Genomic DNA, 576,716 nt, shown 5'->3' on the forward strand with positions numbered 1-576,716 from the left:
GGTATTTTTTATAACTTTTTTATTGCTGTATAATATACATTAGAAAAGTACATATATCTTAAGTTAATAATCCACTGGATTGTCACATACTGAACACACCCATTTAATCAAGATCAAGAAGTAGAACGTTAATAGCATCCTCAAAATCCCCTTGTGCCCCCTGTCAGTCACTACCCTCTAGGGTTAAGCACTGACCCAACTCTTTCTAACCCATCTAGATACCAGTCTATGCCACCTGTTTCTGAAATTCATTTAAATGAAATCATATAGGGTTTACTCTTTGAGGTCTGGCTTCTTCACTCAGCATTATACTTGTGAGATGTATTCACATTGTTATGTGTAATTGTAGCTCATTTATTCTCATTGCAGCATTGTGTGAATATACTACAATTCATTTATCCATTCTCCTGTTCATGAGCATCCCGTAGTTTCTAGTTTGGGCCTACTATGAATGGTGTGGTTAAAAACATTCTGATACATGTCTTTTGGAAATGTATTCTGGAGTGGAATTGCCAAATCATAGAGTAGCTGTATGTTCAACTTTAGGAGATTCTGCCTAACAATTTTCCAAAGTGATTTTACCAACCTACATTCCCACTAGCAATGTAAGAGGGTTCTGGGTGGTCCCCGCCCTTGCTACTAATTGATATTTTGTCTTTTCTCATTTTAAAATTCTGGTAGGAGTGACGTTGTATCTCATTGTATGTTAGTTTTGAATGACTTTATTGAGATACAATTTACATACAATAAAGTTCATCTAGCAGCCGCTCTCGCCTCTGAGACAGACGGCATTTTGCATTCTGCCTATGGAATGTGTGTCTCTCTAAATAAACTTGCTTTCACTTAAAAAAATAAATAAAGTCATCTATTTCAAGTGTACAATTCAATGGTTTTTAGTCTGTTTTTTAGAGTTTTGCACCTATCACCATATAATCTAATTTCAGAACATTTTCATCATCCCCAAAAGAAATTTTGTGCCCTTTACCACTTACTCTCTAATCTCCCTCCACTTCCTGTCCCTCCTACCTCAGTCCTAGGCAGTACTGATCTACTTTTTTCCCTAAAAATCTGCTTATTCTGGACATTCCATATAAGTGGAATCCGAAAATATGTAGTCAATTATGACTAGCTTCTTTCACTTAGCATAATGTTTGCAGTGTTCATCCATGCTGTAGTATATGTCAGTACTCTGTTCCTTTTTATTGCCAAGTAATAGTCCATTGTATGGACATACTAAGTTTAATTTATCCATTTATCAGTTGATGAACATATGGGATTTTCCCCCCACTTTTTGGCTGTTATTAATAATGCTGCTATGAACATCCATGTACAAGTTTTGTGTGCATATATGTTTTCATTTCTCTTGGATAGATATCTAGGAGTAAAATTGCTGAATCATAGGGTAACTACTTGGGAACTGCCAGACATTTTTTTGCATGATTGCTGTTTCATTTTCATTTTACATTCCCACCAGCAGTGTTGGAGAGTCCCAGTACTTTTTATTGTCTATTTTTATTTTTTTAATTTTTAAAATTATTATTCTGGTGTGTGTGAAGTTGTATCTCATTGTGATTTCAATTTGCATTTCCCAAATAACTAATGATGTTGAACATCTTTTCCTGTGCTTATTGGCGATTTATATATCTTCCTTGGAGAAATGTCTGTTTAAATCCTTTGCTCACTTTTAATTGGGCTATTTGTCTTTATTATTATTAATGAGTTGTGAGTTCTTTATATATTCTGGATATAAGTCCTTTATTAGATTTATGATTTTCAAAAATTTACTCCCATTCTGAGAATTATCTTTTACCTTCTTGATGGTGTCCTTTGAAACACAAAGTTTTTAATCTTGGTAAAGCACAATTTAGCCTTCTCTTTTATCACCTCTAAGAAATCATTTTTTGACTCAGGTCATGAAGATTTATGCCCATGTTTTCTTCTAAGAGTTTTATAGTTTTAACTTACACTTAGATCTGTGATTTATTTTGAGTTTATTTTTGTGTATGGGTGAAGTAGCAGTCCAAATTTATTCTCATTATGGTTTTAATTTGCATTTCTCTTGACTAATGAAGTTGAGCAGCTTTTCATGTATTGATTGGTGATTTGGATTCCTCTTTCTAAAGTTTCTGTTCACCAAGTATTTTGTCCATTTATTAAGATTTTTGTCTTTATCTTAATGATTTATAGGAGTTTTGTCTATATTCTGAGTATGAGTACTTTGTGGGCTAACTCACTTTGTGGATTTCATTTTCACTTTCCTGATGGTACCTTTGGATGAACAAAATTTCTAATGTTAACATGGTTTGATTTATCATTTTTCCTTTATAGTTAGTGCTGTTTGTGTACTATTTAAGAGACCATTGCCTACTCCAAGGTCATGAAAGTGTTCTCGAATGTTTTCTTCTTCTTCTTCTTTACTTTTTTGCTTTTCACTTTTAGATTTGTAATCCTTCTGGATTTGATTTGTGTGTGTGGGCTAGTGGAGCAAATACATTTTTTTACCCGGGGATAACCAATCAACCTAACAACATTTATTGAAAAAAAGGGCTGTTCGTATACTATGTTATAGTGTTGCCTTTATCATAAATCAGGTGACAGAATATTTGTGGATCAGTAAATAGACTCTCTAATCTGTCCCATTAATCTGCTTGTGTATCAACCATGCTGTTTTAACCACTATGGCTTTTTGATTGGTCTTGTTACCTGGTAGGGAAAGTCTTCCAGCTTAGTTTTTCTTGGTATTATTTTAAATATTTTAGATTTTTTGCATTTCTGTATGAATTTTAGAATCAACTTCCCTATGTTCACCAAATATACAAATGCACACACACATACACGCATACAGATTTTGACACATTATGATGAATTTATAGATTAATTTGGGGAAATTGACATTTTTGTAATATTAAATCTTTCAATCCATGAACATGGTATATTCCTCCCTCTTTTTTGTACTTTAACATTTTTCTCAGTATTATTTTATACTTTTCACCATAGAAACCTTGCACATATATTGTGAGATTTATTCGTAGGTACTGATATTTCTTACAGTTTACTATTGTAAATTGTCTTTTAAAATTCCATTTTCTAAAAAAAAAGAATTCCATTTCCTACTTTTTTCTGGTACATAAAAATAAAGTAGATTTTTACTATTAACTTTGTATACAATGACATAGCTAAATTCACTTATTAATTCTAGCAGGTTGTCTATAGGTTATTTTTGGATTATCTAGGCACACATTCATCTCATTTGTGAATAAAGAAAGTTTCATTTCTTCCATTCCAGTTCTTATGCCTTTCATTTCTTTTTCTTGCCTCATTGCACTTGGTAGAACCTCCAGTACAATGTTGAAGAGACGTGATAGCAGACATCCTTGTCTTGTTCGTAATCTCAGGCAGAAAGTTTTCAAAATGTTATATTGATAATATAATATCAGTAATAACAGTTTAGTAAACAATTCTATAATAGCAACATTTAAGCATGATGTTTGCTGGAGATTTTTTTTTGTAGATATTCCTTAACAGTTTAATTATGTTCCCTTCTGTTTATAGTTTCATATGAGATTTTTATCATAAATGAATGTTGAATTTTGTCAAATGCATTTTCTGAATCTATCAAGATGATCATATGATTTTTCCCTCTTTTTTATTTTATTTTACATCTTTATTGGAGTATAATTGGACCTTGCTGCTTATGCATCCTATATATACTGATTGCATCTGCTAATCCCAAACTCCCAATCTTTCCCTCCCCTCCCCCCTCCCCCTTGGCAACCACAAGTCTGTTCTCTATGTCTGTGAGTCTGTTTCTCTTTCATAGCTATGTTCATTTGTGTCATATTTTAGATTCCACATATAAATGATATCATATGGTATTTGTCTTTCTCTTTCTGAGTTACTTCGCTTAGTATGATAATCTCTAGGTCCATCCATGTTGCTGAACGTTCTAATTGATTTGAATAAAGTTGTCCATAATATCTTCTTATATTTTAAGATCTATAGTGGTGTCTAGATTTTCATTTCTGATGTTGGAATTTATGTTTTCTCTCTTTCTTTCTTGATCAGTCTTGCTAGGGAGTTATCAGTTTACTAATCTTTTCAAAGAACAAGTTTTGGGGTTTTTTTTTCACATTGTAATTTATTTTCTATTACATTAATTTCTGCCTTTACCTTTATTCTTTCTATCTGCTCTCTTTGGCATTTTTCTGCTGATCTCTTTAATAATTGTGTTAGAAGAGTATATTAAATTTTAGTCTTTTCTCTTTTCTAAGGAACTAATTTAGAGCTAGAAATTATGAATCAACTTTTTAGAAAAAAGTCCCTACAAGTTTTTATACATAATAGTTTCACTATTGTTCAGTTATAAGTATTTTATTTCCATTCTGATTTCTTTGTTGACCCATGAATTGTTTAGTAACATGGTATATTTAATTTTTTTAATACATGGGTTTTCTTCTAATAATCTTTTGGGTTTTTTTCTAACTCCATTGCATTGTGTTTAGAGAATATGACCTGTATGATACCAGTTCTTTGAAACTTTTGGAGATGAGTTTTGTAACCTGATATATGGTCAGTTTTCATAAATGCTTCCCATATATGCTTGAAAGTTTCTGTGTTCTTTAATCATTGGTTACAGTGTTGTATATATGCTCATTAGATCAAAATTTGTATACTGTGCTTACTGATTTTTAAAAAAATTTATTAGAGGAAGTGTTGACTAGAAGTGTTTTTAAAATCTTTCACTACAGGGTGTATTTGTCTATTTTTCACTGTAGCTCTATGAATTTCTGCTTTATATGTTTTGAGGATATGTTATATGCATACAGATGTAGAATTTCATATTTACTTGGTAGTTTTCTTCTATCATTATATACTGTACCTCTTTAACTCTACAATTACTTTTGATCTTAAAGTTCTTTTTTGTCTTTTATTAACACAAACATTTCAGGTTTAGTTTGTTAGTATTTGTCTAGCATATCTTTTTCCATGCTGAGACTTTTGATCTTTCTTTATTCTTTGTTATAAATACACCTGTGGTAAACAGCATATGATTGCCATATTCCTTTTTAATCTAGTCTGACAGGTTTTTTCTTTTGAGTTTTGTCTATTTACATTTATTGTATTTACTGAAATATTTAGATTTACTCCTAATATCTTATTGTGTACTATTTCTTTTTCCTGCTTTTTTGTCTCTTTTCCCCACTGCTTTCTTGCTTTCTTTCACATTGAGAGTTTTTTCCTTTTCCCCTTTACTTTATTAGAAGCTGTATGTTCTTTGTCTATTTGTTGAGTGATTGTGGAAGTTATCTGTATATGCATATTGAACTTAGCACTTGCTAAAGATGTTTCCTGCCTTCCTACCAGATAATATAAATATCTTAGAATTCTTTAACTCCAGTTACCTCTTTCCAATTCATTTGCTATTTTTGTTCAATATTCTATTTTATCTTGTTTCTTCTCCATATTATTGACATTTTATGCAGTCCATATTATTCATATTTTAAACAGACAGTTATTTTCTATTTGCCTACATATTTACAAATATCTTTACCCATCATTCCTTCTTGAATCTTAAACCTTCCATCTAGAACTATTTTTTTCCATCTGGAGTACATACCTTATAATTTCCTTTAGTGAAGATTTTTGATAATAAACTTAGTTTTTGTTTGTAAAGAAATGTCTAACTTTACCCTAATTCTTGAAGGGTAGTTTCACTATGTATAGAATTCTACATTGGTAGTTATTTTCTCTCAACCTTTTTTTTTTTCTTCTGTTAAACATCAGCTGCCAAACTGTCTTTTCCTCTCTGGCTGCTTTTGCAATAGTTACTGTCTGTCTCGGTGGGGTGTGCGTGTGTGTGTGTGTGTTTATTTTTTGGAATTCATTAGGTTTTCTGGATATAAAGAATAGAAGCTTTCAACAATTCTGTAAAATTATTAGTATTTATCTCTTCAAACTTTATCTCTTCCCCATTTTCTCTATTACCTCTTTCTGTAAATAAATTCAAAATATATTAAAATGTGTCACTCTGAAGTTAAGTCAGAAAGAGAAAAACAAATATAGTATATTAACACATATATGTGGAATCTAGAAAAATGGTACAGATGAACTGGTTTGCAAGGCAGAAATAGAGACACAGATACAGAGAACAAACGTGTGGACACCGAGGGGAGAAAGCCAGGGTGGTGGTGGTGGTGTGATGAATTGGGAGATGGGATTGACATATATACACTAATATGTATAAAACAGATAACTAATAAGAACCTGCTATATAAAAATAAAATTAAAAAAAAAAACTTCTCACTCTGTCTTCCACGTCTCTTGACACCTCCCTCTCTTTCATATTTTTTAGCTCTTTGTGTTAGTAGACTACACTTGGCTATTCTTTGAAACTATTTTCCAATTTACAAATTCTCTCTTCAGCGTCTAATCTGCTCATTAACCAATTCACTTGGGTTTGTAGTTTCAGTTTTTACATTTTTCAGTTCTCAATCTGCTTGATTCTGTTTCAGACCTGTTTGTTTCTTGCTCATATTTATAATACTTTAAAATTTCTTCAAATGTATTAAACCTAGTTTTTCTGTCTGCTAATTCCAGAATATGAAGTCTTTATAGATCTGTCCCTGCTGTGTGATTTTTCTGCTGACCCTACATTTTGGTACCTTATTTCCTTGTGTGTTTTGTTTTATCTTGTCTTTACTGAGGCAAAAGTTGCTCATTTTCCTTGGAAGAGAGTTGCTTATTTTCCTTGGAAGTTTATTTGTGGGAATTCTTTGAGGGCTGAGTTTAAAGAGTTCCTCCAGAGAGTGTTTGTATTTGCTCCTTCCATTGTAAGACCACTTAAAATTAAATTCTCCATTTGAGGTTTTTGAACCATGCTGAGTATGAATTTGGGTGGCAAAGTCATTTAAAGTTCACTTTATAATTTTGAATTTTTAGAGTTTTTTCCTCTTTATCCACAATCAAGGTTTTTCTTTAAAGGCTACTTTCCATGCTCAAGCCTCTTTGCAGAGTTCACTTCTTATTCATTTACACTGCAGGTAAAGTTTTTTAGGGATGTCCTAGCTTTATGCAAAGAGATCTCCCATTATATCGGGTGACCCCTAGGCTTTCTGTTCTATTCCCTTCTTCTGTAAAGCCATGAAACAGAAGCTGAAGATCCCCAAATTTTGACAGACGTCCACAATTCAAAAGAGAGCTTTGGCACCAATTTACATCCAGTGAGTTCTGGTTTCATCTCATTTGTGATTCCTTACTTTTATGCCAGCTTAGTGGTGCAATTAAAAATATTTTTTCTAACCAGAGGGCAGACAGGAGAAGCAAGAAGAACTACAATCCTGCAGCCTGTGGAACAAAAACCACATTCACAGAAAGATACACAAGATGAAAAGGCAGAGGGCTATGTACCAGATGAAGGAACAAGATAAAACCTCAGAGAAACAACTAAATGAAGTGGAGATAGGCAACCTTCCAGAAAAATAATTCAGAATAATGATAGTGAAGATGATCCAGGACCTCGGAAAAAGAACGGAGGCAAAGATCGAGAAGATGCAAGAAATGTTTAACAAAGATCTAGAAGAATTAAAGAACAAACAAACAGAGATGAACAATACAATAACTGAAATGAAAAATACACTAGAAGGAATCAATAGCAGAATAACTGAGGCAGAAAAACGGATAAGTGACCTGGAAGACAGAATGGTGGAATTCACTGCTGTGGAACAGAATAAAGAAAAAAGAATGAAAAGAAATGAAGACAGCCTAAGAGACCTCTGGGACAACATTAAACACAACAACATTCGCAGTATAGGGGCCCCAGAAGGAGAAGAGAGAGAGAAAGGACCTGAGAAAATATTTGAAGAGATTATAGTCGAAAATTTGCCTAACGTGGGAAAGGAAGTAGTCACCCAAGTCCAGGAAGTGCAGAGAGTCCCATACAGGATAAACCCAAGGAGAAACATGTCGAGATACATAGCAATCAAATTGGCACAAATTAAAGACAAAGAAAAATTATTGAAAGCAGCAAGGGAAAAACGACAAATAACATACAAGGGAACTCCCATAAGGTTAACAGCTGATTTCTCAGCAGAAACTCTACAAGCCAGAAGGGAGTGACATGATACACTTAAAGTGATGAAAGGGAAGAACCTACAACCAAGATTACTCTACATGGCAAGGATCTCATTCAGATTCGATGGAGAAATCAAAAGCTTTACAGACAAGCAAAAGCTACGAGAATTCAGCACCACCAAACCAGCTCTACAACAAATGCTAAAAGAACTTCTCTAAGTGGGAAACACAAGAGAAGAAAAGGACCTACAAAACCAAACCCCCAAAAATTAAGAAGATGGCAATAGGAACATACATATCGATAATTACCTTAAACGTGAATGGATTAAATGCTCCAACCAAAAGACACAGGCTTGCTGAATGGATACAAAAACAAGACCCATATATATGCTGTCTACAAGAGACCCACTTCAGACCTAGGGACACATACAGACTAAAAGTGAGGGGATAGAAAAAGCTATTCCATGCAAATGGAAACCAAAAGAAAGCTGGAGTAGCACTACTCATATCAGATAAAATAGACTTTAAAATAAAGAATGTTACAAGAGACAAGGAAGGACACTACATAATGATCAAGGGATCAATCTAAGAAGAAGATATAACAATTATAAACATATATGCACCCAACCTAGGAGCGCCTCAATACATAAGGCAACTGCTAACAGCTATAAAAGAGGAAATCGACAGTAACACAATAATAGTGGGGGACTTTTTTGTTTTTCTAGTTGGTTTTTGTTGTTGTTGTTGTTGTTTTGTTTTTTAATTTATTATTTATTTTTGGCTGTGTTGGGTCTTTATTTCTGTGCGAGGGCTTTCTCTAGTTGCGGCAAGCAGGGGCCACTCTTCATTGCGATTCACGGGCTTCTCACTATCGCGGCCTCTCTTGTTGCAGAGCACAGGCTCCAGATGCACAGGCTCAGTAGTTGTGGCTCATGGGCCTAGTAGCTCCGCAGCATGTGGGATCTTCCCAGACCAGGGCTCGAACCCGTGTCCCCTGCATTGGCAGGCAGATTCTCAACCACTGCGCCACCAGGGAAGCCCAGTGGGGGACTTTAACAACTCACTTACACCAATGGACAGATCATCCAAACAGCAAATTAATAAGGAAACACAAGCTTTATATAACACAGTAGACCAGATAGATTTAATTGATATTTATGTCCAAAAACAGAAGATTACACTTTCTTCTCAAGTGCACACGGAACATTCTCCAGGATAGATCACATCCTGGGTCACAAATCGAGCCTCAGTAAATTTAAGAAAATTGAACTCATATCAAGCATCTTTTCTGACCATAACGCTATGAGACTAGAAATCAATTACAGGGGAAAAAAAACGTAAAAAAAAAAAAAAAAAAATGGAGGCTAAACAATACATTACTAAGTAACCAAGAGATCACTGAAGAAATCAAAGAGGAAATGAAAAAATACCTAGAGACAAATGACAATGAAAACACGATGATCCAAAACCTATGGGATGCGGCAAAAACAGTTCTAAGAGGAAAGTTTATAGCTATACAAGCCTACCTCAAGAAACAAGAAAAATCTCAAATAAACAATCTAACCTTACACCTAAAGGAACTAGAGAAAGAAGAACAAACAAAACCGAAAATTAGCAGAATGGAAGAAATAAAGATCAGAGCAGAAATAAATGAAATGGAAACAAAGAAGGCAACAGCAAGGATCAATAAAACTAAAAGCTGGTTCTTTGAGAAGATAAATAAAATTGATAAACCATTAGCCAGACTTATCAAGAAAAAGAGGGAGAGAACTCAAACCAATAAAATTAGAAATGAAAAAGGAGAAGTTACAACAGACACCGCAGAAATACAAAGCTTCCTCAGATACTACTATAAGCAGCTCTATGCCAATAAAATGGACGACCTGGAAGAAATGGACAAATTCTTAGAAAGGTATAACCTTCCAAGACTGAACCAGGAAGAAACACAAAATATGAACAGACCAATCACAAGTAATGAAATTGAAACTGTGATTAAAAATCTTCCAACAAACATAAGTCCAGGACCAGATGGCTTCACAGATGAATTCTATCAAACATGTAGAGAAGAGCTAACACCTATCCTTCTCAAACTCTTCCAAAAACTGCAGAGGAAGGAACACTCCTAAACTCATTCTATGAGGCCACCATCACCCTGATACCAAAACCAGACAAAGATACTACAAAAAAAGAAAATTACAGACCAATAACACTGATGAATATAGATGCAAAAATCCTCAACAAAATACTAGCAAACGGAATCCAACAACACATTAAAAGGATAATACACCATGATCAAGTGGGATTTATCCCAGGGATGCAAGGATTCTTCAATATACACAAATCAATGTGATACACCATATTAACAAACTGAAGAATAAAAACCATATGATCGGGGCTTCCCTGGTAGCGCAGTGGCTGGGAGTCCGCCTGCCGATGCAGGGGGCGCGGGTTCGTGCTCCAGTCCGGGAGGATCCCACAGGCCGTGGAGCGGCTGGGCCCGTGAACCATGGCCACTGAGCCTGTGCGTCCGGAGCCTGTGCTCCGCAACGGGAGGGGCCACAACAGTGAGAGGCCTGCGTACCGCCAAAAAAAAAAAGAAAAAGATAAAAACCATATGATCATCTCAATAGATGCAGAAAAAGCTTTTGACAAAATTCAATACCCATTTATGATAAAAACTCTCCAGAAAGTGGGCATAGAGGGAACCTACCTCAACATAATAAAGGCCATATATGACAAACCCACAGCAGATGTCATTCTCAGTGGTGAAAAACTGAAAGCACTTCCTCTAAGATCAGGAAGAAGACAAGGATGTCCACTCTCACCACTATTATTCAACATAGTTTTGGAAGTCCTAGCCACGGCAATCAGAGAAGAAAAAGAAATAAAAGGACTACAAGTTGGAAAAGAAGAAGTAAAACTGTCACTGTTTGCAGATGACATGATACTATACATAGAGAATCCTAAAGATGCCACCAGAAAACTACTAGAGCTAATCAGTGATTTTGGTAAAGTTGCAGGGTACAAAATTAATGCACAGAAATCTCTTGCATTCCTATACACTAATGATGAAAAATCTGAAAGAGAAATTAAGGAAACACTCCCACTTACCATTGCAACAAAAAGAATAAAATACCTAGGAATAAACCTACCGAGGGAGATGAAATACCTGTATGCAGAAAACTATAAGACACTGATGGAAGAAATTAAAGATGATACCAACAGATGGAGAGATATACCATGTTCTTGGATTAGAAGAATCAATATTGTGAAAATGACTATACTCTTCAAAGCAATCTACAGATTCAATGCAATCCCTAGCAAGTTACCAGTGGCATTTTTTACAGAACTAGAACAAAAACTCTTAAAATTTGTATGGAGACACAAAAGACCATGAATAGCCAAAGCAGTCTTGAGGGAAAAAAACGGAGCTGGAGGAATCAGACTCCCTGACTTCAGACTATACTACAAAGCTACAGTCATCAAGACAATATGGTACTGGCACAAAAACAGAAATATAGATCAATGGAACAAGATAGAAAGCCCAGAGATAAACCCACGCACCTATGGTCAACCAACCTATGACAAAGGAGGCAAGAATATACAATGGAGCAAAGACAGCCTCTTCAATAAGTGGTGCTGGGAAAAGTGGACAGCTACATGTAAAAGAATGAAATTAGAACACTCCCTAACACCATACACAAAAATAAACTCAAAATGGATTAGAGACCTAAATATAAGACCGGACACTATAAAACTCTAGAGGAAAACATAGGAAGACCGCTCTTTGACATAAATCACAGCAAGGTCCTTTTTGATCCACCTCCTAGAGTAATGGAAATAAAAACAAAAATAAACAAATGGGACCTAATGAAACTTCAAAGCTTTTGCACAGCAAAGGAAACCATAAACAAGACGAAAAGACAATCCTCAAAATGGGAAAAAATATTTTCAAACAAATCAACAGACAAAGGATTAATCTCCAAAATATATAAACAGCTCATGCAGCTCAATACTAAAAAAACAAACAACCCAAACCAAAAATGGACAGAAGACCTAAATAGACATTTCTCCAAAGAAGACATACAGATGGCCAAGAGGCACATGATAAGCTGCTCAACATCACTAATTATTAGAGAAATGCAAATCAAAACTACAATGAGGTATCACCTCACACCAGTTAGAATGGGCATCATCAGAAAACAACAAATGCTGGAGAGGGTGTGGAGAAAAGGGAACCCTCTTGCAGTGCTGGTGGGAATGTAAATTGAAACAGCCACTATGGAGAACAGTATGGAGGTTCCTTAAACTAAAAATAGAGCTACCATATGACCCAGCAATCCCACTACTGGGCATATACCCAGAGAAAACCATAATTCAGAGAGACACATGCACCCCAGTGTTCATTGCAGCACTGTTTACAATAGCCAGGTCATGGAAGCAACCTAAGTGTCCATCGGCAGATGAATGGATAAAGAAGATGTGGCACATATATACAATGGAATATTACTCAGCCATAAAAAGGAACAAAATTGAGTCATTTGTAGAGACATGGGTGGATCTAGAGACTGTCACAGAGAGTGAAGTAAGTCAGAAAGAGAAGAACAGATATCGTATTTTAACACATATATGTGGAACTAGAAAAATGGTACAGATAATATGGTTTGCAGGGCAGAAATTGAGACACAGATGTAGAGAACAAAAATGTGGACACCAAGGGGGGAAAGCGGTGGGGGCCAGGGGTGGTGGTGTGATGAATTAGGAGATTAGGATTGACATGTATACACTGATGTGTATAAAATGGATGACTAATAAGAACCTGCTGTATAAAATAAATAAAATTCAAAAAAATTTTTTTCTTTATACAGCATTGTCCATTATTTCACTTGGTAGAGTCATTCACGTTCTCTCATCTGCCATCATGCAGGAAAAAGAAGTCTTACCATTTTGCAAAAGAGGATTCCAAGGATGAGGGAGAAGAAACCAGCTCCCAGGCACACAGATGCTGACACTGTCACAGCAGTTAAATGAGTCCACCGAGAGCACTGCTCATAGAAGCATCCCCAGGGCCAGGCCTCACCTAGCAGGTTGTTTACCATGGCCACCGTTGGCAGGGTGGCCAGGAGAAGTCTCTGATTTATGGTCAAGGAGGGTGAAGTATCCCCAACACCCTTCTATCCTTCCAAGTCTGCTCTTTCCCTACCAAACTTCTGTCCCACTGTGCGTACCATCACTTTCCAGTTCTCAAGAGGATGGCTTGGGACTCAGCAGGAGGACAAGGCCGGTCTAACTGGAGGCAGAACCATGAGCTTCTTTGCAATTATGCTCCACTCCAGAAGATGGCCTTTGCCCCTTCTCCTCGCATCCATCGGCACTTGCTGAGTTTCAGCTGGCCTCTCCTGGTTCCTGGCCTCCCACTTAGCAGCAGCCACCTAAGGTCTAGCCTCTGGCCCTCCTGACATTGGCCTGGGTGCCTGGGGAGGAAATCCCAGCCTGGGGAAGTGAAGAGCCACCTTTGGCTCCTGATCACTTCACTGTACTTGCTTTCAGGTCTCTGCCCAAGGAAGAGCAATAGATGAAGTTGAGCTGAGCCCTCAGACTCACTGCCTTCATCGTCTCGAGAGCTCATAACTTATTTCCTGAATGCTGACTTTACAGTAGGCCCTGTGCCACACTCTTAACATGCAGTAATTCATCTAATTCTCAAGCCAACTCTGGAGTTAGGCGAGGTTAACTCACTTACCCAAGGTCCTCTATTGGTAAGTGGTGCTGGGATTCACACTGGATCCGTCTGATTCTAGAGACCATGATCCTAACCCCCTTATGGTACTTTATAACCTGAAGTGACCATTTGAATAATCTAATTTAATACTCTCCTTTTGCAAAGAAGGAAACTGAGACTCAGAGAGGTAAAGCAGTTGGCCCAGGGTCACACGGCTTATCGGTGGCAGTGCCAAGCTTGCATGATTTTCCCCTTGATGCCCCAGGAGCAATAGGCAGGTGTGGAAGCCCTCCCTGTATCTTCCAAGGGTCTGGCTCTTGATGAACCACATTCTTTTGTCTGGACAGTTTGAAATCTTTTTCAACCACCCGCCTTGTAGGAACCTGAGTGCTTTCATTGATGAAAAGAACCCGTTTCTCCTCCAGAGAGAAGGAGAGCACAGGCTGGGGGAGAGTCCCACAATATTGCCCCTATGAAGCCCTGACGCCAGCCAGATTCTAGGCACACAGGATCAAGAGAGCCCAGACCCAGGCCCTCTCCTTCACGTCTCCTACACACCCAGTGGGAAGAGGAAGCAAATTCCCTGCCTCCTTCTCTGGATCCTCCCGCAGCTGCCTGCCTGCCGCCTACCCACAGGGCTGTGGTCAGGCCAGCCTGGGAAGTATCAGATGCTGCTGGATTTCCATCTTCCTGTCCAGCATTGGAAGGTCCCCTCCCAGATCTTTGGGCAACAAGCGAATTTGGAGAAAATTGCAAAATTTGGCTCTCCTTTCTGAAATCCTGTGGAGTACCAAGCATGGAGTAAAAAATAGACCTGAGCTGCCAGGCTGTGGCACAGTCTGATTGAAAGATGAGAGCTCCATTTGGGGAAAAGTCAAGCTGTCCAAAATGAATGAAGCATGCCAACCTCCAAAGACAGACAAAGGGGCAAGCAACGGCCTTTTCTTTCTGCTGGCTTTTGTTGTTTGTGTTGCTGTTGTTTCATTATTACTTTCCTCCTGGATGCAATTGTTTGAAGAAGTTGGTCCCTGCCCAGAGGAGTGTGTAGTATAGACTAGAAGGATGTGGGTAGTGTTTATATGGGGTGGGGGAGGGCAAACAGGGGCCAGTTCAGGGAACAGCAGTGGTTCCATAGAGGAGGGATCTCATGAGACAAGGTGTTTAAAAACATAACTTCAGGGCGAGCTGGAGGGACCCTACCAGACCACCTAGCCCAGTGTCCTTATTCTACAAGTAAAGAAACTTGTAGAGACCAGCGAGGAGAGGGACCTGCCTGAGATCACATCACCAGTGAGTGGCAGCTACAGTGTAGGAGCCAGAAAGAGTCTCCTGCTCAGGGAAAGTCTTGGTTTATTCAAAGTCTGACAATTGTCAGCCAGGAACCCCAGTGGGAAATTCCTCTCCAGTGTGAACACAGGGGTCATCAGCCCCAACTGTCGACAGGGAGGGAACTGGAGATGTTTCAGTGGGCTGATTTGGGCATATTCCCAGGGTCTTAACGGCCCACATCCCACCTCTAGGGGTTCTTCCCTTGGTTTGTCCTGGGCTCTGACCTCTTGTGGTACAGCATCCATCACACTGTGCTGCACTCCTGTCATGTCTGTCTCCCCCATCAGACTGCGAGCTTCTAAAGGCCATCTTCATGGTGCTGGCACCAAGCGACGTGGTGACACTCAGTAAATGTTTGTTGAATGAATGAACAGATAAGTGGATAGATGCATGTGTGTTAAGATGGATGAATGGATAAGCAAACCAGTACTTCCCCAGTGAACAAAATCTCAGGTCAATTGTAGAAAGTTCCCAGCATCTGGAAACAAAAGGTGGATGTTTAAATCTGAGCTCACTGTTTAGCAGCCATAGGACCGTATGCAGGTCTCTCAGCCCATGCCTGGCACGTGGCGATGGCTGCACTCATGTGCCAGTCCCTTTATCAAATGCCTCACCCACATTGCCTCATTCGAAACTCACAAATAACGAATAAATTAAGCGCTATTGTCCCTATTCTACAGATAAAAAAACAAAGGTGCAACAAGGTTAAGAAACAGTGAAGTACTCCCTGAAATTAAGGTTCAATATTATGTACTGTCTCAGTGTCTGGTGAAATTAAGAGGGCCCCAGGTGTCCAAACAGCAAGCTTCCCTCTCCACTCTGCTCTTGGGGGTAAGGTTCTCTAGTCTATGGGAAGGTCTATCAGATGTGCAATTCTGGCTTATCCCCAGATAGCAGGTTCCAGTTCCCTGCCAGCTCGCAGAATTATTCACACAAGCCCGTCACATTGTCCCGTAGGAACCTGGAGAACCACACCCTGCTGACACTGCAAAGCCTGTCTCCCACAGCCCCCAGTTGTTCACCCTGCTCCCGAGTGGAACCCCCATGTGGCCCGGATGGTGTAGGGTGTCCTCCCCAGGCTGTCAGTAAAGGTGACTTGAAAATGACTGTTGATCTCATGCACCTTGTGTTGGGTATTATGTGTTCCTTCTATCCCCATAACCCTAGGATGGTAATCCTCACCGATGGGGTGAAGAGGAGGTGATTAAAACGGAAACTTGCCCATGGTCACACAGCTAGTGAGCCACAATGCTGGGACTTGAACCCTAGCATCTGGTGCCAGAGCCTTACAGCCTTTACTTTTGTGCCACACTGCTCACCGTGAGCATTTGATCATTACGATCCCACTAGTCTGTAAGCGTCATAGGGTCAAGGGCAGTGTCTTGTTCAGAACAGCATCCTTAGAGTCTAGCATAGTGCCAGGAGTATTAAGGGACTCGATAAAGTTTTGTTAAGTAAGTGGATAAACGAACCTAACATTTCTGAACTTCCACTTCCTCACCTGAAATATCAGAATAATCATCTCCATTTACCTTGCTAAAGGCAGTTTTTATCAAAGAGAATAAAATCATTAGTTTGGGAACCAGACGTCCTGGGTTTAAATCCAGGTTCCACCAACCACATAACCTTGGGTAAGGTCCTCAACACGCTGTGACTCAGTTCTGCCATTATAAAATAGGATCTACTTCGTGGGGCTTCCATAAGGTCGAAATGAATTCACATATATGAACACTGAATAATATTAGTCATTGCTGTTAGTTTATGGAATAGAATGTATATGGAAAAGACTCCAGAGGAACTGTGGAATGGATGGTTTGTCTTTGGTGACCTCCTCCCTCTACTACCAACTCCCTGTGGTGAGCACTGCTGGCCGTCTGTCCAGCATCCATTCTGTTCCTTCTTTCTTTCTTCCTTCCTAACAGAACCCCACTTTTGTCGAGGAATTTACCTCTCCCCTGCATGACCCAAGGGAAGATGGCCCCATTCCCAGCCAGGAACAGATTGTGACTAGTATTGTCCATTGTGGTAATTTTATTTCCTTTGCCAGTGATTGATATAGGAGAGGGCATCTGACCCAGTTCTGCCCAGTGAAAAATGAGGAGAGGTGCTCAGGGGGTTCCTGTTTTTACTCTGGATGTTTCCATGGCTGGATGAGACAAGTGGAGCTTCAGCTGCCACCTTGTACCAGCCTGAGGACAACGAGGGAAGAGGCAGGGGAGCAGCTGAGTCCTCAAGACCTCTGTCTGATGTTCCTCCACCTCTAGGCTTAGTATTTTGTGATGGGTAGTTCATTCCGTCATTATTTAAGTCCATTTGGGTCTGGTTTCCTGGTGCTTGCAGACGAGGTGTCACCATTGATGTAATTCTTCTTATACTTGGCACCCTCCTGCTCTTCCTATTTCAATCAATTGTTCTCAATTTTCTTCTCAATCTCGCATCACTTTTTAGTGCAGCTATTTTTTAATTTCCCTTTTTCTCTCTCTCTCCTCTCTCTCTCTCTCTCTGTTTCTCCCACTCTCTTTTTCTACACCTTAAACTTTGGGAGAGAAGGGAAGGTGTCTGCTCTACTTGCCATTATATCTCCAGGGCCTAGATCAGTGTCCTGGACAGAGCAAACACTCAATAGATATTTGTTGAATAAATGAATGAACTAATCTCTCAGTCTTCTCGTTGTTATTAGATAAGACTGGATAAAATCACCATTCCAGGGGAACTTGCTTTTGAATAGGAAATTCTAGGAGGTTCACCAGAAAATTCTTGTTAAGTTTTATGAGATGTTGTTAAAGGTCATCTTGAGGAAATGACATTGTCATATTTTGGATTATACTTCCAATTTTGGCAGGTTGAGTAATGTAGAAAAATTTTCCCTCTGAGGAGAATTCAAAAAACTGGACAAAATATTTTCCAAAAATCAGCTTGAAAATATGGGAAAGCTATTAAAGTAGTAAAAAAATGACCAGACTGAGGTGTGAAAGGGGAAGGAGTTCCAGAAAAGAGAGCTTGGCATTTGGGGCATTTGCAAATGATGCAGCTGAGAAACTGGGAAACATTTTTGACAATGTTTGTGGGTGGGGGAAAAGTTGTAGTTCAGGGTCTGCAGAAGTAGGGATCATGGTGAACCTCTAACACATTTAAACCCTAAAGGGCTGTACCCTAAGAGTAAGGGGGAATTATCAGTAAACCAGCCTTCCCATAGACTACAGCCCAGCTCCTAGACATCGGGGTACCCAAGAAAGTCTCGATCCCAAAACATTGCTTACAGTATTAACAGTGTTCATGTGACTGAATGGCCTTGGGAGCCTAGCAGAAGCAAATCATGCTTTTTGGAAGATAAAATTTAAGTTCTCAATCTATTTTTACAAACAGTTTTCAAGTACGATGACCTATGTACAATCAAAGATAACCAGTCCCATGAGCAGACAAGACGTTATGTGTGAGGATCAGGAGAAACAATGAACAGTAGAAACAGACTATAATGACTCTGGTTGAGCAAACCCAGACTTCAAGATGATGATTCTTCTGGTGTTTGAGGAGATAAAAGACAAGATTTAAAATTTTAACAGAGAACTCTAAAGAACCAAATAGGAATTCTGAAAATAAATAACTGAAAGTAAGAACTTAAAGGATAGGTCTTGAGTCAGCTAGGGAAAGACTTATAAACTGGAATATAAGGCAGAAAAAAATCCAGAATGAACCAAAAGGAGAAAAAATGATTGAAAAATGCAAAGAGAAGATAAGAGATATGAAGAAAACTATCTTAGTCCCTCAGGCTGCTATAACAAAAATACCATAGACCGAGTAGCTTAAACAACAAACATTTATTTCTCACAGTTCTGGAAGCTGGGAAGTCTGAGATCAAGGCACCAGGAGGTTTGGTGTCTGGTGAGGACCTGCTTCCTGTTTCATAGATGGTACCTTCTTACTCTGTACTCACATGGCAGAAGGAGCAAGAGAACTCTCTGAGGTCTCTTTCATAAAGGCACTAATCCCATTCATGAGGGCTCCACAGTTGACCTAATCACCTCCCAAAGGCCCCACCTCCTAATACCATCACATTGTGGGTTAGGATCTCAACAAATGAATTTTGAGAGGGCACAACATTCAGTCTATAAGAGATAAAGTGATAAATTCTAATACATGTTTATTGGAGTCCCCGTGGTAAAGGAGAGATAAAATGGGATGGACACAATGTTTGAAGAAGTAATGGCTTATGTTTCCTCACACTGATGAATGGCTTAAATTCATAGGTAAAAGAAGCCAAATTAATCTCAGGAGGACAAATAAAAATAAATCTACACTGTAGCAAAACTTCTTAAAGCCAAAATGAAAAGGAAACGTCTTAAAGGCAGCTATAGGAAAATTAGACATTTTAGCCTTCAAAGAAGAAATGATTAAACTGAAACTGACTTCTCATCAGAAACAGCAAGAATCAGAAGACAATGGCATCATAATTTCAATGTGATGGAAGAAAAAAATAATGCCCAGAGAAAACATCCTTTAGGAATAAAAATGAAATAATGTTACTTTCATACAAACAAGAACGGACAGAATTTGACACCAGAAAATCCACTCCTAAAGGAAATACTAAATGGTATTCTTCTGGCAGAAGGAAAACGATTCCATGTGGAAAGAAAAAGCAACAAAGATGGTAAATATGTGGATAAATCTAAATAATGACTGGCTGTAAGAAAATAAAGTCTCATGGTGTTTAAAATATAAAAAGAATTAAAATAAAATCAACTGTATATAAATCAGGAGTAGAGCAGCTGCAGTGCAAATGTTCTGAGGCCCTTGCGTTGTCTGAGAGAGGATAAAAGCACTTCTTAATGTTAGACTTTCATAAATCAAAGATGCATGCTGGAATCTCTAGGGAATTATTAACAAATAGCAAATGACGTTACTTCCCACCTAACAGAGGGGGGAATAGAATCATTACAAATAACGTATCCAAAAGAAATCAAGCAATAAAAAAGAAAAAGGAATGTAAATCAGACAGGACAAATAGAAGGAAAATACTAAGATAGCAGATTTAAACTCAAGGATAGTGACAATTAAATGTAAATGGACCAAGTGCTCTAATTAAAAAACAGTTTAACGGATTAAACTTAAAAACAACTTAATGCTGCTGACATGAGATAGGTCTAAAACATCAAGATACAGAAAGGTTGAAAGCGAAAGAATGGAAAATGATATTCCATGCAAACACTAACCAAAAGAAAACCTGTGTAGCTATGTTAATATCAGACAAAGTAGATATTAAGGGAAAAAGCACTCCTAAAGATAAAGACACGGGCTTCCCTGGTGGCGCAGTGGTTGGGAGTCCGCCTGCCGATGCAGGGGGCGCGGGTTCGTGCCTCGGTCCGGGAGGGTCCCACGTGCCGCGGGGCGGCTGGGCCCGTGAGCCATGGCCGCTGAGCCTGTGCTCCGCAACGGGAGAGGCCACAACGGGAGAGGCCCGCTTACCGCAAAAAAAAAAAAAAAAAAAAAAGATAAAGACACATGAAAGGTTCAAGTCATTAAGAAAATATGACAGTTCTAAGCTTGTATGGACCTGATGATTTAGCCTCAAAATCTATAAATCAAAAACTGACAGTTACAAGGAGGGGTACATGATTGTGCAATCATTGTGGGAGATTATTTTTGTTTTTATTTTTATAAAAGCAAATAGCACTTACTATATACCAGGGACTTTTCCAAACACTTTACATGTCACTGAACTACTAAATGTCAGGGCTGAGATTTGAAACCAAGCATTCCAGCTCTGGAGTCTTACTGAAACGTAGTGGGAGGCATTAACACTGCTCTTTCAGTAACTGACAGAACATGCAGGCAAAACTCAACAAGAGTAGAAGATTTGAGTAGAGTCACATGATTCTCTGTTACTGTAGCTCTTCTCAGCCCAAGTTTTATGGCACAATTATGAAGCTGTTGCTATCTGGTAGTGGCTTGTTGGGAGGTTGAAATGAGATCGCACATGTTTATAAACTGGAAAACGCTGTACAAATATTAGTTCTATTGTTTGACTCTTGGTCTTCTATGTCTATTTTTTTATTTTTTGGCAATTTTATGGGTTTTTCGTATCTACTTTTTATTGTAATCTCTTCAGATCCCTATTATAAAAAGGTAGAGTATAAACAGTTAAATTATTGTTGTATCACTGTTTATACAGTTGGGTATAAAAATGTTTGACTATATAGAATCTGAATTAAACTTAATAAAAGGCCATTTGCTGATGGTTCTTTGGCATTTTGGGCATTTTTTTTTTGCAGCCCGCACATGTGTGATTCAGGCTCTGGTATATCACTTCAGGCTTGCTGAAGGATGGTATGACAAGAGAGCTAGTGTGGGGCCTCATGCAAGTCACTGACCTTTGGGCCTCGTGTCCTCGTTCATCCAATAATCGTTGCCACTCTAAATGGCCCCCTGCCCTCACAGGGCATCAGGAAGGGTTAGAGGGGACATAATTGGGAAAGCTCTTTGAATTATACACAGGGCTAAACAAATGTCAGGCATTGTGAAGAATCTCAAATGGTGCGGATAGCTCAACTAGTCTGTTTTAATGCCATTTCATATGTTGTTAATAATAAAAGCTAACATTTATTGAGAGCTTGCCATGTGGCAGGCACTGCGCCAAGCTGTTTATAGGCTGCATTCCATCCAGTCCTCACAGCAACCCAAGAGGCAGAGTGGTCCAGGGCGCTGCAGCCAGACTGCCTGAGGCCATCTCCAGGCTCCACCACTTATCAGCTGAGTGTCCTTGAGACAGTTTATGACCCTCCTTTGTGCCTCAGTTTCCTCATCTGTAAAATGAGGAATAATGAGAGCAACAACTTCATAGAGCTGTCGTGATGATTCAGTGAGTTAAAAAATGTCAAGTGCTTAGAAGTGTGTCTGGCACTTGGTAAGTGATCTCCAGGAGCTTTTTTTATCATTTGCATTTTTTAAAATTAATTTATTTTTAAAATTTATTTATTTATTTATTTATTTTGGGTACGCGGGCCTCTCACTGCTGTGGCCTCTCCCGTTGCGGAGCACAGGCTCCGGAAGCGCAGGCTCAGCGGCCATGGCTCATGGGCCCAGCCGCTCCGCGGCACGTGGGATCTTCCCGGACCGGGGCACGAACCCGCGTCCCCTGCATCGGCAGGCGGACTCTCAACCACTGCGCCCCCAGGGAAGCCCTTAAATTTATTTTTTAAACATCTTTATTGGAGTATAATTGCTTTACAATGGTGTGTTAGTTTCTGCTTTATAACAAAGTGAATCAGCGATACATATATCCCCATATCTCTTCCCTCTTGTGTCTCCCTCCCACCCTCCCTATCCCACCCCTCTAGGTGGTCACAAAGCACGGAGCTGATCTCCCTGTGCTGTGTGGCTGCTTCCCACTAGCTACCTATTTTACATTTGGTAGTGTATATATGTCCACGCCACTCCCTCACTTCGTCCCAGCTTACCCTTCCCCCTCCCGGTGTCCTCAAGTCCATTCTCTATGTCTGCATCTTTATTCCTGTCCTGCCCCTAGGTTCTTCAGAACCATCTTTTTTTTTTTTTTTTTAGATTCCATATATATGTGTTAGCATACGGTATTTGTTTTTCTTTTTCTGACTGACTTCGCTCTGTATGACAGACTCTAGGTCCATCCAGCTCACTACAAATAACTCAATTTTGTTTCTTTTTATGGCTGAGTAATATTCCATTGTATATATGTGCCACATCTTCTTTATCCATTTCATTTGCATTTTATAGGCGGTGAAATGGTTGTAAGAAGCAAGTAACCCAGCTGATGAAGGGCCAGATAGGGATTCTAACCCAGGTTTCTCTGAGCCCAGAACCCACGTGTCTAACCACTACATTTCCTACCCCCACAGTCCCATGAGCAACTGCAGGGGTCACCAGCCATTTGCAAAGCCTGGTTTGAAGCTCTGCAAAGACCAAGGATGCGGCTTTCTCCATTTTCCTTGCAACAATCCTCTGCATAATGCTTAATCGTTGGCCTTCACTGAGGGGGAAGTTCTTAAGAGGGCTTAAGCCCAGCACTTGCATCCATATTTTTCTCACTAATGCTCAGCGGTAGAAAAAAAAAAAAAGTGCTCACGGAGGCATTTGTTACCCAAACATCAACGAAAACGTCCACACTCGCCATACCTATCTCCCCATCCCCAAACACCACCACCTGGCCTGCGCCTGTGGCTGCAGATTGCCTGGGAAATGTTTATTTCTGGTACATGCCTGACGATGAGCAGCAGCTGGAACAGTCTGGGGAAAACTTCCCCTGGCAAAGCGGGAGGTCGATCCTCTTTGTAGAAATAAGCATAGACAAGCAGAGTCTCCAGGCAAGCACCCACTGGTGGATGCCCCAGCCTGGCTGGCATTGGATCATGGGGACAAGGGCAACCACTCAAGCCTGTGGCAGAAGAGGAGGGAGAGGGAGGGAGCATCCTTTTAACATTCTAGTCACTGGGTTGAGTGAGACTGGCTGGAGATAGAGATTAGATAGTGGGTTTTGTCAGTGGTCACGTTGTCATGAATGTGTTTTGTGGTTTGTCTTGGGCTGTGCTCCCCTGTCTCTCCTCTTTTAACTTTCAAGAGCAGTTATGCAACTTGTTAGGTTCAAGGCTGAGGACGTCAGCCCAGAGGGCTAGAACTGGCTCTCCGCTAAATGGGGAAACAGGATGCACTCATTTTTATCACCCTCTCAGCTGCCTTTCTGAGGGTCTGCCTTCTCCTCCTGGGCCCTCCAGCAGTATGAAAGCTAGCGCTCCTTACCTACATTCCCTACAAAATCATACTCCTTTCTCTTTCCTATTGAAGCTCCTATCCTGTTCAGCGACCTTGGGGAGGAAAATGATATGGTAAGTTCATACTGTGGGTGAATGGCTGAATTAGCTAATAGGTTTATTTACTTCCCAAGGGGAACTTTCTTTTTCAATGAGTATACCTGGAGCCAGAAATTCAAGTGGCAGCACTTTCGGCATTCCCACGCATTCCAGATGCTTGGACAGGTGTGAGACAGTCTGGAGGCAGTATAATTAGAGTGGTTTGGAGGCACTATCTGTGTTCCACCCGTGTCCCCAGGTTCAAATCCTAATGCTGCCACTTTCTAGCTATGAAACTTGGGGCAAGTTGCTTCACCTGTCTAAACCATCTGCTTTATGTTGGGATCTGCGGAAGTAGACCGTGATGCAAGGATTTAAGTGCAAATGTTCGGGGGGTGGAAAAGGTAGGTGATCCCAGGAATGAGGGATCAAGGGAATGTCAAGGGAATGAGGAAGTAAGACAGGGATGGGAAGGATGTCTATACCGGGTGCAGTAGTGTGCAAGTGGCTACTGTGGGTGACAAGGGCTCAATTCCCCTGGGCTCCCCTGGGAGGCTGTAGAACATCTCAGAGTTGCCCCTCAGGATGGATGCCTTATTCCATTTGGGTTGCTCTAACAAAAATGCCACAGATTGGGTGGCTTTTTTTTTTTTTTCAAAAAAAAATTTAAAATTCTTTTTATCGAAGTATAGTTGATTTACAATGTTGTGTTAATCTCCACTGTACAGCAAAGTGATTCAGTTATACATACATACACATTCTTTTTCATCTTCTTTTCCATCATGGTTTATCACAGGATATTGCATATAGTTCCCTGGACTGGGTGGCTTTTAAACAACAGAAATGTATTTCTCACAGTTCCGGGGGCTGGGAAGTCCAGGAACAAGGTGCTGGCAGATTCAGGGTCTGGTGAGGGCCTGCTTTCTGGTCCATAGATGGTGGCTTCTAGCTGTAACCTTACATGGTGAGAAAAGGTAAGGGAGCTCTCTGGGCTCACTTCCATAAGGACACCAATCCCATTCATGAGGGCTCTGTCCTCTTGACCTAATCACTTCCAAAAGGCTCCATCTCCTAATACTATCAGCTTGGGGGTTAGGATTCAACATGAATTTGGTGTGGGGGACACAAATTTCAGCCCACAGCAGGGGTGTGGGAGCTGTGGTATTCATCCACCAGCTCCTATCAGTCATTGGTTGAGGACTGCTCCCACTAATTCTGAAGCACGCCCAGCCTGCTGTAAGAGCTCCAGGGGCCAGAGGACACCTCTGGGCTTGCAGGTGGAAGCAGTCACAGGAATGGTACGTGCTAAGCCCACACATTAGCGTATCGACAGTGACTGTAACAGCATCCATTCAGTGGGAATAGAGGGACCCCCGAATGCTGAGGGATTGGCTGAGATCGTGTCAGCACTCAGCACAGTGCCTAGTCCACGGTTAGTGATGGCCAGTGATGGCTTTTGGTCCTGTTCGCGTGCTGGGCATGCTGAGTACTAGCCACCAGATGGGAGAAACTGGTTTGTTTGGGAGAGAGGTAGGAGACAAAGTAAGGAAAGCAGGAGTAAGGCTTTGAAGGGCAGGCAGGGCATGGATTTGACACAGTGGGCAACAGGGCCAGGGGGTGTGGGGCTCCTTGGTGAGCAGAACGCCTGCCAAGGCCAAGGTGGGAAAAAGTATCTTTATGGAAGCTCAAGGAATGCACATAGAAGCACATAACATCTTGGGGGGCCGTGAGGAGGTGTCTGAAAGATGATCTGTGAGGCAGTGGCACCTCCTTCACAGAACCTTCCTGAACTGGTCAAAGGGCCACAGGCGTCTGTCCTCCTGACTAGTTTGGATACAGACTTCCCTTCCCCTCCCCTATCTTACTCAAAAACCTCTGAAGTCTTCTCATGACCTATCAAATGAAGACCAATTAAAAGTCTCCCACATGGGCTTCCCTGGTGGCGCAATAGTTGAGAGTCCACCTGCCAATGCAGGGGACACGGGTTCGTGCCCCGGTCTGGGAAGATCCCACGTGCCGCGGAGCAGCTGGGCCCGTGAGCCATGGTCGCTGAGCCTGCGCGTCCGGAGCCTGTGCTCCGCAACGGGAGAGGCCACAACAGTGAGAGGCCCGCGTACCACAAAAAAAAATCCCCCACAATGTGCCCCCAGCCTATTTTTCCACCCTTGTCTCTTAACTACCCCTTCCCCCCGAAAAAATTTAGGATTTACCCCTTTGGAATTTGACCAAAGGAAAGAAAGGATGAAAATGTAGAAGCTTTATCTGGGTCTTTTTCTAACCAAAGAGTGTCCTTCAGGGGCTCTGTACCTGGCGTTTAAGACATGGATGCAATGACTTATAACACTTAAGCTTCATTTGAAAGTGGGAGAAAGAACCATGAGAACCAACACTGCTCTGAGAAATAATGGAAAGTGGTCTCCAGAATCCACTGGGTAATCTGTACATCTGAGATTTACTTAGAGAGAGACGGTTCTCTTCCTTAATGTGGATTTGGATTGTGCTAAATAACGGGAAGAGTGTTATTCATTGTTGGTGTCTGTGTGCATGGCCCAGTCACACCCACTGGAAGCCCACAGAGAGGGTGCATATCTTCACATCGCCGACCCGGCTGAAGGACACATTTGAAGTTAACCAGACTCAGACCAAAGAAGTGGTTCCCCCAGGCTAACTCAGGAGCAGACGTGAGGCAAACTCCCTCTCCCCAAATACACCAGAGAGAGCTGACCCTTGAAGGGATAGAAACTCAAAACTGGGGTTTCCTCTGTTCTTACACTTTCAGCTGCTCACCAGTCCCTGGGCACAGCTTGAATTCCCACTCTCTTGCACAGACCAGGTATGTTTGCTGCTTCCCCTACTCAGAATGCCATTCCTCACTTCCCTTCTGAAAAACTCCTACTTCCAAGGCCAGCTCAGACGTTACCTCCTTCCCTGACCCTCCTCTGGCATTTGGTCACACTTCTATTATAACACTTGTCACAGTGCCATCTACCATCCAGTGCCGAAAACCAATGAAACCAAGGGATTAGGAGCTCAGAATCTAGGATCAGTCAAGACCAGGTTCAGATCCTAGGTCTACCTTTTACAAATTCTGGGACTTCCCCTCTCTGAGCCTCAAGTTCTTTCTCTGTAAAAGGCAGATTGTAATTATACCACTTCGTAGGATTGTCATGAAGATTAAAGGAAATGATGTGTCCAGTGCAATAAGTGGTCGCTGATTATTACTGTACATGTTTGCCTCTGCTCCTAGATTAGGAGCTTCATGGAGAGGCAAGAACCACATCTGGTTTGTCATTCCATCCCCAGCGTGGTGCTCAGTAAAATACTTCTTCAAGGGCTCAGCGTCTGATCTCTTGCCCCTGGTCCATGTGCTGTGGGAATTCCTTTCTCCGCTGCCTGTCTTGGTTTAATGTCATGACTCTGCTTCCCAGGACCCGTCTGTAAGCCCATCTTAACCCTTATGCATTCCGTCCAGACCCCTAACTCTCATAGCTTCTCCCTGCCATCTCAGCCCAGCCAGGGCCAGGATGAAAGTTCTGGACAACCACCTGGACCATGCTGGTAACTAAAGGCAATGATGGAGAAGTGGCATTTAGCCCATATTAAGTGCTCAGTGGAAGGCAGTTATTCTTCATACGGTTGTCGCTGGGATGGTTGTTTCTGATGTGGCTCTACAGTCTGGTCCAATGTCAAGGGTTTGCTCATCTAGCTTCATCAGAAATGGCCTCTCAGCTAGCATATTGTCTGCTACCTCTAGACTTTGAAGAAGATTTGTATTCTCCCATACACTTTCACATACTTTTTCTTCAAAAGGATGTTTGCTTATCCATTCTGCGTGTCTGTTTGTGCTGTGGCCATATTCCTTCCCTTTGATATCTTTACTGCAAATGCTGTTCATACTTGTGGCTTGAGGAATGGAGATCAGAAAATAACTTCCTGGATTTGGTATAGGTCAGATACAGGGCTTGATCTAGTAGAAATCCCAGTCACTGACTCTCTCAACGGGACTGAGATTGGGGCTCAGGCGCAGCGTTTGGAAGAAGGCGGCATCTACCCACTCCAATGTCTTGGATCGGACTTTGCACTTCAAGTGGAAAGTGCCTGAGGCAAACGTAAGCTACTGTTGTAAACACATTTGTTCAAAGCTAACATCCTCTACTCTGTTGGCAGAGATGAGACCTGGCATGACAAACAGAAACCAAGGGATGCCCTGTAAGCCTCTATGTACGTGACAAATGCAGTCACCTCCCCATCATCCACGTTATTGGCCCAGAACATTGACACGTGTCATTCAAACAGCAGATAACGAAAGCAATCCTGTAGCTTTCTTTTCTACATCTTTTTGTCCTTTCTTTTTGGCTTTGGAATTTATTATATCATTTTTTTGGCAGAAGATGTGCCTTCCCAGTAACTTTAAGTTTACTTAAGTTTATCTTAAAAAAAAAAAAAAAGAGTTTGCATTTTCTAAGCGCAAACCGACAGACAAGGCATAGAGAAGAGGCCGTTTCTTTGCGGGAGGTTTGCGGGACCAGGGAGGAGCCGGGGAGCCAGGGTGTGCCTCAAGGTGGACCCCACACATGTTCACATGGATAGTGGCTGCATTGAAGGCACGTGGGAGCAGAGAAGGCAGAAAGAAATAACCAGAGAATGGGAGGGACAGATACCTAAGGGGGAGGGGGTGGAAAGGGAAGTGTTGGAGAAAAAAATGGAGGAAAATGAGGCAGAGGTCCAAGACAGACAGAAATAGGGGGACCAATCTGTCCCAGGTGGCCAGGGATTGTCCTAGTTTTGACTCTGAAAGTCCAGCAACCCCAGAAACCCCTCAGTCCTAGGCAAACCAGGACAGTTGATTACCCTCGAGGTGAAAACACAGAGAACGGGCAAAAAGAGAGTGGTGCCCTCCAAAATGAAAGCAGGTTGGGCTGCCCCAAGTACTTGCCTGGAAGAAGAGTGTGTGAGTCCGAACTGAACCCGGCCTCTCATCAGTGCCCAGGAGCTGCTGGGTTCCTTGGAAGGGAATGGCATCTCCCCTACCTTTCCTTCCTAGAGAAGCCAGGACATCCCCAGAGGAGGGTGCTCAGACTGAGAGCATGAGAGTCAGAGGACCTGCCCACAGGGCTCTCTGGACTAACATTGCACGTGCACTCCTGGCCTGAAATACCTGCTTCCCCCATCCAGCTGTGATGCTATGATGAATTCTGAATATGCTACCAGAACACCTGGATTCTAATCCCAGTTCTGTCATGTGTGTGCTGTGGGATCTTGGGTGACTCCCTTGCTGCTTTGAGCTTAGATTTCTAAAGCGGACTTAGTAACTACAAATTTTGTCTGTCCAGTATACTTTGTTATCCCCTTTTTTCTTTTTCCTTTAGGGAACTCCTCTCCTATAATATGTGGTCTTGGTGGGGCTGTCAGTCATACTGCCCTTCTCTTCCCAACTCCTCATGGTTGGGTGTGTGCCCCAGATGGGGCCAATTATAATACCATAGTCTCTAGACACTGATTGGTTCAGTGGTGGGCATGAACCAAAACCCTGAACTTTTCTGCTGGATCTAGTGGGGAAGGCTGTCTCTCTCCCTTTAGAATCTACAAAGTATAAGCTTGGGTCTGCTGGCTACATTTTTCTAGTAGACAGAGAAATCCTGTATGCTGCAGGAAAGGAGACCAGAGTGAAGCAAAACTAAGAGAAGACAGAGAGAAAAAGGCAAGTGTCTCATTTGGGACTCTTGATCCAGCCATACCTGCAGCAGTCACCTTTGTACTTCCTATTTACATGAACTTATACATTCCCGTTTCTGCTTCAGTCAGTTTGTGTAGAGTTTCTGTTACTTGCAACTGAAAGAATCTTCACCAATATAATCTCTTTATCTATAAAAATGAATATAATTCCTTGCAGGACACATCTGACCCTCTTTATTATTATTGTTGTTGTTACTATTTTGTTATTATTAAATGAGATCACAGGTGTGAAAGAGATTTCAAAATTAGTAAAATATCATATACAGCCCTCATGCATTGCCGGTGGGAATGTAAAATGGTGCAGCCACTGTGGAAATAGTTTGGCAGTTCCTCAAATGATTAAACATAGAGTTACCATATGACCCAGAAATCCTACTCCTAGGGAACTATACCTGACATCTTGTAATAATCTGTAAGGGAAAATAATCTGAAAAAGGATAGATATATCTATATCTGTAGATAGATAGATGTAGATATAGCTGAATCACTTTGCTGTACACCTGAAACTAACACAACATTGTAAACCAACCATACTTCAATTTTAAAAAAAGAAAACATATGTCACACAAAAAGTAATACACAAATGTTCATAGCAGCATCATTCGTGATAGCCAAAAAGTGGAAACAACCAAATATCCATCACCTGATGAGTGGATAAACAAAATGCGATAGAGCCATACAATGGAATGTTATTTGGCAATAAAAAGGAATGAAATACTGATATGCAACAATACGGATGAACCTTGAAAACATTATGCTAAGTGGTAGAAGCCGGACACAAAAGGCCACATATTGTATGATTCCGTTTACATGAACTGTCCAGAATAGACAAATCCATCCGGACAGAAAGTAGATTAGTGGTTGCCAGGGGCTTGAGTGAAGGAGTGGAGAGTGGCTACTAATGATTAGTTTCTTTTTAGGGTGATGAAAATGTTCTGAAATTAGTAGTAAGAGGGGCACAACCTTGGGAATATCCTAAAAAATGCTTAATTGCATGGTGAGTTATGGTACGTAAATTACATCTCAACAAAAAAATAAATAGGCTATGTACATATAAAGGATGATTTTTATTATTATTATTCAACTCAAAGCCCAGCTTCCATAGAGCCCTTCATCCAATTCTCTGAACTTCTCCAGACTGAATCTGCATTTTGCATGTGTTCCTCACACACTGCTGCCTTGTGTTATTTAAATAACGTTCAATAATCATTAAATAATAAATGATTTAAATGAATGATTAAATAACAAGGATTATGTCAATAAATACGAGGTTATATCTTTTTTGATTCATTATTGTAGAAAATTAATTTCTTTTTAAAAAATTTTATATTGAAGTATAGTTGATTAACAATGTGTTAGTTTCAGGTGTACATCAAAGTGATTGTTATACTATATACATGTATCTATTCTTTTTCAAGCTCTTTCCCCATTTAGGTTATTACAGAATATTGAGCAGAGTTTCCTGTGCTATACAGCAGGTCCTTGTTGGGACGAGGTTTTGTCTTCTCAGCTTCTCTTGTGTGACTTGCAGAGCACAGGGGCACGGTAGGCACTTAAGTCTGGGTTGAAAGAATAAGTGAGGGCACACTTCTCCCCCTCCCCACCTTCCCGGATTATCCAAAGGCACCCATCATGTACTGAGGAGCCCCATGCCCCCGATGAGTACAATGTGAGTTAATGAATGGCAGAATTGCTACCTGAGGACCAGCACGCCCACTGCAGAGAGCCCCTTCAGCAAGGAGCATGCAGTCTCAGAGTGAGGTCCTCAGCCCACCTCCACAGCAGAGTGACCACAGTGCCCATCAGGACTCCCTGATCTTGGAGAAAATTCTTTGCAAGTGTTCCAGGCAATTCCCATACACTTGGACTTTGAGAACACTACGGAAAGTGTGAATTTGTATGAGGCGGCGAAGTGGTTTGCAGCCTGCTGGATAGCTGTTATCAGAATGCTCGAAGTTCAAAGCATCCTGACTCAAACTGGCTTAAACAATAAAGGGGACTCATTGGTCACGTAACTAGAAAGTCCTTGGGGGAGTGGACTGAGGGGGTGGCTTGATTCAGGGGACCAGCAAGACCCTCTCGGACTTGGTTTCTCCATTCTGTCATCCAGCATCTGCCTCATCCCAAGGCCAGATCTCCCTTCCCCACCCAGACCCCTATCAACTTCCAGACATACGTGATTCTTTGTCCCAGCCAGGGAAGGGACGTGGGGGTAAGAGAGGAGACACTTAGTTCGTTAGTTAATTCTAGTGGCTCTTTTAGAAGAGGAAGAATGCTTATTCCCAGAAAAACTTCTTCCTTGGTCATGTTGCCCTTTCTTAAACTATGGCCCGGGGATGGCAATACAGTGATTCATTTCAGCCTAAACCACATGCCTCCCCCAACACACGTGCGCGCGCGCACACACACACACACACACACACACACACACACACCAGAGATAGAATCAGCTTCCTCCAAAGACTGTGGCTGAATGGGAGAGGTGAGGATACCAGAATAAAAACCAGGGTAGCTAGCAAGAGGACAGAGATATCGGGGAGCCAGGCACAATGCCCACTGCTATTCCTGCGTGAACCTGGGCCTTCTCAAAACCCACTCCCCTCCTCTGGGAAACCTTCCAATCCCTCCCCCACTCTGTGCACCCACACACCACCTGCCCTCATCCACCTATCCATCCACCCACTTACTATGTTCCTGGGGTGTTGGGGGCTAAGTGCTCAGTGTGAGCCAGAGATTTCTACCCCAGTGGTGTTTTCAATCTGGGCAAGGAGAGAAAAGTTAATCAAATGATTACACTAGTTAATGTCTGGTTTCTTGAGTAAGTACAAGGAAAAAAAATGAGAGTTGTGGGGGAGAGAATGAGCTTGTGTCTGGGCACCTGACCTGCTAAGGATGCGGGGCTGGGGAGGGGGGCTTCATGGAAGGTTTTCCCGAGAAAGTGATGTGGGACTTCTGCTCTAGTTTTCACCACACAGGCCATCCTACCCTCTGCCTCAGCTGTCTCCCTTGCTAGAAAGGCCAGCCTCCACACCCATGGGTTTTGGTCCAGGGCCTGATTTAAAGCTTATGCAACAAATGTGCATTGAATTTAATTGTCAGTGGTTAGAAGCGCTGGGAAGGAAGGTGGCTAGGTTCCAAAGAAGAGCTTCACTGTTATGGTAACAGTGGGCACAGGGTCCTCCTGCATGCTTTGGAATGCCTCAGGGGTGGGGGGTGGACAGCGTAGAGGGGGAAGGGGGATCTGCATTTATTCCAGGGCCAGGAGAAGCACTGTGGCCTTTACATTCCGAGCCCCAGGGTGCAGGAGAGCAGGGGGTTGTCTCAGAATGCAAGCTGGACGGACATCCACTCCCCTTGGCCAAGGGAGACCCGAGTCATGGCCCGTGTCCCTGAGTCACCTTAGGTACCCCTCTGAGCTCTCGGAAGCTCCTTCCTCTGGGACATGAGAATAGAAGCCACTCTTCCTGAACAGACTCTGAATTTGGTGGTAGTGGTGGTGTGGAGGCAGGCGCTCCACTGGTGAGGTGGTTCCCAGGAGCGGTTCTCTGGAATCTTCTCCTAAGGCAGAGGTGGGGTGGAGGCAGAAGGAGACATCCGGAGCGGCGTCGAGGCCGCAGCCCGCCGCCTGCCCAGGTGGCAGAGGGGCCGCGACTGGCCCGCAGCCAGAGCCCAGCGGTGTCCGGGCGCCCCTCCCCGCCGCTCGAGCCCTCCCACTTCCTCTGAAGGAGCCGCGGCTGTCAGGGAGCCGGGCGCCGCGCGCAGTGCAGGCTCGGGGCGCCTCGCAGAGGAGGCTGTCGCTCTGGCCCGCCGCCCCCCGCCGCTGCTCCGCACCGCGCCCCGCCGCCGCGCCGCGGACCATGTACCTGACCAGGGGCCTCCTGGTGGCGTGGGCCCTCAGCCTGTGGCCAGGTACGTGCCCCCTTATACCCCCCCCACCCCTCCGCCTCCGGGAGCCCCTCCCTGACCCGCCGAGGCCTGGGATACAGCTGCCAGGAGCCGGTCGCGGTGAGCTCCCAGGGTCCGACCTCGGCGGCTCTCGGGGACGTGGGTCCCCCGGGAACTGGCTGCAGTCGAGCGACTCCGCCAAGTTCCGCGCTAGAGGGAGGCGCGCGGAGGCGGCCAGAGGCCGGGACTTTGGTGGAGTTGAAGAGACTCGAGTTGAAAAGCGCCGAGGGCTGGTGGCCCCGCCGGGCGCCCTGCTTACCTCCAAGCGCCCCGCCGAGCTTTCCGCGCCGCCGCGGGGGTCACTCGCGGTCCCGGGAGCGCCGAGGGCGCGCGTCCTGAGCGAGGGAAGGGGTCAGGGAGCCTGGAGAAAGCATCCCTAAGAGTGGAGAGCCTGCTGCGGCGGTCCCAGGGAAGGGGGTGTGCTGGGGGAGAGCCGTGAGCCAAGAGCCGCCCAGGGTCCCTCGGGCCGGAACGGAGCGCAGCCTTGAGGCGGTCGGCGCCCAGGCTCTGGTGAGCCGTCGCGGGCCTAGCGGAAGGCTGCGGAGAGCAGCTTGGCAGTCCAGGGCTCCCGAAAACATTACCTGACCCTCGAGATAGGGACGGGGCATCGCCCCCCAGCCCGCGCTCAGAACTGTGCGCTCATTCAATAATGCGGGGGATTCCGCCATCGCTGAGACGTGCGCCGCCGCCTAATGCACTCCAGGTGTCGCGGCGCGGCGGGGACCCCGGGCCGGCGGGGCGGGCGGCCCGGAGCGAGAGGCCAGCCCTGGGCTATCCTCACTGGGGCACCCGGCCCGGGAGTCGCCATACTCCGAGTTCCGGCGGGACCCGCCACTTGGTGGCGGCGGCCAGAGGCGCTGTTCTACGGATCGGGAAAGCTTGCGGGACCCCTCCTTGCCGTGGCCGAGTGCTCTGGCGGGGACCAGCACCTCGGAAACTGGCCGAAGGGCCTAGCCTCCCCTTCTGCGTGGGTTCCAGGACTGGGCTGGGGCCAGTAGTAGGAGTCAGATGCGGTGGCAGGGGGAGAGGCGCCCTCAAAGAGCACAGGTGGAGAACCCCCAGCCCAAGCAAGCTCACCCAGTCCAGGGGTACTACGGGAAACAAGTGCACCCAGCGTCGGTCTGTAGTGGAGCTTCTGGGAGGGCCTGTAGTTGAAAGGGGCTGTGCTGGTGGGGTTCAGTTCAGATCGTAGAGTCACAACTGAAAACAAACATTGATGCTTTAAGTTGGGGAGGAGAGAGCGTTGGGGACAGTGGGGGAAGAGCTGCGACCAGGCCAGCATATATCTAGAAACCGGCTGCCGGAGGAGGTGATGAAGCCCTCTCTAGGTCATGTAGGCAAGAGGGGGAACTCTAGGAACTGCCTTCAAATCACTAGGAGACCCAGCCATAGAAAAAGGGAATGCACTCCTGTGTGACCCCAGATATGTGGCCCCACCATAACTTGAGTTGAAGTGGCTGCTTTAGGGGCTAGAGACAGTCCAGACCTCAAGGGGCAAAAGCTTTGAAATCAGACCTGGCTTCCCGTTCTGGCTTTGCTGCCCACTAGCCGTACAGCCGTAGGCGTGTTATGCAATCTCTACAACAGGTATCCTCATCTGTGAATGGAAATAGATATTCTGAGACCATAAAGCTGTTGGCATGATTAAGTCAGGCTGGCCCTGTAAGAAAAGTTCTTAACACAGGGCTTGGTACACAGTAGGGCTGAATCGGTGGTTGACAATGATAAAGCAGGGATGGAGGGGGGTAAGGGCGTGCAGTGAAGGACAGGGACAGGATTTGTGACTCAGAGCTCCCTTCATATGGAGAAAACCACTCCTGAGTTATGTCTGGTCAGTCTGAGCTCTTGAAATATGGGATTCATTAAACATATCAATCAGTGTTGGAACAACATCTGCCTGCAAGGAACTGGGGGTGGGGCCCAAGCACGTATGCAGTCAGGGCCCTGCCTGTAGCTGAGAACAAGGTGAGACCAGGGAAAGCTAAACAGAAGCGCTGGGGAGTGAATGGCACAGAGAAGCTAAGGGCTGCAATTCGAACAGGAGAAGTTCAGTTCCGCTTGAATAAGGCTTCCTGCAGGAGGAGATAGCATTTGGACTGGGCCTTAAAGGAGTGTGTAGAGTGTGGCTAGACCTTAAAGTGGGACTGTTTGTACATTAGAGTGTTATTTCCTGGAACTACAGTAGTTAAAGAACAAAAAGATGAATATTTGAAAACCACAAAGATGACTGTGGTCAGTAGTGACTCTGGAGATTAGAAGGGTCACAGAGGTCATTGGGTCCATTCCCCCAGCTCCAGAGCAGGACTGATGTTGATGTCTCATCTGTGCATCACACGGATTCAACGTGAGGATTATCAGGAAGCTTGCCTACTGGTGATGGCACAGTTTGGCTGGGCAGGGACTTGTCACAGGCCACGTTGGTGGGGGAGTCCTCATTAAGGCCATTATGAGTTCAGTGCCTTGATCTTTCCAGAGCTTCTGCTGCAGGCTGTGAAGGGTGATGAGATGGGCAGAACTATCAAGAAAGCCAGAAAAAAAGTAGACAGGTCCAAAAACTTTTATAGCTGACGTTCAGAGAGAACAGACCCATTGATCAGAACTTGCCTATTGTAATGCATATGATTAGGAAAAAGAATATATATATGTATAACTGAGTCACTTTGCTGTACAGCAGAAATTAAACACAGCATTGTAAATCAACTATACTTCAATAAAATTTTTAAAAATAAAATAAAAGTGAAATCCTCCCAGTTTGGAAGCAGAAAAAAAAACTCAGTCTTTACTGAGCACTTGTTACCTGACAGGTGACATAAAGACACATAGGGAGATCAGACAGAGCGTGGTTGTGAAGGCCCTGGGGTTTCACTGCCTGGGATGGGTCTGGCCTCTGCTAATTGGGACTCTGTTTCCTTGGCAAGTTACCAACCAGCTCTGTGCCTCAGTTTTCTCATCTGCAAAATGGGGATGATAACAATAGAACTTAAAGAGTATCCAAAGATTTATGATGTATATAAAGTACTTGGAAAATTGCAGGCACATATTGAGCATTTAGGAGTTTGTCTTTCTTCTCCATCATCATCATCATCATTGCTCATTACTGGCCATTGAGTAAGGGATCTAAGTAAGGATGCAGAGATGTAACCTTCATACTTCATACTCATAAATAAACCTAAACTTTCCTAACCCCTTCTCCCAAAGGCCTGGCCCAAAATCTTGGTCATAATGGGAACTCAGGGTTTTTTGTTTTTGTTTTTGTTTTTGCCATTGAGGCTGTCTTGAAGTCAGTATGATCCTGGCATGAGTGTTTTGTGTCGTTGGAGAGAAGAACCATACCACTCCCTTGTGTGTCCTTGTGGGTGGGGGTCTTATTCAGCAGAAAAACCTTGTATGGAAAAGGCACAGTACTGGGCACCACAGGTGTGCAAAGACTAAAAAGATCCAAGTCCTGCTCTCCAGCTTGGGAAGAGCAGGGAAGGAGATAAAGTTTGTCACTTTGCCTCCCCAGTGCCCGCCCTGCTGGGAGCTTGTCAGCCAAGCCTGTCAGCCACCATCAGCCGTGGAGCTTCTGGACCCTTGCACAGGCAGACCCTGGGGGCCCTAACGAGATGAAAGTGGAATATGACCCTCTTTCTTCTTATTCACCATGCCCCTATCTCTACCCTGCAGTGGATCCCCCAGAGATGGGATGTCTATCCCCTCAGCTAGACATCCTCATTGTTCCCAGCCCACCCACAGGGCTGTGGGTCCTTGAGAAACTCAGACAGCAGCTCACCTTCATTTTGCCCTCTGTGAACCTCTTTGTCTCCCCTCCTGCAGTGACAGCTTCCTCCAGCAGCAGGGACTTCCCGTCCATCCTCTCCCCTCATTGCTTAGGACGGAACTATGGTCTTAGCTGGCCTAGCTTGGCTCTTGCTGTATAGAAGGGAGTTTTTGGAGAATTAAAAAGCCCTCTTTTCTCTCCTTAATGCCTGACTTTGGAGATTCTTGTCTCACTACAGGCTTCCAGATCTTACTTACATTGTTCTATTGCAGTTGCAAAGAGAAAGGATCCATCACAATCCTCCCCAGGTAGTGACAGCCTCTGGCCGGCTCAGGGAGGGTCAGCTACAAAACAAGCTTTAAACATGCACTAACACATTCCGAAAACGGTGTCTCGTCTGGCCCTCATAGCTTAATGCCCCTATCCCAACACCACCAAACCGTGGGCTACCCTCAGGAATTCATAGCCATTTGAAACTATTTTTCCAAAACGATTATGAGCTCCGAAGTCACCCACACGCCCTCAGTGTGGAGTGCTTGCTCTAGAGAGCTGTGGTCCAGGAAGGAGGGTCTCCATCCCCCAACATGTAAATCCTGAGTGTACCAGTTCTTAGTTGAGAGCCCAGAAGGTTACCAGCCAGGGGAGAAGGGGAGGAGACTGGAGTCAGTCATCTCATAAGCCAAAAATAAATAAGCTCCCCCAAAATTCCATGAAGGGTTTTCATACTCTGTACTTATGACCTTCACGAGATGAATAAAATTCCTCCTGGAGGAAGACGTCAGTGTGGTCAAACATGCCCCCATCTCTACCCCCACCGCCTCTATCCCAAACTTCCTCCACCTTCGAGCTTACTGAGCTGGAGTGATGATCATTACGTGTGTGGCCTGGGAGCCCAACTGGATTCAAATCCTTTCTGCTTGGGTGACCCTGGATAAGTCCCTCTGGGCCTGCCTCATTTCCTCATCTGTAAAATGGGTAGAATAACGACTTCACAGGCTGATGTGTGCTTTAGATGATCTCTACGTGGTTCACTCATATCAAGTGTTTGGAACAGCATCTGGCACCCAGTAAGCCCTCAGTGCCTGATACCAGGCACTGCGTCAAGCATTTTCTCACATCTCAGCTAGGCCTCGCTATGGAAGTCACTACAGCAATCACCAGGTTACACGTGAGAAGTTAAATGGTTCATCCAGGGTCATGCTGACTGAGTAAGAGGCGATGTTTGGTGTTTGCCCTTAATCCACGCATAATGTCTCTTCAGGAGGGCACAGAAAGATGAATAAGATGCCCCTGCTAGAAGATACTGTCTTCAGGGAAAATGAGATCTGTACGCAAATGGCCATCCTCACGTGGGCACGGGTCCAGGAGAAGCAGCTCTCTCCTTCAGACTCAGCTAGACAGCTATTTCCCACTCAAGGTGCTGGCTTGGTGAGAAGTGGTCCTCACACCCTGCCTTTTAATACGGGAGCCTCTCTCCCTCACTTGCCTCCCTGCTCGGGGCCGAGTGGGGCTCTACCATCTGCCCCCAAGTCCCAATATTCTGGGCCACTCTGACTGTCTCTCCAACCTCCTCAGGGTCTAGGCTGGGCATTGCTCTCCTCCCTTCCCTGCCTCTGCTTCCCCTAATCAAAACCTGCTCTGAGCTCCAGGCCTAACGAGTTAATTCATGCTGCACAGCACTAATGAGTGATGACAGCTTCATGTGTCCTTCAGAGTGATTTGCATTTTAACTGGGCTGTGCCTTGAGCCAAAGGATCGAGGGGCTAATGATGGAATTTCAGGTGCCAGGACCTGAAATGGGTGAGACCAAAAAGTTGAGGCAAGGGACCTGCCTGGCCTGGTTCGGCCCCTTACCCCACTACTCCATCGCCGATCAGATGGGTTCCACCTGGGCCCTTGTGATGATGGACGGCATCCTGTAACATAGAAGAAGCCAGTCTGTGGCTTGGGTGATGCTGCCCTAAAGCGGGCAGAGGTTTTTCCACGTGGCATGTGGGGTGAGTTAGGCAAGTTGCTATAGCAGTGTGCTCCAGGATTCCAAACAGGATGACACAGAGAAGGGGCTCCTGCCTCCGTAGCTGGGGCTGACAGCTTTCTTCCCCCAGCGGCATCACCCAGCTGGGCCAGGCTACAGGAATCCTGACCCTGCAGATTTCCAGGACCTGTTTCTTTGCAGACTGGGCCTCAAGAAGGCCATGGAAAAACCATGAAACGAGTAAGTGGATGCAGCTCCCAACAGTCTGCAAAGAGCGCTCCCGGGTATTTGTTCTGTCAGTCAGAATAGGCCAGGTGAGGTCAGAGGTCCTGTCGAGGCTGGTAGGTCCATTAGATAGAGGGGGAAACTGAGGCTTTTCAAAGTGAAATGATTTCCTGTGATTTCCCCAAGATCACATAGGAATTCAGGGACAGATCTTCTGGCCAAAGATGAGATTAGAAACCTAGTTTGCTACACTCGTCAGAGGAACTTAAGGAGCAAGCGGTGCTTCGGCCAAAGGAATGAAGTTCTAATGGTAGGTTTTCTACATCTGTGGCAGGCAGGTAGGACAAGATCATTGAAATCATTCTCTGTAGACCCCTGGGGGTGTCTGCAGTCTCCACCGCCTGTCCTTTCTGTCTTGCCCATTCCCAGGCCCTCAGACTACTGCTTTCTCCTACTGCCAGGAAGAAGACCACAAAGTGAGGTCCATCTCCTCTCCTTCTACTGGAATTGCTCTTTTCCTGGAGCTCATAGCCTCTCATATTTGGTGACTGGTGGCAACCATAAGGTCCCATAAATAGTATGTAGACAGAGCTCTTCTCTGAGTTTATTCCCACCACTTACCACATATGCAGGATCAGCTACATAATCTGTGGGGCCCAGTGTGAAATGAAAATACAGGGCTCCTTGTTTAAAGACTATTAAGAATTTCACGGTGGCCATGGCAGAGCATTAAACCAAGCGGGGGCCCTTCTGAGTGTGGGGCTGAGCAACTGCTCACAGAGTTCTCCCTGCAGGCTTGTGAGTTGGCAAGGAAGGCGCCAGGATCCCTCTTGACACATGAAGAAACTGTGTGGCTCGTCCATTTGGCCAGTATGTACTGAGCACCCACTAAATCTCAGGCATCTCCAGGTTCTGGAAATTCCAAATCAGATGAGGCTCAGCCTCTGTGAGGGCAGGAAGGCACAGATCACACATGGACTGCAGGGCCCATGCAAAGTGCTGGTGTCCGTAGATGCCGGGGTGCCCATAGAGCAGTTCTGAAGGCACACAGCCAGGGCTGTGGAATGATTTTTAAGCCATGGAATTCAGAAGATGCTTCTGTCTCCAGTTACTGCCTCAAGACCCCTTTGAGAACCTTTGGGGGCGACCTTCAAGCATTTGATGCTGGGCTCTGGAATAGCCCTCTTGGCGAAAGCAAGAAGCCAGAACTTGCAATGCTGGCCTTTCCACAGCCACGGGTATTGGTGCCGCCGTGGTCCTGCTGGGCTAATCCTTCTAAATAGGGGGTCACTCCTCGGGTTCTTTACCTGCCCACTTCAGCCTCCCCTCCTGGTCTGCAGACAATCAGCAAGTCCAGTGGTCCTCATTCATGGGTGAACAAGAGAATTATGGTATAAAACAAAACTCTTCACTGACCCCACCAGAGCACACCATCACTCTCCATGATGGAGCCTGGCCTTGGCTTTTTGTGTGTGTGTGTGGTACGCAGACCTCTCACTGCTGTGGCCTCTCCCGTTGTGGAGCACAGGCTCCGGACGCGCAGGCTCAGCGGCCATGGCTCACGGGCCCAGCCGCTCCGCGGCACGTGGGATCCTCCCGGACCGGGGCACGAACCCGTGTCCCCTGCATCGGCAGGCGGACTCTCAACCACTGCGCCACCAGGGAAGCCCAGCCTTGGCATTTTTTAAAGCTCCCCAGTAATTCTAATGGGCAGCCAAGGCTGAGACTCACCGGTGTCATCTAAACCCAATCCCCAGTCAAGCAGAAGAGAAAACACTGTCCAGGGAAGGGAAATGACTTTCTCAGGGTCACAAACAGTCAGTGGTGAAACCAAGATGTAACCACTTGTCCTGCTTCCCAGGTTTCCAGCCCACCTCTCCAGCCTGCAGTTTCACAGGATTCATAGCCAGGCTGGGCTGGAGACACAGCGTGGAATCAGAGTTTGAGAGGCTGAGGCACAAGGGGGAATTTGAGATGGGAGTTGGTATTTGGAGGGTTATTAATTTAGTGACCTTGTCTGTGTCCCCCACAAGGCCATAAGCTGTTGATCACTGTGTGGCCCCAGGTGGGACAGAGGAAAGCCAGAGAGGGGCTATGGGGACACCAGTTTAGCTGAGGATCCTGGTCAGAACTGCTCACAGACAGATGGACTGGCATGGCAGGAGGTGTCCAGCAGGGGTTAAACAGAGCCGATCAGGGTCATTCCAACCCTGCGATTCTGGGCCCCACTGAAGCTGTTGTGAGTGTTCAGGTGAAGGAAGCACCTGACTCAGGACGGGGACTGTTAAAGAGAAGCCCAGGTCGGGTGGGGAAGGGATGCTCCATCAGGAAAAAGAGGACAGGCTTGCCTGGGAGAGGCAGAGCAGGAAGCCCCTGGGACCAGCCTGAGGCCCAAACTCCCTCCTGCCCCCTTCCACCCAGACCTTCCTCTATAGCAGACGAAGTGAGGCTAAAACACAAACTGAGTGTGTAGTCACTTCCCCTGCTTAAAACCCTCAGTGGCTCCCTATTGCCTTAGGTTGAGTCCAGCCTCTTTAATAGAGCTCACCAGACCCTGAATAGCCTGCACTCAGGACTCCCCTCTAGCAGCACCATGTGCATGGGCACGTCTACACCCCTATGGCAGCTCCACTAAACTGAGCTTCTTAGTGTCTCAAACGCACCAGCTGTCTCTGTCCTTCACTCACATTGTTCCCTATATCCCATTCGACCCCCTCCTTTCTCCTGGCTGTCTCTCACTTATTCTTCAGGTCTTCCTCCCGAAAGCCTCACCTGACTCAGTCAGACCTTGGATCAGTTACTTTTGTGATCTCAAGATGCCTATACTTCTTACAGTGTTATACCCCATACACAACACGGTATTATAATAGCCTGGACAGCTTTGCCCACTGGACTGGAGCAGGGACCACATCTCCTATCAGTCTCTGTATTGCCAGCTCTCCCACAGTGCCAGACGTAGTACTGCTCAAATAATATGTGTTGAATGAATGTAAGAACTGTCTAAGTCAACAGAAAGGTATTTAAGGGCAAGATAGATGTCTCATGTTTCTTTGCAGATGCACCGCCAAGAGGTCCCAACACAGTGGCCTGTATTAGGTGCTGTGCTAGGGGCTCTGAGGGATAAAAGTCAAGAGAGTTTATGGTCTAGTAGGAGAGAGATCTTTGGATAAATAACTAATACAGGGCTTCCCTGGTGGCGCAGTGGTTGAGAATCCACCTGCCAATGCAGGGGACACGGGTTCGAGCCCTGGGCCGGGAAGATCCCACATGCCGCGGAGCAACTAAGCCCGTGTGCCACAACTACTGAGCCTGCGCTCTAGAGCCTGTGAGCCACAACTACTGAGCCTGCGCTCTAGAGCCCGTGAGCCACAACTACTGAGCCCACGTGCCACACCTACTGAAGCCCGTGCACCTAGAGCCTGTGCTCCGCAACAAGAGAAGCCACCGCAATGAGAAGCCCGCACACCGCAACGAAGAATAGCCCCCGCTCGCCACAGCTAGAGAAAGCCCGCGCACAGCAACGAAGACCCAATGCAGCCAAAAAAAATAAAATAAAATAAAATAACTAATACAAGGGAGGAAGTAATAAAAGCTGTAAGAGAGCTACAGATAAAAGACTCTGGAATTTGAGAGGTGAAAAAGAGATGATTTGTAACTGCAAGAAGAGCAGAGAATATATCTGGAGAACAGCCTGATGTTTGGTTGGCAGGATGCTGGAGTATGTGCAGAACTGCAAGAATGGAACATGGGCTGAGGCCACCGAGAGAGGACCGAATGCCAACTAAGGCATTTGGATATAGCAGATGGGAGCCACTGAAGGTTTTTGAGGGAGGGTAGAGCATGTTCTAATGTATGTTTTGAGAAGCTCCTTGGTGGGGCGGGGAGGGGGATATGGGTGTAGGTTGAATGTGACAGGACAACAACTAGAAGCAAGTGGATTGCTCAGATGGCTACTGCAGCAACCCAGGCAGGAGGATGCCAGAGCCTGATGTAAAGGTGGTGAGAGGAGAGAGGAAGAGGGAACCTGTGAGGGGCAGAATGGAACATCCTTGGTCAGGGAAGGAAAAGGAGAGAATATGGAGGAGGCGGGGTGTTAAGGACCAGGAAGGTGAGTGGATCCTGGACATGTCGACTTTGCGGGGCTCTTGGGCAGGTGGAAATGTTGGCTGGGAGCTTGGAAGCGAGTCTGACTTGGAATGTTTTGACTGGGAGCCTGTCACGTATACATGCTTAGTGGCACGCCAGGCCTGAGAGAGAGGGAGAACCCGTGGCATGGGCCCTCCTGTCCCTCTATCCCCTTTCCAGGCCCAGAAGCAGTGATTCATGCCCCAAACTTAAAGAGAACCCAGATTCTGATTTTAAAAGCCTTTCAGAGCAGAAGAAACCAACGAGAAGGCCAGGCCAGACCACAAGCCAAACATCAACTGTGGAATGTGCTTGCTAATGACGGTGAGGCCAGCCAGGGGCAGACATGCTGGCCGGCTTGCCAAGAGGCCCCTCCGGTTGTCCGGAATATGTCAAAATGGTCACCGAGATGATCCCTGCTCTTCCCTCTCTCTTCCGTGTGCATCTCTGCATTTGAGCACATCTTAAAACTAGCCCCTCCCCCCACCCCCAGTCTGTAAGTTGCACTGGTCCCCATGATCCTTGCTGTGAAAGCTCTGGTCTGCCATCCGTCTTCCCACCTCTGCTCAGCCCGGAGGACTAGGACCAGGAGACAGGCAGGGGTCTGGGGGCTGCTCTGGGGGTGCCCAGAAAGGCTCCCGTGGCTTGTGGCAACCAACTGGTCTCCCTGCATCCGCCCTGTCCCTTGAGCTCCTGCACCCAGTAGCCAGAGGGATGCTGCTTGAATGTGGATGGGATCATGTCCTATCCCTCTGCCACGAACTCTCCGGGGCTCCCCTTCTTCTCTGGGTGAGAGACTTGTGTGATCTGACTCCCCTGCCTTTTCCACCTCATCCTCTACTCCTCCCCCACTTGCTGCTTCGGCTCCACCCACACAGTTTCTGGAATGTTCTTCAAACATACCTGGCGCCTTGGGCTTCACACTTGCTATTCCTTCTGCCTGGATGCTCTTCACCAAAGAGCCTCTCTCGCTTCCTTCAGGTCTTAACTCCAACACCCGCCTCTCATGGAGGCCTTTCCTACACCCCTAACTAAAATGTCAGCCTCCCCTGCATGCACCCCCTTATATAAACCCCCGTGCCTGCTTTAGTCCCGCTGGGGTATTTCTCACTAGCGAGCATTATTACCAGTTTTCTTTATTAACCTTGTTTATTGTCTGTCTCCTCCAACGGAGTGTCATCATGAGAGCAAGAATTTCTATATGTTGTTTTACGTGTGTATCCCAGGGTCCAGAGCAGTGCCCAGCCAGAGGAGGCAAGTAATAAGTAGTCGTGGAATGAATGAATCAATGGAGACCTCCCCGCAGCCTGCAGCAGGCCTGAAATCCCATTAGTTAATCCCCTTTGAGATAAGTAGCACCCTCTCCCCAGTCACCTTTCTTAGGATACCAGTCCCCTAGGCGTTCAGTCCTGACACTTCGCAGGCCTTTGGTTAGTAAAGCCTTTCTTTCCGGACAAGAGTGTGGTGGTAGTTGCTGGCGGGCTGCTGAGGCGGAGGAGGGGATCTTGAAGGGAGAAGGGCCTTGAAAGGGGCAAAGTGTTCAGAGCAGGCAGCCCAGGCCAGCCCAGCTGGCCCCATGCTGTTCAGTGTTATTTACTGTGACTCAGAGAGGACACAAGGAGACATGGGACAGACCTTGTTTTGACACAGAAAAAACCTAGGTATGTAATGGACTTCCCAGGGAACAGCGGGGTGGAGCAGAAGTTTAAAATGCCTCGTTTCCCACAGAAGGGTAGTGATTCAGACATCCTCCATGGACCGCAGAATGTGGATGTGTCCTCCGGTACCCCAGAAGGAGCTGGGAGTGCCCAGAGAAGATGGCAGGGGCTGAACAGTAGACCCCAATAGTGGACCAGGTTATGGTCCAATCCCTGGGAACCACCAGACCAGATTCTACCCTGGTGACTGGGGAGATGACAATAAACCCATTGTACATGGGGAGACTGAGTCTGAGCCCAGTGAGGTTCATATTTGGGGCATGTAACCACTGACTTGAGGTTTGAATACCGGCCCTGGCACTTACTGTGTGACCTTGGGCAGCTCACATCCTCTCTTTAGAATGTATAATGGGAATTATAACGCCTACCTTGTAGGATTAGTATGAATAAATAGAAATAATACTGATTACCAAACAACATGTCTGGCAGGGATGACGTGCTCAATAAACGTGTACTACTTGCTAACAGTCATTGGGGGCTTCCATGAATCAGGCTTTGTTCTTTTTTTTTTTAATAAATTTATTTATCTATTTATTTTTGGCTGCATTGGGTCTTCGTTGCTGTGTGCGGGCTTTCTCTAGTTGCAGTGAGCGGGCTTCTCATTGCGGTGGCTTCTCTTTGTTGCGGAGCACAGGCTCTAGGCGCGCGGGCTTCAGTAGTTGTGGCACGTGGGCTCAGTAATTGTGGCTCACGGGCTCTAGAGCACAGGCTCAGTAGTTGTGGCATACAGACTTAGTTGCTCCGCGGCATGTGGGATCTTCCCGGACCAGGGCTGGAACCCGTGTCCCCCTGCATTGGCAGGCAGTTTCTTAACCACTGCACCACCAGGGAAGCCCCAGACTTTGTTCTGAGCACTCGTCTTCTCAATAATCCTAAAAGAGGGGTGCTGTTATCTCCTCCATTTTAGAGATGAGGAAACGGATGCATGTCGTTAAGTAACTTACCCAAGGTCACCAGGGTCATAAAGTCACAGCCTGGAATTGGAACCCAAGAGGTCTGACTCCAGAAACTGCAATTCCCAGAGGTCACGTGACTTGACTGAGGTCTTGCAGCTGCCGATAAAAATGAGATCCAGACTCCAAATTCAGGTTTGATCATCTCCAAAGCCCATCTTCTTTCCTGCTTTCCCTGTACTGCTCACACAGCTCTGGCCATATCTGTGTAACATCTGGAATACTTTCACTTAATAATTTTCATTCAACTGACTTTAAATCAACTCAGTCTTTTCACTTACCTTCATCGTAAGCAATAATTGCTGTGAAACCTAAGTTTTGATTTGCTTGTAATTTTTTAATATCCATTAAACGTGAGTTGTCAAGTTTTAATGTTCACCCTTGTCCCACGTAAACTCTTCTCACCCATTATGCCCTAGGAGACACTAGGTCACCCTGTGCGGCCCTCAGCAAGGACAGGTGACCCCTAGTCCCTACTCATCCAGAACTGAAGTGCGACGGAGCTCAGGTTTGCCTGGGGGACGTTTTGACGAGACACACCTAGACTCCATTCATCTGTGGCATGATTTCTCAGCTGCCCTGGCTCTGTCTTCTTGGAGGTTTAGTCAAGGCCCCCTCCAGGGCTAGTATCCCCTTGGCACACACCGGGAAGAGTCCAGAGAAGTTGGCAGGTGTGGCCATTTTCTGTCGTGCTCAGCCCACCCCAGGGTGAGGCCTAGGAGGGCACTTTCACACCACCTGGTAGCCAGGTCCCTTAGTGTTTCTGCAGCGCTGTTTGGCTTGGCAGTGGCCCCACTGGACTGGTGCCCACTGCTGATGGAGACGGGCCAGGGAAGAGGGGTCTGCCCAGGGTGCCCCACTCATGAGGGCGGAGGGAGCTTTTATGTGGAAGCAGAGGCCAAAAGCCCCAGATCAAAGCTTTGCTGAGCATTGCACTGGCCTGGAGTTGGGAAGGGGGCAGGGAGGGATGTGTTAGGGGGAGAGCAAGGAACCACTGGGGAGGGTAGTCCAAATAAGTCTGTTGTCTCCATGAAAGAAGAGGAAACCCCCAATCCTCTCAGTAACAAATGTCCTTAGAGGATGTAGGTTAAAGTGGAGAGGAGGTTGCTGCTTTCTCTGGGCCCTAGCAGCTCCAGAAAGGCCTCCTCTTCCAAGAAGCCCTCCTGGATCACTGTCAAAGTGATGATCATATTTCTGTGAGCTTCTCTATCACATCAGCTGCATTTCATCAGCTATCATCTTATCAGCTCCACCCTCCCTCTCCACAAGGCTGCCTGTCCCTCGGGCAGTGGGCACTGTTCACTACCTTCCCTCTTACCTTCTCCTCCCCTGTATAGCGTCCCACCATCCTGCCCTACCTCCAACTCTTAGGGTCTTGACACTGCCTCAGGCAGTTCATGCCAGCCCGTGCCCCTCTTCTTTAAACCTTGACTCCGCTCAGCCTGCTGGGCAGTAAAGCAGCTGCAGACTAATTCACGCGGAGGAGTTCGTGGCTAACTGAATATTAGACCTACCCTGCCTCTTCCTGATGTTATAGGAAAGGCTGTTTGAAATCAGCCATGACTTAGCCCAGATGGACCAATCTGGGCCAACCCTGAATGGAGCAGAAGTGGAAACCAAAGCCTGGGACTGGATTACCTCTCTCACTAACTGGACCCTCCAAGCCTAGGGTAATGAAAAAGCCCTAGACTGTGGATGAGGACCTCTGGGTCAAGTTCAGGCTCCAGTTCTAAACTTAAGTGAGCCATGTGCCCTCTTGAGATGTCCATTCAGTCCCTTCCAAAATAAATATTTGGCCTTCATGTTTCTAAAAGGTCTTCAGCGGCTGTGCTTCCATGCTTCTGTGAACATTTCCTGAGCCAGAACCTTGACTCTGGGTATAAAGCCACGTGTAACACAAGAAAGAAGTTGACAACAGGAGTTCTATTTTATTTTATTTTAAATTTATTTTATTAAAGCATAGTTGATTTGCAGTGTTGTGTTAATTTCTGCTGTACAGCAAAGTGATTCAGTTACACATATGTATACATTCTTTTTCATATTCTTTTCTATTATGGTTTGTCACAGGATATTGAATACAATTCCCTGTGCTATACAGTAGGACCTTCTTGTTTATCCATTCTATATATAATAGTTTGCATCTGCTAATTCTAAACTCCCGATCCATCACTCCCACAACCCCCTCTCCCCCTTGACGACCATAAGTCTGTTCTCTATGGCTGTGAGTCTGTTTCTGTTTCGTAGATAAGTTCATTTGTGTCATATTTTAGATTCCATATATAAGTGATATCAGATATTTGTCTTTCTCTGTCTGACTTATTTCACTTAGTATGATAATCTCTAGGTCCATCCATGTTGCTGCAAATGGCATTATTTCATTCTCTCTTATGGCTGAGTAGTATTCCATTGTATATATGTACCACATCTTCTTTATCTGTTCGTCTGTCAATGGACATTTAGGCTGCTTTCATGTCTTGGCTATTGTAAATAGTGCTCCTGTGAACATAGGGGTGCATGTATCTTTTTGAATTATAGTTTTGTCTGGATATATGCCCAGGAGTGGGATTGCTGGGTCACATGGCAACTCTATTTTTAGCTTTTTGAGGAACCTCCACACTGTTTTCCATAGTGACTGCACCAGTTTACACAGGAATTCTATTTTAAAACAACTTCATCTAGAGCATGGGTGGCCCCAGTGCATGGTTGGCCGTTCATCATCCACAGGTTCATGAGGATTCCTGGGCTTCAGAGGCCTCTTGAGGGGCCTCAGCGTCATGTCTGCCTGGGGGGGGGACGTGGAACCTGAACATCCCAGATAAATAGCTCTCCTTGGCTTGCATCCCTCCAGTGACAATTGGCTCACCACCTCACAAGGCAGGACTTTGTTTTCTAGCAAAGGCAGAGGGAATCATGAGCCCTTAACTCTCCTAAGGACCTAAAAGTAGGAGTGAACATTTGGGATAGTTTTGAAAGCATGAGTAACTGACATATACCAAAAACCAAAGGGTTCTGCGTAACCCTCAGAGAACCAAAGCACTTCCACTCCCCAGCATCCTCCATCCCCACCAAGCCTAGCCAATAGCATCCAGCTTAGCTTGTGTTCTGGTGGATCTATGTTGAGCTCTGTGCAGAGGGAGAACTTTTCAAATGGGTAGGGTGTATCCACTGTAGGGCGGGCCCTGCAGGCTTGGAAGGCATGGGCCCTCGCAATTCCTTTTTTTAGTTTGTATTCAAAGACCAGGGACAGACAGGCCCAGCAGTTCTCTGGGTCCTCGCTGCCCTACTTCCTCTTCTTCAAGGGAAAGCCTTGCCACAAATTGCATATCCTGAGCTTTGTCTTTTTCTTACTTTGTCCAAACACCCCCTGGGCTGGAGCTAACCCCAGATGCCCAAGGCTCTTGATCCACACACTCATGACAAGCAGGAGACAATCTTAGGAGGTGGAAAACCAAAACCAAACTGTCTGAGCTCTTTGAGCTGGTTAGTATGTCAGGAAAGGGAGGGACTCACTGTCTAATTCGTCTCCCCTAGAAATGGCCAATGGCCAGGAACAGAGTGGGCAGGGCCGCCACGTACAGCTGTGCAGGCTGTGCACTTCAGAACTCAGTCAACTACAATGTAAACAGCCCCCTCTACAGTTGTGTAGTGAAGTGCAGTGACCTGGGAGTGGGTGGTACAGAAATTGGTAACCGAGTACATAAATGGGCTTCATTAAATCCAACACAGGGACTTAGAGATACAGCATCTAGTCCAGTGTGTGCTTTTTACAGATAAAGAAACTGAGGGCCAGAAAGAAGAAGAAATTGGCCCAAAGTCATAAAACAAGTTAGAAGCTGTGCTGGGATTAAAACTAGGGCTTCTGAAGCCAAATTCAGTGCTCTGAGTTCCCTCCCTCCCTGAGGCTCTGAGTATCACATTCCCTGTCTGCTCCTTGTTAGCAGGTTAGTGTGTGAGGTTAGTGAGGTTCTTGGAGGCCTGAATATTTCTATTCTTTCTCTCTCTTTTTGGTCTCATATTGTCTTATATGTCAGGAGGTGCATATTGAGCCTCTTTCGTGTGCTAGGCATTGTTCTAGATCCCGAGGATAAAGATACAGTCCCTTCCAGTGTAGTGCTGGTAAATGGTTAACAACCGATTCTGGCTCTTGGAGAGAGTCCTTCTTTGTAGCCATTGGCCAGTTACTGTGGTGTAAATCCTCCCACCATGGTCAGCTTTAAGTGACCAACAGGCATCACTGAACGGGAAGATTGCACACAATTGTCTCTTGTGAGCAGGGACCAGCACACCACTCGTTCCTTCCCTTGTAGAACTTAAACTCTAGGGGGAGAATAAGCAAATAGCTCTTGTAGCCATCTGTTACTATGTTTACATAATAAAAGAAACAAAGAAGCTGCTTTGAGGGAGAGGAATGGATTCTCCATAGCATGGTCAGGGAAGATTTCTCCCAGGCTGTGACATTAAAACTGGAGGTGGAGAAGGAGCTGCCTAAGCAAAGATCGGGGGGAGACTGTTCCACACAAAGGGAAAGGCCTTGAGGTGGAAAGAGCTTGGTTTGAGGAGCAAAGAGGAAGGCAGTGTGGCTGGAAGCAGGAAGTGGTGAAGTTCATGGCACAGGAGCAGACTGGTCCTGCAGGGCCTGGTGGGCCCTGAGGAAGGGTCTGGAATCTACCCTACATACAATGCGAGGAACCTGGAGGGTTTGAAGCAGGAAAGTTCCAGGATCTGATTGGCATTTTTAAAAGATCACTGTGGCTGCTGTGAAGAGCATAGCTTGCAGCTGAGCAAAATTAGAATTGAGGGACCAGTTAGAAGGCTCTTGCCAAAGTCCAGGCAGAAAAGGATGAGAATGACTTGGGCTGGGTGATGTCAGAGGAAAGAGAGAAGAGTGGACGCACTTGAGAGGGATGGAGAGGGTAGAACCTGCACGGTTTGCTGATGGGAAGTGACAGAAAATCCTGAGGAAGGACCTCCAAGCTTCTGACTTGAGCAATCAGGGTGGTACTGCCAAGTGCATCGATGGGGAGACTTTGGGGAAAAACCAGTGTGGAAGGGAAAATCTAGGGCACCTCTTTGGTCATGTGAAGTGAGGGATGCTAGAAGACATCCAAGTGAAAATGTTCTGTGGGCAGCTGGACGTTGACTGTGAGACTCAGAAGGCAAGACTGGGCTGGGGTATGACTGGAGGTTCTTGGGAGCCTGGGCCACTTTGAGGTGAGTGGAGGAAGGCAGCAGCCCAAGGCCCCAAATACTCAGCCGGATCCTAAAGTGGATGCTGGGGTCACATCTCTTGACTCCAGTTTTTCCACGCAGCTTGGGTGTGTGTGTGTGTGTGTGTGTGTGTGTGTGTGTGTGTGTGTGTGTGTGTGTGTGTGTGTGTGTGTGTGTTAATCAAGCCTTCATTGCACTTTAAATGAACTTACAACACAGATTCATAATATCACTGTTGGTGTGTTTTAAAATCCATCATGGTAGCTCCTGAAAGCTTAAAGAAAGAGCTCCATTTTGATCAATGTCTCTACCTAGAGAGAAAGAAAAATGATGTAAGGCAGAAAATACACTGGCTTTCATCACCAAGACATCCGTCTTGTTCCTGACGGAGGTGATCCACGCGTTATTCCTGAGGGAGGTGATCCCTGGGATGGCTGTCCAAGGCTGGGAGTGAAGATAATGTTAATTACAGTAAATTTCAGCCTGGTGTTTCCCTTTTCAATTTTTAGGCCTGTTTTCCACGAACCTGACATCTGCTTAAACAGCATATTGGCAAACTCCTGATTTCTTTAAAAAATAATAAAAAGGGCAGATTTTTGCTCTCACCAGCACTTGCTGTCTTTCCATCCCCCCCCTCTGGATGCTTACGCAGTGTCTCTATTTCAGTCCACATCCACCTGCCCCTGCAAGCGTTTGGTCTCCACCACAGATCTTAGAGATGGGGCCCTCTCCACTGCAGGAGGCTGCCCAGCCTGTGTCTGATGGTTTCTGATTTAGAGAATTCTTCCTTCTGTAGGGCGGCACATGCTTTGGAGAGTTGAAGCATGTCGTGATAAGTCACACATCAGCAAGCATGTGTTTATCTAGCACAAAATAGGACACCAGAACCGGTTTTTGATGAGACAAGGTTACTGAAGTAGGGGAGAGAGGTTGGCAGGCCAGGGAAGAGGGTGGGACTGTCAGCACCCAGCATGTATCATGAGGGCACCATGGAGCCTGGCTGGGGTGCAGAGGGTGAATTGACAGAGGGCCGAGGGTAAAGGGAGGGCTGCCCTGTGTCCCATCTGCTCATGTTCTACTCAGATGAATATTGAGTTAATTTGATAAGCTTGTCCATGGTCATTCATTCACTTGTTCATTCATGAATTTGTTCTGTCCACTTTGTTGAGAGCCTGTTGTATTCCAGACACTGTGCAGGGAGCAGAGGTGAGGAGGGACAGAACCCCCTCAGCTTGGTTAAAGTAGCCTCCCTTTTGGCACTAAATGTAAGGTTAGCATAGGGTCTTCAATGCTTCAACTCAAATGAAAGCTTCTCAGAGAGGGCTATCACTGGTCCAGCTGGAAGGGTGTCATTTTCAGGTGTGAGTAGGGGGGTCTTATCTGACCCCACCAAGGAGAGCTCTCAGCTGCCCTCCCTGCCCTCTCACAGACACAGCCAGCTTTGATGAGGATGCTCAAAAGCACTAAAAGATGTGTAGCCTGGGAAGCAGACAGGATGAGACCTCGGCACCAGCACCTGGGCCCCAGGCAAGTCAGTCTTGGACCTTTAGTTTCCTCACCTGTTCAATGGGGAAGAAATCCCAAATCACTTGTTAGAATTAAATGAAATACTCTTCTAAGGCACCTGGCCCATCCTGGCACTTGGTAGGTGCTCTGAGAGTGGCAGCTGAATCCCGCTGGGAGATTCGGGGAAGGAGTGGAACAAGAACCCTGCCCAGGGACTGGGGAGGGCTGGATCCCCACTCTACATGTGCCCCACCGGCTAGAAGACTGGGTCCCGGCAGGTAACCTTCCTTAGCCTCCATTTCCCATTGGGGAAAGAGGCCCCAAGCCCACGCTTTGTGTGTGTTGACTTCATATTTGTCCATTGCTTCCCCTAGTGTTTGTAACTCTAGGCCCCAAGGGGATGCAGGTGCAGTCCATGGCGTGGTTCTGTCCCCTGGACTCTCCGCCCCAGGTGGGGAGGGTTGGCTCAGGAGGCCGGACAGTCAGAGAAGGGCACAGGGTGCATAGATGGAAAGGGTGAGTGGGACATGCCCTGGGCCCCCTGACAGGCAGGTGCAGGATGGGGCTGACAATATGAGAAGGCATTCGGGGGTAGGGAACTGAGAGCAAAACCTTGGAGGGGAGAGGGGCAGCCAGCACTCCCTCTGCTGTGTGGACTGCTTGTTAAGAGGCCGCCTGCAGGGACCTGATGAACTGGTGAATATGCGAGCTCTCTCCCAGCTGACACCTCTGTGCACACGTGAGGGCTTCCTCCAGACTCGGCTCTAGTGGGACCCAGAACTCTCCAGCCACGGTGGTCCCCCGCCTCATCTCACACACGAGGAAGCTTTCTGATTCTTACGTGTTCTTTTTCACACATTTAACATTCAGGGGACACCAAAGTACCACCTTCCCTGGAAGGTGGACATGTGGCCACAGAAGCCCACGGCACAGCCGCTGGCAAGCTCAGAGCTGCTCGTGGCCAGAAGCAGCAGTGGGTGTGGACCAGGGATGCTCTGGCTCCCAGATGAGATCACTTCCCTGAGATTCCCCTAAGAAACAAGTGCTGTGCTCATTCCGTGGGGAGGGACGACGCCTTTCCACGAAGTCACTCTCCAGTTCCCTCTGCCTTCTCTCTCTGTCCAGTCTGGGCAACGAGCTGGCCCTTCAGACTGAAGGCACCTCCCTCCCCTAAACCCGCCCCTCTCTCTGGACTCCAGTGGGGAGAAATCGTTGCCACCTGTCATTACCCCTCCCCACCCTGTCCTCTCTGGCTAATCCCTTGGCCACATGTGCACACGCATGCACACACAGCACACACCAGTTGCTGCCAGCGAGCCGTGTTCTGACCTGCATGAAGCTAGGGGAGCCAAGGATAGGACACCCCATCCAGAGATCAGGTTCTCTCCTGCTTCTTCAACAGAGGGAAGGAGAAGGAAGAACGGTGGTGCTGGTGATATTAGCGGTTGGAGGAGTATGAAGCAGGGTAGACTCCATAGCGTTTCCTTCTGAGGAAAAAGGCAGTGTGATAATGACCAGTTAGCAGAGACATGAAGCCACACCCAGAAGGCAGTCATTGTGTAAAAGAGTCAGATGCTGATTAAGCTGCTAGAGAAGCTAGGAAACAGGGTGGTCTTTGCCAAGAGTAGGGAGGACGCATTTGTCTCTCTCCTGGGGAGACCCAAGTGTGGGCAGGTTTGCTCTAAAGCACCAGGGGGGCAGCAGGGCCTGGTGGTAAGAACTGGCTTGATATCACCAGACCAGCCCCCACCCGATCATGGCCCCCAGTTCTAGCAGCAGGGCAGTGGCAGCTCAGGGCTAAGCCACTGGGGGGCAGCCGGGAGGGTGTTACAGCTCACTTTCATAAGTGGCTTGAAGCTGAGGGGCACTTGTGTTGGACCCAAGTGCTAGAGAGGAGGGAGGGAATGGCCCCGCTCCTGACAGCCAACCTGATAGAGACCTGCAGGGGCAATGGCCATCTGCTTGCCCCCTTGGGGTGTCCCAGTGCTCAACTGCCTACTCCTCCCCTCCGAAGGGAGATGAATTTGGAAATGAATCCAGAGGAGAAGGGTGACACAGACTCAGAACATCCTGACTGTTAAGGTTTTCAGACCACCTGGTCTAGCTTCCTCCTTTTCTATATTGGAGACTAAGGCGTGGGGAGAAGTAACTTGTTCAAGGTTCAGCCAGCCAGTGACAGAACCCAGGGGAGGACCCAGGTCTCCTGGTGCCCAACCTAGTTCTACTCATCACAGCAGCACTAGCTCTCAGGAGGTGGGCATTGTATTCCCATGTCCCCCTTTCTGAGTCCTAGAATCAGCTGTCCTAAAGTCAGGAGTCCATCCTCTGGCCTTTGACCTTGGCAGTGGTCCTCCAGCCATGTCTCCCTCCTGAGGGATCATGGCTTCCATGCCTAGAAGATCCCAGGGAGAGAGAAGCTTTGGTCGCTCCAAGGCCATATAGCCACGTACTCAAGGATTCAGTGCATACCACTGGCATCCTCAATTTTTGAAATAAGACGAGTCTGGAAGGGAACTGTGGTACCCCCTGCCCACTAGCTCTGAATTTCCTCGCTGAGGTTTTAGCAGCGCAGTCCAGCTCCAGGACGAGGCTGGGCTTTCTTGGAAAGGTGATCACATTGCCTGGACCCCCACCAAGGCCTTCGTCCCTTTGACATCTGGGTGTGCCCAGAAGCCACATCCAGGGAAGTAGGGCCCTGAGGCCAGGTCTCCACGGTTCAGGCAAGGGGAGAGGCAGCTGGGGCCTGGATAATACAGAGCATTAGATGACAGTTTTCTTTTTGGCTTGGGAATGCAAAATATGATCATTTTTGCCTGGAGAATTCCCCTTCCTAAGTGTGTTTGGCTTCAACTGACATTAAGATGAGCTTGCATTCCTCCATACCACCTGGCCTCCAATTCTAAATTGTTTGTGGAGACTCAAGACAGATGCTCGTGTGCCAACAACTGGAAGCTGGCTGTGTGTTTGCTCTAGAGAACTTCCCTGACATGTGCCAGGGCTGGGCCTTAGTAGCAGAGAGCTCAACCCTCTCATTTGACAGATGGGGACACTGAGGCCCAGAAAGCCATAGTGACTCTCCATGGACACTCGGCCAATTTAGTGACAAAGCTGAGATTAGAACGCAGGTCCCCCTGCCCTGGGCCAGCCTTCTCTGGGCTTCACTTTGGGTTCTGGTGACATGCAAACATGTCTGTTGGCTCACGCATGTGGCTGCAGACTCTGAAGACCACAAGTCATGACCCTACTACCCAGCATGGAACCTGGAGCGTCGTAGCCCCAAATAGACATTCGTGGAAGTGAAGGATTATAGAGCAGGGGTATAGAGGCAGTGGTGGTAAATAAAGATGGGCATGGTGACCTTGGACAAATCCCCACCCCTCTCTCAGCCTGAGTTCTCTCATTCACAAGGGTCTTAAACCCAATCAAGTGGTTCTCAAACTATGTTCCAGGACACCCTAGGGTTCCAAAGAAATGTCTTAGGCTTGTCACTGCAGGTAGGGAGTTTCCTTGCCCCCATCCTTAACCCCAACCTCAGCTTCCTGTGTCTGCTTTTCATTGTATAGATTTTGTTTCCAAAAGGTGGGATTCACTGCAGAAAAACAAAGTGTTGAGACCACTAGGTTATTGGATCTATAAGATCCCTGTTTGCTCTTGAAAATAAAATCCTAATAAGTTACCCTTCCCTGATAACATATTTGCTGCACACCATTTTTGACCCTGTGTTAAATTGTCCAGGGTTCACGTCCCCTGGCCATGGGGCAGAGAGAAAATGAGGTACGGGAGGGCCCTTGAGCCCAGCATTGATGCTAGGGGTCTGTCTGTATGTCTGTTGTTCCTGTGTCTGCCATTCCTATGTCCCGATGAGGCAGGACAGCCCAGCTCTAAGGCTCTTGGTGCAGGCTCAGGCAGGAGAGGTCATGACCTGCCTGCTAGGCCACTCTGCTCCCTGACACGCTAGGTCCAGGCCTCCCCATGAGCTCTTGAGAAGGGAATGACTGGGTTACCACCCCAGAAACCATGAGTTCCCATTGTGTAATTATTCCTCCCCTTCCCTGATTGTCCATCATTTAAGACAGGGGTCCCCAACCCCCAGGCCAAGGACCGGTACTGGTCCTTAGCCTGTTAGGAAGCAGACCACACAGCAGGAGGTGAGCGGTGGGCGAGTGAGCAAAGCTTCATCAGCCACTCCCCGTCGCTTGCATTACCGCCTGAACCCCTCCCCATCGTCCGTGGAAAAATTGTCTTCCATGAAACTGGTGCCAAAAAGGGGCCACATGGAGCCTTCGGACTTTCTCCCCAGATCCTTGGGAAGCTAATGGCCGCAGTGTGGGGTGTGACTGGTCGAGGGTGGAGCAGCCCATCATGGGTGCTCAGCTGAGTCTCCTTGAGCTCTAGCGAGCACTCCCTGTGGAGCTGCTGGGTCCACAGGAGCTCCAGACACGTGTTGGCCAGTGTGCCTCAGCATTTGGGACTGTCACCACCCTGCCTGCTGATAGCACAGTAGCCTCCACCTCAGCCTGGAGTGGTGGGTTTGAGATCAAGCGATGCTCAAACATCATGCTGTGGTTTCAGTGCTTTCTTGGGACTGGCTGATGCTTTTTTAAAAGATAAGGTTCTGAGAAAGGGAGCAGCAGCTGATGTAACTTTGGCCATAGTCCACAGGAGAACAGGCCAGGAACTGTGGGTTTTTTCCCCCTCTGTCATCAGTATCAAGGGCAGTAAAGTGGCAAGCTGCCCAACCAGGCTCCCACTGTCTCTGCAGTCGGCCTGTTGACTCCCATCAAAAACAACTTTGTTTTCTTTTATTGGGATTTGGGGTTCATAAATCTCTGAGGAGAGTACATTCTCCAAGCATGAAAGCCACCTGCCATCAGGGGAACGGGCCAGAGATCTTGTCGGGGGCCAAGGTCAGGGTGTCAGACTTGACATCACCTTTAGGAAATCCATTCTCTGGTTGGTTCGGTTTGGTCAGAAGCAAATGCCGACTCGGGGAAGAAACCAGCACTTTGTAACTTAATGCCCCGTCCCTGAGAGCTTTTGTCCTCTTCCCTGTGGCCAGATTTCACTAATCCTGTCCAGGGGGTTGGGGGGTGGGGACTGGGGGAGACAGGACTAGTCCTAGACAAAGCCCCCTGGGGGAGGGAAGGAGCACAGGGCTGCCGGCCTCCTCTCCCATCTACTGCCCCCAACCAAACCCAAAGACAGAGGAGGTGTGGGACCTGAGGGCAAGAGGAAAGACCGTTTCTCTGAAAAGAATTTTCCCTGCCTCCAGTGGGTCCTTCTCTGAAAAGCTGCTCTCCCAGGGGTAGCACATCACCCCAGTGCCCTAAGCTACCTGATCATGGGCTTGCTCTAACCTCCTCCCAGCTGAGTGATTTGGGGCAAATTACTTCACCTCCCAGAGGTATGATAATATCTACTTCACAGGGTTGGTGTGCGATTTAACTAAGTAATATAAAATTACTGCTGAGATACCTAGGATAGTGCCTGGAACATATCAGTGCTCAGTGAATATTTTTTCCCCTGTTACTCGTTGAGGGGAGAGAGTGTCCCAGCCAAATGTGGGTCCTGGTCTCTAACCGTTCAGTATCTATTGACTGCTGACTCTGAGCTAGATCTTTATTCAAGGCGGTAAGGATACAGCAGTGAGCAGCATCTCTCGGCACTTAGAAGACATAAGAATATTATAGAATATCAGCCACGTGACAATAAACAGATAAATATGTAACATGTTAGTGATAAGTGCTATGAGGGCAAATGAAGGAGAATAAGGGGGATAAGAGTGACAGGGTGTCCTGCTAAGGGACAATATGGCATTGAAACAGAGACCCGAATGACTTGAGAGAGTGAGCCCCGCGGGTGACCCAGGGAGGAGCTTTCCAGGCAGAGGGAACAGCCAGGGCAAAGATGCTAAGTGGGGACGGGTCTGACACATTCTAAGAACGGCAAAGGGGACAGAGTGGCTGCAGCAGAGGGATGGAGGGGGAGGACAGGAAATGAGGGGCAGAGGGAACCGGGTGGGATCATGCAGGGCCTTGCAGGTAAGGATTTTGGCTTTGACTGTGAGTTGGTGGGAAAATGATGAGGCATATGGAGCTGAGGAGTGATTGGATCTGACGGGTCTTGGAAGGATCCTTCTGGCCATGTTTGCCCAAGAAGCACTGATGGTAGAGAAGGCCCTGAAGGCACAATTTATGGCCTTAGCTTCACTGGCCCTCACCCCCTTGTTGGCCTGGGAGTGGCGGGTGGGTCTGGATTTCTTGACTGCCCAACATGCCTTCCTCTTGTCAAGGTCACCTCCCTTTGCTGGGCTCAGATGCAGGAAAGGGAGGACCAAGGATCACCAGGGGACATCTCCAGGGGGCACCAGGGAGCCAGATAAAGTGTTGCCCCCCAGTCAGGGAATGTGCGTGGCCTGTGCATGTGTGTGCATGGATGTGTGTCTGTGTGTGGGCATGTGTGCATGCACATGTGTGCCTCTCTGTGTGTACATATGTGCGTGTGCATGTGTGTGTGTCCATTCCTAGGACAGAGTTGGAGAGTTCCTCGTCTGCAACTCCACTTCTTCTTTGACCTCTCTCTGTCCACCTCCCAGCTGTACACAGGTGACACTAGTATCTCTCTCTGCTCTGTGACATGCCGTCATTGGCCAAGGACTGTGCCCCTTCATCCATCTGTGCTCACCCGACCAGGACCCTCTTCCCCAAGGCTGCCTGCTTCTAACCAGGCTGATAAGTCCATTCGTGGGCTGGGCTTTGTACATAAGAGTATGTAAATAACATACGCTTCTTCCCCCACCCCCACTTAGGGCTATGACACTAAGTTCATGTGGCAGATTAGCAGTCATGAAGACAGGGTTGGCAGCTACGTAGCCACTCGCTGTCACTGTCTGCTCCTGTATCCCCAGTAGGTACTGCTCACTGATCACACTAGTCTTGCCCACTGAGCCCAGACTTGACCTCAGAATCCTTCTTAACTCAGTGCTCCAGGCAATAGTAATAATCAATTGACATGGATGAGTGAGAACACATGTCTAACATCCCTAATCTAAGGTATTCTAGCGTTACCTCAGGGGACTCTAATTCTGGGACTCTAATGATGGAATTTTTGGCCACTGTATCCATTTGCTGAGCAGAAAAGAAAGCGTAGCAGAAACCTCTTGTTCCTGCCTGTACAGTAGGCCTTATTCAAGTACATACTCCAGGGCATCCCTCTTGAACACTCAGACTCAGGGGGTCCGTGCCAAGGGAAGGACAGAGGGACGCTCAAGGGTACTAGCCTCAGATTCAGAGTCCCTATCCAGCAGGTTTTGGGACCTTGGGCAGGTCAGTTCACCTCTCTGACCCTCGGCTTTCCTGTTGCTGCCCACATCACAGGGTTGTAGTGGAGATCAGATGATAGCAGGTATGTGAGTGTTCTGTGAAATTTATAAAGTGCCCTACACATGAAAGGAACGACAATGATATTCTGTCGACTGTTTTGTTCTGCTGATTGGTTTTCACTTATCTGAGAGTTTTGGCTCATGGTAGGATCCCACCCCTTAAATCCCATGGGTCCCAAGTTTGGTGGTCCGGTAGGTACTGATACGTAACGAGGCCAGACGTGCCTGAAAATGCCTCATGGAGGGAAGGAGTAGCAGAGCAGGTACCTGGGGTCCTGGCTCTGCTGCTGCTGCTGACCCACTGTGTACCCCTGGACAGCCTCTTAACCTCTCTGGGTCTGAACCCCCCTCTGCCAAATGTGGATGATGCTTCCCATTCCCCCCAAGTCCTGTGAGGGTAAATGGTGGCAAATGTGAGGAGACCCAGAGCCCTAAGCAGCGTACAAGTGCGAATTGCTGTTTCTTGTGATTCAGCACAAGAATGCCAAAGGGGTAAAGCTCTTTGCCCCAAGGCTTTCCACTAGGTGGAATCGGTTAATTGACCGATTAGGGGCCAAGGTGAAAGGGTTACGGGAATTTCTCTCTGCTTTGCCTCAGCTGCTCCAGCTGAGCAATATGCCAGGCGGAGCTTTGCATATGGATTCAGAAGGAGGTGGTCAGCCAGCAGCGCTGGAGCCATGGCCACTAGGACCCCAGGCTTGGTGGGGCGGTGGGGGGAGGCGAGAGAGGTGGGAAATCAGCTCCGTGACTCTTTAGCAGGCAGAGGTGAGAGAAGGGAGAAAGAGAGGGAGCAGTGGGGAGTGAAGGAGGAGAAAGGAGGGAAGAGGAAAAAAAAACCGGAAGAGGAGACCAGCAGAAGCTAGAAGAAGCAGGGTTGGAGGAAGGAGTGATGGAGGGGGACGGGGACTGTCTCTTCCTTATGGGAGCAGGAATTCTTTCGGGAAGGGACTGGGTCTTCCCTTTCAGACCCGCCTGGTCTCTCTAAGAGTAGGTTTTATGCCTATGCCTCCCCTATCAGATTGGCTCCCCCAGGGCAGTGGCTGGGCCTTTCCCATCAGACTGTTGGCTCCCCAAACAGGAACTGGGGCTCCCCAGGGATAGGGGAACATACTCCATCCACAGCCAAGACGCTGGACCTCCACCTGCCTGACTCCTCTCCTCCCCACCCAGGGTTCACGGACACCTTCAACATGGACATCAAGAAGCCCCGAGTCATCCCCGGCTCCAGAGCCGCCTTCTTTGGCTACACGGTGCAGCAGCATGACATCAGCGGCAAGAAGTGGTGAGTGAGAGCTGCCGCCTCCACCGTAGCCCTGCACTGCCCCGCACCCAGCCCCTCCATCGGCTGGCCGCACCGGCCCTCATGTGTAGACGCCCCCCTTGCCGGGGACTTGACTTCTTGTTGTGGCAGGTCAGGGGCTGCCTAGGATCTGCCCCTGTCCATGAAATCATGAGCATCCCATTTCACAGGCTTTGATCTTCTCATTTGAGAAATGGGAATGAGCACCCCTCCTTCTCCGGGTTATGGGACAGCACAAGTAGCAGGCACCTAGAACCAATAATGAGCCCCTCCCATACCCTCTCAGGGTCTCATCAGTGGGGGCAGTGCCTCTGGTCCTGGCGGCTGGGAGAGCTGTTGGGGAGCGGGATGTCTCTGAGCGGACAGAGGTGAGTGTGCTCAAAGCTAAAATACAGGAACAGTGGGGCAAAGGGAAGTGAGAGCAAGGCCGAGTGGCGGGGAGAGAGCCAGAGAGATCCCAAGGACCCCTCTGGGACGGGGGCATCAAGAGGCGGGAAGGGTCCGCGTCTGATTTTTAATATAACTTTGTTGGATTATATTTTACATATTATATAATTTACTCATTTCAAGTGTCGATTCGGTGATTTTTTTTAAAGTAAATTTACCAAGTTTTGCAGTTCATCAGTTGTAGAACAATTTCATCGCCCCGGTAAGATCCCTCATGCACGTGTACTGTTCATTGCCATTCTCCTTCTGCTGATTGGTTTTCAGCTGTCAGAAGGCAAGGCTTTCCTTCCTTCCCGAGATGGAAAGGACTAGCCCTTTGATCTGCCCTCTTAGAAGCCCTTGCCGAGTCAAGGGACCATGTGAACACTGACGATAAATATCCTACCTGCCCTCTTCCCAATCTGGCCTCTGCCTACCCTCCCACCCTCTTCTCCTTCTGCTTCCGCCACCTCCTTTCCTGCGCTCCACACTCCACCACATTGCATTATTTCCATTTTTCCAGTTCTCCAGAGCTTCTTTGCACATGCTGTTCCTTCCTCCCGTGATGTCCTCTCCTACCTTCCCGACTCACCCTACCCTACCACTCAGATCTGACAAATTCTCTCATACATTTTTTTGTGAAGGAGTATCTTATTATCTTTCGACTGAGGTATAACTTAGATACAGTAAAGCATAGGCACCTTAAGTGTCCAAACCGGTGAACTTTTACACATGTATATGGCCATTGTGATCACCTCCCAGAACATGATAGAGAACATTTCCAGCTCCCTGGAAAGCTCCTTGTGCCTCCCACCGCTCCAGGTAACCACTGTTCTGACTCCTATCACCATAGATTGATTTTGCCTGTGTTTGAACTTCATATAGATGATATCACACATTAAGTACGCATTTGTACCTGACCTGTTTTACTCAACATTATGTCTATTACTGTTGAATGTTTCATACTTGATGTTTCTTCACTGATGTGTAATATTCTACGGTAGCAATGCACCACGTTTTATTTATTTATTCTACTATTGATGGATCTTTGGATTGTTTCCATTTTGGGCTATTTCAAGTAGAGATACTATTAACATTCTCTTTTTTTTTTTTTTTTTTTTTTTGCGGTACACGGGCCTCTCACTGTTGTGGCCTCTGCCGTTGCGGAGCACAGGCTCCGGACGCGCAGGCTCGGCGGCCATGGCTCACAGGCCCAGCCGCTCCGCGGCATGTGGGATCTTCCCGGACCGGGGCACGAACCCGTGTTCCCTGCATCGGCAGGCGGACTCTCAACCACTGCGCCACCAGGGAAGCCCTATTAACATTCTTATACATGTCTTCTGGTGAACATATGCACTCATTTTTTATCTGGTATATACTCAGGAATAGAATCACTGAGTTAAAGGGAAGGTATATGTTTGTGGGACCTGCCAAGCATTTTTTCCCCAAATGGTTCACCAATTTAAATTCTTCTAGTAACATGAGAGTTCTAGTTGCTTCCCATCCTCGCTTACACTTGGTATTATCAATCGTTAATTTTAGCCATTCTGATGGTGTGTAGTGCTATCTAATTGTGGGGTTAATTGGCATTTTTCTAATGACTAATGATGTTGAGTAACCTTTGGTAAATATATTGGCCATTTTGGTATCCTATTTTGTGAAATGTCCAGTTGAGTCTTTTGCCCATTTTTTAAATTGTGTTGTATGTCTTTTTCTTATTGATTTATAGGACTTTAAAAAATATATTCTAAATACAAATCCTTTGTCAGAGAAAAGCATTGCAAAGAACTTCTCCCAGTCTATATCTTGCCTTTTCATCCTTTTAATGGTATCTTCTTATGAATAGAGTTCTTAATTTTAGTGAAGTCTGATTTATCTGTCTTTTTTATGGTTAGTGTTTCTTGTGTGTCCCATTTAAGAAATTTTTGCTTCTCCCAAGATCATGAAGATATTTTCCTCTGTTTTCTTCCAGAAGTTTGATGATTTTGCTTTCTCATTTAAGTCAGTGATTCATCTCAAATTAAGTTTTGTATGAGATGTGAGATAAAGATCTAAGGTTTTTTTTTTAATATGGATATCCAATTGATCTGGCACCATTTGTTGAAAGACTATTTCCCCACTAAATTGTAGTGTCATCTTTGTTGAAAATCAGGTGACCCTATATGTATGGGTCTATTTCTAGCCTCTATTCTACTCCATAGAATAGAAAGCTGCCTTGGTTACTGTAGCTTCAAAGCAAGTCTTGAAGTTAGTGTGAGTTCTCCATCTTTGTTCTTCTTTGACAAGATTGTTTTAGCTATACTAGGTCCTCTCTATTTCCTTATGAATTTTAGAATAGGCTTGTCAATTTCCCCTAATCAAACTTGCTGAGATTTTGATTGGGATTGCATTAAATTTGTAGATCAACTTGGGGAGAAATGAAATCTTGATAATACTGAGTCTTCCAAACCATGAACATGTATATCCCTCCATTTATTTAGTTTTAAAAAATTTTTCTCTCAACAGTGCTTTGAAATTTTCAGTGTAAAACTCTTGCATACCTTTTATTATATTAATTCCTAGGTACTCAATATTTTATGCTAATTAAAAATAGAATATTCTTTTTATTTTTTATTTATTTATTTGGTTGCGCCAGGTCTTAGTTGAAACAGGCAGCTTCCTTAGTTGCGGCTCGTGGGGCTCCTTAGTTGCAGGTCGCCGGCTCCTTAGTTGCGGCACGTGGGCTCCTTAGTTGTGGCTCACGGGCTCCTTTAGTTGTGGCTTGCCAGCTCCTTAGTTGCGGCACATGGGCTCCTTAGTTGTGGCATGCAAACTCTTGGTTGCAGCATGCATGTGGGATCTAGTTCCCTGACCAGGGATCGAACCTGGACCCCCTGTATTGGGAGCATGGAGTCTTAACCACTGCACCACCAGGGAAGTCCCTAAAATAGAATATTCTTATTTCATTTTCCAATCTTTTGCTAGTATAGAAAAATACAATTGACTTTTTTATATTTACATTATATCCAGCAACTTTACTAAATTCATTTATTATTTCTAATAGTTTGCTTGTAGATCCTTTTGAATTCTCTATGTATACAAGCAGATCATCTGAAGTAATTACTTTATTTCTTCTTTTCCAACCTTCATAGCTTTTATTTCTGTTTCTCTTGCCTAATTGCAACAGCCAGGACCTTCAGTACATGATTGAATAGAAGTTGTGATCCCAAACATGATTTTCTTACTTCCCTTATTAGAGGGAAAACTTTCAATATTTCATAATTAAATAAGATGTTAACTGTAGTTTATTGATTTGTTTGTTGTAGATACCGTCATATTAAGAAAGTTTTCTTCTGTTCCTACTTTTCTGAGGTTTATTTGTGTGTGTTTGTCTCTGTGTGTGTGTATGTAATAGGTGTTGAATTTTATCAGATGCTTTTTCTGCAAAGATTGAGATATTATATGGTTCTCCTTTATTCTGTTAATATTAATTATATTCATTGATTTTTTTGAATATTAAGCCCAATTTGTATTCCTGGGATAAACTTGATCACCACATATTCATATATATATATATATATATATATATATACACGTATATATGTGTGTGTATATATGTATATATATATATAAGTTGCTTCTATTTATTAATATATTCTCAGGAACTTTATTTCTATGTACATGAGGTATATTGTGCAGCTAAATGCATCCAATATATTCTTAATTACAAATATTTTGTTTTGCAATTCCTGAATTTCCACTTGATTCTTTTTATAGACTCTAATTCTATTAAAGTAATCTATCTTTCGCCCATTTGCCCATCTTTGACTCCATTTTTTTAAACATATTAATCACAGTTATTTTGAAGTCCTTCTTGGCTAAGGCTAACTCCAATATCTGGATCATCTCTGGGTCTGCTTCTAGTGACTGTTTTACCTTATGGTTATCAGTCACTTTTTCCTGATTCTTTGCCTGTTTAATATATATATATATTTATTCTATGCTGAACATTGTGGATTGTACACAGTAGAGGCTATAGATTGTGTTACCTTCCTTTAAATACATTTTGTTCTGATGAGCAATTAAAATACTGGTGAAACCACCTAGAACTTACCACAGCTTGGTTTGGGCCTCGGTTAGGGCAGGTATCTGGTTTTGCCCTTACTTCTACGGTGCAGCCTTTACTCCTAGGGCATAGATTTCCTGAGGTCTCAACTGAAAGCCCACAGCAGTCATTAAAATGTCTCTATTCTGACTGAGCATGAACCCCAACATCTCCTAAGCACTGGGCAGCCTCTAAAATCTCTGCTCCCTGTGGCTCTTCTCTGATAGATTTTCCAGAAGCTCACACTACGCATGCACAGCTTAGGGGTCAGCCAAGACCCTAAGGGGAAATGTTAGCAGAGTTTTGGGGGTCCTTTCTCTGAGGTGCTCTCCTCTCTGCCTGCTTCCACCAAATCCTAGTTATTTTTGCAGCCTCAGCCCCAATCACTGTTTCCTCTACCCAGCAAGACTGCTGCTATCTGACTGGACTCTATTTCCCTGCTGCAATAGGAAAACACCCTCAGAGAGAAAACTGGGTAAATGTGGGTTTAGTGCCTGTACTTACCTTTGCTCAAGTATTGAGCTCTCTAGTGCTATTTAATGCCTGAAAATAGTTGTTTCATGTATTTTATCTAGCTTTCATAGTTGTTTATGGCTGGAATTAAAAGTCCTCTTTCTTTTTTTTAAAAAAAATTATTTATTTATTTGTTTATTTATTTTGCTGCACCGGGTCTTAGTTGTGGCATGCAGGACCTTCATTATGGCATGTGGGATCTTCAGTTGTGGCACACGGGATCTAGGTCCCTGACTAGGGGTTGAACCTGGGCCCTCTGCATTAGGAGCACAGAGTCTTAGCCACTGGACCACCAGGGAAGTCCCAAAGCCCTCTTTCATGTTCTTTAATCAACTTAAGTATCACTTCCTCTGAGAAACCTCCTCTGACCATCCTTTTCCATCACTAGATTAGCTGTACCCATAGAATTCTGGATTTTCCTTTTCATAACATTTATCAAAATGGATAGTAATTGCCTATTTCATTGTCTTTCTTCCTGAAATCAGGCGTATGCTCCCGGGAAATTAGTAGATGCTCAAAAGAACATACTTTGAGAGACTGAATTAATGGTATGAGTCTCTCTCAACCAGCCCAGACATCAGATGCACAGCATCTGTATTCTATACATGATATGAATGGTCAAAGATTAAATGGGACTGACTTTCCCAAGACTGAATTTGTTGTGACCAATGTTTATTAAGCTTCTGTTAATAAATTTTACTAGACTCTGCAAAATTTTGGTATGGTTTCACTCTCAAATAACTCACCGACCAGTTGAGGAGTCGACACTAATATCCTTGAAATAATTTAAAAATAATGCAAGACAAAATACAACCTGGTGTTAATTATGTTTGTCTTTGTAAGACCACTTTCTCCATGAAGGCTTTCTGGATCCTTTTCCTAGCCTAAAATGGCCTTACCCTTCCTAAGTCCTCCCTCTGATGGCCCATATCATTTCCTACCTTGTGTTGGAGTCACTTATGCCCATGGCTCACCTCCCTTATCGGACACTAGCCTCATATCCCCGTGCATGAGAGCAGCCAGCAAGTTGTCTCACTCACAGCAGAAGCTCAGCCAGAGTTTGAAGGGAGAAATTTCTGTGGCTGAGGTCTCTGGGAGAGCTTCATAGAAGAGTTGCATTTGAGTGGGGTCTTGGAGGTTGGGCTTAGATGAGCAGACTGGTACAACAGAATTGACTCATGGCCACTCTTGCTGATCTGAGCACAGCCAGAAACATCATGGGAGCCGCTGGACCAGAGCGTGTTTTCTGGCTGAGAGAAACAGAGAGGCCTTGGAGACCCAGGGAGCTGCACCTCCTGCAGAATACATGGGAGCACACAGGACCTTTCAGGAATCCCTGTCCTCACTTGCATAGACCCCACTGCATACCCTACTTATTGCTTCCCCTCTCTGCTTTCTCTCCAGGCCCCCATTTTTTCTCATCCCATAGGCAGCGTTCCAAGAGTTTTATCCAGACCTAAGACCCGTGGATGTGGATCAGGGGAAAAGACAGGTCGATGTCAATGTCATTTGGGGGACACCACCTGGCAGTTATGCACAGGGGTGACTCCAGTGGTACATGTTGTTTGAAGTCCATGCCAGGAGGTACCTCAAAGGAAGGACAAGAGCAAGGGTTTAAAGTCCAAAGACTGCCACTTGGAGGAAGACCTTGGAAGAAGCTCTCTCATCCTCTCCACACCTCTCTTTGCTCATGCACAAAATGGATATGAAATTACCTATCTCAGGGTGCTAGGAAAGATCAACAAATACCTAAAACTTGAATGTTATAATCAGTAAAGCAGGAAATGGAGGGTTGGGTTGCTTTCACCCAGCAAGAAGCCAAGTCTGAAATCAGACCCCTGGTGACTTGGTCAAGAGGCTCACTTTGACCCAGGGTCTTCTGTCTCCTGGGTGTGGACCCAGCTTCCAACCCTTAAGGTAGAGCTGGCACACCTTGGTCTGCATCTCCTGGGCCGGCAGTGGGGCCAGGGAATCTGTGTTTTAAAGAATTCCCCAGGACTCTAGCAGGGAGACTGGGGCCTCCTGAGGATCACCATTTTCACTGAGGATCGGGAGATGCCAGTGGGAAACAACATCACCCCCAGCCCCTGCCCAAAAATCCAGGTCCCAACATTGCCGCAGAGAAGGACCCACCAGGTGTCTCCAACCACAGGCACCAATGAGGTCGGGCCCTCATTTATCAGGCCGTGAGCCTCCTTGAACATCAAGGGCACCAGACCCTGATGTAAATGGGTTGGAGGACAAGGGGACAGACCTAGTGGGGCTGCCACTTTATTCTCTTAACCCTCATCTCCTGCCCACCACATTCCCAACTCAGAATTCAAACTCGGCAAAACTAACTGTGCTTCAGACATCTTGAACGGTTCTCCACATGCCTTGCTTTCAGCAACAATAACAACACTCACAGACACACAAAAATGAAAAGAGAAGACAAATTCTTCTTGGGCTGAGTATTCTCTGCCCCTGCTTTTTAAGCCCTTGTGTATTTTCAGAGAAATTTAATCCACATGACTCTAATGTATGTACATTGAAATCATTAAGTCAGTTGGTTTTCAAGACCATTTGATGTCCCAGAAACTCCAGTGTAGGGTTTGCAGAGGGCCTCACCAAGGCTTTGGTCCACTGGAGCAGGAAGCCTCCTGGTGCTGAGAAAAAACAGAGCTGGGCCCCACAAATTTCCAGTATCTCACTGAAGCTTTCACCCCAGAGAAAGAAGCCTCAGCTCTCAGGGAGGTGGCGCATTTCACCCTCTCCCCTCGAAGGTGCTGGGAAGCAGGAACCTGGTAGCCCCAGTGGGCTCCACAAGGGGAACCCTTTGGAACTCAGTGGGCTTTAAGAACAAAAGGGCATGTGAATTCCCTGGGCCACAGGTTCGGGGATGTGAGCAACTTGTAAGAGAAATAGGCTTGTCCCCACTTTACAGATGAGGCAACTGAGACTCCAAGAGAGATAACATAGTAAGTGTCTGAGCTACATCTGGAGCCCAGGTCTTGTTAGGCCCGAGACAGCACAGGGCAGAAGCAGCCCCAGCCCAGAGACCGACTGGGAAACTACAGTCAGACCGCAGTGGTGCCCCTCCTGCCCAGCTACACTGCTGGCCCCGTAAGAGTCGAGGCTGCGACGACCCAAGACCCAGCACTAGCAGATTCACATAAAAATGCTGAGTCCAGTCAGAAAGAGAGGGTGTATATTCACAGAACCCCAAGCCCAGATGATAAATACCAAGAGAGGACACACAGAAAGGATCGCAGGAGTTCACGAGAGGGAGGGAATTTCTAATTCAGCAGGACTAGGTGGGGGAGGGAATCGGGAGAGGGTTGTGGAGGAGGGGGCTTCCACCTGGGTAGGATTTCTATGTGTAGAATAGACAGGGATGAGAAGAGTATAACAGATGGAAGGAACAGCATGGGTAAGAGTACAGGGCTGGAAAAGAAGAGGTCACGTTTAGAGAAAGGACACTGTCCCATGTGTCTGGAAGAGAAGGTATGGAAAGCAGAGCAGTAGACCAGACCAGAGGCTGGGAGAGGGAGGGGAGTACCACAGAGCTTCTGAAATACCAGAGTGCGGGGATTATATCTGGGAGGCAGTGGGGAGCCATTGGAGGTTTTAGAGCAGGAGGGTGGTTCACTAGAGTTCTGATTTTTAGGGTGATCACTTATGCTACCATATGGGAGGAGATCCTGGAGGTGAGGAGTCTGGTGGGAAGGCTATAGAAGTCTAGGTGGGTGGAGGACCTAAGGGCTGGGGCTTGGAGGAAGGGGCCTGCTGTATGAGTGTCAATAGTTCATTCATTCATTCTTGAGAACCTGTGCTAGGTCCTGGGAATTCAACGGTGAACAAAACTTCAAAGTCCCTGTCCTGATGGGACTTTTCTTCTGGTGGGGCAAGACACATTATGAAGTTGCCCATCATCTGTCAGATGGTGATGTGTGCAGTGGAGAAGCATTAGGCAGGACAAGGGGGCTTGGGAGCAGCGGGTGGGGGGAGGGCTGCTCCCTTATACAGGCCATCAGGCAGGGCCTCAGTGCTAGGGTGACAGCAGTCAGAGACCTAAAGAAAACAGAGAATCTGAGACAATCATGGATATCTGAGAAAAGAGTATTCCAGGCGGAGGGAATGGCAAGGGCAAAGGTCCTGAGGTGGGAAGATGCTTGGGATGTTCCAGGAACAGTGTGTGTGGCTGGAGCAGAGTGAGCCGGGCAAGAATGGAGGGGGGCGGGGTCAGAGATGAACCAGGATGAAGGATGACTGAGGACTTGTTTTGCTGACTGAGAAGATAGTGAAAAAGCAAAATCCAGCAACAGGAGACAGACTTTGGGGGAACGGGTGAGCTAATCTTTGGTCCCGTTGGTTTGAAGTATCCAAGGGTCAAAAGAGTGCAGCTGGACAGCTGGCAGCAGGGGACAGGGGCCTTCAGGTTCCCTGTTCCCAGACAGGGAGGTTGGGGTGCAGTGCTGTGAGGGCTTATCTGTGTGTGCCTCTCCCAGAAGCCGCCGAAGGGGCCTAGCTTGGGAGCTTGCAACTCTGGGCAGATGCTTACAGGACCAGCCCTTGAGATGTACGAAAGACTCATGACGCACACTCATGCGCACAGAATAAGTCTAGAGCTCCTGCCAAGACTCATTGCAACGTACGCGAAACGTCTGAAGTACCACTCTAGAGCGCTGGTCCTCAAGCCTCGGTGTGCATCAGAATCCCCCGGGGGGCTTGTTAAATCGGATCACTGGGCCCCGCCTCCAGAGTTCTGATTCCATAGGTCTAGGGTGGGACCTGCGAATTTGCTTCTAACAAGTTCCCAGGTGGCACTGGTGCTGCTGGGGCCCACACTCTGAGAACCACAGCCCTAGAGATTTCTATCCCCGGTTTCTTAAGTTGGTGACCCAGAGACACCTGGGAAGGGACTGGAGCTGGGGTTGGGAGGACAGAGAGGAGGCTGTTTTTGCAAAGAGCTGCTCACACCTCATTCTTGTCATCCACCTGAAGCCGCTCCCGTCTCTCTTAGCCCTGCCTCTGCTTTCTCCTGCTTTTCAATTTTCTTTTTTCTTCTCTTGGCCCATTTCCTTGTCCTGATTTCTGCATTTCTTTCGCCGCTCCTTACTTGCTCAACTTTTCTTCCCCTCTGCCCCTTCAGCCCCCTTCCCTTCCCAATCCCTTCTCCCCTCCTCCCTCCTCACTTCTTCCACTCCCCTCTTGGCTCCTGCACCAGAATCTCTGATGGAAATGGGCAAGATAGGGGTTTAGAGGGTAACCAAAGCCAAGGGAGGCCACCCTGTCCCTGTACCCCGCTGCCCGCCCTGCTTCTGCGCGTAGCCACCAATGTTATTAGTTTCACGGGCCTGACTGCACCCTTGAGGGAAGGGGAAGGAGCCCAGCCCAGGCTTCCTGGCACCTGTCCACCTGACCTGAGGCACCATCCGCAGGGCACTACCTGGCGGCAACCCTGGCTGGGGCCGAGAGAGTTTGCATACAGAGAGGGACAGGGCAGTGAGAGGGTGGGTCCTGGAAGCCAAGAGAAAACGGAGAAAGGCGATCTGGTGGAGGGGAGACTGAGAAGGAAGTTAGGTACGCTGGCTCTTGGGGAATGACACCACAGCCTTGGTCTCCCCGATTCTGGGGTGTCATGATGGGAAACAGAGGCTTCTCTTGGGCAAAAGGGAGCCTCTTAAACATAACTGTCCTCACCCTCTGCAATGGAAGGACAGACTTGGTGGCTTGGCTCATCCAAAGTCGCGAGGGGTCCTAGACAGCCTCCTGCCGCTTTGAAGGATCCTTTTGGATTCTTCTGCAATAATTGAACTCAGAGTTGGTGAAGTCAGGTGCTGAAGGGCCTGTGTGATTGGGTGCCCTGCGGACGGATCTTGAGGCGGTAGGGAGGGAGATCCAGAGACCTGCCGGGCTCGGGCTCGGAAGCAAACCCTCCCCCTAGGGCAGCTCCTGCCAGCACCCCGCCCCACCTCCACCTCCACCCCTACCTCCTCCCAGAGGCCTGGCGCCACACAGGATGGGCACCCTCAGCCCCTAAGGTGGATAAGCTTGGAATGCACCTGCCCGACACAGGTTCACGCCCCATCTCTCCCCAGAGACCTCACTGAAGACATGGTATCTTCACACACAGGGCTATCTCCTTAGCCTGAAAACAGGGTCACCATTGCTGGGGTCTTCAGGGAACCCTGATTCTCAGAGGCAGAGATGGGTTGAGAAGGGACAGGGTGGCTAGGAGCAGGCCCACGAGGTACAGGTGGACACACAGTGAACATGGGTGGGCTTGGCCTTCAGGACTGCTCCCCCTGCTGAGAGGGGTCTTAGAAATTATTTAGCCCCAATTCCTTATTTTACAAGCAAAGAAGGCAAAGGCCCAGAGCTAGAAAGAGCCTACACCAAGGTCACCCTTGAGACCCAAGTCTCCTAAAGCCCAGTCCAGCATTGCTTCTACTTCCTGTAGTACTTCCACCTGCTACATGTGCGAAAACTGCCCAAGCATTAGTCCACCCACCATCCTGGGTCCCTTGTCTCAAGATCACTAGGTGATATCTACTTAAACTAAATACTAGTAGAATTTGGGTAAGGCATTAATTCTTCTACCATACCTTCATCTACTGACCGTCCCAGATAACAAGTTTGCATTTTCACTAGGCTCTTTCATGTCTAAAACCCACTGATGATGGAATTTAGGGTTGACCGGAAAGGAAATCCGTGAGGAATAAATCCACAAAAATTGGCTGGCAAGCCTAGGCCCAGGGGGTGATGCCCTTGGGCCCTGTCATTTCCTCCTTACCAACCCCAAGGTTTCCCAGCCTCTCATCTGTGGCCCTTTTCTGCAGGGTTATAGCAATGTCACAAAATGGGCACAGATCTTCAGCAGATAAGTGAAGGCACACTAGGGTGGCCCTTACTGCAGGAAAAGCCTAGGCTTCAGAACCACACAAACCTGGGCTCAGCCACTTTCCAAGCCATGGTAACTTGAGCACATCACATCCACGTACTGGACCACAGTTTCCTTATCTGTAAAATGGGCACAATGATGCAAACCCCCAAGAGTACTTTCAAGAAGAAATAGGAGATGGTGTGTGAAGTGTCTACCATGGGCAGATGCTGGGTATTCCCGTTGCGGGCCTGTTCCTCAAGAAAGGATATGGTGTCCAGGAGGGGTTTCCAGGAAAAGGGCCCCTGGGGCCAGTTTTCTGGGCAGAATGACAGATCTTATCCAAGTCGTCCCCCCTCCTCGGTGACAGTTGTCAGGGCTGGGGCAGCCTCAGACTTGGTTGCTGTGGAAATCTCACTAAGGAACCTCCTAAGCTCTTTTCCTGGCTTGGGCCCCCAGAGCGGGCTCCCAACACCACAGTGCATAAATGCCCTCTGCTATTTTCTCTTGGAACAAATAAAATCCGGCACCATGACTCATGCTGGTTAACAGATAAATCACTACAGAAGCAAAGCCCAGGATAGGATGAAACCACCTAACACACAAGAGAGAGGAAGAAAGACAGACAAACTGTAGTCATTGGGGACATGTTGGCCCAGGGCCCGGAGCCAAGCCACCCAGCAGACCCTGGCAGGCAGGCAGCACATGGACAAGAAGAGAGTGAGCACAGAGGGCTGGACAGTTATGCAGACAGTCACCCTCACAGGCAGGAGCTGGGGGCTCCTTCAAGCCCTCAACAACACAAAGCAGCATTGAGAGCAGCCAAGGAAAGCGTGTTGGCCCCAGAACGAGCCAGAATTCTCGGGGCAGTGTTAGTATTTAAGATGCAGCCTGCAAATGACCCCCCATCTCCAGGAGATTTGTTTTCTCTTCTCTGCTAGCTCTCTCTCATGCTCTCTCCTTTTTTTTTTTTTTTTTAATACCAAACCAACACGGGAAAGTCCTAGACTTGAGGAGTATGTCAGCGAGGGCCCAGGTAACCTCTGACACACTCCCAACCTGGTCAACCAGAGTCAGAGCCAAGGCCAGTCCTCAGGGCCCTAGAATGACCCTAGTGCTGTGCTGATCCAGGTGGGGCAGAGAGACAACTTCTATGTGCTTTGGGGGTAAGAGGCACAATCTCGGTAGTGGAAGCATAGAAAGCAAAGTCTCCTGGTTTCTAACCTCTAAGAAAGAAAATAAATCTAATTTGGGCAGTTCGGGGAAGCCAGAGGGATTTGCCAGCTCAGCATCTCCTCCACCTGCCATCCCCGCCATCCCCCCACTCCCCCCCCCCCTTCAGCAGCCTGTGGCTCTTCTACCTCCCTCCCTCCTCTGCCACCAACACTGTTCCTTCTGTGACCCCAATGTCCTTCCTAAGACCAGAACAGGAGAGGGAAGGCGAGCTCCTCACATGAGGTGGAAAATAAACTAATGCTGAAATTCACTCCATCTTGAGAATAGCTTTATAATTTCACAGGCTTGAATTTTTACGACTGGTATTCAGTTTTTAATCGCTCCTTGGCACTTTATCTGCAGTCATCATAGCTGACACTAGGGGGAGCAAGGCTGCCTGGTAACAGCTCTTCTCTCCAGTCATCTAAGCTTCCCATGGATGCCACTAAGAACCACACCTGCTTCCATTCGGTTAGGCTACAAAATGTGAAAAACTAAATTCCTTATTGAAAACCACAAAGAAATAAACATGTTTTAAAGTTATATACAATTAGAAAATCAAATCAGCGTGCTATACGTGCTTTTTCCTCACTAATGTTAACTGTGATCCATCCCTAACCTAACCCTTGTTTTCTCCAGGCTTGGATAGAATGCCTTCTTCTAACTTTCCCTGACTGTTTTGTGAAGAACCAAGAGCCCCTCGGGATTTCAAACTCTTGCAGGTGTTTTTTTCTTCTCTTTCAGCAACTTCTCTTCCACAAAGCAGCAAGACTCAGATACACAGCCAATGGCAAAGGCTTCTTATTGATTTGAGACCATCTTGACAAGGTTTCTGTCATTTTCTGTTGAGTTCCTAAATCCTCCCCACTTTCTCTCTTGAATCACTTCTTCCTGATTGAGCTGTGATGAGTCACCCTGAGCCAATAATGCAGACAGACAGAGAGAGAGAGAGAGAGAGAAATAGAAAAAGCCAGTTAAGAGAAATGGAAAATGAAATGGGGAAGAGGGAAGAGGAGAGAAGACGGGATGGGGAGTAAAAAGCTCAGGAAGTAAGGAGAGAAAGGGGGCTGTGGGCCCCAAGGATAGGGCTTGCTTTTACTCGTCTCTGCATCTTTGGTGCTAGGTGCAGGCCCACAGGAGGAGGAGAGAATGGTTCCAGGAGTCTGCAATCTAAATCTCAGGGAAGCCCAAAGCTGGACATTGTTGTTATAAAGAGTCTGGGGACGATGGCCGCACGTGGGAGAGGTGGAGATTTCCTGTCTTTTTCTTTCCCCTGCAAACCTTAGAAGGGCCCAGCTGAAACGAAGTCGAGCAGAGGGCAGGAGGGTGGTGGACAGTGGCTTGGCCCACCTGGGTTGGCTCTACCTGCGAGAGCAGCTCCCCTCTGTGCTCTCCCCTCCGCCTCTCCCCAACCTCTGAGCCAAGGATTTTTTTTTTTTAACATCTTTACTGGAGTATAATTGCTTTACAATGCTGTGTTAGTTTCTGCTTTATAACAAAGTGAATCAGGTATACATATACATACATCCCCATATCTCCTCCCTCTTGGGTCTCCCTCCCTACCCCACCCCTCTAGGTGGTCACAAAGCACCCAGCTGATCTCCCTGTGCTATGCGGCTGCTTCCCACTAGCTATCTGTTTTACATTTGGTAGTGTATATATGTCCATGCCACTCTCTCACTTCATCCCAACTTACCCTTCCCCCTCCCCATGTCCTCAAGTACATTCTCTATGTCTGCATCTTTATTCCTGTCCTGCCCCTAGGTTTTTCAGAACCTTTTTTTTTTTTTTAGATTCCATATATATGTGTTAGCATACGGTATTTGTTTTTCTCTTTCTGACTTACTTCACTCTGTATGACAGACTCTAGGTCCATCCAGCTCACTACAAATAACTCAATTTCATTTCTTTTTATGGCTGAGTAATATTCCCTTGTATTTATGTGCCACATCTTCTTTACCCATTCATCTGTCGATGGACACTTAGGTTGCTTCCATGTCCTGGCTATTGTATATAGAGCTGCAATGAACATTGTGGTACATGACTCTTTCTGAACTATGGCTTTCTCAGGATATATGCCCAGTAGTGGGATTGATGGGACGTATGGTAGTTCTATTTTTAGTTTTTTAAGGAACCTCCATACTGTTCTCCATAGTGGCTGTATCGATTTACATTCCCACCAACAGTGCAGGAGGGTACCCTTTTCTCCACACCCTCTCCAGCATTTATTGTTTGTAGATTTTTTGATGATGACCATTCTGACTGGTGTGAGGTGATACCTCATTGTAGTTTTGATTTGCATTTCTCTAATGATTAGTGATGTTGAGCATCCTTTCATGTGTGTGTTGGCAATCTATATATCTTCTTTGGAGAAATGTCTATTTAGGTCTTCTGCCCATTTTTGGATTGGGTTGTTTGTTTTTTTGATAGTGAGCTGCATGAGCTGCTTGTAAATTTTGGAGATTAATCCTTTGTCAGTTGTTTCATTTGCAAATATTTTCTCCCATTCTGAGGGTTGTCTTTTCCTCTTGCTTATGTTTTCCTTTGCTGTGCCAAATCTTTTAAGTTTCATTAGGTCCCATCTGTTTATTTTTGTTTTTATTTCCATTACTCTAGGAGGTAGATCAAAAAGGATCTTGCTGTGATTTATGTCATAGAGTGTTCTGCCTATGTTTTCCTCTAAGAGTTGCATAGTGTCTGGCCTTACATTTAGATGTTTAATCCATTTGGAGTTTATTTTTGTGTATGGTGTTAGGGAGTGTTCTAATTTCATTTTTTTACATGTAACTGTCCAGTTTTCCCAGCAACAATTATTGAAGAGGCTGTCTTTTCTCCACTGTATATTCTTGCCTTCTTTATCAAAAATAAGGTGACCATAGGTTTGTGGGTTTATCTCTGGGTTTTCTGTCCTGTTCCATGGATCTATATTTCTGTTTTTGTGCCAGTACCATAGTGTCTTGATTACTGTAGCTTTGTAGTATAGTCTGAAGTCCAGGAGCCTGATTCCTCCAGCTCCATTTTTCTTTCCCAATATTGTGTTGGCTGTTCAGGGTCTTTTGTGTTTCCATACAAATTGTGAAATTTTTTGTTTTAGTTCTTTGAAAAATGCCATTGGTAGTTTGATAGGGGTTGCATTGAATCTGCAGATTGCTTTGGGTAGTATAGTCATTTTCACAATGTTGATTCTTCCAATCCAAGAATATGGTATATCTCTCCAGCTGCTTGTATCATCTTTAATTTCTTTCATCAGTGTCTTATAGTTTTCTGCATACAGGTCTTTTGTCTCCTTAGGTAGGTTTATTCCCAGGTATTTGATTCTTTTTGTTGCAGTGGTAAATGGGAGTATTTCCTTAATTTCTCTTTCAGATTTTTCATCATTAGTGTATAGGAATGCAAGAGATTTCTGTGCATTAATTTTGTATCCTGCAACTTTACCAAATTCATTGATTAGCTCTAATAGTTTTCTGGTAGCATCTTTAGGATTCTCTATGTATAGTATTATGTCATCTGCAAACAGTGACAGCTTTACTTCTTTTCCAATTTGGATTCCTTTTATTTCTTTTTCTTCTCTGATTGCTGTGGCTAAAACTTCCAAAACTATGTTGAGTAATAGTGGTGAAAGTGGGCAACCTTGTCTTGTTCCTGATCTTAGTGGAAATGGTTTCAGTTTTTCACCATTGAGAACGATGTTGGCTGTGGGTTTGTCATATATGGCCTTTATTATGTTGAGGGAAGTTCCCTCTATGCCTACTTTCTGGAGAGTTTTTATCATAAATGGGTGTTGAATTTTGTCAAAAGCTTTCTCTGCGTCTATTGAGATGATCATATGGTTTTTCTCCTTCAATTTGTTAATATGGTTTCTCACATTGATTGATTTGCATATATTGAAGAATCCTTGAATTCGTGTGCTAAATCCCACTTGATCATGGTATATGATACTTTTAATGTGCTGTTGGATTCTGTTTGCTAGTATTTTGTTGAGGATTTTTGCATCTATGTTCATCAGTGATACTGGCCTGTAGTTTTCTTTCTTTGTGACATCTTTGTCTGGTTTTGGTTTCAGGGTGATGGCGGCCTCGTAGAATGAGTTTGGGAGTGTTCCTCCCTCTGCTATATTTTGGAAGAGTTTGAGAAGGATAGATATTAGCTCTTCTCTAAATGTTTGATAGAATTCGCCTGTGAAGCCATCTGGTCCTGGGCTTTTGTTTGTTGGAAGATTTTTAATCACAGTCTCAATTTCAGTGCTTGTGATTGGTCTGTTTATATTTTCTGTTTCTTCCTGGTTCAGTCTCAGAAGGTTATGCTTTCTAAGAATTTGTCCATTTCTTCCAGGTTGTCCATTTTATTGGCATGGAGTTGCTTGTAGTAATCTCTCATGATCCTTTGTATTTCTGCAGGGTCAGTTGTTACGTCCCCTTTTTCATTTCTAATTCTGTTGATTTGAGTCTTCTCCCTTTTTGTCTTGATGAGTCTGGCTAATGGTTTATCAATTTTGTTTATCTTCTCAAAGAACCAGCTTTTAGTTTTATTGATCTTTGCTATTGTTTCCTTTATTTATTTTTCATTTATTTCTGATCTAGTCTTTATGATTTCTTTCCTTCTGCTGACTTTGGGGGGGGGGTTGTTCTTCTTTCTCTAATTGCTCTAGGTGTAAGGTTAGGTTGTTTATTTGAGATGTTTCTTGTTTCCTGAGGTAGGATTGTATTGCTATAAACTTCCCTCTTAGAACTGCTTTTGCTGCATCCCATAGGTTTTGGGTCATTGTGTTTTCATTGTCATCTGTTTCTAGATATTTTTTTATTTCCTCCTTGATTTCTTCAGTGATCTCTTGGTTATTTAGTAGTGTATTGTTTAGCCTCCATGTATTTGTATTTTTTACAGACTTTTTTCCTGTAATTGATATTTAGTCTCATAGCGTTGTGGTCGGAAAAGATACTTGATATGATTTCAATGTTTTTAAATTTACCAAGACTTGATTTGTGACCCAAGATATGATCTACCCTGGAGAATGTTCCATGAACACTTGAGAAGAAAGTGTATTTTGTTGTTTTTTGGATGGAATGTCTTATAAATATCAATTAAGTCCATTTTGTTTAATGTATCATATAAAGCTTATGTTTCCTTATTTACTTTCATTTGTATGATCTGTCCATTGGTGAAAGTGGGGTATTAAAGTCCCCTACTATGAAATCTGTCAATTTCCCCTTTTATGGCTGTTAGCATTTGCCTTATGTATTGAGGAATTCCTATGTTGGGTGCATAAATATTTACAATTGTTATATCTTCTTCTTGGATTGATCCCTTGATCATTATGTAGTGTCCTTCTTTGTCTCTTGTAATAGTCTTTACTTTAAAGTCTATTTTGTCTGATATGAGAATTGCTACTCCAGCTTTCTTTTGATTTCCATTTGCATGGAATATCTTTTTCCATCCCCTCACTTTCAGTCTGTATGTGTCCTTAGGTCTGAAGTGGGTCTCTTGCAGACAGCATATATATGGGTATTGTTTTTGTATCCATTCAGCCAGTCTATGTCTTTTGGTTGGAACATTTAATCCATTTACATTTAACGTAGTTATCGATATGTATGTTCCTATTACCATTTTCTTAACTGTTTTGAGTGTGCTATTGTAGGCCTTTTCCTTCTCTTGTGTATCTTGCCTAGAGAAATTCCTTTAGCATTTGTTGTAAAGCTGGTTTGGTGGTGCTGAATTCTCTTAGCTTTTCCTTGTCTATAAAGGTTTTAATTTCTCCACAAATCTGTATGAGATCCTTGCTGGGTAGAGTAATCTCGGTTATAGGTTTTTCCCTTTCATCACTTTAAATATGTCCTGCCATATATGTCCTCAACTCTCCCTTCTGGCTTGCAGAGTTTCTGCTGAAAGATCAGCTGTTAACCTTATGGGGATTCCTTTGTATGCTATTTGTTGTTTTTCCCTTGCTGCTTTAATATTTTTTCTTGGTATTTAATTTTTGATAGTTTGATTAATATGTGTCTTGGCATGTTTCTCCTTGGATTTATTCTGTTTGGGACTCTCTGTGCTTCCTGGACTTGATTGACAATCTCCTTTCCCATATTAGGGAAGTTTTAAACTAATCTCTTCAAATATTTTCTCAGTCCCTTTCTTTTTCTCTTCTTTTTCTGGAACCCCTATAATTCTAATGTTGGTGTGTTTAATGTTGTCCCAGAGGTCTCTCTGAGTGTGCTCAATTCTTTTCATTCTTTTTTCTTTATTCTGCTCTGAGGTAGTTATTTCCACTATTTTATCTTCCAGATAACTTATCTGTTCTTCTGCCTCAGTTATTCTGCTATTGATTCCTTCTAGAGAATTTTTAATTTTAGTTATTGTGTTGTTCATCATTGTTTGTTTGCTCTTTAGTTCTTCTTGTTAAATGTTTCTTGTATTTTCTCCATTCTATTTCCAAGATTTTGGATCATCTTTACTCTCATTACCCTGAATCCTTTTTCAGGTAGACTGCCTGTTTACTCTTCATTTGTTTGGTCTGATGGGTTTTTACCTTGCTCCTTCATCTGCTGTGTTTCTCTGTCTTCTCATTTTGCTTAACTTACTGTGTTTGGGGTCTCCTTTTTGCAGGTAGCAGGTTCGGAGTTCCTGTTGTTTTTGTTCCTGTTGTCTTCCCCCAGTGGCTAAGTTTGGTTCAGTGGGTTGTGTAGGCTTCCTGGTGGAGGGGACTGGTGCCTGTGTTCTGATGGATGAGGCTGGATCTTGTCTTTCTGGTGGGCTGGACCACGTCCGGTAGTATATTTTGGGGTGTCTGTGACCTTATTATGATTTTAGGCAGCCTCTCTGCTAATGGGTGGTGTTGTGTTCCTGTCTTGCTAGTTGTTTGGCATAAGGTGTCCAGCACTGTAGCTTGCTGGTCATTGAGTGGAGCCGGGTCTTAGCGTTGAGATGGAGATCTCTGGGAGAGCTTTTGCCGTTTGATATTATGTAGAGCTGGGAGGACTCTGGTGGACCAATGTCCTGAACTCAGCTCTCCCACCTCAGAAGCACAGGCCTGACACCTGGCCAGAGCACCAAGACCCTGTCAGCCACACGTGAGCCAAGGATTTTGTAACCCAAGGAGGAGGACATTTCCAAAAATGTCATGACAGGCTTCGCTCTCCAGTGGTTCAAATGAGTCCTCAGCCTTTGCTTCTTCATGGCTTCTCAGAATGAGAGTAATGCTGTCAGAGTAGACGTTACTCACGGTTCGGGAGGGGGAGGAGGGAAAGCAATCTGAGCTTTAACCCGACTGAAGAAAGTACTTTGAAGGATTCGGCAGAGTCAGTGATTCCCCGAGGCAGCTCAGGGCTCCCTGATGGAACACAGGGCTGGCTTCTGTGTACTCTGTTCTCCTGCACCCCATCCACTCCCCAGAGATGGGGAGAGGACCAGGAGGGAGAGAGAGGCCAGGGAGCTGCCCCTTAGCCAGCTGTGTGACCTGGGTGAGTTACCTAGCTTCTCTGGGCTACAGTTTCCTCAGTTTCAACACAAGACTGCTGTCTCTCTCTCACAGGACTCTTGTGAGGATTAAGTAAGTTAATGTCAGGGGAAGCGCCTAGCACGATCCCTGACACATACTAACCACAGCCCCCCAGACATTTGTTCTTGCATGCTTTCATTTATTTACTTCTTTGTATAAAGTGCTTTGAAAGTAGATGAACACATGACCCACTTTTGTCAGCTCTTCTTATTGGGGCACCCTGTCCCCAGTTCCATTATTTCAAAGCCCGATGATCACGTGATAATATAATCTAGGGACTCCCAAAGCTGGCAGAATAGAATTGCCTGTGAAAGTTAAAAAAAGAATACAGATTCCTCAGCCCAATCCAAGACAACAAAATCAGACTCTCTAGAGGTAGGAATCTATTCTTTTAAAAACCCCCAGGCAAGTCTAAAGCCCAGCCAGATTCTGGAACCAGTAAATCCTTTTTTAAGAGTCTGTGAGGGCTTCCCTGGTGGCGCAGTGGTTGAGAATCTGCCTGCCAACGCAGGGGACACGGGTTCGAGCCCTGGTCTGGGAAGATCCCACATGCCGCGGAGCAACTAGGCCCGTGAGCCACAAACTACTGAGACTGCGCGTCTGGAGCCTGTGCTCCACAGCAAGAGAGGCCGCGATAGTGAGAGGCCCGCGCACCGCGATGAAGAGTGGCCCCCGCTTGCCGCAACTAGAGAAAGCCCTCGCACAGAATTGAAGACCCAACACAGCAAAAATTAATTAATTAATTAATAAACTCCTATCCCCAACATCTTCTAAAAAAAAAAAACATCTGTGAGTTCCCATGCATTCAGAGGTTAGCTCCTTTCCAGGCTCATGTGGGGAGTGACCCTCACTGCCTGAATCCAAAGGAGTGACCAATGGCAGGAATATAGAGACCAGAAAGCAGGCGGGGATGACCTGATGAGGGGGGACAACGTGATGCTTCTCAACCAGGTAGGCATCTAACCGTCTGTCTAGACTTCAGGCCACTTATGTAGAGTCCTCTGGGCGAGTGAGGGGAGAATGGAGCAGATTTGGTATGTCAGGGAGGTGTGGGTGGCGAGGAAGACAAGGAATGAGTGATGCGAGCCTGGGTTGACAATGACTCCACCGCAAGCTCTGTGAAGACAGGGACTTGTCTGTCCCTCCCAGGCCTAGCCTTCACCACGGAAGACACGTTAGATAACGCACCTAAGCGCTGGCACCATCAGGACCCAGCTATCAGTCCTCCCTGCAGGGCTCAGCCCCTTCTTCACCTGAATGACATCTATGCACCCGGGAGCCTTCATCCAGGAGTTGCCTGCTCCAGGAAGCCTTCCCAGATGTCTGAGCGAGGGCTCCTCCTCTATGCCCCGCCCCCACCCCGTCTCGCAGCAATGTTCTCCACACTCTCAGCCCCACCACACCACTAAGGGTGTAAACTATGCCTCGTTCACCTTCAGTCCATAGTGCCTGGCACACAGCAAGGGCTCAATGACTATTTCTTTGGATTGAAATTGTCCAAGCATCTCTTCTTACAGACGAGGAAACTGATGCCCGGAGAGGGCAGGTAGATCACCCCAGGTCACTTAGCCCATCCGGGAATAGATCAGAGCTCACCACAGACAGATCAAGAGGTCCAGGACCGAAAAAGAGTATTTGTCCTTTCGCCTCCAGGCCCTCTCCTCTTGTTTGACCTCATCTGAGTCCACGTGGCTGGTGGAAAGAGCCGTGGACACAATCAGAATAACGGGTGTCCCAGTCGTGCCTCAGCCTCTACCCAGAGAATCTGGAAATTCTCTGGGCCTTGCTTTCTTCTGCAGTCTGATGGGACTACCTCTCCTTGTCTGGCTCCCTCCCCTGGCTGTGGGTAGGATGAAACAAGCTGTTCGGCCTGTACACTGGTCACATACAAACTATTACTATCCTAATTATGAGCCAAAGGAAACAGGCCCGCCCAGGATGCAGAAGAGGCACATACCAAGAAATTAAAGCTATACATTCCACTGAGAAACGTCTGCCCACACTATTGCTATGTTTATGTTTCATTTCCAGAGGAAAGAGTTGTGATAAAACTGGGGGGGACGGGGGGAGGGGAGACTCAGCATGACTTGGAAAAACAAGCAAGAGTTTATCAGACATTTTGAAAACAAGGGATTTTTACACTGTGGACACAGCCTCTCTGGAGGGACATCAGACCACAGCCACTTTCCTGGGGAGAGCTGGGCCAAGGGCACCCCAAGGTTGGTGGTCCATCTGCAGATGGCACCCAGAAGAGCTCAGCCCAGCTCTGCTCCCAGCTACACCCCAAGCAGAGTGAAGATTCAGCTTGTCTTTGAAAAATGGGCAGCCTCCTCATTTTCACTCAACAAACAGTTATTGAGCCTTGACTGTGTTCAAGGTACTTTGACCAGCACTGAGGGGGAAATTTAAAGATGGATCACGGTCTCTCTCTGCTATCTAGAGGCAGATTATCGAAAGGAGAGAAAAAAACAGACAAGAGAAGTACAAAGCATCATGGGAACTGAGGGAAAGCTTTCAGCTGAGAGATCAAGGGGTGCTTCCTGGAGGAAGAGGCACTGAAGCCAGTTCAGTGGAACTGGACTGGAATGGAGCCAGTTCAGCGGTTTGGGACGAGGGGACCGCACGCACAGAGGCAGGAATGAGAATGCCAGGTGTGGTGAAAAAAGGACAGCGGCCCTGTGAGACTTGGCATCAGGCTGTGAGGAGGGGAGGGCATTGAGCTAGAGGGCACAAACTGGCCACTCTCCTTTTGACGGTCCGTGGGTCAGGATCTCATTTTCCCATCAAATGGGTTGAAAATGTGCTTTGCAGTCACCTTCCCTCCCTCTTTGCTCTTCTGTTCTAAGTACTTCTGCACATCAGGGGAAAAATGCTGTCTGGATGTAAGCTGAGGTGGACCCAGAATTTTCCAGGAACAAGGCAGAGAGCCAAGCTTGTGAAATCAACAGCTGAGATGATGCTTGTCAGCGGGCTCTGTGCCCAAGATGACAGGGCGGCTCCGGGGCCAGCCTGCACGGTGACAGGCACGCCCTTTGTACCCACTCCTGGAACTGCTATGCATCGCCACTGGTGCGCAGGGGGTTTTTTATTCATTCGTATTGATAAAGGCCTTGTGCAATGGGAAAAAAATTTTTAAAGCACCTAAACAGTTATCAGTAGGAAAAGGGATGAAACTATTTAAATATCCATCAATAGGAGAATGATTAAAAAGAAAAAAATAACACTGTACAAACGGTATAGAGGATGAGGCAGAGCTATACTGTCCATCTATACCAGGGCCGCCTCTCACATCCAAGGGGCCTGAGTCAAGAAAACAAACGGGGGCTCCAGCCCACAGCCCACCATCTTTTTTTCCCACCTATAGTTCCCTCTTGGAGATCAAGGGGCCTCACACGTTTGGACACCCCACCCTATATATCCAAGCTCTGTCCACACCCCCAGCAAGCAGCCGCTCCTTGGCTAGTCCCATCAGTGGTATGATTCGCCATCACAAAGACAGATCCAGGGAAGAAGCCTGTCCTGAGCAGGAGACGCTGGCATCCCAGTGACCCAGAGTGGGGGGATGTGGGCTCTAGGTGCCTGTCCCCTTGACCCCTAGGACTCCTCACCCCATAGAAAGAGGAACAGCCAGAGAAGGGTCAGTGCAGGACCCAGGGCAGGGGCCCCAGTGGCCAGGTCTAAGTGTGGAATTGATATATACTGACATGGAAAGTATAAAACAATTAAGGGAAAAAAGCACACTGCAGAAAGAACCATGTGTGTAGAATGGTTTCATTTTTTTTAATTTCCTACATAAACACTTAGAAGCTTTTTTGCATCCCTGCTGCTAATGGTAGTGATCTAGAGAGGGCTGGGTTAAGAAGGGAAGTGAAAAGCCTTGCATATTATACTTTGCACAGTTCTGTGCTATGAACATTATACAAGCATGTATTATTTTTATAATCTAAAAAAAGTTTTAAAGAATACTTTTTAAATGTTACTACTTTTTGTACCAGTTAACGTATTTCTTATGTGTTTTCTTGTGACCAAAAGAAACAAAACAAAATTTTTTGAAAATCCAATCCTGGATCATTCCTAGACAGTCAAGGAGGTTGCTGTGGTCATGACCCCCAGATGTAGTAAAAATTCCCCAGACACACACATTTCTCCACATGTCCAAAGGGCGTCCTAGCTGCTTCTTCAGCAGATCTTTCATACAAGGGCTCCCAATCCTGCCTACAAATAGATTCCCAGGTCTCATCCCCCAACTGGCTGAATTAGAATCTTCTGGAGGTTGTGCCCAGAAATCTGCATTTGTAACTCCCCAGGTGATTCTGATGACCCTCGAAACCCTGGGTGGCAAGTAGCCCAGGCAACGGTTCAGTCCCATTTGGTGGATGAGAACACTGAGGCCCAGGGCAGTTAACAGCCTTGTCTCAGGGCAGGATGGGCAGTCTGTTGGTTCTTCTGCTGGAGCTGGTTCTTCTTCTCTCCCAGCTGAGTTAATAGCTACTGGAAGACAAAAGGGGGCCTGCTGTCAGCGGTCCCAATTTGCAGGCTATCAGATTGCAGCGGTCCCACTATGCCAGGTGATTAGCTAATTTGTTCAACAACTGTATTTGGAGGACCTACTCTGTGCCAGGCACTGTTCTGGGTATTTAGAGCTGCAAACCCGACCAACAAGGTCCTAGCTCCCTTGCGTATCAAATTCTGAGAGCTAAGGATGATTAAAAGGCATATGAAGAAGCCAGCATCCGAGAATGCAAAGTGCTGTGAGGAAGATAAGACAGGGTGGGGAGGTGGGGAGTGACAGGTGGTCCGGAAAGGCCTCTTTGGGGAGGTGACATTGGAGCTGAGCCCTAAATGATGACCTGCCTGTGCCCAGCATTCATAGCAGCCTTGGTAAAAGCGGGGACAGACAGGTGAGCAGCAGTGAAATAATAGAGAGCCTCAGAAGACATGATGAAGGGGATGGATTACACTGAAATGGATTTGGGGCTTTGAGCCCAGCGAGGGTTGTGGTCGCCATGCCTCTGCTTCCCCTACACGGTGCTTCTCAAACATGAGCGAGTATCTGCATCCCCTGGAGGGCTTGTCAACACGCAGATGCTGGGCCCCACCTCCAGTTTCTGATTCCCTTCCTTGTTGGTCTCAGGTAGGGCCGAAGACGCTACATTTCTAATAAGCTCCCAGGGGAGGTGGGTGCTGCTGGGCTGGGAACCACTCTGAGAACCACTGCTGTGTTGTAACGGCCTGTCGACCTGCCTGTCTCCTCTATGAGGCTGGAGGTCTCCCGAAGGCAGAGACCACATCATGGTCACCATTGTGCCCCCTGTGCTTGGTGCATTCGTAGGAGCTCAGTAGATGCTTAAGATTCAGTGAATGAATGAGGGTGTGGGTTATCAGCGACAGAAATAATATCTGTAAAGGCCTTAGAACATACGAGCACTATGTAACTGTGTCAGGGTTCCTCAGAGAAACAGAACTGATAGATGATAGACACACAGATAGATAGATAGATAGATAATAGATAGAAAAAGAAAGAGGTTGTAAGGAGTTGGCTCATAGGATTATGGAGGCTGGCAAGTCCCCAGATCTGCAGTTTGAGTCAGCAAATTGAAGACCCAAGGGAGCTGATAGTGTAGTTCCAGTCTGAAAGCAAACAGGCTGGAGACCTAGGAAGAGCCAGCACTTGAGTTTGAGCCAAGGTAAGAAAAAGCCAGTGCCTCAGCTCGGAGGCAGTCAGTTAGAAAGGATTCTCTCTTATCCAGGGGAGGGTCAGGCTTTTTGTTCTATTCGGGCCTTCAACTGATTGGACAAAGCTCACCGTCATTGGGGAGGACAGTCTACTTTACTCAGTCTACAGATTTAAATGGTAATCTCATCCAAAAGCACCCTCACAGACACACCTAGCAGAGTATTTGACCGAATATCTGGGCAGCCCTTGGCCCAGTCCGGTTGACACATGCAGTGAACCGTCACAGTACACATAGTTGTTTAAATACACCCAGTGGAGTCTCATCCCTGGTGAGGGATTTATGGAGGCAGGGAGAGTAAGGAATGTGCTGGCAAACAGAGGGGTTCTCATTTTCCTGGACTCGTCCTCCTCAGGAGTCCAGCCCTGCCAGGCATCTGAGCCACAGTGAACCACAAGCCCCTCCAACCAGCCCAGGGAGACCTGGAGGTGCCAACCCCCCTCGACAGGTCCCGGGTCAGGGGCTCTCCCTCCACACCCCGCCCCCAGCTAGGACCAGGGTTTGCTGCACTCAGCACTTCTCCAGCCCCATCTTGAACACATTAGGCACCATACTCAGCTGGCTGAAAGAGGTTACATTTTCCGTGGAGAGAGGAGAGAAACAGCCTCGCTAGAGGAATAGTCTCTCTTTGTTCCCTTGAGCTCTCTGCTCCTCAAGTGGGAGCCCCTCCCTGATGCCCCGATCTGATTTCAGGGAAGGAAATGAAGCCAGGAGAGAAATGGAACAAAGGGCCTGGAGTGGGTTTGAGTGGAGGAGGGGTGCTGGGAGAGGGGAACAGGTGAGAAAGGGAAGAGGCTCCTGGGGAGCAGGCCCGGCAGGCTCTAGGGAGGGTGGCCCTCTCTCCGTGCTGGGTGCTGCCCAGCCCCCGGAGCTGGGCTTTCTCAACTTCCCAGTCCTTTACAATGGGGGACAAAGCACTGGACTTGCAGTGCCAGCTCCGAAACTGACCAGTGTCTCCCCACAGGCTTGCTACATCCACCTTCTGAGCCTCAGATACAATCTGCCCTTCCAGCTCCAAAGCTGTCCTGGTGATCGAAATCAAATGCAGGTCAATCACATCAAAAGGGATTCACTAAAATGAAAAGAATTGTTGGTAATAATTGGATTTCCTGGGATGCAAGGTCCAGGTCTTGAGGAGAGGAGCAAAGAGGCTGACCAGGGAGGGGATGCAACCCACATCTTGCCTTTCCTAGGCAGTCCGTGCTGGTCCCTGGGCTCAGGACCTTCTCCAGGGGCAGGCCCATCAGTTGCAAATATCCTCTTTCCTTCCCCAACAGCTGATGGCCTTTTTGTTCCCATGGCTTCTGCCCGCCCCATCTGCTGGGGAGCTAAACTGTTCACACCTGCCTTCCCAGACACAGCCAATAAAAGGCCGAGCAGAGCCAGCCTCTGCCTCCAGGCTTTCCAGCCTCCACGGCTTGGGTGAGGGCACTGCCCTGGGAGTCAGGACACCCTGCACGAGTCCTGTTCTGCCACCATCTCGTCTGAGTCCTCACGCACAATACTTCCTATGCCTCGTTGATATGTGACAAGCCTAGACAGAGTAGCCTCCACGTTTCCTCCCAGCTCTGATGGTCTGCAAGGCCAGTTACCAGGTAACTAGAAACATCTGGAGTGCAGGGCTCCCTGTCCAAGGGGCTGTTTTAAGTGGGATGCACACAGAACAAAAGGATATCTGTTCCCACAAGGCTGGACCAGGGGACAGTTTTATGCATTCAGTTAAACAACCAGAGAAAAATAATATACGTGGTGTCAGCAAGTCTGCCCACCACTCACACAGTAAGTATATACCCCAGATGGAACGTGAGCAGGGGGTTATGAATCTGCTCCTCTCTCATTGGTCGTGGATACTGTGTTCCTCTTATAGCATGGTAATATATGGAATTTCTAGGGGTAATTTTAACTATGTGCTTCTTTTTTTTTTTTTTTTTTTGCCTTGCTCATTCTAGTTAGGATGTTTTCAGTTATAAATACCTGAAAACTTAACTCAGATTTATACAGTAAAAAGGAGTTATTGCTTATATATCTGAAAAGTCCAGCAGCAGTCACACTTCAGGTATAGTTTGATCCAGGGGTTCACAGTATCGGTGGGACTTCAGCTTTTTCTCTTGATGCTTCTCGCAGTCCTCCTTCTCTCGTACCCCTCATCATTACAAGGTGGCTGCTAGCAGTTCCACGCCCTACATCTGTACACGATGGCATCCAGAGAAAAGGGACCACTTTGGTCCCTAAAGCCCAAGAGGAGGTCCTGAGATTGGGGTGACTTACGTCATTGGCCTACTCAGTCCCTTCAGTCCAAGGATAACACTGGCCTGGCCTGCAGTGTATGCTCAGTCCCTACAACTGGGCAGGAAGCCAGATTTCCTAGATCCCCAAACAGAAGTGAGGACTGTTGGGAAGAGGGAAATGGAAAATCAAGCAACAGTGACTTTAAACAGGAGCTGGGTCACTGCATTGAACCTCTGCGCAGAGAAACTATTCAATGTCTCAGCAACCTTTTTGCCAGGCGCTGAATCTGGAGGCTCCTCCTAGGCCTGAGGCAAAGCTAAAAGCTCTGGAAGCTGCTGCTGCTGTAGACTGTCAGACAGAAGGTCAGAACAGTCCCCGGGGACCTTTTACCCTGGGCATTAGTGAGGCAGGGCAGATGAGGGCATCTTGGCCCTCAAGGAATTATGACACTAAAGCACTGGCCACAGCAGTCAGCGGGGATCACAGACTGGTTTATGTGGGAAAGCCTGGGCTAATCATTGAGGGTTTCCTGGAGCAGGTGGGACTTGGTGTGCTGGGTCTTACAGGGTGGGATCTGCACACCATAGTGGATGCACAGGACAGTATACTGGAGCACAGAAATAAAACGACTCAAGTTCTATCTAGGTTTATCTTTTATCTGAAAAAAAATAGGATTACTGATATTCAATGCACAGATTGCCAGCTGTACACTGGTATAACTTATATACAAATGTACATATATTGGGAGTACACATTACCTTTTTTCCTTATAGGAGTGTGCAGTTTAAAAGGTTTGGAGATTAAATTGCCTTGAAGGATGGAACCAGGGCTAAGGTCCCCACTGGGCCTTGTTGGAGAGGGTGTGAGGTAGGGATGCAGGGGCCCCTTCTCTTACGCTATGTCATACTGGGATCTCAGGAGCCCAGCGTGCAGAGGGGCCACATCCGGCCATCCTCAGGTGGCCGTCCCCACAGTGAGCCTCCTCCCTTGGCAAGGCCCTGCTTAGAAAGCAACTGCTAGAGAAGGGTCCTCCAGGGCTATGGCTGAAGCCTGCCACCAATTCTCCCATCCGCAGCAGCCCTGCTCCCCGCCTCTGTAGGAGGAAGGCCGGGAGCCCACAGCCAGTGAGTCACGGCGCGCAGCCCATGGAGAGGGCCCGATGCTCACCACGACCTTTGGGGTTTGCCATCTGGTTCCCGTGCCAGAGGGTATAGGGTGTCCAGCCCCTGAGAAGCACAGCGGGCCCTGAGACTGCAGATGGCTATATAAGGCTGAGGCCGCGGGAGTGACAGGGGTGCCAGACCCCAGGAGCAATTTGGCTGGTCTCAGTGGTGACACAGACATTTTCCCTGTGCTTCGCCATCATCCCCCAACAGCAAGACTGAATCATATCCTCAAAACCTCAAGCCCGACGGGCAGACGTAATGCCAAGAGTCAAGAACAGCAAAGAGGGCTAACCCAGGCCCTCCCTTCATGGCAAAAAAATATTTGGGACAACACAAAGAAAGCTGCCCCAGGAGAACTAGTGCCAGCTCTGCCACAAACTGTGGGGCCCGGGTCAGCTCACCTCTCCAGGCCTCAGTTTCTGCATCTGTACTATGGGAACAGTAAGCCCTGTCCTGCTGCCTCATGAAGTGCCAAGGATCCCCAGAGGAATCAGGTTTGGGAGGATGGGGGTAGGACGTAGGGGGTGGCCCTTGTTCTTTGAAAAGGACACAGCCTGGTCTTGAGGCAAATTTGGGGTCACGACAACTTGGTGTATTTACTGCCAGATTGTCACATGTCGGCCACTTCAAGGACAGATGACTTCTAGGAAGGCTCCAGTCTTTGTGGACTTTTTGTGGACTCTCCTATATCTAGGAGCTTACCTAGATATACCCCTTTCTGGTTGTCAGTGCCCTGTGGCATCTGTGGCTCCCCAGACGACCCTAGGTGACCTCCTAGGTGACCCTAGGAGGTAGGCCGTAGTGGAATTGTTAACCCTATTTCATGACCAAGAAAACCAAGGTCAATGAACTTCTCCAGGCCACACGGCAAGCTGGTGACAGAATGAGGATGAAGAAACACCCAGCTCTGGAATCTCAGCCCAAAGATCTTGCCCTGTAATTGGGACTCCACCAAGTTGTCTGTGGGGCCTCAAGAGTTCCACTCTGTAAAATGGGGAGAGTTGTGAGGAGTCTGCCTTGTCAGGCAGCAGGAGTGTTTTCTAGAAGATACACGGGGATCGCTTTTCTAGAAGATGGCCAGGTTTTGTTTTTTCTAATCTAGAACTTGCTGTGCCTGATTGTTCCGGAGGCACCCTGCGAGGTGTTCCTCGAAGGCATGCTTTCCAGAAAGCACTCACCATCAGGCAATGGTGTCCTAGAAGGAACATCGCTCTGGGACACTTGGTCACACACCAGGTTGACCTTGAAAATGGGAGCACCCAGAAAAGCAACCTTGAAGCCCAAACTTTCCTTACTGACCTCTCTCCCATCTCCTTCTCTCTCTCTCTTTTTTTTTTTTGGCTGGAAAAAATGGAGCAGCCTTGACCACACAATCACTCGCAGAATTAAGTAGCCAAAACTCACATTGTCTAGACAAATAGATTTTATGAGTCCAGTTAATTCCTGCCAGTCAAAAATAGACATGCTTAATAAGTGGATATATTTAGAATCTGTCATTATCTGGTCCCCAGGGGAGAAACCTCAGCTCTTATTACATAGACTCTAATTTCAAACAGAGCTCTATTAACTCCCACGCCGGACCTTAGTTCTTCCTGACGGCACAGAGAGGTGGGTGGGAGCGGGGCAGGGAGATATTTGACCACAAGAAGCTACTTAAGTCCTGTGTTGCCTGAACCTCCGGGTCCGTCCCTCTCAACCATCTTAAACCAGAAAACAAGCAATTGCTTCTTCTTTGGGTCATGTTTCCAGGGGGTGGCAAGTTGTCGTGAGAGCCGGGCTATGGAAAGGTCTGCACGCTCCCGATGTGTCACATGTCCCTGTGCCCCTCGGGGTCTGGGAGACCTCCAGGGCTGTGTGAGCCATGGCATCTCCTGCCATGACAGTGCAGCTGTGCCTGGGAGAGTGGTTCCTGACTCGCTGTTAGCACCAGGGCCTGAGCCAAGCAGGCGGATGGTGGCTGAGAGCAGAACTGACACCCAAAGCCTAGAGGGGTCCAGGTATGCCAGAGGCAGGTGACACTGAAGGGACACGGTGCCCAATTTCAGGATTTTACTTCACGTCAGCACTGGGATTCCAGCTGCCTGGCTGGGCCACTCTGGGTCACCTCCATTGGTGCTGCCCGCTGGTGGGCCAGGGATAAGACAGAGGGGGCTTTGGGGCACTCTAAGGAGAGGGCCTGGGGGCTGTCCAGGTTGTGGTGGGATTCTCCCTGGCCCCGAGGGAGGTGGCACTGCCGGGGCTTGGCCAGGTCAGGAGAGAGTGGCCGCTCTTTCTCTAGAAATATGTGTATGTAAGCAACATGCGTTAATTTCCAGTGGGTGCATAACAAATTAGCACAAAGTATTGATAGATGGCTTCCCAAAACAGAAGTTTATCCTCTCACAGGTCTGGAGGCCAGACCTCCAAAATCAGGTCGTCAGCAGGGCTGTGCTTCCTCTAAAGGATCTAGGAGAAATCTTCCTTGCTTCTTCCAGCTTCCAATGGTCCCAGACATTCTTTGGCTTGTGGCAACTTCACTCCTAGCTCTGCTTCCATCTTCACATGGCTTCCTCTTCTCTCTGGGTCTCTCCTTTGTGTGTCTCCTTAAGGACACATCATTGAATTTAGGGCCCACCTAGGTAATCCAGGATGACCTCATCTTGAGATCCTTAACTACAATCGCAAAAACCCCTTTTCCAAATAAGGTCACAAAGGCATAGGCTCAAGGCAGAAGGCCCAGCTGGGTGGTTGCCCCTTGCCATTCTTTAGCCCGGCTGGCTGCCTTGCCCACCCTGAGCAAAGACTTAGTGCCTCAGGGGACAGCCACGAACACTGTGCAACATGCCCCAGCCCCCGGGTCACCAGCTGAAAGACTCATGTAAGATGAGGAATGAGGCTACCCACGGGTAGTGGCAGATGGCCAACACTCCAAAATCATCCTTCCTCTGCCTGAATGACCCCTGTTACCACAGTCCCACCATCTAGCAAACTCATATTCATCTGTTAAGACCCAGCTCAAGAACACCTCCTCCATGATGTCTGCCCTGCCCTCTTCTCACAGGGATGGCCTCCATCCCATTTGTTGCCAGACCCATGTGGTCTTCATCTCTGTGTCTCCAGATCCTGGCAAGGGCCTGGATAGGCCACAGCATCCCTCTTCCAGGGAGACGAAGGTCTGAGTGTGAGGGTATGTGTGGGCTGCCCCTCCAGGATTCCCTCCCGCCCTCCCTACCCTACTCTCCCCTCAGAACTGCCCCGCAGGTTCCATCCTTTGCCAGGAAGGAGAACCTCCCCCAGCATCTTGACTTGTCTTCTTTTCCTTCCCAGGTTGGTCATCGGCGCTCCACTGGAAACCAACGGCCACCAGAAGACAGGAGACGTGTACAAGTGTCCAGTGACCCAAGGGAACTGCACCAAGCTCAACCTGGGTAACTTGGGCCACTGGTCTCTCCACAAGGAGGCCAGCCATTGTCCAGGGTGGGGCAGGTGCTGAATCACGTCCCTGCCCACAGTCACACTGTGAGGTTACCTAGATGGTGTTGCTGTCCCCATTTTACAGATGAGGAAGCTGAGGCCAGAGAGAGGAAGTGACTTTCCCACAGTCACACAGCTTGTCAGGGGCTGGCCAGGATTCACACCCAGGTCTCCAGTGTCCCAGGCCATGGCTCTTTCTGCCTCATCCACGGCCCCTCAGCACAGGGGAGCCAGGAGCATTTCCTATCTTTTTTTTCTGACTTGGAAATAATAACAATAGCCAACATTCATATGTCTTATATACTGTTCACTACGTGCCAGGCACTGGTTTAAGCACTTTTAGGTATTTTTTGACTCATTGAATCCCCACAACAGCCGTATGAGATTTAATCATTAACGACAGCCTGTGGAGGTGAGGGGACCTGCCCGGGGTCACCCAGCTAATAAGCAGCAAGGCCAGGATTCCAACCCAGGCCATCTGCGGCCACCCTTTAACCACTGCGCAGCACTGCCTTTCTGAAATGATGACTCTGTTCTTCGCTGAAGCACTCTGGGGCACAGGGGAGACGCTTTGAGCAGCCTCAAGGCCTTCCAAGTCCTTGTAAATCTACGTGCACACGTGCGCACGTGTGCGCACAGCCTGCGTCTACTAAAGCACACGCACCACTCCTCTAAAGCACTTCTGCTTTGTCCTAAAGGTCAGACAGTGGCCAGGCCATCACTTTGCTTTCAAAAGGGAGCAAATATCCCATTTGGGCTGAGAAGCTGCGATTCCAGGACTGGCCTTCCCCAGGGCAGGACCCTCAGCCTCCCACTCTTCCAGGAGGGGAGCCTCCAACCTAGACCAGTGGAGTGGGGTCCCCTGGGGAGGCTTTGGGGAAAGAGGTCCTGGGGCGGTGGGGGGTGGGGGGGAGATGGCAGAGCTTTAAGAGATAAGCTGGATGAAAAGGCCACATCAAAGAGAAGGCATGTGAAACCAGATCCCCAGGGCAGCCAGCTGTCCCAGCACATAGTGCTGGATGCTCCCGCTGGCCACATCTGTGTCAGAGCCGTGGATAGGAAGTTCAAACCCCAGCACAGCCGGGGGCCCAGGCTTCAGTGAGGAAACGGTCCAGGGCGTGCGGGAGTCCGGCTGGCGGCTTACGGATCCCGGCCGTCACCGCCCTGAGAGCACGGGCTCCCAAACAAGCCAAGCTGGATTCTCCTTCCAGCTGTACAGTTTCCTCACTGTGTGTCCAGGGGGAGCTCACATCCTCTCTCTGAGCCTAGGTTCACTTATGTGTGACCCTAGGATCCATCCCAGGTCTAATATGTCCCCCAGCCTTTCATGAGCACCTAGTATGTGCCAAGCACGATGCTAGTTACTGGGGATACAGCAGGGAACAAGGAGCCAAGGGCTCTGCTGGGAGGGCACAGTAAGCGAGGAGACACACTACAGTAGAAAGCAGGATCATCTCAGGTGGGGAGAGATGCTGTGCGATAAACCAAGTGTTATGATAAGAGAGGCTGGGTGGGGAGGAGGTAGGGGGCGGGTACTATCTTAGCAAGGTGATCAGGGAAGGTTTCCCTGAGCAGGTAACTTTTGAGCAAAGGTCTGATGGTGAGATGGAATCAAGTGGGACCACAGCATTCCAGGCAGAGGAGAAGCAAGTGCAAAGGTCCTGAGGTAGGAATGAACTTGCTCCATTGGAGGACAGAAAGAAGGCTGGGGCAGAGGGAGCAAGGGGGTGGTGGTAGACATGCGCACTGAGCTTGGGGCCTGAGCCACTGAGAAAAGCCCCTGGTCCAGGTGGGGACCAAGACCACGAACGCATCATTTAGGTTCCTCTATCGCTCTGGTTTCCAATGTGGACCTAATTTCCCTCCGAAGGAGGAGGAGCCCCTGCTGACAATGGGAGACATGATGCCATCAGACTCTGAAACTGGGGCTTAAGCTGGGAGGCGGTGGGCAGCAAAGTGCATGGAGGCCGAGGAAGAGTACTGGTCAGGAAGCACCTCATTTGAGGAGAGTTTCTTTCCCTCCCACTGAGGAGGCAGGAGGACCATCTGTCAGTTTATCCCCACAGTGGAAAACGCAAGGCAAGGAAACCTGAGTCCTAGTTTTTCCTATGGCCTCTCCAGGCTCTGAGCCCCACTCAGCCAGGAATGTTCTTTCCTTTCTCTCCAGGGAAGTGGGTGTCAGTTATTCACACCTCAGTATTGAAGGGTCTACCTACCTCTGGTGCTTTTTTTCCCAGTACCTGTTTGAAGTCAGGATTTTCATTGAGCGGCAGGGGCTCAGGGGGAGGGGATGTGATTCTGGAAGGCAAGCCCTGTGTGAGGAGGGGCTTATGCCCCAGCCCTCACACAGACCCACTGAGAAAGGTGTAAGTCTCTCCTGGTCACAGAGGGGAGGTTAGTGACCGCTCCAAATCCACGAGCAGCTGGACTTGAACCTGAATCTTTCTTACTCCAATGCAAGGGTCTTGCCCACCATGCCATCTGCTTCCTGGCCCACAGTTTCACTTAGGACCTCAGTCATTGAGACAAGGCCGGAAGAGAGGGGGTGGGGTGAGGTGGGGGACGCACCCTTTAAATAAATGGGGGGCAGAATTCTCCAAGCCGCTGAGGGGAGGAAGTTGCCGAGGTGGGGCTTGGAGCTTCCTCTCCAGACTTCTCACCACATCCCTCTGCAGCCACGGCCCTGCTGTCAGATGGGGAAAGTCGGGATGTAACGTTGGCTCTGCTGGGTTCAAGTCCCCACGCTGTCATTTATCAGTGATCGGCCTTATAGAGGTCACTAACCCTCTGTGCACCTTGACTCTCTCCTCTGTAAAATGAAAATGGTGACCCCTGGGTCTTCTGGGACCAAGAGGGGGTCCTGAGAGGGCAGGTGGGCGCAGCACTTTGTAAATGATAAGGCACCGTGAAAGCACCAGGGTTATTACTATTATCTTCTTTCCGGTTGTTTGGACAGACAAAACAGAAAGCAATCCCAGGCCCTCGTAGAACAGCCAAGAGAGGCTGGACGTCAAAAGGAACCTTACTACAGACTGAAGGAAACCAAGGGACAGCAAACAACAAACACAGCCGCCCCACCCTAGCCCACAGTACAGTCGGGGGTCTGGATTTCTGGCCTCTGCCCATGCCCGGCCCCAGGTCTTGCTGGCCTGGGCCCCAGAGGGTTGGCCAACTCTTCACACTTCCAATCGCCAACAAAGCTAAATGCTTCTGAGCCCTTAGAGATCACTCCCCTCCCCTGAAGCAGAGAACACATCTAGATCCTGCGCACAGCAGATCAGGACTGCTCGCTCCAGCCTAACAAAATACCCAACTCACTTCCCTCTAAACTCTCCCCGGCAAGTGTCTGCACATGTGTGCGCACGCATACACCACACACACACACACACACACACACACACACACACACACACACACACACACACACACACACACTCTCTCTCTCTCTCTCTCTCTCTCTCTCTCTCTCTCTCTCTCTCTCTCTCTCTCTTCTGGGGAATCCAAGCTCATTTCTTTCCTTTCAGGGGCCTGACAGAATGATCTAGTAAAACCTTCCCCAATATAATCTGCTTAGTAAATTTAATCTCCACAACCCCTCCCTCCACCCAGTTGGCTGCCCCTGAACACTCCTCTGGGGACCGGCCACACAATGGCATTCTTGGGCAAGACCTTGTGCCTCTAGAAGGTTCTTGTCAAGTTGGCGATTTGCTCCCTGTGAGAAAGAATCAGCTATCATGTGTCAGTTTATCAGCTGAGCGGAGAACCGGACCCTGAGAGTTGGGCAGGGGACTGCTACGTGTGATGGCAGGTTGCCTTAAAGAAAAACGTGGAGGAGGCACGGTATAGAGGAACCAGCCTCGGGGGAGCCCTGGTTTGTGTGGGGTGGGGCACAGGGGGATGGCTGGAGGAGGGAAAGCTCTGGACGAGGAGATGGAAGGCTCTGCCATCTGCCTCCTGTGTGACTTTGGGCAGTTTGCGTGACCTCTCTGAGACTCGCAGTCCTCATCTCACAGAGAGTTGAGAGGAGGTAATTAGACCATATCTGGGCAAGGCCTTAGTAAACTGGGAAAGGCTGCCCTGACCTGCAGGCGAGTGAGACATCCAGAGGGGCAGGGAGAATGGGGGAGGACCCTGCCTGGTACCGACTCGACCTCGGGCCCCTCTGGTGGCCAGTGGCAGCAGCAGAGTCCGGGCAGAGGACAGGCAGAAGGGGCTGCAGGCTGAGTTTCTCCCTCCCACCCCAGGAAGGGTCACCCTATCCAACGTGTCCGAGAGGAAAGACAACATGCGTCTTGGCCTGAGCCTGGCCACCAACCCCAAGGACAACAGCTTCCTGGTAAGAGCCACCCACCCACCCACCCTCCCTCCGAGCCCTTCCTGCCCCACAGGCCCTCTGCTTGGGGCCGCGAGGGGCGTGTGGTGGCTGAGCATGGCCACCCACCGGGCTACCTGTCCGCGTGCGCTCGGGGAGCAGCCCCTCCTCTGGCTTCCTGCCTGTGCCATTCTGCCTGCTGCGCCCTAAACTTCAGGGGGGTACAGTTCAGGCAGGAAAAAGGATTGAGCCCTTTCGTGTACCTTCCCTTTGGGGCTGGGGGGAGTGCAAAGCAGATAGCCTGCAAAGGAATAAGAATAAATAAAGATATTCAACAGTCCAGTGGTAGGGGCGTCTGTCCTTTCCTTTGGTAGAGGCTGAATTTGCAAGGCAGAGGCTGAATCTCTGCTCCAGAATTGATGAAAGAAACAGGACACACCACACACCCTGAGAAGACTTTGAGGGGAAGCCGTAAATGAGCGAACTCAGATTTACTACAGCGGAGGGAAGGATACAGAGGGATGGGCCACCTGGACTGCATAGGATCAGATGGGAAAGCTTCCCAGAGGAGGTTTCTGTTTTGTTTTTAAAGAAGAGGCTAGTCTTAGCAAGGAAGAAGGAGGAGGGGGTACTTGGGCTGAGGTGGTAGAGACATTCATTGATTTAAACTATTTTTTGAGCACTTACAATGAACGGAGCCTGATGCCAAGCACTGGGGATTCAGCAGTCAGCAGAGCTCCTGCCCTCCTGGAGCTTACATTCTGGCTGGGGTAGAGACGATAAGCAAATGAGTAATGTGAACATGATGTTGGGACAGAAAGGCAGCAGCGGGCTGTGCTGGGAGATCTCTGCACCCTGCCCAGGCAAGCACATGCAAGCTTTGCACACAGTGGGAGAGTACGGGTGGCGAGAGTACGGATTGGCACCGCCTGCCCCTTGCCATCACATTCGGGTGAACCACCACGAATGTGGGTGAGGCTGGGACTGATAGTTCCTAGAGTAGCTGCAAGAAGATTTCCGAGAAAAATTACCCAGAACGCCCAGTAAAATGCACTTGCTCATTTTAAGATGGGAGGGCTTGTGTCATTCTCTGTTCTCACCCATCAGTTCATTTCTGTTGACACATGAGACATCTTGGGTGTGAAGCATCAGACATCAGGGCAGTGAGATGACTGGGATGCTCAGAGACTTGACAAGAGCGTAGTGGCTCTGCCAGGGAAAGTCCTGAGGTGCCTCGATGTATGGTTGGCCCACAGCCCCCATCATCCCCAACCGAGGGCAACAGGACCCCTGGCCCTGTCCACGCGTACTTGTCAGGGGCTTTGGTCTGACCCTATTCTCCCTCTGAGGCTCCTTGTCATACGCCTACTAACTTGATTTCACCTACTTCATAAGGTGGGATGAAGGTCCACGAGGGATGGTGTGATACAACCCCTGGGGCCTCTGTGGGTAGGTTAAGACCCTAGTTTATAAATAGCAACTTTTGTTAACTCATTCACTCATCCATTCACTCATCAGCCCATCCCCCAACCAAATGTCCTTCCCTCTATTCATCTATCCATTCATTCATCCACCCATCTGTCTACATGTCCATCCACCCCCTCATCCTCCCATCTAATCATCCGTCCTTGCATCCATCCCCTCCCACATCCATCCATCATCCATTCATCTATCCATCATCCATCCATCCATCCATCATCCTTCTAGCCCTCCAGCCATTATCCGTTACCTACTCTCCCATGATTCATTCTCCCCCGCTTCCAAAAATAATTTACCAGAGCTTCAACAAAGGACACAGATAATACAAAACCTTTAAAATCTGAGTTTAAAAAAAGAAAGCTAATTAAAGAAAGGGATTGGAAAGTGGAATAATTATTCTTCCAAACCAAGGGAAATTAGAGCACAAAATTTAGTCCTGAGTTTTCCAGCAGAAGGACAAAAATGGAGGCAGAACCTGGGCTTTCTTTTTTTTTTTTTTTTCGGTACATGGGCCTCTCACTGTTGTGGCCTCTCCTGTTGCGGAGCACAGGCTCCGGACGTGCAGGCTCAGTGGCCATGGCTCACGGGCCCAGCCGCTCCATGGCATGTGGGATCTTCCTGGACCGGAGCGTGAACCCATGTCCCCTGCATCGGCAGGCAGACTCTCAACCATTGTGCCACCAGGGAAGCCCTGGGCTTTCATTTTTAATGACCCTTACTCTGAGAGGGACTCATCACTCAGTCTGTAAATGAGGGGCTGACATCAATGTTTTTGGTAGCAAATTTCAGAGAAAGAGCAGAGACGTTCTTTTTCCTTTCCTTAGTAAGAGCCATGGGCATGTTTTGGGTACCCTGTCCTGGAAGTCTGCCCAGAAATGACCTTCAGGCGACCTCTTCAGAAAGACCCTTGAAGGGTCCACTCCCATGGATGACAATGCTTTCCCGCATCCTGTGTGGTGGGCAGGGGGAAGGAGAGTCACAACCTGATGATGGGGTGGAGAATGGGACCCTTGAAAAGACAACAAAGGAGGACTCTAAGGTTAGTTTTTCTCCATTTCACCTGAAACCAAGGGAACTAGTACATATTACAGCAAGAGAGATTTCAGTTAGACTCAAAGAAGACCCTCTAAATCCTAAGGATAACAGCACTCAGATGGAGGATTCTGTCTTGGGTCTTGGAGGTTGGGACTGGGCCGAAGGCTATTGGGCCCGGACCCTCCCTGAGGCCCCCCGCTGATTGGGGGGGTCCATGCTGTGCTTCACAGGCTTGCAGCCCCCTCTGGTCTCATGAGTGTGGGAGTTCCTACTACACCACAGGGATGTGTTCACGGGTCAACTCCAACTTCAGGTTCTCCAAGACCGTGGCCCCAGCTCTCCAAAGTAAGTGGCTTCAAATCTGCAGACCTGGGCTGAGCGACCGACAGTCCATGGGAGGCTCCGAGCTCCGGTCACCACTATCCCATGGCTACAAAGCAGAACTTGGACCCTAGCCCCGCCCTGCTCCGGCTCTCTGGGTAACCTGTGGGGTCATAATCTTGGCCCACCCTCCCGGGGCAAATGAGCTAAGGTTATGAAGACCATCCTGGCAGCCAGAGAGGCTCACTGCAAACCCACCCTGAGCAAGGAAGAGATTCCTGGCCCACCATGTCCATCAGGCAAGCTGCGTACTGCCGAAGTCTGGGGACATCGTTCCCTTAGACTATAGTGTGCGTGGTGCCCTCTGATGTTATGGGATGTGGCTGCCCTGTAGGTGGAGGGCCAAGGAGGACAGAACTACCCCTGGTGATAGTCCCATCTAATCAGTGTTCCTGGACATGAGGAAGCGCTGCCCAGCTTTCCCAGAGCCTCATGGAACACAAAACCTCCCAGTCTCTCCCCACCTGCCAGGAAAGTCTGGGGAAATAACGCTCAGACCTTGCTTCCTGCAAGCCCAGACTGCTTGGCTGCGAGCCTCACTATTTCCTGTGGGCTCACCACCAGCACCCAAGCAGCTGCTGCCCGTTTCATTGAGGGTGAGGGGATTCGCACTTCTGGCTAGAGGCAGCCTCCCTCCAAGCACCAGGGCCCAGTCGGAGACGGGAGGGTGGTGCTCGGGGGGGAGGGAGGAGGAAGGTCAGTCCAGCAGGGGCTGGAAAATGGTCCCCTCAGGGGCCACGAGGAGGCGTCGATTCTATTCTTACAAAACGTCAGCGGGAGAGGCAGAGGCAGTGCCGGGGCTGGGAGGAGGCTCGCAGCCAGTCACGGGAGGTGTGTCACCCCCTAGAGAGGTTCTTTCCTCTGGGCCAAGGTGTGACCATCTCAGCCTCCCAGAATCTCCTGTGGCAGAGACCTCCTCACCCCGCTGACCAGCAGCCGTGCCCTGGGAACTCAGCAGATCCAGATCCCAGGGCACCCCCCCCGCCACCCCTGCCAACACCACGGAGGATCTAATTCAGTAGGTCTAGGATCAGCCGCAGGGCGTGTGCACGTGCGCACGTGCGTGTGTTTCAAAGGCGTGTTCTGCCATGTTTAGCAACCACAGAGGTTCTTCCCAATGTGTCTTAAAATGAAAAATTTGAAATCGTAAGAAAGAAATCAGTAATAATAAATGCGTTCTAATAAAATTGGCTTTAAAATAAAAGAAACCTGGCCCCTACCAGTAGATGAGAAACCCCTCCTAGTCAAGGAGTTACTGTCTCGTGTCCTTGTGGCTGCCGGCACCACACGGCGCTCCAGCACATGGCGCTGCAGCCCATGGCGGGTGCTCGGTCCACAGGTGTGGGGCGAAAGCACACTGGAGAAGGACAAAGCTATCAGGCACCGTTAGCCTGGAGGTATAGGGCCATCACATGCTGCGTGCGGCGTGTGCAGACGAGACCAGAGTGTACACACAGCTTCTCCTGAAGCGGAGGTGGTTCTGAGCATCCAAACGCTTCTAAAGTGCTCTTCCCAGACACAGAACCTGTGCCAGGCGCCTAGGCTCAAAGCCACCACCTTCCCCTCCTGGTGAGCTCTGCAATCGACATACTGCACCTTCCCAATGCAGGAGTTACTGGAATGGTTAACTCACAAAGGCCCCTGCTGTATTGCTGTAAAGTAGATTTGAAAGCAGTGTGAAATTCTCCAGTAAAAATAAGAAGAAAAATAAGCAGAAAGCAAAAATAAGTAAAAATATGCCCAATATTTCAATGTGGCACAGTATAGTGTATATCGTATCAGATTGTATCATCTCTTATTCAAGGTAAGTCCTGCTGTTTCACAAACAGAAATAAATTACTTAGATGTAAAGAAGTTTTTTAATTTGTTAGGTTACCAATGTTTCATGTTTTCTTTGTTGCTTTCTATTATTCATTTTAATTTGGTATTAATATTACAAGAATATAACCTTCAGGCTCAAAGCAGCAAGATAATGACCTGATAATGTCATTGTTACATTAACAAAGTGGTTTGGTTAAAAAAAATAATAAAAAGAGGATAAGCTAAGATTCTTGAGCATTTACTTGTGCTCAGCCCTAGAAGCATCACCTTGTTAATTCCTCGTGGCAATCCTCTACTATCATTATGCCTCTTTTACAGAAGAGAAAACCGGTGCCAGGATGTTAAGTAACTTGCCCAGGGTCAAAGCGGGGGGTCAAACAGTCTGACGCCAGATTCCACATTCCTAGCTATTACACCGTGCCTCCCTCCTAAGAAGTGAAACCCATTCATTTGGGCTGAAAGTGGTAATGCCAGCCTACCCATTACAGTAAAATATACAATAATGAGGTACTGATTTGGGCACTGTTGGCTGCCTACCAAACACTGGCCAGCTAACGGCGGTCAGTCCCTGTTGAGGAGCAGAGGCAGTAGGGCTCCATTCATGCTTTGCTCAGACAGCCAGTGCAGAACGGTGGGGCAGAGCCAGGAATTCCTGGGCTCCTCACTCACATTACCCAAATAAATGTTCAGCCCAAGGACAGCTCCCAGGCCAGGCTTCCCTGGACAGTCATCCAGGGGATCAGAGATTTGCAGACACTGGCTCCTTGGGTAGCTGTGACCATGTTCCCACTTCCCAGGGTGCCAGACCTACATGGACATCATCATTGTCCTGGATGGTTCAAACAGCATCTACCCCTGGGTGGAGGTTCAGCACTTCCTCATCAACATCCTGAAGAAGTTTTACATCGGCCCTGGGCAGATCCAGGTGAGTGTGGTTGGGACTCTTTCCTCCTCCAAATAAGGCCCCCCCAAAACCCATGGCAGATGCTGCCTTGGGGTGGGGGGGAGCATCTGTACATGTGCTAGAAAGGTGTTGGTGAAAGGGCCAGCCTCAGGGCCCTGCAGCCCAGGACACCCATCTCTGCTGGCACATCAGGGGACGGCGTAGGGGAGGCATCACTGAGTGGGTCAAACACTGTCCTCTGGGATAGACACCACATATTAACAAAAACTTTGATCAGCCAGAGAGCGAGAAGACACTAGCACCCTGCTGGGTGAGGCACAGGGGAGAACTAGACACTTTGATCTTGGAGAAGAGACAGGGGAAGAGGTCAGCGCTGCCGGCACATATTTGAAATGCTGCCTGGCTAACGAGGGGGTAGATTTATTCCGTATTGTTTTGGCAGGCCAAAGGAGGACCGATGACTAGAACTGACAAGGTGGCAGATTTCAGGTCAATCTAAGAAATTATTTTGTAACAATTAGAGCCATTAAAAGGGGAGTGGGCTTTCTCATGAAGTAATGAGTTCCCCACCACTGGGAGATCATCTTTTAGGGTACGGTGGATGAAAGTCCAGCATTGGAAATGCACTTGTACCAAATAAACTCTGTGGGCCCATCCGACAGTGACATTTTTTCATTCTAGTCCTACTATAGGTAGGTTTTTGCTTATTCTTTAAGGTTTTTATTTTGAGGCTATTAATATTTGAGTCTTATTAATATTTCAAACTTCTCTTCCAAATTTGAAAGAACCTTAGTTCCAGAGTTTGGTGAACAATGCCATGGCCCTCCACCCACACTGCTCCTAAGATTTTAGACTTCAATTCTATGCTCCACTTTTGTCTTTTTAAGTAAGAAACTCAATCTGCTGGGCCTTTCTTTAAATCACAGTCTCCTCTCTCAATATGCACCTCCCACCTGCCTCACCAAGCCAGCCATTCATTCCTGGAACTGTGCAGAACCTGCTTCCCTTCTGCTTAGTTCCTCTCCCTTGGGAAGGTCCCCAGCCCTCCTCACTCCTGAACCGTCCCAGAGAGATGACTCCAGGAAACCTCATCACCAAAGGGCCAGCCTTCAGGGGTCAAGATGTCCTGTTTCCCTCTCCTCTAACTTGCAGGTTGGAGTCGTTCAGTACGGAGAAGACGTGGTACATGAATTTCACCTCAATGACTACAGGTCTGTAAAAGATGTGGTGGAAGCTGCCAGTCACATTGAACAGAGAGGAGGAACAGAGACCCGGACGGCATTTGGCATTGAATTTGCTCGGTAAAAAAAATAATAATTTTCTAAATCTCAGATACTGTTACAGTTATCTTTTGCTGCCCCACAAAATCTAGTATCTGGAGAGACAATAATTAATCCCTCAAAGTTCTGGGCATTGGCTGGGCTCAACTGATCAGTTCTCCCTTGGGTTCTCTCGTGTGGTTGAAGGCTGGTGTCAGCTGGGGCTGTTGTCATCTGAAGTTTCGACTGGGCTGGACATCCAGCATGGCACACTCATGTGGCTGACAGCGGATGTTGGCTGTTGGCTGGGAGCTCACCTAGGCTGGTGATCTGAGCACCCACACGTAGTCATGTGGCTTGGCTCTCTCACCGTGTGGCAGCCAGGCTTTGAGAGGAAGCATCCCAAGAGTGAGTTTTCCAGGAGATCCACACAGGAACTCTGAGACTGCCTATGATCTAGCTGCAGAAGCCCCAGAATATAACTTCTGCTCTAGTCTTCTGATTGAGCAAGTCACTGAAGCCAGCCCAGGTTCAAGGGGAAGAGAATTTAATTTCCCCTCTTGATGGAGGAATGGCAAGGTCACATTACAGAAGAGCATTTTGGGGCTGGGATTTCCAGTCAACTTCAGGAAATATGTTCTGCCACAGAGACCCTATGAAAAGTGTGTGGGTTGTATGAGGGCAGAATCTTCTTGTGGGGTGTTGGTCATCAGTAGAATGCGAAGAACATAGTTAAATCTAACATCTGAGATTGTAGAGCAATGAGGCTGTTCCCTTAAGCATCACAGCAGAGCTCACAATAATAATGAATGCTATCTCTAGTCATCCAGACAGGTAGCTACATGCTTATTCTAGTAACTCTGCCATGGCTCAGAACACTGTACTCACCCCCACTGGAATCAGTGAATGATTTTTAAAGTCAATTCCCCCAGATCTTTCCAGCTGTGGCCTAAACTCCTACGGTAACTATGTCCAAGACATTTAGATTTTAAATGTATAAATTTTACACCTACGAATATGAGCTCTGCTGTGTTCATTGAGACCACCGTCCCATTACCTTATAATCCCACCTCACGTAGGGTTAGTCGAATGTAGCATTAAGCAGAATGCTACAATGTGAAAGCTATTTAGTAGTAACATGATTTCATGTGGTCAAAAGATTAACTCTTTTTTTTTTAATATTTATTTATTTGGTTGCACCAGGTCTTAGTTGTGGCAGGCAGGCTCCTTAGTTGTGGCTTATGGGCTTCTTAGTTCTGGCATGAGAACTCTTAGTTGCGGCACGCATGTGGGATCTAGTTTCCTGACCAGGGATCGAACCCGGGCCCCCTGCATTGGAAGCGCAGAGTCTTAACCACTGCACTACCAGGAAAGTCACCCAACTTCACTACTCTTTATGATTAAGTTACTGCTCCACCAGTGTATTTCTGTTCACTGATAAAACCTGCTCAAGCATTTTTCCTAAATGAGCATCGCTCTGTGTAAAGATGGCTCTTACTCACCCTCATGAGAAATGGGCCCTCATGGGGGTGAGTCCCTGAGACCCCAAGCAAGCTCTTGTGAAGTGGCCAGGGCAACGGAGGAAGCCCACGCCCACTGAGCTATCAGTGAGAAGCTAACTGAGTCCCACCGGGATGGAGCACACTGCTTCCATCTCATTTCGCAGCCCCTCTCCCCCAGGTCAAGTGCGTGTGACTCACCTAGTAGTTTGAACCATCATGACTCACGAGCACTGCTGGGGTGTGCGATCTACACCTCAAGTGAACTTTGAAATCTAATCTTCCCGGCCAAGTCTGGGTCCCAAATTACAGCTGGTGCCTTTTCAGGTAAAAGGTTTTCTCTCCTCGCTCAGCTATTCATAATGCATTTTTTTTCTGTGTACCTACTAAAGTACAAAGATCCAGGCCATGGACTTGAGGGGTTATAAAGAGGGTAACCCGTGACCCCTGGTAAGCGTCACCCTAACTCAGTGAGGATGAGAGAGGAGGGCTCCAAGGGAGGGATCAGAGAGGACTGCCAAGATGGGGGATATCTGACAGACCCCAGGATTACAGCAGGGAGAGATGGAGAGAAGACATTCCACGGAAGACATCCTGCCCCAATAACGGCAGAGGAGAGGGAGAGCTGAGGAACGTTTACGTTCAGAGCCTTGCTCTGAGCATGGTTCGTGTTGGGGAGTAGTAAGCCCTGCAGCTGCAAAGATGGTTTGGAGTCAGATTGTGAGAGTTATAACGTTGTAGCTAAAACAAGCATGATTGGCCCCTGAAGGTTCTTGAATGTCATCATCAAATGTGCGCGTGAAGGTGAGTCTGGCAGCCATGTGTGGCTTTGAGGGGAGGGGGCAGGACAGCGCTGCAATGCCACCTTCATTCACTCAACACTTTTTATTGAGCATCTACTATGTGCCTCACACTGTTTTAGACACTTGGGATAGATCAGTGAACAAAGCAGATAAATATCCTGCCCTTGTGAAGCTGATATTCTAGAGGGTGAGGCAGACAATAAGCAAAAAAACAAAAAACAAATAAATAGCTAGTATGCTAGAGGGAGATACAAGCTATGGGGGAAAAATAGAGTCTGGTAAAGGCAGTCAGGCAGGTTGGGGAGGGCAGGTATTTAATCAGCATTAACCAAGTAGTCGGGGAAGGCTTCACCAAGAACTGACATTTGAGTGGAGACTTAAAGGAGGTGAGGAAGTTGGCCAAGCAGGTGCCTGGCAGGGGAGGTTCCAGAAAAGGGAGCAGCTCAGATAAAGGCCCTAAAACAGGAGCATGCCTGGTGGTTCCAGGATCAGTGAAGATTCCAGCAGGAGGAGGAGCTCAGAGGGATTACCAGGGGTTTCACAGGCCATTATCAGGACCTGGGAGAAATGGGAGCCAGGACAGGTTTTGAGCAGAAAGGAGACGTGATATGACCTTTCTCCACGGGGTCACATTGGCTTCCAGGTTCATGGAAACTGTCGTGAGTATAAAGCTTTCACTGCATTCCAGGAAGTTATAGTCTGATTTACAAAGCAACAAATCCAAGTCTTTTACACAATACAAATTCACAATTTTAAATCTGATGATTCATGCCAATATTTATGCTATTACAGATTCTTGCAGATATTCACACCATTCCACTCTATGGAAATATGATCCTGAAATTTCCTTGGCTCCATATGTAATAAAGCCTGCTCTTCCCCTGCCATATTTTTTCTTCTGGAGTTTTGTTCCTGGACCTGGCCCTCCAATGAAGTCACGGAAGCATCTCGAGCGTCCTTTGAAGGACTAGCAGCATTCTCCCTCCACTGAGTCAGGCTTAAGCCCAAAATATTCTCTGTATTTTGTCATGTCAAGTGTGCCTCTGCCCCCCTTCAGTCCACGCCTCACACTAAATTTAGAGGAGTTTTTAAAGCCAGCATATCCAGAATATCATAGAATTGCTAAGAGAATGGCAGATGGTCTGTTTCTCTTAACTGGTAGCTTGAAGATGCTCTGAACTAGTTTATTCCAAGTTTTGTGAATTCCTTAACATCTAAATCACGCACACCAGCTCATCAGCTTGCTGTGTAACAAAAGATACCCCTGGTAACCAAAGCCTTAGAGTGATGGGATTTAACCTGACGTCATGGTGCTTGAACCTGTGGGTCAGACCTTTGAGGACTCACTGCGGCGTCTAAAGGTAACATTTATTTTTAGGTCCTTATTGAAAACTTCAGAACCTCATGGTCTGAAGGAGAGTTGGCCTCACACAGGCACCAAGAGCCAGTGATGGTTCAGGAGCCAATTTTTCCTTCTTCGTAGTCACCAGCTCCAAGAGTCCATAGAGCGCCAGCCCCCCGGCTCCTGGTTGGACTGCCCGGCAGGCAGGCCAAGCACCTGCTCCAGCCACTGAAAACAAAAGAAAAAGCAAGAAAGAGAAATATTTGTCATAGAATTTTATATTTAACAGTCCCCAAAGTAGAATCAAAGTGGTTCTCCTGGGAAACGTCGGAACTTTGTCAGGCTTCGTCACACACGTTTTATGGAACGGCATGGTTTAGCTGTTGAGTTGCTCTGGCACGTCACCTTTTCAGAACTGAGGGAAGTGGTTCTCAACTCCGATGTTCATTAGAACTTTTGAAAAATGCTGGTGCCCAGGCCACACTCCAGAAATTCTGATTTCATGAGTCCAGGTGGGGCCTGGGCATCCCTTTTTTTTTTTTTAACTCCCCAGATGATTCTAATGTGTGGCTGGGTTTTTGAACCGTGGAATTAGGGCTTCTAAAGGTCTCCACCTGACCCTGAACTCCCCTCCCAGACCCACCCCGTCCCCCTGCTTCCCCAAAACAGCAAGATCAGGACTTGAGAGGGGCTTTTCAAAGTCACTCTTTAAAGACAAGCAGATTTAAGACGCATCTGAGCAGCTGGCGAACGAGTAGTTTGGGCATCTCAATCCAGCTTCTTTGGTTCGAGGTCCCAACACCGTGTAGGGTTGCCCAGGGGCTTAGCCCTGGCTTCGAGGCAGTAGGAGCGCCAGGCCTGCCCCATCCCCACCTTCCTCTGTGACCCTCCCCCTGTGCTTGGGTTCCAGCTCAGAGGCTTTCCAGAAGGGTGGAAGGAAAGGGGCCAAGAAGGTGATGATTGTCATCACGGATGGGGAGTCCCACGACAGCCCAGACCTGGAGGAGGTGATCCAGCAAAGCGAGAGGGACAACGTGACCAGATACGCTGTGGCCGTGAGTCCTGTCCTGCCTGTCCTGCCCCTGCCCACCCTCTAGAGGCTTCGCCATCAACCCCTTGGGGACTCTGGGGTGGGGGGTGGTTCTGGGCAGTGAACCAGCCATCCAGGCCCTCAGATGGGCCTCTCCTTGTTACACCTTCTCCTAAAGAGCGGTTGAGAATCTCCTTTCTGTCCTGCCCAGGTTTATCTGCAACAGCTGTGGGGTGTTTTTTCTCCATTGCCAGGGAGGTTCTGAAACCTCCGAAAACTAGAAAACACTCCCAAGCCCCAGAACCCTGTCTTAGAACAGGGTCCGAGTGTGGGGCCATGGGTGTGTGGGGAGGTCTGTGCCATGTCCCGGTTTGTCGCCCCTGCCCCTGTTCCCTGGCAGGTCCTGGGCTACTACAACCGCAGGGGGATCAATCCAGAAGCTTTTCTAAACGAAATCAAATACATCGCCAGTGACCCCGATGACAAGCACTTCTTCAACGTCACTGATGAGGCGGCCCTGAAGGACATTGTCGACGCCCTGGGGGACAGGATCTTCAGCTTGGAAGGTGAGCGCTGCTTCTCGAGAGGGGTCCAGGCTCCTGGGCTCACGGCTCCTGGGCTCACAGCAGGTGAAGCCCACAGAGCGAAATCCAGCCGCCCCCGCCCCCCGGGATGGGAGGGTTTAGCGAGAGTCCTCCCTTTGTGATGACCACTAACACTGGAGCGCTCCTGTGCTGGATGTGAGGCTCTGCACTTTCCAAACAGCCCCTCCTTTTACTGTGGAGGAAACTGCAGCTCGAAGGGACCAAATGACTTGCCAGAGCTCCGACAGCTCAGGAAGGAATTGGGGTTTGAACGAGCATTGCCAGACTTAGCAAATATAAAATACAACATTTGTGGCCGACTTGTACTAAAAAACCATTAGTTGTTTGTCTGAAATTCGAATTTAACTGAGCGTCTCGTATTTTATCTTGGCAACTCGAGTTGAGCCCAGCTGAGCCAGGCTCCACCGCCTGAAACGCTCGCCCCCCAAGTCCCACTGCTCCCACTCCACCTTTTTGCGGGGTTTCCTCAGATTGCCTCCCTCCTTAATAATTCAAACTCCAGTTTTGATTGGCGTGGGTCTCGTTTGCACCATATATTGCTGTAGAGGGGCCCTTGCCATATTGGGCTCTACCATATGGGAGGATTTTCAAAAGAGATAGAGGGCAGCATCCCAGAGCCCAAGCAGTCTGCTCTGCACTGGAAATGGCGAGCCACAGACACAGGGAAAGAGAAGAAAAGCCCTCATAACCCATGATAAAGGAATAGAAAGTATGAACCTGTTTGACCCTCACCTTAGAATTAAACGTCCAAATCAGTGAGTTTATTCTCGAAATGGTCGCCTTGCGTGACGAGAACATTGGCTCCAATGACACATCAGGAGGCCCTGTGCAGGGAGGACCTTTCAGCACGCATGGGATTCCTTTGCAAATCTGTGGTGGTGACAGGTCTTCCTCCTAAGGGTCAATTTGATATTTGGGAACCATCCAGAAGCATCTGGAACCAAATCTGGTGAACAGTAGGAATGAACAAAGTGGGAAATTCCATTTCTTGCCAACAATGCAGATTATTTCTTTCCGTGCACTTTTCTGGATCTTTCCCCTTCGTTGATATCCCTATAGTATGCGTGCCCTGTAATATAAATCGTTTCAAGTCCTTTTCAGCAGGGAGTGAGCTGCTAATAATAAACCTACACGGCCACCTGGAAGGTGCCTGCTGCTGGGGCAGATGAGCTGGTTCAGGCCCAGGGCCCCCTCTCACCTCCCTGCAAGTGCTTCCGGGTCACAGGTGCTGGGGACTGAGCTGCAGGCATGTCTGGTGCTAAGAAATCAGGTGCGGAGCTCACATCTTTCTGTCCCTCTGTTTCAGGCACCAACAAGAATGAAACCTCCTTCGGGCTGGAGATGTCACAGACGGGCTTTTCCTCTCACATAGTGGAGGTAAGGACGGGTTTAGAGCTGCCCTCCTGCCCTCTCACTCTTCCCAGTTCTCTGGGTCATCCTCTCCCTGTTCTTGGGCTGTCTCTCATCCCCCTTTCTTGGGGTCTCTCTGCCTCTCGTCTTCTGCGGGTGGAAGAGGGATGTCAAGGTCATCAACTTATAATAAGCTGTCTCAAGCCCCCCCATGCATGGGGACGTGTCCCACCAGGACCAAGGGTCCCATTCAGTCCATAGAACTTCATGCAAAAACTAGGTCAACATGGCGAAACCACTTGCCTGGGCTCTAATAGTGCCCTGCATGCCCCAGGTGGCCTGTGTGTGCAGGGGCACGGCCCTGCAACGATGTTGGGAGGGTGTCCAGATGTGCCAGGTGTGCTCTGGAAGGCAGCCCACGTGGGCTTCTCTCTTTGCGGACTCAGCATCGTGTTGCAGAGGTCCCAAGCAGACATATGGTGTCACAAGGGTCATGTTCTGTCTGGGGCATGTGCTTCACCTGGTTCTGATTCTCAAGATGAGGCTGAAACCTCATAGGATTGCCAGAGGGGCAGAGGAGTCTGTGGCTGCATGCTTTATAAGCTGTTTGGGGTATAGCCCCGCCTGGGAGTACCATGCAGGGAAAGCCTGTGTTGTCAGTATCAGCACATGCCCCCGTGGCATGCTTTGGACAGACAGGTGTCCTGGGTTTGCGTGCATAAGCTCTGCCCAGGCTGGCCCCCATGGGAGTGGACTTGCGCCTCCTAATTTGCCAGAAAATGCCTATCAGTCCATCCCACTTATATATCACTTTCAGTAACCCACCGAATTCTCCCAACTCCTCTGTGAGGTGGACAGGGCAGGATTCCTTGTTCCCAGTTTCCAGATAAAGAAGCCAAGTCCCAGGAAGGTTGAGTGACCTGCTGAAGTGAGAGAAATATTAGTCTCATGCTCTCTCCCCAACAACGAGCAGCTGCTCCGTGAGAGCATTTGGAATCTAAGGGGGCCTCAGTCATAGATCTCAAGACGGAGGGAGGGGGACAGATGCACAGCAGACAGCAGGCAGATGGATGGAAACGCGACTCACACTCAGCATTTCCTGAGCTGCATCTGGACTGTCTCGTGCCTGCTTGAATACAGCAAAATATAAATATAACTGCCCTATATTGATAACAGTCATGTAATATGTGCCGAGCACTTTAATTTTTCCAGAAAATTTCTGTGCCTCATTCATGCTCAGAAACAGCCCTGCAAAGTAGGCAGATGGTAATAGTTGTCCCATTTTAAGTGGTTATGTCAGCAAATCTTTTCACTGCCTTTTCTGTGCTGGGCCCTGTGCTGGATGCCAGGAGGTTCAGAGGTGAGAGCCCTGCCCTCAAGGAGCTCCCAGTCTGAGGGTAAGGGGCCGAGTCCCAGGAGGGATGAGGGCATCCATTTGTACAGGTCAGGCGGCCAGTCCTGTGCTCCAGCTGGACTAGCCCTGGTCTCCTGACTCTAGGGTCAGGGCTGATTGGAAAATGCAGCAAGGAAAATCAATTTCATTAAATCCAACAAGCATTTGTCAAATGCAACTAAGGTATCAAAAGGAAGCGGAAATTATTCTTGCCAAACAGGAGTCAGTTTGCAAACAATGCAGAACCGCAGTCCTGAGCTTGGTGAGTAAGGTAACAGAAACTACAGACTTCTCCTGGGTACAGGCATTCAACTTCAGGAGGCCCCCCCTATCCACGGAGCCCCTGTGGAGACCCCCTGCTCAATGGGGAACCACCTGGACTCATCTAACAGTAATTAAAGCAACATGTGATCAGGATCTTACAGAAGGAAAGGTCCAGGCTAGGGGAGAGGGGTGTCAGGGAAGGATCGGGGGAGGCTGGCACTCGGGCAGGCCCCTGAGGACAAGGATTTCAGCAGCCATGGGTGGCAGCAAGCAGAAGAGAGGAAGCTGTGTGCACAGGCCTGGGGGAAGTCTGAGCACAGACGGGCTTGGGGAGCGGGTCTCAGAGCAGCCCTGATGTTGGGGACAGCCAGAGAGAGTGAATGTCCCACGTCTCCATCTTCCATTCCGAGGTCATTTTTTGAGCATCTCCCCGTGTGCCCAGCTCTGTGCGAGGCACTGGGGATGTATTGGGTTGGCCAAAAAGGTCGTTCGGGTTTTTCCGTAACATCGTAGGGAAAAACCCGAACAAACTTTTTGGCCAACCCAATATATAGAGAGACGAAGGTAACATTTCAGCTGACAGCAGCTCACAGTCTAGTTAGGGAGAAAGACTCTTAAATGGTAAGTTCAGTCTCCTGCTTCTAATACTGTGATCTGTGTGTGCCCAGGAATCAGGGAACCTAAAGAGAAGGGAGGTTAAGACAAGCTTCAGGGATTCAGGGGAGTTCACCTGAACCCTGACAGTGGCCCAAGCAGCAGATTGTGTCAACAAGTTGAGTCCTTGCAGGATCAATGAGTTCCCCAGCTGCAGGGGAGAGACCAGGAGCTCAGAGCCCCAGCTTGTTATTGAGGTCAAGGTCATGTGCTGCCCTGTGCAGCTTCTTCCACGTGCTCAACTCTTGTTCTCTTCTCCTAATCAGAGAAACCAGGGTGCCTCTCCCCACCCTGTAGATACAGACCCCAGTTCTTCTATCACCCCATGTCTTGTTTTCAAGTGACAGACATCTGGAAGTTTTTATCTGGTAGGACTTTGAAAGAGACAGTGATTACATTTGAATCTGAGACTCTTCTATACTTTTTTTAAAAATTTTCTAAATGAATAAAATCCTTCCAAATCCAAAGGAATTGTGCAATGATGGTGGGCTGTCTGGAGCTCTGACTGACCATTGGGTTGCTATTTTAGAGCACAGAGGTTTTTCAGTTCCAGGCTGCTGATGCCATCATAATTGGCCACAGGGGCTTCCCTGGTGGCGCAGTGGTTAAGAATCCGCCTGCCAATGCAGGGGGCACGGGTTCGAGCCCCAGTCCGGGAAGATCCCACATGCTGCGGAGCAACTAAGCCCGTGTGCCACAACTACTGAGCCTGTGCTCTAGAGCCCGTGAACCACAACTGCTGAGCCCACGTGCCACAACTACTGAAGCCCGCATGCCTAGAGTCCGTGTTCCACAACGAGAAGCCACCGCAATGAGAAGCCCGTGTACCGCAATGAAAAGTAGCCCCCGCTCGCCACAACTAGAGAAAGCCTGTGCACAGCAACAAAGACCCAACGCAGCCAAAAATTAATAAATAAATAAATTTATTTTAAAAATAAAATAAAAATAATTGGCCACAGCTGTCCTGTCCCTCGGAGTCCAACCCTGCAGCTCTCAGGGTCAGTCGGACCTCTCTGGGAAATGGAGACAGGAAGGTCTGGCCTTTCAGCTTTGCCCAGAACTGGTCCTGAGCCCGAGTGGGTCCATCTCCTGTGTGAACCCCTGGGCTCCATCTCCCCTGGAAATGCTCCACAGACAGCCTCAGGCAGCTGTTTCCTACAAATATGCTGAAAGGGTTTTCAACTGCCATGGGCCGGTTGAGCTCTGTCAGAAGGAAAGATCCCTAGTCCCAGGGGAAGGACCCAGTAGAATGTTCACAAATGGCAGAGGAAAGGCCCAGGGTCTGATAACCTGGTCTGCTGCCATCTTACCTAGCAATGAAAGAAGCCTTCAAGTTAGGAAGGGTGAAAGCAACAAGAGGAAGGAAGGACCAGAGCCCAGGTTAGGAGAGGAGGCCCCAAGACCTTCCCTGGCCTCCGGATGCACTAAAGCTCCAGGCCACAGGCATTGCATTCCAGGCTGATGGCCAAAGTTCAGAGCTGCTGGGAAAACCCAGGGACCTGGAGCCCCAGGAAACTCTAGTCCTGATTAGCAAAAAGGGGAAAGAGAATATTCCAGAAATTACCTTCAGGAAAATTAGCTATGGATCCCTGGCCACATTTCAGAATGGATTTGTAAGCCAATGGTTCCATTAGCATTTGGAAATGAATGCAAAGGCCGCTAAGTGCCGGCTGCTTGCTGAGGTGATGAACTCCCTGTGAAGCTGGGTAACCAAGAAAAAGCTGCATGAATCTGCCAGAAAGCTTGCAGAAGGGATCCATACCTCTAAGTCTGTCATCCCCATGGGCCACAAGGTGTGAAGGAAGGAAGAGGACCATATATAATTGATGCCTGTGGTGATGGATGGAGCTGCAGGGGAGCCCCCTTCCGTGATGGACTCTCCTACACTGCACTCCATAAATCTCTCCAACACCAAAATTTTACAGAAGGAAGCAGTTTTATTAGGGTGGGTCTTGTCTACACAAAAGACTTGACCACTCACCCAAGATGGGAACAGATGATTTTTCCTTTAAACTACACACTGATGGTCCGGCAGGCCCGGCCCCAGTTACATTTGAAACAAGCCAAGGGGACGGGTTGGGGGTGAGTCTTATTCCCAGACCAACAGCCCCAGCCACCCGCTGCCTCTTCAGCCTGTGCCCTTTTCAGCAGCCCTCCTGGGGCTGTGGACTGGCTATTATGTAAGGTTCTCAGCTGTTGAAGCCTTAAAGTTGCCATCTCTCCTAAGAGTTTTGCATTTGAATTCGCTTTGCAGATCTGATTCAATCAAAAATAAAAGAAACTCATCCATAATGGTGAAATGAGGGGTTGACACCTAAAGGCTGTAAAGCCCTTCTGAGTCCTCTTAGCACTAGGCGGTGGACTCTTGCCCCTGCCAGCTCTGGGGCAGGCAGTCAGGGCTGCCCCCATATGAGGCCAGGACATGGTAGCCGAAGTCTGCCACCATGCTGGTCTGGATTGTTTACAAGTTGACTCCTGGTGGCAGGAATCATTTCTGGTTCATTGAGGTCCTCCGAAGCCCAGCCCCATGTCCTCAGGCTGTGCCCTGGTGCCCAGCGCCTCACTCCTGGGCCTTGTTCCAGGACCTCTGAGTAGAAATAACCCACCCTCTGATCTGGAATGAGTAGTCAAGTAATGGCGTGCCCTTTGCTCCCCACACCCGCTTCTCGACGCCCCCTCCTCGTGCCCTGACCACTGTCTTCCAGCACCACGAATGGTGCAGGACCCCTCTCCACAGAAACGTTGCAGGCCTGTTTCTGAGTCTTTCCTGCCCAACCTCATCTAAGCCTCCGGGCACTCATCCTTTCCTCAGGCTCCACTTGAGGCTTGTTGGAAACATCTTCTACTGAGAGAATCTGAGCAGCTAGTTAAAGCATAACCCACCCTCTTAATGATGCATGTGCCTTAGAAGGGGCTCTTGGGAACAGAGTCCTGCCCGCCCCGTGGCCACTCTGGTGATGGACATGCAGGCAAGGGAGGCTGGGGGAGGAGGCCAGCCCTCGGTGCCCTCTAGGTGGTCTCCCTGTGAACAGAACCACCAGGGGCCACCTCCACCTGCCTCCACAGTCCTGCCTCTCCAATGCCAAGAACTACTAGCATCTGGTGTTCTCATTCCATTACTACCAGGCCGGAGGAAAGCACTGCCTGGCCGTGTGGCCTCAGACAGATCATTTAACCTCTGTGAACCTCAGTCTTTGAGCAGATGTCTGAAAAGTATGTGTGGAATTGAATCTTGAGGCTTGGAATTGGAAGTGTGCATTTCGAGACTTCCTAATAAGTCAAGTAAGGTTTTCTTAAAATCCTTTCCTAACTCCACCATGCACCCACCCACCCCCTCGGCTGGTCACCCCCCTCCAGTGGGTCCTCAGAATAAGTCGTCCTTGCCTCTATCAGATCATTCCTCACAGGCGGCTGTACTGACTCATATGTAGGTCCAACGCGACTGTGAGATCTGATTCTTTGACTCCTGCCTCCCTGGAAGCGCTTTATGGGTGAATTAATGAATGAGAAGAACTACTATGTACCCAGTCCTTATTGGCTGCCAGGTGCCCTGCCAAGGATTCAAAATGCTAGCTCTCACCACAAAACTATTTACAGCTGAGGACCCTTAGGCTAGGCGAGAGTGAGGAACTTTCCCAAGGTCACACAGCTAGAAGTTTTGGAGCTAAGTGGAACTCAGGAACGTCTGACACCAGAGATCATGCTCTAACCCCCAGGCCAGGGATTCTCAACCTCTCGACCCCCTGGGCTGGTTACTTCTTTGCTGCGGGGCTGTCCTGCCTCTACCCACCAGAGGCCATAGTAACCTCAACACCACCCCCAGCTGGGACAGCCAGAGCTGTTTGCAGGCACCGCTAAATACTGCCTGGAGGGCTAAACCACCCCCAGCTGGGAAGCACTGCTTCCTGTGCTGGGGATGTGACCCGACCCTGGCTGGGGACAGGGACTAGCTGGAACATGGAGTTTGGGGAGATATGGCCACACACCAGGGAGCACTCAGCTCAGCTGGGAAGGTAACACTGCTGCAGGGCTGGTCAGAGGGCAGCTGAGAGCTGAGCTGGCAGGATCTGATGGGGAGTGCCAGGCTCAGGCAAATACAGGTACAGGTCGTCCTCAGGGAGGGCACAGACTTGGCCTTCGACCTCCTGAGGGCCACCAAGCTTGCGTCCTCATTTCTTCACAGAGCACCAGGAAAGTCAGCTGGTGCCAAGAGTCCATCTGTGCAAGGCCACCCAGCTACACCCTGGTAATATCTGGTGGGGGCCCCAGAGGCCTCATAGGAAAGGAGGTCGTAAGTCAGGAAGCCGGTGCCAGGCCTGGGGCATGGGACACGGCTCTTCCCCAGATGCCCTGCTGTTTGTTTTCCAGCTTGGCTTGTATGCCTGGCTTCTTCTGTCAAAGCTTTTGTCCTTTTTTTCAGCTCCACCCTTCCAGATTTTTTCCCAACTCAAAATGTCTGGGCTCCCCCAACTGGAAAAAGATTGTGACAACCTGAGGTTTGCCTTGGTGGCCGTGGCTTGCCCTCTCAGCCCGCCCACTCCTCAGTGCGCCCTCTCCACGCACAGCAGGGCCCCCAGGAGACCCTCCTCAGGAAATGGCCTCCCACTAGAGCGCAGGCCTAGAGTCACTGCCGGGTAGAATGGCACAAGGTGAGAGCCTGGGACCCTCACCCTTGTCCAGTGCTGTCAAATGCAGAAATCCCGATGGAATTCCCCAGCCCCACATGTGGTGAGTCAGCATGAGGTCTCCCCAGCTGAATCCCAGGCACCCAGGTTGAGTCAGCCCTTCTCAGTACATTGCAAAGGCTTCCGGTCATCTACAAAGCCAGACATTCATCTTCAAAGGCCTCCCCGTGAAGCAGAGACTGGTCTGCTGTTGCATCAGAAGCAGAATCTAGGGGCTTCTGGCGAAGCAGATAGTCATTTTCTCCTCTGACCAACCCCATCCCAGCCCTGCTTCTGACTTGCTGTGTGACCTTGGGCAACTCCCTTTCCCTCTCTGAACCTCGGGTGCTCATTAGTGCAGATAATGAATATCTGTCCCACTTGTCTCTCATAAATGAGTGACTGGATGAGAAAGGGTCCCTCAAAGAATGGAGCACACCCCAAGTGCAAGGAATGTTGGCGCGAGTCCCTGAGGCCCTGGCCCGGATCCTGGACCCCGCAGATTGTCAGACTCTCCCAGGCTGAGGCACACAGAGTGGGAGGGAGAAAGCTAATGAGAAAGTGAGACTTTAAACACGACCCAGCACATCGGACTCACCCAAGAGCAGCTTATTTATAGCTGTAAAAACATTCTGTCTGAACAGTCAGTTCTACCTCTAGAATATTAGGACTTTTTAAATCCTTATATATGATCAACTTTACTCTTTAAAGTGACACCTTGGAAATGAGAAAAGGAAGCTTAGCTTATTATGGTTCACAATCTTGCCCTCTCCACTGCCAGTAATGAAATAGTGCCTGGGGATTCCGCCTGTGTGTTTAGTTATGGCTCTGATTGTCCCAAGGCCAGAGTCACATTTTTCTATTGTCACCATTGCTTTGGGGGCAAGGAGAAACTGAGTGCCTTGGACCACAAGTGGTGGGGAAACCGCAAATCCCACCGACCAGCTGGGTTGAAGGAGGGCTCAGTGGGAGAGAGGTGACCTCACCAGCTTGTGCTTTAACAGCCCAAAGCTGGGAGGCAAAGCTGGATGCCCCTGGCACATGATCACCAAGGTGACCCAGGAAGGCAGCCCCTCCCTGCTTCCACGCCGCCTCCTCAGCCCTTCATTGTCCCTAGTCACTTCTCTTCCTCTTCTGAGTGCTTGCTGTTTGTCTTCCTATACCCACTAGTTATGTGGATGGTTTGGGGGGGTGGGGGTGGGGATAGGGTGCAGGGGAAACCCAGGGAGTGAGTGGACCCAGTCCTTGGAAATGACCCTGGAGGCTTCCCCTCAAGGAGCCAGAGCTCTCTATCTTCCTGCCCAGGCATCGTAGCATCCTCTTACCCTGCCACTAAAGACCAGCTCCTGTCCTTGGAGTGCTGGCTGTCACAAATGTGGACCTGGCTTATCTGTCTAGCCTCATATTGAGCCACCTTGCCCTCTTACTCAAGGCTCCAGCCCCATCAAACAGCTTTCAGTTCCTCAAGCCAAAGGCTCTGAACTCTCTCCAGCCTCAGGACATTTGCACAATGCTGTACGTTTGGTGGCAGGACCTCTGGAGCTTTTGCTGTCTGCCTAAACTTGTCCAAACACACAAATCACAGAATGAAGACTTACGTCATAATAGTTTTCCATTTTCTTAGTTAAGATGAAGCAACCATTTCCGAGAAGGTAGAAGTATGTGATGTTTGTATTAAATTAAACTTAAATATCGCTAAAAAGAAATAAGTAAATCCCATCCCTCCGGGTGTCGGGGTAAGCATCACTTGCTCCAAACGCTTTTCCTGAGCCCCCTCCCAATCTAAATTCAACCTCACCATGACTTTTATCATATCCCTCATTGTGTGGCATTTACCACAGTTTGCAAGTATTATGTTTATTTGTATATTTATTTAGTATCTGGGAGCTCTGTGAGGGCAGGAACAGTATCCCCAGCACCAAGCAAGTGTCTGACACAAGATAGACACACAGGGGCTTTTTACTGAAGAAATGAAGAAGCAGGATTTACACACTCAGGAAAGCAGCTCAGACACTACAAAGAAATGGGAAGGAGGAAAAGCATAGGGACACCACTTAAAGGAGTGTCAGAAGGAAGGGATGGCGACAAGAGATTTCCTAGAGGGGTTCTGAAGCCCAAAATGGAATGGAGCTTTGGTCCTGGATTTGGAGTTTGTTTCTAGAACATTCCTTCAAAGTTCCTAGGCACCTTCAAAAGCCAAGAATCCTGGCTGGAAGTTGAGCTATTAAATAACAAACCCAGGAGAAGGTGCCAGAGGGGACGGGCAGATGGATGCTTCGTGGTTGCGGCTGTGGTGCAGCTTCCCGGCGAGGGGCACCTGGGGGACACGAGCTGATGTGCATCCCCTTCCCAATGTCAGGACGGGATTCTGCTGGGAGCCGTTGGTGCCTATGACTGGAATGGAGCTGTGCTAAAGGAAACCAGCGGCGGGAAGGTCATTCCCCTCCGAGAGTCCTACCTGAAGGAGTTCCCCGAGGAGCTCAAGAACCACGGCGCGTACCTGGGTAAGAGCCGGAGCTGAAGGGTGGCTGGCGGGCGGTGGGCGAGGAGGGGACCTGAGGGATCCAGAACCTGCCCACACCTGAGGCCAGGGGCCTGGCAGTGCATATTCTGTGCTGACTCAGGCACAGTCAGGGGCCATTGCCTCTCCAGCCTGGCATCCACCACGTCCAGCGCCATACCTGGCACGTCACAAGCTCTCGATAAGCAGGCGGAATAAATGACAAGCAATGCACCCCAACCTGAAATGTGTTTCGGTTGATGCTTCTAGACTCTAGGGCAGCTGTTGTTGTGTTTTCAGGTTGGAGTGCAGGAAGCCTGTCTCCCCAAGGCAAAATGCAAGTCGAGAATGTGTTAAGGTTTACAATCAAGGCAGAAGTCAGTTCCCATTAAGTACCTTAGAGTGGTCATAAAAAGAAAAGCATGAATCGTTGACCTGATGGTGATAGGTCCCAGCTGTGAGACCTTTACCTGACAAATCCCAGTCACCTCTAGCTCTGCAGGAGCAGGGCCTCCAGCATCCATGCTGAGGCCCTTCTGCCATGGCCTTTCTGAAAGGGCTGAACCAGAACGAAGGGAGCAGGGGGCGAATGCCCAGGGCTCCCGTTGTCTGTGAGTCCTTCTGGGTTTCTGAACGGAACCCACCAGCTGTGAAGTTACTCATCACTAATGCAGCCTCGGACTCCACTTCTCCGTGAACTTGGGCCATCCAGAGTTGGCAGTGGGTCTCTCTGCGGTGGGAAGATTCACTCCTCCCAGAAGATCCTGGGGGCGCAGAGCCAGGATGAAGGGCCTTCATGAGGCCCAACTGTCTCGCCTTAACTATAGTCACCACCTTGGGTGTGAGTCCTGAGGGAGTGCCTTTCTCTTCTTCCTCTTTCCTCTGGGGGTTCATCCAGTGAGGGCAGTGTCTGGGGTCTCTGGAAGATTCCTCCCGATGTGCCCCAGGGGAGAGGGGGAGTTTGGGGAAGGAGACAGGCCGGCCAGGCTCTCCGCCTCCACACTGGGGAAGCTTATGGACTTCGGGCCACGGGTCCTCCTGTCAGCCCTTCAGGGAGGCTGTCCAGCTTTCGGGGGGGCCCCGCCTGCTGGTCAGGGAGCCACATGGGAACTGAAACCACTGCCAGCAGACGGCTGGGAAGCAGGAAGCTCTCTCTCAGCACAGCTTGGAGCTTTGAGAGTCAGCCCACGCCTGCCCCCAGGACACTCAGCCCCCAAGACCTTCCCACCACCACTGTCCCTCCTTCTGAGGAAGCCCAAATGCCCAGGGCCAACTGAGAACATTTCCAGTAGTGCCACTGAGCGCTCAACTCAGAAGAAACCTTTGCTGCGCACCACAAGCCTAACCCCGCCCTACCCTCAATACACGGCCACGTTAGCCACCCGCCATGGGATATCTTGGTCTCACCTACCTTTCAAGCTCCACTTCCCAGCATACATTTCCAAGAGTCAAACACGGTGTGTCTGGAACCAGAGTAGCCCACCCTACTGCACCCACCCTCCCGGCCACTGCCTCGGCTCCTCTGTGCATCCCGCGGCCAGACTGGAAGCAACCGGTGACCCGAGAGACAGTGTTACCCACAAACACACAGGCGCACGCACGTGCATGGGCGCGAGTGCACACACAGACACACACACACACACGCAGGCATGCACACATGGCAGAAGGAGACATGCATCCCCCAGAAACTGCCCAGGAACTGCCAACAAGGCCTGACACCCATCTAAAAACTGGGATCCGTGATCCAGTTGCCTGGCAGAAAGTGGGACTCTCAGCTTTGCACACCTTCTGGGGCCCCACTTTCAGGAGAGCTGCCTGAAGATGCTGCACAGTCACTCCCCAGACCTGGGCGCTCGACTGGAAAGTCACAGTGATCAGGCACAGATCCTAAGGACACAGATTGGTGGCCTTTCCCAAAGAGCCTCTGGGTTTCCATCTCTTTCTCTTTTGAGTGCACTGAAAGAAGCCTAGTCACTCCCTCTTTTGAGTTTGCAAAGCTTTGGGGCTGCAGGAGTCCGTGAGACTCCACCTAAATGCCCCGAGCGGAGCAGTTCCTCGCCTCTGCACAGCCAGCTCTTCAGTTTTTGGTGGACCACTTAGCAGGGGGTTCCAGTAATGGAGAGGACACTGATTGATCCCCAGAGAGACTATTGGTGGGGATCAAAAACAAAGCCTGCCCAGTATAAAAAGAAATGTGGCTAGGGTTTGCCTTTCTCTTGCCTCCCTGTTCCATCATGCACTCACCTGTGAGGCAGGTGAAGCATGGGATGTGCGTGTTCCAGGTCAGCAATGCCTATTAGTGGCCCCACCTGGCTTCCTCGATGCCTTCAAGCAGAGGGTGGGCGCAGTGAGTTCTCCCCACCCTTCACCGGCCCTGCCTCTTCCAGGCCTCCTCAGCTGCGCCTGGGAACTACCGCCCTGTGGTATCACATCTGCTCGGCCTGGTCTGAATGCTCTCCGTTCAGCGGCCAGTCCTGTGGCACAGCTGAGCCACACACAGGGCCCTGGTGAGGTCTGCCAGGCCACAGGGCCAGAGACCAGCCTGTTTTCTCCCATGGCAGGATACACAGTCACATCGGTCGTGTCCTCCAGGCAGGGGCGGGTGTATGTGGCCGGAGCCCCCCGGTTCAACCACACAGGCAAAGTCATCCTGTTCACTATGCACAACAACCGAAGTCTCACCATCCACCAGGCCCTGCAGGGCGAGCAGGTAACGCAGGGGAGGCTGGGGGCAGGGCAGACGGGTGGGACTGCAGCTCAGCTCTTCCCTCTCAGGACTGTCCCCAGACCCACAAACGTCCTTCCTGGTTGGGGGCATATGCCTCCTTCACCACCCGCCTTACACACCCGCCTTAGAGCTGATGCTCCTTCCCCAGGAAGCCAGGCCTGGTCCCTGCCACAGCAAGAGAACCCAGGAGAATTTGCTACCCCGCACTTCATGGAGCCCTCGTCTCTGGTGCCTTGGCCCGACCTCTGCCCCCAACTACCAGTCTCTTTCTGGTCATGTCTAGAGTTCAGGGCCAGAGGCAGCATCCAGGCTATAGCCTCCCAGCTTGGGCTGCCAGGGCCCGTAGACATCCTGAAGGGGCACTCGTGTTCCTCAAGCCACCTTGGCGCTACCAGAAGTGAGAGGAGTCCTGCCTCCACCCATAGCACGGCCCCACGGGTTCACCAATATGCCAGCTTCTTTCCTTTCCCGGAATGGGCACAATGCAGAACTGTACGGCTGCCAGTGTCACTGCCCCGGATGTGGTGGGCAACCAGGCTGTGCTGCTAAGAGTCTTGTGTTGGATGGTCATGAATGCAAGCTGGAAAGCTATGATAAGAGGCAATGATGGTGAAAAGATCAGAAAACAGGGTTCTGATCCAAGTCATTTCAATAGCCCAGGAAAACTGTGGTCCTGAGAAGGAACATAGCTTTTCCAAGGTTATAGGGTAGATTCACGGCTGGGTCAAGTTCAGAATCCAGGACTCTTGGTGGGGCTGTCTACATTGTGCTACCTCCTGACCCCCAACCATCCCTAGACCAGGCCACGGCCCCTCCTGCCCGGCAGCATCCGGCATCCATAGTGCCCTGGGCCTGAGCTGAGCCCTGTCCAGGCCCTTATTGTTATTCTGGGCTCACCCCCGGCCCTCCAGAGCCTGGGAACTGCCCTGTCTCCTGCGTTTTCTACTGCCCTTGGCCTGTCACCATGAGGACATGTTCTTCACCGGGTCAAACCTAAATCCCTCTAGCTACAGGGAGCCATCCTTCCACCATTCCTCTTCCCATCCCAGGGCACTGGCGGACCTGGGCACTGCTCTGGCCCCAGCTTCCACCCTGCCCGCCCACACTCTACCCAGGGCTGGCTCTGTCGGGAACCCTAGGCTAGACCTTGAGAGCTGAAGGGAATTCACTGATGAATTTATGACATTTATACTGCCTGGTTCCATCTCCAACATCCGAATGAGAAACCGCAGCGCTGAAGGCAGCTAAGTTAAGTGGATTCCAAATCACTGTGACCCACATAGCTGAGGCCACATGTTGAGACAGGGTCTCCCTCTGCCTCCCTCTTTGCTCTCTGTCTGCCTCTTAATTATTTCATGTGGGCGCATCTCTTCCCCCCCACCCCGTGTTTATGATTTCCTTTTTCCCTCTTCTGTATTTTTATCGTTCTCCTCGGTTAAAAGCTCTTAATGCTTGAGGATAAATTTCTTCTGAAAACACCCTAAGCCAGGGAGGGAGAATCATTGGCTTGAGGGTCAGATAGATCAGAGTTCCAACCCAGTTTGGCTGTGACCAGCCTTCTGACCTTGGGCAAGTGACTTGAACTCTCTGAGCTTCAATTCCTTCCCTGTAAAATAAGGACGATAATCTCTCCCAAGACAACGTGAGGCTCACACAAGCTAACCTGAGGCTGTAAAGCGTCTCACGCAGGGCCTGTCCTTGGGAAGGGCTCCTCTTCTTTCCTGAGCGACCCCTTGCTCCTATAAACATTTACTGAGTACCTCCTGCGTGCCAGGCACGGCACCCATGCCTGGAGGGAACAGGACAGGCACAGCTCCCACTGTCCAGAGGCGCTGGTGGAGGGAGCCGGGGCTGGGGGAGCATGGAGGAGGGACCATTGCAGGGAGTGGAGTAGGGAAGGGCAGGGGTGCTTCTAACAGGCACTGACCTGAAGGACGATAGACGTTACCGGGAGAGAGAGGAGGGGAGAGGGTACAGGCCAGAGAAAAGTATGTGCAGGGGGAAGCTGGGAAGCCAGCTGGAGCCGGGGGGCTTTTGGAGAGGAGAAATCACTTGGTATGTCTAGAGGGGATGTGGGAGCCAGAGGGTAGGGGACAGAGGCTGGTCTAGGAAGGTCACACTGATGAGTTTGGACATTTTCCCCCAAAGCAAGGAAGCGGCATGGTCAGCTGCTGGAGGCCACTCTAGCTCCCCGCAGTGGTGGGCTGGAGGGGCCATCCTGGAGGGGGTGGGGATTTGGAAGGTGCCCCACATGGGGGAGAAGCATCGGAGGAGGCGGGAAGTAGATGGATTCGGGACATGTTTGGCATCCACCAGGTGGACTTGCGGGGAGACTGCAGGCGGGAGAGGTGGAGGGTGGAGCCAGGGAGGACCCTTAGGTTTCTAACCGAGTGGTCAGATGGTGCCCTCACTGAAGGGGGGAACACGGCACCCATGGTGGGAGAGGAACACAGTAAGTGCTCAAATACTGAAAAGAAATCATAAGTTATCACCCAAGGTGCTAAGCCCAGAGTATTTGGAATATAAAAAATTGAAAGTGAGCTAAATGTCCAGCAACAGAGGATTGATTAAATACATTTGGCGCACGTGTAATTCGGAATATTAGAGAATCACCAATGATCATGTTGTAGGAAAAAAATATAACACGTCGGAGAAAATACTCATGATCCATTGTTTTATTTAAAAAATGAGAATATATAAACTATACATCCAGTCCGATCCCAGATTGTAAAAATAAAACCATACACATACACACACACCCCCTAGAGAAAACAGTCCAGAGGAAAAATATACTGAAACATCCATGGTACAGTTGGTTGTTGGGACCGTGGGTGACTTTTATTTTCTTCTTCATCTGTTGCTTTTATTTTGCTCACTTTTTGCCATTATAATGTATCACTTACAGAATAAATGGCAATCAATAAAATTAAATAATGGAAAGCCAAGTGGGGGCGGGATGGATAACAGAAGGAGAAAAGAGGGAGGGACCTTCTCATCTGTGCGGCAAAAATTCCGAGTCAAAGGCTGTCCTCAGTTTCCATCCACTGGCGAGCAGAGGCCTCCCAGTAGCCCAGCCCCACGCCCCTCTCCCCATCCCTGTGCCGCAGATAGGCTCTTACTACGGGAGCGAGATCACCTCAGTGGACGTCGATGGAGACGGTGTGACTGATGTCCTGCTGGTGGGCGCACCCATGTACTTCAGCGAGGGCGGAGAGCGGGGCAGGGTGTACATCTACAACCTGAGACAGGTACGGAGCGTGGAGGCTGGCCAGCTTTCCAGGGGCACCTGATCCCGGTCTTGATCAGGTGTCCACACCTGTGGAGTGGGGGAGGATGGGAACCTCTTCTGTCATTGGGCTTATATAGCAGGAGAGAAATGGGGAAACGCAGAGGGGATGCTGCAGGCCAGAGCGGGTCACGACCCAGAGAGCCCTTGCCAAGTCCCCCTGAGCCTCTTCCTGACACTGGTTTCGCAGAACCGGTTTGTTTACGATGGAACACTGAAGGATTCCCACAGTTACCAGAATGCCCGATTCGGCTCCTCCATCGCCTCGGTTCAGGACCTCAATCAAGATTCCTACAACGACGTGGTGGTGGGAGCCCCTCTGGAGGACAACCACAGAGGAGTCATCTATATCTTCCACGGCTTCCAGGGCAACATCCTCAAGACACCGAAGCAGGTAACGCCCCCCTCCCTGGTAGACGGATGGAGCTAGGACTTGGAGTCCTGGTAGCTCACGCCCCGTCCTCACACAGGAGAAGGGAACTTGCCTCAAATCGAAATTTTGAAATGGGTGCATTTGTCTTCAAGCCCTTCCCATCACCCCTTTGGATACCCTCTCCCTGCTTAACTTTATCTCCCCAGCAACAGCAACACAATCCCAAGGACCCGAACCTCACTGGCCCTCATATGTATTCATGCAATTGACTACACGTGGAGAACGCCTGTTTGGGCTCCTCTTCTCTGGAAGTGCCTCAGGCTGGAAACAGTACTCTCTTCCCAAAAGTGACCCATCCCAAGTCCCCTCAGGTCATCACTTTTGCCTACCTATTTTATTAGTAAGATATACCACAGTTAGAGATAATGGTGGGTTACCTGCCAGGTGATGTGTATTTACACCCAGTGGGGAATTCTTTTTTTTTTAATTGAAGTGTAGTTGATGTACGATATAAGTTACAACACAGTGGTTCACAATTTTTAAAGGTTATACTCCATGTATAGTTATTATAAAACATTGGCTATATTCCCTGTGTTGTACGATATATCCTCATAGCTTATTTATTGTATACATAATAGTTTGTACCTCTTTATCCCCTACCCCTATCTTGCCCCTCCCCCTTCCCTCTTCAGTGGGGAACACTTTTATGACACACTATTTTAATCTAAAAGAATGACTTAATGGCAGGAATTTCAGGTGCCATAATGGACCAGGAGAGGAGATAGCTTTGGACCGGGGAAGCTTCCTGATGATTTCAAACAGGCTGTCTCCAGGGCTCCCAACTGCATCTACCCCTTAGGGTGCCCATGCCCAGCTCTTTCCTTCCACTCCCTGCAGAGAATCGCTGCCTCAGAGCTGGCTCCAGGCCTCCAGTATTTTGGCTGCAGCATCCATGGGCAATTGGACCTCGACGAGGACGGGCTTGTGGACCTGACTGTGGGCGCCCTTGGCAACGCCGTGATTCTCTGGTTGGTTCCCCGTTTTTCTTGACTCTTGGGCTCTCCTGAGGGTCATGATGGATACAGGGTTTAAAAGATACACTTTAGGATCTCTGTCTCTTGTCTTTAATCGCTGTGAGCCAAATGCACCCTGTTCTTATCCCGTTGCGACTACAAATTTCCTTTTCATGGAATCACTGTAAGTTATTTTGAAGTCCAAATCCCTCTTCTCAGTGGACTGCTAAGATTTTAGAGCAATTCAGTGGCAAAAAGCCCCTCTTAGAATTTTTCCTAAAAGTTCTGGCTACTTGGTCATTTCTTCCACTCAGCTTCTAAAGCTACTTTAAAGGACAGACTGAGAATATTCTCATCAGCTGGGAGGCTCTCCCTTCTACCCCAGTGTGAGAGAGGATTTCTTTCCTCCAAACCCCATCTGACCCCTGGTTTCCTTTTTCAGGGCCTCATTTCTGCACCATTCCATCAGATATTTGTCATACATTTGCACTTAGGGTCTCTACTTAGCAATGGTCTACAGCTTTTAAAAAAAGGGGGGCGGGGCGCTTTCTAAAAGTCCATCTAAATATTTTACCATGCGATGTGTCAGACACTTTTTGAACCAAAAAAAATTTTAATTTGAGCTAGTTTTTTATATGTTGATACTTTTCATTATAAATACAATAACTTAAAGAAAATTTGTAAAATAAATCACTCAGGGTTTCATCACCTTAACATTACCACTATTAACATTTTGGTATATTTCCCTACCAGCCTATTTCCCCCTGCATATAATTTTATATAAACGCAATCACATTTTTCATACAACTTAAGAAAGACGTTAAACAGAGATATCCTGTGACTTCACAGGGAGAATCTTCATGTTCTTGGTCCTCAAGAATATCACGATCCAGTCGGGAAATGTCTTAGTCCAAGTTCCCAAGAAAACAGAGCCTGAGGCTAAAGCTTCTGCGCCTGCGCCCTGGAAGGGGCTTCAGCCCCAGGGACGGAAGTGAGGGTCAAGGGAAACTGAAACAGGAAAGGAGGAGAGAGATATGAGAGGTCTTTAGTTACTGAACGAGCTGCAGCCTCACGCCTGGGGCAGCTCCCTGCTCCAGCATCTCCAGAGAGGAGGAAGGAATACAGCCTCTGCTTCCTGCAACGGTCCCTTAGGGGAGCAATGGGGAGCAGCGTATCTGCGGGCTCCTCATGTCCCCCTGTGTCATGGCCAAAGCATCAGCTGCCCCACGCCTCCAGGTGGTGTCCCCTGGCCCTCTAGGCAAGCAGGGTCTCTGCGGGTCCAGCACCGGCTCCACGGCCTCTCCCTGAAGGTCTGCTCTGCAGGTCTTTGGTAGCAACAGCAGCTTGGGCTAAATGTATTCACTGCGTTGCAGTTCCGGTGAACAAGACCCAGGGTAGAGGGTAGACATGGCCTCTGGGGTCTGTAGGGTGACACATAAACTAAGTCCTTTACAGGAAGCAAGGTATATGCACACATACATCAAAAGAATCAGTCTCACAGAAAGGACTCAGTCAAGCCCTAGCGTGTGAGGTCTAAACCTAAATGCTACCTGAGTAGTGCCGAAACTGTGGGCTGGAGCCCTCTGGGAAGACTTCATAGTCAAACTCCATGGATCTCAAACATGACTGCCCTTAGGATCACCTGGGAGCTTTTAAAACTCTCATTGCCCAGGTTTTACCCAGACCACTGAAAGCAGAATTTCTAGGGCAGGGGCCCAGGCAGCAGTAATTTTTAAAGCCTCTCAGGTGTGTGTTTCCAAACAGAAGGCGTTCTCACTTACCTGCTTTGGTTCTCACAATTCCGCATCAGAGAGATCGTGGGACCTGCCCAGTTGCAGCCAGGACTCAAACCCGTCCTTCTCACTCCACAGTACAGAGGAGGCGCCATCCCTCTTCCACTACGAAGAGCAGAGTATTAGCACAGATAATCAGGCTAAAAGTCTGAAGCATCTAAAACACACTACACTTATTTCTTTTTACATAAATGCATAGTTTGGAGAGGCAATATTTCCCTTCCCTAACTCTGATTGACTTAGACAATAGAAGTGTAAATTGGCATTTCCTTGGCTGTCTGGATGGGGCAGTGTTGGGATGGATGGCTGGGGGCAGGTCTCTGGAACAATGAGTTATTCTCTACTTTGGGTGCACATTGGAATCACCTGGGGTGCTTTAACACCCACGCTCTCCAAAGTGTGGTCCAGAGACCAACAGCACTAGCATCAACAGAGAGCTTGCTAGAAATGCTGGATCAGCATTTTAACCAGAGCCCCAGGAAATGCACAAATGTATTAAAATCTGAGAAGCACTGCTTTAAGACATGGTGATGCCTATTCTTGTTGGATCTGACCTGGAGAGCAACTTGGGCATCAGGATGTTTTTAATTTAATTTTTATTTTATATTGGAGTATAGTTGATTTACAATGTTATACAGGTGTACAGCAATTGATTCCATTATATATATACATATATCTATTCTTTTTCAGATTCTTTTCCCATGTAGGTTACTACAGAATATTGAGTAGAGTTCCCTGTGCTACACAGTAGGTCCTTGTTGATTATCTATTTTATATGTAGTAGTGTGTATATGTTAATCCCAAACTCCTCTAATTTATCCCTCCCACCACCTTTCCCCTTTGGTAACCATAAATTCTTTTTCAAAGTCTGTGAGTCTGTTTCCGTTTTGTAAATAAGTTCCTTTGTATCACTTTTTAAGATTCCACATATAAGTGATATCATATGATATTTATCTTTCTCTGACTGACTTCACTTAGTATGATCATCTCCAGGTCCATCCATGTTGCTGCAAATGACATTATTTCATTCTTTTTTATGGATGAGTAATATTCCATTGTATATATGTACCACTTCTTCTTTATCCATTCATCAGTCAATGGACATTTAGGTTGCTTCCATAGCTTGGCTATTGTAAATAGTGCTGCAGTGAATATTGGGGTGCATGTATCTTTTCAAATCATTGTTTTCTCTGGATATATGCCCAGGAGTGGGATTGCTGGATCATATGATAATTCTATTTTTAGTTTTTTAAGGAACCTCCATACTGTTCTCCATAGTGACTGTACCAATTTACATTCCCACCAGTAGTGTAGGAGGGTTCCCTTTTCTCCATACCCTTTCCATCATTTATTGTTTGCAGACTTTTTGATCATGGCCATTCTGACTGTTGTGAGGTGATACCTCATTGTAGTTTTGATTTGCACTTCTCTAATAATTAGCAATGTTGAACATCTTTCTGGCCATCCATATGTCTTCTTTGGAGAAATGTCTATTTAGGTCTTCTGCCCCTTTTTTGATTGGGTTGTTTGTTTTTTTGATATTGAGCTGCATGAGCTGTTTGTATATTTTGGAGATTAATCCCTTGTCGGTTGCTTCTTTTGCAAATATTTTCTCCCATTCTGTGGGTTGTCTTTTTGTTTTGTTTATGGTTTCCTTTGCTGTGCAAAAGCTTTTAATTTTAATTAGGTCCCATTTGTTTATTTTTGTTTCTATTTTCATTACTCTAGGAGGTGGATCCAGAAAGATATTGCTGCAATTTATGTCAAAGAGTGTTCTGTCTATGTTTTCCTCTAAGAGTTTTATAGTGTCTGGTCTTACATTTAGGTCTTTAATCCATTTCGAATTTATTTTTGTGTATGGTGTTAGAGAATGTTCTGGTTTCATTCTTTTGCATGCAGCTGTCCAGTTTTCCCAGCACCACTTATTGAAGAGACTGTCTTTTCTCCATTGTATATTCTTGCCTCCTTTGTCATAGATTAATTGACCATAGGTGTGTGAGTTTATTTCTGGGCTTTCTTTCCTGTTCCATTGATCTATATTTCTGTTTTTGTGCCAGTCCCATACTGTTTTGATTACTGTAGCTTTGTAGTATAGTCTGAAGTCAGGGAGCCTGATTCCTCCAGCTCTGTTTTTCTTTCTCAGGATTGCTTTGGCTTTTGGGGGTCTTTTGTTTTTCCATACAAATTTTAAAATGTTTTGTTCTAGTTTGGGCATCAGGATTTTTTAAAGCTCTCCAGATTACTCTGATGTACATGCAGGGTTGAAGTGATGAGAAGGCAAAAGGATGTCAGTATGGTCTGCAGCAAGCACAGCCCCTAGGAAAATGATGAAGGGCTGCCTCAAGGGGCTGTGAGGTTGCTTAGCCTGCCCTTCATCCACCTGTACACTTTTTTTGCCCAATCCTGTGACACCTGGACCCCCTCCCTGCATGCCCCACCACTGCCTCACTCCCAGTGGGGGTTTTACAGATCCCATTCCATCTGGCTCTCCACCTTTCCCTGGGTCCCAGCAGAGCAGTCTTGTACCCCACCCAACCCCTGCTTCTCTCCCTCCTCCTGAAGGTCCCGCCCTGTGGTTCAGATCAATGCCAGCCTCCACTTTGAGCCGTCCAAGATCAACATCTTTCACAGGGATTGCAAACGCAGCGGCAGAGACGCCACCTGCCTGGCCGCCTTCCTCTGCTTCACACCCGTCTTCCTGGCACCTCATTACCAAACTTCAACAGTCGGTAAATCTACCCCCTCCCCACTTCCCCAGCTCCAATCTCTCCCCCATGGGCTTTGCATTCGCTCTGTTTCTAAACCTGGGCTTTTGCTGAAATGGGTTTTAAGTGCCAGGTCACACCTAGAGCCACATTTGATGACTTCTAGATGCCCATTCAATGCTCTGATTCCAGGGGGCAGGGAGGGCATCTCATTGCCACAGCGAGGATGGCAGTGAGCAGTGGTGACCAACGTGGGAGAGGTTGGGGAAGCAGGAAATAGTCAGAGAGAGTGTGTGGATCAGAACAGGGGACTGGAAGCAGTGGAACAGTCTGGGGTGTGGAAGCTGTGAAGTCAGATTCAGAGAAAGAGTCAGACGCAGGAGGGGGAGCTAGTAACCAGGGGGTCAGGCAGATGAAGACCCGAGTAGCAGTGGTCATTGCTCAGAGTAGGTGTGAGTCCACAGCAGGGCAGTTTCCTTCTGAGGGTCCATCGCTCCCAGCCAAGGCTGGGATCAGACACCTGCTTATGACAGCCCTGGGCCCAGGCAGCCCCAGCAAGTGGCAGCTACAGGTTCCAGCACCAGGTTAGACCTGTGCAGGAATTTGGGACCACAGAGAGCGTCTCAGCCAAGGAGCAGGACCGACCAGATGATTAAAAAACGGGTGTCCCAGAAGGACGATGAGAACAAAGGCAGGCCTGGGTGGTTGTGTCCTTCTTTCAGCTTCTTTCTATGATAGGAGAATGATGCCAAGAACCTGTGCACCCAGAGTGCTGCTGGGGTACTGGAGAAGGGGCTGAACCTTTCCAGCATTTAGCAAAAGATCAGCCTAGTTGAAGGGGAGGAGGCTGCAGGCCTTAAACCCCAGAACAGCCTTAGGTTTGAGGAGCTGGTGGGCGGGACCTGGCCAGCCCTCCCTAGTGTGATGGGAACTGCCACCTGCAGAGGCTCGGACCCAGACCTGACGGGATCCTAGAGCCGAGGGCGAGGCCCGGGTAGGTGATGGGAGAGGTGGAGAGGTGTGTTGATGCCAGGAGTGGCTCAAATGGAAGCATCATCCTGACCCCTCATCCTGTCTCCCCTCCTCTTCCACTGCATTCACTCTCCCCTCCATCTTTTCCTCTTTCTTTATGCCTTACTGTCAACTCCATCTTCTTTTCTCCTCCTTCTGCCTCCCTCTTCCTTTAGTTCCTTCCTTTACCCTTTCTCACTGTATCGCTCGCTCTCTGTGTGGGAGTTTCCTGCCTACACTGAGCCTTGTGAGGGGAGAGGAGCAGCACTTCCCCTGGCCAGCCTGGAGGGCTTCCTGGAGGAGGATGACTTTCCAAAGGCTATTTTTAAAGAGAGGCAAACAGTCTTCAATGGAAATGTGGCTCCACCTCCATGGCTTGCCCTCTCCTTCCTCTAGGCATCAGGTATAACGCCACCATGGATGAGAGGCGGTATACGCCGCGGGCCCACCTGGACGAGGGCGGGGACCGGTACACCAACAGAGCTGCCCTGCTCTCCTCCAGCCAGGAACACTGTGAGCGGATCAATTTCCATGTCCTGGTGAGCCAGATGCCCAGCAGCCCCACCCACAGAGCCCAAGCTTCTCCAGGAAGGGGACGGAGCTGGGCGAGGTGCTGCCGTGGGAGAGGCAGAGAGCTCAGCTGGTGCCAGGCTGGTTCTGAGCCCCCAGCAGACCTCAGGAGGCCAGGAAGGGGGCAGTGTCCTGGACCTTGGCCATCCCATACTCATGCCCCAGAGCAAAGGCCACTGGGACACACTACTTCCCACCTCACTCTACCCTCCTCTGAAACCTCTTCTTTGCCAGCTCTCAGATGCCCACCATTTCTTAAGCAGGGGGTGAAATTCAAGGAGGGAGGTGGGCTCAATGACGTCTAGCAGAGAGGACGGCGGTCAGCCAGCCGGGGCCATGGCTCAGAAGGAAGGGATAAGTAGGCATCAGCTAATAATGAAGACCAGGTAAGGTGGACCAGTGGCATAGACAGGCTTGGGGGGAGGAAGAGAGAGATGCCAGACTGCAGAGCGGGAGAACCAGTGGGGGCCTGGTGCATCCACCTGGAAACTGCAGACACCCAGCCACAGCTCCAGCCTCGGAGACACAGGCAGGGGACACTCGGAGCCCACCTGACCCCCATAGTCACTGGGCAAAGGTCAGAGAAACAAGAAGTCCTGGTGTCTGTTAATAGTGTTGCCCCTCTGATGTGTTTACGGGCTGGTTCTCAAAGTGTGGTCCCCAGACCAGCGGCATCTTCATTACCCAGGAACTTTTTAGAATTGCACGTTCTCAAGCTCCATTCCAGACCTAGTGAATCAGAAACTCTCGGGATGGGACTCAGTGTTTTAACCCCCGCCCCCTCCCAGGGTGGGGTTCTGATGCAAGCTCAAGTTTGAAAGTCATTGCCTTAACACAAGGAAGCCACTGGTGTCTAGATTTGGGTTCCATGGCGGGGGCGGGGGGGATTGGGGGATTTTTTAGGCAGCTCTAAGCATCCCCTGGATTGCCGCTATTTTGTTCAACTTTGTTCATTCATTGATTTATTAAGCCTTGTCACAGCGCTAGGACTGTGCTCAGAGGCTTCAGAGAGAGGAGGATTGACACACCATCAGGTAGTTTGGATGCCACGTAAGTGTGTCAGTAACAGGTCTGAACAGAGTGTGGGGATGAGGTGCTGCCTGGCTTCCTAGAGGCCGGCGTGTTGGGGACACAGGTTCCCAACCTTGAAGGACGAGCAGGAGGTGGTGAAACATGCAGGCAGAGGGGTTGGCATATGCTGAGCCAAGGGCCCTTTCCAGGAGCAACACTCTCCTGCTACGGACCCATCTGGGAACCTCCGTGCACTCACGGACGCTAAGCTCCATGGACTCACGCTCAGGGCTGAGGAGGCAGCTACCCTCCCAGCTTCGGGAGGTAGAAGTTCTCTCAGTGGTCCTGGCTATGACACAGATGTTCCCTCTGTCCTCACCCCGTTCTCGTCTCCCACACAGGACACTGCTGACTACGTGAAGCCAGTGACCTTCTCCGTCGAGTACTCCCTGGAGGACCCCGACTATGGCCCCATGCTGGATGACGGCTGGCCCACGACCCTCAGAGTCTCGGTACGTCCTGGTGTCCAGGGCAGCAGCTCTGACACACACCCCACCCCCTCCCCTCGCCTCCTCTCAGAAGCCCAGGCTTTGTGACAGGCACAAAGGAGTTCTTCCCCTGCCCCACCTTCCCACCTCCTGCCCCGCAAATTCCCAACAGGCTCCTCCCCTCCTTCCTCATGACTCGTGCTGAGCAATTTCTTGAAGGTAAGGACCTGGCCTTCTCCTGTGCAAGGCTCCCGTATCCCCAGCAGAGAGTGAGCCCGGAGTGGGTCCTGAGATTCACAGGACCCGAAGGGACCTTAGTTCTCAATCGCCCACTTCCCTCATTGACAGACGAGGACACTGGAGGCCAGAGAGAATGATTCGACCACTAGAGCCTAGTCTGCCCTTGTTGAGTGATCGACTAATCAACAAACAGTCCGCCTAGCCTGCTCCAAGTATTCCAAAAATAAGTAGTTTTAGCCTCATCATTGCCTCTGCACCCCCCAAACCCACCTTTTCTAATCCCTGGCTCTAAGGGCATCAGACTTCTCTGGTAATCTAATATTCAGATGCTCCCTGCATCTGCAACTCCATATAAATCCCACACAAAGAAAACGTCAGACAGTTATCCATTCTGCCTGAGCCGTGCTAGGAGAGCAGGCAAAATAAACGCCAGGGATTGAGGAACAACTTTCAAATATACCACAGTGCTCTTAAGGCCGTGACCTACGAGGCCCAGCCTCTGAGCAGTGTCTCTGAGAATTATTGGGTTGGCCAAAAAGTTCATTCGGTTAATGACTACATTGTTCAATAAAGTTCTTCGTGAAAGTGAAAAATGTGTCTTTTATTTTTACTTAAAACCAAACAAACTGTTTGGCCAACCCACTATATAGAATCCAGCCAGCAAACAACAATTTCAGAATTACTCACGTACTTGCCTGTATTTCTCCTACACAAAAGAACTGTATAGTCAAGAGCAAGGCTTATGAAAATCCCCTCTCTGCTCTCATTCTCCCCCATCAGCCCCCTCAGCTCCTCCCTCTTCCCAGAGCTCCCACATCCTACCACCCACCCCTCAACCTTCACACCTTCCCTCTTCTCCTGATTCTGCATCACAGATGTGTAAGAGAGGCTGTCTGAAAACGCAGTTCAGGAGAGGGGGAGATACTGACCTGGCAAAGCTGGAATCCTCGTTAGTGAGCCACGAGAGGGGGAAAGCTGGGTGCCCTGAATCTTAATATTTTTCCCATCACAGTCATCACAAGGCCACTATAGCAAATGAGTGAGTCCATGTCACTCATTCTATAAGCGTGTTGAAGCCCATGATGCAGAGGAACGTGCAGGGCACTCTCTGCTCTGATGCTGATGATACGGATGCAAGGTGGTGATAAGAGTCATAGGTCAAGTCAAAGAGGGGAGTAAGCTCAGAGGAAGTGTCATCAAGCGGTCAGATGATAGGTCAGGGGGGACTTTCTGGAGGAGGTAGCTTTCCCCTGGACCTTTAGAATAGACGTGAGATGGGGACGATGGGCTTACTCCAGGAAAGCTGACAGCATAGCCAAGGTGTGGACGTGGGAACAAGCAGGGTGAAGGGAAGCGTAAAGAAAGGATGAGAAATAGAGCTGAAAAAGTCAGTCTGGGCATATTACCAAGGGCTTTGGATAGCAGCTAAATGTCTAAAAATCTTGTTAAAATAGATTTCTAGCCCCCAGAAAATTAGAAACATTCTTCCCATCTCTCTGCTACAAATTCTTATTTAGCTTCTCCTCGATGCCCAGCACTGTTCTAGTACCATTAAATCTTGCCTCTTGGGAGAATGAGCCATTCCATACAGTTGAGTGTAACAGTTACTTATCATGTTAAATTATCCCTTTTAATCAAGTGGATAGAAATTTTTCTGAAGGTTATTGTATAGTTTTCACACTTGAACAGTGTGCTGGGCGGGCTGGGGTGTATTTCCTCAGAGACTTGAAATCACTAAGATGAACATAAGTGCTAGAATACAGTGAAGCCCCCGAGGGCTTCCAGAGTGTCTAGAGCTATGTCCTGGCATTGAATGCCTCGCTTTGCCCTCCTTTATATGGCTCTGCTGTCTTCCTTGCTGGCTGCTTCGAGCTGCAAATCCACCATGTGATGGGGAAGCCAAGGGGCAGGCTTGATAGAAACGTGTCTGAAATAAGAGCACATGGATCTGAGTGAGGGCCAGGGAGCTCCCCTCTGAGAAGTTAGTGAATATAAGGTACGCCTGGCCTCTCCTGTCTCCCCTCCCCTGGTTCAGGCTGTGCTCCTGGTGGGGACAGTTCTACTCCTCAGCTCCAGACTTGAACACCCGCCTACCTGCTGAGCCCTTCTCCCTGGATGGGCCACAGGCACTTCAAACTCAGTGTGCCCCAAACTGATCCCCTCCACTGAACCCCTCCATTTATAAATGAATGGTGCGGCCACCCTTCCAGACACTCAAAAGGAAACTTGGCCAACATCCAGGACCCTTTCCTCCCTTTTAGTCCTGATGAACTCCAGGTCCTGCTGCTCTCACCTCTGGGGTTCCTAACCTGTTTACACACACACACACACACACACACACACACACACACACACACACACACACACACACACACACACACACACACACACACACACACACTACCACACCAACACCGTCGTCATCTCTTGCATGAACATTGCAGCAGCGTCCTTAGTGGTCTCTCTGCCTCTACTCTTGACCCTTCCAGTCCATCCACCCACAGCAGCCAGAGGGAGCCTTCGATATGTGGGTCTGGGAGGACACGACCCCAAGACCCTGTTAAGACATGACCCCGCCCATCTCGGCATCTCCTGTACCCCTTACTACAGCAACACTAAACAGCCGTCATTCCCCAAGCTTGCCATGCTGCTTCATGCCTCAGGCCCTTTGCACAGACTCGTCCTTCCTCCCAGACTTCCCTCTCCCTCTGGTCCATCCAGCTAACTCAGTCATCCTTTGGAACTCTGACCTACTGTCATTTCTCTGAAGCCTTCTCATCTGTGGGCCAAAATAACTGTTTCCTCCCCTCTGCCTCTTCTATTCCTCATACAGATTTTTTTTTTTTTTTGCACATTTCACACTATAATTATTTGTTCACACACTCATCTTCCCCATGAGCTGAGAACAGAAGCTGTGTCTTCCTCATCCTATATACCCAGTAACAGAGAGCTTGCTCCCCGCAATAAATGATCAATCAGTGTTGACTGGCACTGGGTAAGTGGGTGTTCTGTGCTAACAGCTCAGCTAGGGACTGAAAGGGACCTGGGAGGAGTTGAGTTTTGAGCCACGTTCTAAAGAAGGGACTGTCTATGCCAAAGCATGAGAAATAGCAGCATGGTGCTGTGAAAAAGGCAGAAAAAACAAAGCCAGTGTCTAGTGCCGCAGAAAGAGGAGCTGGCGTGCTGTGGAGATAAGGGATGGCCCACAGCAGAGATGGGGGCTGGAAGCTCAGGGTGCCCTACCCAGCCACCCATACCTGCCTCTCTCTGGCCCAGGTACCCTTCTGGAATGGCTGCAATGAGGATGAGCACTGTGTCCCTGACCTCCTGCTGGACGCCCGCAGTGACCTGCCCACAGCCATGTGAGTAGGCTTCTCCCCACCCCCACACTGACTCCTTTCCCTTCCCTGCTGGTGGATCTAGCCTCCCAGGGCCCTGGATGACAGTCCTGCACATGCTTCTCCTAGGCAGCGAGGACCAAACACTGAACTTGGAGCATGGTTCTAGCTCAGGCTCTGCCTCTAACTCCTGTGTGACCTCAGGCAAATACCTTGCCCTCTCTGGGCCTCAATGACCTCCTCTGTAAAATGAATACTGTTAGTCTAATCCAACCTCCTCAAACTTTTGTTTAGAAAAGGAATCCTTTCTTTGGAGCCTGCACTATAAAACAGATAAAAGGTAGAGACTGAGGACCTAGAGTTCTTGGTGTTCATTGTCTAACCCCCAGACTAGATGACTTCTAAGGTCCATGGACTGACCACTTGGGCTCAGTACTAAGGAGATTAGCAGAGGATGAGTAGGGTGCTCACAATCCCCTGGAGGAAATAAACTGACAGGGCTTCCCTGGTGGCGCAGTGGTTAAGAATCCGCCTGCCAAGGCAGGGGACACGGGTTCGAGCCCTGGTCCAGGGAGGTCCCACATGCCGTGAAGCAACCAAGCCCGTGCACCACAACTACTGAGCCTGCGCTGTAGAGCCCATATGCCACAACTACTGAAGCCCGCGTGCCTAGGGCCCATGCTCCGCAACAAGAGAAGCCACCACAATGAGAAGCCCATGCACTGCCACGAAGAGTAGTTCCCGCTCACTGCAACTAGAGAAAGCCCACGTGCGGCAACAAAGACCCAACGCGGCCAAAAATAAATTAAAATAAAATAAATTTATAAAAAAAAAAGAAACTGGCAGACAAGGAAAAATACTGATCCTATTTCAAATTTATGTAATATATTTTAAAATAATTTATGCTCAGCTTTTATTCAACTATGAAATGATTAGATAGAAGATACATATACAATAAATGGAAATAATACAACACTACTGTATATAAAAATAGATAAAAAACAAGGATCTACTGTACAGCACAGGGAACTATATTCAATATCTTATAATAACCTATAAGGGAAAAGAATCTGAGAGAATATATGTGTGTGTGTATGTGTGTGTGTGTGTGTGTGTGTGTGTGTGTGTGTGTGTGTGTGTGTATACATATATATATATGTCTGAATCACTTTGCTGTACCTGAAACTAACACAACATTGTAAATCAACTATACTTCAATAAAAATATAAATAATAGAATAAATAAAAAATAGAAATAGTACATCCAAACCTTGTAGAAGGATGAAGAAGCAAAGATTCTAACCATCTAGGCTAATAATCAGGCTTGTCTCCATATTGAGCTCTGAGCTTCCTGGCAGCCAAAGCCAAAAGGAAAACATGCTGATTGGAGAGGTGATACATGCCCAGTGAGGTCTACCCCTGCATTCCCCATTCCATGTGCCTGATTCCTGCTGGTCTCTTTCCCACAGGGAGTACTGCCAGAGGGTGCTGAGGAAGCCTGCCCAGGACTGCTCTGCGTACACACTGTCCTTTGACACCACGGTTTTCATCATAGAGAGCACACGGCGGCGGGTGGCAGTGGAGGCCCTGCTGGAGAACAAGGGCGAGAACGCCTACAGCACAGTCCTAAATATTTCACAGTCAGCAAACCTGCAGTTTGCCAGCTTGATCCAGAAGGTAAGACCTCGGTGGCCTGCCTGGCCTGCCTCAGGGGAGGGGCTGAGGCGGGAAAGGAGGGGTCCAGGTAGGGGGCCCGGCTGCACGTTAGAATCACCTGGGAGCTTAAAGATACCTGTGTTCAGACTTCTCCAGGACTTTCTAATTGATGTGGTCTGGGTGGGGCCTGGGTCAGTCCACTTCTAAAGCTGCCCAGGTGATGTCACTATGCAGTCCGGGCTGAGAAACATGGGGAGAGGGTGGTCTGAGCCTTTCAGACCATGGAGAGGAATATCCTTCAGCCTGCGCCCTTGGCCCTTGTTAGGGGCACACACACACATACACACACCCGCACATGTGCACACTAGTGCATACACACCCTCTGCCTACAGTTCATCCTCCAGGCTTTTCCACAACAGTCCTTCTAACAAGAATCAGAACCGATTTCTCCCCACTTTAAAACCTCCCATCATCCCCAGTTGCTTTCACAACAGATCCCGAACTCCTTGTGGTTGCACTCAAGGCCCTTCCTGCTTCCCCAGCCACACCTGCCACTTCTGCCCTCACCCCAACACCGGTAGTCCCACTGGCCCCCACTGTTTCCCAGCGCACCTGCCCTTTCACACCAAGGCCCTACCGACCACAGACCCCTGCCTGAGACCCCCTCCATCATTTCCTGAGAAGCTCCTGCTTCCTCGTGGTAACCCCTTACAACGCCTGCTTACATTTCACCCTCACAACAACTCCAGGAGGTGATGGTGGTCATCGTATCCCCCTTTACAGAGGAGGAAACTGAGGCACAGAGAGGGGTTAAGTGGCCTGAACAGGACCACACAGCCAGCAAGTGGCAAAGCGGGATTCCCACCCAGCAGCTGGCTCCGGAGCCCACGTTTCACAAGAGAGCATGGTCCCCATGCCACGCTCTCTGGGGTGGCTTCCTGAAGCCCCAAAAGGCCACACAGGGCCCCTCGGCCCTCACAGCTCCCTGGCGCAGCCCTATGTGTGCTCTGTGGAAATCATCAGTGTCGAGCGCGAGCACTGCCCTGTTATAACCCTGAACTCCCAGAGGGTGAGTGCCCTGTCTCAGCCACATCTGTCCCCAGGGCTGGGCACAGAGAAGTCCCTCAAGACATGTCTGTTGAATCATCCTAGGACATCGTTGTCATGTGCGTGTACTGGGGTTCCCACGTCCCCTCAAACACAGTCTGTCCTCACAGATCTCCGTGTCCACCTGGAGCCTGGGGTGCAGCATAGGAGAGCCAGCAGTGCCCTTCTGTCCTCACCTCCACCACCCCTTCCTCACTGGACTGGAGAGAGGCAGGACGGGCCCCTCCTCAGCCACACACACACACACACACACGCACGCACACACACGCACACACACATACACGCGAGCTGTTTTATAGCCAGAAGGGGAAGCTGAGTGGAGTGAGGCCCCCGAGAAAAGAGGGGGCTGCCTGCGGTGTCCTCCCTTTCCCCTCGGTGGGCCCCCAGTGTCCTCAGACAGACTTCAACTTCAGTGCAAAGGACCTGAAGGAGGGGCTGTCAGTGCAAAGTCAGTCCCTCTGTCAGGCCCAGGTCCTGTTCCAGGGCCCAGAGTGAAGACGACCAGCCCACCTGATGGTCTTTCAAAGTCCTCTCCTCCCAGAGGTTTTGTGTCTGTTTGGCTTTAGGGTATTTAGGGGAGACTGAGCCCCAAACCTGCATCCATCTCTTCCTGCTTCCCTGGCCCTGAACTTTCCAAGACCCATCTCATGCCTGTTCATAACCCTAGGGGGGAGGAATCATGGAATTTTGCTTCTGTGACGCGGAAGGGCTTTGGAAACGTGTTCTGTGAAACGCCGTGTCTGTACACACACAGGCGCGTGAGCACACACACTTGGCAGGTGGTGTGTGTAGGGCTAGCCTGCAGCCTGGCTCCTTCACCTCCCCAGCGTCCATCCCCAGCCCGGGAGATGCTCACAGCTGGAGCTCAGCAGGGACCTCGAGTGGAGGAAGCCACTTGCTGGTGGTCTGCGCTAGTTACCTCCCGTCTCTGGGGCTCAGTGACCCCACCTGTAAGCTGGATGATAAGTCCCGCCTCTGGGCTTGATCCAGAGAGAATGACAAATCATATACGTGAGCGCCTGCCCACTCTCTCCACGACCCGTCACAGCGGAGCCAGTCCTCCGCCCCCGCACCGGCCTCCCACCATGCTTTGCGCTTTCCGCACCCAGAGCCAAGCCGCACCCGAGCCTCCAGGGCCCCTGTGGTCCCAGGATCTGTAGCCTGTGCTGCAGCTTCAGCCTGGGCAGTTGGGGGGCCAGGGGCAAGGGTGGCCCCCCCACCCGGGTCTCGGGCCCCACCTAACTGGTGCCCGTGATTCCCCCATCGCCCCAGGACGACTCGGACGGCAGCATCGAGTGTGTGAACGAGGAGAAGAGGCTCCACAAGAAAGTCTGCAATGTCAGCTACCCCTTCTTCCGGGCCAAGGCCAAGGTTGGCGCTGGGGTGGTGTGGGGAGGGAACGGGGCGGGTCGGGGAGGCACAGGGGAGGCAAGAGAAGTGGAAGGGAACAGCGCGGAGGACTGGGGAGGGACAGAGAGGCCTGAGGACGCCTTTTAAGTAGGTTGGTTTTTTCTCCCATGAAATGGCCTTCAAGTGACCTAATTACCCAGCCATCCCCAGGGCTGACAGCACACCCCAGGAGAGCATCAGGACCCTCACCTCAGGGGGAATCCTACCACTCCCACCCACCACTCTCCCACCTCCTCTTGGCCATTTACCCCACTGTCCTGAATCCTAACCCGTTTTTAGAATGTCCAGCCTCTGTCATGGTGCTGTGCCTGGGGAGAGATGGGAAGAAAAACGAACGTTTCTTGAGCGCCTACCATGTGCTTAAAAGTACATGTGAAAAGAGTGTAGGGATGGGAGAGGTAGACTCCAAACCGTGGGGATGTTTGCCCATCACCCCCGGGCAGTAGGCAGGCCCTGAAGGTTCTAGAGCAAGAGGAGACCTGACTGAGGCTGAGCTGCTTGTAGAGTGGAAACCAGACAGAGGGGAGCTTGAGGTAGGGGCCACCTAGAGAGCAGCAGTGTGTTCCCAAGAGCAAGGTCTGCAAGGCTGGGGGAAAGGGAGGAGAAGGGGGAGGGAGATTAGGGCTCCTGGCAAAAGAACCTCCCCAGTGCGACAAAAGTCAAGATTGTGGTTTTTGAGGTGAGGCGCTGACGCACCCAGGAGCTCTTGGGTGAAGACCCAGGGGGAGCAGCGCACAGCCCAAGCTTCCCCACCCGATCCTGCAGCGCTCAAGGAGTAGCCATCCCCGCACCCCACCCCTGCCACCAGGTCTCCTTGGGAAACCCTGTGAGGGTCAGACCTGGGAAGAGCACGAGAGGTCTGTGCAAAGCCCCAGTAGCGCCACCAGGTGGGGCAGAAGGTAGCAAAGAGGGTCAGATGTCAAAGGGCACAATCAGGGGACCCAGGCCCTACTCCTGGGTGAAGGCCAAGGGAAGCACCAGGACCTGGGCAGTCAGAGCGGTGGGAGGGCCGCTGGACAAGGAGACAGGTGTGTGACTAGCCTCTGGGTAGCCTGGGACAGCCTTCACCCTTCTCAGCCTCACACCTGTTCACACGCAAGAACAGGGGGTGCATGAGGGGGTCTTATCACTAGATTCTGGCCCCCACTTCCTGCGATGCATGTTGATGGCCATCTCCCCTTCCTACCATCAAGTGCCCCCCAGAACTTCCTGCAGAAAGAGTCTGAAGTTGGATTTGCAGTCTTCTGGTTGCCTGTAGTTAAAAACAAAAAGGGAGAGGGTGGAGGGCTGGCCTCACAGCCAAGAAGCCCCAGCAGGGGAGCTGTTGACCTCGGCTGCTTCCCCGCCATGGCCCCTGAGCTCAGCTCACACTACTCCAGCACCTGGTCCTCCCTCCCCCAGCCCACTCCCTGCCAGCAGGGCCCACCAAAAGGGCAGGGGTTGGGAGGGGCGGGCCAGGGCTGGTATGGGCAGTGCTCAGACAGGCAGTTCCCAGCCAGTCCGGCTCCAGCGACTTCTTCCTTGTAGGTGGCTTTCCGTCTCGATTTCGAGTTCAGCAAATCGGTCTTCCTGCACCACATGGAGATCCAGCTCACAGCGGGCAGGTCAGGGCTTGTCTGCTCCTTCTCCCTCCCTGCTCACTACTCCTGGGCCCTGTTCTGCTGCTGGGAACTGCCCCTCCCCACACCAAATCCCCCACCAAGCCTTGTCCATCGCTGCCCTGCCTGGGAGGGCCCTGGGTCAGTCCCCAGGTGCGGGCCAACCTGCTGCCTGCTGTGCTGCTGCCATTCTTCGTTCCTGGGCAGCTTGGATATAAATAATAATACCCTCAGCTTTCTACAGCATTTTATATAGCAATTATTTAAAAGCCCTACAGTTATAAAGTACTATGCACGTAATATCTCAGTCAGTCCTCACAGCAGCGCCTTAAGACAAGCAAAGCAGGGCTTATTCCCCACCCCACCCCACCTCCCAAGTTACAGGTAAGAAAAGGAAAGCTCAGAGAGGTTGAGTGAATTTCCCAACAACACACAGCATGTAAATAGCACAGTTGGGAGCTAACTAGTTTTCCTACTCCTTATCCAGTGCTCTTTATGTCCTGGTCACTTCTCTCCCCTTGGAAACTTCCAATTTTAAAAGACCTTTCATTACTCTATGTGGGTCTGTCTGTCTGTCTGTCTCCCAGGCCTCCCTGAGGCAGCTTGCTGTAGGTTGACCCCGTGAATCGCCCACGTCAGTAATAAACACACGGAGGTGAGGAGGAATTCTGGCTGGAGCCTTATAAACCCTCCTGAGAACTTCTCCACACTGAGAAATAAACACTGCAGGCAAACCGAGCACCAACATTCCAACACACACACCCATGCACAAACCAGTCAGCAGTCACAGGAGTGCTGGGGGTCAACACAGCAGCACGTGCGTGTATCCAGGTATAGTTAGCCAAACTGTGCACTCTGGTGGAATCCTCACTTGACGTGAGGAGAAGTTTGTAAGATGTGTTGATATCTTAAGGCCTCCCTCTTAGAAAGCAGTTTGTTCTCACAGGGCCATGAACGCCCTTGCCTGCAGTGTCCTTGGCAGTGTGGGTGCTGGCGGGTGTTTGTGAGTTAGGCATATATAGGCAGGGGACACTGGGCATCTGTGTGTGTCAGATCTCCCTTTTCTAACTAAGCACCTATCTGGGGTAAGGTTTCCGAAGGAAATCAAACAGTGTATGTCATGAGCAGAAATCACACCTTTTTTATGTCTAAATGATCTGCTCTGGTAGTTCACGGTGCTCAGAAGCGAAGGGAAGCATATTCAACAAAACTTCCTCTAATGCCTCTGAATTTCACTCTCCAGCCTTTTCAAGGCAGCATAGCCCCCATGGGAGCTGGCGCACCCCTAGTCAGCTCACGGGGGGTCGGCTCAAGGGTCAGTAAACGCTCTGCTGTGAATTCCTCATGCTCTTCCCCTCTCTTGGGCAGACCCTTGCCCTGGAGGCATCATCTCCCGGGGCGGGGGGCGGGGGGTAGGTAGCATAGGATTTGCCCATCTGACAGATGAGGAGGGCACACAGGCCGCTGTGACCAAGCTGGCGCCGTCCTCCCAGCCTCCAGCCCAGATGTGCTACACCCAGAAAGAGGGCAGGGAAAGCTGAGGTCTCCAGGTCCCCTGCCTCCCCGGCCCTTCCCCTCCCGGAAGACCCCTCTGATGACCCTGCTGGCTGGCTGCTCTGGTGCAGCAGACCTAGACGCACGGGGATGCTGCTTCTCAGCCCGACTTGGAACCCCCCTGCTGCCCTGAGCTGGGTGGAGGGAGGGCTGTCCCTTCCTGACCACAGGCGCTGCCGGCTCTCCTTGCAGTGACAGTGACGAAGAAGAGAGCACCAAGGAAGACAACACGGCCCTCCTACGCTTGCACCTCAAGTATGAGGCTGACGTGCTCTTCACCAGGTGGGCCGCGGCCCCAGGGCCCTCGTGCTGAGGGACTATGGGAAGCAGCCGGGTATGCCCCTTGAGAGTGCACCCGCCTTGTCCATGGAGGGGAGGTGGCATCAACATGGAGGAAGAAGAGATACAGACCTGGTCCCCAGGGAGCTCCCCGCAGTGGGGGAGGGGGAGGGCTGGAGCAGCAGGCAGTAGCCACCCCAGGTGCAGGCTATAAGCGGAGGAATGGTCTGCAGAGAATTTTAAAATAGTCAAACCTGCTAAAAAGTCCATCTGCATTTCATTACCACTTTGCACTAGCAATTCTAAATAGCATCAGTGAGAAAATGCTTCTCCCTGCAGGGCAGACTGCTCCCACCGCCCACCCACCTCAGTCTGCCAGTGGTCCCCAGTGTGCCCCCTGAGAGCTCCCAGGAGGGCAGAGAAGTCAGAAGGTAACCACAAACAGACAGAAAGTTCAGGCCCTCCCATGGCCACCACTAGAGGCTGGAACGCTGCACAGTGGGCAAGTTCATGATCAAAAGAGGCCGTGCCCCTGGGCAGGAGGCAAGGGCAGGGGTGGCAAATAACTTGCTCTTCTGGTTCATGGCCATCCCACACACGAGGCAGACATTGCTAATTGATCTCAGAGTTTATTCCTGCTGAGCCTCAGAATCCTTCCCAACACAGCACTCCCAGTGGACACAAGAGGAAACGTATTTGCTGTGGTCTAGGGGGAGGTGGGTGCATGCCCACACCCTCTTCCATTCGTTTATCCATCTAGCCTACACTGACTGAGCTCATGGCGACCCTGTCCTCTGTCCCTGCAGGAGCAGCAGCCTGAGCCACTACGAGGTCAAGCCCAACAGCTCGCTGGAGAGATACCATGGCATTGGGCCTCCCTTCAACTGTGTTTTCAAGGTTAGTCTGGAAGGGAGTCAAGCAGACAGCGAAAGACAGGAGCTGAGGATCCCCCATCTGGGAGGGGAGGAATCTGGAATCATTGCTAGCGCCTGGGGTTCAGCCTCAACCCTGCCACCCATTCACTGTGTGACTTTAGGCAAGTCCCTTCCCCTCTCTGGGGCTCTCAGTCCTCATCTGGAAAATTATAGGGCTGAACTGGGAGGACGTGTCAGTGAAGATTAGGTGTAGCTGCTTATAATTTTTTAAAGTATGAGAAAAAAAACAGTGGTCTAAATGCCCTGGGGTTTATTCTCTCCCATAAAAGAAGTCCAGAGTTGGCAGCTTTACAGAGTCATCCGGGATTGGGTCTCCTTGTGTCTGTTCCACCATCCTCAACATGCAATCATCAGCCTATCAAGTTCACCTCATAGTCCAAGGTGGCTGCAGCTCCAGCCATCACGTTCTCATTCCAGGAAGAAGGAAGGGGAGAAGAGCAGACCAGACCCCTGCCTACTAAGAAACCTCCTTGGCAGTTCCTTGCACTTCCAATTAGTTCTCTTTGTCCAAAACGGTGTGATTCAGCTGTACGGGAGGCTAGGAAATATGCCTTTTTGTCTTGCTTTCTGTCACTAAGGAAGGAGGGAGAAGGAGAATTAGGAAGCAGTTTAGAGTCTCTGCCACAGTGTGCCCCAAGATCTCCCCAGCCCTGAACTGCTGAGTGAGAATTGGGAGCAGGCAGACAGCTGGAAACATGCAGGTGCCTCAGTGGCTCATCCAAGAGAGATTTAGTAACCTGCCCAAGGCCACACGGCTCATCTGTGGCGGCAGCCCCATGTTATGTGCTCAGACTTTCTGATTCCAAAGCCCTATTTGTGATCACTGTGACTCTGACACCAAATGTGTCACGGCTAGAATGTGAACCAACACACGCTCACTATTTACATCCTGCATCAGTTACTGATTATTTCTCACAATAAAGGAATTGTTGTCACCACCTCCACCCCGACCTCTGTCGAGGGAGGCCACCAGCACCACAGCCAAGAGAGGGTGAAAAGGGAAGTAACCCTTGCTGTCAGCCTCGTGGCCCCCGAGTGACCCATCCTCAGCCTCCAGGAGCCCATCCCTTTCAGCTTTCATGCAGTTTCATCCTGTAGCCCCCCGCTGAGATCTGGAAGAGCTTTGGAGCATCTACAGTGAAAAAGCCAGGGGGCTTGAAGGGGCCTGGCTGGGGGGGATCGCCCCGTGAGCCTCGTCCTCCACCCCCCAACTGCTGCTGGGTGTACTGACACCTCCCCCCACTCCGGCCACAGATCCAAAACTTGGGCTTGTTCCCCATCCACGGGGTGATGATGAAGTTCACTGTTCCCATCGCAACCAGGGGTGGCAACCGGCTGCTGCTGCTGAAGGGCTTCCTCGCTGACCAGGTACCCATGCCCCGGGGGGCCAGCACAGGGGAGGGGACAAACATATCCCTAGGTGTGCCCCCAAGTCCCCAGACCACAGCTCCTTCTCCCGAGCCCAGGGCCAGCCGGGCCTTCTCTGGGCAGAGGAGGAGAGAGGACCGTGTCCGGGACGCCGAGTCTGCCAGTGCTGGTGGCGAGGCTGGTTGCGTGTGTCCTCGTGCAGGCAAACACGTCCTGTAACATCTGGGGGAACAGCACTGAGTACCGGCACGCCCCGACGGAGGAGGACCTGAGTCGTGCCCCACAGCTGGTGAGTGTCCCCTGCACCAAGAGCCCCGGGGGACGAGGAGAGGGGGCTGCCTGAGCTCCTTGTCCAGTAGTTGGTCCAGAAGAGCTTGTCGAGCACCTCTATGTCCCAACCTCAAACTGAAAGGACACAGAATAAGGAAAAGATACTTCTTGCCCTTAGTGAGCTCACCATCTCACAGGAGACATGGGATTGAGTGTAAAGAAGCCAAGTAGCGAGGCTGGGATACGTGTCAAGTGAGGGGCAGTGGAGCAGACAACCTCGAGTAGAGAAGCAGGGGTCGTGGACTTGCCCCTGTGCCTAAAAGGGCCGGTAGGATATGGACAAGCAGAGGGAGGAGGAAGGAGCAAGACCACACGGGGCTTGTATTGGAGACACTGACCACATCACCTGGGGCCTCCCTGCCCCCAGAGATGGAAGGCAGCCCAGCTCCCACTCCTGAGGCCCTCCCCAAGACATCTGCTAGTGTCCAGGTTTCTGTTCCCAGGGCTGCCTCTGTCCCCACATACCAATTTCTGAGCGTGCCTTCACTATTCCTTACCCAAATAAAAATCTTAGCTATTTTCATTTTGTTCATTTTCAAATGCCTCATACAAAGCATCTTTGGCGTGTAGTGCGCTTTACTGAAGACTTGAACTTGGGTGGGGTGAGGTGGCTGCGAGGGAGCAACACAAGTAAGTTTGACCTGATAAATCTTCATTATTTGATGATTTGTTTGGGTTTTCTATTAGGACGGTGGTATCTGCAAGTAATGATAGTTTTAGTTTTACCACTCAATCCTTTTAAATTGTTTTTCCTGTCTTATTGCTCTGGCTATAAGGGCAATGGTAAACAGAAATGATGACCGTCTTGTCTTGATCCTGCTTTTAAAGGGATTATTTTTAATTTTTCATTATTAAATGTGATACTTGCCACAGACTTTTTAAAATAAGCACCCTTATTCAGATTCAGGACATTCCCTGGGAGTTTTTATCATAAACAGAAGTTGGATTTCATAAAAGGCTTTTTTCTGCATCTGTTGCAGTAATACTATCATTTTCCCTTTAATGCGTTTGTATGGTGGTGACATTTATAGGCGCCCTAACGTTGACCCAAAGTTCTGTTCCTGAAATACACCCAGTTATGCACAACTTCAAGTGGAGCATCGGATATACCGTCCTTACCTTGTCCTCCACCCCCATCCCCTTCCTTCTTCCTTGTCCTCTGCCCCTCCTACCTCAGGAACAAAACCCCACTTGGTCAAGCTGGGCAGCTGAGCCATCTCTCTGGTGGCCAAGCCCCTGCTCACCCTAAGACCCACCTTCTCTTTCAGAATCACAGCAACGCTGATGTAGTTTCCATCAACTGCAATGTGAGGCTGGCCCCCAACCAGGAAATCAGTTTCCATCTGCTGGGGAACCTGTGGTTGAGGTCCCTAAAAGCAGTAAGTAGAGCCCCGGGGGCCAGGCTGGAGGAGGCAGGTGCTGGGGAGTCTCCCCCCGGAGAGGGGCCAGAACCTGACAAGGCCTCTGATTACACAGCTCAAGTACAAGTTGATGAGAATCACAGTCCATGCAGCCTTGCAGAGGCAGTTCCACAGCCCTTTCATCTTCCGCGAGGAGGATCCCAGCCGCCAGGTGAGCACTGGGAACCCTGCAGACCTGGGCCTGGGCCAGGCCAGCTTGGGGAAGGGTAGCCCCTTCCCCGAGAGTTTTCCTACGCCCCCTGCAGGAGAGAGATGGACAGGCCTGCCAGCAGTTAGTGCAGCATCAGAGGTGAGGGAAAATCAAGACAAACAGGCTGTTAGGGGCAAAACTGGGGAGAACAGGGCCAGAAATAGGCATTGGCGCTGTCCCTCGGGGGCACCAAGCGCTGCACCTCAACAGCCCCCGGAGGCGAAGAAGGAGGGACACCTGCGTGTTTTGCACTAGAGGAAGCGGAAGTACAACCCAGGCCTGCCTGCCTGCCCACCTGCTTCAGGGCGGCGAGGCTGGGTCTCGGCAGGCTGGCAGCTTAGAACGGCCAGCCAACCCTCCCCTCCTCATGCATCCGCGCCTCAAATCTAATGAATGAAGTCTGCTGCGAAGTGAAGTTGTGAAGATCGAGGGACTCGAGCTATCTCTGAACTGGAACTCTTTCTGAATTGAGTAAAACTGGACTGTCTCCGCTCAGACTGGCTTGAATCAGGGTCTAGGAAAGGGGTGAGGCTCCCTGTGGTGCTCTCTGGGAAAATGAGAAATTGGGTCTTGAAAAAAAGGCGGGTCCTCTGGAAGGAGCCGGGCGTCTCGGGCGTGGGACGCTGCTGCCCTCCACTGGCCACATCCCCAGCCCTGGCCTGGGCTCCGGGTGAGCGTCCTGTACCAGATGCGCAGTCACCCACCAGCCCCACCCCAGGAGACACTGGAGAGCAAAATGGGCCTGGTCAGGAAGCCAGACCTCCATAAAACACACACGTCGATCCCAAACAGCGTGTGGGTGTGCCAGGCGGAGGGGGAGCCGGCACAGAAGCCCGAGGCAGCATTCAGCAGATCTACCCGAGGAGCTGTTTTATTTGTTCCTTCTTCAGCATTTGTCAGGTGTTCATCCTGTGACTCAGGCTCACCCCCCAGATGAATTAGGCAGACAAGGGGGCGAGGACAACGAAGTGTGGGTGCAGTCTGGGGGAGAGCACAGGCGCTGGCATGGGGGTTGGTCAGAGCAAGCCATGTCCAGGGAAGGCTTTCTGGAGGAGACGGTCCACTTGACCTGAATCTTGAGAGACATGTGGGAATTTTCCAGGCAATCACGCGAGAAGAGGCATGGTACAGACACCCCACGCACACACAGACCACCCCTTTCTCTGCACTAGTCCATTTGTCATTTACTAGTTTAAGTGATTTCTCCTTCCACTCCCACTTCCCGCCCCCAAAAACCCCTCTTATACGCTCTGGATGCCTCACTTCTCTTAGAAAGCCAGCAACCCAAAATTTAAGCCCCTGTTGCCTTGGCTCTGTGCGAGGTGCTGGTGTGGGAAGGCAGGGCCAGCTCCCAGCCTTCAGGGATGGAAAGAGCACAGAAGGGACCTGCTCTTGGTGGAGCCCTACCTATGTGCCGGGCACCGCAACAGACACTTGCCGTGTTACCCTGCTTACTCCTCACAGCAGTGTGAGGGGCGTCCCCACGTCCATTTTTCAGATATGGAAACGGAGGCTGTGTGAGGTAAGGCGGAAGGGGAGCAGGCTTGCCTCAAGGTGAATAGAGGGTCGCTGGCCAAGCCGGGCTCCGCCACGCTGTCGTGGGTACGTTCGTTCAGGCTTTCAGCGCGTTGACTGAGCTCCTGCTCTGTCCCAGGCACCGTTCCAGGCACTGAGGATAGAGCAGTGAGCAAAATAGATAAAGCCCCTGCTCTCCCTGGAGCTGACACTCTAGATGGGGGTGGGGGGAAGAGTCAACGAACATAAATACATACAATGTCAGTGGTGATAAGGTCTGCCCAGAAAAACACAGGTGCGTAAGGGTGGAGACGAGGGGTGTTATTTTATACAGGGAGACTGGGGAAAGCCTATAAGGGGACAGCAGACAGAGACTAGAAGAAATACAGTGGTGTCATGCAGCGAAGCGGGTTGGGGGAGCCCCACCAGCAGAAGGAACAGCAATGCAAAGCCCCAGCAGCAGGCGTGTGCTGGGCGTGTTGGCAGCCGGCTGGCTGAGGGCTGGAGTAGAGAGAGCAAGGGGCAGAGGAGGAGATGAGGCCGGCGAGATAAGCAGGGCCGGAGGGTGTAGGGCCTTGCAGGCCAGGACAAGGACTCTGTTTTTCACTCTGAGGAAGATGGGAAAACCTGGAGGACAGAGCAGAGCAGAGAATAAATCCCCTGCCTCTGGCTACTATTCCAAGAACAGACTGTAGGGGGCGATACACAAGCAGAAGGGGCAGCTAGGTGGCTGCTGCGGTCTCCAGGTGGGAGATGAGGGTGCTCAGTCCAAAGAGGTAGCCTTGGTGGTGGCAGGAGTGGCCACATTCTGGGTGTTTCAAAGGTAGAGCAGATAGACTTTGCCGGAGTCCACGTGGGTGTGAAAGTGAGAGTCAGCGACCAATACAAGAAGCAAGAGCAAGGAAGGACAAGGCTGCCATTTGCTTTGAGGGGAAAGATGTTGAAGGAACAGGTTTGAGGGTGAGGAGTGAGATCAGGAGTTTACTTGGGGACCTGTTAAAGATGCCAGGCAGGCCGAGTAGACAGTTGGATATGAGTCTGGAATGCAGTGGAGAGTCCAGGTAGCAGGTAGCAATGTGAAAGCATCAGCAGGCATAAAGATGGTTACGGCCCTAGGACTGAGTGAGCTTCCCCGGGGCTGCGTTAGGGCTCTCACGGCCCTGGGCACTTTTGCTTTCAGGGCCTTACTCCATAACCAAGATTTTTTTAAAAAGCATTATTTTCTGACTTGGTCTGTATAAAGACAAATATAATCCAGACAAGATTATCTTTTTTTATTCTAACTTTAAAAGAAACTAGAACACTTCTGTGGACCCCTAAAAGCACCATGGACCCTGGGCGCCGTGCCCACGGTACCTACTCCATAAGTCAGCCCCGAGCTCACCAGAGCCATGGGACACACCAACACTTAGGAAGCAGCAAAGAGAGCAAGAAAGAGTGTCCCATGTGGTAGAAGGAGAAAGCAGGGAGAGTGGAGTGGCCCCAGGCCCAAGGCAGAAAGCGTCTCAAAGAGGAGGTGGAATCACTTGGTCACTTAAGTCAGATGCCTGCTGCACCAGGGCTGGGAGCTCTGAGGCCTCTCAGCAGGCTGGTGCAACCCATCCCTTCAGCATCTCCCTGAGGAAGGGGATGCAGCTCTCCCACCAGGTGCCTGCTGTCTCCTACCCTCCTGCCCCTCCCCAGGCTACCACCTGGGCCCCAGAACAGTAGCGCTGTTGACCTGGCCTCACCCCTCACCTTGCAGATCACATTTGAGATCTCCAAGCAAGAGGACTCACAGATCCCCATCTGGATCATCGTGGGCAGCTCCCTGGGGGGCCTCCTGCTGCTGGCGCTGCTGGTCCTGGCACTGTGGAAGGTGAGGGCCCCCGCAGGGTGCAGGTGGGGGGCAGCATCCTGGCTGTCCGGGCCTGGGGCCTCCGCCTCTGAGCTCTGTGGCCAGTCCCCATGTTCTCCTCCGCGTGGGAGCTGGGGCCCACCCAGCCTCCTCCCCAGAACTTGCCGACTCCTCACCACAGCAGGCAGATGGGCTAGGGCCACCAAAGGGTACTCAGCCTACAGCTCCAACCCTTTTGTGGGTCCCTCTGAGAACCTAATGAAAGCTAGGCTTCCTCTGATCAGAAAAAAAGCAAGCACACGCAGCCACAAAATGTCTCCAACCATGTCAGACTGTTAAGTCCCCCAAAAGCCCTGCTCCGTCTCTGAGCCTCAGGCTAAGAACCCCTGGTCTCAGCCTCTTCCTGTTATAGATGAGGTGAAGGAGGCCCAGAGAGGGGTGTTGACTAGGGCAGCGTCAAAGAGCATGACTGCTTGCCTCTTGACACAGGCTCCGTCCACTTGGTTCCAGCCTCCCTGTCACCAATTAAGTGGCCCGTTGTGCAGCCTGGCGGTGGTAGGGGAGATATGCAGCATGAGCTGGGGCGTTTGGGGAAGGCTTCTCAGGAAAGAAGCCTTAAGAGAGTGAGTGAAGGGAGAGCAGGAAGGGGAGACAGGCCCTGGCCACCCTGCCCACCCCTGAGATTTCTCCCTTTGCCTTCCCACAGCTCGGCTTCTTTAAAAGTGCCAAGCGCAGGAGGGAGCCCGGCCTGGACCCCACCCCCAAAGTGCTGGAGTGAGGCTCCGGGGGAGGCTGAGAGTTGATGGGGGCCAGGACACGGGCCCAGGCAGTGTGCAGGCCCGTGGCCCACCGAGCTGGGGTGGAGAGGACGCCGGCTCGCTTTGCACTTGACCTCATCTCCTGAGAGACCAAGTCTGCTCCCTCTGAAAAGAACTCAAGTCAGTTTTAAGAGGGACTGTCCTACTGGGAGCCATGGTACCTCCAACACAGATCCCTAGGGATTTAAAGGGACCCCCCTCCCAAGGTACACCCCAAAGCCGCCCCCAGGCTCTGTGGGGGCATTTGCTGCCCCCATCACTAAGGTGCTAGAAATTCGTCGTCACCCCATGCTCAGAAGAAACCCAGAGGGGAAGACTACAAATGCAAACCCACTCTGCCCTCTCCAGGCCTCTAGTTCCAGTGGGACCTAAGGGGACAGCAGATCTGCACTCTGCGCTGTCCTCCCACCCCAACGCTGTCCATGGCTCCCGAGTCTCCTCACCCCTTCCCCAGGCCGGAGATAGGTCCCCGGAGCGCCCCCTGCCTGAGGGGCCCAGCGGTGACAGCTACTGGCCTGGATGAAGACAGACTCTGGGATGCAGAGACTGTGATGGACGGGCAGCTGGGACCTAGGAGACTGGGCACCCACCAAGATGCGGAGGTGGGCGGGCTCTCCCGCATCCCCACCGTGCGTTCACACTGACCACCACCCACATCCCCTCCCAACATGCTCTCAGCAGCTGCAGGCCTGCAGCTGCCACCCCTCTTGCTGCTTTTGTTCCTGGGAGCCTGGCGGAAGTGTGGATGACGCAATCCCCAGGCTCCACGGTCCCACTTCGTCTTCCACTGCAGCCTGTCCCGATGCGATGGCAAGGCTGCAGGCCGTGGGCAGGGGTAGAGGTGGGGGGCCTCCCCTCCCGGCATCACCCCCTCCCGACACACACACACACACACACACACACACACACACACACACACACACAGCCTCTCACAGCCTCCCATCCCTCCCTTCCGACCACCCATCACCCATCACCCATGGGGGAGAAGGGCTGGACCAGTGCTGAGGGGTCCTCCCTGGAATGCACTGGATAAAGCTGGTGCAGGAACCCCCGGAGCCTGTGCAACCTTGGTGGCAAATGTCTGATCTGCCAGCCCATGGGACAAGTGGTACTACCAATGACAGCGCCCCGAGGACAAGAGGCATGCCTGGTGCCCAGCCGAGTAATTTATGCCTTAACTTTGTTGTGAGGTAGGAATGAAGGGGGGATACATCAAAGGCATCTGTCCCCTGTCACATAGTACGACCTTTACTGTCGTAAATATTTTAAAGAAATTTTTAAAAATACAGTGTTTAAAAACAACTAAGAGGCTGCCATCCCTTTTGTGGGCAGAGCGTGTCCTAGTGAGCCACACTCTTTGAGGACAGGAGGTGGATGAGGGGCTCCCTGCTTCTTTCCCATTGTCTCTAGATGTTTGGAAGGGACTTGTCCACCCTTTGCTCCCCACAACATCCCCTCCCAGTGGCTGCCTGGTCTGGGATGGACATCTCCAGTGATGGAGCACTCCCTCCCCCTTTCCCTCCCTCCCAAGCCCACCTGTTCCATCTTTGGCCAGTTTAGATGGTTGAAACCCACATGTCACTGTAGCTTCTACCCCTTCGTTCCTGCTCTTTCCTCTAAGGCCTCCCAGATTTCTCTAGGCTGGCATCTCAGTGCTAACTTTCAGACCCTGACTTCTAGTTTCTTCACCTTTACCCACAGACTACTCTTAAAATTAGTTGTCTCCGTTCTATTCTCATGCCTTTGGAATCTCAAGAAGCCAGTAGAATCTTAGAAATTATTTGGTCCTGTTCCCCCATAGATGAGGACGCTCAGAACCAGAGAAGTTAAGAGAGCCCCAGGTCACAGCAAAATGCAGACTAATCCCAGGACTGCTGTCTCTCAAGCCAGACTGTCGTTCTAGCCCAGCCTTAGAAGGGCTTCGTGAAGGATTAGAAGGAATTGACATGAAGTCACTCGTCACTCTTTATGGGAATATTTTTTCTCAAATGGTGAAACCAAAATCAGAAGGTAACATTTTAAAATCGTATTTCATTTGCGTCACTACCCTCATGAATGGAGTAGTCTGGCTAAAGGAGAACCGATGACCCCGCACCCAAAAGTGCATTGTTTGGTCTGGCACCAAGTCTTTCTGTCAAACGCCGTCAACGCTGAGAACGCTTTCATGTGAAACCAGACTTTCGGAGATTGGCATTCACATTTTTAAAATCTGCCATGTGCAGCCACAGTGCAGGCCAAACAAAATGCATCTGCAGGTCAGATGCAGCCCAGAGGTCACCGAATTGCAACCCCTGGACTCAGAGGCAGCCTTTATCCCCAGAAGGTCATAGTCCCTCCATGTCCTCCCCTACCCTAGGCCAAGAACAACGAAATGGTCAAAAGGTGGAAAACACGGGAGGCTTGTTTGTATCTTCAAGGCCTTCAGCCCTTGCACTGTGTCGCTCTCCTCTCTCTCTTATCAATTCTCCCTTTCTGAAATTATTTGCTCTGGGGTATAAATGTCCATGGCTGGCCTTAAATGGGCTGGTAGGGCAAGCAGAGAAGATACATTTTACATGGAGCAAAGCCTCGTGCTAGAGCAGCGTTTCTCAGGCCTGGCTGCACATTAGAATCACCTGGAAGCCTTAAACGCTACCTATACAAGGCCCCACCCCCGAGAGGCAGACTTGATTGGTTGGGAGAGGGGCCAGGGCATCGTTTGTGTTTCAGAGTTCCCCTGGCGACTCCAGTGTGCTGAGCGTTGAGGTCAACAGGCAAGTGAATATGTAGGCTAGAAAGCGAACAACAAAAAAGGGGTTTACGTGCACAAGTGACCTTCTGTGCTGAGTAATGGGAACTGTGTTGTCATCGTAATGCTGTTCAGGTTGACTTGGCTCCCGCCTGCAGTTTAGAAGACTTTCTCGTTGCAGCAAGTCTCCAGAGTGGAATTTGCTACAGGAGATCACCCAGTTCTTGAGTTGGGGGCACATTTGCTAATGTCCGGGCGGGCACAGCCTCTGAAGCATTTTTAGCATTTTTAGCATTTGGTGGCAAGCTGTCCAAAACGGAACCTCAAATCAACATGAAAATTCATAGTATGGTTCATAGATGGGAGTTCTTAGCAATGCTGTCTGGTAGTTAAGTGTAATTATTTATGATGGAGCTAAGGAGTGAACTCAAGAGTGTTAACATGAAGCATAACCAACTTAAAAAGTCTTTTAGAAGCCTTATCGGCCCATCCTAGACACTACTTCAAAACAGCTGCGCTGATTTCCAGATGGCCTCGTGATACTAAAGCAATTCCACGGCAGGTGAGCGCGCAGGAGGAAAACGTGCCTGGGGCAGGGCCTGACTGCAAACCAAACTACCAGCAGAAGGCGGTTTTAGAATCTGCTCCGTGGACTGTCAGAATTTTTTAAATTCTAGGCTCACTGTCTAGTAGAGGGAAAGGACCTCCAACAGGGAGTTGTGAACTGAGATGTGCAAGATGTTCCGGGGCGTCCCATGTTGATTCTGACATGGTGACATGGTTAGACCCCATGCGCAAGGGGCGCCGGCCCTCAGAGAAGATACAAGAGCTGAGGGGCAGACCTTGGGTAGCTTTGAGAGAGGCCTCAGGCCCTTGCGCCATCATCCGGTGTTCTGCAGGGAAGTGGACATCAATTGTGCTGTCCCTCAGTTCCGGCCAGCTAAGAGTTGAAAAGGAGAAATTCAGGTAAGAGTGCGGCTTCTTTCTGGTGTCAGATGGTGTGGGCGTGTAAGCTCGGAGGGCAGGGTGTGCCTCTTAAAGTGGAGTATCTATCCAGAGCTGAGCGTCTCAGAGTGGGGTCCTGGGGCCACCTAAATCAGAACCTCAGATGACATTCTACCCCAGACCTCACAGATCCAGTTCCTGTGAGGTAATTTTAAGCACATTAAAATTATAGAACCAGAAATCTAGAGCCGTAAGATTTTGTTATTCTCTAGACTTCAACATCAGTTTCTTACAGCATGGCCTTTCTCAGCTGCCCTTTAGCCTATCTTGGTGGCAGCAGTCATCGGTAAAACCCCCCAAGGGGTGTCCTTCCAGTGCCAACAGTGGAGTTTCTGGGCCTTCCTTTTGTTAAGAGAGGCGGTACTTCTTAACAAGATGGGTATCAGGTGAAGGGGGCTAATACAAACACAACAGAGAGAGAGAGGAGAATAATTCTTTCCCAGGAAATGCGGGAGAGCTTCTCTGAGACCTTTCCTGGAGGTCTATAAAAGACAAGTTGCTGTCTCCATCAGTATTCAAGAGCTTTTAGCATCCATACTCTCCCAAAATAAGACACGAGACTCTTGGCTTTAAGCCCTAAGATGCCGGGCAGCCTGTAATCGAAGAAGCTGGCTTAATCATGCTTCTTTTCTGGCATATGACTCACTGCAACCACACCTCACCCCAAACATGAAGTGGCCAGGTTTCTCCACCAGATATGCCTTGGGTGATTGACTTAATACAGCCATTAGTAGTGAATGGTCCTGTCTTCACCACACTGACCTTTGTTTTTACCTTTAGCTAATGTCACGTTGCCCTTTATTCTGCACTACTTCTTACCTTTAAAAAAAAAAAATCCCCCCAAATTATCCTTATATTACTATTAATGTCAACTAGATCCCTATCAGAGGACAGTCAAGCTTAATCGCCCACATTAAATCTGCAGAGTGCTTCTGTGTCACTGTCTGTTCCATTAGCTTTGACATCACACTAAAGTAGGACAGCATGTTCCAAACAAAAACTGAAACCGGAACGTAGGAGCTTTGCTGGTGTAGCTTGAAGGGAGGGTTACAAGCCTGGCACCTGGCCTCTGAAACTTCAATAAGATATAGGCTAAAATGTACCTAGCAGACTCACAAGGCTCAAAGTAGGGTATGAGCAGAAAAATATTTTTTTTAAGCAGATGGGGGCACCATTCCTTAAGGACTCATCCTTTCTAATCAGTTGTGCATGTTCTTTGTTCCTGTCTCCCTGGTACTATATTAAAAATGATGATGGTAAAGTTTTCTGAAACGTTTTCAGAAGATGGCCCAAGCCAGCGTTCAAAAGTAACATCTTAAACTTTCAAAATTAAAATTTGAGGAAAAAATAGAAAATCAGATTTCAGATAGAGACATCTAGCTGGACAACAAGCTTATCAAGGACAGGGACCATGATTCTTATTTTTTGTATTCACATCCCTGATATAGTGCCCGACACACAGTAGGTGCTCGATAAACAGGAATTTCCAACTCTTTCTTCCTACTGGTTGAGGCCAGAGCAAACCCCAGTTCTGTTCTCCGGATGAACTGAGCAAACCAAATTTACAAATCACAGGCAAATTAGAATATATAATTTTGTCTAAGCTTGCCAAAAAGCTAAGATTTTGTGAGCTACCTGAAATTTGCATCTCATACTGAAATTTTCTAGATCAGGTATCTGATGAAATATATTACTGCCAGCATTTTCTTTTGTCTGGATATCTGTTACTTTAATACAGCAGACATTACTTGAAATACAGAAAAAAAAAAAAAGATGATTTACAATTTGGATGATTTCTGCAGTCCAGTCAGATATTTTTGCCAGGCACAGATCTGGCAGAAATGCTAAGATGAGCTTCTCTGGTACTGGTGTGAGAGTCTTACAGTGAAAGAGCACTGTTCAGCGGGTCAGTAAACTCAGAGCCTACCTCGGGCTCTGACACTTGGTCCTTGTGCAACCTTGGATGGCCAAGTCGCTTCTTTGTGAGCCTGTGTCCTCAACTATGAAGTGACAGAGTTGCCCTAAATGATTTTTTCAGATCTCTACAAAGGGACTCACTAAATCTAAATTTGAATGCAAACACGTGCGGAGGATGTGCTCCAGTACCACCCTTTAATACCCTTCTGGTAATCTTAACTATTGTAATTAGGTAAAAGAAAGAAATATGAGGTATGAATACTGGAAATGAGAAGGCAAAAGCATCATTACCTGTAAACGATGATTAGTGTATTTGGGACATCCAAATGAAGCAAATGAAAAAAAATTTTTTTTTAAAAGGGAGGGCTTCCCTGGTGGCGCAGTGGTTGAGAATCCGCCTGCCCATGCAGGGGACACGGGTTCGTACCCCGGTCCGGGAAGATCCCACATGCCGCGGAGTGGCTGGGCCCGTGAGCCATGGCCGCTGAGCCTGCGCGTCCGGAGCCTGTGCTCCGCAACGGGAGAGGCCACAGCAGTGAGAGGCCCGCGCACCAAAAAAAAAAAAAAAAAAAAAAAAAAAAAGGGAAATCCATTAAAATGCCTATATCAAAACATTAACATTTAGAAGTATATACAGTGGAAGAAAGGCTCCTCTCTACAATATAAACAAACAAACTAATGATAAAAAAAAAAGGAAGATATTTGCAAGACCTTTATTAAAAATAAACTTTCTGGTTAGAGAAAAAAGACAAATGAAACATCAGCCCCACTTTTATTAATACTTAACATTTAGCAGGCACTTCACTGTTTTAAGCACTACATTAAGCGTTTTAATTCTCTCACTTGCTCATCACAACTTAGGTAATATTATTGTCCCAAAGTACAGAAACTGCGACTTGGATCGAGGTCACAGAGCTAGTAAGTGATGGAAAGAACCCAGACAGTATTCCTCAGGGTTCCACCACACTGCCAGGTCTACAGAATAGAAGAGAGAACCCAGAAACAGATCCAATTACTTTATGGGAATTTACTTTATGATTCATATCAGTGGAAAATAAGAGAGTTCTTGGCTAGCTGGATCCTTAATCAAAATAAATTCCAGGTAGATAAAAGATTTAAACCAAAGAAGACGAGAAGGAAAGAATGTGGAGAAGGAAGAGGAAAAAAAAGGGGGGGAGGGGAGAGAGAAGGGGGAGGGAAAAGCCATAAAAGCACTAGAAGAGAACATGGGTAAAAAAGATATATGAACTTGGAATGGAGACAACTTGACAAGATACAAAATTCAATAGATATAAAAACTACTAAAAGTCAAAAAACAAACTACAAACTGTGACACGACAGAAAATTTCCTTAAATTTGCAAGGAATTTCTAACACGTAGCAAGAAAAAGACCACAACCCAAAAGCAAACAAAAGAAAAAAGGTCAGTAAATATATGTCAACCTCATTCATAATAAAGGAACACAAATCAGAACCATGAAATATTTTCCATTTCCATCATCTTGGCAAAAACTAAATGATTAGATAATATTTGATGTCAATAAGGATGTAGGGAGATGGAAGGCAACTGGATCACCTCTGTCAAGATTTTAAACACTCAGTCACTAAACCAGAAGTTCCAGAGCTAGAAATGAATTTGTTCTCTGAATACAGTATATAAGGATGTTCACTGAAGCAGTATTTGGAATATCAGTAAACTGAAAACCTAAAAATCCAACACTAAGGCCTGGTTAAATAAATTTTAAGTCCATCCATAGAATTAAATGCTATAAAATTGTTTTTTAAAAAATCTATACATACCAAAATAAAAAGTCCAAGATATATTAAATGAAAACAAGATGCAGAATAGCATAGGAAAGTTAAAAGTCCATTTGCATTAAAGAAAAAAAACAAAAAGGAGAAAATACACATATATACACATAAAATTCTGGGAAGCTACTCAAAAAACTAGTGAGTACCCTCTGAAGAGTCCAAATGGCAGGCAGAGAGAGATGAAAAAGTAACTTTTTTTTTTACTATTTGAATTTTTCTTAACTCTCTGAATTTTTTTCCCCATGCACATGTATGTAACTTTCACAACTTTTTAAAAATGAATTCAACAAAAGATCATCTCAACACTGAACAATAAAGACACACACTTCAAGGCAGTTTTTTTTTTTTCAAACATTTACTGAACACAAACACCATTTTTTCCTATTACACAGCAATTTTGTTAGTTTCAAATTAGCTGGGCTATTAGGACTGTCAGTTACCACGAAATTAAAAATGATTCTACATGTCAAACTCAAATAGAAAATGTCATGCAATATATAAATCACTAACAGGCCTCTGGTGCAGTCAGCAAGTTCACTATGTTTATTAAAGTCATGTAAATGGTTTGACAAAAGTGCACAATAGAATGACATCACTGGTTTGTTATAAATCACAGTGAATTACTAGAATACAACAATGTAATTCCTCTACGTGGAAGATTGCAGGATGGGGTGACTATTATAAAGGATAGGATCTTTCAACACGTTAAGCCAGTCAGAGTTTACTCCCCAGCTATATACTTGATTGGTTAGCAAAGCTGAGGTTATTTTCCCTCATCTTTTCTCCTCTACCAGTTACTAAGCAACAACAACAAAAAAAGGCCATGCACAAATTTTACAACACCTGATTAAAAAAAAGTTACAAAACCTTGTGCATTGCTTGGATGAAGCTTACATCTTTGCTCCTTCATTTTTCTGATTAGGCCACTCACCACATGACTCACCCCTAAATGAAAAGCCGTTAACAATTTAGCACTTCTCACCCCTGCACACACATCAAGGTACACTCCCCATAACCATCAAGTCGGTGTCCCTTTCCTATATGTTAACACAAATGAACACACCACAAACCTAGGACTAGAGACCACATTTACTTCACAGTTTTGAAAATTAATATATCACCACTATCCATGTAGTATTTGTTTCAGATCCCATATTTGGAGAAGGTACTGTACAACCCAGCCCATCTGAAGATTTGGGCAAGTCTGCCAGGAATGTATGAGAGAGCTCGGCAATGTACCATACACAGTAGGAGCTCTCTACTTTCCAGAGAAGGTATCCAGAGCAGGGCTGTGCATTTTCAGAGTCAGAGTCAACACACAGCTTAGAATCTTATGGACTAATAACTTTTCATAGAGCAAAAGGCAGAGGTCTGTTTTCTTTAACCCATTTTAATGTTATAGTATAGTCAGTGAGGGAAACGGAATAGTCATCTGTACACTGATACATCTGGCTAGCCTGAAAAGGAGCATTGAAAACATCTTACCATAAAAGCACAGAAAACCTACCACAAAAGCAAGTCCTTTATACTTTTATCCATCTACTCTCTAGTTCCATCACTGGCTGCTTCTAAAACCAGCAAACTAATCCAAGGTCCAGCAACTCATTCCTCACCCTGCCCCATTCCCCCAGAAAGAAATGCTTCTGCTTGAATAACCTAAAGTGGCCTTATTCCTCAAGTAGCTGCCTCAACTGAGATGGAGACTGGTGACAGGGTACTGTTCCCTTGGGATTCTGATTTTCAAAACCACTTGCCAAATGCAGAGCTGACACTCACGGAGCTGCTGCCCCCACATCACATTTTACTTCAAACAGTGCTATCGTGCCTAAGTTTCTCATGATTACAGTTATTAATCAATGATCAGGGTAATGCAGTAAAACCCTTCCCAGAAACAAGCAAGACCAAAGTTTGCTTTTTGGTTTGTTTGTTTGAACCTGAAGGTAGCTGGACTGTGGCCTACTAGAGAGCAATCCGGGGTAGACTGAAAACAATGTTGTGTCAGAGTTCTTATGTCAAAATTTCCTGTCTGATCAGTTGAAGGATGGATTTGCTGCCCATTCCTTGACCTAAATAGTTACCTAAACTCAAGAGTTCAATTTTACCAACTCTTGAGTGCAAAACCCACCCAAGGGTTCACATGGTTTGCCCAGGCATTCATCCACTTGGGCCTCTAGTTAACTAAATTTATATGACAATTACTGAGCAAGACCAAGGAGTTTTGATGGAATTTGTAATGTTATCAAGGAAGACATACAATCTAAAGCATAATTCTACCAATAATAAACACAAAATGACAAAAGTGGCTAAAAAAATGGCAACAGCCCAGAGTTCTCAGCTGAGATACAGAACTATCACCTTTCTTATTTATTTTCTTAAAAAAAAAAAAAACAAAACAAAACTTAAGTTTGGGAAGGGTTTGGCTAAACAGATTTTAAAATAATTCTACCAAAAAAAAAAGAAACAGGCATGTAATCACTTGTTTCAAGAATGGTTTTATACAGGTGTTTCACAATACATATTTGGATTCGTTTCACAAGACAGAATTAGATCCTTAGCAATATAGTGCACAATGTACCGCTATACCATAGTTTAAAAAAAAAAAATCTCGGTTACCATTAGCAAAGTTCATAGTCTATTCCACTGTCTTCAGATTTTTTCTCCAGCTTTGTCAGCATTTCAATCAGCAGTTTTACTCTCTCCAGCATTTAGTCCTCCCTTCTCAAAAACACTGAGTGTCATTAAATTTTGATGTCTGAATATGTACAGATAATCATTATCCTCGTTTTATAAGTAAGTAATATCTAAAATAGTTCTCGTCCTGGGTAGCCAAAGGGATGAAATGGTTTTTAAAACATGCAACATTATCTGATATTTTAAGTTTTGATGTTTAAAAATCATATGCATTAATAATGGAACCAAGGGCTTCCCTGGTGGCGCAGTGGTTGAGAGTTCGCCTGCCAATGCAGGGGACACGGGTTCGTGCTCCGGTCCGGGAGGATCCCACATGCCGCGGAGCGCCTGGGCCCGTGAGCCATGGCCGCTGAGCCTGCGCGTCCGGAGCCTGTGCTCCGCAACGGGAGAGGCCACAACAGTGAGAGGCCCGCGTACCGCAAAAAAAAAAAAAAAAAAAAAAAAAATGGAACCAAGTAAATACCAAGTATCATAGCTATTCCTCAGACTGTCAAATAAACAGGCCTTGAAGTCTGAAAAATACAGGGTCTGATCTGAGCTGTGAAAAAGGCGTGATTCACTCACCTGGAGGATGAGCATTTTCTCTTTCATGAGAGTTGCCAAGAGCAAGGTATAGTAGCTCCCTGATTCACACCAGGAAGATCAAGGCCAGTAATTTTCAAATTAGGGCTCATTCAAATACCTCCCTTTAGACCATCCTAAAAAACCTTCCTTGTAAAAATCTCAGGTTAGGAAAACAGAAATATATTACTATGACAGAATTTACCATCAAAACATTCCTAACTGAAGCAAGAAGACACGTGAAGTATAACTACAGCACAGTAAAATTATCTCGCGTTCTTGGGGGAAGAAGTTTTTAAAGTACCCCCATCCATTCCCTCCTATCCTTCAGAGTGTTTCATTTCATGGGGTACCTATTTTATTTAAGGTCCTAGGTGCTGATTTTGGCTTAGTCGTTATGTTTTATACTGATCCGGCTGCAACCTTTTTCTTACACTTCACAAAGCAATATCCATACATAAAATGTTAACTGAAACCTTACCAGTGGTTTTTGCTGTTGTTTTTTTTTAGTTTATATCTGATGTTGCTGCATCATTATAATGCTTTTCATTAAAGAAAAAAAGCTGCAGGTCTTCACTTACAGTACCATGCACTATGAGTAGCTAAGGCATTCACTTGGCACTAGAGAGAAAAATACAGATATAGCTAATTTTATTTTCTTTATCATTTTTAACATTGAAAGAAATAGGTGTGTACCCTTTACTTGAATTTCTGTGATGCTTAAAAGATAATCACAGAATATTCTTTTGACAGTTTACAATGTTGCCATTAAAACAAAACAAACAAACAAACAAAACCCATAAAGACCTCTGTACAGCCTGTCGGAATAAGCGACATTTTGTGGTTCCAAAATTTGCTGCCCTCAGGCAGAAATATCTTTCCAAATGGCATTGAGAATTATTTTTATTATCAAAAACATTTAATTTCCTATACCACACTAGTGATTTTTCTACTTGTCACAGACTGAATAAAGTGAAAAAATTAAAAATATCCCAGTTCCTTTTCATCTGTCATAAAAACCTTCTTAGGGAGGCACAGATAATGCCCTCTGGAAAAGTAGTTTCCAATTTTAAAAGATACCGCACAAGAGGAAAGGGAGAAGGGGACAAAAGAAGAACATATAACTATATTGTGACAATTTGTTTCCTAAGAGAGAACACAGCATTCATAATTTTTACATGTCTGTGAGCTGAGTCAAATGCAGACTGCTGCAATTTAGATTAATTACATTAAAACAGAGACTTCCACACATTTTAGAGTCCAAGCTCAAAGGCAAATAGTCCATCAATATTCTCTGAAAAGTTGCTTTAAGATTTACTGCTGTATATGTACCACCCAGCATAATTCAACAATTTCAATGGATTTAACTTTATAAATTTGTAATTATTATTAAGTTAGCACATTTTTCAGATTAATCTGCAGTTATATTTTTAAAAATCCTCCTGACGTTATAATGCGTTGATCTCTTCACATAAATAATGGAAGAGTGAAAACTACCTAGAGCAGTTTGGCATGTGCAGAACATCTAGATATTCCATTACTGTTAATGTTCCTTTTCGTTGTTTTTCTTCATGATCCTCAAAACTGCTGCAGAGAATAACATGCTGACACAGGCTTAACAGAAATACTTTTCTAGGCAGTTTTTTTTTTAAACATTATCAACTTCAAATCATAAGGGCCCTTGTTACATAAACAAAATATTTTATATTCATTCCTTAAAAAAAAGAAAAATAGTTAAGTGACCAATATCCAAACACCTTAGATTATAGTTACACCTAAACAATGTGGTTTTGTTTAAAGTGTATTTGAAATCAGTAACCATGTGAGGCAAGAAGACCAAATACAAAACTAAGGAAGGATGAGTAGGGAGGAAGGGTAGTGGAAAGAAAAGCACATTTTATGAACACATAATTCTATTGTCTGTGATTAAAGTCCTTTACTTTTTAGCACCACATTAAATGATTTTACATATCCAGTCACTTAATGAAATCCAACAAACTCTTCAAGAGTTCTGGGGATCTGGTCTTGGTAGTTAATGTCATTAGCCCGAACTGCCCGGGCGGCCAGGCACTTGAGACTCATCTTCATTTGAGTTTTAAGTAGTATTTCTGATACCCCAGTTGTACTTTTGTCTAGCGGAGTCTTATTCTGTTTATTTGTCATGTCGGTGTGAGCGCCAGCTTCAACTAGGCTAATGATGATAGAGTGCAAGGTCAAAAAATCACTGATGGGCCTGTTGTACTGAACGATAATGTGAAGGGCACTGTTCCCTTCATTGTCCACAGCATTCACCTCAGCACCACAGTCCAGCAGGAGCTTTGTGACAAGCGCGTTTGGAAAGCTGCAGACATCATTGGTGTGGAAATCATCAACTGGGGTATTCGAGTTGACAGCTAGATGCAGCAAGGTGAAACCTTCACGAGTTCTGGGATCAAGGTGAATCAGGTTGTAGATCTGCTTGTTAATTTTGCACTGATCTTCTTCACTGCACTGCGTTTTGGTGGAAATGCACACTAAATACAAAAAAGTATAGAGATTACATTCATAATTGTCCATAGCACTGTGGACGTCAGCATCTGGAATATTTTTTACTCTGTTCATACTTTGTTCTATTTCCAAAACACTGCATCTCAAAACACATTCTATGTCTGGGGCCTTCACAGTTTCATTCAAATGTATCATCTGTGAAAAAACTTGGGCAAATCGAAGAAGATCCTTATGGGTGTTCCTGTTACCTTTCTGTCTGAGGTGCAGGGCATGAAGCCACAACTTGATACACTGTTCAAACTCCATGTTATCTGCGTAAACGGCTCCCCTGTAAATGATGGGATGGGAAACATCAATGTTGTCGGCACCTAAAATCCGTTCCCGAACTATAAGGCCTTCCATATGAAGAGCATCTCTGTCTTGCCGAATGGATTCCAGTTCCTGAGGATTTCTACATTCAGTTCTATTCCCATAGGCATGGATTGGTGGGAGAACCTCTTTCTCAAGAATGTTATCACCATCTTGAAACCTCTCCAACATAGCTAAATATAAATAGTGGTATGTCTTCATGATGTCATAGTTCTCACGGTCATTTGCAAAGGAGGCACCCAAGAGCTCCAAAGCTTCAATCCGACTTTTTCGGTCACAATCAGCATGAGAGAGCAACAGTTCGACAACATCAGCTTTACAGCTTTCAGCAGCTACTTTTAATGGCGTCATCCCATGGCCATTCACTACTATAGCAGCACGCCATTTTATCAGCTCCTTCACAATATCTATGTGCCCAGCTTCAGCTGCAAAGTGCAGTGCTGTGGCTCCACAATGTGCTTTAGCATTTGGATCAGCACGTTGTTCTAAAAGGTATCTGACCACATCAGTGTGTCCTTTATAGGCTGCAATCATTAGGCAGGTGTTGTCATACTTGTTGGCAATGCTGATGTTGGCATTATTTTCAACCAAGTATTTCACAATGTCCAATCTGCCATCAAAGCATGCTGCCCGTAGCGGGGTTGAGTTAGTTACTGTGGTATGGTTCACGTTGGCTCCATGACTGACTAGAAGCTTAACAACTTCAAAATGTCCTGCCCCTGCTGCACACCAAAGAGCGGTGGCACCATCAATGACATACCTATTCATGAAAAGAACGAACAGTTAGAAAATGGAGGTTACCTGCCCTAACGTAAATTTAAAGGATGTATTCATTTACACTGACCCGAAACCTCAATCTTCAGAGCGTTAGTAAAACATTAGTTTGGCTGAAAATAAAATCAGGTAATTTAAGTAAAGCACTTTGCATGGTACTTGTACCTAGTATGAGCTCAATAAATGTTAGCGACTGTTGTTATTACCAAAGTATAAAAACTAAAAAAAGAAGAAAAAACGAATCACTGACTTGCTACTAGCAAAAGTAAATAAATTTCAGAAAACAAAGAGGAAATGTATGGAGTTTTGTAACTTCTTGACCGCCAAGCTGATTCACTGGCTCTTAGGAGCACAGCATGTTCCTCCCAGCACCCCCTAGGTACCACAGTTTCATTGAGTACATCAGTGAGAAAGGCACCCCAATCTCTGCATTAACATTGTGTTAGAAACTGCTTTAGGAAGAAAAGTATTTAAGCAGATAATTTTTCCCTAAGATTATCTAAGCTAGTAAGTATTATACTCTACTACAGCAGTGAGAAAGAAACAATTACTGCCGCAACATGCATGGTACAACCTTATAACACAGGTCAAATTCTATCTCCCTTGAAGTGAAAAAGAGTACAATCCACCTGGATTAATATAAATACCATAGTTTAACCACAATTATCAATACCATCTATCACTTCTGCTGAAAATAAAAGACGCACTTTATAAACATGCAAGCAATTACTTCTTCAGTTTCAAATAATGACGCAAAATGTTTATAAGCAAAAGCATTCCCGGTAACAGTGACCTATGGGGTGACCTATGGGGGAGGGTGTAGGATTCACTCGGATGAGGCTTAAAGCTACTAGAAATGTACTATATTTTGATCTGGGTAGTGGCTACATGGGTGGACATTTAGGGGAAAAACTCATCAAACTGTACATGAAAGATTTGTACATTTTACTGTATGAAAGACATACCTCAAAATAAATTTGAGACTTCTGAAGTTTCTTTTTAAAATTTCATCTTTTTAATGTCATTTAATCGTTAATTGATTTTCTAAACTAAAGAATGAATCAAGAAAATAAGACATTACATCAGTTGAAATGTTTTAGTGGTTGCCAACTGTACCTTTTGCAAACAATTCAGTTTAATGAAAATTCACTTACTACATTTTTTATTGTCATGATTATAAACACAAAGTTCAAAAAAGTTTTCTTTCACTGTCAAAAAAATAAAATTTTCAACAGCATCAGAAAATACCAATATCTGATACTAAATCTAATGAAAAATGTACAAGACTTCTACATTGAAAATTACAAAACATTCCTGAGATAAAGACCTAAAGAAATGGAGAAATATTCCATGTTTATTGTTTAGCAGATTCAATAATGTTAAGATGTCAGTTCTCCCCCAAAATAATCTACAGATTCAATGCAATCCGAAACAAAATCCCAGCAGGGATGTGTGTGTGTGCACATGCACAAATGTGTGCATGCATCCACATATGTGTAGATATTGACAAGCCAATTCTAAAATTTATATAGAAATGCAAAGGGGGACTTCCCTGGTGGCACAGCAGTTAAGAACCCTCCCACCAGTGCAGGGGACACGGGTTCGAGCCCTGGTCCGGGAAGATCCCACATGCCGCGGAGCACCTAAGCCCATGCACCACAACAACTGAGCCTGCGCTCTAGAGCCTGCAAGCCACAACTGCTGAGCCCACACGCCACAACTACTGAAGCCTGTGTGCCTAGAGCCTGTGCTCCGCAATAAGAGAAGCCACCGCAATAAGAAGCCCGCGTGCCGCAACCAAGAGTAGCCCCTGCTCGCCGCAACTAAAGAAAGCCCACACGCAGCAACAAAGACGCAACACAGCCAAAAATAAATTAATTAATTTAAAAAAAAATGCATGGCTTCCCTGGTAGCGCAGTGGTTGAGAGTCTGCCTGCCGATGCAGGGGACACGGGTTCGAGCCCCAGTCCGGGAAGATCCCACATGCCGCGGAGCGGCTGGGCCCGTGAGCCATGGCCGCTAAGCCTGCGTGTCCAGAGCCTGTGCTCCGCAACGGGAGAGGCCACAACACTGAGAGGCCCGCATACCACAAAAAAAAGAAAAAAAAAAGAGGCACTACATTACTACTATAATTTAACTTCTAAATCAATTTAAAGAAAAAGTTTAAATAAACACAAATAGCTAATAAATAATTTCCATGTGCCAAGCACTGTATTAAGTGCTTAATATATAGTATATCTTATTTAATTCTCATAATAACCTTCTCCCAATAATCCTATAAGGTAAATACTATTATTACGCCCATTTTAAAGACATATAACTAAAAGGCTTACATGAGATTAAAAATACAAAAGTACTTTGTAAACTATATAATGCATCAAATGTAAGGAAACAATACATGTCATTGTTCAAACATGTTTCAATTTTAAAAGCTTTTTTTTAAAAACTTCTTAATATAATCTATCCAAAAAATCAATACATAGTTAACATATAGTTATATTTACATAGTTACAAAGTTTCCTTGCACGCCTTAAGAATATTATTTGCCAAGAACATGAACATAAACTAAGTAAAAACTCAAGAAATGTTACATTAAAATAGGCATTCACATACATTATCTTTAACTCTTGCAATAACCATATAAGATAAATAGGACCCCCATTTTAAAGATGGAAAAAAAAGAGACAAAAGTAATTAAAAAATTTTTTTTCTGGCCTCAAATTCCCCAGAACTAATGACATGAGTAAAAATTAAATTACAAGTATATACTTCACTTGGTTTTTATAATCGTTTAATACTTTTCCTGGTGTAATCTAATAATTTCCATTTTCCCTATGGTGATGTGACAGGAGCCTAAAAAAAGTTTCAATTATCTATTTTTATTGAGACAAGTAAAATTTTTTAAATAGTTTATGACAAAATATTCACTGTAGAATGTTACAGAATGACTAATCCCTCAGAAACATTAGCCTTAGTGATTTTTACATTTCTACAGCTAAATAAAAACATTAAACAGATTAAAGGGAATTATAATCCTAACATCTATGACATTTTTTGTCCATAAAATACAGCTAAAATTATAGCCATATACTGCCTCAAAACAAAATGCCAAACACATTTATAACAAAATGAACAGAAAATAAATAAAAATATAATCAAATTAATGCAATATTTACTTAATGCCTATGGGAGAAGCACTATAAAACGATCTTTCTAGATTGAGTCTAAAATTGCAATGCAAACTAGCTATTATGTATTTCATCTTAAAAATGAAGAAACTTGGGACTTCCCTGGTGGCTCAGTGGATAAGAATCCACCCGCCAATGCAGGGGGCACCGGTTCGATCCCTGGTCCAGGGAAGATCCCACATGCTGCAGAGCAACTAAGCCCGTGCACCACAAATACTGAGCCTGCGCTCTAGAGCCTGCAAGCTACAACTACGGAGCCCATGTACTGCAACTACTGAAGCCTGTGCACCTAGAGCCCACGCTCTGCAACAAGAAGCCACCGCAATGAGAAGCACACGCGCTGCAACGAAGAGTAGCCCGGGCTCACCGCAACTAGAGAAAGCCCGTGCACAGCAACAAAGACTCAACGCAGCCAAAAAAAAAAAAAAAAAAAAAATCAAACTTTAATCTGATATTCACCTTTTATACAAAATGTATGCATCAGATGATGGAAACATTTCACAATAAAAGATAACATTTCTGATCACAAAACTAAACTCATGTATTTCCTGGTTCGATCTGAAATAAAAATGTCTAGTTCAAGCATTTGAAATAGAAATAAAAATTCATTAAATGTAACTGACAGCACTTTATTTTAAACAAAGTCCTTAAAATCATTTATCAGATCTTATGTAGTTCCTTGAAATATACACTGGAAATGACTTTCCAAATGAAGCCAAATGACGATGTGCCCCTTACACCTTTCTTCTACCTGGACATGTATTAGAAGTATTAGTACTAGAACTGACTTTAAAAGAGTACTCAACAAAAAGCCTCAGAATTCCCAGAGGTCCTGTTCTCCTTCCCATCCATGTCAGCAAACTTCTTCTAGGACAAGAGTTCCCCACAAACTCTGGCACACAGCAGTCAGGCCCTCAGAACTCAAACCAGCACAGAACTCCAAGGTCACATGACACCTCCCCTTTGTTATGTTCCATTTCTATAACATTCTTAACAGCTTCCCATACTCCAACTAAAGGTTCTTCTTTCATTCCCGTTCATGTAATTTTTCTTTTTTTTTAAATTTATTTATTATTATTTTTGGCTGCGTTGGGTCTTCACTACTGCGCGCAGGCTTTCTCTAGTTGTGGTGAGAGGGGGCTATTCTTGTTGCGGTGCGTGGGCGTCTCATTGCGGTGGCTTCTCGTTGCGGAGCTCTAGGTGCGCGGGCTTCAGTAGTTGTGGCTCAAGGGCACTAGAGCGCAGGCTCAGTAGCTGTGGCGCACGGTCTTAATTGCTGCGCGGCATGTGAGTTCTTCCCAGACCAGGGATCAAACCTGTGTCCCCCTGCATTGGCAGGCGGGTTCTTAACCACTGCGCCACCAGGGAATTTTTCTTCTTATCCACTCATCTATGTCAATTGTGGTCGTTACACAGTAAGCCATAAATAAAATAATCTCAAATGTTACTCCTAAAAATATGTACAAGGACTCAAATATCAGCATCGGGCTTAATCTAGGTGGGTGGCACCGTCCCCCTTTTGAGGCTCTATTATGAATATACTTTAGTTTTCTAAGGTATTCTAGATGTTTTTAGGCAGAGTATAGGCTTATTTAAATAAGTTATTTTAATGTCTATGTGTCTCTCTATCCCTCTCTCTCTTTCTCTCTCTCTCTCTCTCTCTCTCTCTCTCTCTCTCACTCACACACACACACGCAGAGTACCATATCAAACCCCATAATTACACAGATACTGTTGCTTAGGATGAAGCTAAGAAGTGAGACTTTTTTTTAATATTAGGCAAATAACAGGATAGGTGGTGAACGATTTGGCAAAAAATTGTGAAGATGGTACATAAATTACTGAAAATTAGGAAACACTAATCTACTTCAGCCCACAAAGAACCTGTTTGTCCCTATCTGGCCATGGGTCTCAAGTACCAGTGGAATCTAAAGAAGGGGGGTTGGCTAAGTACCTCTCAAAAGCCAGTCCCTGAGGGGTGAGTGAGCTTCATATTATTAACACCTCACTCAGACTAACATTTTCACACTGTCTGGAATGAATGTAAAGTGAAATCATGACATTTGCAAGTAACACCCTCTTCATCTATTTCTGAAATGCCTAAATGACTGGAACAAACTGCAAAATAATCTCACAGAGTGGTGTGAGTGGGCAGAAAGGTGGCCATGAATTTCAATTCTTCTCTTTTGTTAATCTGTAAGCTCCTCGAAAGTAGAAACTTTACATTTTCTTCTACATCTTCCACATTATCTGTGTGGCACAGGGCTAGGCCCATCATAGGCATTTAATAAGTTAAAAAACAAAACTACTTTGACAGAGCAGCTAATAAATCCATAACTGTAATAATCCATAAACAAAAAAAGACAGATTGAAGAAGCCTCACACAAAATCTCAAATGATAGAAATCTTTGCAATTCCAGTCTCACCAATCTGACTCTTGAAATTTTACACAAGGATCATCAAAATCTGGCCTCCACCTCACTCTAGTCTCCCACAATCTCTCTTAATTTCCCAGGCTTGAACCCCTTACTGAAACTGCACTGAAACATTTGTCATTGCAAGAGCACCATGCCGCCGTCCCTCTTCTTCACTCTCTACTATCCTTTAAGACTGAGCTCAAATATCACCTCGGCTGTGAAGTCTTCCCTGATTCTCCCAGGCAAAGCTGAGCACTTCCTCTCCCTGTGTTCCCTCAGTAGTCCAAAAGATTTCTATAACCCTAAATGGCATGGCATCTACACTTACTCATTTTCATCAATTTCTTACCTCTGCCACACACCACGCCCCACCTCCAGCCCCCGCCCAGGGCAACAGACTGTCTTCCTCTGCAGTGGGAACAGTATGGCATTCATCTCTGCACACCCAATCCCTACTACAGAGCCTGGCACACAGTAGGTGTTCAAAATATGTTTGCTTATTGAACCCTTTAATTTCACTGGCCAGTGCAAAATACTGGGCAAGGTAAGCCACTACACAGGCTCAATGCTACATTCCTAGCCATTTCAGGTTCTCTTAATTGCCACCTCAAAACACCTTTCTCTTTGATGGTTAAGAAAGATAAGCAAAGCCTTTCCAAATGCTTTAGAAAACTATATTTTCTCGCCACTATTCTCTCCTAATCAAAACAGGCCTCAGCAAGCTCCTTAGCAGCAGTGTAACCAGCAGCTGTTACTGCAGAGATTCCTATCTCAATGGATGCTTGTGCCTATACAACTGGAATGGTGCTAGAAGTTCAGGGGTCACCCTACTTCACTCCTCTGCGTAGAGAAAAGGCTGTGGGAATGCAGGGAGTTACAGAAAGCACACAGAAGCTAGTAAAAGAAAACGAACAAGAATCAGGTTGCCATCTTTGATTAATATGAAAAAGACCATCTCCTTAACGTCTAGAGAGGTGGTACCAGAGGTTAACCACCACCCGTGGGCTATCATTTCAGTAAAATGTAATACCCTGAAATATTTTCCTGTCATCTAAAACAGAAGAAAAAGCTCTTATTATTTCAACCTACAAAAAGAATCAACCAAAATTCAACAATGCCCTAGTCATCTTCAAGAGGAATTGTTTTTTCCATCAGGTTTTAACCAAGCAGTTTTCAATCACCAAAACTAAAGATACGTATCTTTATGCTAGGACCACATCTATCTCAAAAGAAGAAAATGCTAGAATAGCTTATGTACTGGCACAAGTCAACAAAAACAATTAATGCATCTTCATGCAGTTGTAATCTGTAAAACAGGTTATAACCATCCAGCACAGAAAAGATAACGTCAAACCTGACAATTCTGCATTCAACTCTATCATACCCAAAAATATGTACAATTAAACCTAAAGGGCAAGTTTTAACTCTGACAATATGAATTTTTGAACTCCCCACCTGGAATAACAGTATATCATCAAGCTTCCCCACAACATCACAGAATAACATGTAATTTAACAATGGCATCACCTCATCCTACACCAGGTCCGGTGCCATTTTCACAGCCAACACATCTACCCCAAGCAATGTGTAAGAGTCAGAATCATGTCTTGGGAAGCCTGGCTGCGTGACCACCCCTCAAGAGGCTGCAACTGCTGCTGGTTCTAGGGGCTTATTTTGACATTAAGGTCCCACAACCTACTAAGGGGCTTTATCGGACACTCACGTGAAGGGGTAAACATTGGGTGGCCAAATAACTCATCAAACAAAGGTCTTCAACGTTAATTGCTGACCTCGTTAATTTCTGATCTCGGTTACAACCCCAGTACTGATACAGTGAAAACCTGAAAAGGCTGCTACCTCCTCCATACTGCTTCTTCACAAACTATCTAGTAAAGAATACGGAATACCTATTAGGTATCAAGACAGAGGGTGTGGCTATTTACCTATAGAGGGAATAAGGGGTAGGGGCCAATGAGGATGAGCAGCAAAACATGGGATGGAGTATTCGCCCTAGAAGATGAAGTGGGCATTAATGAGGCAGGTCAGGAGGTACAAAATGGGAGAAGTGATACCTCCATGAAGCGAGAGAGAGGGAGGGGAAGACCCATAAAGTGGTGGGTCCGCGCGCGTTAGAGAGGAGGCTGGAGTTGGGATGTACCTACCCGTCGAAGCGGACAGTGCCAGTCTGCTGAGTCTGCACCCGGTAATGTTCTAACAGCAAGCGCACCACCTTGGCGTGCCCATTGCGGGCTGCGATGATGAGGGGCGTGGAGCGCTGCCCTCCCTGCTGGCTGACATAGCCAAGCAGATAGCGGATGTCGCTTTCAGACCGGTTGAGAAGCAAGGCGGCCAGAGTCAGCACCTTGCCCTCGCTGGCCGCCTTGTATACATAGCCAGCCAGGCCCTCCATGGCCGCTGCCAACTCCAACACCCGTTTGGTCGCCACCGCTGCTGCTGCCTTGCGCCCCTGGAGGCCGCGTTCGCCAGCGCTTCAAACCTGGGCCCTCACAGCCCATTCAACAGGGCGCCGCCGCCGCCGCCGCCGCCGCCGCCGCGCCCAGGCAGCAGCGCGGCCAGGGGAGGGCGGAGACGCAGAGGTGGCCGAATGCCGCGGGGGGCAGGTCAGCGATCCAGGCCGGGCAGGGAGGAGGGCGGTCAGGGCCGCCCCCAAGGCCCCAGACGCCAGCCCTGGGCCGAGGGGATCTCCATGGTGGCCGGGCCTCAGGCTGGACCCCCTCCTTCCTGCGGGCTGCGACAGGCGCGCGCCCGAGCTACGGGTCGCCGGCGAGGTCCCAAGAGGGCCGCGCGCGCCCTGGATGGCGAATGATGGACGCGCTTCACCCGACCCAGCCCGCCGGGCCTAGGGCCTGAAAGTGCTTCTGCCTCCGCCTCCGCTCTGCGTCCTCCCCAGCTGGAAGAAACCTGCAGGCCCTCGCCCACTGGAGCTCAGAAGAGCCAGACGCTGTCTGTCGGTAGCTTCAGAGGTCCACGCCTGGGGAGGCCCCCAGAGAGAGGCGGAACGCTGCGGCCACAGCAACCCCTGGGCTCTGGACAGGGAGGAAGGCGGGCCTCTGCAGACAGGGCTGAGACGGGGAGGGTGCGAGCGGGGGACGGTTAAGTGGGGTGTCTCTTCCAAAGCAGACCGGCCGGCGAACGAGGCCCGATGAAGAAAGGTTCTGCTGCGCGAAGGCGGCCCATCCCCACTTCGGCCCGGGATGTCCTCATTGCCCTTGATGCCTGGAGCTTCCAACTCGCCCCCACTAGGCCCTGGGGGTCCCTAGCCAGGGAGTGGGACAGAGTGAAGGCGCTGAACCGTTACTGCCGGTGGGTTTTGGGGCCCGCCCCGTTTTACCGTAGACATTGTGGGGCTCTTCTCAGCCCCTGTTTGGGGGCCCGGGGAGGGGGGTGCGTGCACCCGGCGGGGTCCGTTTTGAGAACAGGGCGGCATCTCTGAGCCCCCGAAATGTGGGAGGACTTTGAGGGTCTGCACGAGGCTCTGAGAAGGAACTGGAAGTCCGACCTGCCCTCCCTGGAGAGGAGGATTAAGTGTGTGAGAAAGGTCGGAGAGATGGGGAACTGTGGAAAGGGGCGAGGTACCCTGGGAAGGAAGACGAAGTCTGTGTTCGGACAGACCAGGACTCTAATCCTGAATCTGACGGGACCATCGGTTTTCTCACAGACCTCACCAGATTGTTAGGGTTTGAAAAGATCATTCATCCAACGAATATTAGAGATCTACTATGTGCCAGGCTCTGCTTGGCCCTAGGGATTCAGTGATAGACCAGATAGACACAGTGCCCCTTCAGGGACTGTGTTGTTGCGGGGAAAACAGACAATAAGCAAGTAAACAAATAATAGACAAGACTGGCTGAGTTTGTATCATTACCATTTGCTATGAAGCAAATGAAATAGAGTGATGGGGGGTGGGAGGCGGAGCTAATTTAGTTTGGGCGGTCAGACAAGACCTCCATGACAAGTAAGCAGAACAGGTGGTATTCTAGGCGGAGGGAATAGTTAGTACAAAAGCCCTGAGGAGGGAACAGTCTTGGTGAGTTCAGAAACAAAGGTCAGGGTGGCTGCAGCAAAGTGGGCCATAGGAAGAGTGATAGGAGAGGAAATCAGCAGGGTGCAGGTCATCTTAGGGCCCAGTTACCCATGGTAAAGTGTTTAAATTCTACTCAAGTGTAGTGGGGGCATTTGAAGAGTTTTAAACAGAAAAGTGACAAGATACAATTTATATTTTTTAAAAGATCACTCTTGCTACTGTGTAAAGAATAAACTGTAGTAGGCAGGAGTCAAAGCAGGAAGGCCATTTAGGAGGAAAGGTTGGGACTAGGATGGTAGGAGTGGAGGTGATGAATCTCACGGGGCAGTCACAGAAGGTATAAGTTCAATATGGAGGTCACTCCCTCCATACACACACAAAGGACAGTATCTACCATAGAGAAAGAGCAAATACATTTATTTGGTCCCAAGGGACCAGGCTGAGCTCAATGAGTTCACATAAATTATTTCATTTGAACCCCACCCTTCCAATCCTAGTTGGTGAAGGCGTCATCTTAGCTGCAGAGCTATTGGTGAGGGTTTGGGCCACTTCTCAGATTTTTCTCTTCCACTCTACAGTACAACTTTACCTATTTTCAGATCTCTATACTTTTTCACCCATGTTAAACAAAAACAACACTGGAAATCAGAGCTGAAGGTGGGGTTCTACCAGTAGAGTCTCTGAAATAACTGGTGGAAAAGAAGGAGAAGCTGGTTGTTCTCATTCTGGGGCTTCAGGGTTGGAAAAAATTCCAGTTCTAGACAGACTGAGCCAGGCTTTTTGGCCTCTGGGCACTTGGCAGTGACACATTCGGATGTGGGACCTGGGGGCTCCCTTCCAACTGATTTCATTCCTAGGCTCTACAGAGCAACTAGGCTCATCCTATTCTCTCCCCCTCTCTCCCTCTCTCTCCCTCTCCCTCCTTTCCTCCCTCTCCTTGCGGCCCTTTGCCCTGCATCATTCTTTTCACACCCAACTTTTCAAAGGTGATCCAGACACAGGCCCCTTTCACACCCAGCTTTTGAAGGTGATCCAGACACAGGCCCCTTCTTCCCTTTGGTTTCATTTTCTGAAAGAGACCTGATTCATCCAGCTATTCATTACTGGGTAAGAAACTTTCTTCTGGGACTTTCCTGGTGGTCCAGTGGTTAAGACTTCACCTTCCAATGCAGAGGGTGCGGGTGTGATCCCTGGTAGGGGAGCTTAGATCCCACATGCCTCTGGGCCAAAAAACCAAAACATAAAACAGAAGCAGTATTATAACAAATTCAATAAAGACTTTAGAAACGGTCCACATCAAAAAAAAAAAAGAAAAAAACTTTCTTCTGCCTTCTCTTGCCCTTTGGAGATGAACTAGGGTTCATCCTGGTGCTGACACCCCAATTTAGTTGTGTAACTGGATGAGTGCTAGAAAGGGTGACTAAACCAAGAGTCATGCCAGAGAGGGGCTCAGAACTTGCACTTCGGGGCCTCCTCCCCCAGATGGGAATATACATCTGCTCCAGCAGCCCAAGGTCAAGAACCTTCTTTATTTATCACAGTTGCCTAGTATAGGTTTCTGGGCTCCTTGGGTTGCTTAATAGCCATTGACTGGGGAGTATTTGGTAGCCTGTATTTACCTGGGCTTGGAGGATGATGTTTCTGTGGTCAGGCTGGGCAAATTAGAGACAGGATGTATAAACAGGACAAGGCTGCTTTCCCAAAGGCCAGAGCCCAGAAATAGCTCCTTGTGCTTCTGACCTATTCCCTTCCCCTTTGACAGAAAGCCACTGAGCCAAGGATCAGTAGTAAAATGTAACTGAAAATAGTTGTATCCAGATGGAGATTGATTTGCTGATGACAGCAAACTGCAACCTTCTACCTGGACAAAAGACAGGACCAACATCCAGCACTTTTCTGGGGATTGGAGGTGACCTATGAGCAGAATTAGCTGTACCTTCCATAGAATATTCCTTTTTCCAAGCCAGGTCAGCCCAGCCTACAGCTCTTGAATCAATGGAGTTGCTCAGATTTTGTATAAAATGTCATTCAAAATGTCATTTTTCAAGCACCAGTAAAGATACTTGTTTTAGTCCTGTAAGCCTCCCACAGACTCTAATGGAAGAGGATGACTTTTCGTGTTGAATAGATCTGGGTTGGACTCCCTTCTCTGTGGGTTAACTGTGGCCTTGGGCAAGTTTCTTCATGTGTACAATGGGGGTAATAAATACTTTCCTTGCAGGGCTGGTGTGATGGTGACAGGCAAGCTCCTTCACCCAGCCTTCTCCTGCGTCCTGCGAAGGAGTGCCTATCAGTACACATTAGTTTCCCTTCTTCCTAGCTCCCACCCCAGGCATACTTCCATTGTGCCGTTAACCTGTTCAAGAAAGGACTTCCCACCCCATCTGCATTCTCCCTGCAGGATGTGTCTGCCTCTGGACACATATGGAAAGTAAATCCATAGTATGCAAGGGGCTGGGGAGGTTAACTGACAAGAGCTGGGAAATTCCAACAGAACCTCCGAAGGAAGATGTCAAAAATCAGACTGACCACCAGTCTCTCTATTAGCCCAGTTTCAGGGGACTGGCAGCCCACTAGCCTTTGTCTCCTCCTCCTCTCTCTCCTAGACTTGCCCTGAAAAGCAGATGTAATCATTGTCAAAGACAAAACCTAAGGTGGAGGAGAGAGGGCAGCTGGTCTGTGTTATTTCCCAAGCCAGTTCACCCCTGCCAGGTTTAGGTTTACCAGGAAAGTAGACTGAAGTCAACATGTGCCTTCTTTCTTCTGACCCCATTCCTCCCTGAATCATGGTACCAGTCAGGTACCCTGGGATTACAATAACAGAACTAACAATAGCGAGCTCATACTGAGTGCTTACCGTGTGCCAGGCATCATAGTAAACACTGTATACAGATTAGCATGTTAAATTTGCGCAAGCCTCTGAGGGACATGCCATTATTATCATTCCCAGTCTTCAGATGAAGAAACTGAGATAGAAGTGTTGTGTAACCAGATGTAGAGAACAAACGTATGGACACCAAGGGGGAAAGCAGCGGCGGGTGGGGGTGGTGGTGTGATGAATTGGGAGATTGGGATGGACATGTATTCACTGATGTGTATTAAACTGATGACTAATAAGAAAAAAAATAGCACAAAGGACATACAAAAACAAAAAAAAGAAAATGCACTGGAGAGCAGGGAAAGATTTTTTGAAAAAAGAAAAAAGAAAAAGAAAGAAATGTGTAACTTGCTCATGGCCTCACAACTAGAGTGTGTTAGAATGTCAGGATTTGGATGCTGGGTGTCTGACCCTCATGCCCTGACCCTGCTACCAGCTTTCTGTTCCCTCTTTATCCCCCTCTGAGTGGCCCCCACCCAACATGCTCTCTGCAGCTAGGATCTCGGCTGGAGGTCCCCAAGGCTTTCTATGGTCCTGATCACTTCTCCTGGGCTTAGGTGCTAGTTAGCTAATCTGATCATCCATCCTTTGTTAATGGGAGAGGGCTAGAGGAAATTCTTCCCCACCTGGCAATCCCACACACACCCTGGACGTTCCTCATTCCTACCCAGGAACACAGGTCCAAATCCAAAGCAAACGCTGTCTCATCCTAGAGATCTTCCTTGTTTTGTCCTGAGCTCTGTACCACTTTATACCTCTCTTGGAACCCTTACCTCTTTCTTTTTTTTTTAATATTTGTTTATTTATTTGGCTGCGCTGGGTCTTAGTTACAGCACACGGGATCTTTGTTGCCGTATGCGGAATCTTCGTTACGGCATGCAGGATCTTTAGTTGCGGCATGCAAACTCTTAGTTGTGGCATGTGGGATCTAGTTCCCTGACCAGGGATCAAACCCGGGCCCCCTGCATTGGGAGCACAGAGTCTTAGCCATTGGACCACCAGGGGAGTCCCTTACCTCTTTCTAATAATAACTCATGTCTGTATAGCACTTTGTGGTCTACAACACTTTCCCATCCACCCAATCCAGCCCCCACCTCCTAGGCTTCTTAACCACCTTCTGTAACTGGGGTGGCAGAGAGCATGGTGGTTCAGCACCCAAGGTCTGGAATCTACTCTGCCAGCATCCCAGCTCCACCATTTGCTAACTGTGTGACGCTGGACAAGTTGCCTATTTAGCTTCTTCCCTCCGTTTTCTTATCTATGAAATGGGATAATAACAGTGCTTCTACCTGGTCATTGTGAGGGTTAAATGAGATAAACACACACAGAGACACAGAAAAACACACACACAACAACACACGTACACACACAGCAAGCAACTCATTAAGTGTTGGCTATTGTTATCATTATATCATTGAATCCCCAAACCCTGTGGGAAAAAACAAAGCAAGTCAGTTCTTGTCATCAGTAAACACAAGTTTAAACCAGATAATCTCTAAGCTCTCTGCCAGCTCCATCAAACTCTGATTCTACCGTGAATCACGGTTATTTATGGACACATCTTAGTTCTTCTTTGCTGTAGCAACCCCTGAAGGCCCAGCCCTTAATAGAGGGCCTTGTATATAGCAGACTGTCCTGCCAGGTCAGGGTTAGCATGTAACAATAGTCCCTCCCTCATCCAGGCGGTGGGAGGAACTAACGAGAAATTCCTATATAGCCTTTAGCACAGTGCCTGGTACTAAGTAAGCTCCTAATAAATCATAATTACTATCGTTCCATCGTACAGTGAGCCTCCCAAACATGTCCTTAAAAACATAGACTCTAGAACCGTACTGCTGGGGTTCATCTTAGTGCTGATCCTGTGAGGCTTTGAGTAAGTTAATTAACCACCCTGGGCCTCAGTTTCCTCATCTGTAAGATGAACACGATGATAACAGCATGTGACTAAATAAGGTTGTTGCACAGATCAGATGAGTTAATATAAGAAAGGCACATAGGTTTGCGCTTGGCATAGGCTTGGTGTATGTAAGTGCTTTTTGTCATCGTTTACAAATGAGGAGACCCAGGCTCAGAGACATCAAGTGACATCCCCAAGCAGTAGTGGAGCTGGGATCCAAATCTAACTGAGTCTGTCTGATTCCAGAGCCTCAGCCTTTTTTTTTTAATTAATTAATTAATTTAGTTTTGGCTGCGTTGGGTCTTTGTTGCTGCATGCGGGCTTTCTCTAGTTGCGGCGAGCAGGGGCTACTCTTCGTTGCGGTGCACGGGCTTCTCATTGTGGTGGCTTCTCTTGTTGCAAAGCACGGGCTCTAGGCGACCGGGCTCCAGTAGTTGTGGCACGCAGGCTCAGTAGTTGTGGCTCACGGGCTCTAGAGTGCAGGCTCAGTAGTTGCGGTGCATGGGCTTAGTTGCTCCACGGCATGTGGGATCTTCCCGGACGAGGGCTTGAACCTGTGTCCCCCGCATTGGCAGGCGGATTCTTAACCACTGTGCCACCAGGGAAGCCCCAGCGCCTGTCTTAGTATTAGGATATGTTGCTGCCCCAGGTGATCCATGTATATTTTATAACAGGAGCCTTCTCCTATGGTGGAGATCTCAAGAGTGGAGGAGAGTGAGTTGGCACCAGAGACCTCTGGGGTAAGGATGCCCTCAAATCATGCCACAGAAGTGGCTTTTTCCTCACCTTTGTCTGGCCATATGGTTTTAGCGTTCCATCAGGGCTCAGGCCCAGAAGCCCAGAAACATGGCACACACACAGGCCTCTAACCTGGAATCTGCAGTAAAACTCTCATTATGCACATTGATGGCACAGGCCCTGGCCTTGAGGCTTTTTCCATTTCTGAGGCATGATTCAGCCCAGGAGACAAGACCAGACAGACTTGAACCGGAGGAAGGAGGGCTTGGTGGTGGATGGAGGCGGAGAAGAAAAACAAACAGAGGTTAGAGCAGGGGAGTCTCTCAGCTGCTGGGCTGCAGGGGGAGGGGGCAGGAGCGAGCAGAGGGAGCCCGCCTGCTGGAGGAGCTGCACAAAACTGGGCCACCCACTGACCAATGTATCTTCCTTGCAGTCAAATTTATTGATTTAAACATGAATCCAACCATGCTTCTGAAGCCCCAGAAAAACACTAATAACATTTCACAATTGTGTAGCACAGTATGATTTCCATAGCATTGCACATAAATAAGCTCAATTTTGAGCTGCTTTTGAAAATAATTGGCTTCTCTTATTACAAAGCATCACATGCTTATTGAGGGATACTGGGAAATGTTTTTAAATGTAAATTTTAAAATGTCAAATATGTATATATTATACCACTAGCAGTAACGTTTTCAGTAAATTTCTAACTAGGCTTTTTTTCTGAGCCTATATACATATATAGGGCACTTAAACAAAATTGGAGGCATACTACATAAAGAGTTTTAGATTTTTTTTCCACTTAACATAAAATCATAGGCATTTTCTAATGGTGCCAAACATTGAGCTATAAAAATCCATAATGACTGCATTTATCAGTATAGAAGTGCCACAATTTCTGTAGCCATGCCCTAATTGTTGGACATTCCAGATATTTACAGAAGTGTAGTATATACCTATAAATAATACTGCCGTGAACATCTTTTTACTTACATTTCTGTCTATATATCTGATCATGTCCTAATAGTAAATTTCTAGTAATGGAACTACTAGCTCGAAGGATTTGAATATTTTTGAGTACATAGAGCCGAATTACTCTCCAGAAAAGGTATTCAATTTACACTCCCACCAGCAACGTGTGACAATGTACCTCTCTACGTTTTGAGCCAGTGAGTTAGGTAACAAGCATCTCATGTTACAGATAAGGAAAATTGGGGTTCATACAACTAAAAGTCAAACTCTAGTGCCCTGGATTTGGTGCCAGGGCCCTTCCCACTCTGCCTTCTAGACAAGAAGAGCTCTGAAAAGGTTTTCCCGAGTAATGGAGTTGTATAAAATTTTATTTTTATATCCACACTTATTGGTGAAAATATTTTTGAAAATCTTCAGTTTCTTGACCTTATTTGTGCCATGGGCCCCTTTGGCAGCCTGGTTAAGCTTACCAACCCCGTCTCAGAGTAATGTATTTGTATGCATACAATAAAATACATAGGATTATAAAGGAAATGAATTATATTAAAATATAAAAACAAAATGATGACAGAGTAATACATCTGCTCCTTTATAAATGCATTAATGACAGGATCTAGTACTTCATGTAGGAGAGGCAGTCCACCAGGGGTCCTGGACATCCTTGCTGAGTTTACCCTTGTGATATTGAGCGGTTTCAGTAGGTAGTCACTTAGGCAACAGACTAGCTTATTTGCTGCTTACTCAAACAAGTGCTGGGCCCTCGGCTCTACATTCTTCTTATGTAACATAATCTACTACATGTGCTCGAGTCACCTGGCCCTCCACATTGCCCGATGGGAATTAGAGCTCAGGGAAACAGCGCAAATATGCTGACACTCTAGCTACCCCTTTCGCTGTGAGTAATAACGTCTTACATTTGGGATCCAGGAGTTTTGTGTCTTCTGTCCTTATCCAGGAAACTGTGGCAAGCTGACTTGTTAGCTTGCAGGGAGGGCAAAATCTCAGCGCCTTCACAATTCTGACCCTATCATTCATTTCAAAGTACTGTTAGGCGTAAATGATATTTTGAGATGTACGCAACAGCTATAACGCAGACTGAAAATACCAGTAATTTTTACTTGTGCAAAAGTCACTGTGGTTTGTTGTGCACATTCGTAGTTGAAGGAAATGCTCACTTTCAGTTAAACGTTTCTGAAAATAAATGGCAGGTTTTTTTCTCGTTCAAGTTCACAGATTTTAGGAGAACTCTTGGCTACTGCCACCTCCTCAAAAGAAGACCAGAAAAACCTGTTGATCAAGCAAAGTAAGTCTAAGTTAATTCAGTATTTACTGCAGAAAGGGAGAATAACACCTTGAAAGAGACTTGGTGTAGTTTCTAAGAAGGAGGATTTCAAGAAAGGGTGTTTATAGGATTTGGAGGCCTGGGCTCCAGTGGTTTAAGGTGGTTTTTCAAAGCAAGAAATTGATGGGGAGTGGGCACAGTTTGTGACATTTAAGACAGTTTAAGATCCGTAGACACAGGAAAGCAGGGGTCTTGAAGCAAGTCTCGTTAAATAAACTTGGTCATACGTGTGAGCTCTTTGTCTGTGTGAGCAGTCTGTGGTCCTGAGAGACACCTGTCCTGTCCCAGATGAGCAAACGATTTGCCCAGATAAATTAATTTCTTGAAACAAACAATTAATCTATTTATCCTCCTGGACTAGAATTTCCTAGAGCAGTTGTGTCATGTTGACATGGGTGGTCTCAGTTCTTATTTAACAAGACCAACTTCTTAGCTTGAAATCCCCTTTCTCACAAAAGTGGAAGCCTGCCTATTTTTACCTGTTTTTGCTCTGTCCTTTCCATACTGTGAGTTCACCGTGTGTGGGGGCTAAATGTTATACTCCTAGATGTGGGGTTCATTTGTTTTCTATATATGTTTACCCAAAAGACCCAGTAAAATAACTTTTTTAATATATGGGGGTAGGTATTTATTTGGTGAGGATTCCTTGTGCAGTACACTTTTCCATACATATGTAATACTTGAATAATTAAGGTGTTGGTTTTTTTTTTGTAATACCCTTCTGTTGACCCAATAGCTGTTGCTTTTTTTTTCCTTTTTGCATCAAAATTCCCAAAAAGAGCCATCTGTACTCATTGTTTCTGATTACCCTTTCATTGTCTTTTTTTTTTTTAATGAGCTTCTTTATTTGGAAAAATCACAAACATAAACAAAAGTAGAGAGAATTATAGAGTACGAATCACCTGGATTCAATAATCATAAGCTCATAGTCAGTCATGGTTCATCCATACCCCATCCCACACACATTCCCATTGTATTATTTCAAAGCAAATCTCAGACATTGTATCATTTCATCAATAATTATTTTAGTATATATCTTTAAAAGATAAGATTTTTTTAACCTAACTATAATATCATAAATCTGAAAAATAGTACCATATTATCTAAAATATAATATTATAAAATAGCATAATACCGTAATATCTTAAGATCAACAATTAATTCCTTAATATCATTAAATATCCAATCAGGGTTCACATTCCTAAATGTCTCATAAATGATAGCACATGTTTTTTCATTTGAATCAGGATCTAAATAAGACCCATATATTACACTTGGATGCTATGTACCTTAAATTTAATTTAGAGATTCCCTATCCCTCCCCCCCCCTTTTTTTTCCTTCTTCTTTTTTAATTTATTTATTGAAGAAACTAGGTCACTTGTCCTGTAGAGTTTCCTACAGTCTGAATTTTGCTGATTGCATCCCCTTGATTTGTTGTTTAGCATGTTCTTCTCATCCCTATATTTTCTGTAACTTGTTGGCAGTTAGACCTGGTGACTCAGATTCAGGTTGGAGTGTTTAGGCAAGAACAGTTGAGAGGTAGCACAGTGGTCTCCTATTACGAAGCATAGAATGGATGTCTACTCATCTTTCTCACTTTATCTCGGTCTCTCTTTGCAACCATTGATGATCATTGCCTACATCCATCATTTCCTTAGTGGTTGCATTATTTCTTCTTTAATAATGAGAATACTTTTATAAAGAGAAACTTCCTCTTGTGAACTATTTAGCTATCCTGACATACAGTTTACATAGAAAAGGCAGGTCATACTTGATTCTTTCTTTTTGTTTTTGTTTGTTTCAAAATAATGAATTGTTTCCCTAGCATCCTCCAAAAATGAACATTACAGATTGCTGGGGAAGTTTACTGTATTACTACAAACTCATGGACTTAAACGTATTTCACATGTTTCTGTTCATTCTTATTGACAGAAATACCATTTTTAATCTAGCATATTGTCAAAGATCAAAAAGTTTGAAAACATACAGCACTGGGGTGGCTGTGTAAAATGGTTCAACATCTGTGGACAGCAATTTGGCAATATTTAACAAATTATAAAATGCACATTTCCTTTGACCCAACAATTTTACTTTTAGGAATTTATCCTAGAAATGGACTTACAAGCATGCAAAGTGATGTATGTACAAAGGTATTAATTGCAGTCTTGTTTATTTTAGCAAAAACAATGGAAAGAGATATTTATACACACACATTTATAGCAGCATTATGCACAATAGCCAAAAAGTGGAAGCAACCCAAATGCCCATGGCTGGATGAATGGATAAAATGTGGTATATACGTACAATGGAATATTATTCAGTCTTAACAAGGAAAGAAATTCTGACATGACTGCAACATGGAGGTGTTGGTTGCACAGCAATGTAAATACTTGATGGTACTGAGCTGTACAATTAAAATGATTAATTAAGATGGTAAATTTTACATAAAGAAAATTAAAACTGTAATTACTAACATGAATTTTACCATTGATCTTTCTATTGTGCAACGCCAATTTTAAATGCAACTATCATAGTATTTCACTTACACACGGAATCACACAATACAGAAATTACATAATTTGTGAGTTACGGTTTGTCCCCAGGGGTGCCTTGAGCTGTCCATAAGAGACAAACACAAGAAAGACGGAGGAAGGTCGTTAGGAGGAAAAGAGCCCTCCCAATCCTCCTCCAAGCTCGGAGCCAGAGTAGGGCGCGCTTCCGGAACACGCGGACACTCTCTAGCTAGAGCGGTCCCCCAGGGTGCATCCCTCCTGCAGGGTTGCAGCGAGCGCAGGCCTGCGTGCTGCTGGGTCCGGCTCCTGCCAGCAGATGACCGCCCTAGCCTGGCGGAGTCTGGAGAGGTCAGGCCAGGTGTCTCTCCTGCCCCAGGGCCCCCTGCCCAAACCGGGGCAGACAGGCGACTCCCAACGGTACTGAGACCTCTGCGCCGGTGAAACTCTCGCCCCGGGATTGGGGTGGGCGAGAGACCCTGCGCAGCCAGCCCGGGGAAGGGATGGGCACCATCACACCCCTGACCCTTCCCATAGCCGCGCCCAGAACCCTGCCGGGGACGGAAGGGGGCAGCAGTCGCCGGACAGGGCCAGGGACACCGGGAGGCGGGGGGAGGCGGGATGGTGCACGAGCCAAGGCTTCCAGCCCCTGGCGCATGCTCCATTGTTCTAGGCGACTTCCTTCTGAAACGCAAATTCAAAGATACAATTAAGGATTTCGAGGCAGTAACAGCACTTCAGAACATGGGACCCCCTGTACGACTGCACCGGCCACACACCCATGCAGCCGGCCCTGGTAGGTAGGGATCGCAAGTCTTGGTGATAACATCTAGAGCTGTGCTGTCCAGTAGAGATAAAATGTGAGCCCCACAGGCGAGTCACGTATGTAATTTGAAATGTTCTAGTGTCTAATTAAAAAGGTGAGATTAATTTTAATATATTTTATTTACCCTAACATATCCAAAAATATTATCATCTCAACATGTAATCAATATTAAAATTACTGAGACATTTTACTTTTTTTTTTTTTCATACTAAGTCCTCAAAATCCAGTGTGTATTTTACACTTAGGTCACATCTCGTTCCAAGACCTCAATTGCCACATGGGGCTAGTGGCTGATCAAGTGGACAGGGCAGGTCTAGAGCATGAAAAAGGAAGTGGGTGGCTGGAGGACCGTTTGTGCTGTTGCCACTTGGTGGCATAACATTGGCTGCTAAAACAGAAATACCTACCAACGTTTGTCAGTCACTTCCTGTGACTGGTGCAATTTGGCACCAGAATTCCTGTGAGTAATTTTGATGACTATTGTGAATATTGTGCTGCTATTTTAACACTGTTACTGATTTTTAAATATTCCTGTATGTAACAGTGTCATCCAGACATTCATTAAGGCAGTGGTTCTAATGCTAATGCTACAAAACCACCCCTAATCAATAAACGTTAGAAGAGGAAGTTAGATGTGTCAATTGCCAAGAGGGAAACCAAGTAACCAACGGTATGCTCCATGTTGTTAATTTAGAAATGAAACCTTGGGAAATACTGGAAAGTTCTGAAAAATAAAAATCAACATTTAAGCAGATACACTTTTTTTTTTTTAAGCAGATACACTTTTAAATTTTCAAAAATGGTTACATAAGGCAAAAAGAAAGGAAAAACAAAACCTGACAACAGAGCTGCAAGATCCAGGTCAGAGTAATGTGCACCAGAGCTGCCCTGGTTGTGCATGTAAACACTCAGAACAAAAAGCCCTGTTTTACATTTTGCATGTGTTCCTACAGGGGAAATTGAGTGCTTACTAGAACACTGTCGTTAGGTACAGTTTCATCTTCACCAGCCTTTCCCATTCAGGAGTCACTTTACTGGCGGACTAGCCTGCCATGTAGTGGTGAAAATAGGAAACGACAGGCCACTGTTTAAACATTTTATGCATAGTATTTGAAACATCAAAATAATAAATGCAATATAAAATAAACACCTGGAAGTGCACCATCCATCTTAAGAACTAGAACATTACCTATTAATGCATCCACCTGTATGCCTTTTTCCTAATTTATCCTGCCTCCTCATTAGAGATAATTCTGGCTTGAATTTTATGTTGACCATTTTCTTGATTTTAAAAAATAGGTTGTTTTATCATTTGTATATGCATCCCTAAATGAAATATTGTTTAATTTACTCATTTTAGCTTTAGAAAAGTGCTGTCATGATTTTATGCAGTTTTCTGCGACTTGCCTTTTTCATACATTATATTTGACCATGTTATGTGTATAGCTGGAGTTGATTCCCTGTAGGAATAGATAGCTATTTATTTATCCATTCTCCTATCAATGGACATTTGGTAGCCTCCAATTTTTTGCCATTTTTTAACAGTATGGCAATGAATATTCTTATGCATGTGCAAGAACTTCTTTATAACATATCTAGTTCAATTTTACAAAATACATATAGCCAAAGTGTCTTTCAAAGTTGTACCAATTTACACTCCATTTGTAGTATATAAAAGGTCCCAGTGATCTTCATCTCCATCAGTACTCGGTGTTACTAAATTTCTTAGTTGTTGCCAATGGAGTTGGAAAACCGGATCTTATTGTGGCATTGACTTGTAGAATGTTTCCCTGGCCATCAATGAGGTCGAGTGTATTTTAATTTTTATTGGAGATTTGTTTCCTTTTTTGTAAAGTGCCTATTCATGTCTTTTGCCCATTTTTAACTGGTTTATCTCTTTGTAATTTTAAGATTAAGATCTTAATCTAAGGAGATATATATCAGTTTCTGTATTTAGCAACCTTGGTGAATTGTATTTAACAACCTTGGTAAGCTCTCTCATTAATTCTAATAATTTGTCTGTAGATTCTTTTGGGGTTTTCTACATAAACAATTATATTAGCTACAAATAATGACAGTATTGTTTCCTTCTCTCTCCTTATATCTGTCTTATCCTTGCCTTGTGGAGCAGAAGAGGTGATGGCAGACTCCTTTGCCTCGTTCTGCTCTTAAAGGAACAATGCTTTCAATGATTCATCATTAAGAATGATGACTACTGTAGGCTTTTTTTTAAAAAGATGATGTCTTAATGTTAGGATGTTTTTTTTATTCCTGCTTTACTAAGAGTTTTTACCGAGAATGAATGTTGATTTTTACTGACTGCCTTTACTAGATCTATTTAGATAATCATACAACTTCTCCTTTAACCCATTAATGCAATGAATTAAAGTCATGGGCTTTTATGTTAAATGATCCAAATATTCTAGGGATAAATCCAGCTTAGTCATGATGAATAGCCTTTAATATATGCTGTTGGATTTGATTTGCTAGTATTTTGTTTATAGTATTTCCATCTAATATGTTCATGAGGGATTCTGGTCTGTTATTTTCTTTCTCATACTTTTTCATACTTGACTGATTTTATTTCAAAGTTATACTAACCTCATATGAGTTGAGGAGCATTGCTTCTTTGGATAGTCTTTGTTCGTGTGAAATTAGAATCATTTGTTCCATGAAAATCTGCTAGGAATTGCCTGAAAACCAGCAAGGCTTGATTTTTTTTTAAGCCACTGATTCAATTTCTTTAATAACTGTTGGGAGCTCAAGCTTTCTTGTTACAGCTTCGATAAGTTATATGTTTCTAGAAATGTGTCCCTTTCTAGTAAGTTTTTTAATTCATTGATTAATTCATGTTTTATTCTTTATGGCATGCTCATCTTATCTTTTTAATCTCTTCTGGATTTTCAACTTTCTTCTGTTCTCCATTCCTATTATTGCTTGTTTATGCATGCTACCTACTACTCTCTTATTTAATGAATCTTACCAAAAGTTTGTCTGTTTTATCTGGCCTGGGCTTGTTGATCATCTCTATTGTATATTCATTTCATTTCATTACTTTTTGCTCTTATCTTTATATCTTTTCTTAAACTTTCTTTGTGTTTATTCTACTGGGGTTATTTTTCCTCTTAGAGCGAAAGCTAGCTCATTAATTTTCAGCCTTTTTTCTTTTTTAATGTAAGCATCTAAAGCTATAAATTTCCCTGTAATTACCATTTTTGCTGCATCCACCAGTTTTGATATGTACAATTTTCATCACATATCATATAGTTGTTTCTATACAACTTTCAATTTCTATTATAATATCTTGCTTGACTCCTATATTATATAGAAATGTACTTTCTGGGACTTCCCTGGTGGCGCAGTGGTTAAGAATCCTCCTGCCGACGCAGGGCACACAGGTTCGATCCCTGGTCCGGGAAGATCCCACATGCCGCGGAGCAACTAAGCCTGGGTGCCACAACTCCTGAAGCCCGCGGGCTCTAGGGCCCGCGTGCCACAACTACTGAAGCCCACGCACCTAGAGCCCATGCTCCGCAACAAGAGAAGCCACTGCAATGAGAAGCCTGCACACCGCAATGAAGAGTAGCCCCCGCTCGCCGCAACTAGAGAAAGTCCGCACATAGCAACAAAAACCCAGTGCAGCCAAAAGTTAATTAATTAATTAATTTTTAAAAAAGAAATGTACTTTCTAATTTTCAAAACTCAGGAGGGGGGTGTCATTTATCTTTCTGTTAAAGACTTAATTTAATTGCATAAGTTATAACTATGATCGTAGGTCATAAAATGTGATTTATGTGAATCAGATTCTTTGAAATTTGTTGAAACCGGCTATAAGGCCTTTTATATGGTCAACTTTTGGAAGTGCTCCATGTGCACTTGGAAAGAATGTCTATTCCTTGATTGTTGGATATAGAGTGACTTATAAATATCCACTAAATCAAGCTGGTTAATTGTGTTATTCAAATCTTTTTTGACCCATTAATAATTGAGATCATTGTATTGAAATCTCCCACTATGTTAGTGGGTTATCAATTTCTTTTTTTTTTTAATATTTATTTATGTATTTAGTTTTGGCTGTGTTGGGTCTTTTTCTTTTCTTTTTTTTGGTTGCACCAGGTCTTAGTTGTGGCCAGTGGGCTCCTTAGTTGTGGGAGGCAGGCTCCTTAGTTGCAGCACTTGGGCTCCTTAGTTGTGGCATGCAAACTCTTAGTTGCGGCATGCATGTGGGATCTAGTTCCCTGAGCAGGGATCAAACCCGGGCCCCCTGCATTGGGAGTGCGGAGTCTTAACCACACTTAACCACTGCACCACCAGGGGAGTCCTTGCATTGGGTCTTAGTCGCAGCACGCGGGATCTTTTCTTTTCATTGCAGCATGTGGGCTCTTCATTGCGGTGTGTGGGCTTCTCTCTAGTTGTGGGTGTGGGCTCCAGGGCGTGTGGGCTCAGTAGTTGTGGTGCGTGGGCTCTCTAGTTGTGATGCATGGGCTCAGTAGTTGCGGTGCACGTGCTCCAGAACACGTGGGCTCTGTAGTTATGACGCACGGGCTCCAGAGTGTGTGGGCTCTGTAGTTGCAGCACACAGGCTTAGTTACCCCGTGGCATGTGGGATCTTAGTTCCCCAACCAGGGATCGAACATGCATCCCATGCATTGGAAGGCAGATTCTTAACCACTGGACCACCAGGGAAGTCCCAGATTAGTCAATTTCTATCCATAGTTCTATACATTTCATTTTATGTATTTGGATACTATTTTAGTAGGTGCCCACAACTTTTGGACTATTATATCTGGTGGATCAAACCTTTTATCATGAAAATGATGAAAGGCCCTAATAATACATTTTGCCTTATAGTCTATTTTGTCTAATACCAATATATTGCACCAGCTTTCTTTTAATTAGCATTTTACTTTTGTTCATCATTTTACTTTCATCTTTTCTGTGTCCTTTTATATTAGGTTTGTCTAGTTTTTAGGGGCTTTTTTTAAATCTAGGTCTGAGAATCTGTCTTTTGTTTATCCCATTTATACTTATTGTGATTACTGATAATATTTCTACATCTTAATTTTTATTTTCTATTTGTTCTCTTTTCGAAACTTCTTTCAACTTTTTTTTTTCTAAACTGACTTTTTTTTTTTTTTTTTTTTTTGCGGTATGCGGGCCTCTCACTGTTGTGGCCTCTCCCGTTGCGGAGCACAGGCTCCGGATGCACAGACTCAGAGACCATGGCTCACGGGCCCAGCCGCTCTGCGGCATGTGGGATCTTCCCGGACCGGGGCACGAACCCGTGTCCCCTGCATCAGCAGGCGGACTCTCAACCACTGCACCACCAGGGAAGCCCTAAACCGACTTTTTGTTTTTGTTTTCTTACTCTATTTTCTGCTCTACTGGTGTGGAAGTTATACTTTCTGTGTTTTTAGTAATTACCCTTGAAATTTTACCAGGCACATTTAACAAAGTCTAAAGTCAACAGTACTTGAACCTTCTCAAGAAGAACTCAGAACACTCTACCTCCTCTCACCAGCCTCACTCTCCTTCCCCCACCTATAAATTATTATTGTCCAGTATTTGTGCCTGTCATTTTTCAACCCCACAAATTACATGCCATCACCATCTTTCATTACTTGTTTTTTGCAGACAGTGTGTTTGGAATTATCTACATATTTACTGATTTCTTTGCTCACCATTTCGTCTTGCATTCCAGGCCTTCCTTCTGGGCTCATTTTCCTTCTTCCTGAAGTGCATCTTCTAGAAGTTGTTTTAGTGAAGGTCTGTTAGTGGTAAAATCTCTGTTTTTTTTTCTAAAAATGTCCCTATTTTACCTTCATGTTTCTATCTTACATTTATTCTTGAAAGATAGTTTTGCTGGGTACACAATTCTGGGTTAACAGTTATTTTCCCTCAGTACTTTGAAGATATTTTTCTATCTTTTAGATTCACTGTTGTGGGGACTATATTCAATATCCTGTGATAAACCATAATGGAAAAGAATATATAAAAAAAGAATGTATAGATTCACTGTTGCTGTCACTGTCCAATTGTTTCTCTGCAGACAATCTTTCTTTTCTCTCTAGCTGCTTTTAACATTTTTGCCTTTAGTGCTCTGTGGTTTCCCTACAATATGTCCAGGTGTATGTCTTTTTTAACCTGCTCGATGCATGTTCTGTTTCTCCTATCCATATGTTGGTGTCTTTTATCAGATCTGGAAATTTTTAGCTGTTAGCTTTTCAAATATTGCTTCTCCTTTAGTCTCTCTATTCTCTGCTTCTGGGATTCCGACTGGATATTTTTTAGACCTCATTCCATCTTCCCTTCTCTTAACCTCTCAGTCATATTTCTCATCTCCTTGACTCCCTGTGCCTCATTCTGGGTAGTTTTCTCAGATCTATCTCCTGTTCACTAATTCCCTATCCAGCTGTGGTTAATTAATGTGTTGTTTAGCCTGTCCATTGAGGTTTTTTAAAATAAATTTATTTATTTTATTTATTTATTTTTCTGTATTGGGTCTTCATTGCTGCCCGCGGGCTTTCTCTAGTTGAAGCAAGTGGGGGCTACTCTTTTTTTTTTCTTTTTTTGGCTGTGTTGAGTCTTTGTTGCTGCGTGCGGCCTTTTTCTAGTTGCGTCAAACTGGGGCTACTCTTCGTTGTGGTGCGTGGGCTTCTCATTGCAGAGGCTTCTCTTTGTTTCAGATCATGCGCTCTAGGCATGCGGGCTTCAGTAGTTGTGGCATGTGGGCTCAGTAGTTGTGGCACACAGGCTCTAGAGTGCAGGCTCAGTAGTTGTGGTGCACGGGCTTAGTTGCTCTGCAGCGTGTGAGATCTTCCCAGACCAGGGCTCGAACCCGTGTCCCCTGCATTGGCAGGCGGATTCTTAACCACTTCACCACCAGGGAAGTCCCCATTGAGTTTTTAATCTCAAGAGTTAAATTGTTAAGTTCTATTTGCTTCCTTTTCAGATGTGTCTGGTCATTTGCAGTTGTCTCTTTGCCTTGCTTATTTTTTAAAAGTAACAGCTCTATTGAGATATAATTTGCAAATAATAAGATTCACCCTTTGAAAGTGTACAGTTCATTGGTTTTTAGCATATTCACAGAAGTTGTGAAACAATTATCATGAATTCTAGAACAATTCTGTCACCCTCAAAAGAAACTCTATACTCGTTAGCAGTTACTACAAATTCCCTTCTGCCTCTGTCTCCCAAAAGCCACTAATCTATTTTCTGTCTCTATGGATTTGCCTGTTCTGGACAATTCATATGAATGGAGTCATACAATATATGGCCTTCTGTAACTGGCTTCTTTCATCTAGCAAAATATTTCCAAGATTCATCCATATTGTAGGAAATAGCAGTACTTTGTTCCTTCTTATGGCTGAATAAAATTCCATTGTATGGGTCTACCATATTTTATTTATTTACCAGTTGATGGACATTCAGGTTGTTCTTACTTTGGGGCTATTATGAATAATGCTGCCACGAACATTCATGTACTAGTTGTTTTGTTTTTGTTTTTGTTTTTGTTTTTGCGGTACGCGGGCCTCTCACTGTTGTGGCCTCTCCCGTTGCGGAGCACAGGCTCCGGACGCGCAGGCTCAATGGCCATGGCTCACGGGCCCAGCCGCTCCGCGGCATGTGGGATCTTCCCAGACTGGGGCACGAACCCGTGTCCACTGCATCGGCAGGCGGACTCTCAACCACTGCGCCACCAGGGAAGCCCTGTTTTGTTTTTTTTTAATTTAATTATTTAATTTTTTATACAGCAGGTTCTTATTCATTATCTATTTTGTACATATTAGTGTATACATGTCAATCCCAATCTCCCAATTCATCACACCACCACCCCACCCCGCTGCCACTTTCCCCCCTTGGTGTCCATATGTTTGTCCTCTACGCAGTGTCTCTATTTCTGCCTTGCAAACCAGTTCATCTGTACCATTTTTCTAGATTCCACATATATGCATTAATATACGATACTTGTTTTTCTCTTTCTGACTTACTTCACTCTGTATGCCAGTCTCTAGGTCCATCCACGTCTCTACAAATGACCCAATTTCGTTCCTTTTTATGGCTGAGTAATATTCCATTGTATATATGTGCCACATCTTCTTTATCCATTCATCTGTAGATGGACAGTTTGGTTGCTTCCATGACCTGGCTACTGTAAATAGTCATGTACTTTTTGTGTGTGGATGTATATTTTCTTTTCTCTTGGTCATATACCTGTATATCTAGGTTACATGATAACTCAGTATTTAACAGTTTGAGGAATTGCCAGAAGGTTTTCCAAAGGGGATGCACCATTTTACAATCCCACTAGCAATGTATAAGGGTTCCAATTTCTCCACATCTTCCCCAACACTTGTTATTGTTTGTCTTTTTGATCCCTTGCTTATTCCTGTGATCCCATCTTTTATTTCTTTAAACATTTTGTATCTAGTTATTTTACATCTTCTTCTGTCTGATAATTGCAATAACTGAAAACCATAGGGATGTAAATGTGTTAACATTTTGTCTTCTCTTCATGGTAGCTCATTTCCTTTTGTATTTGATGATATATTTCTGTGAAAATATAAGGTAGGGTTTTTCTTGTGTTCATTGCTATATCCCCATCATCTAGAACAGTGACTGATATGTAACAGGTGCTCAACAAATTGTTGTTGAATGAACAAATGAGTCCTAAGGACCTAAGCAGGAAAGGAAACCCCAGAGACGATGTGCATTTGCTTCTGCTTAGTGCCAAGATGCCTATAGACCTACGGCTATGTTAGCCTCTATCAGTCACAGTCTCCTTGGGGAAAACAGAAGCCATATGTATTCCAAGTGTATCCACCTGTGTCCAATCAGGAAACAAACCACACAGTGATTTATTTTTTTTGTTTTTGTTTGTTTTTGTTTTTGCTGTACGCGGGCCTCTCACTGTTATAGCCTCTCCCATTGCGGAGCACAGGCTCCGGATGTGCAGGCTCAGCGGCCATGGCTCACGGGTTCAGCCGCTCCGCGGCATTTGGGATCTTCCCGGACCGGGGCACGAACCCGTGTCCCCTGCATTGGCAGGCGGACTCTCAACCACTGCGCCACCAGGGAAGCCCAGTCCAGCTTTTATAAAGAGCCCAAAGCAGTTGGTATTTTTCTCACAATGCTTTTCTAAACATTAATAAAAGCATTTCTAATTAAATGTTCACTGTTTACTGTTTCTAGCATATTAGTTTTAAATCATATTAAAGACATAGTAAAGTTTTTCATGTTTCATAAAAAATTTTGCAGTGGAAGAGGGCCCCTTGTGTAATTAATGTCTACAATGACTCCATGCCTGTTTCATAAGGACTGAGCATGGCTTTACTAACAAGTTATTATAAGGGTTTGTTTATAATAACTTTACTTGTAAGACATTTTCATCATTTAATTTATGTCAAATCAGGAACAAACTCCCAACTCAAACAATGTTCTTATGGGGAAGACAGAGTTTTATGCAATGGTCAATTCAAGAATGCCCTGGGGAAAAAACTAGATTGTCTCGTTTCGGGTATTTTAGCCCTGTCCTCCACCCGACCCCAAACCCGGCTACCTTACATGTTTCCCCAGGGAAGGGACCGCAGAGCAGGAAGACCTGGGAGTCCCTCCTGGCTTCTGCTGGGTAACCTTGGCCTCACATCTCCAAGTGTCCGTTTAATCATCTGTCAAGGAGCAATGACAATACCACGGAGTGGGTGGGCAAGGACAGTAAGGTTACAAGAAATATTGGTTCCACGTGTGCTCTCCTGGTGCAGCTCAACAAATGCTTATTGACTGACTAGGTAACTGGGAAACAGGCTCTGGCTAGTTGTCCAACTAGGAAAAGGGATCCCGCTTTGCCTGCTGGGTCTATTCAGAGTTATGACTCGCCCATTGTTCGATGGGGGATCCTGTAGCCAAACAAATGAATAGTTAATTTAAAGTCAGGCAGCGAGGGCTTTTGGCTTTGGGTGGAAACTTAATTCCCAGATAATACATACATTATGTATAGACTGCCTACACCTGCCTCTGCGCTTGGCACTCGGGCCAGAGCCCCGCACAGGAAAGGCAGGGGAGGACGAGACGTAGGATGGTGGTGAATGACCCAGTCTAGAACTCCCCGCTCACATCGCAGGGTGAGGACTCTCCAGGCCGTGGGAGTGAAATGTACAACTTGATGTGTCAGCAGGGGATACTGCCATGGTTACCTCTGCTGTCATTCAGAAGGTAATCTTTTTTGCAAGGCAGGGCATCTAAAGTTTTTAAGATTAAAGATCACTTGAAATGGTATTGCTACTTCGGAAAATAGTTCGCAGTTTCTTATAAAGTTAAATGTATAGTTACCATAGAAGCCAACAATCCCATTCCTAGGTGTTTACCTAAGAGAAATAAGACACCTGTCCACACAAAGACTTGTACATGAATGTTCCTAGCAACTTTATCAAACTGGAAACAACTCAGGTATCCTTCAAATGGATTAACAAACCGTGGTACATCCAGACAATAGAATTCTACTCGGTAATAAAAAGAACTGAACTCTTGAAATGTACAAAAATGCGAATGAATCTCAAAGGCATCATACTAAGTGGAAAAATCCAGATGGAAAAAGCTAGATGATTCCATTTATATGAAATTTAAGAAAAGACAAAACTATAATGACATAAAGAAAATCAGTGGTTGTCAAGGGTTGACGATGGTAGAAGGGAGGGACTGCAAAGGGACAGGAGGGAATTTTTGGAAGTGATGGAATTATTCTGTATCATGACTGTGGTGGTGGTTACATGAGTCTATACATTTGTCAAAATTCATTGACTTATACTTAAAAATTAAAGAATTTTATCGTGTGTAAGTTATACCGCAATATAGCTAATTTTTTTAAAACGGTGACTTAAAGCTATCATGTTTATCTCTCAATTAAACCTGAAACTAGCAAAGTTTACTTAAGTTTGATCTTAGACTCATTTTCCAGGCAGGTCAATGGGCCTCAGAAAAATTCCTAAGGACTCACTTCTGAGCTGGTGGTGGGAAAGGCTGATACAGGCTTCTAAAGCCAGAAGTTATGTAATGTTTTCTGCTTCGGGAGCCCATGGGCTCAAAGCCCAGAAAGGAATTCAGGGGCACCCTTACAACGTGGAGCAGGATACAGACTACCTGGTAGGATTCGAGGGGATCCAGAAAGTTCTCCTTCAGATGGCCCCCACGTTGGTGCTAAACTTCTGATGCTTCCTCTGGATTGAGCATTGCCTTCCCCGAGCTTCCTACCCAGGAAAACACATTCTTGCCACCCGGACAATGACCATGAGTTTTCAGGCTTCTACCACCTTCTTAGAGCTTCCCAATAACCTTGGAAGGGGGCTGTTGTGAGCATCCTGATCTTGGGTGGCTGTGTGGTGGCTGCAGTGTGCGGCAGCTTGAAGCGAGATCTCAGTTCCCTGGCCAGGGATTGAACCCAGGCCATAGCGGTGAAAGCACTGAATCCTAACCATTAGACCACCAGGGGTTAGTGGAGCAGGACCCTGGCTCTTGTCTGCTTTGAAGAAAGACTTCATCAAAGAGATGAAAAGTAGCGAGGCAAGTAAAGGGTTTATTAGGAGAGAAGATAAGTTCAGAGAAAGCATGGGTGGGCTGAGATAGAGAGAGAGAGCCATGCTTTTGGGGTGGTTTAAATCACTTATATGGGGGCAGTTCTTCCAGGTTTCCTCTGGCCAGTCCTCTTGCTTTGCCTGTCTTTGAGTCCATGTTTGGTCTGGCTCAGGGCCCTCCCCTCTGTGCGAGCACATCTTTTACCCAAGATGGTTTCCAGCACGAGGGTCTCTAGGAGGTTAGCAGAACATATTATAGTCCAGTGCCCCCTCCCCTGAGGATCTTTTCTGTCCACGGGTAGCTTGAGGGGGTCTCCTTGACCTCAAGAATGAGAAATATGTGACCTCCCTATCTTTTATCTAAGCAGGGCTTAGCCCGTATTTGTTTTTCTCATTCCCATCATCTTGAAGTGTCCACAGGAGACAAAGTCCAGCTGCTTAGCATGTTCCTGTTATTATCTTTATTTTCAAAGTGTAAACAGGAGGCTAGTTGTAAATGTCTAACCTGGGGCCCACCTGTCTCCTACCTCAATCCCATTTTACAGGTAAAGAAACCAAGAGCAGAGAGCCTGGGTGGCTTTTCCCAGAGCACACAGCCCTGAGTCAACCTCAGTGGGGCCAGAGCCTATCTAAGGCTTATCTTTTCAAAGCCCTCTCTTTCTGCAGCATGGCTGTCCACTCACATGAATGACTTTTCTACTTTTTAAAGATCAGACCTATGAAGATGCCTCTGGGAAAAGCCTAGATTTTCTAACACTAACAGCTCTGGGTCTCTTGAATAGATGATTAATTTCAAAGTCCAGTCACACAGAGTTCAGGCTTAACAATTCTTAAATAGTTTTTAAAAGCAGATATTACTCCTTGCTCGCCATGGCCATGAAGAAACCTCCCTCAAGTCTGCATGGCCTGTCTGGTCAGGCAGCTTGTGTGGTGGTTTCTGAAGAGTACGGGCGCCAGAGGCAGGCTGCCCAGTTCATTGATGGCCACACCACTGACAGGAGAGGCTGTGGGATCTTGGGCGGGTGACTCAGCCTCTCTGTGCCTGAGTTTCCTCATCTGTAAGCAAGGCAAAATTTATTCCTACCCCTAAGGGCTATTGTGAGAATTAAATGAGGGCAGACACGTAAAGCACTGAGACCAGGGCCTAGCACATAGCAGTTGTACAATAAATGTTAGCTGTTAAGAGTGAAAGAAAAGGGGGGACTTCCCTGGTGATCCAGTGGTTAAGAATCCACCTTCCAATGCAGGGGACGCAGGTTCGATCCCTGGTCGGGGAACTAAGATGCCACATGCCGTGGGGCAACTAAGCCCGTGAGCCACAACTACTGAGCCTGCGTGCTCTAGAGCCCACGTGCTCTAGAGCCCACGCACCACAACTAGAGAGCCCGCGTGCTGCAACTAAGACCCGATGCAGCCAAATAAATAAATTAATTTTTTAATAAAAGTGAAAGAAAAGGACCCTGAATTCCATTCTGGGCTTTGAACCCATGGACTCCCAAAGCAGGAAACACCACATAAGTTCTGGTTTTAGAAGCTCACATCAGCCTTTTCCACCACAGGCTCAGGAGCAGGTGCTTAGAAATTCATTTGAAGCAGTAATTTTGAGGCCCACTGACCTTTTTTTAAAAATGAGTCTAAGATTAAACTTAAGTAAACCTCACTAATGTTCACGTAAGAGCTAAGGATGTGGCATCAGGGCAGTGGCAGGCCCTGGGACCCTGTTAGCAGCAGGTGGGAAGGAGAGGGGGCTAGCTGAGAACAATTCAGTGGGGGAGGCAGACTTCCAGACAAGGTTTATAACACACGTAGTAAAGAGTGATCTCTTCCATTAAGGCATGGGGAAAGAGCACAGAATCTCCTGTCTTAGGGCTTTTGTTGAAGCCTAAGGTAGTGAACCGTCCCCTTCTTCCCTGGCCTATCTGGCCAGAGAGGGAGCAGCTGTGACTGTACAGCACCTGGCCTCACTGACTGGCCCAGGGTGGGCACCTGCCTCAAGCTGAGCCAATCGTAATCCCTACACAAGAACTTAGAATTGGGCCCAGAAGAGTCCAGGCTCATTCTGCTTAACTCCTGGATGAAAGCGAGGTAAACTTGGAAGCTGTCAGCTGAGGCCGTTTGCTGCCAATGCTCCCTAGGACACAGGGCAAGCCAGTTTCAGAGACAGAGAGAAGGATGGAACAGAAGCAGAGTTGGAGGGAGGTGGCTTTCGGGTTTCTCTAAGTCCAGGCCCTGGTTCTCAACTGTTCCCCAAGGGCCAGCTGCATCCTCGTACTTAGATTCCTTTAAAATCGCTTTTTGCCATTAACCTGGCCCCAGCTGTTTCTAGCAGTCACAACCACAAGACCCTTTTTTTTTTTAAATAAATTTATTTATTTATTTTTGGCTGCATTGCGTTTTCGTTGCTGCACACGGGCTTTCTCTAGTGGCAATGAGCGGGGGCTACTCTTCGTGTGGTGCGCGGGCTTCTCATTGCGGTGGCTTCTCTTGTTGCGGAGCACGGGCTCTAGAGCAGGGCTCAGTAGTTGTGGCTCGTGGGTTCTAGAGTGCAGGCTCAGTAGTTGTGGCACGCAGGCTCAGTAGTTGTGGCTCGTGGGCTCTAGAGTGCAGGCTCAGTAGCTGTGGCGCATGGGCTTAGTTGCTCCGCAGCATGTGGGATCTTCCTGAACCAGGGCTCGAGCCCATGTCCCCTGCATTGGCAGGCTGATTCTTAACCACTGCGCCACTAGGGGAGCCCCCACAAGACTCTTAATGAAAGCAATTTGAGGCAAACACCTCCTTCTGTTTCTTTCCCCCACAGTGTGGTCACCCTCCAAGTGTGTGGCTTCCTTAAGGATGACGTCAGCCTGGAGGAGGGTGTCCTACAGGCAACACCAGCTGATAGGGGAAGCCAGTCTCCATCTCCTTCTATGGTCCCTCCCTCTTCCCCTAGGCCTATCCTCTCTTCTCTGAGGTCTGACCATGTGTAACCCCTGTTTCCCACAAGCAGAGGTCCCTAAATCAGGCCTTTCCTGACTGCCTTTCTCCCAGCATAACTGCCCCTTCCCTGTCCTGTTTCTTCTTTGTCTGCCCTCCTTAGTCCCAGCTTCTGAGTTCAGAGGGCTGTGTGTCATGCCTCCCAGGTGGTGGCTACAGCCTAACAGGGGACTTCAAAGCCTTCCAGAGAGATGATGGATATTAGCTGAACCTACTGTAATCATTTCATAATATACGTAAATCAAACCATGATGCCGTTTGCCTTAAACTCGTGCAGTGATGTATGACAGTTATTTCTCAACAAAACTGCGGGCGGGTGGGGGAAAGCCTTCCTGGGGCAGACCAGCGTGGGAAGATGTTTTGGGAAAAGAAAAATTTTCAAAAGTTCTTATGTAAACTTGATAGAAAGATGAGTGTTCGTCTCACCAGATTAGGAGTGAGGAGATTGGAGTCTAGCCCTGGCTTTGCTTCTAACTCACTGTATGACTTCAGGCTTCAGTTTCCTCAGCAGCAGAATGGCAGAGTTGAATGAGATCAAAGGCTTTTGGGAGCCTTATAAGGAGGCCTTGGTCATCGCCTTGGAAACGGTAGGGGGCAAAGAGAGATGGTACCTGGGCCCCTGGTTCTCTTCACTCAGAGCGGCCCCACTTGTATCTGTTTTATGCACGGAGCCTCCTTCTCAGATGTTACCTTATCCCAGGTTTCGGAAGAAGCAGATCTTGAGGCAGAAGTGTATGTGCTAGCACTTTATGATGGAGTACGATGCTAGGGAAGCTGAGGTGAGAGAGAGAAAAGGAGGGAGAGGGCACAGAGGACTTTGCTGAGCTGGCTGCTATACACCTCCCCTGATGCTAAATCTTGTGGGACCTTCTTTAATGAGGCTGTATGAAGCTTAGGACAGTCCACCCAGAAAGAGGAAGAGAAAGGAATTTATCTGCCAATCCCTGTCTCTTACTGGTCAAAGGTTCACCCCATGGAGTGTCTGACACTCCTGCACTCTCAGGCCAGAAATTTGGGGGATCGGGGGGGTGCCATTGGCTTGTGCTGGTGAAACAAGTGGCAAGACCTGGAAGACAGGTGTAGCTGAGAGGATCTTAGGTGGACATTAAAAAGGAGCTCATACAGCTCTAGTTGGAAAAGAGTGAGAACTTCTGCTAAAATAAAAGTTGAGGGCTTCCCTGGTGGTGCAGTGGTTGAGAGTCCACCTGCCGATGCAGGGGACACGGGTTCGTGCCCCGGTCCGGGAAGATCCCACATGCCGCGGAGCGGCTGGGCCCGTGAGCCATGGCCGCTGAGCCTGCGCGTCCGGAGCCTGTGCTCCGCAACGGGAGAGGCCACAACAGTGAGAGGCCCACGTACCGCAAAAAAAATGAATAAATAAAAATAAATAAATAAAATAAAAGTTGAAACCACTGGTCTGTGTAATCCCAAAGGACCTTCCCAGCTGCAAAGTCCCTTGATGCTGTTCACTGAAATTGCAGCTGAGACCATTTGCCTTTCTGGTGGGCAGGAACCATGTCCCCAGAGAGTTGGAAGCCAGATTCCTGGAAATGTGTATTCCTCAGTGCCCAAGAGTTGGAGCCAACTTTGCTCTATCCCCCACCCCTGGCCCTGCTCCCCTCAATTTCCATGCAATTTGAGAGCTAACACAGATCGTATTTTTAAAGAGGTCTGATGGGACAGGAAAAAGGGGGGGCTGATAATCCCACCAGGCTGGGGGAGCTTTCATCTTGTTCATTCCGAAAGTCCCAGCCTCCCTGCCAGCCTGGACTCCCCTCCACTCAGGAGCAGCTGTCGGCTCCAGACAGGAGGCAGATTTGATGGTATTTAAGGGATTGGAGGATTAAGTGAGCCAGAGAGGCCCCCACTGCACAGCCTCATCCTCTAATGGCTGGAAGCCCACTCCTGGGTATTATTAAATCGATGATTACATCACAGGTATGGCATACCCCTACCTTTGGAGCCCAGCAGGCTTGCAAAGCCAGCAGAGAATGAGAGATTAGGGTCAGAGTGGGCAGCCTCAATCTTTCTTCTCTGGTGTATGCATAGATCAATCTGTAGATGGAAGATCAGACTCACCAAAATTAAATCTGGGATCCAGTCTGAGCATTGTCATTGGCTGACCTTGGGTACACTACTTCAGCTCAGGACATTGGCTTTCCCTGATGCAAAACAGGAACATCCCCTGCTTGCTGAAAGCAAACGTGCCCTTTAGTGGGGCTGGGGTGGGCATTGGGGGTGTGACCTGTGGGCTGCTGGAGCCCAGGATGATCCTGATGGAAAATGGTCCTGATGCAGGCGCCAGCCACAGTCAAGATGGGACATTACGGGCTCTGATCAAAAGGAGAAGGAATAAACCCAATAAAAGTCTCTCAAGTGAAAAGACAGGAAAGAAAATAGAATGGAAGTAGGCATAGCTCAAACCCCTCACATCATGGAGGGAAACCTCAGGTCCAAGGACAGACTGTTGTCAATAACAAACCCACCAGTGCCAGGCTCTGTGCTAAGCGCTTCACGTGCATTATTTCACTGAATCATCACAACCCCAATGCAGTAGATGCAACAAGCTTCTCCCTGTTACAGATGAGTAAAGTGAGGCTGAGAGGGGTTGAGCAATTTACCCAAGTGTCACAGCTAGTTAGCAACGGTATCAGGATTGAAATCCAGGCAGTCTGCCTTGCAGATTGTTCTCCGGCTTCTTCTTTTTTTTTTTTTTTAATTGAAGTATAGATGATTTACAATGTTGTGTTAGTTTCTGGTGTACAGCAGAGTGATTCAGATATATATATATATATATATATATATTCCTTTCCATTATGGTTTATTACAGGTTGCTTATTCTTTTATATTTTATATTCTTTTCCATTATGGTTAATATAGTTCCCTGTGCTATACAGTAGGACTCTGTTGTTTGTTCTCAGGCTTTGCCCATTGTTCTCTTCTCTCACAGGGAAGCTGTCTCCCCAGGTAACCTCTAAGGTTCTAATTGTCATCTATATTCCTGTGACTCCCAAGTCTGTCTGCCCAACTCCCAAGTCTGGCCTAAGTTTCAGATCCATGGGTCCATCAGCCTTCCTGACCCACCTCAAGCTTAATGTGTCCAAGGATGAATTCTCATTTAGCTCCAACCCGCTTCCCAAGGGGTACCTCCACCATCCACCCAGCTGCAGAAACTGGCCACTGCCTGAACTCTTCTCTCACCCCTGACATCCAAGGCACAGCCTTGGTACCTCCCACACAACTCTTGATGTCATCAATTCTCTCCTTTCCACTGTCACTGTAACCAGTCCAGGACCCTCACTAGAAGAACTGGGCCCCAGTCTCTAGTCCTGCCTCCTTTTATCCACCTCCCCGAACCCCCATGCTGTGGAGGGAAGGGTCTAAAATGCAAATATGTTGGTGCCACTCCCCTGCCCAACAGCCTTGAACTACTTCCCATTTGTTCTCTGGATAAAGGCTCTCCTCCTTTGCGCTGGTTCCTTCCCCAGGTCAACTCCTGTTGCTCTCCCTCCCTGCCCTCTGCTGCTCTCAGTGAACTTCTTTCTGTTCCTCCAAACATCAGGGTCTCTCTGGATGCCAAGCCCCCTGGCTGGCTGTCCCCTCTGACTGGAACACTCTTCCCCACTCCTCATGTGTTTGGTGGACTTCTGCTCAGACTTCATTGTCAGCTCAGAAGTCCAAAGTCACAGCTAGGATGTCCATCTGAAGCCCAGTCCCCCTAAACTGAATTCATGATTAATCTCTCCAAAACTTTATTCCCTTTCTTGTCCCCTCTGACCTCAATCTTGTGCTAACTGAACACTAATCAGCCAGAGTCAGGTGACTAAAACTGTTGTTGTTAACATCATTAATGTACTAAAATTGCTACTATAGATACCATCATTAACATACAAACCCAGGTTGTTTCTCCAGGGCAAGATGAGCTAACAGACCCCCCCAGCCATGGACCACCTGGTTGGAGAATCATAACCAGAGATATCTGGACTCCTGAAACAAAAAATAACAAATGTCACAAGACAATGATTAATCCCAGCCTCTTTGTTCTTCCCCTTAAAAAAAACTCCTAACTCAAAGACTAAATTGGAGTGGATCTGAGGCTTGTCTCCCACTCCCTTGCTTGGCACCCTGCAATAAACACTGTACTTTCCTTCACCAAGTGGACAAAAAAAAAGTTGTCCACCATCAAGCCATCAGCCACTGCAGCTGCCCCCACTGTGCACCCTGAGGGGAATTCAGGATGGAGAAAAACAGGATTCTGGCCTTAGATAGTTAAGATGCAGATCAAAGATCAGTAAGCCCAGACTCTTGCATCTTCCCATACACTAAAATCATTAACTTGAGATGTCTGTTTTTTGTGATTAGCGGTAATCTTTTGACGTTCGACTACATTTTTTTTTTTTCTCAGCAAAAACTCCTGTGTATCCTGGCTCCTCCCTTACCTCTTTGGAACAGTTCCTCAAAGCTATCTGAGCTATCTGGCCTACAGTTCTCAGTAATGTCCCCGAATAAAACATAATTCTCAACTTTTAGGTTGTGCATTTTTTTTCAGCGGACAACCACAGCTCATTGTCAGTAAATTGGCTTTGCTCCACGTTTGCAAACGGAGTTCAGTTTCCTAAGGCCTCCTCCAGAAGCCTTGTCTGACCCCACCCCCTCCAAGTTTCCGCCGTCACAATACTCAGTACCTTCCCCAGCACACCATTTACCAATCCGCACCCCGAACACCCCATGTAAGCCTACTAGGGTAGGGCTTATCCATTCTCATATGGGATGGGGCGCTGCTCAGGAGTTAATACATGTTTGAATGGAAGAGAAGGGAAGTAACTTTTACAAAACCACAGAGTCCAAGAAAGTGACAAAGCCGGAAATGGATTCTGCATCACCCTCCTCCCCAACCTGGAAAGAATTCGCTCTTCTTTGCGTCCTACCCTCCTATCCCACCGATTTTTGATTCCCAGCGTCAAGGGCCATAGAGTTGACATTTTAAGGAGTGCTATCTTCCATCTGAGGAAGGAAAGTGCATAACACAGTGGGGAAGGGCATTGAACCCGTCCCCCCAAGGCTTCCCGTCCCCAAGGACAAGGGAAATCCAGTCTCGTCTCCTCCCCCGGGGAGCATTTGGGTCGAATTAGTCTTTCCCCACGTCCCTAGCCCACCCTAGACTAATATCTAATATGCGGGTCTCGGGCAGCCTAGGCAAAGCTTCCCGCCACCGGCCACGCAGGGGACACCAGCAGATCCCAGCCCCATTAGGCTACACGTTGTGCCCTCCTGCATCGGTCCCCACCCACTGCCTGGGACGCCACAGTCATCGGGCCCCTCCTTCCCCGCGCGGAGCCGGCCCCGCCTCCCGCGCTCCCGCGGCGCGTCTCTTGCCCCGCCCCCCGCCGGCCCCTCCTCTGGCCCGCGCCTCTGGGGCCGAGCGCTCTCCCGCCGGTCCGGACCGGCGCTGGGTGTTTGCTTTCGCGGCAGTCAGGCCAGCCAAGCCCGTTTCCAGCTCGGGGCAGCGGGGCGGAGGGCCCGGCCGGCGGGGCAGCCATGGAGGCGGCGGCACGGAGGCGGCAGCACCCGGGAGCGGCGGGTGGCCCGGGCGCGCAGCCGGGCGCCTCCTTCCTGCAGGCCAGGTGGGCGCGCGTCGGCGGGCGGAGCTGAACCACAGCCCCGCCACGTGACGGGGAGGGCGGGGGACCGGGGCCACGGAGCCCGGGTGGGTAGTCCACGCGCTATCCCTGCAGCTGCTTCTTGCTCACTCCCCTGAGCCCCGCCTCCGCGCTCCTTTCTCTTCCTGGGGGAACCCCGTGCCCAGGGAGGCTCAGCGGCGGGGTTCAACTGCCCAGCGGCCCGGCCGGCTCTAGGACAGTCGCTCAGCTGGGGTCCAGGAAACTCGGGGTGGGGACGTCGGCGGCGGGCCCAGAGGACATCTCTGCTCACTAGGGACCCCAACGCGCCTGCAAGCCCCGGGCGCCAACCCGAGTTCTCGGGGTGCCTCTAAACTTGACTTGGGTTCTGATATTAACAGGAGACTCACTCCTTGCCCCGAGGAACCAAAGAATGTGGAATGTAAATGGAACAGACAGCGAAATGTGGAAGCTCCCCTCCAGAGAAAGAATTAGGAAGGGCTTTTTCCACATGGTTGCTGTTCCCTTCTCTCAGTAAGGGGAAGTTATTGGTTTATGTAGCTGAGACCAGGTGATTGGGGCAGAGGAAAAGGTACAGAAGCCACCTTTTAATCTTTCCCTCCACTCTACTTTCATACCATTTTACAAATTATAGACATTCATTGCACATAGTAGGCATTCATTAAGTATCTCTGCTGTGTCCAGCGCTGTGCCAGGCACTAAAACGGTGGGTAAGGTGCAGCTAGGAGGGTCCCACAATCCGGTAGGGCGGGCCTGGGAGGAACAGTCCAGGGGCTGAGAGGTCGTCTTGGAGGGCTGCCTGGAGGAAGTGGAGCTTGAGCTGCATCTCAAGGAACTCAGTAGGTGACAGGGGAAGAAAGGCTGTTTCAACCAGGGGAAAGCTTGGGAAAGGCAAGGACTGCAGTGGTGCTGGAGCTTTCTTTGTGTACAGTGGCAGGAGGATGCAGACTGATTGTGAAGGGCCTTGAATGGCAGCAGAGCTGTGACCAGAGTGAGAGCCTTGAGTGCAGAAATTAAGGAGATGCTCTTGGGGCACTAGTGTTCAAAAACCTTCCATGGCTCCCCTATGCCTACTTAAATGTTGGGCCCTGTGTGCCTCACTTGCCTCACCCTAGTTCCTGCCCTAAATGTCAGGTTAAGGATGCAGCTTTTGTTCTGTGGGGCACGGGGGAGCCATGGAAGGTTTTTGAGCACTAGTGTGCTCAGTTTTAGGAAGTTTGTGGTATGATTTGGGATGAAGTCTGAGAAGAAGTCTGAGAGACTTGGGTGAGAATAGCTCTTTTTCATGCTACTAAGGACATCTCTGTTCCGGATCACCTATAAGTTGGGAGTCTTTGCCTTGAACTGTGGTAGTCCAATTAGAACAGTGTGTGAGTAGTGGATATGGTCACCACTTTATCTCATATGCAGGGTTTCCACATACAGCATCTTACTCAGTCTTTTTGTATTTTGTATATGTGGAAACTGAGGTCTAAGGAGGTTTACATCATTTGCCGGCAAGAACCAGGGCCTAAACCCAGGGCTTCTGTTTTCTGTTCTTACTGCTCCACTCTGGCTATTCCTCTTTACTCCTACATGAGCTCCCCACCATCCAGGTTGCTCGTGGGGATGGCATGAGAGGCTGGCTGTCTTCCAGGGTGTCTCTGCCCCCCCTCATTGGGTGCCTGTAGGCCGGTTCTCAATAGCATTGCTGCACAAGACAGTAGGCAGAATCATCCTGTCTGACTCCTAGGATGCTTGGATTTCCTCTGCTACATTCATGCTTTGCTTACATACCTCTAATGACAAGGTGCTCACTACCTTTCAAGGGACTCTATTCCAGCTTCGCCTGCTCTGTTGACAGTTTTTTGTATTGTAATCAAAGTGATACATGCCCATGATTAAATACAACTGCACAGACAGGCTTAGAGTAAAAAGCAGTGGCCCTTTTTCCACCTCTCCCTAGTACCAGAGACAACCATGTTAGCTTCCTTTAACTGTTTCTACCAGAATTAAATTCATATTTCTAAATAATAATAACAAATACTACGTACATACCACTTTCTGTGGGCCAGGCCCTGCTCTTAAGTTTTTGCATTTAAAAAAAAGAAAAAGTTTTTGCATAATTTAATTCAGCCACAACTCTTGACGTAAGATCTAGTATTATCCCCCATTTTACAGATGAGAACATTGAGGCCCGGGAGGTAACTTGCTCAAGATTTGGTTAGTGCTAGAGCTGGGATATGAACCCAGGCAATCTCCAAAGTCCACACTCAAAAGCTATGCTCAGGGCTTCCCCGGTGGCGCAGTGGTTAAGAATCCGCCTGCCAATGCAGGGGACACGGGTTCAATCCCTGGTCTGGGAAGATCCCACATGCCGCGGAGCAACTAAGCCTGTGCGCCACAACTACTGAGTCTGCACTCTAGAGCTCGTGAACCACAACTACTGAAGTCCGCATGCCTAGAGCTCGTGCTCTGCAACAAGAGAAGCCACTGCAATGAGAAGCCCGCACACCACAATGAAGAGTAGCCCCCGCTCACTGCAACTAGAGAAAGCCCACAAGCAGCAACAAAGACCCAACACAGCCAAAACTAAATAAATAAATTTATTTAAAAAAAAAAAAGCTATGCTCAACTGCTATTTCTTGGTTTATCAGTTGCCTCTAAGCTAATGTTTACCCACTAATTTCCTGTTATGATTTGGTTCACTTATGCCGCTCCTGTCTTCACAAGATGGTTTTGTATCACCATTTTTAGTTTTGCTCTTTGTTACCTTTGTAGCCTTAAGGAATATGTATATACCATTATTTCTTTTATGGTCAACTGTAAAGCAATATCTTTTTTTTTTCCGAAGTTTACCTATTTATTTATTTATTGAAGTATAGTTGATTTACAATAAGGGCAGTATCTCTTGATTCCTTTTTAAAAGAATATTAGTCTCCTACCCTAATCTCTAGCATTCTTTACCGTTTCCCCAACTCCTGTCATCTATAGTTTTACTTTCAAGTTGTCAAGGTTCACAGTAGTATTTACCTGCTGTTTTTTAACCATAATTGCCTTCCATGTTTTGTCTGTGGATTGATTCTGAACTTTGGAAATCAGTATACAATGTTTTTATTAGTTAAGCCATGTAAATATTGTTCCCTACAGAGTCCAGTAAGTTTAACAGTTACATTTGCTTTCTTATATTGCTTTTGTTTTTCCTGGAGTTTCTAATTGCCTTTCCCTTTTTTCTCTTATTTTTTGCCTTCATTTTCTCATTTTTTGTTCAAACTTGTCATCATGTCAGGTATTTCCCCATCGTGTATATAGAACCAAAATCAGTCCCTCTATAGTCCCCATTCGTAGGTCCCTGCTTGACTCCACCATGCCTGAGGCTGCTGACCGCTTTGAATATTTCATCTATACGTTATGTGCTTTATAGCAGGGGTCCCCAATACCCGGTACCAGTCCACAGCCTGTTAGGAACTGGGCTGCACAGCAGGAGGTGAGCAAGTGAGCAATCGTTCATCTGCCACTCCCCATCCCTCCCCATCACCACCTGAACCATCCCCCTTATTGCTCGCATTACTGCCTGAACCATCCCCCATCTCCTCCCCCCACACCGCCGCCCCCCCCCCACCCCCGTCCATGGAAAAATTGTCTTCCACAAAACTGGTCCCTGGTGCCAGAAAGGTTGGGGACCGCTGCTGTATGGTATGCGCTCCCCAACTGTCGTGGTATCAGTTTTCCCAGATGGTAGACTTGTAAAGCCGTGGAGGAGGTTAAAGGCCATCCTTGTCTTGGGTTACCTGCCATTGTGCTTTCACTGTTGTTCTCAGCAGGAGTTTCTGATGATTGAGGCCTAGAGCTGGCATGGCTGGAGGCTAGGTGTGTGAAGTCTGTGAAGTCAGAAAGTTGGGTTAGGTTTGAGGATGCTCATCCCCAAGAGAGGGGCTGGGGGAGAGGATGCCTTCACCCTTCATGATCTGCCCCCTGTGCTCAGAGTCCCAACAGGAGAAAACCAGTCAGATGCTCACGAATCTTGATTCCCAAGTTAGGTGTCTGCCCTGCACCTGCCCTTTTTCTTCCTGCTCTGCTCAGCCAGGCTGGACTCCTGATGGGGGTCCCCCTTGACTGAGTGCCTCCTGAGGTGGAAGAGGAAATAGTCCCTGAGCCCCTAGTGTGTGCTTCGTATCCACAGCTTCCAGAGACCCACACTTAAGTGCTTCCCAGGCTTTCAAAACGCCTTTATTTCCTGTACCAAACATCCTGCTCTTTGCCCAGTTTGAAGGTTTCCAGAATAAAACACTGAGGACTGTCATTCTCCTTCCCCATCCAAGTTCTTCAGGCCCGGAGGTTGCCACCATCTGCTTTTTGAGGCCTTTCCCTGATGGTCACAAAGGGGAAGGGGCACTGTGGGGCCTCTATACCAGTCACTTGTCTCAGACAATGACTGAATGTCTGCCCCCGTCCGAAGGCCCAGCAGCCCCTCCTCTTCCTTCCACCAATAAGCCAGGCATCTGAGCTCCCTTCAGCACCTTTCTCACTTCCACCTCCAGGCCTTTGATCCTGCTCTCCTGCTGCTTTTCTGCCTACTGGAATCCACCCATCCATGCTTCCAGGCTCCCTTTCTTCCTGCAGGTGTTGCATACTGCTTCAGGCTACACCGATCCCTCTCTATCTTGATCTCCTGATACGCCACAAAGCTTATAATAATCAGCAACAAAATTGCAAGCTACTTAGAGCACAGGTCTTGAATCCTTAGAGACCCAGGTTTGAATTCTCTGCCTTTCAGGACTCCTGGATTACGAGTGACAGAAAGCCAGTGTGAACTACAGCACCCTTAGCAAAAGGGAATGTATTGGCTCTTGTGGCCAAACCATTGCCTTGGGAACGCCTGGAACTGGGAATGTGAACCCTCTCAGGCCTTCTTCTCCTCTTTCCCTGCTCCTCTCTGCAGGGCTGCTTCATTCTCACCTGGCTGTCCCTTGAGGCTGGAACCTTGGCCACAGGCAGCCCCGCGCTCTCATCTTTAGCGTCCCAGCACCAGAAAGGAAGATGCTCTTTTCAACTCTGGTTAGAAAAGTCCCACTGCTCCGGCCTGGGTCACTGGCCCTCCCTGTGGCTCAGGATACATCATCTCTCACCAGAAGAAGGAGGGAGTAGGAAGGCTGACAAAAGGAATAGTTGATGCAGCTCCTTTTTTTTTTTTTTTACATATGTCCACTCTTTTTTATTCTTTTCCTTATGATGCAGCTTCTTATTAGCGGGGGTAACCTTGGTTAAGCCTCAGTATCCCTATCTGTAAAATGGGAGGGTAACAGCCTCCTGTTCTGGCTGTGGGGATTAGATGAGGTGGTGCTGGTGAAGCTCCTAGCACAGCACACAGTCGGCACTCAGTAAGTGGTGGGCACTGAGTAGAGGGGACAGGAAGACTCAGTTGACCTAGGAAAGGCCCACTCCACCTGCCTTGCCTGCCGCTAGAGGATGATGAGATCCTCCAAGAGCTTGCCTCTCTGTGTCTGGGTTGCTCTAGCAGCCCAGTGTGGACCATACTTGGAATTGGCTAAAAAGGATCCCAGAAAGTTATGGAAGCAATAGCAGTGTTGACAGAGTAAAATTTTCATGGTGCCTCTAAGCTATTGTTTGCCACTAAAACGAATGAGTAACTGGTAACGGAGATTGTTTTATATCAGCCAGTAATGACTGAGCATAAATCAGGTACGGAGCTGAAAACTCTGGAGAATATGGACTCACATCACACAGCTCCTGGTCTTGGCACTAATGGGGCAGTACAACTTACACCTCAGTCGTCTTAGGAGGGGTGAGCTGCTTGTCACTGGAAGTATGCAAGTAGTGGCAGGGACACTGTAAAGAGGATTTGTACTCTGATGGGGAGGTTGGTGAGCTGAGAGAACCTTAAAATCACCCTTCTTCTTGAGGGTCTAGATACGAGCAAAACTCCAGCCCTGTGATGTCATGGCCTGAGTGGGAGTTAGGGATGATGCACTCCCTGTAGTGGGCTTTGGGAAAAGCTTCATCAGGGAAGCCTTCTTGGAGGAGGTGGCACATGCACTGGCCCTTTAGCTTCAGCTCATTTGTGAAGAGCAGGTGGCTGACTGCTTTGCAGGAGAGACAGGCGTCCAAAGTTGTGTCATCAGATGGTTTTCCTCTTCTTGCCACGTCTCTCACATCACCTTGTCCCTGCTGCCTTCCTTCTTAGGTTTCACTGTGGATTGGTGAGAAGAAGGACACCTGCAGCCCCTTTCCTACCTCCTCATGGTTCAGAAACCAAGGGAAAGGGAGATCCCCTGTTCATCTCAGTGTATAGTCTGTAAGGCACATCTCACCAGAGGGCTCTGATTGATCCAGCTCAGGTCACATGCCCATTCCGTGGACCAATCACTGTGGATACAATGATGGGTTAGAGGTTAAAAACATAAGCTCTGGAATCTAATCATTTAGGTTCAGATATTTAGCTATGTAACTTTGGGCAAGTTGCTTAACATCTTGGGCCTCAGTTTTTTCACTTGTGTAATGGGGGTAATATTCTAACCTCAGATGGTTTCTGTGAGAATTAAGAGAGTTAAATGAGATGGTACTTGCAAAGAGCTATAGTGGTGCCTGGAATATAGAAAGTGTTCAATAAAGGTTAGCTGTCATCATCCATCACCATGTTTCATGCTTTTCAGCCACATTTGTATCCTTTGCCCCATCTGATTTCCCCATCATCCTATAGGTAAGAAAACCCAACAGTTATTATACCCTTTGGGCATTTTCCTGCCTGAATCATAGAGGAGCAAAGGTCAGGGCAGATGGAATCTACTCCCAGGATACCTCCCCATGGACCACAGTATTTCCAGCAAAACCTTTTCCTAGAACTTAATCATGTGTGTTTCCTCCTGCTCTCAAATCTCTGTGGCTCATCTTCATGGGGAAGCTTCCCATGGGAGGAGAGAAGAGCTGACCCCTTTTGTTTGCCCCTTTCCCAGGCACAGCTCCGTCAAGGCTGATGAGGCTGCCAGCACGGCTCCCTTCCACCTTGATCTCTGGTTCTACTTCACCCTGCAGAACTGGATTCTAGACTTTGGCCGCCCCATTGCCATGGTGAGTGTGAAGCTGTGGACAGAGCCCTGACCAGCAGTGAGGAGACAGGGTGACTTCAATTGTCAGAGTGACCTCAGACAAGTCATTGCCTCTACCAGTACACTGTGAGAATAGGTCTGGATGCTTTCATGTCCTTTAGTTCTACGACTGTGACCAGTGCGGCAGCTGCCAGCGAGCGGGGGATCCGGGGGGGCCTGACTAGTCATACTGCGCCTCCCCCCATATCTCACACCCAGGTTTAACCAAAGCACCAATTCAGACAGTGGGGTATGAGAAAGGATCCCACCTGCTTTCCCCACAGCCTTGGGATAGTATTGTTTTTCTGGAGGTGAAGAGTATAGGCCGAATTTGCCTATCATGTATGACTTGAGCCTTGGGTAATTTTTAGTGTCATCTGGTGAAACTGTCCCCTTCCCTCCAAGGCTACTTCATGCATCAGTGTCCAGTGGGAGCCTCTACGGAGATTAATACTGGAAGAGCACCAAATCCCCTCACTGGTCACGAATAAGATAGATAAGACAGACAGACAGGTAACAGAAGGTGAAAAAATTGAGTGAGTTCCCACCAAGAACTAAGGTGTTAATTTTTGCATGTGGGTGGTAAAAATAACAATATCCAGCACTGAAACTGACACCTCATACATGCTAGTGCTAATGCAAATTAGCAAAGCCCTTTGGGAAAGCAGTTTGTCAAGGCAATAACTAGTACCTAGAATAGTGCCTAGCAAGATATGTGCTCAGTATACTTGTACTGAATGAATAATAACAGCTAGAAATAGCGGTTAACATACATGGAGCGCTTGCTCTGTTCTAAGCTCTTCATGTGTTTACACTTATTTAGTTCTCCCACCAATGCTATCATGAATCTCAATTTTATAGATGAGAAGAGTCGAGGATAGAGAGGGCAAATAACCGGCTCAAGGTCACCCAGCCAGCAAGTGGAGGAGCCAGCACCTGCCCCCAGGCACTCTGGCCCCAGAACCCACCCCCTTCCATCATGATTTTATCCAGAACCCTAATATGTTCATCCCTCCCGACTCAGTACGACCCCTGCCGAGCATCTGCCCTGAAGATATAATCAGCAAGAAGACAGCCTCTGTACCGAAGGTGTTCATTGCAGTGTTGTTACAATAGCCAAAACTTGGAAGGGACTTGAGTGTCCGGCAGTAGGGACTGGGTAAATCAGCTTTGCTGTACGCAGGCTAGAGGATGCTACCTGGGCATTAGACAGGAATTACGAATACTCTAGAGCAACCTGGAACGTTTAAGGAGAAAAAACATGCCTAAGTGTCATGCATATTGACTGCCTGCCAATTAGTAACGGCCCTAACAGTCTTGTATACATGGGATCAAAGACTTGAAGGGGATGAAGAAAAGCTTCCTGGCAATGGTGTCGGGGAGGAGGTATGGTGGCTCCTGATTCTTCTTTCTTCAGGCTTGCCATAAGGTTTACATGTTTTTTAAATGTAGGTGAAAGTAAAGGGACTGAGCCAGGAGTCAGGGCACCCAGTCAGGTTCATAAGTGACTTTGGGCAAGTCAGTGTCATCTGGGCTTTGGTTCTCTCATCTGTAAGAAGACTGGTTGGACTAGCTGCTCTGAGCCCCCGTGCAGCATGAAGGTTTCACATACTGGGGGACAAAGGAGCTGCCCATCAAACTGGTGTTACAGGGAGAGGGGAGATGAGGCCAGGGGCAGGCTCATGGCTCTTCTCATTCATTAGGACTCAGCCTCATCAGGTCTAATAGGGGTCTCCTGCAGGGCAAATCACTTCCCCCATCCTGCTCAGAGTTGCTGTGGCCACTATAACCCTAAGTGGGCTTATCAGGAATATACATTTGAAAAACTCGTGTATACACTGGAGCTTTTCAAATGTACCCATGATAGTCCCAAATTTGTAATAACTACAAAATAAAACCTTTTACAAGTTATAAAAGTAATATATCATAGTTATAACAAGTCAGTTCATACCCAGGGGTATAAAGAAGTGTGAGACTTTCCGTTTCCAGTTCCACCCCTGACAGTTTGAGGCTCATCCTTCCACTCCTTTCTCTACTCATGCAAACATATGTATACATCCTTTTTTTTTTCTCTAACCAAAATGAGATTTTACTTTATACTTTATTTTACAACTTGCTTGTTTTACTTTAGAATATATCATGGATATCTCCCTGTCAGTACACATGAGGTGTCATTTCTGTTAATGGCTGCTTAACCTATAGAAAAGATGTACTGTAGTGTATTCAAGTAGCCAGCCTATTTCTGGTATTTTGCTATCAAAGAGTATTTCAGCCAACATATATATCTTGCTATAGGTAAAGATACAGAGATACATGCACCCAGCAAGTAAAGAGAAAGAGATTGAGATTCTTATATCCTGAGAGTTTTATTTCTGCAGGGTGAATTTTTGATAGAAATTTATGGTCATTACACGTGTTCTCAATCAACAGATAGTGGGTGTACGGTGTGGCAGGGCGGAGGTTGTGAAGTGTTTTGACCTCGAATAGAGGTTTTCCCACTGACACCGACAAGGCTGGGACTCACAGCCTAGAGCAGTAGGAGGAACAAGGGCATTCTAGACAGAGGAACAGCCCTGGCCTGCCTGCCTTTCTCAGGGAAGGTAGAAAAGGAAGAATTGAATCTTTGTAGAACTCACTTATTTTCTCCTTTGTTTCATAAGGTATAGTTTCGACCTGATTTGGAAGTGGTCCATCTGCTCAGTGGACAGAGTGTTTTTCCATACCTGGGTGGCCAGGAGATCTTGTCATCATCCTAGGACCTGGAGTGCCAGATCCTTAAGGGTCCATGTAGATCACCTGGGCCACATTTCGTGTTACAGATGGGGGAACTGAGGCCTGAAGAGGGGAAGAACTTGCCCAGGGTCACCCAGAACGTTGGTGCACAACTGAGTCCCAAAGGAGCCTCCCAACTCTCAGGCCGGTACCCAGGGACCTTTATTTAGTACCCACAGGGAGAGGGACACAGGGGCAGGCCCTGGATTTGTGTCTACTGTGTGCTTACCTTCTCTGGGACTCAGTTTGTCTGTCTGAAAACACCTTGACTTCAGTGCTGCTGAGAGGATCCCAAGAGATCACAGAAAGAATGAAGTGTGTGCAGAAGAGGTTCTGAGGGTCTCATGGGGCTGTGCCTAGTAAAAATCATTCCTCCCCTTGCTCCCCAGCTGGTGTTTCCTCTCGAGTGGTTTCCGCTTAACAAGCCCAGCGTGGGGGACTACTTCCACATGGCCTACAACATCATCACGCCCTTTCTCCTGCTCAAGGTACAGTCCAAGGCTCCCTGCCCTCCCTTCCCACCCTCATGTCTTCCTCCACCCGGCAGGGAGCTGGTGCCAAGCCCTGGGAGTGCCCTGAATCAGACTGTCCCCTGCCTAACTCTGGGGGACGAAGGCTGTGATAGAGGGACCTGTCAAGCCCCAGGAGAGGCAGGACTGCCTCTGGCCAGGAGGGATGGAGAAGGCCTCCCCAAGGAGGGGCGTTTGATTTGGGCTTCTGCCTGGTGTGTTTGGGGTTGAACTGGGAGAGGCCTTCAGGCAGGAGCACCTGAAGACAAGGCCGTGCTAGAGGAGCTATAAGACATCTGGGGAGGCTGAGGTGGAAGGAGTGGCTGGATCGCCCAGGGCGAGGTCAGGGACCCGTTGGGAAGGCAGGTGAGGGCCAGGTGGCAGGAAGGGCAGCAAAGGAGGGTGAACTCTCTCCTCTGGCCTGGAGATCCCTGACTTTGAGCTACCACTGGGAACACAGAGCTATCTCCTAGATAGCTGCGGGAGATAGATATCTGGGTGATGGCTATCTCCAAGGTAGCTCTCGGCAATGCTGGCTTTGCATTGTGCCACATAAGGGCTCTTAAAACTATTGCTGTTTACGGTCCCCATCATTTTGTTTTTAGAGGGACATTTCAGATCTCCGAAAAATAGGGAAGGTGTAATCTCAGAATTCAGAGGGTCTTTAGTAAAAGAACTTAGTTTCAGAAGCACCTGCCGCATCCCTGTCGTTTTCATTTTTGTTTGCTTGGATTGCTCAGTTGCTCAGAAACAGGAGGGTCTCCTCAACAGGCCAGCCCGGTGACCCAGGAGCAGAACTGGGGGTGGTGGGAGGGCAGGACCTGGCGCCTGGATGCCTGTGTCACCTCCAGCACAGCCCGTGGGTGTGTGTGACCTTGGGCAGAGCTGGCCCTGCTGAGTGTGTTTCCTCTCCAGCACAAGAGGGTGCTGATCCCTGGCCCCTGCTGGGTTCACAGGGATCTTGTGAGACTGGAGGCTGGACTGGCCCCACTAAAGGGACCCACCAATTTGAGAGTGACGTTCCAGCTGGTGGCATCCATCCCACTCTGGGTGTGAGGGAGGGAAGCAGAGGGCGGCTCCTATCGTGGTGGAGGCGGGGGTCATGCTGTCGGGCCTCCCTCTGACCTCAGCTCATCGAGCGGTCCCCACGCACCCTGCCGCGCTCCATGATCTATGTCAGCATCATCACCTTCATCATGGGCGCCAGCATCCACCTGGTGGGTGACTCTGTAAACCACCGCCTGATCTTCAGCGGCTACCAGAACCACCTGTCAGTCCGCGAGAACCCCATCATCAAGAATCTCAAGCCGGAGACGCTGGTGAGCCTCCACCCCGGCAGTGCGATCCGTCCTGGGGCCCAAAGAGGCTGCCCGACCTATCACGATGCCCTAGATGAGGGCAGCCCCCCCCCCCCCGCCCCCGCCAAGCTAGGATGCTCCTGTGTTGCTAGGAAGTGGCACGTAGGCTCCCACCAGGGCCCCCTCCTCCGGGTAGGGAGGGACTGAGGGCAGCTGGGGGAGGCCTGGCCATTGGAGGGAGGGGGGCCGCCGGGTTGCGTGGGTCCCGCACCTCCCCTGAAGCCCCTCCCACTCTGCCCCTGACTCGCCTCTGCCGCCCCCAGATCGACTCCTTTGAGCTGCTCTACTACTACGACGAGTACCTGGGCCACTCCATGTGGTGAGTAATGGGGCCCGTGGCCCCAGCCAGCTCTGCCGCCGGCCTTGGTGACACTGAACAAGGGCCTGGGGTCTCCAGGTGTCGAGCGCAGCGGCTGGAATGGCGTGCTCTTCCCGGCGGGAGCGCTGTCACTCAGCTCTGGCTCCCGCCGCGCCGCCTTCCGCTCCCGCCAGCCCGCGGTGCCCGCGGCGGCCACTAGAGGGCAGCGAGTGGCTGTCCTCCCTGGGCCGAGGCTGCAGCGCTGATAAACATTCTCCCCCACCCTGGGGATGGGGATGGGGACCCCGCCGGGTCGGGCTGCGGTCTTGGGCATGGAGGCGGGGAGGAAGATGAGCAGGTCCGGCTGGACTGGAGCGGGGGTGGGGCGGGGGCAGGGTGCTGTCTGTGCCCCCGCTCCTCCTAACTCCCAGGGGAGCGCCTCCCTCCCACCCCTCCACCCACAGTGGAGGAAACCTCACGAATGCGGGCTCAGCCACAGCAGATGCAGGGCCCAAGCTGGGGGCAGTCATCTGTTCCAGGCCCACACCTTACACAGGATAAGCTGGGGCCGGTGGGAGGGGGTTTGGCCCTGGGTTGACAGCTAGTGACGGAGCCAGCCCTGGGCCTGGGTGGCTCCACTCCCGAGCGAGGTGGGCTTTACTCTTGTTGCACTTGCCCTACGCTGTGTTCCTAGGTTCTGTTTGGGGACCTGGAAGGTCAGGGGCTTCCTGGACAGGCAGGCCTCTTGCCAGTTCTCCCTGGCCTGTGCCAGAAGACCCTTCCGGTGGGAGGCTGGGGACGGGAGGAGGAGAGAGGAAGAGAGGCTGGAGAAACGAAGGAGCAGGAGAGGACTGGGCACATGAGGGGCAGGAGGGAAGGTGGAGAAGGAGACAAGGTGGTGTGCGGGAAGAGAAGGGGGGGTGTGATGGCACAGGTGCGTGGGGAGAGCAGCCTGTGTGTGGAGAGGAGAGAGGGCGGTACCTTTGGGGTGAAATGGTGTGTGTGTGGAAAGGGGGTGAGGCTGTGGGCTGAGTGTGGGTGAAGGGGCTTCACAGAGCTCCTTGGAGTCCTCTGGCAGGTGCTGTCCCCCCCACCTTATTTTAAACTGGGACCTCGGGCCTCTCCCTCCTCGACCCTGCTGGGTACACCCCTTTCCAGGGCAGTGAGGAGCTGGGACTGCTGGTATTTGGGTGCGTACACGAGGCAGATACACACACACACACACACACACACACACACACACACGGAGTGAGTGGGGTGGCCAGCGCCGCGTGGGAGGGAGCTGCCCCTCCCCGCACCCCCCAGCCTGCGGGGCTCTGACCGGCATGTGCTCAGGGAGCAGACCTCATCTTCCTGCTTCCCTCCTGGACCCCCTGCTCGGGAAAGGCTGCCAGGGAAGAGTGCCACCCGAACCAGGCATTTTTGTAAACCATGAAGTGAGTGCATAGGATGGTTCAGGGAACCAGTACAAGGACGAGCGGGGAAGAGGCCCTGGGTGGAGGCAGCTGGACGGGGCAGCGGGCGGCTCAGCACTGGTTTCCTTGCTGCAGGTACATCCCCTTCTTCCTCATCCTCTTCATGTACTTCAGTGGCTGCTTCACTCCCACCAAAGCTGAGAGCTCAATGCCAGGGCCAGCCGTGCCCCTGGTGGTGCCCAGCGGCCTGTACTACTGGTGAGTGGACGCTGGACCTGGGGTGCGGGGAGGCTGGGAGCCCTTAGTGAGCCAGGGAGTGAAAATGTGCTCTTGACCACAGGGCTGCTGTGTGACCCCAGGTGAGACTCTCCCTGTTGAGGTCCCTTCTTCCTCCTCTTTCAGTGGGGATTGTGACTGCCTTATGGTGGCCGCTCTGTGACCAGGAAGCCAGGCCTGAGTGTGACCTCTTCACATTCAGAGTGCAACCTCGGGGCCAATAGAATCCATCTCCGACACCAGGCCCTGTAAAGGCCTTGGGACCTCAATTTACTCCTCTGTGAAATGGGAATAATACCCACCTGTCTCCCTTTTAGGACATGGTGAGAATCCAGGGGGAGAGAAAGGGGCTTTGTAAACTATGGAGCATCATGGAGATGACAAGGACAGATATGTGGGGAATTCCATGGCCTCAGGGGCTCCCTGCCTGGTTTCCTTTTCCCTCCAGCTCTCTCTTCCCATTCCAGGGGCTCCAGGCCTCAGCCAGACTCCTACCCCTCCTCTGTCACTTCCGCTCTGGAGAAAGGCTCCCCTGGGGATTGTGGGTGTCCTGGAAACAACTAGCCCTTCTCTGGTGGGAAGCCTCCAGCCAAATGAAAAGGGCCTCCGCTCCTGGGGCCAGCTCCGGCCCACCTCCAGGGGCTGCCCGTGGCCAGCAGTGGGGGTCCACCAGGGCAAATCCGCATGCCCGCTGAGGGCAGGATTAACAGGAATGGGTGGAGGGAAAGAGGTGAGACGTGGGAAGGAGCTTCGGCCCGTTCTTACCCATAGCACTAATAGGAGGCCATTTATTGAACAATATGCTTTTCCAAGTATGTAGTTCTTGAGAGATAGGGCCATTTATGCCCCCTTTATTAGCAAGAAAACAGAGGCTCCAAGATGTCATGGAAAGTCCCCAAGGTGACACAGCCACCAAGTTGCAGAGCTATGTAGTTCCTTGAGTGGGATGGGTCAACATCTATAGGCAGGGGAGTGGACGAGATAACCTCTCAGAAGCCCTCTAGCCAGTGTTACTGAGTTCCTGGCCACATGCTAGGTACTGCCTTAAGAGATGGAGAGAACCCTGGGAGATGAGACTGTCCCAGCCTTCAACGAGACAGTAATGACAACTCCCGTCAGCTGAAACTGCATTCCCAAACTCAGATGCCTTTAGGAACCAAGCTGGTAACAGAAATGCATGAAGCAGGCATCAAGTGAGGCAGTAGGGAGTGGTGGGGACTGTGGCAAAGCTGCAGAACAATGCTCTGTCTAAAGGCAGCAGCTGCTTTCTCCTCATCCGTTATTGTTACGTGGGAATACAAGCCTAAGGTGAGCAGGGAAACCAGAACTCCACATTGGCAGGTAATCTGCTATTTACATACTGGCAACAAACTCTATGTTTTAAAAAACAGTAACTCTACAAGCCAAGTCAATATGCTGCGTATGGGCCACGGCTCAGAGTGAAGTGGTTGCCTCAGCCCCTCACTTGACGTGCTAATCTGACCCACTGGGTGGGCAGCCTGGTACTTGGGTAGAGGGAGGGACGCCGGGCAGGATGGGCTGTCACAGCACCCACCTCTGCTCACGCACGGGCCTCCTTAGGTACCTGGTCACCGAGGGCCAGATCTTCATCCTCTTCATCTTCACCTTCTTCGCCATGCTGGCCCTTGTCCTGCACCAGAAGCGCAAGCGCCTCTTCCTGGACAGCAACGGCCTCTTCCTCTTCTCCTCCTTTGCCCTCACCCTCCTGCTCGTGGCGCTCTGGGTCGCCTGGCTATGGAATGACCCAGTACTCAGGAAGAAGTACCCGGGCGTCATCTACGTCCCTGAGCCCTGGGCCTTCTACACCCTCCACGTCAGCAGCCGACACTGAGTCCGGAGGGGTATGTGCACCCCAGATCCTCGCCCAACCTCAGGCTGCACGGGGTGTCGAGCCACCTGACCGTGGGCAGCCAGAGGCCAGCCCTCCCCGCCATCCACCGGCCTGGTCTCTGGTCTCCCTCTGCCAGAAGCTCTCTCTCCCCCCCCACTCCAGGATCGTGGCACCCCTTCGTGTGAGGCTGACTGCAGGTTTCTGAGTGGCCGCTGAAGGCAGAGTTCTCACGCACTTGTACTGTTCCCTGAGCCGCTCACTAGGGGTGGGGACGTCGTGAGGCTCTTCAGTCAGCCTTGTCTCAGCCTCAGTCTCTGCCTGCCACCAGCAGGCCTGTTCCCAGGAAAGGGGCCCTCGTTCCCCATGGGACGCCCCCCCCCCCCCGCCTCCCCTGAGGCACTGGGGCCCGGTCTCCTCCCTCGGCTGCGGGCCCTCGGCCTCATTTCCCAGCAGTGCCGGCCTGCGTGTGCGCAGGGGTCTTGGGGGCCTGCCTCGCCTCCCCCGGCCCCGCCTCCTCTGCTGTGCTCTCAGGGAGCCCTGTGCCTCAGAGCCTCCTTTCACCCTGCATGCAGTGGTCCCCCAGCCCCCGTCAGTCCCCGTCTGCTGGCAGCATCAGGGGTGAGAAGTGTGACTAAAGGCGGTGTGGAGCCCAGCCTGGCTGGCTGCTGCTGCTTCTTACTTTGGGAGTGAATTTGGGAGGCAGGAGGAGGGCGGTTCCTGGAGCAGGGGAGGGAGTGGCTGGTCTGGGGCCCAGGCAGGAGCCCTGGGCTGACCCCAAGGGCCCACTCAGCCCCGTGTGGCTGAGAGCAGGTGTTGCCACTATCCGCTGGCCCTCCGTGCCACTTAGTAGGATCCTGCGGTAGGGGGTCACCTCAGGAGCAAGAAGGGCCTCCTCTAGGTCCCAGCTCTCTTCAGAGGAGTCTGGGGGGCGTTCACAGGGGTGGGGACCAGCATAGGGCATCTCCAGACCTGCCCCTCAGAGATGTCCCACTGAGCCTCCCAGCTGTGCTACCAGCCCGTTCCAGGGGCTGAAGCAGAGAGGGTGCCCTTTGGGGGAAGGTGGCGGGCCTGGTTTGTGGGAGGTTGGCACTTAGCCTTGGGCAAGTTGTTTAATCCCTTGGGGCCTCAGCTCTTGATCTCTGAGGGTCTCAGCCTCACCACACAGCCACCGGGGGCTTTGGGCTACTGTTACTAGAAAACACAGGGGAGGGCCACGCTGAACAGGAGACGCCTCATTGTCGGCCATGTTGTGATGAGAGAAACGCCTTTGAGGAAAGCGGCTTTGTTTCTCAGGCTTGCTGCTGAGGCATGTTACAGCACGGTAACCCTCCTCACGCCCAGAGTGTGGACATAAAGACTGGAGTTTAGGATTCCCACTTTGCCTTTCCCAGGCACCTTTTAAAATAACCACTCAGCGTTTAAACCCATAAAAAGCTGGTGACCTCGACCCCTCCCGCTTTAGATAGGTACTTGGTACCCTGCTCTCTTCTCCCTCAGGATCTGGGACGGAGGATGGTCCTTCCCCTGGCTCATTGCGCCCCCTGGCGTCTGGGATCTGAAACAATAAATCTTGTGGCTCTACTTCCTTCGTGTGGATCTATTGAAACTGCCTTCAGTCAAAAGGACCCCATGGGTTTCATTTCCCCAGAGTGGGAGCTGGATGCCGAGGGAGCTGCCTGCTGCCCCTGCGTGGGTGGCTTGTGCCCCCTGACTCAGCAGGTCACAAGTCTGTACATTCTTAATCCATAAGCCAGCTGCGGCCTTTCAGGACACAAGGGCCCCCACCTGCCCAGCAACCTCGTTTGACCCCTTCCCTACCTCAAGGCCACTGTTAACTGCAAAGCCTGCTCCAGGCCTGTTCTCCATAGAAGGACTTAATGGATATCGTCTGAGCAGGCATAGGCCTGGTTATGTGGGGTCTGAAGCTTATACAATTTTGGGGGTGCTTGATAAGAAAACAGTTTTTAAAAAAAGTGAATAAGAAATTAGGTATGAAAACGAGTGTTTAGAATGGAAAAGAAATCACAGCAAGTTATTGGAGCCTTGGAGAGTCATGTCCCTCTTGACCAAGATCTCTTTGGGCAATTTACTGAAAATGTGCCCTAGAAATACTTCTTAATTGCACCCTGGCTTCCCTCCACCTAGAAAACTCTAGGCCAGTGGTTTTCAAAGTATGGTCCTGGCTGGCAGCATCTAGATGGCAGGAGAAAATGCAGATTCTTCCCCCCTTTCACCTGCTGAATCAGAAATTCTGGTGATAGGGCCCTTCAGGTGAACAAAATCTCAGCCCCCAAGTGGCATTGGAGGGGGTTTCTGTTTTGCGGCCCGAGTTGAAGTGTAGACTACACATGACAAGGTAAAGCAGACACCTTGAGAATTTTTGTATAGTGAACTCAGGTAGCCACCACCCCGTGCAGGTGTTTTCAGTCATGAGAAACACCCCTTAGAGACACCTAGAAACACCTAAAAAAGGAGTTGGCCAGGGTGTCGCAGTTGGTGTGCCTTCGGGGACACAGCCCCAAACTCTAGCGCACACTGACCTAAACTCAAGGAAATGTCACGTGTATGGTCAGGCCGTTCAAGATGGCTGTTCTCTTGCTCTCTGTACATCCCCAGCTCGACCAGGCCCTGCTTGGCTCCCATGACTATCTAATCCTCTTAATTGTAGGGCTTTATTAGTCCCTGGTAACTGAGCCCACCTGAAGTCAACTCCCCCTATAACTGGTAACCTCCTTCCCCCGCAGAGCAGCAAAGATGGCTGCCGAGTCCCGTCTGCCGCACACGGTGGGGTGTTGCTCCAGGATGTTGCTTCAAACGAGTAAGATCCCCTGTCCAACAAATCACTGATGTCTCTGTCACTGTCTCTGGGCTGTTCCTTTGGTCTCAAGGCTGGGCCACTCCAAGCCTTGCAGGCCTGCGGGAGTGCAGCCCAACAACTGGCGAGCCAGCCGAGAAGCCGGGGAGACTCCCGGGCGCACCGAGATGTCGGGGAAGAAGGACGGGGAATGGAACGTTGTGAGGAATCCGGGGGGTGGCCATCCACTCGTGTGCGGGGCCCTGTGGCGTCTGTCCTTGATGAATGAGGGCCGCCGAGAGACTGGCGAATCCACAGACCCCCCCTGAGGGTGTTGCAGAGATGTCGCTGCCGTTACTGTGGGGAGAAAGAAGCCAGACGGTGGAAGGGGTGGCCGTGGCTGTGCGCTGGCTGCTGCTTTGGAGGCTGAGAAAGGCCACAGACGCTGAGCAAGTGCCCAAGGCTCAGGTTAGGGGCCTACAGGTGGGGTGCCAGGCTGGCCCAAACCAAAACTGCCGGAACGTTAATGGCCAGATTGAGGGAACAAGATGGGAAGCAGACACTTAGCCCACCACGCCGCGTGGCTGAAGGGAAGGTAGCTTCCCCGACTGGGAGTCCAGATGGTTGGGGCCCGTCCAGATGGGAACCCCAAGGCGTGGGACCCTACAGAGCACACTGATGAAGAGGAAGAAGATTGGGACGAGGTCATCGAGCTCCCTGTCCCCCAGGCGCAGATGAAGAGCTCTTTTCTCCCCCAGCGCGGAGGCAGCAGACCATCAGGAGGGATCCTCTCTCTCCCATCATAATGGTGATATTCTGTTAACCTCAGGGTCTGTTTCCCGTTTCAAAGTAGCAGCCCCCACGCTTGGAGCTCATTTGACAGCAGAGGGCTGGCTGGAGAATGCAGACAGAAGGCAAAGACCTGGATGACCTGTCAAATACTTGGGTGTTCTCTGGTCAGGTCAGCCCAAAGTGGTACTGTCAGCAGTTACTGGCAAAATGCAAGCACACCTGTGGCCCATCACCCCGAAACAATTACAGACCTGGCTAGGGCTGTTGGGCTGTTGGAGGCCTCTCATCCCGCATCTGGCCCAAGCTTTTTGACCCTTGTTCAAGCCTGTAAAGAAGGGAGCTCAGTGGGAGAGGACCCCGGGGGAGGAAGATGCCTTCACCCAAGCCAAGGTGGCTGTTAAACAGATCCAGGGCTTTAGGGATATGAACTCAGGGACAGGCTTGTGAGGTGGACGTGGCCAGTTACCTGAAACGGTTTGGTTGGGGCCTGTGGTAACAGCGTAATCACAAGAGTGCCCTTGGGCTTCTGGTCCCACCCGTGGAAGGGGGCGGAATAACGATGCCGTGGGCTGGAACAACAGCTCTGGGCAATCGACAATGCTTCACAACAGGCGAAAGCCATCCCAGGAGGCGCCCCAGTGACTGTACTTACTCAGGATCCCACAGCTGAGTGGCTAAAGGATACCTTCCAGAAGCCCAGGTCCGGGCACGCACAAGTCCGAACCATAACTAAGTGGCGTGTCTGTTGAAGGCAACGTAGCCCTTGACCTACTGGCCCACCGAGTGCAGAGTTACACGCTGAGGCCTGGTTACCTACACCACGGAGGACCCCACCGGCCTGACGGAGACAGCTGATCCTCCTGAGATGCCACCTTTAGTGGAAGAAGGCACAGGCTCCATCCCTTGGGAGGTTTCGTACACCGATGGGTTGGCCCGGGGTAATCAGTGCAGGTGGGCAGCAGTGGCCAGCCGGCCTGCAAGGGACAGCATCTGGATGGATGCAGTGGATAGCCCGGGAGTGGATGGTGGCGGGGCGACCCTATGGGGAAAGGACCCCGATAGTGACCAAGGAACCCACTTTATGGGCCACGCAATTCAGGCATGGGCTGATAAAAATGACAGACACTGGCATCTCCCCCTGCGCTACGACGCCCCTGCTGCCAGGCTAAGCTGAGGGATGAATGGACCACTTAACCAGCTGGTGAAACTGGAAACCCGCTCTCTTGACACGTGGCCCAGGACGCTAACTCAGCCCCTCTGAGCTATAACGGAACATCCCAGGAGCAGTCGACCCAGTGCCTGCAGCACGTTAACCCAGAAGCAACTAGGCAACACCATCCAAGTTCAGCTGTTGACCACCGAAGGACCAGGACTGATCAGGACAATAACTTGTTTTCACCCTGGCCACCGGACCTATTCCTAGGGGAACCCGGTACACAATGGCCTGGGACTGGCAGGTAGGTCCCCGGCGTTCTGGGTTTGCTGCTTCATGGGGAATAGGATTAGAAAGGGACTTACAGGCTTCACCTGTCCTCCACTTGGCCCTGCCTAAGGCTACTAAGGTGATTAATCCAGACCCCTGTTGGAGAAAGCACCATTATATGAACGCTATGGTCTGTTATGCGCCCTCTCCAGTATTTGGCACTGGCTGTGGGGACTGAGGGTGGACAGACGGCGTGGGACTGCAGGCTGCGATGCAGACCACAGGTAGGGGTGGTGTGATCTCAGAATGCTGTTACTGCTTGTATTTGGCTTCAGGGTCATGATCTTCCCCCGTCTTGTGCCTGTAAAGCATCTCTATATTTCGTGCCTAGCCTGAGCAGAGGGAATGTGTTTGGGAACTGGACAGCAGTGGTGGCCTCGCCATTGGTAAGTCTGACCGCTGGGGCTACAGCGAGATGCTATCGTCATCCTCCTCTGGACTTCCATGAAAAGTTGACCCAATAAGCGCCTGGCTGCAAAGTCTGCCCACCTCTTGGACTCTTGATACTCCTTAGCAGCTGTTGGCTCTATTGCATTTGTGGTGTTTGGTTGCAGTGCCCTCTGCATACCTGACCCCAGGGATATGGCGGAAGAGGGTCAGACCAAGATTGTAAGGGTCATATAGGGTGTGTAGGGGTGGAGCGTATGGTCAGGCCGTTCAAGATGGCTGTTCTCCTGCTCTCCGTACATCCCCAGCTCCACCAGGCCCTGCTTGGCTCCCATGACTATCCAATCCTCTTAATTGTAGGGCTTCATTAGGCCCTGGTAACTGATGAGCCCAGCTGAAGTCAATGCCCCCTATAACTGGTAACCTCCTTCCCCCGCAGAGCAGCAAAGATGGCTGCCGAGTCCCGTCTGCCGCACACGGTGGGGTATTGCTCCAGGATGTTGCTTCAAACGTGTAAGATCCCCTACCCGACAAATCACTGATGTCTCTGTCACTGTCTCTGGGCTGTTCCTTTGGTCTCAAGGCTGGGCCACTCCAAGCCTTGCAGGCCTGCGGGAGTGCAGCCCAACAATTGGCGAGCCAGCCGAGAAGCCGGGAAAACTCCCGGGCGCACCGAGATGTCGGGGAAGAAGGACGGGGCATGGAACGTTGTGAGGAATCCGGGGGGTGGCCATCCACTCATGTGCGGGGCCCTGTGGCGTCTGTCCTTGATGAATGAGGGCCGCCAAGAGACTGGCGAATCCACAGACCCCCCCCCGAGGGTGTTGCAGAGATGTCGCTGCCGTTACTGTGGGGGGAGAGAAGCCAGACGGTGGAAGGGGTGGCCATGGCTGTGGGCTGGCTGCTGCTTTGGAGGCTGAGAAAGGCCACAGACACTGAGCAAGTGCCCAAGGCTCAGGTTAGGGGCCTACAGGTGGGGTGCCAGGCTGGCCCAAACCAAAACTGCCGGAACGTTAATGGCCAGATTGAGGGAACAAGACGGGAAGCAGACGCTTAGCCCACCACGCCACGTGGCTGAAGGGAAGGTAGCTTCCCCGACAGGGGGTCCAGATGGTTGGGGCCCGTCCAGATGGGAACCCCAAGGCGTGGGACCCTACAGAGAGAGGTGATGAAGAGGAAGAAGATTGGGACGAGGTCATCGAGCTCCCTGTCCCCCAGGCGCAGATGAAGAGCTCTTTTCTCCCCCAGAGCGGAGGCAGCAGACCATCAGGAGGGATGCCTCTCTCTCCCATCATAATGGTGATATTCTGTTAACCTCAGGGTCTGTTTCCCGTTTCAAAGTAGCAGCCCCCACGCTTGGAGCTCATTTGACAGCAGAGGGCTGGCTGGAGAATGCAGACAGAAGGCAAAGACCTGGATGACCTGTCAAATACTTGGGTGTTCTCTGGTCAGGTAAGCCCAAAGTGGTACTGTCAGCAGTTACTGGCAAAATGCAAGCACACCTGTGGCCCATCACCCCGAAACAATTACAGACCTGGCTAGGGCTGTTGGGCTGTTGGAGGCCTCTCATCCCGCATCTGGCCCAAGCTTTTTGACCCTTGCTCAAGCCTGTAAAGAAGGGAGCTCAGTGGGAGAGGACCCCGGGGGAGGAAGATGCCTTCACCCAAGCCAAGGTGGCTGTTAAACAGATCCAGGGCTTTAGGGATATGAACTCAGGGACAGGCTTGTGAGGTGGACGTGGCCAGTTACCTGAAACGGTTTGGTTGGGGCCTGTGGTAACAGGTAATCACAAGAGTGCCCTTGGGCTTCTGGTCCCACCCGTGGAAGGGGGCGGAATAACGATGCCGTGGGCTGGAACAACAGCTCTGGGCAATCGACAATGCTTCACAACAGGCGAAAGACATCCCAGGAGGCGCCCCAGTGACTGTACGTACTCAGGATCCCACAGCTGAGTGGCTAAAGGATACCTTCCAGAAGCCCAAGTCCGGGCACGCACAAGTCCGAACCATAACTAAGTGGCGTGTCTGTTGAAGGCAACGTAGCCCTTGACCTACTGGCCCACCGAGTGCAGAGTTACACGCTGAGGCCTGGTTACCTACACCACGGAGGACCCCACCGGCCTGACGGAGACAGCTGATCCTCCTGAGATGCCACCTTTAGTGGAAGAAGGCACAGGCTCCATCCCTTGGGAGGTTTCGTACACCGATGGGTTGGCCCGGGGTAATCAGTGCAGGTGGGCAGCAGTGGCCAGCCGGCCTGCAAGGGACAGCATCTGGATGGATGCAGTGGATAGCCCAGGAGTGGATGGTGGCGGGGCGACCCTATGGGGAAAGGACCCCGATAGTGACCAAGGAACCCACTTTATGGGCCACGCAATTCAGGCATGGGCTGATAAAAATGACAGACACTGGCATCTCCCCCTGCGCTACGACGCCCCTGCTGCCAGGCTAAGCTGAGGGATGAATGGACCACTTAACCAGCTGGTGAAACTGGAAACCCGCTCTCTTGACACGTGGCCCAGGACGCTAACTCAGCCCCTCTGAGCAATAACGGAACATCCCAGGAGCAGTCGACCCAGTGCCTGCAGCACGTTAACCCAGAAGCAACTAGGCAACACCATCCAAGTTCAGCTGTTGACCACCGAAGGACCAGGACTGATCAGGACAATAACTTGTTTTCACCCTGGCCACCGGACCTATTCCTAGGGGAACCCGGTACACAATGGCCTGGGACTGGCAGGTATGTCCCCGGCGTTCTGGGTTTGCTGCTTCATGGGGAATAGGATTAGAAAGGGACTTACAGGCTTCACCTGTCCTCCACTTGGCCCTGCCTAAGGCTACTAAGGTGATTAATCCAGACCCCTGTTGGAGAAAGCACCATTATATGAACGCTATGGTCTGTTATGCGCCCTCTCCAGTATTTGGCACTGGCTGTGGGGACTGAGGGTGGACAGACGGCGTGGGACTGCAGGCTGCGATGCAGACCACAGGTAGGGGTGGTGTGATCTCAGAATGCTGTTACTGCTTGTATTTGGCTTCAGGGTCATGATCTTCCCCCGTCTTGTGCCTGTAAAGCATCTCTATATTTCGTGCCTAGCCTGAGCAGAGGGAATGTGTTTGGGAACTGGACAGCAGTGGTGGCCTCGCCATTGGTAAGTCTGACCGCTGGGGCTACAGCGAGATGCTATCGTCATCCTCCTCTGGACTTCCATGAAAAGTTGACCCGACAAGCGCCTGGCTGCAAAGTCTGCCCACCTCTTGGACTCTTGATACTCCTTAGCAGCTGTTGGCTCTGTTGCCTTTGTGGTATTTGGTTGCAGTGCCCTCTGCATACCTGACCCCAGGGATATGGCGGAAGAGGGTCAGACCAAGATTGTAAGGGTCATATAGGGTGTGTAGGGGTGGAGCGTATGGTCAGGCCGTTCAAGATGGCTGTTCTCTTGCTCTCCGTACATCCCCAGCTCCACCAGGCCCTGCTTGGCTCCCATGACTATCCAATCCTCTTAATTGTAGGGCTTCATTAGGCCCTGGTAACTGATGAGCCTAGCTGAAGTCAATTCCCCCTATAACTGGTAACCTCCTTCCCCCGCAGAGCAGCAAAGATGGCTGCCGAGTCCCGTCTGCCGCACACGGTGGGGTATTGCTCCAGGATGTTGCTTCAAACGTGTAAGATCCCCTATCCGACAAATCACTGATGTCTCTGTCACTGTCTCTGGGCTGTTCCTTTGGTCTCAAGGCTGGGCCACTCCAAGGCTTGCAGGCCTGCGGGAGTGCAGCCCAACAATTGGCGAGCCAGCCGAGAAGCCGGGAAAACTCCCGGGCGCACCGAGATGTTGGGGAAGAAGGACGGGGAATGGAACGTTGTGAGGAATCCGGGGGGTGGCCATCCACTCGTGTGCGGGGCCCTGTGGCGTCTGTCCTTGATGAATGAGGGCCGCCAAGAGACTGGCGAATCCACAGACCCCCTCCTGAGGGTGTTGCAGAGATGTCGCTGCCGTTACTGTGGGGAGAGAGAAGCCAGACGGTGGAAGGGGTGGCCATGGCTGTGGGCTGGCTGCTGCTTTGGAGGCTGAGAAAGGCCACAGACACTGAGCAAGTGCCCAAGGCTCAGGTTAGGGGCCTACAGGTGGGGTGCCAGGCTGGCCCAAACCAAAACTGCCGGAACGTTAATGGCCAGATTGAGGGAACAAGACGGGAAGCAGACACTTAGCCCACCACGCCGCGTGGCTGAAGGGAAGGTAGCTTCCCCGACAGGGGGTCCAGATGGTTGGGGCCCGTCCAGATGGGAACCCCAAGGCGTGGGACCCTACAGAGAGAGGTGATGAAGGGGAAGAAGATTGGGACGAGGTCATCGAGCTCCCTGTCCCCCAGGCGCAGATGAAGAGCTCTTTTCTCCCCCAGAGCGGAGGCAGCAGACCGTCAGGAGGGATGCCTCTCTCTCCCATCATAATGGTGATATTCTGTTAACCTCAGGGTCTGTTTCCCGTTTCAAAGTAGCAGCCCCCACGCTTGGAGCTCATTTGACAGCAGAGGGCTGGCTGGAGAATGCAGACAGAAGGCAAAGACCTGGATGACCTGTCAAATACTTGGGTGTTATCTGGTCAGGTAAGCCCAAAGTGGTACTGTCAGCAGTTACTGGCAAAATGCAAGCACACCTGTGGCCCATCACCCCGAAACAATTACAGACCTGGCTAGGGCTGTTGGGCTGTTGGAGGCCTCTCATCCCGCATCTGGCCCAAGCTTTTTGACCCTTGCTCAAGCCTGTAAAGAAGGGAGCTCAGTGGGAGAGGACCCCGGGGGAGGAAGATGCCTTCACCCAAGCCAAGGTGGCTGTTAAACAGATCCAGGGCTTTAGGGATATGAACTCAGGGACAGGCTTGTGAGGTGGACGTGGCCAGTTACCTGAAACGGTTTGGTTGGGGCCTGTGGTAACAGGTAATCACAAGAGTGCCCTTGGGCTTCTGGTCCCACCCGTGGAAGGGGGCGGAATAACGATGCCGTGGGCTGGAACAACAGCTCTGGGCAATCGACAATGCTTCACAACAGGCGAAAGACATCCCAGGAGGCGCCCCAGTGACTGTACGTACTCAGGATCCCACAGCTGAGTGGCTAAAGGATACCTTCCAGAAGCCCAAGTCCGGGCACGCACAAGTCCGAACCATAACTAAGTGGCGTGTCTGTTGAAGGCAACGTAGCCCTTGACCTACTGGCCCACCGAGTGCAGAGTTACACGCTGAGGCCTGGTTACCTACACCACGGAGGACCCCACCGGCCTGACGGAGACAGCTGATCCTCCTGAGATGCCACCTTTAGTGGAAGAAGGCACAGGCTCCATCCCTTGGGAGGTTTCGTACACCGATGGGTTGGCCCGGGGTAATCAGTGCAGGTGGGCAGCAGTGGCCAGCCGGCCTGCAAGGGACAGCATCTGGATGGATGCAGTGGAGAGCCCGGGAGTGGATGGTGGCGGGGCGACCCTATGGGGAAAGGACCCCGATAGTGACCAAGGAACCCACTTTATGGGCCACGCAATTCAGGCATGGGCTGATAAAAATGACAGACACTGGCATCTCCCCCTGCGCTACGACGCCCCTGCTGCCAGGCTAAGCTGAGGGATGAATGGACCACTTAACCAGCTGGTGAAACTGGAAACCCGCTCTCTTGACACGTGGCCCAGGACGCTAACTCAGCCCCTCTGAGCTATAACGGAACATCCCAGGAGCAGTCGACCCAGTGCCTGCAGCACGTTAACCCAGAAGCAACTAGGCAACACCATCCAAGTTCAGCTGTTGACCACCGAAGGACCAGGACTGATCAGGACAATAACTTGTTTTCACCCTGGCCACCGGACCTATTCCTAGGGGAACCCGGTACACAATGGCCTGGGACTGGCAGGTAGGTCCCCGGCGTTCTGGGTTTGCTGCTTCATGGGGAATAGGATTAGAAAGGGACTTACAGGCTTCACCTGTCCTCCACTTGGCCCTGCCTAAGGCTACTAAGGTGATTAATCCAGACCCCTGTTGGAGAAAGCACCATTATATGAACGCTATGGTCTGTTATGCGCCCTCTCCAGTATTTGGCACTGGCTGTGGGGACTGAGGGTGGACAGACGGCGTGGGACTGCAGGCTGCGATGCAGACCACAGGTAGGGGTGGTGTGATCTCAGAATGCTGTTGCTGCTTGTATTTGGCTTCAGGGTCATGATCTTCCCCCGTCTTGTGCCTGTAAAGCATCTCTATATTTCGTGCCTAGCCTGAGCAGAGGGAATGTGTTTGGGAACTGGACAGCAGTGGTGGCCTCGCCATTGGTAAGTCTGACCGCTGGGTCTACAGCGAGATGCTATCGTCATCCTCCTCTGGACTTCCATGAAAAGTTGACCCAATAAGTGCCTGGCTGCAAAGTCTGCCCACCTCTTGGACTCTTGATACTCCTTAGCAGCTGTTGGCTCTATTGCATTTGTGGTGTTTTGTTGCAGTGCCCTCTGCATACCTGACCCCAGGGATATGGCGGAAGAGGGTCAGACCAAGATTGTAAGGGTCATATAGGGTGTGTAGGGGTGGAGCGTATGGTCAGGCCGTTCAAGATGGCTGTTCTCTTGCTCTCCGTACATCCCCAGCTCCACCAGGCCCTGCTTCGCTCCCATGACTATCCAATCCTCTTAATCATAGGCCTTAATCAGTAACCACTAACTACCTATGTGCTTGCCCCTGCCGCAGCTGCTGGTTTGCCTGGTAACTGAGGAGCCCAGCTGAAGCCAATTCCCCCTGTAACTGGTAGCCTCCTCCTCCCCTGGAGTAGTGAAAACTGCTGCCGTGTCCTGCCTGCCACCTTCCATCCACAGTGGGGAGTCGCTGCAGGATGTTGTTTTGGACATGTAAGATCCCCTGTCCAACAAATTGTCATCTCTTTCGCTGCTTCTGGGCTTTTCGGTCTCGAGGCTGGGCTACTACAAGGCCCAACAGTCATGTCTCCTCCAAGGGACCCTTTCCAGACACAGGGTGATTCCGAGTAAGCACTTGGCCAGGCCCTGCCGGCCTTCCCCACAGGCCTCTGCTCTGTGCTCCCCACCCTTCCAAGCCCCCACCTGACGTCCCGTCTCCTCTTCTCCCGTGAGGCTGTCAGTGAGAAGTTCCCCTCCTCTCCCGCCTCCCTCCAGTGTCTCCTCTCCTCAGCCCAACCGGGAAGAGTGTGAATCCTCCAGCTGAAATTCTCTGGGTCTAGAAACGGGTGTGAATAGATGACTCGGGAGACACGAAGTGGAGGAAAAGAGAACCTTCCACATGGAGGTGGTCAAGGGACAAAGGAGGGCCCCAGCTGTCCATGTGCCAATTACCAACGCATCCCTCTGCGCACGTGCAGCCCCTTTCTAGGACCCACTTGTCCCTGGTCCGGGAGCTCTGGTGCAGTGCACAACATGTGCAACCGTACGTGTCGGTCCTGACAAAGTGGCTTGACCTTGGAGTCAGAGCCCACAGGCAGGACAGCCGTCAGCCGTGGACAAGGGATATAACAGGTGTCTGGGAGAAGAACGGGGAGAACCCAGCTGTGCCCAGCACTGTATCTCCAGGGAACCAGCCCCCTCACTTTCTCGGTGGGTGTGGGGAGGGGTGGGGGGCAGCACAAACCACTGAGAAGTGGGGAGAGTCAGCAGCTTCTGCCGGAAGGGGTGGGGGCTGCGGTGGGGAGAGGAGGGAAAGGAAGAAAAGGGGGGAGACTTCCCGGCCGGGAAAGTCCCTTAAGAGGCCTCCCTCTGAGTCCCCTGGGCAGCCTGTGGTGGGGCCGGAGACCGCAACGCAGGCATCTACTGCATCCACACCCCGCCACACCAGAAGGAGGGGAGAGAACTGACACACATGCTGAGAACTGATGGTGCGCCAGCCATTTGACCATCGAGAGCCCTGTGACGAGGCCCGGCCAGGACACTGAGGCACAGAGCAGTGAAGTGACACGCCAGTCACTCAGCAGAGGGGCCTTAGAGCAACAGTGGCTGTGTCCCTTCTGCATAAGGCATCCCAAGGCTCTGGCAGTGGAGGCGGCTGTGCTGTCACAGTGGGGTTTCCTTCCACCTACAAGGTGGTGTGTGATGAGCCTTAAGTAAGGCGGTGTGCAAAGTGCCCGACACCTAGGAGGAGCCTGTCAGCCCCCAGCTTAGTCCCCGGAGAGAGAGAGAGGAAAGACCCCCGGAGGCAGGGCCAGGGACCCCCTTTCTGTGTGTCACCCCTTCTTAGTGTCCACAGAGGGCTCCCAGGGAGAAACAGCATTTGTCCTCTGGCTACAGAGCTTCAGCCTCCTGATGCAAGACTGAGGGCTGGGGAAGCCCTCGTGCAGCCCCGGTCTCTCAGAATCCAACCTGCCACTAGCCCAGGCAGGCCGGGCATCAGCAGTGCACGGGAAGCTGGAATCTGACCCCTGGCGTTGGGCCTGGTCTCCATGGCAGCCGTGGATTTATAACCCGGGCCTCCACCCAGCTTGGCGGACTTTCGACTTGAAGCCGGGAGGAAGGGGAACAGGAAGGCGGTTCTGGGAGCAGCGAGCGCACGGGTGGCAACCGGAGGCCCCGCGATGGTGAGTGAGGGTCTGTGTGGCCCTGTCGCGCTGTCCTGGGCTGGGGTGGCCGGGGGGCTTTTGTGGAGTCTCTCCCTGACTGTTTTCCTCTCTCTGCTGCAGGCCAAGTTTCTTTCCCAGGACCAAATTAATGGTAGGTTTGGTTTGTTCTTTCATTAGGAACTCACAGCAAAATGTGGGTCTTGTTAGGCAATTTGCTCTGCTCATTTTTTGTTAGTGGGAGGGAAGGAGGTTGGTGGGAGAGCTGGGCCCACCCACAGGCAAGGGGCCGGCCACTGCAGGGAAGGGCTGGGTTGGAGGTGCAGGTGGGGGGCAAAGCTCGGAGGTAAGAGATATTGGTGTCACACCTGTCGGTGTGATTTACAAGAGGGAGCTCACTGGGTTTTCCCCCAGAACTTGATAGCTGGATTTGGGAAAGGAGAGGGAAAGGGAATGGACGGAGAGACACCGCTGTGGCTGAGGACCCAACCAAAGGAGGGGGCTTTGTAACTGGCTGAGAAAGAGAAAAGAGCCCAGGTTTGCACACTCAGGCAGGATGCTTCTACGCTCTGGGCCTCAGTCTCCCCATCTGTAAAGGGGGGGAAGGTCAGCTTAGGTGGTCTCTGAGGTCCCTTCTGTCCTGACAGCAAGCCTAGTTTTGGTGTTTGGAGCACTTTGTTCCTGGAGTCCCCTGACCTGCTGGTCTCTAAACAGGCTTCAGTTTCCCGCAGTGCATGGTTCTGTTTCCACAAGGCCAAGCCAACAGGGTTGGGTTACACAGAACTCAGGGGCCCAGACCTGGCTGGGGAGGCCCATCCGAGCTCAAGTAGGGAGATGAACTGAGAGTTACCTAGGCAGGGATTCCAGAGTTCTGTGTACCAGGAGCTTGGTCTATAAGGGAGAGTGGGTGGGTGGGTTGTAGGCACCTCCCTACAGACCCCTTGATATCCTTACCCCACGAGGGGGAACAGAGCAGGGACTCTTAAAACACAAGGCCCAGGGCAGGGGCCCCTCTTGCCCAGGTCTTGAGGCAAGACTTGAGGAGTCTCAGGGCTGGAGTGCAGCTGTCAGCCTCAGCCTCCCCCAACCAACACCTGGCTCTGAGGGTCACCCTCCCTCTGGGGCCTCTGAACCTTGCAGAAGGGAATAAGGTAAGTTCCCCTTCGTATGTTAATGTCTGACACAAAGAAAGTGACCACAAACGTTAATGAATGAAAGACTGGAGTGGGAAGACCAGGGACCTTGGAGGCAGTGGACCTGGGGTCCAGTCACCTCTGAGCCTCAGTTGTCTCATCTGTGAAGTGGGGCTAATGACGCTGCCTCACTAGGCTGCTGTGAGAGACACAGCATATGTCAGCCATGTGCCTGACACTGGGCCTGGGTGTCACCCAGACGTACGCTGGGGCCAGCTTGCTCTTGCTAGCATGAGCCAGATGGTACAGTTTTAAGAAATTTGTGAGCTGGTTGTTAAAATCAGCCATTATTAAATAATGGAAGATGAAAGAATGCTCCAATCCCTCCATCTGTATAAACATTTTAAAAAGATATCTCTTGGGGCTTCCCTGGTGGCGCAGTGGTTAAGAATCTGCCTGCCAATGCAGGGGACATGAGTTCGGACCCTGGTGCGGGAAGATCCCACATGCCGCAGAGCAACTAAGCCCATGCACCACAACTACTGAGCCTGTGCTCTAGAGCCTGTGAGCCACAACTACTGAAGCCCGCGTACCTAGAGCCCTTGCTCCACTGGAGAAGCCACCTTAATGAGAGGCTTGTGCACCACAACAAACAGTAGCCCCCACTCGCTGCAACTAGAGAAAGCCCGCGCGCAGCAACAAAGACCCAATGCAGCCTAAAATAAATTTATATATATATAAAAAAAATCTCTTGCAGTCAATAGTGCTGAAGATTTCAAAGATTTCAGTTTAATGAATATAATTTGCACAAAGGCCGAGAAGTAGTTTAATAGATCACTTATCAGATGTAATGATAGTATAGTCATTGGGAAAAGAGTAGCATTCATTGGCATGCAGCCTACCTCACTTAATGGTTAAATGAAAACTGTAGGTTGGCAATGGCTACAAGAGCTGTCAAAACTCACCGTGATAGTCAATTGGCTAGATGGAATTTATAATCGAGTATATTTTATGATTTGTAAATTGTGTGCTGCACATCCTCAAGTCTATAAAACTTAAACTATGTACATATATCATCAGAGCCGGTTGTTACATTCCGAGCATACAACTGGTGTTATCCTAGGCCCTGGGGAGGATTATTTTTTGCCTTGGGGTATTTGTATTTTCAAAGGGAAAACCTAAAGGGGATTTTTAATTCAATTTATTTAACCCAATTTGTTCTTTCATTCAACAGTATGAGTCCTTTCTTTGTGCCAGCCCAAATCTAGGCATTAAAAATATAGCAGTGCACATAATAGCCCCAAATTCCTGTGCTCACAGGGTTCACCTTGCAGGGATGGCGGGCGGACGGGCGGGGGTGGGGGGTGGGGGGTGGGGGACGACAACAGGAAAGTAGTAACATAAACAGGATGTTGGATGGCCGGCTGGCCTATCAGAAGGAGAGCCAGGCAGGGAGAGGAAGGAGGTATGGAGGTCTGGGGGGGGGGTGGGGTGGGGGCGGGTCTGGGGGGGGAGGAGAAGAGCCCTGTTGTTCCAGCGCAGAACTCCAAGTTCAGAGCCAGACTCCCAGGTATCTAAAGGTAGGAAGACAGAACACATATGTAACTGAGGAGGTGGGCCCCCATTTGACCCTAGCCCTGCTGATATCAGGGACCACGGGCCCCCGTGGTGGAGGGCATGGGGGCAGGGGGCAATGTTCCCCCCTGTAGAGCCTGGTGGATTCCAGGCCCCAAGAATGTGATGTCCCCACCTGGCCACTGTCGGAAGATGGTCAACTGTCATAGGATGAGGTCTCAGGAAGGCAGCGGGCCCACCCCTCGTGCAGAGAGACAGAAGACAAACCAGACAGAAGACAAGGTGGGTGGCCAAGAGCGGTCCCCAGGAGGGGGAAGGGGAGAGCTGAGTTTAAGCCCTGCACACATGGTGGCCCTCTCTCTTCCCCCATCCCCACTGGCACTGGGCCTTCTTGGAGGAAATTAGGTTTTGCAGGAACCAAAGGTGGGGTTAGGCCAGGCTCTGGCCCTGCTTCCCCTGGGCCACTCCAGCCCCTGCCACCAGGTCCTGTTGATGGTCTGCCCCTCCGAAGCTCAGGCTCTGCAAAGTTCTGAAAGGGTGGAAAGTTCCCATTCAACCTCTCCACAGGCACAAAAGCAGCTAATTGTCTCTAAACCCCACTGCCTGGCCTGCCTTTGGTTAGCAACCTCCCTGAAATCCTCCTGCCAGGAGAGGCCTTAAGGAGGGACCATGAAAGGGCCCTAGGCCTGAGCTTCCTTTTGCTGTCTCTCCTGCTCTGCTGCCCTCTGGTGGCTTCTGCCCGGGAGTGGAGATCCAGTGTGGTCTCCGGGGCAGAGCAGGCTGCCCACTGTGAGTCTTCTGCTGCTCCAGCCTTCCGCCCCATCTGCACCATGGGAACAACGAAGGTACCACCCCCACAGGGTCACAGTGAGGATTACACAAGGGCCTGGGGGGCAAGTGCTAGTAGCGGGAGCTGCGGTTGCTGGTTTTGTTATCAGCTCAGGAGCCACTGGTCTAGGCCTCTGAGGAACCAGCTGGGTGTGGGAAGCAGGAGAGAGCAGGGTGCTGAGGACAGCACAGGGCCCTGCACGTTCCCAAGCGGGGCTCAAGCCAGGAGCTCTACCCTGTGGGCCCCAGGGACTGGACGAGAGGGGAGTGTTGACCAATTCTGATGAGAGCCCTACAGCCCGTGGTCAGAACCTCTGTGAGGGGCCCCTGATCTTCCCAAGCTCACGGCTGGCCTCACTGTGCCTCCAGGGCTTGGGGGTCGGGGGAGATGCAGGTGGGGGTCGGTTCTGCTGGACCTGGGGGGGCTGTGGATCTGGAGGCTACTTGGCCCCCAGCAGGGTAGAGAGGGTTTCGGGAGAGCAGCAGCAGAGCCTGGGACGACTTCCTGGCAGCGCCTCTTTAAGTCTTGAAGGGGGCCAAGGCCTGTGTCAGAGAGCAGCTTGAGAGTTCAGCAGCCTGGAGGCCAGCGGCTGGAGCAGTAGGCTCAGAAGTGCCCACAGTTGTGATTATTGTCATCACATATGAAAGCCTCTCTGCCAGGCCTGCCCAGAGGGGATTTCTGGTCCTTCCCAGAAAGGAGGACCCGTAGCCCCGAGGCATTATTGGCCCTGTTTCCCACATAAGCTGTCTTTGCCAAGGTCCCCTGGGAGTCTGGTGCCCTGCTGTGAGCTCCTGGTCTCCCTGGGCTGGCCCTGGAGGGTGAGAGAGCTTTCCTCTGGTTTTAGTCGACTGAGGAAGGGAGCAGGGAGGGTGAGAGGGAGGAGGCAAAAGGGAAGTCAGGAGAGGGAGGGGAGAGGGTTGGCAGATGAAACAGGACACCTAGTTAAATGTAAATTTCAGATAAACAACAAATATCTTTATAAGTATGTCCCATGCAAAACTTGGGATCGACTTAAACAATGAATACATTTTTTAGAATATCGGAAGTTCGGTTTACCCTGGCAGCCCTGTCTTTTTCTTTGCTGTCTGGCCACTCTAGGAGGGAAAGAGGAGAGGGGAGCAGGCAAAAGGGAGGGGAGGGGCAGAAAGAGGGGGGAGAGGACAGAGAGGCGGGGTGGAGGGTGAAAGGCAGCTCCTGATTCTCCTTTCTGGGCTTTGGCAGAGTACAAGGAATGCTTCTCCCTGTACGACAAGCAGCAGCGGGGGAAGATGAAAGCCACTGACCTCCTGATGGTGATGAGGTGCCTGGGGGCCAGCCCGACGCCGGGGGAGGTGCAGCGGCACCTGCAGACTCACGGGATAGGTGAGTTGGCTGGGCCGGGTCAGTTGCCAGGGAAGGAGGAGTCTGGGCTGAGGGTGGGCCCTGAGCCCCACAGCTGTGGTCCTGGGGAGGGCCCGGCAAGCAGGTGCAGATGATGGGGTGTAAACAGCTCAGAAGTTTGAGGGGTAGGTTGCAGCTGGAGCTACTGGCTGGGTGCTGTGTATCACTCGGGCTTCCTTGTATCCTCACAGCAACCGGTGACACCCCCATCCCAGAGGACCAAGGGATCTAGGCATTCCCACAAGGTTATCACACACCTGCAGCCCAGACAGTGCTAAGTGATCCCAAAGTTGTTTTGATAGAACAATGTCCCTTAACTATTTGTCATGTGCTTAGCTCAACAACCCAATGAAGGAGGGCACTATCCTAATCCGGGTTTTACAGACAAAGATCAAGATTCAGAGCCCATTAGGTAACTTCCCCAAGTGCTTACGCCAATGGTGGAATCAGGCTTGGAACCCAATTCTGATCTCCAAATGGTTCTCTGGTGATGCGATTATGGGATTTTCATTCTCCTTGTTTCCTCTGTTTTTGACAATGGAAACATATGGGACTTTTCATAACCAAAAACAAGTTCTTTTTTGTTGTTGCTGGGTTTTTATTTTTTAAAGAAAAAGAGGGAGGGATGTCAGAGGCCAGGATGGCTGTTTGCATTGGTGGCTGAACACTCAGGAAGGAAAGAGAAGGGTGGCCTGGAAAGGACACTTGATCAAGAGCCCACCTGGACCTCAGTTTCTTCATCTCTCAGATGGATTCCCACCATCTGCTAGCGTTAACCTGGGGTCCCATCCGAGGGTGCCTGAAGTAGCACTGGGAGCCCGTCCTGAGGCCAGCCTGGGCCGGGGGGTGGGCCTCTGAAGGCCTCAAGCCCAGTGATGGGGCGCTTAGCAACTGAGATCTGCTGCTTCCATCTCCGAACGGGTGGTGGTTTCCTCTGGTTTCTGTCTCCTGCAAACAGGAAGCTGTGGTCAGAGGCAGTTCTGACTTCCTGCAGTTGTAGCCCAGCCAGGGCCTGGGCTGAGGTCCCCAGGCATACCTGGAGGAAGGGTGTGGGCTGGAGGGACTGGGGTGGAAGCTGCAGTGAGGGAAGTAGTGAGGCTGCAGTGAGGTGAACAGCCTGGTGGGACAGAGGCTTGAGGCCCCAGGTGGGGGTCATCTGTCTATCTTTGTAAATGTGTTACAGTGGCTGCCAAAAGGGGGGATAGACATGTTGCTGCACTTCCCTCCAGTTCAGGGCAGGAGAGAAGCATCCAGAAGGGGATAGAGGAGGCAGTGCTTCATCCTAGTCCTGCCGCTGCTCTGAGGTGACTCTTCGCTCTGAGCTTCTGTCTCCTTAGTGGGCAAAATGCGATAACCAGTCACTAAGGGGTTGTTGGGAGGATTAAATGAGGCATATCCATGGTGGGAACTCAGCAGGACAGGCTGCATCCTCTTCCCCATGACCACTGCCTCCATCATGGTGCTTCCTGAGTTAGGTGGCCCTTGAGCTGGCCGTGAAGGCAGGAACCCAGCTGCCTTCCTCAAGAGAAGCCTTTTCCTCCTTGCTCACTCTGCTGTGTTTGGGGGTTTCCTAGACAGAAATGGAGAGCTGGATTTCTCTACTTTCCTGACCATTATGCACATGCAAATAAAACAAGAGGACCCAGAGAAGGAAATTCTTTTGGCCATGTTGATGGCGGACAAGGAGAAGAAAGGCTACATCATGGCGTCTGAACTGCGGTCAAAACTCATGAAACTGGGAGAGAAGCTCACCCATAAAGAAGGTAATGGCCTGGGTCCCTCTTTCCCAACAGCACGAGGTGATTAAGGGGTTGGGGGAAGGACACCAAAGCCCAATCCATGCCACCTGGGTTATGCAGGCACTGCATTTGGTGGATGCCCCAGAAGGTTGTAACTAGATGTTGAGCTTAGTGAACTCTGGATTGGATCCCAGAAAAGAACTAGGGACGCTGTGGGTGGCAGGAGACATTAGCCAGGGCGAAGGGACGGCTTGGGGAAACCCAGTTATGATCTACTTGGGCATCACACTGTGTTCTAAACTTTCACTGTGGGCCTTCATTTAGTGATTATGACAGCTCTGGGAGCACTAGTGTCCCCCTCATACTGATTAAACAGGTGCAGTGAGTGGCTTGTGAGTAACAGAGCTGGGAGCTACATGCAGGTCTATTAGACACTTGGACCCCCGCCCCCCAGCCCCTCTCAGGCTCTTTCCTCTCACCACAGCTGTCTTCTGAAGCTGCTACTGCTGCCAAGTTTCTAAATTGAGATGTTACTTTGCTCCCTTTCCCCACGACTCAGCCAGCTCTAAGAGCTTTTCCAGAAGGGGTGTCCGTGGTGGTCTTTGACTCCTACCTTCCCTGCCTTCCTACCTCAGAGAGGATGAGAGGCTTGGGTCTTCTAGGAAAGCCTGATGTCCATGGTAAGGGTGACTCCAATGTTGGGCCCTTTGCAGGTGTTCTCCCAGTCTGCCTGGTGGGCCCCTCGGTCCAGCCATGGCAGCCATGCCAGGTCGCTACCAGAGTCCACACCCACCAACCCCAGAGGCTGGGATTTCTAGTTAGGCCGCTGGGCCACTGCCTATGATTGAGGCAGGAGGAAAAAGGCTTCAGTAGTGATGGGCCTTTAGCCTTTGGTTAAATCACAACAGACTTGAATCCTAGCTCCCCCTCATTCTGGGGGACCTCAGGTGAGTTTCTTAACCTCTCTCACCCTCCTCAGTTTCCTCATTGGGAAATGAGGTTACAACAGACAATCCCTCAGGTCCCTCCAAGAGCTAACATTCTATAAAGCAGTCTGCTGAGATTTTATCTGCAGTCACAAAGGCACAGCGCAAAGCATGTAAAAATAGCTCTACAGAAGGCAGATGGAGCTTCCCCCGCTTTTTCAGGCCGGGAGCTATCACGATCTCGTCTTTCATTGTGTCTGTTTTAATGCGAACAGGGAAACACGGGCTCTCCTTCCCTCCCTGGTTCTGAGGACACTGCATGGGCTTTTATGTACCAAGTGGAGTGTTTGTTAGCAGAGGGCCAGCAGGGGCCTTATTCTTACGGTTAATGATCTCTAAAGCAATACCATGGTCCCCAAACTCAAACATATCTCTCATTTGCTTAACCAGTAAAGAAACATTTCAAAGAAACTGACAATGTCACCCAGACAGAGACTGATGTCCCTTCCTCTGGCTGTGGGAGAAGGAAAGATAATACTAGAAGTAAGACTCCCTTACCCTCAGTGATTGAAAGAAAAAGCTTCAGTTTTACTACAGAAGCATCCTTGGAGCTGCTGAGATGGCTGGGAGGGAGGCCTCCTTTGCGACCTGGTTCTTTGTGGGTTCACAGGGAACCGCCGTTCTACCCAGAAGGCATCATCAGACTCCAGCTGCCCCTCTTCTGGACAGTTGGAGGCTGCAGTGGTTGGTGTTAGACCTGTCCATTGGGACGGTTTTAACCAAGTGGTTGGTGGGTAGAAGCATCTCTATGAAATAAGATAAATTACAGTCTCAACATTCTGAAAATACTCAGAAGTGCTATCAGCTTAAGCACAGAGCACAGTAATTACATTTTTGGAGGAGGATGGTTAAGCAGGAAGTCACAGGATATTTTCTAACAACTACCCAGGATTATGTTGGGGATGCCTGGGGCTGGGGAAGTTAACACAGAGCAGTGATAGTTTTGTAAGAGGGTGAGGATGGTCCTGAGAAGCCACTGTGGAAAAGTGTAAGCTGAAATGCTGGGAGAAGCTAGTATTTTGTCCCAGGGATCCAGAACCAGTAAAGGTTGGGGTTTTGGTTTTGTTTTTTCTTTTTTTGAGCAACATTAGAGAACAGTGGCAGTTTTTTTGTAGGCTTTGAGCTTAGACACAGTTGAATATATTTTCTCTTACAGTACCCCACCCCCGAAACGCACACTTTTTAAAAGAGGTGATGGTGGCAGGTACCACTCGTCACCGAGCCCCCTTGGGGTGGGGTGGGTGTCAAGTTGGAAGGCAGACTGGCAGGTCAGGGGCAGGCCAAAGACTGCGCTGGGGGGCCTGGGATGGAGCTACAGAGGGTGTCTGTTCTGCAGGGGGCTGAGACGGTGGGCTGTAGAAGGTAAGATTCATGCCAAAGCTTTCTGGAAATACTGGCCCAGGGGCCAGACATTTTCTGAAGGGGAAAAAAAAAGCACAAGATCGTTTCAGTGACTGAATCCTTACCAGTACACCCCTACCCTGGCCCCTGCAGAAAGCCTGATGAACTCAACATTGGATACATGGTCTCCAAGGGGTAGGGGGTGGGTTGTCCTGTTCCCTCCACTGGTTTATTTCCTCATCTACGGGAATAGTCAATCAGACGCTCAGGGAAGACCTCCAGGGAGTCCCAACCCCCAACTGGATGTCCTATAACGTAACACTAAAGCAAACTGAAAAATTAATGTGATTTATTGCAGTGGATGATCTTTTCAGGGAAGCAGATATTGAACCTCATGGCAAAGTGAAGTATGACGAATTTATCCGCAAGATCACCATTCCTGTGCAGGACTACTGAATGAGGAGAAGGCAAGAGAGCCTCCCCTGGGCCGGAAAACTCAGACCAATGAATCTTTAAAAAGAAAAGCGTTCCTTTCACTTGTGGGAGATGGCAAACACAGCAAGATGACATACCTGACCACAGCAGCGGGTAACTTAGCAAGGAAACGAAACGATTTCAGCTACAGTATTAGCATGTCTTTAATAAAAGACTTTTACTGATTTTAATAACTAACTACCATCAGTCTAGCCCTTTATATCATGGAAAGAGCCTATGGTTTAGAGTTGGGCCAGGGTTCCAGTCCTGACTCTGCCACTTCTGAGTCAGGTGATTTTGGGCAAATCATTTCACCCCTCAAAGCCTTAGGATCCTCACTGAGTTTGGATTCCTACTTCTTACCTCATGGAGCCTGTTGAGAATGGTCTTCAAAGGGCCTTTGAAAATTGTAGAGCACAGTGTAATCCTAGGTTGCCATGGTCGTGCTTCTCCTAAAAAGGGCAATTTACCGAAAGACTAATATTCTGTATTTGGGTGCTAGAATCATCTTCCGCATTTCCAAGATAAAGCTAGCTGAGAAACAGCAACAAACAGAGAGCTCAAACTATGGCAACAGTTCTTGCAGCACCACAGGGTCACATACAAATTCTCATTCCCAGTGCATACTAATGTAGTTCAGGATATTCATTCATAAACAGGATAAAAAACAGGTTTAAAACAAGGCAGCATCAGCTAAACCCTGGGAAGAGTGATCCGACTACACCCCAAACCAAAGGAAACCAGATGTGACGAGTTGCATTCACTGAGGCCTTGCAGAGCTTGAGAAGACCTGTTATGATGCTTCTGTCAGAATTTTGAGCTCCTCCCTGACCCATTATCAGAGAGGTTCATGGGACTGGGATGGTCTGCTCAAGTGGGCCAAACTGATGATGGCTTCAAGCCATTTCCTCAGGACTAATGGAAAGTAATAAGGGGATGGAACAGGCCACAGCCATGACCCAGAGAGAGAGCCCTGGAAAACAATAGTAGGGGTACTGGTCCTGCCGGGAGCTTTTCCAGCACAAGTGGCTTTTTAAGTTAGTTATGTAGCCAGGAGGTGCCAGGCTGGTGCTGCCTGTGCACTCATCAACGGTGTGGATCCATCGCTAGCGCCAGCACAGCCCTAAAACGGGCGGGAGTCACACACCAGCATGCTGAGGGCGGAGCGGGGCAGAACTCTTAACTACAGAGATTTTCATCGTTATATGTATCAAAACTGGGATCTCTGGGCTGTGGCTTTTTCTAATTGTGCCTTAGTGGCTAAAGCAAAAGAAAACCAAATTAAGAGGGAGGTGCGTCTCTGGGGAGGTTTACACAGAACGCAAATCTAAGGGCCAGGAACAAGGTAAACTTCAGGGGACAAAACAGTCACAGTCTTAGTGCAGCTATCTCACGATGCTGCACGGCCTCAGACCAAATGGAGGTCCTGAGAAAGGAGAGCCGCTTTCATTTCCCCAACAGTGTAACTGCCAATGAAGTGAGTAGGAATTCCTAGGAGCTGCGTGGGGGCAGGCAGTATATGGGCCCCAAAACACCAAGTAGGTGACCTTGTGATCGTCAGGCTGGGGATCTTAGGCTCACTCGGTACAGGGGCAGATCCAGGTTTTGTGGGGTCTGAGGGTTATACGATTCGGCGGCCTTCTTTAAGAATATTACAGTAGAAATATAGAATTACTAGGGCTGCTCCTGGGACCCTGGAAGAGACCAGAGCAAGTGAGGGGCCCTGGTGCTTAAACTTCATTACCTTCATGGTAAATCCATCTGAGGGCTGGTTAGATGTTGGCACCCATGTTGAACTGCTATATTTCACTTTCAGGCAAGGCTCAAGGGTCCTAGTGCGCCACATTTCTTTTTAACTCATCATGGACATGAGGAAGTTAGTCCTGCACAGCCACTCTGGAATACCAAGGATTAGACAGTAGATACCTGTGATTTAGATGGGACAGGAAAAGGAAGTTCTGGGCTATAACAATAAACGAGGGTACGTTCCCTCAAAGCTTTGTCTTTATATGCCACTGAATGGTACCCGTTTGGTTTCAAAGCAAGTTTTATGAATCTCATTTGCCTAACAGGAACCTGAAGTAGACCTTGCCAAAAACATAAGTGGTGTGTAACAGCCTTGAGAACCTGGGGCTTGTGTCCACTGACTCAGTGTTCCTCATTAAGGGTGTTCAGTGGGTAGGATTCCAAGATCCTGGGATGTGCTCTGATTTAAACTTCTACCCCAGGAAAGGCTCTGACACTACCCCATGCCTGGGTTTCATGCTCATTCCTGAAATTCCTGTTGGTTTACCTAGCACCAAGTATTGTTTGCAAAGAAAAGGCCACAGTGCTCTTAACAATCAAATTGCAGATTAAACAGATTTAAAACTAAATGGATGCTGTGGTTCATTACAAAGCTAGCCATATTTCAGTAAGAAAGGGGAATGATAGCTGTATATTCATTACTTACCTCAAAGCATGTTGCAAGAGAATGAGTTACTTGTCATGCTTTGAAATCTCTGGATCAGAGGGGCTCTGGAAGCACAAAGCATCGTCACTTTTTCTCATAGGGATTGTCCCCTTGTATACGCAGCAGTGTATTTTACAGAAGACAAATTAACTGAAGGCTTTTCTTTTATTACATCTAAAGAGCTCTACATAAACAGGTAACATTCAATAGGTAAACAATTTTTTTTCCAATGCATGTAATAAATATTTTCACTTGGTACTTTTATACAAACTGACATTGGTCTACTATACATTTTTAAAAGCCATTTTACTGGTTTGGCATGCGGTATGGAAATTCTAAGAGAGAAAGTTTTAAGGCAATGAATCACAGATTTAAGTTCATGGAATTTATGGTAACTTTTATATCTGTTTATATACATTTTTCCCCTTTGTTAATTAAACAATTAACAGCAGCACACTCTGGGACCACCAGCTATTCTCCCTCCCTCTTTCTGAAATCTAAGCTTTGTATTTTCTTTTAATTAAAAAACAGAATTCAACATGTATTGATAAAACAAAACTCTTACTAAAATAATTTCAAATGTGCTTTAAAGTCCTAAAGATCTTGAAGTGTTTTGTGTGTTTAAAATTGGAGCTGTTTAAAAACAATGTTTTTTCCACAATTAGTAATTTAAAATTGGGATGTATTTTCATTCAGTTTCAGACATTTGACTCAAAGGAAAATCTGCCAAGAAATCACATTTCTCAGAAGCTTAAGTGTATCTTTTCTAAGTCAGTAATAATAGAGAACTGTGATAATGTCTACATTAACAGAAGTAGAAAATTTTTAATGCTCAAAATAAATTAGTCAACCAAGCGTGGCATGGTTAAGGTCCAGATACTTTTAAAAACGTGTTCAATAATGCCCACAAAATATTTAAAAGCCACTTCAACCCTGCTAGTCAAACAGCTATTATACTAAAGATGTGTGTGTGTGCATATGCACACACACACACCCACAGTACTATACAGACACACAAACATATGCGCACCTATTATGAGTGACCAAGGCAAGGGGATGGTGGTAACGTGACTAAAGATTCTGAGAGTCATTAGTCCACAGACAGCATGTCAATATTAGCATGGGTGGGGGAGTGACAGTGGGCTAGGGAAAAAAGAAATAACTGTGCTTTAAAAACAAACAAAAACTTAGAAGATAAAGATGCAGTGCATGACTCCACTAATAATTACTATGGACCATAAAAAGTCTGACTAATAGCGGCCATGAGACCAACAGAGTAATAGTTACTACTACTGCAACATTTTAGAAAGTTAACAACTGAAGGGAACAAACTCCGTAAGAGTGGAATGAACTAAAATAAAAAGACAAACTGAATGGTTAGTTTCTCCCGCGGAGACACGACCAAAGCTACTAGACAGACATTTATTTCTCCCTGTTACCTGTTCTTCCCTTCGGTTGGTATAACGCAGGACCCTGAGAGAAAATAACCCTCTCCAAAACTGGGCTGAAGAAAGTAGAGGGACGGTTTTTCAACTGGATCATTCAAAGAGTCTGTTATTCAGCATCATACACAAAGTTATTGATCAGAATTCTGAGACCACTAACAACAACAAATAAAGAAAAACAAAACTATTCATTTTATCTTAGGTAGCTGAATTAACAGAAACGTTTCCTATTACAATATGAAAGAAGCAACTCCCTACAATTTAAGTAATTTCTAGCCCAATCTGAATTTAGACACAAATTATAATACTATTAGATATTAGCCTAAGTTAACATGGCAATGAGAGTTCTAAAGTGTGTACTCACATAACACCAGATTCATTTAAAAACTTAACTATTTCCTGTTTTAACTGACAATGAATTTTTTTTATTGCAAATTGTTTAGTGACTATAACTCAGCCATGTATGTGTGGAATACACATGCGTAGGGAAGACTATATAACTCAGTTGTCACTCACACACTTGTCTATAAATACATATATACACACACACATATACATATCAATACCAACCTGTTTTTCAAAATTCAAGTCAACAATTTGGTGGCAGAGAGATACTGTAAAAACAGGTATGTTTAGATGCCACACAGTCATGTGAACCATTAATTTCATCAGACAACTGAAGATACAGCCATCTTGAACTCTTAACTGGATTAAAGTAGGTCAATTTGTTACCACTGCAAGGTTTAAAATGACAATTTTATACACAAAGGTGGTCCTTCATCAACTCTGAGAACAACTCTGAGAACATTAACAGTTGTGATATAAAAATCCAGTCTGGAAAATTGGTAATCGTTATGCCCCTTATCTTTTCTGCTAAACCTTTCAATCAGATAAACAATATTTTCAACACCTTCAGATATTACCTGAAAAACGGACCTTCTCTGACGAGGATTTTGGAACACAAGTAGAACCACTTTTTCCTTCCCTCCAACCCTCACTCATTTCCTGAAAAACAGTTTTCAATATATTTACATTTCCATTATTAATAAGAGTAGATCAGACTGATCCATGAATTCTTAAAAAGATTTGACTTTCCTATGTCATGCTTGTCTTTAAAAGATGAAGAAAAATATAAAACAAACAAGATAACTAGGCTAAAAAAATAAGTACACTCAGAACCAGAGAGTGAAAATGACTAAGGATCAAGCCCATTTTGAATTTCAACTGTTTATCAGATGATAGATTTCTACAGACTGACATATGGTGCACTGCATTTTCCGAAGAGAATTTACTTTTAAGGATAATTGACTGTCTTTTTTGAGGTGATGTAGCCTTACCTCTGTCAGCTGCACAGGACATCCAACAGGGCTTTCTAAGCTATTTTTACTTCCTACTTTGGTATGAAGATCTCACATGAAAACTTGTTACCCTGTGGCCAAAAAAGCAGGTGTTCACAGACTTGGTTTAAATACATAATACTGGCAATCCAAATTTAAAATAAAGAACTAGACTAAAGTGTATTATTCACAGGTCGGCTAAGCCTACTCCTTACCCAGATAGCTCTACTCCAATCTCTGAAACATATTCTCAGGGGGTATCTAGCAAATAAGAGACAATATGTGATGGAGAACATGCAATTGGGACAGTTGATAAAGATGCTCATATGAGAGTTCAAGACCTTCAAAGCACTTTTAAAGAAGCAGGCAACTGATTTATCAACTGAATGCAAACTCGGGAGAAGGAACAGTAACGACACAAAAATACACACAGACACATACACACCCACAAGCTATGTCCTGAAAATACATAGGGAATGCAGAGGAACAGATGAGATTTATAACTTAAGGCTGGATAAAATATGCACACACACAAACAGAATCCAAGTCTGTCATTTTTAGAAAATGGAAATTAAAACTATCCCCCCCCAGCCCCTCCCCACAACAAAGAAAAGCCCACAATTTAAAACTTCATACATGCAATTCCTTTTCTGTTATTGCAAATAAAATAATGCCATTGAAGTAAAATAAAACCAAATAGGACAAATGATGAAAAAAAAATCTTCAGAATCCAGAAAGAATGAACTGAAGGTGGTTTGTGGGTACTTGTTTTTTTTCTTTTTTTTTTCTTTTCTTTCCTTTTTTTTGTTTTTTACAAGTGTTTTTTCAGACAGGCAGTCTTAGATTTATATACAAAAGTAAAACTGAAAATATAGTTTTGTTCTCTGTACATTTCTTTTAATTTTTTCCCTAAAAAAAAGGAAAAAAACACGCTTGTGTACTTTTCTAAACAGAATAAGGTAAAACATAGCACAAAGTTCTCTTCTTTCTACCAAGTTCATTTAACCTGGGGTAGGGATGGGAGCAGCAGGGGCAAGGGAATCAGTCCAATGAAATAATGTCTGGTATGATGCCGAAGATGGATGCTGTGTCCGTGCTGCTTCTATTTGCGACGGTGTGGCTATGGCTCTCCCTTAGGCTGTTGGAGGATACGAGGCTGCTGTTACTGCCACTGCTGCTTCCATTGGTGGCTGGCAGAGAAGTACTGCCTCCTGCACTTAACTGATCAAGAAACATCTGTGAGGAGGTATATGGAAAAAACCGAGACGAGTGTAAGAGGTCTTGATCATCTGAAACCGCTGCTGCTGCAGCGGCAAGCAGGGAGGTGTTATAATGCTAGGGAGGGGAAACAAAACACAGGAAATAAAGTTAATTATACTTATAAATTAATAAACTTTCTTCTCAGCAGAACAAAGTCCTAAATTTAATATATTCTGAGTACCTGGTGTTTCTGAAATATTTAGTAAAACATTTTGCAAAATCAAATGGTCTTATGTAATGATCACATCATTGACCTTTTAATTTTTATTGGCACATCACTGATCTTAAGAGACATTTTGTAGCTGAAACTGGGGGGGTGTGTGGGAGGGAATAAAAATATTATTTTTTTGCTTTAATTTGTATTGCAAGCAATTTTCATAATGCTATTTCCAAAGAGGCATATACTCAGAAGCAGCAGGAAACAGAAGAGTCCACTTTCTTTATCTTCTGGAGATATATGGCCAAGAAATTTATCAGTCAATATGACTCACTGCCCTGTTTTTTATAAAACAGTACTGGGAACCAACAAATAGACACTGTAGTTACTATATATTCAGGCACAGCTGAAACAAAGGGACTTTTATTTAAAGTTTTAAAACCTTAACAATAATGGGTATAACTACTCTGAATTTCCTAAGGAAATTTATTTTCTTTCTCTTGGCTACGTATTATACTTTTAAGTATTTTAACTTAGAATTAAAATAACAGTATTTTTTTCATATAACATACCTGATTGTCTCCTGATAAGAAAGGAAAGAAATCTAATCCTGTGGGAGAAAAAATTTAGTTTAAAAAAAAGAAACAAAACAAAGAAAGAAAAAGCCTTCCAAATGCCCCAATACTACAAATACAATATCTTAAAGCTAATTCTAAATTCATTTAGAATTTTATTTAAACATGAAGAGTTGAGCTGAATGTTTTACATCTCTCCCATCTCTAGATTACAAAGCCTAGAGTTCAAGCTTTAGCAATGATTTGCACTCCTGGTGACTCCATTTGTGGGACTTGGGCCAATGCTGCCCTGTTAAGTCCAACACTGATCCCTTAAATTGACAGAGCACTTTTCACTAGATGCTCTCATCGACTCCCCTAAAGTCACCTTTCAATCTACTCGAATTTACTCCTCACAAGCACCTCATGAGGTATGTAATTACTTTGGTCTCATTTTGTGGATAAGAAGATTTTTACATTAAGCAAGTTGTAAGACAGATTTTCTTTCTCAGATTCCTTCATTTCCCACTATCTGTTCCAGATTCTAACTCAGAGACTCCTGAGTGACATAAGAGGGGAAGAGATCTGAGGGGGTGTCTAACTGCTGGTGTGGAGGCTATTACAGAAGGACCAGCTCTCATCCCTGGTTGCCAGGAAGTCACTGTAAGCCGGCCCCTTCCAAGTCACATTCTTGTCCATATTGCCCAATGTGTAATGCGACGAAGAGCAAGTAAACCAACATGAATAAAATGCCTCATTATGATATCTAAACTTGGAGAAAAGTACAACAAGCAGGTATAGATAAAAATATGACAACAACATGAACACTTTGGGGATCCATCCACTGTCTACACTACAACAGATTATAACATAAGGATCCTGCAAAATGTATAGTACTGTGTTTTTAGTTTGTTTGTTTTGGCCATGCCATGGCAAGGCATGTGGGATCTTAGGTCCCCAACTGGGGATCGAACCTGCATCCCCCGCACTGGAAGCATGGAGTCTTAACCACTAGACCGCCAGGGAAGTCCCAGTACTGCGGTTCTTGATAGTGAGTTTGGCAGTGGGCTAACAGGCAGTGAGAAACGGGGCTACACTGTCTAACAGGGTAGCTGTTAACCACCTGATGTGGCTATTTAAATTTACTAAGATTAAATAAAATGAAAAATTCAGTTCTTTAGTCATACTAGCCACATTTTAAATGCTCCATAACCACATGTGGCTAGTGGCTACTGTACTGGTCAGATTACATTTCCCTAATTGCAGAAAGTTCTATTGGACAGAGCTGAAATAGGGTTTTCATAACAATCACTAAGAATCCACTCAACTATCTCAGCTCCCAAGATCCTTGCCAGTGACCCTGAATTTTACGGTAGGAAATGGGTGGAGGGCACTTTGTGCTTCTGTATTATATTTTCTACAATGAGCATATATGGCTTTTTGTAATTTAAAAAGTGTTCTCAGATAATATGGCTAATGTACAAATTATTAAATTACAAACATAATGAGAACTAGTAATTCTTTTTGATAATGTAAATGATTATTATGAACTCAAAGTACATCGTAGAAATGAGTATACTGACATTTCAAATTACTTTCAAAAAGAAGAATCAGGTTCACCGGAATAAAAATTAAAGCTTTCCAATGTTTCAATTCTGCATTATCTAAAATACAATATGACATAGCTACCCACAATGCCTGCTGCATTATAACTGGATTCACGGAACAAAAAATAATTGTCATAAATATCAAAATTTAAAGCAACATATTGGAAGTCATTAAAAAACAACCTGCAGACTACTTTGAAGCACACAAAACCTAAAGATCATTACACTGTTTTTACCACTGGTAGTAAAACACTGGTAGTAAAACACTGGCTATGAACAAGGAACTGAGTCTGTATTTATTTATGACCACAGTGTATATTTCTCCCAGTTTCCCAGATCCAACCCCTTCTTTTCCTAATCTTTCAACCTTTCTTATACTTGCCCAGAAGACGACTATATAGATCAAAGGCATTCACAATGCTATGTGACGACACAGAAGAACCGGTGACTCACCTTGCAAGTCATAAGGCATGGGTGTCATGTGGAAAGGATGTCTGTAGTCTTGGATGAGGGATGTGTTAATATAGCTTGTGTCTACAGCAGGGAGGCTTGGGGTGCGGGACACTGGAGATGCTTGATGTGGAAGACTTAATATGCTAGAAGAAGAAAAGGTTTGTGAAATTTTCATGAGTCAGTTGAACTTTTAAAAAGGGTTGCATCTCACAATGAGTCCTAGTTTTTGTGCTGGAAATTAAAACAAAAGACAAGTAAAGCAATATATAATTTAGACTACCATAATTATTAGGAAATAATTTGTATACTTAATAGCATCTTTCAGAGGCTACAGGGAAAAAGATGGACGCAATGGTATCCAACATTCATAAATCACATGTTGTCTTTGGAACGACGTCATCTACACTTTCAGAATGCAGGGGGAAGGCATGGCTGAGCCAATTCAATGGAATATGAGTGAAAAGTATCTACAGCAGACAAAATTCTGAAACCTTTAAAAAATAAGCACTAGAGTGCTGGCTAGTAAAAAGTTTAGGTAAATCCTTGCAAAGAAAACACATATAACAAGACTAGGGGAATGCAGCAATCTCAGCAGTGAGGAGTTAACAGTGGCCCTCAGACTTGTAAGATTTATGAGAATAAAAACTAGGTACTGTTTGGTATATTCAATGCCCGGCACAGTCATTATCACGCTATTTACATAAAAGGCCTGCTGAATGAACGAAGGCAGCAAGACAAGGAGTAAAGATGCTCCATAGGGGCTTCCCTGGTGGCGCAGTGGTTGAGAGTCCACCTGTCGATGCAGAGGACATGGGTTTGTGCCCCGGTCTGGGAGGATCCCGCATGCCACGGAGCGGCTGGGCCCGTGAGCCATGGCCGCTGAGCCTGCGCGTCCGGAGCCTGTGCTCCACAACAGGAGAGGCCACAACAGTGAGAGGCCCGCGTACCGCAAAAAAAAAAAAAGATGCTCCATAATGAACAGGTGGTACAGCGTTTTTAAAGGGAGAATAGTATAAATGGAAAAAGAAAAAAAGAACAAAGAGAGGGATTCTGGAAGAACAGAGTGAAATGTTTAAGTAGCTGAGTAGTTAAATCTTTTTTTCTTTACCAAAAATCAGGGAAAAGCAAAAAGAGGGAGAAATAAAGGAAAAAAGAAAAGGAAGAATTAAAATGATTTTGAAAAAAGAATTCTAATAGTCCTGAGTGAAAACATAAGGGCCATATGCAATCCCAACCATACAAGAGGCTAATAGACATATAAGTTATAGAAAATAAAGAGAAAAGAAGGTAGAAACAGGCTGTCTTTTGCTTTTAAAACTTCATGTAAAGTCCTCAGGGTATGGAGATGCAATTTCAATGGTAAAAAATATTTCAAAAGATGCCAAGGTTGGATTTCCAGGAATAGAGTTCTAGTTATGACCTTCTACCATATTTTTATGAATGGGATATGAAGCATAAAATATATTCTCATCCACCTCATAAAAATGTTTTGTCTAATGGAAACTTAACTAAACCTCTTACATCTATAGAAAGTACCATTTTCCATTAGCTATCTCCTCTGACAATACCTAAGGGATTACAAGAGAGACAAAAGGAGTTGAAATGCTAGTCTCTGAAAACATCTTGGTATACCAAACAGCAAAGGTAATTTCTGGATGAACACTCAGCAGCTGAAGACAGCAAGATGTTTTACATTTACTAATCTTTGCCTCTTTCTAATTCCTGGCTGGCTCCTTCTCTTTCAATTTTATGATAATATTCTAAAATGCATTTCCACCTTCACACTGCACAATAACAACAAATACAATATGCTGGGTATAGGTTTCTATTTATTGGCTAGTCATTACTGAAAAATGGTCACTTGTGCTGAATATGGTGCTGTTCTTCTAAAAATGTCATAAACCTTCAGGTTGCTTGTTTTTATCTGAAAATCAAGAGAGAAAGGTCTGGCGTTAGCAAATACTCTATCTGGGTTCAATTAGTCACTGGGAAGCTCAGGAAGTAGTTAATGCATCTAATGTAATTTCCCAAACATAATAAACAAACTATTTCTGGAGAAACAGCAAAGCAAATATTCAAAGAAGAAAAATTAGATTTCTAAACACTCAGAAAGTTTCCTTTAAGGAAAAGTGTTTACATATGTATGACTACTATCAATATACTAAAGAGCAGAACTAACGTATATATAATGATGCATTTAATCCATAAAGTATTTATATACCCAGATTTATGAAATGTATTTTAAGGTGCTGTTTTATGGCATTTAAAGTAATAAAATGATATGTTTTGGTCATGCTATGTTAAATATACCATTTAAAAATATATATAAAACATAAAATATCTTAGAATCAAAATTCTACAGACATTTGCTCTAACTACGCCAGCTTTTGCTAATTTGACTCTTCTTCCCTCCCCGCCCCCCACCCACAACTCAGATTTAAGAAAGAAGCTGGTATAATAATACGGTTGGGCTTGTTGGATAACAGCCATCAATGTAGGCTTTCATCAGAGGTGAATGTTCATAAAGTAGGATGTAAAGCAGAATTAGTGTTTAAATATTCATTTTGTATAGAATAATGATACTGCTTTTAATGTCTTTTATTTCTGTCTCTATGATAAAATAAGCTACTCTAGAGTGAAAATATCAACCTGCGTCATATGTCTGGTTGTACTATAAAGATTCCTGAAATAGCCAAAGTCCTCTAATGAGAGAGGAGCCACATTTATCACAATTGTGCTCTTTTACTCTTGCAACTTCATCTTTCAAGTAACTACAAATATACTCAAATAGAAGATCTTTTTATCTCATCAAACAAGATCAAGCTTGAAAATAATTTGACTCCAAGCACAGAAGTGCCTGCTCTTGGTCTGGTGTTTACTTTCCCTCTTTAACCTTGAAATCTGTAACAATGCTTTCTGCAGACTTTCCCTTCCTCACTTACATTCTTCCTTCAGGCACTACAGTTTGCTGGAAGATTTTCTGAATAGCTCCTATTCAATTACATCAGGCCACATAACTCTCCTGATATATACCTAAAAGGGGTCACACATGGATTTCTAGATTTACCTTTGGTGTGCTACAACTGTGCCTTAGAAAAACATGAAGTCTTTTGCTGAGAATCCCCGAAGTGTCTCATAAGACTAACAGTCTGTTTAAGAGTACAGCTAGAGTCAGCTACTTGTTTTACCATCCTCTACAAAATGTTAACTCTTTAAGGTTGGGACTGTACTTACTTACTTTATTATCACCCACGTTTAGCACAGCGTGTTTTACGTAAAGTAGGTAACAGTGTTTCATGAAGTGACATGAAGCATAACCAAGGTACATTATTACTGATATGAGACTAATGGAAAGTATGGGAAATGAGTCTGCAAAACATAAAGCATTGTGTACTGCAACTTAAGTCCTACACTTCTTTCATTGCCAGTCTTATACATTCTGAGGCAGGTTTAAAGCATTCATCTGGACTTCTCTGCTTTCTGCTTGAAACACTCAACTTAGGGTTAATTTTACAGCACACATTTTCCAGTTTGACTAAATATTTTAAATCCTATGACTAGCATTAGGATCACCTGGGAACTTATTAGAAATACACATTTTCTCAGTTCCTATTCCTGAATCAGACATGGGGGCTAGGGAAGCAATGTGTTTTAATAAGCCCTTCAGGTGATACTGATGTATACCCAAGTTTGAGACCCACTGTGCTAGAATCATCTTTTGGTATGATGAAGACCATACCAAGTGACCCCTTTAATGCATTATTCCAACCCCTTAAGAAACACACCTGAGAAAAATTCCACCTATTCTCTGATTACTAAGTTAAGTTTTACAATCATTTTATTTAGCAGATCTTTTAATCCTATTTGCAAAATTAACTTTCACAATGAGTTGTTGTTTTTTTTTTTAAGATCTCAGCACTTACCCTTTATTACTTAGTGGTGATGTGGGAGAGAGAGAAGGGCAGGTTCTCTTGGCAGATGGCTCTTCCTCCTCTTCATCAGATGAACTGTCTATGGTTAGGTCAATCACCTCTACTTTCTTACTTTTATTTGAGGACTGGTGATGAGAAGCCACTTGGTGCTCTAATGTGGAGCTCAAGCATCCTGTGTGGGAATGATTGAAACACAAGGCAAAAAAGACCTGTAACATCTCTCCTTTTCTCAGCCTATGGATTAGATTATCAGTTGTAGCTTAGACTTTATCAGTTACAGTATATTGCTAGGGTCCAAGAATACAAAAGCAACAGTGGCTCTGTTCCCCTAAGCTTAAAACTATTATTTATTATCGGTTGTTAAAGGATTTTTTTGAAAAACAATTCTGAATTAGGGCAAACAATCAAAATATATGTCCACCTCAGAATAAAAGTAGTCTGAGGGCAAACACTATATATTACACACGTTTACCTGTACAATACCTGATATACTGAGAGACGTTACAGTAAAGTTTTTAAAAAGTCATAGTTTCCTTCCAGCAAAAACATACTAAAAAAGCCAGGAAAAAGATGTAAGTGAAAAAAGAACATTCACTAACCTGTACCAAGTCTGTAAAAAATTTAAAAGGATACCATTTCAAAAGCATGACTTTACAAATAACTTATTAGATTATGTTATTCTGAAATCTTATACCACAAAATTTTAAAAGCTGGCAGAAAGTGAATTTAGAGTTCCAATACTTCTGAACACTTAATCAATAATTTAATAAGAGTTACTGAGCTATCCATAAACTGCTGAGTATTCTTAAAAATTTTATGTGTTTTAATATTGAAAACCAAGGCTTTACAACAACAGGGAGACTGCCCCACTCTTTTAGAAAACTAACACTCACCGTCAACCCCATTGTAAGAGGCAGAAACTTCCTGTACTTCCTTTTTTGATCTCATAGGTGCCCAAGAGCCATCCTCCTTAAACTGTATTTCATCACAATCTGTACAGTACTTCAGGATTTCCATAAACAAGCTATAAAAAACAATTTGTCCTTTGAATATCACATTCTAAAGTAAGGCCAATTAGAATTATTACTATTCGAAAAACATTCAGACCTTCTATGTTTTGTACAAGTATAAATGAGAAATAAAGTGTAACAGACAAGGTATATTTGTTCTCAAAATCTAGGGCTTAATAGGAGAATAGTTACTTAAATTATGGTACCTGTATGCAAGAAAATATTATGTAACCATGAAAAATGAGGTTTCCAAAGATATTTTTTAATAATATGGGGGGAAATATATGTTCACAGAAAGTGTGAAGAGGCCAAGAAAAGAAAACTCTATATTTTAAAAATAAAATTCTGTGTGAGTGGTATATAAATAGTGCTTATCTCTCAGTGGTGACATTGTGGATATTTATTCTTTTTCTTTATACTTTTCAACATAATCCAAATTGCCTACAATAAGCACATCTTATTTGATAACTGAAGAAATACATGCAAAAATATGTATTGAAAGTTAAAGCTTCTTGATAATTACCATGCAGATATTAAAAAATGAGATTTTCAAAAATGTGTAAAATTAATGATCAAATTCTCAGGTTGTAATGTTAAATAAAACCAAAGGATAAAAAATACTAATACTGTATAATCACAAATATGGGGAAAAAAATCAGAAAATAACATAACAGCTTTTTACTTTCGTATGTTTCCAATTTTTCTTTAGGGGTGTGTGTGTATGTGTGGCTTTTATAGTAAGAAAGAATAATCCCAATTGATGCAGGCATCTAGAGTTACATAATATACAGAGTTGGTAAAATATTACTCAATTCTGATTTATTAGTGATCACTGACATCTCTGAAAAATCAAACATAAAACATTTAAGTTACATGTTTACTTCTCCCCATATGACTGGTCTGACATCTTTCAAGCTCTGGATTACACTTCTATCGCTAAATGTATTCCATTCCTTATGTTATACCTTCAGGCTTCTATGTTTTCTCAAATATTATAGGTAAGTTGTATTAAGCATTTTTCTAAAGAGTACAGGAAATCTCAAGAAGATCCTTCTTTTCACAATTTATCTTTGTTCGGCAGCAAAACAGAAAAAAAGGAGGCTAGAGAATAGGAGAAAAGTGAAAGGGATATTCGAAGATGTTTGGAAGGACAGATAAAACATCAGAGTGTTAAAAAAATAATTGACTGTTGTGATGCTATAGGTGGAGAAGAAAGACAAAGACAAGTATTTTAGAGAAAACAAAAAAACAAAGAGAGCTGCTGTTCAGTGTGTTGATCAGTTTTAGGAGCCCGTAAGGTAGGGAGTAGGTATGCTGGCCCACAGCTGAAGCACCAGGAAATCTCCAAAAACAGACCAATTTCTGGTCAATTAGGTTAACCAGAGTTTCACAATCCTTTCATTCTCTCTCCAAAATGGTCTCTCTCCAAAATGCATGTCGAGGGATAGATGGATTCATGTTAGGAAAAGGTGTAAGTACATCCTACTTAGAACCATTGGTGCTTTAAAATGGTAAATGTCAGGAGGCACTGACAGTAAGGCACACATTTTCAAAACAAGGGGACATAAAGTTAAAAAGGAAAAATGTTCACAATATTAATTACTTAGAAAACTACTGACTTTACAGTCATGAAAATCCTAAAAATATATAACTCAGGAAACACTACCTATAGAATTTTAATCCCAAACGTGCTGGATAACAAAACCAATAATAGATGGTTACCTTGAAGTACAAGGAAAAACTTTAAATTGACATACCCATCAATAATAAGGTGTTCATACGGAGCCTTCTTATCACAGACAGGGCAAACCCAAGTTGGTTTTTTCTCATTCATCTGAATATAAAGAGTTGCATCAAAACACTGCAGATGAGAACATGTAAGGGCCCGACATGGAATTGTCAACCGCATTTTACCAAGCTTTGAAAAAGGGAGACAAAAGTAAATATTAGACAACTGTTATACAAAATTTTTCCTGAAACACAAAGTGTATGTATTCCAATTTAAAGCGTATTCTGTTTACTTTTAACACATTTTCTGTGAAACATCTACCGGTTAAAAATTACAATATTTCTTTGGATATTAAAATAGAGGGACTATGGAAAGTTACAGCAGAGGTTATTTACCCTCAATCCACAGCTTACAGATCTGCGTTTAGGGGAAAGAACTATGAACCCCTTGAAATTACATGCAAAATCTTGTAAGTGTGTGCACTTTTCCGGGGAAAGTGCTTTCACCAAATTCTTAGAGTAGTCCCTAATCCAAAAAAGTTAAGAACCACTTTACTAGGTATTGGGAAAGGAAAAAGGAATGCCTTATTAAATGCTCAAGATACAGATACTCTCATTAAGATATCAGGTTGATTGTAATTCAGAGGTCAGAACAGAATAAGCATTCCCCACAATGCCTGGCATAATTGCCAAAGAGCAGCTCTGAGAAGAAACCCAGGTGTGCGCACTCTCTTCTCTCACTGGGCACCATCACAGGCAATTCAGCAAACACCTCTGGACCTCTAGCATCTCTAGCATGTTATGAGACTTGCTCTTCTTGCCCTGCAAATAGTGCTTATGCTGACATAGGTTGAGTCTGTCCTATGAACAATGAAATCTGTTTCATCTGGTCCCTGAAATGCCAGCTTTGGACCAAAGCAGAGAAGCTGTCCAAAGATCTGCCCAGGGAGCTACCATATCATGCCCTCCTTGCATGGAACACACTTCGTACAGTACAGCTGGATAACCACTGTGGGGTCCCCGTAGGTCACAATGGCCATATAGTATAGAAGTCACCTACTTTCAGTAACCACATTTTTTGCTAAATATCAGGAAAAGATCTTCCACATGTTTGTGAGCTTGAAAAACATAAGGCCTTGGAAAGGATATGAGTTAAGTGAGGAAAAAAAGAGGAAAAGATTCTTGGCTTAGGAGGACTTCACGGAAATGTGTAATTTCCTAGTCTACCAAGGAAATTAACTGTCATTTGGGGCCCTAAATTATTGTTCTCATACCAGTGATTTACTGTGCCTCTAGGAAAGGCACTTAACCTTGCTGGGCCTCTTTTTCTATCTCTGAAGTAACATGGTTTCCTTCTTACTTCAACAGGATGTAGTGATGAAGAATAAAAAAGGACCCAGAATGTGTCATCAACTTGAGGGAGTAATGCCAGTTTACAGTATCAGAAGTATGGACAGGAGGACTCCCAAACTCATTCTACAAGGCCACCATCACCCTGATACCAAAACCTGACAAGGATGTCACAAAGAAAGAAAACTACAGGCCAATATCACTGATGAACACAGATGAAAAAATCCCCAACAAAATACTAGCAAACAGAATTCGACAGCACATTAAAAGGATCATACACCATGATCAAGTGGGGTTTATTCCAGGAATGCAAGGATTCTTCAATATACGCAAATCAATCAATGTGATACACCATATTAACAAATTGAAGGAGAAAAACCATGTGATCATCTCAATAGATGCAGAGAAAGCTTTTGACAAAATTCAACACCCATTTATGATAAAAACCCTGCAGAAAGTAGGCATAGAGGAAATTTCCCTCAACATAATAAAGGCCATATATGACAAACCCACAGCCAACATCGTCCTCAATGGTGAAAAACTGAAAGCATTTCCACTAAGGTCAGGAACAAGACAAGGTTGCCCACTCTCACCACTCTTATTCAACATAGTTTTGGAAGTTTCAGCCACAGCAATCAGAGAAGAAAAGGAAATAAAAGGAATCCAAATCGGAAAAGAAGAAGTAAAGCTGTCACTCTTTGCAGATGACATGATACTATACATAGAGAATCCTAAAGATGCTACCAGAAAACTACCAGAGCTAATCAATGAATTTGGTAACGTAGCAGGATACAAAATTAATGCACAGAAATCTCTAGCATTCCTATACACTAATGATGAAAAATCTGAAAATGAAATCAAGAAAACACTCCCATTTACCAATGCAACAAAAAGAATAAAATATCTAGGAATAAACCTACCTAAGGAGACAAAAGACCTGTATGCAGAAAATTATAAGACACTGATGAAAGAAATTAAAGATGATACAAATAGATGGAGAGATATACCATGTTCTTGGATTGGAAGAATCAGCATTGTGAGAATGACTCTACTACCCAAAGCAATCTACCAATTCAATGCAATCCCTATCAAACTACCACTGGCATTTTTCACAGAACTACGACAAAAAATTTCACAATTTGTATGGAAACACAAAAGACCCCGAATAGCCAAAGCAATCTTGAGAACGAAAAACGGAGCTGGAGGAATCAGGCTCCCTGACTTCAGACTATACTATAAAGCTACAGTAATCAAGACACAGGGAGATCAGCTCAGTGCTTTGTGATCGTCTGGAGAGATGGGATAGGGAGGGTGGGAGGGAGGGAGGGAGACGCAAGAGGGGAAGAGATATGGGAACATATGTATATGTATAACTGATTCACTTTGTTATAAAGCAGAAACTAACACACCATTGTAAAGCAATTATGCTCCAATAAAGATGAAAAAAAAAAAACCACACACACACAAAAAAGACAGTATGGTACTGGCACAAAAACAGAAATATAGATCAATGGAACAGGACAGAAAGCCCAGAGATAAACCTACGCACATATGGTCACCTTATCTTTGATAAAGGAGGCAGGAATGTACAGTGGAGAAAGGACAGCCTCTTCAGTAAGTGGTGCTGGGAAAACAGGACAGCTACACGTAGAAGTATGAGATTAGATCACTCCCTAACATCATACACAAAAATAAGCTCAAAATGGATTAAAGACCTAAATGTAAGGCCAGAAACTATCAAACTCTTAGAGGAAAACATAGGCAGAACACTCTATGACATAAATCACAGCAAGATCCTTTTTGACCCACCTCCTAGAGAAATGGAAATAAAAACAAAAATAAACAAATGGGACCTAATGAAACTTAAAAGCTTTTGCACAGCAAAGGAAACCATAAACAAGACCAAAAGACAACTCTCAGAATGGGAGAAAATATTTGCAAATGAAGCAACTGACAAAGGATTAATCTCCAAAATTTACAAGCAGCTCATGCAGCTCAATAACAAAAAAACAAACAACCCAATCCAAAAATGCGCAGAAGACCTAAATAGACATTTCTCCAAAGAAGATATACAGACTGCCAACAAACACATGAAAGGATGCTCAACATCACTAATCATTAGAGAAATGCAAATCAAAACTACAATGAGATATCATCTCACACCAGTCAGAATGGCCATCATCAAAAAATCTAGAAACAATAAATGCTGGAGAGGGTGTGGAGAAAAGGGAACACTCTTGCACTGCTGGTGAGAATGTGAATTGGTTCAGCCACTGTGGAGAACAGTATGGAGGTTCCTTAAAAAACTACAAATAGAACTACCATATGACCCAGCAATCCCACTACTGGGCATATACCCTGAGAAAACCAAAATTCAAGAAGAGTCATGTACCAAAATGTTCATTGCAGCTCTATTTACAATAGCCCGGGGATGGAAACAACCTAAGTGCCCATCATTGGATGAATGGATAAAGAAGATGTGGCACATATATACAATGGAATATTACTCAGCCATAAAAAGAAACGAAATTGAGCTATTTGTAATGAGGTGGATAGACCTAGAGTCTGTCATACAGAGTGAAGTAAGTCAGAAAGAGAAAGACAAATACCGTATGCTAACACATATATATGGAATTTAAGAAAAAAAATGTCATGAAGATCCTAGGGGTAAGACAGGAATAAAGACACAGACATACTGAAGAACGGACTTGAGGATATGGGGAGGGGGAAGGGTGAGCTGTGACAGGGCGAGAGAGAGGCATGGACATATATACACTAACAAACTTAAGGTAGATAGCTAGTGGGAAGCAGCTGCATGGCACAGGGATATTGGCTTGGTGCTTTGTGACCACCTGGAGGGGTGGGATAGGGAGGGTGGGAGGGAGGGAGATGCAAGAGGGAAGAGATATGGCAACATATGTATATGTATAACTGATTCACTTTGTTATAAAGCAGAAACTAACACACCATTGTAAAGCAATTATACCCCAATAAAGATGTTACAAAAAAAAAGAAGAAACAAAGATTGTTTAAGAATCCAAGCCATAGGCTGTAGAACTTATACTATGAAAAGCAGTTATTCTCCAAAGACCGTCACCTCACATAACTTTAGCCCTATAATTTCCAGCTGTCAGTTCATCTTTTCGTTGGGAGAGCAACTCTCAAGCCCTTATATGATCAGCCACACTGACAAGTTTACCTACAGAATTTTTTTTTTTTTTTTTTTACCTACAGAATTTTTAAGGAACACTGCTACATGAATGGCACAAGAAGGACGTTTACAAATAAGTATACGAAAGCATAAGTTCAATTTCAAATGCAGTTTATTAGCCATCACACAAATGTCTTGCTTCAAAGAATTACAAAGTAATTGTTATATGACCCTCATACTCCTGATTTTTAAAAACAATCACTAAATTCTAAATACTTATCTATGAATGGACACTGAATTCTCTAACTTCAGAAAAGAAGCTGAGCTTTGAACATCTTCATCCTGTAATTACAAATCCCCCTTTTCCCTTTATAGGATGGGGTGGATATTTGCATCATTCGCAAATAAACACTTAAAAAACAACTAGCAAATACGTTTTCTAATGCCATTAACCTTACTATAACATAATAGTAACTGATGATACTTCAAGAGAAAATACCCTACTTAGATATAAGTTCAAACCAGCTTATACCAAAGGACCCCCAAAACATCAATAATATATGTACTTTTTCCTTATAAAAAGAAAGTAGTGTGATATTGAGAATTTTATAACTTTTTCATCATCATCATTATGGTAAGTATTTCATGAATAAATTTCCAAGGAGTTTATTTTTTTTTCTATCAACTCCAAGTGATTTGCATTCGAATTTACAGGTCTAGGGAGTATCTCACAAAGCAGGTTCACAAACATTCTTCCAGCTCTATTTTTAATAAATTAGAACTGAAAAATTCCCAAAGAGCAAAAACATCTTTAATTATTTTCACTGCCTTTAGCTAAACAGCACACAAAAACCAGAAACTCATTTATTTTGAGCTGTGTATATCACAACAAGGGTAATTCAAATGCACAGTCAGACATCATATTTACATATTTCAAAGGGAACAAATCTCTTTTATTATTCTATAAATTTGATATATAGATGAGTTGCCATTACGAAGTTTTACTTTTTAGAGTAGAAACATACCTAAAATATATTGCCTTACTGTTCCAGAATTATTGTAAAGGGATTGTCCTTTTGGCCAAATAGAAATCCATAAAAGTATTATAATTCTGGGTTATATATATAGTTGTTTTTCCTATAATCTGAATTTTGAAAGCATAAGTCAATTTAAAATGAACTGCTGTAACTGCTCAAATTAAAAAGGAAGGAGCAGGGGGATATAGAAAGAATTTAAAGCTCACCGATTAAATTAAGAGGTGTAACAAGCAAAACATGATTAACATTTTCTAATAATATAAAGATCACCTGAACTATGAAATTCAAAACTAGTTATATAAATAAGAACATCAAGATTTATATTGTAGTCCTTATTTATATGAATAAATGCTTCATATAAATGTTAAATAATATAAACATCATATATATTAGTACAACTGTAAACACTTTTAAAATGAGACTGCAGAAAAACAAGACTCCTTCCAGTGATTTGAATGGAAGCTTTTGCACATTCCTAAATTTCTCATGTTCTCTGAACTGGTGTTTTATAATGGAATGGGGCGGCAAGGAATCATGTCAAGGGGGAGGGTGGATAAATAGGTGTTTGGAGGAAAGAGGGTATGAGAGGTATATACCTTAAAAAAAAACTTTGTCTTCTTCCCACCCTCTACTTAGCTGGTCTGTGAACCATTTTTCTAAATGTTAAAAAATACCACATTCCTTTACACCATAGTCTGTTATAACATCTGATTACTTAAGAATCCACCCCATGTCCCCCTGGCCAATATTTTTTATTGTGGTAAAAACATTAACATTAAACCTACCACCTTAACCATCTTAAAGTGTACAATTCAGTAATGCTAAGTATATTCACACTGTTGTACAAGCGATCTCTAGAACTTTTTCATCTAGCAACACTGAAACTCTACACCAATTTGCCCTCCCCCAGCCCTTGGATCCATCTTTCTACTTTCTGCTTCCATGATTTTGACTACTTTATATACTTCATGAGTGGAATCATACGGTATTTATGCTTTTGTGACTGGCTTATTTTGCTTATTGTAATGTTCTCAAGGTTTATCCACATGGCATATGACAGGATTTCCTTCTTTTTTCACGTTCCATACATTATATTCTATTGTATGTATTTATACTGTATTTGTTCATCTCTTGACGGACATTTGGGTTGCTTCCACCCTTTGGCTATTGTGAATAATGTGATGAAAGTGGGTATGCAAATTATTTCAAGATCTTGCTTTGAATTCTTTTTTTTTTTTTTTTTTTTTTTTGCATTATGCGGGCTTCTCACTGTTGTGGCCTCTCCCGTTGCAGAGCACAGGCTCCATCTCCGGACGCGCAGGCTTAGCAGCCATGGCTCACGGGCCCAGCCGCTCCGCGGCATGTGGGATCTTCCCAGACCGGGGCACGAACCCATGTCCCCTGCATCGGCAGGCGGACTCTCAACCACTGCGCCACCAGGGAAGCCCGCTTTGAATTCTTTTAGATATATACCCAGAAGAATTGACAGATCATATGTTAATTCTATTTTTAACTTTTTGAGGAACCTCCATACTGTTTTTCCATAATGGCTGCCTTTTACATTCCCACCAACAGTCTACAAGGGTTCCAGTGTCTGTGGCATCCTCACTGAAACTTGTCATCTTCTGATTTTTTTGATAGGCGCCATCCTGATGGGTGTGAAGTGATATCTCATGTGATTCTGATACGCATTTCCTTAATGATTAGCGATGTTAATCTTTTCATGTGCTTGTCAGCCATCTGTATACCTTCTTTGGAGAAATGTCTATTCAAGTCCTTTGTCTATGTTTAATCAGGTTGTTTTGTTGTTGTTGTTGGGTTGCAGAAGTTCCTTATATATTCTGGATATTAACCCCTTATCAGGTATAAAATTCTCAAATTATTTTCTCCCATTCCCTAGGTTGTCTTTTCACTCTGTTAACTGTTTCCTCTGGCAAGAAAAGGTTTTAAGTTTTTAAGACCAACGGGTGTATTCCCATTGGTCTGTCTTTGCTTTTGTCGCTCGCCTCTGCTTTTGGTGTCATATCCAAGAAGTCACTGCCAGATTCAACTGAAGCCCTTCCCCCATGTTTCTTCTAAGAGCATAACAGTTTAAGGTCTTACGGTTTTGATCTTTAATCCATTTTGAGTTAATTTTTACATATGGTGTAAAGTAAGGGTCCAACTTCATTATTTTGCATGTGAATATTCAGTTTTCCCAATGCCATCTGTCTAAAGAGACCATCTTTTTCCCATTATATAGTCTTGGCACTCCTGTAGAAAGGCATTTGACCATATTGTTTCTGGGCTATTTTGTTCCATTGGTCTATATTATCTACCTTTCTGTCAGTACCACACCATCTTAATTACTACTGCTTTGTAGGATGTTTTGAAAACAGGGAGTGTGAGGGCTGGAACTTTGTTCTCATTAAGATTGTTTTGGCTACTCGAGTCCCTTGAGATTCCACAGAAATTTAAGGATTTTTTTTTTTGTATTTCTGCAAAAAAATGCTATTGGGATTTGATAGGAACTACACTGAATCTGCAGATCACTTTGAGTAGTATGCACATTTTAACAATATTAAGTCTTCTAATCCATAATTATGGGATATCTCTCCATTTATTTCTATCTTCTCTGAATTCTTTTTTGTTATGTTTTATAGTTTTCAATCTCCTTGGTTGAGCTTATTCCTAAATATTTTATCCTTTTTGATGCTATAGTAAATGGGACTGTTTTCATAGTTTCCTTTTCAGTTTGGTCACTGTTAGTGTATAGAAATGCAACTAATTTTTGACTGTTGATTTTGTATCCTGCAACTTTGTTGAATTCAATTCAAACAGGTTTGTTTTGGGGTTTTTTGTGGAATCTTTGGTGTTTTCTACATAAAAGATCATGTCATCTGCAAACAGAGATTATTTTACTTCTTCCTTTCCAATCTTTTTTTTCCTCCTTGTATAATTGCTCTGGCTAGAACTTCCAGTGCTATGCTGAACAGCAGTGGTGACAGTGGGCATCCTTGCCTTGTTCTTGGCCTTAGAGGAAAAGCTTTCAAGTCTTTCCACATTGAGTATGATGTTCATTGTGGGCTTTTCATATATGGCTTTTATTATGTTGAGGAAGCTTCCTTCTATTTCTAGTTTGCTGAGTGTTTTTATCATGAAATGATGTTGAATTTTGTCAAATGTTTTTGTCAAGTTTTTTTTCTGCATTGATTGAGATGATTATGTGGTTTTTGTCCTTCATTTTGTTAATGTGGTATATTACAATGATTTATTTTTGTATGCTGAACCAGCCTTACATTCCAGCTATGAATCCCACTTGGTCTGGTGTATGATCATTCTAACGTGCTGGTGAATTCGGTTTGCTAGTATTTTGTTTACGGTTTTTGCATCAATATTCATCAGGAATACTGGTATGTAGTTTTCTCAGGTTTTTTTGTTTCATTTTGTCTTGTCTTGTTGTGTCCTTGTGTGGTTTTGGGATCAGTAATGCTAGCCTTACAGAATGAGTTCAGGAGTATTCTTTCTTCAATTCTTTGTAAGAGTTTGAAAAGGATTGGTGTTAATTCTTCTTTAAATGTTTGGTAGCATTCTCCAATGAAGCCATAGGGTCCTAGGCTTTTCTTTGTTGGGACATTTTTCATTGCCGCTTCAATCTCCTCACTAGTTATAAGTCTGTTCAGATTTCTTATTTCTCCGTGATTCAGTCTTGGTAGGTTATGTGTTTCTAAGAATTTATCCACTTCTATGTTATCCAATTTGTTGGCACAGTAGTGTCTTATAATCTTTTTAATTTCTGTGACATCAGTTATAATGCCTCCTCTTTCATTTCTAATTTTAGCTATTTGAGACTTCCCTCTTTTTTTCTTAGTCTAGCTAAGGATTTGTCAATTTTGTTGATCTTTTCAAAAACCCAACTCTTGGTCTCGTGATTTTTTTGGACTGTTTTTCTATTCTCTATTTCATTTATCTCTGCTCTAATCTCTCTATTTTCCTTCCTTCTGCTGACTTTGGGTTTAGTTTGTTTTTCTTTTTTTAGTTTCTTGAGGTATAAGATTAGGTTGTTGATCTGCGATCTTTCTTCTTTTTTAATGTAAGCATTTACTCCTATAAACTTCCCTCTTCTGCTGCATCCTGTAAGTTTTGGTATATTGTGTTTTTATTTTCATTTGTCTTCAGATATTTTCTAAATTCCCTTGTGATTTCTTCTTTGACTCACTGGTTGTTTAAGAATGTATTGTTTAATTTCCACGTTTGTGGATTTTCCTGTTTTCCTCCTGTTACTGATTTCTAGTTTCATCACACTGTGATCAGAGAAGATACTTCATAATGATTTTAATCTTAAATTTATTAAGACTTGTTTTGTAGCCTAACATGTGCTCTGTCTTGGAGAATGTTCTGTGTGTTCTGAGAAGAATGTGTATTCTGCTTTGTTGGGTGCAGTATTCTGTATATATCTGTTAGGTCCAATTGGCATACAGTGTTGTTTAAGTCCTTTGTTTCCTTATTGACCATCTGTCTGGCTGTTCTATCTACAACCAAAAGTGGGGTATGGAAGTCTACTACTATTATTATATTGCTGCCTATTTCTCCCTTTAGTTCTGTCAATGACTGCATTATATATTTGGGAAAGAATTTAACAATTTAAAGTAATAATATAAAAAGCCTGGAGTCAAAATACTTTCCCTATAAAAATGACTGGCTATACAGTAAGGAATAAAAAGATAGAAGAATATATACAAAATTATACATTTGGTGATTTTTATTAACTTCGCTGTATTTTTTTCTGTACTTTATAGACGTTTAATAGTGAACAGGAGTTCTCTTAGCAATTATAAAACAAAAAAGATTTTTTTTAAACAGCTATGCAAAGTACTCTATTATAAACTACTTCATGAGCTAATGACTTTTTCATATTGTTTGAGGTTTTATAAATTATAAAAGACTAAGATATAAGACAAATAACACTTAATTTTTGTTTAAATTTTTTGTTTAAGAATAAATAACTTCATCTCAGATTAGCAGGATTCCAATATTAAAAGCTTTCAATATCAGGCTTGCCTGAACAATCCTGGCAAATAAGGAAAGAGCTGAGTCCTCTTATTTTCCATACTTTGTCCCCCAATTTAAATATGATTAATTTGATTAATTACAGAAAAGGCAATCAAAATATCAAAGTAATTTACTCTCAGTTTTTCACATATTTTTGTATGAAAGCATCATTCAACTACCATTCCTACTGTTGGTGGACCTGACATCAAACTAGTTAAGAAATAAACCTTAACACATTTTTGGAAACTTTTCCACTACCAGTTTAATCATTCGGTATGTCTTGAGCCTTATGTTTATTTTGTAGAAATGACTGAAATTGATCTCATTTTCTGGTTTAAAAACATTTCTAGTTGATTTTTATATGCATAACCAATTCAATTATTCAGGCTAAACAGAATAGTTTTTAATTGTTGTTAATAGTCATTGTTGGCAAAATGGTTAAATTGAATGTGTGAATAATCATGGCCAGATTTTTATTCAGAAGTATACTATTTTAAAAAATGAAATTTTAATAAATATACTAAGATAATAAAATGCATTATGTGGAGATTTTACACTTAAGTCTGAGAGAAAGGCATTTAATAACCACAAGCAATATTTAAATATAACTTACTAAGAGTAGAAAATTTTTATAGACATATATTTGTTTAGATTTCAAATCCTAAGACTACATGATGTCTTTTACTTTTCATAAACTCTAACAAACAAGTGGGCATGTTTCAATTTAACAGAACTTGTTAAATACTGGAAATACTTAATAACCAAAGAAAATGTATATTAAGCCTCCTGGAGAGCAAATATTAGTTAACACTTACTGGACATAGTAGAGAAACCCTCAGGCTGGTTGTAGCTATTTCACTGTCTGGATCCGCAGTCAATTTCTCTTTAACTGACATTCATCAAAGAGAAAACAAACAAACAGAAGTTTATTAAAGATACATCACCGATGCAACATAAGAAAAAGAATGAGGAACTTAAAAAAAAAGAACTCAAAAATAATCTGCTCAATTATTTTCCAATCGAATGAAAAGATAAAAATTATAAGGTTCATAATCTCTACAATAAGCAAAGGAAGGAAAACAACTGCATATCTATAGACTGACTACATTTCCTGTAAGTCTCCTATTTCTCACCCACAAAACAAAAACTGCATTGCACTAACATAAAGGAAATTTATATAGCAGGTTAATATATTCAGCTGATGGCACACCATCTTCCTTTTATAACTCTAAGATACTGGATAAAGATTTTCTTTCTTTTAAACTATGACAATATTATTTTAAAAGAAACTAATAAAAAACTATAAAACTAACATGTATAAGTTTTTACAATGTTCACATAATACAAATATTTATTGTAAACACATTAACTCTAATTTCAAATTATAAAAAGAAAAAAGTTCAATTGATTTTTTTACCATATGATTATTTGAGTTTTATATTTATTTATCCATAACCTAATTAATTATGCTACCTTGGGCAAGTCAGTCCTCCTCTCTGAGCTTAATTTTACTTCTTGGAAAATAACAGCCTACACTAGATAATCTCTACATCTTCTCAGTTCAAATTTCCTATGGTTCTTAAGAGAGGAGGCACTGGTAATTTTACTTTTGAAGCTATTTTGTTACTCTCAGTCAGTCTAACATAACAAGGACCTTTTTTTAAAAAGAAAAATTTATTTATTTTTGGCTGTGTTGGGTCTTCGTTTCTGTGCGAGGGCTTTCTCTAGTTGTGGTGAGTGGGGGCCACTCTTCATCATGGTGCGCGGGCCTCTCACTGTCGCAGCCTCTCTGTTGCGGAGCACAGGCTCCAAACGCGCGGGCTCAGTAGTTGTGGCTCACGGGCCTAGTTGCTCCGTGGCATGTGGGATCTTCCCAGACCAGGGCTCAAACCCGTGTCCCCTGCATTGGCAGGTAGATTCTCAACCACTGCGCCATCAGGGAAGCCCAACAAGGACCTTTATACTTCTCATCTGAAAACCTGAGACATGTTACTTCTGAAAACCTCAGAACTTTAATTAAACTTCAGCACAGAAGTGAGACTGGAAATGCCTAAACGTAATATTTCAATAATTTTAGAAGCTGTTCCAGAATAACTTTAAAGTCTATATGTGTAAGGGGGCACAAGTGGAGTAGTTGTGGAGTCAATCATAGAATTTCAGAGCTGAGGCACAACTGAATGTGACAGGAAGGAAGGAAGGGAGGGAGGGAGGGAGGGAGGAAGGAAAGAAAGATACAAGGAAATGGAAAGGGGAAAAGTACTTGGGTAAGGAAGAACAGTTTCAGATGTCTGTTGAACTGGTAACTATTTATAAGAACTAAGAATTCTGGGCTTCCCTGGTGGCGCAGTGGTTAAGAATCTGCCTACCAATGCAGGGGACACGGGTTCAAGCCCTGGTCTGGGAAGATCCCACATGCCGCGGAGCAACTAAGCCCGTGCACCACATCTACTGAGCCTGTGCGCCACAAGTACTGAGCCCATGTGCCACAACTACTGAAGCCCACGTGCCTCGAGCCCATGCTCCGCAACAAGAGAAGCAACCACAATGAGAAGCCCGCGCATCACAACGAAGAGTAGCCCCCGCATGCCGCAAGCAGAGAAAACCCGTGCACAGCGACGAAGACCCAACACAGCCAAAAATAAATAAAAGAACTAAAAAAAAAAAAAGAATTAAGAATTCTGCCTTTATTAAACTTGATGATCACAGAGTCTGGATTTTTTTGAGATGGTCCAAATCTTAGATATTCTATTCAACTGCCTCCATAAACTAGTGGATCTCAACTAAGATGCACATCAGAACTACCTATAGAGCTTTCTAACTTATAACTGCCCACTGAACCAAAATGGGGAAGAGGGACACTAATAAGTAGTTTTTAAAAAGCTCCAGATGTGATTCTGATGACAGACTAAAAAATCATTTTATGGCCTGGAAATTCAAAATTTTTACAGTCTATATAACTCATAGGCTGTCTATCACATCTAAAAAGGCACACAATCCGTGGGTTTTAGTTTGGAAAATATAGTTATCATATCACTTATGCTAATTAATATTATATGTAAATTATGAAAAGTATGCTTTTGCCATTATAGACCCAATGTTACTCCAACCTTTCTTATAAAGATACATTTAACAAACAGTATCCTTTTAAAGGTGACAATTGCCATACAAAACAAACATGTAAATAGAATTCTAATGTGATTCCTAACCATTCTGCATGTCTTCACCAACCACTCCCTAACACCCACCACGCACACAGCAATGGGAACAGTAACTGACTTTACATCTTATCTATTTAAACTTCGAGTTAAATGAAGCAATATCATAGATCATAATATCAGCCTTATGCAAAACAAAGTTCAGTGTTAGTACTTTGAAAAAAAATGAAAAAGTAAAGGCAATCTGAGGTAGTGGTTCAGAGCACAGGATCTAGAGCCAGCCTAGGCTGTAATTCAGCCTTAGTCATTTAACTTTTCCATGCCTCAGTTTCCTCATCTTGTAAATGGGAATAATAACAGTACCTCATAGCATTGTTGTAAGGATTAAATGAGTTAATACAAATAAAATGCTTTAAAATAACCTAACATTATACTAAATAAATATTAGTTATCACAACTTAAAATAAAATGTGACTTGTATGTTTATTTTCTCTCAGAGGTGAAAGAATTTTCTGAAATTATTTTAGAATTAGCTTATTAATTTCTATTTAAAAAAAACAACTTCGCTTTTCACCTTTGCCATTATAGACTCAATCAATTCTCTCCTGTAAAGATATTTTTAATACTTTAGGATCTTGATTGGATTGAATTTAACCTACAGATCAACTTGGAGAGAACTGACATTTCTCCAATAACAATACTGAGTGTTCTGATCCATTAACATGATGTATCTCTTCATTATTCAGGTCTTATTTTAATTACTCTCACCAATGTTTTATAGTTTTCAGCATAAAATTGTGCATATATTTTGTGTAACATATTCCTAAGTATTTCATATTTTTAAAATTCTTATTATTTGAATTTCAATTTCCAGTTGTTTACAGCTAGTAGAAATACAATTTTTATTAACTGACCATGTATTCTGCAACCGTGCTAAATTTACACATTGGCTTTAGTAGCTTTTTTGTAGATTTTTTGGATGTTTTCTATACAATGAAGTCATCTTCAAATAAAGACAATAATTATTGTTCATTTCTAATCTGTATGCTTCTTTTTTCTTGCCTTATTGTGCTGAATAGGATCTTAAGGGCAATGCTGAATAGAGGCATTAAGAAAGATATTCTTGCCTTATTCTTAGGGGTGAAGATTTTTACCATTAAATATGATATTAGCTAAAGGCTTTTTGTAAATACCCTTTATTACATTGAAGCAGCCCCCTTCTCTCTATTTTGCTGAGTTTTATCATGAATGGATACTGAATCTGACCAACTGCTTTTTCTGAATCTATGGAGACGATCACATGATTTTTTCTTTTTTTGTTTGCTGAGATGAGAAGGTGAATTATATTGATAGATTTTTGAATGTTGTATGAACCTAATATTCCTGGAACAAACTCTATTTGATCCCTATGTATTACCTTTTAATATACTGTATTTGTCAAAACAATTCTGAAAAAGAAAAATAAAGTTGGAGGACAACCTGATTTCAAGAATTACTATCAAGCTTTAGTAATGAAGACTGTGTTATTGGTATAAGGATAGATAAATAGGTCAATGGGAGATAATGGAGTCCAGAAATAAATTCATACATCTATGGTCAACTGGTTTTTGACAAAGGTGTCAAGGTAATTAAATGGAGAAAAAATTAGTATTTTCGAGAAATGTTATGGAACAACTGTTATCCGTATGGGGAGAAAATGAACCTCTAAAGCTTACTTTGCATCATACACAAAAATTTATTTAAAATAAACTGTAGACCTAGATCAAAGAATAAAACAATAAAACTTCTACAAGTAAAATGTTTGTGACCTTGGGTTGGACAAAGATTTCATAGTATGCAAAAAGCACAAACTATAAAATAAATGCAGGGAAAAGTTGAATAGATATTTTATCAAAGAAGCTGTAAGGATGGCAAATAAGCACATGAAAAGATGCTTAACATCGTTAGTCACTAGAAAAGTTCATATTAAAACCACACGACATATCACCTACACAGTGACCAGAATGGCTAAAATCAAAGCAGCCTGACAATATCCACTGCTAGAGAGAATGGGGAAAAAACTCTAAATCTCAAATCTTCTTGGTAGGAATGCAAAAATGGAATATGCACTTTATAAGAAACTGCCAACGTCTTTTCTATACATTTATCATGTGACCCAGCAATCCTAGTCCTGAGTATTTACCCAAGAGAAATGAAAACGTATGTCCACAAAACTGATACTCATATGCAAACTGCAAATGTTTTAGCAGCTTTATTCATGATAACGAAAAACTGGAAGCAATCTAAACGTCCATCAACTGATAAATGGATACCCAAATTACAGTACAGATAAATGGAACACTACTCAATAATAAAGAAGAGCAAACTACATGAATGAACCTAAAACCATTATACTATGTAAAAGGAGCCAGAAACAAAAGGCTACATGCTGTGGGATTTCAAGTTCTGGAAAAGAAAAAACCACTGAGACAGAAATCACATCAATGGTTATAAGAACTGGGGGTAAGGAGATGAGACAGAATGCAAAGTGCCACAGGGGAACTTTCTGGGGTGAAGAATGTTACATATTTTGATTGTGGCATTTAGTTCATGATTGCATACACCTGTCAAATTCATCAAACTGTACACTTAAACAGGTGAATTTTTACTGCTTGTAAACTATACTTGAATAAACACAACCAAAATAAAAAAAAGAAGAAAGGTGTGGGGGGGAATCAGTATGTTAAATTTCATAAGAAAGTGAAAAATAAAAATAAGACATCAATATTCATCCTGCTGCATCAACCAACACCGGGTAAATCTTTCAGTCAGGTTTTCTGGTGTCACTGTGAGCTGCAGCCGTAACAGTATTTTACTATTTTACTATATGATGATTAATTTACTAAAATTAATCTTTGAAAATCCCTGTTGTCATGTGCTATGAGAGTTAGCCACTAGTCACATGTGGCCATATTTAAATTTAATTAAATTTAAAATTCAGTTCCTCAGTTGCACTACCACATTTCAAGTACTCAACAGACACATAGTACTAGTGGCTATCACACAGGACAGTGCAGATATAGAACATTTCCATCACCACAGAGTGTTCTATTAGTGCTGTTCTAGGTTTTCAAAAAAATGTCTTTCCTTTTCAGAATTTTTTTTTTTTTTTTTTTGCGGTACGCGGGCCTCTCACTGTTGTGGCCTCTCCCATTGCGGAGCACAGGCTCCGGACGCGCAGGCTCAGCGGCCATGGCTCACGGGCCCAGCCGCTCCATGGCATGTGGGATCTTCCCGGACCGGGGCACGAACTCGTGTCCCCTGCATCGGCAGGCGGACTCTCAACCACTGCGCCACCAGGGAAGCCCTCCTTTTTAGAATTTTAAGGCTGTAAACAATTGAACATATTAAGTCCAATACTTCATTTTATAAGCAAGAAAACAGAGGCACAGAGATGTGATCTTTTACTCAAGAACTCTTTTCATCAGTTTACTTAACAAAAGTCTGAGGATCTACTATGTGCCAGGCCCTGAGCTAAGCACTAGGAATTCAAAGAAAGATAAGATTAAGTTCCTGCCCAAAGGAACTCATAGTCTAGTAGAGAGCAAAGATACTTCTCTAATGTGCTGTAATGGAAACTAGCTCAAAGTCAATGCATCAACTCTGGGGGTTCTGAGATACCTCCTGGAAAAAGTGAAACATGAAGGATAACTAGAATTTAGGCAAAGTAGGTAACAGGGAAGTCTGCGGCACAGAGAACAATACTGGCAAAGCACTGAAGAAAAGAAAAGAATTCATTATTTTTGGAGTAAAAAGAATGAGAAGAAGAATGAATACAGATGACACCGGAAAGTAATAAGCAGGTGCCACACCATGGAAAGCTATATGTTTAAGTCATGTTAACAAGTTGGAGTTTTTATCCCATTGGTGTTAGGAAGTCATGGATTGCAAAGAAATGGTAAGATTAGATCTGTATTAATCACTTAGATTGCTACCAGAAGAGAGATATAAAAAGGGGGGCCAATGGGCTTCCCTGGTGGCGCAGTGGTTGAGAGTCCGCCTGCCAATGCAGGGGACACGGGTTCGTGCCCCGGTCCGGGAAGATCCCACGTGGCGCGGAGCGGCTGGGCCCGTGAGCCATGGCCGCTGAGCCTGCGTGTCCGGAGCCTGTGCTCCGCAACGGGAGAGGCCACAACAGTGAGAGAGGCCCACGTACCGCAAAAAAACAAAAAGGGGGGTGGGCAAGAAAGGAGAGGAATATATAATTCAAGAATAGGTTTTTAAAATAAAGGCAGGATATGAGAGCTTAAATGAGGTCAGTGATGGTAGGGAGAGAGAGAGCTCAACAGAGTTGAGAAATATTTAGGGTTTATGTCTGATAGAACTTAGTGAGTTCAGTTTTCACTACTTGAATCTGAGGAACCAGTGGTATATTTCAGTGAAGACAGTTAGCTATGGGTATCTACATTTGAAATTCAGGGGAAGGTCTGGAATGAAAATATGTATTTGGGAGTTGGTGCTAATTTAAACCACAAGAGTAAATGTGATTATCTCTAGGGAAAGTATGTATGTCCTTGTAGAGACCAAGGACAAAAACCCAGGGAAAACAAACATTTAGGATACTACCCTTAAGAGTATCCATTGAAGGCAAGTGATTGAGAAGAAATAGAGATGAGAATTTCAAGGAGACAGTTGTTGGTATGAAATGCAGCAAAAATATCTGACATAAACTGAAAAGATAAACTTTAAATCTGGCCATCAGATTGTCACTTGTGACATCTGCAAGAGCAGTTTCAGTGGAATGATGGGAGTTAAAAGTTCACAATGGGTTGCAGTGAGGAGGTAGAAAGGGAAGTTTAGATGACTCTTTGAAGAAACTAGGATGAGAACAGGAGGAACACAGATCTCTATCTAGAGAGTAGCTTGCTTTTGTATTTTCTAAAGGATGAAAAAGACTCGACAGTGAAGGCTGACAGAAAGCCTATAGAGCGGAGGAAGGAACTGAAAATACAGGACAGAGAGCAGATAAGTGAGCAGAGAGGCCTCGTAATGCTGTTTCTGAGCATCTCCATCTGGATGCCTCATAGACATCTCAAATACCAAAAGTCCAAGAGTGCACTCTGATCTTGCGCCTGCAACCGGATCTTTTCAACACTGTTTTCCATTTCAGTAAATGGCACTACCATGTAAGCTGGTGCCTAGTAAGTAAGGAACCTAGAACTCCTTCACTTCTTTTTCTTCACTCCCCACACGTAGTCACCACTTCTCCCCTTTAACACCTCTCAAACCATCAACTTCTCTCTATTTCCATCACCATTACTTCAGTTCAAGACATCATCATCTCTTATCTGTACAACAGTTTCCTAATTGGCCTCACTACAACAGCCTAGCTCCCCTTCAATTCAGTCTACTAAGTGAACGTTTTATTGCCCATATCTGATCGTACCACTCTGCTTAAAAATCCTCTAAGGGTTTTTTATCATCTGTCTTCATATCATCTATATGAACTCACCCCATGGCTATCTCTCTGGCCACTTTCCTCCTTTGTTCTCTCCACTTCAACTCTACTGGCCTTGTCTCTTGGCATATTCTCCTCCCATCTGGGGCTTACCTCCTTCTCATCCTTATAATTGTGTCTTAAACATCACAGCACCAGAGAGGACTATGTTCTCCTGCTGTTACCTCCAGAGTTCCCTGTCTTTCTTCTTTAAGACACATGTCACAACTGTAATTCACTAATGACTTGTACAATCATTTAATTCTGTCTTTCCCACTGGACTGCAAAACTTCTGACGGATGCAGAGACAGTATGTGTTTTGTTTAAGGCTACAGTCTCCTGTGCCTGGAACACAGTAGACTCTTAATACAATTTCTTGAATGAGAAGAATAAATGAATAAAAAATTAACTTTGGGCAGGAAACGGGACATTTCCTCCTGAGATTGAAGAGAATAAATAAGGATGGGTACAAATGAAGATAAGTTGAAAAGTAGTTTTGTGACATTAAGGAAGAAATGGGCAATTTAGACAAGTCACATCTTATAGCACCGATTTTCTTGCGCTGACAGTGTTGAAAGAGGGGGAATATTGTTTAAGTATGGCTAAGGTTTAAAGTGATTGCTAAAGGGAAAAAGAAGAGGAGACAGGAACTTGACCAAGAATTAGTAAAGGACTGCTTTGTGATAGTGGTGAGGGGACAACTCTACACGAAGATGGAAACCACAATACAAAAATCTACTAAATCAAATGAATCAGCGTGGATTTCTCTGTGAAAAGTCTAAATACCATTGACTTTATTTCAAGAATAATGTCTGATTTGACTAATAAAATTTTGCCAGTAGAATTCATTGATAAGATTAAGAATGACTTACAATGAACATATTTGTGGGTAATTTGATTCTACAAAATATCTGAGAAACCCACCAACATTTTCTTCTGTCAAGTTGTTTCACACAATCTTTTAATTACATAATTAATTTGTTGGGTAACTTATTTCTTTAGAGATAGCATAAAGGCAAATAATCTGTTCTTTAGTCAATTATGACAAATGTTTTATTGGTAGGATCCAAATTAAATTTTTGTTGGTTCCCCAAGCCAACAAGATAAGATACAAAGTTCCACAAAAATCCAACCCAATCTGCAACTACTCTCCACCTCCAGGATTTATTAGAGATGAAATAAACCACTTTTGAATTAAGTAGCTTTTGCTGCTTAACAGTGCCTAACAGTGGTTTGTTCTAGCAAATAAAATAACTCTAGGCTCACCTTCCCACTCTCCCTCCAGATGGTGCCACAGCTGCAAGCGGAGAAGAATTTACAGCTTGAGCAAAGACAGCTTGCCTTATTATTATTATGCAACATAACAGCTTCATCAGCTTTCAGCTTTATTTCTTGGTATGACCTTTTCTACACAGGCTCACACAATTCCATAATACTTTCTGACTAAATGAAATTCTAACGCTATGTGGCAAATACGAAGATTCTCAGGAGAATGACCAGAATGGAGTGTGAAAAAAGAAAAATTCTTCTCTTGTGTGCTCCTTCAAAGCAGGTGTCTGTCCCTCCTCTTCTTTCAGGATCCCCCACTCATCTCCTTGTCCTTGCCAAAAGGTGCTTCCACTGCCCTAGACCTCAAACCAGACCTCTAGCTCTCCACTGTCTATCAAGGAATGCCTACAGAGGCATTAGCCACTAGTGTGCTCCTCTTGACTCAGAATATTTTCAATTTTAAAAGGACCCTTTTTATACAGAAAAATCCTTCAATGAACTCTTGAGGGTATACTGATATTCAGAGGTAATGGGATCTTTATATCCGGCATAGAAACAGGTTAGAAAAAGAGATAAAAGCTATGTCGCAAAGGGAAACAAGAGGAAAGGTGGTCTTACTACCTTAGTTTCTTTCTACCAGAATGTTCCTAACTACAAATCTGATAGTGGGCTTCATTAATCAACTCACATCAAGAATCCTTAAAGGGTAGCTATCGAACCCCCATCTGTAAAAGCTTTGTTCTCCAAGTGCCCATCCCCATCCCCCGATCCATCTATCTCTCACAAAGAAGAGAATAAAGGAAGAACTTAGTTCAACTCTTTGGAAAGGCCACCAACCTCTGGCCTCAAACACTGAGGCCAGAAGAGTCAATGTGCCCCTTGCTACCTCTCAAGTTCACCTGAACAAAAGGAACCATCTAGTTATTCCTACCTAAGAACCTAGATTTTGAAGGAGCTTTAGGTTATGATGTGGTATAAACTTCTTGTTACAGATGAAGAATAAGAGATTCAGAGTACGAGTAGACTGACTTTCCAAGGCCACATAACTGGTTAAAAGCAGAACCTACTTCATTATTATATCTACCACCCCACTGACTCTCTTTTTACTTTGTTAATGCAGGGATGTTGTCATCACATATCCTTGGACATTTTTCCTGGATAAACCTTAAATATAAAATAACTCTTGTAAAATATATGCCAAGATTTCCTTTCCATCTCCTAGAATTCCTGAACACTTATTTATTTTTATGAAGCTTTGGTAAAATATTCTTCTGTATTCATGTACTGACTTTACAAAGTTAATTTTAAGATCAGTAAAATATAAACTATAAAATATACGTCATGACAAAGATATTAAAACTACTCTTTTTTTTTGGCCCCGCCACACAATGTGTGGCATCTTAGTTCCCCGATGAGGGATCGAACCCGTGCCCCCCGCAGTGGAAGCGCAGAGTCTTAACCGCTGGACTGCCAGGGAAGTCCCTAAAACTACTCTTAAGCCTTGAATTACTCTAGCTCACAAAACAAAGTTTTCAGTGTTTTAATCCACTATGACAAGCTCTAGTAAAAAAAATAAACCCTAAAATTTCTTGAGTTGAAAAACACTATTCTAACCTTTACCAAAATAGTTCAGCTGCATAAATAAAATAAAGTTATCATACGTACTTAAAGCTCTAGAATGATCCGGATTCCTTATTCCCTTTGCTCGTAACCTCTGAAGAAGAACTGTTGAGGACAACTGTTTTACAAGATATACTGCCATGGAATAGTTCTGGAAAAAAACAAACAAAAAAAAAGATGTAGAAAGCAAACAACATACGTAAGTAAATAGGTACATCTATTTTAATCCCACAATGATAGGGAAAGAAAATTAACACCTGTTTAAAACACCTACTGTGCGCCAAGCACTATCTTAGGTGTTTTCATGAATGGTAATTCATTTAATCTTAACCAAAAAGCTGCTGAGGTAATCCTATTTTTATGGATGAGGAAAGTGAAGTGTAGAAAAGTAAAAGAACTTGTTCTAATTTTGCAACTTTCAAGAGATAATGCCAGGTCTGTCATGCTTCTGTATTACCTGACTACCTATGCTTGAAGTTAATCAATTTAGGCACTTATGTAAAGAACATTGTTAAAAATAAATATAAACCAATGCCAATAAGATGTCAAAGTCATCATAAAACGTATTTAGCAGGTAGCAGTAGCTATTTAAAAAATTAGACTGGCATCCTAATCCATTTAATCTCTCTCTATGCCTTTAACTAGTTTTGAAAAGACCCTACTTGGGCTATTATCACAACAAGCAGAGGGAATATTAAATATTTTCAAAGAGAAGCTGATGGTTTGGCAAAAGAACAGATGAATATCCATTACCAGCAGAGGGACTACCCAGAGATGGTACTAGGAGAAGGGGGACAAAGAAAATAGTTTATCAACAAGCCAAGGCAAAGTAAAGGGTACATGACTGGATAAGAGGAAGAAAAGAGGGCTGAGGCTTATGAAGGGTAAGAGAGAGATCTAAATGAGAAGGCCCACTTTCCACTTGGTGTTGGAATCAAGAGATTTGGAAAGAAGCAAAAGGAAAAATAATTATTGCCATCTTCTATTTATTAGCTACATACAGTTCTACACACATTCTTAATATATACTATCCACTTCATTTAAACCTCAAAGAAGGCCTGTAAGAGATACGTAGGGCAAGTATCTTTCTAAGTAAAGGACTGATAAAATGGAGGCACACAAAAAAGCTTTTAATTTTAAATTTTAAAAAATATATGTAATCTGCTCATGATCATGCACCTGCCTGATGACAAAGGTGGCACTAGAAATCAAGAGGAAAGTGAAGGGACGTCAGGACAATGGACTAATGGCCAAGGCCAGTGTAGTTCTCTATAGTTCTTGACTTCACTTACCATTTGCTTTGACCCTCCTAACCTAGTCCAATGTACATTCCAACTTTCAGTTACTTTCACACTTTGGAAAATGCATCCCCCTCTTTTGGCAAGAAGAGAATATATTGTACAATACCCTCTGGAAGGTCAAATTTTCACTTAGAGTTCAGAAACCTATCCGTGTTCACATGCTACACATTTTCCAGGAAAAAATGAAGTATCAAAAAAGCTAATTGGGAGGGATAAATTAGGAGTCTGGGATTAACATATGCATACTACTATATATAAAATAGATAATCAACAAGGACCTACTGTATAGCACAGGGAACTCTGCTCAATACTCTGTAATAACCTAAATGGGAAAAGAAGCTGAAAAAGAATGGATATATGTATAACTTGAATCACTCTGCTGTACACCTGAAACTAACATTGTAAATCAACTATACTCCAATATAAAATAAAAATTAAACATTTTTTAAAAGCTAATTTACTTTCATTAATAAATCCCTTAATTTATTAATGAGGAACAAATAACCTTAAAACTTACCAAAATTTTAGACACACAACATACCAATCTAATATAAAACTAAAAAGCTCCTTTTAGGAAAAAAATTCTTATTCACCTTTATTATTTGATTAATGGTTCAAGTATGATAGAAACTGGAGAAATGCTAATTAACACTGTGAAATTATTATATATACTTACAGCCTGAATCTTCAGAACTAGTAATCACCCTAAGGCTTTATATAAATTTTTAAGGAGAGGTCAAGTAGAAACTACAAGTTCAGTGAAAAGGTATGTTCACTCTAGTTGAAACATGTAACCAGATAAGAAATTAAAAAAAAAAAAAAAGGAAGCAAAAAGAAGGTCAGGTATTAACAAACACCACTTGTACCGATAATATGGAATTAAATTTTATATCACATGAAAGAGATTCAGCAGCAACCCCGCCAAAACTCCACCGTGGTATAATATCTCTCTTAGGTACATGATACATTGTTCCTGCTAACGCTTCAAAGTACTACTTAACTCCAACTACTGAAATATATTGCATTACACTGATGTTTTTGTCAAATGCTTTTTCAAAGTCTTCAAAATTGTCTATCAAGTTTATAGGACGTTTTCTTCATTATTAAGATATGATCTCATTTAAGTGCCCTTTACACCAGTATCTAAATAACTTCTCTACAAACAATGACAATTTAATAAATGGCCAGATGCAGTGATTACTCTGAGGTAGGATAAGAAGTTACAACATAGTTCACTTATTTCCTTCAAGCACTGTACTAGCTCTTCTTTTTCTCTTATATTACAATTTTTAAAATTGAGCTATAATTGACATATAATATTGTGTAAGTTTAAGGTGTACATCTTGACTGAATAGAGTTATAATATATTGTAAGACGATTACCACCATAGCATTAGCTCTTCCATTTATTTCCTTTGAAGACATAATGCTAACACTTCTCAATGGCAACTAATAATACAAAAATTAATCCCCAAAACAGTAAGAGATCCTACATGAACTATTCAGAGTATCTTCACAAGCTGAATAAAACTAGGATCAAAAACCAATCTAATAAGTTATCTTTTGGGCTTCAGAAAAGAATAATTTTCTTTCAATGTTTTATTTCAAAAAGAAGGTCTCCAACTTGTAGATCATGGTCTACACAAAGCTTACCTGGGAGATCTTCAAATCACTGAAGATTACTGTTTTCTTTCTGAGGTGTGGAAGGCTTCCCATGGAAGAATATTTCCCCCTCTCCTCTAGTGCTATATATCAGCAACCACATTTCCCTCCTCTCCCACAGTTTGACTTCTTTCATAGTTCACTGTAAACACCCTGGTGTTTATACACTTTTCACACACAGACAAAACCCAAAACATCTGCAATACCCTCTTCAAAAAGGGGGACAAAAACAGGGAGCCCAAGGTACACTAGAAAAAAACATTTAAAAGGATTTTAAAAACCTAATAGTGACATACTGATTAGGTAAAGAAAAAATATATAACCTTGATAGATCCCAAGAAAGGATTTTGATAATATTCAAAATCCATTTCTCTCAAAGATATACAGTAAAAAAGAGGACCATAGGATTATGTTATTGCTATAATTAAGTTCTATCAAAAATTAATAGCCATTATAATACTTAATGTTGTGACACTAGTATTCTCATTAACGTTAAGGAACAAGCCAAGTATGTCCACTAGCACTCACATTACTTAACATTGTTCTGAAGGTTCTAGACAGCACAGAGAACAAGAATAAGAAATTATGGCCTAAGTATTAGGATTATCATTATTCATATAATGATACATCTCAGACTCAAAACTGCCTATTTGGAAATACCAAGAAACCTACTAAAAAGCTATCAGAACCAATACGTGAATTTATGTACTAAGTAAATATTCAACAATAACTAGCTTTTAAATAAAACAATAAATACATTTTTTAGAAAATATAACAGAAAAAAGATCTATTTACAATAGCAGTAATAATAATAAACAACACAAGAATCAATAAAAAATATGGAAACTTTGTAAGAAGAAACCTATTAAATTACTGAGGAACATGAAAGGGGATTTGAATAAATGGAGAAACATACAGTTCCTGAAATAAGGACATTAAATACTGTAAATAAGTTATTCCTCTCTAAGTTAATATACAAATTTTAAAGGCAAGCTCATTTATTCCCAGAAAGATTTGGGGGAATAATGCAGGGGAATATGTCTTACTCCATGCAATTACTTTTTCAACATTTTCACTCTCCTCAATGCCCCGATTTCTTCTCTCACTCTCAGCAGACTTCTCTCACCTCCTATCTCACAGACTTAAGAGAATTCATCAGATCAGAACTTACCACCTCTCCAGTACCAATCATATACATGCATCCAATCCTTTTATTCCACTAAATAAAGAAGTTGTCCCTCCTAGCTACAATGAGTTAGTTAATGAAATTCACTATTATTTTTCTCGTGTATATTTAATCTCTTCCTCCCAAGAAGATACCTGCCATCATCCTTTATACATGTTTAACACTCTCCCATTAAAGCAAACAAATAACTCTCATCTCAAATTTCCCTCCAGCTCAGCTGTATCTATTTCCAAAGCTACCCTTCTATAACTATCTCCACTGCCTTACCTCTGCCTGGTCACAATCGGGCTTCTCCTCCCACCATTCACCAAAACAGCTCATGCTAAAGTCAACTTTATGTTTCTAATCCAAAAAGTATTTTTTTAGATTTCAACATACTTGACTTCTCAACATCTGTTCAGTACTGCTTACCATCTCCTTTTTTTTTAATAAATTTTATTTTATTCCCTTATTATTTTTGGCTGCATTGGGTCTTCGTTGCTACGCGCAGGCTTTCTCTAGTTGACTGGGGGCTACTCTTCATTGCAGTGCGTGGGCTTCTCGTTGCAGTGGCTTCTCTTGTTGCAGAGCACGGGTTCTAGGCACGTGGGCCTCAGCAGTTGTGGCTCACGGGCTCTAGAGCACAGGCTCTGTAGTTGTGGCACACAGGCCCAGTTGCCCCGCGGCATGTGGGATCTTCCCGGACCAGGACTCGAACCCGTGTTCCCTGCATTGGCAGGTACATTCTTAACCACTGTGCCACCAGGGAAGTCCCTGTCCTTCTTCTTTGAAACTCCTCCCTTGGCTTCTCATACCCACCCCACCCCGTTCTGCCCCACATCTCTGGTACTATTTCCCCATGTCCTCTGCAGGTTCATTCTCTTCTATCCAGTATTAAAAGTTATAGTTCCTCAAGAATGGTAAGCCTTCAACACTCTCTTCTTTTTACTTGTTACATTTCCCCTAACCAATGTCAGCCTGCTTGTATGGCTCTAGTAACCACCAATATGCAGATGACTCATTTTCTTTTCTAGCCCAAACTTATCCTCTGAGCCTATATGCCCAATGCCTCTTCAGAATGTCTCAAAGGCATCTCGAACTCAAAAGCTTCAAAACTGAACTCATGATTGTCTCCATGTAGTCCTCCAATACTCCTTCCTTCAAAGCAAAGCAAAGCAAAACAAAACGCACCTAAATTCAGTCCTTTTTCAGTGTTTCCTCTATCTCAGTAACATTATCATTTACCTTGTCACTCAAGCCAGAAACCAAGGAGTCATCCTTGACTTCTCCCTTTCTCTTAGCCCCTATTTCTAATCTATCATTTAGTCCTACAGATCCACCAATTTATCTCCACCCCCAGTGCCACCACTCTAGACTAATATACTATTTCTCTCACTAACGCTTCAGCAATAGTAAGAGGTAACCTCTATGCATGACTCTGGTCTCCATTCAAGCTGTTCACCACTCTGAAGAGTGGCCTTTTCTAAACAGAAATATGGCCCTGTAAACTTTCTGCTTAAAAAGAGAATATCCTTAACATTAACATTACCTCAAAGGCCCTACACGGTTTGGTCCTTTTTTACCTCTCTAGCTTCATCTTGTATCCTGTTCTTCCATATTCTATGTACTCTAGCAATTCCTCCTCCCTTTCAGTTTCTTAAGAAGAACTAGGCTCACACCTGCCAGTGGACTACTCTGAATGTTGTTTTCTCTGAACGTTTCACCTGACTCCTTCTACCCTTCTCTCAGCTCTTAGCTCAGTCATTACTTCCTCAGGGAAGCCCTGCCTGACCTCTCTCTAGTGCAAAGTGGCCTTTAATACTCTAAAATCACCACACACATCTTCTTTATATTACTTATAATACAGTTCACATTTTCGTGTGACTACCTGCCCCCTAGATCCTAAGCTCCAAAAGAGTCAGGACTTTTTTTTCTCACTATGGTACTGCCAGTCTTCAGCAGAGTGCATGGAATATAGCACACATTCTATAAATTTCAAATGAATTAGTGAATAGACATGAGCTCATATCATAAAACTGTAATAATCAAAACTATTCTGAAATTGTGCCGGAAAAAGAATGCTAGGCTAAGAAACAATACAGAAAAGTTCAGAACACACACAGGATAAATCAAAGCAAATACGTAATAATGGTGGCTTCAGAATTAGCATTTATTTAGTCAATGGTATTAGAATTGGCTATTTAAAAAATTAAATTTGTATTTCACACTACACATAAATTCACAATGGATTAAATATTTAAAGGTAAAACTAGAAACCTCAAAAGTCAAGAAAAAAATATAAACAAATTATTTATGTAAGATTGGGAAGGGCAGACAGACTAAACTTGATGGAGGCTGACTGGAAAGACTATAAAGAAACAAAACTGTGCAACTAGAGATTATAATACTAAGTGAAGTAAGTCAGAAAGAGAAAGACAAATGCCATATGACATCACTTATATGTAGAATCTAATATATGACACAAATGAACCTATCTATGAAACAGAAACAGGTACGTAGAGAATAGACTGGTGGTTGCCAAGGGGGAGGGCAATGGAAGAGGGTAGGAGTGGGAGTTTGGAATTAGCAAATGCAAACTGGTATATATAGGATAAATAAACAACAAGGTCCTACTGGATCGTACAGGGAACTATATTCAATATCATGTGATAAACCATAATGGAAAAGAATATGAAAAATAATGTATATATATGTGTATATATATATATATATGTAAAACTGAGTCACTTTGGCGTACCGCAGTAATTAACACAACACTGTAATTCAACTATACTCAATAAAAAATAAATTAAAAAAAGAAAAACAAAACTGGTTAAGATTTGGCTCCATAATAATTTAAATCTTCTACACATTAAATAAAGGGCAATAAAACAAACATTTGCCACATGTAAAAGAGGGTTAAATCAATATATAAAGAACTCATAAACAATAAAAACAGCAATACAGAAATAGATACTGATATGATTTTTAAATGTGAATAATCACAAACATAAAATATGTCCAACCTCAATAATAATAAGAGGAGTACAGGGGCTTCCCTGGTGGCGCAGTGGTTGAGAGTCCGCCTGCCGATGCGGGGGACACGGGTTCATGCCCCGGTCTGGGAAGATCCCACATGCCGCAGAGCGGCTGGGCCCATGAGCCGTGGCCACTGAGCCTGTGCGTCCGGAGCCTGTGCTCCGCAACGGGAGAGGCCACAACAGTGAGAGGCCCACGTACCGCAAAAAAAACAATAATAATAATAAGAGGAGTACTAATTAAAACAGTGTGGTACCACTATTTACCTATTAAAATTAGTAGAGATCTTAAAGAAAATAAAACTCAATGTTATCCGTCGACAGTCACGTGAATAAACACAAAGTCAGAGAATAAATCTGTACAACATCTTTTGGTAAGGCAATCTGCCAATGTACACAAAATTTCTTTAAATTCTGATGCTCTTTGACTCAGCAATTCCACTTCTGGGAATTTACTCTAAGGAAATTACCATGTATGTATGCAAAGTTAGAGCTTCTAGGATGGTCTTCAAAATGTTCTTTGAAATAGTAATCAATCAACCAAATAAATGTTCAACAACAGGGAACATCATATTGGAATATGATGTAGCCATTTAAAATTATGCAGATGAACATGAAATGACATAGGAAGATGTTTATGAAAATTACTCAGTGAAAGTTATCAGGTTATAGAACACTGGGTAGGGCAAGATCCCATTTTTTTAAATGGGAACATGTTGAAAATTCATTGTGAGACAAAAATAAGTCCTTTTGCAACTCATTTTATTTACACAAAAGCTCAGGTAGCCATGGAGATTAACCATTCCTTATAATACAAAAATCTGGTAGAAACAAAAATTTACTTACTCTTCCAATTTCTGCAGTCCATGAAACAACAATGGTGTTTGGTACAGTTGTGGACAATCGGACAAGTGAGGTGATATTAATTGGTCGGCTGGGTCGCTTTGGTTCCACACCATTTTTAGTAGGTGGAAGATAACCCTAAGGATGAAATATAATTTATTTCTACTTATTACTTCCACAATCATTTCAACTTCCATTCCTTAAAAAAAAAAACCTACAAACTACATATGAGAAAATGAGTATTTTCATTTAAAAGTAGAGAAGCAAATGTTTTTAAGAGTTTCCTGTATGTTTCTCTAAACAACCATACAGTCTCATAGTAAGCCTGAGAAAAATACTGGTGGCAGAACTTAAAAATCTCTAAAATTTAAGAATCAGGTTGAATTCATAAAGAGCTTGGATAAGTATATAAGGACTATTTTAAAGGTGAACAATAACAGCCCCCACTCCTCTGTTAAAGGCACAGCATTCTTCAAATCTCTATTCAACCAAAGCTTCCAGACTCACACGAATACATCTGAGGTTTTGTTGAAACAATCTCGTCTTCCCAAAATTCAGTAAAACACTAAAGCTACCACACCCAACTCCTAGACTATGTCTCCATAGCTAATGTCACAGCTGTTAATTGTACACAGTTGGTACAAGTGTTTCACTCAGTCACATGAATATATATCCAAAATAAAGATGTTTTCTTAACGAAAAATATGATTAACAACAGCTGTGATGACTTATTTGCTAGCTATGTTGGCAATGCACTTTTTAAAAAAATAGCTTTTGGGACTTACTGGAAGGCTGCAAGGTTTTGTATTCACTTTCACGCAAAGATTGGGTGGGAAGTGATCTTCTTGTGGACAACTGGTTTCTGATAAACAAAACCTAAACAATAAAGGACAAGTTTAATTACCTTTATTAAAGGATGACACCACATTAATATTTTTGTTCCACAGCTAATCTAAAAGATGGTCAAACTTAATAACAACAGCAAAAAACTACTAAACCTGAATAAATACATGAAATAGGTTCAAAATAAATAATTCTGTCAATGTAGAGTTTCAGTGGTCACAACTACCAACCTGTAGTTCTCTTCATAATATTTGAAGTCATTTGTTCAAGCATGTTTTGGGGGGGAGGAGGTGGGGAAGTGCTCTGTGGTTGAATAAATTTAAGAAATTTTGAATCAAAAAATAAATTACGTTTCCTCCATATAGAACTTCTCAGAGCTAGGCTAACAATAACTGTAACTTTTTAAGAAGAAATATAAATATATAGTAGTTCCCAAATTTATTTGTCTGTGAAACATTTTTTTGGTTCTCAGCAGACTATACTGAAAATGCTAGAAGTCCATCCCCAGGATCAAGTTCTGTCCACCAAGCCCAGGTACTCCATTATTCCCTGAAAACTGAAGATACTGAATAATAACATTAATTGTATTATATCCATTATAAGATAATATCCATTATAATATCCATTATATCCACATGTTAGAATACTATTTTAGAAACTCATGAAAACACTTATTTCTAAATTAAATGCGTTATCTTTTGGGAAAACCAAGGACAACTACATAATTTGTACATTCTCACTCCATTCTTACATAGATCAAGAAATAAATTATTAATTTGCTATTTAAGACAACTATTCTTGATTATTATACTTCCTTATTCCCAATATAGAGCTGAGGCTCATTCCACTTTACAGAATGTTCACAGCACCTTTGAGTTACATGTTAAGAAGAATGCTATCTCTGAATTCTCTGAAATATTCATCATGCACAAACACCTTCTCTCAACATCTTGATCTGCCTGCCATGCAATCTGTGTGAGGGAGTGTCCACAAAATGGGACAATTTTCTATATAAAATGTTATGGGTACATATAAATATATGGTCATCTTTAAGCAGGGACAATCTGTAGCTTCCATTAGATTCTCAAAGGGGTTAGAGATCCATATAAAGGTTGAGAATTACTAATCTACAAAGATTTTCTCAAAATATACTTAGCAAACAGATGTCAAAGCCCACAAGATCATCTCTAACCCCAGCAGAAGCTTCTATTACAGGCCAGTTCTTTACTTTGCAACAGTAAGAGGATGCCATAAAGCTTTTAGTCAATTACTCCAATGCAGAGATAAATTAGCAACGTGAACCTGGCTGCCTGAAGCTACAGAAAAGCAATAATTTATATGACAAGTTGACTGCTATTCAATTAAGTAAAAAGTGAAAATCTAAATCACCCTTACAAACCGAAGACAAAAAAAAGATTTTAAAAATGGGGAACAAGAGCAGAAAGTTTCTATATAGGAGTTCATGGGGGTGGGGAGGGGAAACAGATAAATGAAAACAGATTAGGAATCTAATAGAGAAAATATTGATCCTAATTCTGACCAAATTGTTTTCATGTTTTAGATAAAGACTTATAATTAGGATAGTGGAAGGTATACACTCCCAACTTAATACACTGGGATTGCTGTAGGGGGTGAGGAAGGGATGAAAACAATTTAGTAAAATACAAAGAACCACCTAACAATTACCAAATATAATACAAAATGGTTGTTTTTTCATCAAATTCTGGAGATAAATTTGATGGCTAAGCCATTTTTAACCGTCAAGATCCCCTTAGAATCTCTGAATTTATCTTAGAAAGAAAACCTTCCTTTGGAATGTGAACCATACCTCTTTGCTGCTTTAAAGAATGCATGCGTACGTTAGTACTAAGGATAGTAACTAGATCTTTTGTTTTAGAGCTATGGTTTTCAAACTTTATTTTAGTCTTGGGATACTCTCCTCAAATGAAAACTAACCCAGAAGTCAAACATGTAGAACAGACCAAAGCCACATTACTTTGGTTCAGAGTGTGTGTGTCAGGTGGGGGAATTGGGGGGGTTGGGGAAGAGAAGGTGGAATGGTAGCCAGAGGGTAGCCCCCAAACAGTGGCTCCAAGCAACAGTCTGAAAACCACTGTTTTAAAGGACAAAGTCACATATCAGTATGAACAAAATGTAAACTACTGAGGCAGGGAAGTAAAAAATATTACAGCAATATACAATTAATTATGAAGGCACCATATTTTAGTCCTTTAATTTATTCAGTCATTATCATAGTCTGTCCCTGACAGAGGAAAAAGTACCTTTTACACAGAAACACCTTTGTCAGTGCCTTCCAAAACCAAGACCTCAACCTCTCCTCTGCTTTCTCAGTTTTCATCACACTATTTTTGAACCTAAATCAGAGTTTTTCACATTATTCCATGAAGCACTGAGCTGGTGCTTTCATCTCTTTTCTGATCTCCTAGTGTATTTATAATCTTTACATACAACTTAGTATCTGATTATTGAGACTGGGCTATCTGTTTGACTTATCCTTCCCACTTTATAGGGAAAACAGCTTGTTGAGGAAAACAACTGTCTTGTATTTCCTCTTCTATCCCTATTGCAACAAGAACAATGTGGGACACTTAGGTTTACACAAGGATAGTCACTGAGTAAAAACAACAGCATAAGATGGTTTATGTAAGCAACAAGAGAGAGACATATTAACATAAAAGATGTCTTAGATATTCTTAGAAGAAATGGGCTAAGAAAAGAAACAATATGGGCAGTAGCATGTTGAAAATTTTTCGTTTTCCAAATTGTAAAATTTCGTCTTTACAAATCTATCAAGAGATGTCTCACATGGAATCTAAATTAGAGAGTATCTAAATTAATGGTTTAAAAATACAGGACAAAACAAATTAGACTATTTTGGTTCGTGTTAGTCCATGAGACACTGTAGACTTAATCTAAGTATTAGTTCTTTATCTACAGTAGTTTGCCACTCATGCAGATAAGGTCTTTGCTTTCATAAAACTTGGTACTTCTAAAGAGCTGACCACCATATTTAAACATATCATTAGCTGGAGCTTCTCAACCAACCAAGGGCAACCAAAATAGAGAAATATGGTTAAATATATGGCACATGACTTGGCTACATTAAAATCTAACTTTGATAGTAATTAGGATGTATCGTAACAGGAAAAGGTTTTCCCTCACCCAAACATCTAAACCCAATACTTTCAATATACTTACTGAAAATCAGGTAGATTTTTCAAATCTTTAAGAAATATTAACTTTTAAACTTTGGATATATACTGTAGCAACACTGTACCTTAACTGGACCTGCACTGTGAAGTCACATTTGGTCCCAGAAATATCCCTAGAAAAGACAGAGTAAGAACTACAGTTATTTTAAAGATATACAGAAGAAAGCTGATTCAAAGACACTGTTACCCCAGAAAGTATTTCAGATTTATCAGAAATATTAACAGTTATTAGGGTAACTAACACTATAATAGTATTTTCAATACTAATATTTGCATGACAATAATACTCATCCAATACACTGTTTTTAAAAGTCACTTATTATAGACAAAACTGGATTCAAAGGTCAAGCTGCAAGTTACACTCGAAGACAACTTACATGGAACTACTGATTTGCTGCACTTGTTGTGGTGTCAATGCAAATGCAAAACAGGTTTCTCGAAAGCGCTGGCTGTTGTCTGATGCTAAAGAAGAAAAGAATTATATTTTTAATTACCTTCAAATTCATCAATATAGAACACAACAGCAAACAAAACAAAAAAACCCAACCATTCACACACCTTTAAATTAACTAGGACAGATTCTAGAGTTTAGATAACAACTCAGTTAAGACACTGAAAAATAAGATATGTGCCAATATCTAATCATATAGATGTCTGCATCTAAAAAGCACACTTGTATAAAAACATGCTGATATTAATTTTATTTAAAATAATATAAACCCATTTAAAGATACATGGCTTCTGAGCTAAGTAACAAACATATACATACACCTTGAGATCTGCACAGGTAAGATGACAGTTGGACTTGAAGGCAAATTAAGAATTTTATCATCTCCCATCTAACTATACCATGCCAAGTTTTATACAATAAATATCATAACAGTTTCTCCTATGCCTAGATGAAATGACATCAAAATGTGCCTGTGGTCACTATCTCAAAGGAGGAAAGGAGTTACAAGAAGGGAAGGAAGGGAATAGAGAGAAGGAAGGGAGGGAAGTGGAGGCGGGGGGAGAGAAAAGAGCAAGAGAACAGGCAGGGAAGCACAGGTCAGTGAAGACCAGGGATTCCTACAGGGCGCTGCCGTGAGCAACAATATTTCTATTGGCTTTTAATACACGTTATGTCTATTTTTAAAATCAGTGGTCAATATCCCTCTTGTTCACTAATATTTCCTCAGTGCTTGGCACAAAGAAGCACTGAATGACTGTTTGTTGAATGAACAAAAGACTGAAAATTAAGAAATACCAAACTTAATTATTTAAACTGTCCTTTTCCAGGATAATTTTCTAGAACAAATGGATCACTGAAAGTTATTACCAAGGAACTCCTAGCCTGTGGGCCACTTAAACTGGTGCAGAAAAAGGAGCTGAACCCATCTCTAAAAGGGTTCAAACAAAGTATAAATGGAAGAAGTGAAAGGAAGGTTGAACTCTATCTAGATCAATGGTCTGCAAGCTCATTTGATTATTTGTACCTTTCAGCAAAATAATTTAGCATATACCATGTATATGTTATGTATGTTAAACTATTATATTGATATTGTATATGCTATAAAACACACCAAAAATAGAAGTTAAAAATGTTAAGATTTGACATAAAATTTTAGATATTTTTGTGAATTCGATTTTATGGAAAATCTCAACTTTAGAAACTTCTGTTTTACAGGTAGATATTTTTTCCTTTATCCCTATGGATTGTCTTGTGTACCCCCTGAGATGCATACCCCCAACATCGGAGATCATTATTTTGGATGATCTGCCTGCAAGCAACACTTCCTCCAAAATTACCACCAAAGACAAATGTCAAAAAGCTGTACAAATGTATCACTATGAGAAAGAAATGCAAAAGAACACTGTTGATCTACAATTTCATGTCAATATAGGAGTATCTTTTAAAGTCTACATTTGCTTTTCTGCTTTCTGTGATCTGGGAAGGTTTTTTCTTAAAAACTCTATCCCCAAGAAACAGTTACTGACCAGAAAGTTATCTTAATCATGAAATATCAACGTGGCAAAAGGCAGATAACCAAGGACCAGAATGTAGAAAAGCAAACAGTTTCCTCTGTCAGGCAATGAAAGTAACTTCTTTTGCTTCTTAGAGGATATGTCTCTATAAAGATTTTAGTCCAGTAGGCTTATCCTGATTTAGATTTCTGGCTCCATTCTAAAACAGTGCTATTGATAAAATAATTTCCCAAGTACCCAAATTAATATTATTCTCTGGGGAAAATTTCACATTCATTTTAGAATACATGAGTACAGTAAGTTTTGGGCACACACACACGCAGATTTAGATAGAGAAGATATGACTAAAATAACAAGGCTGTTTCTTGAACCACACATAGAAATCAGGTTTATTACTTAATAGTAACCCCTTTTTACATCCTCTTGTGTATAAATTCTCATGGGGTTATTACTGTTTACCTGGAAAAGCATCTTTCGTACTATTTGATTTTCAGGTTTAATTTTGCTGTGAATGCCAGTGAAATTATAGTTTTGGTCTTAGATAAGACTATTTAAAAACTTTTCTAAAAGTTAATTAAGCTATCATCATCCCTTTCAGAAAAGTTCAGGCCAAACAGAATCATGGAATCTTCATACTGAAAAATGAGTCTTACAAATCATCCAAAACAATGACCTCCGATGTTGGGGGTATGCATCTCAGGGGGTACACAAGACAATCCATAGGGTTAAAGGAAAAAATATCTACCTGTAAAATAGAAGTTTCTAAAGTTGAGATTTTCCATAAAATCGAATTCACAAAAATATCTAAAATTTTATGTCAAATCTTAACTTTTTTAACTTCTATTTTTGGTGTTTTATAGCATATACAATATCAATATAATTGTTTAACATATATAACATATACATGGTATATGCTAAATTATTTTGCTGAAAGGTACAAATAATCAAATGAGCTTGCAGACCATTGATCTAGATAGAGTTCAACCTTCCTTTCAATTCTTCCATTTATACTTTGAACCCTTTTAGAGATGGGGGAAGAGAAGCCATCACCTTGTCAAGCAGAAGATGACTGGTGATAAACAGTGTAATTGTAAGAAAGCTTGCAGCCCAACAGAGTAGCAAAGTTTAGTGGAAAGAGATGAGATCACATACACCTGGATTCCAAACTGGTTTTACCACTTACTTGCCACGTGACCTTAGGTACTTATCCACTCTGAATCTGTTTTCTTCAATATTTAAACATAAACATACACGAACACAAAAACGCTCACAGGATTATTTTAAATTTAAATGAGGTAAGGTATTTAAAACAAGCACCAATTTCCTTTTCTGTCTCCCTTCCTCCTTATGCCCTTACACTGAATCAAAATATATAATGCTGTAACTCCCACCCACTGATGTCATATAGCATATCCAGTCATAGCCATTCTTCAAATATTTTAGACAGCATTAATGTGCCCCCTCTCTCTCCATCGACTCTTGCCACTGTACTTCAGGCAAGACTTCAGAATTACTCACCATTCTGATCTTTCTCCTCTGGACATATCCCAGTCTATCACACTTTTAAAGTGACAGCCAGAATTGAACACACTCTGTCACAGCATACTATTTCTCCAAAATATTTGCTGCCCCTCTGTATTGGCCCATCCCCACAGGAGGAATATGACCCAGTGCCACTGATGCCTTGGTCAATGAAATATGAGTAGAAGTGTACCACTGTGGAGCAGACCTTTAAGAACTATCCTTGGGTTTCAACATCTTTTTCTTTCCAGTCTGCCTTGATTCTAGAGTGGAGAGAACAGAGCAGAGCCACAACCAATCCACAGCTAATAAGTAACGTAAGTGAAAAATAAATCTTAGTTGTTTGCCATTGAAATTTATGATTGCTTGTAAGCTGACTTATTCAGATGTGAGATGACAAGAACAATATTTTTATCAAAAACTACCATCTACTCCTGTTAATCCATACAACAATCATAAAGAAATCTACTCTTTTTTCAGATTTAGAAATTGAGGTTCAAAGTAGTTATGTAACTGTCAAGGCCTCATACTAGGTAAGTAAAATCCGAACTGGAGGTCAGATCTACACATTTCCAAAGCCCATGCTCTCCTCAAAACATAGGTCTATTAGCTCCCCTGATCTAAGTGTGCTGTACTTCTTTTTTTTTTTTTTTTTTTGCGGTACGCGGGCCTCTCACATTGCGGAGCACAGGCTCCGGAAGCGCAGGCTCAGCGGCCATGGCTCACGGGCCTAGCTGCTCCGCGCCATGTGGGATCTTCCCGGACCGGGGCACGAACCCGCGTCCCCTGCATCGGCAGGCGGACTCTCAACCACTGCACCACCAGGGAAGCCCTGTGCTGTACTTCTATTAATGCAGCCTAGCATTATACTGAATCATAGAAAACAGGAAAAGAATTACCCACTATACTCTCATCATAACTGCTTGTCATTTTTACATATTTCTTTCCAATCAAATTACACATACAATTTAAAAGCTCGCTTTAAAAAAATTACTCTTATCACATTTTCAATTACAATCTCTATTACCATATTTTAATTATTGCATTGTATTCTATCTGTGAGGTGTATGAAAATTTTAATTGCTCCCTTGATAAACCATTTAGGTTTTTCTAATTTTTCATTATTTGAAATGACTCTGTATACAGGGCTTATACGTTTGTTTTTTGGAATGGGGGCGAGGGGGGTAGCTATTATTTTCTTCGGATCAATTCCCAGATGTGGGTTTTCTGGGTCAAAAAGTATGGAGATTTTTTTAAATGAATCTTGACATATCACAAGAGTGGTTTGCAAATGCTTGTAACACTATAAGACCATGAGCAATTTGTGCATCTACTAAATGCATCCTAGTCTGGCCTGCACGGGAGTTGCTGCTAATTTAATGGGTGGATCTGGGCAACTCCTTAGTAGTTTAATTTGTATTAAGAATTTTTTTCTTGTTTTTAACTTCCTATTTAGTTAATTGTCTAATCTTGTCCTATGCCCATTTTTACATCTGCATAAGAGTTTCATATATAAAAAATATTAACCCTTTGGAAATCTGCTGCAAATATTTCCCCCAGTCTGTTATGTTTTTTCATTTTGGCTACATTTTGGGATGATACAAAAGTTAAGTTTTATGTAGTGTAATCTGTCAACCACCTCCTTGTAAATTTGTGTTGTTCCCCTTCTTAGGTTCAATCAGTACACAATTCAATTCTCTGGCTTGTTGTTTCTATGTAATTATCAATCCATCTGGAACTTATTTTAGTATGTGATATTTTTAAAAAATCTAAATTTTTGTTTCTCCAAATTGCTTAGTTATACTAATACCATTTGTTAAATAATCCTTCTTCCCTATGGATACGTGTGCTTCCTTTACCATACATTAAATCCTTATATCCAACATGTTCCATTCCCAGGCTATTTTCTCATTGGTCTTTTTTTATCCTGGTGCTGGCACTCTTCTTTTTAATTGTTATAGTTTCACTATGTTTTAATATCTTATATCAGGTTTCTCTACATCCATTCTTCTTTTTTCAGAACTTTAACATCAACTCAAATGTTTTATCATCTAGATAAACTTCTGAATCCTTTTGCCATGATTCTCAAAGCTCAGTGGTATTTTGAGTAGAATTACAATAAACCCATGAATTATTTTGAGAGCTGACATCTTTATATATGTTTACATCTTTAATCTTCCCATCCTGGAGTACTGTATCCATTCATTCATATCCTTAATGTTTTGTCATTTTCATCATATAAATTAGTCACACGGTTCCCATTAAGATTATTCTTATGCAAAATATCAACAATAGGAGAATGACTGACTAAACATTCATATAATGGAATACTCTGTAACGAAAAAAGGAGAAAAATCAACAACACCAGAAGCTAGTTTCTTTTTGAAGATCAATAAAATTGATAAAGCTCTAGCAAGACTACTAAGGAAAAGAAGAAAAGAAAAATAAGAATAAGGAATAAGAGGTAACATCACTACAGATTCTATAGACAATAAAAGTATATAGGAGAATATCATGAACACCTTTTGGCCAAAAATTGACAACTTAGAAAAAGCAAGTTTCTTGAAAAACAAAAACTACCAAATAGATAACCTGAATAGTTCTATATCTAGTTTAAAGTTTGAATTTGTAGTTAAATATCTTTCCTGAAAGAAAAGTCTAGGCCCAGATGTTTTCTCTGTGGAATTCTACCAAATATTTAAGAAACAGTACCAATTCTACATAAATTGTTTAAAAAAACTGAAGAATTCTATCAAACATTTAAGCAAAGAGTAATAACAAATTCTAAACAAACGCTTGCTCCCAAATTAAAAAGAGAACATTTCACAACTCATTTTATGAGAGTTATTACTCCAGTACCAAAACAAGACAAAGACATTAAAAGAAAATTACCAACTATTACCTCTCATGAACATAAATACAAACATTCTTAACAGAACTTTCACAAATCAAATACAACCATATAAAAAAAAGGATAATATATTATAACCAAGAGAGATTTATCCCAAGAATGCAGGGTTGTTTCAACATTCAAGTCACTAGATTAACAAACTAAAAAAGAAACATGTTGTCATTTCAATAGATGCAGAAAAAGCATGTGACAAAAATTTAACATCCATTCCTGATTTTTAAAAAAACTCTCAGCAAACCAGGAATAGAAGTGAACTTCCTCAACCCAAAAAAGGATTTCTATGAAAAATTTACAGCCAACGTTACATTTAGGGACTTCCCTGGTGGTCCAGTGGTTAAGAATCTGCCTTCCAATGCGGGAGACGTGGGTTCAACCCCTGGTCAGAGAACTAGGATCCCACATGCTGCAGGGCAGCTAAGCCTGTGTTCCACAACCACTGAGCCTGCGCGCTCTGGAACCACAACTAGAGAAGCTTGCTCGCCGCAATGAAGGGTCCTGCATGCTGCAACGAAGATCCCACATGCCGAAATAAATAAATAAATAAAAACAAAAAAAATTACAATTAAAGATGAGAGACTAAAGAATTAGAAACAAGACAGTGACATCCACTCATCATTTCTATTCAGCAATGTACTGGAGATTCTTGCCAGTGCAATAAGGCAAGAAAAAGAAAGAAAAAACATCAGGATTGAAAAATAACTAAAACCATCTATTCACAGACAATATGATGATCTATGTAGAAAATCTGACAGACTCTACCAAAAGGTATTAGAATAAGTGAGTTTAATAAGGTAACAATGATATACAAAAATCTGTGCTATTTCTATAAATTAGTAGTAAACAATAAGAAATTGAAATTTTAAAAACACATTTATAGTAGCATCCCCTCAAAATGAAATACTTAGGCATAAAACTGACAGAAGAGGAGCTAGACCTGTGCGTTGAAAAATGCCAAATATTGCTCAGAGAAATTAAGGACCCAAATAAATGAAGAGAGAGACAGTGTTCATGGCTCAGATGACTCAATGTGGTTAAGATATCAGTTGTTTCCAAACTGATCTACAGATTCAATGTAATCCAATAAAAATCCTAGCTAGTTTGTTTTTTTTTTTTTTAAGAAATTGATAAGGTGCTTCTAAACTTCATGTGGAAATGCAAAGGACCTAGAAGAGTTAAAACAACTTTGAAAAAGAAGAACAAAGCTAGAGGGCCAATACCACTTGGTTCTGAAACTTATTATAAAGCTACAGTAATTAAGACAGTGTGTCTAGATTAAAAAAATAGATCTATGGAGCAGAATAGAGAATCTTGAAATATATCCACATATATATGAACGACTGATTTTTGACAAAGGTTCAAAGGCAATTTAGTTGAAAAAGAACAGTCTTTTCAATGAATGGTGCCAGAACAACTGGATACTCATATGCAGTGGGGGGAAAAGTGCTTTGAGTTATATAGTACACCATATGCAAAAATTAACACAAAGTAGATCATAGGTGACATCAGAGAAAATGGTAGAATAGAAAGCTCCAGGAGTTAGTTCCTCCTCCCAAACAACCATTAAGCTGGGGAAAAAAAAATCAGAACCAATGATTTCAGAACTCTGAACCTGATCAGACACACAGCAACCAGGGGAATGCTTGATGAAGAAAGAGACTGCTGAATCTGTTGAGAGAGCTGTGTGAGTGATCTAGCAATTATCCCCTATTCCTCAGCCCCACTGTAGCTGTAGGGACTGTAGCCTGTCATCTATCACAAGATTTAAAGAGATGTACACACTTTTGGGGGGGCAGGGTGAGGGGTGATTGGATGTTTGGAGAAATCTCCATCAGATCACAGGCCGACCGAAGAGACAATGGAAGAGAAACTTCACAGACCACACACAAAGAATACAGACTTTGCAAAAGTAGTAAAGGAAAGTCACTATAGTCCCCTTGCAGATCTAGCTCCAGCTTCTCACTGAGGGTCCCTAAGTTGCTGAAGACCTCTTTGGACTCCTCATCCACCTCAAATCCACAAAAATTGTTAACAAACTGTGGGCAAAGGTTCTTCCAAACCCCATTCATGGTGATGGCTGTAACCTCATGGCAAGCAAAGTCAGTGTTTTTTATGGCCTTGTAGATGTTATAGTCCTTCCAAAATTGTCGCAAGGTTGTTCCTGATTCGTCACTCACCTTTACTGCCTGACGAAAAGTGTGATGTAAATAATATTTCTTGAAAGTCGCTATAACTCCCTGGTCCATAGGCTGGACGAGCGACGTAGTATTCGGTGGCAGATGCACTACTCTGACGTTGGGATGAAAGTCATCTATGAATGGTGGGTGGCCCGGAGCACTGTCAAGCAGCAAAAGAATGTTGGAATGGGATGTCCTTCTCCAAGCAATATTTCTCTACCTCTGGAATAAAGTGGTGGAAAAACCAGTCCTGGAAAATGGCCTGTGTAACCCAGGCTTTGGGGTTACTCTTCCACAACAGGAAGAGAGCCCTTGGCTATGTCTTTAAGGGCTCTTGTGTTCTCTCAATGATAAGCTAAGAGAGGTTTCAGCTTCATATCACTGGAAGCATTGCCACCAAACAACAGTTAGCCTAACCTTTGCTGCTTTATAGCCTGGCATCAACTTTTCCTCCTTACTGATGTAACTTTGGTCTGGCAGCCTCTTCCAGTATAGTCCTGTCTCATCCACATTAAGAACCTGCTCAGGTAAATACTCGCCTTGATCAATAATTTCTCAAAGCGTTTCAGGAAATTCCCGGACAGCTACTGTATCTGCACTTGCTGCCTTGGCACTTACTTTTACATTGTGAAGGTTGGCTCTAGCCTCGAACTGATGAAACCAGCCAAGGCTGGCATTAAAAGATGCGCAATCTGGGCTTCCCTGGTGGCGCAGTGGTTGAGAGTCTGCCTGCCGATGCAGGGAACACGGGTTTGTGACCCGGTCCGGGAAGATCCCACATGCCGCGGAGCGGCTGGGTCCGTGAGCCATGGCTGCTGAGCCTGCGTGTCCGGAGCCTATGCTCCGCAACGGGGGAGGCCACAACAGTGAGAGGCCCGCGTACCGCAAAAAAAAAAAAAAAAAAAAAAAAAGATGCGCAATCTGATTCTTCACCGTGTTTCTTCAAGTCTTCATAAAGGCTTTTAGCTTTCTCTTGAATCAGCATTAAACTGAGTGGGACTTGAGGCTGATACTGCATCCATACACTGAGAAGTTTCTCCATCTCCTCTATCACTTTTCCATGCTTCTTTGATATTACTGATATTGTCCACTTCATCGTCACAGCAGACTTTACACGTTCCATGATCTTGTCCTTGCTCTTTAGAATCATGCCAATGGTTGAACGATTCATGTTATAAGAATGAGCGATATCTACCATCTTTTCGCCTTGCTCCACTCTCTCAATTATTTTCACTTCTGTATCCATCGTTACCACTTGGCACTTCTTAGCAGTACCAGCTACACCACTGCTACTTTTACGCTTGCTTCCAGACATCCTGGGCTTGAAATAAAGATACTGTACTACGGTACTCTATACAGTACTGTACAGCCGGGGTCCCCAACCCCCAGACCAGTACTAGTCTGTGGCCTGTTAGGAACTGGGCTGCACAGCAGGAAGTGAGAGGCAGGAGAGCGAGCAAAGCTTCATCTGTATTTACAGCCACTTCCCATCGCTCACATTACCGCCTGAGCTCTGCCTCCTATCAGCATTATGGTGAGTTGTACAATTATTTCATTGTATATTACAATGTAATAATAATAGAAATAAAGTGCACAACACTTGAATCATCCCGAAACCACCACACCCCCAACCTTGGTCCATGGAAAAATTGTTTTCCACGAAACCAGTCCCTGGTGCCTAAAAAGTCGGGGACCACTGCTGTATAGTAAAGTACACAAAAGCACAACCACTTGTAGAGAACGCACGCACGTGACAACGTACACCAGACACGTGATCTTACATGACTGGACATGAAAATGCGCACTTGCATCTCTGAATGTTCTCAACTTGAAGGTTCGTATGTAGGGGAATTACTGTACACAAAACCAGAACCACTTCAAACTGACGAGATGGCTACAATTAAAAACAAAACAAAATCACAAGAGTTGGTGAGGATATGGAGAAACTGGAACCCCCCCCATACACTGATGATAGGAATACTAAAATGGTACAGATGCTGTGGAAAACAATTTGGCAGTTCCCCCAAGAGTAAAACACAGATTATCATTAAGACTCAGCAATTCCACTCCTAGGTATATACTAATGCAAAGAAATGAAAGCAGGGACTCTAAACAGATATCTGAATGCCAATGTCCATAACAGCTTTATTCACAATAGCCAAAAGGTAAAAGAAACTCAAGTGTCCATCAAGAGGTGAATAGATAAACAAATATCTATTCCAGGGATGGATTGGGAGTAAAGATTTCTTTAGGTACAGTCCCAAAGCACGATCTTTTTTTCAATTGATGAATTAGACTTCATCAAAATTAACAACTTATGCTCTTGGAAAGACACTGTTAAAAAAAAAAAAGAAAAGAGAAGCCACAGACTGGGAGAAAATATTTACAATTCACATATCCATTAAAGGACTTGTAGCCAGAATCTATAAAGAACTCTTACAAGTCACTAACAAGAAAGCAAACAACATAACAAAATTTGAATGTGCAGAAGATCTGAACAGACACCTCACCAAAGAACATAAATATATGGATGACAAAAAAGCACATTAAAAGATGTTCAACATCCTTAGTCTGTGGGAAATGCAAATTAAAACTACAATGAGATACACACCTATTAGAATGTCTAAAATCCTTAAAATGACAACACCAAGTGTTGACAAGGATGGAGAGCAACTGAAAAGTTCATATGCTACAGAAGAGAATGTAAAATGGCCTAATGGTTTAAAAAACAGTTTGGCAGCTGCTTACAAAGTTAAACCTGTATCTATCATCTGATCCACTTGCTCCATTCCTAAGTAATCTACCCAAGAAAAATATAAGCATATAATTATACAAAGATTTGAGCCTAAATTTTCATAGCAGATTTGTTCTCAACAGCCAAAAACTGGAAACTCAAATGTCTATCAGTGGGTGAATGAATAAATAGTGTTATATCCATATAATAAATACCATTCAGCAATAAAAAGCAACAAACTACCGATACAACAACATGGGTAAACCTTAGAATATAATCTAAGAGAAGTCAGCCTCGTTCCCCTCCCCCTCCCCCCCAAAAAGATTATATATTCCATGATACCATTATATAAAATTTTAGAAAATGCAAACTGATCTATAGTGACAGAAAACACATCATATCTAGGGGCTGGTTGGGAATGGAAGGGGCAGCTGGGAGGAATTACTAATGGGATGAGGAAACTTTGGGGAGTGATGGATATGTTCATTATTTTTATAATGATGGTGATTTCACATAGTCAAAATGTATTAAATTGTACATTTCAAGTATGTGAAGTTTATGGTATGTCAAGGATATTTTGATAAAGTTGTTTAAGAAAGTAGTAACTAAAGCAAAATGGTGCACACACGCACCCACACACAAAAAAACCGGCAGATGGTGAGGGGGAATGAACAACAGAACAGAACCCTTGTACCACATTTAAGGCTCAAGTCAAAGAAGAAACAGCCAGAAATTCACAAAGAAAAACAGGAGGAAATGGCGTCCTTGACATCAAGGGAAGAGAGCATTTCAAAGCGGCAGTGGTACACGCTCAGAAGTCAGGATAAGAATTGAGAACTAGACTTAATAACTGGCAAGCCACAGATGATCTTGGCTGGACCTGTTTCAGTGCAATGTGGAGCAAACGTCAGATTGCAACAGATTCAGGTATGAATGGTTATTGATTTTAATACTTAAATATGAGAACTTTGTTTTCATAGCTGCAATAGGAAGTTAATATCTCAGATTTGTGAATTAATTACTATTCTGTTTTGAATCACTACAGCCAATCTTGAAGGTCTCCAAAGTTCTATAATGTAATTTGAAATTTTGCTAAGATAGGACTTTGAATATTAGCTGTTCTGAGGATGTAGGATGAGTGTCCCGGGTAATAACTCAGCCTCTCAATGTGGCCTTGTATACTTGTCAGTAGCTCTTGTTGAGGGTAAAAACAGTCATTCAGATTTCCACCTTTTCCATACTCCAATTCAGAGAAAGGATGAAATGTTCTAGTGGGTTTGTAATTAAGGATACCTATAAAGGTGTCGTGGAGGATATCTCTTGTGAATATTAAGGGCTCACTGTACTTACAGGAGAAGATTTTCAACAATCTGCCCCCCCCCGTAAGTATTAATTACCAATGTTTCATCTGTAAGAAAGAAAACCATTGCCTATAATAACCAGAATATAATTATCAATCAAAACATAAAATGTGCAGAGAAAAAGTTATGGCTTTAGAAATTTCTTTTTTTTTTTAAAAAACATTGTTCCATAGAGAGATGAACTAGACTAAAAAGAGAAAGAGGAATCATGTTGCAATTTACATAAACTAAACATATTGGAAGGCAAAACCTAGATACATAACATAAACAAAGTTATTGAGATTCTGATGATAGAAACACTAAGCTAATCTAAGTGGTTGTACTTTCAACTGCTCTAAAAATATTTATTATTCCACCTCACCAGCAGAAAGAAAAGCTAAAAATAGTCATCTTTCTGTTATTTCATTCTTGCTGTCTTGGGGAAAGTGAAACTAAAGTACCTATCTACAAATGTCAGTCTTAAAATCTTTATTGAACATTTTGGTTTATTCAAAAAAACAAACAAAAACCTGGACAATAAGGTAATTTTTAAAAATATACCTGAAATTACCTAATTTCATCATTAGACTGCCCTACCACTGAAAAAGAAGGTTGCAGAGTATTTGTTTCCCCAATAAAAGGCATATACCGAATCATCAACGAACTTATACTGCTTTTGACTATCTATCTTTAATATGGTAAGTATTTTAAGCAAACAAAATATAATGACCTGAGAACACAGTCATAAAATATTAAGGTAAAAAAGGCAAGATATAAACTTGAAATGCACAGCCTAAGTAAATTTATTTATATATGTGTATATAGATGTATACACGCAATGAAAGATCAAAAGAAGCAGCAAAAACCCGTTTCTTTGTAACTTAAAAGTTTTTTCACATTGAGTATGCATTGCTTTTATAATAATTTGTTTTACATATCTTATATAGAAATCAATATAATATCACACATACACGTTAAACACACAGCTATGATGTTCTACTGCTAGATTTTAAGAATTCTCATGGTGGCAAATATTCCACAATATTTGCCTGGCTAAAGGCAAAAGTTCTTTGGGGGTACAACAAAAGCCACACATGAATTTTTCCATGAAGCAGGAAAGAACACTGTAACATGCAATTCTGTTGGACTCTAGCTCTATAAAACCCTCTGATATCATTTTATCACACCCTAATTGTAGGTTCCTAATAAATTCATTTTCAGTAAGCTTACTATGCTTTTCATCATCTTTCTCCTCTGGAATTTAACTCTACCTGTCCTATTTATTTTGTCTTTATAATTTCTCAGATAGTTTACTGAGTTAGTCAGCTGGTCTCCTGAAGAACTTAAATCGTTATGAGCCTATACAGACTCCTAAGTAACTTTAGAGCTAACAGTAATGGTAAATATTATATCTGGCCTATCTATTCTTTCACAGCTGGCAGGCTATCAAGCTATTTTAAGTCCAGTGGGGTTAAGAAACAAGACTGCGTCAAACCAAGTCAGCCAGCTATGAACAAAGTCTGATGATCAATGTTTAAATGCAAAAATAGAAAAAGGAACAAGACTATAATTGGAAAGTTAGTTTTCTTTCTTTTGTAAAAATTTTTCATTTTCTTCTTTTTCTGATGTTGGCAATACAACCAAACCAAGTTAGAAAAACCCTAAAATTCTGCCACTTATAGCAGCTAAAAAACACTTCGGTATCCATTTTTCCAGGTATTTTCCCATATACACACACTGTGCATATGTACATCCATCAGTGTAATATACACAATGTTTCCCACAAAAATTGTTCTGAATACTTTTCTCACTTCAAAATGTGTAGTAAAAATCTTTCCATGTCAATAACCTATCTGTCATCATTTTAAGTGGCTACATGGTATTCTATTATATAAATATGCCATAATTTAACCAATCACCTATTGTTGGATATTTAGGTTGTTTTCAATATTTTCCTTTTATAAACTATGCCTTGATGAATCCTTTCCTCTCCCCCTGGGGGTGTGTGTTTGTATTTGTGTGATCTTTATTTCCTTAGGACATACTCTTAGAAAAGGAATGCGTGGGTCAAAAGATATACACATTTTTAAAGCTTTTGTACAAGTTGCCAAACTGCTTCCAGAAATGCTGTTCATTTGCATAAGTAAGTGGTATATGAGAGTTCCTTGCCAACACTGGGCACTAGATGAAAAACATCTTATTGTCTTAAATTTGCATTTCTTTGGCTACTCTATAAGTTAACTACTTTTCATACCCTTATTGGCTTTATGTTGTAAGGCACTCTAATCGTACCAGTCACATTTTAATTTTTTCTTTTGATGTTTCAAAACTGAGCAATGGGCAATGGGGCTTCCCTGGTGGCGCAGTGGTTGAGAGTCCGCCTGCCGATGCAGGGGACACAGGTTCGTGCCCCGGTCCAGGAAGATCCCACATGCCACGGAGCAGCTAAGCCTGTGAGCCATGGCCACTGAGCCTGCGCGTCCAGAGCCTGTGCTCCGCAATGGGAGAGGCCACAACAGTGAGGCCCACGTATCGCAAAAAAAAAAAAAAAACACACACACACACACACACAAAAACTGAGCAATGACTTGCTTTTAGTGACATAATGGTCACTGATGACCTAGATAACAAAAGTTTCTTTGTCATGGGTTAAGTGAAAACCTACTTGGAAAGGATTCATGAGAGAAAAGGGAGGAAAGAAATCAGAGACAGTGAATTGAAACACTCCTGGCAAGGAATTTTGTGGTGAAGGAAAAGAAAATGGGGGTATAGCTGGAAGGAAATTAGGAGAAAAGTAGTTTGTTTTTTAAGATGGGAAAGTTAGCACAAAATTATATATTAATGGAATGATCTAGTACACAGGCAAAAAACTGATGACGTACAAGAGAGAAGGAAGAATAAGCAATGTCCTTAAATAAGCAAGTGAATGGGATCTAACACACAAGTGTAAGGAATGGCCTTAGTCCAGAGACCAAAGAATTCATTCAGAGTCACGGAAAAAACATATATAGCATATGGTCAGAGACGTAGGTAGGTGTGGATAAAGTACTTATGGGATGGGAACTTTTAGAAGTTAACTTTTGGGGACTTCCCTGGTGGCACAGTGGTTAAGAATCCACCTGCCAATGCAGGGGACATGGGTTCGATCCCTGCTGCAGGAAGATCCTGATCCCTGCTGCGGGAAGATCCCACATGCCGTGGAGAAACTAGGCCTGTGCGCCACAACTATGGAGCCTGCGCTCTAGAGTCCGAGAGCCACAACTACTGAGCCCACATGCTGCAACTACTGAAGCCCACGTGCCCATGGGCCCATGCGGGCCCATGCTCCACGACAAGAGAAGCCACCGTAGTGAGAAGCCCGCGCACGGCAACGAAGAGTAGCCCCCGCTCACCACAACTAGAGAAAGGCCACACACAGCAACGAAGACCCAACACAGCCAAAAATAAAATTAAATTAAAAAAAAAAAGAAGTTAACTTTTAACTGGTTCCATTTTCCTGGTGAAAAAGAAATAACAAGCACAGTCATCAACAAAGAGAGTGGAAAAATAGCTGTGTGTGAGAAAAAGTGTGTTGTGACAGAGTAAGATGAAATAGTCATTCAGTGAAGTGGAAAGAGTGTATGAACTAGGGTAACACTGTCTGATGGCTGGGTAAGATTAAACACTCCTGTGCACACACCAATTATTCTAACAGCCTTTCATATATTAAAGATTTGTAATATGGTCATATATTGTAAATATTGTCCCTTGGTTTATTTATTTTGCCATATAATGTAATAAAAAAAAGAGTCCTCACAATTCATGTTTTTCCTGAAGAAAAATTCCTAACTCCAGTATTATTTAAATATTTTTATGCAGTGTAATACATTATTTATGCATCTATTTAAATGCAACCTGTATTTCCCTCTGACATCACTATAGTTTCATTTTTAAGCATTTAAATCTTTAAACCATATTTTGATATTATTCTGACAAGTTGCAAGGCAGGAATTTAACTTTTTAATGGTTAATTAGGTACTCCTGAACAATTTAATGTCTAATTCATGCCACTAATTAGAAATTTCACTTTTGTTATTTTAAAATTATATTTCTACTTCATTAACTGCTTATTCAGGCATCAGTTCCACAGTTTCAATTATTATACATTTGTCATACATATAGATAGTATATTTTACATGTGGTATGTCATACATCTATTTTTCAGAATTCCTCTGTCTATTCTTATTTTTTCTTCTAAATTATACTGGCTATTTTAGTCATGCTACCTACCACATCCAACTTTCCCTCCTAGTTGAACCTTCCCAGCCCACACCTTCTACCAGGAAAGTAGCTATAGGCTGTTTTCTATACTGGACAGCCACTGATAGCAACAGGGAGCATAATTTTCCCAGGGGTGACCTATCCACTGGGTAACCCATAAAATGACTATACCTGAAGGGATCCATCCATTAGCAACATATTTACTAAAATCAATTCAAACTAGCTTCTTCCAGGATTTGGAGTATGGAACATAAAGGGTCTCCAAGAGCTCTCTGTAGTCAGAGGCAAACAAACTAAATGCTTAGAAAGATATAGAGGTGCCATAGAGGGAGAGAATATACATAACCAGACAAAGAAAGTACATGATCATAACTTTCTAATTCTTATACAACCTTACAATAAACCCTTCTTAGGTGGCCTGAGGTATTACCCTTTCTTGCAATCTAAAAAACCTACAACACAAAGGAACTTTGGAAGTCATTTGATAAAGCTCTCTTTCTCTTCCCTTTACCTCCCTGTTAAATTGGATTTCTAATTACAACTACGCTAAATTTATTGAAAACAGACATCTTCCAAAGGACTGTGTCTTTCTAAATATTCAAGTCTTTGGGGAATCAAACATTTTTTCTTCTAATAAATCCTGTAAATTTGAAGAGTATTCCTTTGTATTTTTTCTTTTGTTGCTGTTGCATGAGATTATTATCTAATTATTATAGATAATAATATTATCTATAATATTATAGATATTATAGATATATATATATCTATATATATAGATATATATATATCTATATATATTATATCTATATATATAGATATAATATTATAATATATAATATTAATATAGATAATAATAATTATCTAATTATTCTTCAATTTTCTAACTAGTTCTTAGCAAACATAACAATATTTCTCATTATGTGGGCCGTGAGAATATACCATGAGATCTTCTAAAGGGAAAACGCTTCCATGTTCAAAGAATTTTGGGAAGTTGTTGCATAAAACATATCCCACTTAGAGATTCATATAGTACATTATTATATTCAAAACCCTGAGAAATTCTGCAATAACAAAGCTTTTTTAAATTTAAGTTTCCAAAATTAATAGGACATGGTCAAAGAATACCTACTGACATCCCATGGAACCAGTATCCAAGGATCACATTTTGTAAAACAGTGGTATACAAGCTAGTAGACATTTCTTGTATTCAGCAGCTTCTATTCCCGCAACAGACGTTTTTATTTGTGACTTTACTTCCAGTCTCAGAATGGAGCATATGACCAAAGTCTAGGCTGAAAAGGGCACCCCATTCCCCTGAAGGGTTGACTGGTCAAGGGCGGCACATGGCATTTAAAGTATTTCAATCATAGTCAACCTCAGGATCTTTTCCTGGGGATACTGGGACAAAGATTTTTTCTCTTTTGGGCTAGATCTGAATCTGGAAGTATTCCAGGAACTGCTGGGAACTACATACTGACTAAAAAAAAATAAGACCAACAGAAAGAAAGCAGAGTCACAAAATAACATGAAACAGATTTGTTACACAAACATTCATTCAACAAATATTTATTGAGCACCTAACATGTATAAGACATTATTCTAGGTGCTTGGGATAATCAATGAAGAAGAAACCAAAACCTCTGCCCTTATGGGACTTACATTCTGACAGGAAAAGAAAGATAATAAATGATATCATAATAAAGTATGTCAGAAAGTGATAAACATTACAGAAAAAATAGCACAGGGTAATAGGGATTAGAAAGAATGAGGTGGAATTTTAAATAGGGTAGTCTGGGTAAGTCTTATTAAAAAAAATTAGTATTTTTGGCTTGAAGGAGGTGAAGGAGATAGCCATGTGAATATACTGGGAAGAGCATTCCAGGTAAAGAAAACACCCATGCCAAGGCCCCAAGATAAGAGCATACAGTGTATCTGAGGAACAGCAAGAAAGCCACTGTGGTTAGAGCCAAGTTAAAGAGAATACTAGTAAATAATAATACCGGACAGGTAATGAAGAGAGGGCTAGATCATAGGATTTTGGATTTTACTCTGAGTCACATGAGAAGCCAACAGAGAGTCTTAAACAAAGAAGTAACGTGATTAAAAGAGTCACTTAATGGAATCACTCTGGCTACTAAACTGAAAATATTGTAAAGGAGGGAAATGTAGCAGCAGAAATCCATGTAATAATCCAGGTAAGAGATGATGGTGGCTCAGGTCAGGGTAGTGGCAGTGAAGGTTATGAGAAGCGGTCAGATTCGGGATATATTTTAAAGATAGAGTCAAAAGAATTTCTTAACTAATTGACTGGGGCATAATAAAAGAGCAGAATCCAGGATGACTCTAAAGATTTTAGCCTGAGCAACTAGGCAGATGGAAGATGCCCTTAACCAAGACGACAACTAGGGGTAGAATTTGTTTTAAAAGAAAGAACAAAAATTCATTACTGGACATATTAAGTTTGGGATAGACATCTGAATAGTGATTTTATATGGGCAGTTGGATGAGACTCTGGAACTCAGAGAGGACTTGGCTAAGATATAAATGTTATCTTGTCAAATAAATGTTATTTTGTCATATAAATGTTATAAATGTCATTAATGTTTAGTTACTATTTAAAGCCTTGAGACTAGATAAAATCACCAAAGAAATAAGGATAGCAAAGAGGTCTGGGAGAAGAAGAGAAACAAGAAAAGAAGTGTAGAAGACACATAGATGGCCAAGGGGCACAAGAAAAGATGTTCAAAATCACTAATTACTAGAGAAATGCAAATCAAAACTACAATGAGGTATCATCTCACACCGGTTAGCATAGCCATCATCAAAACATCTACAAAGAATAAATGCTGGAGAGGATGTGGAGAAAAGGGAACCCTCCTACAGTGTTGGTGGGAATGTAAACTGGTACAGCCACTATGGAGAACAGCATGGAGGTTCCTTAAAAAACTAAAAATAGAGCTACCATATGATCCAGCAATCCCACTCCTGGGCATATATTCGGAGAAAACCATACTTTGAAAAGATACATGCACCCCAATGTTCACTGCAGCATTATTTACAGTAGCCAAGACATGGAAGCAACCTAAATGTCCACTGACAGATGAATAGATAAAGAAGATGTGGTACATATATACCAAGCCATAAAAAAGAATGAAATAATGCCATTTGTAACAACATGGATGGACCTAGAGGTTATCATACTAAGTGAAGTAAGTCAGACAAAGACAAATATGATATCGCTTATATGTGGAATCTAAAAAAAATGGTACAAATGAACCTGTTTACAAAACCAACAGAGTCACAGATATAGAAAACAAACTAATGGTTACCAAGAGGAAAGGGGTGGGGGATAAACTGGGAGATTGGGACTGACATATACACACTACTATCTACAAAAGATAACTAATAAGAACCTACTGTACAGCACAGGGAACTCTATTCAGTGCTCTGTAATGACCCATATGGGAATGGAGTCTAAAAGAGAGTGAATATATGTGTATGTACAGCTGATTCACTTTGCTGTACAGCAGAAACTAACACAACATTGTCAATCAACTATACTAAAATTTAAAAAACTATTTAGAAAAGAAGTGTAAGAAGAAATGACCAGCAAGATGTAAGGAAAACCAAGAGAGAGAGAGTTGTGTCCTGGAATACTTTGTCCAGTGACAAAGCGCTGCGAGTAGGAGAACCTGATTAACTGTGTCAAATGCTGCTAACAGATCAAGTGAGCTGGGGACTGAGAAGGGACCATGGGCTTTGGCATCAAAGATCTTCCTGACAAAGGAAGTTTCAGTGAAGTGATTGGAACAAAAGCATGACTGGAGTGAACTTACAGGAGAATGGAAAGTGAGGAACCGGAGACAGAGACTACAGAAGACTTGTTCGTGGAATTTTGCCACAATAAGGAGCAAAGCAATGGGGGTAGAGGTTCACAGGGGAAGAGGAGAGGGATAAGAAAAGGATCAAGTGATGTCATTGAGCTGAGCATCAAGCCTCTTATTCTTTGGTTATATAAACTAATGGATTAGTTTTTACATTTATGCCCAGTTTTAGGTGGATTTTTCTATCATTTGTAGTAAAAAGAATACTGATTTTTTCCCCCACAATAACCTTTAATTAGCTCTCACGCTGAACTCAATTAGTTCTAATAGCTCCTCACAGTTGATTTTCTAGTAGTTTTCTTGTAGAAGAGTTTCTTGTATTTATATTAAAAAAGAGTTCTTGTATAAAAGTAGCTAGAAGTTTCTAGCTACACTACTACTCTTCACTAGAAAGGGAAATTACTTTAAATAATGTTTCAGTAACCACCTGGTAGTACAGACTGAAACACATGACTGTGCACTTAGTTTTTTCTTAAATATGTATTTTCTCCAGTAAGTATAAGCATTAAATGTTTATCATGGACTTTTTTTCTTGTTTATAAATGTTGGTCACTTTGTCATCATACATTACTATTAGCTGTATAACTGCATTTAGATATAGTTTAACAGCCATTTTCAAATTCATTCTACACTATCCTTTCTTAAGTAGAAGGGTAAAATATTAAAATTTAAGTAGCAACCTAAATTCGTGAACCCAGAAAAGGCTCCAAGGACTATAATTATCTAGTGTAAATATTAGGCATTTAATAACATTTACCCATAACTAATTTTATGTTTACAACAAACTAGAAATGCCAAGCATTTGGGTAAATACTGATTTATACTCTTGAAATATACTGCTTAAGAGAACTCAGTCTTACAAACTATTATGTTTACTTTCCCGCAGGAAGAAATGGAATTTCCTTCTGATAAGGATTAAGAGGACTCATGAGGTGAAGGTTGCGGCAAGTGAGCCCATACCCAAGCATATTTGCTGTGAACAGTGATCAAAGGGAAACCAGCTGTAAGTCAATGGATAATTCCTGACAAATACTTAAATTACAAATAAGCAAACATGTACAAATAGCTACTACTATCCTGGACTCTCATCCCTAAGCAGAGAACCTATAGGTTCAAAAGTAGAAATATCATGAGTATCAAGGTTAATTTACAGATCAGATTGTTTTCTTATTTCACAGACAACATTAGAAAGAAAATGGAGGGGTTTTGTGGAGATTAAGAGGTACATCTGCAGGCCTGGAAAAAATGCCACAGTAGGGAGCTAAAGACACTAGACACCTAAGAATAAGGCAGGAGGAGGTGGGAGAAGCATGAAGAAAGACAAATGGGAAGATGCCAAAGACAATTTTCCACTGAAATTTGGCCTGGGCCAGTTTTGCACACGAGTAAGAGAATAGTTTCTTCCTGTTCCTCAAGTTCACCTTCTTGTACCACAAAACCCTCCATTCAGAAAATCTAGAAGGCCTAGAAGCAAAGGTTATTTTCCTCATGGGCACAGAAACAGGTGTTTAACCATCATTTTTAGCCTTGATGGGAAAGGGGAGTGCAAATACTTTAATATCTCTAATGTACACATTCTCATTTCTTTCTCTTATTCTTTTGAACTCTGGGTGCAAATGAATGCACTCTGTCTCTTACACACAGATATTCTTGTATGCAAATGTATGTATATTCAAACTAGAGTATTTAAAAAAAAATCAAACGGAAAAATAAGTATCACCTTTAATTGAATCAGTATCTAAACTGTAGTTTGCCATATAGCAGAAAAAGTATGCTTTGCAATGACCTTCAGTTGAAGAACTGAATTAGACTGATAATTATCATTTTTTAAAGGGCAAAATGTTTAACTGTGTGAGGTGGTTTCTTAGGTATCAAAAAAAAATTGTCTATCCTCTAATTTTATATATTAATAGAAAATCTAATATATGTAGGACAATAAGAGATACAACAAACTACTATCATTAAGAACTATAATTTCATTTTGTAAAAGTTAAAACACATTTCAGAAGTTACTTTAAAAGCATAATGGGGGTAAAAGTAGAGGTGAAATGCTAGATTGGGGAGCAAAGAAGAAGTAAGCTGCAGACAGAAAGACTGATATAGATTACTCATTAGGTAGTAAAAGCTCCTGCATTTTAATTCTCGTCACACTAAGTTAAATGTCATTCTCCAGTCTTCTGATTTAGCAAATCCAGATCTTACGGTGGGAAGGTGAGAATTAACATGAAAAAAATCATCACATATATGAATACAATTTTGGCTTTAAACTGACTCAAAAGCACACCAAAATCTACACAAGCATAAGCAAGTTATACACAAACACATAAATACACACATATGACCTTATTTACTTTATCTAAAAGTAACCATGGGGGACTTCGCTTGTGGCACCGTGGTTAAGAATCCACTTGCTAATGCAGGGGACACAGGTTTGATCCCTGGTCCGGGAAGATCCCACATGCTGTGGAGCAACTAAGCTCGTGTGCCACAACTACTGAGCCTGCACTCTAGAGCCCACGAGCCACAACTACTGAGCCCACATGCCACAACTACTGAAGCCCACATGCCTAGAGCCTGTGCTCCACAACAAGAGAAGCCACCGCAACAAGAAGCCCGTGCACCGCAACAAAGAGTAGCCCCTGCTTGTCACAACTAGAGAAAGCCCACGCGTAGCAACAAAGACCCAACACAGCCAAAAATAAAAATCATTTAAAAATTTTTTTAAAAATTAAAATAAAAATAAATAAATGAAAGTAACCATGGGATGAATTCTAAAGAAATTTCAGCCTTAAGCAGAAATACAAGTTACAGCATCAAGGCTATCTGTTAAAGAATGTATTATTTCTATTAAAAAGGAAGTAACAATTCACATCTTAGGTGAACTTGAAAATATGAATTTCCTAATCTGCTTAATGGATAAAACTATAATTTAATATGTTAGATATTGTTATAACTCCACTCTTTTGGTTGAGTTTTAACTAAATTCACAATATATTCATCAGATTTTCTAATCCCCACTCAACCTACTTTGATTTGAAAGACTGCTTGTTAGCTTTTGGATTCTATAGAGACCTCTCAAAATCTGAAATAAACCACTAAAGTGAATGTCTGTTTCTCCATTTGACAGCAATTCTTTCATAACCATAACTATTGAATCTATTAAGATTTCTACTCTTATCATGCAATGAGGGAAAATGCTTCTTCTGTCAATGACTCTCACGTAAGCTTTAATTGTTAATATAAACTTTGAGCAAAACAGCCATCAACATATTTCTGATAAAATAAATCAATGAATAAATTAACGAGGGGAAAGGAGAGGCAAGACACATTGATTACACTGAAAAATTAACAATGTTGGTAAGAAAATTTAGGTTTAAATGTGTTTGGTAAACTTTAACTAGTAACTACTTAAGGAAACAAAGATGGCAGAACAAAGACCAAATATAACAATGACAACATAAAAATGAGAATATATTACATTTTTAGATTGAGTTTTTTTAAAAGCCAGCTAAATGCTTGCTATGTATAAGAGCAAAAACTGCCACACTGAGATACCACTTCATACCCACTAGGTTCCCTATAATCAAAAAGAGAGTAACAAGTGCTAGCAAGGATGTGGAGAAACAGGAACCCTCGTGTATCACTGGTGAGAATGTAAAATGGTACAACTGCTTTGGAAAACACTCTGGCAGTTCTTCAAAGTTTAGACAGAGTCACCATAAGACCCAGCAATTCTGCTCCAAGATATATAACCAAGAGAACTGAAAATACATATCCATACAAAAACATGTATATGAATATTTGTAAGCATTATTCATAATACCAAAAAAGTGGAAACAACCCAAATGTTCATCAACTGATGAATGGACTTTAAAAATGTGGTATATCCGGGCTTCCCTGGTGGCGCGGTGGTTGGGAGTCCGCCTGCCGATGCAGGGGACACGGGATCGTGCCCCGGTCCGGGAAGATCCCACGTGCCGCGGAGCGGCTGGGCCCGTGAGCCATGGCCACTGAGCCTGCGCGTCCGGAGCCTATGCTCCGCAATGGGAGAGGCCACAATAGTGAGAGGCCCGCGTAACGCAAAAAAAAAAAAAAAAAATGTGGTACACCCATACAATGGAGTATTATTTTGCCATAAAAAGGAATGAAGTACTGATACACACTATAACATAAATAAACCTTGAAAACATTATCCAAAATAGGCAAATCCATAAAGACAGAAACTGCATTAGTAGTTCCAGGGGCTGGGGAGCTGGGACTGGAAAGTGACTGATAATGAGTACAAGGTCTCTTTTTGGGGTGATGAAAATGTTCTAACATTGACAGTGGTGATGGCTGCACGACTCTATGAATATACTGAAACCAATGAATTGTACCCTTTAAAAGAGTAAATTTTATAATATGTAAATTATATATCAATAAAGCTGTTATTTAAAACACAGAGAACATCCTAAAATAAAATGCCACAAGAGGTTGAAAAAAACAAAGAACATAGCTTTTATCAGGCAAATGCTAACAATAAGGAAGCTTAAAAAAGAATTATAACACAAAACAAGGTAACTTTTTTCTTTTTTTTTTGTGGTACGCGGGCCTCTCACTGTTGTGGCCTCTTCCGTTGCGGAGCACAGGCTCCGGACGCGTAGGCTCAGCGGCCAAGGCTCATGGGCCCAGTCGCTCCGCGGCATGCGGGATCTTCCCAGACCGGGGCACGAACCCATGTCCCCTGCATCAGCAGGTGGACTCTCAACCACTGCGCCACCAGGGAAGTGCAAAACAAGGTAACTTTATGAGGAAAAGTCTGAAAGCAGGTGGGAAAAAAAATCAGTTTATCTTGAGACTTTCACCCTAAGATTAAAAACAAAGGATGGTAATTCTCACCACCAGTATTCAACACTGTTGGAATCCCAACCAGTTAAATATAAGATAATGGCATAGAAAATGGTAAAAGAAATAAAACTATCCCTATTTCCAGATGACATTGTAATCTATGTAGAAAATTCCAAAAAATTTACAAAAGTCTTCCTAGAACTAAGAAATGAGTTCATCAAGGTCACAAGATACAAAATCAACAACAAAAAAAAAACAACTGTACCTGTATATACTAACAAACACATGAAAATCAAAATTTAAAATACAATAACATCTGTAATCACTCAAGAGAGTGAAATACTTACGTATAGCTCTAATAAACATGTGCAAGACTTGCATACTGAAAACTACAAAATGCTGATGAACAAAATAAAACTAAATGGAAAGATATACCATGTTCATATATTGGAAGACTCAACAGAAAAACTTTTTTTTTTTTTAACATCTTTATTGGAGTATAATTGCTTTACAGTGGTGTGTTAGTTTCTGCTTTATAACAAAGTGAATCAGCTATACAAATACATATATCCCTATATCTCTTTCCTCTTGCATCTCCCTCCCACCCTCCCTATCCCACCCCTCTAGGTGGTCACAAAGCACGGAGCTAGAAAAACTATTAATTATCCCTAAACTGATTTGGAGGTTTAATTCAATTCCTATCAAAATCTCAGTAGGTTTTTTTGGTAGAGATAGACAAGATAATGTTAAAATTTGTATGGAAAGGCAAAGAAACTAGAATAGCTAAAATAATTTTTAAACAAAAGAATAAAGTTAGAGAAATTACTCTACCCAATTTTACGACATTATATAGCTAGTAACCAAGATCTTGTGATATAAGTGGGAGACAGACTACAGATCAGTGGAACAAAGGACCTAGAAAAAGACCCATACAAATAAGGACAACTAATTTTTGACAAAGGTGAAAAAGCAATTCAATGGAGGAAGGATAGCCTTTTTAAACAAATGGTACTGCAGTAGTCAGACACCTATAAATGAACCTGAACCTAAACCTCACCTTATATAAATAAGGTAACAACAAGTGGGTCATAGATTTAAATGTAAAACATAAAAATATAAACCTTTTAGAAAAAAACAAAGGAGAAAATCTTTCAGATCTAGGGTTGGGCAAAGAGTTCTTAGACGTGACATCAAAAGCACAATCTATAAAAGAAAAAAATATTTAATTTTGCTTTGCAGAAGACCCCATTAAGAGAATTAAAAAAAAAAAACTACAAAATTGGAGAAAATATTTGCAAGCCACATACCCAACAAAGGACTAGTATCTAGCATATATAAAGAACTCTGAAAGCTCAATAGTAAAACACAAAATAACAAAAACGAAAACCCAAATACTCCAGTTAGAAAATGGACAAAAGTTATGAAGAGGAAATTCACCAAAGAAGATATTCAGATGCCAAATAAGCAAATAAAATGATGCTCAATATTATTAGCCATTAAGGCAATGCAAATTAAAACCATGAGATATCACTGCACATCTATCAGAATGGCTAAAATAAAAAATAATAATAATACCAAATGCTAGCAAGGATGCAGAGAAACTGGATCACTTATACATGGCCAGCAGAAATGCAAAATGGTATAGTTATTGTAGAAAATAATTTTGCAGTTCCTTTTAAAACTAAAAATGAACTTACCATATGGCTCAGCAATTGAACGCTTGGGCATTTATCTCAGAGAAAGGAAAACTTATTTCCACACAGAAACTTGTATATGAATGGTCACAGCAACTTTATGCATAACAGCCAAACACTGAAAACTATCTAAATGTCCTTCAGTGCATAAAATGGCTAATAAACAGTATATCATACAATGGAATACATCCCAGCAATAAAAAAGAACTACTGATAAACACAAAAACTTAGATAAACCTCAAAGAAATTATGCTGAGTGAAAAAAGCCAATCTTCAGAGGATACAAGGCATGACTTTTTTTTTTAAATATAATATTGCTGAAATAATTTAGAGATAGAGTACTGATTAGTGGTTGTCAGGGACTAGGAACAGGGCAGGAGGGTAAGTGAGGCTATGAAAGGGTAGCAAGAGGTGGTCTTATGGAGTTAGTAAATTGATTGTGGTGGTGGTCACATGAAGCTACCATGTGATAAAATTGCAGAGAGGTATACACACACAAAGAGTGCATAAGTAACTGATATAATTTGAATAAGCCCTAAGAATTGTACCAATGTTAATTTTCTGGTTATGATATTGCACTAAAGTTAGAAAAAATGCTAACAATGGGGAGGCTGGGTGAAGGGTATACGGATGATCCTTACTGAAGACTTCTTCGCAACTCCCTATGAATCTATAATTATTTCAAAAATCAGATGTTTTTTAAAAAAGAAACACAATCTATACCCTGGAAGAAAATATTTCCAAATCATGTATCTAAGGACTAGTATCTAGAATATATGTTGCAACTCTTAAAATTCAACACTATAAAAACAAACACTGCAATTTAAAAATGTGAAAGACATCCACAGATATTTCAGCAGGGAGGCTACAGAGACAGCAAACACATCATTTTAGCCATTAGGGAAATGCAAACTAGAACACAAGTAGATATCATTACATACCTATTTAAACATCTAAAATAAAAAGCGACAATAACAAATATGCTTGCAAGGATGCAGAAAAACTGGGTCTCTCATACACTGCCAGTAGAAATGTAAAATGGCATAGACACTGGAAAACTGTTTGGTGTTTTCTCAAAAAACTGAACACACACTTACACTTATGACTCAGAAATCTCACTATTGGGCATGTATCCAGAAAAAAAGGAAACTTATGTCCATACAAAAACCTGTACATGAAAAAGAAAAAAAGAAACAAAACCCCTGCACATGAGTGCTTATAACAATATTATTTGTGATAAACAAAAACTGGAAAATACTAAAGCACCCTTCAACAGGTGAAAAGGTAGAGAAACTGTGACACATGCATACCATGAAATACTACTTCGCAATAAAAAGGAATGGAATGCAAATTTCCAACACCAATCATAAGTAAAGTCAAAAGATATCACACTAGAAAAAACAGCTGCAATTTGTATCATGAAAGTGCTAAATTCCTTAATTCTACAAATCAGAGAAAAGTCTTATAAACCAATTTTTAAATGGGCAAAGTTCACAAAACAATTCAAAGAAAAAGAAATACAACCATCTCAAACAGACTTCACCATCACTCTTAAGAGAAATGCAAGTAAACACTATAATGAGTTACAAATATTCATCTAATAATTTGAAATGATCAAAAAGTTTAATAACACAGCATTGCTGAGGCATAAGGAAAAAAACTCTCTCAACATAGCCGCTAGGATTATGAATTCGCACAAACCTTCTCTGGAGGGAAATTTGGCAACATCTATCAAAATTTTAAACACACATTCTACTTCTAGGAATTTATCTTACAAAAACATTGGATATATTTAGACATGTGCATAGGGATATATATCACAGGACAATCTCTGTAACACAGTTTTAATAGCAGGAAACTATCTAAATGTCAATCAACAGGAGAATATTTAATAAAGCACACTCCAATCAACTACATACTAAGTAGATGCTAAAAAAAGAATGAGGCAAATATGAGGATGAGAACTTTCTGGAATGACATAGAAGGAACTGAAAACAACACCTCTGGTTGAAATAAAAGTAGGAGAGGGACTTCCTTTTCACTATAAACTCTTGTAACTTTTGACTTTTGTATTAAGTAAAAATGTATTAAAATGCATTTTAATTACAATAAAAATTAAATATAATAATCACATGTTAGTGTAGAATATATAAACAGATCAGGAGAACAGAATAAGGTCTGGAAGAATATTCATTCAAAATAAGTTTTGGAGAAAATAAGAGCCTTACTCTCATATAAATAAAAATAAAATCAAGAACTGATGCAAAAAAACCCATGAATGTCAAATAGAAAATGTAGGCACTTGCAATTTACTCATCTAGACACAGGATAGGTCATCAAAAATCAGAAGACAAAATCCATAAGTCACACTGTTTAATATAGGAAAAGCAATCAATATAATAAAGAACAAAAACCACAGAGACATCTCAACAGAGAAAAAAGCATTTAAACAAATTCCAACATACTTTCATGATTTTTAAAAATTCAAAAAAAAGAATATCTATGAAAAAAATTCCACAGCTAACATCATACTCAACGGTAAAAGACTAGATGCCTTCCCTCTAAAGAGCAAGATTAAGAATGTCCACTCTTCAAATTCAATAGCACATGAAAAGGATTATACACCATGACCTAGTGGGGTTTATCATGAAATGCTAGGATTAAAATATGACAATTAATCCATGTAAAATACCACATTAAAAGAAGAGAAAAAACCTAAACACGTGACCATCTCATTTGATGCAGAAAATGCACCTGACAAAATTCAATACCCTTTCATGATAAAAATACTCAATAAACTGAAACTAGAAGGAAACTATCTCAACATAATTAAGACCATATACGAAAAACCCACAGCTAACATCATACTGAATGGTAAAAGATTGAAAGCTTTTCCTCTGAGATCAGGAACAAAGTAACTTTCTATTCAACACATCATACTATAAGTCCTAGCCAGAGCACTTAGGTAAGAAAAAGAAATAAAGCGAGGTAAAATTATCTCTGTTCACAGACAACATAACATATATGTAGAAAACCTTAAAGATTCCACAAAAAACTAGTAAACAAATTCAGGAATGCTGCAGAACACAAAATTAACACTCAAAAATCAGTTGCATTTCTATACACTAACAGTGACCAATCTGAAAAGGAAATTAAGAAAATAATCCGATTTTCTATTATAGCATCAAAAAGGATAAAATACTTAGGAATAAACTTAACCAAGGAGCAAAAGACTTAACATGCTGAAAATTACAAAGCATTGCTGAAAGAAACTAACACAAATAAATGGAAACACATCCAGTGCTCACGGATGGGAAGACTTAATATTGTTAAAAAATGTCCATATTACCCAAAGTGATCTGCAAATTCAATATAAGCCATATCAAAATCCCAATAGCATTTTCTGCAGAAATCGAAAAAAATCATCTTAAAATTCATCTGGAACTGAAAGGGACTCCGAGCAGCCAAACAATCTTGGAAAAAAAAAAGTCAGAGGTCTCATATTTCCTGATATCAAAACACATAACAAAGCTATAGTAATCAAAAAAATAAGGTACAAACAAAAAACAATGTGGTACTGACATAAAGATACATAGATCAAGGGAACAGAAAAGAGCCCAGAAATAAACCACTGCACATAGGCTCAAATGATCTTTACAAGGGTACTAACACTACACAATGGGGAAAGAATAGTCTCTTCAACAAATTGTGTTAGAGAATCTGGATATCCACACACAAAATAACAAGGTTGGACCATTCCTTTACAGCATACATAAAAATTAACTCAAAATGAATTAAAGACCTGGAACTATAAGGCTTCTCGAAAAAAATATAGGGGAGACACTTCATGATACTGCATTTGGTAATGATTTCTTAGAGATGACACCAAAAGCACAGGCAACAAAAGCAAAAACAGACACTTGAGGCTACATCAAACTTAAAAACATATTCACATAATGGAAACAACAGAGTGAAAAGGCAATCTATGGAATGGCAGAAAATATTTAGAAATCATATCTGATCGGTGTCTTCTTTGTTTGTTTTAATTAATTTATTTTTGGCTGTGTTGGGTCTTCATTCCTGCACGCAGGCTTTCTCTAGTTGCGGTGAGTGGGGGCTACTCTTTGTTGCGGTGTGTGGGCTTCTCATTGAAGTGGCTTCTCTTGTTGTGAAGCACAGACTCTAGGCATGGGGGCTTCAGTAGTTGTGGCACGCAGGCTCAGTAGTTGTGGCACAGGGGCTTAGTTGCTCCACAGCATGTGGAATCTTCCCGGACCAGGGCTCGAACCCGTGTCCCCTGCATTGGCAGGCGGATTCTTAACCACTGCGCCACCAGGGAAGTCCTGATCACGGTTTAATATTCAGAATAAATTAAAAATACCTACAACTCAACAACAGAAAAACAAATAACCCAATTAAAAAAATGGGCAAAGGACCTGAATAGAGATTTCTCCAAAGATATACAAATGGCCAACAAATACATGAATAGATGCTCAACATCATGAATCATCAGAGAAATGCAAATCAAAAGCACAAAAAGATATTACTTCATAACCATTAGGATACCCACCATAAAAAAAAAAACAAAAACAGAATATAAGGGTTGGAGAGAATGTGGAGAATCTGGAACCCCCTGTACACTGTTAGTGGGAATGTTAAATGGCATACCCATTATGGAAAACATCGCTGTATCACGTACGGTGGTTCCTCAAAAAATTAAAAATGGAACTACCATACGATCCAACACTCTCACTTTTGGACATAAATCTGAACGAACTGAAAACAGGATCTCAGCTATTTGCACAATCATGTTCATAGCAGCATTACTCACAACAATCGAGAGGTGGAAGCAACCTAAATGTCCATCCAGGTGAATGGTTAACCAAATGTAGTACACGCATAAAACAGAATATTAATTAGCCTTAAAAAGGAAGGAAATTCTGTCACACACTACAATACAGATGAAACTTAAGGGCACTGTGTTAAAGGAAATAAGTCAGTCACAAAAAGATAAGTACTGTATAATTCCACTTATATGAAGTACTTAAGTAGTTAAATTCTTAGAAATGAAAGTGCAGTGGTGGTCACCAGGGGCTGGGGGGAAGGAGAAATGGGGAGTTGTTTTTTGGGTATAGAGCTTCAGGTTTTTGTTTTTCGGTTTTTTTAACATCTTTATTGGAGTATAATTGCTTTACAATGGTGTGTTAGTTTCTGCTTTATAACAAAGTGAATCAGCCATACATATACATATATCCCCATATCTCCTTCCTCTTGCATCTCCCTCCCACCCTCCCTATCCCACCCCTCTAGGCGGTCACAAAGCACCGAGCTGATCTCCCTGTGCTATGCAGCTGCTTCCCACTAGCTAGCTATTTTACGTTTGGTAGTGTATATATGTCCATACCACTCTCTCACTTCGTCCCAGCTTACCCTTCCCCCTCCTTGTGTCCTCAAGCCCATTCTCTATGTCTGCATCTTTGTTTTTTTCTTTGTTTTTTGGTTTTTGCTGTACGCGGGCCTCTCCCTGCTGTGGCCTCTCCCGTTGCGGAGCACAGGCTCCGCACGCGCAGGCCCAGCGGCCATGGCCCACGGGCCCAGCCACTCCGCGGCACGTGGGATCCTCCCGGACCGAGGCACAACCCGCGTCCCCTGCATCGGCAGGCGTACTCCCAACCACTGCGCCACCAGGGAAGCCCTATGTCTGCGTCTTTAAGATAAAAAAGTTCTAGAGGTCTGTTGCACAATATTAATATACTTAACACTACTGAAATGTACACTTAAAAATGATTAAAAGAGAAATATTTTTACCACAACTTAAAAAAACTTTTAAGGAAATCAGACATATCCCACTAAAAATAATTATATACCAACCTGCAAAAGAATGAAGTACTGATGCATGCTGTAACATGGGTGAACCTTAAAAACATTATGCAAGTGAAAGCCAGTCACAACAAGGCCATATATTATATGATTTCATTAATATGAAATAGCCAGAATAGGCAAATTCATAGAGACAGAAAGACAATTAATGGTTTTCAGGGGCTGGGAGGAGGGGCAAATGGGAGTGACTGCTAATCAGTATGGTGTTTCTTTTGGGGGTGATGAAATTTTTTTCATTAAATAGTAGTGATGGGTACACAACTCCATGAATATACTAAAAACCATTGAATTGTATGCTTTAACAGGGTGAAGCTGTTACTTGAAAAATCCGAACACCATAAAAGTAGTAACAGAGTTGACAGCTTTTTTCAACTTCTGTGTAATGAAAGATATTAGAAATTACATAATAAGATCTGTAACAGACCAAGATAAAATATTTACAACACATAATAGAGGGCTGGCTAATATGCAGTACATACAAAGTACAAACCAATAAAAAAAAGCAATATAGAGACTAGAAAAATGAGCAAAGAATATAAACAAGCAATTCATGGATGACAAATGGTTAATAATCATTAAAATGTTTGGCTTCAGCAGTAAGCAAAAATATATAAATTAAAACAAGATGGTTTTCATTTTATCAGTTTATAAAAATTACTTAAAGTATTGATAAAACTGTGGATAATAGGCACTTTCATAACAATGTTGTTGGTCGGAGTGCAAACTCTTTTGGGGGGCAGGGGATGAAATTTGATAGCAAATTAGAAGTATGCATATCCTTTGACCTAGCAAAATTATTTTTTTTAATTTTTAAAAAATAGTCACATAATTACAAAAATATATACTCATATATAAGGATGTTTGCTGGAAGAGGAGCAAAAAATAGAAACAACCCATACGTTCATGGAAAGGAGAAAACTTAAGTTTACGACTATACTATGATACATTCTGTAGGAGTTCAAAGAAATAACATGATCTACGTGAGAAAGTTTTTATAATGTACTATGATGTTAAATACAATTCAGAAGATCTGGAGTGTGGAAAATCTCTATTTTTTATAAGCACCCTCAGTAATTCTGACTCAATTACTCCACAAGACAAAAATGTTAAATTCACGCTCCCTGGTAAATATAATCTCTTTGATTTTTATCCTTAGGTTATACCTTTTAGTTTACTTTCCCTTGTGTTTTCTAAGATGAACTATGTATGTTTGACTCCTCTACTAGATCATGAACTCCTTGAATAACCATGTCTTATTTTTTCTCAGAAACCAGAATGATACTTGGCACAAAAAGGAACTTAATAAATATTAGTTAAATGAATAAATTTTTTAAAAATCAAAAATATTATACTTTTGTATCTATGTTGTCTAAAACATTGGGAGGAATGGATGGAGAAGACTGTACTTTCATGACCCTGGGTATTTACATAAAAATGAAAACATGCTTTATTATGATCTTTGTTCTTTTGGAACGTTTTACAGTGGCTTGATCCATATGGAAAGGATAAAAATGAGCAAAAAAAAGAACTAAAGAAAAAATAACCAATAAAATAATTCTCTGTAACTTCATTTTATATTTCTCTTTTATTTATGTAATTTTAGAAGAACTTTAAACTTTTTACTTATAGTTTTTTCCCTATTGTTTTTGAGGAGTCTTAGAATCTTCATCTTATTTTTAAGGTCTCTTTATATCTTATAAAATACCATAAATTGGGCTTCCCTGGTGGCGCAGTATGAGAGTCCGCCTGCCGATGCAGGGGACACGGGTTCGTGCCCCGGTCCGGGAGGATTCCACACACCGTGGAGCAGCTAGGCCCATGAGCCATGGCCACTGAGCCTGAGCGTCCGGAGCCTGTGCTCCGCAACGGGAGAGGGTCACAGCAGTGAGAGGCCCGCGTACCGCAAAAAAAAAAAAAAAAAAAAAAAAATTTTCTTTAAGGCAAACAAGGTTTTCCTCCCCACAAATATCAGAAAATCAGGGAGATTTTGAGATTAACTACACATACTTGTCATTTCAACAGAATGAATTTAGCAAACACCTGAAATCTACACTGGGTTGAAAAAAACTTAATTCCTCTTAAAGATACTTAGGTATTGAGTTATGAAGGGTCTATAATTTTAACACCTTAAAAAAAAATTCTAGGACTTCACTGGTGGTGCAATGGTGCCTTCCAATGCAGGGGACACGGGTTCAAGCCCTGGTCCGGGAAGATCCCACATGCTGTGGAGCAACTAAGCCCATGCATCACAACTACTGAGCCTGCACTCTAGAGCCCGCAAGCCACAACTACTGAAGCCCGCGTGCCTGGAGCCATGCTCTGCAATAAGAGAAGTCGCCACAATGAGAAGCCTGCTCGCCGCAACTAGAGAAAGCCCACTCACTGCAACGAAGACCCAACGCAGCCAAACAATAAATAAATATATTTTTTTAAAAAATTCTAGTGACCGAGATCTAGAGGTGCTAAATCAGAATTCCTCACATGTACTGTGAATTTCACACAGGTCCAAACTGATCTATTGAAATAAAACTCCATTTACAGTATGTACTGGCAAAAATTATCATGTAAAATTAAAATGTCAAACCCTCTTTCAATGTATGTATGAAATACAAAAGACCTTCAGTAGTTCTCCATACAGTAAATTTCAACAGTGATCCCACCTGTAGACCCAATGAATTCTACTGGAAAAAAAAAAAAAAAGACTTCACTAAATAAAAATGAGAGCAAAAGATGTTATAAAATTGCAAAATTATTTTAAAGAACAATTTTTAAAATACTTTCATTTATTTTTAATATATTATGTTATACAGGAGCATTGGCTTTGGAAGCAAACTTATTTTCAAATCCTGACACCTTCCCCGCATCTCTGTGAATTACCTTCTTCAGATCTCAGCTACTACCACTTTCATAAAATTTAGGCTATTGGTCTAACCGTCCAAAGCTGTTTGGAGGCTTAAGTGAGATAACAGATATAAAACTCCTAGCTTAATGCTTATCAGAGTAGATAATAATTTTTAGTTGTGTATCTAATTTCTCTCCTCATGTATTAAAGACTTTATAATAATTTTAACTGATCCTTAAAATATTCTCTATAGTAAATATATCAGTTTAATTAAATGTTATTCTATAATTGGATATTTAAGTTATTTCTAAGTTTTATACTGGAAATAATGGTGCAATGAATATTCTTAGGCTTTGAGTTTCCAAAGGTGGAACTAATAGATCAAAAAGTATTTTTAAGCTCTTGCTGCATATTGCCAAAATGTACTCTCAAAGAGCTGTATTATAGTTTATGTTGCTACCAGCAATGAACATAACATTTTAACACATCTCACGGATACTGTATAGAAATTCACATATATTTTAATGTAAGCTATAGACAAGATTTAAAACCTCATTATTGACTTAACTTTGAATTTTGGTTAAGAACTAGTGAAGTTCAGTGTCTTTTCATGTTTCCTAGCTGCACTTCCCCTTTAATAATTTACATTTTCATACACTGTCTAATAGAGTCTTAGTATCCTACCCCATATTGATTTGTGAGTTCTTTCCTTCAGTCTTATATTTGATTCAAATATTTTTATTCGGTATTTACTTTGACACTTGGGTTTTTAAAAAAAAAACTGATGCATAGGGGCTTGACACTTTTATGTAATCAACTCCATCATTTCCTTCTGAGGTTTCTTAAATTGTATGTAAACATGAACTGCTAATTTTACATTTAAACTTTACATGGAGAGGTGGCGAAAAGAAACACAAAATGCCACGAGTACTTATAGATAAGTGATTTTCCCCTCTAATTCATATCTTATGTAATAAAATAATTTTTAAATTAATAAAATTTAAGAGCAGAAATAAAATTTTCAAAACTACAGCACCAAAATAAACAACAAAACAGAATTCTAAAAACTGCAGAGAACATATAGAGGTGATAAATTGAATGTTTTGTTAAAATAATTCAGCCTTTTTATTTTTACCTACCTTAAAGTGATTTAATTCTAATAATACATTCAACATCCAGCTTCTTTTAAACTGCAAAATCCCCATCTTTGGCATATCTAAGGCTTACTTACATTTTAGCGTTAATAAGTTTAGCAAGAGTAGTGCCAAAAAACTAGAATGACTAATTGCCACTCAAAACCATTGGGGTCATCTGCAAGCACTGTCAATACTGAAATAGTATAAGGCTCAAGAAAGGGAATGGCGGTCCAGTGGTTACGACTCTGCAATTCTACTGCAGGGAGCATGGGTTTGATCCCTGGTCAGGAAACTAAGATCCCATATGCCACAAGGCAGCCACAAAAAAAAAAAAGAGAGAGAAAAAAGGGAATGGCTTAAAATTACCTTCCAATCACCCAGATATCTAACAACAAAACTTCTGTTTTAAAAAAAGCAAAGAAGGGGCTTCCCCGGTGGTGCAGTGGTTGAGAATCTGCCTGCCAGTGCAAGGGACACGGGTTCGAGCCCTGGTCTGGGAAGATCCCACATGCCGTGGAGCAACCAGGCCCGTGAGCCACAACTACTGAGCCTGCGCGTCTGGAGCCTGTGCTCCACAACAAGAGAGGCCCGGGCACCGCGATGAAGAGTGGCACCCGCTCGCCGCAACTACAGAAAGCCCTCGCACAGAAACGAAGACCCAACACAGCCAAAAATAAATAAATAAATTTATTTATTAAAAAAAAGCAAAGAAACAGAATGCCAAAAATGGGTTCTCCCTTTGTTGTACCATCCTACCTGTACCACCATTACCACAACCAAGTCCTCCAGCTGGCTGGTCTGCAGCTTGTATGGTAACTCAACTTGTGCTGGGAAGACTGGACCAAAGTGGTATAGGATTCATTGGCAAATTCTGAAATGCTACATTTCAAGCACTATATATACTACATGTTTGATCTTTAAATTTCATCCCAATAAAGTCTCATATGTTGGATTTCTCTGTAAAACTACATGCTTGCTTCTGAACCTAAATGGCTGGCTCATTAATCTCACAATTAAAATTTTTAATGTCATATTTACAATTATACACAAGGATTCTTCACTGATTCTGATCATCAAGATTCCTTCCCAACAACAACAAAGTCCATCATTCTAGTTCCCAAGATAACAATCAAGAACACAAAGATTCATTTATTAAAAACACAATAGATGGCTTCAGGCTTCTGGGCCACTTATACAAACGATAATAAAAATATTAAATTAAATTCACCAGATAAAAAGACAGATTATCTACAACGGGATGTAGATTTAGAAGTAAATTTTAGATTTTGTTTTGAAAGTCAGAAATCAGTGCTGCTCTCCAAAAAAAAATTGCAGAGGAAGGAGCACTTCCAAATTCATTCTATGAGGCCACCATCACCCTGATACCAAAATCAGACAAAGATACCACAAAAAAATAAAATTACAGGCCAGTATCACTGATGGACACAGATGGAAAGAGCCTCAACCAAATACTAGCAAACCGAATCCAGCAATACATTAAAAGGATTATACACCATGATCAAGTGGCATTTATCCCAGGGATGCAAGGATTTTTCAATATCTGCAAATCAATCAGTGTGATACACCACATTAACAAACTGAAGAATAAAAACCATATGATCATCTCAATAGACGCAGAAAAAGCTTTTGATAAAATTCAACATCCATTTATGATAAACACACTCCAGAAATTGGGCATAGAGGGAACATACCTCAACATACTAAAAGCCATATATGACAAACCCACAGCTAACATCATACTCAATGGGGAAAAGCTGAAAACATTTCCTCTAAGATCAGGAACAAGACAAGGATGTTCACTCTCACCACTTTTATTCAACATAATTTTGGAAGTCCTAGCCCAGCAATCAAAGAAAAAAAAGAAATAAAAAGAATTCAAAGTGGAAAAGAAGTAGTAAAACTGTCATTGTTTGCAGATGACATGATACTATACATAGAAAATCCTAAAGATGCTACCAGAAAACTACTAGAGCTCATCAATGAATCTGGTGAAGCTGCAGGCTACAAAATCAATACACAGAAATCTGTTGCATTTCTATACACTAACAACGAAAGGTCAGAAAGAGAAATTAAGGAAACAATCCCATTTACCATTGCATCAAAAGAATAAAATACCTAGTAATAAACCTACCTATGGAGGCAAAAGACCTGTACTCCGAAAACTATATAAGATGTTGATGAAAGACATCGAAAATGACACAAATGGAAAGATATACCATGTTCTTGGACTGGAAGAACCAATACTGTCAAAATGACTATTACTACCCAATGCAATCTACAGATTCAATGCAATTCCTATCAAATTACCAATTGCATTTTTCACATAACTAGAACAAAAAATTTTATAATTTGTATGGAAACACAAAAGACCCCGAATAGCAAAAGCCATCCTGAGAAATAAAAACGAAGCTGGATCAGGCTCCCTGACGTCACACTATACTACAAAGCTGCAGTAATCAAAACAGTATGGTACTGGCACAAAAACAGTAATACAGATCAATGGAACAGAACAGAAAGTCCAGAAATAAATCCACACACACAGTCAATTAATCCACAACAAAGGAGGCAAGAATATACAATGCAGAAAAGACAGTCTCTTCAGTAAGTGGTACTGGAAACACTGGACAGCTACATGTAAAAGAATGAAATTACAATATTCTCTAACACCATACACAAAAATAAACTCAAAATGGATTAAAGACCTAAATGTAAGACCTGATACTATAAAACTCCTAGAGGAAAACATAGGCAGAACACTCTCTGACATAAATTACAGCAATATCTTTTTGGATCCGTCTCCTAGAGTAATGGAAATAAAAACAAAAATAAACAGATGGGACCTAATGAAACTTACCAGCTTTTGCACAGCAAAGGAAACCATAAACAAAACAAAAAGACAGGCTTCCCTGGTGGTGCAGTGGTTGAGAATCCGCCTGCCAATGCAGGGGACACGGGTTCGAGCCCTAGTCCGGGGGGATCCCACCTTTGTTGCCACGGAGCAACAAAGCCCATGCGTCACAACTACTGAGCCTGCACTCTAGAACCCGTGAGCCACAACTACTGAAGCCTGTGCACCTGGAGCCTGTGCTCCGCAACAAGAGAAGCCATCCCACTGAGAAGCCTGTGCACCACAACAAAGAGCAGCCCCTGCTAACCGCAACTAGAGAGGCCCCACGTGCAGCAATGAAGACTCAACGCAGCCAAAAATAAAATAATTTTAAAAAGGCAATCTACAGAATGGGAGAAAATATTTGCAAACGATGCGACTGACAAGGGATTAATCTCCGAAATATACAAACAGCTCATACAGCTCAACAGCAAAAAAAAAACCAAACAACCCAATTAAAAAATGGGCAGAAGACCTAAAAAGACATTTCTCCAAAAAAGACAAACAGATGGCCAGGAGGCACATGAAAAGATGCTCAATATCGCTAATTATTAGAGAAATGCAAATCAAAACTACAATGAGGTATCACCTCACATTGGTCAGAATGGCCATCATCAAAAAATCTACAAATAATAAATGCTGGAGAGAGTGTGGAGAAAAAGGAAGCTTCCTTCACTGTTGGTGGGAATGTAAATTGATATAGCCGCTATGGAGAACAGCAAGGAGGTTCCTTAAAAAACTAATAATAGAGCTACCATATTATCCAGCAATCCCACTCCTGGGCATATATCTGGAGAAAACCATAATTCAAAAAGATAAATGCACCCCAATGTTCATTGCAGCACTGTTTACAATAGCCAAAAATGGCTAGCAACCTAACTGTCCATCAAGAGATGAATGGATAAAGAAGATGTGGTAAATATACACAATGGAGTATTACTCAGCCATAAAAGAGAATGAAATAATGCCATTTGCAACAACATGGATGGACCTAGAGATTATCATACTAAGCGAAGTAAGCCAGACAGAGGAAGACAAATATCATATGATATCACTTACATGAGGAATCTAAAAAAAAGGATACAAATGAACTTACCTACAAAACAGAAATGGACTCTCAAACATAGAAAACAAACTAATGGTTGCCAAGGGGAGGAGGGGAGAGGGATAAATTAGGAGTCTGGGATTAAAATATACACACTACTATACATAAAATAGATAACTAACAAGGACATACTGTATAGCGCAGGGAACTATACTCAGTATCTTGTAATAACATATAATTGAAGAGAATGTAAAAAAAGAATATATATTTATATATATGTGTGTATAACTAAATCACTTTACTATGTACCTGAAACTAACACAACACTGTAAATCAACTATATTTCAATAAAAATTTTAAAAATAAAGATAAATAAAATAGCAATTTATAATACTTAATGGACACTAGTTTATGCTCATACTGTTGTATACAACAACAAATGTAATTAAAATGCACAAGCAATAAATTAGCCAAAGTTTAAAATAAATAAATAAATTATCTCTACATCTCTTAAAAAAGAAAAGAAAAGAAAAGAAACCAGTGCTGCCAAATTAGGAAGAAAAGTTCCTAGGGAAGAAACCTGCCTACAGAAAAAAATAGTGCTTTTGATTTCCTAAAATTCAAGTACAGAAGAGCACAGCTTGTGTTGAATTGTTAGAAGGCAAATCTTCTAAAAGCAGAGTAGAGTAAATCATAAAACCTCGGAATGCCCTTCCCAATACTTATCAGAGTCTGTGTCCTTGAATTTGCATCACCTGATCTTTAGGCACTGGCTATTAGGCATGTGGAGGAAGGCAAACTCAATTATAAAAAATGAGAAGAGAAGGAAACTGTGAAATCTAATCCAATGCCAGTCGAGCCCTTGGCAGAAAACACTGGTAACCAATGTTATTAAGATGTAGCAGAAACCTTACCCACACTGCACAAAACAAGATGGATCGTTTTAACTATTTAGGAGTGCTGAAGCATCTGCTGCCTTGTTTCCTAAGGCAAAAAACCAAGTGCATATATATAAAACATATATATTAATTCAAATCTTTTCTATAAATTATTCATACATCTTCCCAAGCCTAAAATAATTATAATTTTCTATATACAAATGTTCTACTTTAAAAAGGAAACAGACTGACCTAGCTTTCTAAAATACTGAAAATATAAACCCTATACACCTAGGATGTTGGACATCCCTAGGAAATACCAATACACCGTCCTACATCAAATTAAATTATAACTACTTGTAACAGAACTCAGGAAAATCAAATATGTAACCCAGAGAAGAGATATTGGTGGTGTTTAACGGAAAAGATTGTTTGACAAACATTAAAACTTAAATAGAAACCATCTTCCAAGACGTAAAAAAAGAGGGAGGGAGGGATAAATCGCGAGACTGGGATTGACATATATACATTACTATATATAAAATAGATAAGAACCTACTGTATAGCACAGGGAACTCTACTCAATACTCTGTAATGACCTATATGGGAAAAGGATCTAAAAAAGAGCGGATATATGTATAACTGATTCACTTTGCTGTACAGCAGAAACACAACATTTTAAATCAACTACACTCCAATAAAAGTTAATTTTAAAAAAGACTTAAAAGAAAGAGAAAGACAAAAAAATATAAGTGACTTGTTTCATGACAAACTGAAGAATGACATCCATGACCAATAAAATGTCAGTGTTTCAGATTCTTCAGTATGTAGCATCCAAATACTTTGCAAAAAACATTAAAACAGACTTTATTGTATTTAAATAAATTGGAGAGCTAATAATTGTTTACTGTGGTTACCACATAAGAGGTTCATAGCTCTGTATATTATGGGAATATACAGATGAACGCAGCAGAGCTGATTTTGAGGAACTAACAACAACAAAATGTTATTAAGAGCATGCAGGAAAGTGAAATTGATTTGGATGGGGGGAGAACAGACAGATATAAGGGGGGCATCTTAGAAAGATTAATGGAAAAGGTTTTTAAAAGCATTTGAAATGGGACTCATAGAACAAACAGGATTTTAATACTGACAGACAAAAATACACAGTAAATCAAGCATTTTACTTTACAACCACCTTTACTTCATCTCCCAATTAATGAAAAGAATTCCCTTTAATGTGTGTTCCAAAATGAATAAAGACCTTAAAATTACTTATTGTTAAAGAAATAATAACAAGATGATTATAAAAATGGGTAAGAATTATCTAATAAAACAGGGGAATACCAAAACTATTGTTTTGATTTTAGTTAGAAACATTAACCACGCATACAAACATTCAGCTTACACTAGAACACCTTAAACTCTGTTTAAATCTACTGCTTACAGATAAAATGGAAGGGGAGAAAATGAAAAATTAAATTTAACCACCACATTCTGGACTCAAGTGATTAAGTGTGATGAACTAGCTAAGTACAGGTCCAAACTAAACTCTTAAGAGCTTGTAATGATTTTAAATGTATTCAATATGTATACTAAGAAAGAGAATGCTGAAAACCATTTAATTTTCCAGAGAATATTGTTTTCCTAAACTTAAAACAAATAATCTACTGGCGAAAGTAATCCCTTAGAAAACTGAATTCCATGATGCAGTAGTCATTTCATTTAACGAAGTACAGAGATAGTCTTTTAACGATGTTAAAAATCTTATAGATTCCTTTTTTCAATTTTTTTTTTTTTTTTACTTAACAGGGCCTTAAAATATGTTCATCCTCAACTCTTGCAGATTACTCAGAATCTTTTTTCAAATTCTCTGAGTATTTCCATCCCCTGAATAGTTACTGAATCAATAAACTTCCACAAATTACTTTCTGGTGATCTTTTTATGCATAACCAAAATATTTGCTTTTATTTTAGTTCTATGATAAAAATGAGAAATTAGAAATCTATTTACATACCACCAAGCAATTCCATACCACCTATTAATTTTGTGTTTATATCACAAACAATGGATTTATTCATGAAAACTGGTGTTCTATAAAGTTGCCACAAACAGTGAGTTAGTGAATACTGAACCATTGCTCCTAAGAGAAATACAGGGTTAGGTTCCTGCAAGCCTCTGAGCACAACATTTTCATCAACTGATCAATACCTAACCTTGTTTTATGTGTGCTTCTGTTTAAAGACACCTTATTTGATATATATTGATGATTCATTCACACTAAGCTCATTGCCAACAGCACTGTAACTCAAGCCTGAACAAAACTGATCTAATACATGTATTTTCTCCATAATGCACATCACAGCCTTTGTGCATACAGGAACACTAGATAAAACTTAAGCACTATGCTTGGGGGCCATTTTAAACAATGCAATCACCAACAAAAAGCACAGAAATGCAAAAAATGTGGCATTAAGTAGAGTGCAAAGCAGACATTTGTTTACAATATGACAGCAGAAAACATGAAAGCAAGAACCACCTAGTTCAACCACAGGTGGGAAAGCACACATGAGCCAACTCAAATTCTTTGCAGCTCTGTGCATGTCTATAAATGGCTGTGAAACTGTTGTGAGTAGTGATTTTGAATTTACTGAGATAGCAGGCATTCATCCACTAGCATGTGCAAATAATGAGGCTTGACAATACAAAGAAAGTCCAATTAAATAAATCTTACGGGAAATAGTACTTCAACCCATCAATTTTGTAAATGCAAGGGTTTACTTAATGGTTATCAAGAATGGGCAAAACTTTTATGACATTGCTCTTAAACTACTACACAAAAATACCCCATTGAAGCATTCTATAAATTTTCAGATGAAGAGTAAAGACAGAAAAATTATTTAAAATTTACTGACTATTCTTTAAAAACAGTCAGTAGGGAGAAAATACTATAGAAAGATAGCAAAAACTATCTGCAGCTTTAACAACACAATTTCTTATGAACTACCTGCCTCTCATATCTTTTTAGGGAAAACCCAGATGTTTGCCCACTATTATTACACACTAAAAAGTTCATAAGGATAAAGTACCCTGAAGTATTAAAACAATAAGATATAAATTATGATATATTAAGTTAAACTGCAAAGGCATAAAAAGACAGTGTAGACAATTAGAAATGAACACATAACATATATATTTAAGCAAAGTACCTCAGTAAAATAAAAATAATTTTAAATGCTCAATTTTTATTAATATTTAAAATATTATCCAATATAACCAGAATGTATGTCCAGTTTGCATTTCTACTTTTCATATCAAAATTTAGATATGTATGTAAACATCACCTATTCACACTGGTACTTGAAATTTATATTAGTGAAACTGAAAACAAGAAGATATGTTAATTACTAAGACCCAAAGAAAATTTGAGAGCTGGGAATCAAATCAAATAAAAGCCACCAACATTTTTTTCCTTTCAAATTTCAGATGATGTTCACTATAGCATGTGTTTGGCAGCCAAAAACTAGAAAATACGTCTTTTAATAGGGGACTTATTTAGAACATAAAATAATACACAGTCTTTAATAAGAAATGAGCTCATATATATATACACACACATGCTCACACATGTACACATAGACACTATATATACGTGTGTGTATATATAGCCTTCAATTAAAAATGGGAAAGACAGACAAGAAGAAATGTCTATATTAGTAAGGCAAAAGAGGGGTAGGGGCAAGTCACAGAACACTATGTATTGATATAATATAATTCCTTCTTAAAAACAAGAAACATAACTTGCTTATATATGCATATATACTGAACTGCTAACAAGAAGGGACTCTGGCACTTTCGTTTTTTATAATGAGCATGTATAAGTTTTAAAAGCTTACAGTAGGTTCTCAGCAAGTGTTAAGTTTTCTTATTAATGGCTATTTAAAAAATAAAGTCATGTGAAAAAATTCATGTTGTTTGAAAATGACTCCTATAATCTCAATTTATTCAGTTATTCTGCTAAAAATAATTTAAAACAAACATTTCCCAGTTCAAAGAATTTCTGTAAATGTTCTCAAAATTCAACACTCACCAATCCCCCAAACTGAAATGTTTACTGATTTGTAACAGGGGTTGGCAAACTTTTTCTGTAAAAGCCAGACAGTAAATATTTTAGGTTTTGCAGACATACATGGTCTCTGTTGCATATTCTTCTCTCTGTTTTTGTTTTATTTTACAACTCTTTAGGAATATTAAAAAAAAAAAAAAAATCTTAGCTCAGATCCACCAAAACAGGCTGCAGGCTGGATTTCCCTTGCCAGCCATAGTTTGCCAACCACTGATTTATAACAACAAACCAGCATCTGGAAGTCTGATATTTTAAATATATTATACCAAAGGTAGCAGAGATCCCAACAGGGTCAATTTTCTTCTACCTTAAATAAAGTAAGGTAGCATTATAGCAATTAAAATTTCAAGTTGATTAATACATCGAATTCTATTAATAGGCTAGGCACTTATCAAATGATGGGAAAACATAGTACATGAAATTTCAAGTGTTTATTAGTATTATATAATCATGTGTGCACCTGCAAGGTACACATATCCACTTGAAAAAGTCAACTGGAATTAAAATACTACACATCAAAGCTCAACTCTCCTTTTATAAAAATTTAAACCATTCACTCATTTAAATAATCAAAAATAGTCATTTGTTTTAGATGTCATCAACCCTTGAAAATTAAAAACTGAATTCAGAGACTGATTTTAATTACTGGGTTTTAATTTTAATTTTGTAAGGGTTATTATAAAATAGTAATCAACAATCTAAAATATTACACTTTAAAAACGTTTATATTCTTGGAAAGTTTTTAACATTTTCTGTGTCAGCAACCATCACGGAAGACTTGAATATGCTTTTTTTCTGTCTAAAAGACAGCTTTTATATATTTGATTTGTCTAAAATTGAAAGATCCTTTTTACCATCTGGATCCTACCACCAAATATAAATTTTATTATGAATAATAATCTGGGTCAAATTCAAACTCAAAAATGAAAATGTATCCTCCAAAAGCAACCAAATAATCATTACAGAATAATCTTACCTAGACTGGTGGGTTTTATCAGTTCATCCAGTAAATCATAAAATGGTAATTTTTGAAGTTTTATATCCGGATGGACTGGGTGAAGAGCTGATGTAAGATGTGGGAGTTCCAGTTCATGTTTAGGTCCCAGAAGAGAAACAGGGAGTAACGGTGATGATGCAGGGTGACCATCATAAGTGAGTTGTGGAATGGTAGATGGAGACAAAGTTGCTGGCATAGGACTTGAATGTACGCTGGAGATGGACAAGTCCGCAGGCGTCATGATTTTCTGGGGGAACCTCCGCCTATAGAGTTCTTTAATTTTCATTTGTACAGCAGGACTGCAGCCAGCCTTTAGCAAATGCAGGGCTTTTGTGAGAAGTTCGTGTTTGCGTCCGTGCTTGTTTCTCCCAGCGTAGCCCAACAGTACTTGGAGTTCAGAAACTCTAAGGCTCATAACCATTTGCTTAGAGACAAAACAAAATGTAAAACATTAGTATTCCAATAATATGTTACAACATTAAACGATACTTTATTATAACACTTTATCCTTATGCTTTGTTTACAAAGGCCAGTTCATTTACAGTCAATTCCAGTTATTTCAAACTTAAAATCTAATCATTTGATATAACCAAAGAAATTTAAAATTAATATTCATAAATTCACTAACTTCTACCTAGGGTTATGAAAGATGTAAAATAAGTATACATCAGGTAGAACCACATCTCACCTTATTCCATTGTTATAGTGAAATTTTCAGGTATTTATCAAGCACTTACTAAGTCTCCAGGAGAGTACTGAGTGCTGTGTGGACGGCAAAAGGTAATGAGCCCTCAAGAACATTTGTTTTCTTAGGGGAAAATCATATAAGTATATGTGAAACATATAAACAGTCCACCTCAAGCACCAGATGTAGGCAGGATACAAATAACATTATGTTACATTCTATACTGACTTTGGGATTTGGATTTATAGGGCTTAAACTATACCTTTTTTGACCTATTATATACCAGATACATTTGATATTTTCATATGGGTTTTCATTAAATCTTTACAACTCCACAAGGTGTTACCCTTCCTGCTTTACATGTGAAGAAACTAGTTAGGAAAGGTTAAACAACTTACCTAAGGCCACATAGCTACTAAGTATCAATGAGGATTCAAACCCAGTTATGTATAATTCTAAAGTCCATGCATGATCTTTCCACTAAACCATTAGGAAAAGGATGACACTGGAAACATATTATTGACACTCTATTGGCAAAGCCAGGCTAAAAAGTCCAGGAATTGCGAATTTCCTGGCAGCCCAATGGTTCGGACTCTGTGCTTTCACTGCCAAGGGCCTGGGCTCGATCCCTCATCGGGGAACTAAGATCCCACAAGCCACGCGGCAAAAAAGTCCAGGAATTCAATCCACATGCCATAATGCATAAGGCTGAAGTAAAGAAATCTATTTAACTTTAACTCTGCGTTCCCAAACTTATTTCTCCTTTCTCCCCAACTACTAAGAGACTACCAACAGGAAATACCCACACCAATTCTCCTATTTTAAAGTTGAGGAAAATGAAATCCAAAGGGAAGACAAGATCATACAGCTATTAACAGAAGAATCCTGACTTTACCACCACTGACAGAGAGGTGTCAGGATGAAAGACACATGTAAGGTTACCGTTTACTCTCTATTTGCACAACTATTTTATCCCCTCACCTCATCCCAAATACCACAAAAGCTAAGCTGCCTTCCCTAATTTACCACCACTCCCTGGGATAATATCCATCTCAAGCCAATCATATAGAAGTTATTTGCAGATTACAAAACAATTAAGAAAAATAAAATAGTGAGAAAAACAAGTGTATAAAGAGCTTTATATGCAATATAGCGGGTTAACCAAAGAAATATGAGCCCTTCCCCTACCTTCCCTGGCCTGGAGAATGCTTTGTTTCCTCAAAGCCCAGATTTTGTCAGCCTTGCCCTTTAGGCCTGGCAGAACTAAATGACTCTCTTTTCACTACTCTTACTGGCCATTTTTCATATCTTTATTTTAGCACTTATCTTGCTGTATTATAATTTTCTTTTTTTACAAATGATTCCATGACCAGACTGAGGTCCTCTATGGCAACAGTCCCCAACCTTTCTGACACCAGGGACTGGTTTCGTGGAAGACAATTTTTCCATGGACCAGGGAGGGGGGGGATGATGGTTTCAGGATGATTCAAGTGCATTGATTTATTATGGTCTCTGTGGAGTCAAACCTGTCTGCTCATGATAATCTGTATTTGCAGCCGCTCCCCAGCACTAGCCTCACCGCCTCAGCTCCACCTCAGATCATCGGGCATTAGATTCTCATAAGGAGCACGTGACCTAGATCCCTCACATGCGCAGTTCACAGTAGGGTTCGCGCTCCTATGAGAATCTAATGCCAGGATAAAATTTCTCCTTACTATCCAAACTGTCCTAAGAGTACAAAATAGTTTTAAAGATTTTTTTTTACTTATTTTAAAAGGAACAGAGATTGCAACAGAAAAGCACTGTATTAATAAGTAAGTTTCTGCTCTTAAAGAAATAACATGAATTATGCTTCAAAGATTACACGTTAAAACTAAACTTAAGTTGGCATTGGTCAAATGTATTTTGTTTTACAGAGAAAACACGATAAATTTTTAGAAAGAGAAGAATGTCTTTCCATTTCAATTCAGCTCCATTCTCTTAAGTCAAAAACAAAAACGGAAACTCAGCGGTTACCATCAACTTATGACAGCTTTTGTCCTAACTCTATGTGTATAAGGATTTAAATGCAGCACAGATGTATTATTGTTCTATTTCTATGGAAGAATACATTGACAACTCGCATAAAATAAAATCTCTTGCTTGATGATCAAAAGAAAAAAGTTAATGACATAGGCATAATTTTTGTTTTCATTTTCACAGGATGCATAATTAATCATCACGATTATAAGGTAGGTATTGTCCTCAATTTACAGATGGGAAAACTGAGGCCTAGGAAGGTTAAGAAATTTGTTGAATGTTACAAAACTAGTTCACTCCAAATGTTGTACCTTTACACTATGTTAGTGTCTTTTAGCAAAAACAAACCACATGCCTTTTAATTAGGAAAGAGAAAAACTTCTAAAAGATCAATTTATTTAATATTTAATCTCAACTTCAAGCTTCAACATTTTAGCTTAAAATTGGTGGTTAAGATAAAAGAAAACATCTGGATTCAAATTAACCATTGCACCTTGTAATCAGGTACAGTGAAAGCTGAGGTGCTATCTATTGCGATTATTGGAGCAGCTGCTGCATAATCTTAAGGACTGTAACAAGCATGCACTATTTAAAAAACCAAATAAAAGAGGGCAGGAAACGCAACCATCTGAAGTATCTCTCAACCAAAAAGCTTCAAAGAAGCATGGAGCAATCAATTCACAATGTAAAGTGTTGACAACACAGAGGAAAACTAAACACTTAAATGTGAAATGTTGAAATGCAATGTATTTTAATCTTTCGTGTGTTTAAAATCTCCATTTGTTAGCACTACAACAAAATGAATATTTATAACTAAGGATAACATCAACCACTGCTATTACTAGAAATCATTGCCTCCTTGGATAGCATTCTGCTGACTCTACAACCCCAAATGATAGAATGCCTGAGAAATGTGTATATTCTGTACAGAAAGCATTCTGTGAGGGTCAACTTTTTTAAATGAATCTTTTCAATCAGAAAGACCTGTACACCGTTTTAAAAGTCGAACAGTTTTACAAGAAAAACAGATGTCACTTGCCCTGTCCCCATTTTTCACATCCCTAAGGCAACTACCTTCAAGTCTTTTTAGCTATTTCTTCAGGCGTTTTTTTCACTATTTCTACTATATAGTAGGTCTATTAGTTATTTAAAATATTTTCCCTTTAGGAAAAAAATTGACTTCCTATTAAAAGGTAATGATTTAGATCTGTTACAACTTCCCATCATCATTTTTGGTTGAATCAACTGTTAGAGTTTATAATATTACTATGGCTGTAAATAATATTCACAGACGAGCCAAAAGTACATCATTATTACTGTTTTTTTGTATGACCTTGTTTTCCTTCTAGTTAATAACTGCACCATTTTTGCATTTGCTTAATTTTCTGTCCTACGGTTAATTCATCTTTAAATTGCTAGTGTTAACTTTCCTCTCAACATATTCAAATATATCAGGTAAATCTGTTTTAATTTCTTTTTTTTTTTTAATTTTATTTTTGGCTGCGTTGGGTCTTCGTTGCTGCGCATGGCCTTTCTCTAGTTGCGGCTAGCAGGGGCTACTCTTGGTTGCAGTGCGCGGACTTCTTATTGTGGTGGCTTCTCTTGCTGCGGAGCATGGGCTCTAGGCGCATGGGCTTCAGTAGTTGTGGCACACGGGCTCAGTAGTTGTGGCTCGTGGGCTCTAGATCACAGGCTCAGTAGTTGTGGCACATGGGCTTAGTTGTTCCGCGGCATGTCAGATCTTTCCGGACCAGGATCGAACCCATGTCCCCTGCATTGGCAGGCAGATTCCTAACCACTGCGCCACCAGGGAAGTCCTTTAATTTCTTTCTTAAAAATATACTTCATACAATCCTCCATCAAGTTCCAATTTAGATTGCTTGTTCTCCAGGCCTGGTACAAAACTATGGTCATGGAATTTCCCTTTAACTTATCCTGGGAATTCCCTTATCACTCTTCGTGTTGGACCCCCTGTTTCCTTGATCTCACTTCTTTTCTTGATTTTCTCTTTTTAGTGGGGTATTTCCTCCAGTAGCTTCCTGAGAAGGAGGCATGGGAAGTACACTTTTTAAAAAATCCCTTGCATTGTCTAAAAATATCTTCATTTACTCATACTTAGTAACTGAGTTTGGCTCAGTATAGAATTCCAGGCAGGAAAGTATGTTCCATCAGAATTTTGAAGGCCTTTCCTCATCATCTTCTCTTAAGAAGCCTGGCACCATTCTGATCTGCAGTCTTTCACAGTCACCTATATATCCTCCTCAGGAAGCTTCCAGATGCTTCTCATTATGTGTTCTGAAATTTTACAATATTGTATCTTGGAGTAGGTTTTTTTTTTTTCTTAATTGTATGAACTGATAATTGCTAAGTCTTTTACATTTATAGATGTATGTCCTTCAGTTCTGGGAAGTTTTCTTTTTCTTTTTAAATAAATTTATTTTTGGCTGTGTTGGGTCTTCCTTGCTGCATGCAGGCTTTCTCTAGTTGTGGCAAGCAGGGGCTACTCTTCATTGTGGTGTGTGGGCTTCTCACTGCTGTGGCTTCTCTTGTTGCAGAGCACGGGCTCTAGGCACGTGGGCTTCAGTAGTTGTGGCACATGGGCTCAGTAGTTGTGGTTCGCGGGCTCTAGAGCACAGTCTCAGTAGTTGTGGCACACGGGCTTAGCTGCTCTGCGGCATGTGGGATCTTCCCGGACAAGGGATCGAACCCGTGTCCCCTGCATTGGCAGGTGGATTCTTAACCACTGTGCCACCAGGGAAGTCCCCGGGAAGTTTTCTTGCAGTAATCTTCCTTTGATTTTTCTCTGTTCTTTTTCTTGTATACCTATTATTTAGATACGGGCCTTGCTAGACTGTCTAATTCTCTTTTGATCTGTTTTCTTTTTCCTCTTGCATTTACATCTCTTGTCTTTAGCTCTATTTTCTGGGAGATTTCCTCAACTTCATCTTCTAACTCTTCTATTAAAATTTCAATTCCCGTGAGCTCTTTTCTGTTTGCTGCATTTTTCTTTCTCTTTTTTTTCCCCTCTACATCTTGTTCTTATTTTACATGAATGTAGTATCTTCTCTCTTTTTAAAAAATTTTATTTTTTACTACAGCATCTTTTCTCTTGAGAATATAAATAAATAGGGTGTTTGACGTTGTTATTTTCTTCACCTGCCTGCACTGTCTCTGTAATCTGAGTTCTTTCTTGCTATTTTCTCTGGTCTCTGCCTTTCATGCTTGACGTTTTCCTCAAGTAAGGGAACCTTTGGCTGTACACTTATATCTAAGAGTAAGACACGAAAAAGATGATCAGATGAACTGTGTGAGTGAGCAGACCGAGTACTGCACTCTAGGATGATAAGGCAGGAACTTGGCTATCGTGAGGATTCCATTTTTTCCTTTTATCTGATCACTTTTGACACAGAGGAATCCTCCAACCTCCTGCTTTGGCAGTATAAGGTTGGCTTCCAGTGTTCTCAGGGCAGAGTAGGGGAATGGGGAGGGAGGAGGGGAAGGTCCTCACCATTCTATAAGAACACATTTCAACTTAATCTCCTTCTCAGATATGTAACATTTTACACACACACGCACACACACAGTTCGGTGTGCGTGCCTGTATAAGAACACCATTCCAACTACAGAGGTAGGGACCATATTCTGAGAAAAAGAAATACAACAGTCAAGCAATATCAACAAGTACTGTAGACAAAGAGATTTCTGAGATTAAATAAAAAGTGCCAGGGCTTCCCTGGTGGCGCAGTGGTTGAGAGTCCGCCTGCCGATGCAGGGGACACGGGTTCGTGCCCCGGTCCGGGAAGATCCCACATGCCGCGGAGCGGCTGGGCCCGTGAGCCATGGCCGCCGAGCCTGCGCGTCCGAAGACTCTGCTCCGCAACGGGAGAGGCCACAAAAGTGAGAGGCCCACGTACCGCCAAAAAAAAAAAAAAAGTGTCTCATTAGCTATGACCCTACATTATTAAAGGTCATACCTAAATTGTGAATAAGAATTAGGTACTTCTTGTTGAACCACCTAATTACTCTCATTCACACATCCCACTGCAGTATTTTAGACGATGAATCATAAAGCAGACTCTATTTTATGAATCTTTATCTGGTATCAATTTGTAAACAACTGTAAACCAAAATGAATTCTAAAGACAGTCAAAATAGGCACTTAACAATGTCATAATATTTCATTTATACTTTTACTTTCTACCCACAAAAGCAATCATCAAAAATACTCTAACTGCATAAAGATTGTACAGGGGGCTTCCCTGGTGGCGCAGTGGTTGAGAGTCCGCCTGCCAATGCAGGGGACACGGGTTCGTGCCCCGGTCCGGTCCGGGAGGATCCCACATGCCGCACAGCGGCTGGGCCCGTGGGCCGTGGCCGCTGACCCTGCGCGTCCGGAGCCTGTGCTCCGCGGCGGCGGAGGCCACAACAGTGAGGGGCCCGTGTACCGCAAAAAAAAAAACGATTGTACAGTACTACAAAAATATTTTATCCATTATTTTCAAAGTCAGATTCTTCATTCAATGGAACTGACTTTAGGATCATTTCTAATCCTCTCCACTTGAAATAGTTAATAAACAGCTGTTAGATTAGCAATTTGTCAACAATGTCCAGTTCAACCAGAAAACCTAGTTAGACAGTTTCTACTAAAGCAGCAAGTCAGGCTGGTTACATACTTCTCCATAATCTTGTTCCACCTGATTTCTCATCTTTTATTTATTTCTCAATATAAGATGACTGAAAAATGACCTGTAGTGCCTACTCCTCTAGCTGATTATCTTTCTCCCCTTCTGGTATCTTCCATCACATGGGATTCATTTAGCTCCCACATAATGACAAAACATGAATATTCCATTCTCCTTCAAGCAAAGTATAAACCTACCACTCTGTTGAAATGGCATACCATGGCTTTGATTTTTGATAGATAATTTAAATATTATCCCCATTTATGTACTACCACATTTCATGAAACCCATGGATATGTCCTTCAAAAGCTCCTTCTAGATGATAACTCAAATACTAAAAATAACAAACCGAAATCAAAACAGTTTAAAATTTGGATTAAATATTTTTTACAATAAAAAAAGTTTAGCTTAATTTAAAAAGAGTTTAAAAGGAGTTTAAAATTCTAACACATTGCCAAACTTCTTATGCAGAGGTAGGACAAATATAACTTTAAGTAAAAAGCTGCTCTGCACACAGATGTTCAATAAATGCTTTTTGGATCCATGAATGAGCCGTAAATGAGTTGTAGAAAGGGAATATAGGAACAAACAATGAACACACAGAGATAAGCTATTCTTCAGAGACAGAGACTCATAATCACATTAATTCAATTCTCAAATGTGTTAGGTACAAATACAACATAATATGGTACTAGTATATATAGAATTTGGATTCTAATACTAACTCGGCCACTAATTTACTGAATCACAATCTTTCAGGGTCTATTTTCTCTCTTTAAAAAATGACAGATTGACTAGAGCTTCTCAAAGATTCCTCAGTTTCAAAATTCTATAATGTTATAACTATTAAGTGAAATCTTTCTTTTCATTCTACTCTTTCACAGGATAAAGAAATACAAACAATCTGTATGCTCAGTGAAATCTCTCAATGAGCAATGTTCTCAGTCAAAAATGTAAGTGTCGGGCTTCGCTGGTGGCGCAGTGGTTGAGAATCTGCCTGCCAATGCAGGGGACACGGGTTCGAGCCCTGGTCTGGGAAGATCCCACATGCCGTGGAGCAACTAGGCCCATGAGCCACAGCTACTGAGCCTGCGCTCCGCAACGAGAGGCCGCGACAGTGAGAGGCCCGCGCACCGCGATGAAGAGTGGCACCCGCTCGCCGCAACTAGAGAAAGCCCTCGCACAGAAATGAAGACCCAACACAGCCAATAAATAAATAAATAAATAAATTTATAATATATATATATGTGTCATACATGAGTTGATCCAGTAAAAATGATAAACCCAATATGTATTAAATGCTTATAATATGCCAATTACATATTAATTATAGTAGCATGAGTATCTTACTTAACCGTCACATGAACCCAAGAGACAGACCAATATTATTCCCATCTATGGAGAGAACTGATGCTAAACAGTAAATAAGTAGACAAGTGATGGAGACAGGGCTCAAACCTGACCTGACTTCAGAGCTCAAATTTATAACCACCAACCAATACAAGTGTCTTATCACAAATCTTACCCAGGACAGAGTATGTGTTACACTGGGATGGGGACACTAAATGACAGTGAGAGAAATTAGACTCTACAGAGTGAACAAGCAGCAGAATAAATGCTTATTTGGGGACAGTAAACATGTGATAAAAATAGTTTAAGGTTATTCAAGTAGCCACCTATAGGATGGATGAAACAAGACTAAGAAAATAAGACTTCTAGCTAAAAGACATAGCAACAAGCAAGAATTAATTATCTACATGTAAGAAGAAACTGTGACAGTGGAAATAGAGGAGACAGGACCAAGAAATACTGCAAAGAAAATCTGCAAGAACGTTCAATAATCTAGATAAAGTGTCTTTTAAAAAGCAGTGCTATACATGATCATGAGAACAATCGTTCACTTTTCAAATAGTAAAGCTTTATGGACTTCCCTGCTGGCACAGCGGTTAAGAATCTACCTGCCAGTGCAGGGCACATGGGTTCAAACCCTGGTCCAGGAAGATCCCACATGCCGTGGAGCAACTAAGTCCGTGTACCACAACTACTGAGCCTGCGCTCTAGAGCCCGTGAGCCACAACTACTGAAGCCCACACACCTAGAGCCCGTGCTCCTCAACAAGAGAAGCCACCGCAATGAGAAGCCCACGCACAACGAAGTGTAGCCCCCGCTCGCCACAGCTACAGAAAGCCTGCGCGCAGCAACAGAGACCCAACACAGCCAAAAATTTTAAAATATATAAATAAATTTATAAAAAAATAAAATAAAGCTTTAAGAAATTTTAAGTCCATCAAATTATAAAAGAATGAATATTTTTTCACAAACTCCTCCAACTAAAACCAAACAAAATGTTGCATTTACAACTGGAGATATCATCTAATTTAAGTTTCAGACAAGATGCGATGAAAGACACATTACACTTTATCTGAGAGAAAGTTAAGAAGTGTAAAAGGAAGAATAGATAAATACTAACAAAACAAAAAGTGATAAAAAATGCATTCTGTAACTATACAAAATCTTTAAATCACAGCCTTCAATCTGGGTCCCAAGTAAAAACCTTAGAGGGAAAGTATCAAGAGAACTATTTCAGAGTAACAGGTGTAACCTATTCAATCAAAGTTAGAGCTAGTAAATAGCGGAGCTCAGACTCAAAAGTCAGATGCCAAAGTCCACACAATGCTGCAGAGTACTGACAATTACAGACATTATTAGGGAATTTGAAATGAGTTTGTTTTTTTTTTGCCGCACCACACGCCATACAGAACTCCCCTGACCAGGGATCGAACCCGGACCCTCTGCAGTGGAAGCACGCAGTCTTAACCACTGGACCACCAAGGAAGTCCATGAAATGATGTTTTTCTTTTTTTAGTTTTTGTTTTTCTAATTTTGGCTGCGTTGGGTCTTCATTGCTGCACACGGGTTTTTTTTTTCTCTAGTTGCGGAGAGCGGGGGCTACTCTTCATTGCGGTGCGCGGGCCTCTCACCGTGGCGGCCTCTCATTGCGCAGCGCGGGCTCTAGGCGCGCGGGCTCAGTAGTTGTGGCGCACAGGCTTAGTTGCTCCACAGCATGTGGGATCCTCCCAGACCAGGGATCGAACTCGTGTCCCCTGCATTGGCAGGGAGATTCCCAACCACTGCACCACCAGGGAAGCCCTGAAATGATGTTTTTAAAAACTGTAGAATCACAGGATCATAACATAAAATAGGACTTTATTTTTTTTATTTATTTTTCTTTAAGTATACCTGACTTACAATGTTGTTAGTTTAAAATAGAACTTTAGCAATCATCTTGTCCAACTCTCCATCTAATATATGAAGTTCTACTGTAACCTCCTTAACTGATGGTCTCTCAGCCTCTACTGAAACACTTACATGAGTTCACAATCTAATCGTAAAACATCCTACATTACTAAAAAGCTCTATGAATTGAAATTTTCCTTAAACTTCTACCCAGTGGTTCTAAAATTTCATCCTGTTGGTATAGACCCCTTCCCACCCTGGCCATCATACTCAGAGTGAATGAAATAATCCAGATAATAGTTTGACTACGCTTAGTACTATCTCTCTTATTATGAACAGAGCTATTTCTACCAGTGCAACCTAATAAGGCATTTTAGACTGACTGGCCTGTTTTATTTAGGCAAGTGGAAGGATGTTGTACGTTATGATTTTCTTTCAGCAGGGACAGGGAGTCACGTCCACATCATATTGTCACTCACATTAAGCTTGAGGTTAACTAAAACCTTTATTCAATTGTTTTCACATGACATGCTACTAGGTTAAACCTCCTCATCCTCTAATACAATTTTTAAAATTTAAAAATAGAACTTTATATACAGTGCTGTTAAACTTCGTTTTTTCCAAGTTCATTATTCCAACCTTTCAAAACCCTGAAGAACTGCACCCTGCACTCTCTACTGCAGCATTTATCACACAGTGTTGTAAACAGCTGATTTTCTAGTCTATGTCCGCCCCTAGACTTTGAGCCTTTCAAGGACACTTTTCTCCATATCACCTATGCTAAGTATGGTAGATGACATCTAGTAAGTGCACAGGAGATGATGATGATGAATTAATTCCTCTTGATTTTGTCATCTAACATTCTTCCCAGCTTTCTGACACCTACAAAATCTGAGAGTTTTGCTACTTAAATATTCATACAGGTCATCCTTAAAACTTGGGATATAACAGGGTCAAGACTATAGAGCCCAGTGGCACATGATAAGAAATTCCCCTCCATATAACAAGGTTTAAGGTTACAAATAAGATTGTTCAACTACTTAGGATTCAGATGATTATTTTTCCCCAAGATTCTCCAATATTAAGGTAATTATTCAATAAACACTATCCAGGGTGCACAAAAAAAACAATTAAGGTTATCATATGCTAGTCTTGATTTATAGCTTTCAGAGAAAAACAAGCTTAGAAAAAGATACATACAATTTTTTTTTTTTTTTTTTTTGTAGTACGCGGGCCTCTCACTGTTGTGGCCTCTCCTGCTGCGGCGCACAGGCTCCGGACGCGCAGGCTCAGCAGCCATGACTCACAGGCCCACCCGCTCCGCGGCATCTTCCCGGACTGGGGCACGAACCCATGTCCCCTGCATCAGCAGGCGAACTCTCAACCACTGCGCCACCAGGCAAGCCCTTTTTTTTTTTTTTTTGGCCACACTACAAGACTTGCAGGATCTTAGTTCCCCAACCAGGGATTGAACCCAGGCCCTTGCAGTGAAAGCACTGAGTCCTAACCACTGGACCTCCAGGGAATTCCCACAAATGTTGTTTTTATTTTATTTAAAAAAATTATTTTCCATTATGGTTTATTATAGGATATTGAATATAGTTCCCTGTGCTACACAGTAGGACCTTGTTGTCCATCCATTCTATATGTAATAGTTTGCATCTACCAACCCCAAACTCCCAGTCCATCCCTCTCCCACCTCTCCTTCCCCGTTGGCAACCACAAGTCTGTTCTCTATGTCTGTGAGTCTGTTTCTGCTTTGTAGATAGGTTCATTTCTGTCACATTTTAGATTCCACATATAAGTGACATCATATAGTATGTCTTTCTCTTTCTGACTTACTTCACTTAGTATGATAATCTCTAGGTCCATCCATGTTGCTACAAATGGCATTATTTCATTTTTTATGGCTGAGTAATATTCCATTGTATGTATGTACCACATCTTCTTTATCCATTCATCTGTTTGTGGACATTTAGGTTGTTCCCATGTCTTGGCTATTATGAACATAGGGGTGCCTGTATCTTCTTGAATTATAGTTTTGTCCAGAAATACACCCAGGGGTGGGATTGCTGGATCATATGGCAACTCTACTTTTAGTTTTTTGAGGAACCTCCACAGTGTTCTCCATAGTGGCTGCACCAACTTACATTACCCCCAACAGTGTAGGAGGGTTCCCTTTTCTCCACACCCTCTCCAGCATTTGTTATTTGCAGACTTTTTAATGATGGCCATTCTGACCAGTGTGAGGTTGTACCTCACTGTAGTTCTGATTTGCATTTCTCTAATAATTAGCAATGTTGAGCATCTTTTTCAGGTGCCTATTGACCATCTGTATGTCTTCTTTTGATAAGTGTCTATTTAAGTCTTCTGCCCATTTTGATTGGGTTGTTGTTGTTGAGTTCTTTGAGCTGTCTGTATATTTTGGAAATTAAACCCTGTTGGTCACATCATTTGCAAATATTTTCTCCCATTCCATAGGTTGTCTTTTCGTTTTGTTTATGGTTTCCTTTGCTGTGCAAAAGCTTTAAGTTTGATTAGGTCCCATTTGTTTATTTTTGTTTTTATTTCTATTGCCTTGGGAGACTGATGTAAGGAAACACTGGTACAATTTATGTCACAGAATGTTTTGCCTATGATCTCCTCTATGATCTCTTCTAGGAGTTTTATAGCGTTTTGCCTTTTTTTTTTTGAAGTTCTGAATTCTATTTTATCTATTTTTTTATACAGCAGTTTCTTATTAGTTATCTATTTTATACATATTACACCACCACCACACCCCCCACCACTTTCCCCCCTTGGTGTCCATACGTTTGTTCTCTACATGTGTCTCTATTGCTGCCCTGCAAACTATTTCATCTGTACCATTTTTCTAGGTTCCACATATATGCATTAATATACAATATTTGTTTTTCTCTTTTTGACTTATTTCACTCCATATGACAGCCTCTAGATCCATCCACATCTCTACCAATGACCCAATTTCGTTCCTTTCATTCCTTTTTATGGCTGAGTAATATTCCATTGTATATACGTACCACATCTTCTTTATCCATTCATCTGTCGATGGGCATTTAGGTTGCTTCCATGACCTGGCTATTGTAAATAGTGCTGCAATGAACATCGGGGTGCATGTGTCTTTTTGAATTATGGTTTTCTCTGGGTATATGCCCAGTAGTGGGATTGCTGGGTCATATGGTAATTCTATTTTTAGTTTTTTAAGGAACCTCCATACTGTTCTCCATAGTGGCCATATCAATCTACATTCCCAGCAACAGTGCAAGAGGGTTCCCTTTTCTCCACACCCTCTCCAGCATTTGTTGTTTGTAGATTTTCTGATGATGCCCATTCTGACTGGTGTGAGGTGATACCTCATTGCAGTTTTGATTTGCATTTCTCTAATAATTAGTGATGTTGAGCAGCTTTTCATGTGTATAGCATTCTGTCTTATATTCAAGTCTTTAAGCCATTTTATTTTTGTGCATGGTGTGAAGGTGTGTTCTAACTTCACTGATTTACATGCAGCTGTCCAACTTTCCCAGAATCACTTGCTGAAGAGACTTTTCCCCATTTTATACTCTTGTATCCTTTGTTGAAGATTAATTGACCGTAAGTGTGTGGGTTTATTTCTGGGCTCTCTATTCTGTTCCATTGATCCATATGTCTGTTTTTGTGCCAATACCACACTGTTTTGATTACTGTAGCTTTGCAGTATTGTCTGAAGTCTGGGATGATTATGCCTCCTGCTTTATTCTTTTTCCTCAGGATTGCTTTTGCAATTCTGGGTCTTTTATGATTCCATATAAATTTTAGGATTATTTGTTCTACCTCTATGAAAAATACCATTGGTAATTTGATAGGGATCACGTTAAATTGGTGTATTGCTTTGGGTAGTATGGCCTTTTTAACAATATTAATTCTTCCAGTCCAAGAGCATGGGATATCTTTCCATTTCTTTGACTCATCTTCAATTTCCTTTACTAATGTTCTATAGTTCCCATCATATAAGTCTTTCACCTCCTTGGTCAGGTGTATTCCTAAGGTTTTTGGGGGTTTTTTGGTGTGATTTTAAAAGGTATTGTTTTTTTAAACAACCCATTCAAAAAATGGGCAGAAAACTTAAATAGACATTTCTCCAAAGAAGACATACAGATGACCAAGAGGCACAGGAAAAGATGCTCAACATCGCTTAGTATTAGAGATGCAAATCAAAACTACAATGAGATATCACCTCACACAAGTCAGAATGGCCATCATCAGAAAGTCTACAAACAATAAATGCTGGCGAGAGTGTAGAGAAAAGGGAACCCTCCTACACTACAGGTGGGAATGTAAATTGGTACAGCCACTATGGAGAACAGCATGGAGGTTGCTTAGGAAACTAAAAATAGAGCTACCATATGATCCAGCAATCCCACTCCCTGGGCATATAGCCAGAGAAAAACATGGTTCAAAAGGATACATAAACCCTAATGTTCATTGCAGCACTATTTACAATAGCCAAGATGTGGAAGCAACCTAAATGTCCACTGACAGATGAATGGATAAAGAAGATGTGGTACATATATACAGTGGAATACTACTCGGCCATTAAAAAGGATGAAATAATGCCATTTGCAGCAACATGGATGGACCTAGAGATTATCATACTAAGTAAGTCAAACAGAGAAAGACATGTATGATATCACTTATATAGGGAATCTTTAAAAAAGATACAAATGAACTTATTTACAAAACAGAAACAGACTCACAGACTTAGAGAACAAACTTATGGTTACCAGTGGGAGGGTTGGAGGGGGAGGGATAGACTGGCAGTTTGGGATTGATGTGTACACGCTGCTATATTTAAAACAGATAACGAACAGGGACCTACTGTATAGCACAGGGAACTCTGCTCAATATTCTGTAATAACCTAAATGGGAAAATAATTTGAAAAAGAATAGATTCATGTATATGTATATCTGAATCACTTTGCTGTACACCTGAAACACAAGGTTGTTAATCAACTATACTCCAATCAAATAAATATTTTAAAAATAAATACAATTTTTAAAAAGGTATTGTTTTTTACATTCCTTTTCTGATATTTCATTGTTAAAGAAATGCAACTGATTTCTGCATGTTAATCTTGTATCCTGCTACCTTGCTGAATTCATTTTTCAGTTCTAGTAGTTTTTGTGTGGAGTTTTCAGGGTTTTCTATATATAGTATGTCATCTGCACATAATGACTATTTTATGAGGTTATATTTTTTAAACTTCAAATTTTACTCATTGTAATAAAGTTAGCTGCCCAGATATGACAGAACAAAATCCCAAATAAAACGTAAAACTGAGAAGCAATCTGATTGAGCTTCACATTAAAAAGCTCCAATTTAAATGACAGGATACTCCAAGTCACCGTTTTCCAAACTACGTTCATACGGTTAATAGATATTCAGAGTAATAGGGTGCTGGGGAAAAACTGGTCCAGGAGGGACTTCCCTGGTGGTCCTGTGGTTAAGACTTTGCCTTCCAATGCACAGGGTGAGGGTTTGATCTCTGGTCAGGAAGCTAAGATCCCACATGCCTTGGGGACAAAAAACCAAAACAAACAACCAAAAGCAATACTGTAACAAATTCAAATAAGGACCAAAAAAAAAAACAAAACGGTCCAGGAAATTCAAGAGTCTATAATTCCCCATCATGCCCTCCCTTCTCAAATAACATTCACACATTAAAGGTCCTAAGAAGTCTAGCAGAAGAAGTATGTTAACTTTGCATCCAACATTTTACAAATTTCCTTGGCCACAAAACTCTTCTTTATTAATATCATTTTAAAATCACTGTCATCTCATTTCTTAGCACTTCACAAAAAAAGTATTTTAGAAAAAATTACAAGATCTTCAAGTTTTCCATTTTACATCTGTTGTTCTAGCAACATTATTAAAAGCATCCCCTTCCACTCTTAAAAGTGTCCCACTTTGGTTGATAAATTATATATGGTCACTCTAATACTCTAAAACTAAACACAGGGACTTCCCTGGTGGCACAGTGGTTAAGAATCTGTCTGCCAATGCAGGGGAAATGGGTTTGAGCCCTGGTCTGGGAAGATCCCACGTGCCGCGGAGCAACTAAGCCCGTGTGCCACAACTACTGAGCCTGCACTCTAGAGCCCGCAAGCCACAACTACTGAGCCTGCGTGCCACAACTACTGAAGCCTGCACGCCTAGAGCCCATGCTCCGCAACAAGAGAAGCCACCGTAATGAGAAGCCTGCGCACCGCAACAAAGAGTAGCCCCTGCTTGCTGCAACCAGAGAAAGCCCGTGCAGCAACGAGGACCCAACGCAGCCAAAAATAAATAAATTTTTTAAAATAAAATAAAAGTGGATAAGATGGTAAATTTTAAGTTATGTATATATTACTATAATTAAAAACTTTTAAAAAGAAAACAAAATTTTTAAAGATTTGTCATTTAAAAATAATAAATTACTTAACATATATCAAAATATTAAATTAAAAAGACTATTCCAAGACAAAAAAAATTGTAAAAATAGTCATTATTTTACATTTTTGCACATCTGTTTAATGTCTGGTTTAAAAAAGACAGCCTCATTTTCATATCCACTTTCACATTCAATCTGCATTAGGTTGTTTTGATTGAAGTACATGAAGAAAATTCAGCATCATGCAGATATGTAGTGGAAAAAGATGGCATATTTCAATAGCTTTCTCAGATAACTGTGGATATTCTTTGGTCCTCTACCAAAACTCAACAAGTGGCAGTTTCTTAAAGGCTGTTCCAATATGGAATCTGAAACCATATCAATGAACATTTCCTACTCTGATATACTCAAGTCCGTTGGTTTGTCTTACATTTCCAATGGATCTTTTTACTATTTTGCAATACCATGCATTGATTATTTAGAAAGTATTGGTTCAGTGAGTTATGCAGTTCTTCCAAATGTTGACCCTTTCACTTTACAACTTCAATATATAACATTCATTAATACCACCCGGGAGACTTCCCTGGTAGCGCAGTGGTTACGAATCCACCCGCCAGTGCAGGGGACACGGGTTCGATCCTTGGTCCAGGAAGATCCCACGTGCCGCGGAGCAACTAAGCCTATGTGCCACAACTACTGAGCCTGCACTCTAGAGCCCGTGCGCTGCGACTACTGAAGCCCACACACATAGAGCCTGTGCTCCACAAGAGAATCCACTGTAATGAGAAGCCTACGCACCACAACGAAGAGTAGCCCCTGCTCACTGCAACTAGAGAAAGCCTGTGTGCAGCAACGAAGACCCAACACAGCCAAAAAATAAATAAAATTAAAATAAAATAAAACAACCACCACTGATCTTATCCAAAAAAAAAAAAAAAAGTCAAGTATTGGGAAACTGTCAAGCTCAAAGCGGCAAACATAAATCTTCCAAAATTTTATTTTCACTTGAAAGCTGAAATTTTATCATTAGCAACAAATATTGTCAGTTTGTCTTGCTGTGACAGGCTCACTTGGTTTAGTTTCGAGAAAATGTCTGCCGAATACCCAAGTCTTTATAACCATACTTTGTCAGCCATTCTTTCAAATAAAAATGGTATCCCATTAAAAAAGTAGCTAGTTCAGGGCTTCCCTGGTGGCGCAGTGGTTGAGAGTCCGCCTGCCAGTGCAGGGGACACGGGTTCGATCCTTGGTCCAGGAAGATCCCACGTGCCGCGGAGCAACTAAGCCTATGTGCCACAACTACTGAGCCTGCACTCTAGAGCCCGTGCGCTGCGACTACTGAAGCCCACACACATAGAGCCTGTGCTCCACAAGAGAATCCACTGTAATGAGAAGCCTACGCACCACAACGAAGAGTAGCCCCTGCTCACTGCAACTAGAGAAAGCCTGTGTGCAGCAACGAAGACCCAACACAGCCAAAAAATAAATAAAATTAAAATAAAATAAAACAACCACCACTGATCTTATCCAAAAAAAAAAAAAAAAGTCAAGTATTGGGAAACTGTCAAGCTCAAAGCGGCAAACATAAATCTTCCAAAATTTTATTTTCACTTGAAAGCTGAAATTTTATCATTAGCAACAAATATTGTCAGTTTGTCTTGCTGTGACAGGCTCACTTGGTTTAGTTTCGAGAAAATGTCTGCCGAATACCCAAGTCTTTATAACCATACTTTGTCAGCCATTCTTTCAAATAAAAATGGTATCCCATTAAAAAAGTAGCTAGTTCAGGGCTTCCCTGGTGGCGCAGTGGTTGAGAGTCCGCCTGCCGATGCAGGGGACACGGGTTCATGCCCCGGTCCGGGAAGATCCCACATGCCACGGAACGGCTGCGCCCGTGAGCCATGGCCGCTGAGCCTGCGCGTCCGGAGCCTGTGCTCCGCAACGGGAGAGGCCACAACAGTGAGAGGCCCACGTACCGCAAAACAAACAAACATAAACAAGCAAACAAAAAAGTAGCGAGTTCAGCATGCCAACTCAAACAACTGCACAAGTTCTTTTTCTTGAATTAACCATCATCAGATTTGGTGTTCAGTAAAAGTGGTTTACAGGACTTTTCATCACACAAAATATATTTTAAAACGTATTCAAGAATTGAGACATAATGAAATTAATAAGTTTTATTGCTTCAACATCTTAATTCCAAGTGCATGATGTCATAAACTAGTACAGTTTAGTGTTACTGCCTTAATTCATGTAATTTTACCCACCACTGATTTTACAAATGTCAATATAGCAAATAATGTCTTACTTCTATTGAGAAAATAGTTTTGACCTGCAGGATCCCCAGAAAGAGTCTGGAGAACTACCAGAGTTCTGGGAAACACACTTTGAGAACCACTGTAATAGGTGGTGCATTACTTGGATGATTAAGAAACAAATATTTTTAGTACATATCCCACTATAACAAGAGTGTTTAAATAAATACACACATTTATATGGTGATATGCTCAAACCAACTGATAATCTGGTATTTCACATACAGTCGGAACTCAAACATATAATGAACGACAGAATATGATACTTCCTGAATAAATAACAAATAATTACCAAATACCTACTATAAGCTAGACTCTGACCTAGGTGCCTCTATGTTCTCTTTCTTGGGTAACTCACAGAAGCCCATAGACCAGACTGATGATTTTAATACATGAGAAAAATATTTACCCTGAAATCTTTCAGATCTTAAGATTAGACCTACAAGAAAAAGTCTTAAAATTCACCATAATGCATAAGATAGCATGTTTAAATTCTATTTTAAGCACTATGCCATGAAGCTAAAAACAGGCTTGCTCACATTCAGAAACCCAAATACAAAATGAATTGCTTTGGCTGTGTACTGCCAGCACCCCATAAAGAGCCTACATTCATTTCTCCTCAAGCCAAACAACCCTTACCTGTTACAGTTTTCATTCCTATTTTTAAGTGAGACTCCAATATTAATATTATAGGAGTTACATTCAATGTGGCAACTATTTTTTTAAAAAAAAATATAGGAAACCATCAAAACAAGTTAAGAACTTTTAGACATATACACTGATAAATTCAAGAGGTAAACCTCTACAAACATACATATGAAATATTTGCACTGTAAAAAAGAAAGAGACCATCTCGTTTTGGCACATGTCATGGAAAGAGCTTCAATATAGTATACAGTTAAGTGAAAAAAGTCAAAGGATACTGTATATAGTATGATTATGTATAATAATACATATACATTCATTCAATAAATATTTACTTACTGAGTTCCATGTATGTCCCTAATTTGTTCTGAATCTAGACATACACACATACAATAAATTATGAATGTTATACAGACATACATAATTAAATGTCCAAAGAAAAATGAATAGGTCAGACACAAAAGACTACATATTATAGGATTCCATTTACACGAAATGTTCAATACAGGCAAATCTATAGGGACAAAAAGTAGATAGCGGTTGCCTGAGGGTGGGGTGGGTTGTGGCAATGGGGTGATAGCTGAAGGGTGCAAGATTTCTTTGGTGGGGGGGATGGGTAAGACAAATATTCTGAAACTGGTTGCGGTGATGGTTACACAACTTTGTGAATACATTAAAATACCATTTAATTGTGCACTTAAATGGGTGAAATGCATGGTATGCAAATTATACCTCAATAAAACTTATGCTCTCTCCTTCTCAAAAAATAGAATAGGTACCAAAGAGGTTGCAAGGGGTAAGGAGTGGGTGGGGTGAAGATGAAGGCCTTTAAAATTTTATTCTACTTACTGCTGTAACATTACAATGAGAAATGTAAAAGGTAAACCTAAAACAGTCTTTCATAAATTATCTGGATTTAATGTTATTCAAGTTCATCTACGCAGCAGCCACGAAAAAAAGTATGAAGATATGACCCTATCGCCGAACATTCACAATTTAGACTTGTCATATAAACATGTGCAAGTGCCCCCTCGCTAACAGAAACAAATCTTGAATGTAACTCATTTCACGAATATATCTTAGGCACCTACTGTGTCCACAGGGTAGGGATGAGGGAAAATGGAGTGGTGTACAAAGCAGAACACTAGTCAAAAATAAAAAAGCAAACTAACAGTTCTGGCTTTAAGTTAAAAACTTTTGCTATACAGTGGAGGAGACAAAACAGACACACGAAATGTACTGGAGTCAGACTATAGAAAATCTTGAATACCAAACTGAGAGCTAAGACTTTATCCTGTTTTCAATGGAAAGCCAGTGGAGTGACAGGATGAAAGGAGTGTTTGGGGAAAACTGACCTGGCAACCAAAGGGGGGAAACTGAAAGCAGAGAAGAATAGCAGGAAAGGTAAGAAAGAGATGAAGCTTTTAAAAATAGGAACATATATTAACAGTCCTGTGAAAGTTATTGATAATTCAAAGTTACTAGTTAATGTTCAAGGGGTTTATGTTTGTTTTGTTTGCTTGATCTAATGTGAAGCAGAAAAGGAAAAAAGGTGATTTCTTCATTTTGATGAATTTTAGAAGTTCATGGCTAAGAATGAAGGTTTACCAGAAAATTCTGAGGGGAGTAGGGGCTTAGGGAGTTTTTATTCACGTGCTACCACGAAACCAAGAGTAGAGGGAATCAAAAGCAATTGGGAGTTCCACAATTTTTAACATGGAAGAGGAAGTAGCACTCAAACATTCTGCAGTAAGAATAGCAAAAAAAAAAAAAGCATAACAATTAGTACTATTTCTGAAATTGATAGGAAAGGACAACTAAGTATTTTTAAGTATCTCTATCACCTATTTCTGAAAAATCCTAATGATACAATTTGTTATATAAATGCTAAAGATTTAGGTGAGGAACAAATTTAACATATCAAATTTAGAGTATGATCAATTTCATACCCTTAATTTCATCAGCTGTTCCTTCTACAGTGCAGTACTTTCAGATGTTGCACAAATAATATTCTTAATTCAATTCACACATGCATTTATTAATTGATTTAACCCATAAAGGTTCTTAAGATAGAAAAATGGTTTCATTACCTATGTAACCTCCTTTCTCTAACAGCCTCTCCAAAACAATGTTACCTACCAATCTTACACTATGGCAACACTTTGCTTTGAGATTAAAAATATGGGTAAAGCAAAAATTCTCATAATCTATTTCATACTTTACCAAATGTTCTGATTCAGAGCATTTATATAATGTTTACTGACAGATTTACAGGAACAGAAATAATAAAGGTATAAACAACGAACAAATCAAAAATTACTTTTCACTCACAACACTTGACCTAATCAAAATCTTATTTGCACTGTTCCCTGAAGCACACAAAAAAAAGGTCTGTAGAATAAATATATTTAGCTAGAATAAAACATTTTCAGGGGATTCCCTGGTGGCACAGTGGTTAAGAATCCACCTGTCAGGGCTTCCCTGGTGGCGCAGTGGTTGAGAATCTGCCTGCTAATGCAGGGGACACGGGTTCGAGCCCTGGTCTGGGAAGATCCCACATGCCGTGGAGCAACTAGGCCCATGAGCCACAACTACTGAGCCTGCGCGTCTGGAGCCTGTGCTCCGCAACAAGAGCCCGCGATAGTGAGAGGCCCGCGCACCGCGATGAAGAGTGGCCCCCGCTTGCAACAACTAGAGAAAGCCCTCACACAGAAACGAAGATCCAAGACAGCCAAAAAAATAAATAAATAAATAAATGTGGGATTAAAAAAAAAAAAAAAAAAAAAAACATTTAAACAAAAAAAAAAAAAAAAAAGAATCCACCTGTCAACTCAGGGGACTCAGGTTCAAGCCCTGGTCTGGGAAGATCCCCCATGACGCGGAGAAACTAAGCCCGTGCGCCACAACTACTGAGCCTGCGCTATAGAGGCCGCGAGCCACAACTACTGAACCCCGTGAGCCCAGAGCCCATGCTCTGCAACAAGAGAAGCCACCGCAATGAGAAGCCCGCGCACCGCAATCAAGAGTAGCCCCTGTTCGCCACAACTAGAGAAAGCCCACACGCAGCAACGAAGACCCAACACAGCCAAAAATAAATAAATAAATAAAATAAATTTTAAAAAAAATATTGCAAACTTTTCTATCAGGCTGTTTGTCAAGACATTGTTTAAAATAGCAAAAAAGAAAAAAAAGTGGAAGTAATCTGATTGTCCAATGATAGGGGACTAGCTGAATAAAATAGAATGTTACCTTTCAAATGATCATATAAGCCTATATTTACTAACCTGGAAAGACAGCCATGAAAATAGCAGATTACAAATAAAGAGTAGTACAATCGCTCTTTTGTGATGTATATACATATGCATTTACTCACAGAGGGAAAGTCTAAATGGATACCCAGATGTTAACCATGATATTTCTAAGTGCTGGGATTATAGGTGCTGTTTATTTTTGTGCTTACTTTTCAGTATTCGCTGAAACTTTCTCAAGTAAAATGATATTTGCAAGAATTAATGTCTATGATTCCAACTAACAAACTCAAAAATCTTCCTTGCAAAAAGCCCAAGGAATATCCAAAAATACCCTGGCATAGAGCAAGAGGGAAAGTATTAGCAACAACATAGCTAGAATTCTTTGTGAGCGAAGCACCCTAGAGGGCTCCAGGACTGACATGGCACCTTTAATGCAGCCTACAGTACAGGATTTTGAAATCACAAGACCTAGGCTCAAGTCCCTGCCACTTTTATCTGTATGACCTTAGGCTAGTCACTTACCTTTTCTGGGCTTACTTTATTGGTAAAAGGAAGATATTACCTGCCTTTACTACCTTAAAGAACTGATGGAAAAATCAAATGAGATAATGTGATACATTATGAACTGCAAAGTACCATATAAGACATTATTCAAACATAAAAAAAAAAAACAAGGTCCTTAATGCCAGAGCAGAATACTTCAGAACACACTGCAATTCTATGAAGTAATGAACCAGAGGTTTGTTTGTTTTTAAAGGCTATGTCTCATCATAAACACTGCAGTTTTCCAGAAATTTAGATAATTCTTCCCATCCCTACTACAACTCTAAGACATTTTCTTTTCTTATCCCTAGTTACAAGCAAGAAAGGGTGCAAATTACACTGAACTCAAAAGCCTCAGCAAGAACCCTGGAGTAGCATGTTGATGGAGTTCACCAGGAGAAACCCAAGGTTAATCAGCTATGGACTCACCACTAAGCACTACTGCAATCAACAGGGATTACAAGAGACTCTTTGAAGAGAAAGACAATACAATTATCCAGGAGAAAACGGAGGAGGAAAAGGAGATATTTCAAAACAATTATATGAAATACTTAAATATTAAAGTGTTTTACAAATTTTTAAATATTGTTCATAAACATGGTGACTTAAAACAAAAGCCATCTAAATGTGGCACTTGAGAAAAGCAACTTATGGAAATTCAATTCAAATTCATGAATAAATTGTCAGATTTACTTGCTTCTATCTGAAATAAAAGCAGACAAATTACACCACAAAGATCAAAATTAAGTGGCTAGTTCTTGAAAAAAGAGGCAGAATATGACAACAGAATTTACTGACATGCTTATACAGATACTACTTTTAAAGGTATGGTTTTTAAAGTATGATTTCTCTTCCCCTTGAATTCCATTATTTACTCCACTAAAATGATAATGAACTTCTTCCTTCCCACTGTTCCTCCAGTGAGTTAAAAACGGCAATATAACGCAATTTGACTTTTAATGCAAAAAAATTTGTAATTTTTTTTTTAAACTACTTTAAGAGGAGCTACATGAAGCTGTCAGATTAACTTCCAAAATCATCTGGCCATCACACCCTCCTGCTTTTGAGTTCCTAAAGACAATAAAATGCTCACTCTCTACATTCTTACAAATGTCATTTATGGGTATTCCCCTAATGAAAAATTAAACCTTTCATAAACAAATTAGTACAGAGAACTTTTTGATATGTCTGACTCATAATCTAATTTTTATTGGCAATATCTTTAAGTGTTGCAGCTTGCACAATTCCTACGGGGGTACAGATCTATCCATTTTTCCCATCTGATCTTGCAGATCTGTTATAGATTTAAAAGGACTCACTAAAATGGGTCATGAGGAAAAAAATTATGAATACAATCCACAGCAAAATGAAATGTGGGTTGTAAATTAAGATAACAAAAGTCACTATTTACTCAAAGCCTCATAGTTGGAAATCCATTGGAATACTTTTGTATTCACCTACAACTTTGAAAAATCTGAGTTTTTCTTAATTCTTACTCTGACCTTTCATTCCTTATTAGGAATAAGTGCTACTTATCTCCAAACACCACAAAAAACAAATAAACAAAATACCACTCAGAAAATATAATTTCAAAAGGAGTATCTTCCAAAGCTTACTGCACAGAAAATTACATATACACATTCTTAAATAACTATGGTAGGCGTTTCTAAGATCATCTCCTCCCCTTCAAAAAAAAAAAGAGCAAATGTAACCACAATCAAATATAAACATGTTTAACACAGCTATTACTAACTAAGCAATTTATCACAGCTCCTCAAAGTACTGGGCACACACAATGACAGATCAGTATGTCAAGAGCAGTTATCATAAGCTGGAGAAAAAAACTGTACAACAGAACATAATATTAGAAAAAAACTCCTTTGGAAAAACTCAAGTAGATTTTGGAGAGAGCAAAACAGGAGACCAATTTTAGAAAAATAATGTTTCCCCCCAAGTGTTTAGCGTTCATCTGATGCAGGCTCATTTTTGTGAAGAGAAACTTTACCTAACAAGACTCACACCAGGGATCTGATCTATCCCCAAAGGCACTTTCTTAAAATGAGAAAGAACAAAGGAGGAAATCTCCCAGCATGTGCTTTCCATACCAGTTTCTTTGGACAGCATCAAGAGTGACAACATAGCCAGCACAAGCTTTTCAGCTTTACTCTGTAGTCCACGTAAAACAGAACTGATTAGCTATCATTCAAAAGGATTCCTAGCAAAATAAGTATTAGAAGGCAAAGATCACAGCAACATAGTGACTACATTTTAAAACTACAGAAAACATGTATCTTAAAGTTGCACACTTTTTTATTTCAAGAGTTAATTACCTCCAAATACTCAAATTTCTAGGGCTTTTTCATTTCAGTCAATAGTTTGAAACTGGAAAAAACGAAACCATCCATTCTAAATCTGCTCTCCCTTAATTTGCAATTAGAAGTAAATTAAAAAAGAATGACACTCAAAGACAGAGCCTAAATATACAAATTTTGGAATGTTAACATTGAAAAACTATTGGGAAAAACGATCCCTCAGCGAAGGTTTCCACTGAAAAACTCTCCAGAAACAAACCTGGCGTTTGCTTGTTCTAGGAGTTGTCGTTTCATTATAACCGTGATAATTCTTTAAATAATTTTCATTAATTATAAAAAGACGACTCTCCCCAAAGATTTACAACTGTATATCCCGATCTCCACTCTGACAGAGATGTCAGTTCTCTGGGTCAAGATTTAACCAACTACTCGGTTCACACACAGGAAGCCACAGAGAAGGGAATATCGCGTTCACAGCCTCGAAATAATACGCGTTAGTTAAAAACTGCTTGCTACTGAACCAAAATTAATCAAGCGGAGCCCCATTTGTCACAATCCAACCATAAGGGTTCCACCCCCCCCTCCCCCAACTGCTTGTGTAGTGGCATATCTGCTTCGGTAAAGAAGCCATCATCAGGTAAAGATTGGGGTGGGAGAAAAAGCGGGGAAAAGGGGGCACCCTTTCATCCAATTTCGCGAGGCGAGAGCAATTGGTACAGTTGAGAGGAAGGAAGGAACGTTCTATTTATTGGGGGTTGAAGTAGGATGAGGGAAACATTTCGTTCAAATCAACATGGCCAGCAAGATGTCCCTACAAACAAAAGGCAACGGGGGGATATAAACACTAACCATTCACCTCCATCAGCTATAGCATCGCCATCATGGTGTGTGCAGAGACCCCCCGAAGGCTCCTCTCACCCTCCACACCAGCCAAAAGGAAGAGACGAAAAAGAAGGGAGAGTAGCTGCTTCCCACCACCTACCACTGCTTCCAAATACACACCCTTCGAGGGGGTTTCTCCCCCCGGTTGCCCGGAATCAGAGAAAAAGAGTACCGTCCCGCCCAGGCAGACTCCTCCGTCACCCCCCAGTCGAACCCCAAAGCCAGCCCGGGGTTCACTAAACTTTACTGGAGCTTCTCCCCCACATCCCCACGCCATCGCCCCAGGATCGCGCTCCCCACAAACGGGGCACCCCGGGCGCCTCCTGACAGGCGGGCAGCCGGGGAGAACCAAGTCCGGGGCGGGGGCGGCAGGGAGCCCCGGAGGGGCGGGGCGGCAGGAGCCAAGTTCCCGGGGGTCTGAGGAGAACGCCTGACAGGAGCCCGGGACTGCAAAGGAGGAAGAGGAAGCGGCGGCGGGGAGCTTTCCCAATGCCCCCAACATGAACACCCTGCCCCTGCCCCCGCTCCCCACGGGGGGCGGGGAGGCTGCCTGGAAGGTGAAGAAGCCGAGCCCCGGGGACAGCCGCGGCCCCCACCTCCCGACTCCCTATCTCTTCCCCCGCCACCCCCGCCAGAGGCGCCCACAACAATAACACGCTGGGGACGACCCGTCAGCGCCCCCGAGGCACCCGGGGCCCGCGGCCCGCCGCTGCCGGGCCCCCTCGGCTGGGGCCCGGCGCGCCGCTCCTCTCTACAACTCCAGGCCCGGTTGGAGTCAGGCCCGAGCAGCCCCCCAGGGTCGGACGCATCCCCCCTGGCACCAGCGGCACAGTCTCCGTGGCCGAATATTAGAAGTGAATTCGAGCTGCGCTTTACCTTTAGTTCCGCACTGTCCGCCATCTTGCGTCTGTCAGCGCAAGCGCAGTGAACATCGCCGGGGACCGCCGCTAAACCCGCCCCTCTAGCCAGCCTGGCCCCGCCCCGGCCAGTCCCCTCTCGCCCCTCCACCTCCCCGGCCCGCCCCCGGCCTCCGCCCCGCTCCGGGGGCTCGCAGCCCCGCCCCGGGCACGTACAGCTGCGAGACGGGCACGTACCATTTAAATAATGGCGCCAACCGAGGAGGTTTGACAGTTACTCCCCCCAGGCTCCCCGCCCCTCCTCCTTGCCCGGCTGGCGCCTCCGGGAAAAGGCCGGAGAGGGAGGGCTTCTGGCCTGAGCCCCGCCCCTCCGCGGCCTGCGGAACCCTTCTGCAAAGCTTCGATGCCTACAGTCACAGGAAAAAATAATACCTCTCTCCCCCAATCAGCAAGTCCTTTTCAGCACCTGCTACCTGCGAGGCTACACGTGGGCCGCAAACAACAATACGTTATATTTAAGGATCACTTGATGACGCATTTCCAGGTTTATTTGCTCAGATCCTCCTGGTGACGATGCGGTGAGGTAGGCAGGGAAGAGATTACAATTCCTGTGGTATATGTATGTATTCAGACATAAAAGCTCAGAGAGGAAAAGTGACTTGCCCAAGCTAGTACTTAAAAGAGGTTGCCTCTAAGACAAAATTCTGAAGACGTTTATTCATTAACTTATTTGTTTTAACAAATAATTATTTAGTGACTATGTACCGGCCCTGTTTCTAAGGGCTATATATACATTGGGAAATTAAATACAACAAAGTTCCTGCCTCCCTGTAGTTCTCTAAAGTGGGAAACAGACAACTGAACCAATAAAGATACAATTACAAATGGTGATGAGTACCAAAAACGAGCAAACGGTCCAGTGAGAGAAAAGGGAGTTGGGAGGAGATGTACTTAATCCTGGAAGGGCTTGCTCCACGAAATTGACATTTAAGTATTCGTGATGAAAGAATTATTTCACACCCTCCCCTCTCTACTAAAATCCTCCTCCCAAACCACTGTTCAACTTTGTCTCACACCTGATGGAAAAGACATCAGATACGAACTCCTTGTCTTCTCACCACCAAAACTACTTTTATAGGCATAGTAACATTGGGGTTACTATGAAAGAAGTTTCCCTATGCCTATGAAGGCCTGTCCCTCCACCAGGGACCTGTTTTTTTTTTCCCTCCCACGTTCCTAAGGATTTTACTCCTACAATTACCCCTCCCTCCAACATCATTACATTCTCTCCCCGCCCCCATTAGATTATTTCTATCTGCATATAAACATACTGAAGTTCCTCCCATCTAAAACAAACCTTGACTCCAAATTCGCCTCCAGAACTGCCCAATTTCTCGTCTCTCTTCACTGCATAAATTCTCGGAAAGGTTTTTCAAGAGCTCTCTACAGTGCTTGTTCCCACTTCCTCACTTCACGAAATTCACTCCTCAGCCTACTGTGATCCAGCTTTGACTTCCCTCATCAAGATCACTTATCAAGATTACTAATGATCCCCAGGTTTCCAAAGCTAACTGCCAATTCTCTATCCTTATCTAAATTGACCTCTCAGCAGAATTGCAAACAGTTGACAGCTTCCTTTCTTTTGAAACACTTTTCCCCCTGAACTTCCCTCAATATCTTATTTTCCTGATTTTCTCGTTCCCTCACTGAGCCTCATTTTCAGAATCCTTTGCTAATTTTTCCTCTTTGGCTCAATCTTTAAATGTTGCAGTGTTCCAGGGCTCAGTCCTTATACTCTTCTCTACTTTACTCTCCCCAGGTGATCTCCTTGATGCTAAGTCTACAAACTGATGACTCTCAGATTTCTGTCCAGCCCAGACCTCTCCACCAATACCCAGATTCACAAATCCAACTGACTACTTAATATCTCTACTTCATGACTCATGGTCATCTCAGATCCATAGCAAAAGGCCTTGATTTTACCCCCAACCCTTCTTTCCCAGTATTCTCAGCGGATGGCACTTTCATCCACCCAGTTGTTCAAGCCAAAAATGTAGAAATCATCCTTGGTTTCGCTGTTTCATTAACCTCTCATAATCAATCCATTGGTCAATCCAGCTGACTCTGTGTTTCTACTACCATCACCCTACTCCAGGCTGCCATAATTTCACAAATGGACAGCTGGGAAGGCTACTCAACTGACAGGACCACATTGACTTTTGTGGCCCCAGGCACTTTTGCCTTCTAAAGACTGTGGTATATAACAGATATTATTTGACCTCCTCCCTGGTTCCTGGCACAGAGTTCCTAAAACCCTTATTTCCTGAGCGATAGGACTGTCTTTTGTTAATCATAACAAGCCCCTTTCCACCACACCTGAATTTATATTAATGAGGTGACTCAGGGTGGGGCTCTTGCGTAGTTTAAGGATGGGAGCTGGTCAATAGAAAACCACATGTGATTAAAGAGAGGTCAGTGAATAAACGGAAGTACTGGGAGGCATATCGGGAGGCAAAGTGGGGTGCCTGAAGAGGGTGTGGAAGCTTTGCATCCCCTCCCCGCCCCGTACCTTTCCCTATGCATATCTTCCATTTGGCTGTTTCTGAGCTGTTTTATTTATAATAAACTGGTAAATGTAAGTAAAGTGTTTTCCTGAGTTCTGTGAGTCATTTCAGTGAATTATCAAAACTGAAGAGGGGATTGCAGGAATCCTCAAATGTGCTCAGTCAGAAACCGATGGAACTGGTGACTGGTAGCTGAAGTAGGTGCAGTCTTGTGGGACTGAGCGCTAAACCTGTGGGGTCTGATCTTACTTCTGGAGTTACTGTCAAAATTAAATTGTCAGATACCCAGGTGGTGTTGGAGAATTGATGTGGAAAGATTCCACATATTTGATGTCAGAAAGAACCTCAGAGTCTCTTTCTTCCATAAAAATTATATATATATATATATATATTTTTTTTTTTTTTTTTTTTGCTGCACCACACGGGATCTTAGGGTCTTAATTCCCTGACCAGGGGTCAAACATGTGCCCCCTGCAGTATAAGCATGTAGTCTTAACCACTGGCCCGCCAGGGAAGTCCTAAAAGTATATTTTACATCTGCATCAGTATAAAGACTAATGTAATCCAAACAGAGTGTACTCACTGTTTCTTCTGATTTTAAAGATTTAGAATATTTTTGTGAGACCCTAAAACTATTGTGGATCTCACTCAACACTTAAAAATTAACCCCAGGAACCCTCTTGCATCGTTGCAACCCTCTTGCAATGTAAATTGATACAGCCACTATGGAGAAGAGTATGGAGGTCCCTTAATAAACTAAAAATAGAACTACCATATGACCCAGCAATCCCACCACTGGGCATATACCCTGAGAAAGCCATAATTCAAAAAGAGTCATGTACCACAATGTTCATTGCAGCACTATTTACAATAGCCAGGACATGGAAGCAACCTAAGTGTCCATTGACAGATGAATGGATGAAGAAGATGCGGCACGTACTATGGAGAATAGTATGGTGGTTACTTAGAAAACTAAAAATAGAACTACCATATGACCTAGCAATCCCACTACTGGGCATATACACTGAGAAAACCATAATTCAAAAAGAGTCATGTACCACAATGTTCATTGCAGCTCTATTTACAATACTCAGGATATGGAAGCAACCTAAGTGTCCATCGACAGATGAATGGATAAAGAATATGTGGCACATATATACAGTGGAATATTACTCAGCCATAAAAAGAAACGAAATTGAGTTATTTGTAGTGAGGTGCATGGACCTAGAGACTGTACTACAGAGTGAAGCAAGTCAGAGAAGAACAAATACCGTATGCTAACACATATATATGGAATCTAAAAAAAGGAATGGTTCTGATGAACCTAGGGGCAGGACAGGAATAAAGACGAAGACTTAGAGAATGGACTTGAGGACATGGGGAGGGGGCAGGGTAACCTGGGATGAAGTGAGAGAGTAGCACTGACATATACACACTACCAAATGTAAAATAGCTAGTGGGAAGCAGCTGCATGGCACAGGGAGAGGTGCTTTGTGACCACTTAGAGGGGTGGGATAAGGAGGGTGGGAAGGAGATGCAAGAGGGAGGGGATATGGGGATATACGTATGCATATAGCTGATTCACTTTGTTATACAGCAGAAGCTAACACAATGCTATAAAGCAATTATACACCAATAAAGATGTTAAAAAAAATTAACCCCAAATAAATCATAGACCTAAATATGAGTTAAAACTATAAAACTCTTAGATGAAAACTGTGGAGTAAATCTCAATGACCTTGGGTTAGGCATAGTTTCCTCAGGTATGGATCACACATACATTGTTGATAGGAATAGTATAGCCACTTGGAATATAGTTTGGCAGTTCATTTGAAAACTAGAAATGTACTTACCATACAACTTAATTGTGTCCTTGGGCATTTTTCCCAGAGAAACACAGGAAGTTGTAACAGAATTTTCATAGCAGCTTTATAAGAGCCCCAAACTGGAAACTATCCAAATATCCTTTAGTGAATAAATGGCCAAATAAACTGATACATCCATACCATGGAATGCTGAAACTGCACACCTCAGGTGGGATTTGATACCAGTCAAAACTCAGATTGGGTCTTGAACCCATGGGCTGGGACTCGAACCCACTGTCTTTTAATTAAAATCACTCACCTGGGCTTCTCTGGTGGTGCAGTGGTTGAGAGTCCGCCTGCCAATGCAGGGGACACAGGTTCGTGCCCCGGTCCGGGAAGATCCCACATGCCGCGGAGTGGCTGGGCCCGTGAGCCATGGCCGCTGAGCCTGCGCGTCCGGAGTCTGTGCTCCGCAACGGGAGAGGCCACAACACTGAGAGGCCCGCATACAGAAAAAAAAAAAAAAAAATCACTCACCTGGTGTCAGGAGTTATGCAAACTCAGGTTCTTCATGTCTCAGCACAGAAGGAATTCAGTGAGAGGGAAAGTGATAGGCAAGAAGTAGATTTATTAATATAGGACACTTGTGAGGGATACAAGTGGGCAGGCAAGGGGGCTCTGCCCCAAGAACTAAGTGGGAAAGCAGGTTTATTTAGGGAGATACACATTCCAAAGACAAACTGCAGTCAGTCTGAAAAGGCAAGAGCAGCCCCAAAATATGGGGGGTGGTTAGTTTTTATGGGCTGGGTAATTTCATAGGCTAATGAGTGAGAGGATTATTCTAACTATTTTGGAGAAGGGGCGGAGATTTCTAGGAATTGGGCCACCGACCACTTTTTGGTCTTTTATGGTTGGCCTCAGAACTGTCACAGCACTTGTGCATGTGTCATTTAGCATGCTAATGTATTACAATGAGCATATAATGAGGCTCAAGGGCTACTGGAAGTCGAATCTTCCACCGTCTTGGGCCTAGTAGGTTCTAACGAGTTTTTGTCATATTCACAATGCCTATGTCATTCCTTTTTTTTTTTTTTTTTTTTTTTGCGGTACGTGGGCCTCTCACTTTTGTGGCCTCTCCCGTTGCGAAGCACAGGCTCCGGACGCGCAGGCTCAGCGGCCATGGCTCACGGGCCCAGCCATTCCGTGGCATGTGGGATCTTCCCAGACCAGGGCACGAACCTGTGTCCCCTATATCAGCAGGCGGACTCTCAACCACTGCGCCACCAGGGGAGCCCCTATGTCATTCTTTTAAAGGTTGTGCCCTGCCCCCTTCCTTCCTGTCTCAATACTACTCAGCAATTTAAAAAAAGATCAAACTATTGATACACACAGCAACTTGGATAAACTTCATGGAAATCATGCTGAGTGAGGAAAACAATCCCAAAAGAATTGCATGAATTATTGCATGATTCCATTTATGTAATATTAATGAAATAACATAATTACAGAGATGAAGAAGAGACTAGTGATTGCTAGGGATTAGGGATAGAGGGAGAAAATAGTTCTTACCTGGGTCAACTTCCTGGTTTTGATATTGTACTGTACTTCCATAAGATGTTAACTTTGGGGGAGAATGGGAAAAGGATGCATGTAACTTTCCTATACATTTTTTTTTGCAATCTCCTGTTAATCTACAATTGCTTGAAAATAAAAGTACAAATATTTTTTCATATACGTTTGAAAAGTATATATATTTAAAAAGTATATATATATATATATATATATGTATTAATATATCAAAATTTGTGTAGAGAGGGACATCAACAAAATAGCAGAGTAAATAGATCCAAATCCCATACCACAAAACACTGAAAAGTTAACCAGAAACTGTCAGACCAACTTTATCAGAACTCTGTCGGGAAAACAAAGGTTTACAGCAACCAAATGCTTAACTTAAAAAAAAAAAAAGAAAAAAAGACAAGTTAAAAATGGTAAGAAAACTTTATGACATTTTTACTTGCCACTGCCCTACTCCCTCCCTGACTCAGCAGCAGTCTTAAAGACAGAAGCCCACCTTCCCAGGATGGAACCCTGGTCCCTAGTAATCATTGTGTTTGTCTGTTCCAATCTGTCTAGGGGCTAGCTGAAGGACTAATTCAAGGCATTTGTCTTCATTTTGCCAACTCTGGAACCCATAACAGAAAAGCAGTGGTCACTGCTTAAAAACACTGTAAGGTGAACAAATAACCTGCAACTGCATGGGGCCAAAGATTACAGTTGGTACATACAACAGACCACCTAAAGCCTGGAAGTAAAAGCGGAGGAGATAAATTTGCTAGGAAATTAGGGCATTCAGATTCAAAAGTGCTTGTGCACACAGGGCGTTTAGAAAGCTACATACATGCCTGAGACAGGATGCATGCTCAGGAAAGGCCTGAGGAGATCCTAAGATCTGAGAAGATCCTAAGATTCCACCACTGGCTGATTTACATGCTCAGTGCAACCAGGAAGTGAAGGATGAGGAAGAATTTCAAATGGCCTGGCTAAGTGTTAAAGGAATACAATGCAAAGATTGGGAAAGGTGTTTGTTTTTTTAAGTTCTCATTGTTCAAGAATATACGGGCTGAACAGAAGCTGAGGCTTCAACAATCAAGAACAGCAAACCCTCGGCAAGGGAGAGAGTTTGATTTCCAGAGATAACCCATTATAATATTCAAATGTCCAGTTTTCAATGACAACAACAACAACAAATCACACAATGTACAAAGAAACAGGAAAAAATGGCCCATTCACTGAAAAAAAAAACTGACAAAAACTATCCCTGAGGAAGCTCAGACATTGAACTTATGATACAAAGACTTTAAAACCACTGTCCTAAATATTCTTCAAAAACTAAGGAAAACTGGACTTTCCTGGTGGCACAGTGGTTAAGAATCTGCCTGCCAATTCAGGGGACACGGGTTCGATCCCTGGTCCAGGAAGATCCCACATGCCACTGAGCAACTAAGCCCATGCACCACAACTAATGAGCCTGAACTCTAGAGCCTGCAAGCCACAACTACTGAACCCACGCACCACAACTACTGAAGCCCATGCGCCCTAGAGCCCGTTAGATGCAACTACTGAGCCCATGTACTGCAACTACTGAAGCCCGTGTGCCAAGATCCCATGCTCTGCAACAAGAGGAGCCACCTCAATGAGAAGCCTGCGCACCACAACGAAGAGTAGCTCCCACTCACCACAACTAGAAAAGCTTGCGTGCAGCAACAAAGACCCAATGTAGCCAAAAAAAAAAAAAAAACTAGGGGAAACCAGGAAAATCACGTATGAACAAAATGAGAATGTCAATAAAGAGAAGGAAAATTTTTAAAGAAGCCAGGTAGAAATTTTGGAGCTGAAAAATTTGATATCTAAAATGAAAAATTCACTAGTGGGGTTCAAGAGCAGATTTGAGCAGTCAGAAGAAAGAATCAATGAACTTGAAAATAAGACAATTGAAATTATCCAATCTGAGGAGCCAAAAGAAAAAAAGTAATAAAGAAAACTGAACAGATTCTAAGGGACCTGTGGGATACCATCAACTGGACCAACACATATGTTATGGGACTTCCAGAAGGAAAAGAGAAAGAATATTTGAATAAATTATGATCAGAAATTTTCCAAATTTGATGAAATATATAAATCTACATATCCAAGGATTTCAATAAACTCCAAGTAGGATAAACTCACATAGATCCATGAGACATATTATAGTCAAATGGTCAAAAGTCAAAGACAAAGAGAGAATCTTGTAAGTAGTAAGAGAAAAACAATTTACCACATAACAATTATCCTCAATCAGATTAAAAGCTGATTTCTCATCAGAAACCATAGAACCTACAAAGCAATAGGATGGTGTATTTAAAGTGCTAAAAGAATAAAACTGCCAAATAAAAATTCTATATCCATCAAAACTATCCTACAAGTATGAAGGAGAGGACTTCCCTGGTGGTGCAGTGGTTGAGAGTCTGCCTGCCAATGCAGGGGACACAGGTTTGATCCCTGGTCCGGGAGGATCCCACATGCCACAGAGCAGCTGGGCCCGTGCACCATAACTACTGACCCTGTGCTCTAGAGCCCACGCACCACAACTACTGAGCCTATGCACTGCAACTACTGAAGCCTATGCTCTCTAGGGCCCGCATGCCACAGCTATTGAAGCCCATGAGCCTAGAGCCCATGCTCCACAACAAGAGAAGCCACCACAATGAGAAGCCCGTGCACTGCAACGAAGAGTAGCCCTAGCTCACTGCAGCTAGAGAAAGCCTGTGCATAGCAATGAAGACCCAACGCAGCCAAAAGAAAAAATAAAGGTGAATATAAGACATTCCAAGATAAATAAAACCTAAGAAAGTTTGTTACTAATAAAACTGCCCTAGAACAAATGCTAAAAGAAACCCTTTAGGCTGAAATGAAAGGACCATAAACAATAACTGAAAGCCACATGAAGAAAAAGAGAACACTGGTGAAGGTAAACATAAAAGTCAGTATTGGGCTTCCCTGGTGGCAGAGGGGTTAAGAGTCTGCTTGCCGAAGCAGGGGACACGGGTTCGTGCCCCGGTCCGGGAGGATCCCACATGCCACAGAGCGGCTGGGCCCGTGAGCCATGGCCACTGGGCCTGCGCGTCCGCAGCCTGTGCTCTGCAACGGGAGAGGCCACAACAGTGAGAGGCCCGCGTACCGCAAAAAAAAAAAAAAAAAAAGTCAGTATTATTGTAGTTTTGGTTTGTAACTCTTATTTTTTCCCTATATGATTTAAAAGAGAAACACACAAAATAATAACTATAAATCTATGTTAATGGGCGCACAAAATATAAAGATACAATATATGACAGTAATGATATAAAGGAGGAGGGGCAGAGATTTATGAGAGCAGAGTGTTTGTATATTATTGAAGTTTAGTTGGTACTATTCAGATCAGGATGAAAAATAACTAAAATATGTACAGAAAAAAGGAAAGAAGAAGGGACTCAAAACAGAATACTACATAAAAATCAACCAAAAAAAATTTTTTTAAGGCAGTAATGGAGGAATTGAGAAATAAAAAGTATATAACCCATACAGAAGATAGTTAAATGACAGAAGAAAGACTTTTCTTAACAATTATTACTTTAAATGTAAATGGTTAAGCTCTCCCATATAAATCCCTTGGTTAAACTTATTCTTAAGAATTTTATTCATTTTAGTATTATTATAAATGAAATAATTTTCTTAATTTCCTTTTAAAATTGTTCATTGCTAGTGTATAGAAATACAACTAATTTTTGTGTGTTAATTTTGTATTTCACACTGTTGCTGAATTTGTTTAACTCTTTTTTTTTTTTTTTTTGCGGTACGTGGGCCTGTCACCGCCGCGGCCCCGCCCGTTGCGGAGCACAGGCTCCAGAAGCGCAGGCCCAGCGGCCATGGCCCACGGGTCCAGCCGCTCCGAGGCATGTGGGATCCTCCCGGACCAGGGCACGAACCCGTGTCCCCTGCAACGGCAGGCGGACTCTCGACCACTGCGCCACCAGGGAAGCCCTGTTTAACTCTTAAGTGGCAGTTTGTGTCATATAATTTACCACAATAAAAAATTTAAAAACCAAATAAACTTAGAGGGAAATTTATAGCCATTTATGCCTATATTCGAAAATTTTAAGGTTGAAAATCAATTATATAAGTTTCCATCTCAGGCAGACATTAAGAGACGAGCAAACCAAACTCAAACTGGCAGTAAGCAAATAATAAAAATGAGAGCAGAGATCAAATTTAAAATAAATATAAACTAGAGAAGATCAACAAAGCCAAAAGTTGGCTATTTGAAAATTTTAATGAAATTGGTTATCCCCTAATAAAACTGATCAAGAAGAAAAAAAGAAAGAAATTGTCAACTTCACGAATGAACAAAGGGTCACTACAGATCCTATAGACACTGGAAAAGATAATAAAAGAATACTATGAACAGCCTGATTCCAGTACAGCTGATGATTTAAATGAAATGAACAAATTCCATGAAACATACAACTTACCAAAACTGACTCATATCCAAGAACATGAGAACAGTCCTACATCTATTTAAAATGTTGAATCAATTATTTAAAACTTTGTTACAGAGAAAACTCCAGACACAGATGATTTCACCAGTGAATTTTCCAGACAATTAAGGAAGAAATAATAACCAATCTTAAAGTCTTCTCAAGAATAGAAAAAAGAGGGCTTCCCTGGTGGTGCAGTGGTTATGAATCCGCCTGCCAATGCAGAGGACATGGGTTCGAGCCCTGGTCCAGGAAGATCCCACATGCTACAGAGCAACTAAGCCCATGCGCCACAACTACTGAAGCCCACGCGCCTAGAGCCCATGCTCCGCAACAAGAGATGCCACCACAATAAGAAGCCTGCCCACCCCAATGAAGAGTAGCTCCAGCTCACCACAAATTCAGAAAGCCCACGCGCAGCAACAAAGACCCAATGTAGCCAAAAAAAAGAATAGAAAAAGATATAACATACTCAACTCTTTATGAGGCCAGGACTGTAAGACGAAAACCTGACAAGGATATTACGAGAAAGGAAAAGTATAGACCACTCTCTTTCATTCCCATAGAGTGAAAATCTTAAGCAAAATATTAGCAAATTGAATCTAGCAATATATATATATAATATATATATATATCCATTTTATATATATATATATACATATATATATATATATAATGGAATATAACCAAGAGGAACTTATTCTAGGAACACAAAAAATTGTTTAACATTTGAAAACCAACCATTTTAATTTACCACATTAACAGAACCAAAAATAGAAAAATGATGTGATCACATTGATAGATGCAGAAAAATCATTTAATAAAATTTAACAACTATTCATGATACTACTTCAATAAACTATTAATAGGAGGAAACTCCTTTATATGATCATAAGTATCTACAAAAACCTACAGAAAACATAGTTAATGGTAAAACATTGGAAGTATTTCTTTTGATAATGGGAATGAGACAAAGATGATAAGGTATGTAGAAGAAAAAATCAGGATTAGAAAGGAAGTAATAAAACTGTCATTCACAGAGAACATGATGGTGCATGGAGAAAATCTCAAAGAATTCTCAGAAAAACTATTAGATATTAGAATTTATTAATAAGTTAATTTCACTGGATGCAATGTGAGCTAACAAAAATCAATTACATTTCTATATATCAGCAATAAACAAATAGAAGATATGATTCAGAAAAAGATGACAATTACAGTTACATTTTAAAAATAGCAAAAAGGGCTTCCCTGGTGGCGCAGTGGTTGAGAGTCTGCCTGCAGATGCAGGGGACACGGGTTCGTGCCCCGGTCCGGGAAGATCCCACATGCCGCAGAGCAGCTGGACCCATGAGCCATGGCTGCTGAGCCTGCGCGTCCGGAGCCTGTGCTCCGCAACGGGAGAGGCCACAACAGTGAGAGGCCCACATACCGCAAAAAAAGGAAAAACTATATTGGAACACATTTACAAAAAAGCCCTCTACATTGAAAGCTATTAAATTTTTGATGAAATTAAAGACCTAAATAAAAAGAGGGATTATACTCTTCATAGATATGAATACTCAATGTTGTAAAGATGTCAGTTCTCCCCAAATTGATATATATTTTATTCGAATATATTCAATGTAATTGTAATCAAAATCCTAGTAGATTTGTTACAGATACTAGTAAACTGATTCTAATATTGATAGAAATGCAATGATTCAGAAATAGCAAATATAGTCTTGAAGGGAAGAACCTTAGTGGAGGCCTCACACTACCAGATATCAAGACATATTATAAACCTAGAGTGATTAAATCATTATAATATTGGCACAAGGATAGACAGACCAAGGAACAGAAAAAAATAGTTCAGAGACACTTGGAAAAAGCATGTTCAATAAAGATACAGGTCAATCACATATCATTTAGCAATAAATGATTTGTGACCCCTACCTCAAATCATATATTGAAAGCAATTACAGACAAATTATAAATCTATATATGAAACATAAAGTAAAAAAATTTTCTGTAAGTTAACATAGAAGAATATCTTTACGGCCTTGAGATAGGCAGAGATTTCTTAAATGAGATGCAAAAAGTGCCAACCACAAAGGAAAACAGTAATAAATTGGAGTATATAAAATTAAAACTTCTCTTCATCATGACACTATTAAGAGAGAGAAAAGGAGGACTTCCCTAGTGGTCCAGTGGTTAAGACTCCGTGCTTCCACTGCAGGGGGGCACGGGTTTGACCCCTGGTTGGGAAGTTCCGCATGCCGGTGGTACGGCCGAAAAAGAGAGAAAAGCAAGCCGATAGTGGGAGAACATACTTGAAATACATGTATCCAACAAAAGAGATCACCTAGAATATTATATAACAAGTTTATAAAACTTATTCAAAGCAATTCAACAAAATAAAAAGCAGACAACCCAGTAGAGCAAATAGACAAGAGGACTGAGTTGGCACTTCACTAAAGAGCATATTCCAAATGGCCAATAGATATATGAAAAGATGCTCATCTTCATCAGTCATCAGGGAAACGCTCATTAAACCCACAGTGTGGCAAATTTGGGAAGAGGAAGAAACAGGGTTGGTTCAGCTTAAATGTTACTCTTTCTGAGATGCCTTCTTATCTAAAGACAGTACTTGATAGAGTTTATTTCACCTCTAGTCAATATTTGCCCTATTTTTGGTGACCCACATCTAAGTCACCTCTATTGTAGTAGACTTCACAGAGGGAATTCCCTATGGTGGGGTGTTTTGGTAGGAAGCGAGCGTCCAGAGCTAACCACCCAACACGGTGGCCAGAAGCTGAGAGAGAACAGCTTCATGGTTCAGGTAGGGGGACAGTTGTGTGAATCAAGCCCGTTCAAGTAAAACCTTGCTGTTGGTTCCCTGGTTCTCGGCTGAGACACAGAGACACAAGGGCAGAGACCCAGTGAGCACAGTTTTCTGCAGCACCACCTTTTCAGTGGTTCCTGCTACCCAGTCTCTGGACCACTCAGCGTTCTAGTTCACTTTCCAAGTCCACTTGTCCAGACTCCCTTTGATCCTAAGAGTTCCCAATTACCTTCTAACCTAAGTGGATTCGCTTGCTTACAATCAAGTATCCTGTCTGATGCATCTTTCTCTCGTTCACTTTTTTTCATTATAGTTATCACAGTGTACAATTACTTTATCTCTTTGTCTACTTGGTGCTGACCCTTACCTAAGAGTAAGCTTCAGGAAGTCAGGGTTCATATCTGTCTTGTTTTCCACTGTACCCCCTATACTTAGAACAGGACCTGACATATAACAGGAGCTCAATGAATGCTAGCTGAATGAATGAATGAATGAATGGATGGATGAATGCCTCCTTTGCTTACTTCTCTGCTGTCTTGTCTGTTTCTTCACAGACAAAGGGTTTTCAGCAGCCATCCCCTCTGTAATGTTTAACTCAACATATTTTCTGTCAAGACATTTTCATCCAATGATTAAGAAGCCTGCATTTCGGGAACCTAGCTTCAAGACAGACCTAGGATTTAATTTCAGGATGAAAGATTAGAAAGCTGCCTCATGTTGCTACTTCTCCAATATGCCCAGATATTTATATTAATCTTTTAGTTGCTAAACAACAGTTCTCTTTTCTCTCTCACTAACATTCTTCCATTCCACAAAGTAGATCATCATAACTTTATGAATATCCATCATCTTAGGGAAATAAACTAAGCCATTTTAAAATTTTGAACAGAAACAAAACAAGACTTTTGTTTTGAATAAAAACAAATTTTTAAATTTCTCTGAATTGACCCTCTTGCAAAACACAGTAATAACCAGGGTTTTCAGTCTTTAATAGAATTACAGAATGAAGTATCAGGTAAGGAAGAAGGATAGAATAAGGAGATATCCTAATTATAACTTATTTTGAGTGAGTGTGGTTTAGTGGAAGGAAGTCAGTCTTCAGGATTCAGTATTTTTATTCAGCTTTAAAGCAAAATTAAATTTTTTTGAAGGTGGGCTCAGAACATGGTGGCCCATCCTCAGAACCATAAAAATAGAGTAACAGAAGTCCTACTTGGACTTAAAAAACTAGACCCAGTGATGCAGATAATGAGAGGTTGTTATTGTCACCTATAGCCTATTTCACTGCAATAAACCCACAAAACAAAAACACCTGTGATAGCCGTTTGTGAGAGCCACAAATATCCAAGTGTTAGGAGAAGGAAGATGTGTCACTTCTAGGCAGAGCCGTGGATCTGTGCCATATCCCCCCTCCCTGCTGTGATGATTGTAGAAGCATATGCTGAAGTGGACCTTCCATCAGCTAAGGCTCCTGGGTGACTTCAATGAACAGATGGCCCTGCTGACCCACAATGAACATGTAGTAAAGGCAAGAAATAAACTTTTATTGTTTTTAGTGATTGAGATTTGGGAGTTTGTTACTACAGCATAACCTACTTTATCCTGACCTGATCCCTAAATATGAGATGCAGCCAGAACAAAAACCTAAAATGTGTCATTGGCAGTGACAAGGATGATGAGTCACGTTACCCGATGGTGAAATATCTGGTAAAGCTGTTGCCTGAAGTTACTTGGAAGGTAGGTCACGTACCTAGTGAAGTTGTAGCTCTAGAAGAAGCAATTAAAAAACCATAATGTTAACAGTATGATTTGGCTGTATTTGACAAATTATTACAGAGAGAGAGAGAGAGAGAGAGAGAGAGAGAGAGAGAGAGAGAGAGGTTGCGTGGTTTGCAAGCAGGAATGAAAGGCAAAAGAAAGAGTCCAGAAATTCAGAGATTTGCAGAGTTGGAAGACAGACTCCTTCTCATAACAAATAAAATAAGAGATCAAACAATGAAAACCCAGTTTTACAGCAAGAATCTAATCAAGGCTATTCCCTCATATCCACATTTAAAACCTCCGAATGGATTAATATGTGGGAATAAAGGTCCAATCAGAATGGGACTTTAGGGTTGACTCCCTTCAAAAAGGGTGCGTGAGAATATTTGGATTGTGGGAAAGGCATTTGGTGGCTGAAATGTGGATTATAGTAGTCCTCATGGCTTTTCACAAACATTTTGGTTTCCTTCTCCTAAGCACATGGTAGGATTGTACTTCCCCTCTCCATCTGAAATTAATCCTGACCATGCCATTGAATTTGGTCAGTAAAATGTGAAAGGAAATCATGGATGTTGTTTTGGGGCAGAAACTTTTCTTGTTTTCTGGGGGTTTTTTTGGCCACACCGCGCAGCATACAGGATCTTAGTCCCCCAACCAGGGATGGAACCCGTGCCCCCTGCAGTGGAAGAACGGACTCCCAACAACTGGACCGCCAGGGAATTCCCAGGACAGAAGCTTTAAGAGCCAGTGCTGACTCATCATGTCCTCTTCCTCTTCTTCCCTCTGTGTTGGTGTCTGTAGAAGCACGTCTTGGGACACAACCTCCTTTAGCACGGGTTCCTGAGAGACTACAACTCACACATCTTTCTGCCTACCCAACACGTAATGTAAGCAGAAATACTTTTATTGTTACTCCACTGAGATTTTAGAGCATTTTTTTGCTTCTTATCACTGCACCCCTAATCTATCCTGACCAATATAGTGACCAGTGTGTTTATCTCTGTAGGAGGAAAACATTAAGCAAAAAAGGAAATCCACAGCCATAAACTTAAAAAAAAAAAAAAAAAAGCTACATCGGACTATATACTAATTTTAACTTTTGTATGGTAAAAGACACTACAAAGAAATCATATGCTAGAAAAGACACCTGCAATACATATATAAAAGCTTAACATTAGCTATCTTCAAAGACCATCAATCAATTGATAATAAAACCACCCAACAGAAACAACAGGCAAAGGATACAGGAAGCTGAGGTGGACATTTGTTGTTTCCTTCTCCAGCATTGTTTTTCCTTCTGCCAAAAGCACATAGATTTTCCTTTGGAGAAACTGCTCATCTTACATTCTCAGGCATGTGATTGGGTAGGTTTGACCACACCCTCAGCTCCAGTGGGTCCCAGACTAGATTGAGTCACATGCCAAACTCTGAACCAATCATTGAGATTGGGAATGATTGGATAAATGCTGGCATTTCCATGAGATATTTCTGAACAGCTTTTTAAAAATGAGATTGCTCTAGTATGCTTACATGGAAACATGTGCATAATATATAGTTTAATGAAACAAGCAAGTTTCCAAGTAACGTGTATACTCTGACCACAATGTTTTCCAAATATAAAGGGGGGAAAGCCTATAATACATGTGAATATATCTTTGTATGAGCACAGAGAAAAGCGTGTAACACACAGACAATATCGTTAACACTGTGTGCTTGTTGTTAGACCATTGTTTCAGGTCCAGAAACCTTTCATTCTGCTTTGTGATGCTAGGGCTGAGACTCCACAAACCGCATTTCTGGTTTGCCAGCTGCTGTCTGTCACATTCTGTTAATACGGGGTGCTGGAGGGACTTCCTATTTGCCTCCTGAGGGCTTCCTGTTCCTGTCAGAGGAGCCCCAGTAATTTTTCACCCTGGCAGCAACAGGATTTTCCACATCCCCAGAATGAGCTTCTTGATGACCCTTTAGAGCACTGGCACTCCAGTGCCCGCTCCTCAGAGGTCTGGGTCCCATCTCCACAAGGCCCCTTCTCCAAGTTTCTGGGTTCAAACAACCTTGGCCAATTCCCTTTGTTCGCCAGCCCTAGGAGTGGAGAGTCACTTCCTGCGGCTTCTCTGTTATCTCAATGCACCCTTTTGCCTCCTCAGTCCTCTAGCACCTATTAAGTCAATTGTACTAGTTTGCTATTGCTGCTCTAATAGGTTATCACAAACCTAGTGACTTAAAACACACATGGGCTTCCCTGGTGGTGCAGTGGATAAGAATCCGTCTGCTAATGCAGGGTACACGGGTTCGAGCCCTGGTCCGGGAAGATCCCACGTGCTGCAAAGCAACTAAGCCCGTGCACCGCAGCTGCTGAACCTGAGCTCTAGAGCCTGCGAGCCACAACTACTGAGCCCACATGCCACAACTACTGAAGCCTGAGCGCCTAGAGCCCGTGCCCCGCAACAAGAGAAGCCACAACAATGAGAAGCCTGCGCACCACAACTAAGAGTAGCCCTCACTCACTGCAACTAGAGAAAACCCGTGCACAGCAACGAAGACCCAACGCAGCCAAAATATGAATAAATAAATTTATAAACAAACAACATACATTTATTATCTTACAGTTCTGGAAATCAGAAGTCCAAAATGGGTTTCATTGGGCTAAAATCAAGGTGTTAGCAAGCCTTCGTTCCTTCCAGAGGGGCTAGAAAAGAATCTCTATCCTTGCATTTTCCAGCTTCTAGAAGCTGCCCGCATTTTTTGGCTCGCGGCCCCCCTCCTCCACCTTCAGAGACAGCAGCACAGGACCTTCAAATCTCTCTCTGACTCTCTTGCTTCCCTCTATTCCTTTAAAGGACCCTTGTGATTACACTGGACCCACATTAATAATCCATGATAATGAAATTTCCACATTTAATCATGCAGGAAAATGTTAAAAATATATGAACATTTAATGGGACATTTACCATATAATGGGACTATCCCATTATAAAACAATAGATACCCTACAATCCAATTTTCAAAAGGTGTATTTATACATGGAAAAACTATGGACAGGTATACTCTAACACATTAAACAGTGATTATCTCAGAGTATGGGGTTTTGATTAATTTTTATTTAAAATGTTTATTTCCTTGTATCTTTTAAGAGAAAAGTTAGATGTGTCATACACACACACACACACACACACACATACATAGAGAGAGAGAGAGGGAGAGAGAGAGATTGATTTATATATATCTTTGAGATACAACTTAGGGGCCCTACTGCTTTTTCACCTGTAACTTTTTAGCTACAGAGTAATATTATAATTCCTAAGTTACTGCTTTCCGCATCCCACACAACAAGGTAAAACAAAGTAGCTCTAAGAACCAACAAGCGGTCCTGATCCCAGCAAGAACTGCCTAAGAACTAGCCAGCTATTCTTCAAAGCCTATGGCAAACAGTAATCTTTCCATCCGTCCCCTCCTCCTCGCACTCCAGGTGACTGTCACTGCACCTCCTCTGCATGCCCTAGGCACTTTAGTGACACCTCAGAGGCATTCACATAAGAATCTTCCCACCTAGAATAGAAGCACCTGTGGGCAGGAATCCCATTGTAGTTTGAGAATTACTCTCAGTTCATGACATGAGTGATAGCTTTGGGGTCATTAAGCCCTACTTAATCTCCGGCAAGTGTCTTGAGTTCTTTGAGTCTCAGTGTTCTCATCTGCAATTTGGGATAATAAGGTCCACGTGACATGACCGTAGAGGTGTAACTGCTAAGAATCAGGGCTTTGGAGTTGAACTGGGCTTCTTATCCAAGCTCTACCACTTGTGTGCTTTGTATCCTTAGGCAAGTCACTCTACCTCTGAGCCCGAATCTCCTCCTCTACATACGAAGAATCATTGTAATACCTATTTCAGAGGTTTGGTGGAGGGTAAATAAGCATGTAATCGTGGTGACCTCACTGGTTCAAGGATCAGCATCACCTTTCCCCCAGTTGACGGCATTGGCCTCCTCATGTCTCCATGCTTCGCCCTCCAGTCTCTGCTCAACACAACAGCCAGGGTGCTCCAGCTGAAGCTCCATTACATTCTGTCATTCCCTGCCAGTGGGCATCAGCAAACTATGACTTACAGGTCAAATACAGCCCATAAGCTCAAAATGGTTTTCACATTTTCAAATGGTTGGGGAAAAAAATCAAAAGGGGAATAATATTTTGTGACACATGAAAATTATACAAATTCCAACAGTGTACATAAATCGAGTTTTCTTGGACCACAGCTACACTGGTTTGTTCACACAGTGTACCTCCATGGTAGACGGCAGCTTTCTGAGTAGTTGTGACAGAGACTATACCGCCAGCAAAAGCTAAGATATTTACTATCGGGCCCTGTACAGAAAAAGTTACCAACCAGGGAAGCCCGTTTTTATTATTTTTGATTGATTAGTAGTATGTATACAAGTGCCTCACATAAAACAAACTCGTAGATTTTAATTTCCTTCCCTTCCTTTTATATCTTACAGCGCTTGGAAAAGTGTCTTATCCTTACTAAGCCCTCACTACTCTGGTGACTTTTCACTCACCCCTGTGCCCATCTGTATCAAACCAAATACTGGGCCTCTACTCCTTGTCCTGTCCAGCTCCCAACATTCAGCTCTGTGGCTCTGTCACCAGGGGGAAAGTCTGCATGTGATTGAAGGGATACTAGTGGCCCCATCTTACCAGATCTGCCTGAACTACTGCGGACGGTGCTGTAAAGAACTCTAGTTCTGATACCAACCTCAGAAAGACTATTTAAAGGCAAAACACTTAGGAGGTCTGGACGCTTGTACCTAAGATAAAACTGTTATAAAGTCTCCTGGGTTTGGAAAAAAACTGGCTGTGTAATCACCATGGCTTGGCTTTGTTTAAATAAGAGTGTTTGAGGAATGCGTTCAGGACTATTTAAACTCAGATCATTTAAATTCTAAAGAATTCAAAAAATAAGGGTAAACACTTAAATGATTTTAAAGATAAGCAAGATAGGAGACTATGTAACTTACAGAGCTTCCACCCTTCGTTCTGAGGGTCAAGTCATTTTATGTGGAGTGTCTGGGGGGAAATAAAGGTAGGGGGTGGGGGAGACGGAGCCCAGGTGTACAATGAAGTCATACATCTTGGATTTTCTGGGGGCACACTTAATATCAAATCTTGTGGCATTTAACAGTGTATGTTGGATTTTTATTTCTGAGAATATGGCCATTTTAGTCCATTTAGATCATCTATTCCAACAACCCTTATCTTACAAAGAAGAACATGAGGTCCAGAGAGGGATTCGCAAATGCTAGGCATAATTCCTGGCACATAGGTGCTAACTAAATATTTGCCAACTAAAATTGGACCAATGACTTGCTCAAAATTAGGAAGTTGAGGAGTTAGGACACTTCCTTAGGCCCTCTCAGCTAGAGACCATCAAGCCCGCCCTGTGCAGCCTCAACTCCACACAGGTACCAGGCCAGTATTGACCACCATAGAGAGAGCATTAGTCAACACAGGTCCTTCAGGCAGGTGGGTTTGGGATTAAGCGAGCTTCTTTACCCTTGTTGGGGCCTCTGGGCACCAGTTATATATTTCTCCAACGCCTATCTCACTGGTAGCACGTGATGCTATTTTTAAAAAATTAACAATGATTTCTTTTTTTTTTTTTTTTTGCTGTACACGGGCCTTTCACCGCTGCGGCCTCTCCCACTGCGGAGCTCAGGTTCTGGACGCACAGGCCCAGTGGCCATGGCTCACGGGCCCAGCCGCTCCGCGGCATGCGGGATCCCCCCCGGACCGGGGCACGAACCCGCGTCCCCGGCATCGGCAGGCGGACTCGCAACCACCGCACCACCAGGGAAGCCCAATGATTTCTTTTTTAATTAAATTAATTTATTTAATTTATTATTTTTATTTTTTGGCTGCATTGGGTCTTCGTTGCTGCGTGCAGACTTTCTCTAGTTGCGGTGAGTGGGAGCTACTCTTCATTGAGGTCCGCGGGCTTTTTAGTTCAGTGGCTTCTCTCGTTGCAGAGCACGGGCTCTAGGTGCACAGGCTTCAGTAGTTGTGGCCCGCAGGCTCTAGAGTGCAGGTTCAGTAGTTGCACATGGGCTTAGTCACTCCGTGGCATGTAGGATCTTCCTGGACCAGGGCTCAAACCCGTGTCCCCTGCATTGGCAGGAGGATTCTTAACCACTGTGCCACCAGGGAAGCCCCAGTGACACCATTCTTACAGACCCTTTTGAGAAAGCCGTCTTGCTCTGAGTCAGGTAGCTCTGCAACCTATGCCCCCATCTGATTAGATAGAGGATAAGGCCCAGGTCAATGGTGGTCATTTTTATAGACTGGAAATACAGGAAGTCTGGAGGGTGTCAGGCATGAGACTCTGACAAACAGGCACCTTCTCCACAGCAGAGTGACTGGTGGACCCACCAGAACTACTCTTTAGGGCACAGTCAAACAGAAGATGTAGGGGATGCTGTGATGTGCCACCACATCCCCCCTTTAGGATTGAGGCACTCATTTTTCCCCACTGCAGGCATTCTTGGCTATTCACAACCCACCCCTCTCCTAGACTTGCCCTCAGCCAAATTATACCCCTTCCCCAGGAGCAGCCAGCAACTAATTCCCTGTGAGAGTACAAAGGCCTGACCCCATTGTCTCAATCTGAAGCACCTTTGAAAGGCCATTCCAACTCCAGAATTCCCCATGGGGTCGGCTGAGGCCTTTGTACTGACTGCATCGAAGTCCAACTTCTCCCTTATCTCTTACTCCTCATAGGTATTGATCTTGAGAGTTCTTTGCAATAAACTTCCCGCAGACAGATAGCCACCTCAGAGTCTTTTCCTAGGGAATTCTAAGACAGAAGGGGAAGCAGACAGTGGAACAGAAGCCTAGACACGTTCAGAGAAGACACTGAGCGAAAGGCATGAGGTAGCAGACACCATGTCCTCGCACAAACCATTCAGAAGTCAGGAGCTACAGTTAAAAGGAGAGAAGAAAAGTTGAGAAAGCTCAAATCACTTTCCCAATGCATTGTTAAAATCAGTTGAAGTAACCTGAGTTGTCTGTCTCCTTTCCTTCTAACCAGAAAGAGCCTTAGGACCACACTCAGCTGGACATGTGCCTCCTGTCCTTTTTGTTTTTCCACTTCCTGCCTTGACTCTGGGATCACGTGGCCAGGACACTCTGCCCACATTCATCAGCCTCTCCCTTTGAGGAACTGGCCAGTATTCTCTAAACCCCCAACTTCTGAATCAACTGATGACCCAGAACAAAAGTGCTTCCTCCCGTCTGACTGTGAGTACTGCATGTCCCTTTGGACACTGTCTTGGATTGCTGCCCCCCCGCCGGGGGCTAGTTTGATGGCAGGGTCATTTTTCCTAGCTCCATGCCCTCAGGCTCTGGCTCCTGTTCTCTCCCCATTATCCCGTGATGTTGAGGGTACAGCCAAGTACACTCAGGTTCTATAACCTCCTTTTCCTTTTTGGCTTTAGTTTCACCTCTAAGAAAATACAGACATGGCTTCTTACAATTTTAGTTTTTTTCCCCTCATTTCTTGCTCTCTTTGTCTGCATGTCTCATCCTTTAGCAAGAAACCTTCTTAAGTTTTAAAACTTCATTAGGTCAGAACTAAGGGTTATGGAGAACATCTAACTAGTAGCATAAAGTGTTCACAGTGAGTCTGAAATATTAGTTCAACTATTTCTTGTCATAATATAAAAGATGATGGATCGTAACAAGTTGCTTTAAATGGATTTATTTACTTATTTTTTTAAATGTTAGTATGCAAAAGTTTAAACATACACATAAGAAATCATATAATACTTCATGTACCCATCATCCAGCCTAATTTATCTAAAATGTACATATTTATTCTACTTTGTTCAGTTGAGTGAACGCAGTCAATAGATGATGAATCAACTAATTGCAGGTAACTCAAGGTCAACCTAAAATGACAACTACTGATCACTTTGTCTGACTGACCTGCTCATTCCGTGCCTCCCACATTGAATTGGTTGGCAAAAATGAATGATTCTTCTACACATCTCTTGACTTTATCCCCTTCTATCTCCACCCTACTTCTATAGTTTAGGGACCTCAGTCATCTCTTGACTGTATAACTAGATTTTATATCTTGAAATTTTAATATGTTGTCAGTTCCCACCCCCCCATATTTGCTCCTCTCTATTCCTCCCATTCAAGCAGAGGGTCAGCTCTGAACTCTGAAATCTTGGGAAAGATCCGATGCAGAGCAGAAGGCAGAAGCAGGCAAAGCTTTCTCACTTTTGTTTTCCCAAAACCCAAGGAGCTTGAGGGAAAATTAGAGGGTTTGCAAAGGGAAGAAAGGAAGAACGATATTTGCAGGTATAGATAGCGTCTAGGGGCAAAAACAGAGTTCCTTGGTGGGGGAGGTCCCGGCTCCACAGGAAGCCTGGTTCTGATTCCTGGGAGGGAGCAAGTCCCCAGGGAGGAGTGGCGACTGGCTCCATCTAGGCGGGGTGACTATAAGCAGACTCACAATAGATGCCCAAATCCCCAGCGTGGCACAAAGATAACAGAGAATTGCTGGGCCTAAAGGGACCATGTGGGCAGGACTGTTGGTTGTCTCAGTGGTACCACATGTCTGATGGGAGCACATTGCCACACACCCCCACCTCAGCACTGGGGGAGACTCTGGAGCTGTACAGCATCGCCCCTGTCGGTAAAGCAGGGAAGAACTCAGTTCCAAGTCTCAGCGGGATGGCCAGTGAATCAGTTAAGTAACTTGCCCACGTTTATACAACAGCTAACGCATGGCACAGCTGGTATGTAAGGCCAGGCCTCTCGGCTTTACCCCCCCAATTACTCTTATAGAATTGCACAAATTCAGTGCCTTAACACCTCCATCAGCTTCCTGAAGAGTGACGGATACCCTTCTGTCCCAGAGGCATGAAGGTGTATCAGACACAATATCAGGTGACCCCTCTCCTGAGGCAGCTGTGGGAGGTGAAGGAGCTCAGGCTGGCATAGCCTCAGACTCTCTAAGACTCACTGAGCCATATGACGGTGTCCGGCCTCAGGCTCCTCGTGAAATGGAGCTATAACACCTACATCACAGGGCTGCTGGTGAGCATGAGATAAGATAATGGAGATGAAATGTACTATAACAAATGTCTGGGTTTAGGAGAAATATCAGGAAGAACAATAACAACTAGCACTTTCATAGTAATAGTGACGCCCTGAGGCCTGCTGGACCTTCTAGGGCAGTTCAGTTCCTGGAGACCAAGCTCTCTAGGATCTCAACCTCTGCATAGCCTGCTCCCTTTTCCTGGAACATCTTGCCCTGCCCTGCCCTCCTCTCCCTTTGCAAACTCCTATTGATCTGGTCTCACTGTAAAATGTCACTGCTTCTGAAGGCCCTCCATGAACCATGTGTGACAAGCCCCTTCTCTGGGCAGCCCTACCTGCATGCATTGCCCCTTTAGCACTGAAATTCCCTCACTCACCAGCCCATCAGCACACTCCTCTTCCCCTCAGCCTCCCCTCTCCAACTAAACTAGCAAGCTCCTGGAGAGTGGGGGCTGTGTCTTGTTTATCATTGTATTTCTAAGGTCTAGAAGAGGGCCTCACATATAATAGACACTCAGTATTTCAAAATCCGTTAAATGAAGGAAGGTACAAATATACCCTCTGAGTCATCAAACACAGATTCACTTATGGTTCCCAGTAGTTTCAGTGCCAAGTATGTCTTACTATAATTGAATTTCCTAAAAATTGGTAATCCAAATACAGTTTAAATATAACATAGCTAGTCACCAACCACCCATAAGCAGAACATAAGTTGCTCCTTGAAGGGCTTGATAATTCTTTGGCTTACCTAAGAAAGTTTAAGAAACATTTGCTGAAAACATTCTCTGACATAAATTGTACCAATGTTTGTTAGGTCAGTCTCCCAAGGCAAGCTTACAAGTTTGCCTTGTGCACGGCAAAGGAAACCATAAACAAAACGAAAAGACAACCTAAGGAATGGGTAGAAAATATCTGCAAACCATGCGACCAACAAGAGCTTAATTTCCAAAATATACAAATAGCTCATACAACTAAACAACAAAAAACCAAACGACCCAATTGAAAAATGGGCAGAAGACCTAAATACTGTAGACATTTCTCCAAAGAAGACATACAGATGGCCAATAGGTACATGAAAAGATGCTCAACATCACTAATAATTAGAGAAATGCAAATCAAAACTACAATGAGGTACCACCTCACACTGGTCAGAATGGCCATCATTAAAAAGCCTAAAAATAACAAATTCCGGAGAGGATGTGGAGAAAAGGGAGTCCTCCTACACTGTTGGTAGGAATGTAAGTTGGTGCAGCCACTATGGAGAACAGTATAGAGGTTCTTCAAAAAACTGAAAATAGAATTACCATATGATCCAGCAGTCTCACTCCTGGGCATATGCCCAGACAAAACTATAATTCAAAAAGACTCATGCACCCCTATGTTCATAGCAACTCTATTCACAATAGCCAAGACATGGAAACAACCTAAATGTCTATCAATAGATGAATGGATAAAGAAGATGTGGTACATATATATAATGGAATACTATTCAGCCATAAAAAAGACCAAAATAATGCCATTTGCAGCAACTGAATGGAACTAGAGATTATCATACTAAGTGAAGTAAGTCAGAAAGAGAAAGACAAATACCATATGATATCACTTACATGTGGAATTGTTTGGGGGCACCCCACAGGCCTACAAGGCCTGTGCTTGCCCAGCCTCAAGACTGAAGAAAGAGTCCAGAATCAGCAACAGAGACACCAGTGGTTTAATGGATGGGGGAGCTTACACAGCTGAAGCAAGGTCCTGGAGTGACACCCCACCGTGTGCGGTGGATGGCGGGCAGAACATTGTGGTGGTCTTTGCTCCTGAGGGGGAGGGGAGATGATCAGGTATAGGGGAATTGACGTCAGGTGAGCTCATTAGTTACCAGGGAAACCAGTAGAGGAGCATGTCCCTCAGTGCCCCTTTGATAAGAACAATCACTAGCTGGGCCCTGGGGCAAGTATGTAGGAAGGTCAGTCATGTGTGTAAGATATACTTGAAGCAGGCACTGGTCAGCCAGGGGATGTACAGAGAGCAAGAGAACAGCCACCTTGAGTGGCCTGACCATACAGGAATCTAAAACATGACAGAAATGAACCTATCTACAAAACAGAAACAGACTCACAGACATAGAGAACAGACTTGTAGTTGCCAAGGGCAGGCGGGATGGGGGTGGGGCAATGGACTGGGAGTTTGCGGTTAACAGATGCAAACTATTATATATACAATGAATAAACAGCAAGGTCCTACTGTATAACACAGGGAACTATATTCACTATCCTGAGATAAACCATAATGGAAAAGAATATTTTTAAAAATGTATGCATATGTATAACTGAATCACTTTGCTGTACAGCAGAAATTAACACAACATTGTAAATCAACAATTAAAAAAGTTCTTGAACCGAAGACAAAAAAAAGAAAGACAAAAAAAAATTTGCTGAGTAACTGTTCAACATAATATATCCTTCCTTGACCAGTGTGGGGACAAAATTCAGTGCATAAATTCTTACTGCTCACCACAAGCTGAGGTGTGTTCTATGTTTTATAAATTATAAGAATTGGGAACAAGTCTTTTCCTCTTAAAAAAATATCAAAGTCTAATATATTAAGGCCTGATGCCAGGAGCTATGAGATCGTTGGGGTAATCTAAAGTCCAGATTCTAGACAGTCCGGCCTTCAATTTTTTACAGTCTAATACTGGAAGATAATAAAGAGTACACCATTCCCATCTTAACCTTGGCTTCTGCTCAAGTCCACAGATTTGTGCTCCTGTCTTCTGTACCTGAGCTGGTCAATGAGAAGTTAATGAACTAAGAAGTTAGCCAAGCCCTAAACCAACAACTGCCCTAAATATTGACTAGACTGATCAGCCACAGACATTTCACAATGAATGATGGGGGAAAATTCAGTCTTACCGCAAACAGAACCAGATTAACATGTCTCCCATAACCCCATGGCAAGCAGCTGGGCCATTAAAATCACAAAATGCCACTTAGTCTAACATATTTTGTTTGCCTGATGCCCTCTGGAGCTGTTTATCTCTCTGCAGAGATGACACAGGTATGTGATATCCTGGTTTTATCTTAGGTTGGAGTGAGAACAATGAGGTCTTCTATAAAGTTTTGGATGGCTAGTCTCCAGAGAGCTGTCTTTTGCAATACCCAGTGAACTCAGAGTACAAATGATGCATTTACTCCTAAGGAAAAAAATGGACGTAGAGTTACAGAGTTTTTTCCCTGTCCGGCTTCCATATCTCCCTCAGCTTTGTCTTATAGAAGAAGAAACTGTTATGGGTCCGGGGCTGGGTATCCGGAGCAAGCGGAGCCAAGAATCGCCTTCCCTGGGAATCTAGAACCAAGACAAAGAGATTCCATTTTCAGTGGGACTGGTTTATAGACAAGACTTACAAACTCAGGATCTGGGAGTGGCGACTTCTGCCACATGGCCTGTAGAACAAAGAAAGCCAAAATGCAGTCAGAAAAAAGGAAAGAAGGAGAGGATGAAAAATGAGAGAGAAACTTCTGACAACATTCCACGTTCTTTTCTGAAACTTGGCTACTTATTGGGATTCCGTGAGACTCTTCTGTACCTCATAATAGATCCCTTTCTGCTTAAGTTGGCACAATTTGGTTTCTATTACCGATTTGTAATTACCGATTACATTTATTCTACTACCAATTTGGCTTAATCTATTGGTCAGAAGATTCAAAACTAATACACAGGCAATTTTGTGGTAAATATAAACTGCAATAGGAATTTGAGCACATACAATACAATGGTGCTAGGACACTGTCAAGAAATTCTTGTGGAATGAATTGAGATCAGTGATTTGCTGGTAAATGCTTAACAACGGGCTTTGTTTGTGGGGAGGTGGGAGGGGTAAGCCCTAATTTGTAGCATTTGCCAATTTCCAAGGTGTAAATGCTCCATTCATGGTCAGTTTCAAGCTATGTGAAGTCAGCACACACAGAGTTAGAGCAGCATACTCTTATATAGTATTTCTACAATGCATATACAAAGGATGTAAATTACCTCAAGAGCACTGCTAACAGTAACATGTAGTAAAATAATTAGGAAGTGATGAGTATTGAATAAGTATTTATCACTTTTGTTTTAAATAGAATGTATTTAATATATTCCAGTTTATGCAATTTAATTTTAATAATGGCTGTTTAATAACTGAAATTCCTGTAAATTTGACCATCTGCTTTTGCAAACTTGTACAAGCTGGCTCTAGCATACCACGGATTAAGATGAATGTTTGTTGGTCAAGTTCACATACAGGTTTAATACTGGGTTAATATAATAGCTAATACAGAGTAATCTCACCTAACTCTTTACTGTTAGTGCTCGACATGACACATACATTCTTTTGTTGTTGTTGTTCTTTCTAAGTCAGAACTTTCTCATTCCCTTTGGAAGCTTCTAAATTTTTACTTCTTCTTTCAAAAGAAGTGATGCCCCACCCTTTCCAAGCCCTCATCCCCCAACCCCAAGCTCAAGCTCCCAACCATCTCCTCTGGGACATCGGGTCATTAATTGCAGTTAGTACATCCCAAACCAAACTCATTATTTTCGGCCTGAACTTGCTCTTCCTCCCCCGTCTTCACCTATTTTACACCCTAACCACAAAGAACTATTTGTTTCCTATCTCATTTAATACCATCCCAATTCACTCTGTTTACCAAGGTGGAACTCTGAGTGCAGTGGCTCCCAGCCTTGGCTACATTCAAAAATACCTGCACCTGAGTTCCACAGGCAGCAATTCAGACTTAATTGGTCTGAGGTGTGGCTTGGGCATTGGGGGCGGGGAGGCTTAAAAGATTGCCAGGTGATTCTGATGTTCAACCAAGTTGCAAACCACTGCTTTAGTGTCAACCTTACCGACTCCCTCTTAGCATTTATTATTTTAAATGGGCTGCCAAAGACCAGTCAATTCTGCCTCCAAAATGCCTTTCAATTCCACTGCAAATCTCCTTTTCTACTCTCCTTGCTCCATCACTCCCTCACCTGGACTTCCATAATTGCTTGTTGACCCATCCCCCACAGTCAATCCGTCCTCCTCTAGAACCTCCTCTTGCACTTACCAGAGAGATCTTTCCCAAATACAGGTCTGGTCGTGTCTTAACACGCACTGAAAAGCCATTATAGTGGCAAGCAGTTGCACCACAACATTTGGATGCAAGAAACATCGCATCTCATTATCTTTCTCAATCAAATTAAATTGACTTTGAGTGTCCATTTTCCAGAAGAGTGGCTTATTATTGATTATCTTCTTTCCTAGAATTATACAAGAATCCCAGGAGGCCCCAACAAGCCAGGAAGTGTGGCCCTTCTAGGTCCATCTTGGTCACTCACTGCTGACATGCTATTTACACAACTTATGAGCCAATTCCATCCCCTTGGAGTCAAGCAGGTCACAAAGATCTTTCACCCAGACTTCCAGGCCCCAGTGTCTAGGGTCTGGCTTCCCTGGGCCACCCTCCATCTGGGGCACTGTGTGCCAGTGGTTGCCCAGGAGTTCACCACCCATGAACCCCCTATTCCAGAACACTCTGTCCCTTGCCTGTCTTGGGGAAACTGATTGCATCCTCAACCCTGGAAGACTTCCTTCTCCCAGAGGAACTAATTTCAGAGTTCAACACAAAGTCCTGTTTGCTGAAGGGTACCTGGCCTGGCAGGATGAAGCAATCCACTTGGCATAGAGGAGAATCCTGGCCCTGGCCTGGTCTGAGCAGGTCACATACCTGGGCCCAGAAAGAGTGTGGGGCTGGACTTTCCTGGTGACGTAGTGGTTAAGAATCTGCCTGCCAAAGCAGGGGACACAAGTTTGAGCCCTGGTCCAGGAAGATCCCACATGCTGTGGAGCAACTAAGCCTGTGCGCCACAACTACTGAGCCTGTGAACCACAACTACTGAGCCCATGCGCCACAACTGAAGCCTGCGTGCCTAGAGCCCGTGCTTCCCAACAATAGAAGCCACCGCAATGAGAAGCCTGCGCACCACAATGCAGAGTAGCCCCCCCTCACTGCAACTAGAGAAAGCAACGAAGCAACGAAGCGCACACAGCCAAAGCGCACAGCAACGAAGACCCAACACAGCCAAAAATAAATAAATAAGTAAATTTATTAAAGAAAAAAAAAAGAGTGTGGGACCAACACCACCAGTGCAGGTAGTTATGACTCTCCCTTTTCTAGGCTTTTGTTGTGGACTCACCCATTGTCTTATCAACACATATCTCTTTTACTTAACCCTGTGGAGTTGCAAAATAATAGAAGGAAGGAGTGGTTTGTCAATGATTAACCAACCTATTGTTGGTCACATTCTTGCAGAATCTAGCATCAGCCCAAAAAGAGCTGGGAGTCTGGGAGGAGTGCCTCTACTCTATTCAACTGGTCCCTCAGCACCTTCTTGGCCACTTCTAGCCACTCTCTCTGGGTACACAGGGAACGTCGTAATGAGTTACCTGTAGTTCGCCAAACATGCACCCTCTTGTGGCCTCCATAACTTTGCTTACGCTGGTCTCTGCCTCTAATACCTCCCCCCTCCCCCTTTCTATACCTGATGAGCTCCTATTCTTAACTTAACACTCACTTCTATGTCATCTAATCTAAAAATCTTCCAAAAGCATCTCACAAACACTTGATACATACCTCCATCTTAGGCCCCATCACGTTACTATCACTAACACTACACGTGTTGCTTCACCTCTCAAGTACTCACAGGCAGGCCTTGTGCTAGTGAATATCTTATGGACAGGAACTGTGTTTTCCTTCAGCGCCTTTCACAAGTCAGGCATATGTTAGATGCATTCTAAATTCCTAGAATTTTAGAGCTATAAGGAAGCTTGGAGTTCATCTAATCCAGTGGTTTTTGAACTCTATTTTAGTTCTGCAATCCCTCTTCAAACAAAATCTTACATGGAAACGATATTTAAATAGGTGAGAACAGAGAAGCTCTAGTTAAAAAGCAAAGGAGATGTTGGTGGAGAGAGAGAGAGAGAGAGAGAGAGAGAGAGAGGTAGGGAGAGAGAGAGGGAGAGGGAGAGGGAGAAGGAGAGGGAGAGGGAGAGGGAGAGGGAGAGGGAGAGGGAGAGGGAGAGGGAGAGGGAGAGGGAGAGGGAGAGGGAGAGGGAGAGGGAGAGGGAGAGAGAGAGAGACCCAGGGACCCACCTCCACAGGTCAAAATCGAAAACCCACAGGTCTTGCTCAATACCTTCATTTTGCTGATGAGACAACCATGGTCAGGGAACAATTCTATCTCATATAAACCTACTCCACCCTACATCTTAAGAAAGTTGTCACTTCACTCTCTCCAATCTTCTAGAATCATCACGGCCTCACAAGAAGAATCAATGGACCATTTTTAAAGCCTTTGTATGATAAACGATTTCCTTTGCCATGTATTATGCATCCTATTAACCAATTCTTCAAGGAAGGTGTTTATAGGCAAGTTATTACTGTGTCAGGATTGCAGAAACATGTACAGCAATTATCTGGGGTGTTTTTTAATCGCTTTAAAAAATAAATTTCACCTATTTTTGTGTGCGTGTTTGTAAAATTAACAGGCTTGAGTCTGTGCCACATTTTTGTGTGCGTGTTTGTAAAATTAACAGGCTTGAGTCTGTGCCACATAGTTCTGCCAGTGTGCCTCCGTGAGCAGTTCCAACCTGCAAAAATCTCTTCCAGGCTGAAGATATTAAGGAAGTATCTTTAGTTTCTTTTGACAAGGTCCGGTTTGGTTTTTGTTGTTTAATTAATTAATTATATTTATTTTATTTATTTATTTTTGGCTGGGTTGGGTCTTTGTTGCTGCGTGCGGGCTTTCTTTAGTTGTGGCGAGCAGGGGCTACTCTTTGTTGAGGTGCGCAGTCTTCTCATTGCGGTGGCTCCTCTTGTTGCAGAGCACGGGCTCTAGACACGTGGGCTTCAGTAGTTGTGGCACGTGGGCTCAGTAGTTGTGGCTCACGGGCTCTAGAGCGCAGGCTGAGTAGTTGTGGTGCACGGGCTTAGTTGCTCCGCGGCATGTGGGATCTTCCCGGACACAGGGCTCAAACCTGTGTCCCCTGCATTGGCAGGCGGATTCTTAACCACTGCACCACCAGGGAAGCCCTTTGTTGTTGTTTTTAAATAATCCAGGAAGTGGACCAAAGCACTCCCTTCCTTTATAAGCCACAATGCATTGAGATGTAACTTCGAGGGTGGAGGCATTTGCTTATTCTTAAGCAGGTCCTGGGTACTTTCAAATTATAAGGAAAGTAATTGGAAATTCTTAGGGTCAGATCACAATTGCCTCAGGAGTAAATGCATATTGTGAATTCCTGCAGAGAGGATATTGTCAATTCCATTACAGTCACAACTCTTTAAATCAAACCTTTTCTCTCCTTTCCACCATCACCACCCTAAGTCAGGTCTCACCACCTCTTGTATGTACCATTGCTTTCGCCCTCTAACAAATTTCTCCGTCTTCAGTTTCAATCCCTCGGACCCAGCTTTTTGTTTTCTTTTGTTTTGTTTTGTTGTTTAACATCTTTATTGGAGTATAATTGCTTTACAATGGTGTGTTAGTTTCTGCTTTATAACAAAGTGAATCAGTTATACATATACATATGTTCCCCTATCTCTTCCCTCTTGCGTCTCCCTCCCTCCCACCCTCCCTATCCCACCCCTCTAGGTGGTCACAAAGCACCGAGCTGATCTCCCTGTGCTATGCAGCTGCTTCCCACTAGCTATCTACCTTACGTTTGGAAGTGTATATATGTCCATGCCACTCTCTCACTTTGTCCCAGCTAACCCTTCCCCCTCCCCATATCTTCAAGTCCATTCTCTAGTAGTTCTGCGTCTTTATTCCCGTCTTGCCCCTAGGTTCTTCATGACCTTTTTTTTTTTTTTAAATTCCATATATATGTGTTAGCATACGGTATTTGTTTTTCTCTTTCTGACCTACTTCACTCTGTATGATAGACTCTAGGTCCTGCCACCTCACTACAAAGAACTCAATTTCGTTTCTTTTTATGGCTGAGTAAATATTCCATTGTATGTATGTGCCACATCTTCTTTATCCATTCATCTGTCAACGGACACTTAGGTTGCTTCCATGACGGACCCAGCTTTTGAGCTGCTGCTAGAGAGGACTTTTGCAAATGCACTTGAGTCCTTGCAAAGTGATGGTGACCAAAAGGGCCTTCTGGGACGCTGATCTGGTTCTGTTTCTTGATTTGAGCTTTTGGCTACATGGATGTGTTCGCTCTGTGAAAAATTCATGAATCTGTACATTAATGATTTGTATACGTTTCTGTCTTCATGCATCACTCTCCCGTAGCTGGTTTATTTGTCCTGTTAGACTGTGATCCAGGGATGCTTCTTTCATCATCCTTGTTTCCAGTATCTAGCACACAGTGGTCATTCTACAAATTACTGTTGAATGTTATAGGCATAAACAATTAAATGAATAAATGGAATTGAAGACTCAGGTGGCAAGGGCTATAGGATTTTATCTAGGGCGGGATGATTAGATATACAAGAACGGAATTATGAAAAGTGGGGGAGTGAGTAGAGTAGAGGGCCGGTAGGAAGGTTATTTAGAAGTGTTGTGTTCAGACAGGAGGAAGACCAGAGTGAAGTGAGGCACTCATAAAGCACCTGCCCGCACAAGCCACACTGGCATCCCCACACCCTGCCCCACTTTAGGCCAGCTCTCCTTCTTGACATCCCTATTCTGGGACTGCAATCCTCCCCGTCACAAAGGCACCAAAACACCAAAACTCCTCTTTTCTCTCTTTTTTGTCCCCCTCCACCTTCCATTTGCTGCCAAACTAAATGTTTCTTTAATCAATCCTCCTTCCATTCCCATCACTGGCGCCCTTGTTAAGATTCTCCTGGATTCTTAGTCTAATTGTTCCTACCTGGTTTCCCTGTTAGGACTTTATGTGACATGGAAATGGACTGATTTTTTTGAAAAGAAAAGAAAAAAGACTGGAAGGGAAGATTCATTAAAAGATTACAGGGATGGGGCTTCCCTGGTGGCAGAGTGGTTAAGAATCCACCTGCCAATGCAGGGGACACGGGTTTGAGCCCTGGTCCAGGAAGATCCCACAAGCCGCGGAGCAACTAAGCCCATGCGCCACAACTACTGAGCCTGCGCTCTAGAGCCCGCGAGCCACAACTACTGAACCCATGTGCCACAACTACTGAAGCCCACGCCTAGAGCCCGTGCTCCGCAACAAGAGAAGCCACTGCAACGAGAAGCCCACTCACTGCAACGAAGAGTAGCCCCCACTCGCCACAACTAGAGAAAGCCCACGCACAGCAACAAAGACCCAACACAGCCAAAAATAAATAAATAAAATAAATAAATCTACATATATAAAAGAAAAGATTACAGGGATGACCTACGGAACCTCAAAAAAAAAAAAAAAAAAAAGCTAGAGTTAGGGACAAGAAAAGTCACCAAGGCTCGTTTGCTGCCTCTTTCTGTGCACTTCTTGGTAATTTTAGTCTACGCATCTTTCTCCTGTTCCTCAGACCTCATGGTGGAAATCATGGCCATTGATCCACACACCGAAGTTTTACATCAGCTTCCAAGAGACCACACCGGACAGGGATGAGAATCTCCCAGGCTCAATACCAAATTCCCATGCAAGGGCCTCTGATTAGTCCCCTGGGTCAGGCCTCTGCCCTGGAATCACTCAGTTGTATTCTGGGGACACCATCCAACTGCGACAAAGACTGTCCATGATTGAGCACCGTTGCCATGAGGAAGGGGTGGGGCCATTACCAGAGAAGAGGAGCTGGACAAACAACCAAGGATGAATTTACACCTTTGGCTTTGAATCTGCCTGGCAAGCCACCACAGGTCTATCTTTCCCAAAGGAGAGCTCTGATCAGGTCACTTTCACTCAGCAACTTGATCTCAGCTGCAGGGTCACCTCACCTGTGGTCACGCCCCAGGGCAGCCTATAGCTGCCCTACAGTGAGACCAAGTGAGGTGGGGGGTCTATAGTCCTGGCCATTAACCTGACCTGGGACAACGCTGCCAGGCACTGCTCCTGGCAGAATTCCCCACCCAGTTGGCTGAGGCTTTGCCAAGCTTGCATTGCAATTCCACTTCCTCCTGTGTCCTTCCTGCTTCCTCTCACTTCCTTCCACGGTTGTTGACTCTAATGCACTCTGTCTCCGTGTCTGCTTCCAGAGGAGCCAAGCTTTGACAATTGCACGGATCCTTCTGCCCACCTAGGTTTCCCATTTCCTATCATCTCCTCCTGCCTCAATTCATCCTACCCTTCAGATGCCACCTCTTCTCAGAAGCTTTGCCTAGGTGCCCCAATCAGACGTATTCTCTCCATCCAGCAATCTCTGTCACCACCTCAGATGGTGTACCTTTTTTACTGAACTTGTCTGATTCTCCCCAGTATTGTAGCTACTTGTGAGCCTTTCCACCAATCCCCCAACCTTCCCATAATACACACTAATCAGTGAGCTCCTGGAGTGGAAGTCAGTTTTGCTTTTTTTTTTTCCTCTTTCTCCAATGCTCTGCTAAGTACATGGTCAGTCCTCAGCGCGGGATTATTAATGTTCCCAAACACTTGGGAGAATCAGGCAGTAAACGAATATAAACCAACAAAGGTCTTTAAAAATTTTTTTTTTCCTTGAACAAGACAGGACGGAAATAAATTTTAAAATACCAAATGTTTGCAAAAGTGTTTAATCTTCGCTACTAGTCTATAAGCTCCTAGACAACAGAGACTAAATCTTATCAATGTATTCATATCCCTCCCAAGCACGATTTTAGGTCAGTGTAAGTTAGAGGCTAAACCCACCAGGTCTGCAGCTCACTAGGCCTGGGGTCACATCTTGACTCCATCATTTACTTCCTGCACACCCTTGATCAATTCACTTCATTCATTTAACCTTCAGTTTTTTACCTGTAAAATGGGAAATACCTGTAAAATACCTGCCTCACAAGGCTGTTAAGGGACTAAATGAGATAACTGTATGAAGTATAGTGTCTGGGTCAAGTAAGAGTTTGATAACAATTAGTTAATTTTGTTTATTATTAAAGGGTGTTCTATAATGTTTACTAAATGAATGAGTGAATACGAAGAAAGGAGGAGGAAGAAAATAACTTGGAGAAAATCTACATAGACATTTGCTGAAAGCAGAGACCAGGAGTTATAGGATGAGATGCCGAGTCCTGTGAATTTCATAACTCTGTCATCCTACTTATGAGTGTTTGCCCATAGTAGGCACTCAAAAAATGCAACTCTTCCAGAGACCAAAATGGGACAGGAGATAAAGGAAATAGATGTCTTAGACTAGGGCAACTGTTCTCAAATCATTTGGTCTTAGGATTACTTTACCCTCTTAAAAATTATCAAGGATCCTAAGAACTTTTGTTTATGTGGGCTGTATCTGTCACTATCTACAGTATTAAAAATTAAAAATGAGGACATTTTAAAATATTGTTTTATTCTTTTGAAAATAACAATAACAAACTCGCGTTACATGTTGACATAAATAATATCGTTTATGAAAAATAATTATATTTTCCACACAAAAAATGGTAAGAAGAGTGGCATTGCAAATTCCTTTGATGTTTGGCTAACAGAAGACAGCTGGATTCTCATATCTGCTTTTGCATTCAATCTGTGACATGCTGTTTTGGTTGAAGTACATGTAGAAAACCTAGCCTCACACAGATATGTAGATGGAGAAGGGAGGAGTATTTTAAAAGCCTTTTCAGATAATTGTGAATATTCCTCTTTGCTACCACTCTAAAACTTATTAAGTTTAACTTTATTAAATCAAATAAGTTTCTTAAAGGTCAGTTTCAATGTGGATTATGAAACCACATCACGAACCTTTCCCACTCTGTTATATTAAAATCCATGTACTTTGAATGGATCATTTTACTCGTGTGTGATTTTGTAACATTATGTTTTGGTCATTTAGAAAGTATTGGCTCACTGAGTTATACAGAACTTCCAAATGTTGACATAGCTCATTGTATAATATCCAAAAAAAATCACGTTTGTTAATATCGCCACTAATCTCATCAGAAAAGTCTTTCAGTGTTGGTAAGCTGTCAAGTTCTCAATGGCAAATACAGGTTTTCCAAACTTCTAGTTTTCGGTTAAAAACCTGAATTTTATCATTGGCAACAAATGCTATCAGTTACTTTCCTTAAGGTGACTGGCATACTTTGTTTATATTTAAGAGAATGTCTACCAAATATTCAAGTTTCAATAACCACCCTTGTCAGTTTTTGCCAGTCTTCTTTCAAGTAAAAATGGTGTTTCAGGAAAAAAACAGGGAATTCAGTTTGCATCTCAGAACAATTGCACTTCTCCTTGAGACAACCATTGTTCTTCAGTAGTTAGTAGAAGTGCTTTACTTGTACTTTCCATTTCATCATACACGATAGTATTAAAAAGACAGGTACCAAAGGGTCAAGATTTAATAAAAGTCATACTTTTACTGCTTCCTTAAGGACACTCTTAAGTGAATCCAGCTTTTCTTTTCAAACTGAGAGTGCAGCGTGGTGAAAATTGCAACGTCTACCAGTACATTTTGCTGCCACTGCCTTACTTCATGCTAGGGTGCCAGCAATTGTGCCCATCACTGCTTTTGTACCATCACATCATTGCTTTTGCACCATCAGTGCAAATGTTAACCTTGGGAAAAAAGCCAATTAACATCTTTGTATTATTATGAAAATAGTCTTGACAGACCCCCTGGAATGGTCTTGGGATCAACAAGGGTCCACGTACCACACTCTGTAACAGCTGGACTATAGAAAAGAAATTGAGAAAACAATAAGTCATAACTCAGGCTTCCCTGGTGGCGCAGCGGTTAAGAATCCGCCTGCCAATGCAGGGGACACAGGTTCGAGCCCTGGTCCGGGAAGATCCCACATGCTGCAGAGCAACTAAGCCCATGTGCCACAACTACTGAGCCTGCGTGCCACAACTACTGAAGCCTGCAGGCCTAGAGCCTGTGCTCTGCAACAAGAGAAGCCACCGCAATGAGAAGCCCGCGCACCGCAACCAAGAGTAGCCCCCGCTCACCACAACTAGAAGAAAGCCCGCACGCAGCAATGAAGACCCAACGCAGCCAAAAAAAAAAAAAAAGTCATAACTCAAAGGATTATGGCCTAGAGGAGGGATTTGGGGAACTACAGGGAAATTTGAAGACAGAGTCCCTGGAAGGGACCATAGAAGACCCCTAGGGTTGGCAGATTTCATAACTGAAGTTTTGGTTATCTTTGTTTTTAAGTCCTCTAGGGAGACCCCACCCCTTTATTGCCTGTACCTGGGGAGGACTGCTCCCAACACTAGTTTTTTTTTTTTAATTTAATTTTATTTATTTTTTATACAGCAGCTTCTTACTAGTTATCTATTTTATACATATTAATGTATATATGTCAATTCCAATCTCCCAATTCATCACACACACACCCTTTCCCGCCTTGGTGTCCATACGTTTGTTCTCTGCATCTGTGTCTCTATTTCTGCCTTGCAAACCAGTTCATCTGTACCATTTTTCTAGATTCTACATATATGCGTTAATATACGATATTTCCAACACTAGTTCTTGTTACACCCCTGTTTTTTGTTTTCTGGCCGCGCAGGGAGATCTTAGTTCCCCGCCCCTGCAGTGCAAATGCTGAGTCTTAACCACTGGACCACTGGGGAAGACCCTACAACCCTGTTTTTACGAGACCCTGAAGGCCTGTGACCTGCCTGCAGTTCTCTACCCTCTACCTCTTTTTTACTTTATTAGTTTCTACTTTGGGGCACAAATGCATTTGGGGGGAGGTGACATTTGTTCTGTAATTCATCAATTCTGATATGTACATCATTTTCACATTATAAAATCCCTGAAATTGAGACATCTATAGCAATCAATGGCATCTTATAATTGCTTTTGGCCAGTTAGGGGTCATGGCACGGTTGGCACCACCCATGCGTATGTGAACTTGGTTATTGTTTCTTGTGACCTGAGTAGACTGCTGCAGACTGCCAATGTCTCTGTCAACAAACCATTTAGAAAACATTTCGGGAAGGACCATGAGGCCTGCTTGTTTGAAAACCTCTGTTGACATCTTCTGGTAAGATCAACTAACAGAATGGAAGGCAGGGGTTTGTCAGAAACAATTACAGAGTACTCCTTGAGGATACATTGCGTCACTAATGCTCTTGGTGACAGAGAGGACAATATTGTGTGGAAAACAGACTTCGATTACTCTCAGCTGAAAAGTGACCTAGGAGAGTTGGCCTTGGAATGTGAAGATATTTCAGGAATACCTAACCTATTTATTTGTCTATACTTCCCTTTTTGTACATGAATGCTATGTAATAAAAGCAAATGTCTAAATGAGTCTGAGAGAGCTCTTTCAATAAGTATAAAATGAGAAGTCTAATACAGATGGCCAATAGGCACATGAAAAGATGCTCAGCATTGTTAATTATTAGAGGAAGGCAAATCAAAACTGCAGTCAGGTACCATCTCACACCGGTCAGAATGGCCATCATCAAAAAGTCTACAAATAACAAATGCTGGAGAGGATGTGAAGAAAAGGGAACCCTCCTACGCCGTTGGGGGGGAATGTAAGTTGGTGCAGCCACTATGGAGAACAGTATGGAGGTTCCTCAAAAACCTAAAAATAGAGTTGCCATATGATCCAATAATCCCACCCCTGGGTGTATTTCCAGACAAAACTATAATTCAGAAAGACTCATGCACCCCTATGTTCATAGCAGCACTATTCACAGTAGCCAAGACACAGAAACAACCTAAATGTCCATCAGCAGATGAATGGATAAAGAAGAAGTGGTACATATATACAATGGAATATTACTCAGCCATAAAAAGAATGAAATTATGCCATTTGCAGCAACATGGATGGACCTGGAGATTATCACACTAAGTGAAGTAAGTCAGACAGAGAAAGACAAATACCGTATGATATCACTTATATGTGGAATCTAAAATATGACACATATGGAACCTCTCAGAACTCTGCTTTTTAAGGTAGGTCAGAGTTCTAAGGGTAAATTTCAACAGGCCAATTTATCATAATTTAAATTACTGAGTTAGAAAAAACAAAGGTTTAGTTTCTAGGCTAAAATAAAGAATTTCTCATTTTAGGTTATCTAATTGAAAGCCACTGATAGAATTTAGCTATCAGAAATGTTAAAAGACTGGTTTATAATGGTCTATTTCTGATACATGAATACTTATAATAACCATGTACAAATGGAAGTCAAAAGTATACCATGCTTCTTAAATATTAGCCAACAGGGCCATGACTTGCAAATTTTAAAATGTGCAATTACTTTTAAACTACAAATATGTTCCCACCAAGTGCCGATAAATACTTTTATAGTACTTGTTAAAGAAGCGTTTCAATATGTATTAAACAAGCAGCGCTAAAAATATGCAACTGTTCGTACTTTATGGAAAAATTAAAGACAAACAACATATAAAATATGACACATATGAACTTATCTACGGAACGGAAACAGACTCACAGACATAGAAAACAGATTTGTGGTTGCCAAGGAGCAGGGGGAGGGATGGATTGGGAGTTTGGGATTAGTAGATGCCAACTATTATATATAGAATGGATAAACAACAAGGTCCTGCTATATAGTACAGGGAACTATAGTCAATATCCTGTGATAAACCCTAATGGAAAAGAATATGAAAAAGAATGTATATATGTATATAACTGAATCACCTTGCTGTACAGTAGAAATTAACATTGTAAATCAACTATACTTCAGTAAAATAAAATAAAATGAAAAGTCTAAGTGATAAGAAAGTATTGTGTCATGGTTTATTTGGCAGCATTTTTTTGTTCATTCTTAGTGATACATAAAATGATGGGTATATCTTATAACTGAGGTATTTTAGGTTTGATGAATTATGGTGGTCATATTTAGGTATATCTGAAGTTTTGAAACATGGCACTTGTGAGTGAAGAGACTCTAATATAGTTGTTCCTTGTTTGTTTCCTTGTTTTCTTCCCAATACAAACATTTGCTTATACATCATGAAAGATAAAACCAATTTAGAAATGAAAGAGAAAGTCCCCCATCAACTTGGTCCCCAGACATACCACTGTAAATAGAACAGTGTATATTCTTTCAAAAATAAACTAAAATATACTTTTAAATATATTATTTTTGAAGTATTTGATACTTATAAAAGAATATATGTAATGTATACGTTAAGTTATGAAGCATAAAACTAATAATCATGAACCCATCTCCCACTTTAAGAATTATAAATCCCAATAGCACTGCGTCTTCTTGTATATGCCTTCCCAAGCCCATCACCCAGTTTCCCCACCAGGGAACCTGATTTTGTTGTTGTTGTTGTTATTTCTCTTGTTTTCAGTATAATTTTACTATATATGTGTGAATTCCTATACAATGTATTATGTTTGTTTTCTTGCCTTTGAACTTTTAAAAAAATAGTATTATTCTGTATATATTCTTTTTTTTTTTTTATTCTGTATATATTCTTCTGCAACATGCTTTCTACACTCAACATTGTATTTGTGGGATTCATCCATATTAATGCCTATAATTCAGGGCTTCTCAACCTTGACACTGTTGATATATTGGACTGGATGATTTTTTGTTGTGGGGGGCTGTCCAGTGCATGTTAGGGCCTGACACATAGTAGCTTCTCAATAAATGTTCTTTCTTTTGTAGCTAACTTGTACACCAAAGTGCTCAGTAATAATATTTGTTGAATGAATGAATGAGTGAATGAATGAATGAATGAACTAAGCCTTTACTCTTCTGGGGCATCTTCTTAGGGCTTCTGCTGCCCTAGCTTATCACTCTTGACTTGGTTCTTTCACTTAAGCTTTGAATCCTGACTGGATCTGAATTAAATGCTGGCCTTTCGCCATAGCTCATCTCCCTGTGGGAAGCCAAAAGCAACCAGGAGAATACTTGACCCATTCACAGAAGGTGGCTTCTGGTCAGTTCCATCTCCCTGTCAAAGGCCAGAAACTTCTGATTTTCAAGAGAATCCCCAAATTCCGGATTTTAGGGATATCTTCTGATATTTAAACATTTGCCAAGGATTCAATTTCTTTTTTATTTTCCACATCACATAGGACAAATTAGAAATGCCTAAGCTTGGCTTTGGCCCTCAGGCAGCCAGTTGACAGCCTTTGCTTCAAGCTAGCCACCATGGTCCTGCTTTCATGTGACCACAGAGGTCATGGCTCTTGGCCTTGGGAATAGGACCTTCACGTAGGGCCCTAGGACCCTTTCCATGGGAGCTTCTCCGGGCCAAAGACTAAGGGAAGGGGAAGAAAGCCAACATTTGTAGATGCACCCTGCACAAGATTCCCACTCTTTCCCTCAACTGCTGCAGCAGCCCTGTGAGATAGGTGTTATCATTATCCCCATTTTGACAGAAACAAAAGCTCAGAATTACAACATCACTTGCTAAAGTTCCACTTTGCTACTAAGTTACAGGCCTAGGATTTGAACCCAGGACTATCTGACCAGACTATAAACTCATTTAGAGAAGAGAGAAACAGTGCCCTATTCCTCTCTGTATTCTTCCAAACACAGGTCTGGGCACGTAGTCAGTGCTCAGTAGGCATGGCTGATTGATTATCAATTGACTGTCTGGAGAAAGACATGCTTATGGCTACATCTTCTCAACACTTAAACAAGAATTTGAGATTCAGTTTGTCTAGGCCCGATAGGCAAACTCCTCTACCAAACAAGAAAACAACACACATGTACAAATACATTGAATTATCTGAATTGAGTTCTTATCTGAATTGGCATCAAAGAGATACAGAAGAGATAGAAATATTTAAAAGAATAGTGATTACCTACCAGTTTTTCATAAGCTCTTTCCATTCTCCCTGCCTCTCATCCCCCTCAAAAGAACATTTTTGTCGTTAAAAAAAAAGGCTCCAATTATTCTTTCATGAGCATATCCTGAAAAGGATTCCATACACTAAATTAGTGTGAGTGGCTGGCGGTGATGACAATGATACCTCAACTCTGAGCAGTGATTAATATTTCTATGTCAGTATTTTACAATATGGAGCTCAAATTACAGACTTAATCCAATGAAAAAACATGAGAGGTATTTATAGTCAGAATACTTGTTGAAAGATTCCCCACCTATAGAAACATACAGGATAGCTCCAGGGAGTATATCATCATTTTCCTAAAATTTTGGCAAGAAGCTGTTAGGAGTCCTGGTATGGCTGGCAACATGGAAGAACATTTCCTCCTCTTGACGGCTCCAGCCAGCTTCTGACAGCCCTGCGCCAGCTTCCCAGAGCTACAAATGGCTTGGGGTGATTTTATCTTGACTTTATTATCCTAACTCACAACCTATAGAAGTAATAAAAGAGGAAACACAATGGATGAAATGTGAAGCAACAGCAATGAGCCATGACCAATTTAAGATGAAGTTCAAAATGCATAACCAAGCAACGGACTTAATCCAAATTCAAACAGTAGGTAGTAAGGTGGAAAAGCCCCAAAGACAGTAATGGCATTAGAAAACTATAAGTAAAAGAACTAAAATATTCCTTTGACTCCAAGTGGGGCCGGAGAGGCAGATTCTTTTTCCTCCCTCTTAGGAGGCTTGAAATGGAAGTCAGGGATGAGAAAAAAATATTTTCTATGTAGTTCATTGTGCTCAGATATCATTTGTAGTATTATAAGAGACTGGCCATAATTTATTCATGTGTTCATTTGAAAGATATGTTTCAAAAGATGCATGTACCCCAATGTTCAGAGCAGCATTATTTACAATAGCTGACATATGGAAGCAACCTAAGTGCCCATGAACAGATGAATGGATAAAAAAGCTGTGGTGTACATATATATATATGTATAATGGAATACTACCCAGCCAGAAAAATGAGTGACATTATGCCATATGGAAGAACATGGATTAAGTTGGAGAGTATTTTGCTTAGTGAAATAAGTCAAAGAAAGACAAATACTGTATGATATCACTTACATGTGGAATCTAAAAAATAAGACAAAGTAGTGAATATAACAAAAAAGAAACAGACTCACAGAGAACAAACTAGTGGCTACCAGTGGGGAGAGAGAAGGGGGAGGGGCAAAAGAGGGGTAGGGGATTAAGAGGTACAAACTACTATGTATAAAATAAATAAGCTACAAGGATATATTGTACAGCACAGGGAATATAGCCAATATTTTATAATCACTATAAATGGAGTATAACCTTTAAAATTTGTGAGTCACTATGTTGTACACCTGAAACATATAATATTGTGAATCAACCATACCTCATTAAAAAAAAAACTCTGAAGGAAAAAAAAATATGTTTTGACATCTGCCCTAGCATATTTCTGCCTTCAAATCCCTCACAGTCCAGGGAGGGGCTCAGTCATGAACAAATAGTTACAAAATGAAATAAGTTACGGATCAAAAAAAGTGGGAAGCACAGAGGAAGGAGCAGCATGACTCCTCCCTTGAGGATGGAAATAGGGGTGAGGAACTGAGAATCTGGGGCTGGGGCAGGGAATTCCCCATCACAGGTTGCTGAGCCACCAAAACCAGAAGTTTGACCCAAGTCCGGGGTCCATGCAGAAAGCGAAAGTCCCAAGTTGGAATGAAAGTCCTGGCATGGACAAGGCAAAGGGCTCAGAGACAACTCAGTGTTGGAGCATAGAGCTCCAGATCTGGGAAAATAGGGGGGCCAGATTGACCACAATTGCCTGAGTACCCCCTGCTGCTCCTATATCCCTGTCCCTTCCCTGGGACCTCCCCATGATCCAGCAACCAATGGGTTCAGATGGCCCACCAGGGGCCCCCAGGACGGAGCTGTGTGATAGGCCTGCCTCTGTTTTGATGGCTTTTACGTGCTTGCCGAGGCGGGGCGGGGGAGTGATATGCAGGTGGACCAGCCAAGTTTGATGGTTTAGGATGCAATGAAGCGAGTATCTTGCCCTTTTGTGGGGGAAAAGGAGAAGTTTTCTCAGACACTTTGATAAAGAGGCAGGTATGGAGCTGGTGGAAATGGGGCATGAGGGAGTGTGTGCGTAAAGGCAGAAAGCATGTAAGGGGCTGGGCTCTGAGCTCGAGGGGCCGTGGGTACCAATGAGCCTGAGCCAGTGGGCTTGAGCATGTTGGGGAGCCTTAGGCGAGGCTTCAGGGCTTAGACTTTATCCTCTAGCCAAAGAGGAAGACTTTCTTTCCAATTAAGAAGAGGTCGTTCTGAACCCAAGAGCTCTCATTGCCTTACTAGATGGGTCTGAATGCTGGTGGTAGCCATGTTGTTTTCTGTGTCCCAGAGAACAAGCCACTAGGAAACAGACACAAGCTGTTTGCTGCTCTGTCACTGCCTATGCGCTGAGTAGGGCTGCAGATGTCCCAGTCACAGGAAAGCTTTGCTTGAGAGAATGCCCAGAGGTGTGCAGACATAAGCAGTACCCAGTGAATCACGCCCAGGGGGCCTCAGAAGGGTAAGCGGTCCCATTGCCCCAAGTCCTGAGACGCAGCCATTTCCCTGGGCCTTGACCTTTGGCCTCTCAGGCTCCCAAGGGCTGCAGAGTCTGTTTTCACTGGCCCAAGAGGTAGTTTTCACAGGTCCCTTTTGGCAAATCATACATCTTCTATAATGAAAGAATGCTATCTTACTAGAGACACAGCTCATCTGTCCCTGGTCTGTTCCTTGGGGCACTTTCTGTACAGAAAGTATAAACGTCATCTGAGCATCCAACAGACTTTCCTTCCTTCCCATCTGTGTAAAAATGTACCCGTAACACCACTTTATGCTGCTCAAATTTTCAGGGACTTGGAGGGACCATTTCAACCAGCTTCGTGGCAGCTTGGTGAGGGAGGTGTCATCACCCCCTCCTATAGGGGAGGAAACTGAGGCTCAGAGAGGGTAAGTTCCACCTTTTGTGAAGTTGAGATTCAAACCCAGACTTGCCAGAAGCCCCAGTCCATGCTCTTCCCACTGGCCCACATTCTCTCTCCTCCCAGGGAAGAGATGCTGATGCAAGGGCTACTATTTCCAAGGGCCTGGAGTTCCTCTGAATGTTTGCTTATCAGTTTGGTTGAGTTTAAGAAGACAAATCATTCTGACTGGGCCTTAAAGACAAACATCTCATGACAGTGAAAAGTGTGAGAAGGGAGGGTTCATCATAATATTTTGCATTTACAGGACTCTATTTTCCCAAGCATTTTACAGTTTCCACTGCACTGAGTCACCCAACCCTCCTGTGAAGGAGCTGGAACATTTATTACACCGGCTCCTTCTGAGGGTTAGGTCAGGCAGGCTACTCCAAATTTCAGCGGCTTCCCCTTTTGGGGGTTACAGTCCTCCATGGTGTATTAGAAAAGAGGGGATTTGAATAGCAGGGACCCTCTATCACCATGTACTCCTCTCTCCTCACTGGGGCCTCCTGGGACCTTTTCATGGTCCCCTTGAGAGGAAGCTGCTTGCTCCAAATGGGAGGGGCAGGCCACTCTCACTCTCCTGCCCCCTCCCTTTATTCTTCACCGGCATCATCATAGGAGGCTAAACTACGAGGGTAGGGTAACTAGGGACAATCTCAATGTAGCAATGGAAAAAAATTTAAACATGCATGCTAAATATGATTTCTTCCCCCGTAGATTAAGACTGCCAAGAAGTGAAACCAAGAAGTTTAGGACCAAGAAGTCATCCCAGGTATGTCTGTGGGTACCACAGGCCTCCAGGGCTGCCACATTGCACAGCTCAGCCCCATCTGGGGCCTTGCCAGTCCCTAACCCTGTGCCGTAGCCTCATGTTTCTCTGAGAAAGCTTTTTCTTTTTTACTTCTGCCTTGCAGATCTGACTTGCAAATCTCTCCACTCTGCCTCAAAAATCTGTTCCCACTTTTTAGGAAACCCCACCTTTAAATCCGAGGACTTGATCTCACTTTACAGGATTCCCTACCCCAGAAGTACAGTTCCTTAGGTGTGAGTTATTCAGTCTGGAATGATAGCCAGAGTGCGGCAGGACAGACCACACAGGGTAGTGGCACTCTCTTCCACAAGATAGTCAGAGGTTGGGGAGGGTCTTACCAGATTGCTCTAGAACCCACCCGCTGCCCCAGTCCCCACTACCACTACCTGTGAGAATCAGGTAGGCTTCTTTATTTTTCTGATTAACCAGTTGGTAACTTTAGATCAGATATACACTCACCTCTAATGGACAGTTTTAGTCTAAAGCCCTAAAGCTAAAAAAGACTGCAAACATCTCTTATTTGGTGAGTGATGTGTTTTCAAAAATGTTTGAGAATTTGAACTCCTTTAAGTAGGGCATGCCTTCTCAATTAGTCACAGTCCCCACTGTTCCCTAGTGTCCTATACCGAGGCTGATTCACTCATTTATATTATCTGTGTTGCCCCTATAGGCATCTGTGTTTGCCACTACTCTTCCAAACTCACAAGGAAGAAGAGAAACATTTTCATAATTGTTTCCTAATTTGCAAACCTGCTTGTCTCTCAGTGGAGCTGGTACTGCACATTATTACTGCATCGTGCTTGATCTTTTCCTTAAACCCCCTTCCTCCTTTCAAACAAGCTTCCTTGGCTCCATTGGCATTTTAAAATTTCATTACTGAATGGCCAAAAAGCACATGAAAAGTGCTCAACATCACTAATTATTAGAGAAATGCAAATCAAAACTACAATGAGGTACCACCTCACACCGGTCAGAATGGCCATCATCAAAAAATCTACAAACAATAAATGCTGGAGAGGGTGTGAAGAAGAGGGAAAACTTCTACACTGTTGATGGGAATGTAAATTGGTACAGCCACTACGGAGAACAGTATGGAGATTCTTTAAAAAACTAAAAATAGAGCTACCATATGATCCAGGAATCCCACTCCTGGGCATATATCTAGAGAAAACCATAATTTGAAAATATATATGCACCCCAATGTTCATTGCAGCCCTGTTTACAATAGCCAGGACATGGAAGCAACCTACGTGTCCATCAACAGAGGAATGGATAAAGAAGATGTGGTACATATATACAGTGGAATATTACTCAGCCATAAAAAGAGAATGAAATAATACCATTTGCAGCAACATGGATGGACTCAGAGATTGTCATACTGAGTGAAGTAGGTCAGACAGAGAAAGACAAATGTCATATGATATCACTTATATGTGGAATCTAAAAAAAAGGGTACAAATAAACTTATCTACAAAACAGAAATAGAGTTAGAGATGTAGAAAATGACTTATGGTTACCAGTGGGGGGAAAGGGAGGGAGGGAGAAACTGGGAGATTGAGATTGACATATACACACTACTATATATAAAATAGGTAACTAATAAGGACCTGCTGTATAGCACAGGGAACTCTACTCAGTACTCTGTAATGGCCCATATGGGGAAAGAACCTAAAAAAGAATGGATATATGTATATGTATGACTGATTCATTTTACTGTACACCTGAAACTAACAGAACATTATAAATCAACTATACTCCAATAAAAATTTTTTTAAAATTCCATTACTGAGCTGCTTGTCCCTTAAATGTTGCTCCTGTAATTATTCAAACACATGGCCAAAGTTTTGAAATCATCTCTGGGGTTGGGGCAAGATGGTGGGGAAGAGTAGGCAACACCATATTCCTATCACAAACTGAGCAGGAGGGAGGTCCTGACCTGGCTCTGGGACTGCCCTTCAGACTGTAGTGTTCTTTTCAGTGTGAGCAAAAAGAGCTTAGTGAATCCATTCACTAAGACCTGGGAGAGCGAAGGGGCAGCCAAGAGTGTCAGTAGCAGTAGAAGATTCAGGTCAGGGTAACAGGAGGTCCCAAATATTGCAATGTGAGCCACTCTCCATCCCACACACTCATTCCCACGGCCTGGCCGATGTGATTAAACAATCTCAGCACTCTTTCCCACCAAGTGGACTACTCCCTCACAAGCCTTCTCTGTCCCTCACTCCAGGCAGCCACCACAGCCTGAGCAAAGCTGGAAATTATGATGAAACTTATTTCCTATGCTTTGATTACACTGGATGGCTAATCGAAAGACCAGGACTCTGGTGTTAACCCTGCCATTGACTCACTGGGCTATCTGGGGCTTGGGCAAGGCTGCTTACCTCTGCAGACCGGTTTCTTCATCTGTTAAATGAAGTGGTTGGGCAGTTGATTAATTGATTTCCAACCTGATGTCAAGGTTAAGTGAGTAGAATGATGATTTAGGTGAGGAGGGCTGGAAGAGTACAGAAAAGGAAGGGATCCCTGTGGGTCAGTTGTCCTGAGAGGGTCTCTGACTTAGTAGAATTTATGCAAAGCTGATGGCCACATTTAGAGAAACAGGAGGGGGCTCCAAGCAGGCATCATGGGCAAAGGCATGGAGGTAAGAATGTATTGAACAGGGAGAGGACCTGTAAATTAACAATAATCTTATAAATCCCTGTGTTAGAGGCATGCAGTCACTCGCTCAGTAAACCTTTCCTCTGTCCTACCATGTGTTGGGCGTTGTGCGAGGTGCTGAGGTCCTACTGTGAATAGAAGACACATACAGAGCGACTGCTGCTGTACGCTGGCTCCTTACCCACACTGAAGCGTCGATAGGACTGGACGCAGCTTGCCCTCTGACCCTTCCAGACGGGCAAGGAGATACATTTTAATGGCTGAGTGAGTACAGCCAAGTCACCCAACTGCTCTCAGCACTTGAGTAGATAAGTGAGGCGCTTCATGTGAAAGGCACTTTGTCAACTGTAAAATCCTCCACAGATGTTGTCTATAAATCTAAATGGTAATAATAACCACAATTGAATGAGTTGCTGATGGTAGAATTTCAGGCAAGGGACCTAAAGTGGCAGAAAGCACTCAAAGCCTCTGGAAACCAACTCATCAGAGAAAAGCTGACTTTGACCCTTGCTCCCTGACCATCCCACCTTCAACGTTTTGACCCAGTTTAGGCTTCCTTTTAAAAGCTCATAGAAATATTTTCTCACTATAATTACAGGCAAGGCTCAGGATCTCTGTCGTAAGAGGAGCTGGTAGAGAAGTGACAATTAACCAAGGCACATAACTGAAGGGTAGATAAATATATCCGGTGGCAGATGAGACCCCTTCCTATTGGATACTATTCCCAGTATCCAAGGGCAAAGACAGGAATGTGCTTCATTTAGACCAGAGGGTGCTGAGCACCTTATAATTAAAGGCTCCTGTCAAGAAGTGAGGTGCACGTGAATGTGGGTGATGGAGACTTCTGGGTGCCCTCTGCATGGACTGAGTCAACATGCTCCTTTTCCTACCCAGGAGGCTTTCCGTACTGCTGGCAGTGGCTCGATTTTAAAAGTCTGCTAATCATGAGATCGGAGGGCATGTCTGGAGTAGAGACAGTGTGACTCCTGTCACTGAGAAGAACAATGAAAAGTTCAAAAATAGTAGTATCTGCTAGTGGAAAACCAATAAACATATAATTTCCAGGTAATTACTATCATATAATTAGCTCTCTGCTTTCATATGCCCCAGCAGAAATTGAGTTGGGGAGCAACTGTAACACAGCTTAATAGTCATGGCACATTCCACAGCAAAATGAAGCCTTTTTTTCTGCCCAACAAAAACTGAGGGTCAAAGAGCACCAAGACTGGCTGAGCCTGGGCCCAATTCACGTGGACTGGTGAGCCGGGTTCTTGGGTGACATAAAATGGGCTCTGAGCTCGGAATCTGAAGAGCTGGTTTTCATTCCAGCTCTACCTGATCCCCTCTTGTGACCGTTCCTCCAGCTCTTGGTGTCCTTCTAATCAGTAAAATGATGGTGTTGGACTAACTCATGCATTCTCATCACACTCAACGGGGTGAACATTGGTTCTGGAGGCAAAACAGTCTTAGATATTACAGTGGCTTGTGGCCCTCCAAAGCTCAACCCTATCTGGCAAAATCTTATTTCTTAGCGTTTAACTTATTTCTCTCATCAGGTTTTCTTTGTCATTATCATTAAGTTCGCAGAGGATACACAAAATGCATGCAAGACCAGTACTGCAAAACTACGGGGGATGGATTGGAGGACTTTCTCTTCATCCCTCGCTCCATCACAAAGTCCTATCACAAGAGGTGGCTCGTGTGTCCTATTGGCTGCCATTCGCCGCCTCCTGGGTGTTGTTTATGTTTATTTCTCAGTGATTTTGTGTGTGACTTGGGCTTTGAGAATTAAATAAAAAGTTGTCTTTTACTATTTCATTCTTCTAAGTTATTCAATCCATCAATAATTATGTCAAGTGCTGAAAAGAAAAAATGTCAACAATATCTGAAAGACTATCTAGCCAAGTACACACACATACAGTGCATAAATGGATATACAATACATCTGTGATATTAAAATTTCATGGGAGCAGCGATTAGGGTAAAAAAAAAAGGTCTAAAAACACTCTTGGTGAAGGTAATAATAGGTTGAGAACACTGCACTAGATGATTCTAAGAGTCTTTCCAGCTATGAGATTCTGTAGGTCCATGATTAAGAAGTGTCCTCTGAGTTGGTACCCACCCAGCACAGCAACGTCACTTACTGTCCTGTGAATTTGGGAAGGTTCCTTAACCCCTCTGAGCCTTGGATTTCTCACTGGGAAAGAGGACATGCTTACATGCCTCAATAGGTATCAGCATCTTCCTTCTAGGGGAAGAGGAATAGACCAGTTTGAGCAGGGTCTTCATTTGTGTTCTCCTAAAATCAGAGCCTGAGACAAGGACTTGAGTGCAGGTAGGTTTGGGGAGATGATCCCAGGAAGCAGGACTGAGTGAATGGGGGGAGTGAGACAGGAAAGAGTGAAAAGTCAGTAAAGGGTGTGAGTTGGTTACTGCTGTGGGCAGGTGGGCCTCAATCCTGCTGGCAAATCTCTGAAGAATTATCTAGAAAGCATCTTAGAATTGTTCCTTTGAAGGATGGGAGGCTGGGGCATTTGAGCACTGATTTTCATCCTCCATGGCAGAGGGTTACCCCTGGGGATGTTGACTCCTCTGCACTTGGAGGCTGCCCTGCACTTAGGCTGAGTGAGCTTCTGCAGCTTTGAGAAAAGATTTGAGGCAGAACATGAAAAGATGCTCATCATTGCTAATTATTAGAGAAATGCAAATCAAAACTACAATGAGGCACCACCTCACACCGGTCAGAATGGCCATCATTAAAACGTCTGCAAATAGCAACTCCTGGAGGAGGTGTGGAGAAAAGGGAACCCTCCTACACTGTTGGGGGGAATGTAACTTGGTGCAGCCACTATGGGGAACAGTGTGGAGGCTCCTCAAAAAAACTAGAGTTGCCATATGATCCAGCAATCCCACTCCTGGGTGTATATCCAGACAAAACTATAATTCAAAAAACTACATGCACCCCTATGTTCATAGCAGCAATATTCACAATAGCCAGAACATGGAAACAACCTTAATGTCCATCAATAGATGAATGGATAAAGAAGATGTGGTACATATATACAATGGAATATTACTCAGTCATTAAAAGAACAAAATAATGCCATCTGCAGCAACATGGATGGATCTAGAGATTATCACACTAAATGAAATTAGTCAGAAAGGGAAAGACAAATACCATATGATATCACTTATTTGTGGAACCTAAAATATGACACAAATGAACTTCTCTACAAAACAGAAACAGACTCACAGACATAGAGAACAGACCTGTGGGGAAGAGGGGTGGCGGAGGGATGGAGTGGGAGTTTGGGGTTAGCAGATGCAAACTATTACATATAGAATGGATAGATAACAAGGTCCTACTGTATAGCACAGGGAACTATATTCAATATCCTGTGATAAACCCTAATGGAAAAGAATATGAAAAAGAATGTATGTATAACTGAATCACTTTGCTGTACAGCAGTAATTAACACAACACTGTAAATCAACTATACTTCAATTTAACAAAAGATTTGAGGCAGAAAAGGAGATAAAATGCCTGAGATGGGACATTGTCCGTATGCTTGGAAATACCCATCATGGCCTCAGTGGTGGCCCAGAGCCTCTGCCCAACCACAAGAGTGTGTGTTAAGGGGTTCTCCTGGCCACAGCACCATCCATCCATCCATGCATCCATCCATCCAGGATCCGTGCACCATCCGTTCACTCAAGCATCCAGGCATCCAACCATGCATGCATCTATCCATTCATCACGCTCCTTCCTACTACGAAAAAGAATTTGAAGTGAGACACAAATATGTGCTAATACCCTGGAAAAGTCATTCCCTCTTTTTGGGATTTCCTTCTTCTCTGGAAAACAAAGGTGGGGAGGGGTTGGGATGCTCGGCCTTACAGCCCCTGGCCAGCTTTGGGGTTTAAAGTGTAGTAAGAACAAGAATTGAAAAGGCAAGTAGAGTGTGGGTTGTCCGCAGCCCACCACAGCTGGAGAAATGAAGTACGGATGTGTTCTGGTGAGGCTGGCTGGTTGTCCAGAGAGGCAAAGCCCTGGCGCAGGCCCTCACTCCAGAGTCTGGTCCTCTGCCCCAGAGCTTTAGACACTTGGGTATAGAATCTGGATGTGACTGGGTTCTGGAAATGAAAGTAAAGGTGGTTGGGGAGCTGCAGAGTGGGCCCTGATTCAGAATTCCCAAGTTCATCAGATACACCAGGGGCCAATTTATTAACTTAGCATGAGCTATAACTGTCAAGAGAATCAGAACCCTTTGTGGGCTGATCAGCACATACAGAAGTCAAATGCTAAACACAGGCTCTTTGGGGAGTTTGATTCAGAACCTTGGGAGGGAGCAGCTGCTTTCATGGCAGGTGTCACTAGGCTATGACAGTCTGATGCATCCAACTCTCTCTGGAGGCAGGCTCACGGGGGCTGACAGTGAGCCCACCTTCTCCCCTGACAGCGTGGAGACACGTGGCCAAATTCTGTATTTTGAGTCCTCACCCAGCTGTCCATACTACTATTGAGCGTTCTTACAACTCCCAGATTGGATACAATACAATTAATTTTGAATCAAGTGCCTTAACTGAAATCACATTCCAGGTCTGCTTCCCAGGAATGAGTCTTGGATGCACTCAAACCTTTCAGTCACCTACCGAGGTTGCTTTAGAGTAGCTGATGGCATCCATGATCTGTAGGTTTTCCTAGTTTGGCTCTCTGAGAGTGTACTGGCTAGCCATCCCCTGCTCCCTGGCAACACACACACACCCTACCCAGAGCTATTCTCTGCTCTATTCCGTGCCCCAAAGTCTGCCTCTGTGGATGCACCCTTGGCCTCCTTTGCCAGTTCACTTGTGGTTGGCAGGGGATTGGGGACAGAAAGAGATATGGGTCAGATGTTTTTCTTTCCCTCTATCTCTCTGCTGTGATGGCCTGTTTTTGGCTGCTTCCCTCCAAGGCTATAGCTCCTGATGGGAAGTCCCTTATTTACTCTTCTTATCCCTTCAGACCTAAGAGTGGTAACAGCTTCCCTCCCTCTCTCAGATGCTGCTCTCTGAGTGCCCCAACATCCCTTGTTGGTTCCCTGAATTCTGCTCGTATCGCTGTATCTCCCTCTATCAAGTATCTTCATTTGAACCACCTGGGGGTTGAATCCTACTTCTTACTCTGACCCTGATCATTACAGAGGGTATCCTTATTCTCAAAGTCCTGGTAGGCTCCCATAATAGTTTCCCATATCATCACAAAAAGGGCTTTATGTTTTCATGTGACAACATGTGTTAGTGTAAGAGCGAAAGCAATTGACATTGACAGGTTTAGAAACCCTGGACAAGAATAAAGTGTTTCAAGAAATGTCTCAGCTGGACAATGGCACATTAAGGAGGAGATAATTATGACCATCAGTGACCTTCTCAATGACACACCAAGGAGGGTGTGACTGTCCTGAAAGTAATCCCATCACATTTCACTTTATGAGAAAATAGAGGTATCAGATTTAGAAATTAAATAGCTTATCAAATTTTAACTCTCAATCATAAGATATTAAGATTATTAATTATTAAAGTTCTAATCATGCATTAAGATACTTTAAACATTTAAAAATACACTGAGCTTCTAACAAGTTAATTTTACAAAAAGAACATTGGTTGAAATGAACAGAAGTTAATTTCTCTGGGCCTCCCTTTCCTCTTTTGTTTGGCAGAACAATTTTTATTATCCTTCTTACTAGTTTAGGAAAGTCTAAGACTCCATGATCCGTGGAGATTCATTCTGCCCATCAATGTATTCATTATACTCAGTCTTTCTTCAGCTTATTTGATCAACCTACACTGTTGCATAAAAAGTACTGTGGAGCCCACTAAGGGGAGGGCTTTAACCCACACCCACATCTGCTTCAAGTCCCTAAATCTTCCTCTGACACTCCTGGCCATAAAATCTCACCCCCCTGTTCCACATCAACACTTGGAATTTGAACCACACAATTTGCCATCTGACTGCATATATTTTGTTCTCTGCTTGCTCCACGTGTGTTGTTTCTTGTATTTTCAATGAAATTATAAATCACTCTGGGCATAGAAAACAAACTTATGGTTACCTAAGAGGAAAGAGGGGGGGATAAATTAGGAGTTTGGTATTAACATATCCACACTACTGTATATAAAATAGGTAACCGGGACTTCCGTGGCTGCCAGCGGTTAAGACTCCACGCTTCCACCACAGGGGGCATAGGCTCAATCCCAGGTTGGGGAACTAAGATCCCTTGAGCCACATGGTGTGACCAAAAAAAAAGGTAACCAACAAGGACCTACCGTGTAGCATGAGGAACGAAACTCAATATTTTATAATACATATAAGGGAAAAGAATCTGAAAAAGAATATATATATATACATATATATATATACACACAAACACACACACACACATATAACCGAATCACTTTGCTGTACACCTGAAACTAACACAACATTGTAAATCAACTACACTTCAATTAAAAAAAAAATCATTCTGGGATAGGCACATAGTCATACATCATTGTATGCCCTCTGCCACCCAGAACAAGGGCAGACTCATAGATATTACACATCCATTCAGCCAACATTTCTGAGCAGCTACCATGTGCCGGGCACAGTGTTAGGCTTTGGGCATAAAGATGATTAAGATAAAATCCAGATTCTCATGAAACTCAAAATCTGGAGAGGACAATAGATCTGTTACTATACAATTATAGTATGTCCTGGTAAGTGTTCAAATGAAGTCATGATCCCAAATACCAGGGAGAGCAAAGAAGGTGAGGTTTGATATAGATATTAAAGAATAAGAAGATTTTTCCAAGAAGTGCAATGATGGAAGGGATGCCAGTAATGGGGAATTAGGTGAAAAGAACTATGTCGGCAGAAGGGCAAGCAGTGGAATATTTGGGCACTCCTTGGAGGGGAGGGGACAACATGATGGTGGGAGATGAGGTGCTTCAGAGGCCCTTGGTGGCCTCCTGGAGCTGGAGTCCTAAGACATGGGTCTGAATTCTAGTTTTGCCTTTTCCTTCACATCAGCCTTTGTGAGCCACCATTTCCTTATCTCTAAAACAGGAACAATAAGACCTGTTTCTTACTGCCTTTGCAAGGATTAAACAAGGTAACGAATGGAAGAGCACCAGTTTAACGTCCTGTGATACCACTTACTGCTTATGGGATATTAGACAAGTTACTAAATCATTCTGAGCCTCAGTTTCCTCATGGGACAATAATAACAATACTTAGATTAAATTATGTTTAGAATTTCATAGCAAGTCTTCTTCTTCTGCCTAAACGATATGCATCCTTCTTTTGAATAATTATGGAAGGAACTGTATTTTCCTTTTTTCTCCCTGGCTGCCAGGAAGCTCAGAAGCAAGTCTGATGCCCAATCCCAGAAAACATGGGACCCCTTTTGTGAATGTCTCTGCCATTTCCTCCTCCTGGACTGCATTCTCCATGATACTGCTCTTACTTTAAGTTTATCCTTTGTTGTAAAGCTTTGACTGTTGGTTCTTTTTTTTTTTTTTTTTTGGAGCACAGGCTCCAGACATGTAGGCTCAGTGGCCATGGCTCATGGGCCCAGCCACTCCGCAGCATGTGAGATCTTCCTGGACTGGGGCACGAACCCGTGTCCCCTGCATCGGCAGGTGGACTCTCAACCACTGCGCCAAAAGGGAAGCCCCTGATGGTTCTTTTTTTTTTCCTCACTTAGCCTGGTTCTTTTCCATGAAAGTATATACTCTTAGGAAACAGGAGTTTTAATGCTTGCAGAATATTCTTATGAATTGAAGCAACTTTAACCAGTCCCTTGTTGCTAGAAGTTTAATGATTCCCCTTCCTCATACTGAGACAGAAGATGGATAGGTAGACAGACACACAGATGGGGAAATAAAAGTAAAGAGATATATAGGTGTCAAGACCCAAATTTATGGCAGTGCAGCACTAAATACCACCTGAACATTTAATTTATTATTATTTAATTTTTAATTATGTAAATAATACATGGATACATTCTCCTTGTAAAAAATTGAACACTGCTGATAAGGCTAAAGTCTTTTTGGAGCCCCTGACTCCGGTACCCTTCCTGCCTCCCCAGAGGAAACCATTATTATCGGTTTGGTGTGTAAACTTTGCAACCGTTTCCTATGGGAATATATACATTTCCATAGAAAATGGACTCATCTTTGTATTCTGACAGCTAATCTTCTGGGCTGTGCCTAGGCTTGCCCTTCATATTCATGATTACTTTTTTTTTTTTTTTTTTTTTTTTTTTTTTTTTGCGGTGCGCGGGCCTCTCACTGTTGTGGCCTCTCCTGTTGCGGAGCACAGGCTCCGGACGCGCAGGCTCAGCGGGCGTGGCTCACGGGCCCAGCCGCTCCACGGCATGTGGGATCTTCTCGGACCGGGGCACGAACCCGTGTACCCTGCATCGACAGGCGGACTCTCAACCACTGCGCCACCAGGGAGGCCCCATGATTACTTTTTAAGACAGGCCACATGTATATAAGTGTATATAAGTGAAATAATTTATGAAACCTAAGAGAGAAAAGGTATCACATGGAAAATATCTCTAGAAACTCCACAGCCTTTAAGAAAATAGACAGCTCAGGGCTTCCCTGGTGGCGCAGTGGTTGAGAGTCCGCCTGCCGATGCAGGGGACACGGGTTCGTGCCCCGGTCCGGGAAGATCCCACATGCCGCGGAGCGGCTGGGCCCGTGAGCCATGCCCGCTGAGCCTGCGCGTCCGGAGCCTGTGCTCCGCAACAGGAGAGGCCACAACAGTGAGAGGCCCGCATACCAAAAAAAAAAAAAAAAAAAGAAAGAAAATAGAGAGCTCATATTCTCCCAATAGCTTCCAGTTACTTTCTCTTTTCTGGGTTAGTCTCTGAGTACTGAGGGCTTTCAGGAGCTGCCAGGGCAATGGACATACTTTGTGTCCAAAGGGTAAATGGTAAGAAGGAAAGATCCTTGGAGATCACTCCCAGCTCCCATTCTACAGATGGGGATATCAAGGCCAAGGAAGGAAGAAATGAACTTCCAAGGTCACACAATTGGGTAGCAGCAGGGCTGGGGTAGAAACCCAGGCTTCCCGATTCCCAGTCCAGTACCCTTTCCACACTCACATGCCCAGTTCCTGCTTTCCCTTTGGAAACTTGCCCACAGACCAACCTGTGTGCAGTCACTCAGAGGTGATAACACTCAGTCGATTCTTGTACACACATTGTGCACATTTTAGATGATGTGGGGAAACTGTGATATCGAAGGATATTGTATGGATGTGCTCATTCATTCACTTATCCCGATGTTCACGGAGTGCCTTCTCTATGCCAGCACCTGTGATAGGTGACACAGGGATTCAGGGATGCATCAGACCAGGTCCTGCCCTTTAAGAGCCTACAGCCTAATTGAGGATATATGACAAGTGCAATAACAGCCGCAGCGCCAAGTCTAAAGTGCCGAGTGCTATGCAAGAGGTAGAGAGTGCAGAGAGAGCCCAGACACCATTGCATCTAAGACTGGGAAGTCAGAGAAGGCTTTTTGGAAGAGGTGGCATCTGAGTGAGCCTTTGAAGAATGATTAGGTTAGTTGAGGGGCAGTAAGTCAAGGGGACTCCAGGCATAGCAAAGTGCCGAGAAAGAAAAGCAAGAGGGTTTTAGAGAAAATGCAGAGCTCAGGTTGGTAGGCAATGAAGAAGCTTGTAAAGGATGTGGGGGCCAGGCTTGGCCCCCTTGACGTGGAATCTTGAGGCATGTATCTTGTGGCCTTCACTCGAGTGTATGCCCCCAGAGGAAAGACAGCTGGCCTCACCCCTCTGAATCCGCTTGATGCCTGGCAAAGTCATGCATACGTTACATTATCATGGATTATATTATATTAATAACGATAATATGTAACATTATACTATAATGCATACATTATATGTGTGTGTATACCTATCTATATTATATATACACACTACAGATTATATATGTATGCATATATTTAGAAGGGAGGAGTGGGGGAGATGTGAAGAGGGAAAGAGGGGAGTAAGTAAAGAAACAGGCAAGGAGATTACTTCCTTTTGTCACCTACCCTTTACCCTTCCCTGGAGATATTGTGTTTCTTCATTCTAGGAGTCTAAATAAATTGTCAGTTCAATCTTGTGTGGTAATGTGTTTGTGTCACAAATGATCTGACTGCATGCTCTAGTATGGTAATCACTATTTATTACTTCTTAGAAGTTATAAGCCGCTTTGCTATTCTCACCCCCAGGAAGAATGTATGACTGTCACAAATCCCCTCAGGAACAAACACAAAATCTATTCTTCTCAGGGGAAAAAAATCCTCTCCAATGATTAAGGAAATGCCAAATTAAAACAATACAAAATATAGTTCCCCTCTTTCCCCTCAAATTAGTAAAATGTTTAAATGAATGAGAACATGCATGAACATGAGTGGGTTATTCCTATTCATATGAATCAAGTATGTATTAAGAATCTTAAAATGTTCATACTCCTGGACAGTAATGGACATTTCTATAGAGTTATCCTAAGGAAGGAATCTGAAATGTGGACAGAGTATTAAATATAACGGTGTTCACGTCAGTATTATTTATCATTGGGAAAAATGAGAAATAATAGGATGTCCAACATGAAGCTTACGATTAATAAATTACAGTGTACCCAGCCAGAGGAGTATTATGCAGGTCCTACAATGCATGTTTATGGAAGACTTTTTAATGGCATAAAAATATGTGCCTGTGCGTGCGTGCATGTGTGTGTGTTGATTTGTTTATCAATAAATACTCAGTGTGTTTTTTCTAAAAATACTTTTTTACATAATGTGCATGTGTGTGTGTGTGTGTGTGTGTGTGTGTGTGTGTGTGTTGGTTTGTTTATCAATAAATACTCAGTGTGTTTCTTCTAAAAATAAAGACTTTTTTACATAACGAGAAGCAAAGAAAGTCAGGAAATTAATAATGATACGATCCCATCACTTAATCCACAGACAAACATTTCACCAACATCCCAGCAATGTTCTTTATAGCAAAAGGGGAAAAAAATGTTTCTTCTGGTTCAGGATACAAAATTGGATCACACGTTGCATTTAGTTGTCTTTAGTCTCCTTTAATCTGGAACAATGTCTCACTCCTTTTTGTCTTTCATGATTTTGGTAACTTTGAATAGCACAGATCAGTTATTTTGTAGAATGTCCCTCAATTTGTGTTTATCTGATGTTTCCTCATGATTAGATTCTGGTTATGAATTTTTGTCAGAAACATGACAGAGGTGATGGTGTGTCCTTATCAAATCAAGAGGCATATGGTGTCATTTGGAAGATGGGGATTGACATATATACACTAATATGTATAAAACAGATAACTAATAAGAACCTGCTGTATAAAAAATAAAATAAAATTCAAAAAGAAAAAAGAATAAACTGGAAAAAAAATTATTTGGCCAGCCAAAGAACCAAGAAATGTCTTCCTCTCCTACAATTTCATTTTACAGTTTTTCATATTGTTTTTCATTTAATTTTTTCTGAGTATGTGAAAATTAACATGGTTCAAGACTTGTAGTTGCCAAAGGGGATGGGGGGGCGGTAGGAGAGAGAAGGATTGGGAGTTTGGGGTTAGCAGATATAAACTATTATATATAGGATGCATAAACAACAAGGTTCTACTGTGTAGTACAGGGAACTATATTCAATATCTTGTGATAAACCATAATGGAAAAGAATTTGAAAAAGAATGTACACAGATGTATAATGGAATCACTTTGCTTCCAGTAGAAATGAACACAGCATTGTAAATCAACTATATTTCAATAAAATAAATTTTAAAAAAGAAAAAAAAATTCAAGAGGCATATGGTGTCTCCTTGTCACATAACTGGTGATGTAATCACTCAGTTAAGGTGGTGACTGTCAGGTTTCTCCACTGTAAATTTACTACTCTTCCCTTTATAATTAATAAGCATCTCATGGGGAGATACTCTGAGACTATGTAAATATCCTGTTTCCTGTTAAATTTTAACCCACTAGTTTTAGCATCTGTTGATACTTGTTTGAAACATTTCTTACTATGGTGGTTGCCAAATGGCAATTTCCTGATTCCATCAGTCCTTTTTTACTAGTTGTAACTCTGCCCTAAGGAAGAATTTTCCCTTCTCCCTCATTTATATATTTATTCATTTTTTATCAGCATGGATTCTTATTTATTTTATGGGTTATAATTTATTATATCATTATTTATTTTGATGCTCAAGTTGCCCCAGATTTGGCCAGTGGAAACCCCTTTGACTGACTCCAACATCCTTTTGATAGAACCCCATCATTTTTTCTGGCACTTCCATACTATCTGATGCAACTAGATAATACTGGTAAATTCCAGGCTTACCTTGTACTGTCCGTGCCTCAGTCCTAGAATCTGTCATTTCTCCAAATAAGACTTGGTTACTTTTAGTGGATAATAGTATTCAGAAACCAAGATTTGGACAATAAATCTCTACTACTGAAGTGTCACTGCCTCTGGGCCCTGTCAGCAGACACAGCTAGGAGAACATGCGTGAATATGAGTGGGTTATTCCTATTCATATGAATCAAGTATGTATTAAGAATCTTAAAATGTTCACAGCTAGGAAATACACACACACACACACACGCGCGCGCACACATTTATACTCACATATCTGAAAATATGTTTTTAACAAAATATTAAGTGGAAAAATACAGAATTACATATACATATATGGCAGACTGAGCCCACGCCCAGCCTTAGAAAAGATAAGGGGGGGACAAGATATAATTCAAAAACAAGTACAGGCTTTCTTTATGGTCCAACAGTGTGAAGGATCTCCACGAGGCTGAAAGCAGGCAGGATTGGATTAAAGAGAAAATCAGCAGCAGCGATAGCTCGAGTGAGCCACCCCAAAGGAGGGAAGAACACCAGGTGTTCCATGTCCGGAGGTGATGGGAGAAAAGTGAAAAAAAAAAAAAATAGTGCCTATGGGGAAACTGATGGGGGGATTTTGGAGAACTGTAGCAGAGTAGCCAGGCCAATCGACCTTGTATTTCTCCACGTACCTTGCGTGTAAGAGCTCTGGGGGTAAGTACTTGGATTAATGAGAAAGGGCCACGTACTGAGTGGCTGTCAAAGTCTGGAAGGAATGAAAAACATCCAAGCCCAGAAGACCAGCTGCCGAGCTTCCACCCAGCAGCAGGTCCTGCCCATCAAAGTAGTGTGGAGTACAAGTCCCAGCAGCTGTTTTGCCCTTCTCTATAAGCAAACTGCTCAACCAGAGACAGCTGTCCGCCTAACCAGACACTGCAACTGCAAAAATGCATACACAGTCAAGAATCGCCAATTGCTTGAGGTGTGCAATATTATAAAAAAGAGATCATAAATCCAACAGATAAATGCACATCTGAGAAAAGGGAGTTAATAGGGTAACCAGAACTAGACTTTAAAATAAATGTAATGACAAATCCTAAGAGAGATAAGGAAGAGTACTTCATTTAAGAAAAAGAAAGAACTGGTTGTAAAAAAGAAACAATTAGAGATTTTGTAATAAAAATATAATTATTGAAATTAAAAAATAGATGGGCTAATATCAGAATGAGCACATTTAAAGAGTGAACAGGGGAACTGGACGATGAGATCTAGGAATTCTTCTGGAATGCAGCACAAATAAAAGAGATGGGTGGTAAAAAGAGAACTTAAGGATACAGGGGATAGATTCAGAAGTGTTAATATTTATCTAATAAGAGTTTCAGAGACATAGGGCAAAGACAATAGAAAGGACGCACTATTTAAAGAAATAATGGCGAGAGATTACCAGAATTTTTTAAAAAGTAAGTCTTCAGATTGAATGGGTCCACCATGTACTACTAAAAATTTTTAACCCACATTTGGATTCATCATAGTGAAATCTCAGAACATGAAGGCTAAAGTAGAAATTCTAAATTAAACGCTCATTTAAAAAATCAGATTTACCAACTGCAGAAGAATGAAGTCAGGTTTCTTTTTGGCAACATCAGTTCAATATCTTCAAAATGCTAACCGTAGAGACATTTGAATTTATTATTTAATAGCCAAATTACTATTTAAATGTGTGGATAAAAGAGAGACATTTTCGGACATGAAGTACTCAGAAAGTTTACTCAGCTCTTCTCTCCACATCCCTTCTGAAAAAGAAATAAAATAAAACAAAAACCAATTAGAGGGACTTCCCTGGTGGTGCACTGGTAAAGAATCCGCTTTCCAAGGCAGGGACACAGGTTCGATCCCTGGTTGGGGAAATAAGATCCCACATGCTGCGGGGCAACGAAGCCTGAGTGCTGCAAACTACAGAGCCCACGCACTCTGAAGCCCGAGCACCACAACTAGAGAAAGAAAAACCCTCATGCCACAACTAAGGAGAAGCCTGCGCACCCCAGGCTTGAAAGATCCTGCATGCCTCAACAAAGCTCCCATGTGCTGCAATTAAGACCCAATGCAGGGCTTCCCTGGTGGCGCAATGGTTAAGAATCCACCTGCCAATGCAGAGGACACGGGTTCGAGCCCTGGTCTGGGAAGATCCCATATGCCGTGGAGCAATTAAGCCTGTGTGTCTCTACTGAGCCTGTGCTCTAGAGCCCATGAGCCACAGCTACCGAAGCCCGTACGCTTAGAGCCTGTGCTCCACGACAAGACAAGCCACTGCAATGAGAAGCCCACACACCGCAAGGAAGAATAGCCCCTGCTCCCCACAGTGAAGACCAATGCAGCCAAAAATAAATAAACTTATTAAAAAAGACCCAATGCAGCCAAAACAAAAACCGAAACAAACCAAAAGACCAATTAGATGCTGCGCTCCAGTTAAAGAAAAAAAATCCAAGAGGAAACTGTCATGCAAAGACCAGAGGAAAACAAAGAGTTTAAGAAATCATAATAAGAACTTCCTGGAAAAGTTATAAAATAACCACCTGGAACTAAAATTTTAGGTATCAGCAAAGTCAACATATATAGAAATATCGCACAAAAAGTGAAGGAAAATAAAAAAGTTTCTTAATAGAATTTTGGCCTTGTCCGGGTGAGGACATAGATTCTAATGAATTCTTTAAAAAATATATTTGCATATGTGCATTAAAAGTGAATGCTAATACAGAAGTTGGTTGCATTTCTTTATACTAACAAAGAAATATCAGAAAGGGAATGTAAACAATCACTTTTAAAATCGCATCAAAAAATAAATTAAATACTTAGGAATAAACCTAACCAAGGGAGGTGGAGGAGTTATATGCTGAGAACTACAAAACATTAATAAAGGCAACTGAAGGCGATTCAAAGAAATGGAAAGATATCGCATGCTCTTGGATTGGAAGAATTAATATTGTTAAAATGGCCATACTACCCAAAGCAATCTACAGATTTTTTTTAATAAATTTATTTTATTTATTTTATTTTTGGCTGTGTTGGGTCTTTGTTGCTGTGCTTGGGCTTTCTCTAGTTGCAGCGGGTGGGGCCTACTCTTCCTTGTGGTGCATAGGCTCTAGGCATGTGGGCTTCAGTAGTTGTGGCACATGGGCTTGGTAGTTGTGGTTTGTAGGCTCTAGAGCACAGGCTCAGTAGTTGTGGTGCATGGACTTAGTTGTTCTGTGGCATGTGGGATTTTCCTGGACCAGGGCTTGAACCCGTGTCCCCTGCATTGGCAGGTGGATTCTTAACCACTGCACCACCAGGGAAGCCCCCAATCTACAGATTTAATGCAATCCCTATCAAATTACCAATGGTATTTTTCACAGAACTAGAACAAATAATCCTAAAATTTATATGGAACTATAAAAGACCCAGAATTGCCAAAGTAATCCTGAGAAAAAAGAACAAAGCAGGAGGCATAACCATCCCAGACTTCGGACAATACTACAAAGCTAAATCAAAACAGCATGGTACTGACACAAAAAGGCATATGGATCAATGCAAGAGAATAGAGAGCCCAGAAAAAAACCCATACACCTATGGACAATTAATCTTCAACAAAGGAGGCAAGAATATACAAGTGGTATATTCAGCAAGGGGTATTGGGAAAGTTGGACAGCTGCATGTAAATCAATGAAGTTAGAACACACCCTCACACCATACACAAAAATAAACTCAAAATGGCTTAAAGACTTAAGTATAAGACAAGACATGATAAAACTAGAAGAGAACATAGGCAAAACACTCTCTGACATAAATCATACAAATGTTTTCTTAGGTCAGTCTCCCAAGGCACTAGAAATAAAAGCAAAAATAAACAAATGGGACCGAATCAAACTTATAAGCCATTGTGCAGCAAAGGAAGCCATAAACAAAACAAAAAGTCAACCTACAGACTGGGAGAAAATATTTGCAGATGATGCAACCGACAAGGGTTTAATTTCCAAAATATACAAACAGCTCATACAACTCAGTAACAAAGAAACAAGCAGCTCAGTCAAAAAATGGGCAGAAGACCTAAACAGACATTTCTCCAAGGAAGACATACAGATGGCCAATAGACACATGAAAAGATGCTCAGCATCGCCAATTGTTAGAGAAATGCAAACCAAAACTACAATGAGGTACCACCTCATACTGGTCAGAAAGGCCATCAATAAAACGTCTAGAAATAACAAATGCTGGAGAGGGTGTGGAAAAAAGGAAACCCTCTTACACTGTTGGTGGAAATGTAAATTAGTGCACCCACTGTGGAAAATAGTATAAACGTTCCTCAGAAAACTAAAAATAGAGTTGCCATATGATTCAGCAATCCCACTCCTGGGCATATATCCAGACAAAACTGTAATTCAAAAAGATACATGCACCCCTATGTTCATAGCAGCACTATTTACAATAGCCAAGACATGGAAACAACCTAAATGTCCACAAACAGATGAATGGATAAAGAAGATGTGGTACATATATACAATGGAATACTACTCAGCCATAAAAAAGAACAAAATAATGCTATTTGCAGCAACATGGATGCAACTAGAGATTATCATACTAAGTGAAGTAAGTCAGAAAGAGAGAGACAAATATCATATGATATCACTTATAATGTGGAATCTAAAATATGACAGAAATGAACCTATCTATGAAACAGAAACAGAATCATGGACATAGAGAATAAACGAGTGGTTGCCAAGGGGGAGGGAGGTGGGAGAGGGATGGATTGGGAGTCTGGGATTAGCAGATGTAAACTGGCATATATAGAATGGATAAGCAACAAGATCGTACTGTATAGCACAGCAAACTATATTCAATATCCTGTGATAAACCATAATGGAAAAGAATATGAAAAAGAATGTATATATATGTATAACGAAGTTGCTTTGCTATACAGCAGTAATTAACACAAAACTGTAAATCAACTATATTTCAATAAAAAAAAGAATGAAATAATGCCATTTGCAGCAACATGGATGGACCTAAAGATTATCAAACTAAGCAAAGTAAGTCAGAAAGACAAACACCATGTGATATCACTTGTATGTGGAATCTAAAATATAACACAGATGAACATATCTATGAAACAGAAACAGACTCACAGACATGGAGAACAGATTTGTGGTTGCCAAGGGGGAGGGGGGATGGGGGAGGGAAGGATTGGAAGTTTGGGATTAGCAGATGCAAACTGTTATATATAGGATGAACAAACAACAAGGTACTACTCTACAGCACAGGGAACTGTATTCATTATCCTGTGATAACCATAATGGAAAAGAATTTGAAAAAGAATATATATATGTATAACTAAGTCACTTTGCTGCACAGCAGAAATTAATACAACATTGTAAATCAAATATACTTCAATAAATTTTTTAAAAAATGAATGTTAATAAGCATAGGAAAATGTGCTCAACATCATTAGTCAATAGGGAAATGCAAATCAAAATTACGAGATACCACTTCACACCCAGTAGGATAACTATAATAAAAAAGATAGATAATAGTAAGTATTGGTGAGGATGTGGAGAAATTGGAACCCTCATACATTGCTGGTGGGATTCTAAAATGGTACAGCCACTTTGGCAAACAGCTTGGCAGTTCCTCAAAATGTTAAATATAGACTTACTATATAATCCACCAATTCTACTCCTGGTATATGCCCAAGAGAATTAAGAACATATGTCCACACAAAAACCTGTAAACAAATGTTCAGAGAAGCATTATTCATAAGAGCAAAAGAGTGGAAACAACTCAAATATTCATCAATTGATGAATGGATAAACAAAATGTGGTATGCTCACACAGTGGAATATCATTCAACCATAAAAAGAAATGAAATACTAACACACGATACAACATGAATAAACCTTGAAAACATTATGGTAAGTGAAAGAAATCACACACAAAAGGCCAAATATTGTATGATTCCATTTATATGATATGTCCAGAAGAGGTGAAACCATAGAGAGAGAAAGTAGATTAATGGCTGTTAGGGGCTAATGGTAGGGGAGAATGGGGAGTGGCTAATGGTTTGGGGTGTTTTTTCGGGGATGATGGAAATGTTCTGAAATCAGACAGTGATGATGGTTGGACAACTCTATAACTATACCCAAAACACTCAGTTGTACACTTGACAAGGGTAAATTTTATGGTACGTGCATTATATCTCAATAAAGCTGTTATTAAAAAAATTAGTGTCAGAATGTAATATTATTCAGACTAAAAGTAGGAAGGACATTCTGAAAAATGTTACAACATGGATGAACTTTGAAGGCATTATGCTAAGTGAAATCAACCAGCCACAAAAGGATAAATAGTATATGATTCCATTTGTATGTGATACCTAGAGTAGTCAAATTCATAGAGACAGAAAGGAGAATGGTGGGTAGCAGGGGTTGGGGGAGGGGTGAATGGGGAGTTAGTGTCTAATGGGTACAGAGTTCCGGATGGGGAAGATGGTTGTACAACAATGTGAATGTACTTAATGTCCTAGAACTGTACATTTAAAAATGGTTAAAATAGTAAACTTCATTTCAGGTACATTTTACCACAGTAAAAAAATGAATGTTAACCACTAGAAGTCTCAAATAGAATATGCAAGTTTCAAATTAGTAGGTGAAAAAATGGAATTAATAAAATTTAATGATTCCAAAAAATCTAGGAGAGTGGGGGAGGGGGAGGAAGTTGAAGAAAGCATAGAAATGGTAACACAAACAAGATGGTCAAGAATAAGTGCAAGAAATGTGGTGTCCTGGATTCAGTCCTGGAACAGAAAATGGACATTGGTGGAAAAACTGGTGAAATTGAAAAAAGTCCGGGCTTTAGTTAAGAGTAACCTACTAATATGGGGTTTTTTAGTTTTGACAAGTGTACCACAATAATGTAAGAGGATAACATCACAGGAAATGAAACTGGGTGTGCAGTATTTAGAAACTTCTGTATTATTGCAACTTTTCTGTAAATATAAAAGTATTCCAAAATAAAAAGTTTATTAAAAATTATTTTTTTTATTAAAAAATAAGTGCAAGAATATCAATAATTACCAAAAATTGTGGTTAATTAAACTGACCCATTAAAAGACAGTGTTTTCATTTTGGGGATTTTTCAAGAATATAGTTATATATTGTTCAGATAGAAAATATACTTTTAAAAATTACAGAGGAAAGTTGAAAAAAAAACCACCTGGAAAATAATTAGCAAAAATATTTTTCATAGTGACAAAAGGAATAATTTGCTAAGAAGTTATAACCCTTATGAGTTGTGTGTACCTAACAGCATACTATGAAATATCCAGTAAGATTTTATAGAATTACTAAGAGAAATTTATAAATTGATATTTATATTGAGAGACTAACACACGTCCCTCAGATTTGACTACTATGTAAGACAAAAATTATAAAGGTATGTAGTATCTGAGAGCCAAAAATGTTTATCAGTTTAGGTCACATTAGCATCTATAACAACAACAAAAAAAAACAAACCTTAAATATCAGGACCTTAAACCTTAAACAATAGAAGTTTATTTCTCTTTCATGTAAAATCCAATCTTAGGTCATGCGCTACAGAGGAAGGGTCTCTGCTCCAGAGTCAGTCAGGGATTCAAGCTGATAGATACTTTGCTAGCTTCAAAACGTGACTTCCACGGTCACCTAAGTGTTGTATCCTAGCAGACAGTCATGGTAAAAGAGAGAATGGAGACTCACATGTGAGCCAGTCCTGGAACTGACACATTATAAATTTTATTCATGTTCCATTGGCCTAAACTCAATCATATGGCCACATCTAATTGCTAGAGAGGCCATGAAATACGCCTTGTTGTATGCCCAGGAAGAAGGTGGAAACAGGTTTGTTTGTCAGTTAGCCAGTCTTTAACACAGTAATTAACAACCTATGAAGGACTCCCCCAGTGGTCCAGTGGTTAAGAATCCATCTTACAATGCAGGGGACGCCGGTTTGATCCCCGGTTGGGGGACTAAGATCCCACATGCCTTGGGGCAACTAAGCTGGCGCACCACAACTACAGAGCCCATGCACTCTGGAACCCGGGTGCCACCACTAGAGAGAAGGCCACACGCCGCAATGAAAGATCCCGAGTGCAGCAGTTAAGACCTGATGCAGCCAATAAATAAATAAATAAAACAAAAACTGATTAAAAAAAAAAAACAGAAAAGCCTATGAACCTAATGGATATGTATAGAACTCTGAACCCAACAGAGAATATATGTACATTCTTTTCAAAGACAAATGGAACGTTTACAAAAATTGACTATTACGCTGCACAGTAAGCCTCCAAAATTTGTTAATTGATGTAATATAAAACATTTATTGCCAACACAGAAATAAAATTAGACGTCAACAACAGTATAAAGATGACTAGAAACTTGTATACATCTGGAAACTTAAAAACACAGTTCTAAATAATTAATGGGATGAAGAAAAATCATAAGAGAATTAGGATTGAATGAAGTACTACTTTGGAATGCAAAGTAGTTTTCAGGGAAATATATAGACTTACTGGCACTTATAAAACAAGAAAGATGAATGATGGATGAACTTAGCTTTCATATTAGAGATGCCATAACAAATCATCACAAACTAAGTGGCTTAAAACAACAGTTTATTGTTTCATAGTTCTAGAAGCTACAAGACTGAAATAAATGTATTGGCAGGGCTATGCTCCCTCTGAAGGCTCGAGGGAAAGATACTTCCTTGTTTCTTGCTAGCTTTTGTTGATTGTACGCAATCCTTGGCACTCTCTGGCTTTAGACACATCCCTCAACTCTCTCCCTCTGTCATCACATGGTGTTCTCCCTGTGTGTCTGTCTTTGGTTCCAGAGAAAGATTTCTCTTTTCTTACAGGGACACCAGTCATATTGGATTTAGGGCTCATCCTAACCCAGTAAGACCTCATCTTAACTTGGGTACATGTGCTAAGACCCTATTTCCAAACAAGGTCACATTTACAGGTTCTGGATGGACATCAATTTTGGGAGACACCATTCAACCCAGTAGAGCTTCAAATAAAAAAATAAATAGAAAAAAAACCCTATGAAACATAAAGTATTTAGAATAAAGAAAAATAGCAAAGACTGCAGTAGAAAGCAATAAAATAGGAAAAAAAGTTAATAAATAAATAGTGATTCTTTGAAAAGTCTTAAAGAACTTGATCAATTGAAACAAAGGGAGGGCAAATTAACATTATATAGACTGACAAAATGGTCAAACTACCAACTACTGACTCAGAAGAGATTTTAAAGTAATAAAAGACTACTAAACAACATTATGGGGACTTCCCTGGTGGCGCAGTGGTTAAGAATCTGCCTGCCAATGCAGGGGACACAGGTTCAAGCCCTGGTCCGCGAAGATCCCACATGCTGCAGAGCAACTAAGCCCGTGAGCCACAACTACTGAGCCTGCGCTATAGAACCCGCAAGCCACAACTACTGAGCCCGTGTGCCACAACTAGTGAAGCCCGTACACCTAGAGCCCGTACTCCACAACAAGAGAAACCACCACAATGAGAAGCCCGTGCATCACAATGAAGAGTAGCCCCCACTAGCCACTACTAGAGAAAGCCCGCGCACAGCAACAAAGACCCAAAGCAGCCTAAATAAATAAATAAACCAACATTATGCAAAAAAAAATGAAACCCAGATGAAATGGAAACAGGAAAAATTAAATTATCAACCACAAAAGAAACTGAAATTATGGTCAAAGATCTATCCACTAAAAAGATACTGGTCCATGTGGTTCTATAGGAGAGTTTTACCAAACATTAAGGGGACCAATAATTCCTTTCTTATATTAACTCTTTCAGAGAAGAGAAAAAGAGGGAAACCTACTCATCTTATTTTCTAGATGAATATTCCATGGGAGCCTGAGAAAAATGCTTATTCTGCTGTTGTTGGATGAAGTAGTCTATAGATGTCAATCATACCCAGTTGATGGGTGGTGCTGCTGAGTTCAGCTATGTCCTCACTGATGTTCTGCCTGATGAATCCATTTCTGACAGAGAAGTGTTGAAATCTCTAACTGTGAGAGTGGATTTATCGATTTCTCCTTGCAGTTCTGTCAGTTTTTGCCTCACGTAGTTTGACACTTTGTTGCTAGGCACATACATGTCAAGAATTGTTATGTCTTTGTGGAGAACTGACTCCTTTATTATTATGTATTGCCGTTCTTTATCTCTGATAATGCTCTTATTTTGAAGTTAGCTCTGTCTGAAATTAATATAGCTATTCCTGCTTTCTTTTGGTTAATGTCAGCATAGAATATTTTTCTCCATTTACTTTTAATCTATATGTGCCCTTTATATTTAAAGTGGGTTTCTTGTAAACAACACATAGTTGAATCATATTTCTTCATCTACCTGGACAATATCTTTTATTTTATTATTTTTTTTTGCGGTATGCGGGCCTCTCACTGTTGTGGCCTCTCCTGTCGCAGACCACAGGCTCCAGACGCGCAGGCTCAGCGGCCATGGTTCACGGACCCAGCCGCTCCACGGCATGTGGGATCTTCCCGGACCGGGGCACGAACCCGTGGTCCCCTGCATCGGCAGGCGGACTCCCAACCATTGCGCCACCTGGGAAGCCCTATATCTGTCTTTTAATTGGTGCATTTAGACCAATGACATTCAAAGTGATTGTTGATATAGTTGGATTAATATCTACCATATTTGTTACTGGTTTTCTACTTGTTGCCTTTGTTCTTTGTCCATCTTTTTGTCTTCCACTCTTTCCGCCGGTTGTGGTTTTAGTTTTTTGGGTTTTTTTTGCGGTACGCGGGCCTCTCACTGTTGTGGCCTCTCCTGTTGCGGAGCACAGGCTCCGGATGTGCAGGCTCAGCGGCCATGGCTCACGGGCCCAGCCGTTCCATGGCATGTGGGATCTTCCCTGACCGGGGCACGAACCCATGTCCCCTGCAGCGGCAGGCAGACTCTCAACCACTGCGCCACCAGGGAAGCCCTGTGGTTTTAATTAAGCATTTTACATGATTTCATTTTCTCTCCTTTCTTAACAAACCAGTTATACTTCTTTTAGTGGTTTCCCTAAAGTTGCAATATACATTTGCAACTAATCTAAATACACTTTCAAATAATCCTATACCACTTCACAGGTAGTGTGAGTACCTTATAGTAACAAAACATCCTAATTCCTTCATCCTGTCCCTTGTATCATTGCTGTTATCATTTCACTTACTATGAGCATATATATATATATATCTACATACACATAAGCAAAATAATTGAACACATTGTTGCTATTATTATTTTGAGCAAACTGTTATCTATTAAATCAATTAAGAATAAGAAAAATAAGTTTTATTTTACCTTCACTTATTCCTTCTTCAATGCTTTTTTTTTTTTTAAACGTAGTTCTGAGTTTTTGACCTATAGTTGCCCCTCCATATCCTTGAGTTCCACATCCGTGGAGTCAATTAACCTTGGATTGAATTTATTTGGAAAAAATCTAGAAAGTTTCAAAAAGCAATACTTGAATTTGCCATACCCTGGCAACTGTTTACATAGCATGTATATTGTATTTACAGCTATCTACATAGCATTTACACTGTATTAGGCATTATATGTAATCTAGAGATGATTTAAAGCAGTGGTCCCCAAACTTTTCGGCACCAGGGACCAGTTTCGTGGCAGACACTTTTTCCACGGAAGCAGGGAATGGTTCAGGCGGTAATGAGAGCAATGGGGAGCCGCAGATGAAGCTTCACTCGCTTGCCTGCTGCTCACCTCCTGCTGTGCAGCCCAGTTCCTAACAGGCTGCGGAGGGGTTGGAGACCCCTGATTTAAAGTATATGGAAGGATGTGCATTAGTTATATGCAAATACTTCTCCATTTTACATAAGGGTCTTGAATGTCCTTGGAGTTTGGTATCCATGGGAGGTCCTGGAACCAGTCCCCTGCAGATATCAAGGGACAACTGTATATTATTTTCCTTCTCTCTAAAGAACTTCTTTTAAAACTTCTTGCAAGGCAGATCTACTGGCAACAAATTCCCTCAATTTTTGTTTATCTGAGAAAGAATTTTTAGTTCTCCTTCACTTTTTTTACACGGGCCTCTCACTGTTGTGGCCTCTCCCGTTGCGGAGCACAGGCTCCGGACACGCAGGCTCAGCGGCCATGGCTCACGGGCCCAGCTGCTCCACTGCATGTGGGATCTTCCTGGACTGGGGCACGAACCCGTGTCCCCTGCATCGGCAGGCGGACTCTCAACCACTGCGCCACCAGGGAAGCCCTCTCCTTCACTTTTGAAGGATAATTTTGCAGTGTACAGAACTCTACGTGGCTGGATTTTTTCCTCTCAATACTTTAAATATTTTGCTTTACTCTCTTCCTTCTTGCTTGGTTTCTGAGGAGAAGTTGGATGTAATTCTTATCTTTTTTTTCCTCTATAGATAAGGTGTATTTTTCCTCTGGTTTCTTTCATTTTTTTCTTTATCTTTAATTTTCCGTAATTTAAAAATAATATGCTAAGACATTGTTTTTTAAATATTTATCTTGCTTGGTGTTCTCTGAGTTTCCTGAATCTGACATTAAATTGAGAAAATTCTGTCATTATCATAAATATTTCTTCTGCTCCTTCTCTCTTTCTTGAGGTATTCCCATTACACATATGTTATACCTTACGTAGTTGCCCCACAGACCTCAGATATTCTGTTATATTTTTTTCAACCTTTGTTCTCTTTGGTTTTTGCATTTTGAGGATTCTATTGAGACATCCTCAGGCTCAAAAATTCCTTCCTCAGCTGTGTCCACTCTACTAATGAACCCATCAAAGGCATTCTTCCTTTCTGTTACAGTGGTTTTTTTTAATCTCTTGCCCTTCTTTTTCATTCGTTCTTAGGATTTCTATCTCTCTGCTTACATTGCCCATCTGTCCTTACATGCTGTCTACTTTTATCCATTAGAGCCCTTAGCATATTAATCAGACTTATTTTAAATTCCCAGTCTGATCATTCCAAAATCCCTGCCATGTCTGGTTCTGAAGCTTGCTTTGTCTCTTCAATTTTTTTTTGTTGTTGTTGTTTTCGTTTTTTGCCTTTTTGTATGACTTGTAATTTTTTCTTAATAGTCAGACATGATGTACCAGGTAAAAGGAATCGCTTTGTTAATCATTAAATAAAAGTTTTTAAATTACAATATCATATACTCTGTACAAGGAAAAAAGTATAGAAAAAAGACTGAAAGGAAATGTACAACAGTGTTGAACAATGGCTGTACTGGGCAATGTGTTTATGGGTGATTTTGTTTTCTGCTTTTTTTTTCCTGTACATTACACATTTTCTGGAATACCATGTGTCAGTTTATAATTAGTCATGAAAAATGTAAAATAAAAATAAAGAGCCTTTTAAAAACCCACTGTCAGATTCATCTTTACAGAGTAGTGTGTTTACTCCCCTTCCCCCTAAAGGAGGCCCTGACATTTAGAGACAATATAAAACACTCTGAAGCATCATTTAATCCTATTACTCTTCTGGACCTCTTATAAACCAGGGGATGATCCTTTTGGCTCTTTAAAATAAATCTCCCAAGGTCACCGGGCTTGTCTGTAACAGAGGGGGTTGAAACTCCCAGGCCAGTACTCCTCCCCCTGCACCATCTGGCACCGTGGAATTTCATCAAAGACTGCTTGAGCTAGCCAGAGAGCCAAATGTTCAAATTTTTCTTCTTTCTAAGGGAATATTACTCCCTCTTAGGATCATTCCACTAACAAGCCATTGCCCCCTTGCTGGACCTCAGTTTCTTCCTCTGTAAAATGAGGGACTTGTGTTGTCCTGGCAGATCTGGAAATTCCAGGCTTCAAGACAACTTGTGCCCTTTTTTTTCTCCCTGTTACCTCAAGGGTTCTGCTTTTTTCTGCTGGCTCTGTCATGGTCCTGGGGAGGCCATGTCCCATCCTAGTTCTGCCACCAACTCATTGACTGGGTGTCGTTGATCAATGGTCAGTGACCATCTGGGGACCTCAGTTTTCCCATCTGTACTGTGAGGGTTTGGGCCCGGACCAGAGATTTTCACATTCTGGGTGTTGCAACTCTAGAGTCCTGGGGACGGTGGACGGAGTGAGCAGCACCCTCTGTGTTTGGTTTGCACATTGTGGTTCTGGGTAAGATTTCCTTTGAAAAAAGGATCTGTTGCTACAAAACTGCTTGAAAACTATTGAGCCAGGAGACTCCGCAAACCTTTTTTCCAGGGCTGACATTCTATTTCTCTACCAGTTGCAGAACACTGGGTACCAGGGTGAAAGAACAGGGTAGACTCCGCTTCCCTGTAGGGGCTAAGCTATTGGGAGAAGAAGTGGAGATGGGTGCTACTAGGTGGTGCTAAGATCTGAGACGCTCAGATCAACTCAGCCCACTCAGCCACTTCTCCTTCATTCCCCTACCCTTCCCCGTCACCTAGGCAACCAGGCGGGACACTGGGCCTGTGGTCCCTCCTTCCCCCTCCCTCCCCACCCACTCAAACTCCAGGCCGCATTCCCACCCCTCTGTCTGTCCACAGCTTCTCTGCGGGGAGAGATGCAAATCCTACCTTTAGGGCTGTCTTTTTGTGAACATGAAATCCAGATTCCAAGCGGGGGCCCCTAAGTCCTAAAATAATTCTGGCTTGCATGCGAATTTGCCTGTTTTCCTGGAAGGCGTGCTGCAAGCAAAGGGTCTGACCTTGCCACTGCAGTGAGTGCAGACCTCCGGGAGGCCTAAGGCCAGGGCTCTCTCACTGGAGACCAGGGTTGCCATCGGCTGGGGGCAGGGGGGTCTGGGGGGCGGAGAGGGGGTGGACAGAGGCGGTGGATGCCACCAGCGGTTCTCTGCTGCAGGTAGGAAGTTGGGGGTAAAGTGTCCTGGGGTTTCATGTTTTGAGAGTTATCTCCGCTACCAAGTGGCCAGAGCTGAGGGCCAGGGTCAGGGTGGGAATCCAGATAGGCTCGTGATAGTAGTTAAACGGAGGCAAACAGGAGGCAGAGACTGGGGAGTTGGAAGGGATGGACGGGGGCTTTGTAGAGGGAACTTGCTGGAATTTGTGTCTGCATATTACACTGAAAAATTCCGGGTTCAGTTCAGGGGGTGAGCTGGAGTGCTAAGCTGGGTGGTGGACGTCGGGCCATAAGAGGCAGTAGAACCATGGGCGAGTCCCAGCTACTTGGCTTCTTCAACAATTAAATGGGGATGAAAGAAGGTGTGTGAACTAGAGCAAGGGTCACATATCAACAGCAACTAGAGCTAATAAACAAATTCAGCAAAGTTGCAGGGTACAAGACCAATATGAAAAACCAACCATACACTAACAATTAACAACCAGAAAAGGAAATGAAGAAAACAATTCCATTTATAATAGAATCAAAAAGAATAAAATATGAGGGTCTATCAGAACTCTCCTAACTTCCTGCTCATTTTTTCTGTAAAACTAAATGTCCCCCAAAAGTCCATTAGTTTTTCAAAAATAATAAAATACTTAGGAATAAATTTAACCAAGGAGATGCAAGACTTACATTGAAAATATTGCTGAAAGAAAATAAGGAAGATCTAAATAAATGGAAAAACATTCTGGGTTCATGGATTCAAAGACAATATTGTTAAAATGGTAGTACTGTGCAAAGCGATCTACAGATTCAATGCCATCTCTGTCAAAATCTGAAAGGCCTTTTTGCCCAAATGGACAAGATGATCCTAAAATTCATATGGAATTACAAGGGACTTCAAATAGCCAAAACAATCTAGAAAAAGAATTAAGTTGGGTGACTCATTCTTCCTGATTTCAAAGTTCACTGTGAAGCTACACTAATCAAAACAGTGTGGAACTGGTGTATGAATAGAAATACAGATCAATGGAATAGAATTGAGAGTCCAGGAATAAACCTGTACATCTATAGTCAATTGATTTTCGAAGGGTGTGATGACCATTCAATGGGGAAAGAGTCTCTTCAACAAATTGTGGTGGGGAAACTGAATACTTCCATGCAAAAAATGAAGTTTGAATCCTACCTCACCCCATATTTAAAAATTAACTCAAAATGAACCAAAGACTTAAATGTAAGATCTAAAACCATAAAACTCTTAGGAGAACACATAGGGGGAAATCTCCAGGACCTCAGATTTGGCAATTTTTGGCCCAAAACACAAGGAATAAAAGAAAAAAAATGGATGAATTGGACTTTATCAACATTGAAAACTACTGTGCATCAAAAAACACTATGGGGCTTCCCTGGTGGCGCAGTGGTTGAGAGTCCGCCTGCTGCTGCAGGGGACGCGGGTTCGTGCCCCGGTCCGGGAGGATCCCACATGCCGCGGAGTGGTTGCGCCCATGAGCTATGGCCGCTGAGCCTGCGCGTCCGGAGCCTGTTGCCCCGCGGCGGGAGAGGCCACAACAGTGAGAGGTCCGAGTACCGCAAAAAAAAAAAAAACAAAAAAAAACACTATGAAGATAGTGCAATGACAACCCACAGAATGAGACAAAATATTTGCAAATCATATACCTGACAAGAGACTTATTCCCTTATCAGAATATATTAAAAACTCCTACAACTCATCAACAAAAGACAACTGGATTGCAAAATGAGCAAAGGGCTTGAATAGATATTTCTCCAAAGAAAATATTCAATGGCCACTAAGAATATGAAAAGATGCTCAGTATCATTAGTCACTAGGGAAATGCAAATCAAAACCACAATAAGACACCATTTCACACCCACCAGAACAGCTATAACAAGTATTGGCAAGGATGTAAGAAAATCAGAACACTCACACATTGCTGGTACGAATGCAAAATGGCACAGGCACTACAGAAAACCCTTTGGCCGTTCCTTAGTAACTTAAACATATGACCCAGATATTCCTTTCCTGGGTATATGCCCAAGAGAATTGAAAACAGGTGTTCAAACAAAAACTTGTACAAAACTGATCATAGCAGTATTATTCACAATAGACAAAATGTGAAAACAATTCAAATGTCCCTCAACTGATAAATGGATAAACAAAATGTGGTATATACATACAATGGAATATTATTCAGTCATACAAAGGAATGAAGGGCTTCCCTACTGGCACAGTGGTTAAGAATCCACCTGCCAATGCAGGGGACATGGGTTCGAGCTCTGGTCCGGGAAGATACCACATGTCACGGAGCAACTAAGCCCGTGCGCCACAACTACTGAGCCTGCACTCTAGAGCCCGCGAGCCACAACTACTGAGCCCATGGGCCACAACTACTGAGCCCTTGTGCCACAACTACTGAAGCCCACGCACCTAGAGCCCGTGCTCCGCAACAAGAGAAGCCACCACAATGAGAAGCTCATGCACCACAACGAAGAGTAGCCCCAGCTCTCCGCACTTAGAGAATGCTCGCGCACAGCAAAGAAGACCCAATGCAGCCAAAACTAAATAAATAAGTTTTAAAAAAAAAAAGGAATGAAGTACTGATACATGCTACATCATGGATGAACCTTGAAAACATTGTGGTATGTGAAAGAAGCCAGGCACAAAAGCCCATGCATTGTATGATTTCATTTATATGAAATATCCCAAATAGGCAAATCTATAGTTGCAGAAAGTAGATTAGTGGTTGCCATGGGCTAGGGAGAGAGGTTAATGGAGAGTGATTACTTCATAGGTATGAGGTCTACTGTTGGCATGATGAAAATGTCCTGGGACTAGGTAGTGGTGAATATTGTACAACACTGTGAAGGTTCTAACTGCTGCTAATGGTAAATTTTACATTATCTGTATTTTATCACAATAATAAAATGTTCAATGAATTTTTTTCCAAAAGAAAGCGAACTCCCTAAAATTTTTGCTCACCTCTCCATAAACAAACAAACAAACTTGTTTTAACAAAAAAACTATTTTGTTTAAGCATGAGCTTATACAGAAAGTCCATATCTGAAACAGATAAAAGTGGAGGTCCTGGGACAGGGGGAGTCTATGACCATTTCACCTCATATGAAAAGCCCTGAGCAACTGAATAGATTTTGAGATGCCTTCTAGCCCTGATCTCCTGGGTTTGAGGTGCATAGTAAATCTGTGTTGAAGGATTGCTCAGCTGAGGCCACCAGAATTAAAGGGTCCTGGATTGGTGACCAGGCCGGAGCTCCAGCTCTAGTCCATGTGTCCACTGTGGAATTCCGGCCAGAGCCTGCCGAGCTCAGCGCTGGATGGCATTCTCTGAAAGATGACAGAATGAACTATAGCGAAGGGCCTGAGAATGTCTGGGGTAGGGAGGAGGTAGGTGTGGCACTTAGGAGTTGGGAGCTCTGGACCCAGTCTGCCTGGCTTTGATTCCCGCATCCATACTTACTAGCTTTTTCCTGGAGTTAAGCTCTCAAACCGTCTGTTCGCCAGGGGTTAATAATACTGTGTATGGCATGATGGTGTCATGGGGATTAAATGCATTAACTGCAGTAAAGAGCTTAGAACAATACCTGGCATATAGAAAGCCCTCAATAATTAATCTTATTTTTATTCTAGAATTACAGGGGTCCCTTTCATCATATGACTCAATACAGTCAATCCTATGGTGACTGAGAATCTCTCTCTGAGGAGGGTCCGAGAGATGACCTTGGGCCCCAACTTGCCCTTCATCCTTGTTTCTCCTATAGTACACAAGGCGGTGGCAAACTGAGGTTTCCTCTCCAAAATGTCTGCATAATTTGGTTGTCTTTCAAACCGCTGGTCTTAACCCATTGGTACTGAAATCAACTGAGTAGGTTGTGAGCAGTTACAAACACTTCAAAACATGGAAGAGAAAAGAATAGAATGGTAAACAGAGTGCAGCGTAGGTAATTAGGGTAAATATTCAGTATTGTTTGTTGAAGCTTCTGTTTCAGTTTGTGTGTGTGTGTGCCTGCGCGCACACGCTAGTGAGCACATATGTAATGGCTTGTGATATAACGTGTATTTCTTGCTGAGGGTTGCAGTAAAAGAAGTTTGAAGACCATGATCTGGTAACCCCCAGGGGCTTCCCAAAGCTCCCTGAGCTGAGCTGAGGAGGGCTGTCTGCCCTAGGAAAGCAGATGTGATTTGGGGGGCAGGACTGACTGAATGGACTCAGGTAATTTGCCCATCCACCAGCAAAGCTAGGACGGTGGCTTGCACTGGGGACTGGAGGCTGGGAGGAGGGAAGAATCTTCAGCTGGGAGGTGGGGAGATTCAAAGGGTGGGACAGGTGCCCTGATACTTGAATCAAGTCAATAGAACTTGGAAGACTCTCCCCCTCCCCATACACATAAATACACACTAGGATCACTTAGGCAAAAACCAAGGGCCTGTCTCAGGTGTTTGGCTGTCTCTTTCATAGTATTTTGTATTTTCCAGGCTACCTTATTCCCCAGGTTTGTGTTGTGGTTCCAGAAGTCCCCACCTTCCCCTGCCTTTTAGATGACCCATGCAGACTCATTTCAAAACTACTAGCGGCGCTTCCCTGGTGGCGCAGTGGTTGAGAGTCTGCCTGCCGATGCAGGGGACACGGGTTCGAGCCCTGGTCCGGGAGGATCCCGCGTGCCGCAGAGCGACTAGGCCTGTGAGCCACAATTACTGAGTCTGTGTGTCTGGAGCGTGTGCTCCGCAACAAGAGAGGCCGCGATAGTGAGAGGACCGCGCACTGCGATGAAGAGTGGCCCCCACTTGACGCAACTAGAGAAAGCCCTCACACAGAAATGAAGACCCAACACAGTCAAAAATAAATTAATTAAACAAACAAACAAACAAACAACTACTAGCTTTCCTGCTCCCCTTAGCCCCTGCCTTCTCAGATGTCACTGGCTTCCCTGGGTTCAATTTCTTCTGGTAGCTTTGGCCCAACACAGACTCCTCCTCCCTCCACCCCAGCAAGGAAGACTAGCACCCCCTCCCCTATATACAAACTTAGACTCACCGGAGGTCTGGAGTCATTGCCAAGGCCTGGGCAAGGGCTGTCAGCTTTGTGGAAGGGGGCTTCTGGGGATTTCCCAGCTGGGGACTTATCCAGAAAAAGAAGAGGCAAGAGTCGGAAGTATTGTTGAAAATGTGGCCAGTGGACAAGCTGGACTACTGTTTGGTATTACTTATCCACGATCAAGTGGCTGGGAAGTAAAACTGCTTTCTAGTGTTTGGGACTTCAAACCCCTACCCTCACTCACCCTCACCGGGTCTCCTGGGAGTACAGCAATTCTCTGAAGCTGGGACATCAAAAGCCAAAAGGAGGGGGACAATCTCAGCTGGGGAAGTATACATTGAGACCCAGTTTTTAAGGACTATTCATGTCCTTTAAAGAGGGTTAATCACATTGAAGTCTTTAAATCTAGTCCTTATGACAACCTGGGTATCACCTATGTTGACCACACCTTTGCTTTGTAAGGATAAAAGAAACTAACATGTGAAAATATCCTAGTACAGTTCCTAAAGCAAGATAGACGCATCACAGATCAATCAGTTATCACAAGCATCCTTGCAATATCACATTTTATCATTGATATCACATTTTATAATTTGGTTGAAAATTAGTGAAAACACATAAAACAAAAACCACCCACAAGCCATCTTTTATGCTTAAAAAGAAAGAACTGTACAAAGACCTCTCAAGACCCCACTTTCCACTTCCCAGATTAATAATTTGCTGTGTCTCTTTCTTTATATTTTTTCTTCAGGTTTAACTGGACCTACTTATTGGTCACTTCCTCTCTCTCCAGGCTTTTTTAAAAGATGGAAATTGAATCACACAGTCTATCTAACTAATGTTTTAACTTGCTTTTTTCACTTAATGTATCATGAACAATGTATGAGTGCAGCCATTCCTTACTGGGTATTAACTGTCTTTTTAGTTTTTTTCCAATCTGATGGGCAAAAAATAGCGCCTCGTTGTTTCAGGTTGCAATTCTCTGATCAAGCATCATTTTATGTCTTCTGGAGGTTTGCATTTTCTCCTCTATGAATTGTCAGTTCAAACCCTAACCCATTTTTCTATTGGGCCTTTTCTATTTTTCTTGTTAAACTGTACAGCACTCTTTGTATAGAAAAGACATTTACCTTTTGTCTGTTACATGTGTTGCAAATATTTTTCTTCCATTCTGTCCTTTGCCTTCTGACTTCATTTATGGTATCTTCTGTTATTCAGAAATTTTAAGTATTTTATGTAGTCAAATGTGTTTATTTTTCCTTTATGGCATCTGGATTTCTTTTTGGGTTGTTTAGCAAGCCTTTCTTTTCTGGCTTTCCTGGACCCATTGCTATGTTCTCCATCCACTCCTGGGTGACAGCCGGCAATGAATGTCCTCACTGAGTCCTGCTCTGTCCCTCATGCCAGCACCTTGGGCTCCTTATCTATCAACACGGTGTAATCATTGTCTGGTGTTGGCAAGTATTACATTGTGTCAGAGAACACAGAGAGAGGCAAGGGTGAAGGAGCCAAGACAGTCAGAGAAGGCAGTGAAAGAAGTGGAGTGGCAGTTGGTATAGCTGAAAGGTTGAGAAAGCAGAGAGGAGGAGGGAGAAGAATTTCATGACCTTGAATGGAGCATCTAAAAGTCACCCTAGCTGATACTCCGAGTAGGAATTTTAAAGCCAACGGCATCTTGGAAAGGAACTTCGTTCAACTTTTTTCCAACTCATTTCATTCTTTACAAGCACTATATAGTGGCTGGTCCCCACACCTGGGAGGTAATATAAAAACCTCCTGCCAGACTCAAAGTGAAAGAAAAAGAAATTGGAAAATAGGATCTTAGCTCAAAAGTATGTCTCTTCTTGAGTAAATTTTAATAGACATTCCAGGCTCCATAGATTAAATGATTAAATTAAGAAAAAAAAATCAAGAAAGTAATGGTACTTTGGTTAGAGTGAGTCTGAGTTCCTTACCTCTCCACAGTTCACCTTCCTAAATGAACAGACGAAAACAGCTCAGGTCACCACATACGCGGGAGCACCTACCCTGCACCGACTACCTCTCATGAAAACAGCCCTGGAGGTAAACAGGACATGGTGTAGGGTCATCTCAGAACACTGCAGCACTGATGGCTGGAGCATTGTCTAATGGTCCCTGGCATCCATTGCCCCTGACTCTGGCTCCAGAATTAGGCAACACAGTTACTCTCTGCCTCTGCAGTTATGGCCCCTACAGCCCTGGGGCTTCTGCTGACTGCCTTCTCTCTGCACCACTGACTTCTGCCTCCTTCCAGGCCTCCTTCACAAGGGATGCCCTCTTGAGACTCATATTCAAACTCTCCAAAAGACAGGGTCCGACTGGTTCTAGTTACTAGTGTCTTTTTGGGGTTGTCTCATCGGCAGCTGGCCAATCTACAGCCAACCCTTCTTGGGTTTGTTGCCCACCTCTGCTCCATGGTGGCAGGGTCACGTGGCCAGCCTTCCTCCAAAGGAGCTCCGGATGGGCATTAAGGCCTCAATAGTGAAATAAGCTGCTTTCCAATACTCACTCCTTCCAGCATCATGCCCACTGCAACAAGGTGTGACATCTGGCTACCAGTTTATAGTAGACTAGAATGTTAAAGAGGGGAAATGGAAGATGAGAAAGCATTTACCATCATAGTCAAATATGATTCATTAACCACCATTTGTTAGCATTTCAACATTTATCACTTTCTAAGGAATAAGATATGGTTTCTTAAGGCCTACAGTGAGGAAATAGGCCATAAAGTATAATATAAAAAAGTATAATTGACACATAAGAACTCAAGAAGCTACCAAAAGGGGCCATGTAGTGTCGCGGCAAGCTTTGCCTCCTTCTGTGATGCCAGTCTACCCCTATTTTATAGCACTGAATAATACTTGAGATGCAGAATACTACTTGAACCATGGAATTGCTAAGCTGGGTTCTAAAGACTCTCTCTACTCAGTGGTTAAGAACAACTTAAGTTTGTGATTATTGATGTGTCATCACCCCTTCATTCCACTGACAACAGTCATCTGTAGGGCACCTTGCGGAATCGTAGTGCAGACACCAGGCAGAATACACACATTTGCCGGAGCACTCAACTTGGGATATTCTGAACAACCGTTTCTTGAGATATTTCTAAACTCCCTCTTATATCTATTTGGACTCATAGCAATCTTTCAGATTATACCATTTTTTTAAAAAATCCAGAATTATTATTAAAAACAGCCATAACTAACACTTCTACATCATTTCTAAGCTATATGTGTCGCTCAGGATCCCTACAGGGGATCTGTGTGATTTGAGGAGAGTTTATAAAGGGACTATTTACAAAAGTTTGAGGGCAGAGTTTAGGGAAACTACCACGGGACAGTGCAGCACCCGGGGGCTAGCACCCATGGGGAGCAGTTACCATCCCTAGGCTTAGAGGGGAGAGAGCATAGGAAGTGGTGAACAGGACCAGGACAGGGGATATGGATGGAGAGGGTCCCCTGACAGCAGCTGTAGCCCTAGCTAGAGGCACAAAGCCAAACCATGGTGACCTGGCAGAGAGGAAACCAAGGAAATATATCTCTCTCCTCACTTTCCTCTGGCCCTCCTATCTCCAGTATGTCCCATTTGCCAAACCCTACTGGAAGCCTGAATGCAAGAGATATAGTCCACGGAGGTCAGTCTCCTAGGGCACAGAATAGAGTGGAAAAAGATGAGGGGTGGATATAGAGGGGTAAATAGAAGATGTCCAGTGCTTCTGCCATTAAGGACAACAATATTAATAACACTTTCCATATGAGCCCCTGCTTTAACCAGTTTGCTTTTTACAGGTAAGGGAAGGATGGTTCACATCCTTCTGTGTTCACATCCTACTGTGCTCTTCAGTGTCACTGGTAGGACAGCAGTTGAGTTTACCTTCTGAGAAGGAAATTCATAAGAGTTAAAAAAAAGCGATGATCTCAGTCATCTAGGGTATATTAGTTATCTGTCACTGCTAACAAATTACCTCAAAACTTAGTAATAAAAAATAACAAACATTTATTATTTCACACAGTCTCTGTGGGTCAGGAGCAGCTTGGCTGGGTGGTTCTAGCTCAGGGTCTGTCATGAGGTTGTCAAGAGGTTGGCCAGGGCTGCAGTCCTCTAAAGGCTTGATTTGGGCTGAAGGATTCATTTCCTATGCAGCTCATTCACTGGCCTTGCAAGTGAGTGTTGGCTTTTGGCAGGAGGCCTCAGTTCTTCACCACGTGGACCTCTCCACAGGACTGCTAGAGTGTCCTTGGGACATGGCAGTTGGCTTCTCCCAAAGTGAGTGATCCAAGAGAGCAAAGCAGGGAGGAACCACGGTGCCTTTTATGACCTAGTCTCACAAGATATACACTATCATCACTTCCGCCATATGCTACTCATTAGAAGCAAGTCACAAAGCCCAACCCACTCTTGTGGAGGGAGAGCAGGTACATGGCAGGGATTAAATGCCACCTCTTAATGAGATTAGGAAAGCCTTTGTGAACATATTCTAAAACAACCGCATATCACAATAACAATATCAAAGATAATGTGGTTACATGATTGAAGAACTTAGGGAAGACTTTCCACTGAAACTTGAGCATCACCAAGCATGGTGAAATCTCCCAAGCATACTGTGCTCTGTCTGAAGGAAGAGCAGGTTAACAGAAGAGGGCTAATTCCCAAGGCATCTACGAAAAGATGGCCCAGAGGGGTAATACTGTGCAGAGAATTGTGAACCCAGTGGACACAAGTTATCTGATAAAAGGAGAGGCATACTTGGTTTGGGGACAGGAACGGATCATGTCTGGATGAAATATCTGTCAGGATTATCCATTTGCCCTGGGTGGGAGACGCCTTCTGGCAAGGTAGCGTCCTAGGCAGTAGGCATGAGGATTTCAGTAAATCTAAAGAATCACCTCCACTTAATATCAATTAATTGCTAATGTTGGATGCCCAGCAGTGTCTTATGAGTGTTGCTAATGTGCCTTGGGCCTGAGCATTTGCAGACCTGAAAAGCTAAGGACTGGATAGACCCGTGAACATAGATGTTCCACCCTGCAGAGAAATCACCGCCTTGAGTGATGTCCTTATCTTGCCATGCCTTTTGTTATTGCAGAGCCCCTTCTGTAAAAATTCATGTGCCTTTTGCCTCCTTGCACCCCTGAAAGCAAGCTGGGTCACTAGCAGTGTTCCTAGAGCCACCTGGGAAAACTCAGCCAGGGTTCTCACTCTTGCTGTGTCTGCTCAAAACAACACAGTCTGATCTGGAATTACGGCCTCAATATGGGCCACCAGTGTTTCTGTCAGTACACAGAGGATACAGGCTTCATCAAGTCAGGCTAAGTGATTTTCCTTGAATGGATTATCCAAGACACCTATCCAGTGAATAAACAACGCTAGCTCTTTGTACATAAACATTTTTTAAAAACAACTTCAAAAACAAATTCATGTGACTTTATAACTAAATCACTTTGCTGTACATCTGAAACTAACACAACATTGTAAATCAACTATAATATAAAATAAAAATTTTTTAAAAACTAAAAAAAAATTCATGTGATAATAGGGCACTGTTTACAACACTAAAAATAGTGCAAAAAACCCAAATGTCCAGCAATATGGGACTGGTCGCATTAACTATGTTACAACCACACAGTTGAATACATTAGCTGTATTTATGAAAGTATTCTACTCTGCTGTGATGAAAGTATTCTACTCTGTTCAATACGGTAGCCTCTAGCCACATGTAGCTACTTAGCACTTGAAATGGGGCTAGTTCAGCCAAGGAATTAAAATTTAATTTTATTAATTTTATTTTAAATAACCATATGTGGCCAGTAGGCTATCTTAATGGACTCTGCTCCTCAATACATTGGTATCATATGATCTCCAAGATAGATTGTGAAGTGAAAAAACAAGAGGCAGGAAGTGTAGACCAATGTATATAGGATATTACTTTTTGTGAATAAAAAGGAGAGAAGTAAAAAACATATTTGCATGAATTTGCACAAACCCAGTGAAAGGATAAATGAAGAAGGTTACCTCTTGGACAAGGGGAATAGGATGGATGGGGACGGAATGAAAGACTGCTTAGTGTGTATATTTTTATATTAATTAGATTTTTTTAACCATACACATGTATTGTCTACTCAATAAAATAGAATAAACCAAAATAAAAATGTAAAGATAATAAAGAAAAAAAATTCATGTGAGGATATACTCAGCATATGAATGTTAGGAATACATCTTTCTCTCTTTGGGTTCTCATTGACTTCCTGCTATCAGATAAGGCAAGATATATAAATAACCATGTTTCTTTTTACCTTAGTTGCCTGGTAGGGCAGAGCAAAATGTAATGCTTAGTTACAGTATCTTCCATTTATCTAGATTTCTAGCGTATCACCTCCCTACAGTCCTACCCCTTACCTGGCTTTTTAAAATTTATCCTTCTTTTTTTTTTTTAAGTTATTGGTTTTTGTTTGTTTGTTTGTTTTGTTTTTTTAATTTATTTGGCTGCACCGGGTCTTAGTTGCAGCAGGCAGGCTCCTTAGTTGCAGCACATGGGCTCTTTACTTGCGGCTCTAGGGCTCCTTAGTTGAAGCTTGCCGGCTCCTTAGTTGTGGCATGCAGGCTCCTTAGTTACAGCATGCGAACTCCTAGTTGTTGCATGCATGTTGGATCTAGTTCCCTGACCAGGGATCGAACCTGGGCCCCCTGCATTGGGAGCACAGAGTCTTATCCACTGCGCCATCAGGGAAGTCCCTTATCCTTCTTTTGGACTTTCATTGTAAGCCCTTTCTAATTCTTTCTGAGGCAAAATGGTCAAACAAGAAGGGAAAGAATAAACATAAAATACTTGATTTAAGAACATAAGAAAGTGGGCGCTCTTGCACATTTTTGAAAGGAGTTTAAAATGATGCAATCTTTTAAGAATGTAATTTAGAAGTGTCTATTTATTTCCTAAATGTACATGGTATTGGATTCAACAGTCCTTCTAGGAGTTTGTCTTACTAAAATACTCACAAAAGTGCATAAGATATAAGTACAAAGGACGTTCATTGTTCATTGTAAATAATAATGAAAAATTATAACCAATCTAAGTGTGCATCAATCGGGGACTGGTTAACTAAATTACAAGAAAACATGCAGTAGGACTTCCCTGGTGGCACAGTGGTTAAGAATCCACCTGCCAATGCAGGGGACACGTGTTCGAGCCCTGGTCCGGGAAGATCCCACATGCCGCGGAGCAGCTAAGCCCGTGTGCCACAACTACTGAGCCTGCGCGCCGTAACTACTGAAGCCCGCATGCCTAGAGCCCGTGCTCTGCAACAAGAGAAACCACCACAATGAAAAGCCCACGCACCGCAACGAAGAGTAGCCCCTGCTCGCTGCAACTAGAGAAAGCCCGCGAGCATCAACGAAGACCTAACACAGCCATAAATAAATAAATTTATAAAAGAAAAAAAGAAAACATGTAATAGTGAAAAAGGGTGCGCTAGACCTGTTTACTGACATGTGATGATAATCAAGTATGAAAAAATACATAGAGCAGAAGTTCTCAAATTTTTTGGTCTCAGCACTCCTTTATACTCTTATCAATTAATTAGGATCCCAAAGAGCTTTTTTTATGTAGGTTATGTCTACTGGTATTTACCATATTAGAAATTTAAACTAAGACATTTAAAAACTGTACTTCTTAATTTATTTAAAGTAACAACAATAAACTCATTACAAGTTTACGTAAGTTACATCCTTATTATAAAAATGAACTATGTCAAAACACAATTTAGTGAGAAGGCTGACACTGCCTCACATTTCTGCAAGTGTATTTAATCTCTGGCTTAATAGAAGACAGCTGGATTCTCATATCTGCTTCTGCATTCAATCTGTTGTGATATGGTGTTTTGGTTGAAGTACAGGAAGAAAACCCAGCCTCATACTCATATGTAGTCGGAAAAGGGAGGATAATTTAATAGCCTTTTCAGATCATTTTGGATATTCTTCTTGGAGAGTTTACCAAAATTCAACAAGTGGTGGTTACTCAAAGGTTAGTTGCAATGTGGATTCTGAAATCATATCAGTGAACATTTCTTACTCTGTTACTTTAAAATCCACCAGTCTGGGACTTCCCTGGCAGTCCAGTGGTAAGACTTTGTCTTCCACTGCAGGGGGTGTGGGTTCCATCCTTGGTTGGGGAGCTAAGATTCCACATGCCTCGCGGCCAAAAAAACCCCAAAACATAAAACAGAAGCAATATTGTAATAAATTCAATAAAGACTTTAAAAATGGTCCACATCAAAAAAAAAATCATAAAAAAAATAAAATCCATTGGTCTATCTTCCACTTTGAATTTGAATGATTCTTTTACCCAGGTATGACTTTGTAACATCATAATTGGTCATTTAAAAAATATTGGTTCACTGAGTTATATAGATGTTTTGTATATTGACACATTTTATTAATAATATCAAAAATCACGTTTTTTAATACCACCACCAATCTCATCACTAAAGTCTTTAAGTGTTGGCAAGCTGTCAGCTCACAAGGACAAATACAAGTCATAGAGCGCCCTTTGAGAACTGCTGTGTAGCTTATAATCCCTTTTCTGTTAAAAAAATCCTAATTTTTGCTTGAAAGTTTGAATTCCATCATTAGTAATAAACACTGTCAGTTTTCCTTGAAGTGACAGGCTCATTAATTTTTAAGAAAATGTCTGAAAAATGCCCAATTCTGACCCACCATAGTTTGCCTGTTAGTCATTATTTCAAGTAAAAATATTTCTCCATGAAAAACAAAAAAAAAACAATAGAATTCAGTTTGCAAGTCAAACAATGGCGCAAGTACTGCTCCTCCAGACCATCACTGTACCTTGGAATGCATCTGAAGTGTTTGATGTGTTCTTTTCATCTCATTATATGGAACCTTAAAAAGACAAGCACTCCAGGGTTGAAATTTAATAAAATAAATCATCTTTACAGCTTTATCAAGGGCATTCTTAAGGAAACTAGCACTTCTGTTATTCTGAGAGTGTGCTGGTGAAAGATACAATGACCACTAGGACACTCTGGTGCCACCACCTTGATCCAAGGCACCAGCAGTTTTACCCTCTTTCGCTTTTTGTAACATCAGTACAAATGTCAATACTGTGAAGAAAGCAAATAATGCCTCAGCATAATTATAAAAATAGCTTTGGCCTTGTGAACCCTCTGAAATGGTCTCAGGGACCTTCCGGAATTCATAAGACCCCCCTTTGAGAACTGCTGATGTAGCCTATGATCCCTTTTTTGTTTAAAAAAAAAAAGAGGCAAAAAACAAACCAAAAAAGTTACATACCGAAGTGCTAACAGTGGCTATCTCTAGCAGTAGAAAGTGATAAAGTGATGTTTACTTGGTACTTCACATACTTTACTCTTTTTTACATCCTTTACAATGAGTATGTATTTCTTAAGTAATTAAAAACACTAAAGAAAGGAAAAGATTAAATTTACATGATAAACACCAATTACAACACACTCAGAGAATGTAAAATACCCCTTGGACCTAATTTCATATTGAAAATATGAAGAGATTAGATACATAAAGCCAGGAGCTTAAATTATTAAAAAAACAAAACAAGACACAACAAAAACCTCACCCTGAGAAATACCTCATTTCCCACAGGGCTGGAGGAAGGAAGTGTCACAGTGCCTTACTGCTGAGGCATCCACCAGACCCAGGTAGCTTAAATGAATGACCCTGCTGATATCTTTACATGCAGTTTGAAAATAAATCTAAAACACATTCTCTCTAGAAGGCAACAGGATTAGACTCGAAGAGTGATTTGACACTTTAGAAAGCTCCCAGCTTCCTTCCCAGAGGAAAGAGAAAATCAGGCACAGGACCCACGGCTTACAAAGCAGGTATTAAGTTTCTCTTTGGTGCCTTAAGCCTCCTAGCTCTGTGCCTTCCTCCCTCTAGACTGAGCCTGTCACCTCTTGCCTTTGCAGGATCCGGTGCTCTTCTAAGCTTCTCTCCTCTGCCTCCCACCCCGCCCACCTAAACCTCTAGGTGACAAAAACCATGATATCAGTCATCCATGCCTATCAGTCATCTACACCCTAGCATAAATGAGTTTCCATTACCACGCTCCCTCCCCCACTGCATTTGCCTGTTAGGCTGATCTCTGATGATGGACTAGAAGGCTGGGTGCTGAAAGAAAGCAGCTGAGGCATCAGCAGTAACTGCTGGGGTAGCTCCTGAAGTGGAAGTCTCTGAAATCCTGGGGCTTCTGAAATCATGCTCTATGGACAGCTACCTTCAGCAAAGCTTCTTTCTGCTGTGTGACATCAAAGAAGTTACTGCCCCTTTCTGGGCTCTGTAACCCAAGTGGGTTGGACTAGTGACCTCCTAGGTGGCCCCTGCTCTGGGTTTCTGTGACCGAGCTCCTTCAATGTAAGGTAGTGTTAGCTCAGGAGGCCTTGGGAAACGGCATCTTGTTCTCAGTTCCTGAATTAAAAGAAGATTTGGAGGAAGCTCCCCACATGCTCCCTGCAGTTTGCCCCCTTCCCCCTTCTCTTCCTCATGACCTGTGTCTCCAGGGGGAAGATCAAACAAAGAGGTTGCAGAGGGTGGTGGAATGCTGTGTTTGCTTAAGTCCCAGGCTGGATGTGATTACAAAGTTCCTGTGACTGGGGAGACGAGGTGGGGAATGCGGTGGGAGGGGTTCTGAGCTCCGAGATTGCGCTCAGCCACACCCCACACACACCCTGCACACGCATGCGCACAGGGCTCGCAACACAGTTGTGAGTTGCTGAAGTTTGTGCTCAAACCCCCGGCCCCACCCCATGTGTGCCCACCGCCTCCTTAAGAGGTCTTGTTCCGGGTATTTGTTTTCTTCCATAAGGGCGATCAGAAGACCGAACAACTTTCACAAATTAAAGCGACTTTTATTTTTTTTTTTTTAAATATTTATTGGAGTATAATTGCTTTACAATGGTGTGTTAGTTTCTGCTTTATAACAAAGTGAATCAGTTATACATATACATATGTTCCCATATGTCTTCCCTCTTGCGTCTCCCTCCCTCCCACCCTCCCTATCCCACCCCTCTAGGTGGTCACAAAGCACCGAGCTGATCTCCCTGTGCTATGCGGCTGCTTCCCACTAGCTATCTACCTTACGTTTGGTAGTGTATATATGTCCATGCCACTCTCTCGCTTTGTCACAGCTTACCATTCCCCCTCCCCATATCCTCAAGTCCATTCTCTAGTAGGTCTGTGTCTTTATTCCTGTCTTACCCCTAGGCTCTTCATGACATTTTTTTTCCTTAACTTCCATATATATGTGTTAGCATACGGTATTTGTCTTTCTCTTTCTGACTTACTTCACTCTGTATGACAGACTCTAGGTCCATCCACCTCATTACAAATAGTTCAATTTCGTTTCTTTTTATGGCTGAGTAATATTCCATTGTATATATGTGCCACATCTTCTTTATCCATTCATCCGATAATGGACACTTAGGTTGTTTCCATCTCCGGGCTATTGTACATAGAGCTGCAATGAACATTTTGGTACATGACTCATTTTGAATTATCGTTTTCTCAGGGTATATGCCCAGTAGTGGGATTGCTGGGTCATATGGCAGTTATTTCTAGTTTTTTAAGGAACCTCCATACTGTTCTCCATAGTGGCTGTACCAATTCACATTCCCACCAGCAGTGCAAGAGGGTTCCCTTTTCTCCACACCCTCTCCAGCATTTATTGTTTCTAGATTTTTTGATGATGGCCATTCTGACTGATGTGAGATGATATCTCATTGTAGTTTTGATTTTCATTTCTCTAATGATTATTGATGTTGAGCATTCTTTCATGTGTTTGTTGGCAGTCTGTATATCTTCTTTGGAGAAATGTCTATTTAGGTCTTCTGCCCATTTTTGGATTGGGTTGTTTGTTTTTTTGTTATTGAGCTGCATGAGCTGCTTATAAAATTTGGAGATTAATCCTTTGTCAGTTGCTTCATTTGCAAATATTTTCCCCCATTCTGAGGGTTGTCTTTTGATCTTGTTTATGGTTTCCTTTGCTGTGCAAAAGTAAAGCGACTTTTAAATAAATAAATGTGACTTTTCTAATACGGTTATGTCTCAATGTCTGTCTTCCTAAAAATGCGGTGAATTCTCAAGGGCAAGGGTCAAGGCCGACCACTCTCTTTATCCCCCCCCCCGCCCCTTTCATCATGCCTAGCACATGTTCGATGCCTCCCCCAGTTTTGTTCCATGTACGAAGGAATGAACGAATGGAGAAATGACTGTTTCCACTAAGGTTCAAAAAAGTCCATTTAAAGGTAATGGGCTATTCCCGTCCAGTGTCACCATGTCACTCAACATGTCTTCTTGTCTCCGTCTTCTTTACCATAATTCACAAAAGACTGGCCCTGAGAGTTCGTGGTAAATAAGCGAGAGTAAAATAAGGACCCTGTGCTGGCACTTCTAGCTTTGTGACCTTAAGAAAGTCACTCGCCTTCTCTAGACCTCATTTTCAACTCAAAAATAGGGTTGAAAATACCTGCCTCTAGCCTAGAGGGGCTATATAAGCCTATATGAGACTCTGGATGAGTGAACAAGATTTGTCAGGGCCACCCAGCGAGTTAGGGACAGTGAGACCCAGGCTAGCTGACAGTACACTCCCAGACTGTGCTCTCCACTTGGTGCCTGACTTCCTTACCCCCTTGAAGACGCACAGCAACATAAGAGAAGGGAGTGCTTTATCTTCATCTCCCACCAGCCCCTCAGAGCAGCTGGGACCATCAACTCAACGGGGTATTCTGGAACTGTTTGTAGGGAGATGGTTGTCTGGCTGGGAGGAGGCCAGAGTCACAGACTCAGGCTGTGCCCAACAGACGGTTTTGCTGCCCTCTGAGCCTGCTGCACCTGCAGACAGCCGGGGCTGGCAGTGAGGGAGTAGGGATGACAGCGTAGATGTCCCTCCAGCAGATGCTGTCGGTGCCCCACCTGTAACCCCACGGCCCACGCTGGAGGTCACCTACAGATGTGGTGGACAGTCCCTGCATTCACAGGCTTTCCATGTCAAAGCCTGCTTCTCTCTGCCGAAGGGCTCTCTCTAGCAGCAGGAGCACAAGGAAGGCCAAAGGTGTAGAAAATCAATGGCCCAAGATGTAAACCTCACCCAGTGAGGAACAGCTGTTGATGGATAACAGCTTCCCTTAGAGGACTGAGCCCCAGTCGCCCAGAGGAATAACCTGCTCATCAATACCTCTTAATAAAGCAGTGACTTTTCTACTTTCCCTGTCCCACGTCCCCACTCCGTCACCTTGATTTCCTGGGATCATCTCCTAAATAAGCAATTACCACCAAACTTGCCTCAGGGTCTGCTTTAGGGAGATCAACCTCCTCCAAGCTTTCCAACTAGCTGGGAGGGCAGAGCATCCTATCCACACACCCAGCCGACAAATCCATTCACTGGGCAAACCTCCTTTGTGCAAGACCGCCTAACTGCAGAACAGGAGAACAACCTCCAGGTCCGCTTGATCTTTGGTCTGTTTGTTCCTTCCTGCATCATACATTTTTTGAGAGCCAACTATGGGCAAGACCTTGGGCTGGGGGCGCACATGCAGCGGTGAGAAACAGACGCGGCTCCTCCCCCTGCGGGGCGTTTCATCAGCTCTGGCCTTTGAACAAGCTCTCTCCGCTTTCTGGGCTGAACTAGACCATCCCTAATGCCTTTCCAGGCTGAGCATCCGTGCCTCGAGGACAGGCCCCTGCCCTCCAGCAGCAGAAACTCTAGTGGTTCCTCAACAGCCTGAATTGTCCCCGTGGGACACTGGACGGCATAAAAGTGGTCAGTGTTACAATGCACAATGGAATTTCTTCCCTTAAGAGAAATATATAATGGAAAAGCAGTTAAAAATTTTTTTTAACTTGGCAATAAAGTAGCAGACTCTTGCTCTTCTGTGCAGAGGGTACCATGATCATGGATCCCCAGCTGCCAGAGTCCCATGCTCGGGCAGAGAGTTCAAGGCCTGGCTACAAGGGACGTCTGCCTGAGACCCTGAGCACAGTGTTATCAGCCCCTGTTGCACAGGACGTCCCGGGGAAGCTGGGGGCAGGAGACAACTATCTTGCCACCAAAGGGACCTCGGCAAGGAGCAGTCACCACCTCAGACTCCAGCCCAGGAGTCAAGGCAGGGTGTCCTGAGGTCCCACCCTGTGCTGGTCCTGGATCCCTGGCCAGCAGTGTCAGGGTAAAGGCAGGAGTACGCGCAAGGTGGACAGTTTGGGTCAGGATGAGGTCATGAGGGCGGGTTTGGCCAGGGCCAGGCTGTGGCGCCCAGGCACAGCCACTGTGCCATCCGCTTCTCTGTAACTGGTAACATTTTGTAGTACCCTTGATCAGATGTCGCGGGAGCTGTAGCAGCCGCTGTTCCTCTTCGTAAAGACACTAGCAACAGAGTTGGTTTTGAACCCAGCCGTGGCCTGTGGGGTACTGGTGGTGGTGGGTTTCTCTGCCCCCTGCCCCATCCCTCTTGTCTATATGATGAGTAGGAGAGTGGAGGCTCAGATCCAGCTCTGTTTGTTCTCAAAGCCCACAGTCTCTCCCTCTACAGTATAGGGTTACGGGGGGCAAATTGTCTTCAAGACCCCTCCTCCTCTCTGGGCCTCTTTCCAGCAGCCCCAGCCCCAGGTGGCCAGGGTCCTCTGGGGAAGGAGAGGCCCCCCCTTAGGAGGAAGGCAGCAGACAATAAACTCATTTGGGCTGAAGTTTTGTGGATTTAATGAATACAATTTCAAAAGGGGAGATGAACAAGAACGATATTTAAGAAAAATGGTCTAATTAGCTATGTGGCCTTGGGTTATTTACCCAACCTCACTGAGCCCCAGTATCTTCATCTATACCATGGGAATAACACTATTTTTGCCTTATGGATGTAATGATTAAATGTGGAAAATGCCCAGAACAGAATAGGAATCCATATATGTAGCATCTTAGACACACAAGAGAGAGATTCGGGCCTTCTTCACTGATTTCCTTCTCCATCATAAGACCCACCACACTGATTTTAAGCTCTCTGCATTTACCCATGGAAGAAGGGGCTCTCTTTCCTCTGAATACTATTTTAACAAGTTTGCCCATTTTTAACAAGGTAACAGTAATTAGGGCCTGGAAAAGATGTCAGGGACAGCAAGACTCTGCGAGGCTCCTACTTCTAGCTTAACCCAAAAAGGAATCTGAAGGTAGACAGAGGAGGGGACCTGGATTAGAACAGTCTGTGTCGTTTAATCAAAGCTCCCAACACCATTGGGCTGTGTTTCTCGAAATTTCCACCGAAGAACCATTTATAGCTGCAGAAAAGAATGTATACTGCCAAGAGGTTTAGATATGCATATGGAATTGGCTCTCTGCCCGTAGGAAATTTCTTAGAATACACTTGTGTTCGCATAAAAATGCCTGCAGATTCTTCTATTCTATGCCAAAATATATATGTACTTAATTTAAAAAAAAAAAAAACACCCAAACCAAAAAATGACAACCATGTCTCCTTATCCCCATAAAATCTTCAAACTGGCACTTGGAGGAGACACAGTGTGTTCAGCCTGTGGATTCATGCTCTGCCTGTATCTGCCACAGGCCCCCTTCCATGGCTGTGCAATCCCCATTTGACAGTGTGGCTCAGGACCTAAGGTATGAAGCCAGCTAACCCCACCATCTCCCTTAGCTCCTAATACTCGACCTGGCCCGCTCAGCCACTGCCCACACCCCATCCACAGCATAAATAAAACGCAGCAGGACCACACATATGCACACAAACTGAGAAGCTGAACCACTGGCGGCGGAGGAAATGGGGCTTGAAAGACCTAGGTGGCATGGGTGCCGTATTAACCTGGGGTCTTCGGTGGTAAGCAACAGAAATTGACTCTGGGTAACTTACCCAGAAAGAATTTTATTGGAAGCTGTGAGGCAACAGAGAACTCAAGGAAAAGCTGAAGCCGGGAGGATAGGCAGGAGGGCAGTTCCAGGAAGCTGGGAAGCAGGCACCAGTGGGTAGTCACCAGAGCTAGCATGAATTGGCCCCAAATATTTCCTGTTTTTGTATCATCTGCTCTCTTTTCCTGGGAGAGAGTATCTGATTGGCCTAACTTGGGTGGCACGGCCCATCCCCTGGCCAGGGACGATGAGGTCCCTTGATGGCCAGTCCCACCAAAACTGTATCAAATGAAAGACAGGTCAATTACTAAGGCAAAATTGTGGTGCTATCACCGGAAAGGTGGGCATTGAATGCTGGCAGAAGCAGTTCACAGCTATCCACAACAATATTGTGCTTGGTGAAGTCAGACAGAGAAAGACAAATACTAAATGATATCACTCATACGTGCAATCTAAGAAAGAATACAAATGAATCTATGTACAAACCAGAAACAGATTCACATAGAAAACAAACTTGTGCTTACCAACAGGGAGAGGGAAGGGGGGAGGGACAAATTAGGGGTATGGGATGAACAAACTACTATATATGAAATAGCTAAGCAAAAAGGATTTACTGTATAGCACAGGGAATTATACCCATTCTCTTGTAATAACCTGTAATGGAATATAATCTGCAAAAATACTGCATCACTCATTTTGTTGTGAAGCTGAAACTAACATACCATTGTAAAGCAATTATACTCCAATGAAGATGTTAAAATGAAAAAAAATACTGAATCACTATGCTGTACACCTGAAACTAACACAATACTGTAAACCAACTACGCTTCAAACAAACGAACAAATGAAAGTTATCCACAATGGATCCTACAACTTGTCTTCGAAGCCAGCCTGGCTCTCCCCAAGGGACTCACAGGTCCTCTCTAGGGAGAGTCTGCCATCACCAGATCACCAGCTGCTGCTGAGTGTTCCTTTCTCAGAACACAGAGCCTTTCACCCCAAGCAAGAAGGTCCAGCATAAAGTATAAAGGCCCCATGGGAGAGGAAGCCCATCTGGAGAGAACCCCGTCCTCAGGGGGATAACCCACAATCAGAATCATTCAGGGGAATGGGTTTCAGGGAGACAGGAAAGGGGACATGCCCACAAAGGGAGAACCCAGACAGAGAGGCCTGGGCTCCTGTAGGCAGCCCGACTACCTTCATAATTTGGCCAAAGATAGGTGCTAGTCTAGAGGTCTTCACTCTGAGAAGTCTGGAGCCAGGCCTGGTTTGTCAGCCAGAGTCTTCTTCCTGCAATGCCCCAAAAGAGATATAAGCAAGCAAAGAAACTCACAACAGCAACACTAGACATTGCAATACACACAGCACGCATTATAAAACATTCAAGTAGGGCTTCCCTGGTGGCGCAGTGGTTGAGAGTCCGCCTGCCGATGCAGGGGACATGGGTTCGTGCCCCGGTCTGGGAAGATCCCACAGGCCGCGGAGCGGCTGAGCCCGTGAGCCATGGCCGCTGAGCCTGCGCGTCCGGAGCCTGTGCTCCGCAACGGGAGAGGCCACAACGGGGAGAGGCCACAACGGGGAGAGGCCCGCGTACCGCAAAAAAAAAAAAAAAAAAAAAAAAAAAACCACATTCAAGTAGCGCAGAGCTATGTAGAGGAAAATATTAAAGTGTGTAGAATGACTCTTTCATTCCCCCAAACTCCCCAAACATGAGCTCCATTTTAAGGAATCTCCAAGTACCTGCTTCCCCCTTCTCAGTGGACCCCAAGAGGAGTCCCTAGAGTGAAAGGACAGAGGGGACAGAGTAGGGGAACTCCAAGTGCTGTTCCAGCTGAAACAGAGCAGAGGGGAAAGCAGGGCTGCCTCATGCTGCACCTGGGCACCCGGGCAATAGGGAGGTGGTGAAAAGCAGGGGAGGTGGGGGTCAGGGGAGAGAGAGACAGAAAATTAAAGTCCCCTGTACTCCTCCATTCCACCCGTCTTACTTCCTCCCAGAGGTAGCAACTGTTACCACATTTTCTTACTCACTCGAAGTGGCAGATAATCAGATGAGAAATTGGACGTCATTTTCCTGCAGGCATCTTATGAAAACACAAGAGACCTATTTTGCTCCTCGTCCTCTCAAGTAGGCAAATCTGCTTGGAGCCCTGGAGGACCAGGGCTTACTTCCCCGTTGTCCTTCTCTGTAGAAAGGGCAGGACCCAACCAGGACCCTGCTCTACAGGGCAGGAGCTCTGTTTACTTTTTTTCCTTTTTTTAAAAAAAAAATATTTATTTTTGGCTGTGTTGGGTCTTCGTTGCTGCACGTGGGCTTTCTCTAGTTGCTTGGAGCGGGGGCTACTCTTTGTTGTGGTGCGTCGGCTTCTTATTGCAGTGGCTTCTCTTGTTGCAGAGCACGGGCTCCAGGTGCGCCGGCTTCAGTAGTTTGTGGCTCACGGGCTCTAGAGCGCAGGCTCAGTAGTCGTGGCGCACGGGCTTGGTTGCTCCGCGGCATGTGGGATCTTCCCGGACCAGGGATCGAATCTGTGCCCTCTGCATTGGCAGGTGGATTCTTAACCACTGGGCCACCAGGGAAGCCCTCTGTTTACTTCCTTCTCATTTCTCCCACACTTAGAGCTTGGAATATTGTAAGCGCTCAGTAAATATTTTTGAGTGAATGAAATTTCTTGTCTCTCCTCAGATGGAGATTCCTTTCTTGCCACTCAATGATCCCCAGCTGGAGCCTATGGTCTTGCTCGTGCACTCTGAGATAGGGGAGCACGTGATGGAGCTAGAAAAACAAGGCTAACCTCGTTAGGTATGGAGACAGAGAACCTATGTGTGATTTCCTGCTCAGCCACTAGCTGTGGGCTGGAGAGAAGTGGTAGATATCGTGGTGAATCACCCAGAGCTCTCTGCGGGGCTCAAGCTGTGCTTCCCCCAGCAGCTGGTAGTGCTGAAAGTCAATTGCTCTCAGCTGAGTCCTGTGGGGGAATTGCCCTTGGCTGAAAAGGACCACCTGTCTCAAGCCCAAGGACTGCCTCCATACAGGAGTACAAAGGCTCGGCCCCCTCTTGGCAGCAGAGAAATTCCTGAAGAGACACCCCAGCTCCAGAGCAATGTGCGGGGCTGTCCAAGGCCTCCGTGATGCATCACAGCCCAACCCTTCTCTCTGCCCAGTCCTGCCTTCTTCACTCCCTGTGGGGTGCCCGTCCTGAGAGCACTTCCCAATCACCTCCCTGCACATCACTCTGCCACAGAGCCTGCTTCCCAGGGAACCCAAAATGCAGCAAGAGGCCACTTAATTTCTCTGTTCCCAGGCTCCTTAGCTATGCAACACAGGTATTAGAGAAGACAGGCTTTGACGTCAGACAGATGTAGATTTTAATCCAAACCCACCAATTGTCAGCTCTGTGTTAACGGTCGGCTTATTTAACCTTTCTGATACTTACACCTCTAGTGGCCTATATCATATCCCCTCAACTTACCTGTGATACAGCTACATGGAAGCTCAGGCTCACCTGTGCTGGCAGTGTTCCACCATTTGTTCTTTTTTTTTTAATTTAATATTTATTTATTTTCTTTTTTTTTTTTTTTTTTGGCTGCGTCGGGTCTTAGTTGCGGCACACGGGATCTTTGTTGAGCCATGTGGGATCTTTTTGTTATGATGCGCAGCCTCTTAGTTGCGGCGCTCAGGCTTCTCTCTAGTTGTGGTGTGCTGGTTTTCTCTCTCTACTTGTGGCGCTCAGGCTCCAGAGTGCAGGGGCTCTCTAGTTGAGGCACGCAAGCTGAATAGTTGTGGTGCACAGGCTTAGTTGCCCCGCAGCATGTGGGATCTTAGTTCCCCGACCAGGGATCGAACCCGCATCCCCTGTATTGGAAGGCGGATTCTTTACCACTGGACCACCAGGGAAGTCCCCACCATTTGTTCTTTACATCCTCTACTTTGGAGGGGATGTCCCCAGGCCACTCGACCTCTATACGCTTCACTGATATGTCGGACCCTAAATCTCGGTAGGATTTATATCTATTTTATCTATTTATCTATTTTATTTAATCTCTAGATTAAATGCATCATACTTGTCACTTCCTGCTTATCCGGTCACATTAACGTGAGGTCATTGACACGGTGCATTCATGTGCTGCTCTGTGGAGTGTCCAGATGGTCCAGGTCCCTTCAGTCTCCATTATGCTAGAAGGTGGGGGAGTTAACATAGCCCTCATGCAAGACACAAATGCATCCTGTCCTCTGCTCCGTGTGTATTGCTTTGATTCTCCTTTCTGATAGGGATAGAAAAGAAAGCAAGAAACAGGCCGATGGGCATGCACCATGTATTGGCGGCTCCAGCAAAGATACCCTACTTGGCAAAACAGCAACAAATGGGGCTCCTGCTTGGTTAGGGTTGTGGGAGTTTACTCCTCATCAGCCATTTTATCCAGTTTTTGTAGGGGCCTGACGGGTGAGTTGAATGGGAATGTGACAGAGACCACCATCCCTACATTCTAGTAGTTTTCTGGTAGCATCTTTAGGATCCTCTGTGTATAGTATCATGTCATCTGCAAACAGTGACAGTTTTACTTCTTCTTTTCTGATTTGGATTCCTTTTATTTCTTTTTCTTCTCTGATTGCTGTGACCAAAACTATGTTGAGTAATAGTGGTGAGAGTGGGCAACCTTGTCTTGTTCCTGATCTTAGTGGAAATGGTTTCAGTTTTTCACCATTGAGAATGATGTTGGCTGTGGGTTTGTCATATATGGCCTTTATTATGTTGAGGTAAGTTCCCTCTATGCCTACTTTCTGGAGAGATTTTATCATAAATCGTTGTTGAATTTTGTCAAAAGCTTTTTCTGCATCTATTGAGATGATCATATGGTTTTTATCCTCAGTTTGTTAATATGGTGTATCACATTGATTGATTTGAGTATATTGAAGAATCCTTGCATTCCTGGGATATACCCCACTTGATCATGTTGTAGGATCCTTTTAATGTGCTGCTGGATTCTGTTTGCTAGTATTTTGTTGAGGATTTTTGCATCTATGTTCAACAGTGATGTTGGTCTGTAGTTTTCTTTTTTTGGCACATCTTTGTCTAGTTTTGGTATCAGGGTGATGGTGGCCTCGTAGAATGAGTTTGGGAGTGTTCCTCCCTCTGTTATATTTTGCAAGAGTTTGAGAAGGATGGGTGTTAGCTCTTCTCTAAATGTTTGATGGAATTAACCTGTGAAGCCATCCGGTCCTGGGCTTTTGTTTGTTGGAAGGTTTTTAGTCACAGTTTCAATTTCAGGGCTTGTGCCACTCAAATTTTGCTGCTCACTACAATCATTGCACCCACCTGGGTTCTCAAGGCTAAGCACTGCCACCTGATCTCTGTTATGTTGGCATCCTCTAATCCCCATGGGTATCAGAGAGCCCAGTTCTGTAATAGTGTCTCCTACTGTGCTCTCCCCCCCACCAGCTCCTTCCTTACTGCCTCCCACAGAACAGAGTTGGCTGGTGGGTTTTCTGGCCTCATGTACCACAAACACTCTGACGTGCCCACTCCTCTGCGTCTTTTGTTCTGCTCCTCCACCATCTGCCACGGCACCTCTGACATTTCTATTTCACTTGTGTGGACCATGGCTTTTCCTATGCTTCTAAAATCCATCTTTAAAGTGTATTAGCACGACCTCCTGGGTTCCCGGCCAGGCTGTTAAATCCTGTACCACGGCAAAGTACTTCCATATCAACATCTGTTCTTATCCAACTTCACCTTCCTCCCCTCTTGATCCAGCCCCCTCGGGATTCAGTTCTGTGCACACTTCCTGCCTGAGTGTGTGAGCTGGATTCAGCATATAATCACTCTCCTCCCTAGCAGGCCCGGCCACAGCTGGCATCTGACTCTTGTTGTCCATCAGATAGATAAAGAGGAGGAGGTAGGCTACGAGAAAGACAAGCTTTATCTTGTAGGGCACCTGCCCCATTTGAAACGGAGTGCGATCTTCCTAGAAGGGGGACCGCTATTTGCCAAGAAGAAGTGGGTCACTGGGACTTCCCTGGTGGTCCAGTGGTTAAGACTTTGCCTTCCAAGGCAGGGTGTGTGGGTTCGATCCCTGGTCAGGGAGCTAAGATCCCACATGCCTCGTGGCCAAAAAACCAAAACATCAAACATCAAACAAAAACCATAAAGTCTTTAGTGTAATAAATTCACTAAAGACTTTAAAAATGGTCCACATCAAAAAAAAAAAAAAAAAAAAAAGAAGTGGGTTACTTCTCCAGGCCCAGTGGGTTCAGAAGAATCTGAGAGGTCAAGGTTCTCAACTGCATTTATTCTTTTATGCCCAACCCTGGTCTCAGGTTCCCATCCCTTTCCTAACAGGGCTCTGACCTTGGCACACAAGGCCTGAGCACACAGGAAGATTCCATCTTCTCTGGAGCTCTGCTACTCTTCCCAGTAAGCCTTAAGCCTGGTCCTCCCTCTGCAGGCAGGATTTCCTCAAATGTTGCCCAGGAGGTCCTCTGGCTTTTGCCTTTTGCCTAGGTGATTTTTCACTGAGAGTGTCATTACCCCTTGTGAGCAAATCAATGGGCTCAGCAAAGGCATTCATTTCTATAGTCCTTACACTCACTACTTCCCTCGATCACTGAAGACATTGCACCAGCCAGTGTGATCTCTTCCACCCATATCCCAGCCCAGTTCACAACAGTGAGTGAGTTTTAACAATCACGAGGTTACGGCTAACCTTACTTCTATACCAGTTATGGGGTCTTCACTGATACCTGGCTGGCAAATGGTCCCTCTCCAAACTCCCATTTCTGCTTCCCAGGACCATTTCTGGCCCAAACTGTCTTGGTTTGGGTTCCCTGAAAGCAGACTCTGAGATGGAGTATTATCTGCAGAAGGTTTATCAGCCAGTGCTCTTGGGAGATACACCTGTAAGTGAGAGAAGAGGATTGAAAAGAGGGAGAAGCCGATCCCAATGTGGTTGCAACCGGGGCCTCAGCTGACCCTGCAGGGAGCTCTGAGCTGGGATGGCCCTTCAGAGGGTCTCAGAATGAGGCAAGGACGCCGGGGCATGACATTCCCACATCAACCAGTTATTGGCTGCGGACTGCCCCATATGGGGACTGGGCCTCGCCTTGGTGGAGGCAACAATTTGTAGCCAGGACAAGCCCCAGGGAGGGAAGGAGCAGTGAGACACCAGTAGCCAGTATTCCCAGCAGCTGGGAATGGGTTTGCGGGCCCTGAAGGGGGGCCCAGGAGGAACACTGCTACAACCTATCGTACTATCTCAGCAAGTTCTTGTGAGAACTGAATGAGAGAAAATGTGATAAGATCTTAGCGATATGCCAGGCACATAATTTTTTTAAAGGTAACTATTATTGTTTTTATGCATAATAATAATTATAGTTATAGTTTATACAATAATATTCAGCTGAACCATGTAAGTTGTCGACATTTAACCACATTTGACCTTTAAATATAGAGATTTCATATGGCTCATCCTGTTAATTAATAAGAACAATTAATCTAATATCTGTCCTACCTATCTTATAGGATTATTTGAAGATCACCTAGAAATGGGCATATGCAAAAATGCTTTGTAAAGTGAAAAACCCCAGGAATTCCCTGGTGGTCCAGTGGTTAGGACTCCACGCTTTCACTGCTGTGGGCCTGGGTTCAATCCCTGGGTTCCAGGGAACTAAGATCCCGCAAGCTGTGCATGTGGAAAAAAAAAAAGTTCTAATAAAATGTTGACACACTAGTTTATATTATCAACTTTTACTACTACAACATCTAAGAGAATGGCTCTGTTCAGGCTTCCCCAGCCAATGATAATAAGCTATCTTATCTCCTTTAAATACTCAAATTACAATTTACTTTGAACCCTACTGTCCCTCATGGGAACCCAGCCCCTGCAGCGTGTTCCAAGCTGTCTTGGAGAGCCCCTCAGTGCTGGGTTACACCAGCCCCAGAGCTCACCCTTTCTTTTCCTCTCCTCCAGCTTCGTCAGTGGGCCCCACACCCTCTGTGACCTCCCACCCAGCTGGGCCTGGCCATCCTCTGTGGGTGGCTGCCACCACTGAGCCCGCCACTGGCCTCCTCATAGCCACTCAGCCCCAAGCATGGCCGGGGCTCTTTTCTCAATGCATCATACTTAACAGAAACCAGGCACAGCCTCTAGAAGGAGCTAACAAAATTTAGGGGACCATGCAAGAAGAGCAAAACAAAGAAATACTCACAACCTTGACCGATATGGTTTCTCTCAGAGCCCACAGATCCCAGGCTGGTACCCAGATAATCTCACAGGGCCACCTACCTGGCCAGCCCTGGCTTGCTCCACATGGCAGGGCCCAGCCCAGCACCACCTCCAAGGTTTGCTTGGACCGTGTCTTCCATCATAGGGCAGACGCAACTTTCTTAAAACAGGGAGAGGAGGAGGAGAGAGACAGAGACAGAAACAGAGACAGAGAGAGAGATAGAGAGAAACCTCCACGTCATTCCCAGGGCCCTGTCTCGAGTCCTCAATTTCTGCCCCAGGACAGTCTTCCTCTCAGGATGACTGGCAGTGGGTATTTTCCTTTAATGGCATTTACCCCCCTCCTAAGGCCGTGGCCTTGCTCTTTGCAAACAGCAGGATGGTTACAGGAATACAGAAAGTCCAAGATCAGTACGGTTCAGGATATTGTGTATATATCACGTGTGTCCAGCCCAGCCTGGTCCAGGCCCTTTTCACAGTTTCCGTTCCAGGTGACAATCAGGTTCAAATGTGCTTTCTGCGGTCCTCTGGATTGGAGTTCCCCCAATCTTCCAAAACATCCATTCAAAGCACCCACAGTTCCATAAAGAACAAGCAACAGTTGATGGCCCAGTGCCCTCTTGATCAAGACAGAACCAAGAAACCTTTCTCCACCCTCCACGCGCCCCAAAGAGCACAGTAACAGCCGAGTGCCAGGTGCATGCCCCCCCCACACAAAAGACCCCTGCTCGCAGTAGCTTCCCCACCAGCAGAGGTAAAAGACATTAACTCGTCAGCCTATCCTCAGAGCCCCGGTTAACGGGACAAGGGCCCATCCATATGACGGAAGGCTGGGACAGCCCGAGCATGCTTTTTTTTGTGTGTGTGTGGTACGTGGGCCTCTCACTGTTGTGGCCTCTCCCGTTACGGAGCCCAGGCTCTGGACGCACAGGCTCAGCGGGCATGGCTCACGGGCCCAGCCGCTCCACAGCATGTGGGATCCTCCCGGACCGGGGCACGAACCCGCGTCCCCTGCATCGGCAGGCGAACTCTCAACCACTGCGCCACCAGGAAAGTCCCCCCTGAGCATGCTTTTTGTTGTGTGCTGCGAGAGAAACGTGGTTGTCAGCTTCTGAAATAGCTCCCAGTGATCCCAGTCTCCCGGGATTTACACCCTTGTGTGATCCCCTCCTTGCGTGTGCGGAGGGGTGTGGTGGTTGGAGGGCTGGTGGAGAACAGCCAGACCTAACGCCTTCTTCCAACAACTAGAATACAGCAAAGGCAAAGGAGGTCACTCGGAAACTGGGCTCTAAAAGCCTGGGGCCTCTAGCTTGCTCACTCTCTTCCTTCTCAGGGCACTTGATGATGTAAGCTGCCGCGTCGGAGGGGCCATGTGGCCAGGACCTGAGAGGGGCTAAGCCAAGGGTCCAGCAGCTCCCGAGGAACTGAATCCTACCAGCAGCCCCATGAGTGAACTCGGCATCTGATTCCATTCGACACCTTGATGGCAGCCTGGGAGCGGCCTTGAGCTGAAGACCCAAGTATGCGGCTGCGACCTACAGAAACTGAGATGTAAATGTTGTTGTCACAAGCCACTAAGTTTGGAAGTAGTTTGTTATGTAGCAAGATAATTAGGATGGGAATAATCTTCAAGATGTGTTCTTAAGTAGAAAATTCAAGGTGCTGAAAAGGTGCGTTACATGTTATTATTTGTATAAAAGGGAGAAATATTTCCATTATGTGTATGTGTGTGTGTGATCCATATATATGTATATCCACATATATATTCGCTTCTATATGCATAAAATATCCCTGGAATGATATACATTAAATTCAGAATTTGGGTTGCTTCTAGGGAGAAGACCTAATGTTTGGGGGAGGGAGAATTTTCACTGCATACCTTTTAGATCTTGTATCATGTGAAACTGTTGACTCTTCAAAAAGTAAGCACAATATTTTTTTGAAAAGAATCAGTCAATAAACCACCCAGGAAAAACAAAATGAAGATAAAGTTTTTCAAAAAGCAATTAATCAGGGCTTCCCTGGTGGCGCAGTGGTTGAGAGTCCGTCTGCCAGTGCAGGGAACGCGAGTTCGTGCCCCGGTCCGGGAAGATCCCACGTGCCGCGGAGCGGCTGGGCCCGTGAGCCATGGCCGCTGCGCCTGCGCGTCCGGAGCCTGTGCTCCGCAACGGGAGAGGCCACAGCAGTGAGAGGCCCGCGTACCGCAAAAAAAAAAAAAAAAAAAAGCAATTAATCAAACTTCAAACTGAGGAGCTATTACCGATTTTGTACCTGCCTCTTATCCCCCATAACCAAGTGCTGTCAACTCTCCTTTCAGAATATCTCAAATCTGTCCCACTTCCTTTTTTAACTTATTATTTTACTTTTAATACAATTTTTAAATGTCACACTCCATTTACAGTTATTACAAAATACCGGACATATTCCCCATGTTGTGCAATACATCCTTGTAGCCTATCTTACACCCAATAGTTTGTACCTCTTAATCCCTCATCCCTGTGTTGCCCCTCCCTCCCCTCTCCCCACTGGTAACCACTAGTTTGTTCTCTATATCTCTCAGTCTGTTTCTTTTTTCTTATATTCATTAGTTTGTTGTACTTTTTAGATTCCACATATAAATGATATCATACAGTATTTGTCTCTTTCTGTCTGACTTGTTTCACTTAGCCGAATGCCCTCCAAGTCCATCCACGTTGCTGCAAATGGCAAAATTTCATTCTTTTTATGGCTGAGTAGTATTCCATTGTATACATGTGCCACATCTTCTTTATCCATTCATCTGTTAATGGACACTTAGACTGCTTCCATATCTTGCCTATTGTAAACAATGCTGCTGTGAACATTGGGGTGCATATGTATCTTTTCAAATTAGTATATTTTTTTCAGACACATACACAGGAGTGGGATTGCTGGATCATATGGTAGTTCTATTTTTAGCTTTTTGAGAAACCTCCATACTGTTTTGCCATAGTGGCAAAACATTCCCACCAACATTCCCACCAACAATATATTAGAGTTCCTTTTTCTCCACACCCTCCCAACGTTTGTTATTTGTGTTCTTTTTGATGACAGCCATTCTGACAGGTGCACAGTGATATCTCATTGTGGGTTTTTTTGGTTGTTTTTTTTTTTGCTGCACGCGGGCCTCTCACTGTTGTGGTCTCTCCTGTTGCGGAGCACAGGCTCCTGACGCGCAGGCTCAGCGGCCATGGCTCATGGGCCTAGCCGCTCCGCGGCATGTGGGATCCTCCCGGACCGGGGCACGAACCCATGTCCCCTGCATCGGCAGGCGGACTCTCAACCACTGCGCCACCAGGGAAGCCCCGCTCATTGTGTTTTTAATTCTGTCCCACTTCTCTCTTTCCATCTTCACTCCGACGAACTACCCTGGACCAAGCCACAAGCATCTTTTCCCTGGCCTATTGCAATAGCTTCCTAACCATTCTCCCTGCTTCCTTCCCCACCTCCTTTCTTGATCACATTGCTCCCCTTCTTCATACTGGAATTTTCAGGCCAAATTTTCACTTTCTCTTTTAAAGTGAATTTTGGTATAGGTGATAGCTACCAATTATAGAAATACTCTTTCAAAAACAAAGAGAGAAAGGAACTTTTATGTACTAGGTGCTTATGTAAAGCAGACTTTACATATATTATGCTGTTTACTCTTCATAACAGCCCTATGGTGAGGGCATAATTACTGTCCCCATTTTACGGATGAAGAGAGTTGAGGTCAAGGAGGCTGCAGTATGTGTCCACGGGGATTGTCTGCTCAGCACCCCCTTCTCCTGGGAATGATCTTTTCCTATTGTAGGAGCTGCCATCATCTGCAATTATCCTGCCTCCAGGACACAGCTGATTAGTTCAAGAGCAGGTATCTGACCCAGTCTGGGCAGCAGAGCACTCCCTGTCCTACAGGGATCCCTTCTCCAGCTGCTAACAACTGCAGAAAGACCCAGTAATCCAGATCAGAGAGGAGCCTTTGATGCCCATCACCCTCAAATGAGAAGATGTTGAACTGTGGTAGTCAAAATTCCCTGGATTTGGACCAGGGAACCTGGCTACTACTCCGCCTTCTGCCCTGAAGTCGAGTTTGTCACTTTCTCTGCACTTTGGTACCGTGTTTGTAAAGTAACAGGGTGGGGACCAGCAGAGTGCTTCAGATTGGAGGGGATGATCTCCAAGGACCCTAACTCTTCTGTGTGACCTTGGGAACTGCGTTTCCCCACTCTGGGCCTCAGTTTCCTCAACTATAAAACGAGAGTTGGAGATGGCAGTGGGGGTGAAAGTGGGGAATGGGTGAGACAATCTCTAGAAGGACTTTCCAGTTCAAAAAGTCACGGGCCATCACATCAGAGGTAAGTGGCTGCCCTCCTTCTCAACAGGAGAGACGTCTTTCCCCCTAACTTTTGGCTGAGCCCCTCTTTAACAAGAGGATGGTGGACCCTCTAATCTGGGACTTCTGACTCGGAAGGGGCCAATCTCACTCAGAACAAATGAACCACAGAGACAAAAACCATCTGTGGTGTGGTGGAGACCCTGCCAGAGGCCTCTTAGCAGCCTGCCTCTCGCCAAGACCCCCAGCCCCAGCCCTCTTGGCAACCCCTGTCCCTCCAGATTCGATTAAATTTTACAGTTCCCATCATGCACTTGGGCCTTCTGCTGCGAGGGTACTAGCTGCTCTTAAGAGTTCTTTATACAACTCCACTTGGGCTGCCAGCCACCAAATTCTTCCTGCTCATGCATTACTTAGATTAGCTAAGGATGTTGGCATTTAGAGCCAAACGCCGACATTTATCTCGAAGGCGGCCTCATGACAGCCATGGCTGTTCTTTCAGTACAGCACTCCTCTGCAGACTGCTCATTGTAATGTAAGGTGCTACACAAGCTCTCACTATATCTATAATTCTGCGTATTTTTATGATTAGCTGACTAGGAGTACATACATTCCACCGTTGGCCTCTGGCATATGAATTGGTCCAGGAGACAAGGCATCAGATTCCAACCACTTTTGTTCCCCAGCTCCTTTTCAGATGACCCCACCTTGCCTCTCGGCTGAGATAGAGCAGGTCTAGTGCCCTCCACTGCCCAGGATGCTGAGAGGCCCTTACACTTGTATGACATTTGAGAATGTACGAAACTTTCACTTACTCCTCGTACTTCCGTGGTTGCTACTTTACAGATGAGGAAACAAGGTCTTGCAAAGGAAATCTTTGTCAATTATAATGCAAAGCACAAAATGTTAATAATTTTCATTAAGCAGGCAAATTTCTTAACTTTGAGTCTAGGGCTCTTCCCACTATACCACAAATGTCTATTGTTTATTGAAAGGAAGCCAACTTTGAGAAATGGATGCCCTACCCAAGATGGTCCATACCAGACGTTAGGACAGGGCTCAGCTACTATCATAAAGAGATCTGATAAAACCACGGGTTAGGGGGCAAAAGAGTCTATTTTTCTCTCATGTAATAGTCCATGATGGCTGGCAGCTCAGCAGCACACAGTTTGTCAAGACCCAGCTTCCTCCCAAGTTCTTGCTCTGCCATGTCTGGAGCCCATTTATGAACTCTTTGCAAGACTGAAGCTGGGGGTGGGAAGGGAAAAGAGGAGGAAACACGTCCATAATTTTAAGGCCTGAGCCCCCAAAAGCTACATATCATTACCACTCACATTCCAGTAGTCACATGGCTACCCTTAACTACAAGGGGGGAAGGAAAATATGATCTAGCTATGTGCCCAGGAAAGAAGGGAGATGGGTTTGGTGGGGTGACTAGCAGAATCTCCCACACAAAGCACTGAAAGGCTCCAACTATTCTTCATACTTTCCTTGACCTCCTCCCAAGAAAATAACTCTCTCTTGGGGCTTCCCTGGTGGCACAGTGGTTGAGAGTCCGCCTGCCGATGCAGAGGACGCGGGTTCGTGCCCTGGTCCGGGAAGATCCCACATGCCATGGAGCGGCTGGGCCCGTGAGCCATGGCCACTGAGCCTGCACGTCCGGAGCCTGTGCTCCGCAACGGGAGAGGCCACAAACAGTGAGAGGCCCGCGTACCGCAAAATAATAATAATAATAATAATAATAACTCTCTCTCACTCACCTCCTTGTATCTAACAACCAACCACTTAAGGGCCACCTCTGCATTTTGAAGGCCCTTTGGTCTTCTAGCAATCACTTTTTTTCTTGGTGCCAATTTTAAATACAGTTTTATTTAAGACATTGCATTTTCCGCTTATAGTACAGTGCTTATAAAGTGCAGTGTTATTTCCTCTCCCTGTGCACATATCCACATTCAAGTATCAAGAATGACCAGTTATTTACCATAGCAGCTCAACTTTAAAAGTGCCATGGAATTTGGGGTCCTTCAATGTTTTGTGTGGAACAATGCTAAATCTGTATGCTAGGTTGGCTTAATCAACCTCTTCAATGGTGGGCCCAGGAGAGGCACCACCAGATGGAGGAGCTCTGCCACCAGGGAAGCCCCCATGCATGCCTCCTGCACTCTGGTATAGCTTGGTAATGATGGGGTTGCAGATTCTTCCCGGCTTCTTCTACTGTTCAAATTCTTCCTTCTCTGCATTCTGGTTCTTATCAAGCCAGTTAATTATTTCATTACACTTATCAAAAATCTTCTGTTTGTCCTCATCATTGATCTTGCTTTGGAGTTTTTCATCTTCAACAGTAGCTTTCATGTTGAAAGCAGAGGATTCCAGCGAATTCTTAGAAGACACCTTGTCCCGCTGAAGCTCATCTTCAGCTTTGTACTTCTCTGCTTCCTGGACCAGTAGCAATGATTATTTCAATATTTTTTCATTCTTTCAATTACCATCCATCCTCTATAATGAGCACCTAATAGTATCATCTTTAATCCTCAAAATACCCCATTAAGAGAGTGTCCTTGTCCTCCTTTTTATAAGTGAGGTAATTGAGACTCTGGAAAATTGAGTGGCTGATCTGAGGTAGAGTCAGAATTCGAACTCGGTTCTGTCTGACTCCAAAGCCCAAACTGTTTCTGCTACATCATAATAATCCCAGATTGATGTATTTTCTTTGTCACTATAGCTTTTCTTCTTATCCAGAAACTGGGTACTGGTCTTCAGAAGGTGTTTCTGGATAAGAAGAAACACCTTCTGAAGACTGGGTACTGGTCCAAAAGCAAGGTCTGAGGGACCACAAGAGACAGGCTGATGAGGATTTGTGGCCTCTTTTTAGACCCCCTGCATTGCCATGGGAACAGCGTGGGGCCCCAGGATAGTAGCATAATGGAGCATCTTTTTTTTCAGGCCTGTGCTGCAGTTGCCACCCAGAAACTCTCCAGGGCTGTGACCCAGACTCTTCACATTAAAAACAGTTCTTTTTTTAAACAAAATATTTATTTATTTGGCTGCACCGGGTCTTAATTGCGGCACGTGGGATCTTCATTGCTGCGTGTGCGGGATCTTTTTTTTTTTTAGTTGCGGCACGCAGGATCTTTTAGTTGCGGCACGCAGGATCTTTTAGTTGCGGCACGCAGGATCTTTTAGTTGCTGGCATGAGAACTCTGGGTTGCAGCGTGTGGGATCTAGTTCCCATCGAATCCGGGCCCCCTGCATTGGGAGCGTGGAGTCTTAGCCACTGGACTACCAAAACCAAAGCACGTGTTTTGGTTCCAGATATTGTTTTACAGAAAAGACTAATCGAATAAGAAAAACTTTTTTCAAAATCTTGGAAAAGCCCACTTCTCTTATAACCCATGGACCAACATGACTTTCAGCCCATGTCCATTGTGGTTTTAGACAATCTTGTAATTAACTTCTAGGATGTTGATACTAGACCCAATGGCAAGGAGGAGGGACCGTGTGTTTAATGTCTTTGTGTGACAAACTTATTCTCTATCTGATCAGTCAGCATAGGCAGAGTCCCTAATTCCAAACTAGATGGAACTTGAGGGTTATCTAGAATGAGGCCCATACAGGGCTGCCCTTTTTTCTGACTGTATCCATCCCATCCTTGGACCCATTCACTCCCAAGTCACCACTGTACTTCTGGGCTGCTCCTGAAACCTCAACATTTTTCTTTCAACTCAACCGACATCTTTTTCTTGAAAACCTTCATCTGTTGGCCCTGGTGTCCCCTCTTGTATCATCTAAAGCAAATCTAATTCCCCTCCCATGTGACAACTCTTTACATATCTAAAGATATAGCCCTGTCTCCCAGAAGTTTCTCTTCCTTGAGTGAACATCCCAGCTCCTTTAACTTTTTCCTGGATAATAGCTCTTAGTTTCCTAATCCCACAAGCAGCCTGGTCCTCCCTCTGCAGAAGGGATTTCCTTTTATGTTGCCTAGGAGGCAACCCATTTACCATTTTGTCCATCTCCCTTATATTGGTCAGGAATAGAAATCCAATTCAAATCTAAGTAAGACTAATAACAAATAAGGGAAAGGGGTTGGCAATTTATTGACTCACAAAGCTGACAATTCCAGGAACTAGATTTTTGCCTTCAGGCATGGCTGGATCCAGGGAATCAATGTTATCAGGACTCAGTGTCATTTTGCTCATCTCTTAATTCTGTTTTCTTCTGTGTTGCCTTCATTCTCAAACACAAACTTTCAATGCAGTAGGTCATAATGACTCAAGGCTAACATTCTCCCAGTTCTACACCCTCAGTGGAGTGGCTGCATTTCTCCCCATGATTGCAACAAAAGTCCCAGCCCTGGGTCTTATTGGCTGCTTGTGTTTCCTAGAAGCCAGAGGATAAGATGGATCCCTCAGAACCACACAGACTGAGAGTGGGGAAGGGAGACTCCCCAAAGGAAAATCTCATTGCTATTATCAGAAAAAGCAGAATAAAGAAGAGAGCATAGGCAAAACATTCTCTGACATAAATTGTACCAATGTTTTCTTAGGTCAGCCTCCCAAGGCAATAGAAATAAAAACAAAAATAAACAAATGGAACCTAATCAAACTTACAAGCTTTTGCATAGCAGAGGAAATCATTTTTTTAAAAAAATGAAAAGACAACTATAGACTGGGAGAAAATATTTGCAAATGATGCACCCGAAAAGGGCTTAATCTCCAAAACAGACAAACAGCTCTTACAATTCAACAACAACAACAAAAACAACCCAATCAAAAAATGGGCAGAAGACCTTAATAGACATTTCTCCAAAGAAGACATACAGATGGCCAGTAGGTACATGAAAAGATGCTCGACATTGCTAATTGTTAGAGAAATGCAAGTCAAAACTACAATGAGGTACCACTTCACACCAGTCAGAATGGCCAACATTAAAGAGTCTACAAATAACAAATGCTAGAGAGGGTGTGGAGAAAAGGGAACCCTCCTACCCAGTTGGTGGGAATGTAAGTTGGTGCAGCCACCATGGAAAACAGTATGGAAGTCCCTCAGAAAACTAAAAATAGAATTACCATATGATCCAGCAATCCCACTCCGGGGCATATGTCCAGACAAAACTATAATTCAAAAAGATACATGCACCCCTATGGTCATAGCAGCACTATTCACAATAGCCAAGACATGGAAACAACCTAAATGTCCATTGACAGAAGAATGGATAAATAAGATGTGGTATATATATATACAATGGAATACTACTCAGCCATAAAAAAAGAACTAAATAATGCCATTTGCAACAACATGGGTGGACCTAGAGATTATCATACTAAGTGAAGTAAGTCAGACAGAGAAAGACAAATACCATATGATATCACTTATATGTGGAATCTAAAATATGGGAAAATGAACCTATCTACAAAACAGAAACAGACTCACAGACATAGAGAACAGACTTGTGGTTGCCAAGCGGGGCAGGGGAAGGGAGAGGGATGGACTGGGAGTTTGGGGTTAGTAGATGCAAACTACTACATTTAGAATGGATAAACAACAAGGTTCTACTGTATAGCACAGGGAACTATATCCAATTTCCTGGGATAAACCAAACCATAATGGAAAAGAATATAAAAACAATGTATATATGTGTATAACTGAGTCTTTGCTGTACAGCAGAAATTAGCACAACATTGTAAATCAACTATACTTCGAAAAAAAAAAAAGGAAAGAAAAAGGGGAGTAAATGATGGGTACAAAAATACCAGTGAAAACAGATATCCACTCCATCATTTTTACCCTCTCAGCTACATGGATTTCACTATCTTATCTTTCCATCCTCCAGAGTGTTCAGCACAGTGGGAGCTAAAAATTGCTTGCTGAATGTACAAATCACGCTCAGAGAAGAAGGCCAGCTCTTTGCAAAAAAAGGAAATTGCCCCAGCAGGAGGCAAGTTACTCAACAAATATTTATTGATACTTACTCTGTGCCCAGGGACTGCTCTAGATGAACAAGCAAAACAGACAGAGCTCTTGCCCCCAAGGACCTTACCTTCCAGTGGGAGGTGGAATGGGAGGCAATAATGATCATAAGCAAATGCACAAACAAATAGACAAAATGCAGGTGATATGAAATTCTGACACATGCTACAACATACATGAACCTTGAAGAAATTACGCCAAGTGAAATAAGCCAGACACAAAAGAACAAACACTCTGTGATTCTACTTATATGTGGTCACTAGAGCAGTCAAATTCATAGAAACAGAAAGGAGAATGGTGGGTAGCAGGGGTTGGGGGAGCGGTGAATGGGGAGTTAGTGTCTAATGGGTACAGAGTTCCAGATGGGGAAGATGAAAAAGTTCTGGAGAGGAACGGTGGTGACGGTTTGACAGCAAAGTGAATGTACTTATTGCCACCGAACTGTACACTTTAAAATTGTTAAGAAAAGGGAAATAGGAAATGCCCTGGAGAAGAAAATGTTATTTTATATGAAGGGTCAGGAAAGCTCTTTCTGATGGGCTGGACACTGAAGTAGAGTCCTGAATGAGGCAGGGGGTGGCCCACTGACTATGCGGGATGGGGGGTCAGAGGAGAATGTGCAATGGCCCTGAGGCAGAAGTTATGGGCTTGGTAAGAATAGTGAGGAGGCGACTGCAGCTGCGACCCTGAGAACAGGGGAGAATAGCCAGGGCTGAGATCCAGGGGTATCTGGGGCCAGATCTCACAGGGCCTTAATGGCCACAATAAGAGCTTTGGGTTTTACTTTAAGGAGCTGGGAAGCCATAGAAAGAATAGCATAATATTACTACCCTCTCCCCTTTTGAAAAAAATTTCAAACATATGTAAAAGTAGGGGAAGTAGGATAATATATACTAGTGAAATCGAGCAGGACCCTGTGGGGCTCCTGGGCACGGAAACATTTCTGTCCCCTGTTTCTTATTTGTTGGGAACAGATTCCAGACTCCATGACCTTCACTGAGTCCCAAAGGGCAGATTCAAACAGTTGCTAATCAGGGAAGGGAGGGGATGCAGAGACAAGGGGGGAGCAGCGGAGAAATAATAGTGTAGCCTTGGGACAGGGTCCTGGTTCACTTCAAGGGATACACATAACAATATCTTTTGAGCTCTTTACAGAACTAAAACCCTCAACAAATGGAAGGTGTTAGCATTCTTCATTCCAGGGAAGACCACCTGAGGCCAGATTAAAGGAGCGCAGGCCCTGCACACACCGTAATCTTATCAGCAACCCCGCCCTTGAACTAGAGCTATTAAACTCCTCACCAAAGCATCCCGGGTTGGGACACACAGATTTTCCAGGGCATGAGACTGCTGTGTCCCCTTTTGCCTGGCAAAGCAATAGAGCCATTCTTTTCTACTCCACCCAAAACTCTGTCTCCAAGATTTGATTCGGCCAGCATGGGTGAATCAAATCACAGAGGCAGAGTTTTTGGTATCACTACCACCTGGATTTAATAATTATTAACATTTTGCCATGTTTGCTTCATCCTTTTTTTTCTTTTGCTGAGTTTTTGAAAGCAAATTTTCAGACATTGTGACATTTCATCCTAATTAAATATGCATCTCTAGAAAATGAAGACATTTCCTACATAACCGTAAGTCTGTTCCTAACAAAATTAATGATTCTTTCATATCTGTATTCAAATCTCACCAATTGTCCCCAAGTTGGTTTAACTCGAGATCAGACATTGCATTTGCTAGTGTGTTTCCTAAAATTTTTAAAACTAGGACAGTCTCTCACCCCATTCCCCTTTTTATCATGCTTTGACTATCAAGGAGGTTAGGGCAGTGCCCTATGGAATGTCCACATTCTGATATTGTGACTTACATGTTTAAAGGCCCCCTCTTGCTTCTGTGTCAATAACAGACTATAAAGGGACAAGGGTGGAAGCCAAGAGACCAGTTGGGGGATGTCACTGCAGTAAGAACAAACTCTAGGCTCAGAAGGATAACAGTACAAGAATGGAAGCAATTGGGGGAAAGAGTTGTCAATATGTTAGGAGGGTGAAAAGCTGATAGAGGGATCCAGTCTGTCTTATCAGGGTAGCAGAAGCCAACTCTTAAGAGATTGATACCATGAGAAGCAAGCCCATTCACCCTGTAGAAACCCAGAAAGGCTCAGTAACTGGGGGCACCAGGTAATGCAGAAGGCTAAAGCAAGAGGCTCAGTGGATAATGACACTTAAGGGTTTCCTCCAAAAAATACTCTCCCTGCTCTATTCCCTTCAGTGTGGCCCACCAGTTGATAACCCTCTCTATGAATACAGAACTTCCATAAAACTTTTCAGTGACTTACTCTTTAACAAAGATAGACAAAGATTTCCAGTAAGTTGAAGAAAGCCGCCAACATTAAAGACAGAATAAAACAAACAGAAAATAAGAGCTTGGAGGAAACAAGGACAATGCAGAGAGCAGAATGAAATGAAAAGTCCCCTCCATACTTAATACCTTCAGAAGAGTAAGAGAAGATCCTGTGAATGTATAAAAAGAACATGACGCTATAAAGACAACAAAGAACAAGACAGAGCATTGAGAAATCAAAAGTATGGTAGCTAGAATAAAAACAATTTAAATAGAAGGACTGGAAGTTATAGTCTAGGAAATTCCTCCAAAAGTAAATTAAAAAGAAAAAGGCAGAAAATAGAAAAAAATCCGATTAAGGGATCAGTCCAAGAGGTCTAAAAACCAATGAACTGGATCTTCAGAAAGAAAGAACAGAGAAAGTGGAGAAAGGAAATTATGAAAGAAATATCACAAAGAAATTTCTCAGAACTAAAGGACATGAATGTTCAGATTGAAAGGGTCCACTGAGTGCCTGGCATAATGACTAGAAATTAGGCCTCACCAAGGTACATCATATGGAAATTGCAGAACACTAGGAACAAAGAGAAGAACATAAACACTTCTAGAGAAGAAAAAATAGAGTGCATACAAAGAACTGAGTATCCAAAAGGTATCAGACCTCTAACAATCCGTATGCTTTAAAATATTGAGGAAAAAAATGATTTCCAGTCTAGAATTCTACACCTTGCAAAACTATCATTCAAGAGTGGTGATAGATTAAAGACATTTTCAGATATACCAAATTTCAAAATTTTACCTCCCATGTACCCTTTCTCAGGAAGCTACTAAAGCATGTGCTCCAGCAAAATGAGGAAGTAAGTCAGAGAAGTAGACATGGGATCTGGGAAAAAGAGATCCAACACAGAAAAGAAGTTAAGTGGATTTCTCCTTTTTCCTAGGAGAAAGGACATCCTAGGATAAGAGCTGAGCCCAAGCCCAGAGGGAATACCTCACATTGGAGCAGGAGGCTGAAGGGCTCTGGGAGGGGCTCCAGTACAACAATGGCACGTGTGGTCGGGGGGGTGGCGGGGAGAGACACTGATACACTCTCTGTTTAACTATGTAGAAAATTATCTGAGAAAGGCTGTTGAAGGTCAAAGAAATTATGCAAATGAAAAAAAGAATGAAATAGTTATTAAGTCCAGGTAAAAACAAAAGCTGCCTGAGAAAGGAAATAGGAACTGTCACATAGCATACTACTTGACTGAGCAGAGAATAGTATTTACTCAGTCACAATAATGCAGACATTGAATATTGATTTAACTGATAATTATGCTATAACTCTATTAGGATGACTTGGGGAGGATAAATAACTGCAGAGAGGGTAAATAAGAAAGGTACAGTCTTATCTGCTCTAACAAAAAATTAATGGGCAATGCTTAAAATTACAAATTAAGAAAATTAAGAAATGGAAGTTTAAGCAATTAGAACAAGCTACAGCGCACAGACCAAATCTGTTTTTGTAAATAAATCTGTTTTTGTGCATAAATCTGTTTTTGTAAATATAGTCGTATTGGGACATATCTCTACCCACTCATTTACCTATATTTCCTACGCTGCTTTCTAGCTACAAGGAGAGTGGAGTAGCTGCAACAAAGACTGTATGGTCCACAAAGGTGAAAACATTTACTACGTAGCCCTTTACAGAAAAGCTTTGCCCTTTTACAGAAAAGTAAACTGCTGATTTCGAATAACGGAGATAAATACATAAAGAAGTAGCCAAAGGGGTTAAGGGGTTGTCCTGGGATGCGGTCTTCTTGCGATGTCTCCAAATACTAGTTGACTAGTTGACTTTTAAAATTATGTACATTACTGCTTTCGATAAAAATAAAAAAATTGTTTTTGTTTTTGTTTTTTTTTAAAAATTGTTTTTAAAGAGTTGTCCTGATGCCCCTAGAGGGACAGAGAGGGAGACACTGGGCTGACATCAGTGTTCACGCCTGAGCCTTGCCCTGCTGTCTGCTGTTCTTTGCCCGCTGTCCATCTAAATGGGGTTGAGTGAGTCAGAGCTGCCTGGCCAGAGTGTCACAGGAACTGGACACAGGACCATAGATATCAGACTTGGGAAGAACCACTTTGGGTCAGCCTCCTGCCTCAAGCCATTATGAGCATTGTCGATATAATCAGTGAGTGGCAGTGTAGTGGCACAGTGGTCTAAGCAGCTAAGAGCTCTACTGTTAGACTGCCTAGCGTCATAAAACGCAGGCTCTCCTCTAATTAGCTATGACGGGGTAAGTCATTTAATTTCCCTATGCCTCAGTTTTGTCATTGATTAATGGGGCTAATAATGCCTCCTTATAGTGTTGTGGTGAACTTAGTTCAACTAATACATGTTATGCCGAAAGCTCGGTGTCTCTACAGTCATGCCAAATCAAATCTCAGAGACAGACTTTTGGGTAAAGTAGAAAAGAATAGGGACTTCCCTGGTGGTCCAGTGGTTAAGACTCCACGTTTCCAATGCAGGGGGCCCAGGTTCAATCCCTCGTCAGGGAACTGGATCCCGCATGCCACAACTAAAAGATGCTGCATGCCGCAACTGATACCTGGCGTAGCCAAATAAATAAATAAATACTAAAAAAAAAAAAAAAGAATAGCTTTATTGCTTTGCCAGGCAAAGGGGGACACAGTTGGCTCGTGTCCCTTAAAAACTATGTGTTTCAACACGGGGTGGGGGGTGGGATTTGATGAGGAGTTTTATAGCAAACAATTCAAGGGTGGGGTTGCTGATAAGATTAGCCTGCACTCCTTTAATCTGGTCTCAGGTAATCTGATGAGTTTCTTTGGTTCCTTTAACCTGGCCTCAGGTGGTCTTCTTGAAGAGTTTCTCTTGTTCCTTTAATCTGGAATGAAGAATGCTGACATCTTCCATTTGTTGGGGGTTTTAGTTCTATAAAGAGCTCAAAGGTATTGTTATGTGTATCCCCTGAGCCCTGTCCCAAGGTTGCACTATTGTTTCTTGGGTGCTCCTTCCTTGTCTCTGCATCCCCTCCCTTCCCAGATTAGTAACTGTTTGAATCTGCCCTTTAGAACTCAGGGAAGGTCATGGAGGTTGGAGGCTGTTCCCTACAAACAAGAAATGGGGGACATGGAAAAGCTTCCATGCCCAGGAGCCCCACAGGGTCCTGCTCGGTTTCACGTGTAATACGTATAAGCCTAATGAATACCGGCCATTAGTATTCCCATTTTCCCAAGTGACATAAGTGAAGTCCAGAGAGGGAGAGTGGCACGCACAATGTCACACAGCAGATCAGAGGCAGAGCTAAGACTAGTGCTTGGGACTCTTGTCTCAGTGCAACACTCTCTCCTTGTACCACTCTAAGTTGCTTACATAGACAGAAAGCATTTCTGGAAAGATACACAAGAAATGAACAACCGTGGTTACCCATGGGCAGGTGGAGACTGGGAGGATGGAGGACAGAGTGGAAGGGAGACTTTATTTTCACTTGAAAATCTTCAAACCATGTGACTGTATTATTAACACAAAACTAGGAAACAGATGGATTAATTAAATAAATGAGCTTAAGAATACCTTTCTCATGGTGGAGATCAAATAAGATAACAGAAGCAGAAGTCTTTCCTACACGAAAATGAGAGCCAGATGTATAGGGCTCTTACTAGTAATCACAGCGCTTTTTAGTAAAGGCAAACCTTGCTGTGGATTTGTAGAATGAACTGTAGGAAAGGGCATACATTTCAGGGTGTCCATTAGCCAGGGTCTCCTCTTTGGACAGAACAGGTTTCCTTGGCCACAGGGGAAGCCATCTTGGAGTGCAATGGAAATTTCCACCTTGGCACCTTGCAAATGAAAGGCTTCTCCCCACCCCCACCACTGGCTCTCTGACACCCAGCACTTAGCATCTAGGCACCCAGTTGGACAACTCTTCTGGAAAACGTGATTAAGGCTGCAGAAACTGGGGCTTTTATTGGGGATGACAGTGAGGGCCACAGTTTGTTTTTCAAGGGAGGGAACCAAGTCCCAGAAATAGCTGAGCCCGAGCTGGCAGGCAGCTGGCAGAGAGCAGGAGGCTCCAGGGCAACGCTCCCAGGCCATGTTGACTTTGGACGGGCTGCCTGAGCATTGTAAACAAATGCAGAAATGATTTCCTACCCTGGCAAAAGTCTTGTTTGGACAAGGGGTCCCCCCCCCTTCCTTCTTTAAAAGGCAGTTTTATCATTTGTTTGCAAAAATGCTCAATCCCCTCTTTCTTTTCTTGTTCCCTCTGTGGCTCTGGTCTCCCCCAGAGCCAGATGAAAAATCTTTGTGTTTCTTTAATGTTAACCAAACCTCCACTCCTTTTTTAAACTGTTCCAGGTCTGTTGGACAAATACTCCCCAACAACAGGACTCACAAGCGTCTGTTAAAGATTCTGTTAGCCTGGAGTCTTTAGCCAGAGTGACTTAAAAAATTTTTTTTCTCCTTGTTTATTACATTTTAAACTCCTAGTACAATAAAATCTGAACACAAGGATTGGGAAAGCCGTAAAAATGAAATTCATAATGTCTTGGCCTGAACAAGCAAAGGCTCCATCTAGACACTGATGTAAGAGATTTGGTCTCACCCACCCTCCCGAGATGTCCGACTAGGAAATAAATGGGTTGCCTACAGGAAGAAAGCATAGGACAGAGCTGTGAGCTCTGTCGGGTAGCTGAGAGGCTGGGCAATGGGCTGCACACTCTGAAAACCAGCCAGAATACGGAGCAGTACAGAAAGGAATACTGTATTCTTGACCACCCAGGGACGAGGGCAACCACAGACCAGATGAGGAGCCTGATAGGCTAACCTACATACTCGCCTGTCACCCAGCTCCAAAAGGAGAAGAAGAAAGGAGGAAGAAACAGAAGAGTGAGGGGCAGGAGTGAGGGATGGCAAAAGAGAAGGAGAGAGAGAGAAAGGGGACATGAGGCTGGGCTCATGAAAGGAAGAGGGGGCAACGGCTCTCAGGCATGGTGGAAAAAGAGCCCTCAAGCTGGATGAGGAAGGAGAGTTTAATGAAGGAATGATGGACAAAGTGTATGCAAGAATTGAGGGAAACCAAAGGGGAATGTGCTGCACCCCAGAGTCTGCAACAGCAGGGAAGCTGTTCCCAGGCCCCGGCTGGAAAGGTCTCCTCCAAAGACATCGCAGTAACATTATCATTCATTCTATCGTCAGGAAATCTCTCTATTTGAAGACATGATAAAAACAATCAAAAGATGAATTCAAATTAAGATCTTACAAACTGCATCATTTTGCTGTACATCTGAAACTAACACAACATTGTAAATCAACCGTACTTCAATAAAAATGTTTTTTTAAATGCAAAAAAAGAAAAAACAACTTATGTAGAAGGAAATGAGGTATAAAAAGACTGGTGGTGGCCATTACATCTATTTAAAGATATAGGGCTTCCCTGGTGGCGCAGTGGTTGGGGGTCCGCCTGCCGATGCGGGGGACACGGGTTCGTGCCCCCGTCCAGGAGGATCCCGCATGCCGCGGAGCGGCTGGGCCCGTGAGTCTTGGCCGCTGAGCCTGCGCGTCCGGAGCCTGTGCTCCGCAACGGGAGAGGCCGCGGCAGTGAGAGGCCTGCGTACCACAAAAAATAAAAAAATAAAATTAAAAAACATAAAGCTATAAGTAAGCTTTTATAGCTGGAATGATTGTATTTACCAGGAAAATCATACTATGGGTATAGTTATTGTGAACAACAAAAAAAGGCCTACAAAATATTGTTGTTGTTGATGATAAGTTATGGGGGGAAAGAATCTCAAAATTGTCATTTAAAAAGAAGATGGGAGAGAATAGAAGGAAAGGAGATTGGTGTTTGTTTGTTTGTATTTTGGTGAAATAGACATAAATAAAATTTACCATTTTAACCATTTTAAAATGTACCATTCTGGGGCATTAAGTACATTCGCATTGTCGTGCAACCATCACCACCATCCATCTCCACAGCTTTTTCATCTTCCCAGCTGTAACTTTGTACCGAATAAACACTAACTCCCCATCCCTCTTCCTCCAGGCCCTGGCAATCACCCACCTGCTTTCTGTCTCTATGTACTTGACTGTTTTAGGAATCTTGTATAAGAGGAAACATACAGTATGTGTCCTTTTGTGACTGGTTTCTTTCATTTAGCAAAATGTCTTCTAGGTTTGTCCATGTTGTACCATGTGTCAGAATTGCCTTCATTTTTAAGGCTGAATAATATTCGAATCCCACATTTTTATGTCCATTCACCTGTTGATGGACACACAGGCTGCTTCCACTTTTTGGCTATCGTGAATAATGCTGTTATGAACATGGGTGTATGAGTGTGTTAGAGTTTCTGCTTTCACTTCTATACTCAGAAGTGAGATTGCTGGGTCGTATGGTAATTCTTTGTTTAATTTTTTGAGGAACTGCCATACAGCTTTCCAAAGCAGCTGCAAGGAATAGTCTTTAAATCACCAATGTTCTTATTTTTCTTAGGAGAGAATAAACGATATGGTTTCTTCTCTGAAGACAATAAATTGAAAAATATTGGTTAAACACAGTATTTAAAATTACAAAGGTAACCACCAGTAGAACAGAAAACAGTCTGAATACCTTCCAGATTGTCAGAAAGCAACAAACAAAAAACAGACCACACAGAACCATAAAAGCAGAGAACACAAAATATGACAGAAGTAGACGAAACTGATCTGTTGCAGGGATGAATAAAACTAATATAAGCTCACTGTTTAAAAAAAAATGAAAGACAGTTGTATGTTATCAACGAGAGATACACCTAAAACAAAAAAACCCAGGAAGGTTGGTATTAATGGAGAAACAAACATATTGTATGTAAATACAAACAAAAAGTAGGCAAGAATTCTGTTAAGAGTAACAGGCTGAATTCAAGCTAAGGAATGCTATAACAAATAACAGCATTGAAAAACGTAAAGTAAAAACATAACAATTATAAGGATTAATTTACAGAGTATAATACTGAAATAAGTACAGAAATAAAAGTGTAATAAGGTGCTTTAACTCCCCTCTGTCAGATATTGACAAATCAGACAGACAAAAAATGAGTTGTGATTCAGAAATTTTGAATAATATTTTTAATAAGATTGATGAGAGATAGTTAACTAGCAGGTTAGACAGCTAAATATATATACGTATGTATATATCCTGAATATAGAGACCATATCTTATTTTCAAGCCCTCATGAGACTTACACAAAATCTGATAGTACAACAGGCCATAAAGAAAATGATTTACAAAAAAACAAAGAAAACAAATAGAATCAGTCATATTTTCTGACTATAGTGCATCAAAACTGACCAATGAATAATAAAAAACAGAATAAAAATTAGAAAACAGTCTTCTAAATGCCTTCTGAGTCAAAAAGGAAATCAAAAACAGTAACTGCAGAAAATTCTGAAAACAAAGAAAACACATGTAAAAAAATCCATGACCTTGAAAACATGCTAAGTGACAGAAGCCAGACACAAAAGGCCTCCATGTTGTATGATTCCATTTACATGAAGTGCCCAGAACAGACAAATCCATAGAGACAGAAAGCAGATGAGTGGTTGCCATGTGCTGGGTGGAGAGGGGGTGGTGAGTACCTGGTATGAGATGTGGGGTTTCCTTCTGAGGTGATGAAAATGTTCTGGAACGAGGTAGTGGTGATGATTAAACAACACTGAAAATGCACTAAATGCCACTGAATTATACACATTAAAAATGGTTTAAATGATACATTTTAAGTTAATATGTATTTAATCACAATGAAAAAAAATCTATGAAAAGAGAGATTTATGTTTCCATTAATGAATAGACTGGATTCACAGACCAAACTGAGGACAATCAGAAAATCTGGGCAGAATATGAAAAACATCTGATTGGAGGATTGAAGATCTAATAAGGCGATGAAAACTTAGAGGGTCAATATCCAGAAAAAGAAAACCTAGAGAGGTAAGCTCAGGGTTTAGCGTTGCCTTTCCCCAGTGGGCATCAGATGAGTCCAGAAAAGGCATTTGAGAGGTTGAGAAGCGAGCAGAGTATTTGTCAGCCTTTGGGGCAAGGGATAATATCAGAGTCTCTTCTGACACCAACTGGTGCCCCGAGATGCAACTCTGATAATGACCCCCCGGAGTTGGCAGCGAACTCTACAGGTGTAAGGGAATGGCCAGTTCCCACAAAGACTGTGCTTCACTTCAGACACAAGCCACACCTGTTGTGGGGTTGTCCCCAGGCCACCTGCACTTCTGACCAACTGGCTACAAATTTGAGGGTTCCTATGATTCCCTCAGGTCCAATATTTCACTAGAATGACTCACAGAACTCAGGAAGGCACAATACTTATGACGGCAGTTTTATTATAAAGGAGCTGCCAAATGAAGAGAGAGACATAGGGTGAGGTTTGGGAAGTCCCCGAACATAATGCTCTATGCACTCTGTCCCTAGAATCAGGGCATATCACTCTCCGGGTGCGCGGATGTGCTCAACCACCAGGAAGCTCCATGGAGCTCAGTGTCTCAGTTTTTGTTGGGGTGTCATTACACAGGCAAGCTTGATTAAACCACTGGCCACGTGACTGAACTCAATCTCCAGGCCCCATCCCCTCCCTGGAGGTTGAGAGGTCAGGCTAATATCACAGTCTCAATCAGTCCCTGACATGAGGCTATCTACAGGCTCACCCTGAGTCATCTCATTAGCATAAACTCAGTTGTGATCCAACAGCTCATGAATTACAAAGACATTCTGATCCCTTGGGAAATTCCAAGGGTTTTAGAAGCTCTGTGCCAGGAATGCTGGACAAAGACCAGACAAATTCTTTCTTATAAACACAGGCCAGCCCCCGCCCCTTCACCCCACTCTGCCTCATCTTTGGTTATGGTTCCCATATAACAAAACAATCAACCCTACCTAAGCATCTACATTTGGTGTAACATTTATACAACATATACAGCAACATTCCAACATGAATATGCCTAACGTAAGGAAGAGCCAGTGCAGGATAGGGATAGGAGGCTTTTAACTCAATTTCCCAACACACTTGGCCATCAATATCATTATTATACTCTTACAAACAATACCGATGTTACATTATTATCACACTACAGTAGATGTAACCTGAAAAATAAGAGTAAAAAGATATTGGCACATTACTAGAGTCCCCTTCAGTTACTAACAATTAGTCTAGTTCATTATCATATCATATGACCAAAATGTGTCCCAGGGCAAGTCACTCGGGTTTGCAGGTTTCTGTATGATCATGTCAAAAGCAGGAGTGGCCCCAGAAATACATGGCGTCACACTTTCAGGTATCTGGTATAAGCTAAGAGACAATATCATCTCTTGTTATTGAAACCAAGCAGGACCCTGTGGGCCTCCCGGGTACAAATCCTTTCTGTGTCCCCCATTTCTTGTTTGTAGGAAATAGGCTTCATTCAGCCTCCATGACCTTCCCTGAGTTCCAAAGGGCAGGTTCAAACAGTTGTTCATCAGGAAGTGAGGGAATGCAGAAACAAGGGAGAAGTAGTCAAGAAATAATAGTGCAGCTTTGGGGCAGGGTCCTAGTTCCTTCTCAAGGAATATACATAAAAATATCTTTGAGTTCTTCTGCAGCAACTAAGGCCCCCACCCAGGTGGAGCGTAATAACTTCAGGCTGGGCACAAGATTCCTGGAACACCGTCCTGTTACCTCACAACCAACCAATCAGAAGAAAGTCACACACCCTGTAGCCCTCATCCTAAATTTTGCTTATAACACGTCTCCCCCAAAACCTTCAGGAATTTCAGGTTTTTTGAGCATGAGCCACCCATTGTCCTTTCTTGTCTCTGCAATAAACCTTTCTCTGCTCCAAACGCCAACATTTCAGTTCGTTTGGCCTCACTGTGCATCGGGCACATGAACTTGTGTGCAATAACATTGTCTTTGTTCCAGTTCTTTTACAGTACCCTGAACATCTGCATCTACAGCTGGGTATGCAAAGCCCAAACCAGAGTAAGTGTTTGTTCTTGTCAGGACCCGTTTGTAGACTCCCAGTGCTACCAGTATCAGTCCCGTTTGCCTTCCCCCCAAGGAATCTTCCCCATGTGAAATCGAGAAGGACCCTGTGAGGCTCCTGGGCATGGAAACCTTTCTGTCTCCCATTTCTTGTTTGTAGGGAACAGATTTTAGACTCCAGACTCCATGATCTTCCCTGGGTTCCAAAGGGCAGATGTGAACAGTTGCTAGTCGGGGAAGGGAGGGGATGCAGAGACAAGGGAGGAGCAGTCAAGAAATGACCTGAGTGAAGATTAAAGGAACCAGAGAAGCTCATCAAGATTAGGAGACCACCTGAGATGAGATTAAAGGAGTGCAGGCCCTGCACACACCCTGATCTTACCACAACCCCACCCTTGAACTACTGCTATAAAACTCCTCACCAAAACCTCCAGGGTTGGGACACACAGTTTTGAAAGGCGGGAGCTTGCTGTGGCCCCCTTTGCCTGGCAAAGCAATAAAGCTATCCTTTTCTACTTCACCTAAAACTCTGTCTCCAAGATTTAACTCGGCACTGGTGCACAGAGGCCAAGTTTTCGGCATCACATAGGTATCTGCAGTCTCTGCCTCTCTTTTTGGTAGATAGAACAGTTCTTACAGGCATTTCGTGCCTCAGAGGATGCAAGAGGAATATACCTAAATTCAGCCCATATCTGCATTTTTGCAGCTCCCATATCCATTTATTTCATGGACCTAGGTGGCCACCTCAAGTGAGCACACCAGGATATCTACGTACTAGCTCCAATGACCTTCTGATCATGAAACTGTGTGTTCTTAGATTCTGTATTTGTCTGTTTGGCATCCATTAGTCACAGGGCCAAACTAACAGCCAAAGTGGTTTAAATCTCCCCTGTGATCCAGAGTCCATACCCTGAATCACCTCTTTATCTCACTCTCACACACCAAACCAATATTTCCCCTGCCCTAAACCATCCCAGGGTCAGATACCAGACTACTAGAGACAGCCCCCATGCTCCAAAGCTTATTGGAACTTTTCAAACTAGCCAGTCCTAAGCTATTTATGTTGGCCTGCCTTGCATTTCCCACAGAAACCCCAATAAAAGTTGTGACCTATGCCTTCCCTTTGCTCCTTTCTGTCTCCTGATCAACACTAGTGCATGGCATAACAAGCCCCCTCCTCTCAGGAACTGTAAGTGATAAAAATCTCCTTTCAATGGCATTGATCTCTAAGTGTCATCACTCGGTCACCTTTATAAATGACAACCCAGGCACAAATAAGATGGGCATCAGTATGTCCTATTTTAATGCAAATTCCCAAGATGACTTCCATATGGGTATCTCTTTCACAGGCCTGTTTTCCTTTGTCCTTCTGCCTAACCATAAGGCTGGGCCATTGACCACTGCCTACAAGTCAGTAAAAGCCCAAACATGGAGGCAAACAACATGCAATTCAGACCACTGAGCCAATTTGTTTTTACCCTTTTCAATCAGAGTAGCAGGCTTCCAAACAAGATGCTGTCTACTCATCTTGAAACTTCCATTCATAAACCAAGAAGCTATTTGTTGGTCAATAGAGAGCTGTTCACAGGGCACTGTCCATGTTCCAACAGATCCTCAGATGATTCCAAAGCCAGTCCTGGGGCAAGAGTCTACCTGCTTGAGAATGTACTAAGTAACTCTTTGTATCCCCTCAAAACTTCATCAAAGAACTAAACCATAAAAAAGGACAAAATTAAAATTCTAGATATGAAAAATACCATAACTGGCAAATAAACACTTAATGTGTGGAATTAATGGCAGATTAGACAAACCTGAGGAGAGAATTAATGTACCCAAAAATAGAACTGAAGAAATATCCAGATTGCATGAAGAGTCAAAAATAAATAAAATATAGAAGTGAAACAAGCAATACATTAAGAAGGCCTAACATATGTATAATGGAGTCCCATATGTAAAAGAGAGAGAAATGATGCAGAAACAATATTGGAAGAGATAATGGCTGAGAATTTTCCAAAACTGATTAAAGATATCAAGTCACAGATGCAAGAATTACTACCAACTCCCAAAGAGGATTTAAAAAAGAAAACCACACCTAGAAAAATCATAAACTCAAGCACAAAGAAAATCTTAGAAGAGAGAACAGACAGCTTTCCTTCAAAGAAGGAAAAATTATGACATATAAGATCTTAACAAAACAATGAAGTCTAAAATACAATGTGATAATACCATCAGAGTACTAAAATATTACACCCAGCAGAAACACTCTTCAAGATTGAAGATGAAATAAAAACATTTTCAGATAAATAAAAATCAAGAGAATTCATCACAGATTTGATTCAAAGTAAACATTAAAGTGTTTTCATCAGGCAGATGGAAAAGGTATCAGATGGAAGTACAGAGATGCAGGAAGAAATGAAGAACAACAAAACAAGCAGATATATAGAAAAATCTAATTGACTACCAATTGCCAAAAGCAATAATAATGTCTTATGAGGTTTGAAGTACATATGGAACTAAAATGCATTTTTAAAAAATCACATATAAGTTGGGAAAGATGATAAATGGAGTTAAAGTGTTCTAAATTTCCTACATTATCTGGGAAGAAGGTAAAACTACCTAGTAATATTAGACTTTGATAAATCAGAGGTTTATTTATAATCATTGGGGCAACCACTAATAGAATAATTTAAAAATATATAATTTTCAAGTTAATAGAAGATGGAAATAGAATGATAAAAGCATATCAATCCTAACATAGACAAATAAACCAATAAACAGAATCCAATTCATACTTATTCACTCACATAATTTATAGAAAAAGTAACACTGCAGTACATTGGGGAAAGGAAACTATTTTAATATATGGTCTTGGGCTATTGGATGTCCATATGGAAGAAAGAATTTTGGTCCCTATCTTACATTACACATGAAAAATAATTCCAACAGACTGCAGATCCAAATATGAACTTTTAAAAACAAAAGAGCTTTTAGAAGAAAACATAAAAGAACATCTTCACAACCTTGAGTATGCAAAGATTTGTTAAATAGGACCAAAATACTAGGCTAACTATATAAGGAAAATGATAAATTGGACTGTATTAAGAGTAAAAGTATTTGCTAGTTGAAAGAGAATAAAATGGCAAACTACAGTGTGCAAGAAGATATTTTCAATAACAGAGGATGTATTCATATGGCCAGAATATATTTAAAATCCCTACAAATCGATAAGAAAATGGCACTTCACAATAAATTACATTCCAACAGCCAATAAACACAGAAAAGCTATTCAACTTCATTAGTCACGACAGAAATATAAATTAAAATCATCAGATATTCCACACTACCTCCAGAATTGACTAAAAAAAAATGGGAAAAAACCCCCCAGGTAATATCAAGTGTTGACAAAGATGTAGAACAAACAGAACTCTCAGTAACCACTGGTAAGAGTGTAAATTAATGTATGGGAAAAGTGTTTGGCAGTATCTAGTAAAGCTGAAAATAAGAATACTTAATGAACCCAGCAATTCTTAGGTGTATATCCAACAGAGATTTTAATGTTCATCCAAAAGACAGAATGTTCCTAGAAACATATTCATAATAACCTCAAATTAGAAACTAGCCAAAAGCCCATTAACAGTAGTATAGATGAATAGAACATAGTATATTCACACAAAGAATTTCTATACAGCAATAAAAATTAACAAACATGTAATAATATTATTATGGACTGAATTGTGTTCCTCTCAAATTCATATTTTGAAACCCTAACCTTCAAAGTAACTTATTTGGACACAGGGACTTTAAGGAGGTAATTAAGGTTAAATGAGGTCAGAAAGGTGGGGCCCTAATCCAATAGGACTTGTGTCCTTATAAGAGAAAGAAACTCCAAGGATGCACATGAACTGAGAAAAGGCCCCATGAGGACACAGGGAGAAAGCATTCATCTACAAGACAAAGAGAGAGGCATCAGGAGAAATCAAAACTGCCAAACCTTGATCTTGGACTTCCAGATTCCAGAACTGTGAGACAATAAATTTCTGTTGTTTAAGCCACCCAATCTGGCAGCCCTAGCAGACTAATACAGTATGAATATACCACATTTTGTTTTGCCATTTATCAGTTGGTGGCATTTGGGTTATTTCCATTTGGGGGCAATTATGACTAATGCTGCTATGAACATTCGTGTACAAGTTTTTGTGTGAACATATGTTTCCATTTCTCTTGGGTACATTTAGAAGTGGAGTGCTGGGTCATATGGTAACTCTAAGTTTCAACGAATTATATTTTTTAAAGTATAAAGGAATCCATAAAGAGCAGAAATTAATGCAACAAAAAACAAACTTACAATAAATGATTGATCAAAGTCAAAAGACCATTCTGTGAAAATATTAGTAAAATATAAAAGTCACTAGGAAAATTGATAAACAAAAAAAAGAAGGCATGAATTACCAATATTAGTAACGAAAAAGGACATTGTTACAGATCCTATAGACATTATAAAGTTACAACTTGATGTCTTCAAATAAATTAAAATTTTAAGGGAGTTGAGAAAGTTCTCAGAAAACTACAACTTACAAGAACCAACAAAAGAAGGAACAGGAAATCTGAATAATACTATATATATTAAAGAAATTTAATTTACAATTTAAATCTTCCAACAAAGAAAACTCCATTCCCAGATGGCTTCACTGGCAAATTCTAATAAATATTTAAGAAAGAAAAATACCACAATTACACATACACTTCTGAGAATAGAAAAGAGGAAACATACCCAAACTCAAATTCTGAGGCCAGCATAACCTTGTTACTAAAATCTAACAAGGATAATAAATGAAAGGAAAGGTATAAGTCAATCTCACTAATGAACACACCTTAAACAAAATAACAGCAAAATGAATTCAACAATATATATGGAAGATAATATATCCTCAAAGTCTGTGTTATTCCAAGAATGCAAGGTTGGTATAAATTTGAAAATTAATGATTAAAACTTACCATGTGGACAGGATAAAGAAGAGTCATATAACCATATGATAGATTTTCAATGTAAAAAGCAATAAAACTCAAAATCTATTGATGGCCATCCATCACTGCTCAGACTCTGATGCACATCCCTTATCTAATCCAATTTCCCACCCTTCCTACTTCCTCCATTCTTCCACTCTGACGCTGGAACTCGTGGCTCACCCTCAGCAAAATGCCCTAAATCCTGGACTTCTTCTCCAAACATTCATTTCCCCTTCCTGCTTGCACTAAAATCTGGTTCTGCCTGGGGACATGGCTTTTCTTGCAACCCTCTCATGTAGCAGCTGATTATTCCCCTACACAGGCCCAGAGGTAGGGTGGGGGTCTTCCCTGCTCTTCTTTACCTTTTCTAGACTAATTATCCTTCCTTTTTTCTACAAACCCCTTTTCCCTTGAAGTTTCTGTCCTTAGACTACACCACCACTGTTCCTATTGAAGTCTTTCCCAGCCTCCTGGCTACTCTGCCTCACTCCTTGAAGATTTAGGGCCTGGCTCTCAGCCTCTTCAACCAACATCCATCAAAGACCCATACAACATCTTAGCTTTTCGGGTTCCACATCACTTACTTACTGTCGTGTAACAAAATGACCACAAAACTTCAAACAATGAGCATTTATTATCTCAGACGGTTTCTCTGGGTCAAGAATTCAGAAGCAACTTAGGCCAGTGATTCTGGCTCAGAGTCTCTGAGGATGTGCAGTCTGTCTGCTGGAGCTGCCACAGTCAACGGAAGGCTTAACTGGAGCAGGAAACCTGGCTCCCGAGGTGGCTCACAAACGTGCCTGGCAAGTTAGCATGGGTTGGTCCACACCACATGGGTACCATGGGTGGCTGGCTTCTCCCAAGAGAGAGGAAAGCAGAAGCCACAAGTCTTTCACAAGGTAACCTTGGAAGTCATACACAGTCATTAGTTACACAGGTCAGCTCTATTGAATGTGAGAGGGACTACACAAGGGGTGTGAATACCACCAGGTGAGAATCCCTAGGGAGCAGGTGAGAGTCGGGTAATCCAGCTTCCTGATTTCTTCACCTCCAACTATCTTGTCCTCCATGCAACCTCCTCCTCCCACTGCCATGGTCATGCCCTTGACTGTCATCAACACTTTCACTACATTTTAAATTAGTTTCCAGCATCCCACTCTTTGGCCATTCCTTCCAATCTTTCCAGCTTGCTTATTCTTGTATCCTGACTCAAATTCTCCAACCCCAGGGAGACTCCCCAACACTTTCATTGCCCATCACTTTGCTCATCTCATTTTCTTCATTATCCTTTTCGATTCCACAGTGATACTAGGTGGAATAGTACTTTGTAATGGGAGAGGCTGACTGTGTAACTATAGCATTTGTCGCAAGCGGTTTGATAAAATTCAGATCAGAATTTCTGCTGTTCAGACCCAGACTCCTGAATTTTTATAAGCTCCCTGCTATAAATGAAAAGATTTTAATAAATCTTTGAATGCTTCTAACCTCACTTTCTTGCAGCTTCATCTGCCAACTCAACTCAATAATGTGAGTGATTCAATAATGGTAGATATTGCAGCAAAACTAATTTTCCTTTTTCTATTCATACTTTCCTGGAAGGTATCTCTTGTCCTTACTTGCAGTGGAGTAGGCAAACAAATTAATAGGGAAGGTTTAATTACCATTAAGTACCATTTTATAAATTTTAATTTTAGCTAAGACATGAAATAGAAACTTTAAATTTATTCAAGTGATACACTATTGTGATTTTTTAAAGATACTTTAAAATAAAAAAGTATATCAGTTACTAAGAAAACTTTTATGGGTTTTTATACAAAACTGTTACTTTCTTTTTTTTTTTTTGCGGTACGCAGGCCTCTCGCCGCTCCGCGGCATGTGGGATCTTCCCGGACCGGAGCACGAACCCACGTCCCCTGCATCGGCAGGCGGACTCTCAACCACTGCGCCACCAGGGAAGACCCAAACATTTATAACATGAATTCTTTTTAGTCCTAATTCCCACATGGATAGACTCTAGCAAAGGAATCTTCCAGCCTTAAAGATAATACTGCCTCAGAAGACTTGATGAGTGCTGCACGAATAGAGGGAAGTAATTATTCAGCATGAAAAAGTAAAATGAAGAAGTATAAGTTAAGACAAATTAAGATATATCTAATATTCAGTAGGGGTTATAGAAATATAGAAAATTGATCTCCATCCTTGGCAGTTTATAATCTATTTACTGAGGAGGCTGAGAAGATGTATAAAACTTGAAAATTAGACTATAGAGTCTTTAAGAAAAGATTTTTGCTTTTGATGTGTAAGTTTATATAGAGGGAAATATTTACATAATGGCTTCTCAATCTGATATTTTTCAACAGAATCAATAGTGATTCTTTTATTATAAAGCAAAACAACACAACCCCCCAATAAAACAAAACAAAACGTACTGTAGTTATTCCATCAAATATTCTGATTATAAAGTCTAGACACATGTTTCAGACACATATGAAAATTAAACAAATAAACAGGTACACTGCATATAATTATAATAAACAACCAGCATTACAAGGCACAATTATCAATACTGTGCTCATGTATGTATGCATTAATTACTTAAAATAAAACAGATATGAGGGGGGCATGAAGAAAGATAGTAAGCTAAGATCATGACATTTAAGTTATGCCATTGAGTTAGATTTGAAAATAAATACATGACTTGGATTGGAAGAGAAGAGTGGGGTGGGAATTTCAGAAAAAGCTCATTGGAATAAGGGCTCAGATATAGAATGCCCCTGTGTGTAGAGAGGGCAGTAAGGAGAGTAGTAATTAATGAGAGGAGGTATGGAGGTATGAGTAAGATGGTTATTAAACTGAAGACAAACAGTATATTTGTGGAACCTCTGTTTAAAATCATGAGAATCCCCCATTCCTATAGACAAAATTTCAATAGTCCTTTAATATTGCATACAAGGTTTATCGACACCTCATTTCAGATTCATCTTTCAGTTTCTTCATCTGTATCTTACTTCAGCTGTAGAGACCTTTTGAATTTCCTTGAACTCATCTGTAAGATCATTGTTTTTCACACCACCCACAGGCTCCGTCCCACACCCCCCATCCCTGTTTCTCTAAATAGTATCACTGTTGTGACTGTCACTGTTCCACATCACTTTACTCCTTGCCCCTCTCTTCCTCATCTTATTGTCCTGAAAAATGGTAAAACCTAATTCCCTGCACCTCACACTCACGCCTGAGCACCCAGATGTGGCTGGAGGAAAACACAGTTGCACCCACTAATCTCTCTTTAAATTCATGACCACAAACTTCAAGTGGGTCATCCGCACTAATCCTCATAAATTCACATCTCCGCTTTCAGAGATAACTACTTCATTTCTTCTCACCTTTTAATAAACCCCCCATACCTGTCCCCACTCTACTCTCAGCTTCTCAGCTGACAACCTCACTCATTTCCTTGAGATAAAAGAAGCAACCTAGGGAAATATCTCATCTTCCTGCCACCAAACAGCCTCCCTGCCTCTGTACCTATGTCCTCTCTCCATGGTATAAAGGATGGACCATCCCATCACTAGTGCACTGGATCCCATTCCCTCTTCCAGAAAATGGGATCTCTAGCAGAGTGATGTCAGCTCACCCTCGTTAGGTTCTTGACTCAGGGGCAGAGATACAAAGTCAGGGAAGGAACTTATGGCAGGTGTGTGCTTTTTAGTCAACCAAAACGCTGCGAAGACCAGAGCAGGCAGGCAGAGAGAAGCAGAGGAAAGAGAACAACCTGAGTTCCTGGCTTTCTGCACTCTTTCCACGTCTCGTGAAGCCTGACTGGCTACAATTCTGGGAGATACCCCTGAGTCCTCACAGCAAAATACTTGTTACATAAGTTAGCTTGAGTGGATCCTTGTTTTTACAACTAAAAGAGCCCATTTATTTATCCTATTTGGATATAGAAAGATGTCCAGAAGGGTATTCCAATAAAAGTTAACAGTAGTTCTCTCTCTGGGAAGTTGGATTTCAGAGAATTTTAAATTGTTTCTTCTTATACTTTCTTGAATTATTTGAATCATTTCAAATGAGCATAGGACTTCCCTGGTGGCGCAGTGGTTGAGAGTCTGCCTGCCGATTCAGGGGACACGGGTTTGTGCGCCGGTCCGGGAAGATCCCATATGCCGCGGAGCGGCTAGGCCCGTGAGCCATGGCCGCTGAGCCTGCGCATTCGGAGCCTATGCTCCGCAACAGGAGAGGCCACAGCTGTGAGAGTCCCGCGTACCGCAAAAAAAAAAAAAAGAATCCGCCTGCCAATGCAGGGGACACGGGTTCGAGTGCTGGTCCGGGAAGATCCCACATGCCGCGGAGCAACTAAGCCCGCGCACCACAGCTGCTGAGCCCATGCTCTAGAGCCCGTAAGCCACAAATACTGAGCCCGTGTGCCACAACTACCGAAGCCCATGTGCCTAGAGCCCGTGCTCCGCAACAAGAGAAGCCACCGCAATGAGAAGCCCGCGCACTGCAACAAAGAGTAGCCCCAGCTCGCCACAACTAGAGAAAGCCCGCGCACAGCAACGAAGACCCAACACAGCCATAAATAAATAAATTAAATAAGCACATACCAGCTTCCTTCCTCTCCTTACCAGTCCAATTCATCAACATCTCCTCTCAATCTCAAATGGCTCAAATTGATCCAGCTCGCTCTCCATTATCCACACTAGCCAAATCTCCATTCTCTCTCTCTCCCTCCCTCCCTCCCTCCCTCCCTCTCTCTCTCTCTCTCTCTCTCTCTCTCTCTCTCTCTCTCTCTCTCCCCCCCCCCTCTCTCTCTCTGTCTCTTCCTCCCTCCCTCCCTCCCTCTCTCTCTCTCTCTCTCTCTCTCTCCCCTCACCTGGCTGACTGCAGAGTCCCTTCACTCGTCCCTCTGTTCCTTGCAAACCTGCACGCCATGTCCCACAGAGCAGCCAGCTGGATCTTGTTGCCATATCAACCCAGCCATGCTACTTCCTTGCTTAAAACCCTTCAATGGCTTCCCATTGCACCTGGAATAAAACTCAAGCCTAAGTCTCCTCACCTGTAGAGTAAGTTCTTAGAAAGGTCGAACACAGTACTCCCTGAACAGCCCAGTATGGAGCCTGGTCCCTAGCAGGTACACACAGAGTAGATGCTCTTGTCCCAGGCCGCCCAGTCACTCTCAGGAGTTCTTTTAAGTTGGAAAGTTCTTAGAAACAGGTCCATTTCTACTCTGCAGCTTCGTCTTTAGTCATTTTCCCCTTGCTCCCTGAGCTCCTCACACACTGGCTTCTGACAGAATCAGACCCCACCCAAAACCCCCTTCTACCTCCACACCTTTGCTCCTTCTTGCTGCTATAATATCCCACACAACTCCTCATGTGGCTGGTTCCTCACCCCACAGTTTTCAGTGTTTCAACGTCACCTCCTTCCAGGTGCCTTCCCCGCCCACCCTAAGGCGTAGCCTCCACTACACCCTCCTGTACCCAACATGGCAGCCTGTATTTCCTTTGTGGCTTGTATCACAACCTGTCATTGATCTCTCCCACCAGAACTCCCCACTGGTTTTATTTGCCTCTTTTTTATTTTTTATTTGGCTGTGCCGGGTCTTAGCTGCAGCATGAGGGATCTTTAGTTGCGGCATGCAGGATCTAGTTCCCTGAACAGGGATCAAACCCCGGCCCCCTGCACTGGGAGCATGGAGTCTTAACCACTGGACCACCAGGGAAGTCCCTTATTTGCCTCTTTATTTATCCAGTGCTTGGGGCTGTGCCTGGTACAGATAAGGTCTTCTGGTGTTAAGGGAATGGATTTTAACATAAAGCCTTACCTGGTATGCCCAGGTGGAAGCCATCACTGGGTCCCTTGAATTCTCACACTTCATCTCCACTTTCTTAGGACACATCTTGCTTCGTCTTTTGTATTGGAACTACATGTACAGAGAGGCAGAGTAGTGTGGTCGTTAGACCAGACCTCTGTTCAAATGCCAGCCCTGCTTTCTCCCAGCCCCAGAACAGTACCTGGCACAGAGAAAACAACATAAGGAATCAGTATTGCTCTGCTTTGCATTATCCCGCATCAGGAGCTGATTCAAAGTTCCCTGAAGGTAAGATCACACATATGATTTAGTCTTTGAAAACTTCCACAATCGCTAGCTCAGGACACGTGGTAGGTGCGCAACAGATAATAAATTATAAGAGCTGAATTTTCTTATGAGTTTATATGTACTGGGTTCTAAACTATTCTAAATACTTTGCATGTATCAGCTCATTTAATCCTCACCATAAGTACAACTTCTATTTCGATTTCACCAAGTCCTAGGGAATTAAAAACTTGGCCCAGGTTCACTCAGTAAGTGGGGTATCTAGGATTTGAACACAGGACTCAGTCAGCCAAGCCTTAACCACAAGATATGGTGTAGACCAACTAGTTAGAACAGATTTAGGAGACTAGAGGCAACAATCTAGATGTTTAACAAAGGAGCTGGTTAAATAAACTGTGCTAGGATTGTATGTAGCCATTAAAATGCTGACAGACATCTATATTTATAACACCAAAAGCCATTCAGAACATAACTTAGAAAAGCAAGCTAGAAAACAGTACAATAAACCCGCACATGAATATTTACAGCAGCCTGTTTATAACTGCCAAAAGACTGGAGGCAACCAAGATGTCCTTCCAGAGGTGAATGGATAAACAGTGGTACGTTCATACAATGGAGTATTATTCAGCGATAAAAAGAAATGAGCTATTAATCTACGAAAAGACATGGAGGAAGCTTAAAAGAATATTGTTAAGTGAAAGAAGCCAGCCTGGAAAGGCTACTTACTGTGTGACTCCAGCCATGAGGCGTTCTGGAAAATGCAAAACTAGAGAAACCGTAAAAAGATCAGTGGCCGCAAGGGGTCTCATGGGGGAGGGATGAATTGGCAGAGCACAGGGGATTTTTAGGGTAGTAAAACTATTCTGTATGCTACTGTAGTGGTGGACACAGGATGCGTTATGCATTTATCAAAACTTTGAACTTTACAGCACAAAGAGTGAACCTTAATTAAGCTACGGGCTTTAGTTAATAATAGTGTATCAGTGTAGGTCCATCAATTGTAACAAAAGTACCACCCCACAGCAAGATGTTACTAATAGTGGAAAACTGTGAGGGTGGGAACAAGGGGATAGAGGGACCCTGCACTCTGTCCTCAATTTGCTGTAAACCTAAAACTGCTCCCAAACCTAAAGTCTGTTACTTTAAAAACAAACTATAGCAGCACGATCCCTTTTATGTCAATATACAACCGTGTGCTTTTGTGCATAGAACTGTCTGCAAGGACATAACCAAAATTAATCGCAGTTGTCTCAGAGTGGTAGGATGAATGGAGAGCTTTCTCCTAGTTCTACTTGTCCTTTTTTTTTTTTTTAAACAAAAGGGTGCGTTAATTTCTTATAAAGAAGTAAAGTGAGGCAGGGGGGGCCAGTGCGCCCTGGAGCCAGCTCTGCCCAGCGCTGGCGCCGCCGAGAACTCAGCTCCCGCTCGGCGCCCGCGGGGACCAGCGCCCTGCTCGGCATCTGCTCCGCCCACCGCGTCCAGTGCCTTTTCAGTTTTGTGTCCCGGCGGTGAGGGAAGAGAAGACAGAATTCCTCCGGTGCAATTGCGTCTGCACACTCGGCTGGCGCAGAAGCCGGGAGGGCGTCGGGCAGGGGCACCGCGGGGCTGGACCGGGGCCGCAGACGCCCGGCACAGCTCCGGGAGCCCGGCCGCCACCCCGCCTGGCCTTCTGGGGGCTGGAATGTTCCCGCGGCCGAGTGTACTTTGTTCTAGGGATGGGGGAGGGTGGAGCGGGGTCAGGGCTCCAGGACTCTGGAGCTCCTGGGACTGGGAGGGCGGCCAGCTTTCCGTTCCCAGGGTGCCTTCCGGGGTGGAGTGGGGAGGGCAGGGAGAGGAGTTGTCTAGTTCCCAGGCTGGGCAGCTGCGGGGCACCGGGCGGAACCCCTGGGTTCCAGTGCCAGCCCTGCCACGACTAGCTGCATGCTCCTGGCATCCTGTCTCTTCACCTCTCTGGGCCTCAATTTCCTCATCTACAGAATAGGGATAAGAAAAATGATAATGGCATATAGTTATTGCCACTGTGGTAAAGCCCTCTGCAAGCGCTTTTTCCTCATAATAACCCTTTGAGGTAGGTGCTGTTACTATAATAACGTAATTATCCTATTAGTATTCTAAAGTATCAGTATTCATAAGTATTCTATTAGTAGAAGAATATTCCCTCACTGCCAGGCCCTTTGGACAGCACAGATGCTCTGGCTGTAGAAAGCCTGGCCCAGCCTCCTTCCAGGTAGTGAAATGTGCACAATTATTATTTTCACTTGAAAGATGAGGAAAGAGAAGCTCAGAGAGGTTAAGTAACTTGTCCAAGGGCACACAGCCCCTAAGTGGCCATCCTGGATGCAAACTCAGGCATTCAGGCCGAGACCCTCCACTCTTAACCTCTACAGATACTGCAACCCTACTGCCAGTCTTCAGGGAACCCTTAAAATCTGTTTATTTGGACATATTGCAATCCATGCAACAATTCTGAGGAAGTATTGCTACTAATAATAATTAACTCTAAGTAACGATAGCTATCACCAATTGAGGGCTGTGAGTCTCAGAACACCCTATGAGGTAAGTACTACTATTATTATTCCTATTTTAGGCATGAAAGAATTGAGGCACCGGGAGGTCTCTCTGGTGCTAGGAGATGGAACTCATTCACAGTGAAGCCAAGAGCCCAATAACCCCTTAGCTGTAGCCTCCTTTTGTAGTATTTTATAGGGAGGCAGACTCCTCCAGAGTCTGATTACAGAGGCCAGCCTGGAAGGACAGTCCTTCCTTCTCTAAACCTTGCCAGAGGCAACTTTGCCTGGTAATCTAAGGCACTCTGGACAGTGTAATGAGTCTCAAATGGTATCTAACACCTTCTGGGGAGCTGCTCCTGGTGTACACCTTCCAGGAGCGCAGCTGGCCTAGTACCCATGGAAGCATCTCCACCCAGAATCTTTGCAGAGGGCAGGTCGGCTGCTCTAGGTTGTGAACGAAGGAGTGCTTGGTAACAAAATCTCCCTGTCCCGTTTTCATTATGTTCCCCTCCCTCTACAACTCCTCCATCACACTGACTGGAAAGTCATTACTAGGCTCCCATCCGCCCCATTTGGGTTAAGAGACTGCTTCTTTCAAAAATGCAAATGTTGCTGTTGCTTCTATGCAAACTTCCGCCGTGTACCTTCAACCTACCATCTCCTGGGAAAGGAAGAAACACTCTCATTCTTTGTAGTAGGTGTTAAAGGTTTGTCGAAGATGGTTTCGCAAAGAGCCACATATTGCTATCTTGTCACGCGGGGCACACAGTAGGCACTGAATAACTACTCCCTCAGCCTGGAAGGCTCTTCCTCCAGTTACCTGCATGGCTCCCTCCCTCACCTCCTTCAGTTTTTACTCAAGACACCTTCCTTGTGGGGCCTTCCCTGACCACCAAATTTCAATTACACCCTGACAACCATCCTGATTCCTTTTCCCTGTTTTATTCTTTCCATAGCACTTGTCACTGTCCTATACACTCGATTATTTTTATTTATTTTGTTTATTGTCTTGTCTTCCCCCACTAGAATGCAAGTTCCTGGAGGGTAGAGATCTCTCTCTGTTTTCTTCCTCCCTGTATCCCCCAGTGCCTGGAACTGGGAGGAAGGAAAGGAAGAGGAGGGAAAAGTAGCTTCTCTGGCCCTTCCAACCCTTTGTGACTGCCAGCCTTTGGAGGAACACACATTGCTTATTCCTGCTATTTACGTGACATGTGGCACATCATATCCCCTTGGTGACACTGCTTGTAGCATCGTCCCATTCTGCTCTTTGACTTCACAGTCGTGTGTCTCATGTACCTGAGCAGACAGTAAATTTCCTACCGAGTAATGGAGGAAAAAGAGAACTGAATCGTTGTATACCCCCAATACCAAGAACAGGGTAGAATTTCTACAGGTTCCAGAGCTCTTTTAACTTCAGAAAGAAAAATGTCAGCCCTCCCTCCCTTCCTTCCCCGACCTTGTTCTCCTCCCCACACCCCCAGTTCAGCTCCATTATTATCAGACTTAACTGCTGAAGTTTGATTTGTCTGAAGTTTGATATTTAATGTTTTTAACCAAATAAGTTTATAGCGTCTTTGACAAGTAACATTTAATATTTGTTAATAGGGGTCAATATGTGAACTATCTTATTTCTTAACAACAGCTCTGTTTTCTCAGACACTAAATGAAACACAAAATTTCATACCTTGACTATGTTCTTGCCATAATCTGCATCCTTGGTTTCCTCTTTATTGTTAAAGGGAATTTTTAAAAATTTGTTTAAATGACCTAAGTGAGAAAGAGAGGGAGACAATGAGTTGCATTCCCCGGAGGTGAATGAAGCCTGCTGTCTCCCTTGGCAGTCAGCCACCTCACCCTAGACCTCAAAAATAGGGAATGCACAGCTAGGGATAGCCTTTAGTTTTATAGCATCACAGATGATTACAGCAAACACCGAATTTGTCCTTCTTCTCTTCCTACATTGCCCCAGCCTTGGCTGTGATCTGAGGTGGTGTCACATCTGACTCAGGGGAAGTGAGAGGTCAGGGGAAGTGGGAGGGACTGCTTGAAAAAGACTATCTAGTGAATATATAATTTTTATTATCTACAAAAATCTAAAAATGTGCACCAGTAAGCATTTATCGTGTGATCTGAATATGAAGGTTCATCATCCTATTGTAAGTGTATGATGATCTCCATACCTGGCATCTGTTAAGACTGTGGTAAAAGGGGCCATTCGGATTGACTTGAAGCTGAGAAACATACATCAGAATGGGTCCTGCATAACTCGCTACAAAGAACACCTGCAGGGTCCTCATGAGCTATGAGGAAGGAAGTGATGACTGAATGGAGGATGAATGGGTGGACGGTAAATGAACTGACCTACGGATAAGTAGGTAAATGAATAAATGGGTGAATGGCTAAGGGAGCTGCACAAATGGATAGATAGGGGAAGATAGGTAATTGGATTTGCTGGGCTCCAAAGTCCCTGACCTACTCCAGCACTGACCAATGCCTTCAAAGATATTGGTCTTCCCCCCTCAAAGGCATGAAGTTAATTTTATCATTTTTTTGTATCGTGGGCCCCTAGCCTCGTTGGAGCCAATGTCTGCCTCGTTCACAGACGTATTTGTTAGGATGTAAATCTGGTTGCTGTTACACACAGAATATCCTCTGCATGACGGAACACCACAAAGGCCAAAATGTAGCCAGCAGGAAGGGAAACAGAGGAGGGGGTAGTCAAACATGTCCTCTTCAAAGGCAGGACCTAGAAATTGGACGCATCATTTGGGCTCTCATCCCATAGGCCAGGACTTTGTCACATGGCCACACCTCACTACAAGGATGCTGGGCAGTCTCGTGTCCATCTAAAAATTAGTGGTTCTAAGAACAGCAGAAATGGATACTGGAAGAAGTCTCTGCCACATAAGTGACCAACACAGTCTCATTTGTTAAATGAATAACTAAATAAATGAATCTAACTGACATTGAACATATGTATCCTGAAAAGGTAAAGCATATTGAATTACATAGTTAAGTGGAAAAAACAAAGTAGGATTCATGGACATAGGATGCAATTATTCCACTTCCCAGGCTCCCTCCAAGTGGCCATGTGACATCCCTGTGGCCAATGGGATATAAATGGAAGGCAGCTGAAGACCTCTGAGAATGTTTCTGCTTTTAACACACTTTTCCCTCTTTCTTCCTACTTCTTGATCAGTGAAATAGAGATGCGAGAGTGAAAGTGGAACAATCAACTTGTTACCATGAGACAATGAACAAGAAAGGAAAAACCACACATTAAGGCTGACTGAGCAGAAAGATAGAAAATAGCAGGACATTGATGATATCATGAGGATGCTGCCCACCCTTAACTGCCTGCCTGCAGACTTCTCGTTAATGAGAAACAGAAGCTCCTCCTGGGTTAAGCTGGGATAGTGGCCTTTCTGTTTCATCCAGCTTAACCGATAGATAGAGCTTGAAAATTCATTGAGTACATAGAATATTTCTGGAGTGATACACAAGAAACTGTAGCCATAGCTACCTCTCCTGGGAGAAGTCATGAGTGATTGGAGGACAGGGATGGACGAGAGACTTACTTTTCATTTAGTCTTATATTTTTGAACACTGAATTGTTGGCATTTAGATATTCCACGAAAAAGTGTTGCAGTAACATCTTACGGTGAAGAAAGTCAAAAGAAACAGCTTCATTCATGAATTTGATGGCTCAAGAAATTCAATGTCCAGCAGTTGTATTATTGTAACACCGTGTTATGATATCATCAGAGGCAAAGTTGTCTCAAGAAACTAATCACAAGGGGTGGTTCAAGACTGAATTTTGAAAATTATTTATTCGTAAAAATAAATTAGTAGATGGATGTGATACTTCATAAAAGTGGAGGGGTTTGGTTTGGGTTTTTGTTTTGGTTTGGTTTTTTTGTTTTTTTTTAAGAGGAGAGGAAGGCTGATTTTTTTTTTTTAAGAGATGTTTTGTTTTGTTTTAAAGCAGAAGGAGCTTTCACTGTCTCTCTAATGTTTTATCTCTTAAGCTAGGTGGAGAGTGTACTGTTCTGATTGCTTGAAACATTTCCTAATTTGAAACTAATTAATTAGTTAACTGAAAACTCAAAGTGGGGCTTCCCTGGTGGCGCAGTGGTTGAGAGTCCGCCTGCCGATGCAGGGGACATGGGTTCATGCCCCGGTCCGGGAAGATCCCACATGCCGTGGAGCGGCTGGGCCTGTGAGCCATGGCTGCTGAGCCTGTGCGTCCGGAGCCTGTGCTCTGCAACGGGAGAGGCCACAACAGTGAGAGGCCCGCGTACCAAAAGAAAAAAAAAAAATCTCAGAGTGCATTTAAGTGTAATGACGCACTCTGCTTCCCTTGAATTACGATGCACCTTCTCATGGCTGGTACAGTGAGCTCCCCAAATTTCACATGACCCACAACTTACGTCGGCCTCAGTTGGTGGCAGTTACCCCTGACAGTGGCACCACAAATAGTTGTGCGGATTATGAACGATCCTGGTGCCTGTGAGTCATGATTCTTATACTTACTTTGATTTTCTTCTTAATTTTACCCATAGATAAATTCTTAATAGGGAAGGAGGCAGGGGAGATGAATCAAACACAAAGGCTACATCCTCATCTAGAAGGCACAGGAGAGAGCCTGACAGGAGGATCATTTCTATTAGGAACCACGTGGCAATGACCAAATCAAACACAAACTGATGGTGCAAGGGCAATTTGTCATAATCATAATCACATCGATATAGATTTGAATTCTGTTATAATTTTAAATAGTAAAATAAGATGAGCTCATGTTTATTCTGCAACAGCACATATTTGCTCCTTTCCTAATATCATCTGTGGTGTGAAGATGTGGGGAAAATAAAATTTATTAAAAGGTACATTTTAATTTAAATAAAGCTGCATATTAAAAAAATTAAGTTGGTTATATTTATGCACTTTTCCATATAAAATGACAACGTTTTTTAAAAGTTCTTTAAAGGGCTGATTTTACTACTCATTTGTTTATAAAATGCTTTTATAAATAGCATGCCAAAAAAAATTACAGGGCTGTTTATTTTACTTGTCTATGAAATGTTTGATATTCCTCAAAAACAGGTTATGCTCATGAAAATGTGCCTTGTATGTGAATTCATTATGTATGTCATTGGGGGTAAAAAAAGGCTGAGAAACAAAAGAAAAATCACTACATTGTCAGTAGATTCTAATAAAACTAATAATAAGATCAGCTATGATTCAAAGGGGTCACTGAAGAAGATCAAAGCTGGACTTCTGAGTATCAGTGTGTGTGATAAATTACATAATTATTTTGTACCAAGTCCAAGACTCTTACCATGCTACCCCCTAAACCAAAAAAGGAGGGGAGTGTATGTGGAATCTGTAACATCTCATTTGGATGTGACATGCTAAGATACAAAGAAATATATTTCTTAGAGGGACACTGATTTTTTTTAGGTTATATATTGCTGAATAGGCTTGATAATAAAGATGTGTGGGTCTCTTTGAAATAAAAAATAATACATTTTTGAAAACTTAAACCCTAGTGGAATTTAAAAATAGTATATCTATCTTCCAAATTACAGCAAGATAAAAGCAAACAAAACACAGTCCACATAACAAACGACAGGAAAAAAATAAATAGAATCATAAACAAGCATGAATCATAAGCAAGATTACCAAAAACAAAATACATAATCAAAACAATGCATGTCAGTGAGGTAAAGCCCCTGATTAGAAGACAAAGACACACAGTTTAGATGAAAAAGAAATCAATCATGTGCCTCGTGTAAGAGACACACTCAAAACAAATTATGCAAAAAGGTTCAAAAGAACACAAGATGCAAAAATTTAACCTTAACTTCATGTGGGTTATAAACGTACTGTGGTACTTATTTTCAATTTTGTAGTGGCGGTGATAAATGACTTCTAGTAGAATGCTAGAGTATAATGATTAGGTATGGACCCACCTGTATTAGCAAAATGTTCATGCTTATCTTATTCCTTCAAGACTTCCCTGCTCTCCTTTATGTGCCCAGGAATCCCGTGTGTGCTGTGTGTATATATGGTGGGGGAGGGAGGGAGTGGGAGAGTGCTACTCACTTCCATCTTTTGCACCACAACCAAATAGAAGGTGGAGTACAGAGCAAATATCTTTAAGAATATGAAACTGGAAGTTGCACAATCACCTCTACTCACATCCCACTGGTGAGAGCTCATTCACGCGGTCACACCAAGTAGCAAGGTGGGGCTGGGAAATGTAGTTTCTAGCTGGGTTGCCCAGTGCCCAGGAAGGAGAGAACCGTTTATGGCAATAATCAATCCACCAAAATGATCATCAATGATCTGTGCAAGACCCCTCACTTGTTCCATCCATTCATTCACTCACTCTTTTTTATAGCCATACCACACACCCTCCCATATACCTGGGCAATCAATCTATTGTGTTTAAAGTACATACTTCTGTTTATATTTTTGAAAAATATGTAATTTTGCTTTGTGTGCATGTAATTTTTCCCTTTTCTGAGTCAATTTTATTGAAGTATAATTTACAGTCAATAGTAGTCAACAGATCTTTGACAAAGAAGCAAAGACAGTTCAGTGGAAAAAAGAATAGTCTTTTCAACAAATGGTGCTACAACACTGGATGTCCATAGGCAAAAAAAAAAAAAGTCTAGACACAGACTTTACACCTTTCACAAAAACTAACTCAAAATAGATCGGAGACTGATATGTAAAATGCAAAACCATAAAACGTCTAGAGGAAAACGGGAGAAAATCTAGGTAACTTAGATTAGCAGTGAATTTTTAGATATAACACCAAAAGCATGATTCATAAAAGAAAAGAAATGGGAAAGTTAGACTTCATGAAAATGAAAACTTTCTGCTCTGTAAAAGATGCTGTTAAGAGAATGAAAAGGTCACAGCCTGAGAGAAAATATTGACAAAACACATATCTGATAAAGGACTTGTATCCAAAATATATAGAGAACTCTAAAACTCAGCAGTAAAAAAACCAAACAACCCAACTTAAAAATAGGTAAAAATTCAAGGAGGGAAGGGGGGGTGGGACAAATTGAGAGACTGGGATTGACATATATACACTACTATGTATAAAATAGATAGCTAATGAGAACCTGCTGTATAGCACAGGGAACTCTACTCAGTGATCTGTGGTGACCTAAATGGGAAGGAAATCTAAAAAAGAGGGGATATATGTATACATATAACCGATTCACTTTGCTGTACAGCAGAAACTAACACAACATTGTAGAGCAACTATACGCCAATAAAAAAAAAAAAAGAACGAAAAAAAAGGTAAAACTTCTGAACAGATACCTCACCAAAGAAGATAAACAGATGGCAAATAAGCTTATGAAAGATCCTCAACATCGTTTTTCATTAAGGAATTGCAAATTGAATGAATGAGATATATACATGAGTGTATATTTAACCTTATAAGAAATAGTATTCCAAAGTGAGGCACCATTCTGCATTCCACCAGCAATGTATAAGAGTTCCAGTTGTTCTGCATCCTCAACAGTAGCTGGTATCGTGAGATTTTTTGATGTGAGCAATTCTGTGATCTAGTAGTATGTCACTGTGGTGTTAATTTGCAACTGCTTGATGACTAATCGTATTGAGGATCTTTTTATGTGCCTATATCATACATCTTATTTGGTAAAGTGTCTGTTTAAATCTTTTCTTCATTTTTTAAAGGAAATTTATTTATTTATTCATAAAAATATTTATTTATTTGGCCGGGCCAGGTCTTTGTTGCGGCATGCAGATCTTTAGTTGTGGCATGTGGGATCTTTTAGTTGCGGCATGCGGAATCTAGTTCCCTGACCAGGGATCGAACCCAGGCCCCCTGCATTGGGAGTGTGGAGTCTTAACTGCTGGACCACCAGGGAAGTCCCTTTTCTTCACTTTTTAAGCAGTTTGTGTGTTTTACTTGTTACTGTGTTTTGAGTTTTCTTTATATATTCTTGATATAAGTCAGTATCCATCAGGGTGCATTCAGGGGAATTATTAACAGGAGATTGGAGTAATGGAGAATTGACTGGTAAAAGAGAACTCTGGTGAATACAGGAATAGCAAATACAGGGACAGGAACTACTGGCAGGGCTGAGATGGAATGTCCAAGGAGAAGCTCCAGACCTTGTTGGAAAGAGCACAGTGTGGTTCAGTGGATGGTGGGGATGACACCTAGATGGCTTACCGGAGGATACTAGAAAAGGGACCTTTGGGAGAATGGGGGATGTTGTCCACAGGGAGGTACCATACCTTGGAAGTTGCTGCAAAGTCAACTGAGGGATGCTCAAAGAAGTCGTTCATAGTCAGGTGCCTTGCCAGTGGCACATCACTTTGAGAAAGTTCTGAGGGAAGCTTCTAGCAGCTGGGCTCTGCTGGTTGCCCTGAGCTACCAGAACTGGGAGCTGGGGAAGCTGCACCCTGTAGGAGCCCAGTGCAAGAGACCCTGCACCCTGCAGGACTCGGGAAACAGGAAGAGGAAATTCCTTCCTTTTTCACTGTCCTTCCATCCTCCTCTACTGGCATTACATCATACCAAATGTCGCAGGTGAAATATTTCCACAGCCCACTTCCATCATCACAGAGCAGGCAAAGAAGGATTTAGACCTGAGAAGAAGAAAAAAAAAAATTGATGACTGTCACAAAATTCTTTATCACACGTGTATTTTGCAAATATTTCTCCCAGGCTGTGGCTTGCCTTCTTATTTTCTTAACAGTGTCTTTTGAAAAGCCAGTGTTTTCAATTTGGTCGTGTTCAATGTATCAATTTTTTCTTTTGCCATTCATGCAATTTTTTATTCAAAAAAAATGTCTTCCTAACCCAAAATCAAAGATTTTCTCATATGTGTTCTTCTAGAAGTTGTGTAGTTTTAGGTTTATGATCCATTTCAAGTTTTTTGTATATGCATTTTAAAATTTTATATTTATTTTTTAAATACTTCATTTTTCTTGGAGCAGTTTTAGGTTCACAGAAAAATTAAGAAGAAAGTGCAGAGATTTCCCATATAACCCCTGTTCCAACACATGCATAGCCTTCCCTATTTACAGCATCCCCACCAGAGGGTACACTTGTCACAACCGATGAATCAGCACTCACACATCAGAATCACCTAAAGCCCAGAGTTTACATTACGGTTCACTCTTGGTGTTTACATTCTGTGGGTTTGGACAAATGTATAATGACATGTATCCATCATTATGGTATCATACAGAACATTTTCACTGTCCTAAAAATCCTCTGTGGTCCACCTACTCATCCCCCCCCCCGCCCCTGGTATGCATTTTTCAAATTGATAAATGACATATATACAGTAAATTACAAAAATATGTGCATGTACTTTAATTGATAGGAATAGTATTGAGTTGTTTATCTCATTCTGCTTCTTATTTTTGTCCCTCAGCACTGTTCTTAAGGTCCATTCACGTTGCTATGTATGCATCTACTCCCTCGCTTCTCTAACTGCTGCATAGTACTCTATCGTGTGCATCTTCCACATTTCACCCATCTCCTCTGCCGCAGATGGATGGACAACTGAATGTCTGTGATTGCCCACTATCAGAACTGACACAGCAGTAAACATTCTAATCCATATCCCCTAATGTACCTGTGTGATCATTTGTCTGGTATATCACCCGGGAGTGGATTTGCTGGGCCCTAGGCTATGCATATATCTGTCTATGTAGTGCCAGACTGCTCTCCAGAAAGGCTGACGGTTTTGCATCCCCACCAGCAGAACATAAAAGAGCCTACATCTCCACATACGTGCTAACACTTGGCATTTCCCAGCTTTCCAAGTTTTGCCAGTCTAATAAGTGGAAGGTGACATTTCATTGTTGCCTTAATTGCACTTCTCATTATTGATGGTTTTAATTCTTCATAATTCTCTTCACGTGCCTGTTGGGGTTACCACTTTTACAAATTGCCTGTTGATAAATTTTGCCCGTTATTCTATAGGACCTGCTACCTTTCACTTACTTTGGATTTAATTTGGTCTTCTTTTCCTAGTTTCCTGAGATGGAAGCTTAGATCATTGATTTTAGATCTTTCTTCTTTTCTAATACAGGCATCGATGCCGTAAATTTCTCTCTCAGCACTGCTTTCGTTGCATCACACCATTTTTGATTAATTGTATTTTCATTTTCATTTACTTCCAAATAGTTTAAAATTCCTCTTGAGACTTCTTCTTTGACCCATGTGTCATTTAGAAGTGTCTTGTTTAATATTCAAGTACCTCAGGATTTTCCAGCTATCTTTGTTATTGATTTCTACTTTAACTCCATTGTGGTCTGAGAGCTGACATCGTATGATCTCTGTTTTAAGTTTGTTAAGGTGTGTTTTGTGGCCCAGAATATGGTCAATGCAGGTGAATGTTCTATCTTGGTGAATGTTCCATATGAGCTTGAGAAGACTGTGTATTCTGAAGTTGTTGGATGGACATCAATTATATCCACTTGATTGATGATGTTTTGTGTTCATGTACGTCCTTACTGATTTTCTGCCTGGTCAGGCTGTCTATTTCTGATAGAGGTGTTGAAGTCTCCAACTATGATAGTGGATCCATCTATTTCTTCTTGCAGTTCTATCAGTTTTGACTCAGATACATTGACCGTCTAATTGTTAGGTGCATACATGTTAAGGATTGTTGTGTCTTCTTGGAGAATTGATCCTCTTATTGTTATATAACGCCTCTCTTTATCCCTGATAACTTTCGTTGCTCTGTAGTCTTCTCCATCCGAAATTAATAAAGCTTTCTCTTAATTTTTGTTATCATGGTGTACCTTTCTCCATCCCTTTACTTTTAAACTATTTGTGTCTTTATATATTTTTCCTTTTTTTTGGTCGTGCTGTGTGGCTTGTGGGATCTTAGTTCCCTGACCAGGGATTGAATCCATGTCCTCGGCAGTGAAAGTGCAGAATTCTAACCACTGTACCACCAGGGAATTCCCTATTTGTGTCTTTATATTTAAAGTGTGTTTTTTATAGACAACATAATTGGGTCATTCTTTTTAATCCACTCTGACACTCTTTGTCTTCTAGTTGGTATATTTAGACTGCTGACATTTAAAATGATCATTGAGGGACTTCCCTGGTGGCGCAGTGGTTAAGAATCCACCTGCCAATGCAGGGGACACAGGTTCGAGCCCTGGTCCCTGAAGATCCCACATGCCAGAGAGAAACTAAGCCCGTGCACCACAACTACTGAAGCTCACACTCCTTAGAGCCCATGCGCCACAACTATTGAGCCCACGTGCCACAACTACTGAAGCATGAGCACCCTAGGGCCCGCGTGCCACACTACCGAGCCCACGTGCCGCAACTACTGAAGCCCATGTGCCTAGAGCCCGTGCTCCACAACAAGAGAAGCCACTGCACTGAGAAACCTGTGCACCGCAACAAAGAGTAGCTCCCACTCGCCACAACTAGAGAAAGCCCGCACGCAGCAATGAAGACCCAACGCAGCCACAAAATAAATAAATAAATAAATAAAATGATCATTGACATAGCTGGATTAATATCTACTATATTTGTTACTGTTTTCTATATGTTACCTCAGTTTTCTGTTCCTATTTTTGTCCTCTAATATTTTTATTCCTTCTGTGGTTTTAATTGAGCATTTTATATGATTCCATTTTCTCTCTTTTCTTAGCATTATCTGTTATGCTTCTGATAACTTTTGATAAAAAAACTTTTTCAGAGGTTTCCCTAGAGTTTGCAATATACATTTACAACTAATCAAAGTCCATTTTCAAATAACACTGTACCACTTCATGGGTACTGGTTATTTACAATAACCAAATATTCCTAATTCCTTCTTCCCATGCCTTGGATAACTGCTGTCATTACTTTCACTTATACATAAGCTATAATCATTGAATATGTTGTTGCTGTTATTATTTTCTCTATTAAGAATAAGAATACTGGGCTTCCCTGGTGGCGCAGTGGTTGGGAGTCCGCCTGCCGATGCAGGGGACGCGGGTTCGCGCCCCGGTCCGGGAGGATCCCACATGCCGCGGAGCGGCTGGACCCGTGAGCCATGGCCGCTGAGCCTGCGCGTCCGGAGGAGCCTGTGCTCCGCAACGGGAGAGGCCCGCGTACCGCAAAAAAAAAAAAAAAAAAAAAAAAAAAAAGAATAAGAATACTAAAAGTTTTTAATTTTACCTTCACTTATTCCTTCTCTAATGCTCTTCCTTTCTTTATGTAGGTCCAGGTTTCTGACCTATACCATCTCCTTCTCTCTGAAGAACCTCTTTTAACATTTCTTGCAGGACAGGTTTACCGGCAACAAATTCCTTCAAGTTTTGTTTGTCTGAGAAAGTCTTTATTTCTCCTTCACTTTGGAAGGATAATTTCTCAGGATACAGAATTCTAAGTTGATGAGGTTTTTTTTCTCTCGAGATGAAATATTTCACTACACACTCTTCTTACTTGCATGGTTTCTGAGGAGCAGTCAGATGTAATTCTGATCTTTGTTCCTCTGTAGGTAAGGTGATTTCCCCCCTGGCTTCTTTCAGTATTTTTTCTTTATCTTTGATTTTCTGCAATTTGAAGATATAGTAGGTTTGTTTTGTTGTTGTTGTTGTTTTTATCCTGCTTAGTGTTCTCTGAGCTTCCTGGATCTGTGTTCAGGTGTCTGATATTAGTTTTGGGAAATTCTCAGTCCTTATTGCTTCAAATATTTCTCCTGTTCCTTTCTCTCATTCTTTAGTACTCCTATTATGTGTATGTTACACCTTTTGCAGTTCTCCACAGTCCTTGGATATCCTGTTCCATTTTTCTTTTCAGTCATCTTTCTCTTTGCTTTTCAGTTTTGGAAGCATCTATAAACATATCCTCAAGCTCAGAGATTCTTTCCTCAACCATGTCCAGTCCACTAATGAGTACATCAAAGGCATTCTTCATTTTTGTTATCGTGTTTTTGATCTCTAGCATTTCTTTTGGACTCTTTCTTAGAATTTCCATCTCTCAGCATATCTTGCCCATCTGTTCCCGCATGTTGTTTACTTTATCCATCTAAGTGCCCTTAACATAATAATCATAGTTATTTTAAAACCTAATCTGATAATTCCAACAGCTCTGCCAGGTCTGAGTCTTGTTCTGGTGCTTGCTCTGTCTCTTCAAACTGTGTTTTTTGCCTTTGGGTATGCACTGTAATTTTTTTGAAAGCCAGACATGATGTAAACTGCAGTAAATAGGCCTGTAGTCATGTGGTGGAGGGGGAAGTGAGGAGGGGAGCCCTATAGTCCTATGATTAGGGCTCAGTGTTTTTTTTTTAATTAATTAATTAATTTTATTTATTTATTTTTGGCTGCCTTGGGTCTTCCTTGCTGCGTGCGTGCTTTCTCTAGCTGTGGTGAGCAGGGTCTACTTTTTGTTGCGATGCACAGGCTTCTCATTGCAGTGGCTTCTCTTGTTGTGGAGCACGGGCTCTAGGCACTCGGGCTTCCGTAGTTGTGGCTCGCGGGCTCTAGAGCGCAGGCTCAGTAGCTGTGGCTCACGGGCTTCGTTGCTCCGTGGCATGTGGGAACTTCCCGGACTAGGGCTTGTACCCTTGTCCCCTGCATTGGCAGGCGGATTCTTAACCACTGTGCCACCAGGGAAGCCCAGGGCCTCAGTCTTTTAGTGAGAATGTACCTCTGGATTGTGAACTTCACAAGTGCTTCTGTTTTTTTTCAGCCCCGTAAGTGGAACAGGATGGCTACAGCTGGCTGGAGTTGGGGATTTTCCTTCCCCCAGATTGTTTAGTCTCTGCTGAAACCCCAGCAGGTTAGGCTGGGGTAAAATGGTTTCTTCTGGGGGTGTTAAGAAGAATGGAACCCTCTGACATATTTCAAAATGGTTACTTTTTGTCTCCCCCTTCTGGAAGCATGACCCGATTTTTCTCTGACATTTGCTGTGACACCCTGGTAGAGCTCCTAGAGGTAAAACTCAACAAAAGTTTGGGCGCCTCTATGAGACTGGGCCCCCCTGGAGTTTTTAAATCTCAAACTTGTCCACATGGAGTCTCCAGCAATTCACCAATCACAGCTGAGGTTTGCCTACTGCTGGTTCCCAGGGAGGTCTCTGTCCATGGGTTTCTGCTCTGGTAGCTGTGAGTATCCACCTGTCTGTGTTTCCACTTTTTGGAGCAGTGGTTTGCCCTGTGTCCTCAATTCTATGACAGGTCTAAGAAGGGTTGTTTATTCTCGGTTTTTTCCAGCTTTTCACCTGTTAGGACAGGGTACAGACTTCCAAGCTCCTTACCTGCCCAACTGGAAACGGGAAGCCTCTCTGCTTTTTGGTTTGCATGAGTAACTTGTATATTCTATATAGTAATTCCTTATCATTTTTAGATTGACAAATATCTTCTCCCATTCTATCACCTATTGTCCATGGTATCCACTTTTGAACAGATATCCTTAATTTTGACATTATCAAATTAATCCATGTTTTTCCTTCTGGGTTTGTGCTTTTGAGGTTTTGTATAAGGAGTTCCGTTCTCAACCCAGGTCCCAAAGGTACTCTCTTATATTTTCTTCCATTAGCTGTAGAGTTTTACTTTTCACATTGAGGTCTTTTGTCATTTAGAGTGTACATTTCTATTCGGTGTCAGGCAGGAATCCTACTTTGTCTTTCTCCATCTACTGAGCTGGTTTAATCTGCCCCTGCTTCATTGATGTGTGATGCCTAACAACCGTATGCTCATGGTCTGACTTTGAGTTGTCTGTTCTATTCCATGGTCTATTGGTCTGTTTTTGTGCAAAACAGTCTTCTCGTTTTGCTTCGTCTGGCTTCTTACATGGCTTTGCAGTGTGCTGCTCCTCACTCTTGTAAGGTTGACTGAATCCTGCTCATCCACATAAATTTTAGAATGAGTATATCAAGTTCCTGGAAAGTATACCTGGAATCTTTACTGGGATTTCATTGCATATATAAATTAATTCATAAAGAACTGACTCCTGTGTAACATTAAGTAATTCCATCCAAGAGCATAAAATTTCCCTCAATTTCTTCAGGTTAATTTCTACATCCTTTAGTAGAGTTTTAAAGTTTTCTCCATAGGCTTCTTTTCTTTTCTTTCACAACTTTCAATCAGTTTATTGACACAGTAACACAACACACTTGCCTCCCTGACACCCCCACCCCCTCGCCCAGTCTAGACCTCTCCCCCTTCCTCCCCCCTTAGAACAAGCTGTTCAGTGAAAACAGAAAAGGGCAGGCCACTTCTACACCCTCAGTGCCACTGCCAAGCCCTGGGGAGCAGGGTCTCAGGCACTACTCAGAACCTGTCAGAGAGGGGCGCCGTTAGCACTAGACTTAGCCAGGCAGAGGCGTCCCGTCCCTCGGAGCAGATTCTCCCACAACCCCCAGGCCCTGAGCTGCTCTTCCTCTTGCCCTCTGCTGTCTGTGACCCTAGGAAGGACATACCTTGGGCCTGCGGCCAAGAGCGAGAACTCCTGGCCGTAATTTGAGAATTGGAGTTTGGCTAGTGTTTTTTAAGGCCTAGGCACCCCAAAAAAAGCCCTGGTGGTGGGTGTGAACTTCAATGCCCCTATTTTAAATGCACTGATAACGTGAAACAGATTAAGCCAGCTTAACCAAATGCCAGAATAACACGAAGCTGTAAAGGAGGGGTCAGACCTGCTTTCTCCAGGCCAGACACAAATGCACAGAGAGAAGCCCAGGTGGAGTGTCAAAAACAACTGAAGGACACTGCCCAGGGGCTGAAAAGCCTATACTCCGGAGTCCCCAGGGTGACAGGAAGCAAGGAAAGAAAATACACAGGTCTTAAAAACCAAAAAAGAAAGCCCAACGGCAGGGGAACCTCAGCCTGACAGTGCTGTCCACCAGCTCTCCAGGCCTTGCCCCTGGACCCAGACAGTCCCTCCCCCTCTAGGCAATGTCCTCCCCTAGGCTAGATAGAGCACATCACACAGCGCAGTTTAAAAAGCTTCTAATGCCAGTTCATAAACATCTTCATTTACTATTGGTGATTACATGTGAATAATATGTTTATACTGTTCTTTATGGAAAACAATTTCAACGAGTCAACGCTGAGAGCACAATAGGCAACCCTCACCCTGAGCCCCTCAGCGTCCTTCCCTAGACAGCAAGAAGCTCCCTCCTCTGTCCCAGGGCTGCCTAACTTCCCCTCTTCCCCCACTGTGGCTCTTGGGCAAAGCATCCTCTATGACCATTAGTCCTCATCGGACAAGTTCTGGTCCAGGGGGTAAACCATGAACATCACATCTGGTCGAGAGGGGACACAGGGATGGCCTGGACGCACAATCTCAAAGCCCAAGAAGCTGAAGGTCTTCAGGAGTGGAGCTCTGTCTTCCCGGCCCTTCCTGAAGCAGATGAAGACGTAGTGCACTTTCATCTTCTCTTCGGCAGACTCTAGCAGTGCTAACAATCCTTCTTTGCTCCCGTCAGCTAATAATCCATCTGGGATTTCTACAAACAGGCTCTGGCTGGACAGGACTGCATCCCAGGAAGTGACCTTCACCTCGGTGACCTCATACTGGAAGTGGGCGATGTGAGGTTTTCCATCGTTCACAGGGAGGTCCTGGGTCACAGTGAGCTTCTCGTCCTTATATATTAGAGCTGAGAGAGAAGGATCCCTGCCGCCCCCTCGCCCACCGGGGATCTTCGACAGTGGGTGAGGGGCATCAGGCGCACCACAGAGGCCTCGGAACAATGGGCCTGCAGCACTGGAGCTGGGGGCAGTTACTCAAAGGCAAAATACTACTGTCCTGGGTGTTTATCATCCTCGGCGGCTCTGCTCAGGGTGGGAAGAGGCGGCGCAGGGAGTGGGTAGGTGGATGAGTGGGCGGGTGTGGGGTCGCGCGCGCACGCGGGGCCGAGCTCTGCGGGCTAAATCCCTGTCGGGCAGCGGGCCCAGAGCCCTCCTCCTGCCTCAGCGAGCGCCTGCGTCCAACTCGGTTTCTTTTATATTCTTAGTTAAGTTCATTCCTAGGCATTGTACACGCTTTTTTGCTGCTGTTGTAACTACAAGTTGGTTCTGCTGGTGAAGAAAAATGTTACGGATTTATTTTTTTAGGTTAATATTGTATCTGGTGACTTTACTGAATTCTCTTAATAGTTTGAACGGTCTATCTGTTGTTTCTCTTTGTTTTTACGAGGCAAATGAAAATATTATTTCTACATGATGATAGTTTTTTAATAGAAGTATAGCTGATTTACACTGTTGCGTTAGTTTCTGGTGTACAGCAAAGTGGTTCGGTTTATACATGTATATGTTTTTCATATTCTTTCCATTACGGTTTATTACAGGCTCTTGAATATAGTTCCCTGTGCTATACAGTAGGACCTTGTTATCTATTTTATATATAGTAGTTTGTATCTGCTAATCTCAAACTCCTAATTTATCCTTCGCTCACCTCCTTTCTCCTTTGGTAACCATAGTTTGTTTCCTACGTCTATGAGTCTCTTTCTGTTTTGTAAATAAGTTCATTTGTATCATATTTAAAATTCCACATATAAGTGATATATGGTATTTTTCTTTCTCTTTCTGACTTACTTCACTTAGCATGATAATCTCCAGGTCCATCCATGTTGCTGCAAATGGCATTATTTCATTCGTTTTTATGGCTGAGTAATGTTCCATTAAAGAAGATTTTATATATATGTGTGTGTGTGTGTGTGTGTGTGTGTGTGTGTGTGAGTGTGTGTGTGTGTGTATGTGTGTGTATCTCCATTCTTCTTTACCCATTCAACATGATACTTTTTTTTTTTTTTTTTTTTTTTTGCGGTACGCGGGCCTCTCCCGTTGCGGAGCACAGGCTCCGGACGTGCAGGCTCAGCGGCCATGGCTCATGGGCCCAGCCGCTCCGCGGCATGTGGGATCCTCCCAGACCGGGGCGCGAACCCACGTCCCCTGCATCGGCAGGCGGACTCCCAACCACTGCGCCACCAGGGAAGCCCCAACATGATACTTTTATCTTTTCTCTTCTAATCCGTCTATCTCTTATTCTTTCTTCCTAATAGCTTTGTCTAGAACTTCCATTATTGTATGTTGAATGGTAGCAGTACAGTTGGATTCCGTATTTTTTTCCAGATTTTAAAAAGAATGCACTTAAAATCTTTTAAGTATGATTGGTTTAAGTTTTTGATATATCACCTTTACCAAGTTAAAAATGTCTTTCCTATATCCAGTTTGCTAAGTTATTGAACCATAAATAGGTCATGAACTTTATCAAATGCTTTTTCTTCACCAGTTGAGATACTTGTATGATTTTTGTCCTTTATTAATGAGGTGATTTCTGATGTTGAGCCAACCTGAAATTCCTGGGATAAACCCTACTTGATCAAAATAAATTTTTTTAAATATAAAACTGGGTTATATGACTGGGTTAGTTAGCTGATACTTTATTTAGGATTTTTATATCTACATCATAGTTGAAACAAGCCTATTCTTTCATTAATTGCTTTGTCTTTACTGATTTTGGAACCAAGATTACACTGGTTTCATAAAATGATCTGGGCAGCTTTTGCTCTTTTCTAGTTTTTTGGAAAAACTTATAGAAGACAGGAATTAACAGTTCCTTGAAAGTTTGGTACAGCTCCAGAAGTTCATAAACTTTTTACTACCATGACTCCTCCAGCCTCATTGTTTTCTACTGTTTACCACATACTTTGAAAGATTTGGTTTAGATTAATAAGTGTACAAGTTTTTCTTTCCCTAGGTGGCTACATGCTGTAACGTACACACAGCCCTTAAGAATGCTGCCACCACAAACTCAAGGTCATCCGCTTCAACTGGACTGTCAACACTTTTACTCCCTGGAAGTTAAAGGGTGGCATCCCTCAGCCCTGCCTCAAGTCTCCTCCTTAGCCCTCAGCTTTTACCTTGGAATAGATGACTCAGCCTCCTACTTTATTGAGCAAACGGGACCCCTAGAGACTAGCTCTCCTGACTCTCACCTACCTACTTACAGTGACTGTATATCCACACCCAATCACACCTCTTTCCACCCATCTCAGAAAACGAGGTGTCCCTTCTTAAATCCAAGACAATTCCTATAAGTGTGCTTCAAAACCCCATCCCTTTCTCCCAGGGACCTCACTCCTTTTGACATCCTCTCTCTCTCCTAAAATTTAAACCCTCCCTCCCTACAGGGCTCCTTCTCCTCAGACCAGCAACATAATCAAATCTCACCCATGGCCAAAAAATCCCTCCTTTGTGTGCTCTGGGGCAGGCATTCTCACGCACGGCAGGTGGGAGTGTAAATTGGCAAGATCATTCTGGGAAGCAATTTGGTAACCTGAATCAAAAGCCTGAAAAATATTTGCACCCTTTGTCCCAGTAATCCTACCTCCAGAAATCCATCTAAGGAAGTAATCAGAAATGCTGACAAGGAGAGATGTTTAAAAATGTTAATCTCACTGTTATTTTAACAGCAAAAATTGGAAACAATCTAAAGGTTCAACGATCGGGGATCGGTTAAATAAACTGTACTTAAATATAATGAAATTTCGTGCAGTCACTAAAAATATCATTTTTAAAGAAGAGTTGACATGGGGAACTGTTCATGAAGCAATGTTGTAAGTGAAAACACCAGCATATAAAAAATATATACAGTGCGGTGCTGATTTTGTTATATATAAAAATGGCTAACGCTTCTGGAATGTTAGCTATTATATACACCCTCTCCCTCAATCTTCACAACATTCCTCTACAGTTAATACTGTTATTCACGTCTTGTAGGGAAAGAAACCAACCAGAAAGAAAAACATCAATATCTAGGGGGAGGAAGGTGGGTTACTGATGAATTTCATTTTCTTCATACTCTTTTGTACTTTCTAACTCTTTAACAAGGAGGTATTACTTTTTGTCAAACAGAAATACGGAATCATTCTTCTCATTTCTGGTTTATATATGTGAGTAATGAACAATCTGAACAATCCAGAGAAAATGAAAACCCTCCTCCCACTACTGCTATTCCAACCACCAGAGACAGCCCACTGTGTACAGTCTGGCTGCTTTATATTTGCTTTTTGGTTTTTGGCTGCATTGGGTGTTTGTTGTTGCTCGTGGGCTTCCTCTAGTTGTGGCGAGTAGGGGCTACTCTTCCTTGCAGTGCATGGGCTTCTCCTTGTGGTGGCTTCTCTTGTTGTGGAGCACAGGCTCTAGGTGCGGGGGCTTCAGTAGTTGCAGCACGCAGGCTCAGTAGTTGTGGCATGTGGGCTCAGTAGTTGTGGTGCACGGGTTCTAGGGCACGCAAGCTTCAGTAGTTGTGGTGCACAGGCTTAGTAGTTGTGGCTCGTGGGCTCTAGATCCCAGGCTCAGTAGTTGTGGCACACGGGCTTAGTTACTTTGTAGCATGTGGGATCTTCCCGGACCAGGGCTCGAACCCACGTTCCCTGCATTGGCAGGTGGATTCTTAACCACTGTTCCACCAGGGAAGTCCCTATATTTGATTTTTTTTTTCTTTTTTTTTGCGGTGCGCGGGCCTCTCACTGTTGTGGCCTCTCCCGTTGCGGAGCACAGGCTCCGGACGCGCAGGCTCAGCGGCCATGGCTCACGGGCCCAGCCACTCCGCGGCATGTGGGATCTTCCCAGACCGGGGCACGAACCCGTGTCCCCTGCATCGGCAGGCAGACTCTCAACCACTGCGCCACCAGGGAAGCCCCCTATATTTGCTTTTAATTTATATTTGGCTTTGGTATTTATATTTGATTTTCAAATGTGTATGTAGACATATACACTTGAAAAAGCAAATGTGATCATCTTACCACATCAATACTTCAAACTCGACAATTTGAGTCCTTTCAATGGCTGCATTTTGGTTTCCACCCTGAAGGATGTCCAGGGCCCCTTTCTGTTGGAGTGGCCCATGTTTAATTTTGCCAAGTGGTGAACCATCTCTGTCTGTGTGTGCCTGGCCACCCCAAGAGCTCCTGGTTTGGGGTCTGGATAACCGAGTTCTTGTCCTGTTTCTGCCATTTACTAGCTGTGTTACCAGAGGCTAATCCCTTTTTCTCTCTGGGAGCCTGTTTCCCCATCCTTCAGGCTGGGTAACAGCTCTTGCCTTGCCCACTTTAAGGTGACATTGTGATGCTCCAACTGGCTGATGGCAGTGCCTGGTTAAATGCTGCCCCCCAAGCAGTCCTCTTTGGACTCCTCCCTTCTGCCTCTCCTCCCCATTTGCCTGCAGCCTGAAGGATTCTTCAACTTGTCTTAAATAGAGAAGGGGGCCAGAGGGCCGCACGAAGGGAAGGGACATGGTCCCCAGACAAGCGCTAGGGGCCCAGAGGCTCAAGGCTGGCTTTTGGGCCCTCTCCAGCTCACTCACGAGTCTTCTGACTGACATCGGCGGAGGAGGACTCTCCGGAGGCGGGAGCAAAAAAGAAATGCCTGGAGTGCAACGGCGTGTACCAGCGGAAAGCACTCGAGGGCTGAAAACGCTGTCTGGCTTCCACTTCCAAAGCGCATTTTAAAGGCTCTGCGGGAGCGAGCGGGTGCAGCGGCCAGGGCCTTCTTCCGCGGAGCCGCCGCCCTCTGGTGGCGGCATGCAAATATTACAGCTGCTATATAGGCCCCGCCTCCCCGTGCAGAGGCTGAGTTGCCACTCACATCCTGAAAGTAAGGGGCCCTTAGGGAGCTCTCAACGAAAACTGAAACCTGGCAGAAAGGGAAGCCAGGCCTGGGTGAACCAGGACTGGAACCTGGGACTCCAGATGCCCCACCCAATAGATGCTTACAACAGCTTCTAGTAATCGTTAAAGCAAAAGGCACCAGACAATGACAGATTTTATGCAGGCTACTGCAGTAGAGAGGAGGTTCATTAACGAGAACCCTCTCAAAGAAAAGGAAGGGGCGTGAGGTTTTAGAGAGCAGGTGAACCAGGGAGTCATCAACCAGTCTCGTGGGAATAGCAAGAAAGGATGTAGGCGGGTTGTTTTCTTGGAATATGCGAGAGCAAGGTGGTCCTGTTTCCCCAGAACTTAAAGAGGTAGGGGAATTTTTTCGTTCATTCGTTCTCTTATTACAGGACCTTTGTATCATTTCAAGTCTTTCTTTATTTTTGGCTGCGTTGGGTCTTCGTTGCGGCGCGTGGGCTTCTCACTGCAGTGGTTTCTCTTGTTACAGAGCACGGGCTCTAGGCACGCGGGCTCAGTAGTTGTGGCTCGCGGAATGTAGAGCACAGGCTCGGTAGTTGTGGTGTACGGGCTTAGTTGCTCTGCAGCATGTGGTATCTTCCCGGACCAGGGCTCAAACCTGTGTCCCCTGCGTTGGCAGGCGGATTCTTTTTTTTTTTTTTTTTTAACATCTTTATTGGGGTATAATTGCTTTACAATGGTGTGTTAGTTTCTGCTTTATAACAAAGTGAATCAGTTATACATATACATATGTTCCCATATCTCTTCCCTCTTGCGTCTCCCTCCCTCCCACCCTCCCCATGGCAGGCGGATTCTTAACCGCTGCGCCACCAGGGAAGTCCCGGGAATTTCTTAATCATAGCTGCCTTTTGGGAGCACAGGGTTCAGATAAAGTTCAATGCTGTCATAATGGAGCAGGCTGCAGAATGGCCATTTAAGAGGTGAGGATAGTGAGGCCCAGGTCACACATCTGTGGGTTTCAGTGGTTGAGACAAGATTCCAACCTGCACATACGAAGACACCAAGGAGACCCCAACCCGAAGTTGAAAGTTCCCTCTAAGAGTAAAGTCGTAAGTCATTGTCCAAGGTAGCAGCCCAGACTGCAGCAGCAGAAATGGCCTGCTTGGTTGCGGCTTTCAGTTTGATGGAGCGTATCAGCGACGTGCTGGCATCACCCAGGAAAAGTGTTGGGATTGACCAACACTTCTGGTAAGGCAGGGTGGTGGCCCTGAAGATACTGTGAAGTCCCCTAGTCAAGTCTAGGGAAGGACCAGAAACGGGGCAGTTCTGGGATTCAGCTACCGTCTCTCTGTTAGCCAATCTGTCTGTCTGTCTGTCTCTCTCTCTCTCTCTCTCTCTCTCTCTGGCCCCCACTCTGTTTCTCTTCCTACCCAGGCTTCTTTCTCACCCACAATCTCTACTCCCCGGTAACTTCAACTGGCACCTGGCCACTTGCGGCCACCCCAGCCCCTGAGTCTACCCAACCTCCAGCCGTAGAGCCCACCACGGACTGCAGCTTCCTTTGGGTCTTTTAAGACCCCTCCCCTGAGCCAGCCTGTGTTTTCAAGCCAGGCCCCAAGTCACTGACTGCCCTGCCTGAGCCCTGCCAGGCCTCTGACAGGCAGCCCACCAGGGCGCCTCTGTTGCTTAGGGTTGGGTGGATGGGGTTACATGATCTGCTTCTTGCAGGGGCTTGGACAGGACAGCTGCCCTCAGAGGCGTCAGGAGTAGCTGCGTCCAGGTGGCCTGAGGCTACAGTTTGGGAAGCCAGGATGAAAGTGTCATCAACTTCAGGCACTTGAGCCCACTCATGGGTCCTGAGCTTCGCCTGCAGGAAGGTGCTGACTGAAGAAGGTGGTCTGAATGACCAGAGAGAAGAGGACTGCAGTGTGACAAGCCCAGGCTGTGGTCCCAGCAGCACCTCTGGCCACACCCAGTTGCCCAGCCTCTTTGACAACCTTCTTCCTTCTTGGCATGAGGATTGCCCTTCTTGGCTAGGATCGCCCTAGTCCAATGCCACTAGCCACAAAAATCACCGCTGGCACAGGGGCCTGCTCACCAAGAGGGTTCCAAGCGTCCATTTGTCAATCCACGTGCTTTTTCTCCAGGAAAAGGAGACACCAGCGATAATGACTTGAAACGATGATCCAATGAGCAGTTGAATTTCTCCTGGTAAATGAATCAGTTGGCTTCCTGATCTACAAATCAGCCTCTCTGAGTCAGCTGAAATGACCCTCTACTCAGTCTGACCAACTCGGAGACTGTGTCAGGCAGGGATCTTTCATTACAGGTGACAGGAACCCAATGTGGACAATCTAAAGGAAATGGGAACTAGATTAAGATGACCTGGCACGTGGCATGGAACCCCATGCTGGGCGGACAGCTGGACTGCAGGGATGCGTAGGGCCACCGCTCAGACTTCGCACAGCCTCGCCCCACTCGCCTGACACACCCTCTGCACATCACTGCTTCCACCTGCCCCAGGCTGCTTCTTACACCATTAACCCTCAGGGAGGGGTGGTCTGACCCAAGTCCAAACATCCTGAAGAAAAATGGGCTCTGATTGGCATGTTCAGGTACCCGCCCCCAACAATCAACTGCGTCCACTTCCCACTGAACAAAATGGCTTTCTATAATTGGGGAAGGTGACGGGGGGGCACTGGAGGTAGGGGACAGCAGTGCTAGAATGAGTGCTTCCCTGGTGTGTCTTTGTTACCCCTCTGCTCTGGCCTTTCTTCTGTCATGAATGCCCTTACCATTCCCTCAATCCCTTTACCAGGCTGGCTCTGCCCTCCTTTGAGACTCAAGTTGGCTGTCACCTCCTCCTGGAAGCACCTACCCCTGCCCCACGGGCGCCCCTCATTTGTGCTCCCACAGCACCCTCCCTTCGTGCTTCCATTCCCGCCAGCTCATCCTAGCTCGTGAGTTACTTGAAGACTTGGCCATGTCTTATCCTCAGGGACTGGGACACAGAGGAGGTTCAGGAAATGTTTCCTGAATAAACTGATTCTGAGGGCTTGGATTCAGGAATGGGGGTGATTTTCCAGAAAGGCATCCCAGGATTTCCTTTCCAATTGTTTCTCACGTGATGCAGGGTATCACGTTCAATTTTTGAGTTTCAATTCCTGCTTCACCATATATTAGTTGGACAAGTTACCTAGCCTCCTAAGTTTCCTGACTCCCTCAGTTCCTCATCTGTAGAATGGGACCCAATAGTACCTACTTCAAAGGACTGTTGTGAGGGTTAAATTAGGTACTGCTTAGCACAATTCCTGGGACAATCTACATACTCATTATTTTATTATTGCTTTTACTATCATCATATGCCTCCCTCACTCTCCAGCAGCGCGGAACCCTGTAGCCGTGCAGGGAACAGGATGCCCCTCTCTCCAGCCCCTCACGATCCATAAACAATCATTGCTCCATCAATAAAACAAAGGCTCAGACTGGAGCCTCACTGGACCTCTGTAACAAAGGTAGCATCATTCATATGTAAAATCTTTTGGAAAATATAGTAAAGAACAATATCAAGCAGTCTAATACATTATATTTTGGTATACCTTTTCCAGTCTATTTTCTTATGAATGTTAAATGCAGTTTTAATCATACTGCATATATATATTTGCTTTCTATTGTCCATAGTAGCATCATATCCAACAACAGAAAAACCAAACAACACAATCCAAAAATGGGCAGAAGACCTCACTAGATATTTCTCCAAAGAAGACATACAGATGGCCAAGAGGCACATGAAAAGATGCTCAGCATTGCTAATTATTAGAGAAATGCAAATCAAAACTACAATGAGGTATCACCTAACACTGGTCAGAATGGCCAGCATTAAAAGTCTACAAATAACAAATGCTGGAGAGGGTGTGGAGAAAGGGAACCCTCCTATACTGTTGGTGGGAATGTAAATTGGTGCAGCCACTATGGAAAACAGTATGGAGGTTCCTCAAAAAACTAAAAATAGAGTTGCCATATGATCCAGCAATCCCATTCCTGGGCATATACCCAGAGAAAATTATAATTAGAAAACATACATGCACCCCTATGTTCATAGCAGCACTAATTACAATAGCCAAGACATGGAAACAACCTAAATGTCCATCAACAGGTGAATGGATAAAGAAGGTGTGGTATATATACACAATGGAATATTAGCCGTCAAAAAGAATGAAATAATGCCATTTGCAGCAACATGGATGGACCTACAGATTATCAAACTAAGTGAAGTCAGAAAGAGAAAGACATAGTAGCATCGTATCATGCCTGCTACGTTGTTATAGACAATGCTGAATACACCATTTCCCAACTTTTCAAGAAAGATAACTTTTTTTAAGTTACAATCATGACTCTTATACAGAAACAAACTGAACACATTTAAAGATATTCTTTAACTCATTATTAACCAGGGACCCAGGAAGATGCTATAACCAATTCAAAGGCAAAAGTACGGAACAGGCACATTTACAGACACGTTTATAGGAATATTGAGATGAAGGTGTAAATGGAGTCAACACTGGCTTCTTGCACAGTGGGGAAGGAAGTCAACTGAACACCCACTGGACTGAATTTTTGCGGGTCCCTAAACATGTCTGCTGCTAGCTGGACTCATTCACTGTACTGGGAAAGGTTGCGACCCAAGAAAATCACACATAGTTGGATTGCTATTCAAGGAAGAAGGCATCATACAGTCTCAGATAAGAATATACCAGATCTAGCTGGCTAGGCTGCTCATGACTGCCAGGAGGAGACACTCACAGATCACGTATAAAAGTGGGGTAGAAAGGAAATCCACGCCATCAAGCGAGTTAAAGAACAATATGGATGGTACAATCCCATTTTATAGTGATGCTAACATATGCTAAAATGTATATAGAAAAATCTACAGGAATATATGCCAAACTCTTAACAGTCTATCTCTGGAAGGTGGAGTGATGAAGGATTTTTCATTACCTATGGATTTGGGGTGGGTTTTTTTTTTGCAATACGTGAATTATTTACAATGGACCTGTATTACTTTTATAATTTTTAAAATAAGAAGGAAGACGGCAGTTTACATGCTACACATTAAGACTTTATGGATGCTTTCAGATATTCACTCACGCAATCTTCCTGAATTACTCAAATTACTTAAGTACATATAGACTCCAACCCACTGAAACATAAGTAAAAATCAAGGATTTAAGGAAAGGGCTTCCCTGGTGGCGCAGTGGTTGAGAGTCCGTCTGCCGATGCAGGGGACGTGGGTTCGTGCCCCGGTCTGGGAAGATCCCACATGCCGCGGAGCGGCTGGGCTCATGAGTCATGGTCCCTGAGCCTGCGCGTCCGAAGCCTGTGCTCCGCAACGGGAGAGGCCACAACAGTGAGAGGCCCGCGTACCGCACAAAAAAAAAGAAAAAAAAAAAAGGAAATGCAGTGTGGCTGATTACATTTTTCAAGTTTGACCACACCAACATATGTATGCATGTAATGTGTATGTATGTGTACATGTTCGTGTACATGTATGTATGTATGTGAGCATCCCACTTGTTCATCTTATGTGATGATGTTGACATACTTCCATTCGATCTGGGTGGATCTTTATAACTGTCCCAACCAATAGGATGCAGCAGAAGTGACAATGAATCATTTCTGAGATTAGGTCACCCAATTATCGACAGTACGGCTTCCACCTGGATCTCTCTCTTGGGGGATGCTAGCCCTTGGAACTCAGCCCCTGTATTTCGAAGAAGTGTAGGCTACACAAGAGGCCATGTGTGGAGTTCCGGTTAATAGCCCCAGCCAGGCCCCCAGCTGGGTGACAGCCAGCACCAACCATGGGTGGATGAACAAGGCTTCAGATGATTAAGGCCAAGCTAGAGACTCAAGCTTTTGAGTCTTCCTGCTGAGGCCTCCAACGTCATGGAGGAGAGACAGGCCAACCCTGCCATACCCTGTCTAAGCTCCTGATGCACAGAAACTGCAAGAGATAGTAAATGATTACTGTTTTAAGCCATTAAGGTTTTGGGGAGCGGTACGTGCAGCCACAGTGACTCGAACATGCAGTATAAGCATAGAGAATTCAATATAAATATCATAAACATGGTTAAAATGTGAACGACGAATTCCCATTTCTGAAAAACGAAGACCTATATAGTTTTTAAAAAGAGAGATATGATAATGGAGCCTTTAATGGAGAGGCGTGGAAGTAGGGAGCTGGGAAACGTCTCACCTTACTTTGTAAGGGAAGAAAAAAAATCACAGATTTTTCTTGAATTTGAGAGTTGGAGAAACATGGGTCCAAGAAAGTGTTTTATAATCTGGAAGGTGTTAACAGAATTAAAACAATAAGCTGTACACTTTTCCAAATCACAGAAGATAAAAAACAAACCATACATATCATAGAAGGCAAAAAACAAGAGAAACACAAAAGAGAGAAAGCATAGACCAAAACATGAAAATAAAGCCCAAACATGAAAATGAGACCAAACATGTCAGAATAAATATAAATGCATTATGCTCCTCGACTAAAAGCCAAAGACCCTCCAACTGAGTCAACACAATTTCATTACTACAATGCACCCATATTACTGTATATAAGATATAACTAAATATACACCCTTTCCATCTGTGGCATCTGCACGTTAGGCAAACTCGCCTTCCAGACAGACAGCTTGCCAGTTCCACTCAGCTCCCTGTGTCTTTAGTCTCCAGATGGTTGTGGGCTAATGGTAGGGCCCAGGGCAGACAGAAGTGACCACCTCAGGAAGCCATACCTTCGTGATAGGAGGAGCTGCTCAGTTTTCTGGCTGGAACAACCCCGAACAGGGAGTGAGGGTCAAACATTCCCCCTACATGCTTCCTGTCTGAAGGTTCTAGGCCAGATTAGAGGGCAAAGCATTCTCAGGCCACCAACCATGCCATCTCGCCCAGCCCACTGGCACATCATTAGGGAAAATTCCTCCCGGACTCCTGCCAAGCATGTGCACTTTTTCTGAAAGGTTCTGAGTTTTTGTCTTTTCCTATGTCTTAATTAGCTTTCAAATTGGGAAGTTGGGAGATGGTCTATCTAGGAAGGTTGTTTGATGCCATCGTAAGTCTAAGGTCTTATTATCTTAGAAGACGCTTCTTAAAAACTGTCTATGAAACATCAGGTGCTGTGCCACGTGCTCAGAGCACAGTAATGAATAAAGCCTGGCCCCAGCCCTGGAGAGGCGCTCAAGGCCTGGGGAGGGGGCAGGGAGCAAGCAAGTGCTCAGCTAACGGGAAGGTAGAAGGAAATAAGTGCTAAATATAGGTGCCGCGTGGCAGGGACAGGGAGGAAGGAGCACTTCACGCTGATGGAGGAATGGAGGAGGCTTTATGGAGAGTCTGCAGGGCCTCCCTCTGAGCCCACAACAGTAACTGTAAACGGGGGAAAGTACCCACACGCCCAAAGCGCCGTCAGCATTCAGAGCCTGCTCATCCTGGGGCAGCTGAGCCACTTGGAGGGGAAGGCGCCCTCCCCAGGGGCAGGGACGCTGTGACCCTCAGGAAGGGCGAGGGGAGGGGGCAGATGAAACGGGTCACATTGGGTTCAGAGGAAAGCAGTGGCCCAGGATGAGGCGTCATCATGCAGGAGACCCCAGCCCCGAGGACTTCAAGGTTTCTGACGTTACCTAAGGTGAAATGTTGCTAACGGTCAGGGGGTGAGTTGTGGGCATTTTCTCAGTCCCAGCTTGGAGGGGAGGCAGAAACGAGAAAGGGGGCTGGTGGGGTCCAGCCCCAGGAAACATGAGTGGGGGTCTCAGCTAAAAGGGGGGGAAGGGGACCAGCATTTATTAAGTCCCTCCTCGGGGCCAGGCACTACAGAGCATTAGCTTATCTAATCTTTGTAACTCTGCAAATACTTACTGAGCACCTACTCTGTGCCAAACACTGTTTTAGGCACTGGGGATACAGTGGTAAACAAAAATTATGCTCTTCGTGAACAAATAAACAAATATTTGACGTAATTTCAGTGATAAATACCTATCACCAGTATTAAGTATTATGAAGAAAAATAAAGGGGAAAAGAATAAAAGGAGGTACCATTGTCAAGAAGGGGTCAGGGAGGCCTCCTGGAGAAGGTAACACCTGAGCAGCGACCCGACCTGGCAAGAGAAAGAGCCTTACAGCATTCAGGGAGGCTTCCCCAGTCTAGAGATGAAGAAACAAACCTCAGAGAAGTGCAGTGGCTTTCCCTAGCTTACAAAGCTCCTAAGACTCCTCTAGGGGAAGGTATGCGAGTCTAGGCTTAGGTGATGTACTGAGAGCCAACACCTGACCCTCAGACCCTCCATTCACAGGCAGCTGTAGTTACAGACCCTTAGACCAACCCACTTGGTAAGAAGTCAGCCCATGGGTTCTTTCACTTTATTTCTCCCCCGCCTCCCTCCTCCACCTCCTTCTCCTTCTTGCTTTTACAACATTTCATTATAAATAAACAATGGGAAGTTTATTATAAATAAACACACAAAGGTTCAATTCAATGACTAATTATAGGAAGAACACCTGAGTAACCAGTGCCCAAGTGAATAAAATACTTAGCTGCCATCCCAGAAGCCTTCACGTGTTCCTTTCCATTTTCTTGTCATTCATGGTAACCCCTTCCTTGCTTTCCATATCATTTTTTACAATCTATTTTTGCGTCCCTAAACAATAGTTTAGTTTTGCCTAATTTTGAAATTTACAGAAGTGGTAAATTTTGTGTGTATTCTTTTTGTCTTACTTCTTTCACTCAGTATCATGTTTATAAGATTCATCCATGAGGCTGGGTATACCTGTTTGCTAGAGCTGCCATGCCAAAGAGACACAGACTGACTGGCTTAAACAAAAGAAATTTTTCTCACAGTTCTAGAGGCTAGAAGTCCAAGATCAAGGCGTCAGCAGGGTTGGTTCATTCTGAGGGCTATGAGGTTCATTCTGAGCAGACCTGAGGGCTCTGCTTCAGGTCTCCTTGGCTTGTCCATAGATGGCTGTCTTCTCCCTGAGTCTTCATATTATCTTCCCTCTGTACGTGTCTGTGTCCAAATTTCCTCTTCCTGTAAGGACATCAGCTATACTGGATGAGGGCCCACCCATATGACCTCATTTTAATTCATTACCTATGTAATTAAATATGGTCACACTCTGAAGTATAGGGGTTAGGGCTTCCACATTTGAATTTGGTAGGGTAGGGGAGCTACGGTTGAGCCTAACACTGGATGTAACTCTGGTTCACTCATTTTCATCACTGCGTGGTCATCTATTGCATGAATACACCGCAATGTATTTATCCATTCTGCTGTTGATGGGTACTTGAGTTGTTTCCAGTTTGGGGGCCATTACAAATAATGATGCTTTGAATATTCCCTTTATCTGTAACTTGGTGCAAGTGTGCATGAGTTTCTTTAGGGTTTACAACTAGAAGTGGATCAACTGACTCATAGGGTAAGTTTATCTTCAATTTTAGAAGGTATGTGGACAATTTTCCCAAGTGGCTGCACCAATTTCTTCTTAGCCCAGCCACACAGCCTCACATCCCACTGCTCTACTCCTCACCAGCACTGGGTATCATCAGACCTGCCAGGGTTAATGGTGGGGTAGTTTATTTTGCATTTCCCTGATGACTGATGGGGTTGAGTACATTTTCACACTGGCCACCTCTAGCTGCCATTCTGCGAAGTGCCTGTTCAAGTCTTTCGCCAGTTTTTCTATTATCTTTTTAATTTTTGAATCTCTTCACTTTCTGCGCTCATGGCAATTTTATTTTATTAGCGTTTATTTTAAGGGCATAGTATTAACTTTCCCGCCACTTGACCTTGGTCAGTACAATCTGATTCACCCTGAAATTTTTTGATAACTTTTAGCTCTGAAAACAAGTGTTAGAGGTTTAATCTCTTTCCTCCCAGAAGCCCCTGGGCTTCCTATGCAAACATTCCAACTCTCCCCCTTCAACTTTCTACCTCCAAATGTGGATAGAGTCTCACCTCAATTCACAACATCTCCTCCTGCCTGACCTGCTGCTATGCCACCCACACAGGATGTGATAATTGAAGGAGATCATGTGCAACGTCCAGTGTGATCCCTGGAACTCTGTATGCTGGTAGGGACTATTACTTTCCTTCCCCTTCTTGATGCTCTGCAGAAAGGAAAAGCACCAGCTAAGAGTAACAATTACTGCCACCTGATTGCCAGGTCGTTATGCCAAGGACTGCTATCTGCCCATTCACTGCCATTCTCTTCCTCTTATTTACAGATTTTATTCAGGGAAGTAACATGCACCCTTTGCCTTTGCTGCCTTCCTGACACCTGGAACTTGGAGCTCCTGCAGCCATCTTGGACCATGAGTTGTTGCCTTAAAGGATAACAGATCTTGCCTGGCTCTGTGACAAAGTGGGGCCATCAAACCAGACTTTGAAAGACAATTTGTTTCATGCAAGAGAGAAATTAGCCTCTGTCATCTTAAAGTCACTGTTATTTGGTTTTCTATTATATGAGGCACAACCTAATCCTGATACTTAGCGAAAACACATGTTTTCAGTTAATTATAAACATCTGTTTGCTGGAGCTAAGTTTTCCTGCTTCCATTAAAATCATTTTTCTGATCAGTAAATTCTAACATATTTAAATATCCACACTCAAATTTATATTTTTCAGATAGCCCATTGGATAAGTATTTCATACTGATACGAGTAACTGAGACACAGTGTCTTAAGTAGCTATAAAATGAGGTACTCCCTATGATAGGAAGTATTCCTTACTCCCTAAGAAGTTGTCTCGTTTATGACAGCTACATGTAGGTAAATGTCAGGATACTCAGGAGGCAATGAATTCATTCTTTTTGAATGGAATTAGCAGCTAGTATTCACAGAGAACTTCCTGTGCAAGTTAGCCAGGCTGCATCCTGTTCAAAGTGAGGCTCTCAAGCTTGCTTCCTACTGTCCGTGACTGGAACGTGATAAACATACGGGTCACTGTCAGACAGCAGGTTAATGTGTTTGGTCATGGAACCATGATTAAAATGGGGAGTGGTGTACACACCCACACACACACCCCTACACAATAAGGAGGAGGCTGCGTGGGACATAGGAGCAAACACTGCGGATTCCGACTGTAAGGCCTTATACGGTTCACTTTTTCTGAGCCTCAGTTCCCTCATCTGAAAACAGGGGCTTATCACATGGGTGTATTGTGAGGATTAAATGAGAAAACACATATAAAATGCTGGCATAAAGGAAGCACTCAATAAATGTTAAATAAAGTGGGTTTGTTTTTATTTTGAATCTGTCAACAGGCTAACTGGGGTCAAAGACCAACCTGTCACTTCAGTAGAAGCCCTTACTCCCAACTCCAGCCATGCAAGTCACCCTCCACCCAGGCCCCAGGGCAAGAGTCTGCTGAAGCTGTAACCCTGACAGCCCCAGGGTGGGTTCCAGGGCCCCTCAGCTCCCAAAGGCAACAACACTCCGCATCACCAAATCCTAGAAGAGCTGGGTGTAAGTACAGATTAAGTTTCCATTTTTACTTAAAGATCCTAACTTCTGGACGTTTATTTTGGGGATGACAATGGTGGATTAAGCTACTTTAAGATGTTATAAGTTGAAGTCTTTCCTTCCCTTGGCTGCTAAAGTTTAATTCGGTCTAATTATTTCATATGGCATCAACTATAATGGTTTCATAATTTCTAGTATATTAAGCACTTAATATGTTGTGTCATTTGAAATCACATATTAAATTCAGCAAAGTACATTTTAATGAGAGTTAAGTGGTGTGAAAATATTAACACAATGTGATGGTTCATCTTGGTGCTCACACTTTGTAGGTCTGTCCCTGATGCACAAATGCCTCGCTCACCAGGTAAGGGAAGCACTTAACTGCCTGGGGCTCAGATGGGTGTCTGACCAGACAATATTCCTACCTTTTGCTGTACAGCACTTTACAGTGGGATTTCTCATTGGGCCTCACGACCCTGTAGAGCAAGCAGGGAAATCATTACTTCCATTTTAGAGAAGAGGAAACTGAGGCTCATCCCTGGGACATCACACGACTCTTCTTGGCTCAAAGCCATTGCAGTTTCTCCCCTGCTCCACAGCTGCTATCAGAGTAACCTGGGGTGTGAGTAATGTCTGGACTGGTGCAGCGAGGATTTGGAACGGGTATCACACTTCTCCAACCCTGTAACCCTACATAGAGAAACTGACAGAGCCACAGAGAAGCTGGTCAGCTCTGTACTTGGACTTGGCAATTCTTTTTGAACACTTTCAGAGTGCACGAAAATCACAGTGAAGCCTTAAGATAGCAACAACTCAAAATAGTATGAATTTGAGGCAGCAAAGAGAGAGATTTGAGAGAGAGCTTCCTAGAACCCTTCAAACTGTATTACCATATTCCTTCTGGGTACAAAGTTAGCACTTGGAGTCAGAGAGATCCGAGAGCAAATTCCACTGTCACTGACTAGCTGCATCACTTTACCTCTCTAGCCTTAGGTTTTCCCCATCAACAAATCAGGAATAATAAACTCCCCTGTGCTAATCTCTCAGAGACATTAAAATGAAACAGTACATCATAAGATCCTGTGCTGATCTTAAAGGGCAGGGACTCATACTAAGCTGAGTGAACAGGAGTTAGTTAGTCTATGTGGTGTCCCTTCCCAGCAAGGTAACTACAATTTTTTTTTTTTTTTTTACTTTTATTTATTTTTGGCTGCATTGGGTCTTCGTTGCTGCGCTCGGGCTTTCTCTAGTTACGGCGAGTGGGGGCTACTCTTCTCTGTGGTGCGCAGGCTTCTCATTGCAGTGGCTTCTCTTGCTGCGGAGCATGGGCTCTAGAGCGCAGGCTCAGTAGTCGTGGCTCACGGGCTCTAGAGCGCAGGCTCAGTAGTTGTGGCACACGGGCTTAGTTGCTCCGAGGCATGTGGGATCTTCCCGGACCAGGGCTCGAACCGTGTTGCCAGCATTGGCAGGCAGATTCTTAACCACTACATTACCAGGGAAGTCCGTAACTGCAATTTTAACCAGGGCCTTTGGTAACTCAAACCCAAACGACTGAAAACAGTGCCCATAGTAGCTCAGTAAACGAGGAGAAAAAAAAAAAGACCTATGAAAAAAATTCCATTGTAGCTAAAACAGTCACCGTAGTAGCTAAAAAAAAAAAAGGAAACGGAGCCGTCTCATGCTCCACCCCCGCCGCCTCCTCCTTGCTGGGCCTTCAGGGCTCAGGAGAAGGCGATGTATGGTTCAGCAGGTCCCAGACCCTAGGTCCACAACAGCCCCTGTGGACTGTTCCTGGGATCCTCTATGCCCCAAGGATGACCACCATGCTGTACTCTTCTAAAGCAGAAAACAAAACCAGTGTTGGATTTTAACATCTTGCTAATTATAGTCTTGAAAAAGTTCATCATTTACCCAGTTACAAAAACCACAGCCAGTCAAAGCTGACATAAATGTTACAGATCGTCAGTAGGGCACTTTCCTCACTTGGCAGAAGATAAAACAGGACCAGAGAGGTCCAGGGAGTTGGTCAAGGTCACAAAGACAGGTGCAGGGAGGAATGGGAACTAAAATTCAGATCTCTCACCTCTATACCACAACTGCTCAATAAGAAAAAACAAACAGAAAACCCACCTGGCTCAAAATAACACAAGCTCAAGTAGCCACAAATAGCAAAAAACCTGGTCCATCTCCTGCTGGTTTCCGCAGTAAGGCAGTTATGAACCCACAAGATGACCATGACACGTGTGCGCATCGACTGTGTCGAAAAGGCTCTCCTAAACAAATGAAGAAAAACGTGGATGCTAGTTGAAGATTAGCATCATCTCCCATCAACACTAATACGCTTTTTAGTTATTTGCAATTCTCTTTTGTAAATCTGAGGGAAACATCATTGCCCAAATTAGCTCTTTTCACTGAATAAAGGCCATATTAGCATTCTGAGGTTTGTGTTTGCTTACCGCTTATTTAGAGAGAAGTCAGATGAGAAGTTGGGCTGCCTGCACCTGATTTCCATTTCACTGAAGACAGGTGAGGGGAGGAGCTCCGAAGTCCCCAAAGGCCAAGCCAGGTGCTCCCTGGCTGGAGCTGAGATGGGTTCACAGTATGGAACAAGACCTCAGCCTGGAGGACCAACTACCTCCACAGCATCGCCTCCCCTGAAGGACTGGCCCAGATGGGTGAAACTGACTCAAGTGACTCCAAGGTCTTCCTCTGCCTGAAACTCTCTGTCCTGTCCTCTCAGGGCTACATCCCTATCATCAAGTGATAACTCAACTGTCCCCTCCCTCCTGTCTACCCACTGAAGTGGGCTTCATTCCCCAGCCATGCTCTATACCGCATGTTCTTTCTAGTCTGTCTCTGCACTGAGAATGCTCCCCCCCACTTGCTGGAATGGAAGCTCCATGACCCCTGCTGCCCCAGCGCTCACGTCATAGGTGCTCTACAGTTGGTAAAGAAATGAAGGCAGGAATGAAAGTCTGAGCTGATAAGACCTTGGGAGTGTTGCTTAAGAGGAAAAGGGCAGACTACGCTCCTGGTCCCAAATGTTCTCTCTCTCGAGTTCCACTGTGAAGAGGAAAAGATCAGTCTTTGAAACCAGACTTGCATCCAAATCCCAACTTCTTTCACCACTGGCAGGATAATTTTGGCCTTGATAGTTTAACCAACTAGGGGCTCAGTTTTCTAACATGCAAACTGGCGGGGGAGGGCACTGACCAGGTTAGGTGCCTGCCCCAGGACTGGATCAAAGGGTGGTGACCTTTCCCAAACCGCCACCACTCCCGAGTCACGCTATGCAAAGCCTGGGCCCCAAAGAGGACACCCTCCCTCTTCCCCTTGGCTTCAAGTGGCGATGGTCCTGAGAATCCCGAGGGAAGCAGCGGCAAGTCACTGCCGCTCCGGCGCTGGCGCCCACGGCCGCCCCAGCCCAGCCCCTTCCGGTTCACGGTCGGCTGCTCCAGCCCTCGCGGGGGTCACGCACGGGTCTCAGCCCGACCATCGGTTCGCAAGCGTTTCGGGGTACCGGACCGTACTCCTGTGGGGACCTCATTGGCACCACGGGCCCTCGTCCCAAAAAAGCATTCTCGCCCCGCACACGCCGTCACGCCTAGTTGGCGTTCAACAGCGTTGCCAACATTCCCCTCCGCCGCGCTCGTAAGACCCCAGGCCGACCCTTGCGCGCTCAGCCCGGCCGGCGCGGAAGAGGCGCGCGAGCGCCGCGCACCACGTGACCAAGCGTGTCTCCCGGCGCCGTCCGCTAGGCGCGCACAGGTCGGGCGGGCAGAGGGCCAATTTCCCATGGTCCCTTCATTTGCATATAGAATGTAAGAAGGTTATGGAGACTATTAAATTTAACTTGGCCGTAATCACAAAGACATGAGAGTTGTGTGACACAAAAGGTCAAAACTTCTTGTATTCTGTGAAATTTTTTTAAAAAGGGCCACAGTGTAATCACCATAATCGTGAAAGTTTTTATATTCTTAGCTTTATAAACGTCGCGAGAAGCAAGTACTACTGTGCTCGCTTCGGCAGCACATATACTAAAATTGGAACGATACAGAGAAGATTAGCATGGCCCCTGCGCAAGGATGACACGCAAATTCGTGAAGCGTTCCATATTTTTGTCCCTGAGTTTACCAGGTGCACAGTTTGCACGTTGATGCAAACACTTTACACATACAGGTTCTACTTTTTGTTTGACACAAAGGAAACTGTAGACCCTGGAGATGGAGTAAAAGTGTGGGCAGTCAGATTCATCGCTTTGCTGTGCTTTTCACATCTGGCTCTCGGGCCCCAGTCTTCAACCTTTCAAATCTTGCTTCTGCTTCCCTCTGCATTATCCTGAGTTCTACTGTACCTTACACTTAAGGAAATGGCCTTGCCAAAGTTGATCCGTTTCATGTCCAAAACATAACAGGACCTTAGTGCTACCATAAACATAAGTTGTACTATACCAGGAACTTGGAACAAGACTGACTCCTCATGCTGCCTCTGAATCTTAAAAAAATAAAGTAATAATAATGCATACTCCTTACTGAACATCCATGGGCCAGGGCCTTCACCGGTATCTCATTTTAATATTCCTGACAGCCCTACCTTGTGGGTATTACTGCCACCATTTCACAGGAGACACTGAGAGGTAAAGCCACCTGGGCATGATCACTTACAAAGTGGCTGAAACAAGACCTGATAAGACCTTTAGAGGCACAGACCCTGAAAAGACCCAGGTTCTGCCCCCAGGTAATTCAATTGCAAAAAGCAGTCCTAATGAATAAGATGAGAAGGGAAAAAAGGCCAACAAAGTTCAGATTTCCTGTGATGTGTTTGTCAGCGTTTTTTGAGGTACCAGTTTCTTTCCAGGGGAAAAATGTTGGTGCATATGCTTTGCTGGTGCCCGAGCACGCGCGTAGTCCGCCTGGCGGTCTCTGCAGCCGCTGCGAGCCAGGTTGGTCTGCCTCCAGCGGCCGCACCGCTCCCAGGCTCTGTGCTCTCTTTAGTCAAGGCACACGGACAGTCTCGGAGCCCCAGGGCCGCCCCAGGGCAGCGGCGGGCCCTCTCCCGCCGGGCGCTCGGAGCTGCCGAGCAGCGTACCATCAAGGATCCACTTCTGTTCTCTTCAGTGGAGATGAAATGATCCTTTCCAGGTAACAGCCGAGAATAGGGATCCGTGGGACCTCTCGTTGCGCCTCCTCAGCTCACGGCCTCCAGTTCATGGAGTTAGAGGACAATCTTTGGCTTTCTTTTCTCCCCCCAAAGATGTCTGGTTCCTTGGAGGCCACTTGGATAATTGGGTGAGTAGTTTTAAAGGTCACTTTCTGGGATGTCCAACGAGGAAATGACCAGTGGTGGTTTGGCTCTCTCTCCTTCTAAAGAAACTCGTCATCCTTCGACTCTCTTCTTGGCATAACCCTGGTCTCAGAGCAAAAACTAGAAAAGACACAAGCAATTCCTAGTGCTGTAAAAGCCAAAGACCTAGCTGACTTTCAGGGCTCTGCACAGTTCTATGAAGTAGGTATTCTTTGCCCCCTCATGTTATAGATGAGGAAGCTGAGGCACAGAGAGATTCAACAACTTGCCCAACCAATGTCACACAACTAGTCAGTGGCAGAGAAGGGACTGAGACACAGGAAATCTGGCTGTAGAGTCTGTGCTCTTAACCAAACACTATGCTCCCTTTGGGGGCATAGAGTGGGACTTGAGGCTGTTTAGAATTAATGCAAAGAATATGCAGGTCCAGTTCTGCTTTTGTTGGTGGTCTAAATTCAAGGACAGGTCACATTTTTGTAAAGGATCAAGGCTAGACTTTAGATCAGGGTAGCTGGGAATGGGTGGACAAGTGTGTGCCCCGTGACCTTGCAAAATGAGAGGGAGTGAAGGAGCACCCTCTTCGGGATGCAGTGGCAAGAGGAAGAAAGCTTTCCTGTTCTAGGTTGACAATCCCTCACCTGACACCTGCCCCCCCCCAAGACTAATCCTATTGATGAAGGATATTCTGAGCAGTAAGCCTGTGTTTAATTAACTATGCAAATGAGCTTAACTGCTTCCCGGTAGCTGCTGTCCAGAAGTACCTAGGGATTCCTTCCCTCAGAAATTTCCAGCACCCAGATAAACAACAAAGTTGGAACCTATTTATCTAGACATCTGTTGAGTACCTGCGATGCATCGGGCCCTGTGTTGGAGGTTACAAGGAAGGGCAAGATGTGGCCTTGGCCTCCCGATTGCCAAGGCACTTACACCTATGAGAAATGGAAACACCAAGGATAACTCAGGGAGGTGGGCACCCTATTAGCTTCATTAACCAAGTGCCACAGGAACACAGAGGTTACTCCCAGGAATCCAGAGATCTTCCAGGTGTCTCTTGCCGACACATTACACTGAACTGCAGAGGAAACGAAGGTGGGCATCGACCTACTGGTTTCTCCCAGGTGAGTGAAAAAGCAAGCAGCTTGGCGCTGTTTCCATCTGCTCCTCCAGCTTCACTCAGTTTACCACCCTGGATTTGCTGGGACAGGTGAAGATAGACATCACCTGCCCCAACAAGCCTCCCCAGAGCCTTCCTCTGCTGAAAAAGGAGTGGGAGGTTGAAGAGGCATGTTTACCTCGTTCTTCACCCCCAGACCTCGGACTCCAGAGCCCGACCTCCTTGGGTACCACCGGGAGCCGAGGTGAGGAACAAACACCACGAAAGAACAGCCAGCTCACCATTCCCCAAGCCCCACTTTTTCTCCCTAAGACAAGGCTCCCTAGTCTGGGGTCTTCGGACGCTGGCTGTAATGCCTAAAATGTGTCGCAAGGTGGCAACGTTGTGGCGATGAAAAGACTAAAAATCCTGGGGTTTTTTTTCAAAGCATATTTTCCCTATTAATGTTTCATTTAACTTAATTAGAATCTGGTAAACTAATTAAAGTAGCTACGAGCCCCGCAATCAGCAATAATTCGTATAATTATTGATAATTACATCCATACCAATCGTTTGGTTATTAACATTTGAGGGGTACAAACAACTTCTGAGAGGAATCGGAGCCCAGGAGGGTTTTTGCGAGAGCTTTCTGGGTCGCATCCGCCTACACTTCCAATCCAAAGAGATTCTGGTCCAGGTGGGTCCGCCTGGCCCCAGCTGCCTACAGCTCTTTTCCCCACTTTGTGGAAGTAAAAAAGGAAAGGTGAAAAGGAATGTTTGCCAGCATCCTCTGTGTGGGCCGCGGCGACGCAGTAACTTCCTGCCTGGATAGTAACTGTTGATCCCATTTTACAGAGAGAGTGCCAGTTCCTAAGAAGCGGTTCCGCCCAGCGGAGAAAGGCGCTTTACTCCCCCAACCCGCGCTCCCCGCCGGGTCCTAGCTCCGCTCGTCCCTGACACTCCCTAGGGACGCATGTCTCTCTCTGGACCTCAGTTTCACCTTTGGTAAAGTGAAGGACTGATCTGGTTGGTTCCATCCATAGGAAAAGTTCCCGCTCCCCGGAGGGTCCCTTTCGGGAGATCGCGCGTCCGAGGCGAGTTCATCCGTCAGCGACACCTCACAGTTTACCCGGCCATTTTCACAGTCCCCTCTGGGTCTAGCCCTCGGAATAACCTGGGACACGAGGGCTCCGAGCCCCAGCGCAGGGTGCTCGGGGGCCTGGCTTCCTGCCTCGATCGCGCGGCGGGTCTCCCCGCCTGTGCCCCTTCCCGGAGGCCCCGAGCGCGCCCCTGCTCGCCAGCTCCGCCCCGGGCCCTCCGGACGACCCGCCACGAAACTTCCCCACCGGCGCAGCCGAGGGCTCCCGGACCCCTGCTGCTCGCCCGGCGGCTGGGCACAGAACGCCCGCCTCCAGGGTCTCTGCCGGGCCGCCCGGGGACGCGCAGTTAAGAGTCCTGGAGTGTCGGAGGGCAGGGTCGTCGGGGCGCGCGGGTCCAGGCTGCGGAGTGATGCCCTGCGCTTGCTTCCTCCCAGAGCGCGTCCACGAGCCGCCGGGGACGGAGGCCTGAATATTATTTTAGAGGCCGAGAAGAGGCCTAGGAAGACTTACGGGCAAGACACGGCACCTCTGCTAGTCAGGTAAGGAGGGGAAATTTGATACCAAATGATTCCCGGGACCGTGCGCTTTCCCACACTCTCCTCCCCCTCCAAAAAGCGCGCTGCCGTTTCCATCATTTATCTGTAGCCCAAGAAGCGGGTGCCCTGTGGAAACTGAGGCCGAAGGGGGAGGCACGTGGCGAGGTAAGGCCTCGGCAACCGCGGCCGTCCCCCCCCGGATTCCAGCGGCCGGCGTATCTCACCTTCCTCCTTGGGCTCCTCGACGTCCGCAAACCCGGTGGGACTAAAATGGACGGAACGTCAAAAACCGCCAGGGCTCCCTCCGTTCAGCTAGCGGCGAGGCAGGCGGGAGCGCATCTGCGCACAAGCTGCGAGCCCCCCGCGTCCTTTCCAGGCCTGCCGGGCCCAGGCCCACCACCCTTACCTCGCCCCCACCCCGCCCCGCCCCGCCCCGCCCCGCCCCGCCCCGCCCCAGAGCTCCAGGGCCTGGCCGACAGTACCCACGCCTCCTGGCAGTTCTGGTTGAACCTGGGATTCCCGGCAGGGCCCGATTCGGTCTCTGAGCGCCCCGGAGGTGGCTTCTCCGGTAGGGCAGACGTGGAAATGGGCACGAGTAAACTCTCGGCCCCTGCGAGCGCTGGAGGGAAGAGTCAGAGACCTTGCAGTAGTTCTCATTCTCCGCCGAGGCCCAAGGAAGGGTCCTAAACGTGGGGCGGTGGTGGCCTGCGGGGCAAGCTGGGGGCGCCTAAAGGACTGGTGGAGAGATCGGGATGTTTGCTGCTGCCCACCTGAGAAAATGCGGGTCTCAGCCCGGGCGCCCCAGAACCCGCGCTGTGGTCCCCACGCACCACCTGTTGCGCCCGTCTCCCCCGCCCCTCCCCCCGCTGCCCTCCCACCTCCACAGCCCCGGGAAGTTAACAGATTTTTTTTTTTATTAAAAACAAAACAAAAGTCACGGATACAGGGTGGTCTCCCCAATCAGGCTCAAGGTGGTCTCCCTCTCGTGAGTCAGTTGCAGTTGTCGCCCTTTTTAAAGTGCTGTTACATCGAGAGGTTACAACAAAAAAATAGACAAAGCAAAACCCAAGAGTGAATGCAAAACGGGACCGGAAGTAGGTCCAGGAGAAGGAAGCAAATAACTTACAGCATAAATAAGTTAAAGTGAACCCAATACTGAACCGAGAGACTCACAGTACATTTATATCCATTGCACATAGCCACTTTGTCATTAGGAACAAGACTTTCAGAAGTGGACGGGACGGGGAGCGCGGGGCCAGCGAAGTTCCTACATTGTATTCACAATTGGGGTTCCGAGGCTGTACAGGGGGGAGAGGCCCCCTCCCCTTTCTTACCCCCTTCGGTCCGGTTAACCCCATGAGGTCCGATGCCCAGGAGTTCAACCGTGGGGCGAGGTGGTATTTACAGTTGGAAACGGAGACAGGGTCCTGGGCGGGGGCGCCCGGGAGGGGGCGGGCAAGGCCGAGGCGCCCGGGAGGAGAGCGGGCGGGCGGGAGGCTGTATTTACATCGGTCCAGTCCGAATGGCTTGTATCTCGCCTTAGGCCGCCGCGGCCGCGGGTATTTACAAGAAGAGAGCAGCATGGCTTGAGGGCGCGTGGGCGCGGCCGGGCCGGCCCTAGGGCAACAGCGGGGGCTTGAAGGAGCAGTTGCCAGTGCAGTGCCGGGGCGTCAGCATCTTGCAGGAGAAGTGGTGCAGGGCGTCGTGAGCTTCTGGAGAGACAGTCGATTGGGCAATGTTGGGCGCCTCGCCAGGCCTGCGCGGCCCACGGGCTCCCTCCCTCCCCTGTCCGCCCTTCAGGCTCAGGGGTTCTCAAGCGAGAGCATCAGAAGGTGAGAGGGTAGTAGAGAGATCCTGGCTATCCAGAACCACTGCTCTAGTTCAATTGGCCCATTTTACAGAAGAGGAAACTGAGGCACAGTAAGAGGGAGGTCGATCGGCCCCAAACCAGATTTGGACCCGGTGGCAGATTTCCCAATGCTCAGAGCTCAAGGGGCTCTTTCTCCCTATCCCACCGTTCTAGCATCATTTCTCCATTAAAATCAATTTCCAGTTCCCTCTTCTCAGCTACTGATCTATGTAGACCTGGCCTTCCCCTCTCACTAGCACTGCCATTCATTCATTCATTCGTTCGTTCATTCATTCACTCATTCGCTTGCACAGCCAGCGCCTGGCACCCCTCCTTCTTTCCCCAGCTTCCTCACCTTTTAATTTCTGCTGGATGGCATAGCGCGCCTTCCTCTCTTGGTCAAGTTCGTTACACAGAGTATCTGGAAGACACAGGAAGTAGCCGGTGACCAAATGAGACCACCTTAGGGCCCGCTGGGGTCACAGCCCGGGCCTCACCCTCTTCTCAGCGCTCAGCCCCTGGCAGAAACAAGTCCCAGAGACTGAGGGAGGGGGCGTCAAAGCTCCAAACTGCAGCTTGGCAGAGGGAGGAAATGGCCTGGGATGGCGCTTAAAGGCAGACGGATCTAACCAAAATTAAAGCAAACTTAGGCATTACTTCCCAGGTAATTTTACGCCTCGATTTTTAATTTAGAAACCATGGAAATTGCCGCGATAAGAAGTTCAATCACTCCATGTAATGATGCCTGCAAGCCGTTTGCTGGGCTCGCTTGCCATTCTGAGGCTAATCAGAGTATACAAAGGATATTAAATAAAAAAAATAATTGTTAAATTACCTTCAATTTAAATCCAAATGACTGAGCCAACATTGCGGCTCCTGCCAGACGAGAGGCAGTTACGGCCCGTGCACGCGCTCACCTGACTCCCGCCTTACCTCTGACAATTTGCAGCTGTTGCACCATTTCTTCTCGATAAGCCAACTCCCTCTTCATTTGATCCTGAAAATTATCTGTGCAAATTGATTAAGTGAGAGCTGTTACGCACAGCCCCCTCCCTCGGCCGACTTTCTCCACTCCCCAGCCGCACCCCACCCCCTCCGTCTTTGGCCTAGTGGGAAACCCCAGAAAAGGAGGGTTCTGTGGCTCCGGCCTCGTGCGGAGCGGCAGCTACTCGCACTGGGGTCCCGGGCTGAGCCCGGAGCTTGCGGGAAGAGGGCTCTGGTGATGAGGTGGGGTGGGTCTGGATGGGGTACCTTTGAGACTCTGAAATTCTCGCTCCAGCTTCTTGCGGAGCTCCATTTGCTCCAGGAGCAGTTTTTGCAATTCGTCTGTGAAGGGGCAAGAGTGGGAGGTAAAGGAAGAGGATGGTGGGACTCAGGAGGCCCATAAGGTACCCAGGTCCTCCCCTGGCCGGTTCCCCTGAGATGGGAGTAGGGGAGGGTGCGACCGGATGGTAGAGGCCCTCAACACTCAGTTTTTCCATCTGCACCCAAAGGATTTGGGCAAGAAATGGGGTTAGGGGATTAGGTTGCCCAGGAGAATCAAATTCAGGATAGTAGAATGCATGTTGGACTTCTAGGCCCTGGCCCCCGGCGCCAACCAGCATGGTTTCTGCTTTAAGTTGTCCCTAACTCCCTAAGCGTAGAGGTTGGCCTAGGAAGATGCGGTTTACCCCTTCAATTGACAGACTTAATCCCTCCCTTCAATGATACAGACCAGGGAGAATCTGGCCAAAGCCTTGGACCTCTGCCCTGGAAAAATACATATATTCACAACAGTTTGTTTACAATTTCAAGAGGTCCCAAGACCCCAAATTCATGCTAAGAACGCTCATAAGAAAAGCACCAAGGATTTTGAAGGTAATCACATAGCCTGTAAAATCTGTCACTAGGAAGAGTGGAAGACCACCAGTGCTTCTCTCCCTCCCCACACCGATTTCCAAGCCCAACCCTGGGCTGGGTGGGGGCAATTGGGTGTGGAAAGCCCTGTTGGTGCCCTCAAAAGCAGCTCCAAAGGGGTGGCAGGGGGGCTGCCCTGACCACGGACCTATTGGTATCTGGTCCTCCACATGGGGAGGCTCTCTGAGAAATCCTCCCCTAGCAGGTGCTCAGAAAACACAAACATGGGAGACAGAGAAGCAAAGTGGGTTAGAAGCTCCTTTCTCTGTGCCTCAAGTCACACTCTTCCTTTTGCAGTGGAGCAGCAACCCCAGGACCCCATTCCACAAACAAGGTCCATCCTCACCTTATTTAGGGTGGGGTGGAGTTGGTTATGCATTAATTCCAGGGGGGGGAAAAAAACCCCTCTGAGACATTCCTAAAGTAAATGCGTCCTCAAAATCTTGCTATTCAGATGAGGCTGAGAGACCCAGATTGCCCTGTCTGATTGTCCACATGCATCCAGTTCTAAGGATCATTACTCATTTTTCTTTCTCACTGGGCTATTCAGACAGGCCCGGCCTTGGGAACTCTGGGGTGGCTGGTTCCCTCCCCCTGCTCACTTCACTCTTCCACTTCCCACCCCCGACCCCGACCTCTGTGCCAGGATAATGTGTCCAGGGAATTATCCCTTTGGCTCAATGAAGACTGATTCCCCAAGAGACTTTTCTTCTCACACTCACTCCTACACGAATAACACCCCTTTACAAGAAGGGCCCATCGCCCCCAAGCACAGTGTACCCCCATTTCACAGATTTAACCTCACCTCTGGCCAGGTTCCCGATATCCTTCTCCACTAGTTGAGTTCCCGTGACATCTAGGGTGAGCCCATCTTCACCTGGGATAGAAGGGCAAGTAAGAGGGGTTTTGTCCTGGGAGAGGTCTTGGGAGGGGAGGGGTGAGCTTCCTGGGAACTGTGCTAAGTTGGAAACCTATTTCATACTCTCTGCCTTTAGAGGAGACAGTTACAGGCATCCAGTACTACCCACCTTTCAAGTCATTATTTTAGGGGTACAGCCTTTATTTTAGAGAGTGACCCGCTGGAAGAGAGTGGACCCAGGGAAAACAGGCTATCTTAGGGCAGGAAGTACCCTTTGACCTGTTTTATGTGGGTGATGGTGTTCCTCATATCCTAGTAAGCCTCCTTCCCTCACGGAAGAGCCTCAAACCCAGCAAGGAGGTAAGCAACTCAGGAAACCTGGCCTGAACCTTGCCCACACTATTTAAATATTTATGTGCCAGCCGCGAGAGAGGAACGGCAGCCCCTTAGGCTTGCCGCTGGAGCAGGTGGAAACCTGGGCGACCTGGGGCCCCGCTCCCAGGTGGGGGTGGAGTGCGAAGGTCCTAGGGCTCACCTCTGTCTGTATTTGCGGGACTTGGCTGGGAGATACTCCTTTGGTCTGGATAGGATTTCCTTGTTTCCAAATCGTCGGCAGTCGAGTGATTGTCTTCCTTATCTGGCTCTTAAAGGCAAATAAACCGAGTTTCAAGGAGAGGCAAAGAAACCGTGACCCCGATACGGCCAGAGCTGCCGCGGTCGGGGCGCCCGAGCCCTAATTAAAAGCGTCGTGGCCGCCGCTGGTTCCCGGCTGTGCGCCTGGGCTCGCACCCTCAGGCTTTGGGCCGGCCACCCCCTCCCCCGCGCGCGATCTGCTCATCTCCGGCTCCACGCCCCCTTCCCAGCCCCTTGGAAAAGAGCAAAACGAGCAGCCGAGCCCACCAGGGACAAGCGACCTACATCGCGTGCAGATACTGGGGCACCGCGAGCGCGCGTGGCCGCCGGGTCTACCTGCACCGAGAACGCGGCCCAGGCGGCGACCCTCAGGGTGGCGGCTGCGGGGGGAGACATCTTCCCCGGCCTGGCCTGCCCGGATTTCCGAGGCCCTCAGTCCATTCTCTGAGAGCCACTGGGTCCCGCGCGCACGTGCCCCCGCGTTGGGCTGCAGCTACCACGGCACTTCAGGAGTCCCCAAGGGGGTGGCCATGCGTCCCCACCCGTTCCCGATCCGTCCTGACCACAGGGAACACTTGCTGAATAAATGAGAGGTTCTGAAAAGGACGCCAGGCGTGGTTTGTAAAAGGTTTAACCCAGTGCCTGAGGTGTACGTGAGCGGTATCTATGCGGTGGAGAGGGCGGATGTAAGTCGTTGGGAGTCCTCGCTTAGCTTCCTTTTTCTTTCACTGGTTTTCTTTCCCTCTCCCTCTTTCTCTCATTTTCTCTGCCTCCTTCCTCCTCTCGTCTTCCCACGCAGGCCTCCTCTGGCCCCGGCCCTCTGCGCGCGGTCCCCCCATCACACTGGCCAGGGACCTCGGCAGGGGGGCTGGGGGCGTTACCGTGGGCCTCGGGGGTGCAGAGGTAGGAGGCCGCGGGCCCCAGCGCCGCCGCCGCGCTCTTCACGTGCTCCTCCAGCTCGGGCGCGTACACCTGCGGCGGCCGAGAAATGACAGGCGGTTAGGGGGGGCGTTTGGCGGCGGCTCGCAGCAGCCCAGCCCTGCGCCGCGGCCAGGAGAGAACATGAGGGGGTGACGGAGGTGCGCTCGCCCGCTGGACCCGAGCGCCCCGGGCGGCCGTGACGCACGCGCCGCAGCCTTGCGCCCTCGGAGGCCGCATCACCGTTGTGGATTCCTGGTAATTATTAGCGCCCTCGAGAAAATTACCCGAAACACAAAGCGGCTCCCAAGCCAAGGGCAGCTGAAAGCCGCCCCCACCCTCTTCGCCCGTCTCAGCGTCTTCCCTCCCGCCCGCGCCCCGTCCCCGATATAAACGACGCCTTTCGCATCCGGCTAATGATTCGTGTTTTAATGGACCGAATGGAAATGTACAGGTGTGCGCAGCCACTTTCAAGTGCACACCCCCCACCCGAACCCGCGGCCCCGGCAGCCAGAGAGCCCCTCTCCCGCCCCGCACACCTTCTCGACGACAGCTTCCTGCCAACGAACCCTGCGGTTCCTAGGGCAGGAATTCGAAGAGACTCGGAAAACTACGAGTTCGTGTGGAGGAAGATTCCGGGGACCCCGTACTGCGGCTTGGTGGAGAGGCATCCCTCTCCTCTGTTTACCGGCTTGTCTTCCCCGGGGCTCACATCCCCATCCAGGAGGGCGTGCTACCGGCCCGGCATCTTGAGCGCTTTTCTCTGGATTTTGGTCCCTTTCCTCCAGACCCATTTTACTTCTACCTTTCTGTCTCTGTGTGACTGCCAGTCTCTGCCTGTCTCCTCCCCACTCCCATCAACAAAAACACAGCACACTCATTTTTCAGGCCTACCCGCCACCCCCACCCCCCGATCTTCCGAAACCCTCAGTCAGGGGTCCTAGGGAGCCCAGCTCCACAGAGCTCCCGAAGCTGGGCCTATCCAGAGCAGCCGGGGCCTACTGCTGGAACGCCCGCTCAGAACAAACTTCCCGTCCCCAACCCGGCCAGGGCCTGCCCCACATCCCAGAGCTGCCGAGGGGTAAGCAAAGAGGCGCCCCCAGCGGGGCGGGCGCGGGGCTCACCTTGGCCGGCGCGGGCCCCCCGAGCGGTCCGCAAGACTCTCGCAGCTCATAGCCCCCACTTGGCGGGCTCCTCTCCGGTCTCCGCACCATGTCGTCGGCTGCCAGGTCCCCAAATGCAGACCGACTGGCTGGGGGTAGACCCGGGGGGCGCCGGGGACGAGGGCTGCCGCCGTCGGGAGAGTCTGTGGGGCCGTCGGCGCCCGATGAGGTGGTAGACAGGGGCCCTGCCTGCTGGTCGCCATCAGGGCCGTCTCCTGTGCTGGGCGCGCCGGGTGCACCGGGCTCGGCCTCTTCCGGGGCTCCCTCGTCGTCGGGGAAGCGGTTGGACTCCACGTCCACCTCGGGCTCGTCCGCAGTGTCCACGTCGGGGGAGGCGGAGTGGTAGCTGGAGCTGCCCTCGCTCAGAAAGTCCGGGCTCACGTAGCCGCCGCCGGACCCTGCGCCTGGCCCGGGCCCACGGGCTGGCCCGCCGCCGTACACGTCGCGGGCGCTACCGTAGAGCTTGGCGATGCTCTCCGCGTCTTTGACCACAGGCCGGAAGGCCGACACGTAGGAGCCTTTGCGTGCGGGCGGCGGGGGCAGCGGGGCCAGCGGGGGCGGCAGCGCCTCGTCGGCGCCCTCCTCGTCCAGAGGCCCGCGGGACAGCGCGCTGGGGCAGCGCTCCTCTGCGACCAGGCCGCCCTCCTTGGTCGGCTCAGCACCGTCCAGGGGCTCGGGGCCGCCGCCACCGGCAGCAGCCGCAGCCGCCGCCGCTGCCGCCGCTACAGCCGCCGCCACGGCTTTGGCTTGGCTTTGCGCGGCTGGGTAGGACGGCACTGGGAGACTGCCTGCCGCCGGCCAGAACATGGGAAACGTCGGGTACACAGTGGCTGCGGCAGCCGCCGCAGCCACGGCCGCTGCGTCCTTGGCTGCTCCGGGGGGCTGGTGACCCCAGAACATGGCGCCGCCGCCCGGGCCAGCCCCCGCACCGGGGGGCAAGTGGCCGGTTCCTGGGCCGCCCGCGCCTGCGCCAGTGCCCGCGCCCCCGCCGCTCCCGGTGCCTGGGCCGCCCTTGGGTTCGCCCGCGCCTAGCACGGGGTCGTCCTTTTTGGGGCAGAGGCCGAAGGCCGTGGGAAAACCGTAGGGATGAGGGAAAAGCGGCGGGGGCAGCTTCTGCAAGAGGCCAAAGCCCTTGCTGGGCACTGGGATCACCGGGTAGCTGCGTACGCCGGCGCCGCCACCAGGCCCTCCAGGGCCCGGGGGGCCGCCAGCTCCCGCTGCCAGACCAAGTCCCCGCTGCGCGTGAGGAGGAGGCGGCCCGGGAGGCCCGGCGGCCTCTTCTTCGCCACAACGCAGGCTTTTGTGGGGCGGCGGGCCTGGGGCCATCTCCGCGCCGCACCCCGGGCCGCCCCCGCCGCCACCACCAGCACCACCCTTCCCCTGCCCACCCGACCCGCCATTAGCGCCGCCGCCTCCTTGCAGCGAGAAAGTCCGCTTGCGAGTGCCACCATTGAACATGGCCTTGACGTCCTCCCAAGCGTGGCTCAGTTCGTCTGTGGCCGACTTGTCACTGAGTTTGAGGTGTCGGCGCCACGAGTTAAAGTTGGCTGCGTCGGGCTGCGTGTACTTGGCGTCGGGTGTGCGGTGCGAGTGGAAGATGAACTTGTTAGGCGAGAAGTACATGCTGCAGTAACCGCACTTGATACACTTGGCACGCGAGCTGTTGTAACGCGCGGGGATGAAGCTGCCACGCGAGCCCCAGGCGCACTCGTGCACCACATCGAAGGCGAAGTTCTCGGGAAGCTTGGGTGGCTTGTGCTCGCCCAGGAACGACTTGCAAAGGCGTTCGGCCTCGCGCTTGGTGATCATGCCGCAGCGGCGCGACGAGATGGGCATGGCCCCGGCCCGACGCAGAATCTCCAGTTGCACCGGTGTGCACTGCACGCATGTGATGCCCAGGGCCACGCGGCGGTTGTGGATCTCATTGTAGCTGTAGTTCTTGAGGAGGGTGTTGGAGATCTGCGCCAGGCATAGGCGCTCCTGACTGTCGATGACCAGAGACACGATAGGCACCCCGTACAGCGACGTCTCGCCCACCTGGTTGGGTTTGAGAGCGCTGGAGCCCGAGTAGGGCTGCAGCTCCTGCTTGGAGTTGGGCGAGGAGTTGCCCTCGCGCCCCGGCCCCAGCTGAGTGGTGAGAGCCTCCATGCCGCCACTCCTGCGAAACAGAGAAAGCAGAGAGCCGATGAGCCATTTTCAGCGCCAACGCCGCTTGGGCCCGCCCAGCAGGGCGCGCCGAGTCGGGCGCGCGGGGAAACTTGGCAATGGGGAGTCCAAGCTCATTCGCCCCCTGGACGGGCGCCTTTTGTTATTCAGACGCGTGCTGGCGCTGGAACAAAAGCCCCCGGGGTTTGGAGGAGGAGTATGGGTAATTGAGACCTCAGAAATGCCCCGGTAGCTAGGAACCTGATCTTCTTTTCGGACAGGGGAGGAAGTGGGGCCCAGAGACGGAGAGTGACTTGCCCAAGGCCACACAGCAAAGCCATTGCCGAACCCAGGCTTCCTGGCGCCCAGATCCGTGCGTCTTCGGCCACCCTCGCAGGCTGCCCTACCCGTCCGGGTCCTGAAGCCCTGACGTCGGGGACAGGCCGCCCCTCGGCTCAGTCGCGCATGCACGCGGGCGGGGGCAGCGCAGGGAGGAATAGGGAGGGGGGAGGGGCGGTCACTGCCCATCTACAGACAGCAGGGGGCGGGGCGGGGCGGGGGGGGGGGTTGGGAGGTGGCAAGGAGAAGGAGGAGGGCCTAGAGGCCGTGAGGGAGGCGGGGAGAGACAGAGGCGACCGCTGTTCGTGGTGCTGAACCCGACTCTTTCCAAAGCACGCCGTGAGTGCCCAGCCTCAGGGTTGCCCCCACTGCACCCAGCTCCGCGCCAAGCCGGCTCCCCGGGATAACAGCACTGCTTTCCACAAACACGAGCTTTTCCTCTCACGCCCGGAGCCTCGCGTTCGTTGAGCAGAAAGATTCCGGCTGGAAATATAAACCGTTTTCTTTCCAACCATCGGTGGGATCAGGGTCAAGCAATTCCTAACCACATTTTCTGCATTTTTAGCTGCGTTCCAGACCAAAGCTGGTTTCCCTCCGGGTCAGCATGTGGGACGGAGAGGTTCTCAAGGAAGTTCCTCAGAAGCCACTTCTCTTTTGCTTCTAGGCATCCACTCCCTAAGTTTTCCTCCTTCAGATATGCCTTTCCCACTCAGGCCAAATGCAGTCTCTCCAGGTTCTGAGCTTCCTCTTTTGGGGCGTCTTTTTTTTTCTTTTTTTGAGTATCCTTCGTGCCGGGCTGTCCTGACTCATATGGGCTGAGAAGGATCCTGGCCGGTCTCTGAAGCCACCACAAGGCTCCAGGTCAAAAGTTACTGCTGGTCCCGAGCTTTGCTCTCTGGCCGAGGCAGGGAGGCAGCCGCGTCTGCGGACATCAGCAGCGGGAAGGACCCGGGGATTGATGCTTGGGGCCCCCTAGGTGGCTGAGCCCAGCCATGTATCCTCAGACACCGAAGGCTCCTGCGGCCCAGGCAGCCCAACCCCGAGGGCCCCTCCTCTAAACTCGGCAGAAAAGGCAAATGCATTTTCAAAGGGGGCAGCTCTAGCAGGACAGGGCATCCGAGCTCAAAAGCTTCATCAAGCAGACTGGGATCTTCTGTCAGTCTGTCTCCCTCCCTCCCTCTCTGTTTGTCTAGGTACCCCGCATCTGTCGGTCTTATCTGTTCTGAGCTGTCTGTCTCTCCTCGCTAGCTCCTCTTTCTCCCATCTGTCTTCATACCTTCTTCAAGTATCAAGCTATTTATCTGTTATCTGTCTTTCATCTTTATCTCCGTGGATCGAATTGAAACTAGTAGACCCTCCTTTTGCGTTGAAGTCCCTTGCAACATTTTAGGAGGCAAAAGCACTGTCCTAACTCCTCGGCTGAGGGGTCTGCAAGAAAAGCCCCGCACCCCCCTTTTAAGGGTTCTCAGGCTAGGGAGGTGGCGAGGGAGCCACGGTTCTGGGAAATGATAATGTCTTCTCGGTTTCCCGAAATCGGCAAGTGTGCCTTGCCCGCATGCAGTGAAGGGAGCGCCCTGATCCGAGCGCGTCCTCCCCAGACTGACGGTCTGGAGTCCCCCCGGGGTTTTCCCTAATGGGGGAGGGGGCTCCGGACCCCGGATCCAGGAGAAGGGGGACCCTAGGAAAGGAACCGAATTTCGAAAGCCAGAGTGGAAAGCCCGGGCAAAGGGTTGTGCGCAGTGACAAGGAGCAGCGGCCAGGGCGGCTCAGGGAGCCCTCGCCGGCTCGTGGGGCTTGAGGGGTGAGCTTGGAGAGGGCGACGAGGCGGGAGGCAGGCAGCGCAGAGAGTGAGGCGATGGAGTCTTTAGGTATAATAATAATAACAACCACCACAAGAACCCAAATCGGAAGAACTAAACGAAAAAAGCTGTAGAGACAGGGCGCGGGGGCAGCCGGCGACCGGGCGCGGGTACTCACCGTGCGGCGGCGGCTGGAGCCGGGCGAGCGGTGAACGGAGGTGCGCGGCGGGCGGAGCGGCGGGCGGGAGTCCGGGATCCGCCGGGCTCTCCGGGTGACGGCGCGGCCCCTCCCCGCGCGCGCGCACAGCCGCGCTCCCGGGCTCCCCGCGCTCACACCCGCGGTCCCGCTGGCCCCTCCCGCGCGGCGCCGTCTCTCAACTGGCGCGGGGCTCCAGGGTCCCGGGCGGGGAGACTTGCGCCCTGTGCCTTTGCCCCTGATGCCCCGGACGAGCCCGGAGTGGAGGCCGAAGCCTGGAGCGCATGGCGCGGCGGCTGGCAAGGCGCGGTGACAGCCCGAGTGGCGAGGCCAGCGCGGGGCGGGCGCGCCTGACATCTGCGAGCCGGGGCGCCACACCCACCGCCCGCGCAGTCACTCGCGCCCTCCCGGGGTCCGCTAGTCCGCGGGCCACGCGCCGCGCCCTCCGCCTCCCCACAGCCCCCGGGTCTGGGCGCCCCAGGTAAGCGGCCACACACCTGCTCCCTGCGCCCGGCACCTGCGGCCCAAGCTCATTAAGGGGACCAGGAGGGAGGTAGGGCCTGGGGCCACAAAGTTTGCCCCCAAGAACAAAGTGGGAAGGCCTCAGCGCTCCCGGCTAAGGGGCCAGGACCGAGACCAAGGCCAGGTAATGGGGCTACGGAAGATTCAGAAGGAAAGGGAGAGGGGATGGGTACTGCACTTTCGTGCCAAGGCAGTGGCCTTGGGAAGCCAGTAGTGTGGGGAGCCGGAGAAGAGATCAGGATGTGGGGTACCAGGGGAATGGCAGCTGGAAAGGGACAGAACCAACTCCCCCACGGCTTCAGACTTGGATGCGAGGTGTCAGGACAGCTCCAGCCTGGGGAGGGGCGACCTCCTGCCTCCTTCACTGAGCTGTGGACTCGGGAACTGGGTTTGGAGGTCCTAGGCCTTGACTCTCCCCCCCGCCCCCCAACACCAACCAGCCCAGGGCTGGATCCAAGTCATCACTGGGAGATACCTGGGGTCAACTACTAGTTGACCACTAGACTACTCCCTAGCTCTCCTGTGAAATCAGTTTCCCGTGGTGGGATTCTAGCCCCTGATGCTGCAGACGCTCCCTGGCATCTTCTCTCTTCCCAGAGCTCCATTTCTCTCCACCCCTCTCTTTTCTCTGTCGGCTTCTGTCTTCACCATCCTTTCCCCCACTATCCCAGTGCGTCTCATCTTCTCCCTCTCTCTCAATCTCCGTCTTTCCTTATTTGAGTTATCAGTCGCACTCCCTCCCTCTGTGCGCACCCGTACGCCCCCTCGCCCCCCACCCCTCCGTGGCATTAAGTGTCCTTAATGGACACGTTAATTAAACTATAATTAATCATACTGTCCGGCCCAAGTTTGAACAATTACCCTAATCAAACAGAAGTTAATAATGGCAGGCATGGCCCGGGGCGCGGCGGGCCGCCAGGGCAGGGGGAGCAGCGGCTGTGGCGGCTACCGACGCGGGCAGCAGCGACGAGAGCAGCCCGTCCTTGGAACCCGGGCGGCGCCATAAATCTTCCGCGGCCAGCGGCGCCGGGTCGCCCTCGCCCCCGCCCCCTCGTTTTCCCTCTCGCTCTGGGTTACAGGCCCTCTCCCCTCCGGCACTCGGGCTCCTCTAGGGTTCGTCTCGCCCTTCTCCTACACTTCTCTCCTCTGTTTCTCTCTTCTCTGCGGGGTCGCAGGGACCCTGGGGCACGCCTCAGGGGGTGGGAGCAGATCGCCCAGGCCTACCCTCGGAGAGAGGGGGCGGCCAGGCCCTAGGACTCGTTTGCCACCCCTTCTCCCCTTGGCTAACGTGTTTTCCGAGGTCACGAAACTACCCTCCCCCTCAAGCTTGAGGGTTTAGTCTCTGCTGCGGGGTCTCTTCTAGAGGGGTTCTTGCTCTTTCACCTTCCAGAGTTCCCGTCTCTCTCTCTTGGATTTCCTTGTCTTTCTTTCTTTCCTCCCAGAGCCTGCTCAGCCCCTTTTCTCTCTCTGACTCTTGCCCCTCCACTGGCGCGTCTTTCCCAGGCCCTGCCTCTGTCCCGTTCTAACTCTGCTGATCTTTACCTCCCTCCCGCCCCACTTCCCTCCAAGGAAGACAGGAACCTATTTTCCGTCCCGGTCCGAGAGCCGCCCCCAGCCTCCACCTGCTCATCCCCCCTCCCTCGGCCGGCCTCCCCACCCCATAATTACAATCCCGTTCGGTAATTATTCTTAGCCTCCTAATGATTTTTTAAAAGGCATCTCAGAATTCGGCGTGGTGGTGACAACGGTCTCGGAGCCAGGACGCCCCCGGGGTGGTGGGGCTTGGGAGTGGGAAAAAGATGGGGAGGATTCCCCTGAGCAGGGCCTGCCTACCCTGCCTCTATTGTACTGCGAGGGCCAGCAACGCCTCTGGAGCCGGCCTCTAGAGAATTCCCGGCAGCCGGGCCGCGGGGCCCCGGGGACTTCTCAGACAAAAGTTCTCTTTGCGGGTTGCAACGCCAGGGGGGTGCAGGTTCACCCCTGCGTCTCCGTTCAAAACCAAACTGCGGACAGCTCCCTGCACCCGGTCCGGCTTCGCAGACCCAGCCTGCTCTCTCACCCGGCTCTGCACTGGAGAAAGACTTAAAGGAGCTTGGAGAGAGGCTGAGGAGGCGGCACCGCTCGCTTGAGGGGTAGTGATCTCCGGGGAGCGGGTCTTGGGGTCGGAGCTGGGCTCTGCTCTGGACCAGCGTCCAACTGGTTAGTATCACCGCAAAGAGCATTTTACAGTTTGCAGAGAGCCCTTTCTCACAACAGCCCTGGAAATAGGTAGAGATCATTTATTCCCATTTTACAGGCAGGAAAACCGAGGGTCAGGCAGTGGAAGCCAACTCACCCAGGTTCCTCGGTCAATAAGGGGTGCAGGCTGATCTCCCAGACCCCAAATGTCGTGCGTTGCATGCTGCCTGGAGGGCCTCGTTTAGTGAAGGAAGACAAGCGCTGCACAGTTCACGAGGAGCTTTTGGGATCGCCCTCAGAACACTCCGTGAGGAGGAAACAGGCCTAGCAAAGCCAGGTCACTTGCTCAGATGAAGGCAGCCAGTGCGGGGCAGCGCTGACTTGAACTCAGGCTCAGACACGGGAGGGTGGCACCCCTCTTGCTCAGACAGGGCTGTGAGTCGTGCGGCCCTGTCCAGAGCCTGGGGAACCCGTGGGAGTCGGTGCCCTTGGCCTTCCTGACCCCCATTGGCGCTGAATCTTTTATCCACTGCCGAGTGCACCAGGGTCGGAGGGCCAGACTGTGGATCAGGGACGCGCCTGGCGTGCAACCGACCAGCCCTGGGTCCGTGCTGCCTCTGAGCCCCCGGCGTCGCATGCACAGAGCCGGGCGTCCCACGCCCATTCCGGCTCCCGCTTGGGCTGGGGCTGGGCGGTCGCGCCTCCTCCTCAAGCACGTATCTTTTACCAGTTGAATTAACGGCAGTTTTCGTCAGTTAATTAGGCTTAATTTACATAATTAGTACAGTATAAAGAGGATTGGGGATAATCATGGGGTACGTAGCGCTTACTGTGTAAACACGTATTCTGAATTAAAAATCAGATGTAATTAAGGCGCGCAGGCCCTGTTTAGGCAGGGTTTTAATTGTAATGAATTTCTAATTAACACTCAATGATTGCCAAATGCAAAGGGCTGTAAAATTTTCTTGTAGTTTTGCTAATTTACTGTTTACTTAATATCTGGATATTAATCCGACGACCAGATAGACCCTAGCCCCTCTCAGCGGCCCGGCCCCAGCAAATGAAGGTGGCTGGGCGGGGCCTGCTGGCCGCTGCTGAGAGCAGAGGTGAGATCGCGGGGGAGGTGAGGTCGCGGGGGAGGCGGGGGCCACAGAACCCGCACGAAGGTGCTCAGAAGTACCCACCTCGCTCCGTGTGCAGACGGGAAGACTGAAGCTCCAGGGAGAGGCCAGGGCTTGCCAGAGGCCATACACTCCGGGTTCCTGCCTCCCAGACCCGGCTCTTGGGGATCAGAGGCCAGGCCAGCGCTCCTGCCAACGAAGGACTTCTCCCTCGGGACATGAAAAGGAGGGAGAAAAGTCTCAGCCTAGATCCAGTTCTACTGTCCACTTGAGTAACCATGGACCTTGACTTGGCCTCAATATGTGCATCTGTAGGATGGGCACACTGGCACTTTGCAGGAGTGAAGGGTTGACTCAGAGGCCCAAGGGCACTGCAGATAAACATCTTTCTTCTGGAGCCCTGAGGGGATGGGGGGTGGAGCTTGAGGGACACTGCTTGAGTGTAGGTCGCTTAAGCTTGGAGGAGGGGCAGAGCCTGGAGGGCTTGAGAATGGTTTGAAGGTTGCAGGGCCTGGCTCTGCCCAATCTGGGGCTCTCTCTGCACTTGGGGATGCAAGTTAGGCTGGGAGGAGGGAGCCCAGGACAGACTTATTTGCCCCAACCAGACACAGATATCCCCAAGGCCTGAACAGAGGTATTGGTGAAAGAGGGTGGGTATCTCAGCCGGCGCCAGGACTCCTCCCCAACCCCAAATCTCTAGTTTGGGTCCCAGTTGCCTCTCCTCCCCCCAGGGTTCACCTGCTGTCAGTCCCAGCTTAGCTCTAAGTCTCTCTCTATCTGAGATCTTTAGCACAGGGGAGACTCTGTGGGCACTTAGAAATTTCCTACCAAGCCAAGGAACACACAGGAAGAAAATTCAATGGCCCTTAGAAGCTTCCGCCCCACAGAGCAGGCTACCTTCATTTCTCTCCTCAGTACCTGCCTTTCAGAAGCCTCAGAGGACTCTCCTGGACACTACACTGAGCCTCCTTTAAGCCTGTCTGCTTGCCTGGACCCCTCACTCCTGTCTGTCTGATGCTATTTTATTTTCTTCATTGGATTGTTCACTGGTTAATATTTCCTGATTTGTTTGTGTGTGTTTTCTGTCTCTCCCACTGGAATGTTTTGTTTGCTGTTGTATTCCCAGGGCTTAGAACAAGGCCTAGCACACAATTGGTGCTCAACATGTTTGTTAAATGAATGAGTGAACAACATTTGAATGGAAGGGCTGTGACCAGACTTGCTGGCCATAGTGATTGAACGGTGCCCTTGTTGTTTAGTGGCCAGTCAGGTTCTTCAAGAGTTGTAGGTTCTATGCTTCCTGGTGATGTCTAGGAAGGTCTTGGGATTCTCAGCCTCCACACAGATTCAGGCAAGGCTACTCAGGCAGAGCCTCTGAAGGCTGAAGGCTGGTTCTCACAGGAGGCGGGGAATGGGCTCTGGCAGGCAGGTAGGGAGCAGCTGGCAGGCTTGCTGAGCGCTCCCTGGTAGCAAGGGCTTCCTTCCCAGGGCCTCCTCC

The 576,716-nt window shown here is 44.5% G+C and overlaps 5 protein-coding genes, 1 long non-coding RNA gene, 1 other non-coding gene and 1 pseudogene across 15 annotated transcripts; 4 read left to right on the forward strand and 4 right to left on the reverse strand.

Moving 5' to 3' along the window:
- The first annotated feature begins 94,803 nt into the window (after positions 1 to 94,803).
- Positions 94,804 to 158,100, forward strand: ITGA11 (integrin subunit alpha 11). The gene is made up of 28 exons (XM_060002868.2): positions 94,804 to 94,892; positions 99,183 to 99,274; positions 101,995 to 102,109; positions 104,764 to 104,891; positions 106,023 to 106,171; positions 110,684 to 110,828; positions 111,204 to 111,369; positions 112,715 to 112,785; positions 122,093 to 122,237; positions 124,795 to 124,943; positions 128,069 to 128,209; positions 128,438 to 128,641; positions 129,518 to 129,648; positions 133,989 to 134,155; positions 135,539 to 135,681; positions 137,125 to 137,235; positions 140,728 to 140,813; positions 142,258 to 142,465; positions 144,824 to 144,922; positions 146,489 to 146,565; positions 148,306 to 148,395; positions 149,199 to 149,289; positions 150,582 to 150,695; positions 150,898 to 150,984; positions 152,294 to 152,404; positions 152,502 to 152,597; positions 155,896 to 156,009; positions 156,695 to 158,100. Exons 2-28 carry the CDS (start codon positions 99,224 to 99,226, stop codon positions 156,764 to 156,766), a joined length of 3,261 nt encoding a protein of 1,086 aa, XP_059858851.2. The 5' UTR covers positions 94,804 to 94,892; positions 99,183 to 99,223; the 3' UTR covers positions 156,767 to 158,100.
- On the reverse strand, positions 130,349 to 179,806 carry FEM1B (fem-1 homolog B). Of its 2 annotated transcripts, XM_069540471.1 has the most exons (3): positions 178,917 to 179,164; positions 131,415 to 131,531; positions 130,349 to 130,641 (listed from the first exon to the last, which is right to left on the reverse strand). In XM_069540471.1, exons 1-3 carry the CDS (start codon positions 179,162 to 179,164, stop codon positions 130,632 to 130,634), a joined length of 375 nt encoding a protein of 124 aa, XP_069396572.1. In that variant the 3' UTR covers positions 130,349 to 130,631. The 2 variants fall into 2 exon arrangements, with proteins under 2 accessions (XP_069396572.1, XP_059861689.1); XM_060005706.1 differs by lacking the exons at positions 130,349 to 130,641; positions 131,415 to 131,531 and adding an exon at positions 167,982 to 171,135 and having other exon boundaries at positions 178,917 to 179,806.
- Positions 179,807 to 179,943: 137 nt separating this feature from the next.
- Positions 179,944 to 211,025, forward strand: LOC138414001 (uncharacterized). The gene is made up of 4 exons (XR_011246378.1): positions 179,944 to 180,078; positions 186,249 to 186,314; positions 188,511 to 188,587; positions 210,909 to 211,025. It is a non-coding gene; the product is annotated as an uncharacterized lncRNA (long non-coding RNA).
- An 883-nt stretch (positions 211,026 to 211,908) lies between these two features.
- LOC132420876 (ceroid-lipofuscinosis neuronal protein 6 homolog) lies at positions 211,909 to 253,626 on the forward strand. 7 transcript variants are annotated; one of them, XM_060005708.1, is made up of 11 exons: positions 211,909 to 212,127; positions 219,096 to 219,210; positions 222,389 to 222,487; positions 223,639 to 223,827; positions 224,130 to 224,185; positions 225,715 to 225,837; positions 241,628 to 241,724; positions 241,827 to 241,857; positions 246,462 to 246,602; positions 248,195 to 248,383; positions 251,045 to 253,626. In XM_060005708.1, exons 1-11 carry the CDS (start codon positions 212,042 to 212,044, stop codon positions 251,140 to 251,142), a joined length of 1,224 nt encoding a protein of 407 aa, XP_059861691.1. In that variant the 5' UTR covers positions 211,909 to 212,041; the 3' UTR covers positions 251,143 to 253,626. The 7 variants fall into 7 exon arrangements, with proteins under 7 accessions (XP_059861691.1, XP_059861694.1, XP_059861692.1 ...); XM_060005711.1 differs by having other exon boundaries at positions 251,061 to 253,626; XM_060005709.1 differs by having other exon boundaries at positions 225,754 to 225,837.
- A 132-nt stretch (positions 253,627 to 253,758) lies between these two features.
- PIAS1 (protein inhibitor of activated STAT 1) lies at positions 253,759 to 376,344 on the reverse strand. Of its 2 annotated transcripts, XR_009518462.1 has the most exons (15): positions 376,264 to 376,344; positions 348,371 to 348,815; positions 301,646 to 301,730; positions 301,334 to 301,381; positions 297,978 to 298,068; positions 297,196 to 297,330; positions 289,230 to 289,335; positions 278,480 to 278,553; positions 267,125 to 267,285; positions 265,251 to 265,381; positions 264,349 to 264,529; positions 260,426 to 260,568; positions 258,384 to 258,421; positions 256,395 to 257,729; positions 253,759 to 256,062 (listed from the first exon to the last, which is right to left on the reverse strand). XR_009518462.1 is itself a non-coding variant. In XM_060005707.1 (14 exons), the coding sequence occupies exons 1-14, from the start codon at positions 376,285 to 376,287 to the stop codon at positions 257,436 to 257,438; spliced, it is 1,956 nt and encodes a 651-aa protein (XP_059861690.1). In that variant the 5' UTR covers positions 376,288 to 376,344; the 3' UTR covers positions 253,759 to 257,435. The 2 variants fall into 2 exon arrangements, 1 of the variants encoding a protein (XP_059861690.1); XM_060005707.1 differs by having other exon boundaries at positions 253,759 to 257,729.
- A 157,849-nt stretch (positions 376,345 to 534,193) lies between these two features.
- On the reverse strand, positions 534,194 to 535,343 carry LOC132419820 (ornithine decarboxylase antizyme 2 pseudogene; annotated as a pseudogene).
- Positions 535,344 to 555,580: 20,237 nt separating this feature from the next.
- LOC132421476 (U6 spliceosomal RNA) lies at positions 555,581 to 555,687 on the forward strand. The gene has a single exon (XR_009518720.1). It is a non-coding gene; the product is annotated as a U6 spliceosomal RNA (small nuclear RNA).
- Positions 555,688 to 561,217: 5,530 nt separating this feature from the next.
- SKOR1 (SKI family transcriptional corepressor 1) lies at positions 561,218 to 569,404 on the reverse strand. The gene is made up of 9 exons (XM_060003707.1): positions 569,298 to 569,404; positions 566,880 to 569,076; positions 565,719 to 565,809; positions 564,740 to 564,847; positions 564,151 to 564,222; positions 562,701 to 562,775; positions 562,383 to 562,457; positions 561,805 to 561,870; positions 561,218 to 561,312 (listed from the first exon to the last, which is right to left on the reverse strand). Exons 1-9 carry the CDS (start codon positions 569,402 to 569,404, stop codon positions 561,218 to 561,220), a joined length of 2,886 nt encoding a protein of 961 aa, XP_059859690.1.
- Between the last annotated feature and the right edge of the window lie 7,312 nt (positions 569,405 to 576,716).

This window comes from Delphinus delphis, chromosome 2 (assembly GCF_949987515.2).
Source record: "Delphinus delphis chromosome 2, mDelDel1.2, whole genome shotgun sequence".
Taxonomy (NCBI): Eukaryota; Metazoa; Chordata; class Mammalia; order Artiodactyla; family Delphinidae; genus Delphinus; species Delphinus delphis.

Coding starts and splice junctions, on each gene's coding strand:
- LOC132420876 (XM_060005708.1), top strand. CDS start 212,042: ATGGAGGCGGCGGCACGGAGGCGGCAGCACCCGGGAGCGGCGGGTGGC. Junction 241,725..241,826: donor CAACCGGAGGCCCCGCGATG/GTGAGTGAGGGT, acceptor TCTCTGCTGCAG/GCCAAGTTTCTTTCCCAGGA. Junction 248,384..251,044: donor GAAGCTCACCCATAAAGAAG/GTAATGGCCTGG, acceptor GATTTATTGCAG/TGGATGATCTTTTCAGGGAA.
- PIAS1 (XM_060005707.1), bottom strand. CDS start 376,287: ATGGCGGACAGTGCGGAACTAAAG. Junction 301,382..301,645: donor CAGCAAATCAGTAGTTCCAT/GTAAGTTGTCTT, acceptor TGTCTTTTCTAG/GGATATTTCTGGGACCAAAT. Junction 257,730..258,383: donor TCTTATCAGGAGACAATCAG/GTATGTTATATG, acceptor TCCCCTCCCTAG/CATTATAACACCTCCCTGCT.
- FEM1B (XM_060005706.1), bottom strand. CDS start 179,164: ATGGAGGGCCTGGCTGGCTATGTATACAAGGCGGCCAGCGAGGGCAAG. Junction 171,136..178,916: donor GGCACTGTCCGCTTCGACGG/GTAGGTACATCC, acceptor TTTCATGAATAG/GTATGTCATTGATGGTGCCA.
- ITGA11 (XM_060002868.2), top strand. CDS start 99,224: ATGCGTCTTGGCCTGAGCCTGGCCACCAACCCCAAGGACAACAGCTTC. Junction 128,642..129,517: donor TCCTCAAGACACCGAAGCAG/GTAACGCCCCCC, acceptor CACTCCCTGCAG/AGAATCGCTGCCTCAGAGCT. Junction 156,010..156,694: donor TGGTCCTGGCACTGTGGAAG/GTGAGGGCCCCC, acceptor GCCTTCCCACAG/CTCGGCTTCTTTAAAAGTGC.
- SKOR1 (XM_060003707.1), bottom strand. CDS start 569,404: ATGGCTTTGCTGTGTGGCCTTGGGCAAGTCACTCTCCGTCTCTGGGCC. Junction 565,810..566,879: donor GGGGGCCCGCGCCGGCCAAG/GTGAGCCCCGCG, acceptor CGGCCGCCGCAG/GTGTACGCGCCCGAGCTGGA. Junction 562,776..564,150: donor TATCGGGAACCTGGCCAGAG/GTGAGGTTAAAT, acceptor GCCCCTTCACAG/ACGAATTGCAAAAACTGCTC.